General features: G+C 35.7%; 1 protein-coding gene, 2 long non-coding RNA genes and 3 other non-coding genes across 9 annotated transcripts; 4 read left to right on the plus strand and 2 right to left on the minus strand.

The window, feature by feature from the left end:
• The first annotated feature begins 14,061 nt into the window (after positions 1-14,061).
• Positions 14,062-320,043, plus strand: LOC118275583 (hemicentin-2). 3 transcript variants are annotated; one of them, XM_035593592.2, is made up of 17 exons: positions 14,062-14,250; positions 118,841-119,037; positions 285,744-285,876; positions 290,400-290,608; positions 297,026-297,136; positions 298,072-298,275; positions 300,707-300,858; positions 305,134-305,281; positions 307,236-307,366; positions 308,692-308,851; positions 310,702-310,805; positions 314,883-315,072; positions 317,053-317,186; positions 317,606-317,786; positions 318,328-318,575; positions 319,063-319,221; positions 319,390-320,043. In XM_035593592.2, exons 2-17 carry the CDS (start codon positions 118,959-118,961, stop codon positions 319,645-319,647), a joined length of 2,601 nt encoding a protein of 866 aa, XP_035449485.1. In that variant the 5' UTR covers positions 14,062-14,250; positions 118,841-118,958; the 3' UTR covers positions 319,648-320,043. The 3 variants fall into 3 exon arrangements, with proteins under 3 accessions (XP_035449485.1, XP_035449486.1, XP_050551430.1); XM_035593593.2 differs by having other exon boundaries at positions 319,393-320,043; XM_050695473.1 differs by lacking the exon at positions 14,062-14,250 and adding an exon at positions 66,017-66,166.
• Positions 252,078-254,082, plus strand: LOC126910953 (uncharacterized). The gene is made up of 2 exons (XR_007705552.1): positions 252,078-252,712; positions 252,957-254,082. It is a non-coding gene; the product is annotated as an uncharacterized LOC126910953 (long non-coding RNA).
• LOC126910951 (uncharacterized) lies at positions 252,929-254,953 on the minus strand. Of its 2 annotated transcripts, XR_007705548.1 has the most exons (4): positions 254,445-254,953; positions 254,098-254,174; positions 253,864-253,996; positions 252,929-253,079 (listed from the first exon to the last, which is right to left on the minus strand). It is a non-coding gene; the product is annotated as an uncharacterized LOC126910951 (long non-coding RNA). The 2 variants fall into 2 exon arrangements; XR_007705547.1 differs by having other exon boundaries at positions 252,929-253,996.
• A 54,502-nt stretch (positions 320,044-374,545) lies between the features above and the next one.
• LOC118275944 (5S ribosomal RNA) lies at positions 374,546-374,664 on the minus strand. The gene has a single exon (XR_004783630.1). It is a non-coding gene; the product is annotated as a 5S ribosomal RNA (ribosomal RNA).
• A 7,391-nt stretch (positions 374,665-382,055) lies between these two features.
• Positions 382,056-382,174, plus strand: LOC118275953 (5S ribosomal RNA). Its single transcript, XR_004783639.2, has one exon. It is a non-coding gene; the product is annotated as a 5S ribosomal RNA (ribosomal RNA).
• A 631-nt stretch (positions 382,175-382,805) lies between these two features.
• LOC126910989 (5S ribosomal RNA) lies at positions 382,806-382,924 on the plus strand. Its single transcript, XR_007705578.1, has one exon. It is a non-coding gene; the product is annotated as a 5S ribosomal RNA (ribosomal RNA).
• The last annotated feature ends 70,411 nt before the right edge of the window (positions 382,925-453,335 follow it).

Raw genomic sequence — 453,335 nt, forward strand, 5'->3', positions numbered from 1 at the left:
CGCAATCACATAAAGTCACAAACTTTCGCACATACATAGCACGCATCTATAGCACAAAACATAGTACGCATCTTTCTATATTAAAAAAAAATATCTTAGTTGAATCCGTTTCCACCAGTGCTAAGCTATATGTACCAATTAATATGATTTGTGGAAGCCAAACACATCCACAGCAACGTAGCATAGCACATCTCTGGTGGAAAAGCACAAAAGCACCCTAAATCGTGTCACACGCACACCACACTAACCTTTTACACAAGCTTTTTTATTCAATTTCGCCCAAAACTCTATTTAATCTTCCAATATCAGAATATAGTACAAAATATCTAACGGACCGTTTTTCATCGAACACAGTCGATAAATGCCGATAGCTATCAAATTAAAAACTATCAATCAAAGCAGAATGTTAGATCCGGTTCGATCCGGTCGCCGCCGGTTCTGACAGGCTCGGTCCGGTCCGATCCGACAGATAAGCTCCGATCTAAACGGTGACAATTCATACTTTGACATTTTTATCTCGGCTCTATGAAGACGGTAATGTTGTGGGTTTGTTACGATTGTAACGTATTTTGGTTGGTTTTCTTTATATATTTACTTGTGGTAAATAGGAAGTAGGAGACTACTATCCTTAAAGGTTTTGGTTTTCCAAACAATCTAAGGAATTTTCTTTCATTTAATGTGAATGTAGATAATATTTTGCAAAGTATTAGTGGTAAAGTGCGATTCCGTCTCGAATACAGGGATAGGGAGCTGCGGACTACCTAGCCGGTTTACCGGGGCTGCGGCTCGAAAAGTAGGAGTGGGAACGGGGTGGTTTGTAAGAGTAAGAGACACTGACACTCCCTCTCGCCTCACCCAAGGTGGGAGAAGTCATTGGATGATTTTTCCCCTTCAAAAAAGGGCTATGGAACAGGCAGTTCACGCAGCCGAAGTTATGGTGTGGAATGTAGACCTACCCTAGATTGTAGACAGTAATTGTCTGACAATCCTTTTTGTCTTCTCAAAGAAGAGCAGAGAATATTTCTACCTTGGAAATAAAATTAGAGATAATTTTTTCGCTACACACAGTTTCTAGTAAAAACACGGCGACTAAAATTGTGATCCAATCTCAAAAAAAAAAAGAAAAAAAAAAACAAACACTTCCCAGTGCAACAATCTCGCACACCCAACAAATTGATAGCAACACTCGTAAACTACTGTCCCGTATTCATAGTAGTGTCCTCAATACGATGTTTTATGGCCCGTATGTGTAGTCACGATGTTTTGGATCTGCTATCAATCTGCCTCGTTCACCAGTGCTAGTCGTTCGTCATGATTAGTTGCAACACCGATGCGTCCTTTATGACCAGAATTTTTCGCGTTGCCAGATTTAAAAAATCAATTTTTGTACGCTGTGTTGGCGATTTTGATTAAGAGGTTATATCTAGTTATATGTTACTTAACTGTTGAATGAGAAGTTTTACATTAAGTTCACGAATCGGAAACAGTAATATGTTTTCGATTTTTAAATTGACTGTCTTCTTAATAAAACCTCATATATTATTAAACTAGCACGTATCTATAGCTTTGTATTGTGAATCTCATTGAAAGACCTATGGAGCTTCTTGTTCGTTCTTCGCCATAGGAATCCACACTTTGGAACGAGCAAATAGCTTCACTAAAAGACTGACCGACAGACAGATATTTTTAATATTATTATTTAGTATTTGCTATGATGTTCAAGGAAAGATATGTATGTACTAAGATATATTTTATAACGACTGGCCTTAAAAATTACTGGACCGATTTTACAAATACTTTCACCATTTTCATGCTACATCAATGATACTTTTTATTTATTATATCGTCAAGTCTTTTATCAGACATGCGTTTATCAGATGTCAGATGTAGGCAGAGGTGCACATTACGACACGTAATGCCACAGTACAATGTGAAAAGGGAGTCCTTTTCACAATTTATGATATAAGTCTCATGTTAGAAGGGATGAGCCTATTGCCATATACTGGGCACAATACAAGACTCCGAGCTACTACTGAGAAATTTTCTAAAAACCGATAATAACCCACCAATACTTTGTCAGTCACAGAATTCAAATCCGAGACCCGTAACTTGAGAATCGAACTTGCGACCACTCGACCAACGAAGCAGTCAATCTTACTATATACTATCACTGACTGATTCTTCTAGCATACCTTATGCGAAGCCAGGACTTGCCACTAGTTATGCTATATTTCAGGCACAGCAACCGAAAACGAGACTTCAACCTCCACACCCTCACTTCAGCCCAACCAAACCACTCAACAGCGAAAATTTCTACCAGAATACCATCCAATAGAAAAAGCAACAAAAATCCAATGCCTTTGGGATTCTGTGGGTCGAATAGTAATCTGTGTAGGTAGCATTACTATATAATACGGAACCCACTATCCGATGGGATCGTGTGCTTAAGGAAGGGATGCTGCTGTCATTAATTGGACCCTTGATTGATTCTTGTGTAGTGAAATGTGAGAATTGATAAGAGGCTATAATAGGGTAGATGAGTAATTTTTATTTTAATGTCTGTCTTGTAGATTATTTTAAAATTTTAGGTTAAGTTTGAAGACTATGATAAAAGGAAAAAAATAAGATTTGTCATTTTAATATGATTTTTTTCTTTTTATGCTGTTTGTGTCCCCACATTAGGATTTTTTCTGTGTCGTGTTCGGAACAACAGTTGCGCGGCAGCCAAACTGCAAACGAATATGGATTCGTTATACAGTTTATTTTAAAGGGCAAAATATTTATTGGAATAAATAGTACTATACAAACACTAACCTATCAAAACCACTAACTTTATAAATAAAAAAGTAAGTTTGTTACGTCTTAAATAAATCTTTAATAAATCTCACCCGTGCACAAAATGCACTCACATACACCCATGTACATGTATGTTATACAGTATGTTCATTACACGTGAGGTCGTGGTGCCACGGCTAAGTAACACGCTCCCCGTGCCGGCTGTCTGTCGCCCCACCAATTAGCTGCGTGGCGATAAATAGCGGCTGCACGAGGAGCTTCGAGAATCTTCTTTAATTTCCTCTGAGCAGTGTTTGGGGATTATGCAGTTATATGTTGTAGTGTCTTAGAAAATATGTACTCGTATCTATACTGATTTGTTGAAGAATTTGTTTATTTGAACGCGCTTATGTCAGAAAGTAGTGATTTGATTTGATTTATTTTTTGGTGTTGGATAGTCTGTTTGTTGTGGAAGGTTATAAATCATCACGGCTTTAAATCATCACGTTACGTTAAATTAGAGCAGAGCAGCGTGTGAAACTGCGTGGGAATAGCAGTCAAAGTCAAAAGTCGAAATTATTTATTTCAATTAGACCAGGAAAGCACTTTCTCTTTCCGCTTTATAAGATTTGTATAGATTTTAATTCTACGAAATATGTAAAAATACATAATACGGTAGTAGTTTGAATAGATGAGGTCTCGAGGGCGGAGTGTCTGTCATGTCCGCAATTAGCTCGATTTGAGAGCGCGGACGGCCCTCTGGACCGACTCCATACATTCCGTGACTAGTTTTTGATGATATCGAGTTGTTTTATCTATGGAAATATTATGATTTATGTTTCTGTAAGTTTTTATGAATATTTTTAGTATAATGAAATATTAAACATAATTATGATTTTTAGAAGAGGTAGAAATGTAGATAAATTCTACAGTTTGAACTTTTTTGGTTTTTGTTTTGGCAAAATGCATTCTCATGACAAAGCATGTAATTTTTACCGACTTTGAAAAAAGGAGGAGGTACTCAGTTCGGATGTTTGTATTTTTTATTGAAAGTCACCTAATGCTGGCATAATAGCCTGTAACTATCAACAGCAATTACACATATCTCTTTCAAGGAGAATGTAGAGCTAAAATAGTTTGATGATGTAAATATTTACTCTTTATAAGATTTTGGTTAAATCTATAAATGTAAATGTGTTACCTAGGAATTGTACCTGTATTTAGTGGTGTCCACAGATTGACTGTCTGCATCCCCAATCCAATAATACACGCATGTCATCCCAGCATCAAACGGACGGCATTATGCCAAATTGAATCAGTACTACAAGATGGACGCTGTCCCCGAGGATACGTGCCTGTTTCACCTCGAATTATACCATCCTTAGATGTTTCACATCACAGATATACGGTACATCATCAGATAGAAATCACAGTAAATACAACATCAATTAATTATATTGTAATATTCGTAAGAAAATGTAGAAGATTCCTATTTTATATCATATTAGCGACTCGCCCCAGCTTATCATGGTTGCAATAGTGATATATTTTGCATGTATTATACATATAAACCTTCCACTTGAATTACTCTATGTATTAAAAAAATCCGTTGCGTAGTTTTAAAGATTTAAGCATACAAAGGGACATGGAGACAGAGAAAGCGACTTTATTTTATACTATGTAGTCCATGGGCAGCGCCATTGCCTACCACCAGGTGATTCGTCTGCTACTTTACTGGCGTGTGCTAATAAAAAAAGGCCAAGGCTAAGTCCATATACACATAGAATTCAGAAAATCGAATAGTATAATAGAGAGAACTCTCGACTAGCCTGTCAGAAAGATGTACAATAACAGGTTCACACCTAAAGTTCGCACCGTACGAGAAAACTCACAAAAACTCCAGCGTCGCTATTCCAGTCCGACTAAATAATGCATTCGTAATGTTGCTAAACTTAGCATCGGAATGGAAATCAAAACATTTCAAAGACAAACGGATTTTACAAAAACAAAAACGCAGCGCTAGTGAGGGCCAACCAATCTATATCCTCCCAGGCGTCCTCTGAATTTTTAACGAACGCCCCTCCACCCAAATTGAAAAAGAAACTACCAAGCATAAATTCAGACGAGATTTTCTTTTTTTTTTCTTTACTTTTTTTTCGAAAAAAAGAAGGAGAAAGTTTGTCCGTCCCATTCATTGTGTCTTTTGAAGTTTGTCAAAGAAATGAAGTTAAATTTGATAAATTGCTTCGCCGTGTTTTTATTTTTTTTTGTTGTTTGTTGCAAGCCAGGTTAATAAGTTCGTTTATGTCCTCGTTTGTCGAGATAGCAATTTGTTAATTATTATTTTTAACTGAGATTACGTGTTGTTTACTTTGTTAATTTCTTTTCGTCTTTTGTCGAGTTTTCAGTTGTTTCGGTAAATGTTTTGTGGGTTTTATGGTTGTAGAGGTTTATGTCTGTTACATAGTGTGTATCAGTTCATAAAGTAAGAAAATGTATTTATGATGCTACATCGAAATACGTTATGTTTCCGATCTTAGTGACATATTTTGGCCAAATATTTATTTCTTCGATATCCATTTAGGGAATCTAAATTCGTATTATAATACCCAATGTTCTCTTTTTAATTAATACTCAACGTATTATTCCAAATCCCTTTTTGTAACTAACAATTTCAAAACTCTACAACATTATTATCTCCTTCCACGAACCGAACCAGAGACCTCGCTACCCTTTCAAAACTCCCATAAAACCCTAACAAAGCATGCATGTAAAAATGGCGGCATGGAGATCTTGGTACTTGTCGCTTGTAGGAAGTATTATCGAGAGAAACGGCAGCTTATCGCCGATTATCGAGTACAAAGCCCGTTTTGAACAGCTTCCTAGGATCAAGATCACTTGTAAACGCAAAAAATGATCATGTTAAGTGTATTTTGAATAGGGCTAACCCCTTCAGTGGTGCAGGAAGCAAACTGTTGGTGCGTTTATCTGGGGTTTAATAGGTGTGTGTAGGTGGGTCCGTTGTGTCAGTAGGGCGTTGCTTTGTGTTTTGTAGTCGTTGAAAAGTGATTGTTTTTTGGGTTTTAAGTTTGACTGTGGGTAATAATTTTGTAGATTTAAAGTTCTTAATAATAAACGAGCATGGTTTTTGTAAATAGGCACGTCGGCTTGTGACTTATTTCTTGAGATTTTGAGACTCAAACATATCTGACAAAATTTTATTGTATGTTGTTTACTTTTTTTAGTATTTGTGCACATGGTGCGCTCTGGTTCTTTTTTGGAGAAATAAAGTCATGTTAATTTGTTCTGGTAGTGGCGTTCCTTGAGCTCTCCGCATTTTTTTTTTAAATAACGTTGTCCCACATTTTACAGCACTGCGTTTAAACACATACAATTATTTCACATACTCATGACAATCAGACGTGAAGCAATAATTTGTGGATCATACATAATATTGCCGAGTACCCGCTACCGCCGTTCCACGGCAGCCAATAGCCCAGTTGCCGTGTCAACTGAGCTAGAATATTTGTCCTAGCTAGCTAGGTAGCTGAAATCAAAACATAATAGACACAATATTATGCTAGTTTATGTCAGTCCGACACACTGTTTTAATGGGTAGCGTCCAAACACGGTCCCTATAAAGCGAGCGGCATGTAAATCGGTTGCTCAATAGTCCGTTTGTTTCAGAATTATTCCAATCCGAAAGTTTTTCAATTGTTACGAGTACACTTTAGTTCGCAACTAACTTCAGTGATCGACTTTTGGAGCAATCTTTTGTGTTTGTAATTACTATTTGTCTGTAGTTGGATTTAGACACGAGATATTTTAATGATTTTTGTAGCTGAATATTCGATACTAACTTCTCTTTTAATTGGATGCCTAGTGCTTGCAAGTTTGCATTCGAATAACAAGTCCACTGACCTAGCATTCATGTTGAGATAACTTTTGTTTTAAAAAAGGAACCGATTTTAATTTTCATTACCGTTATATCCTTAAAACCTTTTCCTAAGCCTGAAAAATATTATGCTGAAAACCGCATCAACATCGGTTCAGCCATGTATTAATAAAAAAACAACATTTGAGATTAATTTTCATATTTCTAAATAGGTAAAATCACTCAATTACTTTCTCAATCAAATTAAAAGATTACAACACTACTCATACTCTTCCCTCTTGTAATTTACCTTCAGTAAACCAAGTAACTTCATTACAAGAGTCGGGATGAAGGTACTGAGTTCATCGTACAAAGAATATGAACTTTGTTAGTAATTAACTATTATAAAAAAACGTTGAATACGCAAGTCAGGGGTTTTTATCCGGCGCGGTGGTACTGCGCTTGCGTTACGCAGCCGAGGGGGGGTGTGGTACAAGTTGTAGGAGGATGGGGGTTTGCTTTTGTTTTGTATTTAATTTGTTTGTTGAATGATTTTGTTTTTGGGCTTGAGAAATATTTTGTTTTTTACTAAGTTTAGGGTAATAAAAGTTCTACATTATTCTTTAATCAAGTTTCAAATCAGAGTAGGATATATTTTAATTTATTGATTAAACATTAGCTCACATAAAGATAAGTACGAGCTTGGATGAGAAGAGCTTAAGATCGAGTTTAGTGGCATGCTATTGGTCAGTGCTGCTGCTACATCCAGTAGTGAATATGATAATGATGATACTAGACAATAAAAAAACTAATTATTTGCAATTTTTTTAAACTTGAATTTATTAACTGTTTGTTTTATAAGAGAACAAATTTAAATTAGGGCCACATTATTAAACTGAAACAATATTATAACGAAAGGAAGCCATCACCTTCCCAAAGGCCGGTAAAGCACTTGTAAGTTTTCTGCTGCGGTCTTGATTGCTTACCGTTAAATGTTGCGTCTGCTCGTTTAATCGTTTATAATTATAGAACACAGGGGCCTTAAAATCCATACCTGATTTGTCAAAGTTTATTATAGGGATATGCACAGTTTTTTCAATGTAATAGGTAATAGGTTCGATCCACATTATTTGAGAATCAAGCGTAACTAATAAAAGGTGGATGTGTGTAGCTGTACTATCCTGTCGGGGATTATAAAGCATGTCGTTATTTTATATTTGTGATTTATCGCCCAAGTAATACTGAATTTTCAAAAACAAAAAAAAAACATAATTTGTTCGTAAACCGCGGACACTTTTACTTTGGACCACGCGTCAAGGGTGGTAGTACCGTGTGAATTTCGCGCGAGAACGAGACAGCAATACTTGCAGTTATTGCTCGGTATTATAACAGTTATTACATATTGACGTATATTAATATATGTACTTATAGGAAATAGGCTAATTATTGAATGGGGCGCCTATACCTGTATCTATTTAGATAAATACAGAATGTTTACTTTTTAGGCTTAGCAGTTTCCGGAACTGCGAACTATTTAGCGAGTCACCGGGGCTCTGGCTCCAAAAGCAGCAGTAGGAACGGGGTGGTTTTTAGTCAGTAAGAGTTTGAGACACCCTCTCGTCTCACTCAAGGCGGGAGAAGTAATTTGATGATTTCCCCCCTCTCAAAAAAGTCTTAGCAGTTGTGTCTATGATATTAAAAATGGTGTTAGTAATAACTAACGTAATATAAAATCACGCCCTTTCTTTCTAAAGGGGCAGACAGAAGTACATATAAAGTATAATAAAAAAAAAGATGGTATATTTAACATACCATAGGTTTTTTTAAGGGAGAAAATCATCTAATGACTTCTCTCGCCTTGTTCGAGACGAGAGAGACTGTCAAAACCATTCCTGCTTTTCGAACCGGAGCTACGGTAGTCCGAAGCTCCGGATATTTACATACCATAGGTGGTACATTCATTTAACAAATAAAAGACGTGACATCATATTTCAACATCGAAAACAAAATTAAAATCTTTTGTAGGCATATTAAAACTCATTTTTTGCTTCATTAACAAACAAAAGGAGTATAAAGCCATTAAAGCGATAATATCCATTGTTAATATTCAGTCCGCAAATAACACTTTCCAAGAAATAAAATAATTAATCAAACCAAGTAACCATTTAACTATAATTTTATAATTAAAACATAAATTCACTGGTTCAGTATAACCTGTACAATGGCTATGCAAAACCAATTTATTATGGTCTCATTCTATATGATATTTTCGCCCATACAAAGGTCAGTTTATATTGGTTGTGTATAGGTTGATGTGGAGTTCTGTATATATATACAACTAACGGTTATTTTTCACTAGAGGTGTACTATGCTACGTTGCTGTGAATGCGTTTGGCTTGGCATGTTTCTATATGGAAAGATCTGTGCTATGGATGCATCGCATACTCGAGCTGCGCATATTCCTCGCACAGCTACAAAGCTTATTATCAGTGGATACGGTCACATAATTTCACGCTCAGCTATTACATAGCAGCATGGCTACATAGCACATTTCTGGCGGAAAGGCGCCCTTAATTAGGAAACACAAAATAGTACGCTGATATTTCACTAAACCTGTAAATAACTATCTTCTCTCTAAAGGCACCAATCACTGCAAGATTAAAATCAATTACACACAACCCAATCATCATGACAATCATTGAACAACTCCAACAATTATCACGTCAAACATAACTGCAAGAACATTCTCTATAATTTCCAAAACCATAAAATATAACAGTAACTATAGTTCGCTCCTTAAACTAAATATAATTGCAAATAAACCCCGAACACAACGGAAGATACCGACAATGAAAATTACACTCTCCGCTTCAGAGGATGAGACTCATTTTCAATTGAAGAGTCTCCTTGATCGGAAAACAAGTACATATTCGAGTTTATGATGGTAGTACATGGCCGTGTTTGTTTCTAATATAATACTTTATGGACTGTCGTGGTGGAAGTGTTTCAACTTTACTGTTTACATTCTATGGAGTGATGTTTTCCTCGTAAACCTCCGAAGAATCGCGACAAACTGAAGATAAGGAGTTTCCAAGTATTGTTCGGTTATGATGCGTGGCGTGTGTTTAGAGTAGAAACCAATATGTAACTGTTGAAAGTCTTAGGTTTTAACTAGCTGATAACCACGGCTTCCCAACTGACTATTTTATTTTTAACGTTGATTAGTCTGCGTTTGGCCACCAACCCGCTTACTGCCAGGACGGCGAAGCGAAGATGTGATCGAGGATGGAGCACACAGACTTAGAAAGTACCTATTTACGCTGACCTTGAAAAGAGCCAGGTTGTATTTCTCAGGAAAGATAGAAGCCGGCAGATTGTTCCTTGACTTGATGCTTATTGTGTCATTATATGTTGCCGTGCCCTAACCGGGTTTCATGTTGAAACTAATGTGCTAATGTAATATCTATGTACGTAGAGCTGCACATGTATGCAATAAATGATTTGAGTTTTTGACTCGCGTAGTCTCGGGATTTGTGACTAATAAAAGTTGCTTAAGTTAACTCCTTAATCTAATCAGTCTATAGGTTTCCCATAAATGGACTATCCAACACAAAAATATTTTTTCAAATCGAACCAGCAGTTGTTGAGATTAGCGCGTTCAAACAAATGAACAAATAAACTTTTCAGTTTTATATTTCAGTGTAGATATTACAAAACAAATTTTGTGCACAGTTGATTTACTAATATTCATTTCAGTTCGCTTTTAGTTAATGTTAAAAAAATATTTATTTGACATCAAACGTTCACTTTAATGAAATTAATAGGGATGAAATAGTCCGGTCAATTTAGACCTGAAAACAGTAATGAAAGAACAAAAATTCCGACAGAGCTGAATTTTGGTACAGACCTTTATTTTACTATAAAGATTAAAAATTTAAAAGTCCCCATCGATCCCATATTTGCTTCAATAGTTATTCGTGGTCAAACGTCAACATTTTAGGTTTTTTCCTTTTTTCTCAAAAACCGTAACTTTTTCAAAAAATACCTCAGACCAAATTTGTAGATCTCAAAATTCTCTACAAAATGGTCCTATAAGTTTTTCTGTAAGTATTACCGTTTCTAAGATAGATTCGTGTGTCCCCATGGCCATTTTTCCACTTTGGAAGCGTCTACTTTCAAACGATTGATTTTGACGAAAAGTGGTTTTAGAAACCTTAATGTCTTTTTTAAAGACCTATCCATAGACACCCATCACGGATATGTAAGCTGAAAAAAGGATTTTTTTAATCAGTTCCATGTATGGAGTGCCCCCTTTACTTTTTAAATTTATAATTTTTTATTCAAAATTCGAATAGCGGTTACCGAAATACACCATCTTACAAAGTTTCAACTATGTAGGCCCAACAGTTTCGTGGCCCAACAGGCTGTGACATACGGACGGACGGACGGACGGACGGACAGACATTTATTTCCGAAACTGTGATGGGTGTCTATGGATAGGTCTTTAAAAAAGACATTAAGGTTTCTAAAACCACTTTTCGTCAAAATCAATCGTTTGAAAGTTAGACGCTTCCAAAGTGGTCATTAAAATATGTTGCCGTGGACTAACGAATCTATCTTAGAAACGGTAATACTTACAGAAAATCTTATAAGGACCATTTTGTAGAGAATTTTGAGATCTCAAATTTGGTCGAGGTACTTTTTGAAAAACTTAGGTTTTTGAGAAAAACTCAAAAAACCTAAAATGTTGACCTTTGACCTCGAATAACTTTTGAAGCACATATGATCGATGGGGACTTTTAATATTTTAATCTTTATAGTAAAATAAAGGTCTGTACCAATTCAGCTCTGTCGGAATTTTTGATATTTCAATATCGTATATTGACCGGACTAAAAACTAAATATTCGATGTAAAGCAAAATATTTCGGCATATTGCAACAATACGAAGTTGGTTAAATTTTTGTTTCTAAAAATTGAATTAATAGAAATTCCAATAATAATAATAGTTACTATTTAAACCTTTATATACTTTATACTACGATTCGAAACATAAACAGTACGTTAACATGTCCGATTCACATTTAGTAAAAGTTAGTTTAGACAAAAATAAAAAGTATTCAACCTTGTATCTCCTTCTTCAGGGAAATTGCCTGCGTTCTTGAGTATAAAAAGCCAACGTTTCGTGGAATTAAAAGTATCCTATCACCTTAGTCAGATCATACCCCATTTGTATACCAAAATTTCATCAACATCCGTTCAGTAGTTTCAATGTGATTGACGAACCAACATCCAAACAAATAAACTTCTATATTTATCATATTAACGTGACTGATTAGGAGTGTGCCAAATTCAGAATCATATGTTTTATAACACAGTTCCTTACAGACCCACCTAAAGAGAGCGTTTTAAAAAACCACTGTTCATACAAAAATAAAATAAAAATAAAGATTCAAACGTTATTTTCATTTGTCATCCGTTTTCCAGGAAGGTGGGTTTAACTTGTCAATACAATGACACCTGTCATTTTCAGTTGGCATATCATTGTCATGTTTAGTCCTGTCACATTTTTTTTACTAGACACAAACGGTTGTCGATAGGTGTGTGACAAAAGACTATCATTATGTGACACTTATATTAAGGGTGCTTTTCCTCCTGAGATGTGCTATGCTATGTTGCTGTAGAATATGTGCTTTCTTCTCCATTCAAAGCCTCTCTTTGGAACGAGCACCTAGCTTCGGACAGGCTATTATTTATGTCTTTCTTTGTTGACGTTTCAAAAGTATCTAAGTATATAGTTTAATTTGAATAAATGACTTGAATTTGACTTTGATTTTGTAGATGCATTTGGCTTCCACCAATCATACTTATAGCTTAGCACTGGTGGAAACGGACTTAGCTAAGCTATGTTTTTATATGGAAAGATGCGTGCTATGGATGGCTTTCCTACTATCGATACATCACATACTCGAGCTGCGCATCTTCCTTGCATAGCTTAGTAACAGTGGAAACAGTCACATAGTTTCACAACTTAGCTTTGCTTACGTTTAGCTGGTGGTGAAAAGTACCCTAATAGTGTTAAACAAATATTGATTTGAATAACATTGAATGGTTTTTTGTTGGTTTTGATTTTAATGTTTGCTTGTCCGAGTAGGAGGATATCGATGGTAAATGGTAGCTGTAGTTTGGTAGTTGAATTTAAGTCGGTATTGTACACATTGTGTGATATTAACTGAAATTGGTAAAGTGGGTTTTAATATAGTATCTAGAAAATTTATTTATTAACTTAATAAGGTTCTCTAGCAATGAATACAAAGGGAAAACATGAATAACAATACCATAAATTGACAATTATGTGCTTCCTCAATTTATAGGAGGCCATATCATGCAAGACATTTATGTCTTATAAAGGTTCACTATTATAAGTGATTTTACGCTAATGCCAATTTTATTTTGATTCGATCGGCGTGATATCACGGCTTCAAAACTACCGTGTACCAACGCTTGTGTTGTGTTTGGTCATGTGAGTAAAGTTACTGGAGGCCCGAATCTCCGATAACCCTTAAACTCTTAACCCCCAAAACGCACTTGTAATGCCCCTGGTGTTTGGGTGGGCTATGGTGAGTGCTTGCCATGCAGGTGATCCGTCTGCTCGTATACCGTCTCATACCATAAAAAGTTAGATTCTGTAGTCTAATATGCGACAACATTTATGTCTACAAGAATTACTACTAGCATGAAAGCAACTTGTAGTTTTCGGAGAAAGCATCGTACTGGGTATGATGGCAATATAAAATGAAACACGTCATTAAAATATAGAATGCAACATTTCATAATGTTCAAAATTCACTCAAACATCAAACATAAAGCTCTCGCACAGTAACTATAACTAGGTAGTTTCCAATTTCTGTGAATATGTTAGTTGAAAGCAAATATATTTGCCAGTGAGATGGAGTTTTAAACATAAATTGGGTCAATAACCTAATGCTAATAATTATGCAACGTTCATTAATCTTAACGCGGCTCTCGGGCGCGGTGTGCCTTTAACTTATACAATTTATAATGCAAGCTTCTCAACTGAGAATGAATAATTAGCCTTTGAGGCATCTCTATAACCTTGACATTTGGCCCTAAATTAATGAATTCCAACAGCATCCCTACAATTTCATAATCAGACCCCAGCCGACCAATCAAAATACACTTTCATACATCCATATTTCACCATCAACGTTCTATTTATGAACAATTTTAAAACACAAAATCACATTCTGGAAAACAAATAAATGGATCTGATTTTTTATCAGCAAAACAATTCGAAACAAAAAAATAATATCAAAATAATCCCCAGCGATTCGTAGCGCCTACGGGACGTAGCGGCGGCGCGGGGTGGGGTCTACGCCAGTCGTAGCCCGCGCGTAGCTCGTAGCACACGCTACGTCGCACTCCGGCCGCCCGAATTACAATTTTGTTGAATTAAAATTACGCATTATTACATGTAATAAGTGTGTAATACTATTGTGTGTTTGTGTGTACAAATATAACCGTACAGATAGTGATGTGATTGTGAACTAGTGTTGTGTGTGTGCGGATGAAATCTTTTGAGGTAAATAAGAGATATTTACTATGACGATATAAGGAAAATTCTTTCTATATGCTAGGTCTACGTATTGGGGACGAGATTTTATGGCGAAACGTATAAATTTGTTATTAAAAATGTAATGTATTGTGTCTATGAAGCGTTGGCGGTATTTCTTTTCAGTCGCTTTTTTGTGTAGGAAGTGAGATTTGAAAGCAATTTCTTAATGAAATTGGAGATTAAAATTAATTCATTCTCTATTTAGATTGTGAGTAATCATGGTGGAGGTTTTAATTTAGATGTCATAACTTTGTCCATAATATACCTACTTAAATATCACATCTATTATAAATACAACATGCATCACAATTAAATGCATCTATGCAACTTTCTGCAATACCCACTCTATGATTTTGTAGGCCTAAAGCCATACCTTAGGCATGTTACCCGACAATAGATTTACGATATTGCGAGTACTTTTCCTCGCGATATTGTAAGGGACTAAGGGCGAAGCATTCAGTGTATTAGCTTCGAATATATTGTCATTATCTCTGTCCTTTTCACCTCAGTTTCTATTAATGTAGGACGTTTACTAAGACTTGGACTCGCCCTCTGAACTGCACTCGAGGTTAATTAAACGATTTTTTATCAGTGATAAGGGTTATCTAAAGATAGGAGTGTACTGTTTTGCTTCTGAAACTCTGATCTGAAATCTGGTTAGGATATCTTTGAGCTTGATTTTATTAACGGACTTTAATTTGTTTGCGCGCTATCTCACGATTGACTTAACCAATTTTGATGCGGTTTTCAGAAAAGTGTTGATTATACTTAAAGCAGGTTTTAGTGTATTAATCGAATGAAGGATGGAGGATGAAGCCAGTATTTTTTAACTTAAGTTACTGAAAATTATTTATTACACCTACATGGTATAGTCAATGTAACAATTTCGAATATATGACCTGTGTCACTGACCACTGACTTCAAAATCGTAGCATGTGGCATGTAAAGTTTATGGATGGTAATTTATAATAGCCCATGACGGTCTACTCCTGAACTATAAGAGTCCTTTAGTTAGTAGAATATTGTCATAATTTCCTCACTTGTCAGATGTTTTGAAGATAGCTGATTAAAAGGATGAGGTTTATCAGAGAGCGCTATTGTTCAGTTAGTATTTAATGATCACTTAGACTATTCCTGGTTGTAAAGATAGCTGTATAGAAAACGATTGTTCAGGTTTTTCATTAAAGAGCGCTGCTGTTTAGTTACTTAGTGACTTACAACGTATAACGCTGGTTTCATCACCTTCATATAAGTGCCCGATAAACTTATGTGACAGTGCATATGAATTACGTTCTTAATTCAAAGTTATCTGATACATAGCGGCTATCCAGACATTGTGAAACAAGTTCTTAGTGTAATGTGGTTACAATGGTTTTCTAATCGGCTGATACCACACATCATCATGTTCTTCACTACATAGTGTAAAACGAAGTCGCTTTCTCTGACCCTATGTCCCTTTGTATGCTTAAATCTTTAAAACTACGCAACGGATTTTGATGCGGTTTTAATAGATGATTCAAGAGGAACTTTAAATGTATAATACATGCATAATATATCACCATTGCACCCATGCGAAGCTGGGGCGGGTGGCTAGTTACTAAATATTACTAAAATCTTAATTGCCTTAGCGGAATGAACAATAACTCAATGAAATAAAGATAAATGTATAAATTGTTATTCAGTGTTTTACATTGTTTCTGTATCGGTTAAATGACATGTACATAATTTTACATAACGTAGTTTTGATGATTTTGAAATGTTCAAATATTATGTTTTATATGTAAGTATGCCAGTTTTTTCTGATATTTATACTCTCTGTTATTATAAATGGTGCCCATGGGCGGCGCTGATCGCTTACCATCAGGTGACCCGTCTGCTCGTTTGCCCCCTACTCCATAAAAAATGGCCAAAAACTACTTCAGTTTTGTTACTCGCGGTCTCTATCTATTGTATGAAGCTATTAATCAAGGATTTTCAACAATATTTTATATCAGCGACCCCTCTGGTCCTTGCATTATGTTCACAATACAGTAACTACTTTCCATCAGATTGTAGTTTTGTTTGTCACCTCTGTGCTGATCAGTATAACCCTCAACTCAGTGCTTCTGCTCAAAAGTTGTCGGATTTTTTAAAAGAGTCACTATGAAGTTCTTTCTATAAGAAACTACAATTTGCCAACCAAACTCATATTAACTACAACCAAATTCATTGAGAAACCGACTAACAGACAGGTTCTATTTTTACGATTGAATGGTATATGTTTGTGGATTAATTGAAACAAAATACTTTGATTTTGACACCCGAGGATTATGTTATTTGATAGTATTATACTGCTCTGATGTACAATGTTAATTAATACCCTGAGTTCGCTTGATAATTATTAGTGTTTCATGTATTTGAGTTGCTTTTATGTCTTTTTTTAACTGACATGGTCACTAACATGGCGCTTGCCACAGCCGAAATATCAGAAACTCATAGACATAAATAAACATGGTAAATATCCCGTCTTAATTTCTAATGTTAGTGCTTTTATGTGGTTTCCATTTCATTTAAATCTACTCTTATTTAGAGAAAGAACAGTAAGGGCATATCTGCATTAACTTTCAGCTACTTAGGCCGCGAAACTAAAAAATTACACTTTCTGTGTACTGTAATGTGCAGAGTAATTTAACGCCTGATGTGTTTTATTATATCCTCTATTTTAATATAATCTTTAAGGTTTTCATAGAAAATAAATGAAGCAGTCAAACTATCGGTCTGTGAGAGCGCGCGAGTTGGTAACAAAAAATCACGCGAGTATAGGAAGGTTAATTAATACCCTGTGTTCGCTTGATAATTATTAGTGTTTCATGTATTTGAGTTACTTTTATGTTTTTTTTTAAACTGACATGGTTACTGACATGGCACTTGCAACAATTCCGAAATATCGGAAACTCATAGACATAACATGTAAATATACCGTCTTAAGTTTTAATGTTAGTGCTTTTATGTGGTTTCCATTTCATTTAAATCTACCCTTATTTAGAGAAAGAACAGTATGGGCATATCTGAACTAACTTTCAGCTAGTCAGACCGCAAAACTCAAAAAATACACTTTCTGTGTACTGTGATGTGTAGTGTAATTTAACGCCTGATGTGGAATTAACTTTAATATAATCGTCAATTCTTAGTATTGGACTGTACTGTGTTAGTACTCATGGTAATTATAAAATTTCGTAGAACTGACTAAATATTTTGGTTAACCTGTCCTGAACACATCGACACCAGCAATTTGTACGCTAACTCAAGAAAGCGTACTTTACAGTAGAGGCGTTTCCACTTGATAACTTTTACATTAATTAAGACATTTTTTGAAATTTTATGCTTAATATTTAATTTATTCATTGTAATATCTCATATTTATACATTATTTCAACTGATTTAGCGGTTAGCCGTATATAAAAATCAAAGAAATGTTACATCTTATACACGTCTAACTAATGTTAGCGTAGTGTAGTACCAAGGTCGTATTGCAACAATCATCTGATGCATATTTCAATATTTTATAAAGAACATGTACTTACTCACAAAAATAATAGTCAACGTACCATTAATAAACTATTAATACGTTAACATATAAGTATTGACTATGTAAAAGTCGCTAGTCGTTCACTTTTACAGACGAACAAGTATACACACGAACGCACTAAACTACGCTAACTATGAGTTAGTGCAGTGTTGCACGAACTTTGACCAAAGTGATCCCCGCGCACACTCCGCTAATAATAGTTGGCGTAATATAAATCGAGTGATTTCAAAAAGTACCTTTACTTAGCTTAACTAAGATCTGTCACTTTCTTATTTTTGCATATTCCTTCTCAATTTTTTTATGCCGTATGTAAACACACATTTTAAGCAACTTCATAAAAAAGATTTTTCAAATTTCGAGTTAGCGTAGTATAAAGCTGGTGTCGACATATAGACAGTGTTAGTATAATGTTATACATATATATTGGGATTGAAGAATCGAACATGTCTGTATTAGGACAAACAGAACCAGGTCTTTTATAAATCCTTCAATCATTCTGAAACTAATGAACTGATTTTGATGAAATTAGGCACACAGATAGGGTATGAGCTGACTTGGGTGATAAGATTAGTGGTAGGACTTTTAAAAACATCTACCCCTATGGCTTGCATGTTTTTATCCCAACTATAGAAGTAGTTGCAACATATCTTCTTCACCCATCAAGTCTCATTTGACGTCATATTTTGACATCAGATCCTTTTATTTCGTATCCTTTTCAACTATTCCCCTCACATATATTTTGTTTATATTTGGCATTCTTTTTCATGGAATGCCTATTTCGTATGACAGATAAGTCTTTGTAGTTTTTGAATGAAAATACTAAAAAATCTGCACAATATTGTAACTGCCATAGTCCAAGGTTGCAATTTGAAACAAATGATGTGTGAATTTTTATACAATGTTTGAAATATTATAATTTATACTGAGTAATACTCATAATAACACTAACATATGATTTCAGCACGATCTAATACTAGTACAGAACTTCAACACCTCAAGTTTAGCTAAACTATAGGCAAGTTTAGGTTGTCTATGTGCTTCAGTTATAGGTTAGAAAATATTAGAACAATGCATACCTACTCGTAGTTCTGTTGCTTCGCTTGTTCTCAATATTAGCAGCCTATAATTATGATAAATTAGACTTCATTTAAATATATAAAGTAGTTCGTAACAGAGTAACAAACATTGATACATATGTATATACTTAGACATCCTCACAGACTTTCATATTTATAATAATAGAAGGAGGATAGAAAAAAAAATAGAATTGTGGATATCAATTCGGAGAACAAAAGAAGAGTTTTTTTTTTTTTTTCTCAGGATGTGTTGTTATTGTAAATAGTACGTAGTAAGTAGAATTTTTATTGATTTCTTGGATTATGTTCCTTTGATGAAAATCTTCGTTTTATAACTGTTGTAGTGGCAATGTTATACCGCGAAAGTTATAGTTTTTTTTTTAATTTCTAGAAGACCAGAGTGCATTTATTATTAACTAGTTTCTGCCAGCGACTTCGTCCGCGTTTCAGTAGGATAAGGATAAAAGTCCTATATATACCCAAGTCAGCTCATAGTCTATCTGCATACGGTACCAAATTTAATCTAAATCCATTTAGTAGTATCAGCGTGATTGACGAACAAACATACAACATTAGCTCCTACTTCTAAACTTTGATTCGTTGTATCTAAGTTATAGGATAATTTTTTAATTACCTAACTGACGGACTAAATAGATTTTTAATTTTCATACCGTCATCATCCCTATTCCAAATTCCATACTTTTAATAAAACTATATGGAAAAGCGAATAGAAGTATATACAAATACATATAATAAGTATGTATATAACAGAAGGAAGACAATTTAATACAAACCTATTCCGAAGGTCATCTTCAAACGAAGATATTATCAATAGTAATATAGTGAAGTAGAAACAAATAGTCCAAGGACACGCTCGATTCGATATTGGAATAATTATCTTAAAATTATAGGAAGTGGGTGCATTTTTGAGTAGGTAAACAACAAGGTTATATTGGTATAGTATATTTATATGGATAGGACATGATATTATAATGTGATGAGGTGAATGTGATAATCATATTATAAATTGAAAAAGTTAGAAATATATGTAGAAGGACACTAGTTTTTCTGAATTATTTTCCTTTTGGAATAAAATTCTTGACTTTGAACTCTTTAGTGGGCTATTAGACATTTTTAACTGACTTAAAAAAAGGAGGTTCTCAGTTTGACCTGTATGTATGTATATGTGATATGTGCGATTTTTATTCGGTTTTCAGCATAGTATTTAATATGTAACTTAAAAAATGTAGGCTACAAAGAAAATTGATCATGTTTCCCTTTCTTTTAAAGTTATATCATGTACTGACTGATTTTACTGTTATGGTTCGTACATATAGTCTGTGGTAAAAAGCTATAATTTTAGTTTTAGTTTATGAGCTGTCACAATTTAGAAATATACGAATGAGAATAACTGCCAATATATAAGAGAACGGTTAATGAAATCGACAGTAAAACGGACGCTTTATATCTCTATACGTCAAAAAAGTAATCATTTTTAGAGAGGCTTTTTATCCCAGTTTCGCTAGGCTATTTTAGAACTTTTTAAGTACGACCTAATAGTTTCCATTTAGTTTCAAACGAAACCTAAATCAAAAGAAAATCTCCATCATCATCTAAAAAGCAAAATATTTAAAACTACACCCATCTCTCTCTAACCCAAAACATCGACAATCAATTCCTCTCTTTCTAACGATACTATTAACTAAACTCTTTGTAGATAGCCAACACGAGTAGAACAGTATAACTACCCTGCAAACTTCAAACAATTCTAACCAGTGTAACTATTTGAATAAGGTTTATATTTGCTTGGTGATATTATGCTCTAGAGATTTTCTGTCGTTGATAGCTTATGATTAAGTTTACATCTAAGTTTCGTTCTCCGGAGGCTGTAGGTAATTGAACTGATACCTTGGCTTTGTCTAGTTCCTGATATAAATAGGCAAGCTTATCGTTGTTAGTTTTATCAGGACTTGCTGTTATTATTTTAGTTTTGTTATGGTTTTGCCTAGAATAGGTTTAAATAAGGACAACCATTTAAATATGGTGGTCGTCCTTTTGTTGATTATTATGACTTGTGTAGCTTTGGGGTCTAAACACTTGGGATGTGGGGTCCCAGTTAACCCATGGTAAGATGGTGACCTATGAACATTGGGTATAAACTATAACTTTATTTTTTTGTATGGAATCTGAAATTATGCTTGGTTCTAGGAAATTGGTGATCCTTTTGCACAATGGGAGTATATTAATATAAAATGCAATACATTTCTTCCATTCTCCTTAGCAAGACACAACATCTTGTCAATTTTGGACAGACAGAATTTTATGATAAGACTAGTTGACTCGGCAAATCTCCTACCATCTCAATAATTTTTTCTTACCATTTAAATCTTCCCTAAGTCTTCCAAAAATAATTCAAGGCCAAAATTTGCCAAATCTGTTCTAACGTGACTAAGGAACAGCAATTGATTTTTATATCTAGAGATAAAAGTACCTACCTCATGATATACAGACCTCTTGAAAATCACAATCCACCTCCATACACATAAAGAATGCTTCCCAAAAACTTACACAGTCGCCGTAGATTTACGGTACTGCAGCTGGATCTTACCTGAGACTGGTTCACAAAGGGCTCGTAAAAACGTCACCGGCCATTATAAATCACATCTATTACTGGCGGATTTTGTGAAACTATGCCCCTGAATATACTACCAATAGTTATGAATACCGTCAATGATGGGGTGATAAAACATCACTGGTTTATTGCTTGTTGTTTAAGATGTGCGAAGAGCATGTTGCAGAAATCTTATGGGTCTGAAGTTAAGTACTTATGATCGAAGGGGTTAGAAATGTCGTTAGGGGTTTTGTGGGACTGGAGTTGCGGACTATCTAGCGGGTTTACCGGGGCTCCGGCTCGAAAACAGGAGTAGGAATGGGGTGGTTTTTAGTCAGTAAGAGTCTGACACTCCCTCTCGTCTCGCTCAAGGAGAAAATATTGGATGATTTTTCTTTCTGATTTTCGAATGCAATCAAAAGGATGGTGACGCTAATATGTCAAGAAATTCTTTGAGTTATTATATTGCCTACACATCCATATAAAACAACTATCTGTGACGAGTTGTTTGTAATTTTGTGAGTAACTTAGGCACGAGTTATTTAAAGTATTTTAAATACAAATAACAAAATTATGTACAGCAAAAGATAGTTATTTCGTGTTCTAAAACAACTTACGACACATTGCGCAATAACTACGTACAAAATATTATAAAGATTATCATGAGATATACTAAAGTAAATAAATGACTCCTTAACCAACCGAGTAGTCGATTACATGGTTGTTGCATTGACAATCCGATAGACAACAGTCAGATTACATTTCTCCGTCCATACCCAGAAATACGAGCAAATAGTAATGTTTTTACCGTGTCTCTGCCATCACCTATTTCTCAATTTAGTTCGGAGCGAAGCAAACGTCCGATGCCTTTGGTTCACACGATCACACGTGACCAGCAGTCCGCTCAATTTATCTTGAGCACGTCAGGACATGTACCGTCAGCATTCCAACTAGTTCCTACTTCTGTCTCCTGTACTATGTTTCAAATATATGTTCGGTCTGTTTTAATTATGAGCTTTGTGTTTTACTGCGGCATTCAGAGTCGTTTAATAGTTACTTAACATCAGTGTTGCCAACCTCAAATAACTAAAAAACAACAACTCAACTAAAAAAAAACAGTAGAAAGCGGTAGGTAAAGAAAAAAAGGCTAATTTCAAAATTTTGCTCATATAATTAAAAAATAAACTAAACATAAAAAAATGTAAAATTATTTTTCAGTTTCATTTTCAATTGCCTCATCTTCAATATTTTCACACTCATTTTTATACCACATTTTCTGTCGCAATTACACGCAGAACAAAAGAAATAAGTCTCACCTTTAGTGCTTTTCTTTAACCAGCCTTTGAACCTATCATCTTTTAACCACGAATTTACGAATTTCTGTTCATATTTCACATTTTTCTTCTTAGGAGGACTTTTTCCAGTCGATGAATCACTACTCATTTTATCAAAAACTTTGTAATTATTATTTTTTCGAAATAGACGCCGTAATTCAAAGAAACTGTTCAAGGTGTTGTGACTTGTGACTGTAAAACAATACCTACGCTACGCAAAACAATACGCGTGTAGCTGTTATTGGTAAATAGGGATTTCCCCGTGCATCAAAATATAAAGAAGATATTGCCATCTAGTATCAATGCGTTTTATTACGTAGTGGTTTGTCATTGCGTTTTATTGCGTAGTGGTTATCGAAAAATGTTTGCATAGTAGTGTATTAGGTGGCGCTGAAAGCGAAAAACAGTAGAAAATAGGAATGAAACAGAAAACATGGTCATCAATGTGAAAACAGCAAATCTACTGTTAAAACAGTAGGGTTGGTAACACTGCTTAACATAGTCCTTAGCAGTTGTTTTCGGAACAAAATCGTTACTAAAGAATAGTTTAGTTTCCGATTTTAGTAATTGATTTGTTACATACACTGTATGATTGGAATATTTCAAATATTGATCTTTGACGTCATTTTATTTTGTCAATATTATTTTGCAAGCTTTGAGTTAATACAAATAATGTTTTACTAGGTACTTACCGTTTTTTATGCCACGTGTTGAGTTGAATAGAGCTTCACTGACAAACAGACTGACTGACCATTTAATTTGACGTTTCAAAAATTCTTAATTAGGGATTAATTGAAATAAATGCTTTGATTTTGACGTTAATTATTATATACAAATTCTTATTATCATTATTTTTATTCTATTTCACCTATTCTTAGAAAATTTTAGTGTAGTTTAAAATCAACCTTTTAATTGTATTCTATTTGTCTTGCCATTTCGACGACTTTCGTGTCTAACTCTTCAATTTACTGCCGCACTCAGAGACATGCAATGATTACTTAAACTATTCCTTATTAGCGATTTTTTTAAATGCTAAGCACTGTGTTAAGTAACCATTAAATGTATCTAAGTACGGCAGTAAGACTCGATTCCTTTATTCAAACAATACACCACGACATATCTTAAAAACATTTACAGCAACAACGAACAGTCTAGCCCTACAATAGTAATCTTATATGTGGTTATCGGTAACAAACATTGAGCTAGCGAGTTTGAAGTCTGATGTTCCGTTAGCGGTCAGTACTGTGTTATAGCCGGCCAGTAATTGTTATTAGTTCTGCAGTACCGAGGTAAGATTTGTGGTGTGTTTCCAAGCTAGGGGGAAGGGATGTTGACTGTTGTCCTGTCTGTTTGTTGTTCTATGTATCTTATATAACTATTCGTATATCGTATAACGTCGTATAACGTCCTAGAGACAATTTTTGTTTTTAGTTCTTAGTAAAGTGAATTTAAGGCTATTGTCTTGTAATTTGAAGCTGTGGGCTACCTAGCGGGTTTACCGGGGCTTCTGCTCGAAAAGCAGGAAAGGAGTGGTTTTTAGTCAGTAAGAGAGACTTCTCGCCCTGGGTAGGAAAAGTTATTGGATGATTTTCCTCCCTCAAAAAAGGTCTGAATCAATTTCGATATCTCTTCTTCAAGAATGCCCACTAGTTGGCAGTTAGCAACATATTGACATACAAAAATATTAAACGGCTACTCTCTTACTCGTACTCTTATTCTCTCTTACTCGTACAGTATTCTTTCTTTATAAATAGCAACTTTGTCTATCTATTCGAAACAAATAATAAGTATAATGTTCCATTAAATAGTAGACAAAGAAGCCTATAATAAAACCAAACTACTAAAATAGACTTACTTATTTGTTCGCAGACACTTTTGTCACATTCACTCAAACACTCAATTTATAGATAAAACTAACTTGTTATCTCAACAATAAATCGTCACATTTAACATAATATCTACACGAAGAACAAATAAAAGAAAAGAAAAAACTATCAAATCGTTAAATGTATTTGTCAAATCGAACTACAAAACAAAAAATATTTAAGTGGTCTTCAGCAAATGGAACAACGACTTCAGTACTAAGTTGTTCTAAATCAATTTACTGTTCCCTCCATAGTCTTTTCATCAAATCTGAAGTACTTATGTCCAAAAAATACCATTCTTACCGCATTTACTAAGCAGACATAAGAAAGCACTTAGCCTAATAGTTTAGCCTGCCTCCCTGAGGTATTGACAGGTGTGACGTCACATCTTTGTGTTGTGATTAGGAGCTTATTGTTTAAGATGGTCGTTGACACTGAATCTTAGATGTTTTATAGGTTCCAAGAAAGGTTAATGTTCTTGATCCGAAGTTTCGTCCTTATGTTTTTATGATGTGTGTTATAGTTGATAAATGTGTCGGATAAAGTCGTTGTCTCGTTGCCTCGTTGATCGAGTGGTCGCTAGTGCGACTGCCGGACATGGGGTTACGGGTTCGATTTAAAGGTCGGGTAAAGTATTACTGGGCTTTTTTCGGTTTTTCGAAAATTTCTTAGTAGTAGCACGGAGACTGGAATTGTGTCTAGTATATGGCAATAGGCTCACCCCTATTACATGGGACTTATAATAGAAATGAAAATGAATGAATGAAATGTGGGTGTACATTGTATGCGGCATTGCGTGCCTCATTGTCCGCCTCTGCCTACCCCTTCGGGGATAAAAGTCGTGACGTTATATGTGTATAAAGTCGTGGTCTTTTGGCCATTATTTTTCCATATTTTAATAGTTTTGAGATTATACTACCGATGGAAACTTGATTGTCGAGCGTCAGGTTTCGAAATCGATTTATAATTGGATTTTTCACAATAGCACGGAGTCTGGAATTGCACGCGATGTCTGGCAATATGGCTCTTCTCCCTTTACAATAGATAACGAAATGTCTGTGTATAATAGAAGCCCTGTACCTTTTTGAGGCATTCACATCAACCATAATTGGTTCTACAACCAAAAATAGACTAAAAATTACGTCTACCAACCTGCAAACCTTTAAGAAAATTGCGTTGTTTTTATTCTTTTATTCCTTTTTAAAAGGCCGGCAAGATACTTGTGACTCGCCTGGTGTTGTGGGTGTCCATGTGAAAAATACTACAAATCCCCAAATCTCCACTCATTAAAGTCCCAATACATATCTAGAGTTGCGAGTGTCCATAGACGACACCGATTGCTTACTATCAGTGTGATCCACGTGTTCATTTGCAGCCTTATGCAAAAAAAAACAAAATAAACAGTTTGTCCCTCTCAGTAAGACACCTATAAAATGTTTGGTCTTTCTCCCTAGAAAACTTTACCCCTAATGTGGGTTAAAACACAATTTGTCTCGTGATTACGCACTGCCCGTGGCTAGGACACCCTTGATTGCCTGGCTCCCTAGCTCCCTGCTCCCTAGTTGCCTAGCTCCCTATATTCCTAGCTCCCTAGTTTCCTAGCTCCTAGTTTGTCTACCCTCGTTTCTAATTGAATCCTTTAAACGATTCTGTTCAACAATTGGTTTGATTTGTTTTTTTTTTACTTCTTTTCTTTCTTTTTTTTTTATTTGTTTGCAAGGGTTTGTTTTCTGTTGTGTAGTGGGTGTTTCGTTTTTGTAGGTCGTTGTTGTTAGTTTAGTTTCTAGTGTAATATGTTTACTTGTATAGGGTGTAACTTTAATTGAGTCACATAAGCTTAAGTTTTACATATTATTCTGAGTTGCTGCGTTTGTTCTTTTTTCTTTGTCAACTGGGTTGGTGGGAAATGGAGTGTTTAGTGTTATTATAACTAAACTATAATATGTAATATATATAACTATACTAGAAATATGTTTTAAACGTAACAGTATAGAGTCTGAAATCATACCTGATGTCATATTCTCCCGGATCAGTAGCAGTCTGATCATATAGTATCCATTTCAATATATTACGCCGTTCATTCATTTCAGGTATTTTATCCCATCGACTTTAAATTCAACAGAAGCTTTTTGAAAATAATTTCACTCCTTTCCATTTGAAGCCTATAAAGTGGAAATGATAAATCTATTACAGAAAGCAGTTTCTCGCCAAAACCCATATCTTAATTTTGAAGGAATTTGTGACTGAGTGTTATCTCGGTACCTGAAAAACTACCCGAGGGTATGTTCGTATCGAAGGACCAGAATCGCTTGACTGCACACCCAACACTACTCGTGAGCCATAAATCAAAGCTAGTGCTTACAAAACGATCCCTTCGCCAGAGACTTCCATTTTAGACAACTTAGATCGGTACTGAAGATACCTCCAATTTCTAAGAGCTACCATTCTCAACAAGTCAACCATAGCTCTTTGTTCAAACTCAATAGGTAAAATGGTCGAACATTATTCAATATCAGTCCCTAAAGATGTTACGGAATACGGAATCAAGGGCTAACTCATTCATAATTCAGTTAATTCTAAGTGCGTCGCTTCTTTTTTCTTTTTAACTCGTAAACAACTTTGTGTCTCTAAGGAATGCTTGGATTATGAATGCAGCATTTTATGATGTCTCTTAGAGCAGTCTGGGGAGGGTGGTCGCGAAGTTTTCACGATTTGTACGAGTTTTCGGGCTTGATTTTTGTTTTGACAGATTTCTGGGTGGCTCGATGTTTTCTGTTTTTAAAATGAAGGTGTACCCTTGTTGTGAAGGACGTTTTGATATAAAACTTTTTGCTCTTTCGCATGATTTTCTTTTGGAAATACTTCGGCTTACCTGTTAAGAATCTTTTGTTAAAGTTGATTGTTCTTACTAACAGACAACACCTTCGAAGCACTATCATAATCTATTGAAATCTATGTACAACAACATGACCAAAATATTTTCTCCCCCACTTATTTACAAATCACACCGATCGACTGGCTAAAGAGACGCAATTTTGCTCTGAACTAGCCTCGAGTCTGCGAACCTCTAAATTCTTCAGCGTACTCATCCTGACAAGACAAATACAAGGCATTAGCAACTACTTCGTCTAATTTGTAAGTGTCAAACTTCAAGTAATGTGTTTATACTGAGTTAGTGGTGGCAACTCTCGTATTTGCTCCGTGGGCTGGCGTCGGTGCCCAAACTGTTCCTGGACTTTACTTAAGGCTTTCTAGTTCGTGACAGACCTCGTTTGTGTCAGCGTTAAGACTATTGTCAGATTAGAGTTTAACGGAGCTGGTGGAATTTTGCGGGGTTATGATTTAAAGTTCCTACTTTTTGTGGGGATCTATGTTTAGTAGTCTACTAGTGTTGTGTTGACCTTTTCTTGATAGGTCTTGTTTCTGTTAGGATGTTTTTGTGAGTTAGTGTTGTTTTCGTTTCAATTTTGTGGTTGCTAATGGCATTTTTCTTTGTTCTTTCTACAGTATAATTGTTCCACAGTTAAAGATTTTAATGACTTAATATTTCACCAAAAACGATACAAAAATGTATTTCCAGTAAATCCATCTCTGCTTACCTTTTACCTTAATCGAAAACATTTGCTGAATTATAAATATTCAAAGCTATACCTACAATAGAAAAATGCAACGCAAAACATTAATTAAAAAGTATACACCATCCCGATACACATGCAAACTCCAAAGCAAATAGTAAAAAAAACTAAATAAATTCCCGTGTATTGGAATGCGAAATTCTCAAACGCTAGTAATAAATATGAAATACCTCATGATTGCTACCTCTAATAAATAACACAACGACTATTTGCAATTCCTTTGAGTAAAAAAGATAGAAGAAAAGTAATTCATATGTACGTTCAAAGTACATAATGTTATTTTGCCGACCTCTTGAGAAAGGTCGGCTTTAGAAAATGTATCGAGATGAAAATGTTATAGATGTTAAGTAATTCTTTTATTTCTTGCCGTTTCTCTGTTCTATTTTTGATGATCATTGACTATTTATGCGTGTGTAGGCGGAGTACTTCTTAAAGATGAATGCTGTTGACCTCTTTGACTTCTTTCTTCATAACAACAGCCTATTAAGTATCCACTGCTGATCAGAGGCTTCTTCGTACGGAGAAGGTTTGAGCATTAATCACCATGCTTGCTCAATGCGATTTCAAACTAGTTAATTAGAAATTAAACCCAGGTTTCCTCACGATGGTTTTCCTTCACCGTTTGTCAGTAGTGTCTAAATAATCTTAGTAAGGACGTATAACTCGGAAAAAGTCACATTGTTACTTGCAGTCGGTAGGTTTTAAACCCGCACTCTCATGCATGAGGAGCGGTAGTCTTAAACCTCTGGGCCAACCAATATACAACAACTGTTCATCTCGTCGTACTCAGGTTCTGTCTCAGATTGTCATTCATTGTAGGGCTAGTGAACATTATTATTCTCTTCATTCATAAAACGCTAACCACTAGTTATTGAGTACCCTTCTTAAATCGTAAAGTACCTATTTTTTGAAAAAAGCAATAATCATTGTCTGCTCAATGTTTGAATCAAATACCTCACGCTCAATAACAACAACTACAACCCCTCAGCCACGTCCCACATTCAACACTCAACATTAATATTCATAAACATAATTCTACCTCCACTAGATCAGCCCTAGTCCCACGTGGGCAGTAGATCCCACCCACCACTTATCACACGAGGAATAAACTACCACACCCCACTTATCTCTCACATGTTGTGTCTGTGTAGTCAAAACAACATAAGTAACATATAATAAACATTTTCTTAGTGTTAAATGGTTTCATTGAGCTCTAGTCCACCAATTAAACCCTTTCTTTCGATGTACATAATGAAAATATGATCATAGTATTACATATATGTCATTGTATTGTATAGTCATCAAGATGGTGTACGAGTGTGTACCAAATATCAGATTAAAGTCAAAGTAAAAGTCAAATCATTTATTCCAATTAAACCATAAATAGGTTGAAATGTCAACGAATAAAGAAATAAATAATAGTCTGTCAGTCTGTTCGTTCCAAAGTGTAGCTTCGAACGAGTAAGAAACTCCAACCGTTACTCTTTTAAAAAATATATGTTTACCATTTCTCCGATATTTTTTTCCAATCCGTAATCGTACAATCAACGATGTTCAATGTAATTTTATTGTAACTTTCACGAGACATACTAAATTAATTGTTATGTTATCGGCTTACTCACGTAACTGTTTGATGAGGAACTTGACTAGTTTCAAGCCATGTTAGAGGCTCATATCTTGAAACTAGTCGATGTTCGATGTATCGTCAGAAAGGAGGTCCAATTCCAATTACTGGTACTTTTCACTTAAACAAACAAACATACAAACAAACGGGACAAGCTAAAATAAAACAGTTTTAATAAAAACATAAGGTTTCTCTGTAAAAGACTATTGTGTTCTACTATAACTCACTGAGCTCTTGTCAGGGTTACGATCTCTAAATCGGTGCTATAAATAGTTGAAGAGACACTAGTTTAGGAGCTCCCGTGATAAAGTAGTAAGTTAAACAGAATGCGCGTCGAGACAGTGTTTTTAAAATGGTTTTGTTTGAGGTGCAATTTCAGGGAAGATGTATGTACATGTCTTGCATTTTATGATGTTGTGTTATATACTGTCGTGGTTGCCTGGAGGTTTAAGACACTCGTCCTCACTCCTCATGCATGAGCACTAGCAACGGCAAGTACCAATGTGACTTTTTCCGAGTCATATGTTTGTTCTAAGATTATTTAGACACCACTGACAAACGGTGAAGGAAAACATTGGTCCTGGGGCTATAATTTCTGATTATAAGTTTAAAATCGACCAATGCTATGTGCAAGCGAGGTGATTAATGCTCAAACCTGTTCCGTGTAAAAGAGGCTTTGGTCACCAGTTGTCATTAATAGATGGTTATTGATGATGATGATGTTGTAAGAGCAAAACTGCTCAAGATGGAAGACTTCTAGGCTCTGAGAGTTAGATAGTAATAGATCACACACAAATCAGATCATCTTCTTTGATTACAGAAAGATCTGACATTTTTTCCCTGAATCGGTAAAGTCTACTGAGACATCATTCCAAACACACTAACAAAATTCTCTTTGATATAGGAATCCAAAACAAGGCCTCGTTCTAAATAGAAGCAAAGACATTAAATGATTTCCCTCTTCCCCAAAAGCATTCAGAACTACGTACCAATACGGTAGCACTTTCCTATACTCTATTGAATAATTGTACGTATGGACAATGTTTATTTCACTACTACATTTTTACTTACTAGGTCCAAAACGGTGAGTTTGCTAATCTGTTACGGTCCTGTGCGTGAGTCCCTCAATGTGGGGTCGTTGAGCCCCTAAGATAGGGTTGAGCTTCACTATGACTAATTCATAGCCGACCCGTCCCAACGATGGGTCCACTCAAATCTGCACGCTTCGTTCCTTGAAACGTTATTCTAGAGAAATGTTTCCTGCCAAACCCTGAACTTTGACATATTGTATGTCTTTGATGTGTGGAAGAAAGAATGTGACGTCAATTTGTGGTATAAAATAAAAATATTTTAATGGAGGTCAATTGTAATAGGATATTACAATTAAGTATGATATCGAAGGATATAAAAATAGATTTAAGAACGTAGGTATGCTATGCGTGGGCCCAGTAGGGTTAACGCCTGATCTGGGACTGCGGACTAGCTAACGGGTTTACCGGGGCTCTGGCTAGAAAAGTAGCAGTAGGAACGGTGTAGTTTTTAGTCAGTAAGAGTCTGACATTCCCTCTCGCCACGCCCAAGGCGGGAGAAGTCATTGGATGATTTCCCCATTAAAAAAAAGGTATACTATACATACATATATCGTCCAAATCTATCAAATTACAACGTAATTAACAATAGACAAAGACCAAATATAAAGAACTTACAGCAAAACCTATAAATAAAAAGATCAAAACTAATCAACAAATGATAAAAAAAACCCTTCATTACAAGAATCACAATCAAACTCCATGTCTCTTTGAAACACCATTCTAAATTCCTTGACTGCGCTCTCGTGGGACACTTTGCCGCATCCAGAACACTTAAATCCTTGGTATCCATTACCAGATTGCTATGTACTGACACGTACTGTCGTTCCGAGAGGCTTTCGTTATGCTTGGTGTTTCAAATATCTTCAAAGGGAACTTCGTACGGAGTTCTATAGCCATTTTTCATCTAAATAATAAATGTAATGGCTGCGTATTGCTGTGTTTTTAGTTTAGAATAATAATATATTGGTTTTTATATTTTAACTTTCGTGAGACATACTAAAATAAGTATTATCTTTTTCGGCTTATTTACGTATTTATTTGACGAGGAACTCGACTAGTTTCAAGTCATGTTAGAGGCTCATATTAATGAGCAGAAGTCCGCGATAGTCGCTGCGTCGGGTGAGCGCTGTTCCTCGTCAAATAATTACGCGATAAAGCCGAAAAACATAATGATATTGATTTTATGATTTTTTTTAAATATTGTCATATTTATTGTGTCGAACGAGAGAATATTTATTTATTTGATAATAATACATTATGTGATCAATTTCATTCTTGTGTATGAGTTAAATATATGATTCAAATTCTTACACTAAAAAGGTATAAAGAAACATATTAACATAGACAAATATCCCAAAACCTTATCAATAACAGAACTACAAACAAAACAGTTCAATACATTGTACAAACAAGTAGCAAGCGACAATCCAAAAATAACCATCTTATTGTATTGTATCGCTCAAAATCTTGCGACAGAGCACTCAGCACGCCAATTAGGTTTTCAAACACAGCTATATTCCTAATTCTGCGTCTCAAAGGACCACGGACTTAAATAATACCCAACTGTCCTATATTTGTTCCTTCTCTATTGCTAAGGTAAATAAGAGTACCTTAGGGACCTCTATGTCTGTATGTGACAGCTCTCATTGTACTGTAATAATAGCATCGTTCTACGGAATTCAGCTTATCTTAGAATTTTTATTCTGTTTTATATATATATTTTTCAGGTAAAAATAGTTGACGTAATTGTGTTGGAAAGGTACCGTTGTTCGGGAAACGGAATGTCGTTAAATTTTTTCGTGATATTTTATTTTATTTTTATATTATATTTTTGTGGAAGGGAAATATGGGATGTGTTTTATTATGGCATTTTGTCTGCGGGGTTTATTGCGAACTAATGGTATGCTGTAGTGTTCTGTAGTTAAATAGCGAGCGTATTGTTTATGGTTGGGTGATTTTTATGGGAATGGCGTTCGTAAAAGGATTAAAAGCACTTTGGCTTGGCTTATACGGTTTGTTTTTTGAGTTTTATAGTCAAAAACATATACATAGAAGTATAGTGTAGGTTCTGAGGAAATTGTAATCACAGAAAGTGTTCAAGTTTTTGTTTAAATGTTGCCCCACACTAGAAATTTCTCCTGTGTCGTGGGTTTTTTTTTTGAGGCGGGAAAATCATCCAATGACTTTTCTCGCCTTGGGCGAGGCGAGAGGGAGTGTCACTCTTACTGACTAAAAACCACCCCGTTCCTACTCCTGCTTTTCGAACCGGAGCCCCGGTAAACCCGCTAGGTAGTCCGCAGCTCCGGATCAGGCATCAGCTCTACTGGGCCCCATCTGTGGTGGTCTGATGGCTCTTTGAAGCGCGCGTGGAACGCGACGCGCCGCACGCACGGGTCTGGTTCTAGTCGGGCAGCGAGCTACCCTTGCTCGCCGTCCGCAGTTACGGTGGCCGGAGAATGTGTCGTGGGTGCGTTTACAAATATACAAAATTTTTTGGTCACAAAAAGAGTTACTCTTTGCGGGAATCGAAATCGCTACAAGTTGCGCGGTAGGTACTTGCCCAGCCACTTCACTAACCATACAGTAAAGAAGGTGATCATTTCATGCTTTTCGGTTTCCTTATAAAAAGTATCAACCTGATTGTAATTCAGGAACAGTATATTGGATGGCTTTTTTTATTGTGGGGAGAAAATCATCCAATTACTTTTTCTACTTTGGGCGAGGCGAGAGTTAGTGTCAGACTCTTACTGACTAAAAGCCACTCCGTTCCTACTCCTGTCCCACGAGCCGGAGCTCCGCTAAACCCGCTAGAAAGTCCGCAGCTTTGGATCAGGCATCAGCCCTACTGAGCCCCATCTGTAGTGTATTGGATGCCCCTATACGAGTTATCACGAACAAAAACCAGATCTTTAATAAATTCTCCTATACATACATATATCTGGCCCACTTTCGAACCTCAAAAGGTTTAGTGTTATAATATTAATTCAATTACATTATCGGGTATCTAAAGTTAAACACTACGTTAAATTGCGTACCGAAGGATGAACCTGACCTTTTATTTTAACTACGTGGTTAGTTCGTAGGTTGATCAAAAAGGTTTTGGTACGAAATCCTATCTCTAATTTAGTCTGTTATGTATAGGTTAGCTACCAGTATGATAATGAAGCTATTTTTAAACGAGTTCGTCGAACTTTCTGCTTTGTGTTGTGAGGAATAGAGTTTTAATTTAGTTGATGTATTTTTGTTGAATACATTTTGTTAGTGATGAGTTCTATAGGATATTAGATTGGAGAAAAGTATGTTTAGGCTTATAATTGTATGGTTTTATTTAGCCTACCCTGTTTGTTTGGGTTAAATCTAGTCATTGGAATTTACCCCCTTCCTGACATCAAATCGATCTGATATTTTAGTACACACTCTTAATGGCTATTCATTATAAACTCTTTAAAACCGTTTAACATAAAAAATATGTATACTTATTTACTAATTAAGTTTACTTTTAGAAATAAATTTAAAAATTGTGAATATTGGAATAACGCTATTGTCTATTGTCACGCACTCTCGACTGCTGAATAAAAGTACCATTTTTCTTCCATCATTCTCAAATATGTGCATTTTTGCGTACCATCATCGTCAGCCTATAAGTGGCCGTTGTCGTTGATAGATTTCTAACCCTTGCATGAGAAGCGGGTGTCTTAAATTTTTGAGCCACCATGTCATATAAGCCCTTAAAACTGCTACGTATAAATTTTAACCAAGACCAATTACTTGTCAAAAAGTGACTCACTAACAAACACCTTTACCTACTTCTCTAATAAATAAAAGACATAATGTTATGTTACGCCACCGTGCAACTAAAGTTGCACACAGAAATAGTTGCACAACCAAAACTGTGCTAACACTCCTATTTGTAATAGAAACTTTTTAACCGACGCGCTGCATAACATGGAGTGGGTAACTTCTAACTTTTACATTCTATACTAGGTCCTGAACGTTGCTTTGTGCATTCATCGATTATATTGTATGCAATATTCTTTGTACGTCGATTTTCAAACTTGTTTTTCGATTGTTGTTCACGAAGTTTACCTTTTTAAACGTGGCTTGTAAGTTCTTTATGTAAATCGGTTGGTTCGACGAGTTTTAGTTTTATTTTTGAAGTTGAATAACTTGGTTTTTTGATGTAGGAGGTGAGTAAAGAAGAATTATTACGTTTATACTTTAATTTTTCGTGATTTTACGTAGACATGACACCCAGACCCGAAACAACAATTTGTGGATCACACAAAGGGTTAATCTGTGCGGGAATCGAACCCGCTACACGTTGTACGACAGCCAGTTGACCAGCTACCGCGCCAATCGTACAGTCGAATGTCAATAAAGTGAAAGTATGACAAAGTCGTGGCATACGTATTTTGGCGGTTCAGTTTCTGCCTATCCTCAAGGGAGACAGCCGTGTCTACAATATATGTACCTACATAGAATTCAACAAACATACATCGTACCAATATATGAACATCGCCTCAAACACATAACACGCGTTATACAAACAAATAAACACAACTACCACATTCCTTCCTTCCCCCACCTTTATTAAACAGTTTTAGAGGTGCACTAAACACGAGCAATAAACATATCGCAAGCAATCGAAAACTAGAGGTGCGCGTACGTTCAGCGCCAATTAAATTCCACGTCACAAGTCTAATTTGTAAGCGAGGGCGAACAAATTGTATGTATTGAGAATGGTAGAGAAGAGTTATTTGAGTGATATCGTCTTACATAGGAGGCGTGTGGTCTAAGTTGAAAGAGGTAGCGTGTCTTTTGTAGTGAAAAATTTAATGGGTTTTGGTTCTGTATTTTTGTTGTTTGGTGATCATGTAAAAGTTTATTCGATTTTTATATAATAACCTCGGGTTTTGTTGCTAACGCAGTATTGATCTCGTTTGGTCATACATAATTTACCCTTTTTCAACTTTCCGTAATCAAATTTTTAATTAAAAAACGGATCCTTCGAATTGTATTTGGCTTTGGAAATATTTCTGCTATTATTTATATTCATTATTTATTACATAAGAACCTTCTTTTAACAGTAACAAACCAAATAAAAAGCGAATTACCGAAATCGGTTTAGTTATTCCCAGTATTATCAAGATAACTTTACAGCCCTAATACACACTTCTGTTATTTATTAACCACTTACTGTTTTGATCACTCGTGTTATATAAATGTATGAGACTATATAAAGGATATTTAAAGAAGTAATTTAAATGGTTATGTGTGTTGTATATGTTATTTTTTTAATAAAGAATTATGAAGTATAAACAAATACCTTGTGTCTATGTATTGTAGCAGTAGGTACAAGTACATATGTACAGTCGTCATCACTTAGCACGCCCCACCTTTAACAGTTCCGTCATTCATTACGTCGGGTGCGAGTTCAAATTAAGTGTTTATTAGAGCAATATATTTCTTAGAGAGTCATTAAAATTTGTATCATGTTACACGGCACGGCAAGAGGGTGAGCATTTATCAATTACATGTAATTGTTTCTTTGGGTTGCTTGGTGAAAGGAGGTCATGACATTTTATGAAATTTTTTGAAGAATACTGAATAACTATGTCGTGTAGACTGTAGTATAGGTACACACATTCAATTCAACCATAAGTTGTTTGGAAAAAATAAGCATTTTGTGATAAGACCGCCCTATGTACGTATATCATTTAAAATGTAATTACTTATATTACTTAAAATGTAACTTAGGCTAATTAAATGTGCACAAAAAGGCATATAACCAATCACGATTCAATATGTATTTCTTAAATGAAAACCTAGACCCGGAGCACGAATTTATGGACAATACAAAGAATTCTTTAATCTGCTTGTTGAACGCTATTAATTATTAACAAAGTATTACTTCATTTATTAGTCTAACTGTCTAGATATTTCAGAACAGCCATCTACAAGGATACATTTTACTTTATAAGCAAAAAATTGCAATAACCAACCATTGCATTTACGCCATTTAGGCCGGCAACGCACCTGTGACTCCACTGGTGTTGCGGGTGTCAATGAGTGACGCTGATTGCTTACCTTCAGGTGGCACGTATGTTTGTTAGCCACCTATTCCACAATGGGCTCGCTGTCATTGCAGCGGTAAGTCCCCTCTTTGAGGAGTGGCTAGAGAGGCGCCACGGCGTCCTCACCTACCGCCTGACGCAGGTGCTTACCGGACATGGGAGTTTCGGTAGGTTCCTGTTTTTGATTGGGCGGGAGGAAACGCCCGGGTGTCATCACTGCGAAGACCGCCCGGAGGACACGGTGGAACACACGGTTGCGGTCTGCCCTGCGTGGGCTGAACACCGCCGTGCCCTCAGGGAAGTGATCGGCGACGGCGACCTCTCGCGTCCGGCTTTGGTTCAGGCCATGGTGCGGAGCGAGGGGGACTGGGATGCCGTCTCCTCTTTCTGCGAAGCAGTCATGCTAGCTAAGGAGGAGGCGGGACGCGTGAGGGAACGAACTTCCTCACGCCCCAGCCGACGCGAAAGACACTCCGGGCGTCGGGGATCGCGCGACGATCTCCGGCCACCGTAAGTGCGGGTCTGCGGACGGCGAGCAAGGGTAGCTCGCCGCCCGACCAGAACCAGACCCGTGCGTGCGGCGCGTTGCGTTCCGCGCGCGCCTCAAAGAGCCATCAGACCACCACAGATGGGGCCCAGTAGGGCTGATGCTTAATCCGGAGCTGCGGACTACCTAGCGGGTTTACCGGGGCTCCGGCTCGACAAGCAGGAGTAGGAACGGGGTGGTTTTTAGTCAGTAAGAGTCTGACACTCCCTCTCGCTTTACCTATTCCACAAAAAATGCAATTAATGTTTTCCTCACGTTTCTCATACCTTGGACCACACCCTAACATTAGGCTGTGTTTCAAGTACCTGTCGTCACGCTCGCGACTTGTTTACGTCACGCCGTGACTCCGTCTCGCCCCGCTTTGTGTACCAGCCTTTATTTTCTAACGTACCAGTGTTTTTCAGTTAGTGTCATAATAATACCTAGGTACTTGTTATGTCTGAAAGGCGAAGCTAGATGTATGGTGTGAGTAAATTTTTTTAAAACATTGTCCCACACTAGTATTTTCTCCTGTGTCGTGGGTGCGTTTACAAACATACAAGTTGACATAAACATAATACCAATGGATGGCACAAAGAAGTGCTCCGAGCAGGAATCAAACACGGTATACGTTGTACGGCAGCCAGTTGGCCAGCCACTCATTCATTGTGACCCATAATGTCAAAAGTTCGTGATAACTACCACTGTAAAGGTTCGACATTGTAGTTTAATAATTTCGTTATAATATGCCTCCCAGCGTTAATGACGGACAGACTGACCGACATTTCTATTTATGAAACTTCAAAGTGTCTATATGTGGTTTAATTGAAATAAATGCTTTAGCTTTGACATTGAAACCGACATTTTTATATCGATTCTGAGACTATAGAATATTTTATGCTTCTGATTATAGCTTTGGTTGAATACAATGTACATATATCACAAGACTATGTAGGTAAATTATTGTAAGTTGTACTTTAGCATGTAAGTGTATCCTTAGTTGGGAGTCCAATAAAATCTATACTATAATATTATAAAGCTGAAGAGTTTGTTTGATTGTTTGTTTGTTTGAAAGCGCTAATCTCCGAAACTACTGGTCCGATTTGAGTAATTCTTTTTGTGTTGGATAGTGCATTTATCGAGGAAGGCTATAAAACGCTATGACTAATAGGAGCCAAGCAGAACGGATAAAACCGCGCGGAAGTAGCTAGTAAAATATATAGGCTATATCGACCGTCTATAACGATATAGAAACAGACGACAAAATACGCAAAATTTAAACAAAATACAGGATGTTATATTGTAAATATTTAGTGTTCATTAAAAGAGACAATGTACAGTCCAAGTCAATCTATTACAACTGACACACGGTCGACTGGACATAATTAATTGTACCTCTCCACATCCACGTGTAAACCTTTAAACGATGTTAACATTTAAAATAACAGTTTAATTGTACCCAGAAAAGGTTGGTCCGTGAATTTGACGTTCACATCCCTAGTTCGGTTTAATTCGGAAAAGCGAACCAAGTCGGAAATAAAATGGATCATGTACCGAGTTACGAGTTGAGTTCGCGACTTTATTTAATAAATATAAATGTTATGTTTTCATTTTAAACGCGTTTATGTTACTTTGAGAAAGAATTGGAAGACGATTTTTGATACAAAGACACTGAATACTTTGTGGTTTTGTTGAAAGAAGCAGAGCAGCCTTCATGCCGTTCATTGATTGGTAGTAATAAATGTTGTTGGAAAATCATGGTTTACTATCAAAACCCTGTATCTGACCACTGCTGGAAATACTCGTAGAAGAGGCTTCAATAATCCAGTGGAGCTTGATCAATCATTTCATGACGTATGCAATATGTTTGGTGACTTAATTTTTTTCACGTATCACATTTTAAACAGTGCTCAGTAACCAAGCTTACCAAAGACCATATAAGCCCATAAACATCTTAGTAAGCTTTACCCAAACAATTTCACCACCCCATCCTAAACCTCCTTCGAAAATCCACTTTGTATAAATTCGGATACTCTGTAAGTGTACGAAGTTATCCGAAAATAAGTAAAACTAATAAATGAGCATCCTTCATCCCATACGTTTGACCTTTAACGTGAAGGATAAATTCGTTTTCGTCCGATGGATGCATAATTGGTTGTTCCCGGAAGTCCCATGATCGTAGACGAACAAAATCGAATTTTTTCAACCTTTGAAAATTAAATGAGGATGTTGAACGCTTTTGAGGAGTCTCTGTAGGTTGGTTAATGTATCTTTCCTGTTTAACTAGTTTATAGACCGTGAAGGACAATTTCCTGGTTTCTCTTAAAATAGTTGACTTTGAAGAGCCATACAGACCTATGGTCATACTGGTATAATCAACGTGTATAACAATTTGTGGTATCGACACTGACGTTGCGTAAAATATTACAAATTATTAAAATAGACTAACTTTTATATTCACTTTATTTTGTCTTATAGATTATTTAAATATGTTTTTCTTATAAAATGTTGCCTTACACTACGACTTTCTTCTATGTCGTGGATATAAGCTCACATACACATGTTTAGACGTACCAGTACGTAATACTATACCTAATTTGAAACTACGTAAAACTTTTTATAAATCTAGTATTACTTAATTAAAACATTTTCAACAAAAATGTAATTAGCCAAGCCAATACTCCAAGAGCAGGTTTCAAGCTAAAGAGTACCGAGTACCTGATTTTTTGTCTTATTTTACAAGTAAAAAGATTTCAAGCGGGCATAGCACAGGGAACTTGTTGTAAAAACACCAACTTTGAGTCATTTTGCATCTTATTACATTTCATGCGACGACATTTTTGCATCTCCCACAAAAATTTAAATGATGTTTATTTAACAGAATTATTCATAAAGTTTTTAGCTTGGACTTTGGTTCATAATTTTACATACAAAATACCTGTTATGACGAGGTCACTGGAAGATGTATAATTAATAGAAGACTATATAAATATACATATTTTCAGGCCTTTCATGGGCAGGTAATTTTTTTACTGCAACCTTCAGTAATATACATATTATTTGTTATATCACCTACACTTACTATAGTAGCAGTATTAATTTTGGTTGTTTTGAAAAATGTAAATTAAAAACGGTATGCTCAAATCAATGATAATATGATAAGCAAAAACAGGTTGCTCTAAACAACGATTCGATTTAAATAAACGATACACTAACGCACACACCAATACGTCGAGGACGCAACGCGATCCTGGAAGGTAAAATACCACCTTTTTAACTAAAACACATAATAAAAAAAACAAACAAATGTTGTTAAACAATTAATTATCATGTTTTCGGCTTACTCACGTAACACTTTGACGAGGAACTCGACTAGTTCCAAGTCATGCTAAAGGCTTATATTCAAAAGCATTCCACGTCACCTGATTATCGCGAGTAAGTCGAAAACATAATAATTAATTTCCCACGAAAGTTACAATAAAATTGTTAAACAATCAGAATTGTGACATTTAATCGTCATTGGTATATCCTTGCCAGTATGTACTCGTAATAACAAAAATAACAAGTAACAAAAACTTATGTGTTATTCTATTACGTTATTTTTATGTAGGCAACATTATGTTGAACATGTTTTCATATTTGTTTGGCCGGACTTTTTATTAAGTATGTTATTATAACAAGAATTTACTGTAAAGGTCGTCAGAGGTTCTTTGGCTTGCGTGTCGTATAGATTTTTTAATAAAAGCCTGTGGTCACGTTTTAATAAGTAATTTTTGATTAACTCGCCGCGTATAATTTTTGGAATACCTAATCCATGCTGCCAGGGAATGGAACAATCTGTCGGCTTCTATTTTTTCTGAGAAATACAGCCTGGGCCTTTTCAAGGTCAGAGTGAATAGGTACTTTCTAAGACTGTGTGTTCCAGTGAGTGGGTTGGTAGCCAAACGCAGATTTATCAATTTATCAGAATTAACTTTTAAAAAAGTTGTTGATTAAATGCCAGCAAGAATGAACGATGTACAAATTTGAATTCAGTTAAAAACTATTTAACTAAAAAATCGTTTAATATTTTCCACGTTGAGTGATTAACAACGCTATCAAAATCCCACACTCCCTTTTTTAATTTGATTTATTTTAGGACATTTTGATTTTTGTTCACGTGACGATATCAATTCCATCGTGCTTTTACACAATAAACATAATTGCAACTTAAATAGTAAGATTTTTACTTAGACTTTTTTAAGAGGGGAAAATGATCCAATGACTTTTCCCGCCTTGGGCGAGGCGAAAGGTAGTGTCACTATTACTGACTAAAAACCACCTCGTAACCCGCTAGGTAGTCCGCAGCTCCGATTACTACTTAGATTATTTATTATTCTGATATTCTACAAAACAATTAAGTTTAATAATCTATCCAATATAAAGGAACATCCCACACTCTCTTCAAAAAACAAAATTACTCGCTTGTCAGCTTCTACTACTAACTTTAAAAAAATTCCAACATTAAATTCCTTCCACTCAAAATCTCCTCATTATGTCCTTAAGTAAACTTCCTTAAAACAAAAAACAACAAAAGCCTCGGAGCCAAATTATAATACCCACAGTTTTACACGCACGTACTAATTTGAAAAACTCAAGAGCTTGCTTGTCAGAAACACAATTCGAGTTTCCTGCCCAGGGTGAAGTTTCGAAGTAAATCTTCGAAATTCTGGATTTCTGGACGGCCATACTTGCGGTCGGCCTCTGTTAAACATAAGTTAAGTTATTGTTTCTTGGCAACAAACTTGTATATTTATTGTGGGGGCCTAGTAAATGGGTGTCGTTCAGCCTTTGTGGCTTGGGCTGTGGTGAAGTTGTTATGGTTCGTTGTTTTGGTGCGTTGCAGTTCTGTGATTGGTTGTAGTTAACATGTCGCTGAAATAAGATTTGGTAAAAAAGATATAGTAATATGTGTGAGGAAACAGATGACTATGTTATTAATAATCTAAGAATGTATATGTTATATATATAGACTTGTTATATGAAAATTTGAAAAAATCTGACAATGAAGGAACGTTTTTTACTCAAGTACGGTATCATTCAAATAATTTTAGGTTAATTATATGGTGTTCTTATAATATTAATGTCACCATTATTTTTACTTAAATCAGGAAATAAACAACTATAATTTTCATACAAAGATATAAGAATATCTACGTAATGTATAATTTATCTATAAACGATTAAACCAAAAGAGCCAACGTTACTATTTCCGCGTAGCCTGCTGACACGCACAGTACTACGGCGTAGCAAGCTCGCTACGAGATTGGTTACGTCATAGTCGCTTCTAATATTTAGTTTGTAAATTTTATTGTAAGTTTTTGTATTATTTACATATTATACCTACATTGACGATTGATGAAGAAAATTTGCATAAATAAAAATACAGATCATAGTAAAAAAAGAGGCATATTTCTCTAGATCCCTTTTAAAGATCGCGATCTTAATTTCAGTGTTTTGTACAGAGAAAAAAAAATCATCCGCCTCGTTCAGACGAATTTAATCAAAAGCAAATATTGAAGGGATAAAGTTTCTATTAGCTTCAGGGCGGCCTTTTGATTGGGTAAGAACCTTAGTAAGCTATTTTTGTTTTTTTAACTCCATATCGTTAACCTTTAGATGAAAAAACGTTTGGAGGCAAAGTATGAAAGAGTAGAAGATAAATAAAAATAGCTAATAGACATGCAATCAATTTACTCTATAAAAAAAGATTAAATACTCTTTACTATTTTTAATGGGGTTAGTCAGTAAACGAGCACACGGATCATCTGATAGTAAGCAATGGCCGCCACCCATGAACACTCAAAACACCAGAGCCTTTAAAAGTGCGTTGCTGACGTTTTGGAGGTTAGAAATTTAGCGATTGTTGAGGAATCAGAAATTGGGACTTGTGGTTATTGGACCTCCGGTAATCTCATTCACACAACGCAAGTTTTCTGTGAGGCCGTAGTATCACTTCGGTCAAACCAGCCCAATCGTGCCGAAGCACGGCTCTCTCACACCTATATTACATTCTTGCAAATGACGTCCTTTGTTCAGCATTGGCTAATGATGGGCTGCTGATGATAACGATAACTGTGTTTTATAGCCTCTACCTTTACTAAGTCACCTTTTTGAAGTAACATTCATAAAGTTATAACGTAACGTAACGCGTTTTGAAAAGAAAATTCTACCATCTCAGACTTCCAAGCTAGAATTACGACAGCACTCATAAATGTTTTCAAGTTATATCATTTAGAGTTGTTAAAACCACCCCAGAGTTAGTTACTTTCGTTACAGAATTTATGTAACATACTTCCAGCTCGTTACATCGACATCTCAGCTCTATAACTTTCGTAGGATACTTAAAACGACCTATTCACGGTCCGATTTCTTTGATATAGAATAATTTACTATGGTAATAAGTTTTTCTGAATTGAAAACTTTTGGTATCTTTTCAGATCTGCCTTTTGAATCGCATATGCGATACATGTGTGGTGTCTGTGTATATATTTAGTAAGTTTTTATTTGTAGAGGAAATGTGTATTATGTTGTGCTGTAAGCTTTATATAATTGGAAGGTGAGCCTATTGATACATCGCAAACAATTCCATACTCCATGCTATGATTATAAGTAACAATTTAATCTTGATTTTATAATTCCGTACCAGTTTACCATAAAAAAAGAAACATTTAAAACACAGCCCAAATTACTCCCTAATTTCTTTCCCTTTAAACAAAGTAAATCCGAAAAACCTTACAATTAAAAACATTACAGTAAAATAAAATAAAAATTAACAAAAAATCTTAATAAACAGGGGGAATGACACAATAAAACGTAATTAGCATCGTTGAAACTTTTGCATGACTTTTTGTCGTGGCGGACCGTGAACAGTGGGAAAGATGTGTAATTATAAAATGGACGCGCCCTCTAGTTACATAGCCACAATTACTTTTGAGGAGCAAAAGTTTTAATATATTTCGGTATTTCTCTGTTTGTTCTGATGTTTGTTCATTTCACTGTATGGGATCCATTTTCTTTATGTACGTAATTTTCTTATAATATTGTCTGCTCGTATTAGTATAGCTAGAGGAATTTAGGCTGTAATTAGTTTAAGTTTAGTTGTGTTTTGGAGTGATGATGGTTTTTGGTGCTTTAAAATAATAAGGAGAGTTCTCTTGTTCCCAAAAAAAGAAAATGGCTTGATTTTTCATTTATTTCTATATTTTGTTTAGAAATTAATGTCTTCACTGCTAATTTTAATGACTACCACGCTAGCTGTGCGCTAGCGTGGTGGCTGGGCAACCACCACTTGGTGTGTAGCAATTTCGATTCCTGCACGAAGCAATTCTTTGTGTGATCCACAAATTGGTGTTTCGGGTCTGGGTGTGATGTGTGTGTGAACTTGTATGTTTGTAAACGCACCCACGACATAGGAGTATCTAAATCTTAATATGGGGCAATGTTTATATAAAAAAAGATTGAAACACACCGTCTTTTCATACTGAATATGGTAATCTAGTTATCTCTACGGCAAACCTTACCCACGTTTATGAAAAAAAAAGCCACGAATCCGTATTAAAATTTTTAATTTCACTCGCCAAACCGCATGTTGTAATTGGACGAACGAATATAACCGAAGCGTCGTGTGATCGCAAATTTCTGATTTTATACGGAAACGATATTAAAATTTGATGCGCTGGCGTCACGGTTGATGCAATTATGCACCGATATTGCTGGAGGTTCGAATCCATTAGCTATAATTTCCGCCGTGTCCCGACATAGCCATGTACACTCCACACTAGTGGCGAATGGCGTTATTTTGTTAATTTTACACAATTAAGTACATTGGGTTGATTGTAATTAACTTCATAATGTAATGAAAATCTGTAGTGTTGTGTATAACTAAAACAGAAAAGTTATTGGTTATGTTCTTCAGTTCTTCTTCATTTCATGATTTCGAAGCTAAAATCGGTTGGTTTTATTGCCCTTAATTGCAATCGCAACGGTTGCTGAGTGATCGATTGGTTAATACTGGTTATTAAGGAAGGCGCGGTCTCTCGTGATTTAGAAAATCAGCTAAACGCTGGGGCGGGACCCTGGGGAATGGTGAATGGTATAATGCGACTAAATCGCATGGGTAGTGCTTGCTAGTGTGTATGGAGGCTGTGCTATGAATACTTGAATAGTGTCGTGTTTAGGGTATGAAGATCTCCATACCCTAACACGACACTTTTCGAAAAAAATACTTGAACTTCTCGACGATTGTTTTGTGCTTTAGAAAATTTTAAAGTTCATCATTATCATCATCAGCCGTGTTCGTCCATTGCTGGACATAAGTATACCCAATTGCACGCCATTGAGCTCGATCTTCAGCTCTTTTCATTTAACCACTACCAGCTACCTTACCGATATCGTCACTCCACGAAGCTGGAAGGCGCCTTATACTGAGTTTGCTTAGACGCGGTCCCCAATCTAGAACGCGTCTACTTATTTATAAAAATTAGGCTTTGAAAAAGTATTACATAGGAGAAGTTTAAAAATATTTTCTTAATTAAAAATGTTCATATAATAATGATTATTATGTCCGGTAACTTGGATTTCTACGGTAGAAAAAACGGTGTTCTACTGCTTGTTATATTTTTAAATCAATTTTTATTATTAAATATTTAAAATTATATTGAACAAGTAATTATTTTACCAAACAAATAGAAAAATAATAATTATTATACCAGAAAATATACTTTGGTTACCTCGTATCTTTCCTAGAATTGACACAATATATTCGTTGGACCATAACACATCCTACGCCAGTCGACCGAATTATTATAATTGTATCCGGTCAATCTAAATGTGATGATAATTATTCTTTATTTTTGTTGCAGGTAATGTCCTTGATTTATAAGAAGACGTCTTCTGGACTACTACCAATACTCTAATCAGTATGAGTGAAGATTGCTTATGGAAGTATGAAATTTGTCAGAAAATACAATGGCTTCTTCATAAACCGTGGAGACAAAAATAAAGATATCTAATGGGCAGCATTAGATAGCGTGCCCAGATTTACTTCTCGCATTACACTACATTAAAACAGCACATACGTAATGGCAATCAAAAATTACAATAAGGTACCCGACTCATTAAAAGACAGAGCAGAGCAGAGCAAAAATCATTAGTAAAATACAAAATATACTGATTGACAAAGCTGACTACACCGTAAACGAAGGCTGATGATGAATGTATGTATGTAGTTTGTTTCTACTGTAGTCTATGTAGAATATACCTACCATAAATAATCAAACTTTAAATTGACGTCAAATTACGAAATAATGACATCAAAGAACATTATAAAGACTACAAGCAACAAAGCAACAAAAAAACGTCCAAAATACCTACCCAATCATCTAAATCGTCGTACGCTCGATAAATTCGCGTTTCTATAAAAATTAATCAGTCTCCGAACTTGTAACTGTTCCCAAAACAGCCATTTTCCGCATCTTAAGAAAAGAAACTTTCTGTTTTATGTCCGAGCCCCATATGTTTGGGAAGCGACTATTTAACTCCGAATTGAATTTAACTTTCAAACTACAGCGAGTTTGATGAGACGTATTCTACTGGGTATACGAGCACCGTATAGCTAGTTCTAGTCGTTCGATAAATTTTATTCAACTTATTTTTCAATCCTTTACAAGGTTTTGTTGGAGTTTTGATATGGAAATTCATAGTAAAATCACTGTTGATTGTAGAGGTGGTAAACAATTTTGAGCACTGGTACAATAAAATTATAATAATTATTTGACCTGTTTTACACATTTATATTTTAAACTGATAACCTCCTGTTGAACTGTTTGTCCGAGATTATCTCGCGTTTGGCTAAACTGACATCGATGCGGTTTTCAGTATAGTATTTATTTAAACTTGGGAGGTTGTAGGGTTATTTTTACAGAAATTGGAAGGAGGTTCGCAATAAATAAAAAGATTTTTGAAAGTTTTGTCATAGAACCGCAACGTCATCCTCGACAGCAATTGAAACTTATCTATCAAGCTAGCAAAGACCGCACGCATAACACAAGAAAATCCAAATATTATGGTCAACGCCAATGAGCAAAAGAAAGGTCCTAGAGCAGGACAGCGTTAAAACAACGTCATTCAACAACTAGTCTTTGACAATTTTGATTGGAAAAATGCTAAACCGTTGTTCATGAATGGAGAGTTCGACCCGATTCTTTTAGCCTGTTCGCGCTATAGAATAATCCATTAAAATAGTTTCCGAGTTTTTGAGCGTGAAATTAATTTCAGCTTTTATATAGTGTTGTTGATAGAATGCTCTGAAATTGTTTAACTGGATTTTTTAGACAACTAATTGATATGGATTTTGATTGAGTTTGTCAATCGCGCGAGGTTTTGCGAGTTACCAAAGCGATTTGGACGAATTAGAATTATCAAGTGGGATTGTTTTGTGGCTAGTAGTTGCTACTAAATATGTGGAGGATTAGTTCCGGTTGGATTACTAATTTTGCCAAAATATGATTAGTATTATTCTCTTGTCTTCTCCTGCAGCGTCTTGTAGATACCATAGGGAATAGACAGTTAAATTCCCTAAGAAAAGAAGATCCTTCGATCAGGCGAGGTAATTGTGGTTGGTGGGCTTACTACCCAACAGTTGTTTTGGGATTAGGGGCAGAGAGCTGGGAAACGAGCAGACGGATCACCTAATTTATGATGTGATTCGTTGATTTGCTCTTCTATCGTCTACGTGTCTGGTCTACACTTATCGCCACAATAGGTACTATCTATACAAGACCAATCACTAACAAAACACATCCACCATTTTCAATTTCCCACAAAAACAATAATGACATCACACAAAACATTTAAATATCAACAAATTGAATCTAAAGTGTGCTTTGATTGAATACCGACCGGTGTTTGGTTATTGGTGTGTTCGAAATTGCTCTGCCTTATGCAGATATGAGGCGTATGGTCGGTGCGCCCTTTGTGATGCAAGCTCACACAATGCGATGGTGCCACGCTTGTGTACTGATAGATAAGTCATTTTCAATGCAAGCCTCGGTACTTTAGAACTGGCTACAGAGTCTGGTTTGTTGGTTTAGATCAGGGTTAGATTAGATACGAATGTTTTATAATAAATATAATAAAGATTTTGTGGCAAATGTAATGATTGGAAGAGTGTAAGAAAATATACTACTGTAATTATAAATAACTAGCTTTAACAGTGGCTTCACACACGTTTCTATGGGATAAAAAGTATCCTCCCATCCAAGTCAGCTTATACCCTATCTGAACAACAAATGTCATCGAAATCTGTTCAATAGTTTTAAAGTAATTGACGGACAAACATTCAAACAAACATTCTTATCTATAATATTAAATGTGATATAGGTTTTATTTCTAGCTTAATAAAAACATAGTGGAAATCGTAATCGAAATAAAATTGTTTAAATATAAGTTATTACTTATCTTCAATTCATTCCTTCATAACACGGTCATATAACACAAAAAGAGAGAGAGAAAAAAGGAAATTTAAATTCAGTCCCCAGGCTGACGTTCCTTTCGACCAATAAAGCGGCCACTCCCAGAATTCCCAGATCACAAATTAAACCTTTATGAAAACAATAAAAAAGAATCGGCGTCACCTCCCCTGCCACTGAGCCTGGTTTAACAACACAACATAAATTTAAAAGGTTCAAATACAGGGGTGCCTACCAATATAAATTGTTAACTCATCTCCGGCACTTGGCAGGGAATGGACCGAAGTGTATACCTTGTTCAAATTTAATTTAATTTCATTCATGCATGACGCCAAAGGATAATTCCTGGATGTTCACACGCTGTGGTTTTTGCTATCTGAATAGTTTTTGAGACGGAATTTACTGCCAGCCCTTTGTTTGGTTTCTATTGATTTCCGAGGCATTGTCTTTAAATTATTGGTTTTTGCGTTATATAGTCTTTTGTTATCTCCTCACATGAATTATGGTTCAAAGGGTTTTTGTGGGGAAATTGCCAGGTAGCCTAAGTTATATCGGTGAAATTTCTAGCTTTGAACGTGTGATATTTACGATATCTGTAATAGGATGATTCAAAAAGTTTTACTAGCTCTAGAGAATATACTATCATTGGATACTTCAAACAAAACGTATTGTCACGCCTTTTATCCATGAAGGGGTAGACAGAGGTGCACATTACGGTACGTAATGCCATTATACAATGTACACCCACTTTTCACTTTTGTGTAATAAGTCCCATGTAAAAGGGGTGAGTCTATTGCCATATACTGGGCACAATTTCAGACTGCGTGCTAGTACAGAGAAAAACCGAAAAAGCCCAGCAGTGCTTTGCCTGACTCGAAAAACCCCTTACCCGGCAGTGGCACTTGCGACCACTCGACCAACGAGGCAGTCAAAGAAAAGTAATTCCTAAAATAGGATTTATACGAGACACTTTAAGTCTTAAAATCCCTTAACACCACAGTCGTTGCGAGTTCAATCTCTGTTAACCAAACTGTTATTACATTTAGTAATTGTTGTAATTGTCCCCAGTTAGGACACAAGGAACCAAGCACTTAAAGCTCTTCTAGTTAGGTACATCATTAAGACCAAGGAAATGACCTTAGCACCATACGCTGAGCACTAACACACACACTTTAACTAACAATACAAATATAACTTTAAAACTACGTAACATTAATGAGTCTTTTAAAATACGACATTATAACAAAAGTACGTGTCGAGGTCCATGAGAAGCAGACTTCTAAAACCTCCAGGTTTTAGGGGGACCATGAGGGTGCAGATTCGAAACCTACCAAGTACAAGTACCAAAACTAACTTTTTCAAGTGATATGTACTTTCTAAGATTATTTAGACACCACCACCAAACGGTGAAGGAAAAAATCGTGAGGAAACGTAGGCTTATAATTTCTGATTATAAGTTTGAAATCCCCAACCCACATTGAGCGTGGTGATTAATGCTCAAACCTTCTCCGTGTGAGAAGAGGTTTTGGTCAGCAGTGGCCACTAATAATAAGCTACCATTAGAACTTGAGACTTTATTTATTCTTATGAATTTTTAGGGATATCATTAGAACTTGAGACGGGATATTTACCATGTTTATTTATGTTGATGAGTTTCCAATATTTCGGCACTGTTGCAAGCGCCATGATCACGGATGAACTGATCTAGTTCTAGTGTTAGTGACCATGTCAGTTTAAAAACTTATAAGCTGTTAATGAATAAAAGTACCATTTAATTTTGATCCCATACAAACTTAAAGTTGAAAACTTGGTTACTTCGTACCTTCATTATTGTTAGTTTTACCCAGTAACAACGTTTCCTTGACCTCAAACTCTGCTTAGCCCTTTGGGAGCTATATTAGCGTACATTCTCTTTTGTCCCTTGTGCTGCGTTTAGACTGGGAAGAGTGGAGCTGCGTTGTGACGTGGGTAAGTTTTATGATGTGTTCAAAGCACTCGTGCGTATTTTATTTAATCTCATGGGTAATTGTGTATTGGAATAGGACATTTTCATTCTAAAATTATTACTTATAGGAAGTTATGTTTAATTTTATTTGTAGTTATGAATAACAAAAGCCTGTAACATTTTTTATTAGAAAAATAAAATAAGTTCCATTATAGGATAAGAAAACTTTAAATTATATCTGTCGGTTGTCAATGATAAATTAAAGTGTTCCTCCATGTAACATAATTAATATACAATCGAATTTTGTAATCAATGTCGAATGCAGCCTACTGACTACCACAGATGGGGCCCAGTAGGGCTGATGCCCGAACCGGAGATGCGCACTATTTAACGGAGTTATCGGGGTTCCGGCTCGAAGAGCATGAGTAGGAACGGGGTGGTTTTTAGTCAGTAAGAGTCTGACACTTTTTTCGCCTAAATTGTTGGATGATTTTCTCTTATCAAAAAATAAAAACAAAACAATTAGAAAGGCCTACCTTGGAAGAAAAAAAGGAGAGATTTGTGTGTCATTTCCTTATGGAATTGTGGCACTAATATAAGTCAGTGAAAAACTAAATCATTTCTCATCTTCCATTTAAAACGTGATATTAAACGTTCAGTATTCAAATAACTACCAGTCTGAACGCACCCTAACCCGGTCCCAGAAATTTAATTAAGAACGAGTGCTCCATGTATGGTAACATTTTTTAATTATCTCGGAATTAAAATATTATTTTTTGAACATACAGACATATATTACGAAGTATAAAACCTCGATCTCTTTTTTGTGCCACGCCGTTTATCTAACAATTTTATTAGTACTCGTAGTAGGTTCCGTATACAGATACAGCTTCACTTACTTAGTTTTAAAGTTAGTAATGTGTTTATGGTATAAGCCGGTAAACGGACGGATCACCTGATGGTAAGCAATCGCCTCCGCAAATGGACAACCGGAACACCAGAGGTGTTACAAGTGCGTTGCCGTCCTTTTGGGGGTTAGGAATTCAAGAGCCATTAGGGAATCGGGGATAGGAAAGATTAAGAAGGAGGGCAATTGGTTCGCCGGCAACCTCACTCACACAACGAAACAACGCAAGCGTTGTTTCACGTCGGTTTTCTGTGAGGCCGTGGTATCACTCCCATCGAGTCGACCCATTCGTGTCGAAGCATGGCTTATACCATAAAAAAGTTATAGGGGCTTATTTTTTCTCAAATTCTGTTTTTATCATTATTCTATTCTTTGAAGAATGTGTGTAATTCGTCGACGTTTTTATAAGCCCCAACTAATAAGACCGACGTTGCTAGGTAAAAAAACGTTCTGAGTTCCACTTTGTACACACACACATAACACCTATGTTATCACCTATGTAATTTTTTCTAAAATCATATACATACATAATGTCGTTTCTTAGTACCAATTTAAAAAGAAAAAAGTATGTTTTATAATTACTAACTTACTTGCGTGGGTTACGGAGTTTGTAACTAATGAGATTTGCCTAAGTTATTCCTCGTCTACCTGCCAATAAAAGTCTTGTCAAAATTGGTCCAGTCATTTCAGAGATTAGCCAGAACAATCAGACGGGTAGACAGGTAGACAAAAATTATAAAAAGTAATATTTTGGTGTATGTATCGTATGTATATTCATATGCATGTAAAAAGCGGTTATTTCAATATTACAAACAGATACTCCAATTTTATTTATTACTCCAGATTATTATTGAAAATGTCTCAAATTACTGTAGTCATTTTGATCAACCCAAACTTTCAGTATTATGGACTTTTAAAAGTCATTTTATGAAAAGTAACTGTACAATTTCGATGAAAAACACCAATATTTTTGAAAGATATTTTCCCTCCACACATCACTGCAGTACAAAAAACATATCCAGAAATATTTTCAACACCTGAAAAAGTTGAAAAAAATCCACTTCAAAAATAAATGTTATAGTAACATTGCATAAAAAAGAATCGACTGCCTCGTTGGCCGAGTGGTCTCGGGTTCGATTCCCGAGTTGGGAAAAATGTTACTGGGCTTTTTCGGATTTTTGGAAATTTCTCAGTAGTAGCACGGAGTCTGGTTGTGCCCAGTATATGGCAATAAGCGGTGAAAAGTAATGTGCACTTCTGCTTACCCCTTCGGGAATAAAAGGCGTGACGTTGCATCTATAACATAAAAATAAAAATTTTGAACATCGTAAGTACACGGTAACGTTATCAACTAAAAGGTTAATACCGCACGGATATGAGGGTTGGCAAAAAAATCAATTACGATCATCCCTTGGGCCCACATTAATCTCCCGTCGATTTCTCTGCTGACGTTCCCGAGGATACACTGTAATGAGATATGGTTAAAAATATTTATCATTCTCTGTCTTAAAAAAGGTTTTATATGTAGTACCAACATACTGATCACTTGATAGTAAGCAGAGTATCTACAGAGTGGAATTAATTATTATGTTAACGGCTTACTCATGTAACTGTTTGACGAGGACTAGTTTCAAGCCATGTTAGAGGCTCATATTCATGAGCAGCATACCGCGACACATAACACAAGAGTGGAATTCTTTGCCAGAGTTTGTGTTTCCTGACTTATATAATCATTATCGTATCAGCTATAAGACGTCCACTGCTGAACAAAGCCTCCCCCAATGACTTCCAGAATGGCCGGTTGGAAGCAACCTGCATCCTGCGACGTATATCATAATAATATGTGTGTTTAAAAGTGCTTCAGTGAATAAACTGCTTATGGGCAGGCATGCTTCATCGTAGGCTGCATCGTCGCTTACCACCAGACGAAATAGTGGTAAAATGGGCTGGTCAATTCCAATATTAACAAAATCAATCAGAGTCAATCAACAAAGAGTTAAAGGAGTTATAAGTTTGTTGTTAGCCTTTTGGAGTAGCTTCAGTCAAACAATGCAAGCATTATTTCACATTGGAATTCTATGAGGCTGTAGTATCACTCCCGTTGAACTGACCCATTTGTACCGAAGCATGAAAAGACTTTCTGGGTTTTAAAAAAGAAACATTACCCCACGCTAAGATTTTCGTCTGGTCGTGGCTGCGTTTAAAAACAAACAATTTCACATACACATGGCACCCAGACCCAAAACAACAATCCGCAAGAGGTGCTCCGAGCGGACATCGAATCCGCTGCACTTTACGCGGCAGCAGGTTGCCTAGCTACTGCCTCAACTATGCATTCGGTAGTGAGATATGGTTGAAAATATTTTTCATTTTCTGTCTTATTATAGGAAGGGTTTTATTGAAACCTTATTATGAACATCTGCATCGGTTCATTTACACTTTGATTTACACTGGGTCAGGTTAAATATAGGACATTGCCCTTTGTTCAGTGAAGCCTTTCGTGTGTTCAATGTATGTATTTCTGTTAAGTGATCGAAAAATATTGGGCAGAAGGTATCTATTTCTGGATTCAAAATGATATTATATTTTTTCGAAAGTTTCCATTATAGCATTATGTTCGGAACCGTGTATATATGTTGAAAGAGGTTTATAATATAACTAAAAAAAGTTGAAGCAATATTAAACAGATGTGCACATCTGTTTACCCATTTAAGGAATAATTTTCATAATTACGTAAGTTTTATTTTATTTTATTTTGTCGAACTCCAAAGTCCAACTTACAATAATTTACATAGTTATGAGTTTATGTTTTCAATACTAAAAAAACATATTAGTGTTCAGAAGGCTTAGTACGAGTTTATGTTTACGTTAACGAAATCGAAACGAAAGCGTTTGCCGTTTTGGTCGGTTGGTTCGTTCGCACCGGCCAATCAGAGTTCGGTGCTCTCTTGCTTCAAATACTTTAGTAAAGCAAACTCGTACCAAGTGTACAGTTCAGGGTTTACCATTTACGTATTCATTTCGTTTTAGAAAAAAAGCGCACTGTTCGCTGTTTTCGTAGTTCCGTTCGAAAAAGTAAATGTTATAAAATATTCGTGTGACTGTTGCATTGGTTTGTCAATATTTAACTTGTTTACTGTGTTCATATCTAATTTAGTAGTCCAAGGTTCAGTATTTTATGAGTAAATACGTAATAGTTGTACTGTCACGTTAGCGTTCTAACTTGGACAAATATTTGAATATATATCATATGAAAATGTATTTGTAAGTGCACTTTTTTTATTTAAATTCACTTTGCATATATATAATAGGGATGATAAAAGGGTACGAAAATTAAAAATCTTCTTCGTCAGTTAGGTAATGAAAAAATATTAGACAGGTATTTTTTATTTTGTCATATGAAAACAATACTAAGATAAAACGTATCAAAGTTTAGCGGTAGAGTAAATTGCTTTGTCTGGAATGGCTGGACCGATTTCGATGGGACTTTTATTGACAGGTAGCTAATGTAAAATAGTAGACTAAAAAGTAGCTTAGGCTTCTTTTATTAGTCACAAAGTCAGTAATCCACGCGAGCGAAAAAACTAGATGCGGGATCAGCTAAATTTAGTTTTCAATAAAAATATCAAATCTAAAAAAAAAACCACACAACTCCACAATACAACAAATCAACAAACCACTTGAAATCCACTAAAATCCTAAAGGAATCAAAAACACTTACCCCAAACGTGTCTTTAATACCCCAGAGTATGAAACACACCATGAATCTACATTAGGCGTAAGCGATCAAAATGAGAAAAAAAAATAATAAAAAAAAGCAAAGTGGCTACAAGGAGCCGTACTACTTACATAGAGTCACGACTCACGTACAGTCGACAAAAACACATATTTCACAGTGTATTTGAATAATACTTAATAATAACATAAGCAGAATGTATCAGGGTTGACGTTAAAGAAGCGTGGTACACTGAGGAAAAATTACCTCTTACACAGCTAGTGATGGGGCGCGGTTTGCGGATATTTTAAGGCATATAAAAACACAAGGATTTTTTGTAACAACGAAGGCTAAACCAGGTTATGATCGGTCTGATTGAAAGTAACCGCAGTATTGATTGCACGATTGACACAGTGGTTGGGCAACTGGCTGCTGTACAACGGGTATTGGGTTCGCTTTCCATATGGAGCAACTCGTAGTGTGATCCATAAATTATTGTTTCGGGTCTAGGTGTCATGTGTATGTGAAATTGTATATATATATGTAAACGCACACACGCATCTTTTTAGAAAATGGAAATTATTTTTAATTAATTATTATTTGAGGAACTCGAATAGTTTCAAGCCATGCTAGAGGCTCATATTCACGAACAGCATTCCGCGAGACATGACGCGGTGATTGTCGTGCTGCTGCTGTAAGCCGAAAAACATAATTAACTTAGTATTTCTCACGAAAGTTATAATATAAACATTGTATTTAATTCTAAAACAGTCAGATTTAATTCAGTTGTTCAGAAATAAACATAACATTATTGAAACAATGACATATAACCAGACAACATAGCATGTATTGTTCTCCTCCCATTACATTCCATTTCAATTCAATCTGAATGACATTATTGTGAATATAGACATCGCATCGCATTCCCAAAATAATGCTTAAAGATACATCCAGTTAATATGCAAATGAAATCGTTAATCAAACTCAATTTCATGCGGATTTATTCTGCGTATATTTTTTGTTGGATACGCGCATCGGACATCACTAGACCGTATCCCTCTTACCTTTTATTAACACAGCTCGCGTAAAATCAAACTGGAGGGTGATTCGTTCGAGCAAAATTATTAATGTTAGGGGTGTAAATTTCCTCCACCCTGTATGAAAATATATGGTTTGATTCGGGCACAACATCGGTTATTTTCAGTACCTGTATTTGTCGTTACCTAACTTTCTCATTGTAAACACATGGTATAGGGAATTCAGAAAACCAATTCTTCACTTCATAGTATAAAACAAAGTCGCTTTTTCTGTCCCTATTTCCCTTTGTAAGCTTAAATCTTTAAAACTACGCAACGGATTTTGATGCGGTTTTTTTAATAGATAGAGTGATTCAAGAGGAAGCTTATCACCATTGCACCCATGCGTAGCTGGGGCTGGTCGCTAGTTTACGATATTCTTAGAAAAAAAAGATAAAATAAAAACAGCTGTGTTACCAAAACCTAACCACAGAAAGAACCAACGAGCAGTAAGCGGAAAAATTGTTCGAACAACGAATATTCGATGAATACAAAAATCGATCAAGCTATTCTATCCATTTTATCATGGTCTTGCTTTATATGATCTTTCTACATAAACAACGGTCAGTTTATACTAGTTATTCATAGCCTGTGTGTACGTTGCAGGCTGACATTTTTGACAAAAACACAAATACAAAACTCTATAGTATATCTATACCTACATATCACCTTTCGCACAACAAACTTTATAGGAACCTTGTAATAAGAACGTGATAGGGAATGTATGTTACATTTGTCGTATGTTTTCCTTATAAGGGTGACATAGAAATTGCCATGGAAGGCGTATCTCGATTCTTGTCGCTCAACTTAAACTTCGCTTCGCATAAAAACTTGACAAGCAACAGTCGTGGCTCATAAATTTTATTTGTCACTGAGATTTTTGTGGGAGTATCAAAGTTTTCGTAACTTAGTTGTTGCTTTTGCCTACTATTGAATCCGCGACAGTGAAAGAGACACTTCTTGAAGAATTTATTTAGAAAAAACATTCACAGTTCTTTTCGTGCTTGCTCAAATGTCAGTGATTTCGTCAGCCTAATTTTTGCGACAGAACATTTTAGTGAATGAATTAGACTATTTATGACCATCGAAAAGCTAATTTCTTCGAAGCTCTAATTTAGTTTTTATTTATTTTCCTATTTTTTTCATGTTTCTTATACAATAATTTAAATTTTGATGTTGTAAATTGTTACATCACTATTTAGTAAGTTGGATGTGCCCCAACACTAATATGAAATGTCATTGGCACTGTCATTCTTGCGTATGCAGTCGTATCTCCTTACAAGAAGGCAAGTTGTTTCATTAATAAGAACAACAATACGTAGATATTTACTCATAGTTTTAATTATTATTTGGTCTCCACAAATACCTACAATATATTTTGGTATATTAATACTATTTGCCCATTTCCAAATGAATTTCAAGAAATATCGAACATTGGTTACATTGTCAACACCCCTAAATTGGGTAACACATTGACATCTCCCCAACCTGATTAGAATTGACCTACATTTTCCACCTCCAGCCTCTCCAACACTGGTTCACACCATCGCGCGCACATCATTATGCACACAGTATAATTATCAAGGAGCATCGGGCGGATCAAATCTAGACAAGTAAATCAAATTGTAGTGTTTGTTTGTAATATTGAAATTAACCGCATTTTTACTAAATGCATATGAATATATTATGTATAATACATACAGCTAAATCATATTTTTTACAATTTTTGTCTGTCTGTCTGTATATTCTGGCTAATCTTTGAAATGGCTGGACCGTTTTAGACGAGAATTTTATTGAAGAATTAGAAGAATTCAAATTGGACCAGGCTTTTATAGATAAGAATCTTGTTCAGAGGCGAATTAAAACTAGAGAGCGTCCTAAGCAAGCACCTCATAGGCACCCCTATTATTTTTGTCGCCACCGCTTCTCTATAGGCAATTGCGCACCCGCGTTTTGCAGTAACTGCAACCGGGGGCCTTAGGCACTTGCCTTAGTTTAAAAAATAGCACTAGTTCCACTGTAATTTAAAACTAGTAAAACATCAGATATTATACGTGAATAAAACCGTAATTTTCAATTAATACCATAATAATGTCTCACCATAGTTAATATAATATACATTTGACCTACATTTGGTGTTTAGTTGTTCGTACCATCACGCAGGGTAGCATTATGTACGTACATAGTATAATTATCAAGACGCATCGGGCGGGTTTCAACAAGGCTATTAATTAGTGCCAACGTACGCCTCTAAAGCCGACTCCACACCAGCGAACACAAACACTGTGATTGCTAACAGCTGTAGTAAATCAATTTCTCGATTATAATGTGTTTTGGAACTTTGTAGGTGTAGTTTCTAATTTTAGGTGCATATTTTAGTCTTAATTTTGTTAATTTACTTATAGTCAAATGTTACTATCACTACATAGTATAAAACAAAGTCGCTTTCTCTGTCTCGTTGTATGTTTAAATCTTTAAAACTCCAGACATTGTGAAACATGCCCTAAGTGTAACAAACACTTTTCTGAAAGTCTATCAAAATCGGTTCTGCCAATTGCGAGATAATCGAGGACAAAGATACATACAGGTCAAACTGAGAAACTGTTTCGTTTTCTTTTTAAATCGGTTACAAATCAACCCGTAACACAACCAATCCCTACCTATATTTTTACAACAACTATCGTAGAAACATACTAAATTGATTACTAATCTACTAGTATGTAGGATGCGCACGCTGCTCATGATGAAGACTCTCTGTGACTCGAAACTAGTAGAGCTTTTCTCAATTAATTTACGTAAGTAAACCGTGATTTTTAGTCAACTTCTCCAACTGGAACTTGTGACCACTCACTCAACGAGCTATCAACTATAACAAAAACAAGTTCACTAACATACATACATACATACATAAAGACCTCCATGCACACTCGCCTACGCTTAAACCCCTTTAACCCAAACACACGCTTCTAACACGTAATAAATCTTCTGTTACACCCTGTATATAATGAAGGAACTTCATCAGATGCAAGATGGAAGCTTTGTACACGTAATTACAATTATTGGGTTAAGCAGGTGGGTTCGGCTTTGTTGCTGGTGGTTTAAGCTTTATAGAGTTTGTTCTCGAGTAATGGAAGATCTTCTAATGGTGTTTTGGGCTTTTTAATTAGGCCGTCTGTTTAATGTGGATTTGGATTGAAGATTTCTGTTTGTGTATAAATGTGCTTGAATAAAATAAATGGTTTCGTTGAACGTTTAATTATTTTTTTGGGCTCATTAACTATAGTCCGGGTGAAGGTTTTTCGGTTTTAAAAGATCTCCAATATTAGTATCGTGAATAATGATTGAAATAGTCCTTCATATTAAACGGAACTTTATTGAATCCATGCTTGGTACTGTGGCTGGGCTGTCATGCAACGTGTAGCGAGTTCGATTCCTGCATAAAGCAACTCTTTGTGTGATCCACAAATTGTTGTTTCGGGTCTGGGTGTCATGTGCATGTGAAAGTGTATGTTTGTAAACGCACCCACGACACAGGAGAAATACATATAGTAGGGAAACAGTTTTGGGCTCGCTGTCATTGCAGCGGTAAGTCCCCTCTTTGAGGAGTGGCTAGAGAGGCGCCACGGCGTCCTCACCTACCGCCTGACGCAGGTGCTTACCGGACATGGAAGCTTCGGTAGGTTCCTGTTTCTGATTGGGCGGGAGGAAACGCCCGGGTGTCATCACTGCGAAGACCGCCCGGAGGACACGGTGGAACATACGCTTGCGGTCTGCCCTGCGTGGGCTGAGCACCGCCGTGTCCTCAGGGATGTGGTCGGCGACGGCGCCCTCTCGCGTCCGGCACTGATACAAGCCATGGTGCGGAGCGAGGAGGACTGGGATGCCGTCTCCTCCTTCTGCGAAGCAGTCATGCTAGCTAAGGAAGAGGCGGGGCGCGTGAGAGAACGAACCTCCTCACGCCCCAGCCGTCGCGAGAGACACTCCGGGCGTCGGGGATCGCGCGACGATCTCCGGCCACCGTAAGTGCGGGTCTGCGGACGGTGAGCAAGGGTAGCTCGCCCCCGACCAGAACCAGACCCGTGCGTGCGGCGCGTCGCGTTCTGCGCGCGCCTCAAAGAGCCATCAGACCACCACAGATGGGGCCCAGTAGGGCTGATGCCTAATCCGGAGCTGCGGACTACCTAGCGGGTTTACCGGGGCTCCGGCTCCACAGGCAGGAGTAGAAACGAGGAATATAAAGGCGTATTGCATTTTTTTTTCTATTTGACTATAGGACAAAATAATTTCCAAATCTCCTATTAACGCTTCCAAACACCTAGCAAATGATAAGTTCACTCTCGAATTAGCCTATAAAGAAAATCCACAAGCATCTCACACGAGCAACATCCACACAAACACACAACACAATCAAGATCACACAATTTATCACGAACAATACACAATAGTAATCAATCGTTGTCTTTACGCCTCCTAAATCCGTGTGTCAACCCACGGCACGCGGCGTGTTATTAAATAATTCTTCCCAGGTGTAAATGGATCGTTACCTTCAAATACTCCGTAAGTAATGTGACAGATGTTAGAGCGATTTCTTCCAGTATCTTTATATTTTAATCTTCGGGTTTTAAGAGCGGGAGCTGTAAGAGATTTAGGGATTCGCTCGCAAATGCTCATCGGTGTTTCGATTTGGATAAACGGTTTACGTGGAAATTTTTAATGTTTTTCTCTTCGTTTTTTTTGGAGGATTTTAAATGGATGAGATGTTTTGTTGTTATGTTTTTTTTTGTAATGATTGTTGTATATAAGTAATCTCTTAAGTTTCTTGATTGGATGTTTTATGATATTCTTGTGTATACCAAGTCAAAGAGCCAAAAATCATTTTAAATATTAGTACTCGCATGTCATAGTAAGCAATCACTATTAAGGAGTCTAACCGGCGTGGAATAACTGAGGTTACCAAAGGCCCAATAACCCCTCTTCCCAATCTTCCCAATACCCGATTCCCCAACAACTCTTAAATTTCTAACCCCCAAAAGGCCGGCAACGTATTTGTAACGCCTCTGGCGTTTCGAGTGTCGATGTGCGTTGGCGATTGCTTAATATTAGGTGATGCGTCTGCTCGTTTACCGACTTAAACCATAAAAAGTACCCTAAGAAAGCCTAGTACGATTAACTATACAATAAAATCATTCTCAAGCCAAAATCTAACATCACATACACTGCGACCTCCAAAAATCACACAACAACTTTCCAGTAAACGCCTACTCCGCAAACTTAACACACGACGCCAAGCAAAAAAGCACCCTAAACACATAACCATAACAAACAAAACTATATAGCATAAGTCTAAAAAATGCAACAATGTGTTACTAAAGAAGTTTTCCCATAAATTTCCTTAGCACAGACCAAAACACGCCGGAGAAGAAATTGCTGAACTTATTAACTCTTTCCATGGAATTTATTGGTCGCCATTTTGGATTTAGGACTGATTCCCGCCATATTTAACGGTCCATGGAACAGATAACAGTTTGAATTAAGGAACAGGTTGATGTTACGTTTACGTAAAGTTTTCGAAACGTTCTTTAAATTATATTTTCTGTTGCATTACGCGCAGAAGTTTAATAAAGACGTAGTATTTGAATAAACTTCTGGGCATTTGTGAATTGTATTGGATTTTGTCTATGTGTAATATGTGTATATCTGTTTAATATAATCTATCATCTAAATCACATTTTGTTACAATTTTTGTCTGTCTCTCTGTTTGTAGCAGCTAATCTCTAAAATGGCTGGTTCGATTTTGACGAAACTTTTATAGGTAGTTAGCTGGTGTGCTTAGGTACAGTAACTTAGGCTACTTTTACGTTAGAAAAATATATTTAATTAAACAAAACCTAGTCACAAAATCTGTTAAAATTTATTATTCTACGCGAACAAAATTACGGGCAGCCTAGTAACCCATTAAACTTTCATAATACTTACTTACATAGGTCTTACGTCCCTCTCTATCTTTATATCTCCCTCACACATTAACGTTAATTTAAATGAAGTAAACATTAGTCGAACAACATTAGCAAAGTTAAGTAACACAATTTTCCAGCCCATGTAATAGACAAGTTGTTTCTTGTCTTAATAACTTAAATACTTGGATATAATGGGGGTATGGCATGTACTTGGAGTTTTCACTCAACTGTCTTATGGTGGTAGTTGGGTGACCATAATATAAGAGCTTGCTTTGTATGGTAATGCTTTTTGAAGGAATTGGTCTTTGACTTGAACGCAGTGAGATTATGTTTTTCATGTTGTAGGTAAATGCGATATACTAACTTCTTCCAGCAGCTGTGTCCACGTCCCCATGGGATAAATAGTGTCCTATCACCCAAGTCGGTTCATATCCTGCCTCTGTACCAAATTTCATTAAATTTTGTTCCGTAGTTTCAGTGTGACGGGCAAACATCCAAACAAAATTTCACATTAATTATAATATTGAGTGTGATTATGGTTTTCAGCTCGCTCGTGTATCGCCACTAATATTAATTCAACAAAAAAAAAAATACAAATCGATATAATAAGTACCTCAGAATGTAAAGCTTCATAGAGAGTTTAAATATGTATTAAAAATAAATACGATTAAGACGATTCTTAAACCAAATCCAATTTATTCTTTACACCTAATCCCCAAAATATAGATTAATCAAATTACTGCAATACAACCAAGCACATCCCTAATGCGATACAACACAAACTCGTACATGTACGTATTAGTGAGCAGGTGTCAGCCCTGGCTTTAATTAGTATCATCCTTTAATCGATGCGAGATTGTCACGACACACACACGTCGTCCCGTGATAAATAACGGAGGGAACATGTGTGTGTGTGTTTTATGTACAGTCAGCAAGTTATTTAGTATTTTTATGGGATAAGGTGTTAACGACCGGAGCTGCGGATTACTTAGCAGGTTACCGGGGCTCCGGCTCAGTAGCTTGTAGTCAGTAAGAGTCTGACACTATCTCTCGCTTCACCCAAGTCATTGAATGATTTTCCACCCTTTAAAAAGTATGTTAACGAGCAAACGGATCAACTGATGGTAAGCAATCGTTGTCCTTTGTGGGTTAGGAATTTGAGGAATTGGAGGTTTTGATTGAGCCTCAACGTCAACCTTAACCTCACTCGCACGTCACTTTGTATCACACTAGTTTTCTGTGAGGCCGTGGCATCACTCCAGTCCAACCAAGCCATTTCTAACAGTGAAGCAGGGCTATCTTCCGTGCGACAATTATTCCTATTTTATTGATGGTATGATAGTATTTCATTCAGTATAGAGTCACCATCGGTATCATGAAGCAAGTACAAAGAGGAGATACCATAGCGTGATTGTGAAACGTGACATAAAAATACGGCCCACGCCAATCTTACTATTACTATAAATGCAAATACTTTTACCGCCGCACTCAGAGTCATTAAATGATTAGTTAACCCAGTCTTTAACAATTGTTTTCGGAACAAAAGCGTTACTAAGCAATAGTTTAAGTAATCATTAAATGTCCAACATATCTGCTTAAATTGTAAAATATACATTAATACAAAGATTAACTCAATAAATGCAAATAAATACCTCAGTTGAAGTAAAAGAAAAACTCTTGAAGAAAAAATCAATCCTCGTAGCATGTTATTAAAAAAAATACATAAACAAACAACACACATTTATAAAGAAACGCGTTGTTCCCAAGGGTACGGGATCCGTGATGGATTTCTTAACAACAAAAAGTTACATTATTTGAAAATCCATTAAAAGGTAAACGTCCGAGCTGATTGATTGATTAATATTAACTTATTCATATTTTTCAAAGTATATTAAGTGTAACAATAATGACTTCCTTGAATAAAAAAAAATTAAGGTAACGCCCTTAATACATGTCCTGATTTAGCGTCGGGAACCTGACTAGCTTGACCAGTATTAATAATAACCAATATGTCAGGCCAACCACTGTACACATTATATAATTTTAGTGACCAGGCCTGACGAAATTAGGACATGTATTATACTAATGTTTTACGAGTACTATTCGATTAAGAAGAGCTCTCTCTATCTTTTTCTCTCTCTCTCTCTCTTTCTCCCTCCCTCTCTTTCTCTCTCTCTCTCTCTTCCTTTCTCTCTCTCCCCTCTCTCTCCCTCTCTCTCTGTCTCATTTTCTCTCCCTCTCTCTCTTTTTCTGTCTCTCCCCTCTCTCTTCCTCTGTCTCTGTCTCCTTTCTCTTCATCCGTCGTCTTCTCTTCCTTTTTCTCTTTCGCTGTGCCCAATATAATAACAGACACGAACTGGATCTGGATTATACCTACAAAATGCACACTTATAGTCCATTGAAATGTTACAATTTGAGGGCCGAATATGTTTTTTTGTAAAGCTCATGTAACATTTCAATGGACTATTATGGCCACCACATGCGGAAATAAAATGAGGTATGAAGTTCCGAGAACCTTTAACAGTAGCATTTCATTAGAAAATTCTCAGAACTACGGTCTCATGTCCAAACAAACAAAATGTTGAACAAAACCATTAACAACTTTGCATATTACACAAATATTAGTTCAATAGTACCGTCGAACTGTACCATCACTGAAATGATCGAATATCCGACCAATATGTAGGTAAAACAAAACATTACTGTTCATAAATATTTCCTTCATACAAATCAGTTGTGTAGTGATGGGCGGGCACGGTAAAATTTTAGGGGTAAGGGTAAAATAATTGTTACTTTTATTTCATGTTTTTAAAATAAACAATGCGAGAATAAAAGTAACAATAAAACATATAGAATAGGAACAAGCGTTACTTTGCGGAAATCCATGCTATATTAACAATACAGTAAGATTTCGTTTGTATAAGCGGAATTAAAACGAAATAATCTTACTGTATTGTTAGTGTAACAATAAAACATATTTATTTTTTTACAATTTTGATGTGATTCTAATGTAAAATATTTATAAAATATTCTGGTATTGTTTTAAATAGCAAAATTAAATAACATGTTCATGTTGTTATCTTACGACTCTTTCCTGGAACGCCTGTGTATATGTAGAGATTACACAATACTTTATAAATTGACTCACAAATTAGATACAAATTAGTACAAGCAAAACATTCGGTCGGGTTGCGATTTATTTCATTTCATATTACATCAATACGAATTTATAAACTCTTGTAAACATTGACATAATATCTTCGGTTAACATTTATCAACATTGTGTAATCTCACTTTTAGTTAAACAACACCAGAGCTATATTAACTTCAATATTGTTTTTTGAGAATTTAACAGAACGGCAAAAATAGGTAAGTAACCTTTTTGTAATACAAATCCACTAATTGACGCCATTTTTATTTAGATGACCACGTAACTAACATTCAAAAATAGATTAATCCACTATTACCCTTTCATTGTTACCCCTTTAAACACATCACTAGCCACGTCTATTGTTGAAATCAGACAATTAACTCTAATAACTGTCCATGTCCACTATTTATTGACGCTGTACATCATGCATCATTATTGACTGACAGACTGACTGAATGATCGTACATCATAATTTGATGTCCAAGTCAGCCAATCTGACAAGACCTGTCAACTTGTTATTGTCAGGGTTATAATGGTAGGTGCACAATGGGGCAAGTTAGGGTGGATAGTTGAGGGTTCTTTATGTGTTGGAAAAGTGGTTAAAGGTTTTTTTTTATGAAGTTTATTATATGCCTGTTGCTTGAAGCAGGGGTGGGGTGTACTGTACTATGTTTTATATCTACAATGCTTGTGGATATAAGTCGTAAGGCGTCCGAGTCTACGATCTAATATTTCGGAATGTTTTGGAGATTTCGGAATGACAGATTTTTTTAAGCACATTCTAAGTAAGAACTCTTGCTAAGCACGCATGCTTCATCTGCTATCAGGCACAAGACGTCCACTGCTGAACATAGGACTCTCCAACAACTTCAACATAGAAGTGACTTTCATCCAATGGCTCCCTGAGACCATTTAAAATACTATAATAGCTTTAAACTAACAATCTAAACAACAAAACACCTATACAATTACAAAAAAATATTGTGAATAAAATAAACTCTGCGAGTACTAGGTACTGATAACAAAGTCCAATGACCCGTGCTCCAAACTAGGTTTACCCTCCGTCCAGAGATAACGGGCAAAACATAAAACGTATAGATATGATCATTATTTATTGGTCACAGATACTTGTGATGTTACGGTACCTATTTATTTAGCAATGTTTCATTGCTTTTTTTTGTAGGTTTTACCTATGTGTATTTTAGAGTACTTTTTGTATAAGTATTAAGTATAATTAGGTATGTATACGTAAAGGTATACTTTTAGACTAACAATTTTTTTTGCATTAGGAAATGAATGTTTGTGGATATAGGATAGGATCTAGTGGTGTGTTTCATTACAGAGTTTAGAGTCTCTTGACACATTAGTATGAAAAACTATGATCCGATTTTACATAATTTCGTTATGGGATAAGCCGATAAATGAGCCGACCGATCAGGCAGATAGTAAGCACATCGCCGCCGCCCATGTAATGCCGCTATACCAGAGGCGTTACAAGTCCACTTTTCAGCCATTTGGGGTTAGAAATTTAGGTAAGGGTCCCATGGGTAATCGGGAATTGGTGAGGGGCTTATTGCCCTATACCGGGCACAGCATTCTAGACAACTGCAAGCGTTTTTACACAGTGAGAATTTTTCAATGAGGCCGTGGTATCTCTTCGGTTGAGCCGGCCCGTTCGTGCCGAAATATGGCTTGACATATATTATTTTATTCATGTTAAAAATGAATCAATTTTTTGTTACAGGTAAGCAGGCACCTTTATATCGTCCTGAATAATAGTGACGTGGTAAGCTATATTAAAACGTTTGCAATTATCATCATAGTCTTTCATTCAACAGGTTATAAAAAACATTATAGGTATGTTAGATTCAACTGTACCTACATCACCTTCATCATCCTTGAAGAGATAGGCAGAGGTGCACATTATGGCACGTAATGCCACTGTATAATTTACATCCTTGTGTTAAGTTCCATATAATAGGGGGCAAGTCTATCGCCGTACACTGGGCACAATTTCAGACTCCGTGCTACTACTGAGAAATTTTTAAAACATAATTATACATCTAATTATTATTAACAAAGGCATATCCAAAAAACCTTTGAAACAGAATTAGCTCGGGGGAAAAATGCTTATTATCAACATGAAGAACTTATTACAAAAATGTTAGAATAAGAAGATAAAAGTGAGGGAGGACCCGTTTGACAGCACCTCAATTTGTGAAAGGGATCAAAGTTATTATTTATTGGGGCTTGAACCGATAAGGGCCTGGATTAACGAGATTTCCTGTGTCGTAATTTAGAAAAAAAAGTTGGTTAGTTATGGCGGGTTAAATTGGCAAGATATTATTATGTAAATAGCTTATGATGGGGTCGGAATTCTTTATCTTTTAGGTTAAACTATATTTTACCTTTAATCATTGTTTAATAGCATCTAAAAAGAGATTTTTTGTTATTATGAGTTCTCTTATTAGTCAGCAGTCAGGCTGACTGGCCATAGCATCAACAGCCTATAAACGGCCACTGCTGAGCAAAAGTCTCTTCGCGCACGAAGGAGGTTTGAGCATTAATCACCACGCTTGCTCAATGCGAGTTCGCGATTACAAACTTATAATTTGAAATCATAACCTGAGGCTTCCTCACAATGGTTTATTTCACAGTTTATAAATGGTGTCTAAATAATCTTAGAAAGTACATATAACTTGGAAATGGTCACATTGGTACTTGTCGTTGGTAGGTGTCGAACTTCCACTCACATATATGAGAAGCAGGCGTATTAAACCTCCGGGCCACCACGACATGTGACACAATGATGCAGTACATATCACAAAATAACTCATCATCAGTGACTGAGATCTCTGTATCATCATTTCCAGATGATATTAATAACTCGATAAAACCAGTTGGGCGTTGCTCGCCGGGGGCTTGACCGACGATAGTTTACTTTAGCACCTTTTTGCGATAACGTTCACCTTTAGGGATTTCTCAATAATCTGTGTTGAACGGCCATAAATCGTGGAAGTCGCTTCAGCAAGAAATCGATAGGCTATTGAAGGGTTATTTGTTGATTTCGGTTATCTAATAATGATAATGTTTTGTTGTGCTTGTAAAGCAGGTTGTATAAGAATAATTCTTTGTTAATTAGTTACGTGAGTAAGCCGATAGTATAATAATTATATAAGAATAATTTGTGTTCTAGAATTTGAAAATATGCAACAAGTTAGTTAGTTCTAACAAAAGCAACGGTGTTGAATGTTTCTTCAAAATTCTAATTTTTTTTAAATTACAAAGTTATGTAACGTCGCTTACCTTATTTGATTGACTTGCCAGGAAGAAGCGGATATCAAGAAAACGTCAAATTCTAGTATCCTAACAATCTAACTAGCAAAAAGTTAATGTTGTAACATAATTCCTCGAACTATGGCCGCGCTCAATGGTTTCTTGGATTCTAATCCAACAAATCGACACCAGCAATTTATACTACGCTAACTCGAAATTTGGAAAAAACTTTTTTATGCCAAGTTGCTTAAAATGTGTGTTTAAATACGCCATAAAAAAATTGAGAAGAAATATGCAAAAATAAGAAAGTTACAAATCTTATAAAACGCTAAGTAAAGCTACTTTTTGAAATCACTCGATTTATATTACGCCAACTATTATTAGCGGAGTGTGCGTGGGGATCACTTTGGTCAAAGTCCGTGCAACACTGCACTAACTCATAGTTAGCGTAGTTTAGTGCGTTCGTGTGTATACTATTTCGTTTGTAAAATGAACGACTTAGCGACTTTTACATAGTATATACTTATGTGTTAACGTATTAATTAGTTTATTAATGATACGTTGACTATTCTTTTTGTAAGTAAGTACATGTTCTTTATAAAATATTGAAATATGCATCAGATGATTGATCATGCACTACGACGTCCCGTACTACACTACGCTAACATAAGTTAGACGTGTATAAGATGTATTTTTTTTTGATGAATTACGTTTATATACGGCTAACTTGCGCTAAATAAAAAAATAGAAATAATTAAGGAAATATAAATATGAGATATTACAATGAATAAATTAAATATTAAGCATACCAAATTTCAAAAAAGTATCTTAATTAATGTAAAAGTTATTACGTTTTTCCCTTTAAACGCCTCTACTGTAAAGTACGCTTTTTGAGTTAGCGCAGTATAAATTGCTGGTGTCGAAATGATTTGTTCCCGGATAGAAGGAGATTTTGTCGGAATGTCTGAAGTATTAGCGAGTGGAACTTATGAGCTAATTCCTATTTAATTATGTTTTAGTTATGTAATATATATGTCAGTTACTTTAATTAGTAGTACTACCGTTGTAACTTTAGAATTAAATAAATAAATAATTTCATTCATTCCTCTCAACAGTTTTCTCTCATCATTTCAAAATAATCAAACATCGTTTAATTGGTTACAATCCCCGTTGTTACGCAAGCAAGTCCTTAGAACAAGCATGTATATTGTACATACGTTGTTATACATTGATGAAACAGCATTGAGCTCTCAACATCTCAAGAGATGCTTACCCAGAATTATGTTGGAAATGACGAGGCACGCTCGAATAAACACGTATGTCATACATGTGTTGTGTGTGTAGTTGTATTTATATATTTATATTGATTGGTGTCATTTTACACGTGCACGTTATTTATAGAGTATTTTGGGATTATTTTTAGATTGTGTTGTAAGGTATTGTTTTTTGGGTAGAAAATGGAGCTTTTTGATAAAATTATAGGTGACTTTAAGGATTACTTTTTTGTATAAAAATATGAATTCTCCCACCTTGGCAGATGCGAGAGGGAATGTGAGACTCTTACTAACTAAAAACCACCCTGTTCATACTAATACTTTTCGAGCCAGAGCCCTGGTAACCTGCTAGGCAGTCCGCAGATCTGAGTCAGCATCAGCCCGATCCGGCCCTCTCAGTGACATTTTTATCACACCAGGAGCTTTATCGCTTCTGTCGCTTTCAAAATAACACCAAACGATACAAAAACATTAATAAATTGATTTATTCTAATTGGCTGTTCCTAAAATGAAAGGATTATGGGTCAATGCTCCGATAATTACAATGATATTGAGGTCGTACAAATTAAATACATATCAATTAAACATCCCTCGCGCCAATATAAACCAATCAACCCAATCGACCGTTGACTAATCAATACCCAGGCCCGAAAGTGCTCACATTAATTTCTGCGTAAAAAAACGTTTCGACGCATCGAACCCACAACATTACGATGCGAAATAGCGACACACGAACTGAGTTAATGGTGTTTTTATCATCAGGACAATCAATAAAGAGACCTCTTGTCCAATAAAAATGATTAATACGGAATGTGTCCATTCTCTTTTGATGGATATGAGACCCAAAATTTGGCGACCGAAAATGTGAAAAATTGGGCCGCCGGGGAGGGGTTAAAAGTTTGTTATAAAAGGGTAACAGTACAGGTAGACTGGGGGTAAGGACGCATTATTAGGGGGTATTACGGGCTGAATTGGAATTTTGATTTTTAAGTGTTCTTTTAAGATATTTTAGTTCTATTCGGTAGTCATTATTTTTTTATTGTGGTCATGATTTATATTGTTAGTTTCAATATTTGTGATAAATTTCGATACAAACTGACCGAAAAAAAGAAATAAAACAATCTATTATAATAGTGAATTAGCAAATTATGAACGACCTAAGGTTGTCGCTTTTAGCAATTAGAGGTAAGATGTAACGTTATTTCATTCAAAAAAGAATGAACGTTCAATATCCATAGACACATATTGTAAACGGTAACTTCTGATTGTTGTTTTTCTTTACAAATTATTAAAATAATAAATAAACTTCCACGTCATGATAAAATAAAGCAAAATATCATACGGAATACACGTTTTATATCATTTATTTTTAAAGCTTCGGAGCTTTCTGCAAGTGTAAATAAAAATAAAATAATTGGATCCCACTTTTATACAGCGTGTCCTCTTTTTGACGTAAATTAACATCAATCATTGGGCTGAAATTCGTTTCAGTTTCAGCTTATCTCAAATATATTTTCAGGTTAGGTACAATACATTTATTTCTCGCGCGAAATAAATACGTGAAATTTTTTACTTGTCAATTTTTATGTCGAAAATTTTTCACGTGTATCATTTTTGCGTTGGTGCTTCAGTGTGTGAACATTTTCAGTCGAGGGTGGTATTTGTATGTTGTATTGCAACAAACATAATTTTGTGTAATATAATATGTTTAGAGAATTATGTCGTATAGGCAAATCTCTTTATAACTTCATGTTAAACCACATATTTGTTATCATTTTGGCTGACGATACACGAAAAATAAGCGAAATAGGTAGGTAAGCCAAGTTCATTATTCTCTATGAGTTAATTTTAACAGTTGAAATATTTAGTTGTATAATACTTCTGTGGACGAGTACTACTTGTCTTGTAGTTTCATTTAAATCATATGAGTGATCTCCATACTGAATAACATTGAAAAGTGAATCTTCATTAAACTAAGTTAAATAACATTTTTGAATGAGATTGGTTTGGGTTTACACCTAAAGTTCTAGATTAGGCATATGAATAAAGGTTTTTATTTCTAAATTCTCTCGTGTCTCGATACTAAAGTTGTATTATCTCGAATGCTGTTTAAGACATGTCCTGCACTTTTCAGTTTACGTTTCACTGCATTGCGCTCAACCTGAACCATAAAGTCTCCTACCTGCTTTAGCAAACTACCTGCATTCCTCTTTCCTTTTATATGTTTTCTAGTATTATGGATAGGATTTATAGTAGTACGGATGATTTAAAATTTTAATTTAAAGTCTTTCGTAATGAGGTTTTACATCACACTATGACATTATATTTCAATATCATAAATGTGAAAGATGGTTTGTATGGATATTTGTCAGTCAATTTTGATAAAATTTGGTATATTGACATGGTAAGCTGACTTGGGTGATAGGATTCCATGGGGACGCGGGTGAAGCCACTGGTCGAAGCTAGTAATTAATATTATAGAGTAGGTGGTGGGTGTCAGTCATGTCAAATTGCTCCATGGCCCAATAGACACAAATGCGACTACAAATAATTAGGTCTGAGGTTGAGTGCAGTTCAGGCACATACTATATATTTTTTAATTTGGATAACCAGTAGTTGTTTTATAAGGACTTACATCTAAACACTAATGTTATAATTCATAATTTTTTATAAGATTGCAAAATTCTTACTAAAAGCATGGAGTCACAGTAACAATCAGACTAACAAACAAAAAAAAATCAAGACTCAGTGCAAACAGGTCCACTATAAGACACATCCTTCTATTCTCATACGAAAACCATCCCAGCTTTTGTTCCTCCTCCAAGAAAACTCTAACAGTAATATATTTGTAAAAGCAACTCCTTATCTCGGTACTACAAGCAGGCTTACTGTAACGGGGTCAGTAGAACACGCTAACACTATTTATAATGCTAAGTTTTACTTAATGTTAGTCTACCTAACTTTTGAGTATGCTTAAGTACCTTGTTGAGTTGAAGGAAATATTATACTGGGTTTTGTGGGAAGGAGAGTATTAAAATATATTTATAATATTTATATTGACGTAGAATATTAAGAATATAGCTAAAAATTATGCCTTTCACCACATTTCTCAAATTCATTAAATTTTAATGGTTACGTAAGTCCTAAGCTATTGTTTTTGGAACAAAATCGTTACTAAGGAATAGTTTAAGTAATCATAAATGACTCTGAGTACGGCAGTTAATATGTAAACGTGGATCATGAATTGATGTTGTGGTGGTGGTTTAAGGCTTCTCATGCATGAGGGTGCGTGTTTAAAACTTACCAATGGCAAATACCAATGGGAATTTATTCGCGTTATATGTACTTTTTCAGACTACTTAGAAACCACTGACAAACGGTGAAGTAAAACGTCGTGAAAAATACTGGGCTTATAATTTCTAATTATAAGTGTGATATCGCCAACAGCATTGAGCAGGCGTGGCGATTAATGTTCAAACCATCTCCATGCAAGAAGTGACCTTTGGTCAGCAGTGGCTACTTGTAGGCTGATGTAGTGTTTTTTAATATCTAGGCTTCGCCTAGACTGTACAATTATATTAAGTTAACGTGAAGCGCAATTCCAAACTCAGAGCTATTGAGAATTTTCAAATTACTGAAATAATTCCAATAATAAATACCTCATCATCACTCTACTTTGAACCAATGACGACTATAAGAGCCAGTAACAACCAATCAACGTACAGGAAATCAAGATCATTTATCATTTATAATGCAGCAATAATATTCCCAAACTGCAGTGATCAATTACAATTTGGCAGAGTTATTGTAATATGTACCTTATTTATTATATACTCGGTCTACTTTTCATTAGTTATGATATCTATGTGGTGACGACAGAGAAGAAAACATTTATTACCACCTCTATTCTTCCCGCGGGTATCGGGATATGTTTACACACGGAATACTATTTCAGATTTCGACTAGATTTTGCCTGCGACTTCGTCCGCATGGAATAATGACTTCTGGCAGTTGGGATTTTTGACTTATTGCCTTCTCTAAGATATATTCTACGGCATTTTTATGGAATAGGGGGCAAACGAGCAGACGGGTCACCTGATGGTAAGTGGGAATGGACACCCTCAACACCAGAATTGCTGGCTGTATCAACTTCATCAGAATCGATTCTATATTAGTATAAATTACAATTCCAAAAAATATAAGGACTGACTTAATAATTAGTTTCTATTGACCACGTAACCAAAGGCACATATGGAAAGCAGAATCAAAATATTATCTAAAACATACATAAAAGGTAAAACATACGTAAAAGGAAAACATGAATCCATAACGCATTCTGTAATATCATAAAACCAATTTAAAATACTTTGTACCGCAAACGTTTGAAAGTTCAATATAAAAATTGAAATGCACACGAACGACGAAATCGCTTATAAAATTTGAAAAATTCCCATTTCATCGCTTATCCAGGGGGCGTACATTTGTGCCCTGTAGGTAGTCTGTGTGCAGTCCTAGCCTGAATATTGAGAAATTCTAGATCTAGACGTGACAGCTAAGGCGGGTTACAGACCTAAACGATTTCATATTATGTTAGTCGCAATGATCGGTGATGGTGTTTTTTCTTTGGGTGAAGGTAATGTTGTGTTGAGATTTTTGGTTAGTGATGTGGTCTTTCTGGTAAGGTTAACTAAAATGTTGACTGCACGGTCAGCGCAGTCGCTGGGCAACCAGCTGTCGCACAACGTTTAGCGGGTTCGAATCCCGCACTGAGCAACTCTATGTGTGATCCACAATTTGTTGTTGTGATGTGTATGTGAACTTATAATATGTTTGTCAATGCAGCCACGACTGGACCGACTTCTAAGAAAAATAGTTTCAGTGAAGGTGTCATAGAGCATAATTATGGCTTTTTTGTGATCCTTAATTAGGTTTAGAAAAATGATCAGTTTTTTTGAAAATTCGTGGTAGTTTGATGTCAGTTGGGAAGCTAGGAATTAATTTAGTTTCCAAAATAGGGTATACAAGACCGTAAAGGTCAGCTTACATTAGACAAGTTTCTTTTTCAGTTTTTGTGTCAAACTTCAGTTACCAAAACCTTCCCTTAAAATAGGCATAGTCCCAAACACGCAACCTATATATTTCAACCTATCCCTTTGAGGATAACGCCCGTGAAGTTCAATAACTAAGTTATTTACAAAGTTACGACTTATTTTGTTTTGTTACGATCTTTATTTCGATATTATTATAGAATTGAAGATTTTATGTGAGTTTAACAAAAGTTTTATGTCGTAAAAGTTGATCGATGGTACGGAATCAAAAGTTATGATTGACTTTCGATCCATCAAAACGTTGGGTTTCCTTTTAAATGAGGTTTTCATATAAATGTAATAATCTGTGTGAATATGTTGGTGTGTACTATGTTATGGCTGGTTTGTTAGGCAAACTGTCTCCACATCAACAACCTGTAAGTGGCTACTACTGACCAAAGGCCTCTTCTCACGTAGAGAAGGTTTGAGCATTAATCACCACGCTTGCTCAATACGGGTGGTCACGGATCGTGAAGAATACTACAGCAAATACGACATTCTCAATTGCACTAGTATAGAGTTTGAAATTACGTTGCTATTTGCTACAGTTAAATATATTATGACACCATTGGTCAAATGTGGGTGTATACTAAGTAGCTACACTTTAAGCTACTCTCTTTAAAAATATTTTGAATTCATCACTCACAATTTTTCATTAAAAAGACTACTCGCGGATACTAAAACGTTCTACGACGTTTATATAATGATAGCAAATCATAATTTAATTTAAAAACACTCAAATAAAACAAAGAAAGCACTCCACAGTTTTTACGACCATCTTCCATTAACGCCCCAGAACGATCTGAAGCTAGGCCCACCAAAGAGTACATAAATAATAAATTATTTATCTATTCAGTTAACGTTCTCAAATAATTATATACTGAAAGCGGCTCTATCGCTTTAGAATACTGAGTAGTCTTACGAACAATGTTGGCTACGCCGTAGACAGTGCTACAATGGCTTCGTAGCACCTTATTGGCGTAGACCATTGTCGTAGCGGCGTAGCGTCGTAGCCGCGTAGCGCCTCTATTATCTGAAGTGACGATAAAGTTATACCATTTCTGTGTCGAGTAATTTATTCTAATGTTATACTTAGTCAAAACTTAGTTTTATGGAATATAAATTAGATATTTCGTTACGTCCATTCCTTGGAGAGCGAAACTTTTGATAATTATTACGAAACATTGGGTATGTCTATTATTCCCTGTGGGGTCGACAGAGGTGTACCGATATTAATTCTTATGACTTAAGTGTTAATGTAAAGTACCGACTTTAACTTAGAAGACGTTCTAAGCTTGAGTTTGTACTAAACATTTAAGCTAGTGGGCTTACTACAGTACTAAGTTATTGACGACTAAATAAAACATTGAATAGTAAAAAGCATGTTTCCTGTCACCATAATATTACTTCCGTGAATTGCTCTAACATGAACCAATATACAGTTAATGGAAAACTTAATTTACGTGTTTAATAATTCACAGAAATTATATTCCGAGTAACTTCACTCAACATAGCAATAATTTACAGAAACGTTACTATAATTCAGAGTAATCCAAATAAAGAGATATGCCAGATTAAATACAATATAATGTTCTTACCATTTACAGTTTTAGATATAAAACATATTTCATCATCAGCCTATAAGTGGCCACTGTTGACCAAAAGCCTTCTTCTTCTCACACAGAGAAGGTTTGAGTAAAGTTTTCAGCTGAAGAATACTATCTGTTACTGAAAGACTTGACACTTCTACAGAGAATGGACTGACTTGGAATATTGTCGTTTTCAACCGTGATAGATTGGATGGTTGTGATGGTATTGTGTTCAGACTTAATGTTTTGATGGTGAAATTTAAGACATCACCAGGCTATAAGTGGCCACTACTGACCAAAAGCCTCTTCGCGCATAGGTTTGAGCATTAATCGCGCATTGATTTGAAACTCATAATTAGAAATTAAAAGCCCAGGTATCCTCACGATATTTCCCTTCAACGTTTGTCAGAGGTGTCTAAATAATCTTAGAAATTACTGTACATAATATAAGTTAGAAAAAGTCACATTAGTACTTTTGCCGTTGGTAGGTTTTGAACCGATACCCTCATGCATTTTCTTTTTTTATTGAGAAGATTGAGTAAGAGACGACAAATTCCCTTGTTAATCACAATATCCACAAACTAATAATTATTATAAATCAGTACGGTAATTAATAAAACAGTGAATGGCGGACTTAATTATCTTCTTCAACTGTTTCATTTGCCATTTTGGGTTGAAGGTTGCCAGTTGTAATTACTGGCACATATATTTCAATCTTGTGTCTAAGTTGGCAACACTAGAGTGATGAGACTCGTATTACTAGGTAGACTGAGACATGTCATGACATTCGCTGTTGAGATGAAATGTCAAGATGATAAGTTCTTGTTTCTATTTATAATATTGTGTTACATCTGATTTCATATTAAAATACCTAGGAACATGGATGCATCTTTATTAATGCAATTTTACAATACTTAATACATAAGTGGCAGGCTAGTAGATAATTATGATAATCAGGTAGGTGACAGGGTTAAAAATTTAATTAGTTCTATTTTGTCATATAAGGTTACAATATTTAGATAAAATGAAGTTAAGTTTAGGAGTGTTACCCTATAAAATTTAATAAATAGTGACGTTACACGATAATTCAAATCACTGTATCGTCTAAAATAATTAATTTTGTCATAAAAGAAAAATGCGTTAGTAGGTAATGTTTTAACATATTCTACCAAACGGACATCTAGTCATGTTATGAGTCGTATGTAATGAGGAGAACGGGAATTTATTGCCATGTTTCTACTAGCAACCAGAAGTATTTCAGTCCAAAACCGACCATAATGCTGTGAATTAAAATATAAAAACGGTTGGCATAAAAATAGAAGAATAATATTATTTTTAAATATAAACATTCAAATGACATACACGTGGTGCCTTACTATTCTATTTATGAAAATATTTTTCCTCATCTTTACTGAATTAATCTATTCCTAATCCAATTCTTGGAAGAGGAAACGCTTGCGAAGTGAGGTTTGGCCCACTCAAACGAAATCATTCTTTAACTGTATTAGGTTAGAGTTTATTTCTAAAAGACGGAATAAACACAAAAGAACAATTTCATGCTTAGTTCTAGATATAACTGATAGACGCAAAACAAAAAGTTTTTGTAAATAATTTCCGAGTCACACACGCACATGTGACACCAAATCGAACTATATTATGTAGCCAACATAACTTGACCTTTCATTGATGAAAAAGCTCTTATGATACTGGGTCAATTTACACTGGAATATGTAGTTTATTTTGTGTTATAAATAAATTCGTTCATATAAATAGAACCACTAGTCCAACTTTAATTCGATATCCGGCATTTTGTACCGCCCCTTTGTCAAAGTTTAAGTAAATTAAATTACTTTGATATTTACGTAGTATTTACTTGGACATAGCAATTTGTTCAAACAAACAAACTCTTAAGCATTGTATATAAGATTTTTCCACTATTAACTATAGGCCTCCCGTTTTTTCCTGCTACACTTACTTCTCTGTTTAGTGCATTCTTCATCCAAATATGTTTAAAACACAAACGTAGATATACATTTCAAATACCTCATTAATTCAGTGGGTTCAGGCGTAAACACATATTTTTGAGTGGCTTATTGACCCTGTATGTGACCCAAAGATGCAAGACAAAATCGGTCAACCAGTGTAGGACAGTGGAAGAAATTGGGACAAATTCCTAAGTACAGCGGTTCCCTTCAATTATTATGTGTAAGGGAGATTTGAAATTTAAAATTATCTTTAACAATCTGCTTATTGTTCCATTCTGCGCGATCCTTAAGGGCTTCGGAAAAAAATCAGTAAAAGCACAGTTGGTTTAGATTTTGACCACAAAAATCATACGTCCTACGAATGCTTTCGCCAATGACGATTGCAAGACAAATGTTTGCATCTGACATAGAAACAGAAACAATACAATAAAAATTTAGTTTTTATTCCGCTTGTAGAATAAAAACGAAATATTTAATTGTATTGTTAGTGTTTTTTTGATTTCCACAAAGTAACGTCTGGTTCTATTCTATAAAATAGAGACAATCAAAACTGTCCATGGAGCGGTACTGTTGCGTCACTCACTCGCCATACAAATCCACCTATTGTCGTGTAGGTTGCATACATTCGTCAAATGATGGACATTAGCTTTGTAATTGTTAGCCAAATATTATATAAGAACTATATCACATTAGTGAAAGCAATAAAGCATTTGAAATTGAATTTCAATTTACCTAATCGTGGTGGCCCAGAAGTCTAAGCTTCTCATGTATTAGGTCGTGGGTTCGGAACCTACCAACGGCAAATACCAATGTGACGTATTTCGAGTTATACGATCTTTCTGAGATTATTTAGTCACCGCTGACAAATAGTGAAGGTAAACATCGTGAAAAATCCTGCGCTTATAATTTTTAATTTAAATCTGAAATCGCCAACCTGGACTGAGTAAGCGTGGTGATTAATGCCTAAACCTTCTGTATGAGCCTTTGGTCAGCTGTAGCCATTTATAGTTGTGTAAAGCAATAGATATACTCCTATTTACAATACCCCACATTTGGACAATTGGACCAACCACATACAATCCAAACGGACCTACAGTACCAAAGATTATAAAACTAGTATATTACATTAATAGGAGTAATATTTCACGTTATCAGCACGCTACGAATGGTCACGATTGTGTGAAGTTTAATAATATTCAAGTGATTTATGCAATGGACAATGTTTCATTATTATATAGGGCATTATGTACTGAGATATATATTGTGTTGTTCGTGTAACTGTGATTAGGTTTTGCTGTTTTCGTGTATGAGGAGATTGTGGGTACGTTTGTATTGTGTGGAGTAAATTGCCCTCATTTTGTGCTATGTTTATGATTAGTGATAATTTTGTTGAGTTAGTATATAGTTTGTGTGGAGGAGTATAGATAATGATATTTGCTGTGTTTTTTGAGGGAGAAATTCATTTAATGACTTCTCCGGCGAAGCGAGAGGTAGTGTCAAACTCATACTGACTAAAAACCACCATATTTCTACTCCTGCTTTTCGAGCCTGAGCCCCAGTTACCCACTAGGCATACCGGAGCTATATTTGTTGTCTAGATCAAAAAAAATGGTATCATAGGTTATATTATAAAATATTGTATTGTAATCATCCTCCTACTTTCCGAAATGTATCTGTTCCAGTATCGGATCATCTAGAGCTTCTTGGCGTAACTCTATCGCCAACGCTAAACTTCGGCTCATATATAGAGTCGAAGGCGCATCTGGCTGGTAGGAAATTGGGTATCCTCTCGAAGGTGAGACGGTACTTCACACCAGAACAACTGCTGAGCCTGTACCAAGCGCAGGTTCGGTCATGTATGGAGTACTGTTCTCACCTTTGGGACGGCTCGGCTAAATGCCAGCTGGATGCGCTCGAACACATTGAAAGGCGTGCCAAGAAGCTCATCAACGATGATGCGCTTGTGGAGGCCCGGCTTCAAAGCCTTGAACACAGGCGCAAGGTCGCAAGCCTTTCCGTTTTTTACCGGATACATTTCGGAGAGTGTGCGGGGGAATTGCACAACTTGATTCCTCCTAGTCCTTTCCATCATCGAACCACAAGACAATCGGCGAGGCGTCACCGATTCATGGTGGATATCCCACCCACACGCACGAAGCGCTTCGCTTCAAGCTTCCTTGTGCGAACTGCTAGGGAGTGGAACTCCTTGCCGGAGTCTGTGTTTCCTGATGGGTATAACCTGGGTGTCTTCAAAGCCCGAGTGAATAGGTTGCTAATGGGCAGACGTGCTCCATCGTAGGCCGCATCATCACTTACCATCAGGTGAGATAGCGGCCAAACGTCGTCCCATTTAACAATAAAAAAAAAAAAAAATCATCCCATATTAGTTATAGTCATGTTTGTCTGCCGACCTTTTTATGCTCTTAAAATCTTTTAGAACTATAATATTAAAATAGTATTTTATACCAAGAATATTCAATATATAATAATAAATTAATATGATTAATTCACATGAATCATCTCACAATATTTGATCACGCAGAAATCGATTCAACTTTTGTAATCGAATCGGGTTTCCAGGTATTCAGAAGTTGTTTTACTAAAGTTGATTGATTCAGTAATTATTCAGATAATGAGATGGTTTCCGAGCATTTAAGCTGTGAAATAACTGATCATAAAAGTCAGAAAGCGTTTCATAAATAAATTTATTATTTTATCAAGAGCATAATGGACTGTGATATTTCATTGGAAACGATGTATTTCGTTCAAATGAGGTTTTGAATTGTATATAACGATTTATTTTGTCGTGAATTTTGGTTTAATATTGTATTGTTGTCATTTTTACTGCTAAACGTATCGTGTTGAATATCTAGTAAAATATAGTGCAGGATATTTATAGGCATGGTTATACTTTATGGGAGACCAAGCTGATCCGGAGTTGCGGATTACTTTACGGGTTTACCGGGGCTCCGGCTAGAAAAGCAGGAGTAGGAACGGGGTGGGTTTTAGTCAGTAAGTGTCTGACACTCCCTCTCGCCTAGCCCAAGGCGGGAGACGTCATTGGATGATTTTCCACCCTCAAAAAAAGTGACACTAAGCGTGAATTTATGATTCATAGAAAATTCCAGTTCCCATAATCACGACAATCACTCTAACTTTTAATGTATTTTATGCGATTTGTTTGAAAACATAAAGAAACTCGCTCATAAATCCGAATTGGAAATCTCCCGTTTTTGAAGACTGTTTTAAATCCGAACACCAGAACGTACAAAGGATTTTCATCCTTATATGCATTCGATGTGAATACAAAATCCGTTCACGTACACTGATTAAACAACACACAAAGATAAGTAGATGAGGCACTCATTTATTCAACTCCCACAACCAAATATAATGGGTTCATTGTAATAAATTACAATTGTAAATCAATTCGTTGAATTCAATCAAAGTCTGAAATTACTTCTCGCTGTATGGGGCCTTGCAACGAACTCAATATTGGCTTACAAATAGATTTACGCTGCGTATTTCGCACGATTAACTAAGGCCTCTTATTAATCCAATCAATTAATTGATTGATTGATTGATTGATCAATCATTCCATTCAATGTGCTGAGAACTTGGCGTTTGCAGTGATTCAATTATTGTGTTTCGAGATTTTCACTGCAATTTATCTGTTGGCTGTATTTTTAATTGCGTTGTCTGTTTTTTGTTTTTGTTTTATGACTTTGGCTCAAAATTCATGATAGGATATTAAGTTCGTTTTAAAGTCAAATTCTGAATAGATACCAGAATATTCTTCATTTTATGGAAACTCAAGAGGACTAACTAATTAATATTTTTTGATTTTGCGATTGAATTTGACAATTGACTTTACTCCTATTACATGGGACTATTTATATACAATAGGTGCCAAATTCTTACAGATGATATTACATCCAATTGCATCCACGTGCAAATAAAAACCATATTGCTATTATTATAAAGCACATGTTTGAAACATAACTATCTTCACTGGTAACGTGCGCCTATAATAATAATATTCAAGTCAGCACATTTATACGCTATCATAAAAATGACCTTGGATCCGTCATCGGTCAGGACCCGAATAATTCCCGCCAATTTTATATACTGACGTCATCATAACGGCCATTTTGTACGCCATTTTCTTGGACGTTGATAAATAATTTCATTTGTTTCTGTAATCGATCGGTTCAGGGAAAACGTTGATGTGATAGATTTTGTGTTAATGGATCTGGTTCTGATTAAAATGTGTTTTAAAATAAATGTGGGAGAGCGATGCTTTGGCACGAATGGGCCGGCTCGACCGGAGTGATATCACGGTCTCACAGAAACCCGACGTGAAACAACGCTTGCGTTGTGTTTCGTTGTGTGGGTGAGATTACCAGAGGCCCAATCGCCCCTTTCAAATCTTCCCAATCCCCGATTCCCTAACAAACCCTTAAACTCCTATCCCCCAAAAGGCCGGCAATGCACTTGTAACGCCTCTGGTGTTTCGGATGTCCATGTGTGGTGGCGATTGCTTACCATCAGGTGATCCGTCTTCTCGTTTACCGGCTTATATCATACAAAAAAAAGTTGTATTTGCAACTAATTTCGAAGTAAAATGTTTGACAGTAAACGCAATCAAGAAAGTTTATTGATAATCGTAATGATACTCAGATATCGGTATTCTTTAAGATCGAAATAAATATTATTCTTTAACTTATTATTTTTAGATACTACTATGCTGAGAATTCTTTTTATATTAATACGAAACATTTTAGAAGATTATTAGGTACTTATATTACGTGTCTATGAAAAATCGTGGTATTTAGTTTAATATCATACTTCATTTAAGTTTTATTTATGGCTGTCCGACTCTCTATTTATTCATGAACGAATGAAATGATCCTTGACGTCCATAAAAAATCACCCCAGTTTATACTTTGACCAAACCGTTTAATCTGGACTAAAAGCATTAAAAAAATTTAAAAACCTTGAATTTTCAGCATTTTTTTTTTCAATATTTCAGAGCTGAATCTTTCACGCCCCAGCCGTCGCGAGAGACACTCCGGGCGTCGGGGATCGCGCGACGATCTCCGGCCACCGTAAGTGCGGGTCTGCGGACGACGAGCAAGGGTAGCTCGCCGCCCGACCAGAACCAGACCCGTGCGTGCGGCGCGTCGCGTTCTGCGCGCGCCTCAAAGAGCCATCAGACCACCACAGATGGGGCCCAGTAGGGCTGATGCCTAATCCGGAGCTGCGGACAACCTAGCGGGTTTACCGGGGCTCCGGCTCGACGGACAGGAGTAGGAACGGGGTGGTTTTTAGTCAGTAAGAGTCTGACACTCCCTCTCGCCTCGCCCAAGGCGGGAGAAGACATTGGATGATTTTCCACCCTAAAAAAAAAAAAAAAGCTGAATCTTTCAGCCAGACAGCTCTTCAAAACCCACTAATATCAAGTATCGAGTCACACATTCAACATTCCGATTACACATCGATATCTCCTAATCGATTATCGGTATACGGTGACTCGATTATACAACGTTTAACATCGAGCGCTCGAGTGACAATGTAATTGACATTAGGCCCTCGGCTGCTATTACAAACTTACTATTGTAGATGGGACAATTGAAATTGAACTTTATTGTACAGAGATAACGTCTAATAGGTATGTAAAGGCAATAACTGTTTGGACTTGAAGTTCTAAACGATTATAGATACGCTGAAGTTCAATGATAGGGAGTAGTTAGATACAGATGTTGGACATGGCAAGAACTTCGTGTCTGTGATTTGTATTATGCTCTTTGGAACTTCCAAGATGGCGGCGGTTGTAATTGGTCGTAATTTTAGTGAGCACTCTCCAACGGAGTTATGGGGCATTGAAAAATAATTAGGGTTTGGTACGTTGGGGCCGAATCAAAATCGCGTTAGTGCTTGTCTGTAGTCTGGTTGGAAGTATAGTGTTTTTGTTGGTGTTTTGATTGTTATATCGTTGGTTGTAAATGTGACTGCTGAACAAAAGCTTTGGGTTAATTTTTCAAATAAAATAATTAATGTTGGGCTTTTTTGGTTCTTTGAAAATTTCTCAGTAGTAGGCAGTGGAGTTTGTACACCCTCTGTTTAGAATAATTTCATTGTGCTTAGGCTATGGCAATAGCCTACAAAGCAGTAAAAAATACACGAACCGAGTCACCTTTATCAAAACAACACAGTCATTAAATAATAATAACAAAAACACATAACACAAATAAAAAATAAAACAATTGAACAAAAAAATGGAATCAAATTCTCAGAATACACCAACACATTCGAATTTTAAAACGAAGAAAAAATAAACGAGCTCGTCTATCACCAGCCAGTATTTATTTACCTAACATATTAAAATCATTTACGTCTTGCACGGTGTAGGGTGCAGACGTCTGCAAAATGCACTCGCGTTGAACCAAAGTGAACCCTTTTTTATTAAAACTTTCGCATCAACTTTTTTAATTTGTTTTGTTTATGAGATGTTTGTAGCAGACGAACAGAAGTTTGTGAAAGGCAAATAGGACGATTTCGATGCCAATTGGATTTTGTTACAAAGAACTGAATTATTATGTTCGCATATTAACTTTTTTGTTCTCCAATTGTTTTTTGTTTTGTTTTTTTTTTCCATATTTCTCCTACGTTGTATGTAATAGAGTATTAACTTTTTGAATTGTGGATTGTGAGAATTGACTGTAAGTTTCTGTAAATATATCAAAACTGTTTTTAAAAAGTGTTTTCTTATTTTCATTCAATTTTAATGTTAAGAAAAGAGCATACTCCTTTTTAAGGCCAGCAACGCACCTATGACTCCTCTGGTGTTGCGGGTGTCCATGGGCGGCGCTGATCGCTTACTATCAGGTGACTCGTTTGCTACCTATTCCATAAAAAAGTACGATCTTTTCTGAAACGAGGTGTGTCTCAATGTGTTTTGTCCTTTTCACTCAAACTTATTTTGACGTTCGAGAGAAAGTGACAGAATATTCTCTGTAATAACTAATACCACTTTAATAATACCTACTACGGTTTTCAGTGACTGTAGCCTTCATCCATCAACTAGAGTGATTGCTACTTTAAAAGTCCATTTAAAATAGTTTTTTTTTTTCTATAAGGTTGGTACATGCTTTTGATATTAAAGCTGAAAAAATATATTTCTATATAAGTGATATTTTTATATAGGTACTATGCTTTCTATTTCATTTTATACAGAGAGGGTTTGAAACGTAAGGTTAAAATTAATTTGTTTGAGGATGGATTTGTACATAATATTTTCTCACACCGTTATCCAAAGCAGCCATTTTTATATATAAAATAGTATATAAGATTACCTAGTATTTAAGTAAATGTAAGTTTTGTAAAATATCTTTGGGATAAAATCAAAAAATTGGCCACTTACCAAAACCTTTTCTTAAATGGAGAAAGATTGAGCATTAATCGTCACGCTTGCTCAATGCGGGTTGGCTATGACAAACTTCTAATTAAAAACTATAAGCCTAGGTTTCCTCACGATGTTTTCTTTCACTGTTTGTCAGTACATGTGACACGGAAAAAGTCCGATTGGTAATTGCAGTCAGTAAATACACACTGAACTAAAATCCACCTTTGAAAAACACATGTCATAATCCTCTTTCGATCATGAACAACGACGAAATAAAACCTTGAGGCTAATTCGAAAATCTCAAACCAAAACAAAGGAAAATTAAAATCCAACACGAGGCAAATGGAAAAATCCTCAAAAAAAAAAAACGAGGGACAAACAACGAATAGACAAAACGTTCGAAATAAATCGTTGAAATCGGATCTCGAGTTTTGTTTGTCAGCGGAAAAAAAATCGAATGAAACCGATACATCGATTTTAGAAGTCCGTCAAAAGCCAAAATTTCCCGTCACCGGTCATCGTGTTGATACAAACTGTGATTGTATATATTAGCTAGCGTTTCACCCACAGTTTCGTCTATATATTGCCAGAACGACGCATCGATAGAAAAATACTCTAACATTCTACTCGATACGTGGTCATCATTTGGTTGGTTAATGACCATTTAAAGAAACGTGACACAGAACCTTGACGCATTTTGATCACTGAACAAGTTGCCAAGCCAGTATTGAGTAAATCGATGTTCATAGATTTGAAGTCTAGATTAAAATTTGAACAAAATTTTGATGAGAATGATACCTTCGCAATTTCAGAGCCAAAGAGTCTTCTTATATCAAAATGAAACAACTTACAAAGTACAGCAGTATCGCCCTGACCGCAACACACAAACTGTCGCAGCATTGTCTCACTCGAATCGATTCGACCAATCACAACCAACCACCAATGGCTCTCTATTTTTTCAAACAAACTTCGTTTGTTTAATACCCTGTGGTCCGTGACGATCTTCTCAATAAAAAGCGTTAGTTTTTGTCGATTCCACAGCAAATAAGGGATGGGAAACGGAACGTGGTGAGTTCCTATCCGATTTTATATCAATATATGGAATTCGGTTTGTTCCCATTCGATTTTATATCGATTTGTGTAGCAATAGTTACGACCTATCGTTGGTGGCGTTCCAAAGTAATGTTGAATCATAAAGTGCATTCGTGCTTTACCGTTCTTACTGTTTCATTGTACTTTGTGATTCTGAGAAAAGTGTTTTATGCGGCTATACTTTGGATTGGTTTTTGCGAGTATCAAGAAAATAATAGTCATAGATTACAAAGAAATTGATTCGATTCTGAGAAATCGTTTCTTTTGATGTTGTAGAGGTATAGATAGAGTCATTAATATTTGATTAAGATTTGTGATTGATGGCAGATTGTACCTTAAAGTTTTGACCTCCACAACGTTCATTAAACTTTATCAGATATTCGAAGTTTAAGCTACATAATCATACAATATACTGTTAAAGTATAGCTTATATAATTTATCATGCATCGAAGCCAAATACATTTGTGTACCAAGCATCCCAAAAATATAAGTGTGGGAGAACCTTGTTTCGGCGCGAATGGCACGAATAGACCGGAGTGATACCACGATCTCACAGAAATCCGACGTGAAATAACGCTTGCGTTGTATTTCATTGCGTGCATGAGGTTACTGGAGGCCCAATTACCCCCATCCCAATCTTCACAATCCCTAACAAGCCTTAAATTCCTAACTCCCTAACGGCCAACAGCGCACTTGTAACACCGTTGGTGTTTCAAATGTCCATGGGCGGCGACGATCACTTACCATCCGGTGTGATGCTCGTTTAGGCTTATACGATATAAAACACGGAGTGCAGTTACCAAAATACCAAGTTGTGTGACAAATGATAATATCACAAAAACCATACAATTTAAGGCCTTTCACCATAACCACTCTAACGTCCAGCCGCGCACGGCATCCGAACCGCGCGCGACTCGCAAGTTCGTCGTAACAAAAAACCTATATAGCTACTGAACCGTAATGCCTAGAATAAAGAAAAGAATACCAAAAAAAGATTGAAGAATACTGATCAATCTTAACGATTTTTTTAAATCTTTAGTTAATCTTTAAAATACAATAAAACGGGTTAAACATGAAACACAGAAAAAAAAACAGAATTATTTCTACCTTTTTAGAATATACGGCACAACTATTGCATATTTTATCAATAAAATATTTTTACAACAAACTAGACTCATTACCCTTTCTTTTGATGTATATATGATTATATTCGGTTAACTCTAAGTATTGTAATTAAATCGAAAGAAAACACTACTCGTAATTTTACACATCAAAAAACCTGAGGAACACATTGACATTATTATGGAATCTTCAATGAATTTAGTATATTTCTCTTTGAAAAATGTATTATTTTGCTTATTACGAAATGTATTTCGATATTTTATATACTATTGTAATGCAAAGTATGTAAAATATGTATAAACAAAACTAAAAGTGGCCAACACCAGACCGGCCATTTTTTTCGAAACAACAATCGTTTGAAGTTAAAATTAGACTAGATTTATCAGCTAAAACTGTGATATTTGTACATCATCGTAAAGCACAAATCTTCTAGTTTATTTTGATGTATAACACTTGCAAGATAAATTAAACAAAACTGTAGTATTTACGACATAATTGTTGGAACTCACAAAAACACTTCAAAAACGAGTCAACTAACTTTAAAAATTTATATTTTGTTTGTCAAAGCATATTACAACGCCATGTCTTATTTTTTCGTCGAACAATTTATTCAGCTGTATAGATAATCAGTCAAAACTCACCAAACTAGACCGTATTTTAAACTAGAGGGAGTTAAACAGAACTCGTCACTTTGGATACTATAGTATCCATGGACGCTAGAGTGAATAATGATATGTCATAGTCAATGTAACGACTGTTGGTCGGAAAATCCCCGCAAATACTGGTTTGCAGGCAAAGTTTGCAAACAGCTATCGCTTTTAAATTGTACCATTCATAATCAAGTCTCCTGATTTCCCTATAGTACCACGTCAAGTTTGATTGAGCCGGTAAACGCTTGATCTAGCTAATGTGATTACTTTCAGAGAGACATTAGGCAATTTGAGATCTAAATGCGTTTTGAATAAGGCTCGTTTTTGAATGATTTTTGAGTTTAAGGGTAAAGAAGTTATAGAAGTGTTTTGTTTTTTGGTTCATTGGTTGGGAATTAATTTTATTTCAAAGAAAAATATCCTACTAAGAAAGTTATTGTACTGGATAAAATATCTCTTTAACCGAAATATGAATTTATAAACTCGTTATGAATGGGTCCTACAGACATTTTCCCAAACCTGAAACCTAAGAAAAATGCCCATCAACCAAATTTACCGTGAGTCCCTATAAATCACGAGAAATATTTGCTAAAATATGTCAAGCATGAAAAATGACAAAAAATAACTTCTCGGTGATAAAAATGCGTTGTAAAAAAAAACCTTATGCCTGTGAAAAATAGGAACACAATGGAGCCTAAATTTAACCTAAAAAAGAGTTCCCTAAATGCCGTCCGAGTTTTGGGACCCTCGATTTAGTTAAATGGAGTGAAAAATATCAATTGACCAGTGTTCGTATAAGTTGACGGGCCGGGTCACATCCCTGCTTAGCTCACAAAAGTTTGGAACACGGGTTGCGTTTTTGTCCGTAGTCATTAGTGGTCTGCAGACAATATTATTAGTAACGTCCTGTCACATCTTACTCCTCACACAGATATAATTTTACTCTAGTATAGGGGACAGAATTCTCTAGAATGTTTTAAACATTTTGTTGGGAAACAAAATATGGTATCTATATTCTCATTTGTCTACACAATGTATTCATAGTTTCATATCACATCACACATCAATAGACCGTGAGAGTCTGCTACTAGACTTTGGGCCTGAAGTTCGTGAGAGTCTAGTATTGGTCTATGAGCTTCATCTACAATAGGTGGCTTTGCCATAACACCCATGCTTGGCTGGATGAGAGATGGAGATCGCGGTTTAAAAGGTTCAGTTTTCTTAGAAACTTCTGCTGCCCGGTCTCTGTAAAATGCGTGTTTTCTTAAAACTTTAACATTTGTTTAGCAAATCAATATGCTCTCGCGTTATAAAGCATTGTGGTAGCTTATTATCATCCTTATTTTTATTAGATAGGTTGAGAGCTGAACTGTCACATCTTAATTTATCGAAACCAAACTTTGTGTATCAAGTTTCAATCAGCAGAATTATTAACTTTTCTTTGACGGTAATAACGCCGTTAACTTCATGTGATTTTTTAAATAATAGCTCAATAATACTCGCAGGAAGAGCAGAGATGGTGACAATTTGTATTCAATTCTGTCGTCACTATACGACACTCATGGACGATATTCATATTCACAGTTTATCACACGGAATTATGATACAAACGCAACTTGATTAGCTTGGCGGCTGATTTCGGATTTGTATTGAATACCACGCAATGACATTATCTGTGTCATTAACTATGGTAATACAGTTATTCGTTGCTATTACAATGTTTTGTTAGCTTAAAATTGTCCATGTAATTTTTAGTGTTCGGTATATATTATTGGAATTAGTTGGTTTGTTGTTTTAGTTTTGTGGGTTGCAGTAATAAGGTCATTGCTTATTAGAAGCACTTGGACGAGTATCACCTCGCCTTGATTGGTTAGTTTTCTTTATATGAACTTCTAAGCATACACGCTCAACTAAAGATCGCCTCGCTCACCGAGTTGACCACGGGTGCACGACGGGTGGCCCACTCGTTGACAACTCGCTGCACGCACGTGTGAACCACGTGTGGACGGTGCGCTGCCTGCAAATGAATCACGTAAACCCAGAACATAAAACAAACGGATATTGTAAAAGTCAACTAAAGAAACAAACGTATCACAAAAACCGGGAAACAGTGTCCTCTGATAAATTGAGATTGTCGAAAACTAGCCAACCTCATATAGTCCAAAGATAAAAGTACTTAAAGGTTCCTTAAGGACACGTGTTCTATGTTTTCATGTGTTTTAAAATACCAGGAGAAATTATGTAATTAGTACAGAAATTATTCGTTTATTACTACGGTACATGTTCCCATTTCAAACCTGGATTAGCATTACCTTCAAAGAGGTTAATCGAACAATAATTTTCTAAGCGACACAAGAAAGATTTTAAGTAAGTAAATATCGAGGGTTTTCTCGGTAACAAATAATAAATCTATAATGGAAACTTCCCTCAAAAGTACTTTTAACCTGAATCTGACATTGATAGATGTTATACATAATATACTTACCTACTTAATGTATATAAATGTTCTATATACTATAGATGATTTCAAACTACATTATTCGGTTGCTAACCAAAAATAAGCCTTATATAATAACCATGAAGGTTTAATATAATATCGTAGGTATATTATTACTTAATGAGGATATTTATCGTATCGAGTTCCCAAATGTTTTTCGGTTGGATTGTCTGCTTACATATAAAATGTGACACCAACGTCTCGGTTATTACTTGTATACTTTCAGTACAAAGAACTTCAGTCACGGCACTATTCTTTGAAATTGTAAAAATAAAATCTCTCTCTGATAAACTGAAAGCCCATCCGCATTGAGTAAGCGTGATGATTAATGCTTAAACCTTGTCCGTACGAGAAGAGACTTTTGGTCAGCAGTGGCCACTTACAGGTTGGGAATGGATGAAACTATGTTATCAATTAGCTGCTGGTCGCTACGCAACGTGTCATGGGTATGATTTTGGCACAGATCTTCATGTGATCCCCAAATTTTTCTGGCGGGGCTGGGTGTGATTGTGTATGTGAATTTGTATGTAGGTATATTTGTACCACACCCCTAGCGCAGAAGGACAGATAAAAACAAAATCAACACAAATCTATTATTCCTTAACCTACCTGACAAGTGACAATCAATTTTCAACTGCATACTAAACCACATAAGGCACAAACTAGAACAGCTGCACAAACGATACCATTGATACTTTGAAGAAAGCCTTCAGCAGTATAGTTGGTATATTAACAGGCTGATTCAGCGTACTTTGCACGCGTCCTTGCGTTCACAGGCACGTATGTTCGAACGAGGAATACATTAAACGTACGTATAATATTCCTACTCGCTTCGGTGATATTTTTTTTGTGAATAAGTTCCTCGTTGCCATGGAGAAACGTGATACGTTTTGTGTTAGCCTTTCAAGGTGTTTTAAAGAATGATGTGGATGTTTGGCCTTGATTGTAAATGTGTATGAAATTGGATAGAATGGGGTAAATGGCAATTTTTTAATTTAATGTCCGTCTTTTAGGTTAATGTTTCAACATTAGAAGTGTATTTTTTATTATTATTAATTTATGATCTAATGGAAAAAATACTTTCGAAGATATATTAATTTGGAATATCGCGTGGCGTCACTTATAGGTAAGTTTTATTTGTTACCCCAAAAAAATAAGTATATTGGGATCTTTTGCTCAAGAGTAATTTAACCAATTTCAACTACGAGTACATAGAATAACGTGATATTAGGATATAAATATTAAAATCAGTCATTAGCCCAATCTACGCATTTCCAAAACCTATAAAACTAATACAATTTCATAGCTATCGGTGTAACAGTTTGAACATAATTTTTCGCTAACTGTTTTACAATAATCGCCGTGCCAGATAAGGCGGTGGCGCCATTAGATCCGTCTCTCATTTGAATTTGCCAGTAGTCACGGTCGAACCCAACTTGTAACATTATAGTAAATTAATTCCTTCCGCTGGAAAGAAAATGAGTTGGATGTAGGGTTGGCAGAGGTGATCATTCAGTTTTAGAGGTTTTAAGTGTGGAAGAGCCATGCTTCAGCACGAATGGGCCGACTCGGTAGTAGTGATACTACGGCCTCACAGAAAACCGACGTGATACTTACTTGCGTTTTGTTTTGTTGTGTGAGTGAAGGTTACTGGAGGCCCAATTACTCCCCTTATTTTGCCAATCCCCTGTATAGGGATTATTAGGAAAAGAGTTGTTGGGGATTCCCCATACCCTTATTAATGTCGAACAAATACAACTCTTAAATTCCTAACCCCCAAATGGAAACCCGCACATGTAAAGCCTCTGGTGTTTCGGAGGTCCATGGGCGGCGGCGATTGCTTACCATCTGGTGATACGTCTGCTCGTTTATCAGCTTAAACCATAAAATGATGGTAAGCGACCACCAGAGGCGTGACAAGTGCGTTTAAGCCATTTGCGGGTGGAAAAATAAGGGTTGTTGGGGAATCGGAAATGGGAAGATTGGGAAGGGGGGTAATAGGGCCTCGTATGTTTTATCTGACATAGAATAAATAGTACGGTGGCAGACTAAATACATACTTAGCACTACTTTATCCTATTTGTAAAGCTCAAATAATTTTCTACAATTTATTTTATAGTTATGGATCAGGCTAACCCTATCGAGTGTCGAAGAATCTCTCGAAGCTGTGGCTCCGAGCGATAAATTATCGGGCTTGTACTTACCGATGCTTGCAACCAACATCGTTACCTTGCCCGCATACTGTACCAAATTTATTATAGCTCATTAGATTGATTATTTTTCGGAATTGTTGGTTTTGAACCATTTTACTGATGTTTATCAGCATTGGACATAAATTGAATTATTAATATACTAGAAATAATATGACTAGAAATAAGTAATACACATTTCTTATGTTAAACGCTTTTAATGTTTATGGTCATCAAGAATAAGGTGTGTACCAGAAACAAGATCGATCTGTCATCAAGAAGGGGAGACAATTACTAAATACTAACAGGTCAAGCTAAATAAAAGCGGCCAATAAAAATATGTGTACGATAATAGCAGTGTATCCGTCAATGTGAAGGAATGAAATAATTGAAATGATGATAAAACGAAAGAGGTGTGTAAGAATCATAGCAATAAGCGTTCCATTGTCTCTGCCAACCCCCATGGGAGACAGGCGTGATGCTATGTATGTATGTATATAATTATGTAGGAGTACAAATATGTTAAGAATCTGTGACTACAAATAGCGTAGCAGCTTATCACTTAAAACAGCAATGAATAATATTGAAGAGAATGTTCCAATATTTACTGGACTTCCACTGAACCAATCATCATCCAATATCATTCCAAGTACATCTAAAAATAAATTTATACATAATAAAATAGTTTTTTCAATATTCCAATCTATCACGTTATTTAATAACAAAAATAAATCCAACCTTTTACGAACAGAAGGCAAACTTGACTCGTTTTAGCAAACAAAATTAGTTTTTTCGGTACAAAAATCTTTTCAATTACCAACCGGTCGGGACGGTAGCCCTATCAGAACTGGTTGAAGAAATATTTCACGAACAGTTTTGCTCGGCGGACGATAAATTATCGAACTTGTATTAACTGAGTCAGCGTGGCATGGGCAGCTACCGGGCATATACCGGGCATATACCGGGCAGCTACCGGGCATATACTGGGTTACCGGGTACTTCGCCCCGTTATGTCACAGTTGTATGAAGCTTTGCAAAGAAAAATGAACTTTCTGTTAAGTGTTTTAGATTATTGATTGTTGAAAATTGAAAATTGGAAATTGCACTACAAATTACTCTTGATATTCCACCTGAGGATTGTCACATCGTCGTAGTATCTTCAGTCCAGTTTTTACTGGTCAACTCAGATGTGTTTAAAATATTATTAAGTATGTGTTTAATTTATTTTGTTATAATGTCGTATATCAAGACATATTAGCCTCAATCCTGTAGCCTTAGTATGAGTTTGCTTTACGTTTAAAGTAATCGAAACGAGAGAGTGTTTAGCGCTCTGATTGGTCAGCTCGAATAAATCAACCAATAAGAACGCCGAACGCGTTCTTGTTTGGATTACTTTACATAGATTACTCGTATGGTTTTTGTGATCAGGTACATCATGATAAGAACTCATTACAAGTGTTGCAAATATTGTCCAAAAATATTTAGATTGAACTGTTCCGCGAACCGTTTTAGCGATTTCTTAATAAAATACACACTTAATACAAACCGAGTAGAAATCATTGGCAACTTCCCTAGTTGGGAAAAGGCCAAGAGAAAGAAAAATTGAGGAAAATTGTATGATAAGTGTTGCGGCGGTTCGGTGCCCACGTAGCGATTTTATAAAATAATGATTCGATCAAATAAAGTGTTTGGTCGACGGTCTGTAAATGTTTTTAGGGTTCAGTAAACAAAAGGATCCACGAAACGAGGTATTATTTAAAGAGAATTAATGAGACCTTTATTATTGTTTATTTTTTTATCCGCTTTCGTGGTTTTGGGTTCATGTTTAATTCACCTTTTGGGATTTAATTTGTACGTAGGCACATACAAGCTGGTACATTGGTTGATTTCTTGTGAACATCGTGTAACTCTGTCAACGAATGGTGAGTCAAAGGGTGTAGAATCTATCCCATCTTTACCTGTATCCATAGATATTGGAGGACGTCTATAAAGATAGATCGAGTGGTCGCAAGTGCGACTGCCGGACAAGGGGTCTCGAATTTCATTTCCCGGCCGGGCAAAGTAAAGCTGGATTGCTTTCAGTTTTTCAAAAATTTGTCAGTAGTAGCACGGAGTCTGGAATTGTGCCCAGTATATGGCAATAGGCTCATCACCTATTACATGGGACTTATAACACAAATGGTGAAAAGTTGGTGTACATTGTTGTAATGTGCACCTCTGCCTATCCCTTCGGGGATAAAAGGCGTAACATTGCATTTACAAACGCACTATTTATTTTTTGTTTTCAACCATTTTAAAAGAACTATAAATTCCCAATCCTTCAGCCATAATTAGTTTAACACACACATAACGTCACGCCTTTTATCCCCGAAGGGGTAGGCAGAGGTGCACATTACGACACGTAATGCCGCTATACAATGTACACCCACTTTAATTAGTTTAAAATCCTCAAAAATATACAACTACTTACATTTATTAAAAGCTTTCATATTTCGCACATTTAGACGTATTATGCAAACTGGCTAACCATTCTAAAACAGCCGCCATCTTGGAACGAGTACGTTATCACGAACAGCTTTAGAATAGCATATTATATAAACTGCCCTACAGGGGAATCTTCTTAGCTTGGTAGAGCATCAGATTTCCTACTCGCTTTTATAGTTTTTATTATATTTTAATTTAGTGTAGTTGCGGAGCTATTACTGTCTTGTTTACAGATGATGGACAGAGTGAGTCGGTTAGTTGCAGTATAGGCTTTTTTAGGATTGATTAGTATTTTGTGGTTGGTATGTAAGGGTTATAGGGAAGTTAGAGGTGATAGATATCTTATTGCAAATTAGATTGTGGCCGCTTCTCATGCAAGAGCGCCCCAATGGCTTCAAAACTTACAAACGACAAATACCAATGTGCCTTTTTCCCTACATACTTTCTAAGATTATTTAGACGCTGCTGACAAACGGTGAAGGAAAATATCGAGAAGAAACCTGGACTTATAATTTCTAATTATAAGTTTGACATCGCCAACCCGCATTGAGCAAGCGTGATGATTAATTTTCAAACCTTCTCCGTGTGAGAAGAAGCCTTTGGCTAGCAGTGGCCACTTTTAGGCTCATGATGTGATGATGTGTGATACTATTTGTTCTAAAATCTACACAAATAGTATATCTATCATACAAATTTGAACACATTGTAAAAAAATACATACATATTTCAAAACATCAAAATATAATGCTCTCTAAAACTGAATGTTACATTAGTATTATATGCACTTTTGTGTAATCCTTACGGGATTCAAAGCCGTGGTATTATATTGAACCATATTATTTAACAAATAACTATAAAAGCCCTGTATCTATGCATATCTAAAATAAAATACAATGAATATAATCCCTGGTCGTTAGCGAAGCGGTGTACCGCGCATGTTTCCTAAATTTTCAACACGTGCAACTACAAACTGCTTTCCGATTGGCTAGGAAAAACTAGCCTTAACGAGCCTAGGGCTCGCACAGTAATGTTAATTTAATATTTTATTGATGACATTGCTGTTGCTGTTTCTTTAGACATTTGTTAGTGTGACTACTAAGTCAAATGTTTTCAGGTCAACCCTTGATTACCGTAATAGTTGGTTTTGTGATTTGTTTTTTTTTATTGTCACTAACAATTTGAAACTATGTCAGATTTATAAAGGCTAGAAGACGGCTTGCTTGCTATAAAGAAATGTTGCGATAATTGACTCTGACTGCACGGTTGGTGCGATGGCTGGGCAACTGGCTGCCGCGCAACGGGTAGCGGGTTCGATTCCCGCACGGAGCAACTCTTTGTGTGATCCACAAATTGTTGTTTCGGGTCTGGGTGTCATGTGTATGTGAACTTGTATGTTTGTAAACGCACCCACGACACAGGAGAAAATCCTAGTGTGGGGCAACGTTTCTTTTTAAAAAAATAAAAAAAAAAAGACCTTTTTAAAAGTATGCTATATCATGCAAGTTATACATACGTAGGTATTTACTTACATAAACTTATACTTTAATGTGAAGGTAAACAAATAAATGCACAGTGCATTACTTCAACAGCCTATAAGGGGCCACTGTTGACCAAAGACGCTTCTCGCACGGAAAAGACGCTTGCTCGATATGGGTTGGCGATTTCAAACTTAATTAGAAATTATGAGCCCAAGTTTCCTTACTATGTTTTGCTTCACCGTTCGTTAGTGGTGTATACATAATCTTAGAAAGTACATAATTCTAACTCGGAAAATCTCACATTAGTACTTGCCGTTGGTAGGCATTGAACTTGCACGCTCATGCATGAGAAGCAGGCATCTTATAACTTCGGGCCACCACGATATCTCCACTTATTACCTTGAAAATTAAAACGTTTTGAACCATTTTAAAATCAATCCACAATTTTAATCTCTCCGTACAACCCTGAAACCAATCCCCACCTATACATAGATTGTAACTGCAGTATAGAAATGATATTGTACCGAATTCACATTGAAATGAAACGAAATGATACCATTTTGGTTGAATACATTTGTGGTAATTTAATTCAATGAATTGAAAGGTTCACAGTTGTGTTGTAAAACTAATGAATAAAATTAAATTGTATTTGTTTTTGTGATAAGGTTTTGTTTGAAATGTTTTTTATATTGTTTTTTTCGGGGTCAATAATTTTGTGTTTTAAGTGTGGGAGAGCCATGCTTTAGCACGAATGGGCCGGCTCGACTGGAGTGATGCCATGGCCTCACAGAAAATCAGCGTGAAACAACGTTTGCGATGTGTTTCGTTGTGTGTGGTAACCGGAAGCCCAATTACCCTTTCCAATCTTCATAATCCCCAATTCCCCAACAACCATTAAATTCATAACCCCCAAAAGACCGGCCACAAACTTGTAACACCTTTGGTTTTCGGGTGTCCATGGGCGGCGGCGATTGCTTACCATCAAGCGATCCGTCTGCTTGTTTACCGCCTCATACCATAAAAAACTGACTCCCATTTCCATTACAAAGTGCAATGTTATTTTGTTGTAAGTACAACTTAATACATTAAGTTTCGATTTACTAACGACAAAAATGTTTTTTTGAAAGGACGGCTCCAATATATTCAATTCGAAATTGAAACCTACCACGAAACTGGTAGATAAACGTCAGATACATTTTATCGAGATAGGCTTTCGTTCCAGGAAGCTTTAGACATCTCTTGAATCGTTAACGAACATAACAGCTGCGTCACATACGAAAATCCTCCCAAATTAGTTCACAGTCCCAATTCCTGGTACCCCATCCATATCATTTCCCCTACGACTACACAATCATTAGTAAAACTCACCATTCTCACAACTACCATACATAATAGAGACGGACGGACACCACATAAAAGGAGGAGTAACGATTAAATGTCGATGTCAATAACCAATTTCAATCCAAAATCGTTAATATAAGGTTTATTTTTGACATTAACTCTATAGTTTCTGTTTAAAATTAAGATCAATCCAATGATTTTGGATTAAGATCGGTTATTAAAATTGTCAGAAGCAAACATTATGAATACGAAACTATGTATGTATATTTGTTTCTCAATTAAGTCAAAACGGCTCAAGGAATTGGAGTGAAATTTGTAATAAGGATAGATTAAGGTGTGGAAAAACACATAGACATTTATCCTACGAGAACGCAAGCGAAACCACTGACAGAAACTAGTTAAGTTACTATTTAAACGTCATCTATCTTCCCCTCCATCCAGTAATTACTTACAAGCACCGTTCGACGTAACAGCAATGTTCATCATACATTGCTTGCTTCGTTTAAATGAATATCTGAATAGCTGTTTACGTAAGACCGATGTGTGTAAGAAACACTTCTATTTCCATTGTCGGGGGAGCACAACGAAGGGACATTTTTCACTTGTACCAGTTTCTAGTTTGAGAGTAGCGGCGATGCTTCTTGCTCGTTGGGCTGAGGTGTAAGCTGAAGCGATTAAAACCTGTGTACCTATTTTTATGAGTGTGAATGTTTTAGTGTTGTTTTAGAGATGATATTCAGTAATGAAACTTTTGAGTATCTTTTATGTGTTAAAATCATCCAATTACTTTTTCCGCCATGGGTGAGGCGAGAGCGAGTGTCAGTGTCTTGCTTTTCGAGCCAGAGCCCCGATAAACCTGCTCGGTAGTATGTAGTAGGATAAAACACTAATATTTTGAGTTTAATGTGTGTTTGCGTGTACCTAAGTTTATGCTAGGGATGTAGTTTAACTAAAGACTAAAATATTGATTTGATTTTTATTATTTCAGTGTGTTATCCAATTAAACTAACTACTACAAGTTGTTGAGTTGACTGATAAAATATTAGGTACCTACCATTACTTATTTTAGTTCTTATAACTCCAAAAATTGCTTAAATTTTGAAATCTTAATTTTTAAATATCCGCTCTAAACACAACACAATTACATGACTATCACAACAACTCCCATCCATTACCAATTACATTACAACCCGCTCTCGCTCCCACCTTGCACCACAACTGAGGTAACAAATAACACGTCTGCGTGTCGCAGCGACGTTTCCAATTTAGTCGCTTTGTGTATGTGTCCCGTCAAGTCACATGTGCAACTGACTTGCCCGTATGTTTTTCTTCTTGCATATTTAGAAAGTGTCCTGTGTGTCCTCGGCTTTATATTACAAGGATATTATATATTGTCGTTTTTAGAATCTTTTGATCGATGATGCTTGATATGAGTAATTAATTATCATAGTTATAATTTTACTTCCTACTTTGATAATGGATTTCGTATTGGCCGGAATATCGGTTAAACTTGTCAATTTGATAAGACAGAAGGATTCACACTGTGTAAGTTAGGTTATCAGAGGTCCAACCTTCTTTGAATTTTCTGGTACGGTAGGCTCCGCGACGTTGCCACGTCTGCCCATACTGCTCGTAACGAAGAACCTCTCTGTGACTCGAAACTAGTAGAGCTTTTCTTCATGAATTTAAGTGGGTAAACTTTGTATTTTTTTGTTTTTTTAATATGTCTCACGATAGTTATTATAAAAAAAAAAAAACATGAAGATAATGATCAGAATCCGTAGTTCACTAACCATCAAACGACCCGTCAACTGATTTACCTCACAACCCATACAAAAATTACAAACAAGATGTACACAATACAAAATGTCTGTCTTTATGCCAAAAACATAACAACTGAATATTACCTAATAAAACACGGTGATGTAACAGAAAATGTCTTATGTATGCTTGTTTATCATCACGGAGTTGCCAGGAGCACTAAACAAGATGAGAGCCGGACCATCTGCAGCTAACAATATACGTTAGTTTCTTGCTAGTACTGAATATGCAACGCTTATGTTTTTATTCAATTCTGGAGTTGAATTAAAGTGTTTGAGGGGGTGTGAGCAGTTTTGGTTCTTAGAATAAGAATTGGTAAAGGTTTTGATACAGTGTGGCTCTGGCTAGGTTATGGTAGGTATCCAGGTGTAATCAACTAATTATCTATGTTGTGTTATAGAGACTTAATTCGCAAAATATGTGTTATAAAATAGTTTTATTTTAAAGAGAGTTCGTTTGAGAATATCGAACTGCCGAAAAGCCATACACTCGGTGACAATGTAATATCATATGAAAGGCAAGGCAAGGTATAGACACACACTTATTAAAGGTTAATTTAGTTTTTAATGTGACACACACACTAAGATTTTCTCCTGTGTCACGTACGCATGGCGCCCAGACCCGAAATAACAATTTGTGGATCACACAAAGAGTTGTTCCGCGCGAGAATCGAACCCGCTACCAGTAGTTGCCCAGCCACCGCACCAACTGTGGAGTCAATTAATACTTTTAACCATGCGGTTAATACTTACATTTCAGATTTCATTACGGGCGAGCAAAGCAAAGCTAATAGAAACCATTTCACGAGAGATACTCCACAGAAAAACTTGAAAAAAGCGTAATAGGACCACAGACTCCGTTTACCCCATGTTCTAGTTAAATAAACAAGGCCATGTGCTAATTAGTATCATAGTTTCTTTATTCATGTTATGGGAACCACGCGAGGTTCCCTCTGCATTGCAGGTAACCGGGTATTTTACGCATTTTAATGTCAGTTTCTCGTATAATAAGAGCCAATTTTCTCAAGTTTTACGAGACACAAGGGATGAAATAATTTGAAATAGACTGCGGTCTTAAGAACGGGTTTTTTGGTTTGACAAAGGTGGCGAAGTTTTTTTTTCATTGTGTGATGAATTAGTTTGTTGAAGTTTTCGTTCTTCTTTTTTCTTGCGTTCTTTTAGGGTAGGTACTAAGTTTGAAGTAGATTAGGTTAGTGCTTGCCTTTTACTTTGAATAACATTCATGATTCGATTATCCGCGTTTTTTTTTTTACTTGTTTTCTGTCGTACGTAAATCTATCATTTCTTTTGAAACTTTGCACTCCACTAGGATTTCTTCCGTATTGTATGTAGGTGCATTTACAAAACATACAATTTCATCACATGACACCTAAACCCGAAACAACAATTTCTGGTTCACTATTGTTCTCGCTCCGGGCGGGAATCAATGCCGCTACACGCACACTGCCACCGCGTCAACCTTACGATCATCATGTATTTACTTTTATCATTTACTTACAGCTGCCATTATATTTAAAATATGATAAAAAAGTTATCCGTTATAATGCCAAACCACTACAAGTATACTAAACATTTTCCAACAAACAACAGCTATAGAAAATTTTAAGCCAAACACGTCGCACGTCAGCGATCGTATCAAAACTCATTCTAGTTCAATCGGTCGTCAAATCTCAGTGTGACATCAACTTCAGCGCATTATACTGGGGCCACACACCTGTGACACTTCCAACCAATAATCAGACTGACTGACAAATCCCTCACGTAAATATGACAAGCTCTCAAAAAGCAGTAAAGTCGTCGATAGTTCGCACATGTTTCACTATGTCCAGTCCAAAGTTTACGGCGTAGTGCAAGAGTTTATCGCTTCTCGCGTACTACGACTGTTGTAAAACTCACTTTGTATTCGTATTCTTCGTTGCGCATTCAATTTGAAGGCGGAATTGTGACCAGCACGTGTGACTGTTATTCTGAATGGCGTTTAATTTATGTGCTATGATCGGGCAATGGAATTGAAAAGGTTTTTACTTTGTTATATGATTGAAATTGAATGTTCTTCGAGTTGTACTTTTAATGAACTTTATTGATGTGAATAGAAGATTGATTTTTCAATGATTCTTAGAAATATAGACTAGTTTATTCTATTTATTTGGTTTACTATATGTGTTATTTTGGAATAGAAAAACCGGGTAATAAAACCGTCCAATCAAGAGTATCGTTTACTACGGAATAGTTCGCTACAAACACTAGTTTAGGAAGCGACTGCTGTCTGTTGCAACTGCAATTCAAACAAATCTAGTTAAAACCCTGTTCCCGATCCCAGTAGCAAAGGGGTGAAATAGTAGCGAGTTATATTGTGTAGCAAATGTAATTATAACAACCATTAATACTAGAAGAATTATGTAACTACAATTTGTCAGACTCAAAGATACATAGTTTTTCAATCTCACGATCTGTTTCATTTGCATTGTATACTCAAAAACATTTCAAAGACTTATTATAAATGCATGACGTCAAATATGACGCAATAAAAAGAAACAAAATAATGAACGTGTGCTATTAAAAAAACAATCTCAATCACAGGCACACACGATAACATTGTGATGCGCGTGGAACTGTGGACGGCATCCCAATTTCCGGAATCGGTAGCAAAACTCGGTATTTTCCGGTATCGGTAGGTACCAAAACTCGGTATTTTCCGGTATCGTTATTTCGTACCGATGCAAATTAAGGACGATTGGACCGGAGCCCTGTTTATTGTGATTAGTTAATGCTTCCAGTGCTGTGGTTTGCGTGAATACATCATTTTAGTTTCTGTGATGTTGTAAAATCTATTGTTCGTCTTGATTGAATTTGTTAGTGTTTCGCATCCTAATCCAATTTGGGGAGCAGGTTTCGTGAATTGAGGGAGAGAGAAGCGGATTGTTGGATATTATGTAACGGTTAGGCACAAAAGTTGTTAATCGTTTTGTTTTATAATTACTTGGGTTTAGATGGATACCTAATGTTGTAAAGGAGAGTTTGTTTTGTCAGTCAGTTTTTGGATTGAGTTTTTGACGATCTAGTATTAATTTGACGTTACTAATATTAGTAGTATAAGGGAGCCAGGTTTACAGTTATAGATGCCATAGTGGCCTGGACATTAAAGTGTGGGAGAGCCATGCTTTGGCACGAATGGGCCGGTTCGACAGGAGTGATACCACGGCCTCACAGAAAACCGACGTGAAATAACACTTGCGTTGTCTGAGTGAGGTTATCGGAGGCCCAATTACCTCCCTTCTCAATATTCCCGATCCCCGATTCCCCAACAATCCTTAAATTTCTAACCTGGGGGGTTAACGCACTTGTAACGCCTTTGGTGTTTCGGGTGTCCCAGGGCGGCAGCGATTTCTTACCATCAGGTGATCTGTCTGCTCGTTTTTACATCAGCAGTTGCTCTTTCAACGATTTGACCTACAGTACAACCATTTAATTGAAAATTGTCATTACAATATTAGCATAATTGAAGCAGAACAATGAATTGATCAACTCGTCATAAGAGGTCTGTGAATATTATTTGGTTGACCTAAATATATCGGTAGGTCGCTAAGCTATTGACATACGGATTAAGAGATCGTCTAGATTGGACCTAAGCGATTTCACTGATATATATACATACATATATTCCATTGAATTGGACGAATGTTTAATGCCAATTTCGCTTGTAATTGAATTCTATGTCGAGAGTCTTATAAGGATTAATTGGTAATATATAGGTACTCTGTTATATTAATATCTTACGCAGTATTATTTATACTTGTTGTCTATCTAGACGCCATGGCGGCGCAACCAGTTGCCGCTACCAACCAAATGTATACAGCTCGTTACTGACCTGGTGTCCGCTTGGTTGCGCAACCAATGTTAATCTTCGTTAGTTAAGATTTTATTCGCTAACAAAGTAATCAGTGTTGGTCCCTTAACTCAAATTAAAACAAAATATATACGCATAATATGTGTACGTATGTATGTTTGTAGTACATACACCTACACAGAGTAAATCCAGCTCGTACCCGCTAAACAAAATCGGAAAGTTGTCGATGTTTCGGCTTGTCAACGACACGGGGAGATCGGTGCGACTAGGGGGTAAAATCGGTACGACTCGGGGGTGGAATCGGAACAAGTCTGGGTAATTAAATTTCACGTTGTACACGTAGTGTCACAGGCAGTCTGATTAAATATTTTTAATCCGATTGTTTGAAAGTTGTGGGACGTGTTTCTAGTGCGATTGGCTTTGGGATTTCAGATTGAACCTTTGTTAGGTTAGGATAACGAAGTCAACTGAAATGTTTTTATATGTACGTATGTACACTCGTTTTTTGAAATAAATATAATTTTGTTTCAGCTTTTTCTGTGAAAAGGTTCGGAAAGTTTGCTTTTTCAGTGTTTTTAGGCACCTATGTATCGTTTAGCAGAATTTAGGTTTAATTTTCAGTTAGGCTTGCTTGTAGCTAGTTAGTCAGCGTTATTTGGCTAAAACCAGTTTTAATTCTATTAACTTTTTATACTTCAACCATTTTTTGCTGGTCATGTTAATATTAATTATGCTACTTGCTGACAAACACCAGTCTCCATGACGCTGTTACTGAACATTTTGTAATAAAATAACTCAATAATATTTAGTCTGATCCCCAAAACTCGAACCCCGAAGTCAGTACTTCCACAAACAATCAACTAACCCAAAGAAACAGTCAAAACAAAAGTAATAAATTCTCTTTTTGTGCCAGCAAAGTAACTATTTGTCCTCTTCGCCACCATACTTCAGTAACAAGTAAATACTTAATGCCCCCAGCGATCCGAAACTCAAAGTAATGAATCTCGTCTCACCAGAAATGAACCAATATTCCTGACTAACGAACCGAAAACGTACAATTTCTGAACATTTCCAACCATTTTGCAGATGGTGACGATTTTTAACTGATTACATGGCAATTTCACCCTTATTGCTTAGGGGTTAGTCTTATTATTAATTTTCGTGTTAGAAGAATAGGTTTTTCTGTTTCGTCCGATTTTCTTGGAGGGATATTAATCGGCAATTTTTGTTGGGAAATGTAAAGGTTAGGTTAGGATGTAGCGGTTCAAGGGCGAATGTCATTTCTACGTGATTTATGTTGGTAATTATTTTTTGTATCTGATAGGCTGCGGGCGAGAGGTTCACAGTTAGTCAGAAAAAAAGGATTTTCTCGAAAATGGTTAGGGAAATTTTGCGGTAGCACTGTTGGGAGGTTTTCATTGGAATAATTTTGTGATTCATATAAATTTTATGTTTGTTTATATTATAACTTTCGTGGGACATATTAAATTAATTGTTATGTTTTTCGGCTTACTCACGTTACTATTTGACGAAGAACTCGACTAGTTTCAAGCTATACTAGAGGCTCATATTCATTAGCAGCATTCCGCAACCCATGACGCGGTGACAGTTGCGCTGCTCAGCATTCAAATAGTTACATGAGTAAGTTGAAAAACATCTAAAATTACATCCCAATTATTTACCCACCATGACCTACTAAAATGTACTTTCACTTATATTATTTCAGTCTCCTTATAACTGAATAATAAATACCTATTTCAAAGCAAAGTACACGTCGACAGCATAAGTATTTTACAAAGTCCTAGAGAGCTGCTAATTAGACACCTCAGTAAATGCCAGCCGTGATGTCGACAGGCTTATTACAAGGCACTGTTATTAAGGGTAAAAATATTATAACAAATGAATTAAATATTCACTGTTAAAGACTTTCTTTTTGTGTCTAAAATAGAAAATAATATAACATGTTGTAATTCTCTGAAAGATGTTATGAATTATGAATTCACTGGATGTGTGCTATGGATGCGTGCTAAGGATGTGCGCTATAGATGGTCGGGAGTTGTGTATCTATGTGCAGAGCAGAGTACCTACAGCAGCTACTTTGCGACAGCGCATCTTCATAGCACATCTTACTCGCACTGCTACATAGCTTAGTATCAGTGGAAAGTTATATGTACTTTCTACGCCTATTTAGATACTACCGTACTGACAAATATTGAAGAAAAACATCGTGAGGAAACCTGCACTTCTGCCTTATAAATTATAAGTCTGAAATCTCCTACTGTGCTGTGCTGAATAATGGTCAAACCGCGTGAGAAGAGGCCTTTGTTCAGCTGTGGCCACTTACGAGTGTAGGCTGTTGATGTTATCTTACAATCAGCCTTATTATTCACAAAGGCAACACAAGTATAAGATTAGTACCTTTTATAAAACCAAATTCTATTTATAGTCCTTAAATCTAATTACATTTACTCAATCATTTTAGTACATAGAAAATCTACTTGGAGCGATGACTCAGCGCAAAGTGACGGATTCTAGCCTACAGATAATACAGACCCATATCAGTCAGATATCATACAACTTAGGAATGAGCTTAACAGTAACTTATCTAGTTACCGAGTATTATTCTATCCGAACTTATAGTTTGTAGGTAATCTTATTTGATATTACACTTTTTGTCTTATTTTCTCTTCTACATATTGAGATATATAACCAGTTTATCTTGGTCTTGCTTTGTTTGATCTTTCTGTATATTTGAGGGTCAGTTTATATTGGTTTAGTATAGTTTAATATGAAGTATATGTATGAGTTGTAGGACTTTCAGTAGTAGGTCTTTTTGTCTATGAATATGTTTATTTGACGCCTTGCTAAAGACATTTTTATAAGTATTGTAATAATAACAAGGTTGATATTGGCATAACTAATATTTTTTACAGTTTCATGGAATTCATCATGTATTTTTTTCTTGGAAATTTTACGTATTCTCTTTGTCAGTCACATTTTCTTGGTATTTTTTAATTGTTCATGTTTATAATAAATGTGAATATTTCTTTAAAGAAGCTTATATGTATGCTGCTTTAGTTATTAGGAGGGATTTTATTTCATAACTTGCTTTGCAAGGGCATACGACCTAATGAAGGTCACAGGAAGCCATTGAAAGCAGGTCAATTATAACACCTACACGACAGCAATTCCATCCTCATCATATAGATGGTTGGCATGCCATAACTGTGGGTTTCTCTCGAAACTTTCTGCTTCACACAGCACAACTGTGGAATGAACTGTCGTCGTCGGTATTTCCGAAACAATACGACTTTCAAGAAAACAGCATAGTCCTTTTTTTATAAGTCGGCAACGTCCACGTGACTCCTCTGGTGTTGCGGATGGCCATGAAAGGCGCTGATCGCTTACAATCAGGTGATCCGTCTGCTCGTTTGACTTCTATTTCATAAAAAAAACAGGAATAACTTACTAATCAGGGGATGATTGAGGAAAGTCTTTGTTCAGAGAAGACGTCTTGTGACTGAAGATGGTGATAATGATGAACAGCCTTTCCACCTAGCTTTACAGGTATTTAAACACACAAACAAACTCTATCAATGAATAAAACAAACAATCCATTATCAGTTCGTAAAATAGACGTTTAAAATCCAATGTACAGACAAAACAATGTAATTTAATTTAGGTATTTCATTCAACGGTAACCTCGTAAACCAATACAAAATGAAATGACATTTTAAAACAATGGGGACATATTTATTTGTGTTTTAACACTGCTAATTGCATCATGAACACGCCATTTACTGGACCGACTCATCGCTTTTGTGTAGGGAAATAGATTTTGTGTTGTTACCGCGTTTTGTTTTGTCTGTGGTTATAACATTATGTTGTTTTTTTGTTTTTGGTAAGTGTTAGTGGTGCGCGTAATTGTGTTTTTTGATATGTTAGACTGGTTCTGTTATGAACTTAAAATCACGGTTTATTTACGTAAATGTATTGAGATAAGCTCTACTACTTTCGAGTCACAGAGGGACTCTTCCTAATGAGAAGTGTGCGCGAACGATAACGGTGCCTATTTACCAGAGATGTGCCATGCTACGTTGCTATGGATGCGTTTAATTTCCACCAATCATATTCATTGATATACATAGCTTAGCTCTGGTGGAAATGGACTCAACTAAACTATGTTTTCGTGCTATGGGTCGCTTCACTACTATCGGCCATTGTATACGCGAGGTTCACGTGACCTATTTCTTTTTTCGAAGCAAAAATTGTGTCAATATTTATTGTCTGTCTCAAAAATCAGAATAAAAAACTTCACACCTGAGGACAAATAAACAAGAAAAAAAATATAGAAACGAAATGCAACACAAAAATAAAATACAATTTCTAAAACATTTACGCTTCGATTCGAACAAACACACGTAGTTTCCATAAGTTTACTCGTAAAAAGTAAAACAGTTTTAAAAATTCAATATTGAATAAATAAAAATATATATGTATAAGACGAAGGGGCGAAGACGAGAACTATTTCTTTGGCAAAACGTGAAATATATTGAAATGCATGCATTTGTCACATGAGTTTCAAGAACGCGTGAGAACCAAGTAATGGTGCAAACAATTTCGTTTTTAAACTAGCTTCTGCACCCGACTTTGTACGCGCATTTATAAAAATCTTGGTTCTCTCGTTGCTTTAGAAATTTCGAGAATTCTTTTAATGTTCACCTACACTTCTCACAGATGCCGAATGTCAGCTTTCTACGGTCAGTAGTTTAACTGACAGTACTGTATCAGTTATTGCATTACAAACATACAATTTTACACATACACTCAGACACAAAATAACTATTTGTAGATCACACTAAGCGTTGTTATGTGCAAGAATCGAACCTGCTACACGTTGCGCAGCCTCCACATCGACCGTTCAGTCAAAATGTTCTTGATAGACGCAATGTTTTTTCACCATGTTTTATGAATATCGGATTAGCAGTTTAAGAGCTATAACAACAAGCCTAATAGACAGTAAAATGGACATTTGGATAGTTATTATCCCTTATATGCTATGGCTGGTTCAGTTACTTTTACTTGAAAATCCTATTAGCACTTTTTGCCAAAACCCAAAATTTCATATTTCGCCAGTCATGATCACATCACAAGATTAACAAACCAGTCATTATACATATACAGACACACACACATACATATAATATTATAGTATACCGTTCACAAACATAAATCAGATTAAATCATAACATTGCGTAGGCACGTAGCTATGTTATTTACATAGGAACTATGTACCAAGTTGATTTATATATTTTGAACATTATATTGAAACGCGTAAAGTTTAATTTCCTCTATTAAAATTTTAATATGTTTCGTTTATAATGTAATATTTGAACGTTGAGCTAAATAACGGATATAAATTATTTGAATATTAATAGCGTTTATTTGTTTCACTGTAGAATTCTAGTTTTGTGAATAAAACCTTTACAGAGAGAGATGTTCCCTAGAGGGGTAGGCAGGAGTACACAAAACAAATCATTTAGCCAATTATTCTATAACTCGCACTGTAAAATAAAAGAAGAGACAGATATTCGAGCGAAAAAAAGTGACTTTGAATAAGAATTAAAAGTAAACAACGTCATCGTCACGCCTTTTTTAACTGAAGGGGTAAGCAAATGTGCTCATTATGGCACTTAATGACAGAGATCCCTTGCCACTTGTGACCATCCAAAAGAAACAGTCAAAAGCAAATCAAAAGTTTTAAATGTTATTATGTAATTGATAAGTCTAATGAAACTATTGAACCCTAAGAAAACTACTTATTTTCATCCTTTTTTTAACATTAAAATCTTTCGTTATGTAGAAGGAGACAGAACCATTTATCAGCATATCTTCTGTAAAACGTGTTGATTGAAGGGTGGAAGTACACCCTTCAATGACCTGAAACAATAATTTTGGATTACACAATGAGTTGCTCCGTGCTGGAATCGAACTCGTTACACGCTGTACGATAGCCAGTTGCCCAGCCACCGCGTCAACCGGGCAGACAGCAATTAACTATTATGTATTATGTTGAAATAATACCTAAGTTATCAGAACTCTTCTAGATAAAATATACTTTTTATTAAACATTTTCATTTCAATTTTTGAAATAAACGAAACTATGTTTGGGTTTAATTCTTCTATTCATTTCGTTCATCGTTTCGTAGAAAACCGACGGCGATGGTACGCTTTGTCAAATGTAAAATATTTTTATTTTGTCATAGATTCGAATATACATCAGTGAGTTTATTTTTCTTTTAAAATTTTCTTTTCATCAGAGTAATTTGTACTGGGTATCGGTACTGATTTCTATTTGCCAGTTTAACGATAAAAATTGGAATAAGAAAGTATCATACAACTAGTAGAGCAAATTTAGACTGCACGGTTAGTCCGGTGGCTGGGCAACTGGCTGCCACGTAACGTGTAGCTGATGCGATTCCCGGAGCAAGTCTGTGTGCGATCTACAAATTGTTGTTTCGGGTCTGGGTGTCATGTGTATGTGAACTTGTATGTTTGTAAACGCACAAAACGACACAGGAAAAAATCCTAGAGTGGGGCAAGGTACTTAAAAAAATCAGACTCCGTGCTACAACTGAGAAATTCTTTAAAAAATTCGAAAAAGCCCAGTAATATTTCCCCCGACCCGGGAATCGAACCCGAGACCCCTTGCCCGACACACTTGCGACTACCCGTCCAACGAGGCAGTTATTAATGTAAAAAAATAACCCTCCTTTTGGCTCAAGAGACACCAGATTCACTACACTGTACCAGGTGAATCGCCATCTTTGTTCCGAAGAACAATGGCGGACCAATTTTTCATTTCACATATTCTCGTACCAGCAATTAACCTTTAAAAGGCTCTAAACTAGCCTATAGCCGGTAGCCACTGAGTTATGGCCTAACGACGGACATAATTTAGTGCCCCATAAAACCCGACCTTTGGGATGATTCATTAACGCAGTTCAGTAGTTATGACACCCCATTAAAAGGGGGAAGTGGGGATGTAAAACAAATACAATGGTTTTTGGAGGTAGTGTTTGATGGAATGGGTCAAGCTATTGACTTTGTTTGTTCTATGGGTCTGTCTGGCTTTGTATTGGGTCAATGGATTGGCTTTTTATTATTATTATTTGGTGGGATACCCCACCATTTAGTTTCTTATGGAATGTTAGAGTTAAATATTAATCTTTGTTAATGTCTAGTAATAATTTGCGCATTATATGTTAATTTCAGTAAATTAATTATTATATTTTCAGCTTACTCACGTAATTGTTTGACGAGAAACTCAACTAGTTCAAGCCATGCTAGAGGCTCTTATTCGTGAGCATCATTCCGCGATATACGACGCGGCAACTGTCGCGCTGTTATTGATATAAAATTAACTTCATTTCAGTATTTTGTGTTATAATGTCTTAAAATCACTGTGAATACAGATTATAAAACAAGAAACACGCAACCTAAAAACAAACCAGAGTTTTGTAGCCTAAAAGTTAGTGAAAATTTTAAATTGAATTTTCCAAATTGTTCTTTCAATTTTTCCTTCGTAAACGGTAAAATACGAGCAAGCTGTTTTCGTTAAACGTTGACTCCTTCACACACAAATCGTAAATGTAGTTGTTTTATACACCCTTATAACTATGCAAGGTGTGTAAGATCAGCAGCTTTAGATCACGCTAGTATCATAAGTGTGAGAGTTTGTTTGTTTGAATGTTTGTCCGTCAATCACACTGAAACTACTTAACGGACTTTGATGAAATGTAGTATACAGACAGAGTGAGCTGACTTGGGTGATAGGATACTTTTTATGCGGGAATGCGGGCGAAGACGCTAATAGAAGCTAGTAAGGTTATAATTAAAAATACACTTCAAATCATCATCAAAATAATAAGCTTGTAAATTGTCCACAGCTTCTAAAAAACTTTGTTTCAGAAAGCTAGTACGCAATTGTTTTAGTTATTTTTTTACGAACTAGCATCTGCCAGTGGCTTTTCAGGTGTTTCTGAGAGATGAAAAGTATCTTATCACCCAAGTCAGTTCAACCCTCTCTGTCTACCAAATTCCATTAAAATCCTTTCAGTTTCAGCATGATTGAAGGTCAAACTTAACATCCAAATAAAAAAATACAGATTATTTTATAAGTGTGTCTTTTTGTCTACTCAACTACGTATTTCTATATACAAACCTGTTGATTAGCATTAAGTTTTACATAGAACCACAAAACCAATAAGGCTATCAGTCTGGTTTTTCATACATCGCATCCAAAGTTCGTTCACCTCGCATTTTACAAAGAACATCTGCATTGGACCGGGCTATTAGACTGGATTAAACTTGTATGAAACTGCAGCACTTTTGAAAACTTTACTATGTAATCGGGTAGAAATTTTAATTTAATTTGCGACTATATAAAATCGTTTTATCTTCGGCTTCGAAGTTTTGGGTTAGTTTTGATAGATTAGTCGGTAATTTACTCGCTTTTTGTGGTTGGGTACGCATTAATCTGTTTAATATTCCAAGTTGACTGCACGGAATGGCTCGGCTTTCGGTTCGCTCCCAAAGGAGTTTGTATTTGCATGTTTATAGAGAATTAATTCATATTTGAGAATTTTAGTTTTGGAAAAATTGTATTAGGAATTGTTATACAATTTCGGAAAAATACGTTGTGAAACAAACCGATATTTGAACTGAGTAAAGTTTTTACATTACTCAGTTACACAAACAAATTACAAAAATTACTCAGTTCAAATAAGGAATTGTTGGTAATAAAAATTAATAAAAATATTAGCAGTACCTAATAGTGATTCAATAGCGCAATAAAAATGTTTACAAAAAAATGTTAAAACATAATATTTGTCATCATTTTTTTAGGTTAGCGTCAAAAAATATGGAATAGGCAAAAACATTTCAAATAGCAACTGGCCAGAGACGATAAAACAAAAAAACAACACACACATATATTTAAATTTAGAATATCATCGCAACGCAAAACAAATTAGCAAGCCAATAGCAGAGCACCTACAATTCGAGGTTCAAATTTTGAAACTGGAATTCTAGCACGAACCGCATTTCATTTGACGCGGCGAACGCTGCACGTACGTAGGGTTGCCACTTGTTAAAATTAACGGTCATCCGACGTGGACGGATATATATAACTACATTCCGTAGCTGATATCTAATATATTCTCACTAATAAACGGGAAATCGATGCCTAACCAATTAATACTAGTTACTGCGTTGATTCGTAGTAGAATATTTCAACAAGAATTTTCTCAAGTTGATGATTTTTAATTTTTATATAAGTAATTAGTACATACTTACGTATGTTATATAGGTATGTATAGTTTATGTTTTTTAGTTTTGATTTAAAATGTATTCAGTAAATATTTTGTGTATTGTAAAATCATAGTTTATTTTGTGCAATTTAATCGTCGCTGGTGGTCTATTGGAGAATTTTGTGCAAAAACAGTCAATATACAATGTTCTTTTGAAGTCACCAAAAATATGAACATTTTTAGTTATTAGTTATAATGTTATCGGATTAATCACGTAACTGTTTGACGAGGAACTCGACTAGTTTCAAGCTATACTAGAGGCTCATATTCATGAGCAGCATTCCGCGACACACGACGCGGTGATTGTCGCGCTGCTACTCTATCCGTACTCTCAGATCTTAGTTATCTGAATAAATTATTTATTAAATTAAGTTTGATCCAACAAACTGTATCACCCCTAGTATGTTGTCATGCAGCATATTAGGATGCAGTTAGGTAATGCTTTATGTAACCCCAGTTTAGGTCAAAAAGTCCCAGTAAGACATAATCGTTTCATAAAGTCACGCTTATATTTTCCTAGTTAGATTTGTAAATTCTTTTTTTTATGGAACACGAGCAGGGGTACCGGTAAACGAGCAGACGTATCACATGATGGTAAGCAATCGCCGTCGCCCATGGAAACTTGAAATACCGGAGGCGTTACAAGTGCGTTGCCGGCCTTCTGGGGGTTTGAAAATTGGGAAAGGGGGAATTAGGCCTCCGGTAACTTCGTTGCGTCACACAAACGTTGCTTCACGTCGATTTTTGGTGAGGCTGTGGTATCACTCCGGTCGAGCCGGCCCATTCGTGCCAAAGCATAGGTCTCCCACATTTAAATATGTTAGATATCTAATTGTAAACTAAGTAGCTTGTTACTAAGCTAGAAGTAGAGCGTGGAAAATTTCAAGACACGTTGAAAGCAAAGGTATAATTAACTTAAACCTTAATTATTTTAGTAAGTACATAGAATAGAATTAATTAGGCATATTGTATTCAGGATTAGGAATTTCTCTTAGTAAATAAGTATGTTTTGCGTAACAAGAATTCATTCGGTAGACATATAGGTTGTAAGGGCAGAAGTAAGAACGGGGTAGTTTTTAGTCAGTAAGAGTCTAACACTCCCTCTCGCCTCGCCCAAGGCGGGAGAAGTCATTGAATGATTTTCCCCCTTAAAAAGAAATACATTTAGGTCTGATAGTGTATTGATTTTAATAAATAGGCATTTAATAAAATTAATTACTCCTTTAAAATACACAATTCCACTGACTGAACAAATCCACGTATTCATAAATTTAAAAACCGAACACTAAAAAACAAATGAAGGATAAAATAAAAATAAAAATAAAAAAGAGGTTATTAATTATTATAAAAAAAGAAATTAATCTTGTTTTATTTATTTATGAATGAATGAACGAATGAATGAAATCTGCTAACCCTGACCAGGGCCGTTCGAAAATTGAAATACGAATTTTCGGCCATGACGCCGACAAGCCTCATTGTGTTAGCTTTTGCCGCGTGTCAAGTTGGCAAATAAATTTTGTATTGTGTATTCACCATTAATTAGGAGGGGGGTGGACTGGTGTTAGAACGGTGACACTGTTTCTATCTCTTTCTAAGCCCAAAATGTCATTATTGAGTGTGAAATGCGTGTTTGGACGTTTTGAGCCTACCATTTCTGAAGCACACCGATTTTAGTCAAACTGTTAGGGTGCTTTTCCACAAGAGATGTGCTATGCTATGTTTCTGTGTATACGTTTGGCTTCCACTAATCATATTATTTGGTACAAATATATTAGCATTGGTGGAAACGTATTCAGCTTAGCTATGTTTTTATATGGAAAGATGCGTGCTATGGATGGCTTCCCTACTTTCGATACATCGCATACTCATGCTGCACTTCTTCCTCGTGCAGCTACTTTGCGGCGACGCATCTTTGTAACACATCTTACTGCCAAACGCGAGATGATTGCGCACAAACATAAATATTTATTATATTATAATATACAGGTCAAAATGAGAACGTTCTTTATTTTGAAGACGGTTAAATATATATCCACATACTCACCAACAGTAAAATACAAAAAAACTATACTAACACAATGAATTTTCACCTTTATCATTTGGTAAGAAAGTCGAAAATCAATCGAATACATAATTGTTTCTGATAGTCTCATATGATGACGTCATCAACCAACATAAAACAAGGATCCACTTTATAACAACAATACACAGTCCATTGCCCGAATGTAATTAATAAGCCATTGGGCTAAAACATTTAGTTATACGCTAATAACAATATAAACGGCCACAAATTGTATTTAGTCTCGTATTTATGGCAACACTCTTCATAATAATTAATGCTGGCAATCTATTTAAGCCTATTTCCGATAGCAGATGGCGCTGATGATTTCTATACGGTACTGGGTGCTGATAACTGATGTAAATCATAATCATTATTTGCAAGTGCTGACGGTTTTGTGTGTGAGTGTGTGAGTATGTGTGGAATGGAGTGTCCATTAGTGGAATTAGATGGTCACTATGTTGTGATGTTTAGTAGGTGAGCCATATAATGCTGGCAGAACAGAATTTGTCATTCCTACTTTTCTCGTGGATGTTATAAGAACCGACTAAGGAACTACGCATTCGACAACGATCTGGTGGGCTGAACGATCATTGCTCCCAAAGAACCTGTTAGACATGAACTGGATAATTTTATGTAGAAGATCCCTTTCCCATAGCTTATTAGTAGCTGGTAGGAGTTGTTAAACTTATTGTAATCGTTGTGTTCTGAGAAGCCCTTTTTTTCTTGAATGCATTCATTGCATTGCATTCAAGCATTTCTTGAGTTTTATTTAGCTGGACCTGTTTATTTGATGGGGTCAAATTGAGTAATTGGCATTTATCCCCCTTTCTGATGTCCGATCAATCTGATAAATAAAACTCCGTATAACATAAAACTTATTTTTATCAATTATAGTTTTTTTTAACGTTTTCAATTCTTCTTATTTCAACAACCACGTGTAATTCTCCAAAAACAAATACTCCATACCATTCCATATCAAAACAGATTGGAAAGCAATACTAATTGAAAACGTGGCTGATTTGTAATTACATGGCTAACAAATTAGGTATCGGGTGTCAAAAGTTCAGATGAATGGGCGGCTGTTAGCGATTTATTTAATTACAATTTGTCAAATTGAATTATTTACAAGTAAGTGCTAATTACAAATTACACCTTCGCAGTGTTAGATTAATGGCAGATTTTAAACTATGGAAGTTAGTAGTTGTTTTTGATTTGTTAGTGTGCTTTTCCACCAGAGATTTGATATGTAGTTATGCTACGAAGATGTCATAACTGACTTAAACTGGCAAAAGCTATGCTATATGATTTTTTTATCATACATAGTTTATGTCGTCTGTACTAACAATGTACCGTGATCTATAATATAAAAATAATTCGGGTTTTCCTTTTTAACGCTATAACTCCAGAAAGCACGAACCGATTTCCACGGTTTTGCATTCGTTGGAAAGATTTCGGGCTCAGGGAAAATTCAGGGAAAATTCAAGAGAAAAGCAGGAAAACATGGACAATCGTTGGTGGCGAAACGGAGTTTACCGGGTTTGTTAGTGTAATGTAAAAATGAGCGACATCGGCCCAGTAGTTAAGCTAAAAAGTGCTACTAAGATCTTAATTCCAAAATGTGTGGTGATTCTATAAATCTGTTTCATAAACCAATTTAAAGATTAAACTACGTTCATATACTAAACCTACAAATAAAAAAAAATATAACCTTTATCAGTAATGAAAAGGCCTCCATTTTATGTATAAAACCTCATTGACTCAGAATTATACATTTTATTAATTATTAAAGGCCTTGCGCATTGATTGGACGCGACACGTGTCGCCGTCGTCAATGAATTAATTTATATTCTACATTTTATAAATAGGTACAGACTTTTACACGTGCCCTAACGGATTATGGTTTGACCTAGAAGGGATCTAGAAAGCTGGATTAATGCTTTATCTTACAGTGGTTTACTTGATTATAATGTCATTGTGTTCTTGTTAATTCCTATGCCCGATGATTTAAGGACATACATAAATACAACAATATATTTATGTAACACTCAATTTTGGCTTTTGACTTAAAATATTATCATTATATCTGTCACTATCTGGTTAAGTTAAGAAAAGTAGACAGTATTTAGATTTTATTTATTTAGTAGAACGTAAACTTAATCAATTTTTTTAATCATATTGTACTAAATATAAGCTTTCATGTTATTGTTTCAACATATCAATACCAACACAACTTATTAATTAAAATATAACTTACTTATTAAAACAAAATCACAAAACTAACAAAACCTTTCTTTTGTTTCAGATGTTGTACCAATCAAAATCGACTCGTAAATTGTTGTTGATAAGTTCGTAAATCGTTAGTCAAATGATGTCGATTGTGTGTGATAGTGATGTGATGAGCTGATGTGATAGTGTCCACCATGCTGCCGGCGCTGTGTCGGTTGCTGGTCACGGCGGCTGCTCTCGGCGCCACTCTCATGGCTATGGCGGCTAAAAATGGTAAGTTTCCTTTAAATATAATCATTATTATCAATCAACAAATCAAAAGTCTTCGACTGCACGGTTGGCGCAGTGGCTGGGCTGCCGCGAAATGTGTAGCAGGTTCGATTCCCGCTCGTAGCAACTCTTTGTGTGATCCACAAATTGTTGTTTCGAGTCTGGGTGTCATGTGTATGTGAAATGCACATGACAATGTGCAACAATGAGAAAATCCTAGTGTGGGGCAAAGTTTTTAAAAAGAAAAAAAAGAAAACATTTTTTTTAACGTTGATAAGTCTGCGTTTGGCTACCAACCCGCTTACTGCCAGGACGGCGAAACGAAGATAGGGGCCGAAGATGGATCAGACTTAGAAAGTACCTATTTACTCTGATCTTGAAAAGACCCAGGTTGTATTTCTCAGGAAAAAGAGAGGCCGGCAGATTGTTCCATTCCCAAACTGCGGCCTGAATATTTTTTGAGGTTACTCGACTAATTTCAAGACACGTTCGGGGCCCACAGTCATAAGTGCAACCAATGTGGTAAACGTCTCGCAGCCTTCTGTCAATCATGTGAGATGGATTAATAACAATTTAAATGTTTATGGATGTTACTCTTTTCATCGATTAATATCAATAAATTGTGATTAGTCGTGTTACACTTTACTATCGGAACTTCTTATTTACATAATTACCAGTAACAAATACAAGACAAGAGTGTTAACATTCATCTCATTACCATCCCTTTTAAAAAGGTATAAAGCTACCTCCCAGTACAACAAGCAACAAAATCCAACTAAATACGTTTCCAACGATAAAACAAGAGCTTTATTGACAAGGCTATCATTCAAATCAATTGCAGAGATAAACCCGTCGCTTCTAATAGCAATCAGATGTACAACAGCGTAAACTGTTGCCTGTCAACGGCAAGGACCTTAGACAAAAACCTGCTACGGACGTCATTCACATCACCCACTTAATGGTCCCAACGATAAACAGACATACAGAACCAATGTTTTGTAGACCATTTCACACACATACCCCCAAAGCTTACACCAATCGAAAATTAACTCTCTGACTTTTATATAGAGTTGATTTTTGTATAGAACGGTGTTGTTGTGAATTTTCTACCCTGTTCCCTATAAAATCTTGCTTCGTTGAGAGCTCTTTAATTCAGGTCTTAGATTTGCAAAGTTTACGTCTCGAAGCGTTATGGTCGTCTGCAAAATGAAAAGGTTTTTGTTTTATAGTTTCTCGATAAAGTTCGTGTTCTTGTTGCTTGAAACGAACGCTTTTGTAAATGTGTGAAAATAAAAACGATAGGTGTATCAATCTAGCTTGATACAAGTGAGTAGAGAAGTAAAATTCAGACGCTTTAACTAGACAATAGGATAGATGACTAATTTTTATTTTAATGTCCGTATTGTAGATTATTTTAAAATATTAGACACGTATTTTTTATTTACTTACGGAAACAAATACTTTCGAAGATATATTGATTTGATAATAGCGTGACGTCACTTCTAGGTACGTTTTATACGTAGAAATTACGTATTTGCTCTCACTCTTAAACTTTGATTCGTTTTACCTAAGCATTGTTATCTTATATGACAAAAATAAATGCATTTGTTTTACGTGTTCGAGGAACAAGAGTCGTGCTATGACGTTGGCTAAACTTTTTAATTCCAAACTGCTTTTAGTTTGACAGTAAAAACTACGTGGGAACTAACTTTTTGACACCCAACTCTGTGAGGTACCATTCAAACTTGTATTCAGGTAGAAACTGCACATGATGTTACCCTAAACTGTTAAATTTTTTAATAGAAATTGAACTTTAATTATATTGTTATATAGTATAAAATCTATTGACACATTGTGGGTAACTTGATGAGCTGGCTCAGGTGAAAACGGCACATCATGTTACCCTAAACTGTTTAAATTTTTAATGGAGTTTGAACTTTAATTGTTTTGTATTATAGTAAAAATCGATTGACACATTGTGTGTAGCTTGAGGAGCTGGCTTCTGGCCCTGAGTAGAAAGACAATATACTTCTTTTTACTGCTAAAACCTTTTATTCATAATTGCTATTATATTTAAAAACTGCTTTCATTTTTGGCTTTTATCCAAAGTTCTACATAAAGGAAGTAGGTACTTTGTAATGAGTATAACATTTGCACATTTTTGCACTTTTCATTTTATACGTTAAAATGTTTTAAAGTTTTAGAGTGCTTAAGGCTAGTTTCGGAGCGAATTGAAATGCTTTTTTTGCACTTTAAAATAGTAAGTTTCGTTTTATCAATAACTTTAAAAAGAAGGTTGAGGTTACCTTAGGGGAGTATAAGAGGAGTATTGATTAGATGTATGAATGAACAAATTAATATAAATATAATTATGATACAATAATAAGGGTGCTTTTCCACCAGGGATGTGCTATGCTATATTGCTGTGGATGACTTCCATTCATCAAATTTATTGATAATTATGTTTTTTTATACCGAATGATTTGTGATTTTTGATTTTTTATATCGATTTCCCAACTCTCGATAATGTAGAGCTGCGCATTTTCCTTGCACATCTTACTCGCACAGCTGCATAGCTTAGTATCAGTGGAAACGATCACATAGTTTTACAGCTAAGCTATTACATTTCCGTAGCATAGCTACATAGCACATCTCTGGTGGAAAGGCACCTTCAACCTTCTTGTTGATGCATCTGATAATGTCATATCATATGAAATTATAACTAACAGGCCTATAATTAAAGTATATTTTAACATGTTGTTGTCTATTTCTAACATATAACACAGAATATTACATTTTACCAAAACAATGGCTGAAAATACTAAAACAATAATTTGAGTACAACAAGCTTCAAACATATGAATGAAATATTATTTTAGTTTGGTTATTGTCCAACATATTTTGATATATTACATATATTATCAAACATTGAAATTTTGTAATTAAATTAGGGAGGCTTTGCAAAGTTTCTTGGTTATATTATGTTATAGTAAAATGAAATATTGTTGTAACTAACTAAGTAATAAACTTGGCAATAAGAAAATGTATCTAGTAAATGTTGAGGTCAAAATGTGAATCGAGAAAACTACAATTTCGAAAAAGCTGTTTGTGAAAATAGTCTTCGAAACAAAAAACTTCTTTCAACTTCTTACTCCTTCTGCTGCCAATTTCAATAATTGTTACTCCTTCTACGTTTTTCAAAATTTCAATAACTCTTGAGACGCGGCGACGTCGCACAGGCGTCGCACTGACGACTGACGTACGCTGTGCGACGTTGCCTCGTCTGCGTACGCTGCTCATGTTGAAGGGTCCCTCTGTGATTCGAAACCAGTAGAGCTTTTCTCTTATGTATGTGAGTAAAACGAGTTTTTGATTTAATTGAGATCGATTATTCAAATTGGCAGCTAGACTGTAAAAGAATAGTGCAAAAAAGTAACTGGTACTTAGATAGATAACCCAAAAATATTTCACAGGAGGTATTCGTTAACTTTATTGACTGTGATTTTATATTTATTTATCTTTTCAAAGGACATCAACCATTTTGCTATGGCGTTTGGGTTTCCCAACATGAACATCGAAAATATTAAACTATTTCCTTACTTTACGGCGGCTTACAGTACAAAGTTTCACGTATAGATAAGAATCTTTGTATCAAAGCAATAATTAAACATAATATATGAAAAAACTTCAACACTTTAACTTAAATCGTTTATTTGTGAAAATGAATAGTTCATTTTCATAATGTTAACAAAACATTTTCTAAAACTGAGCTGGTGGAGTTACATTTTCATGCCTTGCCCAACTTGAAAATACCATATCACAGACATGATTTGAGTACAACAACCAACACTTATTACTTAATGACTTACCACTTGTGGTTATTGATCCATTGCAGTATAACATCGCTGCACTTATCACAAGATTGAACATTTGTCTTAAATTGTGAGTGATTTCAAAGTTTCCACAATTGACACAATATATAGTTGTCACTAACAAAATCGGAAAGTCCAAGTTTACGGGGTCGTATTCATGTAAAGCGGCTTGTTGCCAGGGTTAACGTTTGAAGCGAGAAAACTGAGTCCAAGAGTGAGCTGGTGGTCATCGGATAGAAAATCACCAGAATCCATTTTGAATAGCACAGTTTCAAAAATAGCCAAAATCGAAATAATATTCGACAATATGAATACGTACGCTTGAACTGTCACAAAACTGTTGTCATGGCAGTGTCACCAATATTAACAATAATAATTACAAAACTGTTTTTATTTTATTTAATATTATTTATATTTACACTCCCGAATGAAATCAAAATTGAATTAAAGATTATTATAAAATTATTACTGTGAACTTCATAGAAGGTTTTTCTCAATGACAGCTGTTCAAAACTCTAGCCCATTTTGGTCCATGAACTTTGTGACCTACATTTTATTTGGGAGAATTTTAAGTGTTTTCCTGCGTTTCATTTTTTTATTTGCCTTGCACTAAAACCGACACTCAACCAAGAGATCTTCATAGAACGCAAATTCAAAAATTATTCAACGGCCATCGAACGTAACCGTTTCGATTTAAAAATGTTCTCTTCCGAATTTAAAAAAAGACCGCTTTAAAACGCTTGTTGGTCTCACGAGTGTCGTGTCACCGAACAGCGTTTCCAGCGCTGCTTTGCATACAACTATTACCGCTGATTCCTTCGCCTGCACCCCTTGGGGTTGTGATGTTCCGCGCTCATCCCTTCTTATCTAGCGATGAAGCGCTTTATTTATATTTGCGTGATAAAATTCTCGCCTTTGTATTGAGTTGTGCATTGACCATTTATTTTAATTGGTTTTGTGAGCGTTTGTTGTTTTTCAACTAGAAACGAATGGACGTTACATGTTTTTGTGTCATCACAAAACAATATAGAAAATATTTTTCTTTCTGTGAAATGATTTATTGAAAGCTGGAAACATAGCTTGATGAATATCTTTGTGTTCATTTTAGTTTTATACTTCTTTTATTTTATAAATATTACAAATTGAAAATAAATACTCTGAAATATACACTTAAAATAAAATGAACTGCAACTAAAAAAATATAAGTACAGTCAGCCACAAAAAATGCCTTAAACACGGGACAACGATTTGGGAGCCCGGATAAAAAAAAAATGTAATCCGTACAAAAGTGGGAATTTCACATAACCGCAATGCGACACGGCAACACGCTCAGTTGCCCACATTAATAACTGTACTGTTATTTGTATGACGTTCATTTTGGGGTCAGCAGGACTCTTTGGGGTCCAGGGGAAAAATTGTAAACGACAACATTCATCTAGTAATATTTTTTATTATTGTTTTGTTATCACTAAGAAAGGTTCAATAATATATTAACTAACATACGAGCCCAAGAGCTGAAAAACAAGAATATTTTTATGTTTCCGGAAATCGAACCCAAAACCCCTTCCCCAACAATCACGTTAACATACAACTCTATCAGCGAACAAATCGAACAAATTAACAGCGAAAACATCAAATCGATTGTTTTTCAATCAAAAATTTCAAACAATTGACTACTACAGAATTCAACTTTCATATTCCCGAGTTATATGTATGAAAGTTGTTACAACTTGATATGTATATACATATGTATTATGTATGTGTGCGTGCGATATGTTTTTTAATTAAAAGCGACTCCTGTTAGTGGTTTCAAAGCTTTGTCGACTGAACCACAATTTGTAGTACAAATAAATATTTTGAACTATATTTTGTTCATACGTGGATGTTTATTGTGAATAGTGTGATTGTCATGCAGAAGATAATTTGTGTTAATTTTTTTAGTTGGTCTGTAGTGTCTATAATGTACAATGGTGGTCACATGCGCCTGACCACCACTTAGTTAATGTTTGCTGGCATCTGATAAGATTCACTCTTTAGCCACGCCCTATGACCTTGAATTGACGAATGAAGTCCCCACTTCTCGCCGTGAATACAATTTTAAAATGATCAGGCGAATCTGTCCTTAATTGTACACCGACTTTATGAACACATAGATCTACAACGGTGGAAATACATTTTTAAAGGAATAAGATTCTGGTTGTATAGTAGTAGTCTAAGAGTCCAAAGTCTGTAGTTTTTATGGTGAAGTTTACTTTATGGTCTTTATACACATACTTGACATGTCTGCGTGTGTGTTGTAAAAAACTAAAAGTCTGATTGCAAACATGCACCGTAGTCCATGAACACTTGTAACACCACTGTCACAATCTAAAATACTTTTAAACCAATATTTTAGGTACCATCGATTAGCAAATAAACTTTCCAATATATTTATTTCTAATTACTAGTAAGTTTCCATTAACTAAATGGTACCTACATAGGTAATGAATAAGCCAAAATTTTCAGGTTTCCAGTATCATTACAGTTGAAGTAATGATTTCACGATAATAACTCACCGATTACCATTTATCGCTGTTCCAAATAATTATTTGGGCTTTGGAATTAATTTCTAATTTAGGCTGTTTTAATTAGTCTCGTGGGAAACACAATGTGTGTGGATTTAGAAGGTAGATTTTTATTTTTATTTTTGGTGCTTTTTATGTGGAGAAAATGTATGTAGAATTGCTTGATGTTAATATTTATAACTTATTGATTTATTTTAATGTAAGGGCAGATCATCAGTAGAGATATTTGCGGTGACTTGACCACATTGACGGTAACGGTCTTCGCGGCAAGAACCAAATTATTTCTCAACTCACATTAAGGTGATAACACACAAAACAGCGTTTTAAAGCTTTCAGGACCACTTTATAGTCCATTGATGTTACAATTTAAGGACTAAGTATTACATTTTTTATAGGACGCAATTTGACGGGATATGTGATTGTGTATGGTGTTAATAGAAGCCCAACCTCAAGTTTGTGGGGTCTACTGACACACATGTACACACAAAATTGCGTCCTCTAAGAAATGCCAATCTCATGGAATGGAAAAAGGATTGGTACAAGTTTGAATTAGCAGCTGCTTCCTATTATTGGAATTCAAAATTGTGTGGGCGAAAATGAATGTTTGTAAATGCACCCATGATACAAAAATGTGAAAATCTTAGTGTGTGACAAGGTTTTTTAAAGAAATAAAATTCAGGAACATAGATGGTTATATAACATTTACCTAATGGTTAAATTGAATACATTTTGCCTTAAATACTAGCAACTGCCAGTGCCTTCGTCCGCGTTCCCGTGAGATGAAAAGTATACTATCATCACGCCAGTTCATATGCAGTCTGTATACCAAATTTTATCAAAAATCCGTTCAGTAGTTTCAGCGTGATGATAGTGATGTATATAATATAATAAATAGTCTCTTGATCTTTACACGCGTCCACACTTTAGAACGTGTCCTCATCTTGACACAGTAACCGTAAGACAGACAATTTAATTTTCATTAAAAGTAAGTGCTTTGAATTGACTTATCAATAACTAGGCCAAGACAAGTGCGCCTTGACATTCGCTATCGCTTATCGAAATGTAGTTTAGCCGTGAGCTGAGTTGAGCAAAACTAGTCAGGCTACAAGTTTAATAGCAACAAATAAATATAAACTTTAATGTAATTGTTTTAAAGTTGACTTTTGAATAAAGCGTAGAAAGCCGCAAATAGTCTTATAATTTCTAAGCAAAGAACATTTACTTGACTCAATACTGCATTCGAGTCGTCATCGCCTTAATATGCGCATGTTTTGTTAACAGTTTGTCAGTTCCGCCCTTTATTTCGCGCGCCGCATTAGCAATATGGCCGCCGTCGTACTCGTAACTTTTAAGTAGTTGGTTTTACACTGACAAGACACGTTAGTCGGACGTCGTTCATCAGCATACAAGAGAGGTAATGGACTTCATTTACAAGTCACAAGAAGTTAGGTCGCAATGTACCGTAAAAGGGTTTTAGGCGTAGACTACGTACGGCGTCTAGCTTTTACTATTTGTGTGTGTAAAATAAATATATTTGTGAACAGAGTATTATTATTAAAGGAAGAGATATTCAAAAACTTATTCAGCCAGTAATAGAAAAATATACTAAAAATTGTGCTACTTATTGTCGACTATCTAAACGCAGCCTTCAGCCTCCGCTTTTTGAGGGTGAATAATCTTACAATGACTTTTCAAGCCGGAGCCCCGGTAACCCGCTAAGCAGTCCGCAGCTCCGGGTCGGCATCACCCTATTGGGCCCAATTTGTGGTAGTTTGATGGCTCTAGCACAGACAAAACTACTTACCACAATCACACAAATACTCTCTAAGTACTCCAGTACTGTCTCAAATACCCGCAATACAAGTTAACTAAAGTTATCTTTTGGCTCGTCCATAAGAAACTTGAGCATTTCCGTGGGTCGCGTTAAGTGAAAAAAAAAGATAAAAAAAAAACTCGTCAAAAGTGGCAAAGTTTGGCGGAGTGCTCGCCGAGACAGGCGTAATTATCGCCGCTGACTGTACTATTGTCATGGTGCCGTAATTCACTAAAAAAGTTTAAAAGAAAATTGTTAAATAACTGCGTTAGGTTATTCGGTTCTACTTTTGTTTTTACTGGTAAATTCTCAATGGAGAGAAATTTGAGGACGGTGCGCTGCGGGTTTTTATAATTTTCGCTCAGGCTTGTTCTGTTCAGTAATTAATTTATCTATTAGAATACCGTTTTGAATTGTTGGTTGAGCTTCTAGAAAGAAACATACCGAGATCATAATAAATAACGAATGGACTAACTGCCGAGGTTTTCCTGTTCTTCAAGAAGGTAGTAAATAGATTTCTTAAGGGTCGACAGAGCGTGTCTAATGCCCTAAGTGTTGCAAGCGTTCATAGGTCACGGTAACTACCTACCATCAGGTGGGCCGTGTGCTTTCTTGCCACCGTAGTGGTATACAAAAAAAACTACATATACGTAGTATTTAAACATTAGTAGTCTTACATTATCTCTACCTCATGTATAGCATGACAATTATCAGTAAATTAGCGACAATCAATCAACATGCAACGTGGCAATGTTGCCAGACTTCTGGGCACTTTTCCCTTGAATTTGATGCTTTGTAAATAGTAAATAATTTTAAGTTTTCTTTTATTTTTTAGTTTTTAAGTTTTCTAGTTTAGTTGTAACTGTTATTGTAGTAGTATATTGACTGTTATTATCAACATAGTCACTTACTACCTAATCAATCTCAAACCGAATTACAAAACAAAAAGCGAATCAAATCATATTTTTAATACGAACAAACAACACCGTAATATTCTCAACAAAAAGTGTATTTGATAGAAAACCGTCGAGGAATAATGAACAACGACGGACAAAAGCATTCGGGATGAAAAGGAACCAATGTATTGGTATTCAATACAGAGGTAATAAGAGAAATAATAAAAAGAAATTATGTGGTTGTAGGTGCGCAACAAATATTAGGAATTTGGCAACTAAATCGATAGTACGTGCGATAGAATAGTAATTATTATTGCTTTTACTGTACACTCAGAGTCATTTAATGGTTACTTATCCCAGTCCTTAGCAATTGTTTTCGATACAAAATCTTTACTAAGGAATAGTTTAAGTAATCATTAAATGTCTCTGAGTGTAGCAGTAAGAAGCAACTCGACTTCACATTGTTGGTACGAGTATTATTCGGCCTTTCTGATCAGTACCCTTAGTACGAGTTTGCATTATATTGAACGAAAACCAATGATTGGCCAGCTCAAATGAACCAACCAATCAGCGCAGAACGAACGCGTTCTCGTTTCGATTACTTTAAACGTAAAGGAAACTCGTACTAAGGGTATTGTTTGCATTATATTTTTTTTTAAAAAGCTACAAAATGGAAACTTTGATATTCCATTTTGACCAAACCCTTATCACAAACAGCAACTAAATGGTCGGTTCTCGCCACTAAAAGTGGTTAGTCTGCTTAAGCACCCAATATACTTCTATGATTTTGATATAACCTAGATTGGGTTCAAATGGAGAACTTCTGTTATAATTCCCTTATTATTACTTAGGTAAAAAGGAGTCTAGTCTATTGAGAACGAGAAATCTTTTCATGTATAGTACATAAAAGAAATATATAGGACATGTTCAACAACAGTACTATTATTGAATTAGACACGTGTACTATTTCATAATACAATTATTACAGAGATTACTTTAATAATGTAGTCTTTAAGGATATTATTACAATATGATTAAACAAAATCAAGACGAGAACAGTGGAAAAATACCCAATTATGTTTGAGAGATTGATGTACAATTTTCCATACGCTGTAAAATAAAACTATGTATAACGTTATATCGTATTTAATTTAAGAGTGTGGTAGTTTCCACCAGCTGTAAAATGAGACCTATTTTAGGAGCTGCGGACTACCTAACGGGTTATCGAGGCTCCGGCTCGAAAAGCAGGAGTAGGATCGGGGTGGTCTTTAGTCAGTAAGAGTCTGACAGTCTCTCTCGCCTCGTCCAAGGCGGGAGAAGTCATTGGATTATTTTCCAACTTTAAAAAGAAACAAATACTTTCAATACTTTCTTCTGGCGGTCCCAACGACACCATCTCCAAAAAAACCATAGGAAAAAACGAAATACTATGAAAATAAAAGTCGAGAAATACTGAACAACAAGCGGGGATAGGTCCAACCAACACGTTTTACACTTCCAAGTTTATTTCGACCACTTTTTACGGGTTACTCGCGTGTCCATGTGTTTTCGACCCAAAAGGCTGTTACAAAAAGCCTTTCGTATTATGCCCGGGTTCTGACCCGGGTAATTACCCAAAGACCGAGCACGTAATGCGCTCAAATCTCGTATTATTAAAGTGTATGTTGGCACGAATATATTTTTTTGTCGACTAACTTATATTTTAGACGGGTTTAGTTTTGAAATGCGTGCTGAGTGTGAATGGGTGGGGATTTCCGAAATGATTTAATGTTGCGTAAGTGTGACGGTTTAGTGTTGACCTTTGTGTGTGTCTCTTTCCTTCTATTTGAGGTTGGTTTTCGTTGAACAGGTTTTGAATGGTGATGATGTTGATTTTAGATAATTTTTTTTTTAATACTTACTTGAAACTTATAGATTAAGGTTTCAAGTAAGTATTAAAAAGAACTTATAGATTAAGGTTTTGATCTTTAGGTCAGAGAACTCATATTTGGTCTTAGATTTTAAAATTGTTAGTGACTGATATTACTATGTGACTAAATATTTAGCTAGCAAAAACTTACTGAAAGAAATTACACTTCTATTAACCTCATCACAGCATAAACACCCTGACATTTTGTTATATGTATATAGCCAGATATAACCAAACTGTGGTATATTTCAAAGGTGCGATGTGTAACTAACATAAAATTATGTGTTTGCAAACGCACCCCCACAAGAAAAACAAACTAAAAGCCTACCAAATCCACCATATAACACAAGGCCATAAGAAATAAGAAAAGTAAACAAATAAATCGTAGGAAACTTTGTCAAACAATGACTAATTTAGTTAGGAAAGTGCCAAAGTACAGCGCTGATATTAATTCAATGCCACGATTGAAATCTGTGGAGTTCATTCACCTTGAGCCCGAGATTGATACTCACGTACGCACTTAAGAAAAGTGTTTATATACCTTACTAGCTTTCCGTACGCGGCTTCGTTCGCGTTTTTTCACGTGGATAATAAGGACAGATTTCTAAAAGAAATAAATGTATACGAATTGTTTATTAAGTCACTAATATTCTACATACCAATTAAGCTTTCTTGCTTGAAAATTGGGGAATTAAACAAACTTCCATCCCCCTTTTTAGGAAAATGGGGGGTTCGAAAGAGACAAATCGTAGCCTATGTTACTCTCCTCTCAACTAACTTCACACAAAAGCACAAACAAACAAACACACTTTCCCATTTATAATATTAATACCTAAGTGTGGATTGTATTCGCAGATTCTTTACGTGATATTTTTGGTCTACTATTTGATTATGATTCGAGGTTGGAGGTGTAACCATTGAGGTGGAGGTTTTGTGTTCGGTTATTGAACCGACTTCAAAATGAGAGGAGGTTTTAATATTTTTGAATAGCGTAGCTTTTCAAAATTCGGGCGATAGTCTCAATGATTAAGTTTGAGGTTTCTGCACATTTATTTTGGTCATTTGTATGCTTCTTATGGGACAGGGACGCATTACCGCCCACGGACACCAGAGGAGTCACAGGTGCGTTGCTGGCCTTTTAAAAGGGAATACGCTCTTTTCTTGAAAGTTTGAAGGTCGTATCGGGTCAGAACTGTTACCGACGACAGCTCATTCCACAGTTTTGCTGTACGAGGCAGAAAGTTTCGTGAAAAGCGCACAATTGTGGCCTGTCAACCATCTATATAATGGAGATGGAAGCGCTGTTGTTCTTTTCTAAATACACTATGAAAAATAAACATTTATGTAGAACAAATTATGTGTGTAATTAGTTTGAAATAGTTCCTAACCATTGATTATAATTTATGTAATCCCATAATACATTGATTTAGTAAATGTAGAGATTAATGTGTCATTAATAAATTAATGATTTAGGTTGGATTATGGCCAATATTGATGTTTAATGCACCTGAGATTGGTGATGAGGTATCGACTGTAATCAATTTTAGAATGTACTGTCTCATATTTAAAACTCAAAATCGTTTAGCTTTCATGTTCTCAGTTTTATTATTCTGTTGTTCCTATTTTGTTAGTAATACAAAAAAATCTCTCAAATTTTTGCAGTAGGTCGTGTTTCGAAGATTTAAGACAAGTTTGAAACCTATCGACACGACAGCAGTTTAATATCAATGTGAGTTATATGTGCTTTGTAATATTATTTATAGACTACTGTCAAACAGTGAAGGAAAATATCGTGAGGAAACCTGCGCTTACAATTTATAATTTTATGTCTGAAATCTCCTACCTGCATTGAGCAACCGTGGTGATTGATGCTCAAACTTTCCTAGTGTGTGAAGAGGCTTTTGGTGAGAAGTGGCCACTTATAGGTTGTTGTTGTAATAATGAGATCAATTGGTACAATAATTGCTAATTACCTAATTATTTAGTAATCATCATCTTACCAAACTCCTTTCGTCAGTATAAATACATTATTATCTGCTTATCCAACCAAATCTTACACAAAAATTTACCTAAAACATCAAGATTCAAGTTGCTCCCGAAAAAAAAAAAACAATTGAAAACCCACCCTGTACATTTTCCACTCTCCTACCCTACTCACGACCTTCCAAGCCATTATCTACCCAATATCCCCGTCAGTTAGCATTTATCAATCCTCGCGTATGACTCCTACGTCATCAATCAACTGTCAGGAAACGGAACTGACGTCATAGTTGAAAAAATACGTCACCGGCCGTCGCGCATGGCAACCTTTTATGATGTCAATTTGTTGGAAGTCTGCGAGTTTTTTTGGGTATGAGAATGGGTGCAATTATTGTGGGAGTTTTGATCTTTTTTCTTTTGGTATTAGGGTGCTTTTCCACAGAGATGTGCTATGTAGCTATGTTGCGAGGATGTAATCTGTTAAACTATGTGACCGTTTAGATAAGATGTGCTATGACGATGAGCCGCTGCAAACTAGCTGTACTAGGAAGATGCGCAGCTCGAGTATGCGATGTATCGATAGTAGGGAAGCCATCCATAGCACGCATTCATAGCACGCATATTTCCATAAAAAAAACATCATAGTTGAACTCGTTTCCATCAGTGCTAAGCTATGTGTACCAATAAATATGATTGGTGGAAGCCAAACGCATCCACAGCAACGTAGCATAGCACATTTAATTTTCTGGTGGAAAAGAACTTCTGACCTCTTTGTTCACGATTGAGCACTATGTCTGACGGGACTTTATGAAAACATCACACCTATCCAATTTTATGTCTCAGACATTGTTTTTGTGTTCACATGACCTTGACAATTATGACATTGACATACATATTCTCACATGTACGAAAATCAACTTGTCTTCCAAACATTTTTTTAGCAAAACATTCACGAAACGAATAATCCTGAAACACATCTGGAGAAATGACACAGACAACCAATTTCGACAGTTCGATATATCGAACAGAGAATATCTTACACATTCACGTTCTTTGGCAAAATATGTAAATTCTTATACCAAATAATATATTTGTATGGGAGAAAAACTTGGCCTGCTCGCAGACAGATCATAAAATGGGTCTGAATTCGGAATGAGTGAGTCCACTGGAAAATATTACGCCACTTGATTCCTAAGTGCCTGAGACATGGTTGAGTAGCTCCCACTACCTACTTGTACAACAATCGAAATGTCAAATTTTATTTATTCATTTTCTATGATAAAAATTGTTTGTACTTTTTTACTGCCATTATAATATTTAAACGTAAATAATATATTGAAACCTGGCCTTGTAATTTCTGAACATAAGTTTGATATCAATAACTCACATTGAACAAGCGTGGTGATTAATGTTCCAACCTCTGTGTGACAAGAGGCCTTTCGGCAACAGTGGCCACTTACAGGTTGTTGATGTATGTGATTCATTATTATTAACATGTGTTTGACTACAACTTGACTTTCGGTTAATGCCTATAGGTACTGTAAAGAAAACTACTATAAAGAAGATAAAAAATTATGAAATAGGGGATGTATTATCATCTAGTAATTCTTCTTTAAGTCAATTCTTCTTTGTATATTTTGAATATACGCAATTAACTAAAGGCTTTTTTCTTATTTTGATAAATTTTTCTATTATTCGTCTAATAATAATTGAAATACACGATGTAACTTTATCTCCAAGAAACAACAAACAAAACAATATTTACTTCCAACTACAATACATCATTATAACAATCTTCAAAACACATGTCGAAACAGTTCACTACAGGACAACTCCATTCTCACAGCGCAAGCGTTTCAATTGAAAAACTTGCTTTGTTGCCACTCACATAAGGATCTTAGTTAAAACTTCGACAATGATCCTGTTCCGTCTTGTTCAGAAACTTGGAAATTGTTCGTACTTGTCAATAATGTACGATAGTTTAATTGATAGAAGAGAGACATAGGCAGCTAACTTCACTATTAGTGGGAGGACTTTCCTATCGACTCTTGTTTTGTTATTTTGTTACAAGTTATTACTTCTAAAGTAGTAGACTTGGTAAACTTCGTGGTCTGTATTGTGACTGGGATATTCATTATACTTTTGTTTGGTTTTGTTCTGAATGGACTTAATGCCATATAGTAATTTCGGCGGTAAAAGAGTATTCTTTTATGGTCGTATATTATCTTAATTCAAAATACGCTGATATGGACATATTTTTTTTGGTTTGGGGTTCACCGGAGATCCAATTAACCCCCTTCCTAATCTTTTTAATCCCGATTCTCAAATAACCCTTAAATTAATTCTACAACCCCAAAAGGCCGGCAACGCACTTATAACGCCTCTGGTAGTTCAGGTGTCCATGGGTCGCCGCGATTACTTACCATCAGGTGATCCGTCTGCCCGTTTAGCGGCCTGTACAATAAAAAAGATAACTTATTTAAATTGGCTATTAATCTGGTTTTAAGGAAAGATCGTACCTACTTGTTTTTAAAATGCCAGCAATGTATGTGTGTCGTCTATGGCATTACGCATGTCCAGGGTGACACTGATCGCTTATCGTGAATTGATTCGTCTGATCGTTTATCTCATAAACCCCTCTGAATTATCATCTAAAGGATTTCTAACAGATATTTTTGCTCCACTTACCCACAAAATTCGTTGCCAATACTCTCAAACGTATATCTCCTATTAATTTCACATGTCGCACCCAATATGTTCATTTCGGATAATCATATAAATTTCAAGATTGTGGCAAATAAATCTGCCAGCAGAGTTTGCGAGTGGCGGCCATTTTCAGTTAGTATATATCATTCTACATAGTGTGTGATAAGAGGTCCTAGAAGATATTTGTTTTGGCTGAAGATAGTCTTTCAAGTCTTTAGTTTTATAAAGCTTATAAGAGTAATTGGTAGATTAAGGGTTGAAAAATGTATATGTTGGGATCACACATTGACCTAGACCGGGCAACAGCGATCTCTGATAAAATGGACCCTTTAAACTGCGATCTATATATCAATTGCCAAGTGTGGAGATTATTGAAAACCCTTTTATGTACTTAGAAGAGTCACATTGTCTAGTAGTAGATTCTTAATAAGGGCTATTAATGTTGACTGCATGTGTGAGTGAGGATTATCATAATATTCACCATGTACAGATTGTATGGGTATTTTTTTTAAATGTCACGCCTTTTATTCCCGTTGGATAAGGCAGAGGTACACATCACCAGCAGGTAATGTCACTGTATTATGTGACATAGGGGTGAGCCTAAAATTCCTGACTCCATGCTACTACTAAGAAAAACCGAAAAAGCCTTAAAATACTTTTCCCGACCCAGGAATCAAACTCGACACCTCTTGCCCAGGAGTCGCATGTGCGAACACTCAACAAACGAGGCAGTCGACCAAAGTTAGAAAGTTAGATTGAGATACGATAAACAACAGTAGTACAATACAAACATCAAAATAATTATCACAAATATTTTAATCAGAACTTTATTTATTACTAAAACAACTAACATGAACAGAAAGCTTCCGTGTTAGAAGTTCTGTACAATGTACATACATATTTATAAACAAACCAGTATAAACTGACCGTAAAATGTGCGAAAAGTTCATACAAAGCGAGACCATCCTAAACTGGTCATATATAGCTCGATAACCATGTGTCTATACAACAATATATTTATATATACCTATTGGCAATATTATGAGTGACAAGGAAAATAGATATGACATGTATATGTTAGAGTGAGACAGACAGACAGATCTATTTTCGAAGTGTGAAATTGGTTTGTCTCGTTGCGACGTGGGGCACAATGGGATTTGTTTTATGGTAAACTAGCTGTCTGCATACAGATTTGGTTGCTGAGATACAAATATATGTTTTGTGTTAATGAGTGACAAATATATAAAATACGAACCTTACCTTACCATGTGGTTATAATTGCAGAATTATCTAAGCTCAGAGTATGTTAAACTTTATGTAGTTTGTTGAATGGTATTAATCTACTTTTCTACAGTATTGATATGAAGCTGATACAGATTCTATGTCGATGCCCTAGTATGAGTTTGCTTTACGTTGAACGAAAACGAAACGAGAGCGCGTTCAGCGCTCTGATTGGCCGGCGCGAATGAACCAACCAATCAGAGCGCCAAATGCGCTCTCGTTTTGAGCCTCAAACTTAAGACTATTAGATACTTATTGTTTTCCACGAAACTTATCTCCATAGAATGACTTCTGGGTTGGCTTGTTGTGATACAACAATGCTTTCGTATCAACGATACCAACACAACATCAAACACAATAATTGATTCTTCATTAAAATTTCATTCCATTCATGCAAGTTTTCCTAGAAAACAGTGACAGCTGTAGCTCTGATTGTCATACATATATTACAAAGAAATTTTCTCTAAATATATCGAGTCAATTCCATGTATTTTCCTCTTCTCTCCCGTCTCAATAACTCAGGGCTGGTTCGGAGAAACAAATTAATTTGCAACATAAAGGCATTGACAATAAAGCGGCTGTATCGTAAAAAGCGCTACATAAGAAACTTATGCGTATTTACTCAAAAACTTTTGTAGTACAACATGACGCCTGAACTGTACCAAAGCCTTTTGTAGCGAACGATCGAATGTTGCTGACTATCACACCGCTTTATCTATTTTATTTTATCTACTGTTCAACTCTGTATTGACATTATGAAAATCTTTAGAGATTTGATAAAGAGAGATGTGTGGGTGTCAGTATTATTGTTGCTTTGCAGCAATTTTTTTCATTGCATATATTTCATAGAAGGTATAAAATTGCCTAGTGTAAGCACCTTTTCTTTTGAAGGGGCAAATCATCCAGTGTTTTTTTCTAGCCTTGGACGAGAGAGGCAGTGTCAGACTTTTACTGAACAAAAAAACACCCCGTTCCTACTCCTGCTTTTCGAGCCGGAGCCCCGGTAACCTGCTAGGCAGTCCGCAGGTCTGGGAGTGCAAGCACCTGCGTTTATATCTAGCCATTTGACAAAACAACATAGGCGAAATATTAAAACATCTACACTCCAAAATCTTTTCCGACCCAACAACCAAATCCACGACCAAACTCTCCCACAATTTCACAAGCAAACAACACCACTACAAAAATAACCAATAACACTAGAAACTACAAGAAGCAAGGCACATTAAACTAACATGCTTCACCTCATTATACCACGAACAAGTTACACTTCGGTGTAATAAGGTGCCCGAACTTGGAGCGCACTTTATAACGGCAGTCGACATGTTTATGAGTAAAGTTTTCAGCTGAAGAATACTATCTGTTACTGAAAGACTTGACACTTCTACAGAGAATGGACTGACTTGGAATATTGTCGTTTTCAACCGTGATAGATTGGATGGTTGTGATGGTATTGTGTTCAGACTTAATGTTTTGATGGTGAAATTAAAGATATGATAGATACGCACATCAACAGACTATAAGTGGCTACTGCTGACTTTGGTCAGCCTCTTCGCGCAAAGAGAAGATTTGAGCATTAATTACTACGCTTGCTCAATACGGGTTCGCGATTTCACAAGCCTTATGAGATAAGCCCGCCACAATCTCTCGAAACCGCTGCAACACCTGTAAGCCAGGATCTACAGTAGATACAACTATGAAAACATCGAAACACTGAAGTCCAGCGCGTTGTAGGGACATGTATAACTGTCATGGACTCCGCAGCGAAATAAATCAGAAGATATTATGAGAGAAGAAGGAAAAAAACGATAGTATTTTATACATATTATGCATAATCTAACAAATACCTCGAATTTGTAACATTGCCAAACAGAAGTAGAGGCTAGGTTATGCAAGGTATATAGTACCATTCTTCCCTCGCAACGACTGCCATAACACTTCATGGCATGGCCCCTTTTACGACGTATTGTCCTTTATGGAATACGGACTATCCAGAATGGTACTTTCAAGTGTCGTCTAGTGTCCAAGGATTGCAGTAGTGCAGTAAGTAGCCGTAAATTATGTGGGAGGTAGATTAACCTTTATACATTAGCTTGGATTAGTTATATTATGTTTTTGTAGAGTTTTATACTAATTGAATATCTTTAGATTATAAAGGTGTCTTTGGGTTCAATCACGGTTTACTCACGTAAGTTATTGGAGAAAAGCTCTACTAGTTTCGATTCACAGAGGGACCCTTCATCATTAGCAGTGTGCGCAGACTCGGCGACGTCGTGTAACCTACTCAACTGATCAGTAGGCACGATAGTTATTATAAAAATGATTTTATTATAAAACAAACATAAAGATTAGAACAATACGTGATTGACTTAACGTTGAATGTCTTGAAAAATGTATCGCTATCACTGTCGTACTTCTTTTTCCTTAAAAAACAAAACGCACGCACTTTATTTATTTATTTCCCCCCTATAAAATCTCCTTTCACTGTCCAGCACATCTTCACAATGAAATGAAGCACAAAAAATAATCCAAATGATTCGTAAATAAAATAAACATAACAAAATTTTCCTGAGGAAGGGACACGGTGGATGACCTCGATACCTTTCATACAGATCTTAACCGGAAACTCTGAATAGTGAGCGAGGAAACTGAGAGAATTGCTCAACTGTGACCCTTCGACCTTGAAAGCCAAAATAATAAAGATCCTTCATAGGAAATTGGACTATACTGGCCAAACAATAGGTTCATATGTTGAAAACTACTTATGTCCGCACAATGGAGAATTTTCTTCGCATTCATCTCATAATTTGGATTTTTTACCGTAGGTTTATGAAGTCAATGGGTTAGGTCAAAGATTTATCTTTTATAAATAATACTGCTTATGATTGCGTAATGTTTCGTATGATTCTTTTCCTTGAATACTTATAAAGGTTTCGAATAGTAAACAGTATTCTAAAAATAGTCTCATAAATGACTTGTTCTCTTAAAAGAGATCTGGTTATATCTTCCGATATTAAATTGGGAATGAAAAGAAATGTATGTCACGGGGTGAATTCAGTTTTGATTATGAATTAGAATCAATGCACGTTTTCGTGCTATCTGCTGTCGCACCATGGCACATCATTTCGGCAACCGATGTCAACACAACGGGCTCAACTACGCCCCCTTCAGCGACCTAACCAAATGTAAGGAGTCAATAGTTCTATTGACTCCAGGATATTATGACGTTGTCATCATTACTTACGACTACAGCCAATCCAATGGATGGCAGCGTTCTCGTATCTTACTCAGGAACAATAGCAATCGTCCACAAATACATTTTCAACCTCCAAAGCGTTTTTAATGGTTTAACTATACTCATTACTAGGAAAAATTCGAGATGAATCTGAAGATGAATATAAAACTTACGAGTTTTCCTCAATAATTCATCGTTACCACAAATAAAAAAATCTGCATAAAAACAACATAAACTAAACTAAATATAAACTTACAAAAGACGCCTCGTATTGACACAAAAACTTGGGAAAATGTCAACATGGACTCGAACAAAGCCGTCCTATTTATTACGTTGATAAAGCTTGAAATTCTCTTATTGGCTGAAGGTACGTGTCGAAGGGAAAGAGGGTCGTCACGGGTACCTGCGGAGTAAGGTTATTTACACAATAGATACATGCAAAAGGTTAGACTTGGACAAAAATGTGATGCGCAAAGTCCAATAAAAAATACTTAAAAATGCATATTTTTAAGAATTTGCTTTGCAATTGAAATAGTACTTGATTAATTATAATTACTAGGCAGCGAGTGGTGAGTGTGAAAGGTACGTTTAGACTACGCCATTTAACACGTTAGACTCAATGTATTAATTTTTGTATAAACAGGAATGACTGTAATTGGAAAATGTGTGTATTAACTAAAAATCACGGTTTACTTACGTAAACAAAACTAGTAGAGTTTTTCTCCATTTATTTACGTGAGTAAACCGGGATTTTTAGTTAATTTAATATGTCTCATCTCGATAGTTATTAGAAGAATGTATTGTGACACAATAAATTATTAGTGTTACTACCGTCTTATTTTCCGTATATACAGTACAATCATTTATATAAGACAAAAAGTATTAATGTTTGGGAGCTTAAAGTCGACTCGACTATTTGAAGTTACAACATCAAACGTGTATCTACTTCACTATCAAATAAATAATCAACTTTAATCACAACACAAAATAATAATATTCCAAAACGTTGACACAATAAAATATTTATAGACGCTAGACTAAGGCCGTTCACACACGAGACGACACATTGCAACGGTGAGCGACTTAAGCCAGGATTACACTGACCGGCCACGATCGATGGCGAGGGACTCTGCTAAAATTAACGCGAATCTTGCGGTAACCTCGTTGAGGAAGGCTGGTTGAGTGAATAATCGTCTTTTAATTCTGAGTAAACGGCCTTGGAGGGCGCTGGTATATTTTTCGGTTGGTTGGATGTAAAAAAGACGTAATTGTAGGGAGAAATTAGTAAAGGCGACGTTCATGATTGAATAATGGTTTTTTGATAATTAGAGGTTAGCATATGGCTGTACAAATATGTAATTTGGCTAATCTTGACGTGCCAGTGTTTAAATTTTATATTCTCCAAACTTGTATGTAATTGTTATTTTTATTGTGCAATATTGCTGTATTTATGTTGGTGACACTTAAATAAATAAATAAATAAAAATAAATAAACTTGATATGTGCATTGGAGATCGCAGTTGGAAAAAACCTGATTTATCAAGGAGCGTTTATCTCGTCTTTGTTAAAGATAGTATACGTAGTCCTTTAATTGTTATCTTTATCTTCCTTAGTAGAGTATGATACTATGACAAAGTACGTCACCACGTGGCACAGAATGAAAACAGTGTCGTAACTCTCCAACGTGCAAAGGGTATTTAAATTTTCAAACCCTGAAAAATTAAAGACACATAGTATCAAAATTTTAATATATTTTTATATCTTTTATAAGGTAACTTCTAGAGAATACAATTAAAAGTGCAGAGCACTTGTCTTTCTTCCATTTTTAAAGTTAGAAGTGCACCATCTTTGCGAAGTTGGGAGTAAGTTACACATTCTATTTGTCTGCGATTGCTTAGTCCTAGCCCTCTGGGGGTCTTTTGTTCTTTTTTATTATTAAAAACTATTTCTCTTGAGTTCTTTTGTGTCGGTTTTAATATTGTGATGTTATTAATTTCTGTTTACTCGTTGTGATGTGATATTTTAGCAATGCACTTCGGTAATGTGTATTTTCGTCTGTGTCTACCAATTACCAATAGTTGCTGCTAATGGCTAGCTGTCATATGGTTAGTAAGTTTTTAATTTGTGACCGCATTACATAATAAATGGAGTACATTATATTTAGTACTGGTAGAATCCCTTTTTTTGAGTGGGGAAAATCATCCAATGACTTCTCTCGCCTTGGGCGAGGCGACAGGGAGTGTCAGACTCTTACTAACTAAAACCAAACCGTTCCTACTCCTGATTTTCGAACTGGAGTCCCGGTAACCCGCTAGGCAGTCCGCAGCTGGGAGAATCCCTTAGAGTAGATAAACTACTAGGTATTATCAAGGTCTCTTTTTAACTTTTACGACTACCAAAAAAGTAAAACGAAAATCAGCAAATAAAATAAATAATAACACAAACCACCGCTATACTTTACAACACATTTCTTTGTATGAAAACAAACCTAAACCCATATAGTTCTACGCAAACGTTTTCATGCGGTGTCCATATTTCAAGCATGGTCCCCATGCGATATATGGTTATAGTCGTCCTTCCGCGAATCGTGGAGACAAAAACACAATCATTATTCATTGTCCTCTATTATTCCCATACGCCTATTCTTATGTATTTAGTATAAGTCAGGAAGAAAATTAAACGATATTTGATTGTCTTTTCATGTATATTATGATTTGTATTGTAATTGGTTTGCTCTGTAAAGAGCTGTGAGAGAAAATTGGCTTACCGGTTTGGTTATTGGATTAGGTCACGTGGATTTTTGCTGGTGAATTGTTAATTTTGTGGTGGTAGTTTTTACTTTTTTTATTTGTTTCTCTATTGACTGTAGACGTTATCTCTATTCTGTGTTTGGATATGTATGTAGGTACTTATGAAGATCATTTTTGACTTCAAAATCGTTTGATAGTGGTGGATAATCCTGTTTTATAAGATTTTAGGACATTAGGATTTTCTTACATACACATCACACCCAGACCTGAAACAACAATTTGTGTATCACACAAAGAGTTGGTCCAGACGAGGATTGAACCCGCTACACGTTACGTGTCAGACAAAAACGTCCATAATTTATTGAGGCTCAACAGTTTAAGCTGTGCGTTTTCAATAAATTATATCACAGAATATTTCATATCACTATCTCAAACATAACCAATATTTTGGCAGCAAGGTTTCTAATTAGTCCAGCAATAAGATCGACATAATTAGTCGGAATGATCCCCTACAACTTATTACTACTGGGACGAGAAAGTTCCAAACTTATACATCCTCATTTCTACATATATAACTACGAAAAGTATTCACATGTCCCTACGAACCATTGAAGAAGAATTACGTAACATAATACTGTAGCACAGCGTGTAATTTATCAAAATTGTGTCAACATGTAGACGAAAAACCGATTACATTATGACACACGCTGTATAAAAAGACAAGGAACAGATTTACGAAAATTAAACTAAGATTAAAGAAGACAAATATCAATCCATCATATACCACAATAATGTACTCAGACGATTCTTCTATCAGGCGAATAAAACTTCAACTTCTCATAGAAACTAAGTGACACTTTTGTAGTAGAAACTCGAAATTTACGATAGAACTTTCCTTACTATCTGTCAAAGTGACTCGCAGCATTGAACAAAATAGATCAGTAAAGTTTGTGGGACTTGGTTTTTTGTACCCAGTGATACATTATAGGGTGGTTTGATGTCGCAAGAGTGTTATATTTAATAGTGACGGACAAGGCTTGTGAGGGAATGAGTGTTGCTTTTTTTTGACAGCTTGAAGTTGATTTTCCGACCGCATGAGTTTGCGTTTTTAGGTTATTTACTTACTTAAATGTGTAGTTTCATTGTGATGGGACGTTCTGGTTATAGTGTTGTTTCTTTTTTGTTTGTATAAGCCGGTTGATGAGCAGATGGATCATTTGATGGTAAGGAATTGGTACCGCCCATGGATACCTGATGCACCAGAGGCGTTACAAGTGCATTGCTGGTCTTTTGGGGGTTAGGAATTTAAGGGTTGTTGGGGAACTGGGGATTGGGCCTCCGGTAACCTCACTCATACAATGAAATGCAACGTAAGCGTTGTGTCACTTCGGTTTTCCGTGAGGCCGTGGTAAATCTTCAGTTGAGCCGAAGCATGGCTCTCCCACACTTAATCTTTTTATAAGACTGATGAAAATGCTGGTGGGTGCACTTTTTATACTACAGTAAAATAAACCATTAAAACCAGGTTTTAATTCTTATCATAACTGCAGATGTCGTTAACGTCATCATATTTCTCTAATGGACAAACCTCATTTAGAACTCACTAAAATTCTAAGAGACCAGATTTTAAAACAGAATCTACGAGCGTTTTATTAGTACTTACGTTTCTTTCACACATTAACAGCTTGCGACACTCCGATGCTTGCGGTCTCCTCGGCAAAGAAGAGATTGGTCACAGTTTTAAGGGTTCAGGTTTATCAGGCGGATTCCCTGGTCACAGTTTTAAAAGTCCTTACGAGGTTTACAAAGAGGGGCGCATGATCATGCTTTGTACTTTGCTGTTAGCAGACAACACGTATTTTGAGTGTGGAAGAGCCATGCTTTGATTCTAATCAGCCGGCTCTATCGGAGTAATAGATAGCTCACAGACACAACAATGTTTGCGTTATGTCAGAGGCCAGATGCCCCTTCTCAAACCCTGGTTCCCCAACAATCCTTAACAGCTAACCTCAAAAGACCAGCAACACACTTGTAACACCAATGTTCATGGGCCGCGACGATTGCCTACCATCAGGTGATCCGTCTGCTCGTTTACCGGCTTATACTCGTACGATAAAAAAAAAACAACAACAACGCGATACTTCCATTTCTTTCAGTACATCGTTAAAAAGAATACGCATTTCGTACATACACTCAAAAATGTTTGAGATGACGTAATTAAAATTGGTAAAAATGAACGTGGAACAAAACATGGCGGAAAATAAGCGGGAAAAACAATAAAACGGCGTGCGTCGGGACGGGCCCAATTTGGGATTCGGCTATCAGGCGCAGCTCTAACGGGTTGGGGTGTGGCCCCTCTGGGACATGAAGCGGTTTATTCCATTTAAGTGTTTTTTTAGTGGTCAAAATGTACGAGCAAAATAGTGGCTTATAAGTTTTCATTTGGAGTGTGGTTACACAAAATATGTTTATTGCAAGAAAAGTTTGTTCAACAGATGGAATAACAAACAACCATTGACTGCTTATTGTGACGAATTTTATCAAAAACAGAAAACGTAACGCAACAGAACAGGACCCACATTAAAAATATGAACAAGTATTCAGAATATTATCTCATTCGAAGCAAGCACCTTGCTCCCGCTATAACAGAGACCATACCCAAAGCCAGCTTGATTAAATTCGCTCTTTATGTGCGTCGGAGCACTTGAAATTAAGTATCCCATGTATCATAACGTGAAGGTATCTTTTTTATCATTTCGACACGACACGACAGTACCTAATTTGTTTTACTTAATGGCATTATAATTTAGATTAATTTCCATAATGGATGCTTTCTAAGACGTTTCTTTTTGTTTTTAAATACGCCATCTTGGATGAGATTAAGTATCGTGGCTATTTAAATTATGTAACAGCCATTTTCTTTGTTGTTTTTATAGGTTTTTCTTGAATACTTAAACGATTTATGTGACCTTGTACGAGTAAGCGTTCGACATTTTTGTTAATAATTTGACGAAGTTTTTGGGACGTAAAATTGGTAATCATATTTGTCTTGAGTACCACGACTACTTAATTAAGTATTATGTTACTTTGAAGATACTATGTCTCTTTGACTATTTTTAAAAGCAGCAAATATCTTCTCCGTACTGAATGGAGTTCTTTTTATATTATATTCTTTAACACACGTATATGGACTACCATCAAACTTGCTATGATATAGGAGATTGGACATTTGCTTGGTTAAGTAACCATCGTGATACCTGATGAACCTCTTAAAGCAACCAATACAATAAAAGAACATGTTTTCAACGTAATTTTATCAGAAATTTAGAAATTGATATAGGAGAGGAGAATACTGGATTTCTTTTAATATCTCACAGGCGGTTGAATCAAATATTCCTATATTTGATTCATAAATATGGCGATATTAGATTCCACCGATGGCTGGGGTTTTGCAATAATTTCTTCTAAGATCCAATAGCAAAGTGTGTTCTGTTTAAGTAGGCCTATCTTTGACCTTATTATAATACTAAAACGATTTTTTGTGAGTTTCCAGACCTTATATTTTAGGTAACCTATATTTCACACTAGATCGGATGGATTTACTAGTGTTGAAGGGTTAGGTTAATGTTGTTAGTCATCGTTATTCCAAGCTGATCTTAGGATACTGCGGACTACCTAGCGGCTTTACTACAGAACTAGGAACAGGATGGTTTCTAGTCCCAAAGAGTGTTTGACACTGCCTCTCGCCTCGCTTAAGGTGGGAGAAGACATTTGATGAGTTTCCCTCCTTAAAAAAACTGATCTTAGACCATTTCACGTTTATTTACATACACATAATATTAATATTATAAAATATAATAATAATTTATAATACACTTTATTTCAGTCTATCATCTACATCTGTCCACTAGTTTAGGTGTAATTGAATAACAAACAACTCAACGTAATTACGAAAAAAAAACTTTCAACATTTATGAATTTCACTGAGATTCACAAATTAGGTCCCAAATAGTAAAATCTAATTTTCTATTAGACCAATTACGTTCTAAAAGAGAACGAATGACCTGAATATTAGAAAAAATAATCCGATTTCTTGAAAAAAAATCTTCTAATTTCAACAAAATGCCAATTCGAGTCAGTGAAATAGCCGCAGGATTCTGGGCAAAATGCCAGAGGATATATTTTTGTAAGGTCCAACGCAGCCTTTGTGCAACAAAAAATGGTCAAGTGCGAGCCTGACGATTTAATACCTATTGTCCGTGTTTTATATGAGATTCTAGATTCTAGTTTCATATTCGTTTCCTTGGAGCTTTGGCTATCTAATGTACGTTAGGTTTTTGCTTGTGGCGTAATTGGGGAACAAAACGGTTTGAGTTCGATCTTTGGGTAGGCAAGTAAAATATTATTCAGTTCTAGAAAGAAGGCTCTTGGATTTCTATTGTTTTTCTATTAGATAGATAGAAAGGAAGATAGATTATTATTTATTATGTTTACAAAAAGCAAAAATATATTTTTAGAAAAATACACAATGGGCGGTCACATTGATGGATCCTGTTAGATACGTAATTAATTCTTTACACCTGATTATTATGTTTTTCGGCTTACTCACGTAATTATTTGACGAGAAATTCGACTATGTAGTTTCAAGTAATACTATAGGCTCATCTTCATGAGTAGCATTCTACTCTATAGTAGCCGCGTCGTGTCGCGAATTGCTGCTTATGAATATCAAAGAGGCCTAAAGAACCTCTAAAGAACCTAAAGAAGGCTCTAGAAAGGCTTGAAACTAGTCGAGTTCGTCGTCAAATAATTACGTGACTAAACCGAAAAACATAATAATTAATTCAGTATGTCTCACTTAATTCCTTTTTTAAAAGAAAGATGCAAAAAACCACTTCAAATATGCTAATAAACTACACTAAGACACAACCAATGTTCAAGAGGGTTGTGTATGTGTAAATAGAATACAGTTGTACACACACAATAGCTACACGTGTCGAGATAGTTAATAATGCAACAGAGCCCGTAATTCAATGATCCGAGCAAACCAACACACGGTAGAATAGTTACGAAGTCTCAACATGTGTCGCAGTGGTGATTGGCAGCTGTGCTTCGTATTGTGGGTTTGATTCCCATTGGAGGAATTGTGGTTTTCCAATGTGGTTCGGGGTTGTGGTATTTTCGTTGTCTCTGTGTGAATGTGAGTGTTGGAATTAATTCTTATTTTTAATTTTGTTTCGTATGTTAAGCTATGTAGTTTGTTAATTCTTTCTTTTCTTTCTTTTAAAAAAAACTTTGCCCCACATTAGGATTTTCTCCTGTGTCGTGGGTGCGTTTACGAACATACAAGTTCACATACACATCACGCCCAGACCCGGAACAACAATCTGTGGATCACACAAAGAGTTGTTCCGTGCGGGAATCGAACCCGCGACACGTTGCACGGCAGCCAGTTGCCCAGCCACCGCGCCAACCGTGCAGTCAATTTTTTATTAAATTAAAATTGTACTAAAGGCGAAGTTTTAATTGCAGACTCCAAAATTAAAAAAAGGAACGCCTTTTATCCCAAAGAAGTAGGCAGAGGTGTACATTACGGCACGTAATGCCGCTATACAATGTACACCCACTTTTCACCATTAATGACATAAGTCCCATATAATAGGGGGTGAGTCTATAGAAAAAAAAAGAAATACTATTCTAATTGCAAGTTCGAGGAAATTTGATTATGATAAGACATGTTGTGTTCAAGTATCGAAGAATAGGCATTAGAAAATTACATCTCAAGTACATCAGTACGTGATTATAGCCCGGTACAGGAGATAAGCAACTCTCCAAGATAAAACACGTTACTACAGCACAAAATGTCCCTAAAATCACTCTCTGTGATACCCATTATAATCTCCTTGAATGTTTATGAACTGTATAAGAGCCTTAAGTATTTAAAACCTCTATGAACGTCCTTATCATTTGACAAACACTCCACGCTATTGATCGCTTCCTTCTAAAAGAAACTCCAAAAATCTTTCCTTTATGTAAGTACAACATTACATTTGCCGTTTCGGGAATTTTACAGGACCCTTTTTACAAGGGTGTAAGGTTGAATTTTGTGTGCGTTTCAATTAGATGGTTTGTAATGTCGTTTGGTGTCGGTGTATCGTTTTTTTTCGGCGTCGCAAGTAGCAATGGAGGAGTAGTGTATTATATGTTGAATTATTCTATAGCTGTGCTCTGACCCATAAATATTGCTCTGTGAGGCGAGGAAGTCTGTTAAAAAGCGAATATTAGCTTAAATGATATGAAATAAGCTGTTTTTAACGTGTATCCCGACTTTTATTTCTTTGAAAGGGTTGACAGAGCCTTACGTTGAACACATGATGGGTGCTATATCTTTGTATTAAGTGAGTCGCACTTTTTTGTTTGACTGAGCGGATTGGCAGTTCATAGCGTATCGTGGGGTCGATTCCCGTTCTTTTTGTGATTTAGAATTTGTTGTTTTGGGTCTGGACATAATGTGTATGTAAAATTCTTATAAACATCAGAGTTAATGGTACTTTAGATCAAAATCTTCAGGACTTTGTGTGATCATCATCATCATCATCACCTGAAAGACGTCCACTCGTCCACTGCTAAACAAAGGCTTCTCTCTTAGTCCACCACGTAGAACGACAAGCCTTTGGACAGGACTTTATGTAATCACAAAAAAATCGTAGCAGAAAAAAATCTCTTACTTCTTTATCCAAACACAGGCTTAAATAAGCTGTTCTGAACGTTTTACGAATAATACTCGCAGGTCTATGGTACTGGGTTTATACTAAGGAGGTTTACACTGCAGTTGCAAAGCAAACTATTGAATGATTCATATAAGCGTCTCTGTACGCTTTGTGGATGCGAATTCAATAGAGCTTCTATACGTTTTTAGTACACAGTATATGCCTGATCATATTTATTTAGATTTTGAGGGGAGTTATTGTAATAAAGGATTGTTAACAACGTAGTTTCTGGTTCGATACTGAGAGGAGCAACTCTTTGTGTGATCCACAAATTGTTGTTTCGGGTCTGGGCGTTATGTGTATGTGAAATTGTATGTTTGTAACCGCACCCCCAACATAGAAGAAAATCCTAGTTGTGGGTCCCGATTTTAATAAAAGAAAGTTTAGAAATGAAATATAAAAACTTTGTAAATGTGCTAGTTAATTACCAATTCAAATGAATATAAAGTAAGTCCATTTCTAAAATTCCTAGACTTCACCATACTACAATAGAGGACTCCAGCTACATTTAGTTCATCCAAATACTTCTTCTCCTTTAGAATTCACTGCCAAGGCACAAAATATACACAGCCATATCCTGAGTACATTATCTTCACGTGAAACAGTTAGTACTCCGTTCTAAATGGCTGCCCGTAAAAAGTAAATTCCTTTTAGTCCAACCTTATAAAAACTAAATGATCACACATTGGACACACCGCAATGAGTTACACTTACTCTTTATCGATTTAGCAAAAGACTACCTTCTTTATATGACCTTAATGTCTATAATACTTCTGGAGATAACAGCCTAAAATTGGAGCCTTATTTTTGCAGAGAAGAATATTCTGCCGAAGCCTGCATTGCGTTATGTGGCTCGGTTACTTTACTTATATTTTTTTGGTAGAAAATCGCTCTTGGATATTTTAAATTGTTTACGTTTCTTTGAATTTTCAGATCTCTAGGCTCGAGGGGATAAGAGAATGAACTTCGGGGAGTCAAATAAAAATATGTGAAGCACTTTGGTCGCTTATTTCGTGAATTGAATCTGCTGAGTTAATTGGATTTCTTTAGTATTCGCTTGTGAATGTTTAATATGTTGTGTACGACGTTTCCCGAGGGTATAAAAGTAGTAGCGATTAAATCCGATATTGCTATTTAACCGTTTTGATCTCGTCGCTGCTGCAACTTTTATGAGGCTCATTCTCACTGGAGTTGTATTCTAAATCAGGGTCTTAAAATAAATTGATTTTAAATAAAAAAATAACGTCATGCCTTTTATCACCGAAGGGGTAGGCAGAGGTGCACATTACGGCAGGTAATGATATACAATGTACATCCACTTTTCACCATTTGTGTTATAAGTCCCATATAATAGGAGGTGAGCCTATTGCCATATACTGGACTCAATTCCAGACTCCGAGCTACTACTGAGAAATTTTCGTAAAACCGAACACCTAAGACCCCGTGCCCAGCAGTCACACTTACGACCACTCGACCAACGAGGCAGTCATGATTTGAAATATTCTTGTCTAAAATTACTTTAGCAAAGCTTTGGCCAATTAGTTATCCATTTGGAGTATTTTAGTGATCTGCATCGAATTAGAAAGATAAAGGATTCCGTCTTTGCATAGCTTTGGTATCCTAATTCATTAGGAATTCGGTCCCCGTCTCCAGGTTTTACCTTTCTCGTGGGACGTACGTCTGATTCGTTGAGCATAATTTTATCATCTCTTCTGTTGTCACGTTGTAAAGAGAATGGTTTAATTTCGTGTTTATTCTGAGTTACTTACTTGGAATTGAATAAAATTATTTTATTTAAGATGTTCCTTTAGATCAGCTGGTTTTTTATTCGCCATCTTTTACTTGATAACATAATTTTTTAGTAGGCTGCTAAAAGTGAAGAGTTTGTTTGTTTGAATGCGTTAATCTCCAGCTACTGGTTCTATTTGAATCATGTGTCCTGTGTTTAATAGTGTATTTATTGGGTTAGGCTATATCACAAACATTACGCTACAGCAGCTATAGGCATAGCAGTCGGTGACAAATTATATAAATACGACATTAACTCACGTCTCTGTATCCTCTTTACGCCTAAACCACTGTACCGATTTAAGAAACTGCGCGGAATTAAAAGTAAAATGTCAGCAAGATTTTGTTGCTACCCAATCCACTGTAAAGAGGGTTGCAAATCATTTAAATTTTCAATCATTGTTTTTAAAGATACCTCTCTTAGACAAACGGTAAAATGTAAAATCTTCTAAAAATTTCGCCAAAAGCAATAAAAATCTCTACCACTACCCACATGACAGCACTTCCACCCCCATCATATAGATGGTTGGCAGGCCACAACTGTGCCTTTCTCTCGAAACTTTCTGCCTCGCACAGCAAAACTGTGGAATGAGCTGTCGTCGGCGGTATTTCCGAACCGTTACGACCTTCAAACTTTCAAGACAAGAACGTATTCCCAATTTAAAAGGCCGGCAACGCACCTGTGACGTCTCTGGTGTTGCGAGTATCCATGGGCGGTGTTGATAGCTTATCATCAGGTGATCCGTATAATCATTTGCCTTCTATCCTATAAAAAAATCACTAGCAGAAAAATCGATTATATTATATTTAGATACTTTAATAATACATAGAGTAACGCAAACGTAAAAAAAAACATATCAGACTGTAAATCTAGAGTTATTCGTTTCTCGAATAATAAACTTGAGTAGCAAACAAATATAACACTCACTGATAATAACTTTAAAGCTCAATATAACACGATCCTTTATTATTATTTAAAAATAATAGTTATTCGTTTCCAGCTAAACATAAAGTAGGGGGAAGGCATATCAAATATTCATTTCGTTCACAAGGCGGAGTCAGTATCACAATTTTTACAAAACGTGGAACGTGGAGAAAATTAAATTTTATACTTTATCGTTGTTGTTTTAGAGTTGTTTTCTGCAATTTTATTGTTTACCTTGTTAGACTTTAAAATGTTCCCTGCTTGAGCTCGGGAGTTATAGACATGACAACATATTTCTTGTTTGATCTTTAAACGTTTATTTTTGTGAGTAATGGAAAACAAAATGAAATATATGTTGTCTGTCGGTTGAGAGGATTGGGAACAATGTTTGTTCGTTGTTTTAGTAATTATTTGGATACTTAATCCATATAATAGTAACTCAAGGAAAATTAAATGAGAATGGTCTGTTAACTGACCTGAATGTTTTGTATTGCTGTTTTTGTTTTCTGAGAATAGGTTTTTATTTGAAATCATCCAAAGACTTGGCCAAGACGAGAGAGGGAGTGTCAGACTCTTACTAACTAAAAACCACCTGGTTTTTACTCTTGCTTTTCGAGCCCGAGCCCCGGTAAACCCGCTAGATAGTCCGCTGCTCTGGATGAGAATAGGTTGTAGATTGTTTGATTAAGAAGACGTGTAGAGATGTTCTTTGTTATTTAGAAGAGTTGTTACGTCACCAAAATATGAGGTGTGATCATAATCCTACCCATACGAAGTGAATTTTACAACAAAGAAGTACATTTCATAAAGCCTTATCTACTCTAGAGCAGATACACATAATTCAGCCGTAAACAAAGCCACAAAACCCACCTATTGTGTTAGCAATAAATGTTAAAAAAGAAAGTTACGACTCTCAAAAATTTACGTGCAAACATAAAATTTGTTTCTTGAAAACTTGCAATCGTCTTAAGTGAACCACTAAAGAGGTGGATGTCTATATGAACAGTTAAAATTGAGTTATATCCCTATTCTGCGCGGTCGGGCAGGCCGGCCGACGTGGTCGGCTATTATTTTGACTTACAACTTATGGTGAGGCAGCGTTTTGACCAGTGGCTTACTTTGACAAACGACCTCCATGGATTTATTGTCTTTGGCAAATTAGAGCACGGACGCCAATGTGTTTACATGGAATCTGGAATGGAAGCTGATATTTCATTTTAAATGGGTGCGGACGATTTGGATTGTTATCGCTTTCTTTATCTTTCTGTGGTTTTTCTTGTACTTATACTTTTCTTCGTAACTTGAAAAAGAAGTTGTTTATAAACGCTTAGAGTTGTGTGATTTGTGTGACTGGTTCTTATTTCATTTTGACCCAGAAAAGCCCATACAATAAATATTTGAACAATATTTTGCATATATTATTCCTAATTCTCATAAAGCACAGTTGTCATATTAGGGTCTGTCAACGTAACAACAGCACAAAATATAAAACCGAACAAAGTATGGACCATTCCTTCGTCAAAAATAACCACTAACAAACCAATTCAACACATCACTTAGTTAAGTAACACATTAGTGTCACCTTCAAACTTCATCTCGCTTTTAGGACATACGCGAGAACTTCCCAAAGAGTACAGTCGACGTACAAGGTGTAGGAAAGTTTTGACAATTTTCAAACAAACGTGATATGTGGCAGGTGGTTTTTAGACCAAAGTTCGCACATAAGCCTTTGTTGACATCCCGTGATGGCTTGAATGCTAATACTTTTGTAGGGAGGGAAAACTTACAGATATTTTTGGTACGTTACGATGAGTTTGTGGTAACAATATCGCTTTATGTGTGTTTAAAGAGTCGAGTGGTGTCGTGAATAGGAATGTCAGTTTATCACGTTTTGTGTTTGGGCCTGTTTCTGTGATCGGGGTTTGAGCGGAGGGTAAGGAGGGTAACGAAGGGCTTGTAACACCTATTTTTGAGTGTTACAAATGGTATAGATCTAATTTTAAAACATTTCACGTGTGTCAGAAATAAACCCCTATGGTTTTTAAAATACCTGGCTCAAGTAACTACTATGGTTAGATTCCTTATATTTTTTACATTGAATAGGTCGACGTTTGACTGTTAATATTAGTTACTCATCAATCAAAAAACAAGAAAACATCTCAGATACATTTTAAGGATCAAAATGAAAACAACGACAGATACCTTCAACCCCGTCCATATCCTTTTAACACTTCTATGACTATACACATACATTTATAAACAGTACAGATGTATTCAAGCCCCAACACTACTCTAAAGTTGTCAGGTATGACAAATGCATTTTCAAATGGTACTTACACATGATAAATGGGTATCCTACACTACCTCGAACTCAAGTACTGTCAAGGAAAGGTGAATCATAAATTATACGAGTCTGTCTCCATGAAAGAGATTGTACTCGTCATGGGTATGTCGTTCTATTAAAGTCACCAAATAAAAGTTTACTAAGTAAATTCCAAAGTTCTGAGTTATTCGGAGAAACCATTCTGCGTTTGGAAAGTTTGCATCTTCGGGGATGAGGTAAATTCTCGTAATAATACAAGAGTGGGGTAGACTGAGGTGCATATATTAAATTAGTATAGGATTTTTTACTTCAAACAGTAATTTTAGGGATTTGTACCCGAAGCTGCGGACTGCTTAGCGGTTCTACTAGGGCTCCGGCTTTATCAGCAGGACCGGGGTGGTTTTTAGTTAGTAAGAGTCTGACACTCTCTCGCCTCACTCAAGGCGAGAGTAGTTATTATATGATTTTCAATGACGTCTCCCACATTGTAGATTATCATAGATTCAGTCTAGGCCAAGTTAATCGTGCCTTGATGTACCTTGAAACAGTTCGGATAGAACGAAGGAAAACTTCCCTCCTACGAATGTTCGATGGAGGCAACTTTGAATTACTTTTCCTCAACTGAAAGACGTATAATGAATCGGGTCCGTCGAAGAGATTTGTTCCAAACTTGACGAAGAAATTTTTTTGTGAAAAGCAAAAGTTGTTGTACAAAATGATTCGTTCTGATCATTCGCAAACATTGCTTTGCGTTTTCGCTAGCATTGTTTTCGTGGATTTTGCTCGAAATTAAAATGGTTGCAGTCACTTTTGGAATCGAGAGTTTCACTGTATTCGATTCTGTTGTGCTTTGTTGCGATTTCAATTTCGTTTTTCGATGTTTTCGTACGCGTTAGAATTGTTCAGGTTTCAGGGTACGTATTTGCAAGCTATTGGCCGCTTCGGATCGTGTTTTGTTTTGAAGCTTTGAATTTGTTAGAATGTTGCTTTTGAGAATTAAAATACTTTTATCTGTTTTTCGGTGTGATGTGACCTGCCCTATATAGTTAGTATAGGGATGATGATGAGGTATGAAAATTAAAAATCTATTAGTCCGCTATCTAGCTTTGATTTAATTTCAAATATGAAACGCGACTTGTACTAAATCATTGATAGTATCAGGAATGATGATCGGGAATGTAAAATTAAAAATCTATATAGTCCCCCAGTTGAAAAATTGGACATGTTTTTTTATTTTGTCGTATAAGAAAACAATACCTAGATAAAACGAAACAAAGTTTTGAAATATAAAAATGTCCCTTTTTTATAATCACTTAATTCATTCAAAAATATATATTCTGCTATAGATAGAAGATTTGGTTACTTTCCCAGCAATCAATTTACTATATAAGTATGTCAAGGTGAAATCACACTAATATTATACATGTGAAAGTTTGTTTTCGCCTAACTTCACTTCCTACATACAAGATACTACAAATAACTTTCAATTCTGAAATTCTAAAGCTTCTCACAGTTTCTATCCATTCTTTAGATCTAGATTGCAGTGGCGTTTCTATTCCACTTATCTTACTTACTTACTAAAAGTTTTTCGGTTTCAAGACCCGAATATCACAGTTGGTTTCATTTAAGCCAAAAGACATCTTAAAGTGATTATAGCATTAGGTATAAAATCGTAAAAGAAATTATCTGACGCTCACTGACACAGTGGACGTTAATAAAGATGGCAGAATAAGGTTATTTAAATGTTTTCACGATTGTCTCAAAGGATATATTTTTTATATAATTAACTAGCTTCTGCCAGCGGGTTTGCTCACGTTTCTGTGGAATAAAAAGTATTCTATCACCCAAGTCAGCTCATACCCTGTCTAGCATTAAAATCCGTTCAGTAGTGTTCTGCGTAATTGACGGACAAACATCCAAATAAACAAACTTTCACATTTATAATTTTACTGTGATTTTATGATATCGTTTGGTTTAGTTGTTATAACATACTGCTGCCCTGTACATTTTAAATATTTTATTTCGGGTGCTTAATTAAATTAAAGACACGATTTTAACAATAATATAAGACAAAAAAAATGAGAATCACGTTTATTTGACTTATTTTAAAAAGTGAACCGGGCAAAGTTTCGGACTCACATTAGTAGTCTGTGTGACATAACATTTAAATCATAAATGCAAACCAATGAATAGGTCAACTGAATTATTTTAATTAATAATAAAAATTATAAGCTTCACTGAATTCAATTAACGTATTTAGGAAATGCAAAATAATATTATTATTTTGTATCTAAAAAAATTAAAACAGAGTCAAATATTATGCAGTGTAAACAAACACTAATTAAAATAAATAAACGTATTGTTAATATTGTGAAATAAACAATAGGTTACATATAAACAGGAATATGCGATACTTTTATATGTGTACTTCACTTTGTTAATTATATTTTTCTATACACTGCTTTATATGTTATAGATACATACACAAATCAGTAAATAAATACATAATGAAAATTACAGCACAATGGATTCCTTTTGACAAAATAATTAAATTAAATGCTCTTTTCTTTTGTTACAATCTTCTGCATTATATAAAACTTTTCCGTTACCAAGTGTCTGACTGGCTGATAACACACAGCCAAAACTTCTGGACCTAGGAAGCTAAAACTTGTCATGTAATACATTGACATGTTCCTTAAAAAGTGTAGAGAAGCACTGAGAGATTTTCTCAAATTCCCACGGAAAGGGAAAAACGGGAATCCGTCAAAATCAATCGTTTGAAAGATAGACGCTTCCAAATCTATTTATGCCTACAAAGTCGCTGACAGATGCTACGTAGTTTACTAATGCATTTTTGTGCACCCCTTCGGGTGTTATTTGATATGTTTACTTTAAAAATCTGTTGAAACTACTAGTCCTACATAACACATAACATAACACATAACAGGTAAATCCGCTTCGAAAACGTTGTTACAATACACAGGTACTGAGATTAGGTTCGTCCTAAGGGCATTACGGTTGCCTGTTATTATCGAAATTAGTTCGCTGGATTTGCTCCGGCTATTCTATTGGAAGACGATAGTTTGTATCGCTCAGGTACAATATCAATTTACAAACTTTTATTGGTTGGTTATTTGTCAGTGGATTCTCAAATTAACTACCCATATAATATGGTTATGATTCACTTAGGTTTTGAAATAGAATTTTGGTTCAAGGTCACTCGTATTATCTCCTCATTTACTTTTATTGGTTGGTTACGTTTTTATTTTATACGATTGGTGAGAATCATTCGAGGCTGGGGGAATTCTCTTTTGCCGCCTGGGGTAGCAGAGAGGGAAGGTCAGACTCTTACTGACTAAAAACCATCCTGTTCCTACTTCTACTCTTTGAGCCATAACCTATCGGGGTTACCCGCTAGGTAGTCCGCAGTTCCGGGTCGAGCATCAGCGCTACTGGGCATCATATATGGTGGTCTTATGGCTCTTTGTGAGGAGTTTTGAACGCGTGGCGCCGTACGCAGGATATGCCTAAGAAAACATGTAAATACTTATAGTCAAATTGTCTTCTTCTCCCATGATCATCATATCGTCAAACTTGATTCCTAATGGAACGAATGACAGGATTGTGACATAATTACCTCTTTCGCTTCCTCTACATTAATCACACAAGAAGAGAACTCAATGATTATTCCTAAACAAGAATCACAGAACGCAGGTACGAAGCGCCACAAGAACTTGGCACCAAAGCAAAGGTAATCTTTGTCAAGTTTGAACTAAGTTTAATGTAAAGTGTCGAGGTTTCACGGATTAGCGGTTAACAGTCGTTAAACCCATTCAGAGCTGATACAGAGTAGAGTAACTGATAAAACAGTGGTCTAAGAACTGTTACTTTTAATTTGGCCCTTCTTTAATATATTTGGCGATCTGGGCCATATATGTCCGTCTAGAGCCTCCTCTATCGACGGTTCCATTTTTATTCGCTCTGTTAACTTCTTTCGTAAATCTGCTTTCAACCATATTTTTTATGTAGGCAAACCATCGTAGCATTTGCTTGTCACGACATCGTCTTGCAATTGATGAGCATGCATGAAAACAATTCAGACTGTTCATGCTTCATACTTACATGCTTTAGTTAATCCAGATTCTAGAATGACGAAATTAATGACAATTTAGGTTTATAAAGTGTTTTTGACTTGAAACTCAATATAATTTTCCCAAAAACGTAGATCGAATACAAGACCTACCAGACTATATATTATGCTTAGTAATCGCAAACCCAACTACTTGACCAACAAGGCAGTCTAACAAAAAACTTATTCAAAAACCTTTTAAAAAAGTACTATCAGCTTGATCGGACCTTTTAAATGATGATACTTAAAAACTTTTAAATGACATTACTTCAGAACTCAGATAAATGAGTCTAATGTAAATAGGTTTTCTTTCTCTATGACCCTTTTGGATTTTTTGGTTGAAGAAGCAATCGGATGGAATCGTAACACTGATTACGTCTGGGAGAAGCTTCGCTTTAAAAAGTTGTGGATCTCTTTGAAAAAGAGTTTGGGTATATATGGATTTGAATTACGAAAGTCATCTTTATGTTAGTGACGGTAAATGCTAGTTTTGGTTTTTCTCTTCTATTTTGTTTAAAAATGGTTCCCAAAACAGCATAAATGATGACCTTTTTTTTTTTTTCAGGGGGAAAATCATCCAATGACTTCTCCCACCTTGGGCGAGGCGAGAGGGAGTGTCAGACTCTTACTGACTAAAAACCACCCCGTTCCTTCTCCTGCTTTTCGAGCCGGAGCCCCGGTAAACCCGCTAGGTAGTCCGCAGCTCCGGATCAGGCATCAGCCCTACTGGGCCCCATCTGTGGTGGTCTGATGGCTCTTTGAGGCGCGCGCGGAACGCTACGCGCCGTACGCACGGGTCTGGCTCTGTTCGGGCGGTGAGCTACCCTTACTCGCCGCCCGCAGGCCCGCACTTACGGTGGCCGGAGATCGTCCCGCGATCCCCGACGCCCGGAGTGTCTCTCGCGACGGCTGGGGCGTGAGGAGGTTTGTTCTCTCACGCGCCCCGCCTCCTCCTTAGCTAGCATGACTGCTTCATAAATGATGACCTAACCAATAAAATTACCCGAAGCTGCGGATCACCTAGCGGGTTATCGGGGCTCCGGCTCGAAAAGCAGAAGTAGGAACGGGGTGGTTTTTAGCCAGTAAGAGTCTGACACTCTCTCTTGCCTCACCCAAAACGAGAGAAGTTTTTTTTTTATTTTTTTTTTAAAACGTTGCCCCACATTAGGATTTTCTCCTGTGTCGTGGGTGCGTTTACAAACATACAAGTTCACATGCACATGACACCCAGACCCGAAACAACAATTTGTGGATCACACAAAGAATTGCTTCGTGCGGGAATCGAACCCACTACCCGTTGCGCGGCAGCCAGTTGCCCAGCCACCGCACCAACCGTGCAGTCAAATATTGGTTTTTGGCCCTTGAAAAAAAAGGGAACAAAAGGCTTATTATTTGTTATGAAAAATATTATACCTTCAAAAAAATATTTGTTTAACATTTCAATTTATATTTTTTAACTGACTAGAGTCTGTTGTAAGATATTTTCATTAGTTTATTGAAAAAGAAAATCTAGAAACATTCTATTCTAGATTTCTATAGAAATAGCTTGAGACTATTCAAGTACAAAACTTTTATTATTGATCTTTTTTTAATAAAGACCTGTTCACTGGTTTTGAATAAACATGTTTACATTAAAAGTTATATTGGGTAACAAAAGGTTTTATAACCTGTATGCCTTGGGTAATCTGGTGAAGGTAAAATAGGGCAAAAGTCATCTTTGAAGATATTTGTATAAGAATTAATTCTTATATGGTTTTGTAGTATTTTTCATTGCGGCGTGAATACTTTGAGTTGTACTATTGTGTCGGAGTGAAATGGTTTATTTTTATATTTTATGAGTATAATTTTTATTTGGTTTCTCAACGCTTTAATGTTGGTAACAAGGGATTTGTTTTCAGCAATACATTACATTTTTAAGAATAATATAACAAAGAATAACTTTTGTGACAAATTAGAATGTGTTATTTTTGGGTTTAAAAAGAGCTAAAATTATAAATATAGACGCAATATTTTCACAGTAGGTATTTGGCAATATTCTCATGAGAAATAACAGTACAGGCAAGGGTTTATATACTTGTAAACACACAAAAACAGAACAAACAGGACAAATTAACAAAAACTCAGTAAACAAACGTCCTTTATCTCACGAGACAAGACCGGTACATAATGTTTTAAAAGTCAGATCAAATCTTACCCGAGTCCGTTTCTCATAAACACAAATACCCGTTTGTTTTCCATGGAGGGTAACACCCGGTCCTCATTGAATGCATTGTGGATCCTCCTCCATTGTTTTCCTCAGTGCGTGAGGGTAATACCCTCTGGTACCCTCTGGTGTACCGACGTTGTTAGCGATCCTTGTCCAGGTCCCTGTAGGGTACGTCTACATGGGTTTTAATGGGATATTGTTATTATATTAATAATTGTTGTTAATGTCTATTTCGAGTTTGTTTTTACAAGTTTTATGATTATATTCTGATATGACATAAATGTGGGAGAAATGTGCTTCGACACGAATGAGCTGGCGCAACCGGAGTGATACTTGCGTTGTGTTTCGTTGTGTGAGCGAGTAATTAATTACCTCCTTCCCAATCCCCGATTCTCCAAAAACCCTTAAATTCCTAACTCCTAAAAGGCGGCAAAACACTTCAAACGGCTCTGGTGTTTCAGGTGCCTATGGGCGGCGGCGATTGCTTACCATCAAGTAATACCATTAGGTGATCCGTTTGTTCGTTTACAGGCATAAGCCGTAAATATAAACCTACCATAAAAAATCTAAAAACTCTCATTTAGAAAACAGCGAACCACATAATAATTTTACCCTTAAATAAAATAAGTGAGATACACAATAAAATCGTGAAATTAAACCGAGATAACGAGACGGAGTATTGTGTAAAACGTCTCCGGTGGGCCGTTTGTCTTGCAAGACCAGCTGGCAACACCACGCGAAAGTGCGATTAAACAGGCAACACTAAGCAACGGTTAAAAATCTCAGACAATAATGTGATATTTAAGAGGTGTTTGTAGCTATAATTTTTGTCTTGTAGTGTAATGTTTATTGTGTTGCTTGGTTGAATTATATAGAGGTGATCGGCTTTTTGTGGTTTGGTCATTAATTGTATTGCGCATTGTAATGTCTCTGCATTGTTCTTACATAAACATAATGGGTGTACAATTTTAATGTTTCTTTAAAATTATGAGAAAATGTAAGAGAGATGTGTAGTTTACTCGTTCTTCTCCAGTAGATACTACATTTTGAAATGAGCATCTATATAGCTTCACAGATGGACAGACTAACAAATATCATTAATTTCTCTATTTCTTGAAGTTTCAACAGTACCTATTTATGGTTTAATTGGAATAAACGTTTTGACTTTATCTTTGATTAGGTTTTGCTCACTTTTTTACCGTGGCGAGAAGTTTCACTTGTGAACTACCAGTTATGTAGTAACAGATGGATGAGTTTCTTATTGTTTCATAGATTATTTCGTTCATAATAGACATATCACATAGGTTTGTTTATTCGTATGTTCAAAACTAACAGAGACTCCATATATTTGCTGGAAACCCTTTGTAGAACAAACAGGCATGAAACTGAAAGCTTATTTACTTGTACTAAGATTTGTCTCCCAAGCAATAGTTTCGTCTTTCCTGGAAATTCAGAGTCTAGTTTCTGGAATATTTGCAACTGAAGTTGTATAGGTGGCGGTAGTGTAGAATACATGTATGAATACGACCTTTCTGTCTTCTGCATTCAATTCACAGAAGGAAGTGAAGACTATCTTTTTCTTTTTCTTCTCCTCTAATAATATCTTCTGATTTATTTCGTTGCGGGATCCAAAACAGTCATTCATGTCTCTGGGACGCGCCGGATTCCAGTGTTCTGGTGTTATCATAGTTGTATCCTGGCTTACAGGGGTTGCAGCGGTTTTGAGAGATTGTAGCGTGCTTGTCCCATTTAAAGCATAATCTGTCATAAACTTTAAAGCATTAACTGCTGAAAGAAAACTGTTGAAGGCAAAACCTCCGCTAAGCGTCGGTTACCAGTTACCGACGTAGGGGATATCATGTTAATCACGTAAAAATGACTGAAGGGATCAGAATGAAATTTGAAACAGGAGTAGATTATGGTCAGGAATAAAACATAGGATACATTTCATCCCACGAGACTGCGGACAAAGCCGGTGGCAGAACCTAGTACTATATACTTAGTAAGAAAATCTTGTGACTAACACACAAACAGTATTAAAAATCATTTATAAAGACATTTTCCTGAATGTTAGTAGATGATACATCAATCTGTCGTGTCATGATGTCGGATGGGTGATGGATGAAAATCTGGATATAGCACGGTGCTTACAGAAGGTAAGTAATTAAATTTCGAATACCAATTTTTATTGATGGGCGTTTTTGTCAATGAAGATAACATTTATCTACACGTTGTTTTTAACTGAAGTAGAGAATATTTAATCGAAATCCACGGTGCACCTGTTCTGCGTTTTTAGTTTAGTAAGAGTCTGACACTCTCGCCTTGCCCAAGAAGAAAGAAGCCATTGGATCATTGTCCAACCTCAAAAAAAATAAAATAATGGTGCACCTGGTCTATTTTATCTGTATTTACTTGTAATAAACTCAAAAACTACCGGATTGACATGGTTTTAAACCATACGAAGAAAAGATGTATAATTCTTTGTTACACAATATGATTACTATAGGACTTTTTAAAAGTTGTCTAGGATTTAGTTGAACATAAATTGATGCTGCATTGCAACTTTTCGAGAATATACGAAGAGCTACACTTGTGTGTAAAGATTCTAGTATACATAGTTTTCAAGAACAGGCTTCTTTAACTAAAAATCAGAGTTTACTCACATACATTAATGGAGAAAAGCTCTACTGGTTTCGAGTCACAGGGGGACTCTTCATCATGAGTAGTGTGGGCAGACGCGGTGATGTCACGCAATGAGTAGGCACCGCGACGTCTTTTCTCGCTTTTCTTTTTTAATTTACGTAAGTAAACCGTGATTTTTAATTTAATTTAATGTGTCACACGATAGTTATTACAAAAATATAAAAGGCTTCTTGAACTCTAAATAGTATCTATTAAAGTTGTATTTAGAAGTGCAAATACATTTAATTGCTAAGTGCCACCCACTTTAGTGTTAAAAACAATGTTGACTGTATAAATCTACCCTTATATTTCTTCTTTTTCATTCATTTAATGCAAACACAAAGAAAATAGCCTGCATAAAACAACATCCAAACGCAATTTACTTGAAAAACATATTTAACGAACTTTAAAATAACAATTTTAAACTTAACATCAAAGTGTTTTAATAACAACAGAACCTTCAAGTCCTTAACACAATGTACAAAGGCGCAAAATAGCAAAGCAAAAAAAAAAATGGTACAATACTGTTTTTAAAGCACGTTCCAGGACTAAGCTTTATATTTTTTTTTCTTGTATTTTTACAGTTGAACTTGTATTTTCTTTTTTTTATTACCTGCAGACAACGCTAGCCTTTCAGACTAAAAAAGGATCTGTATTTCTTCTGTTAATACTGAATTCTAATTTGTTAAAGCTATGCAGGTAATTGCATTTGGGAATACAGATTTCACGAGATTCCTTTTTAATTGTAATGTGTTGAAAACATTTTTGTTTCAAGTATTTTTGGTTGCTTTTATTTACTTATCTTGTTTGGAATTCAAATTCAGATTGTGTTTTGTTTATGTTAGATTTGTTTTTATAATTATTATTCGAAATGTAACTATGTAACACAGTTTGTGCGTCAAACATAATATACCGTACTTTAAATGTTATGAATACCTCAGCTAGAAATCTAGAAGACATGATAACTTAATTATGAACCACATAGCACATTTAATCACACTTCACTCTAATTAAAAATGTGACAGTTTGTTTGTATATTTGTCCGTCAATCACGCTGAAACTACTGAATGGATTTTAATAAAATTTGTTATACAGTCTGGGTATGAGCTGACTTGAATGATAAGTTACTTTTTATCCCAATTAGCTTTCTTGGGTGATAGGTTACTTTTTTATCCCATGGAAACGCGAGCGAAGCCACAGGCAGAAGCTAGTTAACATAATAAATTAATTGTAATTTCATCCACACCGGAACGAACGCAACCACGTTATCCCGCACCACACTTGTCGCAACGACACGCAATATAAAATATAGTGTGTCGCTTACAACAATAAAAGTTAAAACATACTATGTACGGCATGACAGTGCGTGTTTAATATTAAATATACGCAGTGCACAGGGATGTTTCTGATACATCGTAAAAATTCACGAAACGTCGGTCATTCGGTTTTACGGGCCGCATAAGGCTGGGTTCAGATGGGATACAGCCGGCAACTGTCAGCATGTTGCGTTGAAATATAGGGCCACTTTTTTGCAACTCTCTCAAAGTACGTGCGTTGCGTGGCTGCGGCCATGTTTTATTATTTAGGCTAGTAGTAGTGTGTTGTAGTTTATTGTTGTCAGTTTTGCTAAGTAGAACGGCTCTTGAATTGTACGTGAGATTCTTGATGTTTGTTTTGTGTAATACCTTTTTTGGTGTTTTGTTGTTTAGTAATATTTGTATATATCTGCTGTTAAGGTTGATAAAAATCTTTATTATAAGTAACATCTCGTTACTTGTGTAAATTATATTATGTAAATTATTAACATAATAAGAAATCATATTTTTCTCCTAATAATCGTAAGTGTTGTTATATTTTTACTGGGGTAATATAATAACAGTTTTGTTAAAAAATATAAAAAAACACCTTTAACACAACTGCACTAGGAAATGATGACCACAGAGTATAATCATAGACAAGCAATATTGCTTTTATAGAAATAATACAATAGATTATAGAAAGCATATAGATTTATTCCAACAGTAAGCAACATCAATATTTTCAAAATATTTTTTATAAAGAGACACTAAAGCAACTATTTTACTTTCTCAACAGATTCTTACACAACTACCAAAAAGAAGTCGCAACATCTGAACCCACCATTACAAGTCGTAGGGATGTGCTGAATTTTTGACTTACTCGCGTGTTTTTTTATACAGTTTTACGGCTGTGTAGTGGATACTTTTATGTTTTATGGGCGTCACTAGCCCGGGTTATAGTGTAGTGGTGTTTTCTTTTCAACTTTTAATTGAGTTAAGAGTTCTGACGGCCGTGACGTGACGTGTGGAGAGTTTGTCGAAGTGTGATGGGCGTTACATTTTGAATAGTCGTTTTCTCCCGCGTTTTCCTAACTGGTTTTTGTTAGGCGTCGCGCAGAATATTGGTTGTGACTCGCTGTTTTTTTGCTTTTGTTTGGTCTTTCGTTCTTGTTGTAGAGGCTGTGGTCTGTGTATGAGTTGTTTTGAGATAAAAGCAGAAGTAAATTTTAGATGTACTATTAAGGCTTGGCTTGGATTGACCAAAAGAAATTATTGTTGATCTTATGTTCACCTTTATCAGTCTTACTGCATTCTTGTTCCAACTTAATCTTACTATATAATATAATGCTGTAAATGCGAAAGTTTGTGAGTTTGTGTATATGTTTGTTACACAATCGTGTCAAAACGGATGAAAAGATCAGGATGGAATTAAGAACAGGGATAGATTGTGGTCTGGAATAATACATAGGCTACGGGAACGTTAGCAAAGCCGCAGGCAGAAGCTAGTTCTGTATAACGTACAATATATTTTAAAGGTATAAACCATAGACTTATACCAAAGAACCTATTCTGAGTTTACAGAATACCCTTTTCACTTCATGCCTTGACACTGCCAATTCTAAAGGAAAGTTAAGATGTTCTAGCCAAAACTAGCCCAAACAGAATCCGATTAAAACTCCAATAAATCATTACTCTAAACTAGGCGGTAAATCTTCGTACAATCTGCCATACACTCGCATATGTCCAAAAGTTGACTACTAAAGAAAACTGCTCACGTGAACGTAGCTGGTTAAGTTCGGAGCTGAATCGGACGAATTTCGAAGTCCCGATCTCTGGTGATTTTCAATAGAGAAGTAATTCAAAGTTTGGAAGCGACATACGGAATTTATTACGACATGTTTGAGTTATTTTGCTTGTTGATGTTACTGTAAAAGGGGGTATCTTGTCAAGTTTCAAGTTATTCGGATTAAGACTTATGTTAAGTATTTGAATTCTGGACATGTTTTGGATTGGATGAAGAATGTATTGGGTACGGAGTTTGGAATGAGCAAGTTTTCTGCTCGGACAACATGTTGAGACTTGTCGACAAGTTTCGACGAGTCTGGAGTTTAGAAGAAATGTTGTCCGAGGTCGTGGGTCTGGACTTAGTTGGACGTTTCAATGGGCATTGAAGTTATTGAATTTGTTTGATAATAGTAATTGTATCGACATTCGTAAGTTCAGCCAATATTGTTGTTTCAAACAATAGAGAAGATTTATAAAAGGTGCTTTATAAATACCTTAATGTTATGTAACATTTCAAAGTCAAGTCAAAGTCAGAAAAAACCATAAATAGGTACTTTTGAAATATCAACAAATAATCAAATAAATAATAGACGGTCAGTCTGTCCGTCAGTGAATCTTGGTGTTTGTTCCAAAGTGTAGCTTCAAATGGAGAAGAACGAAAAACAAAACTCCAATGGTACGGTAACTCTTTTAAAAAGTAAATGGTTAAATTACTTTCTACATAGTATAGTATCACTTCCGTGGTTAAAGAAAAAATTTAGCCGTAGAACTATCCAACCTCCTAACTATATCTAGACAAAAAAAAAATACTAAAAAAAGCCTTCACCCTTAATCATACACAACACAAGTGCCTTTCATACACTTAACACAAACAGTTCCAAAAGATTTCTATCATATTTTGTCCACAGTTTCTTACCCATGATATATAGAGCATACTGAGTAGTCTTCAACGTGTGATCTTGGCGGCAGGCCAGTACCAGATGAGTTGCTCCCACTAACCAGACGTGAACGCCATATTAAACGGTTTTTAGAGTCCATAAAATGTTATTGCCTCTCGATAGTGTTGATATTTGCGATATTTCGACAGTAAACAGGTAAAATACATGGAGATTTAAATTTTATAGCCAGATTAGTGTTTGGGTGTAGATTAAAAAGGCTAAATTGCTTTGTGGTACATATATGCTTTGGTGGTTTGTTAGTAATATATTGGATGATAGTGGTAGTTGTGTTTTTATATTGCTGAGTTAGTTTATTAGGCTATGTGTATAGGTTTTTACACCTTGAATTAATGTACGTAATTAGTATCAGTTTATAGAAGGTTTTTTTCTAGCTGTGAATAACCTGGCTGATTTATTGTTCATTTTTATGGTATAGCTTAATAGCTAGGTAAGCAAGGAAGCGCCGCAAGAAAGAGCAGCGGCAGCGGCGGCAGCAGCAGCGCAGAGAGAAGCGCGCTGCGGCCTTGCTTCTCGCCCCTAAGACCGCGGCTGTAGTTATAACACTACAGCCTGATGCGGTCCAGAGAGGCGTGACGTACGGCGACGTCCTCGCCAAATTAAAGGGGGCGGTGACTCCCGCGGAGTTCGGGGCCCCTGACGAGTTCGCGATGAAGGTAACGGCCACTGGAGCCCGTCTACTTGAGGTCCCCGGCGCGACCAGCGGTCCAACCGCTGACGCTCTAGCCGATAGGATTAGGGCGTGCCTCGGTGCGGACGAGGCTCGCGTGTCCAGGCCCACCAAGTGCCTAGACTTGCGTATATTGGGTCTGGACGACTCCGTAACGGAGCATGAAGTGGTGGCCGCTGTCGCCAGGACGGGAGGGTGCCCTGTTGACCAGGTCAAGGCAGGCACCATCCGTCCGGACAACTTGGGGCTGCGCACGGTGGTGGTAAGCTGCCCCGTGACAGCGGCCAAAAAGATTAAGGAGGGCAGAAGGCTCCTGGTGGGGTGGGTCTCGGCGCAGGTCAAGCTGCTCGAGGTCCGGCCTCTGAGGTGCTACCGCTGCCACGTGGGCCACCACGTGAGCGTTAAATGCACCTCAGAGGTTGACCGCAGCGACCGCTGCTTCCGCTGCGGTCAGCCCGGTCACAAGGCCGGTACGTGCACCGCCCCGCTGCACTGCGACGCATGTGCAGCGGCCGGCAAACCGGCCAATCACCGGGTCGGGAGCAAGGCCTGTTCCCCCCTACCAAACTCAGGGGTAAGGGTAGGCCCTCCGCCGCCCCCGTCGTTTCCGCCACCGCCGCCGCAGTCGCCACTGCTACCGCCGCCGCGGTCACCGCCGGCCGTAATGCCGCCAGGGAGGAGGTTGTGATGGAGTGCCAGTAATGACTCCATTCCGCCTCCTCCAGGCGAATATCAACCACTGCGCCGCCGCTCAGGACCTTCTACTCCAGAGCATGGCGCAGTGGTCAATAAATGTCGCTGTGGTCTCCGAGCCGTATTTCGTCCCGCCCAGGGATCACTGGGTTGCGGACTTGGACGGCTCGGTGACCATCATCTCGTCGGCCGCCGCCGGTACCCCGACTCTCGAGAGCGCTCAGAGAGGCCGGGGTTGTGTCGCAGCACGGTTCGGAGAGATCACTGTGGTGGGCGTGTATTTCTCTCCGAACCGAACTCTCGCCGAGTTCCACAACTCCCTGAGGGAGTTGGTCGCCGTCGTCGTCGGGTTCCGTTCCCTCCCCGTGCTTGTCCTCGGGGACTTCAATGCCAAAAACTTGGCTTGGGGTTCCCGGTTCACTGACGTTCGGGGTAGGATGGTGGAAGACTGGGCCCTGGAGACAGGCCTAGTCGTCCTGAACCGGGGTTCTGTCCCCACGTGCGTGCGGATGCAGGGCGAATCGGTGGTGGACATATCGTTCGCCAGCCCCGCTCTGTCACCTCGTGTCGTTGACTGGCGCGTTATGGAGGAGGTGGAGACGTTCTCGGACCACCGGTACATCCGGTTTGACGTCTCCGCCGAGTCCGCGGACCCGCCAGTCAGACAGGCCCCATGTGGCCCGCGTTGGGCGCTGAGACAGCTGGACCGGGAGCTTTTCCTGGAAGCCGCAATCGTGCAGGCCTGGGTGATACCACCGGACAGGCCTGCCGACATCGACGAGGAAGCAAGATGGCTCCAGGACGCCATGTCCAGAATATGTGACGTGGCGATGCCCCGGGTCCGGCCAGGTCAGCGCAAGCGCCAGGTGTACTGGTGGTCGCAGGAGTTGGCTGCTATGCGCAGTGCTTGCGTTGCTGCGCGACGCCGGTACACCAGGCACCGCAGGCTCCGTATTCGTCCTTCAGATGCGGAGGTCAGAGAGGCGGAGTTGTACGAGGGGTACAAGGCGGCAAAGGCTGCCCTCAAAGCGGAAATTTGGCGGGCTAAGGAGGAAGCCCGCCGAGATATGCTGGAGACTCTGAACAGAGACCCGTGGGGGCGCCCCTATCGGATGGTGCGTGATAAGCTCCGCACTTGGGCTCCCCCACTGACACAGAGTCTCCGGCCAGAGGTCGTGGAGGAAGTGGTCGGCGCCTTGTTCCCCCGACTACGGAGGGGCTTCACCCCTCCATCCATGACTCCGCCCCCTGCGGTGCCCAATGTGGGCCACAGCGACGACGACGACGACATCGTTCCGGAGGTGACCGAGGCAGAACTGAGAGCGGCGGTGCGCCGAATGGGCGCCAAGAACACCGCCCCAGGACCCGATGGCCTGCATGGGAAGGCGTGGGTCCTGGCCTCGGAGGCTCTCGGGCCTCGATTAATAGGTCTCTACAGCGCATGTTTGGAGAGGGGCCAGTTTCCACTTCAGTGGAAGACGGGGAAACTGGTCCTCGTGAAGAAACCAGGGCGCCCTGCGGACTCTCCGTCCGCGTACCGGCCCATTGTGCTGCTCGACGAGGTGGGAAAAGTCTTCGAAAGGATCATTTCGAACCGCCTCGTCGCGCACTTGTCCGAATTTGGGCCGGACCTCGCGGATGGCCAGTTCGGCTTCCGCAGAGGGCGCTCTACGGTGGACGCCATCATGCGCGTAAGGGACCTCACGACGGGGACTGCAGTGTCCAGGGGTAAGGTCGTCGTGGCGGTGTCTATAGACATCGCCAACGCCTTTAACTCCCTTCCCTGGAGCTGCATACTGGGGGCACTTCGGTACCACCGGGTGCCTACCTACCTTCGTCGTGTAATCGAGGCCTACCTGTCAGACAGGTATGTTACGTTCCCCGGTCACCAGGGCGAGTGGAACCGGCGAGAAATGTCGCGCGGTGTTCCACAGGGTTCGGTTTTGGGGCCGCTCCTGTGGAACATCGGTTACGACTGGGTGTTGCGCACCGACCTCCCGAATGGCGTCAGCGTAATCTGCTACGCCGACGCCACGCTGGTGCTAGCGCACGGGAGGTCGCACCAGGCGGCGGCCAATTTAATGGCGAGAGCGGTTGCGATAGTCGTTGCAAGGATCCGGCAATTGGGACTCGAGGTGGCGCTCCACAAGTCCGAGGCCATGTGCTTTCATGGCCGCGGGAACGCGCCACCTCCAGGTGGGTCCCAAATAACGGCAGGAGGGGTTACCATCGGCGTCGAGACGACGATGAAGTACCTAGGACTCGTCCTCGACAGTCGATGGAACTTCGTGGAACACTTCCGACGTTTGGCTCCTAAGTTGGAACGGACGGGGGCTGCGCTTAAGCGGCTCCTGCCCAACCTCGGGGGCCAAATGCCTCCTGCCGGAGGTTGTATGCGGGGATCGTGCGGTCCATGGCCCTCTACGGCGCCCCAGTGTGGGCGCCGAACTTGATGCGGCGGCCAACTCGGACGCTGCTCACGTCCCAGAGGGTCATGGCCATCCGGGTGATCCGTGGATATCGCACGATCTCCGGGGAGGCGGCGAACCTCCTTGCCGGATTACCGCCGTGGGATTTGGAGGCGAAAGTGCTCGCGCGCGTTTATAGTCTGCGCGCCGACGCGCGTCGCCGGGGCGAAACTCCGCTGCCGCGCCAGATTAGTGCGTGGCGGGACGAGCTCCGGCGCGATCTCATGGCGGATTGGCAGCAACGACTGTCGCAACCGAGGGCTGGGCTCGCTGTCATTGCAGCGGTAAGTCCCCTCTTTGAGGAGTGGCTAGAGAGGCGCCACGGCGTCCTCACCTACCGCCTGACGCAGGTGCTTACCGGACATGGGAGTTTCGGTAGGTTCCTGTTTTTGATTGGGCGGAGGAAACGCCCGGGTGTCATCACTGCGAAGACCGCCCGGAGGACACGGTGGAACACACGGTTGCGGTCTGCCCTGCGTGGGCTGAGCACCGCCGTGTCCTCAGGGAAGTGATCGGCGACGGCGACCTCTCGCGTCCGGCTTTGGTTCAGACCATGGTGCGGAGCGAGGGGGACTGGGATGCCGTCTCCTCCTTCTGCGAAGCAGTCATGCTAGCTAAGGAGGAGGCGGGGCGCGTGAGGAACGAACTTCCTCACGCCCCAGCCGACGCGAAAGACACTCCGGGCGTCGGGGATCGCATGACGATCTCCGGCCACCGTAAGTGCGGGTCTGCGGACGGCGAGCAAGGGTAGCTCGCCGCCCGACCAGAACCAGACCCGTGCGTGCGGCGCGTTGCGTTCCGCGCGCGCCTCAAAGAGCCATCAGACCACCACAGATGGGGCCCAGTAGGGCTGATGCCTAATCCGGAGCTGCGGACAACCTAGCGGGTTTACCGGGGCTCCGGCTCGACAAGCAGGAGTAGGAACGGGGTGGTTTTTAGTCAGTAAGAGTCTGACACTCCCTCTCGCTTTGCCCTGGCGAGAGAAGTCATTGGATGATTTTCCCCCCTGAAAAAAAAAAAAAAAAAAAAAAAAAAAAAAGCTTAATAGCTAGGTAGATATATTGATTCTGGTTAAATTTCTAGTACGATTGCGAATATTATACTATGTGTATTTAGGATACTGACGATTGAAGATAACGATTGTATAATTAATACTCATATTGCCGTAGGTACTTGGAAACATTAAAGGATTACTTAAACTATTCCTTAGTAACGATTTTGTTCTGAATACAATTGCCAAGGACTGGGTTAAGTAACCATTTAATGACTCTGAGTACAGAGGTTAAGTATAAAAAATAATAACAGTCAAAATCTGTTCAGTTAAATAGTTAGAACTCCAATTATGTTCTTAGTAAAAAAACACCCAGATCCCATTATTGTATATTCGGTAGGCAACAGAATTTCTATCTACAGAACAAACAAAACTGGTATTCAAACAAAATGAGCAATAACCGAAAGATTAACATAAACACAGTAACGCAAGTAAAACTAAATTAAAAAAATATATTTTCCTTTGATAAATGTTTCTCGTACAAGTATGTTTCTTTCAGTGATTACTTAGAAACTTATGTATTATTGTTACTCCGAAGGTTCTGGTTAAAACGTTCCAAGAATTCTACTTTTCCTCACAAGATGATTTTTGCTTTAAAATTATAATGTGGGGCAAGGTTTTTTTTTTAAGAAAAAAAAAAAAGAATATTTAATTATGATTTTTTTTCTGTTATGTGACAGAGAAATGACATTTAAACTTAAAAAAAAATGTACGAATGAAAACTGTTTCCAGAATAATATGTGTGGGAGATTCTCCATGCTTCGGCACGAATGGGCCGACTTGACCGGAGTAATACCACGGCCTCACAGAAAATCGACGTGAAACAACGCTTGCGTTGTGTTTCGTTGTCTGAGTGAGGTTACCGGAAGCCCAATCACCCCCAAATCAACCAAATTCTTAACCTCTAAAAAGCCGGAAAAACACTTGCAACCTCTTCTGGTGTATCGGGCGTCCATGTCCGGCGCCGATTGCTTCCCATCAAGTCACCCATATGCTCGATTATCGGCTTATCTTACAAAAAAATACCTATTTATGGTAATACAAAAGTTTTAACAGATAATAAAAACTCGAAAAGATTACCTTTGAGTACACATTCAACCGTCCCACTTCACTAAACCAGCAAAGAAGGCTAAAATCATATATTTTAATCAAAACAATGAAAACTACATTATAAGACACGTCTCTTTCAAAAACTCCGTATATAAGTAAAACTTGAGCACTTTCCCCCAATCCCTTAAGCAGCTTAGGTTACAAAATTTCAACCTGAAACGTAAAACCAGTGAAATAACAACTAAAACTTAATTCCTACTACCTTTGTTCAAGGAGTTTCGAATCCCAAGTTTTCCTGTTGTCTGGTCCAACACTTTACCCGGTTAGACCAACACAATGCTGCTACAAAATTATTAATCGAGTTTCATCAAACTTGTAACTTGAACAAAGTTGTAACTCAATCAAATTATGCGCACACCCTGTGTAGTATACAAGGGAACACCCTGTAGCCCACTCTAAGATTCGCGTTCATTAGTCGGCGTTCATTTAGTGTACCGTACATGTGACCTATATGTAGTCCAGTGTGGTGTCAGGGACGAGCAGTACTACTGAAATGGTTTCAGTTTCAACTGAAATTTTTATGAAAGGAATATTTTTATTTTCCAGCCGTAGATTTGTTTAGGTTTAGTATTTATGAGAGTCACAGTTTTCAGGGCTCAAGGGTTGTTTTAATTTGAGTGGTTATGTTTATTTAGGGCTTTAGTTATTAGAAGTCTGTTTTTTATGAATGAAAAATGATTACTTTGTAATAAAGAAGTTAAAAGCTATATAGAGAAAGATACAAGTACTTACTGAATTGTATCAACATTAATTATTAATACATTCATTGTTAAGCATTTCCTGATTGTATTATAACTTTTTACAAATATTATTATCAAAGTCAAAGTCAAAATTATTTTGAACATAATAATAAAATGCACTTTTGAACGCCAAAGCAAATAAAAAATTTAAAAAACAAAAGTCAGTCCTCTAGTGAAACTATTTATTTGATCGTTCCAGACTGTAGATTCCTATGGAGAAGAACGAGCAAGAAACTCCATACTCTTTTTCAATCAGGTTCACAATACAATTCTTGGTTACATTGTTTATCTTAGGAATTTTTATACTTTATGATTAATTTTATTATTTTTTTCTACATATCTTTGAGTGTTATTGACCTCTCAGAAAGAAATCACTTAATTCAAAGTTACAACCAATCTTGAAGCCACAAAGCCACGCGATTCTCAACCGTAACAACCACAAAAATGTACAGAAAACATGTTCAGTTTTCTGTGCAAAATATTCCAAGTTTGCTAGCAACAATTTGGAATGCAGGAACTCTCGTTACTTGCACCATGAGTTACAGCGTTGTGCTACAGTCACCCTTTTAGTGAGACAGAAGTTTTAGTAGGCCGCGCGTTTGCGGGAACATTGTGGCCGTTCTCTTGCTAGCCTGGGCAGGGATAATGTGTGTGTGCTTGTCGTTTGTTTATACCTGTACCTGAGCCTTGTTATGGGCATAAATTAATTTACAGGATGAAATGGAAACATATGATATGTAGTTGGTTTTGGTGGGCTCGAATGCTACTAGGCGCAATCAAATACTTGTAATTGGATGATCCACAAATCTATGTTGAGATGTTTAGATGTGTGTGTTGTGTACCAATTAGTATGTGCCGTAACAGGCGTTTCACAGTGAACGCTATTGAGTTGGTCTAAGAAATGATGCTTGTATGAAACATGCTCCCTTAGAACAATTAAAATACTAAATTATTTTTAGAGTAACAAAGCTTTAGTGTCATTTTTAGAGAAATAGAGCCGGTCTGTTGCTTATCTGGACAGTTACTTGAATCTTGCTAAGGATATAAACAAAAGAATACCTTTATAATATAAATAAATTAATACCTTGATATTATAGAAAGTGTAGTAAGCTTCTATTGGTTGCTTGTAAATAGGTTTGGTTGCTACAAGGCTCAATCTGACTCGTAATTGGACAGTACACAAATTGGAATCTCGTATCTAGAATGTGTAGAACTGCAGCTGTGTGATGTCGAGGTAGTGATGTTTGGTATCAACCTTTAAAATACTTAAAGATCATCATCCTGTTTTGGGCGAGGTAACCAATAAATGAATGACTAGTTGAGATAAAACTGAGACAAGAAAATTAAACCTAATCAGCACACATAGCTTGTATTTTCTCTTAAATTCAATTTTAATCAACTTTAATCAAGAGGTTAAAATAAAAGCCTAACAAGAACCGTGACAATTGGCGTTCTATTGTCTCTGCCTACCTCCCAGGCGTGAGGTTATGTATGTATGTAAAATAAAAGCCTATGAGTATAAACAATGGAATAAATAACTTTCTTCTTCTATATTTCATAGGTTAAAAAGCACAAGTCCAGTACACCGCCCTGAACGTAACATGTAATCGTTTGTGAAGTAGCGTTGTAAGCCCCACAGTGCAGCCAGAACATATTAGCGCCAGGTCACTGACCCCACTGCAGCGGCCATTTTGTTACAAACGCTGAATTACAATTTTAAATTATTTTTTATTATTATTTGTTTGCAAACTCATTTGATACTGAGATTTAATTTTGTAATTTGCAATTGTATTATCGTTAAAGTTAAAATTAAGCTGAATTTTGTTTGTGTTTGTTTGAAATAAAATTTTGTTTAAATTGTTAATTTTAAAGGTAATGAAATGACAATTAGTAGCAAATGAATTCTTTTTTGTATAATAAAGTTTATTAAAGTAAATATTTTGAGCAATAGAGATAATCTTATGTTGTCTGCACCTGCACAAATAACTATTAGATATCACATATCACATAATATCAGGTGCCCAAAAGAAGGAGATTAGCCGATAGACATACATACCTGTACAAAAATATTTATGAAGTCTACTACTCACAGAACTTCTAAGAGTTTTTGTACTGAAAAGACACAGAGTATCTTTAATTATGATGACTATTTGTGCGATAATGGTCTTTATTCAAAGAACTAACAACCTGCAACCTACCTTATAAGAAGGCTAGTATTTACTAAGAAACTAATCACCCTTAAATACCTCTGAACCAAACAATATCAGAATCAAAACCAGAACGATATCGTCCCAAAACAAATGAATACTGTACCGTGTTTATGAAGCCTCGCAATATTATCAACATTTGCACAATATCACGTCCCGATTATTACACCTGTGCTGTAATCCCGTGCACAGCTAATTCTAAGCGCAATTAAGGGTAATAAGGCCGCATACACACTAAACGACAATGTCGGATTATGTTAGCCGAAAATGTTTGTCACATAGTTGTTGTACACTGTTGCAATGGCTGTGTGAGTAGTGTTTGAATTTTTATTAACTTGTGTGTACTGCACTTTACATAATTATGTTGTGGAAGACATTTTTTAACATACAAATTATGAGATTTTATTATGTACTATGTAAATGCCTATTTTGTTAGTTTCTTATCCAGTTCAGTCGAAACTTCCTATGCCCTGCCTGCATCAGTGCTCCAGGTAAGGTAAAAACATCCTGTATTCAAAAGATTAAACTTAATACCACGTGTTAAATGGATCAATGACCGCAATTACCACTGTTTCATTTGAGAGCCTACTCATTACTTTTCTATGGTTTAAGACAATCGCCGCTGCCCATGGACACCCGAAACACCAGAGGCTTTACAAGTGCGTTGCCGGTCTTTTGGGGGGGGGAATTTAAGAGTTGTTGGGGAATCGGAGATTGGGTAGTTGGTAAATTGGGGTAATACTTAGTAAATACTTGTGATTCTTTTTAAGTACACAGCAAAATAACAATGTCAATTACAGTCATCTCATACACCGAACCTCTCTAAAATATATTTCATAAAATCCTGTACAATTCGAATACAGCAACAAAATATCAGAAAGGATACAAATGCTCCAACGTCCACACGATACATGTGCACACGACAGCTGTTTATACGATACTGGGAGTGTATACGTAGACAACATATAATGGTATACATTCTGAGTTGTATATGCGAGGTTGTATATGTATAATCTAGGTTGTATACATATAAATGCACGGCAGCCCGGTCACGTATCGCGCCCGTCTAATGAGATGCTTCACGCCTCGCAGAGGATAGGCAGAGCTGCATTGATTTCTGTTGGATTAAAATTAATTTAAATACCATTGGTTGCTTAGTTTTGTTTGTTGAATATTTATAAGTGGGTTGCGCTAGATGGTTTATTTTGGTTTTGAAATCGTAGAATTAATACGTGTTTGTGTTTTGGTCAAAGTCAAAGTCAAAGTCAATTTATTTATCCCAATTAAACCATACATAGGTACTTTGGTCAAATGAAATGTTAACACATAAAGAAATAATAGTCCGTCAGTATGTCCGTAAATAGAGATAGGAGCTCTTTTTAAAGTGTAGCTTGATGATAAAATTAATATGTATGTACTTGTAAATTATACAAATAGTTAAGAATTCGCAGATGCATCAGTGCTGTAATGGTAGATAAAATATAAAAGAATTTAATTAAGTATGCGATAAAATATTTTATTTCAAAACAATGAATCGCTTCACTTTTCAGCAATACGAGTAATATTATAATGAAATATAACCACAATTAGTGAGTACTTATAACAGTTTGTAATAAAAGTCGACTCATAAAAGGCAATTCAGCAAACTTTGAACTATCCAGAGACCGTTAAACAAGCGATAATAAAATCTCGCTGAATAAACAGCACGGCGATAATATAGGATTTGAATTAATTCGCACCAATTAAGTTTTATTTCAATTTGATTTCGACCAATAAGTGTTAAAGCTTGCAGTTCATTTACGCGTTCAACGTTTTAAATGTATAATAAACATTAAAATTTGATTTTACATTTGAAACATAAAATTCAACGCGCAGGCTGCGACTGATGTCTCCAATAATTCGATGCAAATACTCTCCAGCGTTTACGTAATCATTTCAAAACTAATATTTGCATTCAAACGTTTGAATGATTAAAAGTCAAAGTCAAATTCAATTTTTGTTCGTGATTTTAAAGTCTTTCGAAATCACAAAATGGAGTCGCAAAGCCGTTTGTTAGGCTGGGTGCACACTATTCGTCATCCGCAAGTGTCATACGCGTGACGTGTTCGTGACAAATGAATATGCATCAAAAGTATGCGCTCCTTTGGCTAGGTCCTTGATTAAAAAAATATCAAGCATCCGCGTGAACGAAACGGGGTCCTAACAGTTGTGTCACACTGGGGGATTTTCGTGGGCTTATAGCAGTAATGAGTGACGCGCAAAGCTACGCTAATTGGAAAGCCTGTCTGCGATTAAAATGACGTCGTGTGATAGGCGACGCGAATTTCAGTCGCAGCTTTAATGGGGTTTCACGGTTATTTTAATGACGCCGCATATTTTTATGTTGGATTTTATGACTGACGGCTAGTTAACGGTTTTACGTTAATTTCCGAGCTGTGTTTGCAGGTTCCACACGTTTTAGGGTCGCATGCTATGTGCTAACAGTCCGACGTAATAATACTCGAGGTTGTAAAAGTATACTGCAAATGTTTTTGCGTTGTTCAGAGTTATAAACCTTTGTAGGTTTTTGTGAAATAATAATTATGTATGATGGCAGATCATAAAAAGTGTGAATAAAATGTTTATTCCACATTATTATCACGTACCACCCAGCTACAGTGCCGGGAAAGTGTTGCATGTCGATTTCCCATTTCACTGCGAACTACGAAGTCTCGTTAAAGCCAATTGGTAGTTAGTACAACTCAATATAATTGCAGTTTTATGATTATTACGTACTCCACAACTTTAAATCGATTACACAATAAACCATTTCGCACCGCTCGGTAAATAAAAAAGAAAATAAAACGCGAGTAATTCTGCCACGATTAAAATTCCTTTTTTAATATCATAAAGCACCTTACAGACATTACACTTTATCGCTTGAAACAATACGAACTATTACTTAGTGGCGTACGCAATAAACTAAACTCAGCAATGATAGTTCCACATTTAATTTATGCGATCATAAAATCTTTTGTCGCCCAATAGTGACGTCGTAAAACGTCAAATGTGAATTCGGCCTTATAGGCTGGATTCCGAACATGAATGAGTCCGTATTTTTTATGTTTTTTTATTTATTCATGCAAGGGTTATAAAATTTAATTCGGAAATTGGATTGGGGGGAGTATAAGTGATATAATTTTTGATATGCGGTTCCCTTGAGATGTTTCTATGTTGGTTTGAGCAATATAACTCTTAGTGGTGGTTTCGGCTTCATAAAAAACCCAATTCGTTGAGTTAATACGATAAAAAGCTTTGAGACCATGTTAAAAGCATGAACTAAAAGTCTCTGGGTAATAAAAATATTTACTTCAGATCCGTTACGTGGAGATCGTGACTGAGTTACGGGTATGAGGAAAAACAGTTGCTAATGTTAAGGTACACTTATCGCGGTTGGTTTGTGGATTGGTGGGGGCATTTTTAACACCATCATATTAAGACTTATTTGTAATTGAACATGCTCTTAAAATTACCGGTCTTGTTTATTATATTCACCTGTTTAATAATAATTTACATCACATCACACATTATCAGCCTATAAGTTACTATAGTCACTGCTGACCAAAAGCTTCTTCTCGCCGATACTAATGAACTATTCCAAAAAAAAAAACAGATAATTCCTAGAATTTTCTTAGATTCCAACATTTTTTAGAAGGTAATGTCAAAGTCAAAGCATTTATTTTAATTAAACGTCGAATTGAATTATCCATTAATACATTTCTCAGTGAAGCTAGGAAGAGCTAGCAAGAAATAGTCTGAGAAAACCTGATGATATTTTTCAGTTTTCAATTAGGTATTGTAGCTTATATCACAAAATATGATAATAAGTAATAAGCCTACTAATAAAAAAAAAACCTCCAGCCACTGTGACAAGCCCAACATAAAAAAAAAACAGTATAAAAATAAAAACACAGAATTATAAAAGCTAAAAGCGCTTCACTTTAATAAAGCGAACTGTAGCAGCGCCATCAAAAGATTCAAGTAAAGAATTAGACCTCTTACATCTCTGTATTCAGCTCCGTTAGGAAACATGAATACAAAATTACGTAATACCTACAGTTGGTGGCTCTTCCATTTTATAATACATCCTACAAAGGTTAGTATACATCTTTATTTTATTATATTTTTATGTTGATTTTATATGATTATGTTGAGGTTATGTTATATGGAGGTTATAGAATATTTATTTCATTATTATTATTTCGAATTTCTCAACAGGCTCTTTCTTTTTTATGAAACACGCCGGTAAACGAGCAGACGTATCACCTGATGGTAAGCAATCGCCGCCGCCCATGGGCACTTGAAACACCAGAGGCGTTACAAGTGCGTTGCCGGATTTTTGGGGGTTAGGAATTTAAGGATTGTTGTTCGGGAATCGGGGATTGTGAAGATTAGGAAGGGGGGACTCACTCACACAACGAAACACAACGCAAGCGTTGTCTCACGTCGGTTTTCTGTGAGGCCGCGGTATCACTTTAGTCGAGCCAGCCCATTCGTGCCTTGCCCACTTACAAGCTTGACCGCAGTGATACCACGGCGTAGTAAAATTAAAATGTCAGCGTGTAACAAGAACAACGCTTGCATGTTACCTGCCGACTCATAAGGTAACGCATTTCTAACTCATCTAGTATTGTCAGTGTAGATCAACGGTGCCGATCACTTGCCATCAGGAAGCTTACTCTTGAGTCCAATTCCGATCGATCGACATTGATATTGTGAAATTTCGTAGGTACTCTTGAGTTGCAACACTATACCCATTGCATCAGTATTGCATAGATATTGGATGAACTAAATGGTATTGAGTTTGGCTATATATTCCACACTCTGAATGTTATTCTTACACCGACGATTGGCGTTGTATAGATTTTACATTGAATAATTATTGTATTGAAATTGCATTAAGTGTGGGAGAGCTATGCTTCGAAACGACCGGAGCGCTACCACAGCCTTACAGAAAAAGTCTCAATCCCGGATTCCCCAACAACCCTTAAATTCCTAAACCCCAAAATGACGGCAACGCACTTGTAACGAATCTGGTATTTCGGTTGTCCATCGGCGGTGGCGATTGCTTACCATAAGGTGATCCGATCGATTGTTTACCGGAATCCATGATAAAAAAAAATACATTGCGATTGGTTTCTAGTGTAAGCACCCAGGTCATCAGTTCGTTCAAACCTTATCTTATAAAAAAATTCAAATATACTTTACTTTAATCTAATACTTTTGTTTAAAACGATATCAAAAATTCTAGTGTCAACTTTATCGATCACAATACCGTCTACTGTAAGGTTAAAGACTTAAATTCACTCTGTTATTGTAATTCAAAGTTTTACGTGACAACCTTTAAAGGACGGCAACTTGGGTCAGCTATTTTTTAATGATTTGATTTTACGACCCTCGTCAACTTATTATCGCTTATTCAATATTATCTCCTTTTTGCCTAACTCCAAAATGATGGTAGTTAAATCTTTCCATTCTTTTTATGGGCGTTTTACGGTGGCGGTCGATCGGATTTAGATGGTTTTGGATTTTGAGCTGTATTTATTGGTGATTAAGTTTTGTAATGGATTGGGAGGTTAGTTATTCAATGTTTTATTTGTAAATTAATAGTTTTTATTGGATTTTAAGTTATTTAAAAGTGGTTTTGCTCCGAAAGAGGAATGATGACGGACTATGAAAATCAGTCAGTTAGGTAAGGAAAACATTTTAGACACGTATTTTTTTATTTTATAACAATAGGTTTACAATACTTGGAGAAGGTTAGTAGGACATACTTAAGTCATTTCTGCTGAAAGTATTTGTTTCCCAACGAAAATAAAAGATACCTGCCTAAACATTTTAAAATAATCTACAAGGCGGACATTAAAATGAAAATCAGACATCCACCCTATTACAGTAATGAACAAAATAAAAACCACTCTGCAGACTGAAGCAATGCCGTTTATCGTTGACGTATTTAAACAGTTATTAAGCCACTTCCAACAAAATTGAGCGAACATTAAGCAACCGAACAAACTTACATCATTAACCAGAAACAGTTTGAATGAATGATACAAAAACTAATTGAAACACAAAGCTACGTTAAAATAGGACACAATAAACTTTTCTAATCCTTCGAAACTCATCCGATCCCAATCCGCTGGCTGTAGGAGCCACAAACTCGTTTTGAATAGCGATACTAAAGGAATTGGTTCATTCATTTCGTTCCGTGTACGAGTGTACGTCCTAAGAATGTCTCCGTATCGATTTGTACCAAGTATCGAGAACGAGTGATTGAAATCGGTTCTGCGTATGTATGTAGATGCTGGCTGGTTTTTTTTAAACTTGGAATGCATACCTACGTCATTTTTATTTTTGTGTGTTCTGATTTTAAATGTTTTGTTTGGTTTTTAATATCTATGCGTAGAATCACTGCTTTTAATAAAACATAACCAATTTAGTAAAGTTTTTTTTTTTAATAAATAAGTGTCAAAACTTTTCTTTTTTGATAAATGCTAAATGATAAGTGATATTTATTTCTGTAAGTAGGTTATAAAATAACACTTTAACATATTTATTTTTATATTTCAAATAGGTAGATGAGGCCGATATTTTATTCTCATTCATCATATCAGCCACAAGACGTTCACTGCTGAACATAGGCCTCCCCTAATGACTTCCAGATAGGTCAATTGGAAGCTACCTACATCCAGCGGCTCCCTGCAACCTTAAGATACTACATTAATGATGATTTCTAAAATCTAGCCTTTTCTTCAGTGAGAGACGTGACGAAAACGAGATTTTTAGTTCCTGTCCGTCCCTTTAATTATAAAGAAACTTTATACAACCTGAAAATCAAACTCCAGATCCTCAACAGTCACAATTACAAGCATGACGAACAAACCACTTTAAATATTAGTTCCCGAGTTTCATCCTAGTTGGTAGTTTCTACGAATACTAGTTGTTGAACTCAAACAAATGGGTCTAGTGTTAAACCGCCATACATCTTAGGTAAAACAATAACAGTCTAGTCTAGGCACTGCCTTACACTCCATACATCAGCCTGTCTCGCTAGGCCAAAACTATCTTCTAAGCAAAGTGGAATATTTTTGCTCAAGTGAGAAAACCAAGCGTTTTAGTTGGATACTTAAAAAACGCTTAGTTTTAAGGAAGAGAGACCAGAAGGCATACAATATTTACCTCACTAAAACCACTGCAGTGGTTATCATAAATACTGGGTACGGTACCTATTTAAAATGATAATATTATTGGTAGAATTTTAACAGTTTTTGACCTTGAAATATGTAATTTATATAGGGATTGGAAAAACAAGGTTTTTATGTGTAGTAAAGTCACAGAGAAAACCTAATGGAATAGATATAGTGTTCTTAGAGTTATTTTTTTAGGTATTGAAACTTTTGTCAATGTGAGAATTGAGACTTTTGTCAGTATCACGAGACCGCAATCACAGTCATAACATTATTTATTTATTTACTATTGTGTATTAGTGATCACTAATACATACAATAGTCAAATAAAATAATAATTTGAACATGGTTTCATACAAATTGCATCTACACAGAAAAAAATAAAGCAGTTATAATACAAGAAGAGGAAAAAGGGCACAAAAATTACGTCACATTTATATAAAATAATATAATATCATGTTCTTAAAATGTAAAAGTATGACCAAAAATGTAGTAAGCCAGCCATTTCCAGTCGATACAAGATATATTTAAGGAAAGGAATAAAGTTACGACAGTGCACCAGTCGACTAGCGATTTATTGTTCCGACTGAACAGCGAACTAGGAATTGTTGAGTTCAACAATTTGCTGTTTCCTTTCCAAGCCTACTGCTGTTATATTTTATTACCAGCTGTTGCCCGCGACTTCGTCCGCGTAGAATAATGACTTCTTTTCAAAAATCAAATTTTTTTTTTCTAAAATAAAAGTGACTTAAGTTACTACTTATTATTTATAACCTACCTACTAATAAAGGTCCCGTCAAATTCCAGCCATTTCAGCGGGTGGCCGCCCATTAGAGCGCTTGGACTTGATTTAATTTCATCATCATCATCAGCCTGTTCTCGTCCACTGCTGAACATAGGCCTCTCCAATGGCACGCCACTGAGCTCAATGTTCAGCTCTACGCATCCAACCACTACCAGCCACCTTGCGGATATCGTCACTCGGATTTAATTTAATGAAAGCAAATTCATGCTAAGGCTACTGCTCTCATACAGATTATTGTCGAGAATTATACATAGGTCTTTAATACAAACGCTCATTTAAAAATAAACACTTTGATACAAATCAATAGAAACATTAGAAGCCAAAGAAACCTCACCAAAAGCCACACCCATTAACTTTAACACGGAAAATAATACACGAACATAATACCTTATACTGGTAAAAACAAAAATCATCAAAGAGAAACGTACAAAGAAACGTTGTGAGACTTAAAAGCAAACACAATACGTGTTAAATTCCTTCTCTAAGGCTAAAATTCAATAACACCTCAGTACTGAAAAATACATGAGCAATAATTACATTTTCAAGTCTCGACGTCTTTGAGGGTGAAATTAAATAAACCGCCTGAGCAGTAGTCTAGGGCTACCGTACTGAGAATTTTTGATTAGAAAACCCAAGTTGGTTAAGTATTTTTAGGTGTTAGGGTGCTTTTCCGGTGCGCTGCGTACCATGTGTTTTGTTGAGGTGGAGGGGAGGATTCATTCAACGACTTCTCTCGCCTTGGGCGAGGCTAGAGACGAGGCTACTGACTAAAACCACCCCGTTCCTACTTTTGTTCCTACTCCTGCTTCATCCGCAACTCCGGGTCGGTATCAGCCCTTCTGGGCATCTGTGGTACAGATGTGCTATGCTACGTTAATGTAGATGCGTTTGACTGTGCTGGAAGTGGAAGGTACACATTGCATAGCGTTGAACTTTATCTAAACCATGTTTTCTATAAGAAAACAGGACGGAAAGATGCGTATATGTAATAATAAATCATAAATGTAGGTTCTTGTGGTATATGCTCTGTTAAAGCACAATAATAATAATAGTCAGAATAAATGGAAACTACGAACGGTACACAAAAAAGGAATTTCGTTAATAAAATATGTTATAAAATACAATTTTATTTTAACGACAAACACAACAAGCTTCTTTAAAAACAACACGAAAAGGCGTATTTAACTCAAAACTAATCTCAAAATAGACAAGCAATTTTAGAACTAGACACAAACATCTTAAGCCTCAATATCTCAAAAATAACAAAATATTAATAGAGAAATATTTTCCGCTAACCCTAGCCCACGATATGAGAAAAAGGATACGTGCGGTTACTCGTAAGATAAATGAAAGTTTTTGAGAACAGACCGTTATTGCAATGTTCATTGTTCAAAGAAGCTGTGTGGTCGGACTATGATTAACTCGATTTTGAACCCTATGTTGATGTGTAGAATGTTTAATTTTGTATTTAGTGTTGGTTTAGGAACTATAGTATTAAACGGGAATAGTCTATAATTAATCAACAGTGACAGTTCAGTGATGGACTATGACTCACCTTTTTTAAAAGCGTCTGCCGTAATCTAGATGCTTCGTAAGCGAGCTGAATATAACAAGTAACGATTAATATATGTTTTTATATTAATCGGTTTTAATCTGCTTATATTGTATGGTTATCAAGATTAAGAGTGTCTACCAAATATCAGATCGATCGAAAGTCAGGAAGGGGGCTACACACCATTTACTTAATTTGACCCAAACAAACAAACAGATAGGTATAACGACCATAATTATTAAAGGGCCAAATTAAAAGTACCCTTAACCGACGGGCATGCATGGAAAGACTGATGACTGTTGATGAAGCGAAAGAAACATGTAAGAGTCGTAGCAATCGGCGTTCCATTGTCCCTGCTTACACCCATGGGAGACAGGCGTGAGGTTATGTATGTATGTACAGACAAACAGGTCAAGTTAAATAAAACCATCATGTCAGGTTCAGGTTTACCAGAGAGTGCTACTCGATCTCATTATGCCAAATAAGCACTATTTGAATTCAAACAATGCATTTATTTTGACCAAAATGTAATAATATTCGAGACTTGTAACATACATTATCATTTAAATTTATGACAAGTTCCATTGTAACATGACAACCTCTTTGCAGTGACGTCACAAAAGTTTCTAAAATGGCCGCTCACATTTTGACATCAAAATAACTTCGCTGACATTGTTCAACTTTCGAACGATTTTGAATTTAAATTCAAATAAAGGGTTCTCGTGTTTCAAAGAGTTTTTGAACTATTAAATTTTTTTAATTTTCAATTTTGGAACTGATGTTATTTGTGGATGAAATCAGTGATACATTTTGTTAATTCTTTGACTCATTCTAGGGCTAGTCATACTTTTTACCTAGTGAAATGGTTTAGATTCTTAGTTTTAGCCACGAAGCCAATACAAAGTGGAGATGTCATTACTGGATTTCCCTTTAACATAGTGCGTTATAGTTTACGAGGAATACGAAACGATGCAAACCACACCCTTATCTATTTTCTATCTAGCGGTAGTCCATACTACAAAAACGTCGCCAATTGTCCATAATATTTTAATATCCACTTTTTGAGCACTTATAACCTATCCACACATTTATACTTATAATATCATAGGGCAGGGATGTATTTTGTGTCACAGTGTACAATCACATTATAGCATCTCCTCTTTGTACTTGTTTCATAATTTTAACTGTTTTTACTCGCGGAGATTTTTTGTGAATTTATAGGTATAATCAACAAAAAAACATTACTCCATTTTACTGAAAGCGATTTCCCCACTAAAGTGATCACGAAAGCACAGACTGACAGACGTTCGTTTTTATAATAAGAACGAATGAACGAAAAAGGTTAAAATGAAAAAGAGTTTGCATATCAGGTGCTAGATCTGGATAGTGGAAGTGACAGGTTGCTGGCATATTGCCTTCATCGATGCCATTCATTTCTCTTAAAAAAAGCAAAGTGAATTTTACAAATTGGTCGAACATTTCAGAATTTTCTTTCATATTGAAGTTTACATTCAATAATATTTTAATGGAAGTGTAAGTGTTATAGATTTGAAGTGCCTTGGTTCAGTCTGCTACCTTGGAGAGGTAAGTATAGTTAACAGTCTATTCATAAGTATTTTCGATTTTCACCGTCATCAATAGCCCGAGATAGTTTCTTTTTGTCTGTCTCCTACATTAAATTCACCGAGGAAAGTAGAAACTTTGGTTCTCTTCTCAATCAGTTCTGGTAACAAAAAGAGTTAATGTTTCATTTTTAACATTCCAATATTTAAAACAAAACTTTAAAATCGAATTCTCTATTCGATAAACAAAATCGAAAATGCATCGAATAACATTTCGAGCATTCGTTCAAATATCTAAATGAAATCAGCATTCGATGTTTCGATTCATAAGACGATTGGCATAGCTATTTGGTCCTTAGCCTAGCAGTACAGTACGTGAGCTTAGAATTTGTCAGATGCTACACGGAAATGTAGCAAGCGGATATTTTTGCTACATTTTGAAGCCGTTTTCTTATATTTTGATGTACGATTACGTTTCCCAAGAATATATTTCTTTGGAAAGGAATAAATAGTGGTAAAGTATGTTTTTGATTAATTCCACTAAAAACTATTAATTACTAGGACTTCTTAAAAGGGAAAAATCATTCAATGACTTGACTCATTTGATTTTCGAGCCGGAGCCCCTAGAACCTAGGCAGTCCGCAGCTCTGAGAAAGTACTAGGACTAGAAGTGATGTAATTCACTAAATAGATTTTGATATTAGATGGAAGAATTAATTTGACTCATTTAATTCTCAGTTCAACAATTAATAAGGGTTCAATTAATATTCGTTAAATAAAATAAGCAAAGTTGAGACAGAAAGGTTCTCGCGTACCAGCAAGCGCAACGTAGGACATCCACCCACAAGGTGGATAAACGACCTGATTAAATTCACATAACTCAAGTGATCAAAACAGCCGTTGTAAGTGGTTAATAACATTTTTTACTTCGTTATCTTGAAACCAATTTGCAAAAATAAAATTAAATATAATTTCTCATTTATGTATATTTATGATAACTTCATCTATAAAATACTAAAGTTCCTATCTATAGTATAACTCTATTCCTACTAAGAGATAGTACAGTCGTAGACCGCTTCAAATCAAATTACTAACAGTTAGATTTTATGTTAATTTATGCTTACATTTCTGTACTCGACTCTGCTTGTCTGTTACAAACGGAATTCATCAAATCCAATTATTCATAGTGAACTGTTATATATCTAAACTGGGTGGGGATAATCCAAAATTGTAGTACATTAGTTTATATGCTTTTGTTTGTGTTTCGTAGTAGTTCAATTCTTATCATTATGTAATAGAGAGGTTTCGAATAATAGATCATTATTCTAGATGCACAAAGATACATTATTTCAGTGAGAGCAACTCTTATAACACTTTACCTGAACTGGAAATTGAACCAGAGACCAAAGAGTGATATTTAGTTAATTAAGTATGAGTTATTCTAAAAATAAGGACCTATTTGTTGGCAGTCACTCTTGTTACCATCGACCAATGATAAAAGCGCTAATCATGTTTCTTTCATATTTATTCTGAATCCAAAGTAGAGAAAAGACTGGCTAACTGACTACCACGATCAGTTTATATAAATTAGACCCTATTTTATATATGATAAAGTTGAAATTAAAATCCTTACAAAAATAAACCCAGTTCAAGGATAAAGGCGATCAATAGTTGCAATTTCAACCATTAAGCTATCAAAAAACATTAATAATTAATTGTCTTTATCTTTCCACGTTTCCACATAGAAATAGTACCGTCTAACCTAAATAAACTCGTCGGCTTGACGAATCAGAGACAAATGTATTGACCAACAGGTTGCATGATTTGTCGGATCCGTAGCCTCGACCCGACCATACGTCTTCGGGAACGATCGAATCTTGATAATTAATTAATGTTTTTTATTTTCGTTTAGCGATCCTTTTAGAGGATTGAGCATTTGTTTGTTGTTCGGCCCCTTAAACTTTTTGTGTTTCCTGCGAATTGGACGTTTGGGCTGTTTATAGATAGGGGGCCCATTTCCAACATTTATTCGTGCGGAAATGATTCGAGTTTTGCTCTAAATATAGGGATGTTTATCTTAATGAGTTTATTGTTTTGTTAAACTTTATTTTGAAGTGATGTTTAGATACTTCTTGTTGTTGACTGACTGACCCTTGATAATGAGTTCAGGCTGCAGGCGATGCAATGTGTTGATGTTAAGTTACAACCTTCGTTTCCATTTGACTGCACGGGTGGTGCGGTGGCTTGGCAACCAGCTGCCGTTCAACGTGTAGCGGGAACAACTCTGTGTGATCCATAAATTGTTGTTTCGGGTTTTGGATGTCATGTATATGTGAACTTGTATGTTTATAACCGCACACACGACACAGGAAAAATCTTTGGCAACGTATTTCAAAGAAAAATAAAGTTACTGAGATGACCAGTGAGTTTTTGGTCTTCAATCTGGTGATCAAACTCGACTGTTGACATCTAAAAGCTTAAAAACTGCTCAAACAAATTATACACCAATAAAACAGGCTATATCATCACTCACACATACACACAAACCAAATATTAACACACATAACAAACCATAATTACAAGAAAACACAAATAAAAAGGATAATTAACAAGACAATTGCAATAAAAATGATACACATTCAAAATTTATAGACTTCTGACACGAGAACTGTGTTTGTGCTAATATTAGGCCAGATATTGTTGGAACGCACGAAAATATGATGTTACGGGAATAATCGGCCATTCTAATCATGGATGGAAGCTGAATGGAATTATCGAGAGGTTTTCGATGAAATTATGCCTATTGAGATCTTTGAAATAGGTTTGAATACGAAAGTACAATAGTACTGAGTTTGTTTCGGCATTTCTTCTTAGAGTAGTCGGATAGGAAATGCCGGCCTCATCCATTTGTTTCAAAGATAGACGTCTAAAACTGTCATTGCAGAAATAAATATCATTTATCATTAACTGTTTAAGTGTGGAGTGCCATGCCAGCTCGGCTGGAGTGATACCAAGGTCTTAAAGAAAAACGACGTGAAACAACGCTTGCGTTGTGTTTGGTTGTGTGAGTAAGGTAATTGGAGGCCCAATTTACCCTCTTCCCAATTTCCGATTTCCCAACGATCCTTAAATTCCTAACCCCAAAAGCCGGCAACACACTATTAACGCCTTTGGTGTTTCGGCTGTCTATGGGCTGCGCCGATTGCTTACTATTAGGTATCTGCTCGTTCACCGGCTTATACCACAAAAAGTTTACATATTTGCGACTTTGCCCACGTGATCAAAAATATAAAACACTACGTTTCATTTTTAACGTGTATGTCTAAGCAAGGAACCTCTATCGAGTTGATTTTGTTTTACAAAGCTAGGATACTTTCTCTCTGCCCTCACTTAGTCCAAAAAGCATTTTACACCTCCATAATGGTTTCCACAAAAGCAAATAAACACAAAACAGTCATAATAATAAATCAAGGACGCAAAATAAACAGAATTGATTGACAAAGCCCACATCGATAATAAATCATTTACATAATAAATATAAATATTACTTTAAATCATTGCTTCAGTATAAATAATGATAGGTCGGTGACCTTGGATGGAAAAGGGCCATTAATTCTTGTCTCTTCTCTGATAGAATTAATGTGTAAACAATAAGGGGCTTTTCACAGCCGTACACATAGGGTAGCCGGTACTAGGGACTCTTTGCTATAATGTTTGGTCATGGATGTTAGTATTCACACTTACCAATGAATACAAAGATAAAGTCTCCGACAGTGGTACTCGGCAGTAGAGATCGGTGTGGGAGTATCTGTAAGGGACTAATTGTACTATCTTTTGCCTGTAGTTTAAGGTATCATGCATCTAAGGTATTAGACAAAATTTATGTAATCTTTTCAATAGTCAATGATCTTGATGAAAATTTGTAGTAGGAATTTTTGTATAATCATAATCATTTATTTGTTTACATTGGTGAAGAATTACAGGTTATAATACGTTTGGAAAAGGCGCTCTATGTCAAATACATGTTGTGAAGTGTGTATTGTAGGTGAACAAGATAATACCAACAGTTAAACGTGCAACTAAAACAACAAGGTAGCTTTATCCTTCTTATTTTCGTCTCATTCACAATTAAACGAAAGACAGACCAATATATCACTCTTAATTACAACCCAGGTCAAAATCGACGCCACAATTATACTCAACAAACTTAATCCTACACTCAAAACCGCATCGGACCTAAAACAAGACCCTGAGAGACCCATTCGACCTACATAGAAAACCATGTTAAGATTAGTAAAACAAGAAATTTATGGCACTCCAGTGGTGTATAAAGGTACGCAAGTAATTCGTACTTCACATAAAAATATGCAATAAACAACGGGCTAATAAAACCCTGGGGGACATCAAAAAACTTTACACTTTTTACGATATGTGATATATGGTTGTGTAGGGTCTGAAGCCTAGTACATAGATGTATTTTACGACGGTACAAAGGAATTTCGTCTACTGTGTTGCCGCTTTAGACGCGTCTGGCGTGAAAACCTGTGCTTTTACCCTAATTTACTCTGATGGGAGGTAGTTCTGAAAGGTGTCAACAGGACGTTGACCTACATTTCGGACTTTGACTAGGATGACGTAAAACCTTCTCCGGTTTCTGGTTTTCTGGTACTTTTTTGGGAAGTACGGATTTTACGCCGCTTTTGGTAGTTTTACATAACAACACGGCTTTTTTCTATTCCCTATTGGAGGTGAACACACGTAAAGTACAAAAAGCGTTTTTCAAGTTCCGTAAACCTATTGTATTGGTGTATACCAGACTCCAAATCCCATATTACTATGGTAGAAATAGATCATGAAATGAATTTTTGTCAAACTTCAACCACAAAATATCGATCAATACAGCAGTCTAGAGAAAATTGTAATAATAATAATTGACACATCCCAATTATAACCTCTTAATTAATTCTCCACAACTTACTTCACTCTCAGTTCCAATGAACTAGTTCAAACTAGATGAAACTGGTTACAACTGCTTCGCTTTTGGATTGAACGCAAATCGTTCCTAAATGTGCTTTCAGTTAACTTAGATTACTCCGTATTGGCTTCTGAGTGCAGCAGTAATTGAGTTCTCAACAAAATTGCCTAAAATTGGATATATTTTGGCAATATTCAATTTTAGAAGTAGTTATATTAATGTAAATGGCAATAGGCTCATCCCCTATTACATGGGACTTATAACACAAATGGTGAAAAGTGGGTATTACGTGCCGTAATGTACACCTCTGCCTACCCTTTCGGGGATAAAAGGCGTGACGTTGCATGTATTACATTAATCTAATGAATTGCAAATAACATACAACTGCAAAAGATTATTATAGAGCTATAGTTACATAGTATTTTAAAAAACAAAACTTCACATAATATTACCTACCACTTAACCACATGCCTTAATTTGTCACGCAAATAAATATTTTCTTCAAGCTTCACTTCCCTTCGTATTAATAGCAAACGCAACTATAAAGCAATGTTGAACACATTAAACAAATAAGAGCATAGAAAAAATAACTCGTAAAACTATTCAAAACACACGCACAAACTTTTCGTTTGGTACCCAAAACTTTTATAAAAGCATTTCAGCTCACATTTTAAGCAAAGCCTTCCATTACCGCTCCTAAACTTATTTGTGGGCCATAACTCGTCAAATATGCTGCTTTAAGCACACAAAAATGCACCTTAAATTACAGGGTTAAAGTTGACTTTTTATTTGGCACACAATGCGTGCAGAATAGCTCGACGCGGTGAAAGAATATGCGTGGCCATCGCTTCCAAAAAATGTCGTTTATCAAGGGAAATGAGACTCTATTTTTCAGGGAGTGAGTCTGAATTTGTATGGTCGCGATTTTCGTAGGGTTGGCTAATCTTCCAGTCAGCATCTCTGACGGTCGCTAACTCTTCAAAGTGCTATCTGGGAGGCTTATAGCTAAATGGAACACAACTTTTTCATTCAGGCACGGTTTCATGTAGAAGAGTGTAAATTGGCGAAAAATCCAGGATCAAAGCAAATGATTTTACGCTACAATCTTCAAATTTTCTTGTATTAAACAGATATTATCTTTTGCTTTAAAATACAGTGCTAATCTTAAATCAGCTATAGATAGACTTGACTTCAATACTTTTTCTCAAAAACCGTACCAAAAGACCAAATTTTTAAGTCGAAACGACCCTCAAAAAGCACAATGCCTTTATAAATTTTGAAAACGGAACACACCGTTCCTTCCAAATCAGCTGTTACCGGCAACTGGCGTAGCGTGTCCGCTCGGGTGTTTCCGCTGGGTGTCGGTCCGACGACGTCCGGTTGCAACATTCGAAATACGAAATTCGTAAAACGTCGGCTTGGATCTTGGCAATCGCTGCCGATGGCATGTGTTGGTCGGAAGTAGAGGGGGCTATGCTCACGTACCAAATTTGAAATTTATGAGTTGGGAATTTCTAGTACATGATTGGCCTGTCGATTCTCCGACCGTGTTACAACTGCCACTACCTGTGTCCACCTATGTAGGTACAAGCAAGAGCAAAATGCGTATTCCAATTTTTTTATGAATATATATTTTTTCATCAAATACAAAGCATTGAAGAAAGACGGATAACAATAGATTGAAATGCTGGGCATCTATACAAATAAAATGTTTCATATACATGAAACATTTTTTTTGGTAATAATAAAAATCTTTACAAATTTTCATTTCGGCAATCAAGTAAATATCTCAGTATTGTCTAGATTTTTAATCTCAGTTTAATGTTGCGTATCAAAATTTAGAGGCCAGTAATGAAGGCTTTGTTGATAGCGACACAAGGTCATTGACCTTCATTTAAAATTAAAATTGTTTTGCCTAAAAGGCTTGTTGATTAATTTTATGTGTACAGAAAAGGTTTCTACGTAGAAGTACGATAATAATGAGGGACTTTAAAAATAGACCGAATTGAGTTACGCTACCAAAAATGAAAAAAAAACATATCCTACTTTGAATCTATGTTTGTCGCATGAGATCTGTGAAAGTTTCATGATACGTCAATCTGAAACTGCATTCACAAATTTCCTGGACCACAAACAAACCATCCAATTCAAATCAGACCACAATTCAATATCAACACAGTTACCCAAACGGAATTCTATGGAAAAATCATCGACACCACACGGCACGATGCGACAAAGTGATGAAAACCTGCGTCGATATACAGCGTGTCCTTTAATATAGCTTAATGGAAGAGATACAGGGTGATGGAAAACAAATGCCTCCGGCCGGCTCCAACTCCCTCGCTTGGGGCTAGACGAATAGCGTTGAACAGACCCATAATCCACGCACCATGACTTTTGTCGCCGCAAAAATGACTTTCTATTTATCCCTCTACAGTTCAATTTTCTATGGCACATATAGGATTTAGTTGTCCCTTTTTGGGAATAGAAAGATTAGGTTTATTGGGGTGAATGTGTGATTTTATATATGCAAGTTTATGATGGATTTCCGTCTATGGTGAATTGAACTTCCCCTGAGAAAATATTTTTTCTTCATCACGTGAAATGTAGTCTCTGAGGAAAATAACGTATGCCGTTTTTGTTAGAGTTTGGAACTATGCCCGATGTGTAGCAGTAAGGCTTTTATTATATGGAAGTCATAAAAAAACTGGAGAAAATAACTTGTTATTCCTAAAGGACATGCTCGACGAATATTCATTGGTACTACATAATTAACGACACTATAAAATGAACTTTATAGCCTCCAATTCTTAAACATTTTAGACTAAAATTGTTCAGCAAACACCATCCAGTAACTAACTCCACTGCAGGTACTTAAATTCTAAATTACTTTCGACATAAATTTCAATCCTCTTTCGAAACAAAGCAATTTTATTTTAAGAGTAATAAATCTCAATTCTTGCGTCGTTTTTCGTTCGCAATTTTCATGGCCCCAATCGTGGTGTTGTATTATACCCTAGACGTTTCTTGTAACGATCTAGTCTAGATATCTCTTTGTGGGGAAGCCTGTAGCTGTGACGGCATTTCACACCATCCTTGTCTGTCTCGTATTGATAGAAAGGGATGGGTAAGCGTCGGTAAGCACTCTGAGTAGTTTATGTCAGCTATTAATATTTGTTTAGTGGCCCTTTGTTTGATGGTTTTTATTACAATTTTATTTAGCGTTAGGTGATCTGTTTCTTCGGTTCTGTCTAGTTTATCAGCTGTTGATATTATTTATGAGATATAGATTAGGATCGTTGCCAAGTTATCATCTATCTAATAGATTGACATTTCCAAATTGGTTGGTATGATAAATAGGTGTCTTGATACAATTTTTTCATTTGAAGTTAGAAATAATGTTGAGGGAATTTTTATTTCGTTTCTTGATTTAGTGACGATGGAATTTTGTGTAGTATATTTTATTATCGGTTGATCGATCACGAACGAATCTTGGTTAATTATTTTAATGTCCTTGAACTCAATTTTCCTTCCAAAACTGAGGACAGATTGCATGAACATAATTATATTATAGCTAATTCCTCTTATCAATTTAAATGCTTGGCTCAATTGAACACCATAAGAAAAAAGGATATCATTTTGTACTGTTATACCAGTTTTTTCATCTACGTCACATAACTTGTCATAGTAAAGGGAAAAGCCGTGTATTTCCGCATCGGTGCAGACTGACAGACAGATCAGCAGAGTGACAAGCGTAGCGGAATGCCTCAACATGTATCTATTTATATGTTTGTATTACTTTTCTTTGTAACATGGTACCTTCGAGAGCACGTTAAGCCTACGATCTCGGTTGTCATAGAAATATCTTTGAATGACAGTTCTGGTTACTAACCAAAAATGTGGATCATAGGTTATGGTTAAAAATAAAGCGGTGGATCTCGACGTTTCTTTTACTATAGAAATGAAAAATCTGTAATATTTTGTTAAGAATGTTTTTTTTATCACAATAGAAGCCCGTAAACCAGCAGATGGATCACCTGATCGTAAGCAATCGTCGCCGTCCATGGACACCCGAAACACCAGAAGCGTTACAAGTGTGTTGCCGGCCTTTCGAGTTTATGAATTTAAGGGTTGTTGGGGAATCGGGGATTGGGAAGAGTGAGGGGTAATTGGACTTCCGGTAACCTCACTTACACAACGAAACACAAGACAAGAGTTGTTTCACGTCGGTTTTCTGTGGAGCTGTGGTATCACTCCGGTCGAGCCGGCTCATTCGCTCCGTACCATGGCTCTCCCACACTTAAAACTTAGATAGAATCGTTTCCCAATGACCGAAACACAATACGCTGAAATCAATATAATTAAAATTCGGGAATCGATCCAATATCAATTTAATTCATACTATAGTTATCTTTCCATCTTAATACAAGTTAAAAAATGAACTATCATTCATAGATCTCCAATTTATTTGAAGATATATCACTAACACTAAGATCGAACTAACGGATGCTGGGATTTATCTCAATTCCCTATCTAAAGATAAGTAATCCTCACTGAAGGGATTTTCTGCTATCTCCATTCTTCAGATAAATATAATAAGAGATTTCTTTAGACGAGCATCAGAAATAATGCTAAGGGCGTGTTCATATTGGAAGCGAAGATTGCAACTGGAGATTCTTGTCAATTTGAGAAAAAGTTTTCTGTGTTTTTCTTTTCTTGCTTGAGAATTCTTCAAGTTGTTATAAAGAAGATTAAATATTAATACATTTGTTGTACATTGTCTTTAGAGATTTCATTCGCATTGAAATTACATTGCAAACAAAAAAGCTACTTATGTTGTCTTAAATATATATTTTTTTCCTTTAAATCACGTATAACTTTTGATTTTTGCCCCTATCAGTTTATCGGGCAAACATTTGTTCCGATTGGAACCACTGCGTGACGCATGTGTCGTTTATTGTCATCATGTGAACAAGAAAATATTCTAGTTACAAGTTTTGTCTATGTTTAGAATTGTAACTATTCTACTAATTGTCTTACAAGTTTCCCTAAAAGCTATAAAGATCCATAAAAACGGATTTAGCTTACAATTCAACAAACCATTGTTCCATTATCAAAACCAAAACCGTTTATAACCAAATCTGTTTTCAACACTTATCATTTTACTAAATCACCTGAAACTAGGTCTTATCACTGTGCAAGACAGCTCAAAATTACAAACCCACTTTAAATTATAATTCATTGTCTGTGTAAACAAAGCCTAACAATTTTACTTTATCATTCTTCATTTTATCGTCTCGCGTCTTATCTAACTGTGTGCTAAAAGGTTTTAAAAACAGATGTGTAGGGAAAATGTCTGTCGCGCAGATTTTATGCCAAGCTGACGTGTAGGCGGCAATGTGTTCCAGGATTTATTCTTTTACGAAGCGTTTTGAATGCCTTTGTAAAATCTGTGCAGCTGTTTGCATGGTCTGTGCGTCTCTGATAATGTTATAAAGGAGTCAGGTTGTGCTTAGTGTGAGCTTTGAGTGTCTTATTGTTTTATTATAATGGCTATACTTAAAAGAGTAGGAGTTGGATGCCTTTTTATTATATTTTTCTTATATATATTCAAGATGTGTTTAAGGTCTAATTGATAATTTTTACTTTGTCATACGTTGAGACAAAAAGATTTGAATTCTTTCTTATCATCGTCAATAGTAGATATGTGTTGTTTTTTGTAAACTTTTCATTATTCATTATTTCAATTCCGCTTGTTGTATTTACTTGAACACTGACCATTAGAAAAAGGCATAAACTGCATACAAATCAAAGCCCTATATACTTAGATTGTTCTTGTAGCTTTAGATAGCTCGATTAAAGATTTTATCAGAGGCTATCTATGTATTATATAGGCTACGTATAGGCAGGCAATCTATACACACAAAGTAAGTCCGTAACCCACTCCACCGAACTCTCTTGCCACCAGTAAATTAGCACGTAATATACCCCACTAATCCAGCACTGGAGCTATCGATAAAGTGATCCGGTAGTTTAACCGGCCATCCGGCATTACTGACGGTTATCCGGCGCTTCAGGGTAATACCAACGTCGGTCCGGCTGATCTACCAGCCGCGATGTGTTAAACCCGTGTAGAAACGCTTCTATAAACATTGAAGTTATCCAGAAATGAGAGTGCTTTAGTATGAATACTTATTTTTAATAAAAAATCTGTTGATTACTATGTTATCGGCTTACTCATGAGCAGTGTAGTGTGTCGTCGTGTGTCGCAGAATGCTCATGAATATAAGTCTCTAGCATGGCTTCAAACTAGTCGAGTTCCTCGTCAAACAGTTACGTGAGCAAGCCGATAACATAATAATTAATTTAATATGTCTCACGAAAGTTATAATATAATTAAAATTCTGTTATGTGGGTTACAAGTCTGGCTTGTAATATACCCAATGAGTTGGTACGGTAAAGCTCATTAATACTTTTGCCTGACACGGGAATAGAACCCGAGACACCTTGTCCAGTAGTCGCACTTGCGACCACTCTACCAATGATATTATATTCACGTGAAATCTACAATACATAATTATTCTTTGAATGACATTCAAAACCGATTAGTTTTGTATATTTTTCAAGGCGGAGGCGTGAGGTGCCCTATCCATAATATAACCTTAGTAGGTTAAACCTAAAGACGTCTCTAAAACTATTTTAATAAGAATTATTTTTCTTTAATTTTCAAACGTAAACGTGATGAAAATCTTAAACTTAGTTCAAAGAAAGTACTTGAGATGGATTTATATTCATTCAAAATCTAATTTAATTATAATATTAATGTCTGTGTTTTCATATTAGCTTAAGAACCTGTCTGAAGTGCTGTGAAGTAATAACAAAGTATAACTTAAGTCTTTGTTGTTCAACACATTGCAATAATAATAACTTAATTATAATAGTTTATGTATAAGTTGTAAAGTTCATCTTACTTAGATGAATTATTCTTATGTATATGTAATTAGATCAATTAAAAGTTTCTAAGTTTATGTATCTTGAAATGCAAAGAAATATTTTATTGTTTTAATAATAACTATCGTGAGACATACTAAATTAACTAAAAAATGCACGGTATACTCACGTATAACAACCACTTGTATGCCGGTGTATAAGACACAATAGTAAATACAATGTATCACGCGTAGATTTGCGTTCCGGCGGGTTAATCGAGAAAAGCTCTAATAGTTTCGAGTCACAGAGGGACTCTTTATCATGACCAACGCAGACATGGCTACATCGCGTAGCCTACTGGTTTTTCAGTTAATATTTTTTACTATTCATCTCTTCTTATTAACGCAGCGCAGAAAACAAAGCAAGTTTTACAAAACGACATCTGCTGAAACAACTTGAACTTAAAAGCTTAACGTAGTACCTAGTAATGAATTCGAACCGTAATTTTTATTCTTAATAAATCTTAGTCTGAATCAAGGAATCAAATGCCAGGCTGTCGCTCAACGTGTAGCGGATTCCACTCCCGCACGGAGCAACTCTTTGTGTGATCCACAAATTGTTGTTTTGGGTTTGAAGTGTATGTGAACTTGTATGTTTGTAAACGCACCCACGACACGGGAGAAATTCTTAGTGTGAGGCAACGTTTTTAGGGGAAAAAAAAATAACCATGGTCTCTACAAAACGTTCTTATATTCGATAATTCCATTACTTTAACAAAATTCAAAATGTTTACAAGTAATTCGTGAGTATTACAATAAGACTAAGCAACAAAAGAATGAATTATAATATTTTAATATTATTACTCTTTGTTTCAGGTAAATTACACGGGAGCTTCTTTCTAACAGTATTCATAAAATTCATGAGGCAAGGTAACAAAAGACTATAATTTCTATAGTACCTACGTTTTTTTTTCATAATTGCAACATTCATCACACGTGAAAATAATTTGTTTCTATGTTTTGTTATTTAAATAAAAAAGTGACGAGGGTACGACTTGTACTTACATTTTATTTTTCTAGTCAAATTGTGTTTGTGTACACAATTATGCGGTTTACAACTTAATTTTCAGCTTTTGAGAATACATAATTGTGTGACAAGTTTATTCGTAAAATATGTATTTCGCGCAGTTCTGTTGATCTTTATGGACTTAAAGCGCACTGAAATATTTGTTTATGAGAACATAATTTAGCTTATTTATTATCGAGACCTGAAAGAAATGTTTTATACGTAGGTAAGTCATGTTTTGGCATGAATGGGTAAGCTCCAGTCAGAAGTGATACCACGTCACGCCAAGTGTTAACTGTACGCGTGATACAACGTTTGCTCTTGTGTTGATTCAATATACCCACAAAGAGCAGCATTGCTTGTTATCTGTAAGCGTGAAACAATGTTTGCCCTTGCGTTGATTCAATATACTTACAAAGTGCAGCATTGCGTCGTCTCAGTGTCATTTTCCATAATATTTATTATGGCATGTCGCATTACACCGTTGCGTCGTCACACACGACATTTCATAGGATTGATGGACAAGAGACGAAGGGAGAAGTAGGGTGATGCACTGTATCAACGTGACGGACAGTCATGACGTTTGTATTTGAGACACAGCTGTGACGTTGTGCGTTGTCACAACCTGGTAGGACGTATAATAATATCGTCGCGACGACGACGCAACGCAGCGCAACAGACATAAAGCCTCACTCTTAATTAATTAACTTATGGAATCATCTGTTCAAAAATATTACGAAAACCTATAAATGAAATACGGTTTTATATCTTGTACTTTCCGAAACTTACAATGAAACTATAACTGCACACACTTAATAGTTACCGATCAACAAATACTTGTAGAGAAGCACCCTTACAAAGTTCAACAACCCCACTAGATTTGAGTACGAAATGAAGACACGTATATCAAAGTTTCAATTGCAACAATTAGACTTGTGATCGTATTGTTGTCTGACAAATCTTGGATAGCGAAAACTTTGTCTATCCATCGAAATGTCGAGGCAACTATATCTCTTAAGAGAGGCTACACGACGGAGGTTTTCGTACAAACATTCAAATCCAAAATCGTAGAAACTATAAAACTGATTTTAATGAATCCTAGGTCGGCCAATGTATTAGTGGGTATTTTTCGGTTTTTCGAAAAATTTCTCAGTAGTACCGCCGAGTCTGGAATTGTGCCCAGTAGATACCAAAAGGCTCACTATTACATGGGACTTATAAAACAAAATAATGTGAAAAGTTGGTATACATTGTATAGTGGCATTACAACTGTAATGTGCACCTCTGATTATTTGGTCGGTGATAAAAATGCGTGAAGTTGACGATTTTAAAGAATATTGAAACTTATAGTTTATATTACACGACATATCAAAGGTTTAAAAGATAACTAAGGACATTTTTGAAAAAGTTTTTTAAATTTCCATAATTATTTCAACTTAATATCAGTCGCTTAAAGGATATTTCTTCAATATTTTCTTAAACTTTATAGACCATGGATACAAGTGTACATGAGTACAATGTAACATTAAAATCTTGAAAGTTTGTATGAAAACCCGCGGCACAAACGTTCTTGACATAATCCCTACAAAACTTACATTGTTACAAGATGGAGTAGATAGCTGGAAATTAAATTATGTTGAACATTATGTTAAGAGTTATGAGTCTCTTTATGGTGGTAGTTATTGTAAGTAGTTTTATGGATTAAGAATTTACTATTAAAATTCTATGTTTAGAACTATCTTGTTAATTTGTTATGAAGTTTTGAATGTCAAATTTATTTTTTTAGGTCTTCTGTTACATAATGAATGCGTTAAATGCTTTTTTCATTGCTTAATAAATATTTTGTGATTTAAATATTTCATTATTTGGTAACGCATGTCTTAAGAATGAATATATTTTGTTACTAAAAAAACTATGAGTCATGTTACTTAAAATTAAATAAATAAAAAAAAGTTCAATTTCTTTGCTCCAAAGTGGTGGATGGTTGAAGCCAAATGCACCCACAGCAACGTAGCACAGCACATCACAATGTAGGTGGAAAAGCAGGCTTAAGCTCATAGCGTATTATAAATTCAGTGAATTGCAATCGCATAACCTTTACAATTTCGGTCTTATCTAACATTACTAGATAAAATTTTCAGTACAAAACATTATTTACCTTTAACCACTTCGCTAACGACATTTTCATATTAATAAAGAGAAAAAAAATCCAGATACGACCGCCCAATTTACATAAATGTAAGCTCGCTGTAACATTACTGTTCTTTTGCAAAAAAACATTGAGACTTCATTTGCATCGTAACCATATTTTTTTGGGTGCCACGGTTAGAGAACATACGGGGTTAGAATTGGAGCAAGATTTTTTGTTAAAACAATTTTGGGAATAAAACTTTGGTGGAGTGTTACTTAAGATTATTGTGATTGGTCTAAGATATGATTGGTGATTGGAAACTAATAAACCTAAATAGTCTCTCTTTTAACATGTTTATAGAGAGAGAAAAAATAGACAAGAACAATTGGTTAAGAAAATCAAAAAAAAAAAAACAATCCCATCTTTGTCATAACCTAAAATCTGTTTAATATAACCTATCTCTGAAATATTATTTATTCCAAAACTAACAGATATCTACATCGACGGTTATTTGTAGGTATATACCTACATAGGAAAATAATCCATTATTTTCTCAACATCTTTTCAAAACGCTATCAATTCCCTCCTATACATTAATTACACGCGCGCCTGCACACTCGACAAGCACCTGTGTTCCCACGGTATAAAATACCAAGTATATATAACATCTGCGAAATCACATCACTACATATTCCTGTACATAATAATTCAAGGGGAAAACATGAATAATTCATTACCTTTTTTCCAAGTTTTACTAACATTTTTTGATACCTGTTACTCTGTGAGTTGTGCTTCAAGGAATATTTTGAGATGAGCCGTCTGGGGTGCAAACAAAGTCTGACGAAAATTCCGTGTTATAAATCATGACAACTTGTGTTGTACCTGTATTGTGTTTGTTACTTGTACGTGTAGGCCTTTTCTTTTTTTATTTTGTGGTTATATTTTTTGCTTTTTTGAGGTTAGTAGTATGTGTTTTTATTTTTTGAGGGCGGAAAATCATCCAATGAATTCTCCCGCCTTAGGCGAGACGGAGTGTCAGACTCTTACTGACTAAAAACCACCCCGTTCGTACTCCTGCTTTTGAGCCGGAGGCCCGGTGAACCCGCTAGGTAGTCCACAGCACCGAATCAAGTATGTGTTTGTCTGGCACTGGATTTACTAAGTTGTTTCCAACATATTATTTTAATTGAATAATCGTTTTCATTCGTTCCGATGCAATGTGATGTTTTTCTGCATTGTATTTCCTAAAAATATGAAACAACAACTAAATACTGACAATTTTAAGGAAAAAATAGTCTCATTTTACATGAAATAATATACAAACTTAAAAATAATACAATGTCTATTTTATCTTATTCCTTGGAACCGGTAATAAAACCTCACTATTAAATAAACCACATTTCTCTGAAACATCAATATTTGTTGAATCTCAAACTATTGTTTTCCAACTCTCTACCTTTCCTATCTCTGTTCAATCAATTTCATATTATGATCCGCTTTCGTTGTTGAAAGCTATTGCAAAACAAATCTTTGATGGAATTGATTTCAAGACTCACGTCTATTGTCTATTGAAGCGCGGTCGCGGGCGGAAAATTTTATAAGTGCTTTTAAGTTTCAGAGTAAAGTTATTTTTATTGGACTTCAGCGGATCAACTGCATCAACTTGTAAGTGCTTACAGTACCAAAATCAAAGGTCTTCTCTTCTATGCTCTTCTCACACGGAAAAGGAACGAGTATTAATCACTACGCTTGCTCAAGGCAATACGAGGTACGATTTTGAACTTGTGATTAGAAATTACAAGCCAAGGTTTCCTCACTATGTTTCCGTTTACCGTTTGTGAGTGGTCTTTAAATAATCAAAGAAAGTACATATATAGGTTTCGAACCTGCGCCCTTATGCATGAGAACTGCTTGGGCTTGGACTTTTTAAATCTCCGCGTTACCACCACGCACGATTAAGGTGATTTCAAATTTATAACTAGGATCAATAAGTCCAAGTTTCTTTACAACGTTTTCCTTCTCCGTTAGACAAATTCATTACCATTATCATATCAGCTACAACACGTCTACTGCTAATTATAAACCTTCCCCAACAACGTACACTTAACAATTTTAATTTTCTCCCTCCTTCTGCAGCTCAAAACTGCCAATTAATAGTTTCAATCTTGAATACCATTCCTTCTTCTATGAATTAAAACCTTATTACCTGCACTCTAAGATCCAAATTAATTATCTCACGTTTAAATGACTCGTTAAATGTCCATTCATACTCGTGTACGAGTAGTTATTTCTGTTCTGGAATTGGATTATTGGAATATGAATTCTATCTTCTGTTCGTTAAAGGATAGAATAGGTTGTATTTTATTGTAATTACTTATTACATGGGAATATTACATAAGACTCATAAAGATAAATTAGATAACGAAATTGAGTTTGATTAGATAACGAAGTTGTCAAATAAGATGGTCGCTAAAGATACAGGTAAAACAAAATAGACTTTAAAAATATATACATACATAAAATTATATAATGCTTTATCAAAATAATTATAAATAAATAATCACATTTCACACTTATATTGTAAACGTGAAAGCATGTTTGTTTGAAAGTTGGTCCGACAATCACGCTGAAACTACTGAACGGATTTTTACAAACATGGTACATGATGACTTGGCTAAGAGAATACTTTTATTCTACAGGAACGCAGGTAAAGCCGCTTGAAGAAGCTGGTCATGAATAAATTAATAAACATATATAATAAAATATAAAGCGCAAAAGTTATTGGTATAACTCACATAGCATATTATACAACTCATAAAGTAAGTGAACAGTAAATCTAACTTAATGCTTGATTGCCGCGAGCGTAAGGTATTACTGTACACATTTTTATTACTTGGAAACCGTAATTACACCGTGTTTAATGAGCCGGCGCCGTAAACGGCCCGTAAACAATATAGTTACATTAAATAATCACAATTGTTGGAAAGCTGTTATGTGTTTTTTTTTCGTCATGTAACAATGTGATTTTTTTTTGTGTTGTAATTAAAATTCTTTGTTTGGTAGGTTTTTGAATGTGTGTGTGATATGGTGCTTTGTTTACTCAATTAAACTTATTAAAATCTGAAATTCATTATTACTGGAACCAATGCTCTTTTATTACATAGTACTATCTGTTCACCAAGAATATCTTTGTTAATAAACACTATAGTCAGAGATGTAGTAACAGTTATACTGCTTGGAAATGTAATTAGATACAGATGACTACCAAACATTTTTATTAACATTTGTTTTAACTGTATTAATGTTCTTACCGCTGCACTGAAGCAGAGTCATTTAACAAATACTTTAGCAAATGATTTGGGAACAAAATCGTAAAAAAAATATTCAAATTAAAATACTTTTATTTCAGAAAATAAACCTTATATAAATATTAAATAATCATTAAATGCCTCTGAATGCGGCAATTATTTATTGATTTTAGAATCAATTCAATATAAACCTTAGATTCAAGGAAATACCCTTTCAGTTTCTGCTAACTCGGATCCGATAACTACAGCGAAGGTTCAGATTTCAGGCTGAAGTTACTAATTAGTGCACGCGTCGTTAGGTTTGCAGCCTCAACGTCAGGAACACAATGAAATGACGTTTACCGAGAATTATATACATTTTACCGTTTAATAACAGGACTGAAGTCTAGTTCTGAAGCTTTGAAGGTAAAAAATCATGTTTTATTTCTATTTGAAATAAAAGCTATTTAGAAAATATGATGGAGGTCGTTTTGTGTAGTTTGGAGAAAAGTATTTGATGGATATGCTGGTTGCCTCTACGATTTAAGTTTTGTATAAATAGTAGTATTTAATTATAGTGTCAGTGATGGTTTTATAATATTAAATAAATACTCACAAATAACATATCTTAGGACAAGAAGAGAAAGGAATTTTCCCACATTGCGCTGTAAATAAATTCAGACATATGGTAGCCCAAGCATTAAAAATACTTAACGAAATATAGATAAGTATACAAAGAAGTGTAATAACAAAACTTATATAATTTCCCCAACTTCCCTTGCATTTAGATAGAAAAATATTTTCGCCTCCAAAAATTTTCAAACACTTCCTTGAAAAAAGACTAAGATAAATATAACATCGGCCGTCGAACGGTCTCGGCACCAAGTTTAATAGGGCCTGACAGATTTCAGACGCACTTACCCGCTTTCACGAGATTAATGATGCGAGTTGCTACTGAATTCATTACTTACAGCGGTTATGTTAAGTCTTATACTTGCTTTACTTAGGTCGTTTCATTAATAAATGTAAAAATGTATTTTGTGTGTTTACATGTGATGGTGTTTCGTTGTGGTGGTTTGGTTTATATTGACTATATTACTTTTTATAATAGCTTTAACTCTTTTATTTTACATACACATGACACCAGGCCCGAAACAACAATTTGTTGATTATATAAAGAGTTGCTCCGTGCGGGAATCGAACCTGCTACCCGTTACGCAGCCGCTATATTACCTTATATAATAGCTTTACATCTTACTTAATCTTTTATGTATTGGTTGTCGTGTTTAACATAACTTCTGTGATTTATTTTATACACTACAAAATAATTATATTGAACATAAGGTGTATAATAGCTTTGCTAGCCTAGTCAAACAATTGACCATGTAGTCTAAAATAACCATACTCTATCTATAAACAAAATAAAAATCATTGAATGTACAGAAGATCACACACGTTTCATCAGAGAACTATTATTATTCCACAACTGAGAGATGAGTTTAAAACTTCCCATATGTGTTCACACAAAATTAATTATAAACTGTGACACAAAATATGGGAGCTCGGAAACTAGCTGTGTTAAATAAAACTCTATAATTAGAATATCTGGCCCGTAAGAAAGTTTACGGGTTCATAACAGTAGCGATATGAAAATTTTATCGATTATTCTGCACTGGCCGCGTAATCTACTTTGACCTAGTTAGCAACTATCACCTATATTTTAGCTACGTTTAAATTAGATAACCGATAACAATTTTGGTATACTGTATGCTACGACGCTACGTTGCTACGATACTACGCTGCTACGGTGCTACGCCGTAGCACGTAGCCAATGTGAACTCTAACAAAACAATAGTATACTGGAGACACTTGAATACTTGTATAGATCAATAGTTGTATCAAAGTTTAATTGGCTACCCCTCAAGGATGTCAAAGGTAGATAATGGTATCTACAGTATGATCAGCATTCACCAAATTGATGTCGAATGCTGTGAAACATGGATTAGGTTTGATTTACACATAGAAAAATCATATCATGTTCTTTGTGACAGGAACAAGTATGTACTGAAGAATAGAGCATTAGGTTTCTACTAAAAACCATTTCACAACCAACACAATTAACTCCCACCAAACCAGAACCTCCAAAATTACCCTAACCCAGAACAATATTCCGAATATAAAATGAAGGTATCCTTACCGAAACCAATACCATTGATAAAACTCAACACAATCGAACATAGCTCAACAATTCAGTCAGCAGACAGAATATAAATTGCGAATCGCGCACAATTCTGCCTAGTCTAATCGAAACGCTGGGAGAATACTTTACAAGACCTCAGTATTGGTCTCACGTAGATTCGTCAATTCAACACTTGTTTGAACAGATAAAATGTATGATTTCATATTATGTTTTAGACGTATTAGGTATCATGGTGGTGATAGGTTTGATAAAGTATGTGTTCTGTAGTAGGATCGTGAAAAATTATGATGTAAGGTATCAGCTAATAGGCTTTCAATTTTTTTATGGCATAAGCCGATAAACGAGCAGACGGATTACCTGATGGTAAGCAATCGCCGCCGCCCATGGATACCTGAAACACCAGAGGCGTTACAAGTGCGTTGCTGGCTTGCCGGCTTTCTCGTTGTTTCACGTCGGTTTTCTATGAGGTCGTGGTATCACTGCGGTCGAGGCACCGAAGCATGGATCTCCCACACTTATGCTTTACCTTTTGTTCTCTATTATGTACTTACTCACTTTGAAAAAAAATTACATGTGTGATAAACTATCTCGTATACGAAAGTAGAAAAAGTATTCAACTAAATAATTAATTAAGAGTCAAACATAGGCAATACTAAATTACGTTAAAAATAAATACTTAATTGACTACGAAAACATAAAATTACCCGTCAATCCAAATCCCTAAGATTTTCCAACAACACACAAATTCCCGCAACATACTCTGCAATCCTAAACTTGAAACATCAATAAACACACGAAAACTAGCAAACAGTAGCGAACATAAATCAGGGGAATATCGGCACAGAGCAAATGCGTGAACAGTATAATTTAAATTGAAAACCAAAGCGACAGCTCGAAAATTATTTATCACAGTACATAAGGGTGTGTATGAAGGAAGCGAATACTACATCAAAAGCAAGCTACAATTTCTGTGCCAGCGTTCGTCTATATCTCTACGTAACAGAGTACCCGCATCCCACACTCCCCGCAAGGTGCGTGGTACAAGTGTTGCGAGATCAGCGATTTAGCTCTTTGTATAAAGACATTGTGATTGCTATTAAAGCATATACAGATACAGCACTACAAAGGGTACACTTATTTCTCCAGAGCTTGTGGACCGCCTAGCGAGTTTACTGTGGCTCCGGTTCGAAAAGCAAGAGTAGGAACGGGGTGGTTTTTATTTAGTATGAGTCTGACACTCCTTCTTGTCTCGATCAAGGCGGTAGAAGTCAATCAAATTAAAAAAGGGTCTATTTATTAGTCTGAAACAAAATCTCTGATAATGTCTTTACTCCATTTTAACACAATACGAAATTCGCCTGAAACATCAACACAAACTATGATATTGAGTTAAAATAAAAGTCAGTAATCAAAAACTTAATAGTAAGTACTTGGCTGGATTTAAATCAAACTAAAAAGTTTAATGTTGTGTAATAATACCCACAAAGTAAGAACAAGAACGAGTAAAGAAATTAGATGATAGAATAATGTATGGTATAAGTTAAAAGAAAAGGCGTTTTAATCAAATCACGTGTCTCACGTCGCCATAATCCTATCACTTGTACCACGAGAATAAAGGCTTTGCTATCAACGTATTGCAGCTTTCTAGTCAATTTCCTGTATCTAATCCTTACGTGATATCTTTTCGGTGACGTCCAATCAGAGGTATTTTAGCCGTTTGTAATGGACAACTACTATTATTTTGGAATTGGTTATACTCGTATTATGAAGATGGGTATAATATTTCGTCTGACACTCCTTCGAGAGACTTTGAGATTTATTTAATTAATTAGTTTAATTGAAAAGAACGGCACAAAAGCCAATAAAACTACTCAATATATTATAAAAATTAAAAGAAAAAAATAAAAAATTTAGACAATTTATATTAGTTCATTTATAAATCTCTTTCGCAAAACTTCAAGCGTTCTAACAAATATAATCTTCTTTCGCTCGAAAACAGGTCACACTCTGGCCAATCTCCGGCAATCCAGGAATCGGTTTAAAAGTTTCATTGATAGGTTTACTATTGCTGGAGAGAAGATATTAAAATTTATAACCTAGTTGTTTTCTAATTACTTATATCATGTCTTCATTTTAGTTTACTACATATGCTTTTTGTCCCTGATCTATTTGTTTCAAAGTAAACCAAACTATTTTTAACGTTAAAACAATATTCTAAACCCATTTTACAAACCAAGCCCCACAAATCAAATCCCACACACAATTTCAATATCATCGAAAAATATCAAATCTTCAAACGTTGTTACCGTTTCACATTCCAGCTTTTAGCCTTCGCTCGAAACCCACTTACCGCTTACAACTTGTACCGCATAGTGGTGCGCTTCACTATCTACGCGTCGCAGCCTCACTCGGTCAATTTGCTCTATCGTTGTATATGTACCGCTGTATATTATTGAAATAGAAATGTTTGCACAACAAGAGTTATTGCCGAAATACTAGAACGATTTCTACGACTGGTATTCTAGGTGTTATGTAATGCAATGTTAGTATATTTCAATACTTATTGTCCAATATATTTGCAATGAAGTACTGTGAAGATCTGGTTTCTGTATGTCCATCTAGGGAGCCTTCTATCATAATACGTACCTTCATCATATGTTAAACGACGAGCATGCATGAAAAGAGCTTTTCTTCGGTAATTGTGGTAACCTAATGCTGTGGTTACAAATAAAACACTTTTTTTCATCAAAAATCACTGTTAATGCATTTCACCCAAAATACGACTTTCAGAGGTTCCTTATCAAATCTAAAGTCGTACCAATAAAAACACATTTACAATAATAATTTTCAAAATTAATACGAACACAGCACACAAAACAAATTCAAACATTCACATCCATCTTCTCATTTATTTGCGTCCAAAGAAAGAAATAAAAACGTGAAAGAAAACACTTAAAGATTACGCCGGATGATAAAATATCACTTTTAAACAATGGGAAATGTCAGCCAATTAACTTGGTACAATTAATTTTCCGAAGGCGACAGAAGAACATCAAACGTTTGGGGCGGACTTTAGGGAGGACTGTTGTTTAAAAGTTGCAATTGATTCTGCAATGCTGACTTGAATGGATGCTCATTTATTATCTTCTGGTTGCTGTTTACCTTTTTGATTCTGGGGTTTTGTATGTTTTAAGTGTTTTTGGGTAATTTGCAAGGGGTGGTTTTGTTGGTTATGTGGTAGTAAGGGTCAATTTTTCATGTAAAATGTCCAATTGGATTTGAATTTGAAAACAATTACTAATGCTATTCGTTCATAGTTGCGAATTTACGAAAAAAGGAACTGCCTTCAAAAGTTAAAGTGCGGATCTGAAAAATACTATGCTGAAAACTGTATCCAGATTTGTTCAGCTAAACTAGAGATAATCGCGCATATACATACTATACATACATGTCGGTTAAAAAGTAAGCTAATTTTGAATCTGACCTAATTGAGTTCATAATAAACAAAACCCTTTGTTTTTACAACTACTGCACACTTATTAGTTCATCTTTTAAAACAATCCAACACAAATCTTATACACATTTGTATGTGTATAAGTTCACTTCTCATTATCTTCAAAAATGTGTATAAGATAGATAAAAAACCTCTGCCTACTCTTTCCTGTAGGTAGTTAACTAAATTGTATTATTATTTCAGTAACATTTTACTATTTATGTCGACTTCCTGATTTCATAAAATTCTGTAAAGGTTAACCTTTCGCTACATAAATATAATATTGTTCTAGGAATAACAAATATATTGTAGTTGGTAAATAATTTTCCACAAATATTTTATCTATTAGATTTTTAATAGTAAATGTTATTCATGTACACTATCATTGTCTGCCCTGCCCTGTTTAGTGCAGACTTTGCAGACCAAAAGGTTTTGTGTTTTTCACGCAAGTCGATAATACTTTGTTACGAGACAATCTCCAACACTACCTATAACCAACACTTCAAAATGAAAAAATGTTGTAAAAGAATCGAATCTTGCAATTAAATACAGTTTCTACCACCGTCCATTTACACAACTAAAGACAAGTTTCAAAAAGTAACTTGCAATGTAACAAAAACGGGTCGAGCATCGAACTCCAACCCTTAGACAATGAGTCCGAAATTAATTAAATCCGCCAACGTCTTGGGATGACGAATCGATTCAAGTTGGAGACTCGGACAATTAATTCGTTATAGTACCCCCATACCATCGGATAATTGCGTTTGTCAATGTCAGAAATGGTTTGTATAGAATTTTGAATCTTATGTATATGTCTATACATACTATAATACAATATTGCGTAACGTCTGTAGACTCGAATGGATGGGGGGAGTGTACTTGTCTTACAAGTTGATAGTTTGGTTAATAATATTGTAAATGGCTTCACTTGAGTACTGACAGACAGACTGACACTTCTGAAATGTATTTTTTGCTTAACGTTCAAAAGTGCCTTTCTAGTCTAATTGAATAAAAGATTTTGACTTTGACTTTGTAGTCTTGTCCAAGGGCTGGAAATTGTGCTAGTAATTAAAATTCATAAAAGGGTAATAGTTCGAATTTTGACAGCAGAGTAGAAGACATTTGTCACCACTTCTGTCCTTAGCCTGGTTGTTTTAAAAGCCGTTTGGGGTCTATAATTAGTCAACAGAAAAGGGGTAACGGCAGTCTACGGTCTATGGCACACCTTAATGTTTTAAAATCCATTCGAAGCTTCACTTTGGAACAAGCACATAGCTTCACTGATGGACTGACTAACAGACAATTATTTATTTCTTTATTAGTTTACATGTAAAAAGTAATAATTTATGATTTAACTGGGATAAATGCTGAAAATTAAGCTTTAGTCTCCAACTTTGAAATGCCCCCGACTCCTTGTCTGCCGCACACTTGCGACCATTCGACCAACAAAGCAGTTGCTGATATATTATATGCACCAATTATTTAAATTTGTTTTCTAAAATACTTCAAAGAGATTTGCTTCATTTAATGTCAACGCTTGATGAAAACATCTATTTCGTTGACAAATATTATACATGAAAATATTCCACCATCTTAATAACTATCCATTGACTTCCAATCTAATTAGACGTAACTGAATATTATTATTATTAGATTACATTATACGCATGTTAGGCTAACATAATTAGGGAGTGCCCTTAGCTTCGGCAAAGACCGTAAAGATAACTAATTAGCCAGAAATCACAAGGGACACATTCAGTGTGAAAACATTTTGTAAAAGAAAACGTCTAACAATTAGCTCGAATTACGTAACAAATGAAGGAAGAACGCTTAATACCTTTAAGACTACGTAAGCTCTCAAATTATACATACAACGTCTACCGATTAACGATCAATCGAGTAAGAAATCGGTACTCGATTAATCGGTTCGACTGTAAGAAAATGCGTAGATTAGGATTGTTGAGAGTGTTTGTTGTTGATTTTGTAATCGGTGCGTTTTGATTCGATTAATTTAATGTTGATTAATTTTAGAGCTTGGATATCTTTATTTAATATGAACTACAGTACTTATAATATCTCACATAACTCTCAAGCTACCTAGGGCTTACCGGGACTTTGGCTTAAAAAGCAGGAGTAAGAACGGGGTGGTTTTTAGTAAGTAAAAATCTGACACTCCATCTCGCATCGTCCAAAGCGGGAAAAATACATTGGATGATATTCCGCCCTCAAAAAAAAAAAAAAAACAACTCTCACAACTTTTCTGTGCAATTCAAATTGTATGCTTTACGTATTTTAAATCCTTAAAAGGTTTTTGAAGATCAACGCCATCTCCCGTCACTCATGACAATTTAACATTATAAACTCGAAAAGATTAATTCCTGTCACCATAAAACGCAAAGATTCAAACACCACTCCAATGAAAATAAATAATACGTTTTTTTTTTTTTTCAAACATTATGCTTTAGCAACATTAGTCAATGTCTGTTGTTAATTGACTTCGCAATATATCATTCTACCCAGCATTAATATGTTGTGGGTGGGATGCCGGATTTTCGGCGTTCCTTTGTTCGGATGTTATGATAGGGTGATTATGGTACAGTGATGGTGCATGGACAATAAAGAATGGGGTAGCCGGTTGGTTTTTTTGCTATCATGGTCAATGGGAATTGGATGATTGGGGGGTTAAATTTGATTTTTGGTCAGCGTGTAATGTTCTCTCTTGCATATTAATAAAAAATGCAATGCTTGCTTTTGGACCTTATTCCGATGTTATCTATCTTCTACACTAATATTTAAAGCTAAATAGTAAGTTTGTTTCGACGCGCTAATCTCCGAAATTACTGGTCCAAATTGAATCATTCGTTTGTGTTGGATAGTTCATTTATCGAGGAAAGCGGTAGGCTATAAAATATACATACGTTACAATCAATATTAGCCGAATGCAGCAAGTGTAACCGCGCTGGTTGTATATCATAATATATAAATGAATGTGCAATTCTTACATTAAATAGACATATAACATAGTATTTAGCATTTCAGGAAGTAATCAGTGTGATACTAAGTAATCACAGCAAACTAATGTTTGTACCTACATACATCGATAACTAAAGTGAACACTACATACAAAACAAAACCAAATCGACCAATTACACCGATGAGATCATACGGAACAAAATCCTTTGGCCATTTTTTTCGCAACCCAGGCTTTCGACCAATATTTTTGTTGCTCCAACTATAACTGAACTCATCCCGTGCTTGATAACTGGATTTACTAGAAAAAACAATAAATGGAAGAAAAAATACAGATTTCTATTTTGGTGGTCGAAAACAGATATTGACTTTATCCTCAGTGTGCAAACAAAACGAGGAAGATAGGAATAAGCTGCAGGGATTAGAAGGTTAGCAAATAAGCTGGTGGGATTAAGGAGCAGTGCAGTGAATAATGACGGTGTGGTGAGCTAAAGAGTGAAGATTTTATGGGCATTTACTAAATAAGATAAATAAGCCTTATAAGAATACATAGGTAAAAGGAAAAATTGTATAGTTTATCACGAGTCGCTTACCTCTCTTAACATATAAGATACCTCAATCAAATTTATTACACGAAAAACAACTTTATTTCTCTAAGCATGTTTACTTTTGATCCCATATTACGTTTACTTTGAATGAACAAAACTGTCAACTAATTTCATATGTCCTTGACAAACGAACACGAAGATATACCTACAAGAAATTCACACACAAAACCGTTCACAGCCAAAAAATTCTTCTCACACACACGTTCTCTCAAAAAAAAAACTTCCCGAAAATTAGTTTCGACTATCTCCCATAAAAGACAAATCAAGCACACAGACCCACTATCAAACAGCTATTTGGAACAAAAGCTAATAAACAAACTCATTGGAGCGTCCGCATTGAATATTTCAACGGAGAACGAGTCACCAATAATAATGAAGTGATGAATATGCGACGCCGGCGACCGCTTTCGACCAGGATTTTCGAAACTCCGCGCTTGATGGCACTATGTTGTAGGAACTGATTTTTTTTCTCTCTCTCTATTTTGGTGAAAATAACAACAGTACAGTGTGCCTGTTTTGCTGGAAAGAAGTGGATTTATGTAGTTCTTGCAGTTGGAACACTTTTACTCATTTACATTTTACTCTATATACATGAAGCGGTTTCACGAGCAATAATTGTTATAAGCTGCTTTAAACATGTGCATGGCTCTGATTCTGAAATAAGCATTCCTCAAAAATAAATTTTATAACTTTGGATTAGTAATAACGTCGATCAATATACTAAAAATTCCTCTTAAAAAACACTTTTCTGGTAACCGCATCGAAATCGGTTCAGCTAATCGCGGACAAACACAGGTCATATCAACATACATACATGTCAAACTAAGAACGTACTTCTTTTTTGAAGTCGGTTAAATATACCAAAAGTATAGTTGAAAGCAAATTTTGTTTCAGGTAACTGTCGATATCTATTCAGGTAACTATCGATATCCATTAAAATCCCCCTAACACTCAGATCTATTTTAAGACCAAGCAATAATTTCTAGCTTAATAGGCATACCCGCCCTTTCTTTTCAATTGCGTCTACCCTTCAACGACGCACGGGACACCAATACTAATGACCTTATAAATATGCGGCACTAGTTTCATGATTTTGAATATTGATTTCGGAAACCAGATGTTCTAAAAGCTGTTAGCCGGTTTAAGATTGGACTAAAATTGAGCTTAGCCCTAAATCTACGTGTAATTACTGAACTAGAACTATGTTTGAAAATTCAATTAAAATGTAGGTAACTAGATGGTATTAGGTAGTCGATTAAGTAATACTTTATTAATAGGTAAGATAAACCTGATCCCTTTAACTGCGATCTTTAATCTACCTACGTGCTAAGCGTTGCGATTTTGGTTAGCTAAGTGCCTACTTTTTTAAGGTTCATAATCTAGCAGTAGATTTGCACGGGTCCAGTAGGGCTGTACCCGATCCGGAGCTACAGACAACCTAAGGCGTTACTATGACTCCGGCTCAAAGCAGGCGTATGCACGGGGTGGGTTTCTAGTCTATCAGAGTCTGGTACTGTCTCTCGCCTCACCAGGGGCGGGAGAAGTCATTGGATAATTTTTCCCGCTGAAAACATAAGACTTGTACGGGTCAGATCAAAAGTTGCTACATATTGTGAGCGTGGATACATGACAAGTTCAGTCAATTGGAATTACCGTTTTTTTGGAGGAAATTCACTTATTATTGTTCTAGTGCCACTCTATAGATACCACATCTCTGAAATCATTTAACCTTCATGAATGTACGAAACATCCTAATGAAACGAGCCTTTTCAACAATCAACAGTACCAAAAATAGACATTAAATGTCAAATTCGAACCGCTGATTAGTGTACACCCGTCTATATATTTGTCTCTTTCTAAACCAAAGCTAAAGACAGAGACATCTATTTAAACAGAGTTCCTATCAAATATTTGACTTTACTAACAAGGATGGCTTAATTTGCTAACTTAATAATAAGATATAAACAGTAATTGAATGAATAATGCAAACAATATGTTAGATCTCGCCATTTTGATTTATGCACAGCGTGTTTCTACTGATCAAAAGTTTATGGGTTAATATAAACATACGTGTCTGTGTGTTTGTTTGTATGGAGATGTAGGTCAGCAGTGAACTTTGATGAGGGTAGGCAGGGTTGTTGAAGATAAACTGGCGTGATTATGGCTGTGCTTTAAGATGATCACTTTAAGATGAGGTCGGTTGAGGTGCATTTTGTAGAAGAGTACCTAGCTTCACCGAGAGACACTAAAGATGGACAATTCAATTTGACGTTTCAAAAGTGCCTAATTAAGAATTAATTGTAATAAATGCTTTGACTCTTTGACTTTGAAATAAAAATATAAGTATTCTCTTGTATTAGCTATTTTCCTGTTTTAATAACTTTTAAGGTATTGTTATTCATTAAACTTTTTCTTTGAAAGCAGTCTCCAAAAACGTTAATCTTGCTAATATTATAAATGCGAAAGTTTGTGACATTATGTTAATATGTATGTTTGTCACTCAATCACATCAATACGGCTAAAGGGATCGGGTTGAAGTTTGAGACAGGAGTAAATTATGGTCTGGAATATCACATAGGATCTTTTTTATCTCACGGGAACGCAGACAAAGCCACTAGCCTCTGCTAGTATAACATATAAAATGTCGACTCCAACCTAAACTAAGATTTAAACTCAATACCTGAACTTGACAAGTTTATTGGGTACCTTATTAATACAAATGTTCTAAAAATTCCTTTTAACATATTTATTTAAAGGAATTAAACAGACGTTGCGTTAATCTTCAAGTACCTTTAGATCTATTTAAAACCTTAATTTGAAAGGTCAAACTTAAGATTAGAAAGGCCCTTATAGGTCTGAAATACCTGACATTCATATATCATATCAAAAGGATCCAAAAATACTCTCTCGAAAGCCTTGTAAAATTATTGTGTGTACATTCTGTTTATGAAGTTGCAAAACAAATCTTCTTCGTTAAGTAAACCTCTCCTGTGTGTGCGACAGCTGTTTCTTCAAACTTAAACATTGCATTACGCCTCGAATTTTAATCAGTTTTTAGAATTTTAATTTGTATTTCGTCTTTGGGATGAGTTGAAGTGTGATCGTGTTAATGTTTTTATTGGATTTGGTGTCTTTGGTACTTTTTTTATAATAAGTATGGTGAGACATACTAAATTAACTAAAAACTGTTTACACCTCGCTCCACGTCATACCGATGCCCGCCGTTTCTGCCAGTACTTTCTTTCTTCTCCTACTTTTCGGTTCGAAAAGAAGGAGTAGGAACGAAGTGGATTTTAGTTAGTAAAAGTCTGACACTCCTTTTCGCCTCACCCAAGGTGGGAGAAGTCATTGGATGATTTTCCACCCTCAAAAAGTTTAAGTATCACTAGTGATCAGTGGGCGTTATATTGTATATCTCTACATAGACTTTTGAGGCATAAAAGGTGTGGGCATTAAGTATGTCTTCGTAAAAATAAGTATGTCATTATTACGATGACATTTGACAATATTTCAGAATTTAGCTAAAGTTCTAAGAATTTATCTAAAGGTTTTCAAACTAAAATAAACTATCGAACGTACGAGACAAATCAATCATTCAAACCTGTCATCTTTATGTCTAAATAAAATACATTTTTGAAACCTAAAATCCAAGTCTGATAGACAATGACCTCATATTTAATAACTTAGGTAACAAATCAACACTTGGGTTTTTGAAAAATACGATAACAACTTTAATGGGAATCGAATTGGAAACTATGTATTAGCAAGATCTGACATGCACTTTCAAGATAAGCATGATTGATTGGTTGTATTATTTTTATATTAAAATGTTTTTGGATTTTACTGTAGTTAAGTTTATGTATTGATTTTGGATTGAAGCTTCAATACTGTTTTGTTGTCGAAAATAATTAAATCTTACAAACTCCACGCTTAGCAGTTAGGTTGGAGATTACGGTATAATACAATCAGGTTGATCAGAGTGGTAGCCTGGCAAGTATCAATGTGACTTTAAGATTTTATTCTAAGATTATTTAGAGTAAGCGTGGTGATTAATCAAACCTCAAACCTTCTCCATGCGAGAAGAGGCTTTGGTCAGCAGCGGCCACTAATAGGCTGTGGATGTGATGTGATTTCAGATTACGGTGCTGCATGGCTCTTGTCTCGATAACCACGGGAAAAGGAATGGTGGAGACAGAATGTGGTCTACTCTGCTTAGTGTAAAATAATGAATGAAAAATAATGATTTATGCAAAAAATTTCAAGTAATATCTCTCTCCATTCAAATTTTCACCAAAGAATTTTCGAACTGAAAACCTGGCTCTCGAAAGCGAAAAACAAAATCGTGTAGTTGTAATCAACATTCGGAACTGGAATATTGAATCTTTGGAATACTAAACATCAAAGAATTTTCCATTTTGGACCTAAAGAAGTTATTTGATTAAAACATATTTCTTCGTTCTTTTGATGTTCCAAAGAATATATTAATTCAATTTTTAATGTTACTCCGTATTTGAGTATGATTCATTTATCATTTGGTTTGTTTGAGAAATATTTCGGAAAGATTATCGAGATACTTAAGGTAGTATTTTGAGAAGGGTAGTGTGCTTCATAATTTTCTTTCTCGATTTTCCTCAATGAATAAGTAAGGATATTGTATTACTTATATATAGACATCTTATATATAGTGCTGAATATTATATAATGCTGAATAGTTTGTTTCTTTGTTTGTCTGAACGCGTTAGTAGAAGTACTGGTCCTAGTACACCTATCGATAATGGTTATAAGCTAAAAGGTCACGCTACAGTCAAAAAGAACGGAGTGAAACCACACGGAAGTAACTAGTAGTTATGAGATTTCATATAATTTTCTGTGATATTTTAGGACTAGTTCTATCCAAGCGTAATTAATTACTTAATTACTTCATCAGCAATCAATGAACTCATTAGTAATCTGTCATTATCAACCACCAGGAATATACTTTGACAATTTCAATATAAAAGACTAACCTTTAAATGAAACACATTACAGTAACACATTGTTTACTAAATCATACATACATACATACGTTTTCGAAAACAGCGGCGCAGCGGCGCAAGCGGGCAACGATGCACTCCAGTCAAGCATGACCGCCCGCGTTGCGCGTCTGCATTGTAGTATAGTGTTGTGTACCTACATTTTTTTGTGACGTATCAAAATGTCCTCGGACGTGCAAGAGCAAATGATTTCGGCAATCTTTGAGAGGACACCCATACGGAACACAAAGATGTGAACCATAAAAATAGAAGAAAAATTAACCAATTATGGGAAGAAATAAAAAACGAACTGAATTTGAAACTAAAGCAAAAACGATCACTCTTGATATTTCAATACATAGTCAGTAGTTTCTACACTCATTCTAGTGTAGTCTTAGAAATCGGGATATTGTTCTGTTCTTCATAATTCGATAAAACTCGCCATTATTTTCCTTGCCCTATAGTAGGTCTTCTTCTTTTGCCCACAGTAAATCGAGCGTTAATAAATTTGATCAAAAAGATTTCGTTCGCTAATAAAAACAAATATCTCGACAACACAACCACGAACACAACACTACACCGCTGTAGTGCCGATGATCTGGACAAGTTTCGAGTCGGGTCCGCCGCCGGCCCCGTCCCATTCCCGCGCCGCCGCCGCCCCGCTGCCCGCAAAATAGGCCGAGGCCTAAATATTCTTTGACAATTTCAATACAAAAGACTAACCTTTAGGCCTCGGCCTCGAATTTTGCGGGCAGCGGGGCGCGGCGGCGCGGGAGCGGGAGCGGGGCGGCGGCCACCCGTTCTCGAAACTAGCGTAGGGCAGATCGCGCGGCACTACAGCGGTGTAGTGTTGTGTTCGTGGTTGTGTTGTCGAGATATTGTTTTTATTAGCGAACGAAATCTTTTTGATTCAAATTTATTCCTAACGCGACGATTTACTGTGGGCAAATGAAGAAGACCTACTATAGGGCAAGGAAAATAAATGGCGAGTTTTATCGAAATTATGAAGAACGAGACAAAATCCCGACAAATTTACGACTACACTAGAATGAGTGTAGAAACTTTTGACTATATTCTTGAAACTATCAAGAGTGATTTCAGTTTTTGCTTTAGTCTTCAATATTCAGTTCGTTTTTTATTTCTTCCCATAATTGGTTAATTTTTCTTCTATTTTTATGGTTCACATCTTTGCTGTTCCGTATGGGTGTCCTCTCAAAGATTGCCGAAATCATTTGCTCTTGCACGTCCGAGGACATTTTGATACGTCACAAAAAATGTGTACACAACACTATATTACAATGCAGACGCTTAACCGGTCACCGCTATGACTGGAGTGCACCGCTCGTTGCCCGCTCCCGCGCCGCTCCCGCGTACGCTGTATTTCGAAAACCGGTCCATTTGATTATACGCAAAAGATCCTGCCGCTGCCGTGCCGCCGCCGCCGCCGCCCCGCTGCCCGCAAAATTCGAGGCCGAGGCCTTATACGAAACACATATAATGATACATTGATTCCTAAATAGAATTACAAATATACATACGTCAAATATTCCAATCCAACAATTAGCACAGCATACACGAACCCAACAACAAAACTAGCCAGTCAAATACAATAACAATTACATGAAACATTTTAACTGAACAATACCAAGTTATTGATACACTTAGTATTTAACATTAAACTCTTACAAATTATTTTATGTTATTTCCATTACCTAAAGTTGCGTGTTGATAATGACTACCTCGTTAGTTGAGTGGTTGTAAGTGCGACTGCCGGACAAGGGGTCTCGGGTTCCATTCCCGGGTCGGGCAAAGTATTACTGGCTTTTTTTCGGTTTTTCGAAAATTTCTCAGTTTTAGCACGGAGTCTGGAATTGTGCCCAGTATATGGCAATAGGCTCACCACCTATTACATAGGACTACACAAATGGTGAAAATAGTGTCAAATTGTATGCATTACAGTAATGTGCACTTCTGCCCACCCCTTCGCCGTACGGGGAGAAAGGGCGTGAAGATATCAACAACAAAAAGCCAATAGTACAAATAAACTAATTACATATACCTCTGGAATAAAAAACGTGACGTTGCATCATTTTAACAGAACAATACCAAAATATTGATACATTTAGTATTTAACATTAAACTATTACAAATGATTGTACGTTATTTCCATTACATAAGCTCGCGTGTTGATAATCTATTTGATCTAACCCCACGATTGTAGAAAAAAATGTAGCCCACTTTACGATAAAATCCGTGATAATGTTCCCTGCATTGGTCCCTTGACGTGGTCCGGATTATTGTTTCAATGTGATTATTTTTTGACAGCTTTATTGGGCTACTTACGGGGGTTTGGGGGGTTTGGTCAATATCGAATGCCCTTGTTATAGTGTTGTTGATAGAGATGGATTTTTGTTGTGTTTTTAATATGACTAGTGTAGGAATCGTGGTGTGTTACAATATCATCAAATTAGCTTCTGCCAGCAGCTTCGCCCGCATTCCCGTAGGAAAAAAAGTATCACCCAAATTAGTAGATATTATGTCAGTACAGAATTGTATCAAAATCCGTTCAATAGTTCAGCGTTGACGGACAAACATTAAACTTTCACATTTATAATATTAGTGTAATAAACTGTTATATCGTAACCTTTTACACTAAATATATCATAATTAACATCATATCACCCACAACACGTCCACTGCTGAACATAGGTTATATAACACTGAATATCTACTTAAAACCAAAGATTCCAATACAGTTCTCTATACCTGTTGCACAAAAAATAATCCTGCGACTATAGAAACCAATATCACATACACTACACACATAAACTAATTACATATACATTGTAAAGAAACAAAATACGCAATACATCATTAAAATAAACACGCAAGTGAATATTATAATTCTATATACAATATCATGCTAATTTTGAAATAAAATGCTTGAAAAAGGTGCGCTTTTAAAGTATAATTTAACACAAATTAAGGCTACACATTCATAATTCATGAAGGAATAAAGCATGTTGGGAGAACGTTAAATTTCCTTAGTGTAATGTTGGTTTACATTTAAAAAGAAAAGCGTTAAAATTGTTAAGCTTTGACTTTGATGTTTTGTAAACCTGTTTAAGATAATAGATCTAATAAGAATATATAACGTGTACGGATATTCTTACATACTTGAACGTACATGTCGTGTTTCTTGAAATACTTAGTCGAATTGTTAATATAATGTAGTTAAATCGCCTTCTCCATGTGAGAAGAGGTCATTGGTCAGCAGTGGTCACTCATATGCTGTTGATGTGATGTGTTATGAACTATCTTTATAAAAATAGGACAGGACCAAGTTTAAGTAGTCTGACAATAAAGAGAGAGGAGGCCCATTTCAGCAGTCCCCCCAAAACAGGCTGTTGCTGGTGATGATGATTGAATAACAAAAATGCTCACTAAATAAAGAACATTACATTTTATACAATCAGTAAAACTTTAACACCGAAACAAAGCAATATTTTTTCAACCATCATCAATGTACAAAACCACCATAAAACAAGGATTAACCACCATCGCACTAGCAGAACTATAAACACGCCACGCATGATTACCTACTCACGACAGTAGGAAAATAGGCGTAAAGATACGAAAGTAGACCGACCCGAGATAACTCTCTATACACATGTGGCGAGTAATCCTCAAAGATTTATTGTCCTGAATTAACGTTAAATAAAGTAGGGTATATATGATATATTGAGGTAACACTACTTGTGTGTAGAAAGGTACTTATATATAAAGAATTTGTGTCTGTTTGCTAGTTTGATTGTTTCTTTGTTTGTCTAGCTTTTATATCAAAACTAGTTATTATAATTTTATTATAACTTTCGTGTAACTAAATTAATTATTATGTTATCAGCTTACTCAAGTAACTGTTTGGCACGACTAGTTTCAAGCCATGCTAGAGGTTAATATTGATGTTAAGTCGAGTCGAGTCGAGTTCTTTGTCAAACAGTTACGTGAGGAACCCGATAACATAATAATTAAACTAGCTATTCTAGCACAGTTTCACCCTTTCTGCTCGACTCCTAGTTTTTGTAGCGTTATCTTTTATAGTCTGGGAAAAGGGTCTTACGACATCCACCAAAAGTAATAAATGTAGAGTTGGTTATAAATGTATTCTATTCCATCATTACAATCCAACACGATAAAGTGACGAATATAGAGACTAGACTAGAGACCAAATTCGCGATATATTAAAGACGGGCCACATTAAAAGTACTCTTAACCTATGAGCATGCTTGAAAAGACTGATGACTGTTGATGAAGCAAAAGTTACCTCCATGGGAGACAGGCGTGAGTTTATGTATGTATGTAAGTGACAAATATAATTTTTCCTTATTAGCCATGTGGTACAGTTGTTAATCACACTAGTTTTCCTGATATTCTCTGAAATCCTGTTCTATATAGGTAGAGGTATAATATATTCTATGTAGGTAAGATACATAAGTGATCCTCTTAAAGCAACTATAAGAAATTGTTTTCCATATTTCCAGTTATATTTTTATAATGACTATCGTGAGACATACTAAATTAACTAAAAAAATTCGGTTCACCCACGTACAATTATGGAGTAAAGCTCTGCTAGTTTCGAGTCACAGAGGGATATTTCTAATTATAAAATTGAAACCTTTTTAATGCCAGATTAATGCTCAAACCTTTGCCTTACTAGAAGATGCCTTTGGTTAGCACTTTGCCAGTTATAGGCTGTTGATGTGAAGTGATGTGTTATCAAAATCACTCAGGTGACCACAAATCTTCACACGAAACCGCACCTTTGACACAAAAGTAACAAACCCAATTACCTTTCTTTTCCGTCCAAACCCAAGCGACACCTACAAACAACCACACCTTCACAAAAAACACTTATAAAAGAGAATTATTAACATAAAACCGAGTAAAGTAACATGGCAACACACAAAGGAGTTGTATTTAATAAACTTAACCCTATTATGTCTTGCCCAACGAATGCTAACCCTTCGCATGCCACGAAAATGTTAAACACCCGATTTGAAATTCAAAAACGTCTGGTTATTGCCCAGCGAAGTTTAATGTGGTCTGCCATGAATTTTCCTTGGTCACTGCAAGTCTGTGGTCAAATGAAAGTTAAGCAGTTTGTCAAGACTGCTTTAGTGTTCTAAACAAAGTAAGGATTGTTTTCGTGGTGGAGTTTGCAAGAAATTCAAATTTTGTGCTCAAAGAGAGACGAACTAAAAGTTAATTTATATTAAGTAGGTATTATTATATTTTACACAAAACTTCATACAGTGTGGGAAAGCCATGCTTTGGCACGAATGGGCTGGCTTGACCGGAGTGATGCCACGGCCTCACAGAAAACCGACGTGAAACAACGCTTGCGTTGTGTTTCGTTGTGTGAATGAGGTTACTGGAGGTCCAATTACCCCTTCCCAACCCCCGATTCCCCAACAACCCTTAAATACCTAACCCCCAAAAGGCCGGCAACGCACTTGTAACGTCACTGGTGTTTCGGGTATCAATGAGAGGCGGTGATTGCTTACTATCAGATTATCGCCTGTCGTTCACCGGTTTATACCATTAAAAAATACAGCACGTTAACATATAAAGTCAAGACTTTGGGCGTTCGCTATAAGTCATCAAAATTAACTAACAAGAACTTGACATAAAAATATTCTTATTAAAGTAATTTATAGTTACATAGTACTGTTTTACATGTAGCTTTTTAAAATATCGGCTAACATTTTAGATACCACTGAAACACATATGTACATACATATTTATAGATCGTTTGTAAATGAAATAGAGATAAAACCAAACATATTCATATTTGTTATGGCCATTTCCATGAAAAAGTTAACGAAACATTAAGCGATACAGCAGTTATTCACCAATTCATAATATCCATTCGCAATTTTCTATCTACCCATCTATACACATTTCCATTTACCTATAAAACGTTTTTTAAATAAAAACAAATAACAAAAATGGAATAATCGAACGAATTTATTTGAATATTTGAAAAAAGCATGTTTCACAAACGACTAAAACTGAGCATTCACTAACAAATCCACAACTCTATTCAGCCAGTAATGTATATTCTATTCTTTTTTTAAAAACATATTGGTGAAAAAATTCATAGAGGCCAATAAACACGTTGATGCTTCAAACACGTTGGGTAGCCAGAAGTTTTGGGTGCCGTCACGCCCTTTCACTGTTTTGGTCACGCGGTAACGTGACATCGCCTGTTATTGCAGCGCCCACCGAAATGTGGACTGATTTTTATTATGTCTTTACCGTAGTATTTAATGCGTGCTGATAAATTAAACGGTGTTCGTGGTTTCAAATTGTTGAAAATTTACAAATTGCTCTGAGTTTTCCAGAATTGAAGAATTTTAACAGTTTCAACATTTACATGCGTGTGTGTTATTATACTTTTTATTTCTGTTAGAATTTTGTAAATTAAGTGATGATTTTCAGTTTACTATTATAAAATAATGTAAGCTATGTGTTAAACTTTTAAGAAACAGCGACTAAAAATTCCCTAAGAAAAGTAGTATCCTCCGACCAGGCGTGGTGATCATGCTTGGCGGACTTTCTGCCCAACTGTTGTCCGTTGGGATTTTCTACCCCTGTTTATTCGCATGTAAACTTCACATGTCCCAAGTAGTAAGTAGTTATGACGTCATCCGTTGATTGGTTGTCGATCGTCTATGTGCGACTTCTGTCTTCTGTCACTTGTCATGTGTCGCCACATGCTGTAACCTTTTAAATTCTTATTGATATTTTTTATATTCATTTAAATAAATAAATAACCACAAATACTAGCTACCAATACCCAGTCACTGAAAAACACCCAATCTCAAAAAAGCAAGCAAAATTAAATTCTACCGCGAACAAAATAGAATAAAAAATCAACTATAATTAGTTTCTTCATGGCACCTCATAAACAACCTCGCACAAGAGCCTATTATGAAATATTAATAACTGGCTGTAGAAGCCATAGAGAGCCAATTTTTCTGTCTATTGTGCTGAGATAGCGTTGATAAGGACAAAGCGAGTGAACAAAGGAGGCCATACAATGCCGACACTGCAGAAATGTGTGTTGTGGGCATTGACTTGGCCGGTATTTTAGTGCTACTGTAATCAGCTCTGCTACTCTTTAGTTCCTAGTTTAAAAAATGGATCTTGTGTGATTGGGATTAGATTAAAATTTGATTTAAGTTTGAAGACTGTATAGAATGTCTCCACGGTTGGCGCGGTAGCTGGGCAATCGGCTCAAATTGATTCCCGCTTGGAGCAACTCCTTGTATGATATCTTAATTGTAGTTTCGGGTTTGGATGTAATGTATACACGAAATTATATGTTAGTTAAGACACCTATGATACAGGACAAAATCCTAGTGTCGGAAAAGGTTTGAAAAATAAAAAGATCGTAATATAAAAGAACACACCTAAATAGGAATTCAATGAGAACACCAAACCAGAGGTAATAGTAGTAACGAAACTTTAAAGTATTTTACATAACAAGATGCCTAGGTAAACCAAAGAATATTGCAGCAGAAATATTAATATTCCAACGGAGTACTGTAACTGAAAACATTCCGCGATATACGACTGAGATCCACAATATAAAAAATATCTTAAATACCCACTGTGTTAAGAACCAACAGTAAAATTTCTCAAATCAAATAACGTGGGAACGAGGCGGAAGGAAAATTGTTTTACAGAGCAAAGTACATAAAATTAATTTCGTTTCCCCCTCTCCCTCTTAACCAAATACTTTGATTCAAAACAATCTATATAAACATGAAAGTTCGGTTGAATGGCTGTACAAGTGATATTATAGAGGTGCAAATGTCTCTGGATTATGGAATCTCAGATTGGGTTTAACATTGTTGGGTATTTTAATAAAATAATAATTTTGGTTCTATCTCTCTTTTAAGATAAATGATAATAGTTATAAATAGGTGAACCGAGTTAATTTCAAAGTCAATATATTGGCTTGACATAAGTTGCCGAGTGTAAATCCTATATTATTATATTGATTTCTCTATTCAGTCCATTAGATTAGAGTTTATACTATTTAATTCACCATAAGGGTGGTTTTCTGTCAGAGATATGCACTAATTTGAGTCGGCACATCTTCATAGCATATCTTACTCGCACAGCTACATAGCTTAGTATCAGTGGAAATGGTCACATAGTTTCACAGCTTAGCTATTACATTTTCGTAGCACAACTACAGAGCACATCTTTGGTGAAAAAAGTACTCTAACACTGATAATACTACTTTTACCTTACGTACTATAAATCGTATGTAAAATATGAAACAACACAATGTCGGAGAATGGAATATCTTTTAAAATTTCAGAAAAAGGGTTTCTATTCTACGTTTCCAGGAAAGGAAGGATTGAATTTCTGGAACTGTAGAATCAGAAAAACTGTTGAAAATGTTTATAAGAGTGCTATTAGGTAGGAATTCTTGGAAAATCTATGTATTCATCCTATTTTTAGGTTAGCCCAACAAGGATTTAATGGACTATACATCTGTAGCACTTACCTTACAAAACGTAAAAAGAAAAGGTAAAATTCTAAATAATTGAGTGTTTAGGATAAAATTTCTTTGTTTCAAGAATTCGACGTTAAAAATTAACTCAGTAGGATTTTTTTTTAAATGACAAAAATATACCAGTTTTGAGAAAAAGTGTATGGATACTGATCTAATCGTATGGATCTGTATAACAAAACGTTGGTATAGAATTTTAAAGCATTAACTGCAGAAAGAAAACTGTTGAAGGCAAATCCTCCGCTAAGCTTCGATCACCAGTGACCAACGTGGCGGTTAGCGTGTTAAGATATGTTTATTTCAATCGATAAAACCACTGTTTTTAACCAAATGCTAAGTTCACGATAACTCTTTTTCTTGTAATAACTATAGTTAGATATATTAAATTAACTAAAAATTACGGTTTTCTGACGTAAATATCTGGAGAAAAAACTCTACTAGTTTCGAGTCACAGAAGGACTCTTCATCACGTCTTTGAATATTATTAGTTGGATAGCATCATCATCTTCATCATCATCAGCTGCCTGTTCTCGTCCACTGAATCCAGTTGGATAGCATGTGTAGACTAATTTATCACGTATTAATTATCTTCATTATTAGCGAAAGGAAACAACACATCCGGCTTCCTAACATCATCCTGTTTCGGAATAATCATTTTGAGAATAATCTTTTTCATAATTCTTGTTACCACGTGAAAAATATCCTTTGATTCTATTATAACGTGAGACATGCTAAATTAATTATTATGCTATGGACTTACTCACGTAACTGTTTGACGAGGACCATGACTAGTTTTAAGCCATGCTAGATGTTCATATTCATAAGTAGCATTCCGCGACACATGACGCGGCGACCACCACGCTTATACGCAAACTTCCAAAAAAAAAACATCTAGAAACAATTTTTCCAAATCACTTTCACACCAAAACAGTTACACAACGAAATATAATAGCAGAATCTAATTTAATTGAAAAATAATGAGTCCGTTTGTCGGCAAAATTAGAGGCAGCGAAGTTTCAGCGTTACAGCTTTGACACACTCGGCTGGTTGGATCCTCAGTTTCAATCCCAATCTCGTTGGTAACAGCCCTTAAACGTGTTCGCGGTTTACCTGTCTCAGGTTTAATCTTTAAGGTTTCTTTGCCAAGTAAAACGGGTAATTGCGTGCGTATTCCTGAAATTTCGCGCCCGCTTTGTTTTGCGTTTTACAGTCGATATGGAAGGTTAAGAGTTTTAAGTCTAGTTTCGAAGATTGGGTTTTGAGGGGTTAGGTTTGTATTGTTGCGTGCTTTCTGTTGCGTTTGGGATTATGGATTTGTTTGTGAGGTGATTTATTTGAAATTGTATTGTACTAGCTTCTGTCAGCGGCTTCGGTCTCCTTTTCGTGGGATAAAAAGTATACTATTACACAAGTCAGCTCATACCCTGTCTGTATACCAAATGTCATCAGAATCAGTTGAGTAGTTTCACCGTGATTGATGGACAAACAAACAATCTTACACGTTTATAATATTAGCGTGATACACTTTTTAATCTCGTGGTAGCTCCAGAAAGTTGTTTAAAATGACAATTCATTGCGTAAATTCTATTTACATGTGATACAACTTAGCCTATAATATTTCAAATGCAATATAACAGTCCACACAATCTTAAATGCACAATAAAAGCACCCCCATTTTTCTCCCAACCTTTCACCAATCACGCTTTGAACAGCGTATCAATACGCAAACAAAAGTACTGCCACTACGTAAAACGCTACTGACACATTACAAGCGAAGCGTTCAGAATCACTCGCTACCATAATGCTAGTAGGTAATATCGAGCAGTGTTTGTGCACTGGCTAATATTGTCAACCCCCTGACGTTTAATGAAGAAGCTGGTTTGTGTAAACAAAAGGCGCAAATGAAACGCCTGCGGGGCTCTCTCGGTCTTTTTTACCCCTCATTTTTAACAATTCCCTCCTTTGTCTATGTACTAAGCTTGTTTTGTTAGGTTTGATTGAGATTTACGTTTGTTCGTTTGTGTGTTCGTTTGTTGTCAAGCCTTTGAGTTTTTACTATCGAGGGATTACTGTTGGCGAGCTTTTTAATGTTGCGTGTAATGTTGTGATGTTTTTTTTTTGGTAGGGTTGCTGATTATGGATAAAGGAGTGTTTTTTTTTCTTGGATTAATATACGTCACGAAAAATATGTTTGATAAAAAAATTATAGGTTTAACACGAAAAAAAACCTACTTTTCTATCGACTTTAACGAGGAAAGGTTTAAGTTTAAAGTCACCTAAACATAACACGACTATAGCTTAAAATCACCACATTTAATATAAAAACTACACTTTTAATTTCAACTTAAATCCTTCAAAAAGTAGGCTCCTCCATTAAAATTACAGAACTACGCTCGAAAACTTTAACAGACACTGAGGCTTAAATGAAAAACTCCTATCGACAAAGCAAACAAACAAGAATACTAAGGCAGTAAATACACTGTAGCGAGCGAATACAAACAGGCAAAATATTCCAAGATGGCGGCTCAGATTAAAGTACAGCAGTACGAAGGCCGGAAATTAAAGCGAACATCTTACCTTCGCGAAGCACCTTAGTATATTCCGAATTAATAATTAAAATTTGTGTTAAGACATGTGTGTACTAGGGTTAATTAAAGTGGTTGGATTAGGCATAAGTGTAGGAGATCGGGTTTGTGTGTCTGTATTTCATGTGGTAGGCTTGTTATGTGAATGATTCTGTTTGGTTACTTATGATAGTGGTTGATTTTAATGATACTAAAATTAAATATTGTTGTATGTATTACAAATTCGTACCTGGAGGCCTACTCTAATTCGACGAAAAACGAAGTTTCGTTTATTGCGAACTTTCGTGAACAAAATTGAACGAATGAAATGAATATAAATAAATAGGTTTTGATTTGAAATTAATAAATCGTTATTTTAAGTAATTTTATTAGTAAATCAATAAAACCTACGGCCGAAGATTAAACGAAACTTCGCATTCCAGAATCGGAGTATCCCTACTGTTATTTTTCTTTAACACAAACAATGTAGATACGGCTCTGCTTATAGTAGATAAAAACGTACCATCTTTTCTAGTTCTATCATTACTAGTTTAAAACGAAAACATCATATTATTATGTATATCAATTTTGACATAATCCAAAGTATTCCAATGTTGATCTTCAATTAATCAAACAACAATTACTTCCATCAACTAATAACTACTTCACTTATCTAATTACAAAACTACTATTTGAGGGTAGTCAAAACAAAAACACGATGGTGTCCCATTTGGGCGCCAATAAGTAAACCTTAACGAAATATTTTAACAGTCAATAGTCTGATGGAAAGTTACTAATTATTTGATCAATGCTTATAATTTATTCAAAGGTGTTCAAACCTACGCTATGGAAAGCGGTCAAGTGTGAGTTGGATACAAACATGAATTATTCGACGAAGGAACAAAACAGTTTCATAGATAAATATTTTGATGTATGGGGTATAAGCCACTAAACGAGCAGATGGATCAGCTGATGGTAAGCAATCGCCGTCGCCCATTGACACCTGAAATACCAGAGGTGTTACAATTGCATTGGGGGGTTAGGAATTTAATTGTTGTTGACATGGGTATGAAACACCGCTGAACTTGTCGGACCAAATACTGGTCATGTTACTCAAAAAATGTCAGATGACTTTTTGGCTGGTGCGGGAATCGAACCCGCGCAACGTTGCACAGCAGCCTAGCCTCCCGACCACTGCACCAACCATGCAGTTTAATTTGCCTTATTATAATTTTAAGAACAGCATATTTTTCAGTGTCCTACAGACGGATCCCTAAACCCATCGAATCATGATACATTTTTAAAACGATCGATGCCTGGGTCAGAGGCTATTATTACCTTAAGCTAAGTTATAAATAATTGGTGTTTTACTACAGTTTCAAGGGTAACTCGGGAAGGGTAATTAGTGTACATGTTTCTGTATTATTTATTACATTTCGGTAAAGGAATGTTTCCTAATGTCGATTTGAGTGTCATCGATCGGGAAACAGGAAGAAATAAGTGGTTGATTGGCAGTTGATATCGTTAGGGTTTTTGCTGGTGTAGTTCGGGAAATATTTGTTGGAGTATTGGGGAAATGTGATTGGTGTGTGATGTGGAATATTGTTTATAACTTTGTTTTCATTGATTTGATAGAATTGAATTTTAATCTAATATAGATTGTACTGAATGTTTAGTTCAGTTGATTCAATATTTTTTGTCAGACAAAAGAGGTTTACTATAAAAATGTAATATTTATTTGTATTAACCACAGAAATTAACCCTTGCAGTGCAGATCTATGCGAGACACAATGAGTTTTTTATTGTATTTCATATATCGGCATACATATTCATCTTTTTTTAAGATGCAACAGCAACATAGACACCAAAAACTATTACATCGAATAAAAAATTCCCAAGAAAAACTAACAAACAAAAGATCTCTAAGAAAAATATTTAATTAAATATATTAAAAGTCCGAGCAAACAAAAGGCCCGTCTTCACTCACAATGAAACTTATGACCGGTAATTTTCCTCCCCCCTACCTCATAAACCCGTCACGGCCCCATTCTTTACGGAAGCTTCTAAAACATTATGCACTATTAGACTTAATTCAAAACTTGGGGCCCAGCAGTACTCCACCCCCTTTCACAGAAGGCCAGCAATTAAACCACTATTTAATAGTTACTCCTAAATTAGAGGTACAAAAGGCCTTTGAGAATTTACGCATTTGCAGGCCATAGCTTTAAAGCTAATGGTTTTGCGGAATCTGCATATATGAATTTGATTTTAGAAAAAAATTGACATATTTTTGGCTTGTTGTGTATGGGAGACAGAGGATGCTTATCTCATGGTTTATAATAATATTGATTAGTCTCAAAGAATCGATGTCGAATGGGAAGACATGTAAACAATCAAATTGAGTGTAGGAGAATAATAATAATGATGGCTTCGGTACGAATAAGGCCGGCCCGTTCAGAGTGATACCACGGCCTCACAGAAAACCAACGTAAAACAACGCTTGCGGTGTATTTCGTTGTGTGACTTAGATTCAAACCCTTCCCAATCTTCCCAATCCCGATTCCCCAACAATCCTCAAATTTCTAACTCCAAAAGACTGGCAACGCATTTGTAACGCCTCTGGTGTTTCGGGTGTCCATGGGTGGCAGCGGCGATTGCTTACTATCAAGTGATCAGTCTTGTTTATCGGTTTATAGGTACCATAAAAAAATTAAAGACATCACGATTTTAGCCATTAGTCGATGAACTGATGACTCCACAAATAACCTTTATAGACACAACAAACTCACAAAACATCTAACCTATCTTTCAGTCCATAAATCGTTCCTAACATTACGTTTATAATTGGTAATGGTCTGAAGAGGTCTAGGTAATATTCTGAGGCTAACATCTCAACAAAATGATAGACATTAAGCATCAATTTACCCAGAGAGATAATGACACTGCGAAGTGGAAACGATTATGGTTGGCCCCCACAAAATAGGCTTCTATTGAGTGCTTCATCCTTCCAAGTAATTATTTGTGGAGGAAAAAATGCTTTGGTATATTGTTTTGTATTATCGTTTATACTTACTTTGTCTCTGCTAAGCAGTATTAGAAGGAATTAGATGTTCTCAAAGTCAGGAAACGTTTTTCTTTTTTTCTCTTTGTGTTTATTTTTAATCGTCTTCTTTTTGTTTCTATGTCGACTGTGGTAGGTTATTTTGAATTTGTGCGTTACATAATACATAATTGTTTTGAAGAAGACTTTCCTTATGCCTGGCAGAAATACTTCTGTATATAATTTTATTTAGGTATTTAGTTTCATTCTTTTAATCGAATATTTTTCTCAAATGTCTTCCTCGTTTGTTAAAAGAATGTACAAACAATTCAATTACTTTTTTTGAAACCTAGGCATGTAATTTCTAATTACGTATTTTAAGTTTCTCTTTTATTGTTTGTCCTTATCAAAAATGTATTTCGAAGCCCAAAATATATTAAACTGTACCAACAAAACAGATAACAATTAATTTTTAAAACATTAATTAATATCAACAAACCTCTTTTCAAAATTAATTCCTATTCCTATTTCCCTAAAAGTATTGTGACAAAACATTGAAATTACTTTCTATCCTATAATCAAGCGGAATATTTTCCTTCTTACCAAAATAAGACGGATCTGTTTTTCTCCCAAATGTTTTCGCGAGTTCCCATGAACCCGGAACTTAATGAAACAATCACTTTGATTGATTTACACCAAGTTAATAAGTAGATTTTGTGTTTAATGTTGAGTAAATACTGCATTAGGCAAGTATAATTGACAAATTGGGACCCGGATCTTATTTGCATATTATTTAGTTAAAGATAAAGTGAAAAAGGAATGTAAACAAACTTATGCCAATATTATATCGACTTTAAGTTCTTGCCCTTTGAGTTTATGTTCGATAAAACTAGACACATAAACAAACTTTGTACTATCTTCTTTAGACTACAATTTATTATCTATTTATAATAAAAAAAAATAATAATCGCTAAATGTGTTGCTAAGCGCAAATATCGAGAATAGCTGCACCTTTTTTTGGGAGATGGTTGTTACTTTGATTTAAAGATGACGAAAGAAGACACCTTAACTTCACTCCATTTTGTCTAAGTATTACAACTTTATATGACAAATTAAAAAATACGTGTCTAATTTTCAATTATCTGGTTGATGGACTAATAACATTTTTAATTCATCCCCTATCTACTAACCTATTTGACTATTATTCCACTACAAAAAGCAAACAATCCACCATAGCTCCACTAGTAAACAAACCCAACACCTAATACTTTGATGAACAATAGCTTAACACCATCCTGTAATGATTTTGATCACACTGATTACAATTCTAAGCAGTAAATGAGGTGTACACGGCGGTGTACTGTCTATAGTGTCTACACACTATCGGCTCATCACCGATCCACTTACACTTCACTACTTATGACGCTTATGAGCGTGTAAGTGGGATGGTGAACCTTCTTTGTGTTGATTATCGTGGTATTATTATAATGAAGATAACTTATGTGTTAGCTGACATATAGTAAATAGTAAAACTACCTATGTAGTGGGTGGTAGTTGATAGTTGTAAGCTATGACATGGGAATGTACGATTTTAGTCTTCCAGTCGAGATTTCTCAGTAATGGCAGTAAATCTTAAATTATACTATTTAACGATAAATTTTGGTAGGGATACGGTGGAAAATGATTCAATGACTTCTCCCGCCTTGGGCGAGGTGAGAAGGAGTGTCAAACTCTTACTGACTAAAAACCCCCCTTTCTTACTCCTGCTTTTCGGGTCGGAGTCCCGGTAAACTAGGTAGTACGCAGCTCCAGACGAGGTATCAGCCCTACTGGGACCCATCTGTAATGGCCTGATGGCTCTTTAAGGATCTAAGGGAACAGTAAGAATTTATTACCAAATACTTTGGTGCCTGGTTAAGTTCTAGTAAAACTCTTTATTTTAAGAATTAAACTGTGCAATATTTTTCTTTAACAAATCAAGTGAACACAAAAATACTAAACCGGCGAACTAGTTAACTTCAGTGTTACAGCGTCCATCAAGTTTACAGCCAGTGTGGAAGTAGTTAATTTCCATTAACTCCGAATATTAACCATTGTTTTGTTGCCTTGTGAGTCAGCTTTACGGGCGAGTGGAACCTAAACATAAACTGTTGGTTACAATATACAGTCGAGTACACTGACTCGAGATTATTTGTTACAGAAAAATAAATTGTGATTGTAGTAAAAATATATAGAAACTAGTTTCTACCAGTGGCTTCGCCCGCAGTTCTGTGGGATAAAAAGTGTCCTATGTGTTATTCCAGACTTTATCTGTTCCAAATTTCATCCCAAACTCTTCTGCCACTTTGACGTGATTGAGTAACAAACATACACATTCGCACTTATAATATTAGTAAGATAAATCTTATAGTACAGATATTAAGTAATGTAAGGCGAGACGAAAGGGAGTGTCAGATTCTTACTAAAGACTAAAGACTGACTAAAGACCACCCCGTTCCTTCTCCTACTTTTCGAGCCAGAACCCTGGTAAACCCGCTAGGTAGTCCGCAGCTCAGAATATATGTCCGTCTAATAACATAATATACAACGTCACATGACTAAGTAAAAAACAGATAATACCTAACTCAGTCTGTATTCGCAACACGTGCTAAAGTTAATATTCAAGTATGAAACCTCACTAGACGAAAGGCTTTACTTAGTAACCAGTAAATGACCCTCAGTGCTAGACTAATGGCACACTGAGTCATGTTCGAATAATATATAACTATATTACTTCGCCATGACTTTCATTCTATTCTATTTCTGACACTAGCTGCTCCAAAGCGGTTTCACTCGCTACAAACCTTCGTTTGTCTCATCTCGACTCGACTCCATTACACTGCTCATCTCTTTTTTATTGGTATAAGCTAGTAAATGAGCTTACGAATCACCTGATGGTAAGCAATCGGCGCTACCTGAAACACTAGAGGCGTTACAAGTGCGAATTATTTTTAGTTTGATTAAACACAATAATCTCCGAAACTATTGATTCGAATACCAAAATTCTTCATACCTTGGATAGTCTATTTATCGAAGAAGATTTTTGATTATAAAACATAACCCTACGATCAATAAGAGCCAAGTAACGAGTAAAACCACATGAGAGTAACTAGTTTACCTATATTACCGGGCAATGACTTTCATTCTATGTAATTGACCGGCTCGTACTAAAATAAGGAAAGATTTTTCTTCAACGATACTTAGATAGTTTAGTGTTTGGGGTTTTCTTGAGTTGGATTTATGAAGTCTAGATTTTTATTTCTAGGTCAGAAATTGTTAGCTCTATGTTGGTTGGATTTTCTGCTAGAAATTAGAGCAATAGAGATTGATGTTTGTGAGTTGAATATGTACTTACCTGCCAAGTATGGAGATTTTGGCAGACCTTCTTATGTAGAAAAGGTCTAGAAGTCTATACTATTACGAACTGTTGATGACTATAACTAGTTGGTGAGGAACTCAACTAGTTTCAAACCATGCTAGAGGCTCATATCCATGAACAGCATTTCACGACACACGAGTCGGCGATTATCTAGCATGGCTTGTAACTAGTCGAGTTCCTTGTCACTTACTTAAGTCCGTTTCTACCAGTGCTAAGCTATGTGTACCAATGAATATGATTGGTGGAAGCCAAACGCATCCACAGTAACGTAACATAGCAGCTGGTGGAAAAGCACCAAGTGGTGGTGGTTAAACACTATGTACAGTCTATGTTGTATTATTACAAAAGTTTTATGAAAAATCATTGTACGTAACAAAAACAGAACGTTTTATTAGTTTGTTATTTCTACAAAGTTTACAGGTTACTTTGTTAGTAAAGGGGCGAGTGGTGGGCGAGGTTTGAGTGTCATTCAATTTTCTTAGACCAAGTCAAACAGAAAACGTAGGTGTTGTGGGTTTTGAAATAAAAAATCTGTGAAAAATCAATAGGAAATTGATAATAATTGAAATGTCAACGGTAACTATTGTTTTGTTTGCAAATGTAAATAGGTAAAAGAAAAGAATATTTTTTACATTTTGTGGAGGTGATTAAAATGTAACAATAGTTTGTCTGTGGATTATAAGCAAACTAGCTTCTGCCAACGGCTTTATCCGCATTCTAATAGGATAAAAAGTAGCATAGCCCATCAGCCGTTTTGACGTGAAAGCGAACACAAACATACAATTTGTCGCATTCATAATATATGTATTATTAAAAGCTCAAAAGATTTTTTTAATAAAACAATGCAACCACACAATATGCGGAACCAATCACTTTTCATATTCAATAATCCTTTAAAGATACTCCAAGCCGACCAAAATACGGTCCTAACATAAAATACGAGTAATAACTTAAATAATAATCGCTCACCAAAAACAAAATACAACTCAATTAATTCCCAAACACAACCCTGGCTCAACGAAAAAAAAAACTCCGGAAAAAAAAACTTAATATAAGAGTGCGTCTTCACAATAATTTATCATTCCGGCCGGAGGTGCGAACACCCAAGGGTTAGGACGTGAGAATGTTTAATTAAAATATAGGTACGTAAAATACGTAGCATTTATTAAAACGAAGTACGTACAAGGAGGGATTATCTTTACCTTAGAGATTCGCCCTTTTACCGTAATTAGTGTTGCGGTGGCCGGAATTAAGTTCGCTATTGGGCCCGGAATATATTTTTTACTTTTTCCCCTTACGCAGCCATGTCATGTCTGGTGCCTGGGGAAAAGACTGGCTTAAGATTAAAAGAGCATTAGTTAAATTATGTCCTGTCAGTCCTTGTGGTATAAAGTTGGACTATAGTATAGCAGAGATATATCTCTGCTGACTGCCTCGTTAGCCGAGTGCTTGCAAGTGCGACTACCGGGCAATGGGTCTCGGGGATAGTGGCAATCCATGCCATAATGTCATATCATAATCATCACAATTAATCGGGGGAAAAAGTCGTGATGAAAAAAAAAGTATAATATTATGCGGCGTGAATTCAGTTTTAATTTTGAGCCGTCTGCCGTAGCAGTATGTCCATGTCACATCATCACAGCAACCATGTCAACGTAACGGGCTCAACTACGCCCTCTTCAGTGACCTAACTGAACTATTTGGCTACTTCATAGTTATATCTTTTTCAGTAAGTAGCAATTGTGGTATTCTGTCTCACGCCTATATCATCGAGGAAGAAAAACAACACACTAAAACACAAATCTAGCTCAGACTACAAAAACATTTTTGTACGGTCTATTTCTGTGTCCTTAAAAAAGGGTTGAATGTATCCTAGCCATTAAATAGCCCAGTTCCTTCCGAAACATATTGAGGCCACTATCTAGTCCGCCTATAAGACTTGGTTATCTCAATTTTCATATATCGGACAGACATCTTGCCTCCAAACCCTAATATTTGGGTACATCTTAATAATGGTATCAACTTATAGCTATCTTAGTGGCCAAAGACCTTTTATCAATGTGTGTTAAATAGGAATGAACAGTAGGTACCTACCCACTCATTTATTTATAGTGAATTGATGAGTGATGGTGGACATATTTTGTGGCATTTTGGGCTATTTCTTTTCATCACATGGATTTTAAAATGGTTTTCTTTGCATTAGTTATACTTGATAGTTTATCTTTTGCATTAAGTATACTTGAGGAAAATATTGGAAAATGTACCGTTTACTTCTGCTGATATTTTTTTTGTGATTTTTGTCAATTTCTGCTTCTCATACATGAGAGTGCGCGTTCGAAACCTATGAACGGCAAGTCCCAATGTGACTTCTTCCGAGTTATACGTATTTTCTGATATCATTAAGTTAGGCATCACTAACGGTGAAGAAAAACATTGTGAGGAAACCTGAGCTTATAATTTCTAATTAAACGTTTGAAATCTCCAACAACCATTGAGCAAGCGTGGTGATTAATGCTCAAACCTTCTCCGTGCGAGAAGAGGCCTCTGGTCAGCAGTGGTCACTTAATAGGCTGTTGATGTGATGCGATGATGTCAATTTATCAAGTTTGAAAATCAATATTAGTTTTACTTTATCTTTGTAGTTGGCCTTCTCCGCAAGCTATCATAGACTTTAGACTAACCATACCAGACCCCCACAACTTTAAAATCACAATTTCTAAAGCAAAATTCAGTCCATCAACACTCATAAAATGTGCGAAAGAGATAGCATCTAAATCCGACTTAGGAAACAGGACTTTTGAAGATTAATTCCATTCGTTTTAATGAAATCTCTGGAATCGGACGTCACAGTTATTTTTAATTAAAACACTGTTATATTCAATTAATCACTGCGTTATTCATTTGTGTCGCTGTGGGTGTAAGGAAATGTTTGTGTCGTGACAGATTGTTTGTTATGGGACATTTTATTATTGGGTTTGTTGTTACTTATTGTTTTTGAGAAATTTGTACAAGTGTTTTGGGGTATGAACATGAATGATTTACAAAGTCAAAATTATTTATTTCATAAATAGACCCGGAAGGGCTGACATGTTCTAATACTAAAAGACCCTAAAATAAAAGATTAAAAAAGAGATATGGTCTATTTCTTTTTTAATCTTTCTTTTTTAATATAATTAATTTAGTTCTATCAAACAAATAGAATGTTCAGAAACCCGTGTCTTTCGGATGCTTAAGCAACATAATATTAGTTTGATTACTATAACATTTCACCCAAGATCACAAAAAAATATATTAGACAAATACTCATGTAGTACTTAGAAAAAATCACGCACGTTATAATCCGAATTTTCCGAATCGAAGACTTAAAAATAAGCATTTTAATTATTATGAAAGCTTGGACTTTTAATTAAAAAAATCTAAAGTTCGCAAAAGCCTCTAACGATGTTACATTTGCGACTTTCATGGGTCCTCTCATTCTGTGTGATTAAAAAAGTTTACTTTTCGGGTTTATTCCTGTTTTTACGTACAATATAGATTCTGATTGTGAATTTTCGGTAATAAAATACTTACGTAGGTACTTGAATAAGCTTACCGGGGCTCCGGCTCGAAAAGAAGGAGTAGGAACATGGAGGTTTTAGTCAGTAAGAGTCTGACTCTCCTTCTCATCTCACGGTTCTCTCTCAGTTAGTTACGTAAATTAGTAGAGAAAAGCTCTACTAGTTTAGAGTCACAGAGGGACTCTTCATGATGAGCAGCGTGGGCAGACGCGGCGACATTACGTACCATTAATTTACGTGAGTATACCGTGATGTTTAGTTAAAGTGAAAGCACTTGTTTAGTATAGTGCAAAAGCCTGAAAGGCATTACAAAATTAGATTTGTTCTCATTGTAACTACAATCAAAATATCAAATCACAAAATATTGAAAGAAATCTTACAAAAAATGAGCAAACATTTAAACTTTTCTAAGAATCGTAATTAAAATAAGGGTCATAGCTCGTTACAGCTTCGATATCGTCCAACGTTATTCGATCGGCTAATGTCGAAAATTCCCGAGGCGTGCCGAGAATTGCCGATTAATCCCGAACATTCCCGAAGCGTTAGATGTAATGTTTGTATTGCGTGACTTCATTGAGTGCACTCCTAATCTAAGAGATATCAATCTTATGACTCGTTCTTTTACTATTGGCTATCTTAACAAAGGTTCTATGTAATATGTGTAAAGAAATATAAGTATTTGGTTGATTATTGTATTTTTCTATGTATAAACCGTGTTAGGAATTTTTGGCAGTATATGGCAATAGACTCACCCCCTATTACATGGGACTTATAACACAAATGGTGAAAAGTGGATGTACATTTTATAGCGGCAGTACGTGCCGTAATGTGCACCTCTGCCTACCCCTTCGGGGATAAAAGGCGTGACATTGAGGAGGAGGATTTTTGGCATAATAATATAATATTTTCTCTTTTCTATGTGGTTATAAAAATTCACGTTTTTGGTACCTTTGCCTAACTATTCTCAACATCTAACACTGTTGGAGAATATAATTTGTGATTTTAATAATTAGACCCTTAGTTACTTGAAACACGTTACATATTTAGCGTAAAGCTAGTATACTAATAAAAAGCATTTTTATAACACTACTCATTTCCACACATAAAACATAAAGGTGCTTATAGCAAACAAAATACATTTTATTATAATAAAATATTCTTACCACTCAACGTCAGTGTGGAGTGCTCTTTAAAATAAGGCTGGGTGTGCATAAACGGTAATAACATTCCTGCCGCATTTGGAGCGCGGCCTAATAGCCCGACCTTGCCACGCCGAACCAATTATATTTTATATACTTACTCAAAAACTGTTTAAGTTTAAGCCGGGGAAATCTTTAATTTGAAAATTTTGTAATGGTATGAAAGAATTAATTTGTGATTCTTTTTATTTCGGGGGTGGTTGGTTTGCCGTCGTGATTTTGTTAGAAATCTCTTGTTTTACTGATATTGGTTTACGCATGTTGTTTCTTCTATAGGAACAAGAAATTACGCATGTTTTTCTTAAAATAGGGGATAGAGATATTTACTTTTTGGTATTCGTAGTCACTCTGCTGTTACTGCTGTCCATCGATGGCGCTAATAAAACGTCTGACTTTTGTACTTTAACTAATAATAAATTTGCGAGTGATTTAATCATTGGATGTCGTGGTGCCCCGATTTAAAACTCTTCTCATGCCTGAGAGTGCAGGCTCGAAACCTACCAAGGACATGTACTAAAGTAACATTTTCCGAGTTATATGTACATTCTCAGTTTAATTTTTTAGGCATCACTGATAAACGGTTACGGAAAACATCGTAAGGAAACCTGAGCTGTCAATTTTTAATTTTTTTTTCTTTTTTTAAAAAAACGTTGCCCCACACTAGGATTTTCTCCTGTGTTGGGTGCGTTTACAAACATACAATTTCACATGCACATGACACCCAGACCCGAAACAACAATTTGTGGATCACACAAAAAGTTGCTCCGTGCGGGAATCGAACCCGCTACCCGTTGCACGGCAGCCAGTTGCCCAGCCACCGCGCCAAGTCATTTCAATTAAATTATAAGTTTGAAATCTCCAACGCGCATTAAGTTAGCGTGGTGATTAATGCTCAAATCTTCTCCTGTGAGAAGAAGCCTTTGGTCATTAGTGATTACTTAGGCTGTTAATGTGATAAGAAACACATAATCATCATGTCAGGTGTCAAACCAAAACCACCCACACCACAAACCAGTCTTACCATAACTATTCAACAATTCTAACCCAAAACCTTAACTTGTTATAATATTTTCGTGGGTAAATCAAGTGTATTCGGATCAAAGGGAGCAAATGACATGTAATGGCTCGAAAAAGGTCGGGAAGCGAGGAAGCCGGGAGATCGTGTGCGACACACTTTCTATAGATATTATTAGACGCAAGTTATCTCTAGTTAAAATATCTTCCGTTTATAGTGTACCAAGCCATAAGTGGGTTTTAAGGCCTTTGTTTAATAGTGGACGTCTCTCGGCTGATGATTTTGATGATGATGATGAAACCATATGATGATAAAACTACGGTTTCATCATCATCATTAGTAAAGGAGTTAGGCATTGATGAGGTTTTGATGGTTTTGAGGCTGTAATGTGCGATTGCCAATCATGGGGTTTTTTGATGTTCGGTTTAGGTGAATTTATTATAACGTTTCTATATATTTATTTAAAATTCATTAAAATTACATTACCACTTATAAAATACAATTTTTCTATAATCTACTTATATTATTGAAAAATGTAAAAATAGGAACCGACCGGTAGCGGGAGCTTGGTCCAAACTATCGGTGGTTAGGGCTCCAGAGACAGAAATCTCCTCACAATTCGTGCCGTTTCCAGGAGAACTGCCATTGGCCTTTGATCTACTCGCCTAACGCCAGCCTCCTAAAATAGATGTCGAGGAATATGACCGTTTTCAAGAACTTGGTCGGGCACATACTTGTAGTACGGAACCTCAAACTCAAAGCAAGTTACTGATGGGTAATCTTGGCTACCTGATTACGTCTGTGCAAGTATTCGCTTTTGGCCAAACGACCACAATGAGAAATAATATGTCTTATCTTAAGTATGGATTCATGGATTCACCAGGACTATGACATGCCCGACATATGTAAACCGTCCCATCCTTAGTTTATATTATATTTGATCTTTATTTACACACATTTATCATCATATCAGCCAGACTTATCCTGCTAAACATTTAATTTTCTCCCCAATTAACTTCCAGAATCAGCCGGTTAGAAGAGACTCTAAGATTACCTACATACATTTTACTAACAATATTCAGATATAAATGATAAATGATATTTATTTCTTAAATAGATTATAAATAACACTTTTACACGTCAATATTTCAAATAGCTAGATGAGGCCGGCATTTCCTATCCGACTACTCTGAGAAGAAATGCCGAAACAAACTCAGAGGTCATAGTCTCTTTTAAAGTCCAGACAATATCAAGTTAGAGATGTCGGAGAACCGTGCAAGTTTATTCTGTAGTGGTCTTTTGAGGAAAGAACCACAGCAGTTTGAGCGGACCTGTTCAGATGGCAGCACGCATGTGTCAGTTTACAATTAGCTATAGCTGACGGCTGTTGCTGAATGATCCGACGAACAATACCAACCAAAAGAACATTTGGGTAGGCCACACAAATGCTCAACTGTCAGAATATAATTAACTAAAAGTGAAATGACTAGGCAAACTATCGCACGGTCGTCAAACTAACAATTTTATAAATAATAAACAAAATGACCTTCACAAAGGCCAAAAAAAAGGAAAAAGAACTCTCTCACATTCACGTAATAAAGTTCACTTTCAAACGTGACGTCCACTTTTAACGTACTTGTAATATCAAAAACAAAAGTGAGATACCACCGTTGGGTCTTTGTAATTTTTAAAGGGTGAAGTGCTTGTGAAGTGAACTTGATTGAGCCTGTTGTCATGTATCCATCAATTAGTTACTTGATCCTTTACGTGGAAATCTTTGAATATGGTAAATTAGAGACGTTTTTGCACTATAAATTGTTAAAATATGGGAGATAATTTCTAGACACACCGAACTTAAATTGTAAGTGATTAATATAAATTAATTAATCTATCTATTATTAATTGGGACACAATTATAAATAGATTAATCAATTTCGATTTAAGTTTTGTGTGTAACCAAAACCCGACTGGCCAATAAATTAATGTGTTGTGTATTTACACTTATGAATAAAAATTCACTAACTTTAAGATGAAGTGCTATTTACTTCTGCTATATACATAATTACAATTATAAGGAATCTTTGATTTTGACTTCAATGATGTGATAATGTAGTTGCCAGATAACATTCAAAATATTTATATAGCTACCACTACTTTATATCACACTATCACACTAATATTATAAATGTGAAAGTTTGTTTGTTTGGATGTTTGGCTGTCAATCACGCTGAAAGTACTGAACGGATTTTGATGAAATATTTTTGTATGAGTGTGTAGCAAACATGCACATACAAAAATATGGCCTAATTTATCGCTGACACAAGCTAGTTACTTATAAATTACTCTTTCAGTTACTTTAAAAACAGATACAATAACCAAATTACGCTCAATTTACACTCTCTGAGCTACAACCCTTGAAGTACAATTTCGTTTTGAGATACAAACATATTATTTCCTCAGTACAGCGGCATATGCCCCGTTTCATTCCTTCAGAGGCAGTCATAAAACCACCATGCGTATCGACCATTTATATTACAAAAAGCTATCAGAAGTCAGCGAAATAATTCCGTGGTAAAGGAATATCGTATAAAATCCTACAGTGCCAGCAACCGTGCATTTTAGCATAAAATGATAATAAAATTATACTTTGGCACCATAGCTATTGTGTGTTTTCTTAGCCCTCGGGACCGCAATACTGAAGCAAAATTAAATTTCGCCCTGTTCTCCTAGTGATGTGCTATTGTTTATTTGTTTCTTTTTACTGCGAATTAATAAATTCGGCTTTCTTGGATTTTGTGATTGAATATTTTAAAATGCAGACTGCACGGTTGGCGCGGTGGCTAGGCAACTGGCTGCTGTGCAACGTGTCGCGAGTTTGATTCCCGTACGGAACAACTATTTGTGTGATCCACGAATTGTTTAATTATTGTGAACTTTTATGTTTTGTAAACGCACCCACGACCCAGGAGAAAATTCTAGTATGAGGCAATGTTAAAAAGAAAATAAAATAAACAAAAATAAGAACGACTTCTTTTTGTAATTTTTTTTTATGTTTTATTTTTAAATTTTCCTTGATTTTTTGTTTCTGAGAGGAAAATATTCCGAGTCAAATTGCAACCTTATTTCGACATCAGATCCCAATAAATACATTGCTTAATTGGTTCGTGTTAATTAGCTAGTATTTCGCCCTTGGAAACGAAAAGACTTCCTAATTTCCCCCCATTTCTTTTGATCTCCAAATAAATAAGTAGGTGGATGTCCTCGACCCATCCTCGACTGGTCCCCCTTTCAAACACTCACGATGTATACTAAAAAACTTTTTACGATTCCGAGACTCTCAATCCTGCAGTGTTTCAAGTATAAAAGTCACGTTTTACCTAGACATATACCTAAGTTAGTGTATCACACTAAACTAAACAAATACAATAAAAAAGCCAATCTTTAAACACTAGTTTACGATCGTTCGGGTTTATCCTTACGCGCCATTTAAGGGATGAGTCGTAAAATAGAATGACTAACCAATAACTATGTTTTCGATTTAATATTTTACTCATGTTATTGGTTATCTTTTGAAAGCTTAAAAAGATGAATGGTCCAGGTTGAAGCAATGAGCTGGTAACTTATTATATTTGTTCGGTGGTTCTCATGAAAGGGGTTTGGACTATAAAAAGCAACTGTTTGTATAGAACGACTGAGTCACAAGCGTTAAATAAAATACAAGACAAAGAATTTATTTGCAACTAGCTGTTACCCGTGGCTCCGCCCGCGTAGAATAATGAGTTCTGTCAGAATTTAAGTTAAAAAAATCTAAAATACAAGCAGCCTATGTTACTTCTTAGCACATCAGCTACCTGCCAATAAAAGTTCCGTCAAAATCGGTCCAGTCATTTCAGAGATAAGCCAGAATAAACAGACAGACAGACAAACAAAAGTTGTAAAAAATATTATTATGTATCCTATTGTATATTCAAATGAATGTAACAAAAAGCGGTTATGTTAATATAACAAACAGACACTCCAATGTTATTTATTAAAGTCTAGATACTGATAAAGCAAGCTGAAAAAATATCTCACCGACAGTCTGTTACATTCAAAAACGAATAAAAGAAAAGGGACGCGACTATCTTGTATTCTCGACGTTAATTTTAAAACCATTTTTCTTCAGCAAAAAGGTAACTTGTTCAAAGGAAATTCTATATTCTAGTGCCGTCTACGAATCAAATTTCTGCGAGGCGACCTCAGCGAGGAAAAACTAACAAAAATATTTTTGTTCCATTTACTGCGCGGTACGCAATCGTGGGTATCTATTTGCCGGGAAACGGTGCTATGCGGTCGAGAAATAACTGATGCACTTGAATTTTTAGGTTTTTAATTCCTCGTGCCTATAGAAAAGTATTATATTAAGGTTGAAATATTCATACTTAGTATATAAAGCTGAAGAGTTGGTTTGAACGCGCTAATTTCCGGAGCTACTGGTCCAATTTTAGTAATTATTTTTGTGTAGGATAGTGCATTTATCGAGGAAGGCTTATACAACATTACATTATGACCAATTGGAGCTGAAAAGTGTGTGAAAAATTATATAAATACGAAAGTAACTCACATCTCTGTCTCTTCTTTACGCCTAAACTACTGAACTGATTTGAATAATTATTTTTGTGTTGGATAGTATATTTATTAAGGAAGGTTATAAGCTATAAAACATTACGCTACGATCAATAGGAGCCGAGCAAAATGGACGAAACCGCGCGGATGTAGCTAGTTTGTTTATAAAAGGGGTATCAATGTATGGACAAAGTGAGAGAAATATGAAGGTTTATAAATAGAAAATTACAACATACCTATTTGTTTTATATTCATTCCTAAAGCTCAAACAACGCCTACAATAGTGTACCAGCTACGACCCGCGTTATATTACATTTTTAAAAGCCTGTCCCATTCCGAAAATTACTGCAAACACATATAAAGTCTAGGCATGTACTGAAATATGTGTAGTAAAGGTTTTTCTCTTATTACGTATTCAGTCATATTCTTTATGTGTCGTTTCTTTATATGAAGAAAAGGTACTGTTTTTTTTTTCGTAGAAAGAAATTATATTTTCACCTAAAGAGCAATATGTCTGTCTTTAAACATTTACCTATGCTCTCGAGCTGTGACGTAGGCGTTCATATTTCTAGCACCGTCTTAATTATGCTCGAATATTGTCGCGTATGCGGGCAGAATACCGGTTTGATCCAGTTTATACCGGTACGAAACCGGTTTACGGCGGTACCGAGTGAGTTTATGACTGGATTTAGTCGGGTACGAGTTCCTTATATGATTTGCGGGGGTAATTAGAGTTTTAAATAGTGTTCCTGCTTGCGTTAATCATGGGTGAATTTCTACAGAGAATTTCGAACTTGGTTAGGTTATTTTCTTGTTATACATCTGTATAATTTACAGATTTTTGGTGTATTTTTGAATAACCTACATACATTTATTTAAAAAAGGTAAGAAAGGTTTATCTGGACACAAAAAAATATAAAGTAAACTGCCAGAAACTTCGGAATGCAAACGTCCGAATTGCCGAAAGTCAGAATGAAGATAAAAAAGAGCTTGTAAAAACAAATTCACCGTGGCGGTGACGGTATAAACGTTTCCCCGTAATTGCCACTTGACACTTTTGACATTTTCACCCAAACTTTAGACACGTCACTAGTCTGCGGAGTGCGACTCATCGTCTACGATTCGGAATTTTTTTCGTGGGAATTTTTCCGAATTTCTTATACGTTTTATTTTTAATGGTATAAGCCGGTAACCGAGCAGACGGATCACCTGATAGTAAGCAATTTGGGGGTTAGGAACTTATGGGTTGCTGGGGTATCAGGGATTGGGAAGATTGGAAACCTCACTCACCCAAAACAAGCGTTGTTTCACGACGGTTTTCTGTGAGACCGTGGTATCACTCCGGTCGACCCAGCCCATTCGTACATGGCTCTCCCACACTTCAACTCCACATTTTCTAGTACACAAACACAGACATTTTAAACATAGATTTGAAACAGTCCGAGGCACATAAAAGCGACTGAAGTACTTTTTCATAGAACGTTGCGTAAACAGATAGGTATTTTCCAAACGGATGGATATTTGCATTTCTTTCTATTCTAATCCGTTGTGAGTAATAACGCGGTGCACTTTCGTCCGAATGCCCACAGTTATAGGAGCGGTTTTATCTCTTTTCATTTATATTCTTGCGAGTATTGAAGTGAACTGAGTGGTACTAAGTATGGATTATTGTTGGCTTTATTTATTTTTAGAAGGTATTATGACTTTAAGTGGGATGGTTTTGCTTGTTTTAGTAAAGTTCTTATAAATAATATAGAATAGCTAATTAGATATCATTTACAACCTAAAATAGCATTGTAACTTCTTACTGGATTCATTTTAAAATGAAATACATAATAGCTTCTAAAGCCACTATACAAATAAATCAAAGACTGTATCCTTGTACTGATTGTTTAGTCATAATTATAATGAGCAAACTCATGTAATACAAACGCTCCACAATGTGCTTCTCGGCTACGAAACTGGCTACGAGGCTACGAAACTTGCTACGCGACTACGAAACTTGCTACGCGACCACGCCACGATTGTTACTGTCTTCTTCTTGACGATAACAACATGTTGTTATGACAAAGTTTTCCAAATTGGGTCATAATTATGAGGAAAATATATGTTATAACATATTTCACTCAAATACAAAAAGTGCATTCTTTGTTCTTTCATAAAACAACCGTTTCCAGACGAATACATTTGGGATTCCGTAGATTACATCCGAAATTCGAAAACATTTAAATTATTTGCGTTCCATTTCCCTTCAACGAAATTATATAAAAAGACTGACTGGCAAGAATTTTATTTTGAATTCCGAATTCCACCATTTTCATTCTCACAAGTAACGCCAATAAGCAGACGTTTATAACGCTCCTTTCGCTCGACTTTTTTTAAGGAATTCTGGATGTATAAAGGTGGGTCCCGTAAGGAGTTTTAATAAAATCCTGGGCTCCGGCTTAAGTGTCACTCACGATATGAGCCTGCCTTTATTACGGTCTGTAAAAACTACGGCCATAAGATTAATATTAAAGCTCATTTTTTGTCTAAATTATAATAGCTGTTTCGGGTTTGCATCGTAAAATATAATTTACCATATTTCCCGGAGAGTTTTTCTTTCAAATTGAATTTTAGAGATATATTTGGTAATAAATAGTACAGGAGACGGATGGGAAATGGGAAAAAAGTTTAGTTTCGTTTCGCGGGAGGACAATCCAATCGGCGTAAAACTGGTGGGATCCCTAGAGCGGTTGTCATGGCGACGGGTGGGGCGGGAGCGGTTGAAAGGGGTCACAAAATCCAAACTTATCTCATAAATTTACACGGCAGGTCGATCTCGTTCCGACACGCGGAGCGTTTCGCCAAATTTCATTTTGTACGGAACCTCGTCAAGCTCATTTAATTGGTATGAAATTTTAAGTATTATGTGTTTTTAGTGTTGACTCGTGAAATTATAAAAGCGTTTGCACTCTTCTCTTTTAGTAAACAGCGCCGGTATGAAATTCGCGGAGGTTTTCTGTGAGTGTGTGTTTATTCATGTATTTATCATGTATGTTTGTATTTATGTTTGGAGTTCAACGTCCGCTCTATTCAACTGGACTGCAGTTATAAGTGAATGTAAACTAGAGAGCGGGAAATAGGTATATTATTTTAAATTTACCAATAAAAAGAGATATTAAAAGCAACGTGTAATGCACAAATATTATCTATTTATACATATGTGTAAATAAATATGTACATATATAAACTCACACCTTTCTTCTACTTAGGGTAAGCAGAAAGAAAGATAGTGGTCCATAAATAAGGGTCATCACTCCCATGCATGAGATGCAGGCGTCTTAAACCTCCGGGGCACCACGACTTGTATTTGTATGTCCTGAAAATCTAAAACACGTGTATATGTTATGATAAGTAATCAAATAAATAAATAATACTAACTGAAACGTATCCTCAAAGTAATTCTATTATTTTTCGAGAGACATAACTTTCATCAATCAAATGGAGAAACGATAAAATGATACCTAGATTAGTAGTTTTTCTCAGAACTACCAATTAACGCAAAGGATGTTTGTAATCAATTCAAGTTGTATCACTTGGAAAGCGCCTTTCCTAGGTTGCTTACTAATCTAAATTCAAAAACAAGCATTATAGGTTGGTTTATTTGGATGTTTTTCCGTCAATCACACTGAAACTACAGTACATGAGCTGACTTGGGTGATAGGGTATATTAAAGGGATAGATAGACAAGTACTTTTTATCCCACGGAAATGCGGCTCATATTCATGAGCAGCATTCCGCAACACACGACGCAGCGATTATCGCGCTGCTATTTACTTATGAAAAAATATAAAGTATTCTCATTTCATAGTATGTATTTAGCAATATTGGCAAGTCTGTCAATAAATAAATAAAAAAAACATATTTATTCACGGAAAAACAGTGATAAATTGTTGTTGTAACGTATAAAAAAACGACAAATTAATAAAAACAAAGTACAGTTACAATACAATATTTCAAAATCAATGAACACAGAAACAACAGCAGCCAATTGAGAATTTTACACAAAAAAAAAGTATCCAGCACGAACGCGTCCGATTTCACAAATCTATTGAACAAGCGGATATTTTAATCGGACAGTTTTAACTCGATCGTTTATTCGATACCGCTCAAATCGTGTTCAGCCTCAAAATAAAATATCAACAATATTAACTGAAAGCGTTGAATTGAAATTAAAACGTCAATTTTGGTTGTTTTGTGTTTGTTGTTTTCATGTTATATTAGTTATTGGTATATTTCAGCGCATTGCTGCCACAGTGGTTGGATAATCGACTGCTGTGCAATGTGTGATGAGCTCGATGCTCGATATTAGCCCAAAGTCAGGAAGTTGTTTTGGTGGTACTTCCAGCCTCGCGGCTCGAAAAGCACGTAAAGCAGTTGGTAGTGCACCTGGGGCCTTAGACAAAGTAACAATTTAAAAACGATAACGAAGTTAGAAAAGTCTAAAATGTATGGAGCTGCGTTAAGTCACGTGGTCCATCGACATCGTTATCGCAATTTGGTAGACAATGTAACATTTCATAACGAAACCATAAAGTAACGAATACGTTACCGAACGTTATCGTGTTTATTCCATACAAATGCGTAGACAAGCGGCACTTTCAGTGTTCGTCTTCGCCTCGATCGTGATCGTCATTAAGGATAACGAAACGAACGCTAAAACGTTGTAGTTATCGACTAATATCGACACAAGATGGCCGAATTTCATTCTACAGCTGATTTTTGACCTTGGTTGATGACATACTCTTGAGTATTTATTTTATGTTAGAGGCATTACTGCAGGTTAAATAAATTATAAAATGCATTCTCTTCGTTTATTGTGGGCTGTGCACAATGAGAACGCCTGGGAGAGGCGTCTAAACCGATTAAATGCGGCGACGGCTATTGGAAACAATTGGAGAAATGCCTGAATTGTTTTTCAACTAACATTTCAGACTTAATAAAAGAGCATTTAGGAAATTATGCAAGGAGCTAGAAGCTCATGTACGATTAAAAGGTTCTACTGAGATTCCCCTGGAACTAAAGGTAAGAAATTTTACATTAATTAAACAATATAACTATAGGTACCTATTGCAGGCAAACATATACTTTTGTTGTTGGTTATTGATCCTAATAACTTGAGTTAAAGCATTATTCGTCGGTTAGTTTTATATATTATAGGAACTATATAACAAAAATATTGTGGTACGACACAATACTCTATTAACTGCTGTAGAGGTAAGTAAAAATAAAACCACATAATCTAAATCTGTATTATTATAATTTTCAGGTGCTGTGTGCTCTTAGCTTTTTAGCTACTCGCTTGCCGCTGTCTCGAAGGGGGTCGCTCAAACGAGGGTCGGGAGAAACAGCAGACTGCGGTGTCGCTGGCGATCTCAACCGCGGACCACGCCTGGTGGATGGAGAAATATTATTTATATTAAATATTTATGTATAAGAATTTTTATAAATAATAATTCATAACCAGATTAACCAAGTTAAAAACTAATTTATCAAAAAATTTAATGGTGTCTTTCATGTAAGTGAAGTTACTTGGTTGACTAATGTTAATAAGAATACTTTATAAAACATTTCGATTTATTTATTTGCCATCTACCTACTAGAGACAATTAAGTAGCTCATTTTTGAGCAGATCCCTTGAAGGTGTATACCTAGTACTTACATTAATTTAAATCCTAGCTTTTCTATAGTCTTGTCCATAGTTATAAGTATAATATATGTGTATATGAGATTAAAAAGCCAATTTGTCAAGAACTTTTGAAATTAATTGAAAAATAACAATAACATGCAGGTTTGGACACCAAAGTATAGCTTGTACTATACTATATATGTACTTATTTGAATTTTTGTAGTAAGGAGGTTAATGTTTAGCTGTATGTTTTCTTTTACATATTTGCTTAAAAGAAAACTTACAACTAAGAAAGCAAATGTTTTATGGTATATGCCAATAAACATTTCTTGTTTCTTTCTTACTATATGGGTGTCAGAGATTGATCATCATCATCATCATCATAATTATAAAAAGTCCCCAGTCTAGTTATAACAGAGAAAATTATTACAAGCCAATTTTCATAACCACAAGGGTGTGTCCACTTATCCAAAACCCTTTAGAAAATAGCTTGCTAGCCACTCTACCATCACACCAGTCTTTCCAAAAATGTTCATTAGATCCTTACTTTTTATCACTTGTCTGTAGTCTTGCTGCCACCACCACTGACAGCATTCAATATGTTTGTCAGTTCAGTCCACAGTCGGTCTGACCGTACCCAACCTAGTGATGCAGCAAGAGGCCTCACCGGGTCACCATGACTGTAACATAAACAAACAAAGATTCAGTATAAGTACTTCATTGTTAAGATTGTGTCATTGTGTACATTACATACTAGTGAATACAACTTGGATTTACTTACTTTGCCATATCCTCAAGCAGCATTGACAATTGTTGGGAACTTGTTCGCACTCTTGATTCCATGTTTCATCACTATCACTAAAAATTATAATAGATTAGAACACAGTAACAACAGTAATTTATAAAAATTAGTCTATTTTGATTATCATTAAGTCTAAAACTTAATATCAAAGTTAATGATAATTAAAACTTAATATAAACAACAATTTAGAATAATAATACTCTATTTACTTACTTACTAGTATAAAGTTTTGTTTTTATTATAATTTACAATACTTTAGCTACTCTTTATTTCTATCATTTCACTCAAGTAAAACGACTACTTAAAGCAAAGACTATATTACTTACTAGAAATAACGTGGACTGTCTTATGCGAGGGCTAGTTCGAAATTGAACTAATAAAGTCATATTTCTCTTGGGAAGCACTTGAGCCCAGCAGTTTTCGGATATTTACGTCTGGGCTAAGGACATCGCAGCACAACCACTTGAAGCCCACCGGCGCGGCGACCACCGTGCCGATCCCGTGACGTCACCCAGCACTCCAACGTCGCTGACTGTGATAACATCACCCTCACGAAGTACGGCGATCGCCAACAACTCACTTATTCTTATCAGTAAAATTCGAAAACAGTAATAACTCGCGGGAATAATCCGATTTGAACTTCTTGAGTGACACTGACAGCTAAATTTTCGTTACCATAAACAATATTTTTGCTTTTTAGCGAATAATCGATTCGACACAACGATAACGATCGCGATGTTACTTTGGCTAAGAAATGTTTGTCGTTATCGTTGAGACGATGACGATTTTAGATATCGTTTCGCTACCAAGCGATGTTACTTTGTCTAAGGACCCTGACCATGTATACTAAAACGAGTTCTTGTATGACTAGAATTGGTACCAAGTACCTACGTAGGGAGTAAAATATCAATTTCCGTATTTATTAATTTTTTTGTGAGGGGGGAAAATCTTCGAACGGCTTCTTCCGCCTTGGACGAGGTGAGAGGGAGTATAAGACTCTTACAGACTAAAAACCACTCCGTCCCAACTCCTGCTTTTCGAGCTGGAGCCCGGTAACCCACTAAGTAGTCCTCAGCTCCAAATTAGTATTAGGATTTTGCATTTTAATACTTTCATCAAATTCAACCTGATGCTAGATAACCGCAATAAGATAAGTTGATAATGCTGCAAACCAGATTTTTTCGAAATTCTATTTCAAAGTGCCCACAACAATATACCAACCCACATCTGCTATATCTCTTCCCTAATATAATTCTCACAAACAAACATTATACCAATTAAAATCTACCCCTATTTAATACAAATTCCCCATACACATATCATGGTAAACCTTTTACAGGGATATGTAACCGATACGCCTGTAATTTACAAGGGAAACCTTCTCTTCAGGATAATCAACCGCTAGTAAATGATTTGCGAAAATCTCTCCTATGTCTTATGGTATAAGGGTGGTTATGATTTAAGATTTTAGCTGTGATATTGTCTTTGATGTATTTTGTAGGTGGTTGCTGTTAAGAATTTGGGGGTGATAAATTAATTAATTGTTGTTTTTTTGTGGTGTGTTTTGATTTGATGGTGGATAATGTATACAACTTTTTCAAAGTCAAAGTCAAAGCATTTATTTCAATTATTCCTTAATTCGGCACTTTTGAAACGTCAAATTTAATTGTCCATTAGTCTGTCTGTCAGCGAAGCTAAATGCACGTTCCAAAGTATAGCTTCGAATGGAGATGAACGAGAAATAAACTGCATCATTGCTGCTCTTTTAAAAAGACGTTTTTTCTGAATAAAAATATTATTTTTTATATCCAAAATACTGACAAGGACGGTACAGACATGGATAGAATTTGTTTATTTCTAAATATTGTACCTATCAACTTATCATCTAATAAATACAAAATTATCATGCATATTTATTTTTAAACATTTTGTTTGTGAACAGTTTTCAAAGAATCATTAATTTGAAAATCTATCCATGTAATTAGAATTTTCTTCCCTTTCATTTCTCCCATGCTTATAACACACCATCGATTCAACATGACGTTGGCATTAAAACGAAATTGTTTTTGACTTATCCTAGCTGTCTGAACACAGGTGTGAGTATGGCAGGATTACGCGGGTGACAAACGAGCCACCGTACCTAATATGTTAATAATTTTGTATATAGGGAGTAATGAAAATAGGCGTGCGTCTTTAAAATTGGGTTGACGGCAAATATGTTTGTAAGTGTGGGAGAGCCTTGCTGCGGCACGAATAGGCCGACTTGACCGGAGTGATCTTGCGTTGTATGAGTAAGGTTACCGGAGGCCCAATTACCCCCTTCCCAATCATCCCCATCCCCGATTTTCCAAAACCCTTTAAATTCCTAACCCCCAAAAATCTGGCTCGCATTAGTAACTGAAATACCATGGGCGGCGACGATTGCTTACAATCAGGTGATCCGTCTGCTCGTTTACCGGCTTATTTATAACATAAAAAATAATATTAAATAACCCATTTACGTAACATGATTTGTTTTTAACAAACGCATGTCATGAAATTATATTTATATTGCATAGCTTAAGTATAAATATGTATTCTCATTATAATCTCCTTGCTTACATACTGTATATACGACATATTGAGATTAACCGAAGCCAGATTACTGACGAGTATTAATTTTCTTGCGCTGTATTAGGATACATTAATTATAATAACATCGTTACGTTGCTTAGCAACACACACGTCTGAATTACGAGTACTTGCAACAACGCGTAACATTCTATTGTATTCGTGGTATTGGAATATGAAAAAGTGCAACAGCTTTCTCGACTGGCGAAAATTGCTATCTACATTTACTATCTCTACCTGTCCTTTCTAGATTTTGATTTATATATCTGGGTAATACATGGGTGCTTTAACAATTTACAATCATATAATTTTACATACACATAACACCTGGGTGTCATGGGTTGGGTGTTGTTCTGGGTCTGGACCCAGAGCATCAATTTGTAGATCACACAAAGAGTCTTGTGAAAATCGAACCAGCTACCGGTTGTACGGCAGGCGGTTGCCCAGCCACCGGTCAACCGTGCAATCTTTACCTTATAGGTAGTGGTGGTTGAAAAACTACGCATGAGGCTACTTTATAATATATACTATACTTTATTCAATTACCAAAACATTCCGAGATAAGCCCAGAATGTCCGATATTTTGTCTCGTAATGGAATAATGAAAAAAAGTGATGAAGTACTAAGACGGACCTCCATCTGTCCTTCAGGGAATAACAACGTAAGGTTCCATTTAGAACTATCTTGGGTAACGTCGACGTATAATAGATTATAGGCAACAATGTACGAAGGTAAAAGGGTACATATTGACCCTATGTGATAGGTAAACCTCTAGAGTACCTAAATCGAGATATTCAATTGGAGCTGGGTAATGTAGGTCTGAGACAAATGGATAACAATTTGTTACCTCGTACCTTATGTACAGAACTAGACTATTATTAGATCGAGGACCATTTTCTTAAGTGTATGTTCGCCTGGTAGTCACATCGTGAGTCTAGAACCTTCTACAATAAAATTATACCTACCTATAAGTATAACTGAAAAGCTAAGTTGGGCTTGTATATATTGTTTTTGAATGACATTAAATGGTTGTCATCATGATGGCTATAGAAAATTATTTTAAAATGTTTAATAATAACTCTAGACTTGATCTATTACTCAATAAATTAGTAACTTAGACAGACTCCGTGATCCAACGTTCATGAGTTTAGCATATGCTCATTGTGACTATCATAAAAATATATAGCAAATACCTATTATTATGACTGTTATAGAAAAGTGACTCGGTTCGATAGTTCCACAAATTTGCCATACAAGGCTAAAGTTAACACTGAAAAAACTTTTTCAGTGTTGTAAATTACTTTAACTTTGATGTGAAATTCGTTTTGTTATAAACTCTGATATATGTATATCAGAGTTTAAAAAAAACTAAAAAATATAACTGAAACACAAATATCATTCTCTAGATACTTGTACTAAAAACACAGAAATACTAAAAAGAAAAATACAAAACTATACATCAGAGGAAAAAAGTACTAAGATTTCATGAGAATTCAAGATAAATCGTCAAAACAAAAGTAGGTATATGTTACCCCGTATGAAATAGGGTTAGGATACATGAGATCGATGTTCTCTGAACAGCCTGAGGCGCAAAGGGTTAAGGGACAGTGTACACTTGACGAATACATTTTGATATGTTACGTGATTTTGTTTTATAAGATCTCTTTGGTCTGATTTTGCAATTGTTTGATGATTGAATTGTTAGACAGTGGTGGCCCGGAGGTTTAATACGCCTGCTTCTCATGCATGAGAATATAGGTTCGAAACCTACCGACCGCAAGTACCGACGTGACTATATCAGAGTTGTATGTGCTTTTTAAGATATTTAGACACCACTTACATACGATGAAGTAATAAGGAAAGCGAAGAGAAATGGGGCCTTATAATTTCTTTTTTTTATAAGTTTGTAATCACCAACCTGCATTGAGTAAGCGTGGTGATTAATGCTCAAACCTTCTCCGTGTGAAAAGAGGCTTTTAGCAGAGGTGTTTCTTTGCTCTCAAGTGCAACACTAACAGAGCTAATAACACAATTCAATAAAACTGTTAAAGACTCATTGTAATATGAATGGAATTATGAGTAATGAGTATATTGTGCATGAGTTTGTTTATTTAGAGATAAATATATTTTCAATATTGTGAAGAACTAAGACGAAGGCCTTTGTTCGGCAGTGGATGTCTTCCGACTGATGATGATGATATTGTCAAATATTATCTTAAAACGATTCGTAACATTCATAGATATACTAACAAACGAGCAAGAGATAATTCTCGTACAGAATACCGAGTAAAACCTTTTTTTGCTAAAAAATTAAAAACCGCTCATCCTCAAGCCAAAATCCCCAAAATACCGAAGTCTTCGTATTCTTATCGAACTGACAATAAATTCTTCTAAGTTACACTTAAACTTTTCTTCGTATATCAGTTGAAAAGTTATTGAGAGTTAGCACGGAAGTTAGATCACAAAACTGTGAACTTACCACGATATTCGTTGTAAATGCGTTTTGTACGTGACTTAGTATATTTAGTAGTAGATCCACTTGAGCTTCGAACAAACATTACGAAATATTCGCACAAATATTGAAAGATTTTTCTTGTATTTACTATTTGCTTTTGTCCATAGTTTATGTTGTGTTTGTAATTATTATTTCTCTCGTACTTCTGGGTACTTTTATTGTAAGCGTAATTAATTATCGATGTTTTATTGAAAGCAGTGTGGGGTTGCTTATTATATTTACTCGTGAAATAGTTCGTTGTATGTTTCACTCGGTTTTTCAACGGAAAAAGCATCATAAATATGAATTTATTTCAGTTACTACTTTTGGTTCATTAAAATCATGATTAAGTATTAAAAATATCAGTCCAAATTCTGAGAAAAGAAGGATACAACTTTATTTTTTTATTTTATCATCTGTAGCATCAGATACCATCAACATCCCTTGACAATTGACTATACATAACTATATCCATAACTCAATCTTTTGACAAATTATCTTGAAAACCAAAATCATCACCAAATTACTAATTTTATTTTTTAATGTCACACCTTTTATCCCCGAAGCTGCAGGCAGAGGAGTGCATTTTGGCATGTAAGGCCACTTTACGATTTGCACCCACTTTTCACCATTTGTGTTATAACCCTGTGTCATGTGGCCTCATCTCATTATTTCAAAGATTGACGTGTAAACGTATTATCTTATAACCAACCAACAAAAATAAATCTCATTTATCATTATTTTATCATTTATAAGTCCTATGTAATAGGGCGTGAGTCTATTGTCACTAGAATTGTGTACGGTGTAGTGTGCAGATAACTAAATTTTATTATAACAAAACATTACTTTATTAACTAAAAATACGGGGACGTTCAATAGTCAGCGCAACGTCGCCTCGTCTGCGGACGATGCTTGCTTGCTTAGATGCAAGGATCAATCGATTGATCGATTGTGCGATTGGCGGAATTTTCTTATTATTTAAAAAAAGTTGCCAAGTTACGTACCGAAGACTATAGTGTGCTATTACTAAAAATATAACAAAATAATATTTACTTTAATACAATATAGTGTATTCACGCCATTAAGTAGTGACGATACAGAACGCCACATCATGGTGCCTCGAGGCACGGCTCGGAGATGTGGCTCCACATACATATGTATTGTATACGTATATAATATAATTCCGTTGCCAAGAAACCTTACTGAAATTGCTTATAGCACTATGATTGTTTTAGCTAAAGGATTTAGATAGATGTGCTTAAATTAATTGTTGTCTTATGAGTTTTAAGATTTGGTTGAAAATTGTAAAATTTTATGGAGTGGCTGCTCAAAATTTTTAGAGTTCCTCCGCGCAATTTGGCCAAATTATGTCAGTATTTGTTGCAGGCTTGGTTGACAGTCTCGTGGTAATTTCAATGGTGTATAATACATGATGTAAATATAACATGAACAATATGATACATTTATTTACACCTTCAGGGAATAAAAGGCAAGAAATTATGTTTATATTTACCCCAATATTTTACAAAAAATATACAATCAAAAGGTGTCCTATACCTGTAATATAGGACCAACACACCCCATCTATACAGCGAACTATTTTGGCCTTGTCAGATAAAATACTTTCGAACAAAAACACGCCATTTTTCCTCCTCTTAGTGTCGGCTCCAGGGCCACAAAGTTGACACTTTATGCGTTGGACCCTCACGTACGATCCTATTATATTCACATTACTAAAAAGCAAAGGTAAATCGACAAAAGGGTACATCCTTATGCCTATGTAAGGTCGCGTTATTATGGACCTTCATATACTAAGATAACAGATTTTTGTTTTTACCCTAATCGAATCCTTTTCCCATTTAGCTGTGATTACTAAAAAGGTTAGCCAATATAGCATAACTGTAGTTAGTAACAATTTTTTTATTGATGGTGTTTATGGAAAGTGACCATTTATTAAAGCAAAAATTCCAGTTTGTGATAATATGGACACCAAAACAGTATATACAGTAACAATGATAGCAGGATAAGAATTCTTGAACTCATCAATCGCCCGAATCTAATCTAAACATCTCTATTGTTGAACTGAACACAGAACATGTGCTTACAATCCTCAAGTATCAATGCTAACTACAACTATATAAAAACTACTATTAAATTAAAACTTACCTTTAAAAAAATATTATTTTAAACATTTAATTATCTGATGGTTGTAAGGCTAATTGATAATATACGTCCCATGTATATAACTCAATATCCCAAAATAGCCTCTCAACCTTACCGTCAATATAAAAAAAGGTCTCAAAACCCCACCTTTTATGAAACTAAAGCATCGACACTTCTATAGTTTAGTCAGTGAAACAGAGAGCACATAAAATTGATCACCAACGACACCTCCCCATAAATATTTATTAAGCTACATAAATATGTATGTAATCGTTAAGCACAGACCGTGCATAATACAGTGTACCCTGAAAATTAATACAGGGAGGGATCCGGTACGAAATAATATTATATGATATGTGAATTTCAAATTTAATAGCCAATTTATACTGAACTGAAAAATGAGAGGATTATGGTTTAATTTACATTGTTAGGTGATGGAGCGGTGGAAATGATATATGTGTAGTAAGAGCTGGTTTTTGTGGCGATATTAGTTTTGACTGGTTTTCTAGAGATAGATAAGCTCTAGAGAGGTGACGTAGGATCTATTCGTTCCATGGGACTCGTAAGAACTTTAGGGACTACACTTTTGACTGAGACCGGGCAGCCGAGCTCTCTTATAAACCAGTATATTTTAAGAAACTATTTATAACCTGCCTACCAAACGGGGAGATTAAAGCAGAGGTGGCTCATAAAGAGCTATAACCCATCACCTAGAAGACGTCCAATGTGATGAAACATAGGCTTCTGTCAATCATTTCCAGACCAGTCGATTGTAAGCGACAAACACCCAGCAGCCGTCTAAGCTTTGCCAAGTCATCTGTCCATCTTTTTTTTTTTGTTATGAAATAGGGGCAAACGAACATGCATTTCTCCTGATGGTAAGTGATCACTGCCCATGGACACCCGAACAGGTGCCTTTTAAAAAGGAATACGCTCTTTTCTGATCGGCATTATTTCCAAAAAACAAAATCAATGATGATATTTGAGCGTTTGAAAGTACATAACATAACAGAATTGCAATTAATTTACCCTCGCTTTTAACGTTCCACCACGGTACACGGCTGATATCTTAGCAGCAATATTCTGACGAAGCCTGCAGTACATCTGGTTTCGTAATTTATTCGGAATACGTAACGGAGGCGAGGCTTAAGCAGTACCAATTTACATCGCATCGCTACTAAGTGTTCTATCTAAAATGTAATAGTGCTATTTATAGATGCATGTACGAGTTGAAAATTGCACTGTCACGTTTAATAAGTAAGGGTTTGTGACAAAAAGTAAATAGTTAATTTTATGATAACTTTCGTGAGATATGCTAAATTAATTATTTTGTTATCGGCTTACTCACGTAACTGTTTTACGATGGACTCGACTAGTTTCAAGCCATGATCGAGAAACATATTTACAAGCAGCATTCTGTGATACACGACGCGGCGATTGTCGCGCTATTACTGATTACTACTGCTATTACAGATGAATTAACATCCAAACAGTTCTAAGACTTTTACATTTATAATATTAGAGTGAAGTGTGATATCTTCTTATGAATTGTCGTAGCTTACAAAAAACAAAATTTTCCCCGTTACAAACATACATTCACTACTACAAAAGAGTTACAGTAATTTATACCTAGGCAAAAATAGTACACCTTTCCAGTTTTTACTAGTCCATCCATTTTTTCCACATCGCCAAACACAGCTCAATAACAAACTCAAAACATTGAGCACTCGATACTCCGTCAAATGTCTCTAAACTTATAATCCTCTCCTTCAAACGCAATGAAGTCTTAAATAACTAGTTTTCAGATGAAACGAATGTATTTTTACAGAGACACCGATGCAGGCAAATTAGAATTGCAAAGCTATAGCGTAGTAATGGAAACATCTTCTAGAAACTCAGTGTAGTGTGAAAATGACCAATGATTTGGAAAATTAATCTCGAATGCATTGCGAGGCGACAGAAGAAATGGGACTGATACAACTGTACTGTGATATCTTTGAGAAAATTCTCGGTCTTTTTTTTCATTTTTTCTTTTAAAAAGAGAGTTTCGTTTTTGTTTTGTTTCTATTTTTTTGTATTTGAAAATGGTGGAATGTTTTGCGAAGGTTCGCTTTGATGATTTTTCAATAGAATCAACTTTTCTTTTTGTAGAATGTACTTAGTAAGTGTTCTTACAGTTAATTATATTTGTATAGAGTTAGTAAAATAAAAAAGCGTTAGTGTAAAACTATTAATGGTGACACCTCCATCTTGATTTTGGCTGAATAAGGTTTTTCTTCTAAGAAAGAGTAAGGCTTGTCGTTCTACGTGAAGGACTAAGGGAGAGGCTTTTGTTCAACAGTTGACGTCTTCCGTCTGATGATGATGATGATGAAGGTTTTTCTGAGTACATCATACGAGGAATGACCAAACGAACACATAAAAAGTAGCCTTTATACATTATACATTTTGTCTATAATACCACGAAACTCATCAACGCCTATTTAATACCACTACCAAATTCCACATTGGTCATTATTAGCTTAGAAATCCATAAACCACGTTAATGTAAATTTGCCATAAAACTGTATTCACTTAATACCCCTCTGGAGACTAAGTCGAGGTCTAAACATAACATAACTCCCAACTAGCGTGGTTTTACTGAGCCTATGTTAACGATCTGTTTTCAAACTGTGTGTTTGTAGGTATTCTATTGTCTGACTTCAAATAAAAAGGAGGTCGTCGGTATGACCTGTATGTACGTATGTTCGTGCGCGATTATCTCGCGTTTGGCTGAACTGAGTTTGATGAGGTTTTCAGTATAGATTTTTTCCTGATTTGGTAGATTTTTTCGGGATATTACCTGAATTAAAAAAATATATTTTAGGGCGGTATTTTTTTAAGTTTTGGGTGTTGATGGGATGCACATCTTTTTCGCATTATGGTATAGAAACAATCCTTTCTCATTTCAGCGAACATCCCTGATGCGCTACTATAGCGAGGCAGCCCCAACAACAACCTAAAGGCTAAACACATAATTATAAAATTCTCTGCACAACTAAAAACGTAACTATCATTAAATCTTTCAGGCATTTTGCAATAATACGGATGAACCCCTATCACAAAACGGGTAAAACTTATCGAAGCTAAAAGTAATTGTACTTTAAGCACACCCCTACAATAACAAGCACAATGTTCCCACGACTAATTGATCGTAAAACACTAGCCTCTACTCTAAAGCCTAGTGCACAACGCACGAGACGCCTCGACACGAAACGGACCGAAAATCGGAACACGTCCTAATTTGATATCGGTACCCTTTCCGTCTGTCAGTCATAACGGAATTGAATTGTGCGATATCATGGTACATAATACGAGGATCGTATACACGTGAAATTTTATTCATTTATTCAGTGGCCTTAATATCTAAGGCCTCGGCCTCGAATTTTGCGGGCAGCGGGGCGGCGGCGGCGGCGGCGCGGCAGCGGCAGGATCTTTTGCGTATAATCAAATGGACCGGTTTTCGAAAACAGCGGCGCGGGAGCGGCGCGGGAGCGGGCAACGAGCGGTGCACTCCAGTCAAGCGGTGACCGCCCGCGTTGCGCGTCTGCATTGTAGTATAGTGTTGTGACTGTGACGTATCAAAATGTCCTCGGACGTGCAAGAGCAAATGATTTCGGCAATCTTTGAGAGGACACCCATACGGAACAGCAAAGATGTGAACCATATAAATAGAAGAAAAATTAACCAATAATGGGAAGAAATAAAAAACGAACTGAATATTGAAGACTAAAGCAAAAACTGAAATCACTCTTGATAGTTTCAAGAATATAGTCAAAAGTTTCTACACTCATTCTAGTGTAGTCGTAGAATTTGTCGGGATTTTGTCTCTGTTCTTCATAATTTCGATAAAACTCGCCATTTATTTTCCTTGCCCTATAGTAGGTCTTCTTCTTTTGCCCACAGTAAATCGAGCGTTAGGAATAAATTTGAATCAAAAAGATTTCGTTCGCTAATAAAAACAAATATCTCGACAACACAACCACGAACACAACACTACACCGCTGTAGTGCCGCGCGATCTGCCCGCTAGTTTCGAGAACGGGTCCGCCGCCGCCGCCCCGCTCCCGCTCCCGCGCCGCCGCCGCCCCGCTGCCCGCAAAATTCGAGGCTGAGGCCTAAGGGTAATGTATTGTTCAGACTTGGAGATGGGTAGGCAACTTTGTAGTTGCCTACTAATCCCATCGAAAGGTTTAGGAAAAAGTTTTCCACTCAAACCCATAGGCTTATTTATTTGAAGACGAAAAATCGGTAGTAAACAATTTGTATTCTAATTGTAATTAAATCATATAATTTTCAAACGAATACGTAACCATGAAATTTTCGTAAGAGGCTGTCATTGAAGTGAAGTTTAACAAAAACCTTTTGAAGGTGGTAAATATTTCGTAATTAATTTTACATAATAATAATTGATACGAAATACATCGTCTTCAAAGAACACATCGCAGAAGCAAATAATTAAATATTTCTAATATTTTGTTGTTCTCAAAACAATCTTTGTAATCAAATTAATAACTTTGAACGGGAATATAATGAATATTCGAGAAGTACCTTACGCTTTACCTTTTGAAATATTAATAAACATAGCGGCTTTGTGTAACGATACCGTCAAAATTATTTTGAACAAAGTGCTTCCGAAAAATAATAAAATTGGATCATGCAGAAAAAACAATTAACGCACATGCTGTGTAGCGTCGAATGGCCCGTCCGTTGCCGGCACGTAGCACCGTGTGTGCCCGCCTTTATAACTCGTTTACAGAACAAAGGATCCTCGGAAAATAAGCGAAAAGAGAGGGAAATAATAGAACATAGTAAATTGTCTATTTTTTACGACTGACTTGTAAGGGGAGGGGGAGTATGTAGATGATATTCTTGTTAATAAAAAATAAGCATGACATGATAAAATAAGTGAGTGAATCCAGTCTCCAAGTAAGCGACTGTTATGAGTTGAATATGATGCAGGGTCTTTGGCTGATAAGTAGATAAGAGACGACGTAATAAAAATTCTATGGTAATGGCTCAATTCAGTCAAGCAAAAATGTTATAATTTATGTGTTTTATATCTTAATCTTTTTTTAATTGCATCTAATCCGACTGGTCAATAAATTACTTGCTGTTCCACCAGAGATTTGCTATGTGGCTATGTAACGAAGATATAATAGCTAAGCTGTGTGTCAGTTTCCACTGATACTAAGTTATGTAGCTGTGCCATGAAGATGCGCAGTTCGAGTTTGTGATACATCGATAGTAGAGAGGCCACACATAACACACATTCATAGCACGCATTCGTAGCACGCATATTTCCATATAAAAAAACATAGTTTAGCATAGTCCGTTTCCACCCCGAAAAGCACCCTTAAAGTTATGAGTAGAATACGCAACATACTCAAAAAATACAATGACCTTTACAAAAAACCACTCAAAAGTTAATTAATTAGAATAAGATCGTTCGTCGACAATATAACGCTCCTTCAACACTGTCTATAATTAAACAATTTTCAAGTCTACAAGAAAACGAAGTGTCGTTAATATAAAAGTACGAACATAAATAAGGCTTAGTTCACACCGGCGAGTAGTGCCTCGACGGTGACAAGGCAAAGCCTGTTTAATACCACACCCTTCTCTACTAAAGCTCCTTTCGATACAAAGATGTAGTTGGAAGTGTTTTAAAATATATTAAAATGTTATGCATTTTATGCTTGAAATGTTTTTAATTTTGTAAAAAGTGTTAGTGCTTCTTTTCTTTAGTAAAGTGGGTAGTTTTACTAGGAGTTAGGTGGTTATTTTAGCTGTAATTTTTTTGTCAGTTTCAGACGTTAACGGCTTTTAAGCTTTTATTTTTGAATGTGTAAAGAATGGAAATTCATTAATCAATTTAGGCACTTGTTATGCCTCTAGTATTACGGGTGTTCATTGGCGGCGAAGATTGCTTACCATCCGATGATCCGTCTGCTCGTTTACTGGCTTATACAACTTATTGATTGTCTCGGCTTGCTCACATTCTACAACAATTAAAAATAAGTAGTAAACTGAATTTTCTTTCAAATTAGAGATGCTATTACTTTTTTTTCCTAGTGTAATTAAAATAAATCAACCGACAACACACAGTTAAATAAAATACATAATATAATCAAGCATGAACACATCACCATCACAAAATACGCTGTCGCAGCATATATTTTACAAACTACTACCAATAATGTGCTATTTGCGGTTGGTTTGTCACAGCAAATCCCTTGCGAGGCGCACAAATTTATACATCATCAAAGCTCCTACGTGGTCACGAGGCGAAACGCGCTCGTATACTCCCAGCTTTACATTTGTAACCTAAAACATTCGTATTATTTTATTTATTAATCTTGTTTTGTGTATAAAATAGTTTGCTTTTCTTTAGTAAAGTAACTTTTTTCTTAAATTACTGTCTACTTAAGGCTTTTAGTAACGTCTTCTATTAACATTTTTCTTGATTTAATTTAATGACAATGGAATTAGCTACGTCGGTTTCAACACAATATTATTATGTATACGTAAGTGTTTGACGAGGAACTCGATCAGTTTCAAGCCATGTTAGAGACTCATATTCATGAGCAATTGCGCGACCCACGACGACGTAGAGACTGTCGCACTGCTACTCGTTAGTTACGTGAGTAAACCGATAACATAATAATTAATTGAGTATGTCTCACGAAAGTTATAATAAAATTACTCAAATATTGTTGGACATAAAAATGCAATGAGTAAATTAATTCCACTTCACCGTCCTACCTCAACAATCCATCAGCAGAGCTATTAAAATAATATCACCATAAATTACCACCATTATTTAACCACCCTAAGGACCTCAACTGCTAAGCCACACCCATCATCACATACATCACGTTTAAACAAACAAAATAAAAAAAAAAAAAAAACATAACACATCAAGCATTTGCATAATACCATCTATCAACCGACATTGACCGGTTACCCGGATCGGGGACGGTAATAAATACTGGCAAAGGTTCCGTACATCACAATATATTGATGTTTTAGATCGATGGTCCAAAGCTGCGGATTTTTCATTTTCATCTCGTCGACTGACACGCAAAAGGCTTGACAATTTTTTTAGCGACTGTGTCGGCTCGTTCGGTCAGCTGTTTTTTAAAGTTTTTTTTTAAAGGAAGAGAATTAGGACGTTTTTAGCGGTTGTGGGTGGATAAAATATTGGTGCGCGTCTAGACCGCAGTTCGATTTATTTACTGATGTGGTTCTTGCGTGGGGTGAATGATTGACGGGAAATGTTTGTTTGTTTATCTCTTATTATTGATGTTAAAATGTATATGTTTATAAAATTTCACGTCATAATTGCGTAGTTTCTTCAGTCAAGATGACTTTTCAATAGACTAAAATATTATTAAATAAACACACTTTCATTCGTAGATTTGATGGTCTACTTAATATTCAAATATTTCAAGCCAATTTTCTAGAAATAGTCTGCTATTTGATGTAAATATGAAATAGTCATACAAAATTTATAAAGCCGTTTTTGACGTTTTGAATTTGACTAGTAAGAAACTAGCCTATTATAACACGTTTATTTTACAGCAATATATAATAAAAACGTCATCCTCCAAAAGATATTTGCCAACAGTTGGTGCGACTTCTCCCAAGAACCTTATCAAACCAAGCCAAACCACATTCACACTGTGTGGAACAAAAGAAACCGCTTCATATCCATAAAACAAACTTTGACACCAACAAAAAATACCACTTATTCCCAGTCCCCATACATGGGGCATATATTTAAGACAAAGTAAACCATATTATCGGGTCAAGGAGCCAATAAAATTGTGACCGTTTTGGCTCTGTACGACCAACATGTTTGCCAACAAACGTGAGGGTACAACAATCAATCCCTGTTAGGGTCAGTGGCCTGTTTTATTTAATAAGTAGAACGAAATTTAGCTTAGTACATTGTACGGCCAGGTTTTGGGGGTTGGCCAAACGTTGGTGCAAATATTTTTTGTTTGTTTTGCAAGCGTGCGATCGAATCGCATTGATTTAGATGGTGGAACAGATTTTATGTGAAATGTGTTAGCATTTTTTATAAATTATTTTATGGAATAAAATGTCTGTTTTTTTTTTTTTTTGTTAGAATTGTGTTTTTGATTTGTTGTAATATGGCTAGATTTTACTATTTTTAACAATAGCTAAAGAAGGAATAGTTAGATATTATTAGGCATTAAGATTTACGTATGTTTTGGATAATACAGTAAGCAACCCTTTTTAGAGGGAGGATAATAATCCATCAGTGACTTTTCTGCCTTGGGTGCTATGAGAAAGAGTATTAAATTCTAACTGAACAGTCATCAACCCTAAGACAAATTACATAGCTTTACTAAACAATCTGAAACTATAAAAAAACCGAACAAAACCCAAACATGAATTTCGCAACTCTCTTATAAAAACTCAATTACTCAATTACCGACACAAGCGAAGTAGGTATGTAAAATTTGTAGCAATTGGCGTTCCATTGTCTCTGCCTATTCCTATGAAAGACAAACATGAGGTGATATATGTATTTACGTATCAACACAACACCAACTGTCACCAAAAACACCATTATCACAAATCAATCTCATCACAATCAATTCCAAAGTCCACGACTAGCGTGACCACGTTTCACAGACTCATTGGCAAGGCATTTTGGACGATCGCCCATAGCACCATACATTGCGACGTACAATACTTTGCCAGCTCTATGTACCAGCTATAAACCTAATGGGGAGTGAAGCAGTACGTTTTCTATTTTGTTCCTACATAAGATATATTGAAACATTCGTTACTGTTCCGAGCCAAAATACCTTTAAATTTTAATGTGTATTGGTGATATAGGGTGCAAAGTTCAATGATTATTTATTTAGGAAGTTTTGCTACGTATTGTGGGTTTAGCACGCTATACAGTATACACTTTACGATTTTACTGTGCAGTGTTGACTGTACAGTTAAATCCTAAAGTGTATAGGCTGTATGAACCTACCATTTGAAACTGAAAGTATAAAGGTTTTAACTGCCACTCTGAGAGTCGTTTAATTGTTACTTAACCCAGTCTTAAGCGATTATTTTCAGTACAAAATCGTTACTAAGGAATAGTTTAAGTAATTATTAAATGTCTCTGAGTACGGCAGTAGGTAAGTAGTGTGATGATTTCTTTATTGTAATTACAACTTGTCACGAAATTTGTAGTCATTCTAATCGAAGATCTTAATAAAAATGCTAAGCTTAGTCCTAAAAATCCATTAAACAACATAAAAATAACACAACAAGTTACCATCCTTAAAAGTATTTTTAATACAACACGAAACCAATAACTCTTAAAAGTTGGATAACCTAAATTCCGGTTCCTTATTTGACCCAACTTGACTACCCAACTCTAACCCAGTCAATCACATTCCTTACCCAAATCAAACTTAAAACCATCGAACACGTATCAAAGTGAACAGGGAAACTCGAGCACTTATACCCTAAACTGATTATAACTATTATTCCAACCTTTCTTCTTCGAAAAACCTTTTGGAGTCTAAAAATTTCTCTCGATAGGCCCTATCGGAGCTTACATCCGAAGGGAGTAACAATTCTGAAGTCGATTTAAGTTGGGCCTTTTGCGAGCAATCCCAGCCACTCACGGCCTCCGGGCGTAAATTTACTTCGCATATCTTCAAAACAAAATGCTCAAGGTTTGGACCCGATTGGAAAATCTGTGAGCAACTGCGCCCAGAAACTTCCTATTATTTTGAATTAAGTGAATTCATTGGTTTAGGTTTTTTTCCTCAATCTCATTTCGTAATACGGTTAACTTGTTTCTTTTTGAAGGTTTCTTGTGGCCTGTGTATTCTGTGCAAGCAAACAGCGAGTTTACCCAATTTTGTAGTCCTAATAAATCAAATAACCTTGAAGATTAAGAAAATGAAAGCGGATAAAAATGTTTATTTTATACATACAGTATGCGTTGATAGAAAAATAAACAAATATTGGACTAAAAACTCGTTTAAATCAAAATCAAAGTTATTTATTTCAAATAATGGAATGAACTTTTGAACGTCAAAGCAAATAATATACTATTAAAAAATGTCTGTCAATCGGCCAGTCCTCTATTGAAGCTATTTGCTCATCCGAAAGTGTAAACACAAACTTATCTTCTCCGCATTACGTTTATTTAGTTCATAAACCACAAAATAATTACCAACAAACTACGCCATTCGTTAACCAAATCATTAGCAACCTTTGTAATAACAGAATACGATTAAATTTCCCGTAATTATTGTCTGTAGAGAAGCATGAATTACTGCGCACCCATCCGGAAACAGACCTTGTAGTTAGTCGCCTCGCCGCCCTGATCAAACATGTTTAATTCAGCTGCTTGATATAATATATTCTATCCTGCAATTTGCTAATAGACTATTTAGGACATGTCTACACATGATTGGGTATACATTAATCGCAAGTTAGATTATACAATCTAAGTATTGTGCGTAATCTCATTATGGTAATCAGGATAATTGTCTGGAGTGCTTTGGGTTAGTTGTGGTAAATAACTTGTACATAGATAAAACTGAAAATAATCTAGTTGAGGTCTGCATTTTTTAACGGACTACTCTCAGAAGAAATGCCGGACAAACATCCAAAAATTTATACATTCCAAAAAAATTACGTTCGCATTTCGACACCAGCAATTTATACTACGCTAACTCGAAATTTGGAAAAAACTTTTTTTATGCCAAGTTGCTTAAAATGTGTGTTTACATACGTCAAAAAAAAATTGAGAAGAAATATGCAAAAATAAGAAAGTTACAAATCTTATAAAACGCTAAGTAAAGGTACTTTTTGAAATCACTCGATTTATATTACGCCAACTATTATTAGCGGAGTGTGCGCGGGGTTCACTTTGGTCAAAATCTGTGCAACACTGCGCTAACTCATAGTTAGCGTAGTTTAGTGCGTTCATGTGTATAATTGTTCGTTTGTAAAATGAACGACTTAGCGACTTTTACATAGTAAATACTTATGTGTTAACGTATTAATTAGTTTATTAATGGTACGTTGACTATTCTTTTTGTAAGTAAGTACATGTTCTTTATAAAATATTGAAATATGCATCAGATGATTGATCATGCACTACGATGTCCCGTACTACACTACGCTAACATAAGTTAGACGTGTATAAGATGTATCATTTTTTTGATGAATTACGTTTATATACGGCTAACTTGCGCTAAATCAAAAAATAGAAATAATTAAGAAAATATAAATATGAGATATTACAATGAATAAATTAAATATTAAGCATACCAAATTTCAAAAATGTATCTTAATTAATGTAAAAGTTATCACGTTTTTCCCTTTAAACGCCTCTACTGTAAAGTACGCTTTTTGAGTTAGCGCAGTATAAATTGCTGGTGTCGATTTGTAATATTAATGTGAAAGTGTGATCTCAAAATAACTACCCTATATAAAAACCAAATGAACAACAATAAGGAAAAATTATTTAAATAAGTAAATTTTTATAAACTCCAACAATGAAAAACAACATAAAATATTCCCTAGCTTAAGTCACTCACGTTCTTAATAACGCCGGCGGGAGACCAGACACTTATTCCCAACAATTTAACATTAAAATTTGACATCAATCAGCCAGCATAATTTCGTCTCGCATAAAAATTTTAGAAGCGCAAAATGACAAATGGATAAATACAGACCCAACTAAGAAATAGCAGGCAATTTCCTCAGTAAACAAGCTAATATTAAAACTGAAACATAAGAATCTTTACACAAAGATTCGTAAGACGTTGAATAATACAAGAGCAGGCAGGTCTATCCATAATAGAATTACACTGGGGACAGCCGTGTTTGCCAGCTAGGATAAATGGTAGAAAAATATTTGCCGTACCCATACCCTGTACTGCGGATTTTATGTGATGTCCTGTTGATTAGGTGGACTGGTATTTGTAGGTGAGCTGATGCATTTGGAGCTGATGGTTTATGATTTTATTGTGATATAGGAGCTGATTGTTTATTTAGGAGCTGATAGTTTATTTGTGAGCTGATGGTTTATGATTATGATAGGGAAGAAAATGTGGTGGATGATGTTAATTGTAAAGGTTGTAACAATATTTTTGTAAAGTTTGAGTGTTTTTGTGTGAATTGAGTAGGTGGTAGAGTATTTTAACACCCACTTTTTGATATTTAAATTATTTAATCTCGTATAATAACGTGCCGTCGCATAATTAAACAATTCAAACAACTTCCTACACAAACGTGACATTTTTGTGTTTTGTATTTTTGCTTGACATTTTCCACGCTTAGCTTGTGTATGAAAATTAAACACGGACTCTTCATAAAATGAAATAGTATTACATAGTAAGTGTTGATGATGTAAGTAAAAAATCAAACTAAAATATCACAATATCTCTTCCGAAATTGGTCTGTATGGCCACGGGGACTTAGTTTCGATACCTGCGTTGAGCAAAATATTGCTGAAATTTTTTCAATTTTTCGTAGTCCTAGTTCTTAGTAGTAGCACGGAATCTGGAAATTTGGTACATAGGCTCACCCCCCATTACATGGGACTTATACATTGTGAAATGTAGATGTACATTTTACAGTGGCATGATATGCCATAATGTGCACCTCTGTCTACCCATTCGGGGATATAAGGTTTAACGTGATGGTATAAAAATAAAAAACTTCATCATCAGAAATTGGCTGTACAATAAATTCCTTTTTGAATCGAAAACAGCTAACTATTTCGATAACCATTAAAACGGTTCAAGTTTGTAGTAACGTTTTATTTCCAACGAGCAATATCTGGTTGATGGCTCTATAAAGAATGAGGTCTTTATTACATTCCATTGCCATTACAATTATATTATGGCTTCAAACAATTTTATTTATTTGGGTTGAACATTTACACCAAAATTGTACACGGTTATAGGAAACGCGCTGGACAGTTGTATAGAAGTTGATGGAAGCAAGTCATTTGCTTGGAATGTATCATCTAGTCTCAGGGTGTGGCCTTGATCTACAGACACATGAGGAACTGATTAGAAGTCAAATTCAAATATTTTTTTGCAATTAAACTATAAATAAGCACTTTTGAAAAGTCAACAAATAAATAAATAATAGTCCGCAGTCTGTCCGTCAGTGAAGCTAGGTAAAATAAGACTTGTTTGTGGGTTTTAGTAGACTATGTTATACAATGCATTATATTTTATACATTACAGAGAGTCTGCATCTAAGAAAAACGTCATTTCATTTTAGTCTGTAGACTCTATAGACTTTAAGTCCCTCATGTCTAAGGATCACTGTCAGGAAGCAAATACATATAGACGTCATAACTGGATTTCCGTTTAACATAATAACATTTTACGGGGAGCGTGGGATGTTACAAACAACGCCCATCTTTAATTTCCATCTATCTCTAAATCCAATACTACAAACACGTTGCCAATTGTCCACATTTTAATGTGCTATTTACTGAGCGCTTATAACCTATCAACACCTTTTAACTTACAACAATCATTGGGCAAGGCCGTTATTTGTGTCACAATGCACAACAAAATTATGGCATACACTTGTCCCCTTTGTATTTGCTTCATGGTAACTGCTTTCTATAAAACACATTTCTATTGTTTTATAATTGAATACAGTATGTTCTTATTTAGATACGAAAGAAAGATCTATTTTTATACACAATATAATATATATTGTATAAAACCCGCTCGTCCTTAGGAAATGTTGGAAAAATCTTTCCATAGCCAACATTTATTATTAGCAACTGTAATTCAGTTCGTCAGACGAAGGTTGTACCGTTGTTTTTCACTGTCTGTCTACGTGTGGGTCGCAGTATACATGAGTAGCTCCTTACTTATTTACTTGTTTAAGGATTCCAACTGGTACGCAACTGATTGATGTAACTCTAGGATTAAGTCCGACGGAAAATATTGTTTTGAATACTTGAGTTGTTGCATATTATATACTAGCTGCTTCCGCGCGGTTTCACCCGCTCTGCTCGGTTCCTATTGATCGTAGCGTGATGTTTTATAGCCTATAACCTTCCTCGATAAATGCGCTATCCAAAACAAAAAGAATTATTCTAATCGGACCAGTAGTTCCTGAGATTAGCGCGTTCAAACAAACAAACAAACTCTTCAGCTTTATAATATTAGTATAGATAGTAAAATATAAATAGTACATATATAACTCAAACTCCAACTCAAATTATTTATTGCATCCATTTGTTTCGTTTCAAAATGTAACCAGGTTAGGGTAAGGCAACAAACATAATGACACAATAAGCATCAAGTCGTAACCTCAAGCCTGCCTCCCATGGGGGTAGACAGAGACAATGAGACGCCAATTGCTACGAATCTTACATACTCCTTTCGCTTCATCAAAAGTCATCAGTCTTTTCATGCATGCTCGTCGGTTAAACGTACTTTTAATTTGGCCTTTCTATAATATATCGCCAATATATTAAAGAAGGGCTAATATATGTATATTGACCATATATGCATGTCAGTCTAAAGTCTATTTCTTTATGATGGTCCTAATAATATCTGCTCTGATGCGTCTTTCGTATATCTGCTAGAAAGAAATAGAAATGTTCTATAAAAAATATTGTATAGTAATAACTGTGCCCACAGTTGTAAAAACTACAAATTATGTTTTTTTACTATGGTAAAAAGACATAATTTCAAAGTGCATAGAATGCTACCTACTAATACCAATATCAAGATAAAATAATATCTTCAACCACAATCACACATCATCAATCCACTCCAATTAAAATCTTAACACACTCATTAAAAAACTTACCATTAAGATCTAAGCTTAATCCAACAACACACACAAACGCAATAATAACACGTATGGCTTAATCCGGGAAATCCTTGGCCTCATCTTGATGGAACCAGTATAACTCACAGTCAAGCCTTTCATATCTCAGGCGTGACAAGCCGGGACATGAAGAGATTTCCCTTAGGACACTACAAGGTCATAAATGAGAGTTTTGCCAAAGATTATGATCAGGTGGCTTTTGTTGTTTTCCTGGAGATGGATAGTGTTGGTGATTTTTTGGTACAGCATCGCCTTGGTGTGTGTGGAAAGGAAGGGTTTGATCAGGTTGAAATTTTGGTTGAGTGAAAATACTAGGTGATATTTTGAGCCTGTCCTAAAATAGGAATGATGGCATGGTATGAAAATTAAAAATCTGTTTAGTTCATCACGTAATGAAAAAATATTAGAAACGTATTTTATTTTGTTATATAAGATAACAAAGCTTAGATAAAACGAATCAAAGTTTAAAAGTGGGAGTAAATACGTCATTACTACTTTTACTGAAATGTCCCACGATATTTCCAGTCGATATTTTTATCTTTGAACGTATCTGTGTCCGTAAGAAAATAAAAATACGTGTCTAATGTCTCATAACTAATGCTATAAGACAGATCCATAAAAAGAAAATTTGTCATCTTCCCGAATATCCGATCATAGCTGAAAACGTTTTTATTTATAACAGTATAAATTATACTAAGTTATCACTTGCACAACTCTCACATTATCCTCTATTTCATTGTCTGGACTTTAAAAGAGACTATGGCCTCTGAGTTTGTTTCGGCATTTCTTCTCAGAGTAGTCGGATAGGAAATGCCGGCCTCATCTAGCTATTTGAAATATTGACGTGTAAAAGTGTTATTTTATAACCTATTTACAGAAATAAATATCATTTATCATTTATCAATGCATAAAAGAAAATACCTTTTTGCTACTTATGAGACTAAAACCTCAGAAAATTATTGCTAAAAGTAGACACAACGTGTGTAAGTAGTTGAAGACGAAATTTAAAAATCATATAAATATGTACTTCTGAAAATAAAGCAAGATTTAAACGCATATCTTCTCAGAAAAGAAGATATCAGACACCAATTGATAACCAACAGAATTTGTAAACGTGCAAGCAAACATCGTGATCTTAACCAACCGTTCACCAATAGCCAAACACGACCAATGTCCAAGCTTGGTACACCATTGCCTCAATTGTTTACCGTACATGTTCAAACGAAGTGTTTGTGAACCAATGTTTGTGGTACGTGCAACGTTTTATATTCTGCCCGCAACTGTTACACGAACAAGATACTTAAAGCTATCTTGGTCTTGGACTCGCCTTGTTTCAGCTTCCAATATGTGTGAGCATTTTGATCGTTCGTGATTTTTTAATAATAGAATATGGTTTTGCGGTTGTGTTTTGTTTGTGATATCAATGTCTTTTGAGATTTTGTTTGTTGTTTGTGATTTTGTTAAGCGTATGTTTTGCTATTTTTAGTAAAGGAAAGATGTAGAATAGATTCAGGCGTTACTACAAGCGGAATTCTCTTTTTTATTATTTTATTTTTAGTAAATGTGGAAGATTATTAGATATATCTCTTTTGGTTATGAATTGGAATTTTAGTGGGCCATACTCCCGTTACTTGTCGGCTCCTATTCTAATATTTTTAAATAGGTATATTTAAAAATGTAATTTTAGAGCATTTTAAATAATATATAAATCATTATAATATGTAAATAATTATTATACGAGACTACACAAGAAACACATTTGAATTTGCTAACCAATTTTCTTTTATGCTGGTCAAAGTCATTTAATGACCTGCAGTTAAACAAAAAAGATACCTACGAAAAAACACATTTCAAAGTTTTAAAACTCAGACTGTTTTCAACAAAAATTATTTTACAATACTTTGACATATGAAAACATTATACACACCATTTATTTTTAAATGTATTTACTTAAGTTATATCTGAACTTGACACCATCTAAGAAGTTTTTAGTGGTCTGAATAAAAATGGTATTTGCACAAACTCCTTTATATAAAACATAGAATACTCATATTGATTTCATTTTTTACAAGTCTGAAGCACTAGTAATATAGTTATAGCTATTATTCTTAAGAAAATAAAATAGAAAAAGCATTATCTAGAATAAAAAAATATTTTGATATTATAGCTTTTGTAAGACATACTAAATTATCGAGATCTTTAACGAGTTCCTCGTCAAATAATTACGTGATTAAGCCGAAAAACATAATGTCACCTAACCCGTATAAAGAAAAGAAATAAAAAGAATCATACTCATTATTCCTTGGATTAATACAAAACTTCAGGTCTTTTACGTACTTATTTTTCTAATTAAAAATGTTCGATCCAATCTTACCCTCTCGATTTTGAAATGAGAACGTAGAAAAATAAAAAAAAGGTTTTTACGTTCGCGGATCTAGTGAGATCTCTTCTGATAGCTGCTATGCCCTCTCTAGTCAAAAACCCTTCAGAGAAAACCAGCGCTGTAGCGAACTAAAGCACCCTCAAAATCTCCTATAGATTGGACAATGCAACTCAACAACTTTTGGCCGAAACTGAATAAATAGATAAAGCCGCTTTTTAATTATTCAAATGATGTTCCACTGCCATCCTCGGTTCCCAACTTCGGGATAATGAATGACGAAGCAAATTGGACTTTATAATACAACTGTCAAAGTTCAATTTTGGTTTAGCGATGATTTTGAATAGAACCGAGCCATTTCCTTTTGCGATATCGGTACTTTATAAAGCGTTTTGCCAGTTTGTGCTTGCAGTTTGGGAGTAATATCGTTTTTGAGCAATTTTGTATGACTACAAAAAGATTGGATTAGGTGTGTTGATTACTTCATTTGCATAGTGTCGTTAGTAAAATAAACGAGAGAGGTGGTACAGAATTTTAGTGTTATTCCAAAAGTGTTACTAGAGTATCGTTTGTACGTTCCTTTATAGTACTAGTAGGCAATTCGAGAGCTTGGCTTAATTTTAGGGTTCACTTTAGATTCTATCTCAGTGCCATTATTACATTAATTTCAAATGAATGGAAGTTTGAATAGTATTCAGAATGGATATCGATTGATGTTAGACTTAGCATTACAATTTGTACGCGCTATTTCGGTACAGTTGTGGGTGACATTTGAAGTACATTATTAAATATACTTGCTTAATTCATATGGTATTTACACATTTTGGTAAAGGTATTTATATACGTTGTTCATAGGTATAGTAAAAACATGTGTTTTTTAAAGGGGAAATACACTTTTCATTGATAAATTAATATCGATGTTATTTCTTTGATTAGTTATCAGTTCTCTAAACGGGGTCTTCTCAAATCTTACTGCCGCACTCATCAAACATTAAATAATTACATAAATTATTCCTTAGTAACGATTTTGCATCGAAAACAATTGCTAATGACTGAATTAATTAACCATGAAAACAGTCTAAGTACGGCGATTAAGTACTAACAGCATTTTTCATATAAACTTTAATAAAACACATTTTTTATTTCAATAACACTGCTTGAACTAAATCTCAATCCACCGTAACAGTAGTTAACTACCACAAAACAAACAAAACATTCATTGTATCGAAACAAATAAATCAAAACCTCATCCGAACCACTGGAATTGAACTGCCAACGGGCAACAGCGAACAATCTCTACAAAATGTTAACTTTAATAAAATTTTAAACTATCCTGAATAACTCTTGCTGCCCCCGTTCAAATACCATCGACGCGGACGTCTAAACATCAAAGGCTGAATTAGAAGAGCCTTAATTCTATTTCCCCTGCGTTTGCAGTGAATAGTCAAATTTTGGCTATTTCTGGGATGCCGACATCAGTAATAGTAGCGACGAAATAGGATTTATTCGAACACATCCACACCGGAAAGGTTTCTAAATAAGATTATGGGATTCGAGTGGAGCTGGCTCCTAGACTATAAGGAGCGATGACAGTTTTAAGATTGACCGTAGGAGTCAGCTCCTGAGGTTTGGGTTATTTCGGGTAATGTTTTGTTTTAACGAAGGGTATTGTTTGGTCAAATATCCAAAGACTGCTCTCTCAAAATAGATTTTGCTTTTTCAACTCATTAACTCATTGTGTAACCATTTACAATGGTCTTTATAATAATAATCAGTAGAGATGAGGACGGGGTATGTCAATTAAAAATCTGTTTAGTCCGTCAGTTAGGTAACGAAAAAATTTTAGACACGTATTTTTTAATTTTGCAAAATTAGATAACAATACTTAGATAAAATAAATCAAAGTTTAGCAGTGGGAGGAAATACGTAATTTCTACGAAATCATCAAATGTACCTAGAAATGACATCACAATATTTCAAATTAAATATTTAAAAGTATTTGTTCCCGTAAAAAAAAAAATAGATTAAAATAAAATTCAGTCATTTAAAGAATATGGTAATTCTAATATTTTATTTCATTGAAGTTCCTAAAGTAACCATCGCGACCTCCCTCACTCATATCAGCCCACAAAAAACAATATCAATAGTCGACACCTCCACAAAAAGCCAATATTAACCCTATCCCCAAGGTTTTTAGTAACAAATCGAATGGCAACATTATTCAAAGGTCTAAATATAGCCCGAAACCGCTCTACTACTAACATTTGCGACACGAAGCGACATTCGGAAATTAATAGCGTTTCCGCGACGCAACGGCGACGAGAACCGATTTCCATTGCAACCATATCCAATACTGGGGATATTCAATAATATCACCACATAGACGTTTAGTTCGCATGCATGTTTCATGATCTCAGATGGCGCTGAGGAAATTCTGCGGAAAGTAAAACGGACTTGATATTGTGAGCTGATTGAAGTGTTAGGTTTAGTTTCTTGTGATATCTTTTTTAAGTCTTTGACTGACAATAGAAAACTGTTGATGGCAAACCCTCCGCTAATGTCGGTCACTGGTGACCACCACAACGTTCGTACGACGTAGAAACAATAATTTAAGTGATAACTGAAATTCGGCTCTTATACAATCAGCCTTAAATCTGTTGCCCGTAAGTATTTGACAGTTGCTCCGTGCGGAATCAAAACCGCTACATGATGTACGACACAGTCACCGCGCCAACTGCAGTCATCGTGCAGCATTATTTAAGGTTATCTTTTATCAAAGGACGCTTAGAAAGAAGAATATACTCTAAAAATCATTTAAGATTCTGTCTCTAAAAGACTCACAGAAAGAACTATAGATAGACCCTCTTAATACCAGCACTAAAACACCCTGTAAAACAAACAAACAGCGCAAAAGGCTTCTATAAAGTAATTAGGTGTTCCCATTTTACAACAAGTGCTAAGCTCAACGATATTTTATTTAGACTTAAAGAACGTTTTAAATCACTTAAAAGAACAGTGACTTGTTAGAGTAGTGCGGATAAACTGTGTTCGGGCTAACACAAATACGGTACGCTTTTACGGTACATTGTCTCATTGCATCCGGGTGGGCAGGAATGGACGCACGGACGTCCGGATGGCAAAGACGTCACTTATCCTCCCTGTTACAGCAGCCGATTTATTGTTTGAACTTCTTAGTACTGTTTTAGTATTCTTCTGTGTTTTGTGCGGATGTTTTGTTTGGTTTTTAGTTTAGTTCTAGGCAGTAGAGGTTGGTTGGTTTGGCGTTGATATAGGGGTAATTTTTTATTAAATATTAAATAATCAGTAAATTATTTTGAACCAATTTTTTTTTCTTAAAAGAGTGTTACCCAAACCTACGACTTGGGTAACACTCTTTTAAACGTTAACGTTTATAAAGAACATGACACCTAGACCCGGAACAATAATTTGTGGATCACACAAAGAGTTGCTCCCCGAAGGAATCGAACCCGCCCCACGTTGTACGGCAGCCGGTTGCCCAGCCACCGCACCAACCGTGGACTCAGTTATTGGTTAAAAGGCTTGGCTTTATTTGCTTGCTATTTCACATTCACAATGCTTTAGTTTTCAATTCATGTTCCATAATATATGTACATCGACTTATTCCCTGGAGAAATAACATACGTGGTAACATTTTAAAATCCGAATTCTATATTCAATCCAATCCATAAAATCCATTTTCAAATTAAAAAATAAAAATATGTATAACAGACAGATCTGATATTGAAATTCAAATCCTTGCGATCGAGAAAATCCAAGAAAGATGTGGAACAAAAACAGAGATAAATCAGCCTTTATAAAATACTGGTTTGGGCCTAAAAATACAAGGCTCAAAATGTAAGGAAATTGTGGGTCCAACACTATGTTTTTATTGGGAGAGAAGATCACTTTTATTTTTAGGTTATCGGAGTGGTACAGTCGATTTGAGATTAGGTTATTTTTGTTCTGATTTTAGTTGTGTTAGAATATTTAAATGCGGGAAAGTCATGTTTCGGCACGAATGGGCCGGCTCAACCGGAGTGATGCCACGGCCTCGCAGAAAATCGACGTGAAACAACGCTTGCGTTGTGTTTCGTTGTGTGAGGTTACCGGATGCCCAATAACCCCACTTTCCAATCTTCCCAATCCCTGATTCCCCAACAACCCTTAAATTCCTAACCCCCAAAGGTTGGCAACGCAAGTGTATTTCAAGTGTCCATGGGCGGCGGCGATTGCTTACCATCAGGTGATCCGTCTGCACGTTTTTCGGCTTGTTCCGTACAAAATCGTTTCACATAAAAAATCTTTTTGTGTTTGAAATTAATTTCATTGATTCCCATAACGTTTCAATCAGAATGTATGATCTACTTTTGACCCAAACTGTACATTACACTAGTCTTGTTTTCAGGACTTTATAAAATGTATAAGCGTCTCGTATAACTAGAGAAATTAACGTTAAATCTTTGTAATCCTCTTGAATCTTTCAACACTGAAAAGGTGAGAATTTATAATTAGAAGAAAACAAGTTTGTTTTCAAGTTAATGTTATGTAAGAAATAACAAGACTGAAATTCTAAGGAGCTACTGGAAATTAAACAATTTGATATAGAAGACAATTTTGACTATCAGTTTAGAAAAATCGTTAAACAAAAACGTGTTTTTGGAGTTTTGAATATTGTTTATCGAACTGAATAAAATATTATTACTACTTTTCTCTATCTATAAAAATCTGAATATGAGGTAGATCTCTGGTTCAGAGTTTAAATTTAATATCAACGTGTAGCTCCACAAATTGTTGTTTCGGGTTTGAGTGTCATGTGTATATAAACTTGTATGTTTGTAAATACACCCACACCGCACATGAGGAAATCCTAGAGTGAGGCAACTTTTTTTTTAAGTATTCGAGCACAGACTCACCTACCTACTCTGTTAAAGATAATATTTTCAGAAAAACATGTACATAAACCTCATAAACCCCACACACATATACTCAAAACTACATAAAAATAAAACCTCACGTCTTATTTTTTATTTCACAAAGCTAGATTCCTTTATAAGTCTCCTCAGTCCGAGGACCAGGGCGTATCTTGACATGTCCTTGCGACTCGCAACTCTTTTGCACAGTTGAGCGCAAAAAGTACTTACGTTCACTTGGGCGACGAGACGCTAGCGACCAACGGGTCTAATTCGCAGGAACGTACTGTGTTATATTTTATGTGTTATGAAATTCTTTTTTGATTTTTTGTTAGACATGTATATTTTTTTTATTTTGTCATATAAGATAACTATATACTTAGATATAATGAAACAAAGTTTAGGAGTGGGAGCAAATACGTATTTTCTACGTATAAAATGTACCTAAAAGTGACGACATGCAATATTTCAAATCGATATATCTGCAAAAGTATTTGTTTCCGTAAGAAAATAAAAATTACGAGTCTAATATTTTAAAATAATCTACAAGACGGAGACACCAATAGCCTATAAGTGGCCACTACTGACCAAAGGTCTCTCCCACGAGAATGTTTCAGCATTAATTAATTAAATTAATCTTTAACGTACACAATACATGATATAATAGTGGTACATAAAACAAACTTAATGCCATAATATGGCATTCTCTACCGGTCAACTTTAGGGCTTAAAGTGAAACCATCACCACGCTTGCTTAATGCGGGTTGACAAGACGGACATTAAAATAAGAATTAGTCATAGCAATACATGACTATGCCATTTAATTCTCTTCAAGGATAGGCAGAGATAGCAGAGAAACATATACCTAAATACTTTTCGACATACATTCTGCCTTGTCGCCAACCAAATGGAAAAGATATTTTACTCCGAAACAGAATGCTTTGGCGTAAAATTGTATTCCTTTTTATAACCTAGTTATAACGGTCGTATAGAATACATTGTTGTCCTAGCGGGGAACGTATTGCAGTGTACAGGAATGGGTTCCGTATGTTGTGTATAATTTTATGTTGAAATAATTTGTATGTTTGTATGTTTATGTTCGTTCGTGCGTTATTAGTGATGTGTAATTCGATGATCGGATGACAAACATGACACATTAGACACAGATTAGGGCTGATCCCTGATCCGGAGCTGCGGACTAACTAGTAAGTTTCCCGAGCTCCGGCTTAAAAAGTAGGAGTGAGAATGGGGTGGTTTTTAGTCAGTAAAAGACTCTCTTTCGCCTAGACCAATGCGGGAGAAGTCATTGAATTATTTTCCTACCTCAAAAAACGTATAATAAAATATCTTTTGGTTGAAAATTGAATAAATTATATCGATGTATGTGAAATCAAATAATTCGGATCAGAATTTGGTTATTAATTCACCTCCTGTGACAATAGTATTAAGTATTAGTGCTAACAAAAGTAATATAACCTTTTTTTAATTATAAATTTAATATTATTTTAATTCCATGAATACTTAATTCCGAAACACAAGCCAACACAACAAAACTGCAAGGTTTTGCAGTTTACGATACTCTAAAATTTTTAGTTCAACGACAAACGACTATTTAATAGTCTGTAGTCGCCGAACAACTCTTTACAACGACTACAAAGTTCTTACAGTTTGGCCGCCATCTTGTTTAACTATGGCATTCTTATAAATGGACTAGATTTTATCTCTAGTAAAGAATTCTCATTAAAGCAAGTCATAGTTATGAGTTTAAATAAAAATGAAGCTAAAGGACTTTGTTATAAAGTGTAGATTTATTTGACTGGAAAAATGGAGTGAAATTAATTATGTTTTATTAAACACAGAATGCTCTCATTTTTTAAATTGCAATCTTCCATTTTTGAAATTATTAAAACTAAATAAAACAAAAATTCTTTACTGCCTGTACATTAGTGTTCCAATTTTAAATGTTTACTCAAATGTTTTTAGCGATACTTTCCATGTAATTTTGAAAACGCTCACCCATCCACAAATTGACCTCACCATAAATTGCTTAACCTTGTCTCATGATAACTTCAAATTTCTTATAACGCATTTTATTAAAATAAATACTAATCTAATATATTTGTTCTTGTCTACAGTGCCGATGACGCAAGTGGTGGCCGTGGCCGGCGAGCCTGTCTACCTGCCGTGCGACATCGCGACACAGGATGAAGATGACGCCGTCTTACTAGTACTGTGGTATCGAGAGGATCTTGGTACCCCTATTTATAGGTAAGTGACTCCATCATGCATCATCACACTTTTTATTCCCAAAAGGGTAAGCAGAGTTGCACATTACGACATGTAAACAGAATGAAACGACATTTTTCCTTAAAATAATTATGGTATTTTCAGATTTGATTACATTTTGTTCACGTTCGTAGTAAAAATATTCCAATCAATAGACTTGTGTACTGAATAAATCTAATTCGTCCATCACTTACAATAACAAAAAATAGTTTTTTTATTTTTTTATTTTTTTTTTTCGTAACGTAAATTAAGTGAATTTTGACGACAATACGACGCTTTTTAAAATTCTAAATAGATCACGCAATTAACAAAGTCCTAAGGAATATCCATAATCAATTAATCATAGATACTCGTAGGTACGTTTCGGATCAATGACCCCAGCTCACACTGTCTACTCCAATGAGATGACGTCTAAAAATTTTCAGCCTAACTGACAACATTTACTTAGACAACATAACTGAAAATATTCTATAATCAAAACCTATTTTTATAGAACAAAAACAAGGTCAAACACAAAACTAAACTTTATTTTAATATTATTAAAGATCTTTATTCAAAAACATCATATTTCAACAAAATCTAACTTTGGCAACAGTATTCCAAATGTCTAAATTTTAATACTAATTCTGTATGAAGTCGGTGAGACCTTAAAGTTTGTCAAGTTCGTCACAAAGTCGATTCGAAGTAATTTCAATAACCATTTTAATTTTCAAAACACATTTTGGGTCTATCTTGAGGTATGGCTGACGACTGATAGCATACATTTCAGTTTTTAGTCTTAGCTGAAATACATTGATACTGAACCGGAGCTGCGGACTGCCTAGCAGGTTAACAGGGCTCCGGCTCGAAAAGCGGCGTAGGAACGGGGTAGTTTTTAGTCAGTAAGAATCCGACACAACCTCTAGACTCGCCTACGTCATTGGTAGTAAAAAACAGAAATAAATTAATGTTTAAATGAAGTTCTTTGTAAGGCGTCTGGCCACAAGTGCTATAGCCAAGCTAAAGGTTATAGGTTAGATTCCTGAGTCGGACAAACTATACAACAGCTGATGATAAGTGAGTGTAACATTGTATTATATGGACACTTCTGCTTGCCTCGTCATGAATTAAAATTTGTGATGTTATATTAAGTTAAATTAAAAACTATTTGATTTTGGAAACCAAAAACCTCGTCCTTAATTATTGCTCTTTGATCCAAATATACCAAGCACGCAATTTATTAATGAAACCCTTTGAAATAAAACAATTTTATCGTTCGATACGATATTTTGCTTCACACTCGAATAAGTTCTGAATGCATCGACTGTTTTTGCAAAAAGTATCGAATTCCACCTTTGACGTAAACGCTAAGGGGAACCTGAAGTTATATGCTTAGGTTGGTACACGTTTCTCGCTTTGGCACAGTGCTACCAACATAACGTATACGAATGAACAGTGGCAGATTTTATACAGTTACGTTACTTGTAAACGCATCTGGTGTTTCGGGTGTCCATAGGCGGCGGCGATTCCTTACCATCAGGTAATTTTGATCATGGTAAACGAGTCTGCTCGTTTTATACCAAAAAAAAACTAAACTTTGATTAAAAACATGCTTAATTACCTTCATTAGTTCTATAGGATACATCGCTATGATAAACACATAGCCTTTACTGACTACCTATAAAGAACTCTAGACCGACGAAGCTTGCAGTGCCTCAAACATTTTCTTAGAATCCCAGTTTTTGCTAAAGACGAGATGTCTAAAAGGGTCGTGATGTCTATGCTTCGTTGAACACAACCTATTTGAAGAATAAACGTACCTTTTCGGTAAAATAAGGGCATAGTTTCATTATGTCATTATTCTTTTCCTTTGTTCTACAATTTGGGTTTGTTAAAGATTATTTTTGATTCGATGGTCACAAATGTCACTGCTTAGCAATGGAGATTCGATTGTTATACATGACGTTATGTTATACAAAAAGCCTCGTCAACTTTAACGATATAAATAATGTGAAAATTTTGATTTTATTCAGTTACGTTACGCGTCTTATGTAAATAGGCAGAATCTGTTGCAATACACCGGGCACAATGACACTATTATCATACTAATATTATAAATGTGAAAGATTGTTTGTTTATTCGTCAATCACTCAGAAAATACTGAACGAATTTTGATGGCATGAGGCATGATTTGAATTTGGTGGAAGGATACTTTTTATCCCAAGGAACGCGGGTGAAACCGCTAGAAAAACAAAACCTAGTACTAATAATAAAATTAACACGAGCAAGTTTTTCACTTAAACAAACACATAAGATTCACAAATGAAATAAACAAACGAGAAATAAAAATGATAACAGCAGAGTAAACGCCTCATTCACTTAGCAAAAGAACAAGCGAAACTTGAAGATAAAAGAATTTAAAACAAATAACTCCTTTTAAACTCTTATAAGGATGCTGCGGGAATGCTCACGAAGATGGTTAAACATTCGCGCTATGCACTTTTGTTACAAAGCAGAGTTGAACAGTTTACAATCTGCTATTTTGATTTGTGAGCGAAATTTATCTTTGTTTCATTTTACCTTTGCCTTTTAATTCACTTTTCTTTTCTTTTGGACTTTTTCAATCAGATTAGAGTTCGTTTTAAGTATCGGAGAGTGCTGCTTAATAATTTCCTACAAAACCTTTGAGAAGGGATTGTAGGCCTTTACTAGCTATAAAAGTGAGCTCATACCCTGTCTATATACAAAACTTCATAAAAATCCGTTCAGTAGATTCAGCGTGATTGACGGAAAAACATTCACTTTCACATTTATAATATTAGTGTGATAGTGTGATTTGCTACACAGCTGTGACCACTGACCATCACACACCCATTCGTTTCCCAAGGAACCACATAAAACAATCCTGTTCCACTGCACTTTGGAGCAGAGTCCGAAACTTGTACTGAACTAAAATAAAGATAAACTTTCGCAGTCCATCCGTTTCGAAACGGTCAGCCATTATTTTCAATACATCCAATGCCTTTAGAAAGAGAAAATAGAATCCGTATAACTGACAAAATTATCGTAAAGAAAGCTAAAAGAAATAATCGTACCTAATATTGTCGACTTTATTCCAATTTATTTAGGGACTATGTTGTGTTTCTTATTCTTTTGTTCATATCTCTAAACGATGATGCGGAAACAGCTGTAGAAATTAGATTTGCGAATTTGTTCTAGAAGTGTTTGTATAAGAGATTTTATTAAGCAATTGGATTTTTTTGAGATTCATAAGGTATTGATGTGAAATAATTGCAAAACAAAGAAAGTCTTGACCTAATTTTGTTACAATATTACCAGAAAAATAACGTCTTTTTATCTATCTATAATGGAAAATCGAAACACTTTTTAAAAGATGGATCCTAGCCATTTTCCGGTTAAAACATCCTACAAGTCTAATTTCGAAATTATTTTAATTGAAACAATTTCTGTAGGTACCATTCCCAAGATGAATATTCCAGTCGTAGCTTAACAAGGTTCTCATTCAAATAAATGAAACAAAATAGTAGAGAGATACACACAGCAATTATCGTAACTGTCAAGGCCGGCCGAAACAAGCGAATTTTAGCTGAAATACGGCTATAAATAGTAAATATCACTGAAAGATAATATTATTGCCTTTATATACTTCTCTGTACTTTGAAGAATATAACGACTCGACTAATTAATAAAATTCTAAGGTTTCTGTAACACAATCTGTAGTTATAGACACAAGTTCTTAGTTAAAATAGATAGGCTTCCTTCTCAAACTCCTGAACAAGAACAACTTGAAACTTGGCAAGGGCTCCAGTTTAATCAGTTAATTTCATTTTCAGATATATATAGGATAGTTTTGATTGCCGCTTTGTACGAGAACTGTTTTGTTTTCGTATAAAAAATCTATATGGCAAGTTTTTTGGCGGCCCGCCATGGAAGTAAAGCTTTTTGATAATTGGAAGGCGATTAGTTTATTGGGTTATTTGTTTATTGATGAGACTTGTTCGTGGATGAAGTTGGAAACAGAAGCTAGATTTTTGGAAGATTGTTGTTTTTATTTTTACATCTAGTGTTGTTGTGTTGTGGGGCCAAAGATTTTTGGAGGATTTTTTTAATTGCTATCCCGTGCGCAAAGAGCCATCAGGTCACCACAGATTGGATAAACTAGGCCTGATGCCGACCCGAAGCTGGAGATTGCCTACGGGTTGACGGTGCTAACGGGTTACCGAAACTCCGGCTCAAAAAGCCAGAGTAGAAACTGGGTAGTTTTTAGTCAGTAAGAGACATTCCGTTTCGCCTCGCCTAAGCCGAGAAGAAAAACCCACTGCATGATTTTTCCCACTCATAAAAAGCCTAATGAATTGACTATGCTATTGCTATGATTATAGGTACCACCTCTTAATCAAGATTCTTTCATTTGACTAAACAACAGAGATATGAAAACTTCAAATCTTAAGAAAATATACAGTATTTTTAAGAACTACACATTATAAACATCTATTTTCTTACAGTGTCGACGCCCGAGAACGAGACTTCGGTGTCGCAGAGCGCTGGTCAGATGAGAGTGTGTTCGCGTCCAGAGCATACTTCCTCCCCGAGAGAAGACCAGCGGAGCTGGGAGTAGACCGAGTGAAGGCTTCAGATCAAGGAGTCTACCGGTGTAGAGTGGACTTCAAACAAGCCCAGACTCGGAATTCCAGAGTCAATTTGACGGTTATAGGTAGGTGTATTTTAATAAGGTTTTATTTAATTTGTGATTTTTGAATATATGTTATTAAATTATTGTTTTTCAAACGTTCATACATTAGTATGTATTATTATTTTTTATTAATAATTTACACGTACTCGAATTTATTAAAAACACCTGTAGGTTTTTTTTTAAATAAGTACTTACTGTTTATCCTAAGTCGGTATTTATTTATTTTCACTATATTGTTTTGTGTAACATCTCATTCTTATTTCCTTATAAACAGGTACACAAATGCCATATTGACAAACTATAATAATATTATTTATCAATTATCAAACTTAATTAATTTACTGTAATAGTAATATCCATTATAATTATATGAATTTCCATTTTCCAATATTGTGCTTAGCAACACATTGTAATATTAAATTTCATGAACAAGGATTAAGTATCCGACCAAGGCTAATATTGAATTACAGGTAGCCTACGGGCAGATCAATGGATTAATAATGTTTCGAAAAATCCTTATTCTCAGAATGCCCAATGGGCCCAGACGTCCTTGGGCGATATTCAATCATGCGTGTGGTAATGTGTTTCATGAACACAGATGAGAATATAAAGAAGTTGTCATGATGTATACATAATGAAAAAGTAGACGTTTTATTAATTTTTGGCCATGATCGTCCCACTTCAAGGAAAACACCTCTCTACTCTCCTTCCACTCCTCTCTATGCAGAGCTTTCTGCGGCCAATCCTTATCGTAGGTGTCAAGTTCGTCCCGCCATCTCCTTCTGGGCCTGCCGCGACGTCTGTTGACGTTGAGTGGGCTCCACTCAGTTGTGAGTTTTGCCCATGCTCGTCCGACATGCGGCAGACGTAACCAGAAGAGTTCCATTTTAAATTTACAGCTTTCTGACCAATTTTTACTTAGCAAAAAATTTCGGTCTGACCCAAATTCTTAATAACTCATTTGTATTATTACTTTCGTGAGACATGCTTAATTAACTATTATATTATATTACTAATTAGTATATTATTAAGTAACTGTGACGAGGAACTCAAGCCACGCTAAGGGCTTTTATTCGTAAGATTACTTAGTTTGTGAACGCTATAAATAACATTTCATTTCAACATATACATAGGCAGATGATAGAGGTAGAAATACCAAAAATAGTTACGTACAATCTTCCTTACATGAGCCATTCCATTCATTATTCTCCCATGGATTTAGTTTTCTCTACATAGCGCCACGTCTTAACGATGCTTACACACTTCCATAGCCTCATTCATATTCATGAAGAAACTACCTAACGACGAAACGTAAATATTTCGCTTCTTGGCACGACACTATTAAGGAAACTGAGAAAAAATAAGAATACCTCCCGCGTAGCAAATTGCTACGGCGTAGGCTCATGCTACGAGATTTCGTAGAACTCTAAATAAGAATCGTACTATCAAAATAATTTCAATGTGAATTAGTGTAACTTTAATTCTTAAGCTGACAAAACTATTCAACAATGCTAAAGAAAACGATTCTCGTTTAAAAAGAAAGAAAGCAATCTCACATCTTCTCTAAATAAATTTCGAACGCCCCGTTCTAAATTTAAACGCTCGACACAGATCGTTCCGCTTACGTAATTAGCCGAAAACGAACGAGCACTACAGTCTGCAAACAGGCTATCGTTACCATGGTAACGGCTCACATCTCAAGAGGAGTTGCTAGAGAATAAGATTATTCGTAGGTTTGTTGCACAAAGTACGATTCTTGGACCGAGTACAAAGGCGACGTTATTGCTATACACTCGAGGCCATAGAGTACACAAATTGATATTATTAAAATGTCTCTTTGGTAGTCGTTTTGAATGTATTCTGGAAAGCTATTGTGTTGGTATTGTGCTAGGTATTTTTGTGTGTGTTTTTTTGTATAGAAACTGTTATGAAAAAAAATTTAATATTTTTTCTTTTGTTTTGTTTTTATAGTTAATTATTAAAAAATACTGCTCTAGCTTTCTAGCATGGCTTGAAATTAGTTGAGTTTTTCGTCAGTTACGTGAGTGAACCGATATTATAATAATTAATTTAGTATGTCCCACGAAAGTTAAAAAATAATAAAATTGTTGTTCGATTATTCTACGCAATATTAAATCATTTTTGGAATTCCAGTTAGTAGTTAGAATATTGATCTGCCTTTATTATTACACAGAAAATAAATTTTATGACAAAAGACATGCGTAGGTATGTTTAATAATGAGCAGACATACTAGGCTACAATATGGGATACTTCAAGAAGGGAGTAAATAGGTTTCTTTAAGGCCAACGAAGCGCATATAATGTCCCAAGTGTTGCAAGCGTTCATAGACCACGGTAACTATACTTACCATATTCAGGTGGGCCGTGTGCTTTCTTGCAACAGTCACAGTCGTGGTATAAAATCGTCGTATCGTCACGCCTTTTATCTTAGAGGGGGTAGGCAGAGGTGCACATTATTCGTGGTATAAAAAAACATACAAAATCACTCAACCAATCATAAATGCATCACGACCCATTTGAAACATAACACACTAGTTCGATTCAATTTTACACTAAAAAAAGGCGTTTTTAAACCATTTTGCAGTAGCCATCTTGATCCATTTCCACCAATCATAAGTCGTTGAGCAAACAGTTCTGTTTTTGTTTCACTCCGCCTCGATATAAACGGATATCTAGTAGTGAAAAGACTTTGATCTCGAAATATTTCTTTGATCTTATATTTTCCTTTTGCCAAATACATCTTTACAATCTGAGATTTTCACAAAATTATTAATATAGAGAATATCTTGGGGGAATCTTTACGTTATCCGCTCTTGTTTGGGGAAATATTTTACGATAAATATTTCGTGTATTTTACTCATGTTTTAATTAAAGATTTTATGGGAACCGAACCTTTTGTTTTGTGTATTTATAGTGCCAATCAATACTATGGTATATCCACACTATTTTACACGGGATCGATTTGGCAAATTTTGATCTTTATTTATTTGTAGAAGTCCAGGGTAGGTTTAAAAGGTGAGAAAATAATGTTTGAGGCGGTGCGACGTTTGCCGGGTCTGCTAGTCTATAATATAAAAATAAGCCGGGTTTTCTTTCCTGACGCTATAACTTCAAAACACATGAACCTATTTCCACGGTTTTGTATTCGTTGGAAAGGTCTCGGACTCTGTGAGGTTTATAGCAAAGAAATATCAGGAAAGCGGGAAAACAGGCAAAGGCATTGGTGGTGAAACGGATTTCGCCGGGTTTGCTAGTAGGCTATAAAAATCACACAACGATCAATAGGAGCCAAGCAGTGGGTGAATCCGTGGGAGTAGCTTTAGATTATAATTAGAAACTTTCCTTAGCTGAGATTAATTTCGAAATAATCTATAAGGACGTACAAAGGTTGTATATTATTAAAGACAATGTCATAATGTCCTTTCTTAATGACAATTAGGACTGCCCACTCATAGATCAAACTTTGAAGAGTTAATTGAGACGGATTATGTAAAAATGTTATTAAGCTACTTATTTTATTATTCATTAAGTTTAGTTTTGAATGAATTCTAATTAATGTAGACAATGAGACATTTGTATCTATGAATGTCTACGAAAACTTTATTCTTTAAATAAATTGTACGAGAATTACATTTTTAACTATAACTTCATTCTCATTATTGAATGTTATATAGACCTTTTCTAGATTCATCATAATTGATTAAGCATTTTAGGCATATAAGCATAACATGCAAATTTTTCCAATGTTGTTTTAAATTAAGATTCAACCATTAATTCGACTAAACATGCCTTTGAAAAATCTAATTTATTATTTAGAGTTTAAAATCAAATATGAATATAAATGACCAATTAACCGAAAAACGCTTTGAACAAAAGCGAGAATCTAAAAATCTGAGCTCTAAAGTAGGCGACCCGCTCCTAATCTCATCGCCTTCCAAAAATTAAGGGAATTTCGTTTAAATCAACGGGAAGCATTATAAAATAATTGGACATAAAAGTTGTTCAATAAAAATGGAATTAATGCTAAATGAATAATAAAAAGTAAAGGAATAGGGCTATGAAAATTATATTAACGCTATTATCGACATCTTTAGCCGAGATTTTATGCTTTCAGACCGATCAGCGGAGCAATGTTAGTCGTAGTCGAAGCAAAGCGGAACAGTTTTGGAACATTTAATTTTATTTTTAGTGAAAATTCGTTTTTTTTTTTGTACATGGCCTGCCCGATTATCGAAATCGTTTTGTGAATGAGTTTCTAGGGAGTGTGCTTGTTTTTTCTTCTTTAATTAAGTTTATTAAGCATTTTTGGTCTCATTGGTATTTTTAACCTTTAAGTACCGACGTGGGGCCTGTGAGGCCGTGGCGGATGGACAAGTTGTTAGTTTTACCCCTTCCCAGCGCAGCAGAGACCCGTGTTCATCAGTAGCTGCGAGTTTAGTTGCACCGACGTCGTCGAGTGTGGTAGAAATACCAGCGAATACTGTTTTTGTAAGTTATATCGATTTAAAATAACGACGCGGCCTCTCAGGCCCGACGTCGGTACTAACGTTAGTTTTTTGTTTGAGCTATGATCAAAATAAAGTGCTTAATTTCAGAAATCAAACTGCTAATAAGAATAATGGATGTACCTGGGACATCGAGGGGTAAACCTAGTTTACCTACAGACATACAACACTATTCCAAAAGACCTCGTTTTCATATAAATTCATATAAATAGAATACTCGGTTCAGATATGCCAGATTTAGTTCAATATGAGGCGATCGAAGAAAAAATAAGAAAAATATGTGCAAGATGCACATACTTTTTTTATTTTTTTCATCTGCCTTAACGAAATAAAAAATCCACATATCAATGTTACTCATGCAAGAAAAATGTTTGTTTACAGGACAAACTAACGTGAACAGATTGTGAGTAACTTTGATATTGGACATTTTTTTTATTTCTGGAATACCAAATACTTTTTGTTTTTTTTTATTTATCTAATAACCCATAAATTTAGGAAAAATATAATTTACGGTTCCTAAGAAGTAATATATTGTTATTTTAGATATTTTTTTGTTGGCGAGTAATTTTTTAGTAAAAAATTATAATTTCAAAGTTTTTTTAAAAAATGATTATTAAAAATGTAATTTCTTTTATTTAGAAATCCCAAATTAACAGTTTGATAGGTCAAACTGTTAATTTGATGTATTTTTATATTAATTTTTTTAAAACTCAGTGTTATTTATGCGGCCTCTCAGGCCCTACGTCGGTACTAGTGTGACAAAAAACCACGTCGGTAGCTAAAGGTTAATAAAGTTTGTTTTTTCATTTTTGAAAATTATATGTAAGAAAGTTCATTGAAAAAGAAAATAAAAACTAATAAAATTATAGTAAAAACTTTTGTTTCAAAAACAAAAAATATATATACGCCTTTTATCCACGAAGGGGTATGCAGAAGTGCACATTACGGCACGTAGTGCCGCTATACAATGTAAACCCAGTTTTCGCCATTTGTGTTATAAGCCCCATATGATAGAAAGGTTAGCCTATTGCCATATACCGGGTACAATTCCAAACTCCGTGCTACTACTGAGATTTTATTAAACTAATAAAGGAAGTCGCACTTGCGATCACTCGACCAACCAGACAGTCATGACAATACTAATATGAAGAGCATTTTTTAAAATTATTTTACAATATAATAATCATTTACAAATTACACCGTGATAAAGAACAGTCCAGTCCATCTGATTTTACGTATTCCTATTAACTTGGTAGTCACAAACAATGGAAAGCAATTAGTTTGGCTCCAATTGACAACAATTAATCAACCCTGTAATTATAATTACGAATATAATTTGTACTGGTTTTATCAAGTCAACTTAATTATTATTATTTTATTTAGCACATCATACATAGTATATTAATTTGATGTTTATATTATGTAATATTATATAATAAAAGTAATCTAATTTGTTTGTTTTAATATATTGGAAGCGACAGTAATTTAATTAATGATAACTATCAAAATATAAAATTAAATGTTGTGGTTTAAGATAAATTATCATACGCAAAAAATATTGTCTTAACTGTAAAAGACTCTTAAGACAGGAGATTATTATTACCGAACACTCAGAATTTCTTTACTGTGTATATGTTTACGAACACATAATTATTTGATGCATGGTCAATTACCTATTGCAACCATCCTCAGTTCCAGGATAACAATTTGTGAACCACACGAAGATTTTTCCACGTAGGAATGAATTGAACATGTGAATGTGCTGCAACTGTGCAGTTGTATTAAAATATATATTTATTTATTTATTTTCAGCCAGCGGTCGTCCCACAGCAGGGCAAAGGTCTCCCTATCCTCCTTCCACTCGTTTCTTTTTAGGCCTTAAAAATAGCTAATTTAATATTTTTGTCCACAGTACCGCCAAATAAGATGGTGATCACGGACGACAAGGGCGACGTGAAACAAGCCATTGTCGGCCCGTACATCGAAGGGGATACCTTCACGTTGAAGTGTGACGTCAGTGGAGGTTAGCAGAACTTTATTTCGATCTTGTTCAATATCAACAGTTTGAAAGAATAGGTTGTACAGTGCAGTAGCTGTGAGCTTTTCCACCAGAGATGTGCTATGTAGCTATGCTACGCTTATGTAATAGCTAAGCTGTGAAACTATGTGATTGCTTCCACTGATGCTAAGCTACGTAGCTGTGCAAGTGGGCGAGGAAGATACGCAGCTTGAGTATCCATAGCACGCATCCGTAGTATGCATCCATATCACACATCTTTCCATATAAAAAAATGCTTAGCTGAATCCGTTTCCACCATTGTTATTCTATGTGAAATAATCTAATAAATATAATTGGTGGAAAGCGAACGCATTCACAGCAACGTAGCATAGCACTTTTCTGATGGATAATCATCCTAAGACTAAGACTTTGTATGTCTTCAAGAGCCTTCGTTTGTTGATGACTCCTTAAACCAAACGTAAAGGAAAATTAATGAGTCCTAGTTTTTTGTTCAACTATTTAGTATTTTCGAGTATCAAATTAAAATGTACAGACTCCTAATAGTTTACCTAACATCTAATAGATTTTAATTTTTAATGAACATAATTAAAACTGTATTCTATATTTAATTTAAAGGCACAAACTAACGTTGTATTTAGTTTCACTCTTTTAGATATTTAGGTACTGAAATTAAATCTAGTTATTACTTTGTCCATCATTAGTGTTTTTAGACAACATACTGAACTGAGAATTTCAAAAAAAGTAAAATATCGTACCTCTTCATCAAGCCTTGTCTCCACTAGGAACATTTGTCGAGCGACATGTGTCTCCAGAGACATCGGGCGATGTCGGACAACATCGCCGCGACATTGTTGACTGTGCGACAAGGAACAGTTTCAACAATAACCTACCAACCAAATATCAAAAATAAGACATATCTAACATCTTCATCTTCGCAGGTCGTCCAAGACCCTGGATCAAATGGTTCCGGGACGAGGTAGAGACAGATACTCCCGCGACCCCACTCTCCGGGAACGGGGTCCGAGGGGTCCTCCACGTGGGACCACTCACGCGAGCTGACGTGCGAGCTGCATTCACTTGCAGAGCCTCAAATCATCCTCGAGCACACCCTATAGAAACCACTCTTACTTTGGATATGAATTGTGAGTATATTTGTAGATATTTTTTTATTATTAGAAGAAATTATGTAACCATATGTATAATTCAGAGTGGCTACAAATACTCAACTAACTAATTTAGACAGAAAGAAAGAAAAACTGTTTATTACGCCACGACACACAAGTAGCCAAGAATACAGGTACACAACAAAATGAAAACTATGGTGTGTCGCAGCGCAAAAGGCTCTCAGCATAATGCTCTGGCTGAGCATGAAAGCTCGAGTCCAAGGCACTGATTTTCACGACCAGCCAGATGATTCATAAAACTACATATTATACTGCGCCTATGGTAACGCTGTTCGGACCAGACAACATACATATGGATACACAACTTATGATTGATATGTTATGTCTATTCATTCTTACCGTAAAAACGTAATGAGAATATTCTTGATTTCTTTAATTTTAAATATTGAACCTACCATATAAGAATTTACTAGGCAGAATTGATAAGTTAATTAAAAAAAAAAGTAATGCTTACATACATAAATAAACTAATTTTATTTCATTACAACCACACAAGCAGTTGTCCTGACCAACAACATTATGTGGCTCATTCCCGCACAAACTAATATTAGTGTTTGATAGCTTTTTGTGGTCAGTATTGGTCTGGTACATGAAACATATACAAAATGGAGATGTCATAACTGGATTTCCCTTAAATACATAACACTTTACGGGAAACGCGAAACGTTACAAACCACGCCCCTCTCTGTTTTCCATCTAGTAGTCCCATACTACAAAAATGTTGCCAATTGTCCATATTTCAATGTGTCACTTTCTAAGCGCTTATCTCTACACCTTTTTACTTACAAGATCATTGGGCAGGGTCGTTTTCTGCGCACAGCTACATAACTTAGTATCAGTGGAAAGGGTCAGATGTGTGACCCTTTCCTTCATCTTCGTAGCATAGCACATCTCTGGTGAAAAATCGCCCTAATATTCGTAAAGAATATCAAGTTAGTAACAATATTACAACCTTTCACCAGTCCTTGAACATAAAAAAGATAAATGCTTTCCTATATTCTCACGCTTGTCAAAACTATGTTATCAATTCCAGTACTATCTACGACATATATTTTGTAGACCACTTTGTCTACCTATATCACAATGAATGACAGCTAAGGTCATATAACATATCACTCACTCCATATAATAAAATAAAGCCGCTTTCAGCGGTCTGTCTCTATATCAGCTTAGATCTTTAAAACTTAAGTGTGAGAGAGCCATGCTTCGGCACGAGTAGGCCGGCTCGACCAGACTTAGTACCAGGGCCTCACAGAAAAGTGACGTGAAACAACGCCTGCTAAGGAGGTTACCGGAGGCCCAATTACCCTCTTTCGCAATCTTTCCGATCGTCGATTCCCCAACAACCCTCAAAAGGCCGGCAACGCACTTGTAACGCCTCTGGTGTTTCGGGTATCACCATAAAGTTACCGACTTATACCATGAAAAAACTACCACAACATATTTTAATGCGGTTATTTAATAGATACACTGATTCAAGACGAGGGGTTTTATCTGTTGTGTAATAATCCGTATTTAAAGCATGCGAAGCCGCAAGCTAAACTTAGTAGCTATCTTTTATACGAAACAATTTTTTCCCTCGCCCACCGGTCAAGTCACATTTGACACAAAAGCCAAGCTCACGAAATATTGCGTGCCCACTGAAATGCTTAAGTCATATTATCAAAGAATATTGTGAAATAATCCACGTTACAGGAGAAATAAATAATTTATTTCGAGGCCTAATTCTTTTGAGGGCTCAGTAATTATAATAATTTCGTTAAGTGATTTCATTATTGCTCAGTGTAAATTTTGTAAAAGAAAATTGTTTAGAATGTTTTTAGGGTAATGCCATTACAGTTAATATTGAGTGAAACCTTAATTTCAGTACATGACACGCCAGTGTTAGAATTTTCTTGAAGGCTATAATTTTATTTATGTTTCTTTCTTTTAAATTATTAGGCTAGTATTTAATAGCTAGAGATATTAAAATATACTTACACAACACTTTTAAATAGTAGCTTAGTGGTAATTTCCTAGTTTTCATAGCCGTCCTAGGTTCCTAGAGCTGTGGACTGCCTTACGGGTTACCGGGGCTCCGGCTCAAAAAGTAGGAGTAGTCTGTCTCTCGACTCGCCCAAGGCGGGAGAAGTAATAAGATAATATTTCACCCTCAAAAAAAATCTTACTTCGTAACTATTTGAGGAACTCGACTAGTTCCAAGCCATAGTAGAGGCTCATATTTAGGACAGCATTCCGCGAAATATTAAGTTCATCGTCAAGCAGTTAATAAGAAGTCAAGCAGAATAAGCCGAAAAAATATGAATTAATTTAGTATGTCTCATTAAAGTTTTAATATAAACATAATCAGAGTTTGGAAAATATCTTTTAACGCAAAATTTTGTTTCAGTTCCACCCCTAACAGTGCACATTCTCGGGTCCAATCAACCTTTATCAGCCAGTAGAAGATACGACCTCCTGTGTCAGAGCTCAGGGTCCAGACCACCAGCCTCCATCACTTGGTGGAAGAACGGGCACAGGATAAACAATGCTAAGGAAACGGTAAGTGAAACCTTACTTTTATGGTCATAAAATGTGTTTGACAAAACGTTTGAACGGTGAGGTAGAATATTATTAACGTGTAAAAGAGTTACATTGTCATCTATTTGCAAAATAAATATCATTTATCATTTACACTTCCGTGGGTATGAGTGAGAGAGAAATTATTAGACAGAATCCACTACTGTACTTATAGTTGCTTTAATTTCTACTCTTGGTAGTGGAGTTACGTAGTAATTTTAAAAGTTCAAATTTCTCAGAGATAATTACGGTCTCTATAGTTCAATCTCTGCTATATGCAAATGTATAGTCCCCTTCCAGCACTACGTAGTAAAATAATAAAAATCCTTCACAAACACAATATTTTAACCATCTTTAGCAGAAAATCAATCACTTAATCTTTACAAACAAATTGATAAGCTTTAGCCTCATCTGCAGAACTTAGTTAAATGGTTACATCGATTTACCTACTTGTTAAACAAATAACTCGTAATTGTCAGACACTTGAACAACTTTAATATTGTTTCAATAACCTTCGCTTATTTCATCGAACAACCTCTTTAAACTGCTTTAAAGTTGAACTTCCTTCAACATTTTTTTAGAAATTCAAAAATATAATAACTTAATAATATTTTATCGCTATTGTTTCGATCAAGATCATGAACAATTTTACATTTTTATTGGCAACTAGTGTTCAATGTTTTTAGAAATATTTTATAGCGATACTAAACATTGAGACACTTATTTTATTATTGTGGAGCATTAAGAAAATTTCCATTGGTAATTATTATCAAAACCCAGTAACAACAACCTAGTTTAGTTAATTAAACAAAAACAACATTGCCCACAAACAATATATTACGCCATTCCATCCTAAACACTACGGCTACAAACATTAAATAAACACCGCACTTCTGGGTACACTATACCAATAATTTTACCATTTATATGCAAAGCATACAGCTTTCATTCTCCTTCACTGGTCAGTACACCGAAACAAGATATACCTAAGCATTAGCTCACACCCACGTAAGACAATTTAAGACGAGGTCAATGACACGACGAAAAGAAAATCCGATCAGCTCCCTGTCTCAAAGAAATTGACAACAAACAAAAAACAGATAAGGGACACTAGGTACCTCATCAATTCAAAAAGTTTTCAAGAGAAGCTAATTTTGCATAGAAATTTAATCGAAATGGCTAATCTTCTGCGTGGAGTACCAACTTGAAATAAGGGCACGTAAAAGTAATAAATGTAGATTGAATGGGACAGTGAATGCTTACGGCGTGCACAAATCGCCCGTAAGAGACCATCACGGTTCCTTTGTGAATGCCTGTACCAAGTGAAAGTTACGCTAAGTTGCGTTCAGGCAAATTTGTCAGTTGGTACTTCGGTACAGTGATTAGCCGTGCTCTGAAAAGGACTGTTTTTTTTTTCTTGAATTTCTTAAATAGCCATGTCTTTGAGGTATTTATAAGAATACGTTACAACGGTTGGTTGTATTGTAATAAATAGTTTCTGTTCCTAACAGATTCTACAGAAGGAAACATTTATATAAAAATCGACCACATGGCGCATAATCATACAGATCTCTCAGCTTATTCCCTACCAAGATAAAGTCAATACATAGTTTTAATAAGATTCTGCCAAATTGTTCTTTACTTAGTTAATATATTTACAAAGACTACACCTCACAAATCAGATAATTCTGTAGATGTTGACAGTCATCAACCTAAGAGCGATAACTCGGTACCGCTGTAAATTTACCACAAGCTCCGTAAAAATAAAAGTATACTGCAATATATACCAAAAACCAGGTACACAGCGACTGTTTGAGTTCTTGTTTCAGCGTTTCAGGGAAGCCTTTTTCATGAAAATTTCCCAATCTCTAACGAACGTAACTTATGGATCGTTTTAACAAAAAATCGTCCTTTGCAGTAATATTTCATGCTGAAAATCTTTCAGCCGTCGTATGTTGCACTGGTATCCAATCATTCATCAGTTTTCTAGTAGGTTCTATGTACTTGTATATTCGAGTCTTTGCCTTTGAGATCGTTGATGGAATGTCCTAGTTAATCCATTTTCGATTATTTTCTGTTTAGACAAGATTCATTTTTGATTGTAAGACATATTTTTTTGAGATTTCTGACCAATTAGAGATTGATATGTAGTTTCTAGTTAGGCTTATTACGAACAGAAATCATCCAATGCCTTTTTCTACCTTGGGCAAGGCTAGAGGTAGTGTCAGACTTTTACTGACTAGAACCACACCATTCCTACTTCTGCTTTTCGAGCATTGCTATTTCAGACAACTACTGGTATTACAAATACTAAAAATGATTGTTTCTGAGTCAATTTTGACCCATAATACCAGGTAATAAAGGTTAAATACGAAACATTGTTATCTATAACTAGAAACACGACTTGATTTCTGAGATGCGATCCTTTTTGTGGAAATGAAAAGTTGTACAATACATTGCCTGAAATTAACCTAAAAATCTTAGTTTCTTGAATAACTAAAGAAAAATTTAATAACTCACAAACGAATATCCAACAAAAGTAACAACAACTAAAGCATAAACCAACATCTTTCATCATACTCGTAAGAACAAGCGTTCGTTGTCACTAAAATTAAATTCCCTGCATCCTCGTTGGCTTAAACAAAAGTAACTATACACACGTACACATCAACCTATACAAAACCAGTATAAACTGACCTATGAACACACAAAAAGATCTTACAAAGCAAGACCAAGATAAACTGGTTATGTATAGCTTGTATAACAGTAACCAGATTACACTGTGAAGCCGAAATATCAGGAACTCAAGCCAGTTGATTACAAGAACGCGTGACGTCAATCAGCCCCCACATATGCTATTCAAACCTGTTTGATTGTAATATGTAATTTAATTACACCAACCGACATGCCAACTAGAAATTAATATTAACTACACTTAATTAAAATCAATTCTGAATACGTATAGGAGATGGATAAGCCGTCTGATTGGCTGGTTTGTTCGTGGAAGGGATTTGGTGGTGGGTTTGTGTTTTTGATAGGTTCGTGGATAGATTGAGGTGTATGTAGATAGGGTGACTGATAATATAATTAGTGAACGATATTTAAACACGTGATTGTACTCATGATTTAAAATAACTTTCCCAAAGAAACTTTTTTTGTATACTTATTAGTTTTATTTTTATCACGGTAACAAAATAACAACATTTTCAACAAAACACACATCAAAAAGATAAATAAAATACGTTGGTTAGTGCTTCTTACAAGAGACAAGGCGTACTAGTTTGTATGCCATAGATTGAGAAACCCTGGTCTATCCATACCCAACAATCACTTTTTCACTCAAAACCAACCAACTAACTAACAAACAAAATTAATAAACTCAAAAACCATCAAATTTAAATTATAAACTCCTATTGTTACCCATTTCACCCTTAGCTAAGTCTTTTCGTGTTTGAAAACACGAATAAAGCATTATTTTAAGTAGATTGTCAATATTCCCTAGAGATATTATCTATCTTGACACGACGCGGCAATTTACCTGTCAGGAACAATAATGAATATACCCTTTTAATTTAAAGTCCCCGACAGCAATCATATGCCCGTTTGATTCGTAATTTCAAAATGATTTTAATAGAAGTCAATTTTGATTATGGAAGGTTCTAGGTCAAAGGGGTTGAATGTAATTTTGTTTTATTTAGTCTAGTGAGTCTGATTTTGTAGGAATATAGTTTGGTATGTTTGACTTGGAATTTAAGATTTGTGAGGGTGATTTTCCAAAAGAGATGTGCTATGTAGCTATGCTGCGAAGACGTAATGTCTAAGCTGTGACACTATGAGACCTTTTCCACCTATACTAATCTTTGTAGCGGTGGGAGTATGATGTGATATGAAGGTGTGTCGTCGCAAAGTAGCTGTGCGAGGAAGATGCACAGCTCGAGTATGCGATGTATCGATAGTAGGAAAACCGTCCATAGCACACACCTTTCCATATAAAAAATATATCTTAGTTGAACTCGTTTCCACCAATGCTAAGCTATGTATACCAATAAATATAATTGATGGCAGCCAAACGCATCCACAACAACGTAGCGTAGTCATCATATCTCTGGTGAAAAAGCAGCCTTAGTTAGGTAACGGATCACATTGGTACATTTACTATAAACTTACAAGGTTAGGTTAATAGGTAAGATTGCCCAAGTGCCGCACCAACAGTGCAGTCAAACTATACAGTATACTAATATCCAATCTCTTCCACAGCTTTCAACAGACGGCAACACAACTACGTCAACGGTATCGCTGCAGCTGACCAAGTCTGATGCAGGAGCCAAGCTCGCGTGCAGAGCATCCAACCCTCAGATGCCGTTGGTACCAGCTCTAGAAGATGACTGGACGTTGGATATACAGTGTAAGTTACTCTGATTAATTCTCTATGAAATCCTTAGGGTTGGAAATAGAAGAATTAGTACAATAAGGGATTGCTTAGTTGTTACATATTTAGTCCTTAATTATTCATGTGTAAACACTGAACAGGTTAGGATTATCTGTAAATATCGTTGAAACAACTATAAGTACAAAAATCAGGGACGATTATAAAACGTATCTATTTTATGACTTTTATGGTTAAATACTTAAGCGTCACTCAATTTTAAAAAGCTCTTGGAAATAGTTGTCACTAAAAATTCTTTATAAAAGGCAGAGGTAGCAGCAGAGAATGTTAGAGATACAACAAAAAAAATGAGGATCGTTTCAGTATTTGAGCATTAGTTAATATTTTATTATTGATCGGACTTCCTTTATTCAAAGTAGTTACGTTAATTAATAGAAATGAATTTGAGCCATGTGCAAAAATATGACTTTATTTTGAGGTACCCACCTGATATTTCTCCACAACCGCTTCGAATTCTAATATATCTCGATATTCCATCAGAAAATTATTATAAGCTCTCGTAAACTTGAACATCTTAATCTCAACTCTCCCATGAGGAAGTAAAAACGTTAAAGAAAAAATTAAGCTTATCCGAAAATTTCCCTTCCGAATTTTATTACGAGTAAACCTTGGAAGTTTCCAGTTTTCCTACCGAACTTTGTTTTTCTTGAATTCTAGATTTTATGGCGGCGAGTGAAAATTTTCCGAAAGTACAAAAACTTGTTGAAATTGAAGACTGAAATAACAATCTACTTATTATATTGTTAGGAGCGAAGTTTACAGAGGTTGGTTAGCGATTATTTAATATGTATGAATCGTATTTTCGGATATCCGTTTGTTTTTAGGTGTTATCTATTATATTATGGTTGACTGTTAGAGAACATGCCTTAAGGCATTAAGTCCGCTATTTACTGTTTTGTGATGAAGATTAAATAAATAAATCTATCAAGAAAAGACAGGTTGCCATTATCATGTTAAACGATTTTTGGACAATACGGTTTTTCTATAGAGACATTGGACTAGTTTTGACATTCATTGGTCATCCGACCATCCGAGCGAGGAATAGAGAATCTAATGGAAATACAGTTATCAAGGTCATATAAATATAAAATAATTCAAAGGTGACTGACTACACCCACTATGACGTAGGTGTCCCCTAAGGATTTTGAAAATGTGACTTATAAAAGAAAAGAAGATTTACATCCCTCAATTCTCAGAAATCATGTTTATTAATAAGAAAATTTTTCTTTTGAACACAGCATATGATGTTTCATTATATTTTTACCACACTTCCAAGTAATACTACCTATTTAAATATCTTACACATTATTCTGGTTTTTTAATTGGGATAATCCGTTTCTTTTGAAATATTTTTCGTAAACTCTGTCGTTATAATAATGAGCTTTATGTAGGTGTTAACAAGAGTGTTTATAAAAATAACGTTGGGAGTGATTTAGTACACCCACTTCTTCTTAGTCTTGTTAGTCACAAATATTTCCATTACTCCACAACCAGTGGAACGTACGAAAACCTGGAGGCGCGTTGTCGAAAATGTATAAGGTTGTGTTATTTAGACTGGTAACATTAGCTTGACTTATGAAGTAAATCCAGACTTAGTTACTTACCAGTATTACAATTTCAAACTCAAGACTTAGACGGGCTAAATTATTTTATAGTCTTAATCCATCACAATACAAAAACGAAAATATTTCCTTCCACAAACATACAGAACGCCTCGCCTATCTCTCATGGGGGTAGGCAAAGACAATGGAACGCTAATTACTACGAATCTTAAATACCTCTTTCAGTTCAAACATATTTCACACTATTTTCTGTATAAGTTTAGAACCAATGTAGATGTACGAAACATTCAATCTTAATTGGAACTAATCAATTTGGAGTACCCTTATATTTACTTCTATTTTCTTTACAGATGTCCCAGAAACAGTAGTCAGGTTGGGAACGAACCTGGATCCTTCGAATATCAGAGAAGGCACCGATGTCTACTTCGACTGCATCATCAGAGCACATCCGTACGTTTACAAAGTCGAATGGAGGCATAATGTGAGTATAATCTGTTAAACAATAAAATATATCATTAAGTGAGTACTTAAATTTGTCATGACAGTAGAATCAAGACCGTGAGTGTGGAAAGTCATACTTTGGCACGAATGGGCCGGCTCGACCGGAGTGATACCACGGCCTCACTAAAAATCGACGTTAATGTAATGTGTGTTTTGTAATGAGGTAACTGGTGGCCCAATTACCCCCTTCCCAATTTTTCTAATGCTCGATTCCCCAATAACACCTTGTAACGCCTCTGTTTCGGGTGTAATGGACGGTGGCGATTGCTTACCATTCATGTAGATCCGTCTGATCGTTTACTGGCTTATAACATAAAAAAGATATTTGATTTCTTTATTGTGTCTTTTGATTGATTCACTTACAATTAACTAAAAATCAACTCCAAAACATAGATCTTGCACTGAATCAAATTTACAATCTAAAAATCACAACAACTAACCCAACAAAGGCCAAAATTCAAAACAGACAACACAGTCTCTAGACAAAACTTTTTTCAATAAACCCCCAGCAAGGATATAAAGTCTTCAGCTATGTCCCTAAAGCAAAAGGGTCAAACTTATATTCCGGCCATGTATCTTATAGTGTAGAGACATAACACTAAGTTTCAATCCCATGGGGCCCATGAAAGGGTTGGAACTGTGACTTAACTCCCAAACTAACTTCTAGTTCGCTATAACATCAAGTTGATGCTCGCCACGTTTCTCGATCGCTCCTTTTAGTTTTTAGTAAGAAAACTGCCGTCTTTAGAAATTGTTCATAGATTAAGTAATCAAGTATTTTTGAATCGATACACACACACATCGACGTACACAGGTGGTGGAAATACAATAATTAAGACAAAATTGCGGACCCTGTCGGGCATACGCAGATTCTAAAATCAGTAGGAGACAGGAATGTGCTTTTAGAAATCATTTAATATCATATAAAATGACTATTAATATAGATGTATTAATTGATGACGTAACATTATGATTATACTTTTAATATGCCTTGAAAGCTGCTTGTCAACAGTCACCGTATTTATTATTTCCATCGCTATAGAGGAACAGAGTCTATTACAAAGCATCATGGATAATTCCAGACTTATTGTCATTCACTAAAGTTCAAATGCGAAAACCCCAAACCCTAATAACTTAGCCCTATACGATAATCGAATCATAAACCATACCATAGTCACGATTAAGACCACTAAATACATTTAAAAATTGTATGTTTGGTCAGATCTATCTTCGAGTCAATTAGTCTAATTTCCCATCACTTACCGAATAAAGCAGCTGTATATTTTTATTTTTCTTTATTCCTAGGGTAAAACACTTCTCCACAACGTGGGCCAAGGCGTCATCATCAGCAACCAGTCGCTGGTGCTCCAGGGTGTGGGCAGAAGGACGGCTGGCAACTACACCTGTGTGGGGTTCAATGCTGAAGGCGACGGAGAGAGCAAACCTTTCACTTTAAACGTTTTATGTAAGTGATAAAAGATACCATAACTATAAATTCTCAAACTCTAATTAAAAAAATAGTTTTTCTGAGACTTACTTAAGAGAGAGATTGTAGCAAATCTTAAAGGAAATAGCGTATTCTTTTGTAAAAAGCCGGCAACGCACCTGTGACTCCTCTGATGTTGGCGGTGTTCATGGGCGTCGTTGATCGCTTACCATCAGGTGATCCGTCTGCTCGTTTGCCTCCTATTCCATAAAAACTCTCTCTTAGGATGTAAACCTCTGTTCAAGACTGGATCTATTATAAAAGAAAGATCTATTCAAAAAGGAAGACATACTAAATTAAATTATTATGTTTTTCGACTTATTCACATAATTATTTCACGAGGAAGTCGACTAGTTTCAAGCAATGCTAGAAGCTCATATTCATGAGCAGCATTCCGCGACACAAAACAAAACTAGTCGAGTTCCTCGTCAAACAATTACGTGAGTAAGCCGAAAAACATAATAATTTATGATGATGATGTTAGTTCATAATAATCATAGAACTTACATTTTATTGTTTCTCGAAACAGAAATAGCACTCAAATATCTCAACAACCTCTCCTTACTCTAATTATACATATAATAACGTTTCAAGTTCAATTTATGATTGCATGGAGTTTGAAGCGGCAATTAACCAGCTTTATAGTCTTCGCGTGTATTATGAAATGCTTGATAATTACTTCAATTAATAGTTTAAATAGATTCTGAAGTAAATCTCTTGTTTACCATGTGCTTTACGGTTTATTTTAAACTTAATCATGTTCTATATGTATGGTATGCTTCAACTGAAGATATTTTTTATTTTATTTTAGTTCATTATTACTTAATGGAAAACAAACAGCTATACATGGTAAACAAATACTGACAGAAATAACGTAATAATATGTTTTAATGCTTCTTTCTATTTAGTGCTACTTAAGAATCCTTTTTTTCTTGAGAGAGGAAAGTTTACCAATGACTTCTCCCATCTTAAGCGAGGCGAGAAGGTGTGTCAGACTCTTGCTGACTAAAAACTACTCCGTTCCTACTTCTGCTTTTCGAGCCGGAGTCCCGGTAAAACAGCTAGCTCCAGATCAGGACTTAAGAATCCTACAAATTACTTTTTTCAAATGTCGTATCGAATAATTTTTATATCCTTTTCTTTGCTATTAATTAGTTACTATACGGCAATTAGGTTAATAGGATCGCATGCTACGCTACCACCTAATAGTGTGCAATGCAGTGTAAAATCACGCCTATTGTCAGGAATTACAATTATCATGCAAGGTATACCTACCTTGTACTAGGTCGATAATGGGATAACCACATCCAACTAATTGTTTTTTAAACGTTGCCCGACACTAGGATTTGCTCCTGTGTCGTGGGTGCGTTTACAAACATACAAGTTCATATACACATGACACCTAGCCCCGAAACAAAAATTTGTTGATCACACAAAAAGTTGTTCCGTGCATGAATCGAACTTGCTACACATTAAACAGCAGCCAGTTGCCCAGCCACTGCACAAGTTACACTGGTTTTATAAATAAAGTGGAAGTCAAAGCATTCATTTTAATTAATCCTAAATTAGGCACTTTTGAGACGTCAAATTGATTTGTCCTTCAGTATGTCTGTCAGTGAAGCTAGGTGCTTGTTCCAAAGTGTAGCTTCGAATGAAGAAGAACAAGCAAGAAACTATAGTTGGTAGTTTATTTTAACATTTAACATAATCCCTAAGAAGGATTTCTGCACTTTGGACAGTCGGAATTGCGGTATCGCTAACTTATTTTTACCTCTCGTATTAAAATCGTGGTATTACCTGATTGAAGTATTTATTCTTATTGCCACCAGACGCACCAACTTGCCGGAGTTCACAGCAGCGAGTGCACGGAGTAGCGAAACAGGAGCGGGCACACATCACGTGCCATGTGGACGCCAACCCACCTGAAGTAGTGGTAAGTACACACGTATCGTTATTATTACAATCAACCATTAATTAGGCACTTTTGAAACGTTAAATCGAATTTTCCGTCAATATCTTTATTAGTGAAGCTAGATGTTCATTCCGAAGTATAGCTTCGAATGGAAGATAATGTGTAAGAAACTCCATTCTTCCTTTTTAAAAAAATTAAAATTCCACACGTCGTGGAATGATGTATTAAAAAAAAAAGTGTAAATAAATAATAATTGACTAGCAGAAAAAAGGTTTCGTTTTCTCGAGTATGCGATGTATCGATAGTAGGGAAGTCATCCATAGCACGTATCGATCCATGTAAAAACATAGCTTAGCTGAGTCTATTTCCACCAGTGCTAAGCTATGTGTAACGTAGCAAACGCATCTATAGCAACGTACCATAGCGTACCTCTCTGGTGGAAAAGCGATATTTTGTAGCCGGAATCAAAATATTATACCATCATCATGATCTCTAGATGTGATTTGTACATAATGTATCCAATCATTTAATTTACATCACATACCTGTTACCAGTCTGTTAAAAATTACTGTTGCTATTGAGATTGAATCCATAGAAATGTATCACCCATTTCATTAGTAGTGTCAAATGTCCCTAAATTACCTCAGTAGATAGTATTACATAGGTATTATTTCATTATTTGATAAGATTGAAATCAGAGAGTAATTTGAAGTGAATCAAGGTGAATGACCGGATGATATTGGATAAAAAAAACAAAAGAAAACGACACTTCTTTTCTTAAAAACGTTGCTCATTATGAAAATTGTCTGCCAAATCGTAGATTCGATTGCAAATGCATAATTTTACATACTATATTAAACACAGATTAAGAACAACTATTTGTGATTTAAGAAGTTCCCTAAGATCCTTCGATCAGGCGAGATGACATAACAGTTGTTCATAGGGATTTTCTATCCATGTTTATTCGCAAGTTAAATTTCATATGTGCTCATGTAGGATTTGCTCCATATATGACCGTTGATTTGCTCGTCGATCGTCTTTATACTTTTGTTAACTGTCACTTGTCATGTGTTACCACATACAAAACATAAAAAATAATTAAAATAAAAGCGTATATTTCGATTATAATAGGAAATTTCGATACAAATTATTGGATCGACATTTCAGAATTTATATAGGTATACAAATCACGTTTTAAGCAAATAATTGTTTGTTTTAGGACCTAACAATATTCCGATAAATTGACATAAACACATTACCCACAGATTTAAAACACGGCAATCGAACCCACAAGACATTACTCTGTAACCAGTCACCCAGCCACTCCACTAACCATGCAACCAACACAAAATCTAATTAACAACAACCAAGAAAAACCAAGAATAAACCTGCATAATTATACCAAAGCTAATTAATGTTTGTATTAAATATTTTATTACAAATCTAAGCTACAATATCTCCATATACTTTGCCAACAACAAAAGCACCCGTCATGCTCCAGCTCCCTCAATACACAGGGAATTAATTAATAGAACGTTTCATCTTACTATCTGCATAATTGAAACGCTAGTTCAGTTCGTTTAGGTTTGTTAATTTAGTCAGAAATTATACAATACCCGATATTCATACAAATATCTGTATAGTATATAGTCCTCAGTTAAATTTGCCAATCAAGAAGGAATTAGAATGTGGTTTCGGAGGAACCCTTCCCTCTGTCGTCCTTCTGTCGCCCAAAGACATTGATTCAATTACAACAATTCAATTGTGACGGTCTCTTCGTTTCCTGTTTTTCCAAAAAAATCTTGCCGTTCCACCGAAGAGTAAGGAGGGAATTATATGGCTTTTATTTACTCAAGTAACCGTGGGTTTGTGTTCTTTGCTTGGGACTTAAATGGCTGCAATTTTTTTTATTGCGTACGAAACATAATATGTTAAATACGTATGGAAGACAGAAATCAATACCTGTGAGATGGATATAATACAGAGAACTTAAAAAAATGTTAGATTTAGCTTAAAATACATAGCATAGAAATTGTTTGTCAAAAGTAAGTATAACACCGTTCGGGTCTTGACGAACTTTACAGGCTTGTTTTTTGTCCAGTAAAATTTTGCAATGACATTTCCCACCTTGGGCGAGGCGAGAGAAAGGCTCAGGCTCTTACTGACTAAAAATCACCCCGTTCCTACTCTTGCTCTTCGAGCTGGAGACCCGATAACCCGTTAGGTAGTCCGCAGCTCCAAGTTCAGCTTATAATAGGAAAAACAGCAAAAACATGTTAAGTATTACAGCTCATATTAAATTTATTCATCGAGAGAAAATTTAAGTAGGTTATAATTAAGTTCAAGATAACAATCTTCATTTAACAAGAACTTTAATGTTAACATAACGGAACTAATCTATAAATACATTTCCAATTATCTATCTCCCACAAACTGCTTACAATAATTTGTCGGTCCTTAATGAAAGGATTTGCCCCTTTCTTTGAACATTGATCCTACGAAAATAGATAATTTTAAACAGAACAATTTCCAAAGTATTAAGTGAGAAGTTGATCAGAATCAATGCTTCTGGAACTGACTAAAAGCAATCATGAATAAGTAATATTAAAATGGAATTAATTCAAGCTGATAGGGATTGTATCGAAGCTACATAGGTCCTGTTAGGAGCAGATAATAGTTTATTGTTAAAGATAATCCATTGAGTCAACTGTTATTATGATGGAGTATTCTGGAATTATTTGTGAGAACTGGCTTTGATTAGTGTATCCTAGCCGAATTAGGCGCGTCATGCTCGGGTGTGCTTGTCGTTTCTTGATTTGTATTGATTGTTGTGTCATAGAATCTATAGGTTAGTATTATTTTGTACTTAGTTATAATAAATATTCCTTATGTTATTATCTTTTCTTCAAAAATTTAGTTGACAGTGATGAAATTCAACTCAATAATTGATTATAATTTAAAATTGTACATATTCTGCAATATGGAACGTCACGCCTTTTATTTCCGCAGGAGTAGGCAGAGGTGCACATTACGGCACATAATGCCACTACACGATGTACATCCACTTTCCACCATTTGTGTCATAAGTCTTGTGTAATATGGGGTGAGCCTATTGCTATGTACTGGACCCAAATCCAAGCTCCGTGCTACTACTACTGAGAAATTTATGAAAAACCAAAAAACGCCCAGTTGTACTTTGCCTGACCCGGGGATCGAACCAGAGACCCCTTGTCCGGCATTTGCGACCACTAGACCAACGAGGCAGTCGTACATATTTTCTTTAATCCAAAAAATAAACAGTGTATAAAAGATATCTTAACCGAAATGCTGCTAGCTAAATGAAATAATCCATTACCTCACTTTATTTTTAGAAACACAACGCTACACTAACTCCTGGAAACCGTAAACAAACAATTATTCCATATATTATACTATCAAAATAGTAACAATTTCAACCAAAACACACGGATCGTGTGCAGAAACATAACCTCATCGGGCTTGTACCAACATTTAATATTGAAACAGGGCAGCCAACGTTACGGGACAAACACTATTATAAATCTCTTCCTGCACCGACATGACATATTGAACAGAAAATTTGGCGTATCGCCATTTGGAATAGTCGAACTTTGATGGTATTGGAATGAGTTAATAGTCCTTTCATAAATTAAGCGGAATTGGAAATTAATATCTAGCTTAATTCGGTTGGCGCGATGGCTGGGCAACTAGCTGTCGTGCAACGTGTAAAGGATTCGATACCCGCACGGAGCAACTCTTTGTGTGATCCACAAATTGTTGTTTCAGATCTGAGTGTTATATGCGTGTGAAATTGCATGTTTCAAAAATGCCTTACCAGTCTATTTGACCGAATGAATGTAATTGGTTGAAACCTAACGCATCCATAGCAACGTAGCATAACACACGTCTGGTGGAAAAGCCCCCTCAATCAAAAAGAAACACTAGATCGATTAAAAAGTATTCAGTTTTTTGTGATTTTATAATAAAGTGACAAGTGCCTCTCTTCTAAAGGGACTCACAAAGACTTTATCAGACCATCTACAGAATTCCATTTTTATAATCATCATCTTTCTCCAACAGTTCCGATGGACCTTCAACAATACAGCGAACAGCAACGAGGTCAGTGACACGTACGTCTCCAGAGCTGGTACCAGTTCCACCGTCACCTACACTCCTCACACGGAGATGGACTATGGAACTCTTCTCTGCTGGGCACACAACAGGATTGGAAAGCAAAGGGTGCCTTGCGTCTATCACATCATTGCCGCTGGTGAGTAAAAGACATGAAGCATTACAAAAAAGAGATGTCATAACTGGATTTCCCTTTAACATAATGCGTGATACACAATGCACACGCATTATGTTAAAATGCAAAATCGTATTATGGCATCCCTCTTTATACTTGCTTTAAGGTACGAAATTAGAAAAAATATGTTTTTGTTATTGCTTTTTATTCCTTGATTAAAGAGAATAACACGTTTTATTGTAACTTGCAACAATTAATCATGTTATTTTCTATTGTGTACTCTATACACTTTTTAGACTTTAGATTTTTTTAATCGATATATGCCCGTCATTTTTTTTCACTTTTGTTAGATTTAAGGTATATTATCTATTTAGCGAAGACCACTGGTAAACATATTCTTTTAAAGCACCAAAAACTTAATAAACATAGTTCTAAATTAAAACATCGTTCAAAAACTAAACAATTTCTTACAAACTATAAGTTAGAATAATATTATACTCTACATAACTTAGCTAATATCTCCCTAAAATAACAATATATAGGTACATTTTATACCACAAATGCCACATCTTGCCCGCAGGCGGCTGAAAATTCTCTCTGAAACCTTCACAACTTCTGATAGATGTACTTGTGGGTGTACAAACTAAAACAATCTAATCGTAGACAGAAAATATTTAACATAAATCAGTCATGTTGTTTCTTAGTGAGCAAATAGTTATATTCTTTTTGAAGTCAATTTCTAAGAAAGTGTGAGCCTCCTTCAGATCTTTCTGTCTAGTTAAGAACTGAAATGAAAGGCTAAGCCTAATTTCTCCTCTTGACTTTGTCTCAGTTTGTGAGACTAAGTAATTTATTTTTGGAACTTAAATATTATATTTCTTGAGGAGTCAAATGTAGAATTAAAGTTTCATCTATTACTTGCTACAGTTTTTGTTAACATTCCGACCAGTTTCAAAAACTTATGTATGTGTAGACTTGCTTACTTGTTAACTAGGAATAAAATTGTGATATAAGCTTCGTAAGACCTGTGTCAAAATTGTATATTATCATCTAGTAATTCAAATTCAAAATTCAAGCCATTAATCAGTACCCTTAGTATTTATAAGTAACATACATACTATATAATGTTTAAAATAATCTAAAGAAAGCTTGTTTGGCGCTCTGATTGACCGACTCGAATAGTGGCATAGTATTGCAAAAGTATCAAACACGTCGTATTTTTATTCATTCGTTAAAGATTTCACACATCTAACGCAGCTAATGCTGAACAGAGGCCTCTTCACTTGTGTCCTCTCATTTCACGAAATATTGTCTTTTACTATCTTTATTAATTTAGGGTCTTTTAGTCACACAAAGATCATTGTTTCCTAAACATACTTACATTTACTTAAATACTAGGTAATCTTATTTATTATTTTATACTTAATAATCGTCTACACCCACACACCTGAAGTTATATAAGTATTTCTTGTCAAAAATGTGACAGTCACCGTAAAGTTATTCTTTCATCTCCAGAATAAACACGGACGTCTTAAGTTGATTCGATAGAGCCTTTACTTACCTGCCAAGATGGCTTCCAGGCAGGGACAAGAAAACAATATTATATTGACCGATTATTTATAGGAAAAATAGTTCTTTTTTATTCCTGAATCTAAAAATATACTTGTAATTAGGTTTTTAAGCCACAGTATCTAAATATGGACATTTACTTGTTTTTGGAATGGGCTTTACAAATTTTACGTTAGTATCATCGTCGTCATCAGTCTGTTCTCGTCCACTATTATATGACATGGGACATAAGCATGGGGCATAGGCCTCTCCAATGTCACGGCACTGAGCTCAATTTTTCAGTTCTACGCATCGCATCGCAGTGTAATTGACGCAAAATAAGTAATGTGTTTGTTTCGTATAAAAAGCCTAAAGATAAAATCTGTATAATCTATACGTACATATCTTCTATTGCTAATAATATTATAGTAAACATGACTTTTTTTTTTCTCCTAGGTCGTCCCGACCAAGTCCACAACTGCACAGTAGTGAACGCATCGCTAACATCGTTCGGGGTTCGATGTTCTGAAGGTTTCAACGGTGGCATGCCACAGTCTTTTCTTCTAGAAGTACGAGAGATTGTAACACAGGTAAATATTTGTTAATATACACTTTAAAATTGAAATGATTTCACAAGCTTAGAAAATCATTTAGTACGACAAGTTCTGTTACTCATGAATAAGACCGAAAAACAAAAGCTATAAACACAGTAGAATACAATAGTAAAAGAAGATGACAGATATATCTTAATTAAAAACCCAAACGGATCAGACATTTTTTATGGCACGCTAGATACGACCATGAAATCACCGGAACACAGACGTCCAGCGCATCCCAGGGTCACGAATGACTGTCTTGATCCCGCAACGAAATAAATCAGTAGATATTATTAGACAAGAAAAAGAAACATCACGATCAGACATGTCTTTAAACCCTACTTCACTCAAGATCTATTAGAACTAGTAGATATATCGGAGAACCATCCCTAATCACAATTTTCTACCCACAGGAGATTGTAGCCAACGTATCAAGTGCGGTGCCTCGCTTCACGGCGGTCGGTCTATCACCAGGTCGAACATACGCTGCAGCTGTTCTGGCATATAATGCCAAGGGCAGAGGAGATCCTTATCCTTTGAGGGCCAGCACCTTGAGGCCACCAGAGAAACACCATGTTCATGATAAGAGTTTAGGTAAGCTTGTGATTTATTTATTGCAACAGCAATTAACTATTAGACTGTTTTACTAAAATTAATCAACGTTTAGGGTCGGTTCAAATTTGACGGGACATGCGTCATCGGTCGCATAACGACAGAACAGACAAATGTAGAGAAAAATAATTGACCGTTCACTCTCAACCGATGATACATACGTCAATACGACCGATGGTACGCTCCACGTATTTGAAGTCAGATATGAACCGATCCTTACTATGTAATACAGTCATGTGTTACACAAACAAACATATTTTTATTTTGCCTGGCATTTATATCGTCACAACTAATTTCGCTAAAGTATTATAATTCAATTAATCTGACTAAGCTGATATCATATGCATGTATAGATTTAGTGAAGACCAATAAAACTTTGGACCAGCTAAAGGTTTTTTAAACAAACGCTTTGTCAAAAACCAAAAATATCATAATTCTAATATCATACTTATGAATTTATCAGGCCTTTTAACACCAATATCCAAGCTATTTATTGCATCTAAACAAGCTCAATCTCCAACAGACCTACCAAGAACAGCCTTCCAAATGTCGGGAGCGATGTCAGTGGCAGTCGGTGGTGGTATCATCCTGACGGTGGTGCTGATACTCTTCATGATAGCCATGAGACAACGCTGTGCTAAACGGAAGCCAAGGTCTGCTCCTCCACCCTCATCACAACCAGCCAGTCCAGACAAACTGAGGGAGAAGGAAGACAGTGAGAGTGATGATAGGAATCCAGATATAATACCGTCGGATACTGATCAGATGCAGGTAAGGAGAAATTGAGACTGTCAATATAAAAGTGTGTGAAAGTCAAGTATGACTTAATAAAAGCCCTAGTAGTTAATTACCTAATGGGACTACCGGAGCTCTGGCTCGAAAATCAGGTGTAGGATAGGGGTAATTTTTAGTCAGTAAGAGTTCAACACTTGCCTCGTCTAAAGCAGGAGAAGTAGTTGGATGATTTTTCCCCCTCAGAATTAGTTCAATTATCTACCTAACTTTAGTATCTAGCAGAACATTTTTGGAAATGAACATATTTTACTTCGTGAGTGTGAACTTATGATTATGTTTGGCGTCGATATTACAAGTCACAGAAGTTCACAGGACCGTTCCGACCGAAGTTCACCGCAAAAAGGTTCTTTTAAAACTTATCTTTCTAAGTGATGGTACCAAATGTCCACAAAAACAAAACCATGCTTTCTTTATACTCTCTCCCCCTTTAAACATGATCACTCACCAGCATATTCCTCTACAGATGGACTACTACCGTCAACAACAAGTCTCAACAATCTCCCCTCCACCGGGGGTGCGGGGCGGGGCGCGCGGCAGTGTGGCGGGCGTGCGCGGCGGCCTGCCGGCGTACGCGGCGTTACGTACTGCGCCGCCGCCTGCGCATCCCATGCATGACCCACAGGTTAGTTGCCTTTTAATCCTTTACTTGATGATGTTTTTAAGTTCAATATACCCATCTGTTTTGATGTTAGTCAAAACCCATCTTGAAATATAAATCTTTATCAATATTAAACAAACAATTTCATAAAATAATAGTAAACTTTATAAAACACTATCAAAATTTGTCCAGCAGATGGAAGAAGGATATTCTTATGGTGTTCTGTTCGTTCAGAACCCGTCGTCAGGCATACCGCCACCGGCGCGGTTTGCGTCGGGCTCCTGCACGTTGCCACGGGGCTCATCATTGGGCCCATCGGGAGGTATTCCTCTACAGCACCTACGGACTCTACCGCGGCCGACGGGGCCCGCGGGACCTCCGGGCCCCACGCCGGGCCCCGTGGCCCCCGCGGCCGCGCCCCGCCTACCCCCCCGCGACACCCCGCTCTGACAGACCACACAACTATAGGACATGTAAATACGACTGTGTTATTCAAGTGCTCAAAACTTTTTTTAAATCGAGTGATTAGTGTTTTCGTTGTGGGTATCTAGTACTTGGCTGTAGTGCTGTTTGTGATTTACATTCTTATAAAAACACAGTTATCATTTTAACTCTATACATATTGCATGCCTAGTTCATTCGTTGTTCCTTGCGTGCTTTTGATATTGACCACGACTTGTATCGATAGAAGGGTTTATTTCCACAAAAACACTTAAATTATTCATCAAAATTGGTTCAAAAGCAAAACGTAGAACACCCACGTCTACCACAGATAGGGTCCAGTAGTGATGGTGCCTGTGGACTACCTAGCGGGTTTACTGGGGCTCCGGCTCGATAATCAGGAGTAGGAACTAGGTGGTTTTTAGTCAGCAATAGTCTGACACTCCTTCTCGCCTCGCTCAAAGCAGGAGAAGTCATTGAATGATTTTCCCCCTTGAAAAATACACCTACGTCTATAATATCGACAAGCACGTAACTAAGAACGAAGTTCATTAAAGTTTTCATGGCTTCGAAGTAAAAAAAGGTACTAACACTTGTTTTTCAACACCCGAAGTTATATTTAAGCGAGCTGTAAACTCAACTGCAATGACTTTATGAACTCAAATTAAAGGGGAACTAAAACATGACGTCACTATTAAAACTCTTTATTACAGCTCTCGTAAACTTTTTAGCTGAGACCTGAAGAATGGATTTACTTTGCAATTAAAAATATCTGCGAAGTTCTTCTTAGTTCTTATTAAGATTTCCCAGTTTTAAGTCATTGCTATTACTATAAATTGGTGCGAAGTGGGTGTTATATTCCGTAGTTTGCGTTCGAAAATATTGTCTTGACTATCTGACTTGGACAGTTAAAACGTTCTAGAAATAACTCAGGTGTGTTTTTACTTGTTAATTAGTTAATTGAAATTAATGCGCATAAGTACTTAACTCTTCTTCTTGCACATGATATCATTATTGTTTTTTTTTTTATATTTACACATACCAGAATAACATTTCTTTTTTAACAAATATTTAAAATTAGACTACTTCTCGCTATGTCTATGGCAAGGGCCAAAGATTGAAGATTATTATGAGTTGGTAGACCTATGCGCGTTTTCGGCCAATCACGATGCTTCCCGCTTTAAATTTCAAGAGACCCCGTATGCTCACCGCACTCTCGCTAAAACGACGGAATTTCTGTAAGACACAACATCTCTATATCAATGTGTATATTTTTATTAATTCAAACATACAACTATATCTTGTTTCCTAATATTTATCACACAAAACATCTAATATTGAATCATGAACAGCACTAAGCCAGTACACGAAACGATTGTTAGTCGAATTCCGATTAGGTAGGATAAAATAATTGAAAATTCTGTTAAAATTCGTTTGTAAATCAATAAAATAAAATGTAAATATAACACATATAACTCTAGTTAATATATATAAAAATAATAATAATTCGAACAATATTTATACTCACGAAATGTTAAACAATGTAAATCGGATTGACGTTGTGTTAAATTTTTCATTTTCTGTTTATAAATGGTTGTGAAAATAAACAAGCCACATTTGTAATCTAGTTTGTATGGGTATCAATATAATGTATCGCTTGGGTAGTCAGAATTTTATGGAACTTATTTTTAACCTTAAAATAATAGGTATAGGAAACATTTTCAAATAACAGCTCAACATCATGAAAAATCTAAAACTCATATTTTACATTACTCAAGCGAACTTCAAACCTACCGGCCTCCATTTAAGATTGGATCTCAATTGTCAAAGTAATTAATAAAATCTACTAGTTACACCAAGTATGCATAAAAAAGCATGTAGGTATTTCACAAAGTACTTGGAATATACTAAACCAAAATGTTCTTTAAAATTCTGACTTCCCAAGATAGTACCACCTAAAATTTTGGAATTAAAACTATGTTGAAGATTGGACTAATATTTCCTACTGTATTATAGATAGTATGCAACTGATAATCTAGTTAATATAAACATAATCACTAAATTGTGATATCGGACCACTTATTCGTGAAAGATGATTATTAAAAACGCTCTTAAAATCTGTCTAGGTTTTCACCTCAGAACTACGTTAAAGAGGTAAGAATTTGTAACCTTTTTTATTTACTGGTTTAAAAATACCTATCAGGAACATCAACAAATGATTAAGGTACATTATATTTTAATTCCATCCCCATCAAATAGATGGTTGACAGGCCACAAATGTGCGTTTCTCACGAAACTTTCTACCTCGCACAGCAAAACTGTGAAATGAGCTGTCGCCGGCGGTGTTTCTGAACCGATACGACTTTTTAACCTTCAAGAAAAGAGCGTATTCCTTTTTAAAAGGCCGGTAACGCACTTGTGTTTCCTATGGTGTTGCGGGTGTCCATGGGTGGAGCTGATCACCTATCATCAGGTGATCCGTCTGCTCGTTTGCCCCTACTCCATAAAAAAGTGTTATTGGAGTAGAAACACTAATAAATTTGTTACAAATCAGCCATAGCCATAGAGGTTTCTACGGCTGACAGCATATCAAGTTACCCCTATTAGTCAACACCATTTTCAATCCTAATATTTTACAAATAAAGTTACAATTTGCAAAAATACTACCAATTTGGGTATACTTTGATGTGACGTCAAAAACAGTAGCAAATCTCGTATTATTAAAATGTCAATGGGTAGGTGAAGATTTTTCGAGCGTTTTTCACATTTTCATGAATCAGGGGTCGAGGCTTAAATCTTTTGTTCATTGTAGTGTTTGCTGAAACGGGTCACATTCACATACTCACAGGTTTAATATGAGCCCTGAAAATTCAAATGATTTTGAATCTGCCCACGTTTCATGTGCCATGCACTTACAAAAATACCGTTTACATAAGGCTCGAATTGAAAATTTTTGTAAGTCAGCAAAAAATTCTGTTTGTGGTTTTTTGGTACTTTATATCAAATGTCTTTGTGTTATTTAACATGTTTATTATTTAGAATAACTTGTTTGTAATTATAGTGAATAACTACATCTTAAATATACATTTTCTTAGTTAAATCTTAATTAATACTATCAAATCAAAATTTTACTCAGAAATCTTCAGTTCTTAGAACCTTGATGAAGATCAACATTCGTTGAACTTCATTAGACATTAGATATACTGTAAACAACTACAAATCAATTTAAACTTTATTTCAACTTACAAAAGTTTTAATTCAATTAAATTCACTAACTAATTTCAGTAATTCGCGGCTCAAACTGACCTATTACGTGTCAACCAGCAAATGCTATTAGGGATCGAAATTAATAATAACCAATTTCTATCTAAAATCTTTGAATAGTGATCGATTTTTGTCATTTTTAGTTCTATAGAATTTTTGTCAAATATCAGACTAGAAGATTTTGGATGGAAATTGGTTATTATTATATTGATTTCATTTTAAATGAACATTAGATAGCCAATAACAATATAGTATGTATTACTTTGTCCATTAAGGGTTTTGTACATACAGTAACAATGTAAATATGTTTTGTATTATAACAGTTATAATCCTATTTGTGTCTTAAAGTGGTGTAAACGCCAGACATAATGGCAACGTGACTTTGTAAAATCTACTTTGTGGTATATCTGTCTTAATTACGTGTCATAGCAATTGGTTGGAAGTGACAGTTGGTATTGCTATGTTATTTTTATTTGATTTGGTTAGTAAATGATTATTTGGGAAAATTAAATAATTGACTAGGAATTAAAGCTAAGCTAATACTTTCATAATCAGTTTTAAGGGTAAGTTTTAAATGAAATTTCGTTTTTGATTCGTTATTTAGAAAGGCTGTGACTTGCAGAATAGCCAATGTATTGTTTATACAAATTTAATTAATTTAATATAATTTAAATTAAATTGCTTGTTATGTTGCATTAAACCAACAATTTAGATTTTACAAAATCATAATAAAAAATGGCGACCTAAGACGGGAATCATCAAACAATGGGTACATACTCAATTACACTAAATAAAAAATATTAGTTAAAAATTTTAAATTTTTGCAACTTTTAATTTTAGCGGATATGAAATATCCTATTCTGTTGCTAGTTAATAATTTTATTATTATTATTAATTAATAATTATTAAAAAAAAGAAAACGATTAAGTTTGTACGTTAAATAATTGTAAATAGTTTAACACGGAATCTTTCTATCTGTCGGAATGTTTTCACTAAACTATCGGGAAACGAAAATAAATGGAAATATTCGAAAATGTTCTCTTTTGATGTTTCATTTCTAATAATAACAACTATTATGAATCAAACTGCTTTTAAATAATATTATTTTTGACAAATGGTCAAAAGTGGGTGTACTTTGTACAGTATGCGTAATGTGCACCTCTGCCTATCCCCTCGAGGATAAAAGGCATGACTATACATATTTTAGACGAATTCACATAAAATGATTCGTGTTTTCTCAATGTTTTTGTTTTTTTTTATTTATTTATGAGCCCCGATGTAACTTGAAACTATTTGAGCATCTTCGAGTGTAAGTGAACTATAAATAATATTATTTAAATTAATTTTCCTTTTTCTCTGGTACCAATAATAATTACGTCTAATTTGTATTTCGTCCCCTCCTTAACATTGTATAAACAAGATCAACTTACTTTTAATTATCTATTATTTTTTCTGAATAATCAAGTAGGTACCCTACTCTCCCATGGGACGTATTGTATAATTAAGAAGGAAACCCCATTATTTCTAAGGGCAGGTGTAATGACCTGCATTATGGTAATTTCTTGACGATAGACCTTCTCTTGACCCCTTATATACAAAAAAAAACGTTGTTTTACAAAAATCACCTTTATGGCTTTAAAATTAAAATGTAAATAAATATCTACTGGACTGTCTTTCGGATAGATTTTTATTCGAACTCATTCGAGCTGCGGAAGCCGCCAAATCAACAACTCCTGAAGATGCTTCGTGGAGGAGTAAAACATATGTGGAGTGGTTTGTTGCATGTCGTGTGTGTTTTGTGTTGCACCTCATGCTGCAGAGCATTTATAGCGGGCGGGAGGGTGGTACTGCACACCACATGCTGAAAATACATCTACAATGGAAATGAAAACTAAAAATCTATTGTATCGTTAGCTTAACTATTCTTGTTTGAGAGTTTTCAGTTGAAAAGATCTTCAGAAAGAGGAAATCATCAATATAGACGTTCTTCAATAAAGCTTATGATATTATGCACCAGTTTTATCTAGCTAGTAACCAATGACTAATACCAGCATATGAGCAGCAAATATACAAAAAATAGCTCATCCCACAGAAAAGATGAATGCGAACAAAATACACTCGTACGTATACAAATCCATTGCACGGAGCACGATTCGCGTGGCCTTTACAATTCGTTATGCGTTCCACAGAAAATATCTCGGTAAAACGGATCCACTTCTAATCCTGGGATTACAACTTTTTGTCCGGTTATCCCCTGGCTTACTCCCGTGTCCTGGAATTTTTACCTAAACAACATTTTTGGTGACTAAGTTTTTAACTGAATTTTCTGTTACCTAATTCGTTCACGAATCTCGCATTTCGACGCTTTGTTTAAATTGTTATTTAGGAAATTATGTTATTGTTATTGTTCTTTTATGTTTTTTTTTTAATCTGATTATAATAATTTTGCTCCATTTTACGATTTCATGTTGTAATTACTATTGAAAGTGAATACTGAACATTAGCGTGAAAGATATTAATTACTTCATAATCTTATTTTATGGTATAAGCCGGTAAACCAGCGTATGGATCAGGCACGGCACCTGATGGTAAGCAATCGTTCGCCGCCCATGGACACTTGAAAGACCAGAGGCGTTATTACACCGGCCGTGGGTTATATTACACGAACCATTTCGGGCCTTCGACCCACCTATAACTCAAAATCTATTTTATCTACGGCATATGAAATTTCTAGTATCTGTCGAGATCTACTTACTTATCTAAAATACAAAATTTCATTAAGTACCTATTGTAGGTCTTGAGATATTGACGTCAGAAAATCGCTATTTTTACTATACACTCACTGACTGACTCACTCATCAAAAACCTAGACCACTTCCAATGGACGTATTGACTTGAAATTTGGCATGGAGGTAGGTCTTTAGGTCAAGGTAAAGGAAAAAATCTGAAAATGGCCAAGTGTGAGTCGGTTTCAAAAATAATGAAGGTGTTTCATACCAATGGTCGTACCGACCTAAAATTCGTTACGAAGGTTTGTATTTAGTCAAAGTAAAGTAAAATAAGAAAAAAAAATAAACCTTACAAAAATAAATGAAATCCCACCCAAAACATAAATGTGAAAGGCTGCCAAGTTCGATAATATTGGAATGCTTCGCCTATAAAAGAAGTGAATCTAAATAAGTACCAAGTTCCATACACAGACCTCAGTTAAAAATGATATAATTGCAAGTTTTAATAGAAAATTATATACTTGACTCATTGCGTTTAGTAGGTTTATAACAAAGTGTGTGAAAACTTGCCAACTTGTTATATCATTTTTAACTGAGGTCTGTGTATGGAACTTGGTACTTATTTAGATCTCACTTCTTTTATAGGCGAAGCATTCCAATATTATCGAACTTGGCAGCCTTTCACATTTATGTTTTGGGTGGGATATGAATTACTTCATAATCTTATTTTATTGTATAAGCCGGTAAACCAGCGTATGGATCAGGCACTTTACCTGATGGTAAGCAATCGCCGCCGCCTATGGACACCCGAAACACCAAAGGCGTTACAAGTGTGTTGCCGGATTTTTGGGGCAAGGAATTTAAAGGTTGTTGGGGAATCGGGGATTGGGAAGAGGTAATTGGACTCCCGGTAACCTCACTGTAACCTCACCACACAGCGTTGTGTGAACAACGCAAGCGTTGTTTCACGACGGTTCTCTGTGAGGCCGTGGTAGCACTCCGCTCGAGCCAGAAATCTTTCACCACTAATCTAAATATCTCATAAGTTATATTAAGATATCCTTGCATTTATGATTTAAGTCACTCTCACGCTTATATTAAATTAATTAAGAATCAAAATTCCTTCATCAAAGTGAATAGTTGGACAACAATGACAGTAAACACGTTTGATTCTCAACAATCTGGTGAGGTATTCCCCAAAAGGGGGTAGAAAACTTTGAGAACAGCTCAACTTGACGCATTCTCTATAACTTTTGAGTTTCTCAAACTATTATGTGGTTGCCCCTTTATAGTAGCTCTATGCGAACTCGTGTTTATAGCAAATTCTGGCCAAATATTCAAAAACTAATTACTTTTTCCACCAATTTGACTTTTTCGAAGTTATATGTACTTTCTAAGATTATTTAGACACCACTGACAGACGATGAAGGAAAACATCTTGAGGAAACCTTGACTTTATGTCCTTACGTGATACTAGTATCTTGAATATAATATAGTGAAATAATATCAGTATTTGTTGGGGAACGTGGAAGAGATACATTAAGCAGTTGCTGAATGGAAGGTAAGTGCAACTTTTTACTTTATTACTATCCTCTTATAGTATTAGTAAGTACTCCATTCCAGGCAGTCTTCAATCAGCACTTGCGACCACTAACCAACAGAGGTAATCAATGTAACAAAATGTTTCAAAATATTTAATATCGTCTTTACACATACACACACACACATAGACACTATTTTGGAGAAAGTTAAACAGTAAACAGTGTTACTTTACGCCATATAACACTTATATACTTTACTTTTAACTGTTAAAAACATTAATTATTATGTTATCAGCTTCGTAACTGTTACATGAGTAAGCCGATAACATAATAATTAATATAGTATGATGTCTCACGAAAGTTACAATAAAATAGCGATTCGAAAAGTTCATATTCATTCAAATATATAAACCACAATCATAGTCCGACAGTTAGTTCAAAGTTCAAGCAAAGCCTGGAGGCGGCACTACTCAGGAAGCTAATAGGAAGTAGATGCAGCGCCATGTTGAATGGGGCTCGTATTGAAAATAGTTAAATCGGTCAGATGTGGTCGATATCAAAGGGAATTCAATGGTTGATTAAGATTGTGATGGGATCGTTTGTATAGGAGTTTTATGGTTTATTGAAATGGAATTTAAATTGCTGTGTGATGTAGATGGTAGAGGAGAATGCATTTTGTCAGTTTATATAAATCTATATATATACTAATAAATACTAATAAATGTATAAAGCTTAAGAGTTTGTTTGAACACACTAATCTCCGGAGGTATGGGTCCGATTTAAATAATTATTTTTGTGTTAGATAGTGCATTTATTGAGCAAGGCCCATAGGTTGTTAGGATATAAATCATCACGCTATCACCAATAGGAGCAGAGCAACGAATGAAAAATTATGAAAATAGGTAACTCTTGTCTCTGAATAATTTAGCTTTAGTATATAAGTGTACATAACAGAATATAAGATAACTTCTACCCAAAACACGTTAATGAAACACACACATTCAAACTACACGAAGATTTTTTACCAAAGGCTTTCAATACTCCGGCTATTTCGTCGGCAGAATTTACGAGTAGCTTCTAACACCCTACTACCCCTCTCTCGTTAATGTTCAGGCATTAGGTACACCTATTCAACTGATTGCTTAGCGGTTCCAAAAAAAACAAAAGAACTCGCCAATCGTGCTAAGTGAACGAGCCTTTACCAAAATGTGTATGTGTGGGCCAATTGTGAATAGGTATGTTTTTTAAAGATGAAAATTAGATACGTTTGTTTGGATGTGTGGGTGAAAGGAATTGTTGTAGTTGTGTGAAAAGATTTTGAATTGCGAACTTGAGACTACTTTAATTGAAAGAAGAAAGAAAGAAAAAGCATTTCATCGTAACCAAGAATTGTATTGTGAATCTGATTGAAAAAGGGTCACCTATGGAGTTACTGACTCGTTCTTCTCCATAGGAATCTACGCTTTGGAACGAGCAAATAGCTTCACTACAGGTCTGACCGACAAACAGACACGCACACAAACACAAAGATTATATAAAATACCACACAAATGCTAATATAATACAAAATAATAATAATAAATTTAAAATAATTAATACAACAAGTCTTAGAGCGATTTATATTTCATAAATAAAAGTCTGACAGTCCACTTCGCCCTTAACCATAAGCGAAGAGACGCCATGAAAAATGTCCACCATGGTTAAACAGCGTGCCTCGATTCCTTTCTCTGCCATCTCATATACGAGGTACGATAGATCATAACCTAGGTGTATTTACATGTAATATTATTGCTCTCGTTCTTGTAAGATAAAAAGAAGCTTATGTATTAATCCAGTCCATAATTTACTCCTATTCCAAATTTCATCCCGATCCCTTCAGCTGTATTGACGTGATTGACTAACAAACATACAAACTCACATTCTTTCACATTTATAACCTTATATAATAATATACAAACATATAACTTTTCATATCACATCAAAATAATTAACACCAATAAAAATTAAAATCCTTTTCAGAACCAGCTTATCAGAAATACTTAAAAGCTTAGCACTAACTAAATTATTCATAGTAAGCACTCAAAAAATAGGCCATAAATAATTCATATTCGTTAGTAAATACTGTAAATGTATGGCATAAATTAAATTAGTCTAGGCCTAGCCTAGCCTGAGTAGTTTACTTAGAATAGAAACAATTTATAATAAAGGTTTGACAATAAAACGGTATTTCCATAACAAAAGATTGGATGGGAATATTTATTTTAGATTGTAGCAACGTCACGCCTTTTATCCCCGGAGGGGTAGGCTGAGGTGGGAATTACGGCACGTACTGCCGCTGTACAATGTATTTTTCATCTTGTGTTTGAATTCACACGTAATAGGAGATGAGCCTATTGCCATATACTGGGCACAATTACAGACTCCGTGTTACTACTGAGCACTTTTTCGAAAAACCGAAAAAAACTCAGTAATGCTTTGCCCGAACCGGGAATCGAACCCGAGACCTCTTGTCCGGCAGTCGCACTTGCGACCACTCGACCAACGAGGCAGTCAGGCAGGCAGCATTGCGGTTCCCTAACGGTAGCGTTGATGGCTTACCATCACGTGAGAAGTCTGTTCGTTTGCATCTTATCCTATCAAAATATGTCCTAGATACTCTATAGATAAGCGTATACTTTTTACTTAGTATTTTTTTTAAAAAAGCTTTGCCCCACGCTAGAAATTTCTCCTGTGTCGTGGGTGCATTTACAAACATACAAGTTCACATACACATGACACCCAGACCCGAAACAACAATTTGTGGATTTCACAAAGAGTTGCTCCGTGCGGGAATCGAACCCGCTACCCATTGCGCGGCGGCTAGTTACCCAGCTACCGCACCAGCCGTGCAGTCAATGACCAACACTTATGTATGACCAATGTGAACAACAAAGCATTCAAAATATTCATTGCCTTCCACAAATAACTGAACCACTTACCAGGAAACGCCATGACAATATCAGCAACACAATAAAAATAAAAATACCACTCGACCTAAATCCACCTAACCTAATTACCCCCTGAAATTACCCCTACTTTCACTCCGAATACTGAAACATTAACTGGAATCGACTCTTGGTCCGGCTAGATGTCAGAGGGAAGAGTGCTTCGAACAATTTGCATTTATTTACGCGTTTTCACAGGTAAGGAACAAAACAAAAGGTTGCTACTTTTTAGGGCTCCGTAGCCAAAGGGAAAAAACGGCAACCCTGTTACTAAGACTCCACTGTTTTTCCGTCTTTCCATCACCAAGCTGTATCTCATGAACCGTGATAGCCAGATGGTTGATTAGAAAGATGATGTATTTCTATCAACCACCTATCTGTGTCCAATGCTGATCAAAGCCTCTTCTCACATGGATAAGGGTTTGAGCAATAATCACCACGCTTACTCTATGCAGGTTAGCGATTTAAAACTTATAAGCGATTTTAAACTCGATAAAGTCATATCGGTACCAGCTGTTGGTAGGTTTCGAAATCTCATGCCCGTCTTAAGCCTGTGGGCCACCACATTTTCAACAAATACTAAAAACAAAATAATACAAATATTAAAATTAAGCTCCCATACAACTAATATGGTTTATTGCTGCTTTTCCTTGATATTAATAACATGACAAAGTGTTTTATTGTTATTACCACTACAACAACTTTTTTAAACGTAGTCCTTTAAATAGTTGATTGTAACACCGCTTATTGATCGAATGTATAATGAAGGTACAGTACGGAACCTTTTGTGTGCGAGTGTGAGACTGTCGGTTTTTTGTAGAGTCAGTAAGGGACTTGCAATCGTAAATTTTATTCTGTTTTGTATATTGTGGGCCCTGATAAGCGTGATAGGCAGGAGTTATGGACCTTGGTCTCGGTTCTTTATGGTAGGTAAATGTTTTTCTTGTTTAAATACTGTTTGTGATGGTGGGGTCTTAGGTGGTCGTCGATGGACGTATGAAATAGCACACACATAATCAGACAACGGCTTATCGACAGTTGAAAGGGTATATAATTGATCAAAGTGACTTTTTTGCGTTATTGAGTCAGACAAGAAACTCGATTAGTTTCAGTAGCAGAGCGACAGTTGCTGCGTTGCATGTCGTGGACTGCTACTTATGAATATGAGCTTCTAGCATGGCTTGAAGCTAGTCGAGATCGACTTCAAATAATTACGTGAGTAAGCTGAAAAACTCAGACGAGAAACTCGATTAGTTTTAGTATTAGCGACGTTTTTTGCGATATTGAATTATGAAAACTCGACTAGTTTCAGTAGCAGCGCGACAGTTGCTGCGTCGTATGTCTTGGAATGCTGCTCATAAATATGAGCCTCTAGCATGCTTGAAAAAGGTCGAATTCCTTGTCAAATAATTACGTGAATAAGCCGAAATACATACTAATTCATAACTAATTTAGCATATCGCACAAAAGTGAACATGTTTTGATCAACCTCCAAAAAAATATTTAAACCCCTACTTTCAGTAATCAACTCAAAAATATGACTATTCAACCATAACTTATAAAACCAATGAATAGAGCTAGTCTTGAATTCAGTTATAATAACATGTATGCGCGATTCCCGCCCGACTCGGAACCGCTATTATAGACGGACTTCCGTGCCGGAAACTTAGTGAAATGTATGATATCCATTAAACAAAATGCTTTTTCAAATAATGCTAGTTTGTAGGTCACCTATTTTTATTGGCAGGTCTGACATTTTGGTAGCTAACAACTGATTTTTATATAATGTAAATATCACACCTAGTTTTTGTCGCAGTTTTGAATGTATTAGATAATGCTGTCTGCTTGTAACCGTTTTATTTTTGTAGCAATAAGCACAACAATGGAATTTAATAAAGGTATGAAATTCACTGATAATGTTTAGTATTGTGTATCAATGATAGGTATCATTGGTATCTTTCGGGTCAAAGAGATAGACTGACAGAGGTGCACAAAGGGTATAACATTTGTATTTAAAGCTGCGGACAACGTAATAGGTTACCGGGGCTCTGGCTCAAGCAGGAAAAGGAACGTGGTGGGTTTTAGTCAATAAGAGTCTGACACTCCTCGCCTCACCTAAGGCGGGAAAAGTGACTGTATGATTTTCGCGTGTCATGAAAAAGATAGATAAACAGAGATACACAGAGGGCACACATGTAATTTGTGCACCGTGTAAGCAAACTTCTTGCAAACATTCTTCATGGATACATTTTCATTCCAATAATTGGGTAGTATCCTCGGTCAAAAATAAATTATTACAACTTTTCATACAATAAAATATTAAAAAATAATCACACTCTCATTCATAAAGGAGAATGCTCAAAAAAAACCCAGGCCCGGCGCAAACTATACGTATCTCAGTTTATCAGTATAAATGAGTAATGAAATGCTATATAGGTACCATCATCGAAAACGATGGCTAAATGTTGGAAATTGATATTTATTTTTTAGCATGGATTAATTTTTATCATTGTTTTGATTTATGAAACTAGTAATATCTCTTTATTTTATTGAGTTAATACGCTTCGTATACGCCGTGAGCATCAGTTACAGATCACCCCCTCATCAATACAGCGTGATATAAGACGTTTTATATAGTAGAGGTAGTGGCAGAAATGCAATTGGCTAATATTATTGTTCATGCATACATGGGAAAAGGACGCTCGGTTGTTGTGCCCATGTGATGTCCATCATATACTACCTTGGGTGGGCAAGGCACCAAGATGGTTTTGCAAATCCCGCACTTTCACTACAAAACGTAATATAAGATGTAGAACTAAAATGATTGAACTTTGAATAATCTGATATATGATGTTTTGATAATGTATACATTTGTTTTAATACTTTCTACTCGTAATATCCTTTAATTATCATCATCATACCAGCCGAAATACGTCCACTGCTGATCGATTTAAATATAGTCCCTGACAAAAAACAAATAGCAATTTCCTACATTTAGCCATCGTTTTCGACGATGGTACCTATACGGGATTTTATTACACATTTATACTGATAAACTGAGATACAAATGGTTTGCGCCGGGCCTGGGTTTTTTCCCATACTTCGTGAGCATTCTCCTTTGATGAACTATTTAATTTTCGATTTTTTCTAGCTAAATTTCTAGAAATAAGTCTGCTATTTGACGTCAAAAACTTATGACGTCATAACGCACTATTTCATACAAAGTTCATAGAAAATATCGTTTTTGACATTTCGAAAAAAGTATTGAATTTGACTAGTAGGAAACTAGCCTATTATATGCCAAGATGACTATGACATTGTAAAAAAACAAAGCAAAAACCATATATGACGCGTCTTCAACGAGGTAAATAACAAAAACTTGTATTATAACCCCGACTTCAACAGAAGCCGCGGTACATGGCTTTTTCACTACAACTTGTTTTACAAATTACTTCAAAACGGCGCTCTTAACTTTAAGTACTTAAAACCTTTTTGCCTTGTTGCTTTCAAGTTGAGGATTATAGGTGTTAAAATATGAACTTAATAACACTCGGAACGTTGAAAATATTTGAATTTTGAACTTGTTAAAAAATTTGACTGTGGAACGCTGTTTGGTAACGTATTTTGTTTTTTGATTGCTAATTTTTGATGACATGTTAAGGTACGCGTCCACAGGCCCGCATCGTACGCATCACACGCCACGGATTTTAGTTTGTCTTGTATAGAAACTCATACAACTGCGTCCACTGATCCGCATCGTACGCACCGCATCATCAGCAATGCCTAAATGCGATGCGTGCTGATGACGTCATACGGAATGCGTACGATGCGTGCGATGCGTGCGATGTGGGCCTGTGGACGCTTACCTTTAGAGGTTAGAATTCGTTTGGTGGTTGTTTTATGTTTCTAAATACATATTTATGTTGAAGAATAGATGTGAACGATATGTTGTTAGTACGATGGCTGGGCAACTGACTGCCGTGCAATGTGTAGCGGGTTTGATTCCCGGATTGACCAACTCTTTCTGTGATCCACAAATTGTTAATTCGGGTTTGGGTGTCATGTGCATGTAAACTTAAATGTTTATAAATGCACCTACGACATAGAAGAAAATACTAATTGTGGGGCAACGTTTTTTTGACTTTACCTTATATTACTCAATTAAAAAGCCGATCGAATCTTGACCATATTTTGCCCAGCTGCATGTGAAAATAACTAAAATATTTTCTGCATTTTTAACATAAATATTTATCAATTCATCTGTTTATAATATTAAGATGATCGGTAGGTATAGCGTGGCGTATTTGTTGGCAACACCGCGCGCAACGCGCACGTAACGCTTACATCGCATTAATGTGCGCAGTTACGCGATATCACGATGCGATCGACTGTACTCGCGGTATGGACGCCATATTGCCTACATGTGGAAAAACTAAAAATAAATGGACTTTCACATTAAAATTTTGGGTAAATTTGTTGTTTTTTCAACTTTGATCCTATAGTTACATTAACCTTTTTGACTTTAACTTGATTTCTCGGTTAGATTTTTCTGATTGCGGTTACATACAAACTCGCTAGAAAGTTAAACAATTGAGCAAAAAATAAACTAACTAAAAAAACATTCGATATATTTCGCTCCTTCACGGAGCATCTACAGACGTTGTCGCCTGGGCAGCTCCCACAGCTCGAATTTGGAGCTAAAAACTAAAGATATATTGTATTATTAGTATGTAAAGTAAAATACTATACTATTTTCTTTAATTTTTAGTTTGAATGAAACCTATTTTATTTTATTTTATGAAACTATTTTGTTTGTGGTAAATGTGACATTGGGTGTCAAGATTATTTTTCTATTAAAGAAAAGATGGATGTTATTTTAGTTAAATATTTCTTTATTTAAAATGTAACTCACAATTGTGAAGAAAGAGATATCTAAGAATAAACTTTAATTGTCGTTTCTTCATTTACAGGTTGATTTTGATTTTGTTATGCACTTGTAAATGAATCAATGTAAGTTTTAAGATGTTATTTTTGTTATAAAATGTGTAAAAATAAAATTCTTCATTTACAGAGCAACGCAAGTTTATTCTTCAAACCTATAATTAGAGAATAATCTTATAAAACGACAATCTTGTTTATTGAAATACCTAAATAAATAAAGCAAAATATGGATCAGCTACGTTTCGAATTTGCTTTAATGCCAGCGAGTGATGGGAAATCAAATGTCTGTTGTGTAACCTCAATAACAACAAAAGATGAAAAAGTGTTTGTTATACCGGAAGAACTACAGTCTGTTAGTCTTCATAAAGAGTTAATAAAGACAGCTGCGTATAATAAAGTGAAAAATAGTTTAAAGAAAAGACATCAAACGAGAAAAGTTTGGATGACAATGTCAGATGAACTAAGAAAAGTATACATAGATGAAGATGGTAATTTACAATTTGGAGAGCAATATCTAGAAGAAATTGAACAAAAGCAAACATCTGGAGGATTAGAAAAAAATACAGATTCATTGGAAAAATTATTTGCAAAATTGATTGAGAACACGCAAGATCAAAAAAAACAGAATCTAAAATATATTGCAGAGAAGTTTGTGATTGAAAAATTTACAAGTAAAAATACAAACCCAAACCAATGGATTGATATTTTTGAAAAAGAATGTTTACGTTTTGACATTTTGGAAGATGAGAAAAAAATTGAAATACTAAGACTATTCATGGACAAAAGTTGTGTTGATTGGTACAGTTCTATGATTATAAAGTTAACACTAAACTCTGACTGGCAGATATGGAAAAATAAGTTCTGTGAATCATTTGCGAATCAAGGCTGGAACCAAGTGACTTATGCCCTTTTTTTTAAATACAAGGATGGTTCATTGGTGGACTATGCTATTAAAAAGGAAAAACTTATTCTGGACATGAGAAGATCAATAGATACAGGTACGCTGGTGGATTTAATTGCTGCAGGTTTACCTGGATTTGTGCGGGAGAAGATAAATAGAGAAGCAATGAAGGATACAGTAGACCTATTCAATGAAGTGAGAAAGTATGAACATTTGGTAAATAAAAATAGGAATGGGGTCTATAGAAAATTCGAAAATCAAAAGATAAATAACAAAATTGAGGAACGTACTCCATGCAAAACATGCGAAAAGCTTAATAAAGGTACTCGTTACCACCCCGAAGCTGCATGCTGGTTTAAGGTTAAAGATGACAATACATTTGATAGAAAATCTATAAGGCATGTGAATAATTCAGTGATTGAAGCAGAGTTAAATGAAAACGAACAAAAAAACTAATAGTAACACCATTAATAAGAGTCAAACTACTAATAAATGATAAATTGGAAATATATGGAGTATATGATTCAGGTTCGAATGTTTCTCTCATTAATTCCAAATTATTAAAATTAAAAACCAAGAAAAATAATGCAAATGAAGAAAATTTAGTTACAATTAATGGTGTGAAGAAGACCAGTGGTTTGACAAATCTAAAAATAAAAATTTTCGAAAAAGAAGAAAATGTAAATGTTTACGTCATTGATGAACCAAATTTCAAATATGATTTTTTAATAGGATTAGACATGATAAAGGCATACGAGTTGATACAAAATGAGGAGTTAAAAATAACTCAAAAACAATACTTACGTCAAGAAAACATAAAACAAGAGGAAGAGATATACAAGAAAAAAATGAAAGTAAAGAATATGTAAAGGAATATAAGATTAATTTTAATGAACATATTAAAGAAAAGGAATTTGAAATAAAAGTAAATCATTTAGAAGAAGATAAAAGGGAAAAAATTTATAAATTAATACAAAAATATAAATCGGTTTTTGCCAAGGATAAATACGATATAGGAACTGTGAATGGGTATGAAGCCAGAATAGACTTATTAGTAGATAAATACTGCTGTAAGAGGCCTTACAAATGCACTATAGAAGACAAAAAAGAAATAGAAAAACAAATAGCTAACCTACTAGACAATAAACTTATAGAAGAATCATACAGTCCATTTGCGGCACCGGTGACATTAGCCTTTAAAAGAGAAGAAAATAAGAAGTCAAGATTGTGTATTGACTTCAGAGAACTAAATAAAATAGTGGTACCTCAAGCCCAACCATTCCCTTTAATTGAAGATCTAATGGAAAAAACTAGAAATTGTATGTATTTTACAGCTTTAGACATAAATTCTGCATTTTGGGCTATTCCTTTACGAATTGAAGATAGAAGAAAGACAGGATTTATAACACAAGAAGGACATTTCCAATGGACTTGTTTGCCATTTGGATTGAAGACCTCACCAGCAATTTTTCAAAGAATACTCAGTAGTATACTAAGAAAATACAATCTTACAAGCTTTACAGTAAACTATATTGATGACATATTAGTTTTTTCTCGGAATTTTGAAGAACATGTAAACCATTTAGAACAACTGTTAGAAGCAATACAATTAGAAGGATTTAGATTGAAATTTACCAAATGCAATTTCGCATCAGACACCGTAAAATACTTGGGTCATATAATACAAAATAATACTGTAAAACCGATTAAGGATAATCTAATATCAATAAAGGATTTTCCAACTCCGAAGACTCAGAAAAATGTTAGACAATTTTTGGGAAAAATAAACTTCTACCACAAATATATACCAAATAGTGCAACTATACTAGATCCACTACATAATTTGTTAAGGAAAAATCAACAATTCATTTGGTCCCATGAATGTGAAAAAGCATTTAATACGATAAAGGCTTTACTTTGTTCACAACCAGTTTTAGAAATATACGATCCAAACTTGCCAATAAATATTTACACTGATGCATCAATAGAAGGAGTTGGAGCTATATTGAAACAGATACAACCTGATGGAAGAGAAAAACCAGTGGCATACTTTTCAAAGAAGTTAAATGGAACCCAAAAAAGAAAAAAGCCATTTACTTAGAGTGTTTGGCAATTAAAGAAGCAGTACGATACTGGCAATACTGGCTGATAGGTAAGTCATTTACAGTTTATTCAGACCACAAGCCACTGGAAAACATGAATTTGAAATCAAGGACCGACGAAGAATTAGGTGATTTGATGTATTACCTGTCACAATATGATTTTAATATTAAATATGCTCCGGGAAAAGACAATTTAGAAGCAGACTGTCTTAGTAGAAACCCTGTATTGGGATCAGATGAGAACAAAGATGAACAACTGAGGATTGTAAATGTAATTAACCTGCAGGATATTTTAATAGATCAAAATAAAAATGAAGAAATACAAAAGAATAAAGACAGAATGATAAAAAAACAAAATATATACTATAAAAAAGTCAGGAACAAGGAAAAAATAATGCTATCAGAGAAATTCAGCATAGAACTTATAAATAAAGTACATAAGAACCTTTGTCATATTGGAATCAAACAGATGCAGAAAACACTTAGTCCACTATACATAGCTAGAAATTTGACGGAAAATATCAAAAAAATAAGTAAGAATTGTGAGATTTGTATAAAAAATAAATCAAGAGGACAAGGGAAAATTGGATTTATGTCACACTTAGGTCCGGCCACGAAGCCATTTGAAATAGTCTCTATAGACACAATTGGAGGTTTTGGAGGATCAAGGTCTACAAAGAAATATTTACATCTACTGGTAGATCATTTTACAAGATACGCATTTGTCCTGACTTCAAAAACCCAAGGAGCAAATGATTTTATAAAACTGGTTACAAACATATCAGAAACAGATAATATCGGAATGATTCTCACCGATCAGTACCCTGGAATAAATTCAAAAGAATTTAAGAGATTCTTAGCGGAAAAACAGATTCCAATGATATTCACAGCAGTAAATGCGCCATTCTCCAATGGTCTTAATGAGAGGTTAAACCAAACATTGGTAAACAAAATTCGATGTAAAATTAATGAAGAGGAAAATACACGAGCTTGGACAAAAATAGCTCATGAATGTGTAGAAAAATATAATAAAACTATTCACTCAGTTACTGGTTTTTCACCAAGTTATCTTTTATATGGTACAGATGCTACGATTTTACCTAAAGAGTTGAAGGAAGAAAAAACACAACAAGACTGGATAAGAGATAGAACAACAGCTCTAGAAAATACAATAAAATCTCACAATTACAACAAAATATTATTTGATAAGAATAGAGAATACCATGAATTTAATGTTGGTGATATGGTGTATGTGGAAAATGGCAATAAGCTGAACAGAAAAAAATTAGATCATTTGAGAATTGGTCCTTTTCAGATTATAGAAAAAATATCCAAATCAATATATAGAATTGATACTGGGCACAAGAAAACTGAGTCAAATTTATTTCATGTCACGAAGCTTGTTCCAGTATCCGTATATTTATAGATTTTCTTTTCCACTTTTATAGATTTTCTTTTCCAAGGGGGGGAGATGTAAAGTAAAATACTATACTATTTTCTTTAATTTTTAGTTTGAATGAAACCTATTTTATTTTATTTTATGAAACTATTTTGTTTGTGGTAAATGTGACATTGGGTGTCAAGATTATTTTTCTATTAAAGAAAAGATGGATGTTATTTTAGTTAAATATTTCTTTATTTAAAATGTAACTCACAATTGTGAAGAAAGAGATATCTAAGAATAAACTTTAATTGTCGTTTCTTCATTTACAGGTTGATTTTGATTTTGTTATGCACTTGTAAATGAATCAATGTAAGTTTTAAGATGTTATTTTTGTTATAAAATGTGTAAAAATAAAATTCTTCATTTACAGAGCAACGCAAGTTTATTCTTCAAACCTATAATTAGAGAATAATCTTATACGTATATCATGGATTTTCGCAAAATAACGCTTGATTGTATTCTATATTAAGTACATAGTTATCTAATTACTTCACCAATGATGTGTAACATTTTTGAACCATCAATGTTTTATAATTAGAACTTAAGACGGGATAATCACCATGTTCATGAGTATCCGTGATCATGGCGCTTGCAACAGTGCCGAAATATTTGAAACTCTAACTAGACATAAATAACCATAGTTAATATCTCGTCTTATGTTCTAATGATAGTGTTAGTGACTATGTCAGTTTAACACGTTCCCTGCGACACTGTTTTTGCTATACTTTCCATTAACTGCGGTACGAGGCGTTTTGAATCCTATCCTAAACCAGCCATTGTACGGTACGAGGTCTATTAAGCCCCACCGCCTAATTCCAATTCAAATAGAAATGACAGCCTTCGCACGACAGAGAAGTCTATGTCTTTCCTCGCCGCACTACAAGAGCGACATAATCGAGGTGTTATATATGTTACAGCCAAAGTAATAAATCTCGTTATTATATATACTGTCTAGCAATTATATATAACGTCTACTCAATTTAGATAAAGTGATAAATTACACAAAATTAATCACTTTAACTAGCAATTTTATATACTATCTTCAACGACTTGGATAACGTAATAAAACGAGCAGCATGCAAGCAAAAATGCACCATCTGTCAGGCAGGGTTTCTATCATGGCTCCGGCGCTGCGGACCTCCGGCGGCCCCACGCGTACTAATCGTCGCAGACGGCTTTCGCTCACCACCGCAGCTTCGGCTTGTTGGCCGGCTTCGCCGGCCAGCCTCAGCCGCGGTGGCTCGCTAGCAGCCTCCTGCTCCTCAGCCCGCGGGCCGCCTCGGTCCTACGCGCCTACGCGATTTTAAATTGCACTCTAGGGGTAGGACAAACAAGACTACGTGGGGTCGGTTTTGTAGCAATTCGGTTCTGTCACTAACTTTTGTTGCACAGCATATGCAATTTTTAAGCAACATTATAATTTAATTCTTACAGAAACTATAGCAAATTAGTTTTATCGGAATTATGTATAGGGTACTACAAGTTCACCACCACCATTTCCTAATAAAATTTATGCCAAAACAAATTAGTCTTTGATCTTAAAGACAATTTTTTTTTCTTACAAGTTATTCTTACAAGTAAGGCTCTTGTATCATTTTGAGTTTCACATGTATTATTACTTTGACTAACATAGACTCCCTCTTATAAATAATGTCCAGATAAAGTGATTAATTTATTACATTATCTAGTGAATTTGCCACTTATATATAATGACCAGTCATTATAAATAATTGCTATTTAATCACTATGACTGTAACATATAGACCCTGTTCCGCACTTAACGTGTTAGAAACTTACATCAAAGTTTTTCACATAAAAATGCACCACAAACTGAAAACCGTTGATTCTTGCATAAGCGTTTGATGCAGGTTCACGCTTCACGGTCCTACTCAAATAGAATGTATCGGACGTAGAATAGCCCGGGGCTTCTCAAATGTATTGACGTTGCCAGTTGCATGATTTGTATGGAGATTTGAACTGGGAACGTTTCGGATAAAGCAGTCAACATGGGTTCTACTGCATCGACAATTCGAGGGGAACTGCACTATAAAGTAACTGCGGTCGATGTTTCGTTAGTGTTAAGGTGGTGCTTGTTTATGAAAATTTAATGTCGTGTGTCCTAATTCTTTGGTTTATTTTATTGTCTTTTTCATGTTAGGATTGTGATAAAGTAGCTGAATCATAAGGAAGCTTCATAATTGTAGGATTTTTGTCGATTCAGATATTTTTCAGAGAATCCTGTGATTGAACGCCTGTGTTGGGCAAAATAGACACTACCTAATCCAGAGTCCCTTTTATAGAGTACAAAATCACGTTTTTCACTGCACGGTTGACCCGGTGGCTGGATAACCAGCTGCGTTGCAACGGGTAGCTAAAATATACGAACTACATCCCTATCAAATCTAGAGAAGACCTTTCTATTCTACCTTAAACCTAAACACAATCCATTGAAATTGAACAACCAACTAAAGTACTCAAAACCCGAATCAAAACAGCAATGAAAATAAAAATCATTGAGCGTCACGTCAGGGTTGAATGCGCCAACATTTACAGGAGTGTTCTTATTAGCTGTGATTAAAATGGCGGCTCGGCCGCGGGCGTGATGTCGACTAATGACTATTAGCAACCTTTGTACCAACACCAGCACATCAACCTACACCATTCCGTCAAAAATCTTTAACACAATATCAACTTTATACCAAAAGCAATAAAGCTGAGAATTGACTAAAAATTTTCCAGATTTGTGTACATTGATGTGCGGTTCTTAGGCCGGGATTATGTGCACGTGATCGCGATTATATGGCCAACTTATTGACGGTTGTAGCCTAAGATTTTGTTCCAAAGACTGTAGGTATTTTTTTTTTTAAATTAACTTTGTTATAATCTGGTAGCTGGTGGAATTTTCCACTGGTTTTAGGTATAAGTTTAAGGTAAAATTGGGTAAATTTAAAGGTTATTTACTTTATGTTGTATTTATATCTTGGATAAATAAATTGTTTTATGTAGGTTAAGTTTGAGGTAATCAAAAGCACAGCTACGAGTACATGCATACGTAATATACTCCGTGTTTTCACTAAGAATATACAAAAACATTCATACATTGTGGTATATTATATTTGTTTTGTTTTTTTTTTCTTTAATATCTTATGTTTTTCTTTAATTATATTTTCGTATTATAGTGCACAAGTGTGTGCGCCAATATAGGTGCCCTCTCTGATCCTTCACTCTCTAAAGCCCATGGTATGGCAAACCGATATGACCAGAGAGAGATCAGGCACAGGTTCATCGACTTTATGTGTTTTCCAAGGCACAGGGGTGAAGCACCGCCGAACTTCCTGGATACGGGCTAGTGTTCATTTTACTCAGAAAATGACATTATCACTTTTTAGGTGCATGTTGCATAGCAACCGATAACCCAAACCACTGCACCAATCAACCATTATAGTTATCAATACGATTTATATCAGTATACTACACATTCATAATTTAATAAATATTTTTTGTGTATTCTCTTACACAACAAACACAAACACACCCAAGTCACATCCCTATCTCGAAATCAGAACAAAAAGCTATAGAGCCAATCGGCTCATTTCCTTCACTAGTTAATAGTTCGAACAAAATATTCGTATCAGAAACTGGATTCCAGGACTCTACTGGAGTAGGTACGGTGCAAAAGTTTTACTTCACGAATCGAGAGTTGGAGCCAATTTGCATTTATTACGGAGAACTGGGGACCTCCCTATTTACATGAACGAATGTGTGTGAACGTATTTTGGATCGTTCCCCAGTTAAGTGAAATTGGGATGTGGGAATGCGCTTATGTGTGCACGAAATTAGCAAAGAATAGTGTAGTAGATAGGGAATGAAAATTAATAGAATGGAAGTTTAATTAGTCCGTCAATTAGATAATTAATAAATATTAGACTCGTATTTTTTTATTTTTCTATATAAAGTTGCAATACTTAGATAAAACAGAGTTAAGTTTAGGAGTGCGAGGTCGTTACGTCACGTTACTCTATGCAATGCAGTTGAAAACATTTAGACAACACTGATAAACGGTAAAAGGAAATCTAACCTTATAATAAGTCTGAAATCGCTAACCCGTATTGAGGCTCAAACCATATCCGTGTGAGAAGAGGCCTTTAGTCAGCAGTGACCACTTATAGTCTGCTGATAATGATGTTGATGAAACAGGTTAATTATAGCTTGACGTGCCGTGTGTACCTTGAGGCTGTTGCTACGTGTCCAATGTGCCTTTGCACGATTCCAGTCTTCATCTCAATTGTATATTTTCGGTTAATTACCAAAATACAACGAATTTAAAACATTGTCATGTTCTTTGTCTTCGAATTTATTTTCAAAATATTTACTTTAAAAAATAGAATTTCTTTGAAAAGTCGTTTGATTAGCAGTTTCCAGAAAACCTAATGGCTGATTTATTGTTTTAAAAAATAAATAAGAACAAACAATGTCAGTGTAATTAGTTTGTATACTAAGCAGAGGTATTTATTTTCAAATAAATATTTGTTTTATTTTAAAATCACTTCGTAGAATCGGTTACACCCAGTGACAGTAGAATTTTACCAATTATTTATCATATAGTATTTACAATTGGTAAAATTCGTGAAAGATCCATGCTTTGGCACAAATGGGTCGGCTCTACTGTAGTGATACCACGGCCTCACATGAAACTGACGTGAAACAATGCTTGCGTTGTGTTTCGTTGTGTGAGTGAGGTTCCCATAGGCCTAATTACCACCCTTCCCAATACCTGTTTCCTCAACAAACCTTAATAATACTAATAAAAAATTATAACAAACAAAAATATCACTTACTCCAATACACACTAGGTTAATTTTCCCGCTGTAATTGCGAAAGATTTGCAACAGATATTAGACCTAGTTTCCTACAAGGAAGGAAGAGTTGATGCGTTCACTAATGAGTGAACCACTTCCGAAGGAGCACAGTAAGCTATAATAACCAGATTATCATGGTCTCGCGTTGTATGATCTTTCCACTCTTTCAAAGGTCAGTTTATACTGGTTTTGTTTAACTTGATATGTAGTCATGTGTACAGGAACATACTCACGAAGTTTCTCAATAAAACTTGCTTGAAGTTGCACTTTTCTTTTCGATTGATAATTTCCTCAATGATAAGCGACTTTTACATTTTATTTGAGGTTTATTTTAACTGTCAGATCGATGGAAATCAAAACGAAGAGCCATTAGGTGGCTTAGAGCTATTAAGCCGATTATTGCACAAAATCTGTTTCTCTATAATAACAAATGCATCCACAGCACCGTAGCATAGCACATCTCTGGTGGAAAAGCACTTGTGATACCCAGGGTAAAACAACAATCATTTATTGAAAAAATGACAGAAATCAGCAATGTTTTAAAAATAGGATTTCTACAAATTCATAAATTGTCACCCGGCCCACATCTTCGTTCTAATTTTAAATCATTATACATTCTAGATCATTATACATCCCCAAACCATTTACCACCACCCACTCAGCAACCAAAAAAAAAACCACCACCAATCACTCCTAAAAAAAAGAGAAGCAATAACCTCCACAATACTCATCAAGCCAAATACCTATACAGATAACAATTCCTTTCTACCTTTGTTTACGTGGAGGATAAGAATAATATTTTATTTTACCTATTTTAGAAACGACGTTACAAAGGGCCGCGGACGGTCACATTTCTCAGCGCTGCTTTTATTAAACGTCTTGTGTAGTTTGTCACTCGCACAATGAAGGTTCGTGGTCGCTGGCTCGGTGCAGGTATGGAGCGCGCTGAGGTAGCTTACTGTTTGCCTTTACAAAATTCTAGATAATATTTAACTGTGTTGGCTTTAAATTATCAAGGAGATTAGATTTCCATAGCATAGGCTGTAAATGGTTCTCTCACGTAGTCTTTATATTGTTGTTGTGGACTAGATCAGTGGTGAAGCCTGTGCAGTATGCCGGTGGGAGAGACATGGTTCAGGACGAATGGGCCGCCTCGACCGGTGTGATATCACGGCCTCATAGAAAACAGACGTGAAACAAGGCTTCCGTTGTTTTCTGTTGTGTGAGTGAGATTACCGGAGATTACGGGAAGTAACCGGCCTAAATTTCCCAATCCATGATTCCCCAACAACCCTTAAATTCCTAAATGAAAAGGCCGATACTTCTAACACCACTGATGTTAATTGGGTGTCCATGGGCGGCGGTGATTGCTTACAAAGGCGAGGTAGATCCGCATGATTTTAAATTCCCACCTGCTTCTCATGTATGAAGGCGCGTGTTCAAAATCTACCAATAGCAAAGTACCAGTGTGACTTTTTCTAAGTCATGTTATGTCCCTACTTTCTAAGATATTTAGATACCACTGACAAATGGTGAAGAAACACATCGTGAGGAAATCTGGGCTTATAATTTCTAATTATAAGTTTGAAATCGCCCACCCGTATTGAGCAAGTGTGGTGATTAATGCTCAAACCTTCTCCGCGTGTGAATAGGCCTTTGGCTAGCTGTGACCACTTATAGGATGTTGATGTGTGTGATGGGCTCGTATACCTAGACAAGTCTAAAGAGAAATAGTTTCTTTAAGTGCCTCCTAAACTAACTTTGTAGAAAATAAATAAAATAATCTAAATACAAGTCCCACTAAGTTACCACAACGTTGAGGTCAGCGAGAGATAAAGCGATTCTCCGTTGGCAAGTCTAAAGAGTTTAGACTTAAGGCTTATTATTGTACCTGTGTACTTTGTTACGGCAGTCATCTTATCTAACATTATAAAGGGAATTGATAGCAGCACAGTTATTGAATGTGGACTTTATTAACTTGAGTGTTTTAAACCAGTTTGTTAAATTAGAAGATTTATAGAAAGAAAGCAATCACCGCCGCCTATGGACATTCAAAACGCTAGAGGCGTTACAAGTGCATTGCTGGCCTTTTGGGGGTTAGGAATTTAAGGGTTGTTGGGGAATCAGGGATTGGAAAGATTGAGAAGGGTACCCCCCTTCTTATTGGGCTCCGGTAGCTTCACATCAAAACACAACGCAAGCGTTGTTTCACGTCGATTTTCGGTGAGGCCGTTGATATCACTCTGGTCTAGCCAGTCCATTGATGCCGAAGCATGGCTCTCCCACACTTAAATTCTTTTAAACACCAAACCAACATACATACCTTTAGCACAAAAACCAATTTTGCAATTTCATTCTATCCCGCAACGAAATGCTCGCATTAAAATACAACGTAACGCAACCAAACTATGCATTTTACTCCTGTTTCAAAGTAACAATACGTAATTTACTTACATGGAAATTCTTTTCATGTACAAGGCAATTTAAGCTTTATGCATAATGGAATAATTTTCTACTTGGCAATAAGGAACACAATTTTAATTAAGTCTTACGGGAAGCCCGCTCATAATAACTGGGCCGTATTTGATGCTTGCACACTCGAATTATGCCCGATACACTGGCGGCCGTAAAATTCTATAGCTTTTGTTGAAAAACATTTTTTAAACATCGCCGGTCTTGTGGAATTAATTCTGGTTCTTTTTGTTTCGATAATATTTTTGTTTTTAATTGTTTTATTAGAGTTTTGTGTTGAGAAGCGTTGAATGTATTTTTGTTTTGAAAATACAATTAGTATTAAGATATATTGGTTGCCTGCTACATACCTAATATATTACATTTATAGTTACGAAAATAAAGTGTTTTAAAAGTATACTGGTTATTCATAGGGTCCAAAGCTAATGTGCGAGGTACATTACCAATGCTAATATGGTGAAAGTCAAACGCATCCACAGCAACGTAACATAGCACAACCCTGGTAGAAAAGCACGCTTATGAACTCACGAGTGTCTAAACAACATCGATAACTAGTGTTTCGTTTCGTTAAATTCATTCGATTTTTGAAATCATAATTCTTAATTCAGTACATAATAGTGATACTTTATTCCATTTAAAAACAGTAACTAAAATTGAAATAAAAGACCGCTCTCTCTAGCCGCTAACAAAATTAAAAACATCCAAGTGCGCCTATTAATCTGTCCGCCAGTGCAACCTTAAGTGCAGTAGAGTGAAGATGATGGCGGTACGGCAAACAAGTTGAAACAGGATATTGCAGCTAGGTACTGTTGCACTATATACCTGTCACAGAACACTCGCTTAGAATTATAAACCTTACATACATATAGCTTACTAGCTACTTTCGCACGGTTTTGCCCGCTCTGCTCTGCTCCTATTGGTCGTAGTGTGATGTTTAATAACCTTTAATCTTTCTCGATAAATGGACTATACTAATACAAAAATAATTTGTTAAATCGGACCAGTATTTTTGGAAGCTGTTTTAACAAACAAACAGACAAACTCTTCTGCCTCTGCCTCTAATAAAGTATAAGATTGTAAAACGCTTTCAACGTTATACAGAATTTATTATTGAACCCCGTAATAAGTTTTGTTACTTGACGTGTAAAAGAGTTACATTGTAACCTATTTGTAAAAATAAATATCATTTATCATTTGTCAAAAACATTGTGACGTGAAGATTTACCTATTATTTACTGTCTTTTCGCTTTTTATATACTTAAATAATCGTTTTCGTCTAGGTAAACTTTAGTTCACAATAAAGTCGTGCACTACTTTTCTATTACAACCAATTAGTTAATTATCAACTTTAATTACACATGTGAATAGTTGATTATTGTTTAAAAACTATGTAGACACAGACCACATTAAATTACAATACATTTTGTGACCTTACCAAACCTCGTTTTAGTGCGACCTTGAGGACGCAGTAGGCGTACAATTGACAGGGTATGATTTACGGCGCGTACACATTGTGTCCGTTTTACAGATCCACGTAAACGAATATGTTATTTATATATGAACAAGGATATGGCAATAGGCTCACCCCCTATTACATGGGACTTATAACACAAATGGTGTAATGTGCACCTCTGCCTACCCCTTCGGGGATAAAAGGCGTGATGTTATGTGTGTGTGTGTGTGTGTATGACCAAGTTCACACAGAATACGATGTTCCGGATCCAGTAAAAGTAGGTGATGCACTGAAGAATGAAAATCAAGTAGTGTGGTTTCTGTTAAAATTAGTCCTGTAAATGTTGAGTGAATATTACCTCCAGTAGCGATGGATACGTGAGGCCAGTGAGCTGATGCCTGGCTCTGAGCTGCGGACTACCTAGCGGGTTTATCGGAGCTCCGGCTCGAAAAGCAGGCGTAGGAACCCGGTGGTTTTTAGCCAATAAGAATCTGACACTCCCTCTCGCCTAATCGCTAAAGACGGGAGGACGCATGATTGTCCATCTAAAAAAAAATGCAGCCCTATACTACAAACACATACCATCTTATATAGAAGAGGTCTAACTACAGTCCAGCCATGGACTGTCCCAAACTGATTGTTCATTTAATTTTATTACAATATACACAAACACGTTTATAAACTCAGAAGTCGTAGTTTTTATTTATATTTCCTTTTATACAAAGTAATATTAATTTTCTTTTTATGAGGATAATATAACAATCACGTGTGCTATATACGAACAATCTCAGAATATATTTGCGATATCAAAATTCATGACAGCGGCACACGTAATATGAATTCAATTAAATATCTATTTATAACATCGACCGAATTCGAGATTCGCTTTTCTGGGAAACCGTAGGCTCAACTTCTATAGCATTTATTATTCTAAATATTTACCCGAAAAGTTGGGAAAATTCAATAGAATCCATATAATATTAAAAGTTACTTTGTTCGTGGAAAATTTTGGAAATCAAAATCGTAATAGAAAACGGTTAGTTGCAAACGAGATTAATCTAAAATTTCATTTCGGAAACATTAAAAAAAAAGTTTCAATTAAAAGAAATTATAAAATACTGCTGCTCTCTTTGGTCGAGTGGTCGCAAGTGCGACTGCCGGACAAGAGGTCTCGGGTTCGATTTTCGGATCGGGCTAAGCATTACTGGACTTTTTTCGGTTTTTCGAAAATTTCTCAGTAGTAGCACGGAGTATGGAATTGTGTCAGTAGTAGCACAGTTATAATAAAACACAAATTGTGAAAAGTGGGTGTACATTGTATAGCGGCAATACGTACCGTAATGTGCACCTCTGCCTACCCCTTCGGGGATAAAAGGCTTGACGTTGCATATAAACTACAAAATACTAAAAATAAAATAAAATCATCCACCACAAAAGCTTTACAACTCTGATTAATTTTTACCTAGCGAGTGTGACAAGGGATTCCAAATTACAATTTTAACTTTACACTCAGAAAGCACCTTAACTCTTTGAGATAGAGTTCTTTTTCAGTTTTTCAGTTGTAGAAGATAATTTTGCTCTGGTCTTCCGTTTGGTAGAAACACATAGGTGTTAATTACAGTGAAAAGATAGGAACCCTTCGTTAGTTTGGGTTTTTGGCTTTTATTAAATGTTTCCAATTGGTTTATTGTTTACATATCATTAGGAAAGAGTAAAATATATGTTCGTATTGTTTTAGAATTCGTTTTCCGTAATTGTAATTGTTTGGTGGTATTTAGGTTTCGTATGATTTGTGTGTTTGCCAGCGGCTTCGCCCACGTTCCTGTGGGATAAAAAGTATCCTATGTTTTATTCCAGACCATAATCTACCCTTGTTCTAAATTTCATCCCAATCCTTTCAGCCGTTTTGACGTGATTGAGTAACAAATATACACACAAACACATAAACTCACAAACTTTCGCATTTATAATATTATTAAGATATGAGACTCGAAATGTAACTGATAAAAATAGGGACAATGTCGCTCATAGTCTCGTACAAAACTCATAGAAAAAAACGTTTCCGACATTTCGAAATATGTGCTGGTTTATTTACTACTACCAATTAACTTAGAAAGAACAACAAAATACCACCAGAAATAACCAAAAACACAAGAAATCGAACAAAACCCTGACCTTAAACGCCTTTCCCAAAACTGGTAGACATAAATACATCATCACAATTCGGGTCATGTACCACAAAGGCAACTAAAAAGATCAAAGCGCCTGATATTTTGTCAAAGCAATCAAGGCCATGGTTTATCAAATTAACTACCCTACGTATTGATTACAAAGAGTAACTCGCCGGTGTAGGGACAAAGGGACGAGGATGTTAAAAAATCCATCGGCAAAGTCAAAATGTTTATTATTGTTTGGACCACGTTTTACAGGTTTCTAATATATGTACATAGACTTAACTGATTACGTCTTATTTATTTATTTACTAGTTGGTTCAGCAAACTTCGTACAGCTTTAAACATTTTAAACCTTCCCTGGACTTCCACGACCAATTTAAGGTCAAAATTTGTCAAATCGGTTCAGACGTTCTCGAGTTATTGAGAGACTTATAAACAGCAATTTATTTTTATTTGCACAATGTACATACACAGCGCCATTATATGCTCCTAGTACAGTACAAGACCTTATATACTTATACTTATTTCACATCACATCAACAGCCTATAAATAGGTCACTGCTGACCAAAGGCCTTCCCACACGGAGAAGATTTGAAAAGGTTTAATCATCACGCTTCGTAACATCATTGTCTTATTAATCTTATTGAATAATTACGCGAACCTCTGTTCTCTTCTACAATCAATAAAATGTATTCTGACATCTAATACATTTCAGCTGGAAAGCCAGAGAGCAAAATGCACCCCAGACTGCAAGAAGCGACGTGTAAGACCCCACCCAGCTACTTTAGCCCCCATTATAATACACTCGAGTTGAACTAACCTCCGAGTTGACACGAATGCCAACATAATTCAACTCTTAAATTTTTCTTAGCCTTTCATGTCGTGGTGACTTGCTGAACTCGTTATTACCGAGAAAAAGCGCGCGTTTACTCATCGTTACGGACCGTGTGAAAGAGGCCTTACGTCACAGTCCTTTTCGCGAAGATTTAGAGCTACTTGTGTTTTTTAGGTATTTATGTAAATTTTTACTAATGCTTTTTTATTTGAGAGGTGCGTTTTTTGTGGTCTGAGCATGACTGAGGTGTTTAGAATAAGAGTTGTAAATAATTAGCGCTTTCTTATGAGCTCTTTTTCTTTCTTTTTAATCTTATGACCTTTTTCTTTCTCTATTGACTCTTTTTCTTCAAATATAATTAGGTGTAGGGACTTATTACATAAAATTAAATAATGCTGCCTTATGTGTGTACCTAATATTGCAGAATTGCCAGAGTTCAAATTGTATTTACTTATGAGCACAGCTGTTTGTTACTGCTAATAAATAGATATTAACCAATCAACTTCATTTGTTTTCACAGGTTCGTTCTTTATTGGGACAAAAATTACAGACATTTAAGACTAAGGCAATCACACATAAATACACTAAGATTTTGATAAAATATTGTGGCTAATACAATATTCCACAATTGCATTCCAAAAGGACCAGCTTTATACATGCCATTGCGGGCATAAGGACCAAAAATGATGACATACTCCTCCAACCATTACCACAGGCTACAAAAACGCAATATAAAAAAAATATATAAAGAAACATTCATAGATAAATTCAAAAAGGGAAAAAAATAACATCTTCAAGGAAAAATGCACCCTCTTAAAAAATGTCAGTTTATTTTTTTATAGAGGACCGGGAGTCAAAAGAAGGGCGGCTATGATAGATAGTACTGAGTGAGAGTTTTTAAAAAAGACAAAGATTTTTGTTACCTCATATTTTTGCGAGGATCTGTAATCGAGGTTTTTAGAAGGAAAAGGTAAAGAAAGATATTTTTAACGTTGTACAGGAAAAATGTTGATGTGACGAGAATAGCGGTTTTTCTTTCGTTTCGTAGCAATGAGCATACATGTGTAGGGATTATGAATTTATGAAGGATGATACATTATGCATGATTTCTATTTTTGTAAGTGGAATTAAAATTTATATATAGTCATGTATTTTTGTACTTCTAAATATATAAAACTCAAAGGTGACTGACTGACTGACATAGTGATCTATCAACGCACAGCTGAAACCACTGGACGGATCAGGCTGAAATTTGGCATGCAGGTAGATGTTATGACGTAGGCATCCGCTAAGAAAGGATTTTGAACAATTCTATCCCCAAGGGGATAAAATAGGGGATGAAACTTTTTATGAAACTTTGTCAATTTTAAACCAATCGGACTGAGACTTTGCATGCATAAAGCTACTATGGCGTAGGCAACCCTTAAGAAAGGATTTTGATAAATTCCATCCCTAAGGGGATAAAATAGGGGATGAAAGTTTGTATACATCTTCTTAGATTTTATGAAGAAGTCCTGATGACGAATCAGAATTTTATGATGACGTTCGCTTATATACTATTTTGATTAATTCAACCCCCACGGGTGATAAAATAAGGGATGATGAAGGATGTAAAATGTATTAGTTTGAACCTATCAGTACGTAATGGAACGAACAAAATAATGTTTAGTTCTAAATGTTGAGAAGTTCTGCCTACCGCTATTAGATGGCGCTGTGCATTTTCGTCTCATTTCTGAATCGCGGTGTTAAGATTCTCCGCCAGTTAATTACCTTCGAACTGATAATCTGTTTGTTTGGTTGCTGCGGATTGCCTTCCTCACTGACATATTAAACATAAATATTTCTAGCGGATTATATTTGACGGTTCTTTTCTTGGCATTTTGTTTTGGTTAGTCGTTTTGGTCATAGACTGCGTTGTATTTGGCATTTGTTTTGTTTTCGTTTGGTTTAAGTTTAGGTTTTGTTGGTTAGACTTTTTTTAAAATGGCTAAAGAAAATCTAAACGTTAATGGAGAAGTTGAAGAATGTACTGTCGTCCCTATTGTTGGTGACGGTGCATGTTTGTTTCGTGCTCTCTCTTATTTAATGTACGGAACACAAGACAGAGCAATGGAGGTGCGTACAGAAATTGTCAAATATGTGGTTAATGACTGGAGCAAGTTTTCAATTATGACCCACGACAGGAATGGTGATAACTATGTAACACCTGACGAATATTTTGCTGATATGATGAAAAATGCTTAATAGTTTTAGCGCCTAATGACAGATTAGTAAAGAATATTGTGTACAAAGAAGTTTTGTAGGCCCTAATTTTTTACACACGCTAAACAAAAGTAAAGCCGCAAAAACCATACCTAATTAATAATAATACTTCTTAACGCGAGCGAAGCCGCGGGCAAAAGCTAGTTAACTATAGAACCATTCCGGAGCTTCGAAAGACCAAGCGTGGTAGCGGAGCTCCGGAGTACATACATGATTGAACCAACGAAACAATGTAACTAAAAATTGTATAGGTACCTGATTGACAAAGAGTGTGTGCTCGCGTGCCTTCCTGGTTTAAATAAAAATGATTTTGAGTCTGACTTTGTTTTGCTTGTCAATAACAACTATCTGTCTTGAGTGTGATACGTTGTTATATTGTGCAGTCATATTATACCGAATTATGTTTTATTAAGTAACCTAATAATGTAAGCCTAGTCTCATAGGACATATAATACCATTACCTAAAACCACTCAAGACCTTAACAAACCTAGCCCAAAACAAGGCCTAAGTCCTAACAAGTTAATCAATATTCTAGCCCGGGTATCCTAATAAACAGGGTGTGTATACCGCATCAGGGCACATTAAAAGCTCATTGTGAACGGTACAAACGTCGCCTGCTGCAAATTTATGCAACCACCACGGAGACTGTAAATGCGAGACAAATTACTACGTATACACGATTTCACATCAACCTGTACATAACCATTGTATCTTGAACTCGCTTTGTATGATCTTACCACATATTCTACGGTCAGGTTATACTGGTTTTCTATTGCTCGATGTATAGCATAGCTGTGTTATGTATACGTTGGTACTTTACTGTATGGTCCAATTTTAGTTTTGTTAGTTTTAGTTTACGGTGTAATAACACACCTGTTTTTCTCTGAAAAGGGGTGCTCAAGTGTAGAACAGAGAGCTTAGAGTCTTATGATTGGGTTTTGTTGGTCGTTATGGTTAATTTTGTAGTTTAATTTTTATATTAAAAGGAACACCCCACTTTGATACTTTCTCCTGTGTCGTAGGTGCATTTACAAACATACAAGTTCACATACGTATGACACCCAGACCCATAAGAACAATTTGTGGATCACACAAAGAATTGCATCGAATTGCGGTTTGTGCAGTCAACAATAGTATGTTTGTTTTAAAATTGTTACCTTTTTATCTAGATGAAATAACAGAATATTATTTCCAACTAAAAAAAAAATCGATTTCTATGGTTTTACTCGAATAGAACAAAAATGCATCAAAATTATTGGAAACTTATTTTGATTAGTGATAAAACAATGATTGAAGTTGCAACAAACAACTAAACATACCAAATAGAGACTATAAGATACACAATAATACAAATAGTTCCCTCAAATTAACTACAAAACTAAAACTAGTCAAACAAAAATTATCACCTCAAATCATAGACATGAAATAAATTATATTCTATTATCTTAACGAGCCTTTATTGGTATTCAGGGTCTTTAACAACCGAAATTCAAATGAATCAGGTATAGAAATCCCCTAAAACTGTTATAAGTATCGGATCCCGCCCTTTATAGCCGTTACAAAATTAATTGCCGAATAAATCATGATATCTTCTGACCTGTGAATTACTTTGGGTCCAAATGTCACGAACTTCTCACTGTTCTTAGATGTGAATATTTTATATATTTTCGTGTTTAATTTGTTTTAGTAGGAGTTAAGTTGTTAGTAGGGAAATCTGGACTTATAATTTCTGTATTTTTATAATAACTATCGTAAGACATACTAAATGAACTAAAAGATCACGCAGACGCGGCGATGTCGCGCAGCCTACTCATGATGAAGAGTCCCTTTGTGACTCGAAATTAGTAGAGCTTTTCTCCATTAATGTATGTGAGTAAATTGTGATTTCTAAGCTAATTTATAATTTCTGCTTAAAAGTTCGAAATTGCTTATAATACCATTATAGCGATTGCAGCAAGACTGGTCAGATCACCAGTCTGCTTGTGTAGTCATTGGGCGATTATCTCCCCGTAAAAAAAGCTATAGTCACGGCTGATGAACAATTTTAGTAACTTCTTATGGTCAGATAGTACATGTATCTTTCTATGATAGAAAGTGATTACGTTCAACTTATCTGTGTAGTCAAAAACAAGCTACTTGCTTCGTTTGTTTGAAAATACACTCTATAGTTCTAGTCTTTAAGTTTATTTTCGAACAACAATTAATTTATTCAACCCCATACAAAACAAAAATGCAGTTGCTTTAATCGTCTCTTGAATTTTTCAAGGGTTCCCTTCTTCGTTGTCAGGTCGGACACTTGACAGACAGTCTGAATAATTAAATACATTAATTCCATTTCCCAAACTCTAATTTTGGGGTTCATTAACAACTTGTGCACGAACACTCTTAATTTTATTCATTAAGTGCTATTTTTGAGGAGCAGTCATCGGTTTCTTTTGATAATTAATTTTGAATTTAATTGGTGCTACCAACTTTGTGAAATACTTCATAGTTAACGAAAAGGATCACCCTAAAACGGAATCGACTAGGGATAGGGAGGATCAGAGACAAAATATGCTATGAAGAATTTCTTAATACTCATCCACCTCTCTTCTGTCTCTTTTTCGCTCTCAAAGACAACATTATACCGTGTTCTACAACTAGAGAATCACGACTCTTTAGGATGACTCCCGACTCCCAATAAATTAGGACGGCAACGCGAGAAGGAGTATAATCAACAACTACATTATTTCTGACCTATATCAAAGCACACATACACACCAATATTTCCTACAGTAATAACAAAAAAAAAACTCCAGCCACTACTCAGCAGAAAACAATAAAAAAAAATACAATTTAACAACTAAACAAGAAAATAACAAAATAGTAGACGTCATCAAAAATACTCGTAGTTATACCTCTTAGGGCCGGACGGGGCCAATTCCTCACGTTTCATCCAAATCTTTGTCTCAACTCTAACTAAAATGTCCGCCAAACAATTATTTGCCTCGTAAACATGATAAATGCTAGGACGATAGAACTATTTTCCGTTAAAATATATCTGATATTGTATTTTCGAAATTGATATGGAAATTCTCTCGAGGGATCAGATTAATAGATTCAAATGATTCAAATGTCTCCTATTTTGAAGGTCTTTGTTTAAGGTGTATTAATATAATATAATGCTTTTATTAATATCCTCTGGATACTAGTGTGATTGTGATCCCGTTTCTAGGATATTATTATAAACTATGAGAGTTTAAAACAAGGACAGATTTCAGATTTCGTTAATATTAGGAAAATATTTTCTTCTTTAAAATAATTATTATGAAAAATTTAGAGAGCCTTTAAGTTTTAGTACTCTACAGCCTTTTTTATGGAATAGAGGGCAAACTAATTGACGGATCGCCTGATGGTAAGTGATCAGCGATGGACACATGCAACACGAGGCGTCACAAGTGCGCCACCGCACTTAAAATAGAATACCTTTTTTTCTTGAAGGTTTGAAGGTCGTATAGGTTCGGAAATACCGTTAACGACAGCTCATTCCACAGTTTTGCTATACGAGCCAGAAAATTTCGTAAGAAACGCACAGTTGTACCCTGCCAACCATCTACATGAAGGGGATACCATCTTATGGCATAAAATGCAATGGGATCCTTCACGAATTTTACAGATCAACTTAGTTGACGAAATATGGTACACCATAATAGAATACTCTACGTTATTCCATAAAAATAATCTAGTCAGCAAAACATAGCGAATAAATACTTTTAAAAAATCTTCAGTGAAGATAGCAAACAGTTTCAGAAACTACCAAGAGTTTTCAATTTAGTTCGCAACACGACTGCAGTTTTCCACTCTAAATTCAAGACGTGTTTATTATCTGTGAGAAGTGCAATAGGTGTCGCCACCTGTCTCGACGGAAGCGAACTAAAATTGAGACGTGTTTCATCAGCGGTTTACTAAAATGTCTGAATTGTGATTTTAGTTTAATGGCTTAGCTAAATCGGTATTGGTTTGTGGTTTAGACTAAATGGATTTGATTGAATCGAAGAATTGAGTTTTGATACCACTTTTTGCAGTTAGTAGTTTTAATCTTCTAATTTTATTTTTGGTTAATATCAGATTATATTTAGTAGATAAATAAGTGTATATATTATTTTTTATTTCTGTCTAATATTATAATTCCAAACGACTAATCAAATTCTCATTATCAAACATTCATCAATTCAAATTAGTCATAGGACCATCATCAAAAAATCAGTTGCGTAGACCAATCTCGCTTACATAGAACTAAAGTGATGCGGGGGGGGGGGTAATTGAGCCTCCGGTAACCTCACTGACACTACGAAACACAATGCAAGCGTTGTTTCACATTGGTTTTCTGTGAGGCCGTGGTATCACTCCGGTCAAGTATGCTCATTCATGCCGAAGCATGACTCTCCCACACTACCTCACCAGTATTAATTTAAAAACAGAAGCCATCAATTAGCTAGGAATATGATCTGAAAAGCCCCACGTCTGCATAGACTCTCGTCTCCTAATAAAACCACCACCGGCCTTATCTCCTGTAATGAACCGGTCATACATTGCAAAGGAGATCCCTATAAAAAAAATCATTACATCACACAAAAGCCCGTTCAGACGCATAGCCTTTGAAAAAAACCCCTTTCAGACGTGTATTATGCTCAGGTTTTCGAGGAAAAAATTCTTTGAATTTTTTTTGTAAATTTGTCCTTGGCTAGTTTTAATTTGGAACTTGTGCGGTTAGGTTTAGGGTGATAATTGTTTGGGAGTGTTAGTGTTGAGTGAAAGGGTTGAAGCTTTCGATAGTAATGATTGATTGAGGAACATACTGTGTATAGAGACTAGCTACGAGTCTATTTGATTTTTCTAGGCAAAAATATAATGATATAGAATATTAAAGGCGTATAAAAATAAAAAAGATTTTCTCATTCTATGTAGCAATGTAGTAACTAAGCGAATCATTCATTCATGAAACTACCATACCTCAACCACACGGAAGCGATCTTATTCACAGCACATTTCAGATCTCCAATAAAAAGTATATACTAACCCAACCACTTACTTTGAAACACCCACGGCCTAATCACAATAAAACAAACGCCACCCGGATCTTAACCTCCATAAAAAGGAATAAAGATCATTCTAGAACGTATCACCGAGCCACGTGAATACACCCACTAAATCTTGAGGGCAAATGAACACGTCGATGCAACGATCGGATGCGATACATCTCCGGCTCGAGACGGCTCGGCCGGCATAAATTGCCCGCAGACGCGGCAAGCGATGCAGAACAAATTTATTGTTACGACTTCGTGTTTAGATTGTGTCGATCGTGTGTGGATTTTATTTTAGTCTTTATGGGTGAGTGTTTCATATGGTTTTCTTTAATATCATCCATGCTTTTTATTTGTGCTGTATTCAAGTGCGCAATGCAATTGTTTTGGTAATTCCGTTTATAGTGCATCTCCTTTTGAAGGTACACAATAAGACTATTATCGTCTGATTTATTGTTCCATTTTCTGTACCAAAGGACCAAAAATTTGGATACGCCTTAAATAACGACCAAATGCAAATTTGTAATGAAATTATTCAGTTTCAAAATTTAGAAATGAAATGATTAAATGATAAATCTTCTGATTAAAAAGATGGAAAATCAAAAGAGAATCCTGGAAAATTTCTGCTAAATCTAAATCATGGGAGCACCGGCTATTTTTATTAGAACAGACCAACCGACTACGTCATAAACCAACGCAATATATACCATAAGATAATAGGAAGACCACAAAGATGTGCAGCAATAAAGATATGGACCAGAAGCTGAAGTTATAAAATCAGTCACTGGACTTTATAACTAAGTTTCAATCCATGAGTCATTTGACATACTACATATAAAAATCAATTGCTGTTCGTTAGTCTCGCTAAAACTCGAGAACGGTTTGACCGATTTGGCAAATTTTGGCCTTGTTGTGGAAGTCCAAGAAAGGTTTAAAATGTGGGACACTGTAAAATGTGGGACATGAATAACTGTCTCTAATCCCGCAACGAAATTAATCAGAAGAAATTATTAGAGGAAAAGAAAAAAGCTATAGTTTCCACTTTCCTCGGTGAATTTCATGATATATATCATGATATCAAAGATAGAGAGACTCAAGGCACAGACGCCTAAAAGCACAAATCCTACCAGCTGCCAACCACATGTTCAATCCCAATACCATCTTCAGTAGATATTTTATGAATAATCTCTTCAAAGTAAGAGCTAAATCGTTGCGCCCCCAAAAGGATTGTTTGATTGTCTCCCAAGCAAATGAAATAAAACGGTCGCGAATCGATTTGGAAATTTGGGAGTGAAATCTCTAACTGGTACATTTAATTGGGAACCCTTCTAAATAGACTCAGTGATTATGCTGTACAATTTGCATAGCCAACGACTTTAGAACCTTACAGACTAAATAATGGTGAATTTGTATAAAATTCTCTTCGTAATCACCGATTGTCATTGATTTTTGTTTTGGGAATGTAACTTTAGAGTTTGGAAAAAAAACGCGTGTATTATTAAGTGTTACATTGTTGGGAAATCGCTCTTATGACTTTTTTATTCCACATACTGACCATGTTCAAAACATGAGCGAAATCGGTCCAGTAGTTAAGCCAAAAAGTACATTTTTCTTTAAAGTAAATGTATGAACCGAGTATTTAGATTTTGGTAGGATTGGCATGACATTATATCAGTTTCTAATAATTGAGTAGAACAATTGAAATCATAATAAAATTTGCCTAGCATTGTAAAATCAAACACTGCTTGTTTCTTAGCCAATAAAAATAGCAAAGCAAATCCCAGACAACAACAATAACATTAAAACCAATTTAAATTAATCAACGTACAAACCAGTACCCTTAGTACGAGTTTGCTTTACGTTGAACGAAAACGAAATGAGAGCGCGTTCGGCGTTCTGATTGGCCAGTGCGAATGAATTAACCAATCAGAGCGCCGAACAAACTCTCATTAAACATAAAACAAACTCGTACTAAGCCCTCAGCCCACATTATTATCATCGAATTCCGAAATACGGCGATTCCATTTAATTCCACGAACAGTAATCTTTACACAAATCAAGTTAGACATTTTGAAAACAACTCGTTTACAGTACAAATTAATGTAGAACCTTTTAATTAACAACACTTTCGGTTTGCGTTTAATCGAAACAATATTGATACTTTTGCTCGCATTGAGCAAGCGTGGTGATTAATGCGCAAACCTTCTCCGTGGGAGAAGTAGTCCTTTGCTCAGCAGTAGCCACTTTTTTTAAGGAATAAGCCGGTAAATGAGGAGACGAATCACTTAATAGTAAGCAATCGTCGCCGCCAATGGATACTTAAAACACCATAGGCGTTACAAGTGCGTTGCCGGCCTCTTGGGGGTTTAGGAATTTAAGGGTCGTTGGGGAATCTGGGATTGGGAATATTGGGAACCTCACTCACACAATGAAACACAACGCAAGCGTTGTATCACGTCGGTTTTCTGTGAAGCCGTGGTATCACTCTGGTCGAACCGGCCCATTCGTGCCGTAGCATGGCTATCCCACAAAGAATATATAGACTTTATTTCTAATTCACTCCCTATCTACCAACTATGTACATTTTAAACGAACATCTGCTAACAACATCTTCTAAACACGTTCAAATAGATATATACGATTTGTCCATGCTAAAAGGTCCAGGTCGCATGTGATAGCAACATTTTTCTTAGCACAGGTGCGCCAGATTAGTTCGAAGCTCACCGGCCGAGAGATACCTATGTATATAAACTCGGGTAGTCGAGCAAATTGGGACGAGGTAGTGTTGTTAAAAGATTTTGTGAGAGTTGAATTATATAATTCTTTGTTAAGTTGTCATGGGAATTGTGAAGGTTCTTTGGATGGATGTAAATGAGTTCTTTTATGGTATAAGCCGATAAATAAGTAGACGGATCACCTGATGGTAAGCAATCGCCGCTGCCCATGACTACCGGTTCCTAGTGCGTTGCCGGCCTTTTGGTGGTTTGTTGGGGGAATCGGATATTGAGAAGATTGGGATTGGGAGCCACCGAGTCGACAACTGCTGAAGATGCTCCGTAGAAGAAACATAATATAAGTCGAATGTGATTCGAGTAAGTGTAATAATTATGAAGCCTAGTGATCTGAGAATGGCCTGTTATAGCTAGCTCCACTAAATCTTAGACATAAACGATATGAGAGATAACCCCAAACTTGAAATATAAGCCGTGATACTATCTATACCAATATATCAATTATTGTACACCTATCAAATCAATTCATGGAGATCCAAGTAAAGATCTGTAAAGATCGATTGTCAATTTCAAAGATTTGGGAGCTTTGAATCATGGGCCATGATTCATGGCATTTTACTCAACCAACTAAGTTTATCAAACGCTTCAAACTTAAACAGCTTCTTCATGAGAACTTAAACTTCGAACTGGCAATCAAACCTAGTAATTCTAGTTCAAGTACTAACACATCAAGCTATACATTACCAGTTTATCATGACCTCGCTTTGTATGATCTTTCCACACATTCGAAGGTCAATTTATATTGGTAATTCATAGGTTAATGTGTCCCCGTGTGTACTTACAGGGAATGGACCAATCAGGTGCGAGTTCACGCGTCGCTGCATGCTGGCACGTGACGTCATTACTTGTTCTAGAACTGTCTCAAGTAGCTGCGATTTACAAAGACTTGGTCACTTTGTATTCGTCAGTACTTATAGTTAAGTTATAGTTGTTCGTTAACTATTTGTATGTATGTCGTTTTTGATACCTTCTAACGAATTATTTCATACTTCCTACAAAGCAACGCAATTATACGTTACCCTAACTAATAAGTGTGGGAGAGCCAAGCTTCGGCATGAACTGGCTTGATCGACCGGAGTGATTTGACGGCCTCACAGAAAATCGACGTTATACAACGCTTGCGTTCTGTTTCATTGCGTGAGAAGGTTACCGTAGGTACACTGACCTACAGACTGACAGAAATTTTCCCAATCCCCGATTCCCCAACAACGCACTTGTAACGCCTCTGGTGTTTCGAGTGTCCATGGGCGGCGGCGATTGCTTACGATTGGATGATCCGTCTGTTCCTTTACCGGCTTATATGATAAAAAACCCTACTTTCAGAATAACTGCGTCTGTGAAAATTTTGCAAAATACTATTTGAATTTCAGTATTCAAAATTAACACAAATAATTCTCTAATAATAGCCTGACGATGCTTGTTAAGACTGTCTCAAGTAGCTTTACTTAAAGATATCAAGCTTGTTGAGTTACTAATTTCTATACATTGTTAACCTACTTAATATGATTAATTTATAATAAATAAAAGAGCGAAACAACGTGTCATTTATAACCATTTTTGTGTAATGACTATCGTGAAACGTGACGTCACCACGCTGTGCACACTGCTCATGAATAAGAGTCCCGTTACGATTTGAAACTTGTAGAGTGTTACTCAATTAATTATAATTTACTTAAGATTATAATGAGGCATAACAAAATTGCTTTCTTTTAAATCAAATTCTAGTGTAAGGCGACCCACACTAAAATTTACTTCTATGTGGTGGGTGCGTTTACAAACATACAATATTTATACAATATTTTACATACCTAAATATTTCTCGCTGATAAAATGGAATCTGGTTAACTATATTGCATGTAACGTAACAGATTTTGCTTAAATCAATACTTTTTCAATTTGAGGAACTGGAATTAATATTTCCACTTAAAAGTGCAGCTATAAACAGCTAGAGCCACCTCAAAAACAGCTGCACATTTACTCGTAAAATCCTAAATATTATTTTGGATATTCCAGCTCCAGATTTTTAGGAAATATGGCCATAAATAAAATTGCATTTGCAAGCTCTGTAGGAAACATACGTGCATAAATGCACGCTTTTATCACATGGGTATTGAATAAATACGGTGTTATGATTTATTTTTAGTATCGATTTCTTTTACACTTCACAAATTTTCTTCGACAAGCTACTTCTGCGCGGTGCCCCTGCTATTTTACTCTTATTGAGGTTAATATGTTAATGAAATGAATATTGATTTTTTCAAATTCGAATTCGCAGTTCTAGAGTTCAGCGCGTTCAGCTGAATTCGCTGAAAACCATTGATAGCAATTGCTTTCATTGATAGCAATTGTTTTTATTGAAGAAGATAGTGACAGAGACAGTGATAGAGATAGCTCTTTTATAACAAATGCTCACGTAGATTTTTTGTACAAAAAATACTCATAAGAATCAATAAAATATTGTCTTTGATATTCAAACACAACATAAACTTCCATTAAAGCCGTGGCAGATACCTTTAAAGTTCCTTATAAAAGTAGAAAAATATTATTATCCATGCGAAACTGTAGCGATTCGCTATCTAAAAATAAATCGTTCCTACTCACTGTTAGACAAAATGCGACATTAAAACAAAAAACAGAATATAAGTTTTTTAACTGACATGGTCACTAACACTATTATTAGAACTTATGACGAGATATTTTACCATGTTTATTCACTCACCAAAGTTCATAAATCATAAGTTCTAAAAAACAGAATACCTACTTAATATAAATTCACAATTACATTCGTACTTACTAGGTACATAGTTGTAAAATCAACAGGCTATCTTGTTCTCTAACTGTTCGAGATGCGATGGCCGTTTAAGCATCCCACCCTTGAGTGGGCAGCCTCTCAACCGCAAAGATCTATCGTCTTCCAGACGTTGAGGATGTATGTAGTATATATAGATATATTATGTGTATGCTCGTAGGTCTTAGTTTGGTATGTTAGCTAAACTTCTTTATAGTATAGTATTAGGAAAGAGTACATTTAAGAAAACTGATTTCAACCTCTTTTTTGTGAAGTCCTAAGTGTAAACAATTTTTTTGAAAGCCGCATCAAAATTGTTTCGGCCAGTCGTGAGATAATCGTGAACTAACATACACATATACATACAGGTCAAACAAACAATCTCCCTCTTTTTTAAGTCTGGTAAAAAACATCGTGGCGATACCTCGGCTTATAATTTTAATTAAAACTTTGAAATCGCCAGACTACATTTAGCAAGCGTGGTGATTAATGCTCAAACCTTCTTCGTATGAGAAAAGGCCTTTGGCCAGCAGCGGCCACCTATCGGCTGTTGATGTGAATTGCTTAAAATTGGACAACGGCTTATCTAGCCTAGAATTCTAAAATAGCTCTCACCACGCCCATTAACAAAACCTATTTCTAGTCTACATAAATACTGTTATTGCTGACTACAGGGGGAACCACGCAGAACCACTTAATTAAGTGCTAAAACTCAATTAGTTTACTGCATGTTTCTAGCTAACGCACTAGATCATAGACTATAGGGAATTTAGTACTTACTTTAAGTACCTGGATAACTGATCTACGTGTTGCTCTGTTTTTCCATGAAGTGCTCAAATTGTGGTATGTAGTTGAGTTCGGCGCGTATGAATCAACCAATAAGAGAGCCGAACGCGCTTTCGTTTATATCTTGTTAAACGTAAAATTAAGTCGTACTAAGGCCTCAGATAACATTACACACAAACTCGTAAAATTTTAGAGTCTACAATTAAATGTCATAAAAAATATAAAGTCACTTGTCAACTCAAAATTTAACAGATTTAATACCAATTAAATATTTAGTTTAGTTACATTAAAGTTATTAAAACCATTTAGAAATCATGCATTTAGGAACTAAACCAACCGCATTGACAAAAACTCACGTAATTTAATTAAACTTCTAAGTAGTTCCATAAAGACTGACCGTAAGGTTGACGCGGTGGCTGGACAACCAGCTGCCGTGCAACGGGTAGCGGGTTCGATTCCCGCACGGAGCAACTCTTTGTATGAACCACAAATTGTTGTTTCGGGTCTGGGTGTCATGTGTATATGAACTTGTATGTTTGTAAACGCACCTACGATACAGAAGAAAATCCTAATGTGGGGCAACGTTTTTTTTTTTTAAAATAAGAACCTCTGTGCAGTTATTTCTTTCGAATAAAAGAACATTACATTTTTCCAAGACACACAATACATAATCGTATTACATTCAGATTTGTTTCCTACCCACTTCCCCTATATTTTCAAGGGGTCACTTAATTCTCGTGATAAATGGTGAAAGATTAGACGGCATTACGTGCGCCACCGCCGTCAGCGGCCAAAACACGGCCAACTTATTTGTATACTAATACTCATTACTTATGTAGTTGTACGCTTTGAAAGAAGGGTTGAAATATAAAAGAATTATTAGACTTTCGTAATCTTACTAATTACCACATTAACACGTCAAGTGTATTACAGTTGTAAGGAATGTCTATAATTCTACATTTAATTGCCATCATCGGGAACCTTTAGGCTTACATACCATACATACATACGAAAGGTAGATGTTTAGCTCTTAATAAACCTTTTTCATTATATGAATCACTTCGTATCTATGAACTGTACCAAAAATGCACTGTGAGTTAAACAAGCACATCGTCTTAATTTTAAATATCCAAACTGCGATTCACAAGTCAGTTGCCAAGATTGGGGTCACTCTTATAGCAACCCCTCTCTGGAAAAGGATGCTTTTGATCAGCAGAAGAGGTCTTCTGGTGGATATGAGAACACTACAATGAATTAAGTAAATAGCTTTTTTTATAGGGAAAAATCATCCAATAACTTCTCTCGCCTTGGGCGAGTCGAGAGGGGGAGTGTCAGACTCTTACTGACTAAAAACCACCCCGTTTCTACTCACGCTTTTTGAGCCGGAGCCCCGGTAACCCGCTAGGTAGTCCGCAGCTCCGGGTATATGGGTTACGCTGGTTAAAGATTTCACCTCAACAGTTTTATACGAAAAGCTAACCTGGGTGTCTTCAAAGCCCGAGTGAATAGGTTGCTTATGGGTAGACGTGCTCCACCGTAGGCCGCATCATCACTTACCATCAGGTGAAATAGCGGCCAAACATCGACCCATTAAATGTAAAAAAAGACTCAACACTAGATTATACCTTAACACCACAGAAAAAGAATGAAAACAGAATGAAACTGAGCATTTTTTTCTAACTTCCCGAACTAAAACTTTATAATTAAAGTGGAACTAATTAAGTAGATTTTATAATAGTCCTGACTTCAAGAGGTTCTTTGAAATAGCACGAAACTTGAACATAGTCGGAATTGTACGCTTCAATAAATAATTCAAGGAATCGTATGCTATGCTTTTAGTGCACTTCTGTGTAAGCCCGCGATTTACGAACGTGATTTTGGAGTCATTTGATGCGGTGTTGCCATTGATGAAGGAAGAAGTATTCATAATTTGTGTGATTTCTTTTGTTAAGAGTTTATGTGTAGGGTTGACTTTTGTTGCTTACAAAGTGGAGACTCTTCGTGAGAGCGTGAGCGTTACAAACCACGAGAGACATTATAAGCATTCCCATATTATAAAATGTTGCCAATTGTCCACATTTCAATGTGCCACTTTCTGAGCGCTTATAACCTATCTATACCTTCTTACTTATAATAATCATTAAGCAGGGCCGTTTTTTTACCGCCACAGTGCAGAACCACATTAGAACATCTCCTCTTTGTACTAACTTCATGTTCACACCACGGCTAAGAGCGTAAATCCTCACTTATCAAAAACACTTTACCACCTGATTATACCACATCCAGCCCATTCAGACATCGCAACCACATAACTTATGTCACAAGTGGACCCATAGAGTGCGCCTGAATTAATGGCCTACAAACATTAACCTAATTTGAGGCCGAGACGCGAACGTATTTATTGCCTCTACAGTCCAGGTCTAAGCTATTGATTGGACGTGTCTGGGTTTGAACCTGGATTTTTGTTACCTGGATAGGTTTATATGGGTACTTTATTTTTGTACTGTTTAACTTTACTTAAAAGTTTCATTGTTGTTTACGAATTACCTTAATAATACTGATACTACTTACTACCTTATACTGATACTACTTAATAATACCTTTCTTTCTTAATAATATATTTCTGATTGTAAAATACTACCTACTTACATTTTGTTTGTTGGGTCTCTTTTCTAAGTTATTTAGTGACTTTAACTGTTTCAATAGTAATAAAAGTTACAAAAACAGTTGACAATAAAATTGTAAATAAAAAATACATAGTTAACCGAAAATAGCCAAACATTAGTGTTATTTTATTTTAATCCATAAGTTCAATAACACAAAACTTCAAAAATCTAGAACAAAAATCTAGGCACACCAATAACTTACACTAATCTACAAATACAATCACCTAATTAAATCAATCAGTTCCATATTAATTACACAAAAAGAACTCTTGAAACAGCGAACTTTGCAAAAAAAAAATCTGTTAAAAATAATTTTAACAAGCTAACTTCGTGACTGTCCCTAACTTTTTAACGGTGATTTTCTAAGACAAGGCTTATTAGTTTTAATTGGGACACCTTATATTAATTTCTGTTGATTCCGTTTTTGGCACTATTTTTTGTTTTCATGGTACGGTAGTTAAAATCTAAAGTTTAAAAACAATTATTAAAACTACGTTGTCCCTTTTTCGTTTGTTAGGTACCTACGTAATTAGCACGTATTTCATGAATCGTATAAACAAATTATTAAGACTTTTTACTTAGACGGTTTTAGTAAATATTTTTAGACCTTTTTTTGAGGGAGGAAATCATCCAATGACTTCTCCCGTCCGGGTGAGGAGAGAAGTAGTGTCAGACTACTAACTAAAAACCACCCTGTTTCTGCTCCTGCTTTAAACTGGGAGCCAGTAAACCCCCGGTTTGTCCTCAGGTCCGGATCCAGTATCAGCCCTACTGGGCTCATCTGTGATGCTCAACCTGAGAATCGAACCTAACACCCCCGATTCAGCAGTCACACTTGCTACCATACAACTAACGAAGCAGACCTATAAAGCAGATCTTATCTTTACATTCCAAAACAATATTCAACCCTATCCCCACACCCGAAACTCCATATTCAATAAAACCATATCAATGATAGCAATCGATCAAACATGGCGGCTAAAACCAATTACGTTACGTTTCAGGTACAGAGTCAATCTCACACGAGTCGTAATGGCTACCGTTTTAACACTCGATATGTTCCGTCGATTCTTTCAATATCACCAGCTGGTTTTGTTAAGGGTAAGGCTACTTTTTTGTTGTTGAAGAATATGCTAACTGTTTTTTAAAGTGTTGGTAGTAGATGTAGGAAGTAATTTGGAAATCAGAGGTTTAATACAACAGGTATACACTACACAAGTACACATTTGAAAGAGAGACTAGTTAGAGACGTTTTTTTTCAAAGGCCTCTCATAGTTCAGCACTCTAAAGCTTTTGACTACTTAACCGGTCTAGTTTCTATCCAGAGCAAGCCAACCCACCTGTCAATGGAAAATATGAATCGTCTCATGTAGGTAAGGGTATAGCCTCCCTACTAGCGTAGTGTAGTGGACTATCATCAGTAGTATACTTTTGCGAACCTAAAAGCATGTTCAAAAATTAAATTAAAAATTTAAAAAACCCCCGACATAAAAACTTAATTTCCCTTTAAAAAGTAAAAAATAATAAAAGAAACTTAATCTTCTTAAAGTACCTAATAATGTACTAATAATTCTAAAAAAAATACGTCGCGTTGGGGGACCGCTCCTAATTATTTCTTACTTCTCTACGATTTTTTCATAAGTATCACATGCTTGGTGTTAACATAACGCAGAAAATAGAAATATAGCGGCGCGGGCGGCGGTGTGCAGTCCGTAAGAATGCGGTCCCCCAACGTGACGTATTTTTTTTAGAATTATTAGTACATTCTTAGGTACTTTAAGATTAAGTTTCTTTTATTATTTTTTACTTTTTAAAGGGAAATTAAGTTTTTATGTCGGGGGTTTTTTAAATTTTTAATTTAATTTTTTATTTTATACTTTTTATAGGTAGGTTAGATTAAGTTAGGCTTAGTATATTACATATACTTACTATAATTTCGATTCTTGTTAAGGTAAAGATTACATCTAAGGTCAAGCTCGTTCACTTTTATTAATTTTTTTGACTTATTAATTACTAGTTTTTGTTTCTATAAGTAGGCTAAAGATTACATTGGTGCAAGATTTTTTGTTTATAATAAAACGTTAAATTGAAAATTTTATATTATTTTTTTTTTTTTATTATTTTATTTAATTTTTTTTTTTGTTAATACGAAAAAATAATATCTTTCAATATCTTCTTTCAGTGCGGTTTAATTTGAGACCCCATCCCAGTATATTTGCAGACCTTCGGCTAATCTCCCCACTTTCACCGCCCATAACTTTAAAACGGCTCAACCGATTTTCATCAAACATGTCTAAGAACACTCGCACATAAGTCCCCTTTCATACGTAAAAAACTAAATTGAAATCACTGCATCCGTTCGGGAGTTATGATGCCACAGACAGACAGACAGACAGACAGACAGACAGACACGTCAAACTTATAACACCCCTCTTTTTGCGTCGGGGGTTAAAAATAGGATGAAATGAACTTCTTACAATGCGATAAATATAACAAAAAAGGCCGAAATATTTTTCTGGGTCTTCGAACCGAAAGACCAGACCAATGGCATTGTTATGAGACATGACGTCCATCATTAAAACCTATACCATCATACATCAAACATTCATTTAACATCATACATTACCGTTCACAACTCAAAACACCAAATTCAATGTTCAATAGAAAATAAAACTTAACACAAATACGGACAGTAGCATTTGCCTTAATTTCAACTAGGAATTAATAATGAAACGGCCAGCTTTTACAATATTCTCGATGATTCATTACCATATATTGAAAGTTTAATTGAAATCAGAATCTGGCGAACAATGCTACTATAAAGACTCATATAAATTGCAAAAGCCATTCTTTAACGTACAAGTCATGTTTAAAATGTGAAGATATATTATTTTTAATTTGTAATTCGACTGTGTTTTTATTGAGTGACCGCTAGTGGCGAGTAAGGGGTGTTAAGTTCGATTTTAACGTTAAGCAAATATAGTATCGGGATTTTCTGAAAATTCGCTTCTCATGCATGAGAGTGCGGATTCGAAACCTACCAACGCCAGTACCAATGTGACTTTTTCCGAGCTATATGTGCTTTCTAAGATTATTTAGACACCTCTGACAAACTGTGCATAGTGAGGAAACCTGGACTTATAATTTCTAATTATAAGTTTCAAATCGCCAACCCGCATTGAGCAAGCGTGGTGATTAATGCTCAAACCTTCTCCGTGTGGGAAGAGGCCTTTGGTCAGCAGTGGCCACTTATAGACTGTTGAAGATGAAGTTCTGATAAACGTTTTTAATTTGTAATTCGATATTTCTGTTCATTTTAATTAAATCTGTTTTCGTTTAGAAGTACCTATGTATATTACGAGGTGTTTTGTGTCTTTTGGTAACACGATATTTCAAGGGGCGACTAATTAATTTTTGGGAAGTGCCACGAGTATGCTGTCAATTGAAACATTTAATGTTGTTGAAGTTGGTATAAGAACGAGCGTTTATAAGTTACATAATTTGTCTTTGTGTAATGTAACTAATTTCATTATTTTGTATTGTATAGAAAAGCTATAAGATTGTATTTTATTTACTTCTTTTTAAAAAAAATCATGTCTCACACTTGGATTTTCTCCTGAGTCGAGGGTGCGTTTACAAATATCACATACACATGACACCCAGACCCGAAACAACATTTTGTGGATGACTCAAAGAGCTGCTCCGTCCGGGAATGGAACCCGCTACACGTTACACGGCAGCCAGTTGCCCACCCACCGCGCCAACCGCGTACAAGGCGTCCGTATTTTTGTGGTTTGTTAATATTATGACCAGAAATAACTACTTTAATCACCAATTTTGATTCCCCTGGTAAAAAAAATGGATAGTGGAAACATCGAACCTTAATACATCTTTTGATTTACAAAAACAGATTCAACTGCTCCAACCCAAGCATTTCTTTAAACGATGACATTTTTATACCGAAAATATTTTCCCAAAACATGTAATACGAATCAGTTTTGATTCCAAATAAGATGATATTGCCTCGAGTGGGTACCGAACGGCGGTACCTCAATAATATTTACTCATATCTCAAGTTTATTACTCCAATATCCATGCGGTTTGGACAAACAACCATACTGACTTCGTATTAGATATTAGATACCATAATTTAATATAGCTCGAAGGACCAAGTTGGTCCTTGTGTATTTCAAACAGGAATTACGGGATAGTAATGCGGTTTTAAAGTTATTATTGGGTACTTTTATTTATTTATTTAGTAAGGTACATCATCAATACCCATGAAAATATTGTTTGCGTTTTATGACCGAGAGAGAAATCTTGTATGTATATTTCTAACAGGGTACCAAGGTAGAGTGCAACTACTAAGTAATGGTTCGATAAGTGGATCTGTCAAAGAATAGTTTTTTTCTTTATCAAATTTTCTGTAAATTATAAAGATAGCAATAAAATACGTAACATACGTAACTTTTTGCATGTGAATAGCCGTTAAACGAGCTAATCGATCACCTGATGACAAGCAATCGGCGTCGCCTATTGACACCCGAAACACTAAAGGAGTTACAAGTACGTTGCCGGACTTTTGTGGGCGAGGGGTTTAGAAATTTAAGGATTGTGGGAGATTTAGGGATTCCTGGATTAGAGATATTGGGGAATGGACCACCGGTAACCCACTCATACAATGAAACATAACGCAAGTGTTGTTTCACTTCAGTTTTCTGTGAGACCGTCAAATTACACCGGAACCGAGCCGGTTTTTCGTACCGAAGCGTGGCTCTCCAACCCTGAAATGACTTCTACATACTTCTTAGTCACAATGTATTCCTTGTTCTTGATACCTATAATCTATTCTCATATAATTTATCCAATACTGGACTTCAACCATAGCGTTGAACCACACAATAAAGGTTATGTACCAGCAATTCTACAACCAAATCTAACCACATAGCCAGATATTTCCATACAAATGACTACAGATAGATTTCTAACGAATACAATACTATTTGTTGCCCCGGTTTTGCTTGCAAACGATCCAGTAGTAACCTATTGAAAGCAATCCGGCCGACTACGAAACACAAATTTGCATATGACTTGGTTCACCAAGGATTTTGACAGAGTATCTCTGCGGTCGGATCGGTTACGTATAAAACGGATTAGTATGGCATTTCATGAATAATTTTCGAGGAAAATCGATTAAAATAACGAATAACGATGCATGGTTTTGTTGAGTGTTATTGTTTTGATGGAATAGGCTAGGAATAGTTTCCTATTAGGCAAATTCAATACTTCTTTCGAAACGTTAATATTTTCTATGAATTTTATATGAAATAGTGCGTAGAAGTTATCAGTTTTACGTCAAATAACAGACTTATTTCTAAAAAAATAGCTAGAAACATTCTAAAGTAGATCATCATATCTATTATATAAAAATAAGTCGGGTTTTCCTTCCTGACGCTATAACTCCAGATCGCACGAACCGATTTCCACGGTTTTGCATTCGATGGAAAAACGGGTTCCGTGATGTTTATAGCAAAAAAAAAAAAAAAAAAGTAGAGCAGGTGGCGAAACGAAGTTCGCTGGGTTTGCTAGTCTTTTATAGTGTGATTAGTTTTTAATATCTTATATTGTATTGAAAAGTTGAAGTAATTTGTCCTCAATTAATTAATGTTAGCTTACTCACGTAATGTTTTACGATTAACTCGACTAGTTTATTCATTCATTTCATTAATTTAGTATGTCTCACGAAAGTTACAATAAAATCATAATTTATTCTCGTCAAATAGTTACGTGAGTAAGACAATAACATAATTAAGTATGTTACACGAAGGTTATATTAATAATAATATATAATTGCATTACTTGCAACTGTCGTGTCCCACGCTGTCAAATATTCCAACGATCAATGTCGGCAACGCATTACGCAATTTCATTAAAAATGTCCTTTACTGGAATCTCGTAATGAATCGCATCAGCTGCATCTGATGAACGAAAACAATAAACTGTTCGAAGTACTTGAAATATTCAGAAATTGGGAAAACAATTATGTTTATTATTGTCTGTGAAATAAACATGGCGGTCACGTTGTTTAATTAAATGATAAATCGTGTTATAGTGATGTGTTTAATTGATTATTGTTCGGCGGGAGAGACCACTCACTGTCGACCGTTATACAAGCTATGGTCAACAGCGAGAGAGACAGACAGTGCATGGGACTGAGTCCTTCTGTGGACAAGTAAACTGTTGAAAAGGAGAAGGAATCAAGTTCTCTTCCCTCCTGCCGTAGACATGCCTGTTGTCAGTACCGTGAGGCGGCAGCCCATAAAAAATACATATATTTGACAACCTATTAGGCTATTATTTCCATATATAATATTTATTTTTAGCCATGGTCGCCCCACTGCAGGTCAAAGGCCTCCCTACCCTCCTTCCACTCGTCTAACTAATTAACTATTACTAAACTATTTACTTAACCTAAAACCTAACAAAAAGTAAACCATGTCAATACATTAATGTAGTTATTGAATCCTATTTTGTTGTTGTACAACCAAACAAAAGAGGTGTCACTGTTTTATCGATGAATTAAATCCGCTAGTCACTCGATACAGCGAAATTTTCTGACAATAGAACATTATTACTTCCCAATAACAGGTAATAGTTATATGGCGTTAGGGTGTGGGCAGAGTAACATTATTTTATAAAGATTTTTTGGGAAAAAAATATTTTGTTACCTAGGTATTATAACAATCATAACATAATAATGTCTAGTCTAGTATTGAGTATTAAACAAACAAAACATATTAAGTAAAATGTATAATTTAATTTTATAATCACCACAAAAAAATAGCAAAAAGCCAACGTCACGCGGTATTCCCAGGCGGTCACCCATCCAAGTACTAACCGCGCCCGATGTTGCTTAACTTCGGTGATCGGACGAGAACCGGTGTTTTCAACATGGTATGGACGTTGGCGATAGTAGAGCCAAAATTGCTCTTCACGTATCAAAAAGCTGGCTGCTAGCCAAAGCTCTCTATTTATACTTACTGGCTTGTATTTTTTCTGTCAATACAAAGAAGCACTTTTGTATTAATAGTTTAGGTGTCTGGCTGCTTCAAATAGCGTCATCATGCATTCAGTTTCCTAAGCGGCACAATGTTAACAAAAGTATTTTTACTTTTAATTATACTTTTCAATAATACCACTCGGATTCAATTTCTGGATAAACAAAATATTGTTTTTTTTTTTTTAATTGGTATAGTCCAGAGTAATTACAGTCTTAGGAAATTCTAACATATTAAAACATTTTTACGTATTAAAAGACACCAATAACTCCAAAAAAATGCAAAAATAAGATCACATTTCCAACCAATATGAACTAACCCTTACACCGTACATAACTCTATACACGTGTGAAAAATTACCCCCAACTCTATTGTCCATAGACTCCCCCTTTTTTTATTTTTACGACCGACTTTTAAAGGCGCGGAATGACATGGCCGAATGTTGCCAGGTAGATAAAATGGATCCGGTGATTTTTTCAGATCGAAAATAGAATGAGTTGGGGCGCAGTCAGTCAGTTATAGATTGACTGTTTTAGTCGAGGTTTAAAGTGGTGGTAGGTTAAAAATAACTGAGAAAAAACGAAATAAGATTATTTAAAAGAAGGCTCCTCACACCACATAGACCTACAAACTTTTGTTTGGATTTCGTTATGTAGATCTTTTTTTATGTCCATTAAGAAATCTATTTATTTATTTTAATCTATTTAAATATTTTAGTTATATCATTTATTTATTTATTATACTTGTTTATTACATTTTTAAATATTAAAATAAAAAGAATAAAAAAGCATTTACAAATATAAAAAGCAGTAGCCCACCAGTAACGGGATAAATCCAAGCTACCTACCGGTGGTCAGGGCTCAAGAGAGAGGAATTAGTTATATCACTATTAAGTTAATATTAATTATTTACTAATTAATATCAATAACGTTTATCACCATATGAAAATAAGCACACTTAGTCCACAAAAAAAATGTGTTTATATTGATATATAAAATCTTGTTTTAATTACATACATTAAAAGTCATATTCCTTTAAAATGTCATGGACCATGGAACTTATTACACACACTAAAACTTAAAAAAACGTGCAAAACTATTTCCCAAAAAGGAGTTTCTTTAAAAAATATGTTTTTAAGCAAATATAAGGACGTAGCAACTTTAATAGTGCGGGCCAAGTAGCGACATCTGAGAGCGCCGGAAATCCGGGCCGGCCATCTTGCAACCGGATGTTGCTAGATATTACACGGGGCTTAGATGCCCGGGTGACCCGATTGTTGAACGTATATAATTACTTGCAAGTCTCTCCCATGTACCTGAAACCCTAGGGGGATAGTTTGAGCTAGGATATTATGTTAACAAATTGTGCTAAGTTAATTTAAGACTTTAAAAGTAAAGTGGAAGGATTTCAATTTGTACAAAGAGTTGAAAGATTGCCTGTTTGATAAATGATACAGATTAATTGTATTAGTCAGTCAGATTACGGTTATCAAGATGAATTTTCTGCGATTTCTTCACTTCTACTGTATGTGACCTGAAAGTCTTATTACCAAGAGTTACAAACATAAAACCCTGACTAAACTAATGTATTTAGATGTAGATTATATTATTATAATATTAATTTAAGACATCGGTGACATATTATTATTATCCAATGACTTTTCACGTCTTGATCATCCGAGAGGGAGCTCAGCCTTTACTGACTAAACTCACTGTTCCTACTCCTGCTTTTCTAGCTGGAACCCTTATAAATCCATTAGGCAGTCCGCAGATGTATTCACCTCTTAGGTACAGTAAACGGAGCACAATACTATTAACTTACCTTAAAATTACCTTGCTAACACATTCACATGCTAACAAAATTAAATGTGGTCTTATACAAAATGGTAATAAGTAAAACCGCCAGGTAACATCAACATCTTTTTCCTTATAAAAAAAAGTAGATCTGCGCAAACCCGGCACACAATCAGAACCTTCTTCCAACGCAAGCTAGACTCAAACTTTGTTCTCTTTGTTAAAACCGGTAATACGGATGCATGAATGTAAACAAAGAACTGTGTGCGGGCCGGTTCTTTCAAAATATACGGGCGGGTATACTCCGACCCGGTTGAAAGTACCGTTGCTGAGATCCACGTAAAAATAACCGGGTATATATTTTTTTTGCAAGATGTATTTTGTTTTTTTTTTAATTGGTGATGGATTTTCTTTTGGTGTTGTGTATTTTGCTATTAATTGTTTATTTTATATTATTTTGTATTTCGTAGTTATTAGGTTCATATATAATGATTTATACAACAGTTTTTCTGTACAATGCATCGTCACGCCTTTTATCCACGAAGGGATAGGTAGGTGCATATTACGGCACGTAAAGCCACTGTACAGTGTATCCCACTCACCATTTGTGTTATAAGTCCCATGTAATAGGGTATGATACCTATTGCCATATACTGGGCACAATTCCAGACTCCGTGCTACTACTGAGAAATTTTCGAAAAATCGAAAAAACCTCACCAATACATTGCCCGACCCGCGAATCGAACCCGAAACCCCTTGTCGTGTTGTTGTTCGATACCTATAAATACGTCAACCACTTTTATCAACGACTGTACCAACAAAATTATTGTTTAAATCAGCCCATTCATTGACAGTTGTGTGCACATCTGTACCGACGTATTTGTACTTTATTGTTTTAAACCTGAAAACTGAAAGATCCGCTTGGAAATTCAATGGTTCCCGGTTTTTGTTCCACATTTTTCGTGCATAATGTTTTTTCTTTAACAACTCTCGACTCTCGGTTTTGTTTCGAACGATGCGAGTTTTTTTTTTTTCGTGAATAAAGAAGTCATATTATTGTTTTTTCAGCATTTTGCTACGACGAAATAAACATATTGTTTGCGTGTTGTTGTTTGTTTTTTTATAATAATACGATCAAATTGATATCGCATTTTATCAGTTATCTACCTATGTTATTGTGTTGCATATACATTTACGGGTTGTAACCGGAACGCTCCCAAAAACGCTACAAAAATCTTTTGTTTTTATAATTTTAATCGTTTTTGTTTTCGTGTTATTCATGCAACATCAGCTTTAAGTAGATGATTACAACTATTATTATACACAACAAACATTCTATTCCTTAATTTTTTGAAAACAAAACTAGTCACCATTTACCGTATGTAGGCTTGCCTAACACTTTTTCCGCTCTAGGAATCAATAGCAAGACCTCCTCCTCAGTCGCACATACACCTACTTACCAAAACCTAACCCTTCCTCCCACACAACGGTCTACTTGACCCCAACATCCAAAAACCGACACGTGACGAATATCAACGTTAATATTTTTAACCTTCTGTCTGCGTGACGTTTAGTATTACAAATAACACGTTACAATGTTTACTCGGCCTCGGCTCACAAGTGGTGATATTTGTCAAAATTTTGCCCACGTTTGTCCTGTTAAATTGTTTGTACTGAATGGCTATGTTCCCCGTTGCGTTGTTTGATTAGGCTTTCCCATTTAGTGTTTTTGTTTTTGTTCTACCTATCTATTGTGTTTTTTTTTTTATACACGTTGACAGTTTTTCTTATGTTTTTGTCGTGTTATGTTTTTGCTTTGGTTAGCCAAGTTTTGTAGAGGTGAAAAAAAATATTTTGTGCAAAAATGTGAATGTCAAAAATGTGTGAGCTCGGTCGTTTTGTTGTGTCAGGTGAATATAAATGAATTATGAAAACGGAACTATAGACTATATTTAACAAAAAATATCTTTAGCTATATTTTTTAAGCTAAAAATATTGTATACTCGTTTTATTTCATCAAACAAACAATGCGAAGCATGACATCTCTGGTTGAATTGGGCATAGAATTTTGTTTTAATTACTCAAACCGAGCTGGTTTACCGAATCAATATATAGCACCTAGAATCAGACATTATGCTTGCTCCGTTTCACAATGAATACACAACAAAGACGTGTTTATTAAAACCAAAATCCTTTTAAACAAACAAACAAATCTGAAATCCGACAAACAAAATCAAATCCAGATCAACTAGATTTTCTATTACACAAACCAAAGAATAACAGAGTGAACAAGATCAATTCAAAGGCGATTTAAACCCCACTCGCGACAGGACAGGATAAATCGGCGAGCGATTGCGTGGTAAACAGTGCCACCACGCAAGAGCTCTGCAAACCCAGTACAGGCTGTAAACACCCCGCGCGGCGATTCAGGGTTACATATTTTAGGTGGTCGAATACTTGAACTTATTTTTTGTTTGTAAGTTTTTTTATTTCTTCTTCATTCTATGGAATATAAATATGAAAAGTTTTAGTCTGTAATTACTTACAGGAGTAAAAACACATACGAAGTACTTATTAGTAGTGAAAACTGCTTGTTTCCCACACCCAGGGTTTCTCTGTCAGAAAAAACCCCTAGACGGACATACATATATCGAGACTGACATATGAAGATCAGATTGGCGATATATGAAAGACGGTGTCTTTAACCGACCATCATACATGATAGGACTGAGGACTATTGATGAAGCGAAAGAGGTTTGCAAAATTCGTAGCAATTTGCGTTCTAGTACCCCTCTACCCCAATAGGAGACAAGCGTAAGGTTAAGTATATAACTATAATCCTTTAAACCCGAAATCAAAAGTAATCCATGATACCTTACTAAAAAAAACACATCCAATAAAACAACTCACTCACTCAAAAAATATATACATAAAATAATATTATCATCCAATTTGACATCAGACATCCGAGTGTCTTACCCGGACGTGAGTTGGAAATTAAAAAAAAAATGCCACCGGTTCATTATCACAAAGTCTTTTCCGACTTGATCCGCGCTTTTTAATTAATTAAAAACGGTCATCTAGTTGATAAGGGTGTCGGGGAAATAAAATGGCGGCTGCTTCAGATGTATGGGCCTACGTTTATATAGGTGAGCGTCGTTTGTTTTAGAATTATGGCTGTTCATTAATAGTGTATTAATTATAATGTACTTACCGGATATTTTCCTTTGTATGAAATACTCAAAGTCAGGTAACGTTTACTTAAACTATTCCTTGATAACAATTTTGTATCGAAAACGGTTGCTAAGGTCTGGATTAAGTAACCATTAAATGACTCTGAGTACGGCGGTTTGAGTTGTTCTTGGTTGATTCTGGCTGCGTGCATCGAGGTTTGATCGGGATTTTCATTATGTGGTGTTGTTTGAAGGTAGATTATGATTCGTATGGGTCAATTATTTCTTAAGGGACTACTTTTAAATGGGAACTGTTATCCAATGACTTCTCCCCTCCCGCCTTGGGCGAAGCAAGAGGGAGTGTCAGACTCTTACTGACTAAAAACCACCCCGTTCCTACTCCTGCTTTTCGAGTTGGAGCCCCGGTAACGCGCTAGGTAGTCCGCAGCTCCGTGTCTTTTTTTAGGTATAGAAGGCAAATGAGCTGACGGATCGCGTGATGGTAATCGATTATCGATTACCGCCACCCATTGACACCCTGAACATTAAGGCAATTACAGGTATTTTATAAAGCCTTTTAAACCTAAGCGTGCCTAAACCTAAAAATAGAACTACAAAGAATTTCTATTATAAGGTTTTACCGCATAATTATTAGGTTAGATTAGATTGTTGTGCTTAACCTTGAACCCAGCGTAAACCTTAGGCTTTAATAGTGTCTAATAGTAACCAGAAATCGGTCCCAAAACTTTTTGAAACTCCAAAAACCGACAGGGCAGCATTCATCATTTATTTTAAGCACTAAATAAATAAAACATACAGTACTCAAAGTGACACAGATTTACAAAAGCTCTAGGCACAATATAATAAAGAGGACGAGATCAAAATTTTGCTGAATGTATAAATTTTAAAACTGGACGATGGCATACACTGGGGACTTAATCAGAAAAAGTGTAGCGATAAAAAATTTTGTGTAAGCAACTTTAGGTTTTATAGCTTTCGTAATAGAGGTACTTATTATATGTCATATTCTGTCGTATATTTTGAAGTTGCTTAATAAAATAATGAATTTATTTTATCACTCCTGTGATTAGTATTGTTATTATAATAAAGAGCAAACCCATTGCAATACGGGATTGCAGACTGATGTTATTGTTATTTTTCAAAACGTAAAAAACCACACTGTATACTTACTTACATGGCAATTGCATTTGACTATCTCAGATTTAATTTCTAAATTGGGGAGAAGGGTAATTGGGCCTCCGGTAACCTCAGTCATACAAAGAAACACGACGCAAGCTTTCTTTCACATCAGTTTTCTGTGAGACCGTGGTATCACTGCGGTCAAGCCAGCCCAGCCGTGCCGAAGCACGGTTCTCCCACACTTAAAAAATACTCTCTTTCTCTCTATCTCTTTCCCTCATGACTGAGGATCGTAATCATCCTGACATCACTCTATAATCGGACGAATTATCTCCATCAAATTATACCCATAATACACAGTAAACATTAAATTCAACAACTTCAAAACACTATAAAACCACTGAAAACACCGATCAATACTAAAATACTCCCACAGTACCCACACACTCAATATAATGTAGGTATAGTTATAAATATTAATGAACGTAATCACACATCATCAATCACACTGAGTGATATCATCAGATATATTATATACTTATATAGTAGTGTATATAATGTTATGTATATAATAATAAGCACTTTCAACGAAGAGGTAATGATGGATTGATGTTTTTAGTGCCATAGTTATCAGGGATTGATAGGGAAATTGTTATTGTGGTAGGTAATGTGTTTATTTTTATTTGTTTATTTAACTTTTTGCAACTTAATGTACAATGGTGGGCTTAATGCCATAGGCATTCTTGCTAGCCAACCTTTAGGTGATGCAGTGAGAATGTGTGTTGTTGGTAGTCTATAGGGTAATTTTTGGATATAGGGAATATGAGCAGGTAGTAATTTTGATTATCTCGTGTATGGCTGAACTGAGTCTGATGTGTTTTTTAGTGTAGTATTGATCAGAGTTAATTGAAAGTTTAAGGGATATTAGTAAAGGAAATTTAAGGCAATTTCAATTTAACGCGAACCTTTATTTAAAAAAAGTGTTATTCATTATTGTGTGTATTGTTCTATATCCTCTATACATTAAAATTCAAATTATTGTTACACACACATTTATTTTATGATAAAATCGATATACACTCACTTTACAATACACAATGTGGGTACAAAAATAGCCCATCCTAGTTATCGAGTAGTAAAATTTGGCAAGTCGCCAAACTTTTTGATTCACAAGAGCAATTTCAGCTCTACAATCGCCAACGTCCATACCATGTTGAAAACACCGGTTCTCGTCCGATCACCGAAGTTAAGCAACATCGGGCGCGGTTAGTACTTGGATGGGTGACCGCCTGGGAATACCGCGTGACGTTGGCTTTTTGCTTTTGATTGGTCATAGTCTGATGTAATGTATTTTTTAATAATTTAACATAAACATTTCAATTAAATTATCTTTCGGATAACAAGGGATTTTGGCTGTCAGATATCACATCGGAAAAACTACAGAATAGAAAAACTAGTTTTCTGTATTCCGTGGGAAAAACACTAGAAGTACATATATTTTTTTTATCAAAGATAAGCAATCCCCACCGCCCATGAACACTCGAAACACCAGAGGCGTTACAAGAGCGTTGCCAGCCATGGGGGTTAAGATTTTAAAGTTTATTGGGAAATCAAGGATTGGGAAAGGGGGTAATTGGGTAAGGCAAGCTTGTAATACTGTAGGGGGTGTTTTACAATACTGGATGACCACTATGTATAAGATTATAACGAAGAGCGTAATTTGAGTGAATGTGGGTAAAACACATTAAGTCATACGCAGAATTAAACATAATTAATTATTTTTTTAAAAGTTTTTACCTGCATTAACTACGAAACTGTCAAAAATAATGTACTTATTACATAAAATAGTATGGGTGTAAAAATAACCCATCGCGGCATTTGAGTATTGAAATTTGGATAGCTGCCAATCTTTTTGATCGCCAAGAGCAATTTTGAGTCACCTACCGCCAACGTCCATACCATGTTGAAAACACCGGTTCTCGTCCGATCACCGAAGTTAAGCAACATCGGGCGCGGTTAGTACTTGGATGGGTGACCGCCTGGGAATACCGCGTGACGTTGGCTTTTTGCAATTTGATATATTTTTTTATTTAGATTTTTGATGCACACATATTTTTTTTTAAAGTCGATACCTATAATTTTTATTGTTTTTAACTTTTATTTTAGAGGCTTTTATTCTTAAAACATGCCAGCCCCGTTAAGATAACATTTTTTTTTATAACAATCATAATAATTCAGAGACTACAAAAGAACGACAAAACACTGTAACACACAAACGCCCCTGGTGTTACAGGTACAACAGACGGTACTGATCAATTGCTTTTGAACACTGGAAACTGCATACAATTCTGTCTAACAGTTTTGCAGATTAACATCAACAAACATACCATAAAGTATAATTTCAGAAACTTTTATTTAAGTAATCACAATGAAGAATTAACACAATATTCAGAATTTTAAATAAAAAAAAATCCACATTTGTTCGCATCAGTATAATTGGCTAACACATCATCAAGACAAGTTTCACCACACCATGCTTCGCCTGTAACCGTCAAGGGACAAAACTCAATTAAATATATCACACAAGTTTAATTTGTTGACGTTACTGCACTACAGTCATATCGTCAGTTTTGTGAATTTAAATTATACGGACATACCATCACGCTTTTAATCCCAAAGGAGGTAAACAGGGTTGATACACACACTTACACACTAACCTATTCTAGTTATCACTCGTACACTTACCTTATTCTACTGGTCACTGGTCAGTCTTCATACTAAAGGTAAACTAATTTCAGGTTCCTGTCTTCCGGAGCTGCGGACTACCTAGCGGGTTTACCGGGGCTCCGGCTCGAAAAGCAGGAGTAGGAACAGGGTAGTTTTTAATCAGTAAGAGTCTGACACTCCTTCTCGCCTCGCCCTGGCAAAAGAAGTCATTAGATGATTTTCCCCCCTTAAACAAAATAAAAAAGGTTCCTATGTTTAATGAGAATTTTGGAAACGAAAATCTTTAATGATAACTTTTCTGTCTTGGGTGTCGAACCTTCATCCTCATTCTAGGAAGGTTTTCAGCTAATTAAGTAAGCATCAATCATCTTTATCTAAAGATAAAGATTTGTCTTGATAAAGAAAAGATAAAGATAAATATTTTTCTTTTCTTTACTCTTTACTAATACTAAAAAGATTGTTTGTTTGATCCGATTTGAATTATCCGTTTTTGTGTTGTATAATCCATTTATTGAGAAAGGTTATAGGATATAAAATATCAGGCTATAATCCAAAGGAGTCGAGCAAAATGGGTGAAGTAACTAGTTAAAATCGAAATTTGTAGAACTACAATTTTTTGTCCGTTTAATCGGACAAATGGACTAACATATAAAGGTTCTATTTTTATCGTTTGTAACTGCAGAATCCTAAAAATCCATTAGCTGTTGATGAAAATTGGATTCAAGTATAAAGATCTATTCTTCCCGCTGGTGCCCTAAGACCTCTAATAAAATTAAACTTTTTATGCTCTAACACACAATAATTCGACAGCACAGTTAGCACGGTGGCTAGGCAAACGGTTGCCACGCAACGTATATCGAGCTCGATTCCCGCACGGAACAATTTTTTGTATGATCCACAAATTGTTGTTGCGGGTCTGAGTGTTACGTGTATGTGAAATTGTATGTTTTTAAACGCAGCCACGATACAGGAGAATATCTAAGTAAACCATTTTTTTTAATATATAGAATAATATCGTCGGGTAACCCTGTAGCTAACATAGTAACTCTGCTGTTGGTGGTGATGCTACGCAGACTGATGTAATGGCTAAGCTGTCAAACTATGTGACCGTTTCCACTAATACTAACCTACGTAACTGTACAAGGAAGATGCGCAGTTCGAGAATGCGATGTATCGATAATTGGGAAGCTATTCATCGCACGCATCTTTCCATATAAAAAAGATAGCTTAGCTGAGTTCGTTTTCACCACTGCTAAGCCTTGTGTACCAATATAATTGATAGATACCAAACGCATCCACGGCAAAGAAAAGCACTCCAATCCAGTTGTAGTCTATCACGGATATTTGATAATAATTATACTGATAAATCATTCTTCAAAGCAATATGACCAACCAGTATACTATGTATATTAAAGTTACCATCTAAATGCATTCAACTTCAGTATAGAGCTACAATTTCCTTCCTCGCTACAGCTGAACTTTACAACCGCGGTCGTTCGCTCCCAAATTATGCCATCGCTAACTAACTTGCGTAATTAGAATACCAATATGATGCAATTATTAAGATAATTTATTAATAGAAGCAATTAGTAATATCATTATATTATAATGTCACGCCTTAATCTCGGAATGGGTAGGCAGAGGTGCACATGTTATGTACTTTTCAATAGTTATGTTATGAAGCCCGTATATTGCTATCATCTCGGTTCGAATCTATCCGCCGTGCTATTATTGACAAATTACTAAAAACCGAAAAAAAAATTATCAATAATTCTATACGTTCCGGGAATCAAACCACAGACCCCTACGGTGCGTACGCTAACAGCTAGACCACATCAGATGAGGACCTGTAGGGCTGATGCCCAATCTGGAGCTGCGGACAACGTAACAGGTTAACGGGGCTCCGACTCAAAGCAGGAAAAGGAATAGGGCGGTTTTTAGTCAGTAAGAGTCTGACACTCCCTCTCGCCTCACCCCAAGGTTGGAAAAGCCATTGGATGATTTCCGCCCTTAAAAAAAACCCCTACCTCGATAGTCGCACTTTACACCACTCTATCAACGCAGAATACGATTCTACATGAATAAAAACAATATTTTTTGTTGGTCTATTGTATGCAATATTTGCTATCAATTAGTTCGATTTGTTATTCCAGTGTTCCATGAAAATTGATGTTTTGTATAAAAATGGTTAGATAACCATTTGTTTTAGCAATGATACAAGTAATCAAATACCAGCACGGATGGCTTCACTTACAGGTGGTTAGGCATTACGCATCGTTTGGGTTGGATTTTCACGCACTGTGTAAGTTTTTTGTAGAGGTATGTTTAAGTCAATTTTGATTTGTGTCTCATTACCCAGATTTACCCTTGTGGACAGATTACAGAAGTCGAATTACATTGAACTTAATAGTGAAAAGTGGGTATACCTTCCTACAATATACAGTGGCATTACGTACTAATATGCACCTCTGTCTACCCCTTCGGGGATAAAAGACGTAACGATAAATATTCGTAAATCACATTCAAGAGAAACCTTTATACAAAACACAGGTATAAAATCAAATACAATCTAACAAAGAACACTTAACAGTTAATTAATAAAAAAAAAAATACAACCACCAGTATACAGATACCAAGAAAACGCCAACCAGTTAACAAACCCAACACCAACAAACAAAACAAACAAACTAAAAACAAAAACAAACAAAGTCAGTCCCACATACATCTGCGAACAATACCACCCCATAACTGGAGAGATGAACAACCCTTGAAATATTCGCTATTTTATAGTTGAAATCTGACACGAGAAGGAGCACTGAGCTTGACTAATTGGAGAGTTCTGAAGTGCCAGTACCAGGGTACCATATGTAGCAGCTGTATGTTGTGTTCTAGTACCATTTCGTACAAGACTTCGTGATTTGGTGTACTCAATTGTTTTATGTCTGATTCTGATGTCGGTGTAAGCGTTGTACCTTGTTTTTTGGAGACAAGAAGTCTTTGAGTGTATATTTCGGGGTCGTTGACATTTTGGTGGAATGTGTCTTTAATAATGATTCGTTGTTCATGAAGCGTTGTTACTTGTATTATCTAAATATATAAGTATAACTCAAAGGTAGTGACTGACATAGTGATCTATCACCGCACAGCCTAAACCACTGAACGGATTGGGCTAAAATATCGTATGCAGGGAGATGCTATGACGTAGGCATCTGCTAAGAAAACATTTTGATCTTTGTCCATTCTACATCCAAGGGGATAAAATAGGGGAAGGAAGTTTAATGAAACTTTGTCCATTTTGAACCAATCGGTTAAACACTTTGATTTTGATATATTCCATTAATAATAATACTTCTTAACGCGAGCAAAGCCGCAGGCAAAAGCTAGTACCTACATAAAATCCAAACACCTGGCGCAGTACCTACAAACAATTTTGAATCGGGAGATCCGACAATACTACGCTTCAATCAAAACCAACAAGCTGCCTTGATTCAATACATAAAACTTAATACCCTACAGTGACTCTTAACACAAACTGATCTAACAACGAAACCACTCCACCAACGTGAATTAAACCATCATATATTGTACCTTTTGACTACACAATTAGCGCGGTGGCTGGGCAACTGGCTGCCGTGCAACGTGTAGTGGGTTCGATTCCCGCACGTAGCAACTCTTTGTGTGATCCACAAATTGTTGTTTCAGGTGTCACGTGCATGAAATTGTATGTTAGTAAACGCACCTACGACACAGGAGAAAATACTAATGTGCTTAATGTGTAAAGTGTTAAAAAACCTTTAATTTGACCTTCAAAAGATCCCAAACCTATCTATCTCCCACACACCATCCAAGAAACTCCATAACGATTACGGAATCCCATCACACACCTACACAAATACCATACGAGTGACTTCAAACAATTCGCTTATGAGAGCAGGCACACCTCTAATACGAATTAGGTAGACCAGTCCGTCTCTCCTAATTGGAACACGGAACACCTCTATTCTGAGTGTCGAATGCACGCACGGTGACATACGGCTGTGAATATTAAACAACTGGCCAGTATTGCTTTTTTGGTGTTGTTGAATTCTTTTTTTTTTTTTTGGTTGTTTAGTTGCAACGGATTTTTTATATTATATTTTTTTTTGGTTGAAATTATTTTATTTTACATAAAGTTATTGTTAACGGGCTGACAGACTACTGCTAAATTATGGGTTGCCTCGACATAAAAATTGGTTTTATCTCCACGATTAAAAGCGGCTACTTGCCATTTTTTTTTTTTTTAGTATACGGGCGTAAACTAGCTGACGGATCACCTGATGGTAAATTCAAAGATCGACTGTGAACTGAGAATTTAATGAAGCAAGCAAATATAACTTTAAATAACCTAATACGTCCCATTAAGTGATAATATCGTGGTGGCCTAGAGGTCTAAGATCCGCTTTTCATGTATGAGGTCGCGGGTTCGAAACCTACCAACGGCAAGTACCAATGTGACATTTTCCGAGTTCTCCGTACTTTCTAAGATTATTTAGACACCACTGACGAACGGTGAAGGAAAATATCATGAAGAAACCTGGGCTTATAATTTCTAATTATAAGTTTGAAATCGCCAACCCGCATTGAACAAGCGTGGTGATTAATGCTCAAACCTTCTCCATATAAGAAGAGGCTTTGATCAGTAGTCGCCACTTATAGGCTGATGATAATGAAGTGACAAAATTACCAATGCTTATTTGCTAGTTACAATAAGTAACGGTATGTCACAGTAGGAGCCAATTTTATATGCATTTTGGTGCCTAAAGGGGTCAAGCTAATAATGTTAGCGACGTAGGGATTGTAAAGTTCCACATAACTGCGATCTAAACGTTCACTATTGCAGTTTCAACTTTATTTTTTTATTTATTAGGTAGATTTTTGGTCAATTGGTTTTGGAACTAGACAGATATAATAGTTGATTAAAAAACTTTAATTCATACATACATATTTTGTCGTATTACAGCTTGAAACTTGGACAAAGTTTAAATTTACTTCTAGTCGAACTGACTACAATCTAGTGCAGGTAGTACTTTTTAAGGTGGCAAATCATCCAAGGACTTATCCCAACTTGGGCGAGGCGAGAGGGAATGTCAGTCTCTTACTGAATAAAAGCCACCCCGTCCCCACCGATTGGATTTGAACCCCCAAAAGGCAAGGCTGATGCCTGATCCGGAGTTGCGGATTACTACTTTACCTGGGCCTTTGCCCGAAAAGTGGAAGTGGTTTTTAGTCATTAAGAATCTGACACTATCTCGCTTCGCCAAAGAAGGATTCTTCATTGGATGATTTACCTCACTAAAAAAAAAACCAAAAGGCCAGCAACCAACTTGTAACGCCTCTCGTGTCTCATGTGTCCATTGACGGTGACAACTGCTTACCATCAGATGATACGTCTATACGTTAATAAAAATAGCAAGACACGTAACAATATAAGAAACTAACAATCACTGCATCTACAAACACAATACAAACTCAAAGAAACAAAAGTAATTACTTCGCTACCTTACAATACTACTTGGAACTAAAGAAAGAGGCTGAGCAAAGAATTAATTTCAACTAGAACAAGTTTGAATAACTATGAAACTAATCTGTGAAACAATAGCACTTTATGTCTCTGAAGCCGGTCTGCAATCAAAGTAAATATGACTTGAATGCCTTTTGCTTCAAACTAGTTTATTGTTTTAAGGATTTGTGGGGTGGTTGGGTAATAATGAGTTGTGGAGATTTATGTCATTTTAGTTATTCGGTTTGGGTCTGTATTCTATTTATCTAATACCTTTAAACGAGCAATTCTTGTATATATATATAGAATCAAGATCTTGGAAACGGCTCCAACGATTTTCTTGAAAGTTACAGATTAGGGGTCTTTCGGGTCAAAAAATCGATTTATTTAGGCGCCAGGTCCAAGAAAAGCTCGGTTCCTAAGATACAGGCAATAAGTTAATAATAAATTTTCTTCATAACCGACGATTATCGCCATTTATTTTTCAAAAATCGCTACGGAGCGAAGCTCGGTCAACCAGGCACTTTATTTAAAGATACATCAAAGAATTAACTAAAAATCACGGTTTACTCACCTAAATTAATGGAGAAAATTTCTACTTGTAAGCTATACCAGCAGGCTGCGCGACTTCGCCGCGTCTGTGCACACTGCTCATGATGAAGAGTCCCTCTGTGACTCGAAACTAGTAGAGCAATATTTAAAATCTTGTTTAGTTTCTAGTTTAACTTTTCAAATTCACTGAATAAGTATCATGATCATTATCATATCAGCCATAAGACGTCTACTGCTGAACATAGGCCTCCGCCAATGACTTCCAGATAGGCCGGTTGGAAGCGACCAACTAGTACTACTTTGAATTCCTGATGCCCTGGTACTTCCAAAACAACCTGAAAACTAGTCTACCTGTCCTAGGGGATACTTGCGGACCTATTTTTATAGTTGTATAGACTCAGTAGTTACAATAAACAGGGCGGTTACGTTGATTCACACCCCCTACCCTTTCACCCCGCGTAATTTCCTGCTCTCCACTCCCCGTCCCCCTCACAGCTTACAGTCTTCCTGTGTGGTTGTAGGACAAGGTGTGACTCGTAGCTGAGCGAGAAACGGGAGCGGTTAATTAATAATATAATTATATTGGTATGCTAGTAGTGTTCCGCTGTAGTTTTATTGAAGATGTTTTTATAGGAAATCAAAATAATTTAGATTTTTGTTTTGAAACGGGACGTTGGAATTGTTTTCATAGTTGATTTCGTCCATTTTTTTTTATTGCAACGTGTTCACCCCTCCAAATGATCACTGAATTAATTTAGCTTTTTTTTACGGAAGGAAAAACAATTTAATGACTTCTCCCTCCCGCCTTAGGCGAGGCGAGAAAGACTGTCAGACTCCTAACTGCCTACCTGCCTGCCTGACTACCTAAAAACCACTCCGTTCCTACTCCTGCTTTTCAAGAATTATTGAGATCTGCTGATCTCTATCAAATATGTACGTAGTGTCTTACACCAACTTGGAACCAAACCGAAATATTATAAAAAAATCTAGTTATTTTTACTAAATTACATAGATAGGCCCTTGAAAGATTTTTTTCAGATCAACACATTAACCGAACCGCTTCTAACTTAACCCACCCTCGACTTAGCCATTCGGCGTACGCTGTCCTCTCTGCAATTTGGCCTATTGAATTCTGTTGCAGCAACGCGTTAGTCTGTTGCATGTTGCATCGTAAGCTGTGTACGCTTTATTTGCGCTGAATAATTACAGATACTACTCGCCTTGCTTCGCTCGTGTTTTGTTTAGAGATTCCTCCTTTTTGTACTGTGTTTAATTCTTTGTCTACAGAATGGATTTGCTTGTCCTGTGGAACTGCAGTTTGTTGGTGCGATTGGCAAGTTTATTTTTTCACTTCATGTTAAACAGTTTGTTGAATTAAGCTGTTTTCTGTAGGGATGTTTCGTAGTCGTGTGTTAAGCTAAAGGTACTTCATGAATTACATGAATTTAAAATGATTTTATATAATATTTGAATTGAAATATTGGCGATGTATTAAATAAGGGTCAAATTTAAGGTACCCTTAACTGAGGAGCATGCATGATAAGACTGATGAGGTATATAAAATTCGTAGCAATTGGTGTCCGATTGTCTCTGCCTACCTCTATTGGAGACAGGCGTGAGGTTATGTATGTATGCTGGATTTAAAATTATACTTATTTCTGTATCTGAAACTTATAGGTAAATGAGCTGGAAACAGACCTCTAGTTTAATAAAACTTAAAAATGGGTACCGCCTTCAATTTTCTTTACCCACACCAATTTTTAAGTCAGATAATATCCCTAAAACCTTCTTCTAAGTCTGAAAAATACTATGCCGAAAACCGCATTGAAATCGGTTTACTAAAATGCAAAATACTCTTCATAGCATAGCTACATAGCACATCTCTCTTACCCACACAATCATAACAAAACTGACAATCTGACGTCATTATTAAACCTTAATATTTCAATTCACGTACGAAACAAGTCTTACAAGTGTAATGCAAGTTTTGCGCTGTTGCCGTTCTTACACAGTAACTTATGTGGTTTTACCTTCATTACTTCGCAAGTACGTCAGAATTATAAAGTTAGACGAGTGCCACTTTCGTACGACGCTGCGCTGTTAGGGGGTTACACGCGAACTGTGGCGTTTTAGGGTTAAAAAGACGCTCGCTGCCTAGTTTGTAGTGAATTTAGTTAATGTTGTTTGCGAAATTATTTGTTTTGAAAGAGTTAAGTTAAGGAAAATAGCGTGTTATATTGTATATAGTATTTTTAACTACGGATTCTAGGATAGAGTCAGTGTTATATTTTGTGATTGGAAGCTTATTACCATAATAAAACCTTTTTTTTATGTGATACGCCGGCAAACGAGCAGACGGATCGCCTGATGGTAAGCAATCGCCGCCCATGGACACCTGAAACCCCAGAGGCGTTACAAGTACGTTGCCGGCCTTCTAGGGGTAGGGAATCTGGTATTGGGAAGATTGGTAATAGGGTTTCCGGTAACCTCACCCACATAACAAAACTCTACAACGCAAGCGTTGTTACACGTGTCAGTTTTCTGTGAGGTCGTGGTATCACTCCGGTCGAGCCAGCCCATTTGTGCCGAAGCATGGCTCTCCCATACTTAAAACAACTCCCACAATCATAATATGATACATCTCTTATTAACTCTCTATAATAAAATACTGTTACCTTATGTTTAGTTGTAATATTATATTATGACCTAACTAACATTATAACTATGTGAACATTGTATTCTGACATGACGTAAACTTGTGGTGGATATTCGCGGTGACAAACCACGTCACGTACACGTCACGTCCACGTTACGTCTCTGTCATGTTGTAAAGGTCATTGCTGTTTACATTAAAGGCTTGAGTTTACTGCCTTATAATAAAAAAATATTTATCTATTTCCAATGTGTGTTCTTTTGCTTTGTTTTAAAGCTGTTATTAGCTTGAGTGGTTATTGTCAAAGATTTTTTTTTAATTTACTACATATAGGTGTGACGTTGACTTTTGGGATACCCTGTATATTTGATCATAATATACTAGCTTTTTGTCCGTGGCTTTACTCATATGATTGAAGTATAAAAATATTCTAAAGTTATCAGTCTTTAGTCTCTGTTACAAAAATGTCGTATCGTCACGCGTTTTATCCCTAAAGAAGTAAGCAGAGGTGCACATTACAGCACGTAATGCCACTGTACAATGTACACCCAATTTTTACCATTTCTGTAATAAGTCCTATGTAATAGGAAGTGAGTCAGTTAGCTGTCAGCCATACTGGGCACAGTCTCTAAGGTACTACTGAGAAATTGACGAAAAATCTAATACAGCCCAGCAATACTGTCCCAGATCCGGGAATAAAAATCAAGAACCCTTGCCCGACAGTTGCATTTGTAACCACTTGACCAACGAGGCAGTCTCTGGAAGTATAACGAAACCGAATAGGACTAAGGGAATATCTAATTTTGTAATCTGAGTTTGTTGCCAGAATAGTTCTTCTAATCATCATCGAGATTCCATGTTAGATTGTACATAATCCGAGAGCCTTTGCCTGGCAGTTGCACTTACAACCACTCAACCTACAAGACAGTCTATCATTTACTACTCAACCCTTTAACAAACACGAGTGAACATGTTAACGTGACTCAGTTAAATATTTAACCCGTACTGCTTAAGTAATTACGGACTGATGGTGTAAACTTTGGACTTATGCGGTTAACACCTACGGGTTACGTTTACATGTACGTTTGCGTTTACGTTACGTAACGTGACCGTTCTCGAGTGTTTGGGGTCAAATTTTCAGAGGATTTGAATTGGAAAATGAAAATTTTGATAGTGTTGATGATTTTTTAAAGAGTTTGCTTTACGAAATATACAATGTGATAGGGTTGAGACTTCTAACCCGTTAAGGCTGAGTTCTACATCTAATTTTATCGAAAAAAGTCGGGGGTCGAAGAGGTCGAATCCCCTCCCCCTAAAAGTTATGGTTATTTTAATATTTTCTTTACTTTTTTTGATATCAAAGGTTGTATGCGTCGTAGAAACAAAAAAAAAACGACAAACGGTAGCTAATAACCTTGGCTAACTAACTCATTACTTTTTTCATATGTTTGATAATGTTTTGGTGAGATAAAAAATCATTTGTGAATTATTTTTACTGAACCCTCTAAAATCGCTATTTTTCAATATTTTCAATTAGGGGTTCAACCCCCCATATTATTATTTTTGTCGATAAAATTAGATGTAGTACTCAGCCTTAACGGGTTAGAAGTCTCAACCCTATCACATTGTATAAATGATAAATATAATAAATTGTTGACAGTCTCGTTGGTCGAATGGATCTAGGGGTCTCGCTTTCGATTCCCGTGTTGGGTTAAGCATTGCTGGGCTTTTTTTAGGCTTTTCGAAAAATTCTCAGTAATAGCACACAGTCTAGAAATGTGCCCAGTATAAGGCAATAGGCTCACTTCCTATTACATGGTCATATGAGTGATCTCCATACTGTACATAAATTTCCTTTTCGAGATAATAACATAACATGTTATAAACTATGTAACCCTCTACACCATGGATGATAAAGTGGTATCCTGATATGATCACTATCATCATTAAGCAGTAAAGTTATAAATCGCCGCCATACTCCTTCCAGTACTACTCGATATCGTGACCCGTAAAACATGACTGGGAACCATTAAATAGAAAGTTTAGAAGTCTCACTTCCACAGTATGATTTAATGAGTTATCATCATATCATCAGAATTATAAAATATCGATAGTCAGTTCTGTTAGCTGCGCTACGTTTGCCGCATCGTGTGTCGCACTACACTGCAGCTCATGAAGATAAGAGTTATTTAGAGTGAATTCGACGAGAGACGATCGGCGAACGCGTCATAAATCTTACATCGCACATATTTCTCTTTTGAGGATTTTCAAGTCAAAGCATTTTTCAATTATTCCCTAATCAGGCACTTTTGAAATGTCAAATTGAATTGTCTGTCAGTTTTCCTGTCAGTGAAGCTCGGTGCTCGTTCCAAAGTGTAACTTCGGATGGAGAAGAACGAGCAAGAAAATCCATCCTTACTCTTTAAATAAAGTTTCTTTTAGACATATCACACTTAAACAGCACTGCAACAACTCAGGAATTAACTTGTCTATTAAAGAACATTAAATCTTAATTATGTTGTATGATATATTTCATAACGTCAATTTAAAAAGGCTGTACTGACAGCTATTTCATTAGTTTTTTCAAAGCAAATACTAACGCCGTACCACGTCTGTACCGTTAATGTGTACGATAGCCACTCCTAATCATTAGTACCTTTTTGCAACTCCAGTAAGCCAGGATCTATAGTAGATACTACCATGAAATCACCGGAATACTGAAGTCCGTCCCAGGGACATGAATGACTGTCTTGGATCCCGCAACGAGGTAAATCAGAATAATTCATAAGTACCTTATTAATTAACTATAGCCTCTAGACACCTGGAGTACTATAAATAGTATTAAATAAATGTTGCTGGTAAAGGCCGAACGTTATTTAGCGGGAAAAAACAAACACTCGGGAATTGATGCTATAAAAAGGCTGCCCGGTCGTACTCGAAGCACAAAGTTCTAAAACGTTCGGCCTTTACAGCAACATTTATTTAATACTATTTATAGTACTCCAGGTGTCTAGAGGATAGAAGTATAACTTATTAATGACACCGGTACTTCTGTGCCCCTCTTACTTTGTGCCCAAACTCACATAATGTTCGACCCTCTCTTAGCCACGCCCATTTCCTTCTATAAATTTTAAATGTACAACACAATTTGGCTAATGGACAACAATAATCGCGCATTAGATCTGTGGTTCAATCTCGGGTCTATCAATTATAATTACATGTAGAGAGAATCATAATTAAATCCATCTTATAGTGCTTAAGTACCTATAAGCTTAGTATTAGATTTTTGTCATCGATTTTTAGTAATGTCAAAATTATTTATTTCAAATTAGACCAGAAAGGCACTTTTGAACGACAAAGCACTATTAAAAATGTTTGTCTGTCGATCAGTCCTCTAGTGAAGCTATTTTTCGTTTTCTTTTATGATATACTAAGCCGGTAAACGAAAATATGGATCATCTGATGGTAAGCAATTGCCGCCGCCCATGGACACCTGAAAATCCAGAGGCGTTACAAGTGCATTGGCGGCCTTTTGGTGATTATGAATTTAAAAGTTATTCTTATATTGGGTAATGGAAAGATTGGGAAGGGGGTAATCGGGCTTCCGGACTTTTAGATAAGTGATAGTTTAGGGGTGATTGGTGAAAACGGAAAACTGTTACCTTATGCCATGACTGTAACTGACAGATGTAAGTAATTGCATTTAATAATGATTTGTACATTTAAAGCCCTATATTTGAAAAAATAACAGAATTAATTTGTATTAAATAATCTCAAAAACAGATCCTTTTAATAACTAAACCTAAACATTTTACCAAAACACCAGTTTTAGGCAACAAAGCTCTATTTCATATGAACATTCGTCTCGTCGTAACATCATAATGCTTTCAACAATACTAGTGCGATAAGAAAAGTTGAGTTATGTGTGTCAAGCAAAAATAAACCTTATAGCCGGATGGGATGAACTAGGCTTTATAAGAGACTAGAGTTATTGTTTGTAATAACATTGCGTTAGATTACGAGTTATGTTTTGATCTAATATAGTATCGTATGTATATCTTTAGGGTGCTTTTCCAACAGAGATGTGTTATGCTACGTTTGGTGTGGATGCGTTTGGCTTCCAACAATCATATTCATTGGTACACATTACTTAGCATTGGTGGAAACGGACTCAGCTAAGGTAGGTTTTTTGTATGGGCGTGCTATCGATGCGTGTTATGGATGCGTGCTGTGTATGGCTTCCATACTATCGATTCATTTCATACTCAAGCTGCGCATCTTCCTCGCACAGCTACTTTCCAGCGGCGCATCTTCATAGCACATCTTACTCGCATGGCTACATAGCTTTGTGTCAATGGAATTAGTAACATAGTTTCACAGTTTAGCTATTACTTCTTCGTAGCATATCTACATAGCAAATCTCTGTTGGAAAAGCACACTAAATCTCACATCCCAATGTTCATTAACACTTCGAAACAAACCACAGAGGTCAACGCACGGAGAAGGAAAGGTTTTAATAACAATTCATTAACAAACACACATACACATAATATTACATTCACATACAAAAGCGATACACACACTCTCAACGCCGATTCACGATTAAATTACCCCTTCGGACAAAACACCCTCAAAAATTACCAAATGAATTACTTGAAAATACAAAAACTTTAAAATTTAATTTAACCGAACAAGTACACAATAATTACTGGGAGCGACAAAAATAGCTGTGTCACCAATAATTATATTGTAAACGAAACGTATACGCTTGGTTTCAACCGAAATGTGTTTACGTAGTATTGTGTAGTTAGTGTTTGACCCGTGGCTCTTCTTGTGTAGATTATTGAATTTTAATTCCAAGGTGCATGACAAAATTAAATGAAATGACACGCAACTGAAGGACTATGAGCCTCTTCTAGGTTTCCGCGCTCAGCAGGTAGGTTAAAGATGCTAGTTTCAAAGATTCAGGTTTATCAAAGAGCACTTCATTGGAAGTGGGAAGAGCAGTGATGTCAAATATTTTTTACCGTCAAGCCATAGTTTTTAATTTTAACCGATTTAAAAACGAGCTACTCAATTTGACCTCTGTGTATGTATGTATGTATGTTTGTGCGGAATTATCTCACGTCTTGTTCAACCGATTTGGGTGCGGTTTTCAGCATAGTATTTTGCAGAGTTATAAAAAGGAATAAAGACGAATCTGTGCATCTGCTATCTCCAACCAATCTGCCAAATGCATAGATTATGAGAAACCGTAATATTCCTAGAAGAGATCCCGTAGCCCAGAAGACGAGTATCACAAGCAACCGCCAAAGCAAAATAACCCCAAACTTCCCACCATCGGTCCTTCGATCCATAAATCAGTTTGTTCATTACCCAAGTGATTTTTATATACGGATTATTGGTCGGAAACAGTACGGCTTGCACAAAATTGATTTAATATCGCATCCTTTGTGCCGGTGACACTTATAATGATTGCATTGGTGATCATGGCTCGCGTTCTTTGTGGTCACGAGTATGTTCTCGGTACTAATTTATGCTTTTGTTCGTGGATATTGGGATGGCATTTAAAGGGTGTTATTGCTTTGTAATGTGTTGTGGGCGTTTTGGGGTTGTATGAGGTAGTGTGCAGTGCAGTGCACGGTTGGTGCGGTGGCTGGGCAATGTGTAGTGGGTCCGATTCCCGCACGGAGCAAATCTTTGTGTGATCCACAAATTGTTGGTTCGGGTCTGATTGCAATGTGTATGTGAACAAGTATTTTTGTAAATGCTCAACATTAAAAAAAATTGTCTATTTTGGTTTGCTTAGGAAGAAGTTTGGTTTAAGGGAATAACTTTTATACTAAGTTCTTTAATTATTATCAAATTGTTAGATGTAAAACTATATAAACTAACTTGTATTAGTACGTTTTATTTGATAACATCTTTATTAAAATAAAACTGACACAAAGAAGGAATACAACAGTTATTTATTTACCTAAACGGTTTGCTCACGTAAATTAATGGAGAAAAGCTCTACTAGTTTCGAGTCACAGAGGGACTCTTCATCATGAACAGCGTGCGCAAACGCGGCGACGTCACTCAGCCTACTGTAGGCTGCGTGACATTGTTACACACAGTTAACTAAATAGCTTACAAAGAATCACAAGGAACATATTTACACATTGTTTTTTATTACACAACACAAATGAGGTTACACTACAAAGGTTTGTTTTCGACTCCACTGCCGGCCCCTAATCCCAACTTGGCACGACTGCCAAGAGAGTTTCTTCATCTATGATCAAATACGTTTCGCGTGACTAAATTTATGTGAGAACTCTGACGTCATCGTTTCTAATAGTTCTAGTATTAAGCTGATAAAAAGGGACTAAGATGATATCTGAAGTTAATGAGAATAAACCTAATTTCTTTTTGTAGCAGAATTACTAGTCTTTTTCTTTGAGAGGGGAAATCATCCAATGTCTTCTCCCGGTTTATGCGAGGCGAGAGGAGTATCAGACTCTTATTGACTAAAAACCACCCCGTTCCTTCAGCTGCTTTTGGAGCCATGGTAACCCAGCTAGGTAGTCCGCAGCACCGGAGAATTTCTAGGTAGCATTAAGATTTAACCTAAAATTGATAAACAGCTCACAGACGTACTGTTGGAGTAACCTAATACTCAGTAGTGGACGAAAATTAGTTGGACACAAAGATTGTTTTTATGTTCATTTAGTCGTAAACTACATACCATACGTTTCCAATTTTGAGTTTCGAGTTAATCCAAATTGATTAACGATTGCTTACCTTTTTTCTTCAAAATTAAAGTAATTCAAATATTCTCTTAATTTCAAATATTCTTCTTAAAGCTTAACTAACAGCAAAATCAATAAAGTCCACCCCACAAAAGTTAAAATAAATCGAAACACAGTACATTCCTCCAATCTCCTAAATACACAGAGCGCAGAAAAACTTTCCTTCCCTCCCTAAAAGGTAACATTTGTGTCGGTTTTTTTCGATTGTGCGACAATAACTCATAACTTATTTATTCCGCCCCGAAAACCTTACGGGACTGTCAAAATTAAGACATAAATCTTACGCTCGACCAATTCTTTGGGCTTGACTTGTAATTTTATGAAGAATCGAAAATTGTTTTTTATACAGACGTCGAAGTTTTTGCTTTGGTATTGGACATTTGCTGGATACTCGGAATGTACCGATTTGTTTTCGTTTGTGACGATAGAAACGTGTGTCGAGGTTCTACATACTAGAGGATTGTTTTGAAAAGATTTCCTTTTGCCTTGAGAATGTCGGGCAAAACATTTTCTTTTTGGTATGTTTTGAATATGTTGATAGGAAATTACTGTCATTGTAGATTTTGCTGTTTATCGTCGTCACAGTTATTAGTGCTTATGTTTAAAGTATTGGGCTAAGTAAAGTGTTACTAGGTGAAGCGTTTCTTATTTTATTATTGAATACGTTGTTTGTCATTTTTTATGGTATAAGCCGATTAACGAGCAGACGGATCACCTGGTGGTAAGCAATCGTCGCCGCCCATGGACACTCGAAACACCAGAGGCGTTAAAATTGTGTTGCCGTCCTATTGGAGGTTATGAATTTAGGGATTGTTGAAGACTTGGGAGTTGGGGAGATTGGGAAAGGGCCTCCGATAACGTCGCTCATATAACGCAGGCGTTGTTTCACGTCGGGTTTCTGTGAGGCCGTGCTATCATTCGTGCCGAAACATGACTCTCCCACACTTTAAAACGGAGTGTACCCATTTCCACACACCCAAAACGTTTTATTAAACCGTTCCTTCGAACAACACATAACAGAAGTCACACGGAAGTTAAAACAAGCACGAGAACTAACAATATCGGTACAAAATCAAGCGGTGTAAACAATTCCTGAGCTTGCTTCCTTAACAACGAATACAAAGGTCCTTGGGAACTTGTTTACGGATGTTAGGACTAGTATATAATGGAGACGTTTTATAGGAAATAGAAGCGAGCAGACAAATAATAAATAGTCGATGATTTATTTTGGAGTGAGTGCTATTTTTGTTTGTTGTTAGATTTTTTCAAAACGTGTTTTTGGTTATCAAAAATATTGTGTGGTCTAAGTCAGTCAGATACTTTTTTATTATTTTCGGCCTAGTCAATAGTATTATAATTTACTCGCCCTGCTACTGTCGTGTGTCATGGGTCGCAGAATGCTGGTCATGAATACGAGCCTCTAGCATGGTCTCATGTCTGATATAATGATGATGGTACCACGCAAAATTACAAGTGATATCCTGCTTTTATTACTGAGGATCTGTTAAGTAAACCTAAATCAACGGCCTCACAGAAAACCGACGTGAAACAACGCTTGCGTTGTGTTTCGTTGTGTGAGTGAGGTTACCGGAGGCCCAATCTTCCCCATCCCCGATTCCCGAACAACAACCCTTAAATTCCTAACTCCCAAAAAGCCGGCAACGCACTTGTAACGCCTCTGGTGGTTCAAGTGTCCATGGGCGGCGGCGATTGCTTACCATCAGGTAATACGTCTGCTCGATTACCGGCTGGTTTCATAAAAAAAAAAATCTTCTTTAAAGAAAAATGTGATCCAATAAGAAACTCCCCTAAGTAAAACGCACAAAAATAAGTAACAGATAGTACTCACAGTACTAAAGGATCGCTGGTTTGATGCCAGATTATCTCGCATACACGCTCCGAAGATTTTAATCACTCAGCGATGTTGCCAAGACGACGCCGGCGTCTTCCAGCAACTTCGTTTCTTTTTGTCATTCCCTGTCGGTTGTACTAACAAATAATAATATACCAATTTATAGTATTGTGTTTTTTGGATTTGGATTTCCAAATCTAGTTCGTGTCTCGTTGCCTCGCCAGCTAAAGATTTTGGTAAAAGATTGGCTTCATAATTTTAAATGAATGTTCGATTTTTCTGGTATTTGTTGGTGAATTCAAATTCATTGTTAGTTTGTTCGTTCGTATGAAACTTATTACTTTTTCAGTTCTCGGATCTGATACGTTACATTTTTCATATTAATAAAACAATTTCTCAGTAGTAGCATGGAGTCTGGAATTGTGCCCAGTATATGACAATAGGCTCACCCCCTATTACGGGATTATGGGACTTATAACACAAATGGTGAAAAGTAGGTGTCCAACTACTGATAAATTTTCGAAAAGGAGAAAATAGCCCAGCGAAACTTTGCCCGATTCCGCAATCGAACCCAAGATCCCTTGCCTGGCAGCCGCACTTACGACCATTTGACCAACGAAACAGTGAAACAAAATAATAACCAGAATACCACCAAAAATTTAAACCCAAAAAGCCACTGTTTTCGGTACACAAAACGTTAACTGGAAACTTCACCCCAACACTCCAACAGCTCAATACTTTTGTTGAAAGAAAAAAATAAAAAGGCGAACACTCACTTGAATTTAATTCACTATAACTGTTTAAACAAAGTATGAGAACCGTTTTCAACTCTTAGGTGAGACTTGGGAAGAAGTTTCATTGCTTTTTCATAGCGTTACAAAAGGGAATTAATTTGCAATCGCACTTGCGACTGTAGTGACTGCGACTAAGACTTGGTCGCAAGTTTAAACCAGGAGTGAGGCTGTTAATTGAGAATTCGATTTTGCGTTCAGTAGATGGCGTGGCGATCGATAATGGGCGTTTTGCTTTTTGATGCTTTATACGTAATTGTACGTGTATTACATCGATTTTGATTATTACTTTTATTGATATATTAACAGAATTCTGATTCTACCTGCTACTTCGAGGAACCAGGTTCCTCCATGAATGAAGTAAGATTCTATATCGACATTTTCCTGGAATTACATTAATTGATAGCAAGCAAGTATTGAATTTAAAATTTCCAGTATTTCGTCTTGTTACTGCTTACGGTTAATTATGTAGGTTTGTTCATAAAAATGAACTAGTAAAGCTTCATTCCAAATAAATATTAAATTATGAACTAAGGTAGGGTTGCCCATTATAGGTTGCGACCTACTGATAGGTTGCAAGCGAATTTTTAGTGGCGATGTTTGCAGTATGACACACTGCCCAACCGTTCTGTATTTTAGTTTTCATATTGGTAACGGTTTAATGGTGCTTACTACACTAGAGATTTGCCATGTGAAACTTTATTACAAAAAGAATAACGTTGAAAATCGAATGAAACTTAAACTGTATTGTAGTAACCGTTTTCTAAAGGTTACAGAGTAGATATTTTGTTTATTTCTATTAAATTTTGAGAAGGCTGAGTTCTAGGAAAATGCGATTGGCTCTTGAAAATCCTTTTCTAGTTTCTAGCATACCTAGAATAGAGATTTCTTGTATCCTTCGCTAAATGTTTGTATCATTAACTTTAAAATGTTCAAAGGCTAACATTTATGTTTTATCTTCTAGTACTTTTTATGCATAATTAGAACGAGAAGCAGAGTTTACTAATTTTGTACTCTTTTATGTAATAGGAGGCCAACGATCAACTGATGGCAAACGATCGGCGTAGCCCATAGACACCAACACTAGATAAGACACAGGTCCATAGCCGGCTTTTTAAAAAGGAATACGCTCTTTTCGGTTTGAAGTTCGTATCGGTTATTTTAAAGAACTCAATCCAAAAATTCTAAACACAGCGCATTGCTTATACGCATTGCGTTCCGCGCACGCCTCACAAAACCATCAGACCACCACAGATGGCGCCCAGTAGCGGGTTTACCGGAGCTCCGGCTCGAAAAGTATCTTTTAGTCAGTAAGAGTCTGCTACTCCCTCTCGCTTCGCCCAAGGCGGAGAAGTAATTGGATGATTTTCAGCCTCTTAAATAAAACGTACTATTATATACTCGAAAAAAGTATTCCTGAATAAAAAACCAAATACCACTTAACATAACATGCTACAGTTTAGCCTCATATCCAAAATTCTATGTTCCATAATTGCAGTATCGATATCACACAACCATTACAATAGAAAACAAACTAATAACATGACCCAATGAATCATAATTACAGTCAAAAAAGTTTTACAATACCGAGCCAATACCCACGAGCAATTTCCTTACACAACGCCCTCTGTAAACATGTATAATAAATTACTATGTTAACCGCTACGTACCGGCCACTATCAGATAATTGTTTCCGGGAATCGAATGCGAAACCTTCCAGCTTATTATAATAATTTTATGGTGTCTCTATTTGTAGTTATTATGATGTTTTGTTATGTAATAGAGAAAGGTTTTGGGATAATGAAGGGGGTAGGTAATAGAGGTTTCTTATGTGATTCTTATGTAATAGAGAAGTATATAATTTTGGTTATAAGGTATAACAAAATAGTCCATGCAAATGCGATGGATGTAATGTGTTCACAGACTGGTGAATTCTGGTTCTTCAGGATTTTAAATCAGTCTTAACCATTGCGAAGTAGCTTTACAACAGAGGCTTACCAAAATTTTCTTAAATCATTCAGATTGATATCTACGATCCTGTTTTTGCCAAATACACAAAAATGATGTGTCAGCCAAAATTCTCAGAACAGAAAACCTAAAGTGTTCCATTTTAAATTCGCACATAACTATATTACAATAAAAATAAATGTAGGCAATAACGAAGTTTTAAGATCGTTTCTCATGCATGTTCGAACCTACCAACTTTCTAAGATTATTTAGACACTGACAAAGGGTCAAGGAAAACATCTTCAGGAAACCTTTTTTTTTTTTTTTTTTTTTTTTTTTTGAGGGGGAAAATCATCCAATGACTTCTCCCGCCTTGGGTGAGGCGGGAGGGAGTGTCAGACTCTTACTGACTAAAAACCACCCCGTTCCTTCTCCTGCTTTGAGCCGGAGCCCCGGTAACCTTTTACGTTGTCCGCAGCTCCGGATCAGGCATCAGCCCTACTGGGCCCCATCTGTGGTGGTCTGGCTCTTTGAGGCGCGCGCGGAACGCGACGCGCCGTACGCACGGGTCTAGTTCTGGTCGGGCGGCGAGCTACCCTTGCTCGCCGTCCGCAGACCCGCACTTACGGTGGCCGGAGATCGTCACGCGATCCCCGACGCCCGGAGTGTCTTCTGCGGCGGCTGGACCGTAAGGAGGACCGTTCCTTAACGTGCTCCTACTCCTCCTTAGCTAGCATGACTGCTTCGCAGAAGGAGGAGACGGCGTCCCATTCCCTCTCGCTCCGCACCATGGCTTGAACCAATGCCGGACGCGAGAGGTCACCGTCGCCGATCACATCCCTAAGGACACGGTGGTGCTCAGCCCATGCAGGGCACACCGCTACTGTATGCTCCACCGTATCTTGAGGAAACCTGAATTTATAATTTCTAATTATAAGTTTGAAATCGCCAACCCACAATAAGCAAGGTGAATAATGCTCAAGCCTTCTCCGTGCGTGAAGAGGCTTTTGGTCAGAAGTTGCCACTAATGAGGTGTACATATATGAATAAATGTAGTATACAGAGAAATCCACTACTTTTTTTTAAATTCTATTTACATTTTGTTCTCCACGGACTCTAGGTCCGTGCCCATGTCATATTTTTTTTCAAAATCCTCTACTTACATACTACCTCATTCACCTTCTTTCTAACTCCAAAACCACAAGCATCTCAAAGTCATTACAAAACAGCTCACAACACAACACAAACACCTCATTTGTTAATACCATTCCAAGTATTACAAACCGAAGGCTTTCACTTCGGTAACCAGAACAATACATAACCGTCAGTCAATGAATGACTTGCATATCTTCGATATTAAGATAAACGGAGCAGATTGTTTCAGGGTGTTTCACTTTTGATATTGGTACTAATATTAATAAAAAGATGGCTGTGTATAGTGATTATAGACTAACGGACAATTCAATTTGACATTTCAAAAGTTCCTAATTTAGGATTAACTCAATTAAATGCTTTGACTTTGACTAAGTAGAACTCATTTTAAGATCATCCTTCTTCTCATGGGTATCATCAAAGCTGACTATGTAACTACACAGTTAAAAAATACCAAGTATCAGTCATCATCATCATCATACGCTTGTCTACATTATTGCTACGAATTTTGTAGATTTCGTAGCGCTTCGTAGACGCGACGTAGTAATTCGTAGGCGCTACGTTGCAACTCGTAGACATTGCGTATAATATCGATTCAGATCTGTCGTAGATATTGTAATATTTAAGGTCTAAGTATTTATGCGTTCATTGCATCCTGAAGTAGTTTGCCCAGCTATGATGTTGAAATAGCATTTGTATTTATTAATATTCACATACAGTGTAAAACTATTTTCGGTAATTAATAGTTAAGATAAGCCAGTAAATAATACATGTAATGATTACTGAAAAACCCAGACCTAATCTCTATCTATAAAAATTTCTAGAATTATTACAATTCAATTTATTCAAGTCCCCGAAATTACTTTTACAAAAAAATAATACGTAATTTTAGTAATCTTCTTACAAAAAGCGTAAGAAAATATTTTATCACGACGAGAATCACGTGTTTAGATAATACAAAACTTCCTTCCAATACGAAATCCGATCTCTAGTTTCAAAATTCAAAGAAACACGATACAGTGAAATATGAGCCTTAAACTCCGGAGCTGAAAGTTCAATTTCAAGGCTGAGAGGTTACCGACGCCTTGTTTATTAGTACATGTTTTAGGTATTTGTTATTTTGTAAGAAACGCTCCGTATTTTGTTGTAAACGCTTGCAATTAATACTGTTCGCTGAAAATAATTAATATTAAATTACGTTTGTCGGTTGGTGTGAAGAGTAGGAGCTCTTTCGTAGAAGAAACCTTTATACAACTTTCAAGAAAAACATAAAACTTGTATTATTTTCTGTCATTTCTTGGAAACGATGGTAGAGATTATAATACTCCTACGCCATTTCTAAAAAACAATCTTTTAACTTAACATCACGGGTTTTATTCCACGAAACGTTAAGCAGAGATAGACTTATTCAATTTAATACCCACTTGTCAAATAAGCTTCACAACAAACCGAAAAACGCCATAACGCTTTGTCCGACCAGGGAATTTGAATAGAGACCTTGGAGCTATGTAGGTACACCTCTAGAGCAGGTCTATTAGAGGACCTGGTGCCTCTTATTGCTGAAGGTTTTGGTGAGGTAAAAATCCCACACTCCCTAGTCTTTTTCCCCAAGAAGCCAGGAGTCAATAAAACGCCCTCATCGTCAAAAAAGAACCCACGTATTTAGCACAGATGGCGTCTTCTACATGAGTACTCAGCATTATCGAGTACTAGCTACTTCCGCGCGGTTTCACCCGCTCTGCTCGGCTCCTATAAGTCATAGCGCAATGTTTTATAGCCTATAGCCTTCCTCGATAAATGAACTATCCAACACAAAAAGAATTATTCAAATCGGACCAGTAGTTCCGGAGATTAGCGCGTTCAAACAAACAAACTCTTCAGCTTTATAATATTATAGTATAGATTTATTTTAATTCGTAAGAATTGTAGCTATTGGCAACCCCTATAGGAGACAGGCGTGAGTTTATGTACGTATGTATGTTATATTTAAGTATTTTTTTTTTTTGCAAAATCATCCAAACATTTTGTGGCTCCTCACTACTCCCTCCGACCTTCTATAACTTGCCCCACCAGCTAATCTGTCGAAGCAACAACAGGACGGCTTATATGTTCCTAGCATGTTTTCGTTGGGGATACAAACGCTACTGACTTCCTTGCTCAGTCTGAACTACGATTAATTTAGATCACGTCAGGTCTTAACACTGTTTTTAAGTATAAATTACTCGGCTGGTTCATTGTGTACTGGAACACAATAGGTAGTTGTGATGCCTCATTGATTCTTGTTAAAGTTTGTAGTAGTTAGTGACTATGTGTTTTAGGCTTATAATTGTGTGAAGTTTCGATTTGTAGTCGTTTTGTTTTTAGTAATATTATTATTAAGGGTATATCACACTTAGGTGCTTTTTCATCAGAAATGTGCTATGCTATATTGCTGTAGATGCATTTGACTTCCACCAATCATATTCATTGGTAAACATAGCATAGCACTGGTGAAACCAATTCAGCTAAGCTACGTTTTTCATATGGAAAGATGCGTACTATGTATATATGCTATGAATGTGTGCATGGCTTCCCCGCTAACGATAGATCGCATACACGAGCGGCGTATATTCCTGCTATTCCTAAAACTTTACCTAAATTTAATTTCATGAAATAAGATTTTTTGAAAGTAGACAAATTTTGTATACTGTCAGATATCAGCAATCAACAACATTAGCTTATTACTAGTTTTTTGTTAATTCTCTACTCAAACCAATGACCTTGAGATTCATATAAGTCTTATTTTAAGACAACTAAGCCACTAACTTTAACTACAACTAATGAAATTCTTTGTAAAAACACATTTCACCAACTCTAGAACAAAGAGTTTCCAAAGAAAATTTCGATTCGTTTTTATTAAGAAAACACGAACATAAGTACCTTCCGGTGAAACTCGTAAGAATCAGCTAACCGCAGCGGTCTAGTTTGAGCGCATACGTTTACCATATTCCTTCCATTATGTAAAATACATAACCAACTTTTTTAAAACCACTCTTACAATGTAGGTAAGTATTTCTTTAATATCCCTAATTACATAGGAGCTGCAATTGGAGAAAATTATAGGTGCGTATTATTATTAAGGACATTTGTGCTTACCCATTTTGAGAATAAAAGAAGGTGTTAATATCTCTTGATGTTTACCAAATAAAGAACAGATTCTAAGCTATCTACTAGGTTACAGGTCTTCTCTAACACAAAAGGATCTGCCATAATCTCCACACTATATTAACAAGCAGGTTCAAGATTCTACACCCAGCAGTGTCAGTAGCTGATCCGGAGCTGCGGACTACTTAACGGGTTTACCGGGTCGAAAAGCAGGAGTAGGAACGGGGTGGTTTTGTCAGTAAGAGTCTGAAAGTCTCGCCTCGCCCAAGGCAGGAGCAAACATTGGATGATTTTCCCCTTCAAAAAAAAAAAAATAGCAGTATCGGAGTGCTTGTGACCACGAGCAATGTAACTAGCAATTATGGTCGCTGGTAAAAGGCACATTTCACATTCACAAAGGAAATTAATTAATGTCACATCAGTCTAATCGTTACTATTAAAAATAAAGTTCATCATAAACCTTTCATAACTAAATCCTGTATAATATTTACATGAAAAAAATCAACTCGATCACATAAACAAAACTAAATCTCATTCACAATTAAAAACAAACACAATCAACTATGTAAATGACAACCTCCACTTAACAACATAAATGGAAACGGTGATATTTGCCAAATTTTCGAAAGCAATCTCCATTTTTGAAGTAGCATACAATAAAAATGGCCGCTGCCGCTTTCGAACACATCTTGCCAGTTTGAAATAATGATATCGCCTTTGGCAGCACATGTTGTTACTTCGGGACCAAAAGATGTCGCGATTTTGTGTAGCTAGAAAATTTTAAAAAGCAAAATAGGTAGCCAAGTGTTCGAGGCAGACCGTCGAAAAAATATTATTAATTGTATTGCTCTTGGCTCGATATTTTGCTTTGGTATTTAAGGAATTAGCTTTTGTTTTGGTTGTTATTTTTACTTGTATAGGCTACTAGGGTAGTAGAGTTGTGTTTGGTGTATGAATGAAAGATTTGAGGCTCAATTGTTAAGTTGTGCAGATATTTTTATTAAAATATATATATATATATATATATATAAATTAGTGTTTATCCACGTTGTTCTGTTCAGATCTAGTGATAGGCGTAGTTAGTTCTGTTTTCAACAACTTTTTCTAGCATTTGTCTGCGTTCTGCCAGAATGGCGAAGCAAAAAGTGGCCGAAGATGGAACACAGACTTAGAAAGTACCTATTCACTCTGACCTTGAAAAATACCAGCAGATTGTTCTTGTCCCATTAAACTTGAAGTCTAATTTCAATACCAAAATACGAACCCAAGTCATCATTGACATCTGATTACCTACTTAATTCATAAAGCGATAAAACAAAACAATGTCAGCAATAAAAATTGACATGTTTATTTCAAAATATTTTGTTACACAATACATTATTAAGTTAAACGGCCAAAAGTGACACCCCTAAAACTCTTGAAATGCAAAAATAACAGTGGTTACACCCCTGACACCTTACTTTTTGAATGAGGAAAAAAATATTAAAAAACGTTTTACACCGTGACCTATTTTCCAGCGTTATTTAGCAAATTACGTCTATCTTTCGTTTTAAACAAAAAATATACAGTACAAAGGAAATATATTTTGAAAATTTTACATCCCCTAAAGTGGACATTAATTCATTATCATCAGCTATGCTTTTACTTATTACAAATTAATGTGGTTATTGAGTGTGGTTTGAACATGTTGCTTAACTTAAAAACAACCGAAGCTCTACGTCCAATCTCTTGATCCTTAAAATATTTTCCCCTTTTTAAGGTTAACTTTTTTTATACCACGACTGTGGCAAAAAATGTACACGGCTCACTTAATGGTACGTAGTTACTGTTGCATATGAACGCTTGCAATACTTAAATAGAAACCGACTATAATTTTGTTTTGCCGCCTCCATTAAGTCAGGTAATATCCCTAGAACCTTCTTCTAAATCTGAAAAACACTATGCTGAAAACCGAATCTAAATCGGTTAAATCAAACTCGAGATAATCGTGCACAAACATACATACATGCTAATCTGAGAACCGCCTTTTTTAATTCGATTGAAAACTATCAGAAATCAAACCAGTACTAGTGACTTATAATTAAATTGTTAGTTCGAAAACAAATCGTAGCAGAATGGTCTAACAAATTGAACCGTTCAAGTTACATCCGAAGTAAAAATTTAAGTAATTACTGACAGCTGAGTTAAGCAATTTAAATAACAAATTCACGAATTGAAATTTCGCATTCCGTTTCTTGAATATTGAGTCAAAAATTAAGACAGATACGACAAGAGGGTTCGATCAAATGGTCTTGCTCGTTCTTCTCCATTAAAAGCTACACTTTGGAACGAGCACCTAGCTTCGTTGTCAGACAGACTGACAGACTATTATTTATTTCTTATTTTGTTGACATTTCAAAAGTACCTTATGATTTAAGCATTTAACTGCCATCAGAAAACTGTTAAAGGCAAATCCTCCACTAACGTAGATCACTGGTCACCTACGTGGCAGTTAATTGGAATAAATGGTTTGACTTTCAAAAGCGATGTTGACTAGCTGCTAGTCATAAGGTAAGCGGCTGTTCTGAAAGTAATTGGGAAAGGCCTATGTTCGGCAGTGGTTGTCTTATGGCTCATAATAGTGACCATAAGATCTTTTGTATCGGAATTATAACCAAGGGTTAGTAGATGATTTGGAAAAATAAAGGTTAAGCACCTCTTTTGACAAATTTGACTGCATAGTTCACACTGTTGCTGAGCAACTGGCTACCGTGCAATGGGTAGCGGGTTGGATTCACAACGGAACAATTTTTGTGTGACCGTCAAATTGTTGCTTCGGGTCTGGTTGTCATGTGCATGTGAACTTGTATGTTTATAAACACGACACAGGAGAAAATTCAAGCACAAACATAAATATAAATAAATGGCATTCTCTTTTTTATATTTAAATAATCTTTGTCTATTGAATCACCCCTCTCCTGCCTGCGGGTAAATATAGGTTCTTTTTTTACTTCCTACAGAGATCAAAGGTGGAATATTAAAGCTTTTTTTCTGTCACAACTCCATTACGTATTCTGTCCTAATTTTGAATAGGAGTAAATATTAATTCTTTGATAATTGAGCGATTCATTCGCTGTCTTCCTGGTTTTGTTTCATTCCGTTTTATTTTTAGGTTGCTGCGGAGAAAATAAATGAAGGATCATGCGACATTCTAAGTAATTGTGGGTGGTTTCAAACACCCACGTTTTTAAACGTTTTGTAAATGTAACTCGTTTTCAAAATAATGATAGATGTGACACTAAATATTGTCTTGAAGAATTAAATACTGTAAAACTGTTGATAATACAATTATTCACTTTTACACACACGCATTTCGATGGCGTGGTGGCTGGGAGGTGGAAACCTAGCAGCGGCAAGTAGCAATATGACTTTGTCTGCGTTATAAGTACTTTCTATGATTATATAGACACCACTGACAAATGGTGAATGAAAACATCATGCGGAAACCTCTAGTTATAATTTCTAATTATAAGTTTAAAATTACCAACCCGCATTAAGTAAGCGTGATGACTAATGCAGCAAAGGCCACTTTACGCTGTTAATGTGATGATGATGATACAAACGTATTTGTTACAATCGTTAGAAAAGCGGAAAATCCAACAAGAAGCAACACACTATTCCCCTAACCCACACATTACAATCGCAACAACAAACCACAGTAACACATAAATATCCTCAACTTAATCCTATTTTGATGCATCAAAGGAAAGTAATATTAATGTAAGAAGTAAGAAACTCAATTAATGTAACGTAGATAAATCTTGTACGAGATTGATAGGAGCGGGGCGGATTGATCGCCCCCTAGCGGGGAAGTCGCGAACTTTAATTACGAAACGCTTGTGTCTTTGAATTGAGGTACAATATGGTAATGTGGAAACTATTGTATTGTTTGTGAACGACTATCTCGTAAATTTACTTGTAAGCAGCTGAAAGTCTTCTTGTTGGTGGTTTGATTTCTGAGTCGAGTTAAAGGATAAGAAGTGTGTATGGGTTCTTTAAAAAAAAAGTAATAGCACAGAGTTCACTAGTTTCTATGCTTTTAAGGTATAAAAAGCGTGACGTTATGATATGTTACTTGCATACATTTAATACGCATCATATTGCCAGCTAGAGTAGCTCGCCGCCCGACCAGAACCAGACCCATGCGTACGGTGAGTCGCGTTCCGCGTGCGCTTCAAAAAGCCATCAGCCCACCAGAGATGGGGTCGGTTGGGATGATGCCTGATCTGGAGCTACTCTTGCTAGTTAGTAAGAGTCTGATTCTCCCTCTCGTCCCGCCCAAGGCGAGAGAAGTAATTAAATGATTTTTCCCCATCAAAAAAAAAATTCTGCCAACCCTCATAAGAGACCAAACAAATATCAACTCTAAATCATAAACATCAAGATTTATATTCAAAAGTCTAATTTAAACTAACTCCTCTAAACTGGGGGCCAGAAAATAACAGTAAACTATGAAACGCTGAACAAAAACAATAAATTGCCGGCCAGTGCGCAATCATGCTAGCGCACGCGAGAAATTACCAGCGGCCCACCATTGGAGCAATCACGCGATGCATTTTACAATTTTGCAATACTTTAAACTGGTTATCCGTTTACTGATGCAGCTTGCAGCCCGAAATGGTTGGGTTTTTATTGAAATGACGGATATTTCTTTGGTAAATGTGTAGTGGGAGTATCCCATGTTTCTATATTAAGAGCATGTAGTTGATCAAAGTTTTACAATGGATTTGATTTTACAATACGACTTGTCATTGCTCAGTGGAGGAGTCATGCTTTGACATGAATAGACTCAGCATCAAAATCAAAAGTCAAAGTCAAAATTATTTATCTATTTCATTTAGACCAGTAGTACAAGTTTGTTTTATGTTTAAAGTAATCGAAAGAAAACTAAAAAAGACCATATTCTCTGATAGTAGAAACCGTTTTAAAAATTTGTTACACCTGATAGTACTTCCTACTATCACGCGACGACATTTACTAACAGAACACGCTACTGAAAATGTGGGTAAATGTTAGAACATTGAATTTTCTAGTTTAAAAAATAACATAACAAATAACGAATGAGTCCTATATGATAGGGGTTAAGAATATGGTCATATAAAGGGTATAATTCCAGACTACATATTTTTACTGACATATTATTATCAAAACAGTCAAAACCAACTTTACAATACTTTGACCAACCCGAGTACATATCACCGTTCCGCACGCGCCTCTAAGAGCCAGACCACCACAGATGGGGACCAGTAGGTCTCATGCCCGACCCGGAGCTGCGGACAACGTAAAAGTTCACCGGCTCCGGTTCAAAGAAGGAGAAGGAAGGGATGATTTTTAATCAGTAAAAGTCTGACACTCCCTCTCGCCTCACCCAAGGCTGGAGAAGTAATTGGATGACTTTCCACCCTCAAAAAAAAACCCGGGTGCATAAAACTAACCATTAAGGCTGTGGTTAGCAGCTCTATTAACTAGTAGATTAAGCTCATACATAACCAGTTTTAACAAGTTATGCTTGCATTAATACCGTTATACATACCCATACATACATAAGTAGGTATCGTTTTGTAAACCAAGCTCAAGTTAATAGCCAAACCAGTAACTACCAACAACTACCGGCAATTAGCCGTTGAAACTCAATTACATGAACAACTTTGAAGAAAACTGGCCCACATCGTACCTGCGCTGGAAAGTGTTGCTTACACGAGCGTAATATGGAAATTGTTTTCATATACATACATACAACACTTACCTTAGAACACACACGTAGACTAAGGTACTACACACTTGACATAGACCAGGTTGCAGAAGTTTCTGGTAAACTTGCACGTTTTAAACATCTCTTACTCGTTTACTATGCATGGCGATTATAGTCAGACAAAATGTTTGGCGATATCGACAGCAAAATTTCTAAACTGACTATCAAAGACAATTTTTTTTATGGTGTAAACCGGTAAACGAACACGAAGTCGAACCAACGGGTCACCTGATGGTAAGCAATCACCGCTACCCATGGACACCCGAAACACAAGAAGCGTTACAAGTGCGTTGCAGGCCTTTTGGGGGTTAGCAATTTAAGGGTTGTTGGGGAATCGGGGATTGGGATGGGGTAATTGATAGAATAGATTATTATTGAGGGGCATGTGACCTAATGTATCACACACAATACATAGTAAAATAATAATAATATGTTTTAAATACATACCTCTATTAGAATACCGCGTACATATTTACTAGTAAATAGAAATTGCCATCTCAGCTGCAGAATGTTTGTCTTAGTTATTTATTATTATTGTTCGATATAAGACGTCAAAGTTTCGCATACGTAGTACCTCATTTCATAACTAGATGGTAACTATTGTGTGGTACAAGTTGTAAGAAATAGTTTTTTTTTTTATAATAACTATCGTGAGACATACTAAATTAACTAAAAATCCCATTTTACTCACGTAAATTAATGGAAAAACCTCTACTAGTTTCGAGTCACAGAAGGACTCTTCATTATGAGCAGCCAGACATGGCGACGTCGCGCAGCTAACATACTGGCATCTGATTTGACTGAAATTGAATGGTCTGTCAGTCTGTCTATCAATGAAGCTAGGTGCTAGGAGCAAAAATCCTTAGCTCGACTCAAGAATTGAATCCAAAACCATCGCACTTACTTCAAAACCACCGAGGCTTTGGTACTCGAGCCATGAAACAATACATGTCTAAATAATAATCAAGATACATAACACTTTCTTTTTTGAGTGTGGAAAATCATCCGTCGTTAGAACTTGCGATGGGATATTTACCATGTATATTTATGTCGATGAATTTAGAATAAAAAAGAAGATAAATAACATCTGTTATCTCTCTATTTTTAATGTTATATCTTTGAGTTTTTTTTTTTTAATAATCCGCTTGAAGTTTGTAACTTGTACCACAAAACGTAGAAAATTTATCGGGACGGTTATGTGCGCCTTGTCGCTTGAAAACTTACGGAAGAAATATTCTGATTCGTTTATTGCGGTTTGTAAATATAAATATTTTATTTTGACAATACTGATTTATTTATATTAATACCATTTATTTATTTATTTGTTTTCTTTATTCTATAACTAGTAGTCGGGACGGTTATGTGCGCCTTGTCGCTTGAAAACTTACGGAAGAAATATTCTGATTCGTTTATTGCGGTTTGTAAATATAAATATTTTATTTTGACAATACTGATTTCTTATACATAAAAAAATCCGTTTGAATCACTCTACCTATTAAAATCCGTTGCGTAGTTTTAAGGATTTAAGCATACAAAGGGACATAGGGACAGAGCAAGCGACTTTGTTTTATACAAAGTAGTGATGATGAAAATTAATTAAACTTTGTTACACATACATATTGAACTTATTACAGGGCATATATTATATCACAAATGGTGAAAAGTGAGTGTGCATTGCACAGTGGTATAACGTGCCATAATGTGCATCTCTGCCAACCTCTTCGGGGATAAATGGCGTGACGATGCGATTATTTCTCCGGACTTACGCAAGGTGAAAGGGGGATATTACCGGGACTACGGCTCAAAAAGCGGGAGTAGGAACGGAGTGGTTTTAGTCAGTAATGGTGCTCCCACACAGCGGTTAAATAACGTTATACAACAATGTGTAACAATAACATTTGTGTTTAAACAAATTATAACAGTGGTTGTAGAGTATGTTACATGCTGTTATAAATGTTACACAATGTTGTATAAAGTTATATAACTGCTGTGTGGGAGCACCATAAGAGTGACACTCCCTCTTGCCTCACCCAAGGCGGTCGAAGTCATTGAATGAATCCCCCGCTCTCCTCAAAAAACACTTACCTACGTAAATACCTATACACATTGATAACAAATTGAATAATACCTAACTATAGTATGGTACATGGCTAAAAATCTATTACAATATCTAAATCGAAAACACTCCAAAACAAAAAAGGCACAAAATTACAAATTCACACTCACTTATCACATTTTCCCATAAAACAGAAGCTGGCAATCTTTCGATAATCATATCTAACGACCCTTATACACGGTTGCACATCAAAGATTACATGACCAGTTTATAATGGCCTCGCTTCGTACCACCTTTCCCCACATTCAAATGTCAGCTTATACTGGGTGATGTAGTTCGATGTGAAACCATGTACGTCAGCGCCCTGAGCCGCCATAACTGTAACAACGTCGTAAATATTATGTCATACACTTAAAATCAACAGAAAAACTCCGTACATTGATGAAAAAAATGAAGATGGATTTTTTTGTGTAAAGGCATATAATATACTCAAGTATTTTACTGAAGATTATCGGTTATCTTGGTCGTTTTGCATGTTAGTATGTGTTTTAAGATTGTCTCATAGTGATTAGGTGTAAGTACAGCTTTTACAAACTTTAAAAGTATAAGCTGAAGCATGTTTATTGTACCAGCCTAGGAGAGTACAGTAGAGGACAGATCCGCCTGATCATTTAACCATTCAAACCCATCAAAAACTTTAAGCTATGATTTGATGTTGTTTGGCTACCTGCGCTGACGCCACTCAACTAAATTCGTCAATTCAAATTCATGGGGCGGGGCTATAGAGTGATGTTATCAGGCGAAAGCAAACTTTAGCTTAGTAGTGGTCAGGCGCATGTGACCACCATTGTACCTATCAGGTGGTGTTCGTTTTAAAGGTGGTCTCCTCTAAAACAAACTAGTCACTAAATAGAAGACTTCAAAAACTTTTTAAATAATACTTTCAAAATTAAATTACGAAAGACATTTCTAAAATAAACTTGCTCATTGCTCACTGCATAATTAAACTGCCACTGAATAAAAAACAATTCAAATGATCAAGTAAAAGAAATAAACAACTATTTAATAAAAAAACAAACAAACTAAATAAATAAATAAAGTATCCAAAGAACCGTATTTAATGATCACAAAACTTTATTGTTGTATCCAAACGGGGCGTAGTTTCGCCATTTTTATTTTTCGAAAAAAAAAACACTAAGCCGTCTGCAGACGAAAAAGTTTTTAATTTTCCGTTTCGGGTCCACTGGCACTAATTAAAAGTATAGTTAACGCGACCGCTTGACTTCAAATCTGTTATAAAATGCCGTTTTTATATTGTTGTCGACTGTGCACTTGTTACTTAGGACTCATTTTATTTCAATGTGATGCTTTAATGTGTTTGTTAACTGTTCACAAAAAAATGTGGAGATTTTCGTAGATGTGTTGGAGTTTAAAACATACTAACAAAGACTACAATTAATTAATGAAACATTGGTATATTCTTATCAACCCATATACACCTTAAGTAAGTATTTAAAACATGTTACACAATTTCCACCAGACATGTGCTATATGCTACGAAGATGTAATAACTAAGCTGTGAAACTATGTGACCATTTCCACCGATACTAAGCTGTAGCTGTGCACCAAGATGCGCTACCGCAAAGTAGCTGAACGAAGATGCACGTATGATAGCATCCCTGCTATCCACAGCCACCCATAGCACACATCCATAGTACGTATCTATAGCTCTCAACCATAGCACGCATATATCCATATAAAAACATAGTTTAGCTGAGTCTATTTTCACCAGTGCTAAGCTATGTGTATCAATAAACATGATTAGTGAAAGTCAAACGCATCCACAGCAACGTAGCATAGCACATCATCTCTGGCGAAAAAGCAAAAAGCACTCATAATTATACTTACATAACATCTAGCTCTATAATCAACAAAAACTATATTACAAAACCCTCCCTCTTTTTCAAAACCGATAAAAAAAAAACAAACATCAAAACACTAAATCTAAATTCAAAAGCAGTAACACGATACAAATTGAAAACGAAGAATGATTTACAGCGTCAATTTAATACAAAAGGCTTGCTTTAAATCCGCCGCTGAATGGAATCTAAGCTAACTGGCCACAATAACTCACGGTCTTGTGCGCGAGAAATTAACTACTAACAACTAAGGGAAAATGGCCGCCGAGGTCCTTTATAGTTGCCTCTCAAAAGAGTCCAGACGATCACCTTTTAGAACGGTTCATTTTGCCCCCACGACCGTCGTCGACATGTTGAAAGACCTAAAATTACGCGCCAAGCTTACCGCTTTTGCTAGGTTTTTTTTCTTGTAAAGGATGTTGGTGTATTGCACCGTGTTGTCGAAGTTTCTAGATTTTTGTGTGTGAAACTTTTCGGTTATTTTCGTTTTAGTAAAATGTCACAGTATATTTGTTTCATTACCGAAAATCTGTATAAAGTATTTTTACTCAGACATCTAATAGTTACTGAGATGACAAAAATAAAAGTCCATCTGTCAATTATTTTTATATTGTGTAGGCGTTACTTATCTTTAGTACTACATTTAACTGGTTATTTTTAGCTATTTTCAGAAACAAAATAGATAACGCGCAATCAAAGTGTCTTGTGGTGACCCGGAGCCTTAAGACGCCCGCTTCTCATGCATGAGGGTGCGGTTTCGAAACCTACCAATGGCAACTATCAATGTCACATTTTTCGAGTTATGTATATGTACTCTTTCTAAGCTTCTAGATTTAGACACCACTGACAAACGGTGAAGGAAAACATCGTGAGGAAACCTGGACCTATAATTTCTAATTGTTATAAGTTTGATATTACAAACTCGCATTGAGCAAGCGTGGTGATTAATGTTCAAGACCTTCTCCGTGTTACTAGAGGCCTTTGGTTATCAGTCGCTACTTATAGACTGCTGATGTAATCAAAAAAAAATATTTCACTAAAAGTCTGTTCTCTACTCTATACATCTCCAACCCTCATGAAATCAATAAACACACCCCTAAAAATGCATCAACACGACACAATAACAAAAAAAGCATCACAAACCACTTTTCTCACCAGTCACAAAAAGACGTGCACACAAAACTCGACCCTACTATTCACGACATAACTGTCACTTCATAAACCATATCACCATTATAGAATCACATTCACATTAGATAATTCAGTGCCCAAACAGTCCAGCATTACTGTGGGTCAATGGTCCTTTGATCAAAGAACTCCCGAAGATATGTGCTACAATTTCCTATAAGTTATTGAATGTTCGGTAATGTTTAGGTTTGTGATGTAGAGAAAGATGGGCTTTGGATGTGCTATTTTCTTTTCAGTTTGAAATCGTCGTAACTAAAACACATGATTCTATCTACTATAACTCCTGGTAAGTTACGATTACTAAGTGGCCAAGTAAAATGTATATTTCGTTAAATTTAATTTCAAATTACATTTAACAAATTAATATAAAAGTATCCGACAACTAATTTCATATATTTCTATTCGATTCTGTTGCCACCCATTCTTCAGAGGCTGATCGCAGTTTTAAGACATAAGTAGCGTATATGTAGTAATAAGTCAATGTGTGTAAGTGTGTAATCAATAATATATTATATAAACATTGTATCATTCAATAGAGAAAAGTACGACTATTATTTGGGCATCCGTGACTATCATATCTTTCCTCTCAAATTCCTTCGACCTTACACCCAAGTCCATATCCCATAGTTATAGGTTCAAAATATACAAAATCTTTTCTTTTACTGAACATAAAACTAAGTAACTAATAATTAAAATTTCCTAAAAAATATTACTTTTACCTGCAGTAGCTTGGCTAGAATAAATAGTATAGCATTCAATACAGTATAACTTTTTTATCAATCAAGGCGTTTCTTTGGTGGTCGCCCGGGGAGCGGAGTTACCATTGAAAGTGGAATGATTTATTTTATCTACACTTCCCAATATTTATACTGGGCTCGGGAAATTATATTTTTTCCCCCAATATTGTAGGTATTCGCTTTATTCTTTCAAAGTTTTTGTTTTCTTGTACTTTTCATTTTTTTCGCTTATCTAAGAGGGCGCCACCTACGCTTTGTGCTATGTATAGATAAATGTGGTGCTTACTGTTTTGAGCGTTTTATTTTTAAATTGAGTCTCTTGATTATGTGATTTTTGTTACACACGTTTTTTCTTGTTACATAGTCAGATAAATCAATATTGCTTTTTTTCTGTATCACAAATTCTGGATCTATATACAGCAGATAATTATCTTCTTTTATGTGTAGGTAAATCATACTATCTCACTAATATTATAAATATGTAAGTTTGTTTCTTAGATATTTGTTTGATTGTCCGTCAATCACACTCAAACCACTGAACCGATTTTGATTGAATTTGGTATACAGATAGGATATGAGCTAACTTCAGTGATAGGATATTTTATCCCACGGGAACGCAGACAAAGCCACTGGTAGACGATTGTACAAAATAATATTATAATGATCTCCAGACTCCACTGAGCTCCTTCAGACTGATCGTACGTCTCGTTCCGGATCGCAAACAATTACTTTTGCCTCACAAAAACAAACTAAATCTAAGTCTTCAATTCTTCATACTCAACAATGGCACTTATCACTACTAAACCAACAAAACCTCATTTTAACCATCTACGAAAATAAACAGAAAAGATAAACTTGCAACTGCAAAGTAAAAGCAATTTAATTCAAATGAATCAAAGTCCAAAATCAACTGTAGTGACGGCTACAAATAACAGTTTTTAGGACATAAAAGCAAAAGACTTAATACGACTGAGACTCTTCATTAGAGCGACTAGTGAAACAAAACCTTATAAACAACTTCAAACAAAACTGATCTCTATCTCCTAACTACTAAAACCCACTTTCAAATCCAAGTGTTTGCGACAATTTTCCCTAAAAGATGCTCAATGGAAATCCAACTTTGCTCAAATGAAATTGGGGTTGACTTTCGTTTGTTATAGCGGAACTATTGTCGAATTGTTCCACATGTATTTCAAGTAACTAGTGGTCGCCTAGTGGCCGAAATTCGACCATATATGATTTAATTTACAATACCACTTAAACGTTGAAGGATAAATTTTATTTAATTCAAACTCTTTTATAAAACTCTTTTCATATGAGACGTGAGAATATCATCGCAATGTCTATCGATTTTGACGTTTTGTCAAATACGATCAGATACTATGCATGTGTGTGTAATGTTTTATTTATTGATTTAATGTACTTTATAAGCATTATTTTTGAAAAATATTAGCGCTATGCACTTCTCCTACACATAAACTATAAGTGTACCAAATTTTATGCTCCTACGTCCGCGTAATTATCGTAAAAAGTGGTCCAAAGTTTTTGCATCACGTATTAATATATAGATTTATTGTTTCGTGTCTGTGTGTTTAAACAGATCAAACGTATTTATTTACACATGTCTGATTTGTTGTCAATGGTTAGTAAATCAGTTGACTCTTAGTTTATATAAACCGAAAACAGTCTTATTCCTCACAATTTAAGGTTGATTTTAACATGCAACAAGATTTGGAAGTTATTTGCTATAGACCCGGTTGAAATTCAAACTCTGGACTATCAAGAGTTTCCTTATTGAAATACACATAGATACATATATGTAGTTGAATTTGAGGGTCGGATATATGTATGTAAGGCTCCACCACTCATCTATCCTATAGCTTTAAGATAAACTGAAGTCATTTGGTATCAATACCAATATATTGTGGCGACACATGACAAGTGACAAATGACAGAAGTCATCACATAGACGATCAACGAGCAAATCAACGGATGACGTCATAAATCCTATTTCGCACATAATGAAGTTTAGATACGAATAAAACTGGATAGAAAATCCCAACAACCATTAAAATGCGCCGTCTCTAGTGTTTCGGGTGTCCATGGGCAGCGGCGATTGGTTACCATCAGGTGATCCGTATGCTCGTTCACCGGCTTATACCATAAAAAAATTCTATCGCAATTATAACATACCTGTCAAAACGTATTATTACTTACGTATGTACACCATTTTTATAATAAGTATCGTGAAACATGCTAAATTAACTAAAAACAAGGACTGCTCATAATGAAGAGTCCTGTGACTTGAAACTAGTAGAGCTTTTCTCAATACATTTACGTAAGTCAACTGTTGTTATAACTTTCGTGAGACATAATAAATTAATTATAATGTTTTTTGGCTTACTCACGTAACTATTTGACGACGAATTCGACTAGTTAAGTCCATCTCCATCAACTCCGTCTCCGATTTCCATTTACAAACCATTACCGAATAATACGTAACTGTAACATTTATTTATTTGTAACAAGTTGTTGTTACAGGCTGTTATGTAACAGGCAAATCGTAGGCAAATTCCTCGATTCAGTCGCAACTTGTTTGCGCTGTAAGTGATATTAATTAGCTCGACCTATTTTCGTAGCAAATAATCAAGTAGTCTCACATATATATGGTACTATATTTGGCGCGGGGATAGTACTATGTGTCCACACCTATAGTTCCACAACGATGTCGCTTGGTTATCGACGTGATAAATTTTAGTGAGGCGACTTTATTTCGTGAAAGAATATTAGTTCAAATTCAACTTTAAATTGCCACTTTGGTACTTATTATGACGGAATGAACCATACACACTAATCACTTTTGAAAAATTCATGCAAGACAAAATGTAATCGAATCGTAAAACTAATTAGTTATGGATGGACGCTTTCTTAGAAACAATAAAATTGTGTTCTTTACCACTACTTACTCCGGAGCTGCGAACTACCTAGCGGGTTTACCGTGGCTCCGGCTCGTAAAGCAGGAGTAGGAACAGGGTGGCTTTTAGTCAGTAAGAGTCTGACACTCCCTCTCACCTCGCCCATGGCAAGAGAAGTTATTGGTGTTTCTCCCATTAAAAAAGTACCCAAGTGAACAAAAAGGAACTCGAAAGTATCTCACGCTATCTCAAGCCAATAGTAACGCCAAAACAAATATTCGCTTCAGAAGAAGTTGGCGAATCAATTTGAAAGTTGAGCCGCGCGCGCACTTTCCCTTAATTTACTCGAACGCACACACTTTCTTTATTTACGTCGACTTACGTGACGATACGCATGTTTTGTTTCATAAACGGTGCGAATTTACGAACGTTTTTGTTCTTTCTTAACTTTTTTTTATAGAAGATTGTACGAATATACAGGTTGCAAGTTATTGGTGGAAAGTGCTGAATGTATTTAACAATGAGCTGTGTTGTTAGAGTTATGTAAATAAACTTTTCCCTTATTAATTATTATGTTGTTTTGGCTTACTCACGTAACTATTTGACGAGGAACTTGACTATTTTCAAATCATGCTAGAGGCTCAGATTCATGATGAACATTCCACGACACACGGCGTGGCGACTGTCACGCTGCTAGTCGCAGTTCTTGTCTCTTTAAAGTTATACTATAAATCATCCCTTTTTTCTATATGTAGGACAAACATAGCATTCCATAATTTCACACCACAAAAGCCTCAAAACTGTCCTCTGCAAAAGTACACTATATAGTAGTGTAAAATTTACTTGTTGTACATGTTATGACACCCAATTGATATTCCTAAGAAATCATCGAAAAATTATCCTTCACCCAACCCCAGAATCTAACCCAAAACTTACAACCACGCTATCAACAAAACAATCAAACAAGCATAAGTTCAACTTCATAATTACCTATCTACTTCCAACATTACAAAATCAGAATCCAATTACCGAATTCTACGATATGATAGTACGTGTTTCCGATTTTCCGTAAAATTCCGTGTCCACGAAAAAGGCTGAAGTATTTACGAAGCTATGCCGTGTATGCTGGGCCACGAAGTGTGGAGTACACTGCCCTATAACTCTACTACAGTGATGTGTCACTACTACTAGAAGTGACAATTTGTAATTGATGATTGAGAGCGTGATAAGTTTTGTGACTTTTTTGTAAAATCCGTTTTTGGACGAGTAATTGAACATTCCAGGGCACTGTTTCTGTAGATTTTTTGGTAAGAAATCGGACATCATTGAAGAATTGGTTGCAAAAAACTAAATAAGCCACAGATTACTTTCGATGTACCAGACAAAAAGTAATTTAAGGACGCCTTTTTTTTTGAGGGGAAAAATCATTCAATTACTTCTCCTGCCTTCCGTTAGGCGAGCGAGAGAATATTACCGACTAAAAACCACCCCGTTCGTACTCCTGCTTTTCAAGCTGGAGCTCCGGTAAACCCGCTAGATAGTCCGCAGCTCCAGATTTGCAGCAATTATAAGCAGCATTTGAAACCATATCCTGTATACGATAGTTGTAATGTAGCGTAACTAGCGAAAATTTTAAGTGTACGTTAGTTTCAATGCACCACTACTAGAAGTTAGAAAAATCGATACCAAAAAAAAGCTAAAAACAACAACTGCATAACCAATCAAAAATAGCCCACAACCGACAAACATAGAACCAATAAAATTCTACGAACCAGAACGAAAATAAAGGCGCTTCTATAATTTCTAATTCTTAGACGACATGCCACAGGCTGGCAGAATGCCAGTGGCTTAAAATCCGCCAGTATCTCACGTTGGGCCATTTGTCCCGCGATAACATAGGCACAAATTAACCAAATTACTGCAACTTATGTCGCCAGTATACAAGTAGTGCCTTTTAAAATATTGCGGCGTGACACGATGTATGTTTGCATGTTACAAGATATGTTTGTTTGTGGTGTTTAGTAAATACGCTGCCTTATGTGCTGTGGGAGAGTTTGAAGTCGGTCTTATATTGTACCTACACTATGTGTGTGAAAAAGATTTTAATATTACACCTTTTTATGGTATAAACCGGTAAACAAGTAGACGTATCACCTGATGGTATGCAATCGCCGCCGCCCATGAACACCCGGAACACCAGCGGTAGTAAAAGTGCGTTGTCGGCCTTTTGGGATTTAGGAATTTAAGGGTTGTTGGAGAATCGGGAATTGGGAAGATTGGGAAGAGGGGTAATTGGGCGTCCGGTAACCTCACGCAACGAAACACAATGCAAGCGTTGTTTCACGTCGGATTTCTGTGCGGACGTGTAACGGTATCACTCCGGTCGTGCCGGCCCATTCGTGCCGAAGCATGGCTCTCCCACACCTATCTGAAGGGAAACCAGTGGTGCACATTATACAATGTACATGTTAATAATGTATAGTCAAAGTCATGTTATGAATTCCATGTAATATATACCTACCCATACCTACCCCAGAACCCATGACGGAACTGATGCTACAAAGTGAGATTTTACATAGTGTTATGTGCGAACAACTCTTCCTACCCCTTCAGAATTAAAAAGCCTTGATATTGTTTTGTTATTTTGTGAAGTAAAAACAGTTTATTTAAAATAAGTTCAAACTTATTTGTTTAGTTATTTTTGTTATTCGATCCATATGAGATTACAATCAAAATACGTATGTAGTTGTACATTTCATTTCCAATACAGGCTGTTATCAGAATTTTGTATACAGCATACGTATTTGTTTTAGATTTCATTGAAAAGTTTTGCAGTTTAAATATTTTATGTAATGTCACATAATAGTAAGCGTGGCACATGGGTCCTAGGTTCGATTGCTTGAAGGTTTATGTCCAAAACGTGTAAATGACCAAACATTCAGTAAATATTTGAATGTAAATAATATTATTGTGTGAAATATTACATAATATCAATGATTAAAAAGTGAGATAGGAGCGGAAATGAGATATTATTTTAATACTAGCTTCCGCCCGCGACTCCGTCCGCGCGGATGTCGGTCTTTGCGTGGAAGTTTTATTTCTCCATTTTGAGTAACTCTGACACTGACATCTTATAAATATCTATTGGACCCAAATACGGCGAGGCCTATAATAATTAAGGAGATCCCTCTATTGAGCTACTGCTGAATAAAACTGAAAGTATTTTTCCAGGATAAAAGTATCCTATTTTATGCCCAGGATAATAAGGTATAATTATACCAAGTTTCATTTAAATCGGACCGTTAGTTTTCACGTGAAAAAAAAACACATATTTGGGTTTGGTATCGATCCAGTAACATCCCCTGCTATTTATTCTTTCAATATTTTCAATGTTCAGAATTGACCCTTCTACATATTTATTATAATATGAATGAAGGAATTATTATATTATAAAATGAATGAGAGTGTTATAAACCTAAGAGTAGACACATATAATCAGAAAGCTCCGAACTGCTAAGCTATCGGGAGTTATACGTGTTATTGTGAGTCAACCATAAGAGATAGACATTTGCTGTCCTGGAATATTTTTTAAACAATTTTAAGGAGAGCATTTCCGTCATACTATATTTCTGTGTAGCTTTAACCATTAAGGCTGCACAGGCGACGGAAGCTTAAAAAATGGAGTAAGTTCTCTTGTTTTTCCAACATTTCCCTTCACTGCTCGGCTCCTATTGATCGTAGCGTGATGAAAAGTACCTATACAAAACCTGCCCAGGAGTATGAAGAACAATTGTACCAAGTTTCGTTGAAATCTGTCGAGTGGTTTTTATTTCTATAAAGAACATACAGACAGACAGACAGACAGACAGACAGACAGACAGACAGACAGACAGACAAAAAAATTTCTGATTGCATTTTTGGCGTCAGTATCGATCACTAATCACCCGCTGATAGTTATTTTGGAAATATATTTCATGTACAGAATTGACCTCTCTACAGATTTATTATAAGTATAGATAATTCTGATCTGAGTCTGTGTTTCCTGATGTGCATAACCTGGGTGTGAATAGGTTGCTCATCGGCAGACGTGCTCCATTATAGACCGCATCATCACTTACCACCAGGCGAGATAGCGGCCAAACGTTGACCCATCAAATATAAAAAATGAGATAGTAAAATAATATGAGTTATGAATAACACAAGCAGATGTTTTCGATCGATGAAAGAATGATAGGTTACTAGACTAGCTGTAGACAAATATTCAATCATACGGTCATTGCGCTATTCGTCCCAAACTATTGTCAATTTATGTGCAAATTTCTTAGAAAACTAGACAGATTTATAGGCCATTCAATATAATTGGTTTCAAATAAAAAACACTTGGAGAAATAAAATAGTTGAATGTCTATTACTAAGTTTTAATGCTACTTGTTCAATCTAACTGTTTGATAACGTAGTGCCATGTGGTGACAGCAGATTCTATGCTATGTTGCTGTGGATACCTCTACCAACCATCTTCATTGGTACACATAAATATGCGTGCTTTGGATTTGTGCTATGGCTGTGTGCTATGGATGGCTTTCCTATTATCGATACATCTCATACTCAAGCTGCGTGTACACCATCCTCGTATAGCTACTTTGCGGTAGAGTATCTTCATAGCACAGTTACATAGCTTAGTATCAGTGGAGACGGTCACATAGTTTCGCCGCTTAGCCATTAAGTCTTCGTAGCATACCTACATAGCACATCTGTGGTGGAAAAGCACCCTTTTATACCAATGCCAGCACGTCAACCTACTCCCAATTATCAATTTCGTCATTGTATTTTCGACTTCATACGAAAACAATAGAGTTGAAAATCAATAGTAACACAATCTTCTTAACACTTCTCGATACGTAGAAAAAAACATACTTAGTTAACTTAGTACGTACATCGTGTTGGACACTCATCTCAGGTTGACCCTCAGCGAGCCACCTCGGAGACAGGCATAATGTGTGCTTCAACGATAAATAGAATAAGGACGTGCCTTGATAATGTCCCTGAGGGAGTTCGACTAAGGTATAAACTTATAGGAGTTTGGTAATATAGATTTTGTTTTTTTACAGGCGGATCACCTGATGCTAAGCAATAGCTGCCGCCCATGGACACCCGAAACACCAGAGGTGTTACAAGTGCATTGCCGACCTTATGGGGGTTAGGAATTTAAGGGTTGTTGGGGAATCAGGGATTGGGTAGATTGGGAAAGAGAGAGGGGGGAGGGTAATTAGACCTCCGGTAACCTCACTTATATAACGAACACATCGCAAGCGTTGTTTCACGTCGGTTTTCTGTGAGGCTGTGGTATCACTCCGTTTCAACCAGGCCGTACGTGCCAAGCGATGCCTTTTCCACACTTACAAGTCCCACATATGTTCTCGTGTGTCGTAGGTGCGTATTTTTCATTTTTGAAAAAAAAATAAGAATTTGGGATTCAGTGCCATTACCGATTGGCATTCGCACTACAAATCATTCGACCATCAAGACAGCTGTTGCTAGTTGTAAGATATTTCTTATTTATCATTCGTTACACAATATTAATCGCTTCAGCTCCCAAATTGCGTCGGCTCTGAGAAACCCTTTGACGTATTACATGATTAAACCGTTTTGCGAAGAAAACCCAAGTTTTTTCTTCCCAAGTAATTGGACAAAGATAGGGAGCTTTTGAATTTCACGAGGTTTTCTTACAGAGAAAATATATTTTAATTTAATTATGGATTTAGGTCCGTTTGTTATTCTGGGTTTCTTTTAGGTAAAATGCTAGGTTATTTTGTTTGTTTGTTTTTAAATGGAATCCCGAGGTATGTTCGTTTTCGATTAAGTGTAGTGTACTTGATAACTGGTGTTGCGGATAACGTAACAGGTTACCGGGGCTCCGGCTCAAAGCAGGAGTAGGAACGGTGTGGTTTTTAGTCAGTAAGAGTTTGACACTCCCTCTCGCATAACCCAAGGTGGGACTTTATCTTCTACTATTTTTATTAAATACAATTTTACACAAATGTTTTAGGTACACGCCACAAAAAAAAATGTTCTTGATGAAAGTGAAGCTTTATTTATTAAATGATAGAAATAGAGTTTTATACGCGTTCATAATGTTATTTTGTTCCTATAAATACATATTTTTAACCCCCGACGCAAAAAGAGGGGTGTTATAAGTTTGACGTGTCTGTCTGTCTGTCTGTCTGTCTGTCTGTCTGTCTGTCTGTCTGTCTGTCTGTCTGTCTGTCTGTCTGTCTGTCTGTCTGTCTGTCTGTCTGTCTGTCTGTCTGTGGCATCGTAACTCCCGAACGGATGCAGTGATTTCAATTTAGTTTTTTTCGTATGAAAGGGGACTTATGTGCGAGTGTTCTTAGACATGTTTGATGAAAATCGGTTGAGCCGTTTTAAAGTTATGGGCGGTGAAAGTAACGTAAGCGGGAGATTAACCGAAGGTCTGCAAATATACTGGGATGGGGTCTCAAATGAAACCGCACTGAAAGAAAATATTGAAAGATATCAATTTTCCGTATTAACAAAAATTAAAAATTTAATAAAAAAAAAAAAAAAAAAAAAATTTAATAAAAATAAATTATAATTTATATTTTATAAAATACATAAATATAAAACCTACACCAATGTAATCTTTAGCCAACTTATAGAAACAAAAACTAGTAATTAATAAGTAAAAAAAAAAAATCAAAGCGAACGAACTTGACCTTGAATGTAATCTTTACCTTAACAAGAATTGAAGTTATAGTAAGTATATGAAATATACTAAGCCTAACTTAACCTAACCTACCTATAAAAAGTATGAAATAAAAAATTAAATTAAAAATTTAAAAAACCCCCGACACAAAAACTTAATTTCCCTTTAAAAAGTAAAAAATAATGAAAGAAACTTAATCTTAAAGTACCTAAGAATGTACTAATAATTCTAAAAAAATACGTCGCGTTGGGGGACCGCATGAATACGGACTGCATACCGCCGCTATATTTCTATTTTCTGCGTTATAGTTAAGTACTTAAACATCAATTTACTTTAATGTTAACACCAAGCATGTGATACTTATGAAAAAATCGTAGAGAAGTAAGAAATAATTAGGAACGGGGGGACCGCTCCAACGCGACGTATTTTTTTAGAATTATTAGTACATTCTTAGGTACTTTAAGATTAAGTTTCTTTCATTATTTTTTACTTTTTAAAGGGAAATTAATAACTTTGTACAGAACTTGGCACTTATTTAGATCTGCATTCTTTTTGCAGCGAAGCCCACAACCAAGCAAAGGTTTTGTATTGAACTTGGCTTTCCTTTTTTACATTTATGTTATGGATCATCATCAAACTTATATCTACCATTACAGTTTAACCTAATACAATAGAGAACCTAATTCGATTTTCAGTCGAAATTCAACTACACAACTACAAATTAATACAACTATCAATCAAAGTGTATTTAGTCAACTATCAATCAAATACCTATTTACTTAAAATGTATTTACTATAAACCCCGCACTACATAACACAACCTACACAGCACTAGTTAGTCTGCCAACTACAGCTACATCATGTCGATACCAAAGACAATTGCTATTAATATGCGCACCAGCTTAGCCGTTGTGTCAACGCCGCACAATACAATGTTATCTACTGCATACCAGTTGGAAATCTCCATATCATCACACCTGGAGTCCTTGAGGGGAGATGCTTAGATGTATTGGTATTTGTGTAAACTAACGACATGTAATAATGACTGCTGGCAGAATAGAATACGTATTTATGTGACTAGCCCTACTCTTCTCGTGGGAATGTAAGACTAGTCGATATTGGGCAGACTGAATAAACAATTAGAAGTTTAATACTCATATTTTACGTGGAAGACTAAGGGGAAGGCCTTTATTCTAAAGTGGACGATTTCCGGCTGATGATGATGATGACATAATCCAATTCATCCTACCAAATGTGGCGATTGTGGAGATTGCTTATGCAGAGAACAGCTAGTTGCGTGACGCTGCTCATCACTATAAGCCTCTGGCTTTACTTTAAACTAGTCACGTTAGCTCGTCAAACAAACGTATGACTTCAGTAATGAGACGCCGTATAACACAATTAAATCACATTTTTGACAACTTCTTAAAATCGACTAACAAATAAAATCCAAACCTTTTCCACTATATACAGGAACAAAACAGCCTAAAAAAGAAACAAAGCCTCTATATTTAGACCAGTACGGGTATCAATTACTTGAAACGGTTAGTACGTAAACCGTTTTTTTTTCTCTCTGGCAACAAATAGACAATTATTTTCTTACGCCTGGGTCAAATTCGCAAAATTTGCTCCCCCCCCCCCCCATTACAGGTAGACATAATCTGTGTTAGGAATCGCCGAACTGGGACCCGCGAGTTTACTGACGAAACTCGATTCGAAATGCTGCGGTTGTTGAAGTTTCTCACTCGTTCTTCTCCATAGGAATCTATACTTTGGAACGAGCAAATCAAAGCTTCACTAGAGGACTGACATACAGACAGATACTTTTTTTAATACCTATCGTAATATTTGCTTTGACGTTCAAAAATGCCTTCCCAGTCTGAATTTGAAGTAAATAATTTTGACTTTGACTTTGACTTTGACTTTGACTTTGACTATATTATGCATCTTCTCTCTCACTCTCTCTTCTAATTCAATTCAGAGCGAGTATCTCCCGTAAACAAATCGTAAGGAAAGGCGAATAAAATGAGACGGGAAGGTCAAAAGCCAATTTTCTTGGTACCTTATCGCAAAAATTAGGTTTTTGAAGGCACCACTTACAAAACAAGTAATTTTGCCCCTCGTATTATGACAATACATTGCTAGTTCTTTAGTAAAATGGGATAGTATTTTGGGATTCTGTTTTCGAGACTTTTTTTGTAGGTATGTTTGATTTTAATACGTAATGAACAATAGACTGTTTGGTCATTTGTTGCACTAATATGACTTTTAATCTTAGATGCAATTTTCAAATGAAATGAACTGACAATTGAAAGTTATATTTTTATTTTCTTACGGAAACAAATATTTTCGAAGATATATCGATTTGAAATATCGCGTGACGTCACTTCTAGGTACATTTCATACGTAGAAATGACATATTTACTCCTAAACTTTGATTCGTTTTTATCTAAGTATTATTAATTTATATGACAGAATAAAAAATACGTGTATGATATTTTCTATTATATAAATGTCGGACTATCTCTATTATAGGAGTTATAATTTTCTCAATATAGTTGGAATTGGCAAACATAATCATAGTTATTCATTTTGTAACATAACTTTCTTCTTTCCAAAGCGGATTAAAACAAAATATTGTCTGCAATAAAAATAAAATGATACTCACTCACAGAGCTACTCTAAAACTTATTAAAACTCACTAAAACAGAAACAGTATGAAATGAACGAATAAAACAACAGAGTGGGACTTGTGCAGAAGTTCAACAAGTCTATCCCAATAAAAACTATTTGTATAGAATATAACATAAACGCACGAACATTTTACAGAAGTTCCAATATGTTCGGCCGGGTACGGGGAGACCGATTTTGTGCTGTGGTACAAGTTGTAAGCTTATGTATGAAATAAAGTTATTAAACTTTCGTATTTTCTAAAAAAAAAATGCACTATGCTAGTCACTAGAACAACAGCTAGCCTTCTTCTGACACGATACAAGACGTAACGATTGTCGCACTGCTATAGTAGCAGCATCGTGTCTCACGGAATGCTGCTCATGAATATGAGCCTCTAGCTTGGCTTGAAACTATTCGAGTTCCTCGTCAAACAATTGCGTGAATAAGCCGATATCATAATAATTAATTTAGTATGTCTCAAGAAAGTTATTATAAAATTACTGATAATTTTATTATAATTACCTCATGACTTCATGAGACAAATACATTGAGCAAGCGTGTTGATTAATGCTCAAACCTTCTTGTGAAAAGAGGCCTTTAGTCAGCAGTGGCCACTTATAGGCTGTTCATATGAAACTAATCAGTCATTGTCACTAACACACATCTAATAAACTCATCATGTTAAATATTTTACATTGAAGTAAATATAGCTTCAGACTTATCACGCCCAAAATCAATACTAGTAATAAATTGAATGACATAATCAGGTCTAATGTACAGATAAAGGGATTACCAAGCAATAACTATTAGTGCCCAATTACATCGTTAAATTTCAATGTGTATGAGCTAAGCCAAAGTTAATTACGGTTATATTGAGACTAAAACTCTATTGTCGGTGATAAGACCTGTTGTTTATAAGTTGAAAATAAAATCACATAAATATTTTTTTTTTTTTTTTTTAGTTTTTAGAAAAAAATTATATTATATTACAACCTATCTTCTATGCTATAATAACCAAGCTTAAACTAAATAATTTAAAAGAAACGACTTAAATCTAATCTATCTAATTAATTAAGAAATTAGACTTACAATTTTATTAAAAAACTAACTACAGTAACTACTAATAATCGATATCAAACTAAACCTACGTTAAATAATTTAACCAGAAAACCAGGAAAGCCCAAAAAATAAACTTATTAATTGACAAATACCACGAAACCAATTTATTTAGAATTTCAATGTACAGACAGCACTTTTCTACGATTTTATTATATGTATAGAAGATGTGAAAGTTTGTTTGTTTGAATGTTCGTCCATCAATCTTGCTACAAAGACGGTATATGACTAAACACGGTATACAGACAGGCTTTTTATCCCGCAGGAACGCGGGGGACATAACATAAGTTAGTGTCTATATAAAGTTACTTAGTTTAAGAATAAATTATTTAATTTTAATCAAAACAATATTTTCTAACTCTATTAGTTATAGTCCTCTTTCTTTATTGTTATAGGTTTGTTGATGGTGGCACGGCTTTAGTGAGGAGATATCATACAAAGTGAGACCATTATAAACTGGTTTGTATAGCTCGATGTGTCGCAGTGAGCACAAGGAAACTCTCCACCAATCTTCTCCACACGTTCTATAGAAAAAAATAGACATTATATTTGTATAATTTTAATATATCTTTTTTTTTCATCGTAAATCGCTCCGCTTTGAAATTGGGCCACACACCAATGTGGAAAGAGTTTGTCGGGTAATGGCAGAATGAAAGTTTTTGAGAATGTCGGCCAACGATAATACAACACGACGCTCGGTTAAACAGATATGACCTTAACAAGGTTTTCAAACGAAAGTAATCTAGACCTTATTACAAGGAGATAGGATGTAATATGTGATGTGAGGTTATTTCTATGGTAGTGTAATATTATAGTGAATGGATTCTAGCCCTTCCAACCAACCGATCTGGAAGAGAGGCCTGTGTTTAGAAGTCGATGTCCTGTGGCTGATGTGGTCATAATAAAATAGATTAGTAAGCATAGTGATCACAAACACAGCTACTGAGCTAAACTGGGGCTACACTAGTTTCTTGTTTTCCATATTCGCTTGGTTTTTTTGTGGGAGTATAATCATCCAATGGCTTCTTACGTCTTGAGCGAGGCGAGAGGGAGTGTCAGACTCTTACTGACTAAAAACCACCCTGTTCCTTACTCCTGCCTTTCCAGGCGGAGCCCCGGTGACCCGCTACGCAGTCCGAAGCTCCTTTTACACGCTTTTTAGTTTTGAAATCAGAGTGGTGTCTTATTTTTAATGTTAAGTAGCAATAGATAGTTTTTCAAAAAACGCAACTTTCTCAAACTAACGACTTGAAAGTAAGAGTAACAAATAAATGTTAAGTATTTATGAAGTAATTTTTCTCATAAAACTCAAACTATTTATTTACTTCACCACAAATTCCTATCTTATATAACCGAAAGAACCTAAGACTAAGAGAAATATCCAGCCCCTAAGTTGCCATCACATCCAGCTTGATAGGGGTCGTACGAATAAAACCTTTTCGTTATAAATCATTTCTGTTCTGGTATTGCAGTGTGCTTATGTGCTACTTATGAGAGCCTTAGTAAAACCTATTCAGATGTGCTCGAATCAGATTAGAAAGCAGATAAGCATCAACTTGCTCGTAAAATAAAAATGGAGGGAGGCATTTATCTTTACGACTAAAACCATTGTGAGGCTTGCAAACATCTAAATGTGGGGTAAAAAAGGATTTTAGGCTATAATATGTAATAGTTTTTTTTTTTGGTATTCGGAGGAGTAGTGTTGATTGGTTTTAATTAGTAATTGGTATAATAAAACGTCTAAAGGTTTCTGTATTTAATGAATTTCGCCTAACTTAAAGGAATGTAACTACTATTTACTACAATTTCAGATACATGATATTGAGAATTTGAAAGGTACCAAACAAAAAAATACGTTTCTATCGATGTATATTTTTATTTTACTCGTCGACTTATCGTCACGCTGTTTGTCTCTGAAGGGGTAGACAGAGGTGTAAATACAGTCAGTCTGTCAATGCCACTCTACAATGTACACCCACTATACACTATTAGTATTCTAAGTCCCATGTAAAAGAGGGTGAGCCTATTATTTTATTATAATTTTTAATAAACTGCAAGTCCCTATAAAGTGCCAAAGTAAAAATCAAGACAAATCAACACTAAAACTAAGAAATCTTACACAACTACCTAACAAACTAACACCAATTTGAACCTAGGTTACCTACATTCGTGTTCTAATGTTCTAAATAGTGTTTATGCACAACGCCTAGATGTTATCGAGTGTAAGGCTGGCTTCGTGTGCGATAAGCCTTCTGAAATATGTACCCGCTACAGTAGGTAAGCAGATTTGTAGGCTTCAAGTTATTTTATAGCTTTCGATGTGTTTCCTAGATTGATGGTCTCTATGTAGGTATTAGAGTTTCTGTGCCTTCGTGAATTATTTTGACTTGGGAGTGTGGTTTTGATATATGGGTGTGGGTATATTTTGTGAAATTGTTGAAATAGTAGGATAATAGGTAGGTATTGTGTAATGGAGTGTATATTTATAGATTTTGTGATAAATGTAGTCGTGTCTAGAAAAATGTGAGGTAGTGGACCTTAGGAACTACTTTTAGTCTTTTTAGATATTGTTTGAAGAGTTTCAGTCCAGATTTGGTTTGTTGTATGTGTATTTAAGTATGTTTTTAAACTTTTACCGCCGTACTTAGAATCATTAAACACTTTAAACGCCACGGGGGTCACCGGTGAAGGACGTTAGCCGAGGATTTGCCTTCAACAGTTTTCTATTGGCAGTCAAAGATTACTTATCCCGGTCCTTAGCAATTGTTTTCAATACAAAAACGTTACTAAGAAACAAATTAAGTAGGGTAAACTCGTTAGAGATGGCCATAGTTTTATTTAAACATAATAAAAAAAAGAAAAAGTGTCTTCAATCAGTCTTTTATTCTTATCATAATTAACAGTAATTAGTCTTGTAAAAATCAACGACAAATATTTTTTTAAAATTAAACCCTACAAACTTTACAACCGCACCTAAAACATACAAATTAAAGCCACACACAAATCAAAGTGTAATTAAGACACAATTTACCTTGGCAATTCCCATTTCCTTCATTTCCACGCATGGGGAAAGCGCAGCTCTGGTTACCTACTAGAAGATAAAATCTCACCGCGCCAAATTACACGAAGGGCTGGAAACACGCCAACCGATCCTTGATATAACTCGATACGTCCACTTATAACGATAACAATCGATTTTCGAATCGCATTTGATTTATAATAATCGGATAATCCGAGTCGCTTGAGAACTGTAGTAGATTGAGTTCTTGAGGTTGATGTGAAAAAAAGTTTGTTCGTGCTGGAAAATTGTATTTGTTGTTTGTATTTTAAAATTATTTTTCTTAAAACCTTAAAATATTACCTATATACTTGAGACACATCCCATTTCCCATAAATTACACTATACACTTACTATTTTTGTAATTATAATCCACTAATTATTATTTGACTTTTATAAGATACTAGCTGCTACCTGAATGCTGCGCCCGCATTCCCGTTGAATAAAAAGTATCCATTATCAGGCGCCGAGGTCACCTAGACATACCCTGTCTGTATACCAAATTTCATCAAAATCCGTCTAGTACTTTCAGTGTGATTGATGTACCAACATCCAAACTGTAAAAACAAGTTTATTTCTTACTTTTTATAATATTATGCGTGGACTCTGTTATTAAAATAGGAACGACCTTACTTAACTGACTAAAAATAGGTGTACTACCACACTAACGAGTTTACCCTTATCATTTCATGTCTGAATTAGACTCTTACAATTCACTTTCCTAAATACCAAAAATAAGACATACTCAACACAAGACCAATTACAAAAATAGCTCACATATTCAAATAATTCATCATTAAAATTAAAAAAACAAAGAAAAACATATCGGTTCGTATTACAAAACAAAAGGTATTAAAATCAGTAGCCCGTACAGTTTGGGACAATCAATAAAGCGAGCGGACCGTCCCTAGGGCACTGTTGACATCAATCGACTCAATTCCCATATCACGGGGAGTTATCATGTAGCTGGGATGAACAGTTGTCTTTGTGACATATTTTTGTGTGGAGGAATCTTCAGTGTTCCGGTGCTTTCACTGTAGTTCCTGGCTTACAGGAGTTACAGCGGTATGGGAGGTTGTGGCGAGCTTATCCCATTAAATAAAATTCCAAGGACTTGACAAACAGTCCAAGGCCATGGAACTGGCGTTTTAATAAAAGCTCAAATAGGTTATTGACACGACAGATGTACGGTACAAATTTTGATTCCCATAAAAAGTAGGTATATACAAACATAATGAACACACACTTTTATACAATTGTATTTTTAGACCCTTTTAATATCTGATGGGCTACCATTGCCATTTTACCTGACACTATTTAAATAATTAAGATCAATAAATCCCAATATGACTATTCTCGACACGGAAATTGACCTCACAACCCTGGTCCAGCAGTAGCACTTACAACTGTTCGACCACTGAAGTAGGAGTTATCAAAATATGAGGATTCGTTTCAATTTCATACATAAAGCAACTGGTAGCAATAGCAATCGCTTGTCACATAATAAGGCTCAACCTACGACCATACAGAATTGTACTCATATAAGCCAAATACGTTAATAATGATGTCTAATAATATGACAGACAGACAGAGATATATATACTATACAAATATTGGTTTATGTTTGTTATGTAACGTCATAACTTTCATTACAAAAAGAGGTAAGTAGAGAAGGTCATTAAAATTTTTATAGTTTAGCTCAAAACACCTAATTTTTTTTTAAGGATGGAAAATCATCCTACCACTTCTCCCGCTTTGGGCGACGCGATAGGGAGTGTCAGACTCTTACTGACTAAAAACCACCCCGTTCCTACTCCTGCTTTTCAAGGCAGAGCCCTGGTAAACCCGCTAAGTAGTCCGCAGCTCCAAATAATACACGTACTTAATAGGTTAAATTACCTGAATAGTTCAATTTTATTATGTGCCATTCCTGATCACAGATTTTCACATTCCTAGGGAAAACTATAATAGAGTTCATTTCTACATAATAACCCGAGTCAGAAAATATCCTTTAACCCTTAAATTTCCCACAAAACCTTTGAACCATAAAACCTCAAAAAAATTAAACCCACAATCCATAACCTCAACAGGTCACAGTCTAAAAAAAACAAATAATCTTCAAAAAAAACGGGATCTTATTCCTTTGTCCTGATTCTTGAGAAATGGTTGTGATGGCTGGCTGTGATTGATGACAGGCCTGGCCTATCCAACGCAGGCCTTGGCCTCAAATAAATTATAAACGTCTGAAAACCAATCCTCGATTAAGACTAAGATTTTACTTGAAAAAATGGTCCTGAGTTCCGAATAAAGGGTTAAAATGGAATTAGTTTGAAAGTGGTCCTTAGGTACGCGAGAGGTGGATCTTGTTCAGTAAGAGCTATTTTTTTAGTTTTAAGTTTGTTGGTGTCGTTTTCAAAGGAAATTAATGATTAAAATTACATTAATTAAAGTTAAAGTTTTCTAAAGTAATATCTTTTATATAAATTAGCCGAGTTTTAGTAAAGTCAAGCTGTTGTCAAGCTAACAGCATAACCATACTTCTAAAAAATTGATATTGTTTTATTTTCGATTGCCATATTATTTCCCGTAGTAAATAGCTAACTTTGTATAAACTCGTCAATTACACGGTACTTAGTACTTTTGGAAAAGACAATTATTATTATAATATACTATTTTATTAACTGTCATAAAGTTATGTTCCAACAATCTCTTCGTTGTTTCTTATCCTAAAGGTCACGATGAATCTTCAAGCAAGACCTTCTATATATATTATTTGCCCATTTTGACTTACAAAAATAAAAATCTAGACCAACACATCCTAAATTAAACTTTACGCCCTTTCCTAGAAGGTCAAAAATCCTCTAAATAGCCCACAGCGTTGATACGAAACGAAATATATAAACAAAACAGCGCGACAGGCACAGATTAATAAAGGAGACAATGAGATATAAAACCTCTTTTGTTATTTTTATGAAACACAATAAAAAATTAAAGACTTCTAGAGTTCTGTTCGAGATATCGTTTTAAAGACGATGTGGATGTTTCACATCGTCTTTAAAACGATATTAATTCGCTATGAAATTGGATATGGTATACCTTATACTCTTACTATATTAAATATTTCTTCTAATATTACCGTTGATATTATAATAACACGTGATTGCTTCCTTCTATTATATTAAATTTTCGGTTCTAAAAATTTATCGAAATCATTATTGAAAAAAATCAACTGTCAACGCATTTTTCATTAAAAACTATCACATAGGGTCTTGAAAGCAAAATTTCACTTTATTACAAAAAAAGAAATATAACACGAAAAGATCAGAATATTCAAGATTTCCCAAAATCAAAGCATTTAAATGCAAAATACCAGCGAAAGGTAGCAGAAACGATTTACAAATTTACAAAACAATTTCGCAAATCACTTCCTACAACTTTGGAACAGTATTTTTGTCCAAAATCGCTAAAATCCTCCAGAAAATCAGAACGTATCTCAATAAAATACCGAGAACTGAGATAAATCTCAATTTTTCGTAGCTGGGTTTTATTTTGTTTGGCTTCCAACTTCACATTGGAAACCAATTCAATCATTCAGAATAACAAAAGTAAGCTATAGATGGCCTCACGAAGAAATGGATTGATTGCACTAAAAACTCGGATACTACTAAAAAATGGAAAACTGTTTGGGAAAATTCGGCAAACTGACAAGTTGCTCTAGTTGGTTGCTTTTCTATGTAGAGTTGTTAATCTTAAACTTTAGTTGTTTATCCTATCGAGCCCCGGGAGGCAGCCAGTTGCTTCAATAGAAAATCAATTATTGTGACTCATTTAACGACACTTGACTACTTAACAGATTGCAATCGACCTAGAAGTATCTTGTTTGGCACTAATATTTAACACCAGATTTTTTATGTTATCTTAATCTACTGAATATAACACTTTTCTCCACCAACTCAATACAGAAAATAGACAATAATTTGCACATATTTTCCCTTAATCTCAGTACAAATGCACTGAAAACCAGATAGGCCCATGTCACACCAGTACAGACGTTGTCGAGAGTCGCCACGTCACATCTATTATGCGGCTTGTAAGCATCGTAAACATGGTCCTTAGACACCGTTTCTGGTCCTTTGTCTAAGCGTTGTCTGCAGACGTTTTTAGTAATTTCTCCTTCTATTTTTTTAAACAGTCCATGTTAGTATGAATAAAGTAATCTTTTAACATTTCTAGATACATATAATGCTAACGATACATTAATTATTTTTCGGTGAGAGTATTAATTAAACCACAAGCCTAATTAGCTAACTAAATAAAACATAGATAAATTAATTCCGCTTCACATCAAATACTAAAATTTGTTGCAGTTCGCTTCGCCGTACGTAAGCTAGTTTCTCGAATCTACCACGTATAGCGTGGCTAAATTGTAATGTCGTAAATTTGTATAGCCTTCAACCGCTGCACGGCGTACTGAATTTAGTCAGGTTATACACGGTTCGAACTGAAAATTAAGCTAAGTCAGACCGTTGTAGAAATGCAGTTCCATTAAATATTCAAGTTGGGTATTAGTGAGGGAAATTATGATGACTTTGGTACACCTAATGCATGAGTTTATTTGATTTCTACGCTATCGTGTTTCTGATTTCAGTTTAAACTTGTGAACCTAATTAAAAAATTGTGCGAAGCTTTGAATTTTATTTTGTGCTTAATTAACGAACTTTGTGATGTGCTGTGATAACAAATATAACAAGGGATGCAGTGTGGCAAAATGAAATAGAGGTGTTCATTAGTGATTTGAACTCTTAAAGTTAAATTCACAGGACACTGGTGATGACATTTTCAGACGACTACATTCAATAGATAGATATCTACGTTGCGGTAGTACAGGTATCTGAACGTTTTCTTAGTACGATATTTACAGGTAGATGAACATTCTTTCATTTTTCTATTTTTTTTATGTTGCTCCACGCTAGGATTTTCTCTTGTATCGTAGGTGCGTTCACAAACATACAAGTTCACATTAACATGACACCAAGACCCGAAACACGTAGTTAAAATATAACATTTATAAGCTATAAATAATATAACATTTTGAGTTAGTTTCCAACCAATATGTTCCTTTTTTCTATTAATTCACTCACAATATTATATTTTTTATACGGTCCTACATCAAAATTTCGAACTAAGTACTGATTACCCTTAACCACTAATGATCAACCAACTTTATATTACAGGCCTTACATACTCTCTAAAACACAACTCTCTACACTAAGTACCAGCCGCCCATCCATATACTGACCGTGGTACACGTAGCTTGACCTTGAGTTTACTCGAGCTAAAATTTTACGAGCCTAATCAATCAAGTCTGAACATTAATTGAAATAAAACACTAAGTACATTATGAAGGCTTTGAAAGCAAACCTATGCTCAGATTTACGTCAGTACACATTACTTAGGTCTTACTAAAATATAAGTACATGCCTAAGTACTGGTAGAACAAACAAAAGCACTTATAGAAAATATATCCATAAATTCGTATGTTTATTATGAAAAGCTGTAAAGGCGAGGCTCCAAGGTAACGTATTATGTACGATTATACTGAAAGGCGAGTTAATATTCGCGTTTCTGTTTAGATCCTAATTTTGTTTTAATGTTATGGAATTATTTATGGAGTTAAGTTTGAGTGCGTTGGTTTAATTGTAAGTGAATGAGCTGTGAGTTCAATTCCTGTGATGCAGTATAAATTGTACTAAATTTTAGTCAATTCAGAGTCGAGAGACAAAGTTAGTTTTTAAGATTACTCTCTGAATCAGTTTTTAGGGAGATTGATTTTAGGATTTCATTGAACAAGCGTGGTAATTAATGGTCAAACCTTCTCCGTGTGAGAAGATGTGTCAGCAGTGGCTGTTGATAAATTTACCTTTGTAACGTGCAAACCATACCACACATAATTAGTGCAAATAAAACAACAATAATTACCAAACCAGAAACCATCTTTGCAACAACATAAAAAATTCAACCAAGGACTAGGGTAAGACCAACATTCCTGGTCCTTTTGGTCCTTATTGGCAACTTTATCGGTACTCTCTCAAGGCATTTTAGCTCCAATAATTTATTCAAGAACCCCCAATTCAGAGGTTGCTCATGGTCCGAAGTCTCCAATTAAGGTCCCCACAGTAACTGTAACTAGGAAGAGTTATCAGGGACTTTAGTTTATTTCTAAAACATGGCTTTCAAACGGAATATTTTATCCTGAAGCGAAGTTTTGGGCTGTTAGTGTTCCTAGATGAGGTATGTGAGCGCACTCCATTTCCTTTGTGTTAAAAAATACGATATATAAAATTTAATAACGTTGTTAATATTTAAATACGAAATAATAATTTCAATGGCTTTTAAACCAAATTGTAGACGCAACCAAAAAATTATAATGATCTCACCAGTTTGTGTTATTTCATGAATTGAAAAGCAAACTGAAATACACATAATAATTTTCAAAATTACAGTCAATAATAAATGACTGAATATTGCATCTCTTCCAGTACACACATAAATCCATTTTTCCTCGTCCATGCAGAAATCTAATCCCTAGTTGTCTCCAAAGTTCTTCTTTGATCTCGCAAGTGTCTAATGATGGTCCAAAGTTTTAAGTAAGATTCTTTGTTTTCCAAAAGTTGGAATGTTTTCCAATAGCTATGGTAGAAGATCGCTCGTTTTTTATAAGGCTTCGTGTCCCTACCACTCATGTTACGATTACTTTCGTAATTTTATCTTTATTCTGGTAATTCAGAGAAAAATTGACGGCATATCATTTTCAAAGATTCCGTAAGTTTCTCCCAAGGAGATTAAATTTGAAAAAGTTCTCTTTTCTTGATCTTTTTTGGGGAAAATTGTTTCGTTTTTCGATCGTTAAGTTAATTGTATGTAGATTACAATGTATGATATCTAAATATACTTAGAGGAGTTACTTATGCGTTGACCTCAAAAACATGGTCCTTCGAGCCGCGTGTAATAATTGATCAACCACTTTACCAATTACTAGAGCATGTACTACAAGTTTAGTCCAATTATCGAACAAGCCTTTATTATTGGTTACGTATAATTATGAACAGAATATTAACACAGGACTTACCCTTGAGCAAAACAATTCAACATTAATAATATGACTAAGTTTAGGTCGACTGAACGGTTGACTGATTCGACGCCTCGCCTGTTGCGGTGTTCAATGAAAAACGAAATTTAGTTTATATTCTATTTCCAAAACATTTTTTTCCATCGCATTTTTTTGCAATTAAATACGTTTGCTACCACCTCCCATCCCATGGCTGTTGAAAGAACAAACTAAGGGACTGCAAATTTGATAGAAACTGGGCAACAGTGCTCACTGATAAACCAAAACATTTTAAACTGCGATTGCAAACCCTGCCCTCTTATGTAGGGGAGACCCATAGTCTAGCAGTAGGCTTTCACAGCCTGGACTATAAACCATCTTTATTAACCTTGCGACAAAAATGAATATTTTTGTTCACGTTTTATAAACATAGTTACCTGAAATGACACATTTCATTATTATGTCTACGACTAAAACTATAACTTAGAGAGTCCTGATAGAATCGGCACTGTCGGAACTTTAAGATTTTAATGTAGGGTATCCCTGATTCTAAATTCTCATTAATCATTTTAAACAAAATTTAATATCGTGCCATTAAACCCAATTTTCTTACCATTTCTATATGACGATCATTTCGTAACGAGTTTAGTTAAAACAAGTGATTTCGATTTTGTTTTAATCTTCATGAATTTTCAGTGACACAAATTAACACAAAAAAAACCATGTCAATTTTGTACTCTAGATAATTCCGAGAAAACCGTAACAAAATACGTGCATTTTACCTAAAATTTAAATTAAAAATGTCCCACATTACACGTACAATCATGGATACACAAATTAACCCTTTTACGGTGACTAAACATGGCCAAGTCCGGAGCCCGTCGGCAGGGGCCCGCTCCTATATAATTAATCACGAACCCTATTGACAGAGGATCATTTGGACCCACATAAGTGGAATCCATACACCTAATACCTGACCACCGGCATTCCTGAAAGCAGTGTTTGCTGAAGGCAACCAATGGGATATTGATTTTGTTAGATGATACATTGGTTTTGTTATTTTAGGAAGGAATTTGTAATTGACTTACTTTTGTATGGAAACTTTAAAATATCCTAAGTTTTAAAGGTATGTGGAAAGCAAAAATCTCATATTCGTTACCAGTTACGTTACAAATTGTAATAGAAAGATCTATTAATAAATACTAAGCACCATTTTGAGTATAAAAACGTAATGAATCTTATATTCTACTAATACTTTGATTGTCTTGAAGATCAATTCTGGAATTAAACTCATGTTAAGCAAACCAATAGATGCTGAAATATGTCAATTGGCTAATCATTCATGATATAACTTGGATAGACTAACTGTACAACGAATTGAAATTTCTTAACAAGTTCAAAATGTAATAAGAACACCAACTATTCGATAAAACACGAAAGCGTTCACGCCAAAAATATCGTGCCACCAACAAAAAATAATTTGATTTTCATCATCCAACCAGTTTCGAAGGAAACAATTCGGGTAAGTTATCTGCTCTGATTTCGTATTTCATTTTACAGAGGGCATTGTTGTAGATGATAAAGGGCCGGGCCCTAAGCTTGTGCCCTTTAATACGATGGCTGCTTACCTGCTGGCAAAGATTATGTGACAGATACGACGGTGGTCTGATAAGGAGTGCGTTATGGTAGACCTTTTTAGTAGAGGTATAATATAATATTTTGTTGTTGATTTTGGTTGTGTTAATGTTGTGCGTGAATGTAATATGTGGAAAATTTAAGTACTTTGAATTGTATAATATTTTGTTAGTTTAGTTTTTATAAATTCCTCATCATTAATATTAGTCACAAGATGTCCACTGTTGAACATAGTTCGTCCCGAATGACTGTTTAGATCGGCCAATTGGAAGCAGCCCGAATCTCGAATGAGTCAAAAAAATATGTTGATAATTCTATAAAAAAATCTGGAACCAAATCAACCAGAAATACAAATTTACGAGATAAAGGCTCGGACCCAACAATAAGAAGTGAATGTTAGTAACTTACCTATATTTAGCCATTTGAAACTGAGCTTACTATTACATAATAATATATTATTAAAATTGGATGTTTCACTATACATATTCAAAATCTACATACATACAGCACAAAAGGAAAAACAGACGACAAACTTCCTTATCTACGATATCAACCAAGGAAAGCAATCTCTAAATTATTATTATTACAAAATCTTTGCCAAATTCCGCACCACCATTTTGATTATAAATCAAACCGTCGTATCTACACCGAACTAATCAGTGGTATATCTTAGAGAATAATGTGCGCCCTGAAAGATAATACTTCGCAGTGGATGAAAGAAAATTAAAATTCATAAATCTGTGAAACGGTGGGCGCAGTATTAAATATGAGGGCAGCCATTTTATAATTTTTATTATTGCCGTTCGCTTCCAACAGTGGATGGATGTGTTATGATATTTTATATATTATCCACGCTCCATTTTGTTTTATTACCTCTTGTTTATGACTGTGAAATATTGCTCTAGACTTTAGTTTGTACCTGTAATGCAAAATGTGGTTTAATTATTGTCATATCTTTATTAATAATGTGTTGGGAGTTTATGGTTTAGTTGTTAAAATATGTATTACGTTGTTCTGTCAGCTGGTCTTTTTATGGCTGAAAGGACCAGATTTCATTCACATATTTATAGCAATGGAAAGTAGTTTCTCTGTCTCTCTATATGCAAAGTCGTATTACCTTCTAAAAATTCATATATTTTGGTTACTAGCAATGATATTCCAAATTCTATTTATATTTCATACAAAAATATAAGGTTTTACAATGGAAATAAGTACAAGACATACAAAGAGATAACCAGCTTTTTTTAAATTGGACCAAGTATTTTATCGTCCAAAAACCCTATAACACTTCCTAACTCAAATACAAAAATGATATGTTGTGGAAAATAACTACCCAATATTTTCCACTAAACTTTTTCTCCCTCACATTAAAGGTCGCCCACTTAACCCTTACACGTCTCGACATGTGTATTATATGTAACAATAAGACCTTTATCTTAAACTGTCATTATCAAAGCATGTCATAAGTTCATGAAGGGCTGACAACGCTTATATGAGATAAGATATAGGACAAAGGATGACGTGTGGCCCGCTCAGGCCTTTACTTTAAGAAGGTTAATAGTTTTAAGTGTGGACGAGATCTTGTTTTAAGCAGCTACGTATTGGCTACGGCGTAGCGGTGCTACGAATTTCGTAGCAGGTAAAGAGTTGCTATAATTGTTTTAATTTGATTGATCGGCAGTTTTATCACCTTTTGTGTATCTAGCTATTTAATCGTTCATTTTATACTTCAGTTTTACTAAGCAACATGCTGTTGGTATATCTACAAGTATAGATGCAATAGCAATTGGTATTAACGAATTATTAAGGCTGTTCCTCTTTAAACAAAAAAATATGCTCAAAATTAACATTCAGTATCTCAACAAAAAAAGTAAGAAGAAATAAACAAACAAATTCTAATTGAGATAAACGAGACAAAAATCTCTTCAAGTACACAAAAATAAACAAAAACATCTTCTAAATTAAATTAAAGCATGTTTAAATCAAAGCAAGGAGCTGTCGGTACAAGGACAATTGTACCCAAAGACAACTCCAGGACAGGCCAAAGTCGTCCAATTTCCACCCAGATTAAAACATGTCCACAATTCAGACTAAACCGTTTATAATATCAAACGGATGACTACAAAGAGTTACGGAGCGCTTCAGAAAGTAAAAAACATCGAGTTTTGAAGTAAATGGATGCGGCTATTGGTTTCTTGAGATGAATTTATTTAGGCAATGGTTGGATATGAAGAGCTGAAGATTGCTATATATGCATATTTTTTTTTACATTACTTGCCATTTTCGTTCTTAATGTAATTGGAAATTGCCCATCTTAGACCCATAAGACAATACGTAAGTATCACAAAATATATTCCGAGTCATCAGTTAATTGAAACACAAATACAACAAGTATGGTAATATAAACACCCAATATGGTAATAATACCCAATGATGTAAAGAGCAGAAACCAATCTCATAAATCTAAATAACTATATAACCAATGACGAAACAAAACCAATAAATCAAATCAAATCAAATCTTTATTCATGATTCAAAGATGTAAAATACAAAAATATGTCTTAAGTAAAATTCATCTCACAAAGTTAGGTGCCTGCACTACTAAATGCCAGATAACTACTAATTTCTTGTATAGTTCAAATTGCTTTAAGGACAGGTTTTTTGGACAATAAAGATTATTTATTATTATTTCTTTAACAACCAGCCTAAAACGGCACATCTACAATATTTCCACAATCATAGCTCAGGGAGTTTCAGCTGACATGCGAGTCTGCCTCAAGGCACATTTCTATTGTGGATAAACTTTATGCCAGGAGGCGACAACACTGCCTCGGCTAATGGAGACATTATGATTTTATGTCTTCAACTTTAGATTGTTTTGCGCACCAAAATTGTTGGGTCTCGTATTGTATAGTAATTATTATTTTACGGCCAATGTTTGAGAAGTCGTTTCGTATTTTCGTTGTATGGTTTTTGTCTAATTTGTTTTTGGTCCTTTGTTCCGAATCGGTCCTGTGATACGCGTCTTTGTTACTTTTGTATGGAAAAATATTTAAATTTTATTTTTATAATTCATCGATAGTAAACATTTTTCGTAGTACACTATGGTAATGTGGCGACACCTGACAAGTGACAGATGACAGAAGTCGCACATAGACTTCTTCTGAATCGTACACTCTTGGCAGAGTGGTCGTGGTTGCATTGATGATATTAGAAGGTTACATCGTCGGTCTTCTCAGCATCAATTGCCTTCCTAGCAATGGTTTAGCACATAGACTATCGATGATGACTAGCAAATCAATGGATGATCTCATAAATATCCTGCATCGCACATGTTAAGTTTACATGCGAATAAACACAAATAGAAAATCCCAACGAACAACAGTTGGGAAGAAAGCCTGCCAGGCATGTCACCTCGCCTGGTCGAAGATTCCTCCTTTTCTTAGGGAACTTTTCTCTCCGTTCCCTAAAGTAAATATCCCGTTTTAAGTTCTAATGATATAACTAGTCACCATGTCAGTTAAAAACTTATTTAATGATATCTTCCCTTATTCCTCCACGAACGAACACCACAGTCACCCTAGGTGGTTAGTGCATAAGAGGTAAGAAACAACATTCGAAGGCTCTGCATATCAATGAACAAGTTTCGACAGGCTCACGGATAAACACGCCTTTGTTATGCTACAACTTGCTCGGACATGTTTCTCTACTCCAACGTTTGACTTATGAGTGTTATTTCACGTTTTGGTATAAGAGATTAGAATGTACATGATGTTTGTGCTTTTCAAAACATTGATGGTAGACCAAATAATAAAAGCATGAAAGTATGACTTTTTAAGTGTGGGATAAACCACAATGCTGGTAAACGATTAACGAACGAACGGCTGATAAAACTAACTATGCTGCTTGTGAAACAAAGTTGAGTTGTGTTTCGTTGTATGAGTGACGTTACCGGAGGCCCAATTAGCTCCCTTCCCTATCCCAGATTCCCAAACAACCTTTAACTTTCTAATTCCCAAAAGGCCGGCAAGGCACTTGTAACGCCTTTGGTGTTTCGGGTGTCCATAGGCGGCGGTGATAGAAAAAAAAAATAAAGAAAGAAAGAAAAATCATTTATTCAGCACCGGACACGATGCACCAAGGTGATCCTTCGATTCGTTTACCGGCTTATAGCATATAAAAAAACAATACCTTTTATACACTCGTTGTCTCTAACGTTAAACAACAATTGCCCCTTGATCTATTAGTGTCACTACTAAGTAAAGGCCTATTATCGCACGGAGAAGGCTAGAGCATAAATCACCATACTTGCTAAAAAAGTATGTATTTAAAACTCTCCATTTGTATGGAAACAGGCCAAGATAAATCACGTAATACAGAATACTAAACCAAAATTCACACTTTCAATAACTGCCCCAAAATGTTACACTTGGAACGAAACCATTGAATTCACTAACATTCATTCATATTCTATTCAAAAACGTTCGGGATATGTAATCATCTTATTCATGTACAAAATTATGTGCACTGGAAACCGCATTCTAACTAGGGAACCGTTAGAAAATCTACAAATGTTAACCTAGTTACCACTCGTATCAAACTCCTAATAAGCGTTTCAACGGCCTATTTGGCAAGTCAGCGGCTGCAGCGCTTCACCAGCCCGGTTGGTCCAACACACGGCAGCCGCTCGTTAGCTCGAGAGCGCTAAAGCGCTGCACGTCAAATTGGACACTAGAGTGAGGTCCAATTTGTGCAGTCCCGCGTCGGTGTTAGCTCGGTTCCTAAATCGGTATTTTGGTATTGGTAAATAAAATAATATTTGCTTTATTTATTTATTTAACTACATATTTATATTTACACTCCTCATCAATCAAATAATCAGAAATTGCAAACTGCACGGATGTTTGTTTGTGGTAAAAAAGCATAGAAATAATAATATATTCATCCAATAATAAACCACATTGCATTGCGTTTATATATTAAATACTAAAATTAAACAAGTAAACAACTGCGGGCTACGTTTACAAAAATATTATATTTTTCCTATGCATGCAACATAAAATACAAACATTACAAAAAAATACGATACAGTTATATTTGGCTGGAATCAGCAAGCATACCCGTCATCATAAATTTTATTGGAGAAAAAACACTTAAAATTTTAATTAACATACTTCCCGCATCGCTAATGTAAACTATTACGTAAATAAACGAAAACCTCAAACCGCAGCTAATCAACTTAGCACCACAAATGTTAATCTAATGCAATTAGGTTTAATCATGCGTTTACCTAACTAAACCTAACAGCTCTGAGGTTATTACACACATTGGAAATACTAGACTACGTTCATTAAAACCTTTTTTAAGTAAGAATGAACCGAAACTTAACCTTTAACCGAGATTGCCAACAAAGTAATTCTTAGAAGTAGGTGTTACATCTATATCCATACCCCGAAGCTACGGGCGTTTACCGGGTTTACCGGGAGCCCGGCTCGAAAATCATTCATAAGCCTTTTCTTCCATTTAAATACGTTTATCGTTAATGATTAATACTAATAAAATACCGTGTGTCGCAAAATGCTGCTCATGAATTTGAGCCTCTAGCGTGGCTTGAAACTAGTCGAGTTCCTCGTCAAATAATTACGTGAGTAAGCCGAAAAACATAATAATTAATTTAGTATGTCTTACGAAAGTTATAATATAAACAATATATTATGTTTATCGTATATAAAATTATATTCAAAAACTTTCCGATTCAGGACCATCTTAAAACTTCATGAAACGGAATACTGAAGACGTCGGTGCACCAACACGACATAATATGAAAAATATTTTCACATTTCTACGTCAAAACCTGCGCCATTGCCATCTCAGCTCCTTTTCATATATATTTTTAAGACGCAAATCTTTTTACTCGGATTTGGATATATTTTAAAGTATTCCTGTTCGACTGGTTGGTAATTATTTCGTTCTGACGAATATAGTTTTATATTTCACAATATTTCTTGACTTTTCTTGGTCGCATGTGCGACTGCCAGAGAAGGGGTCTCGGGTTCGATTCCCGGGTCAGGTAAAGTATTACTGAGCTTTTTTCGGTTTTTCGAAAATTTCTCAGTAGTAGCACGGAGTCTGGAACTATGTCCAGTATATGGCATTAGGCTCACCCCCTATTACATGGGACTTACAACACAAATGGTGGAAAGTAGGCGTACATTGTATAGCGGCATTACGTGCCGTTATGTACACCTCTGCCTCTACCCTTCGGTGATAAAAAGTGTGACGTTGCAATATTTCTTCTCAATAATTACTTGTATAGTAGTGTAAATACATATAAATCCACATATTTATCCATTAAGAAGTAGAAAGTTTGTATAAGATGACACTCTACAAAACTCTATAATCGCACTCAGAGACTTTTAATGATTACCTTATATAGTGACGATTTTGTAGAAAAAATTGAAACTACAGCGTGTGTCACCTTATACGAACTCTTTAGTGTCAATTTTCCTTTCAATAGAACATCAACCCAGGACTTGACAAGCAATCCAACAAGATACATAGAAAAACAAAAACACAGCCTATCACAGCATAGAGCTACAAATCACATGCGTAACCCGCGACACGTAGCCCGCGCCAATTACGAATAGACGACCAAATGGAAACACGAACCATAACGCGGAACAAATACTTGCAACGAAAAAATAGACGAAGCTACGCAACAAACCTAGTGTTTTTTTTTAGCAACAAAGTTTTGAAACATTCTGTATAAAGTCAATTTTTGTGTTTATGTTATAACTTTCGTGAGACATACTAAATTAGAGAATTTGTAATTATTTAATTAACCGCCATTCACTGTATTTGTGATGAAGATATAAATAAATAAATAAATTAATTAATTAATTGTTATGTTTTTCAGCTTACTCACGTAATTATTTGACGAGGAACTCGACTAGTTTCAAGCCATGCTAGAGGCTCATATTCATGAGCAGCATTCCGCGACACATGGCTTGAAACTAGTCGAGATTCTTGTTAAATACATGAATTAGCCGACTATAATAATTAACTTTTGTGTTGTTTCGTCTGAAACATATTTTACTGTAAGGTAACATGTCCTTATACAAAAATACTTGGTAACAAAAATTTAGGGAAATTGTGGTAGTCTTGTCCTAATAAAGGCCATGATAGTTCACTGCTGTCAAATGCAGCGTATAGTCGGCTCTTACGATACTTGTAGGAAGAGTAGAGATATAGTAATAAAAAAAATATATACAGAATATAATTCTAAACATATCAATATAAATACACTTTAGTCGCTTGGCCAACCACTACTCCAAATCAAGAAATCACACAGAAAACCACCACTTTTCTTTCTAAAACTGCAATCACGTCCCAACACAACAAGCAAAAATAACCTTCAACAGCAAAAGTGTAAAATTATTAAACCTAATCGTTCGCAAGGACTAATGGCAGCACATTTCCAAACTCCCACCACAGTCGAGAACAAAAAGCTTGCTAATGTCCCTCGTAACATTAACACAATTATTTCTAACATGCACTGAAAGAGGAATTGTAGCATTAATTCCCTTAATTTTGGTAGAATGTTGCGGTCACCTACTGACGTATTATATGTCGGCGTTTTGCGGTTCAAAACTGGGCACCATTACCGTGGAGCGCTGCAGACGAACGATTTGTTACACAAAAGTGTTGCGACATGTGCTAGTGAAATGTAGGTATCGCGATTCAGTCCTTGCTTTTGAAATGCTGTGGTTTTCGTGGATGGTATTGCGTTGTAAACGATTGTTAATTCAATAAGTGCGATTTATTGATGATAAATATTAAAGATATTTTGCGGTCAACATACAGACGGATCACCCGATGGTAAGCAATAGTCGCCGTCTATGGACTTACGAAACACCAAAGGCGTTACAAGTGCTTTACCAGCCTTTTAGGAGTTAGGAATTTAAATATTGTTCGATCGAGTATTGGGAAGATTGAGAAGGGAGGTAATTAGGCCTATGGTAATCTCACTTACACACCGACGAGAGACGCTCTGATTGATTCTCCGACTAATGGAACTTTAATGATTATTGCATTTGGCTAGTTGTATCGTTTTAGAATTGTCTAGTAACTAAAACATATTTTATTACATAAAAAAGCTAATACACTTTGAAATGTATATGCAGTTTATGAAAAAGTGGACAATATAGTCCATAAAAGCTATTTATTATTTTTAAAAACCATGGAAATATTTTCAATATATTCGAATTTATTTTTATATATAACTCAGTTGCGGTCAGTAAATAAGGGAGGAAATTGAAAAACTGAATCAATTTTAAGTTAAGTGATATCAAGTTATGATCGAGCGATCGTAACTTTTGGAGTCCCAAGGATGAAACTTTGTTCGTTC

This window comes from Spodoptera frugiperda, chromosome 8 (genome assembly GCF_023101765.2).
Source record: "Spodoptera frugiperda isolate SF20-4 chromosome 8, AGI-APGP_CSIRO_Sfru_2.0, whole genome shotgun sequence".
Taxonomy (NCBI): Eukaryota; Metazoa; Arthropoda; class Insecta; order Lepidoptera; family Noctuidae; genus Spodoptera; species Spodoptera frugiperda.

What these genes read in the sequence shown, in the direction of transcription:
- LOC118275583 (XM_035593592.2), top strand. Translation starts at nt 118,959, where the DNA reads ATGCTGCCGGCGCTGTGTCGGTTGCTGGTCACGGCGGCTGCTCTCGGC. An exon ending in GGCTATGGCGGCTAAAAATG is followed by an intron (nt 119,038 to 285,743) that starts GTAAGTTTCCTT and finishes TCTTGTCTACAG; the next exon opens with TGCCGATGACGCAAGTGGTG. An exon ending in TACGAGAGATTGTAACACAG is followed by an intron (nt 317,187 to 317,605) that starts GTAAATATTTGT and finishes TTCTACCCACAG; the next exon opens with GAGATTGTAGCCAACGTATC.